Source organism: Pectinophora gossypiella, chromosome 20 (assembly GCF_024362695.1).
Source record: "Pectinophora gossypiella chromosome 20, ilPecGoss1.1, whole genome shotgun sequence".
NCBI classification, from domain to species: domain Eukaryota; kingdom Metazoa; phylum Arthropoda; class Insecta; order Lepidoptera; family Gelechiidae; genus Pectinophora; species Pectinophora gossypiella.
Window position 1 is genome coordinate 11,665,149 of NC_065423.1, and position 576,716 is coordinate 12,241,864.

A 576,716-nucleotide genomic window follows, 5' to 3' on the forward strand; every position below is an offset into this window, starting at 1 on the left:
CACGCACGCACGCACGCACGCACGCACGCACGCACGCACCTAAAATAATACAACGTATAGGGCATTGTTAATTTTCGTCGGCTATACAGGTTGTTAGAAGCTGCAGCAGTTTCAGGCGGATGAGACGTTTGACAAAAAAAATATACATACGATCACGCTTATTCCCCGTTGGGGTAGGCAGACACCACGGAATTCTACTTACTACAATCCTGACACACCACTTTCGAAAAAAATATAACATATAAACATAAACTGCCTATATACGTCCGACTGCTGGGCACAGGCCTCCTCTCAATCAACCGGAGGGGTTATGGAGCATACTCCACCACGCTGCTCCACTGCGGGTTGGTGGAGGTGTTTTTACGGCTAATAGCCGGGACCAACGGCTTAACGTGCCCTCCGAAGCACGGAATCATCTTACTTTTTCGGACAATCAGGTGATTCAAGCCTGAAAAGTCCTTACTAAACAAAGGACAGTCTCACAAAGTGATTTCGACAATGTCCCCATCGGGAATCGAACCCGGACCTCCAGATCGTGAGCCTAACGCTCTAACCACTAGACCACGGAGGCTGTCACTGAGGCGGAGGAAAAAAATATATTCATGTAAAAAATTAAAGAATGCCGAAAAAGTAATACCGAAAATGCAAGCGAACATTTTGACTTTGCCATGCTACGTTTTTCCTCATGTAAACATCGAGTCGAACACTTTCCTGCGAAGGCAACCGCTCGAATTGTCCATAAACCCGTCCCAGTAGATTACAGGCAACATGTCGAGATCGCACTACGCCTTAGGGACGAACTAGGAATCTCCAGATCTCCGGATTTCTGAATTACCGGAATTGCTACGGGTGGGATAACATCGCGGCAGATAACGGAATTAAATTACTAAGGCGTGCGTACAATTACAAGCTTGCAGCGGCCTCCGTGGTTTAGTGGCGCGTTGGACTCTCGATTTGAAGGTCCCTGATTCGAATCCCAATTATGACAATTTTGTGATCCCAAGTTTCGTTAGGGCAATACAGACTTAACGGCCTCTGTGGTCCAGTGGTTGAGCGTTGGGCTCACGATCCGGAGGTCCTAGGTTCGAATACCGGTGGGGACATATCACAAAAATCACTTTGTGATCCCTGGTTTGGTTAGGGCAATACAGGCTGATCTCAGGCTCAATAATAACCCTGACACCGGGGTTGCTGAGGTTGGTAATCCACCTCAACCCACACGATAGAAGAATACAGACTGATCACCTGATTGTCCGAAAGTTATCTAAAGTATTTCAAAAGACACATTAAGCCGTTGGTCCCGGTTACTACTTACTGTAAGTAGGAAGTTGTTACTTGAAGCATGCTAAAAGCCTAAACATATTAGCAGAAAAACAAAAGTCTACTACCCGTTCGGGGTTCACTCCATAGACGGCTAAAAAGTTTTGTATTATCTTCTCCTTCTTCTAATCCTTTTATCCCCTGTTGGGCTGTAGGGCTCGAATAACAGACTTCCACTCCTCGCGATGTTTTGCAGCCTCTGTGGCTTGCTCCCATGACATGCGAAGAGTTTTCAACTCTCGGTCGACCGAGAGTCACCAGGTCTCTTTGGGTCGCCCCTTTTGCGTTTTCCACGCGCACACCATGTCAGAGCTCGTTGGGACGGGAGTTTTTTTATTATATATTTTTAAATATAATGAATCTTTTTGGTGTGTTTCTCTTGCGTAGCTAGGCTTATTAACAGACGTATAAAAATATAGCAACTGGCTCAAACATCATCTTGGCTTAATAATAACCCTGATACCAGGGTTAATGAGGTTGGTTATCTAGCTTACAATCATACTAGAAGGGTTATTCGTGAAGGATTATGGGCATAAAAGAAACAAATTATAAGGATAGACTTGGATTTAATCGGGAGCAAGTAAAAAATACAACACGGCCATGATACGTCAGAAGTGAGAGAAAGAGAAAGAGATATTTGTTGCGTTTAGAAACACAAGATACAACTTTCGTTTACAAATACTTCAACAATTCAACAAGTATATAGACTAGGAGCTGTAGTTTCGTTAATTTACTTAATACGAAAAAAAACTATCTATCTATCTATATCAGCCTAAATTCATATCCAATTTTGGACGTAGGCCTTTTCCACATTTTTCCACTTCCGACGATTTTGGGCTATCGACATCCAGTCATATTCTGCGTGCCGTGCGATGTCGTCCTTTCATCTCATTGGTGGTCTTTCTCTCGGTCTTGTGAATGCTCGTGGGCGCCACTGTGACAATCTCCGGGTCCATATTTCTTTTCTCATTCGAGCAAAAAAAAAAAAAAATACAAAAAAAATGCGATGCTGTAAAACAAATCAAATTGAAAATCGTTTATACCCCTACTCACTGCTAACGACAACCTCACAAAGTTGTTTCGATAATGTCCCCACCGAGAGTCGAACCCGGACCTCCAGTGAGCTGAAAGGTCTCACCACTAGACGTCAACAGAATAGCTCCACCGTGGCTTATTTTCATTTACACTGATAGCCGTCGTAACGTAAATGAGTGCTTAGTGAAATAAGATGCTGGGTTCTGTCGAGGCCTCTGATTGTACGTTGGCTATTTAGATTTCAGATTAAAGATGGCGCTGGCTGTTTTTTTTTTTAATTTTAGGTGCGCCACACGTGGAAGAATTTGACTTTAGTTAACATACATACATACATAAACTCACGTTTGATAGTCCTAACGGCCCCCGTGGTCCTGTGGTTGAGCGTTGGGCTCACGATCCGGAGGTCCTAGGTTCGAATCTGACTAGTTTCCAACTAGTCAATCAGTTACTTTTTACTAAACGTCAGAACACGAAGTTACTATAGAATTTGTATGAAAAAGCAAACTGTGACGTGATGGAAAAACGCGATAAAATGTCGGACTTGTTACGTTTTTCTTGATTAAAATTCATAAATTAGTTAAAAAGAAAGAAGAAAATATTTTTCGTTAGTTCTAGATCTGTATTTATTTAGTACCTAATCTGAATTTCATAATTTATCTTGAACCAAGTACAGGACCGAATTCATGTTTTGTTAAATTGTGTAAGTAAGTAAATCTTCTTCTTCTATCGTATAGGTTGTGAGGTGGAGTACCAACCTCATCAACCCTGGAGTCAGGGTTACTATTAAGCCGCCAAAGGCTCCTGACATGGTTCATGTAACGAATACTTACTTAGATTAGTAAGTAAAACAAAACAAACATAAATAGCCTATATACGTCCCACTGCTGGGCACAGGCCTCCTCTCAATCAACCGGAGAGGGTATGGAGCATACTCCACCATGCTGCTCCACTGCGGGTTGGTGGAGGTGTTTTTACGGCTAATAGCCGGGACCAACGGTTAGTAAGATAGAGAACGGGTAGTAGTAGATTAGTAAGTATATGTAAGTATAATATGTGTGTGGTGATTTGTCCTATATAAATGTTTTTATTACCAATTTTTTTTACTTTCATTCATCCTTTCTATAATTATGTTCGAACCATCCAGGTGGCCCTTATATATTTTTTTTACTTTTGAATACATCGTAAATGATTATCACGTGCTCAGCGATGAAGGAAAACTTCGTCAGGAAGTCCTAGGGAAATCCACATTTCCGAGAAATGCATTTTCGGAGGTATGTGACCTAACCTGTATTCGGTTGGTTTTCCCTTCGCGGGTTGGAAGGTCAGATAGGCAGTCGCTTTTGTAAAAAACCGGACCTGTCAAATCTTCAGGTTAGGTAAGCGGACCCTGTGAAAAACGGGATGACGCTAAGGGGATGATGAATTTTGCATCTTATAATTTGTTAGTAATTTATTTAATTTGTAAACACCTCGGCTTCAGGAACAAGGAATTGTGATCACTTTCCAATTTGTAAACTGTCAAAGTTATCATAGTTACGAAATTATCCAAAGTTACAACTTTAGCTCGTGATTTTGATCGTTACAGAGAATTGAAAATTAATTTGGAAATGTTTAAGAAATTGTTTGTATTGGAATATGAATGTGTGTTGCCAGTCCCAATTATAAATTCTCTTCCGGGGTGGGCAGTAGAATAATAAGTAACTAGAAAACAAGATCCAGGTATACAATCGTCATCTAAATTTTACGGGTACTTATTGAAAACATTTCAATGTAATTTATAATTGTAAGTATACTATTATTGCATTTATAATAATAATTATTACTGATTCATTTAATATAATTTAATTGAATTAAGTATACAGATATGTATTGTTGAGCCTTTTAACGCATTGGTATTATATCAAGTACTGTAATGTTAAAATATGGTTTTATGAATAATAAAAAAAATTTGAAAGAAATCTAGATTTGTTTAAAACAAATGATATCAGTACGTGATTTTTCAAAACGGCGCTTACTGGGGGTTCTATATAAGGCAACAATATACAATATACATATTATTGGATAGGTGGCGCGACCTCCGTGGTCCAGTGGTTGAGCGTTGGGCTCACGATCCGCAGGTCACTTTGTGATCCCTAGTTTGGTTAGGACATTACAGGTTGATCACCTGATTGTCTGAAAGTAAGATTATCCGTGCTTCGGAAGGCACGTTAAGCTGTTGGTCCGGGTTACTATTTACTGATGTAAGTAAGTAGTCGTTACATGAGTCATGTCAGGGGCCTCTGGCGGCTATTGAGCCGCCAGAGGCCCCTGACATGACTCATGACTTTTGAGGCATGATGTTGTGAGGTATGAGGCATGGTGTCAGGGTTACTCAATAGTAACCCTGACACCAGGGTTGATGAGGTTGGTATTCCACCTCACAACCCACACGAGAGAAGAAGATTAGATAGAGTCTTACATATTTACATAAACAGACGCCTATTTCTTACCGGGGTAAACAAAGACTATGGAATCCCATTTTCTTTGATCCTGACACACTTCTCTTGCTTCCTTCACATTCATCAATTGTTTCATACACGCACGTCGTACCGGAGTTTGAACCAGCGCTCCCCGTTTGAGAAGCAAGTCGGTATACCACAGAACCAGTGTGCGTCAAGCTAGCGGCCTCAAAAAAAAAATGGGCACGAAAAAATAATTTGACCATACCAAAAAATAGTACTCTTATTGAAAAAAATAGTACCTGTTGTAAAAAAATTAGTACCTTCACGGTTCTGGATTTATAGCCATGTTTTATTGCACTTGCTAGCTTGACGGTGAGCGAAATTTGGCGAGAGTTAACGACAAGGTCTTTCGCTTTGATTTAAACGCCAAAAAATAATACCGAAATAGTACTTACCCCCTGCAAAATACCGAAATGAGTACTTCAACGGTTCCAAAGTTATAAAGGCAGTTCTTTGCTCCCGCTGGCTTGACGTTTTGAAAATACCTATTATCTAGGGAACGCTTGCATACTTCAGTATGTAACTAATTTCAATAAACTCGTATGAAATAGTACTCCCTACCATCATAATTTTGATCCGATTCTCTTTCTAGAAATATGTTAAAAAATCATCATAACCTATGCCATACATTTGTTGTTGATACAGTCACGTAGACAATTACATAACCTCACAATTTATTCGTAAGTATTGCCATCGCCAGTATTGCCATTTTGGAGGTCTACCCTACCATTTCTTTGCACCTCAGAGTGTTGCTATTACAAAAAATTGCTATTGCATACACCCATATGCAATAATTTTAATAGAAAATGGCTGCATAGGTCTAGTTCTTATTGAAAACAATCTGTGATTTTAATACATCATAATACATTTTTAATCAGCTGTTTTATTTTATAATTTATACCTTCATGTTCAATTTGTTACGGATCGAAGTGTTTGTTAATAAACAATTTGCAGTATTTGTAGAATAACTCAAAGAGTTTCAACAATTATATTACTTTCATCTGACAACCCTGGCACTTCACCAATTTTTACCCAAAAATGGGGAAAAAATACTAAAATCTGACAACATTCTTCTTGAGCATGTGTAATAATTTTGTTCGCGACTGTACCTGTCTTGATAAATGTATGACATAGGTTATAATGACTTTTTGACATATTTCTACAAAGAGAATCAGGTCCAAATTATGATGGTAGGGAGTACTATTTCATACGAGTTTATTGACATTAGTTACAAACTGAAGTACGCAAGCGTTCCCTAGATAATAGGTATTTTCAAAACGTCAAGCCAGCGGGAGCAAAGAACTGCCTTTATAACTTTGGAACCGTTGAAGTACTCATTTCGGTATTTTGCAGGGGGTAAGTACTATTTCGGTACTATTTTTTGGCGTTTAAATCAAAGCGAAAGACCTTGTCGTTAACTCTCGCCAAATTTCGCTCACCGTCAAGCTAGCAAGTGCAATAAAACATGGCTATAAATCCAGAACCGTGAAGGTACTAATTTTTTTACAACAGGTACTATTTTTTTCAATAAGAGTACTATTTTTTGGTATGGTCAAATTATTTTTTCGTGCCCATTTTTTTTTTGAGGCCGCTAGCTTGACGCACACCAGAACCACACTGACATAGTGAATACATTGTCTCGTTTATCCTTCTTCTTTATTGGTTTTCCTTAAAACCTCGAACTTAAAACCTCGGAATAAAACACGCGAAGTATATTCAAAGACTAAGCACTCAACACAGGTATACGTTAAACCAACTTATATACCTACACGTCTCCACCTCACAGAGGCTCGGCTATACATGTATGCTATGTATCCATCATCACACGCGGTTCTTTATGCCGACACAAAGGCACACCGATGGATGGAACCCTTTGTGTCGTCGTAATCAAACACTACAAGAATCGTGAAGTTCCGCTTTTTATATGCGAATTTGAAAAACGTAAAAAAGTAGTTTGAAAAGATTACTGTCAAAGAGAGATGGAAAAGGATTTTATGACTGTACAGGGTTAAAAAGTTGAATTGTTTATTTGTATTAAGTTTTTATTTCCGTGCTAGAGCGTATAAAAAAAATACAGCGCGTTTATCAGCTTATACTTCTGGGTACCCAGGTCTGTTTTCTTAAATTTTTGTAAGAAAGAAAGAAGAAAGTATTTATAGAGGACGCCCCAGTACCGGGTGAGAGGGCTCAGTACTTCCCATTTGACCGGCGATGTAGTTAATGTAATCTACAGTAGATGTACATTAAAACTGTCAGTTTTCGTACGTTTTCGGACCTTATTTTTTTTTTTTTTTTTCAGATTACTCAGATCCATAATGTGTTAGTAAACATTTGACTTAAGAACTATGTTAGTACAATCAAATTAATAAAGTAATTGAATCAAAATTAATAAATTCATTTAAAAAGTCATGTACCTGCCCGAAATCACAACCGAATGATGAACCGATGAATGATCCTCCACCGCGTTCATCACCCTTTTGAGACCCCTCAACACAGGTGCATGCGGATCATCTGCAACTATTTTCAGAAGGCTGTTGCTACTCTCTCGTACCCTTCTTACCAAAGACGCGACTTTTTTTCTAACAATGGCATAGAAGCCATCTGTTTGGTATTCCGCGAACATATTGGAGGCACTGCAATGTCGAGGAAGATCCAACAGCATTCTGAAAATATTATTATACTGTACTCGCAGGGTATTAAGCGATGCTTTGGTGTACTTGAGCCACAGAGAACTAGTGTACATGCCTTGACAGTAGGCTTTGAAGAGTGTTATCTTTACCTGATGTGTACATCGGGCAAATCTCCGGGCTAACATGTTCCCGCGCACCGCCAACGCCCTACGCTCTCTCTCTATATCCACATCATCTTTAAGGTCATCAGTGAGATAGTGTCCGAGGTATTTAAATTTATGCACCCTATTAAGTGTTGCTCCATTGAGCATAATTTGAGGAGCCATATCCAGATGTTTACCTGTAACCCTAAAGATCATGTATTCTGTCTTTTTGACATTGTATATTAAACCGTGCGACGCAGCGTAGGCCTCACACACTTTCAGCAACTCATTTAACGCCCCCGCAGTCGGGGCCAGCAACACCATATCATCTGCATAATTGATGTTATTAAAATTAACACCATCAATCCTACATCCAACACGCATGCTGCTGAGCCCGGCTATTAGGTCATCAATATATAAATTAAATAGCTTAGGAGATGAAAGCCCACCCTGTCTAACACCGCATTCCATCTTGTACGACTCAGATAGACCATTCGACCATTTGACATAGTTCGTTTGATTTGCATACCAAAAACGAAAAAGTTGAATCATTTCAGACGGTATTCCCCTGCCTTCCATCTTCCTCCACAGTACATCATAACTAACAAGATCGAAAGCTGTAGAAAAATCAAGAAAACATGAGTACACTGACGTTTTGCGCTCAGTATAATATTGAACGGTATGCTTGAGACATAGTATGGCGCTTTCTGTGGATAAACCTGGCCGAAAACCAAATTGAGCGTCATGTATGTTTAAAAATTTATCCATATATGAATCAAGCAGACCGTCCAACACCTTGGCCACCACTGTAGCTAGTGAGATCGGGCGGTAATTAGCCTTATCCGAGATATCCCCCGTTTTGCTCTTCACTATGGGTACAACAATAGTTTTCATTAAGTCTGATGGTAAATGTGAGTGACTAATACACATAGTAAAGAACACAGAGAGAACTCTCGGCAAGTGCACTCCTGCATACTTCAAATGCTCAATACTGAGCCCGTCATGCCCCGGGGACTTACCCCCACTCATCTGTTTAATGATATCCCTAACTTGAGTAGCAGTGAATCTGAGCAGCGGATCATCGTTCCCGGGACAGAACGCAGACTCAGTTTTCCCAATTGAAGGGCCAAGTGGAGATCGTACCCTAAATCGCTCCCTAAATAAGTTAGCAATTCCCTCCGGATCACTAACACCGCTAACACTAGCAGGAAGACTAGGCGTTACATTAATTCTTCCTGTTGATTGCCAAAACTTAGAAAAATTATTCTCAGCTCTTAACTTAGCAATGCGATCCATTTTTATTTGTTCCTGGTGGTCCTGGCACCATTTGAGTCTACTTTTAAAAATCTTACGCGAAAGACACATTTGATCGTATATTAATCCCGTCATTGGCCGATCACTAAGCACCCATACATTAAATCTAAGTTTAGCCTCCTGATGTGCTAAGCCAAGATCCAGGCTAAGGTCGTAAGATGATGCATCAATTTTTTTACCTATGCTACTTTTGCTAAAATGTACATTAATCAAACAAAGAAAATATCTATTGAATAGAATCTAAGAATTTATTGAATAAGACTCTAAAAATAAAGGTTTTTGCCTAGAATCCGAAGAATAATGATTCATGAATTAGGGCTAAAGATATTGGGAATGATTTATTAAAAACGTTTTTTGCATCACATAGGTATTTGGCTCGACCGTTATAGACCTATGACGTCGGTCTAACAGAAAGCTCGGTGAGGCGTGGGTACTTAGTTCATCTTGCTATATTCATCTCAGGCCTTTACATCTTTATCAGATGATTCAAACAGCGTTTCTGTGGCAGCTTTTAAAATGGCTGTAAAGTCCAATGCGAGAGCGACAGTAGCGGCCGCACGACTGGCATTGTAGTTGAGGGTTATTAGACGGCACAGGTGGTAAATCGGCCCTCTCACTTCTGTGTCGCCTCTCGCGCTTGTCGGCTAGAGTCTTGCTATATTATAATCACCTTATTTCAATCCCTCACATATTATTCGATTCAAAATTCAAATATTTTTTTTTGCAGTAGGTAACATAGTGAAACTTCGAACGTGTAACGTGTGGCCGTATGCTGTGGCAAGCAAGCTCTTATGACAGTAGGCATTCGAACACGGTGTGACGTCACCAAGCCTATTACCAAGACGATTCTTGAGACACCTCATTTGTTAAATTCTGACAGGTGGTTTAGAAGTTAGGTTAGAACAGACGTGCATCACATATCATCATCATCAGCCCATTATCGTCCCCACTGCTGGGGTACGGTGAATGGGATGCACGGCGATGGATAGGGAGATCGGGCCTTAAACCATTACGCAGGCCCAGTGCGGATTGATTGTTATTAATGACTGCTAATGCAGCCGGGACCAACGGCTTGACGTGCCTTCCGAAGCACGGAGGAGCTCGAGATGGAAACTTTTTTATTGTGGTCACCCATCCTATGACCGGCCTTTGCGAAAGTTGCTTAACTTCAACAATCGCAGACCGAGCGCGTTTACCGCTGCGCCACCGAGCGTATACATATACGTACATACATTACATACATAATAATTGTCAAACACATAATCTTTTTATTTCGCTGCAGTCGGGTAATTGTAATAAAACCAGCCATAACATCATGCGTCACGCCTATATCTCTGATGGTGGTGGTAGGGTGGTAGGTATAGGTGGTGTATTACACCTACTCCTCGCCAGTTTTAAGTTCCATGTAATAGCACAAATCCTGGAAATCACGTGATATCAATTATCTATGATCATCATCATCATCAATTTAAGAGCCACGTTCTTGTCGGTGCAGCATTTCCATGCTACTTTTTAGGGGAAAATAGGGCAGTAGTTTCCCTCTTGCCTTCCGCCCCGCAGTACTCTGTCTGACGCAAGTGGGATGGCGCCCAGAGTAGTCTATTACAAAGCCATACTAGGGCTCCTGTCCTCCACCTCTGAATAGTACTGACAGTTACTGCTGACCTCTGTACTGATAGATACTGTAACCTGGAGGTTACAGTCCCTGGTTCTATGATACAGACATGAATTTCCAACTTATAAAATCCGAACCGGGAATCGAACATGTGATGCCACAATGTAAGTTACGCATTCTCCGATCATCTATCACGGATCCAAACCTGACAAAATGCAAACAAAGTATCCACCGTCTTTAGCATAAATCAACAAAGCGACATAATACAAAAGAAAGTACTTCTTAAAAGCTGTTTTGTTTCTCAATAAAAATACTTAGATACATTTAGTTTAAGCAAAGGGAAGCTAACAGGGGGTTTGAGGGGAGGGTAATGGGTTTTTTGTTGGGACCAGGCTTCAGATTAGATCGACGAAAACGACGTGGACGTAAATTTGGTTACGTAAAGCCTCCATCGGTTCGGAAGCTTATGGCGTTCGGGATGCAGCTGAACCACTTAGTGCTCTGTGCATTTTTTGATGTTATTTATGGTGGTTAACAGCCTCCGTGGTCTAGTGGTTAGAGCGTTAGGCTCACGATCTGGAGGTCCGGGTTCGATTCCCGATAGGGACATTGTCGAAATAACTTTGTGAGACTGTCCTTTGTTTGGTAAGGACTTTTCAGGCTTGAATCACCTGATTGTCCGAAAAAGTAAGATGATTCCGTGCTTCGGAGGGCACGTTAAGCCGTTGGTCCCGGCTATTAGCCGTAAAAATACCTCCACCAACCCGCACTGGAGCAGCGTGGTGGAGTAGGCTCCATACCCCCTCCGGTTGATTGAGGGGAGGCCTGTGCCCAGCAGTGGGACGTATATAGGCAGTTTATGTTTATGTTTATGTACTTATGGTAATTACTTAGCCGGACAAAGGGACACAGGCGTGAGGAAGTACATACAGTTGGGCGTGAAGCTCGGAAAATCATGTGTGTATTTTTTATTGTTTTTTTTTTTTTGACGCTACCAGCTGAGGTATCGTTTATAGAGCTACATTATATTTTTTTGGTTTTCACCATTTTGTCCCAGTAAAATAGGGCCCATTTACACGTGCGAGCTCTATCCAGTCTTTTCGATAGCCTTCGAGATCATCGCGCCATCGTTTAAATAATTTATTAAAAATATTAATTAAAACACGTAAGAAGGGTTCTTACCGCGTTAAAATCATCGATATGAAACTCCCGATATTTCAATACTGTTCCAAGCGCCATGATCACGGGTTGACTGATGATATTGGAGTGGAGTAGGTAGATCCATAATGTAAACAATGTATTCAAAATCCATTAGTCAACAATACAGAGTTAGTGACACAGTAACGAAAACTTTGAGGGATGATTCAGAAAATTATTCCGAGTTGACTTCAATTGGAATTTTCTGTCGGAAAATTCATGAAACTCTTTTGTTTTTCTCCAGTCGGGAAGTAACATGAGAACATAAGCTCACGACTATCTCCCCATTGGGGTAGTCAGAGGTACATCCATCGCTGTGAACTAAGTACTTACGCCCCACTGAGTTTTTTTGTTAGACCAAAGAACAAAGTGTTGCTTGCAAAATGTTACTACATTTTTGAAAAAGCAACCAGCAATACAAACTGAAAAACATTGTCCGTACAAACCCAATATAAGTCCAGTAAACTGGTTAGTATATAGAATGTTTAATACTCAGCCAGACTAGAACGTAGAATAGATATTTTATTGCATGCAACGCTACTGCGCTCAGAATTGCATTATTATACAGACATTTTTATATTAAGCTCAAAACTGAGGTGGAATAAGGAATATTTTGGGAGATTATTAAATAAACTAGTTGGGGATTCAGTTAGATTTACGTTCAGTGGTTTGAGAGTAAAACAAATATTCATACTAAACTTGGACCGCATTCATTCGTTTAATATAAAAAAACAAACCAAACTGTAGGCAGACGAGTAAACGATTGAGTACGTCCATTCAATAGTTATTGGATAACGGTATTATGAGCGAATGGACATACCATAAAGACTCGTTTTTAAGAAAGAAAAAACAGACTTGAAACCATTCGTTAAACGATTTTGATAAGGAACCGTAAATAAATTATACTGTAAACATCGTAGCGGTTTGCTCCGGTTGTAGCGCTGTAGCTTATCTACGGCGTAGCACTCTGCTACGAGTCATAAAGTTTTCGATAGGCAAACGTTAGTTAATCGTTCAGGCTCATTTTCCAGGTAACCTGTTTCGCGTTAAGATGAGGCTGTATATTGTTGGGTTCATTATACGCATCACTGAACACTAGAGATGCACCTGCTAGTCGGAATAGTAGACTAAATAGACAATTTTATAGTGGGTGTGTAATCGGTGAGTAGTGTTCCACTCAGTAACTTTGTTTAAACCACTTGTGATACGATGTGTTTGTGTTTATTTATATAATTGTAAACAATGGCATTATCTTAATAAAAAAAGAATATAGAAAATGCGTTCGAAACTCTTCATAAATAAAAAAAAAACTACGCGTTATCTCCCTAGCATTGTCCCGTTTTTCACAGGATCCGCTTACCTAAACTGAAGATTTGACAGGTCCGGTTTTTTACAGAAGCGACTGCCTGTCTGAGCTTTCAACCAGCGAAGGAAATACCAGCCCAATACAAGTTAGGTCACATACCTCCGAAAATGCATTTCTCGGGAATGTGGGTTTCCTCACGATGTTTTCCTTCACCGCTGAGCACGTGATAATTATCATCCAAACATGAATACGAAAAAAATACGCGTCAATTTGCGAATATTCCCCTATTTTTAAGCCGGTTACAAAACAAATATTCAAAATCTAAGTCGTGCGCGATTTTATGAAACAAAAAAAAAATAAGTTACCTAAACTAAATTGTAGTCGTTACATCACTATAGATCACTATCAAGCTATTAACCCTCGAAGTGAACTGGGAACTAAGTTAGGTGATAGTAAATGAACATTTTGATCGCTGAATGAGTGAGCGAACATAACACTTTGTTGCACAGAAACATGGATACCCCATTATGTATCCTGTCCCTAATGGGGTCAACCATCAGCCATAGTAGATACAACCACTAGACTCCTAAAAAAAATATTACGGGTAACTTGGACCCAGCATGTTAGTAATAATGATTTCTTACTCACTTATGTTAGTATTACACAGATACACAAACATACACAATAAAAATAAGACATTTATATTATACTGCTCCTGTACAAGTGACTCATGGAGCAATGAGTCATGTACGGACAGTCCAGCCTACTTACAATGATGCTCAGGATACTGTTGGGGCTGGCGCCTGTGTTTGTGAGGAAACCCACATTCGAAATGCATTTTCAGAGGTAATATGTGATCTTATTTGTATTGGGCTGGTTTTTCCTTCGCGGGTTGGAAGGTCAGGCACGCAGTCGCTTCTTTAAAAATCCGGACCTGTCAAATCTTCAGGTAAGGTAAGCGGACCCCGTGAAAATCGGGATAATGCTAGGGGGATGATGATACAGGTTGGGAAGCTGCAATATTTGTAAGCGGATTTTTTAAGATGAGACGTTTGAAAAAATTTAAAGTGTAACAGAATACTGAACTTTATTAATAACATGTCGTTACAAACCAATTACAAAAAAATAAACATTGTCAATAGGCAAAAACACTGATATACCAAGGGTAATATTATTACATTATTATTATAATATTTGTTATCGATAACAATTATAATTAATAATTATATTACTCTTTTGTCAATTACGACTTGTATTGTCATAAGCTCTTTTATTTAATTTATTTATAGGAAAACCAACAGCTACATCAAATAGTATAAACATATTAAATATAAATCACAAAAGAGCGGTTCATAAAATTGTTGTTCCAGTAGCCAAGACTTCAGTTTTAAAGGTCGCAGGAGATGGCGCAAGTCGCACTTTTTGTGGTAAACGGTTACTTATAAAAAAATGGTCCACGAATAAAGACTGACCTATACGACTTGTCCCTTTTGACGCACAATGACCAATACGCACAATGACCAACAGGTAATACGAATATTGACACACAAGCATAACGACCAACACGTATAATGACGCCTAAGCAAAACGACCAATATGCATAATGACCAATACCAATTAAACTCGCATAATGACCAACTCGCAATTCGACACACTCGCATATTGACCTATTAGCATTTTGACTAACGCGCAACAAGTTTACATTTTTTAAGCTTGTCTGTAAAAAAAGTACCACTACCAACTGTTTAGAAGGGTGGCACCACCGTTTGAACGTGAGAATGTCCATACATCCAAGCCTTTACCGTTTTATTTTTAAACTTAAAAAGGAAACAAAATTTTATGACCATGAAATTTCAAGATCGTTATTTCGCGAGCCAAAGTAAATCGAAGAAAATGTGATATCGATTTTGATATGAAACTGTCTATTTTGTTGCGTGAACTGCATGCAAAAAAAATTAACACCATGCAATATCTTAGGAAGATAGTGTTTTCGCGGCTGAAACGTATTGCATGATTATTATTTTAATGTAAGAATATTACCAGAGTCACTTTTAAGTTTACTTTTGTAGTTCAAAAATATCCATTAATAAACCGTTCATTATTGTGTGTGATTTTATTTTCTTTGCCCCATTCATAGACTATTATTTATTATATTGTATTGTTTCTTATTATGTATTGGCTAACCTAACAGCGTATTTGTTGTTTCGTGTTTAATGACAATAAATGATTTGGTATTGGTCATTATGCGTATTGTTAGTTTTGCTAATGCGTCATTATGCGTTTTGGACGTTTTGCGTGTATGTCTAAATTCGAATTTTCCGTTAGTCATTATACGTATACGTCTTTTCACGTACGCGTCATTTTGCGTTTTAGTAGAAATGCTAATAGGTCAATATGCGAATGTGTCATATTGCGAAAAAAACCATTGTATTATTGGTCATTGTGCGTCAAAAGGGACTTGTCTAGTCTGTGAGTAATCGATCTGCGTGCGCCGTCATACCTAAGATTCTGCATCCGGCCCTCACCACGTTTAGTAAATAGTGACATGTTATTCTGGATATACCAGGTAACTATGTTACCAACTGAATAGATATATTTTTGAGTTTCTTCTTTTTAATAACCCAACTTTTTTTTTTTTTGACGTGACTTGTTGTAGATTTGCCGGAGATGGCATTAACTACTTGGCCGGACAAATGGGGAGCGCTGAAAGCTCTCACCCTTAATAACCCACCGGTGTCTATTTGGTTGTATCGCCGATGGTCAGAGGGTACGGACTGAGAATAGAGCTGTAATCATTTCAAATTCACACTTAACTATCGACCACAAATGGCAGTGGGGCGCGAACATACAGGCTGTTTGTGACATCGTTTCGAGAACTATGAGAGATGATTCAAACTATGATTCTGAGTTTATTTAAATGGAATTTTCCTTCACAAAAGTATGGAACTGATAATAATTAAAAAAAAAAACAAGGAGAAATTCATTAATTTTCAAAGTGATATTTGTGATTGAGTCCCCACTGGGAATCGAATACGGGACCAAGAATAATGAACCTGATATTTATTTATTTGTACACAATAAAACACAAGGAACATACAAAGAAAACAGACAGTACAGGTAAGCTTATCTCTAAGCAAAGAGATTTTAGATCATAAGATACGAAATGAAACAATCCTTCATCTGTCTTGTATATTTTCTCTCCCAACCGCATCACAAACTGGGAATAATGTAAATAATTTTACAAAGAACAAAGAAAGGACATATCCCATTTACCGCGGCGTTACGTTAAATAAAAAAAAAAACACTAATCGCAAATTACTTTCTTAACCTACAAAAACAGGCTTATACATCTTATTTAAGAATCCATTTACCGCAGTAACAGCTTGTAATTCTTTTTTTTCTTTTTGGCAACAGGAAGGTGAGACTGCACCATAGTATAAAAACAACAGTAGACTAACTTCTTAATAGCACCTGAAAAATGAACGCACAGCCCACACGATAGAGGAAAATGTGATAGCTGTCTGAACAATATTTTTACTAGTTTATGTCTCTTTCACACTAGACACACATTATCTTTCATTGTGCTGTGAAATGAATTGTCTTGTCTTTAAAAATCCAAGCGACATAAGTGGTTATTTGCCGGCGTAATGTCTAGACGCCATTTTGAAAAGGGATAGCAACATTCGTAGTTTCAACTCGCACTACAGTCATTGTTCGGGTCACGAACAAAAATATAAAAATACTGATCATATTTATTCCTATAAAAAAATATTATCATAGACAAGTAGACTTCTTTCTTAGCATCCAAAATAGGACACATAGTTAATATTTTCTTATTTACAATAGTTAATAAATACAAAGGATTTATTAACAGGAAGGATTTATTAGCAAAAAGGAAGTTTGTGAGAGACAATAAAGTACTCAAAATTACTTCTTGTTGTTTCGTTTAATTGAAGATACCAGCACACCAATTTAAGACGCGAATGCCACAGTCTTCCCTCTATCTATTTAGTCTTCTTCTTCTTCAAGTCCATCTCCATCGCGGAGGTCGACGACCATTTGTCCACATCGCGTTGTCTTCAGTCATGAGAAATAGAAATGTCGTTACGATGTCACTAACACCCTATATAAAAGTGAACCTACTGATATTTTCATACTGTGACTGTCCATTGTGCTGGCGACGCGATTTGGCAGAGTAGATGTTAAAGAAAAAATAAAACTACCGCGCTAGAAATGTAGGAAAAACAGATTTATTCTAACTAGATGTTGTGATATATTTCTGAGGATTTACTGCATTTCCTGTTAACATTGTTTGATTATTAAATAATATTTGTGTATACGTATAGAATTTGAGATCCAGCCACTCGGGGGCACACCTGAATTCTAAAACTCGAAAATTCCTCCACTTCGGCCTCAGCTAAGTCAGCAATACCGCCAACAAAATAAAACGGATATAATGACGTCATATCTCCACTCAACCTCATTGGAGTAAACTCAGGATAAGATTGAGGAAGGAAAAGATTGAGGCGCCATCTAAGAATACCGATTTTGAGCTGAGTTCGTAATAATACGTAATATGTCCGACATTTTATCACGTTTTTCTATGACGTCACAGTGTGCTTTTTCGTACAAATTCGATAGTAATATCGTGTTTTGACGTTTAGTAAAAAATAACTGATTAGACTAGTTGGAAACGAGCCTATTGCGACTTATATCGATGTATGTAGATAACATTCTTTCAACGGCAAATTTACAACCGAAACCCTCGTTGCACGAGTCAGCCTTGCTCTTGACCAGTTTTTTTTACTCTGTCCAGAACTGAACTAAAGTCACTTTTATCTTTAATTCAGCACGGATCACATTGGCTTTTCAATCGGCCTTTCCACTGTCAATCTATTTAATGTTGCCCGACGAAAAAATGTCGTTAGAACTTTTTTGCGAGTTATCTAACAGTTGGTTGGGTCGCGGGTTTTTGTCGTTCTGTGATGGAGTTTCCTTCTATTTTCTCGGATAAGGTTCCGTTTGTGTTGCATTTTAGGTTAATTTTAGGAGAGCTTAGTCTCAGGAGAGCTTAGTAGAGTGATTACCACGTGCTCAGCGGTGAAGGAAATCATCGTGAGGAAACCACATACCCGAGAAATGTATTTCAGGTGGCCCAATCTTTACTGAGCTGGCTGTCCCTTCGCGGGTTGGTAGGTTAGACAGGCAGTCGCTTCTGTAAGAACCCGGACCTGTCAAATCTTCAGATTAGGTAAGCGGATCCTGTGAAAACGGGATACTCTCTAGTTTCTAGATTGTAATATTAACCTATTTTTTCTTCTTATTCTATCTTGTGGATTGAAAGGTTCATTACCAACCTCATCAATTCTGGTGTAAAGGTTATTATTGAGTCGCCAAAAGCCCCATGGCTCATGTAACGATTACTTACGTTAGTGAGTAGTAACCGGAACCAACGACTTAGCGTGCCTTCCGAAACACGGATCATCTTACTTTCGAACAATCAGGTGATCAGCCTGTAATGTTCTTACCAAACAATAGATCACAAAGTGATTTTTGTGATATGTCTGTGGCTCACTGCTGAGACAGTAAAAATTTTACTCCATAATTATATTTATTTTTTATATCATTGTGACGTTGATTTATTATTTTTCAGGTAATATTATCAGCAGACGAAAGAAGGAAATCTCAGCTATAATAAAGGTAATAAATTTATTATTTCACAAAGTAGAAATTGTTGATATAATTTTCATCAAAAAAATCGAAACCTCGCAGGTTTATGTTTCGTAAAAGTTATTGAAAAAAAAATCAGGAATAAAAAAAGAAATATTAGTTTAATATACATATATATATATTTTTATTATTTTTGGATATTCCAAGTTCAAATTTAAAATTTAATTACAATATTAGTGTTTTGTTCAACAAAATTTCGGAAATCTTCGAAATTCAAATTATTAACTTTCGACAAGTATTTTAGTTTTTTCAAAAGTATGTAATACGTGAACACGGTGAGTTCGTATTTTAAAAATATTACAATTCTAAATACAAATTGTAACAAGAGAATAATACTTCAGTTCATAGTACAAACTCTTAAGGAAAACCCTCGAAAACGGATTGTCATAACGCTGAGTGCTCGGAAAATACGAATATTTTTATGTCTAATGCCATGTTTTATGTTTGTATGTTTGACGACAGAGGAATTGGGGTCATTCTCTAAAGACACTCTGTACGTTGAATAAAAATATGTTTCCCGCCAATGTCACTGTTGTTCAGTAAACTGTATTCCGCTTGGTCACAAAACGAAGACTAAATACACCCACACACAGGCTATACAGACTGTACAGACTGTATTTACATTCCGTCCAAGTACATAAAGGTAGCCATAAAATCACTTTGTGATCTATTGTTTGGTCACAGGACATTACAGGCTGATCACCTGAATGTCCGAAAGTAAAACGATCCGTGCTTCTGGAGGCACGTTAAGCCGTTAATCCTGGTTACTGATTACTGGTGTAAGTACGTAGTCGTTACATGGGTCATGTCTGGGGCCTTTGGCTGCTCAATAGTAAGACTGTCACCAGGATTGATGAGGTTGGTAATCCACCTCACAACCCACACGATAGAAGACGAAGACAACATAATATTATCGTAATATCGTAATCACTCTTGATCGAATGAAAACTATTTATAGTTACTTATGTCAATTTCTGACCCTATTCATAATACGTTACGTTTACATAGGATGCGATATGGGCTATAGTGAAGAAACTTACATGCTAAGTTTACTTGCTTACTTAGGTCGCGCCAGTGCCGTAGTTAGGGGTGACACCCGGTGCCACCAGCTTGTGGGTGTCACCCCGATGAAACGGTCGGGGTGATCGAGTGGTTGAAAGTTGGACTCACGATCTGGACATACAAAATCACCGTAATAGAATGCTTGGTGAGGTGTGGGTACTTAATTCATTATGCGTTGGATATATCTCTGATTACCCCAATGGCAAAAGACTCGTGAGTTTCTAATACACACTCCTAGATAACATCATCTATTTGTCACCAGGGTTAGCAAAGACAATCTTCTTCTTCTATCGTGTGGGTTGTGAGGTGGAGTACCAACCTCATCAACCCTGGTGTCAGGGTTACTATTGATCCGCCAAAGGCCCCCGACATGGCTTTTGTAAAGACTACTTACTTATATCAGTAAGTAGTAACCGGGACCAACGGCGTAACGTGCCTTCCGAAGCATGCAAAAGCAATGACGAAGCAAAGGAATTCCATTTGCTTGACATAATTCTCTTGTTGCCTCCACATTCATCAGTGCATTTGATTGATTCATTCATCTCATGGGGTGACACTCAGTGAGAGCCCTCAGCTCTTCCTATTTGTCTGGCCAAGCAGCTTAATGCCATATGCGGCTAATTGACTTGTAGGCCTCCTTTTTTCTTCGCCGCAGTCGGGTATAAAATAGCGCTGAGTTCTGCCCGCTAACTATGTCTCTGGTCCGTACTTAAACTACTTGTGGTCACGCAAAGTTTAACATTGCCTACATATGATCGCAGACTTGTTATAACTTTTTAGGTCAAACTACGCCTTCATATTAATTTAACTATGTGTTGCTGAGTACTTTTTTTCATTAGTTGGACCCGGATAAATTATGTACAGGGGATAAAAGGGTCACATAGAAGCCATTCATCTTCTTCTATCGTGTGGGTTGTGAGGTGGATTACCAACCTCATCAACCTTGGTGTCAGGGTTACTATTGAGCCGCCAGAGGCCCCTGACGACTCATGTAACAGTAACCGGGACCAAAGGCTTAACGTGCCTTCCGAAGCACGGATCATCTTACTTTTGAACAATCAGGGGATCAGCCTGTAATATCCTAACCAAACCAGTAACCCGTTATTATGTGTTTTAATTATGTCCTAACCAAAATAGGGATAACAAAGTGATTTGTTCCCACCGGGAATCGAACCCGGGCCCTCCGGATCGTTAGCACCTCGCTCGCCACTGGACCACAGTGTCCCTAGTCCCTAGTTTGATTAGAAAATTACAGGCTGATCACCTGATTGTCTGAAAGTTACATAATGCGTGGTTCGGAAGGAACCTTAAGCCCGTTGGTCCCGGTCACTACTTACTGATGTAAGTATGTAGTCGTTACATGAGTCATGTCAGGGGACTTTGGCGGCTCAATAATAACCTTGACACTAGGGTTGATAAAGTTGGTATTCCACTTCACAATGCACAGGATAGGAAAAAGAACCACACACGGTAAAATGGCATTTTGCAAGGATTGCCCGCGCTGTACCTCCGTTTCTTCCAAGTAACAATTCCCGGAACAACTTCCATCATAATATTTATTGATTAAAGACTTAAAACACTCCGTTTGTTTGAAATTTTGTCCGCCATAATATTTAAAGTGTCTACCATAGATAATTAATTGTGAAGAACAAAAGTTCAATTTGAATTGAATATTCGAGGGGAGAATTTCTTCCTAATCTGTTTATCAAAGGGTTTTGGTTATTTTATAATATTTTTGGGAAGTTAACACTTACGTATACAAGGTTAAATAACAAGCGAAGGGTTTAGTACGATCTACTCTGAACCGAGCGTGCGTGTATGAAGCGATTGATGAATGTGGAGGAAGCAAGAGAAGTGTGTCAGGATCGAAGCAAATGGAATTCTATAGTCTCTGCTTACCCCGCTGGGAAATAGGCGTAAGTTTATGTATGTATGTAAATAACAAGCGAGGTTAGCGATAAGGCCGCCATTTGCCATGTACTCAGTTAAGAGTCTTTTTGTAATTAATGATGACTACCTAAATGATAAAAATGTCTGGTATTGAATGTGTTCCTCTAGTTATTAAATAACTTGTAATGTATATCCTCATTGGTTTTTAAAAGATGTGTCGCTGTTGCAGTTTCTTGTCATTTCTTCTCCTCAACCATAACACCTTGCGAAATGACGTAAATTCAAAAATGTTACATTGACCTTCAACAAGTTTATCCATGATAATTACGTTGAATAAATGATTCTGATTTCTGATTATTCCTTTTTTTATTTTGGTGCAATAAAGTGTATTTGTATTGTAATGTAAATTGTTGATATTTGTGATATACCGTTAGGGCCCTATCTTATCAGGACTAACAAAATAGAATGCAGTTGATTAAACGCTACATAACCCGGTGTATTCTTGGTTGCACATAGACTAATGTCGGAGTTTATGAGAAATATATCCATTTCCTAGTTTCATACTTTTAGAGCGTAATTTTTCCGTAGTCGGGTTTCTGTTTTCAACTTTTCTTAAAACAAAACAGGATGTCTGTTGTCTTCTTCTATCATGTGGGTTGTGAGGTGGATTACCAACCTCATCAACCCTAGTGTCAGGGTTATAATTGAGCCGCTAAAGGCCCCTCATATGGCTCATATAACGACTAGGTACTTACTTACATCAGTAAATAGTAGTCGGGACCAATGGCTTAACATGCTCTTCGAAGCACAGATCATCTCACGATTTTTTTCTTAAGATGATCGTAGCCTGTTTAAATGTCCTAACCAAACTAGGGATCGCAAAGTAATTTTTGTAATATTTCCCCACTGGGATGCGAATCCGGGACCTGAGGATCGTGAGCCGAACGCTCAATCACTGGACCACGGAGGCCGTTGTAGACAGGATGCTGTCTCTCGCTAAGCCAGCTTGTCCCAACATTAAAGAGCCGAATTTAGACACTTTGACTGCCAAGAACAAATGTCCCATTGAATCTTGAGGGCGTTTACTAATCCCTTCTGATTCGGAGGGGCTTGCTTGGGTCAGGGCCGTATTCGGGGTCACATAAAGCGCCTTATTTAGACAAGTCTATAGTCTTGCGCTCGTGACCATTTCATAACATACATACATACATAAACTCACGCCTATTTCCCACCGGAGTAAGCAGAGATTATGGAATTCCATTTGCTTCGTTGACATACTTCTCCTGCTTCCTCCACATTCATCAATCGTTTCTTACACGCACACCGGTTCAGAGTAGATCTTACTAAACCAAAGGACATCTGTAATTTGGTCAATGCACGTCCTTCCAGGTTTTTCTCTGCTAGCCCTACCACCAACCTTCGCTTTGTATACTGCTTTCGTAATCCTATTATCCTTCATCTGATCTATGTGTCCAAACCAACTGAACATTCCTTTCTCAACCATTTAATGAAACTGTAAACGAACACAGACTCAAAAATATAGTTTATACTGTTGTGACATTTTAAAATACTGTAATTAGTCATTGTAGTACTTTGCTTAAGCTTCCATAAATCTTGGTGCGTCTAAAAAGGCCATAGATATTGAAGGAATTAATACCGAAAAACCTTATTGCAATTTTACATTTGCGCATATTGTAAGAGTAAGTAACTAATACATAACTAAGTGCTTACTGCCAACAAAAGTCTAATTTTCGCGTTCATATTATTAGAGTTATCATAAAATTTGAATTCAGAACTGAACATTTTTTCTTTTTTTGTTTATGCGACAATTAAGTACTTAGTTCCAAATTCAAATTCTGATATAAGAATATCAAATAATTGATAAATTTGAAAATTTGTATTCGAAAATAATTTTCTTAAAGAGGGACATTAAAAAATAGAAGCACTGTATGTATGAAGTATTCTCGCCCCCAATTCGTGGCCCCAGCGGCTCTGTCAGAACAAACCCACAAACACGTTGATATTACGGAAACTTCTTTGAAGTAGAGCTTTCGAGCATTTCAAGATGTTTTGTAGGGCTTATTAATGTTTTCCTACGCGTCAAAGCAAATAAGAAATAAAGTAGGAAGTAATATTTCAGAATGACCTTTCGTTTAAATCTTTATTGACATTCATAATGCTTTTTTCAGTTACACATCTAAACATATTACAAGTAAAATAGGTACAGTGCTTCTATTTTCCTAATGTTCTTCGGAATGCATCGCATTTGCGAATACAGCGAATGTTATTTTTCTATAAATTCAAAAATATCTTTAATCAGTAGGTAACATAGCTACACTTTGAATCGTCATTAAATATTGCAAATATTTTGCGCGGGAAAAACAAAACGACAAAAAACTGCCTATTTAGTACTCAATAAGTGATAAACATGGAAATTAACATTCGTTACCTATTCGGAACATTAGGAATTCGCTATCGTTAAAAGCAACCTCTTTCAGAAAACCTTTACATAATGCATTGCAGCGCGATAAAAGTTTTCCTGTGATTTTTCAATCAGCTTTTAAACGATTTTATCTATAATGCTTAACTTACCTATCATAAGTTTATCATAATAACTAGATAGTAAAGCAGCTTCTCGTTTAGCATATGCCAGGATTTGGCCGCGATTTTGATGTTTTTGGTGTCACAGAACAACAATTTGCATAGCGGCCATTTTGTTTTTTTTCCGCCATTTTGTTTTTTGTTCACCGGCGATAAAAATGTTCTTCTACACAAGGACAAGTAGATCCACAGGGAACTTCGTAGGTTTATAAATCGCAAGCTTATACTGATGACGTCGCCACATAATATAACGGGATGGACATAATTTTTTACGGTCAACCTCGTCCCCTGTTATGACTCCGACCGACTTCTATAGTCTTTTATATTCTATCACTTTGAAAACGGCCTGCGCAGTTTGGTTGTTAAAACATCCGGCTCACAATCCGGAGTTCCTGGGTTCGATTCCCGATAGGGACATGTTAACCTTTTAGATTGTGAGGCTATCCTTAGTTTGGATAGGACGCTGACATTAACTGATGATTGGAAAAATATGATGATTATTATATATTTAGAAATGTCAGGGACGTATTGAAGTAGGTTTTACGGGCGGTTTTCGCTTGGAGATCCTACTCCAGTACGTTTCGGCCAGCGGCAACGTATTGAAATAGCATTTATATTATCGCGCCTCGCGTTTACGCTTACTACTTACTAAGGTAAGTACATGAGCAATATCCGGAGAAAAGGGACTAAAAAATAAACTTCGTCGAACTTATAGTCAATTTTTTTTCGTAAAACAAATCGTTCCAAACAAAAACAAAGTTTGTAAATCATAAATTTTTGTGCTAACAAGAAATCTGACTAAATTGGAGGATAAAATTTTAATTAGCTCGTTTTTGAAGGAAATCTTTCAAAGAACTTAAAGTTCCGGAAAGTTCTCGAAAGTTCTGGACGTTAGCCGTTTGACAAGTCCAATATCCCGGGTTTGTTTATGTTTGACATTAACAATGTGAAACTAGATTTTTTTTTGTTTGGGATTGGATTTTCCGACCTCAGAATACATATAATAAAATGCTTCCTCGATGATTATAGACGGCGATTCACCTCATAACCTATCACGTTGGTCTAACAGAAAACTCGGTGGGGTGAGGGTACTTAGTACATCTTACCTCTAACTAATCTCAATTGGGATATACATACATATATACATAAACTCACGCCTATTTCCCATCGGGGTAACCAGAGACTATAGAAATCCATTTGCTTCGATCCTGACACACTTCTCTTTACTACTCTTTTCAACTTTTCTTTTTAGTTTTTTATTGTTAATTTTCTCTTTTGTTCTTCTTCTTAATTGGGATACAGTCGAATGAATACGGATTTAACAACGTATAAGTACCTCATAGACTCTGTACCATATTAAAATCATTGTACAGTCATGAGCAATATAATGTACCCACTTTAGGACTCTGTCGTACTAACATATTTGACATTTAGTGAGACTTACAGTTCTGTTTGTCAAAAATGTTAATGTGACATGGTACCAAAGTGTATACATGTCGTGGCCAGATCATAGAATTGACCATTTCATGAAATGATCGACCATTTCATGAAATGGTCGTATTTCATGAAATGGCCAACTTCAACTGACCATATCGTTTAAACGTCAGCGTTTAATGATATTTCCATCCACGTTTGGCCATATCATAAATGTAGGGTGTCCATGATAAGTGGTGTAATAAAAACGCGAAATAAGGTAGGAAATAATGTATTACTCTAGTACAAAGTACAAAAATGTTTAAAAGTCAAATAAAAATTAAAAAGTCATTTTCGATTAACGGAGTGTTGATGTAGTTAACATATACGCCGTAACTGCATCTCGCTTTGAAGTCGTCGTCATATTTTTTGACACTATTTCATGCCATTGGTCATCATTCAGTATACTTTTCGTGTGTAAGATAAACATACTGGCGGCGTAGGGGTGGCCCAAGGGCCACCCCCGCCGCACCCTAACCTACCGTTATGCCTTGTAAAAATTATAAAAAAAAGGATAATGATAATTTAAATTATGACAAAAACATTTATGCGTTTTAATAGAATCCCGTTTCAAGTAGTTAATGCCATCTGCGGCAAATCTACAATAAGTCACGTCAAAAAAAGAAACTTTACGGACAGTAGGATCGTCTATATTTTTCTTTTTTAAAATTAATATCTCTTCATTCGCAGTTTTAATTATATCACATTTTGAAATCCAATAATAGTCCATTGATTTACGTAGCGTGGTCACTCGACCTTCATTATTTGCCATATAACCTAAAAATAAAAATAAAGTTGCTGTCTACTGTTAATACGAGTTTTTCTTTTCACCTTAGTGTCAAAACATTGCTTCACTGCACTTTTATCTTGTATTTGCTCATTATTATTCGTGTTCACACAAAAATAATTATTGTCTGCCGCCATTATGCAAAACATAAACAAAGCGACACCAGCGCCACTACCGGTGGATAATGTTACTATTTTACGATATGATCGCTAACGTTTGGCCATATCATGAAGTAATCATGCATTTAGTTGGTCATATCGTTAAACGTTTTGTGTTCATTGATCTGGCCAAACCACATCATGATGTGGCCAACGAATGTTGTTCTATTTCATGAAATACGACCATTTCATGAAATGATCAATTCTATGATATGGCCACGATATACATATTAATGCTCGTGACCGTACTGTCTTCATGCAAATAAATGATCTATCTATTAATCAGAAAAATTGTATGAGGCAAAAATAATACATAAAATATTCCATATAAAATAAATAAATAATTATATTATTATTCCGTTATAAATGAATTATTAATAATATTAATGAATTGTCACCAAACGAAGTCACGAGCATGAATGTATAACGTTTTAAACATTGCTAAGTACTTACTTGATTATTTATGTGCATTATTCTTTTTGACAAGTGCTCAAGCTTCGTTCATTTTTAATGTCAGTTTAAAGTTGAAGCCACACAGCTGGGTATCGATTGTTTCCTGCCTGATTGTTTGCCGTCACACCGTGAGTCGCCGCGGGGTACGGTGAACATGTTTACTTTTTAAATTGTATTATTTTTGACAGGGTTACTACTGGTTTATAAAAAAAATATAATATAAGCTGTTTGGGTAGTCAGAGGTATACCCGCATATGAACTAAGTGTCCACACCTCACCGAGCTTTCTGTTAGACTAACGTGATAGGTGGCGACCAGTGCTGTGCCTTATCCGGGAATATTCCAGTTGTAAAATCTCTTTAATAGTAAAGACACTGGCAACTATTTTCTTTTTTTTTGTTCTGTTCTTATCTGCCTAAAGGTTCGGTAATGCTATAGCATACAGCACATCGCTGTTCTAAAACGCTATTTTTCAACTAGTCAAATCTGTTACTTTTCACATTCATTTCTTAATAAAATGTTGGACTTATTATTACGTTTTTCGTGATTAAAATTCATGAATAAGTTAAATAAAAAAAAGGAAATGTTTTTCGTCGGTTTAAGATCTGTCTTTATTTAGTAATCGGAATTTCATAATTTATATTTGATTTTGTATACTACTGAATGCAAGATAATGAAAATGCTTTTGTTTGTGCATGCGTTTAGTCCTTTTTTTTTTAATATCAGAAATTAGAATCATTTATTCAACGTAATTATCATGGATAAACTTGTTGAAGGTCAATGTAATATTTTTGAATTTACGTCATTTCGCAAGGTGATATGGCTGAGGAGAAGAAATGACAAGAAACTGCAACAGCAACACATCTTTTAAAAACCAATGAGTGTATACATTATAAGTTATTTAATAACTAGAGGAACACATTCAATACCAGATATTTTTATCATTTAGGTCGTCATTAATCTTTTATTAAGCTTTTTTACATAAAATAAGGCTGATCACCTGATTGTCCGAAAGTAAGATGATCCGTGCTTCGGAAGGCACGTTAAGCCGTTGGTCCCGGTTACTACTTACTGATGTAAGTAAGTAGTCGTTACATGAGTCATGTCAGGGGCCTTTGGCGGCTCAATAGTAACCCTGACACCAGGGTTGATGAGGTTGGTACGTCACCTCACAACCCACACGATAAGAAGAGAAGACATAAAGTAAGCTTCACATGAATAAAAGGTTATAATGTAACATGTACACTGCGCCCTTACGTGCCGGCTGTAGTTACATTTGACCTACTTGTCATTCCCATACTGGATTATGACATTATTTTACCAAGGAAATGACTGAAATAATAGAAACGGATAACCGTAACCCGCGTATTATGTTTCTGTGAGGAGAATTCGGTTTGTTCACAATACATTTTGTAAGGTAAACATTTGTGTTTAGACCCTATTTTCCTGTGGTTCACCGACGTGCTTCCCAAACGTGGTGCACCGGTTCGAACCGGTATTGGACTTGCACAAATGGGTTATCAATTTATTTTAAGTACAGTGAAACGTGGACTATGACACAGAGAGACAGAGAGAGGTTGGAAGCGTTGATGTGGTGTCTTATACAGGCTGTGAGAAGCTGCAGTAGTTTTAGGCGGATGAGACGTTCGTTATGTAAAAATTTACGATTCAAAGTGTAACTGAATAAAGATATTTTTGAATTTGAATTTGAATAGAGAACCGGAGAAGAAATATGATTGGCTACCTGATACGATACGATTCATTTATAACAAACATCATAGAAGGAAAAGTTTAAGGGAAGAGTGGAAGGGGTAGACTTAGGAGAACGCTTATGAAACAAATACTTAAAAGAAAAGGTGCAGGTCGTGTCATATCAGGAGGTGAAGGATTTGGCGGGAAGAAGAGAGGAATGGCGATTACTCCACCGACAAGAGCGCAGCTCTTAAATAAAGAGAGAGAGAGAGAGCGACAGGGGGGTTAATAAAACCACATCGAAGCAATCCATCTAAAAATGAATATTGCAATTTGACGTTTGCGCATGTAAAATTAAGTGCGTAATGCAAAAAAATGTCAAATAGCAATATTGCTTTCTTAGATCTTCTTCTTCTTGTCGTTTCGATGGCATTAGATTTCTTCAGCCCAGTATTCCGCCACTCGAACAGCATCCTCGGTGGCACTCATCAGCCCCTCTCGCGTGCAGGTATCAGGGCACGCGGGGCAAGTTATCAGATGAGCCATAGTCTGTGGCGTAACACCACACACGCAGCTCAGATCCGACCCGATGAGAAAACCCCACCTGGACAGGTTATCTTTACTTCGGCCAACCAGTGTGCGGAGTCTATTTAAAGATTTCCAGGTCGGCCTGGTCAGCTCATAACCCGGTGGAAGTTTCTCCGAGAGGGGCACAAATGGAGTAGGTAGCTTTCTTAGATGAATTGCTTCGATGTGGCCATTTTAACTCCCCCGTTTTCATTAACACAGTGGCTCGATCATTATTGACGGCGATGCGGCTTGGGGACATATCATGTTGGTATATATAGTGTATAAATAGTAATAATAATATAAATTTTAATTTTGGACAAATTTCGACACATAGGGCCACACAATGAGGGACCTTTTAGGCCACGTTCGTCAAATAAATGTAGATGGCGATGTATAACGTTACCTTCATTAACCTTCTAATTTCATACAAAACAGACATATTATCCCAGGCACAACACACCTTCCACCCATTATTATTCTGATCAAAATAAAGAGAATATAGGAGGTATACAGGGTGTTAGTGACATCGTAACGAAAACTTTGAGGGATGATTCAGACCGTGATTCTGAGTTGATATCAAGTGGAATTTTCCGTCGCAAAAGTATGGATAGGAAAATAATTAAAAAAACACAAAAACAATCATGAAATTCCACTTGATATCAACTCAGAATCATGGTCTGAATCATCCCCCTCAATATTCGTTACGGTGTCACTAACACCCATACCTACCTGTATGGTTACCGTATGTACTTGTACGGGGTGTAAGTGACATCGTAACGAATACTGAGAGGGATGATTCACCTGATTATTCTGAGTTAATATCAAGTGGAATTTTCCGTCGCAAAAGTATAGAATTGAAAATAATTTTAAAAAACTAAAAGAAAAACATGATTTTTGCGACGGAAAAATCCACTTGATATCGACTCAGAATCATGGTCTGAATCATCCCCCTGAGTATTCGTTACGATGTCACTAACACTCTGTATATAGGTTGCAACATTATTCTATACAAATCTGATACAAAAATATCAAGCAGTATTTATTTTATATATGCCTATGACATTACAGTATAGTTTTGAATAATAGGCTAGTTTCCGACTAATGAAATCAGTTCCTTTTTACTAAACGTCAAAACACGAAATTACTATGGAATTTGTATGAAAAAGCACACTGACGTCATAGAAAAACGTGATACAATAACGGACTTATTATTAAGTACGTTTTTCTTGATTAAAATTCATAAATAAGTCAAATAGAAGAATGGAATTGTTTTTCGTTAGTTGAGGAGCTCGGTGGCGCAGCGGTAAACGCGCTCCGTCTGCGATTGTTGAAGTTAAGCAACTTTCGCAAAGGCCGGTCACAGGATGGGTGACCACAAAAAAAAGTTTTCATCTCGAGCTCCTCCGTGCTTCGGAAGGCACGTTAAGCCGTTGGTCCCGGCTGCATTAGCAATCGTTAATAACCATCAATCCGCACTGGGCCCGCGTGATGGTTTAAGGCCCGATCTCCCTATCCATCCATAGGGAAGGCCCGTGCCCCAGCAGTGGGGACGTTAATCGGCTGATGATGATGATGATGAGTTTTGGATCTGTCTGTTATCTTGAACAAAGTAGACCCAATCTCTCACGTTAAAGGTATACAACGCCATCTATATTCTTTTGGGAAACTGGATTCATCTGAATTTCCCTCTGGTAGCTTGTGGTGCCTTAGGGAGATGAGGACCTTATCATCATGGACCAAGGGTATCCATTTTTCTTTTCATTCCCACATCGGATTAGGCCTTTTTTTTTCACTAAAGCGAATGACTTTCTCTGCCTACGCTGAAATATGAAATGATTGATGAATTTCGAATGAATAGAGGGGTCTGAAATTAATATTTAGATAAGGAAATAAAAAAAGTCTTTTGTAATCAATCTACATTTAAGCCTCGTTTAGTCTGTGATACCTATTGTGTTTGAGGTTAAGAAGTCGGTCAAGTGTCAACGCGGAGATTTCAAAATAAAAAAATAAACCGGACTCAAACACTGGCTAACATAAAGCAGGAAATATTAATATTTCTAATTTAAAAAATATAAATAAATAAAATTATTAAATATTATTGTTATTTTTCAATCTTTATTTTAAGAGCTTGGTCACTTTTATATCGCTCAACTCAGTAGATCTGAGGAGTTAAAAAGGCCACATCGAAGCAATTCATCTAAGAAAGCAATATTGCTATTTGACATTTTGTTGACAAAAATTTCGGGTGTTTTCCCATAGCAATTGTTAGTAACAAAAGTCGTATATCTATGTATATATGTGCAAAAGTCAAATTGCAATATTTTCTTTTTAGGTGAATTGTTTCAATGTGGCGTTTTTAATCTTCTATATGGTCTTAAGGCCCAAAGTCCTTTTAAAATCCAAATCCCATTGTTTAACTATTGTGTCTGGAAATCTGGGCCTTACGAGGATATCGTCGAAAATCATGTATTAGTTACATATGTTATTATTACATTTTCAATAGAAAAAAATCACCAAAAAAGCCTATAACTCCCAGATCTCCTACTTAAAATTCAATGAGAACACCTTGTATTTTAATACTACTAGCATGTAATGCTTACCCACCGAAAACTATTTGAAAACGTTGTCAATTTCTATTTACTTTGAGTAAACACGAAGTACCCACACTCACAACACACTAAACTCGCACACTTTTCCACACTACTCACACACTTACGTTTACACTTTCGTGTCATTGTTTGTGTTTTGTAAAATTAAGCCAATTTTCATACAAATGGACGGAACGGCGAGAAAATCACTATTCTATTCTATAGCTAGTTGTGACAACATCGTACAATGCAAATGTCTGTGGACTGTCGAGGAGTTGTTAAGTCTTTGCCACACTGTTGGAACTTAATAGAACAGTTTAGTCCTTTTTTATTTTAATTTTATATTCTATCTTCCAACTAAACTCATCAAACCCAATAATTACAACATTGAGCTGCCAAATGTGACATGGCTCATGTAAAAACTTCGTAATTACATTGGTAAGTAGTAATAACCGGGACCGACGGCTTAACGTGCTTTCCGAAGCACGGATCACCTTACTTTCGGACAATTGGGTGGTCAGCTTGCAATGTCCTGATAGGACTAGTGTCGACAAAGTGATTTTTCTGTTTTTTTTTTTGTTTTTTTTTTCCCTACCGGGATTAGAACCCGAGACAGTCGGATCGTGAGCCACGGAGGCCATTTTTATTTATTATCAGTTTTAAAATACCTATAGTTCACGCCATGAAAGAATCCCCGCAGCCGCGGCACAGCGCTGCGCGGTGTCATTGATTCTGCATAGAATTATTATGACTTTTCAAATTAAATAGGAATTACCTTACTTTTTGAGAAGTGTGTTTGGATAAGATCAATAAATGCGTACATACATTATACATAACGTTACCCACCTGATATACCATGTTTCTTCCACTCTCTTCAAATACTTCATGCATGCTCGTCAGTTTAGAGTAATTCGTCTTGACCTAGCCTTTCTTTGAAATATCGTGGTTCTGACCGTGATATGTACGCCTAGGCCTTCTTATCCCAATCCTGCTACTTACACCCGAAAAATTAAAATAAATGAATGTTATTTTGATAAGAAGAAGTTGTTTTTATTCCGAGACTTCGGTGTGAACAAGCACTAGGAAGTCGGTTTTCTCGCGAACAACGTGGCTATATAGCTCTATAATCTTTATTGTTACATTCTCCGCTTCACGACTGAAGTGTTATCGTTCTCTTATAAATGTACACAGCCTCCAAGGTCTAGTGGTTAAGGCATTGGGCTCTCAATCTGGAGATCCGGCTTCGATTCTCGATGGAGACATTTTTGAAATTAGTTTGTGAAACTGTCCTTTATTTGGCTAGGATAATGCAGGCTGAATGACTGGATTGTCTGAAAAAGTAAGGTGATTACGTGTTTCGGAAGGCATGTTGAGCCGTTGGTCCCGGGCTAGTAGCCCATCATCTCCACCAACCCGCAGTGGAGCAGCGTGGAGGAGTATGGTCCATACCCCCTCCGGTTGACTGAGGGGTGGCCTGTGCGCAGCAGTAAGAAGTATATAGACTGATATTATGATATTATGTTAATAAATGACCGTTTTGCAACCGCGAGAAAGTTGTGGATGAGGTTAGCGCAGGATTGAAAATGATGGTGCTAAATGGAGGAGGTCTATACATATTACCTAGCAGTGGGGTGATGCGGGGTGATTGATGATGATGATGGATAGATAGATGAAATATTTATTCAACCAGCCTCCAAGTCCAACGTTAAGTCTGTCCTACTTAATACGGGTGCGAAACATGGTTTGTCCGGAAAGACCTGACCGGCAAACTCCAAGTGTTTGTTAATAAATGCTTATGGCAAATATAAAAGGTCTTCTGGCCTAAAACTATTACAAACACAGAACTGCGGAGGTTGACTGTAAGACTGCGGAGGCTGATATTCACATACGGAAGTGACGGTGGATTTGTCATGTTCTTAGATGACTTGTGGATCACCCGTCCCGACGAGCTCGAACCTGGTGTGCGCGTGGAAAACGCAAAAGGGGGCGGCCTAAAAAGACCAGGGGTCTGTTTAATAAAACTTACAATGACAATTTGATGTACATTGCGGAGTTAGTGATCACAAATATTTAGCAGTTTCATGTTAGCTACGTAATGAACACCAAATTGTCGTTGTAATTTACAATTGTAAGTTTTATGAAACAGGGCCCTGGCGATGCTCGGTTGACCGGGAATTAAAAACTCGGCATGTCACGGGAGCAGGCTTTAGAAGCTGCAAAAGAACGCGAGGAGTGGAAATCTGAAAAAATCATTGATTGGTTGATAATGATGATGACATTTTAGAGTTCACAGGAACACAGAAATTCGCTACGTCGCATTATGTACACATTCCCGTTTTCTAGTCCGTAATATCCGCGCAATATCTGTGTGCATAAACCTTTATTCTTAACAGCTACAAGAGTAAAACAACACCTTTAAAACTCAATTTCTTCCGTTGTGCCAATTGTAAGCACTTGTCTTTCCAATGTTACATTCGGAGGGCAAGAAAAACTTCGACTGCAATTTCGATTTACATAAAGTTAGTGGGAAAAGCGCCCTGTACGCTTCCCGAGGAAAGTTGGCCGAGTCTTCTGTTTTCTACGATTTTAGCTTTTGTTTATTTTAGGACAGTTCGTTTATTTAGTCTTTACTCTAAATGTGCATCTTGACAAGGTGATTTAGTTTGTTCTATTTGTTAATGGGCTAGTTTTCAACTAGTCAAATCAGTTTCTAAAAAACATAAGTTATAAGTAATTTTTGTGATATGTCCCCGCCGGGAATCGAACTCAGGACCTCCGGATCGTGAGCCCATTGCTCAAACCACTGGACCATGGAGGCCGTGATGTAAACCTATAATAATTCGTGTTAATCTCTCTCTCTCTCTCTCTCTCTCTCTCTCTTGTGCGTTGCATTTAGGATACTTACTTTTATTATTATTTGTATGTCGTTTCTATGTACGGAGTCCCGGACTTTTGGAAGGCGTGGGTGGGGCGAAGCCAACACGTAGAGGCCCCTTAAGACAGTTTAATCTAAATGTGGTGTGACACCAACCGGCGATTATCCCTGTATGCACTATGGGAGTGCCCCCAAAGACATGTAGGACTATTGTACAGGTTCGTGTAGGACTATTGCAGATTATGGGAAGAAAGGGAACTGGGCTATTGGGTTGGGGGTTAGTGGACCGGGATACTTATTATTATTATTATTATTTTTATGATTTTGGTTTGCTTTTCTTTTTGTTTTGGACTTTTTTTCTGTGTATTGATTTCCGTGTGGTTTCTGCCCTGTGTTGAATGTAATGTACCTGTCTGTCTGTGGTGTCCGGAAGTAATAAATCTTTCTTTCTTTCTTTGCCTACCGATCGTGCTGAACGTTTTCTAAGGACATCTCCAATTTGATCAATATACGTCCTTCTAGGTCTTCATAAAGCTATGAAATAATTCTAATCTCACAGTCCGCACCGCACGGCGAAATGACGTTGCATTTAAAATAAGAAGTTTTATGAAAAAAGCCCCCAAGCCAATCAGCGAGTGGTGAAAAGGGCCCTTAATCTTTCCCATTTTTATGAGTGCCATGAGTCCATAATTTATCGAATAAACAGTAAATAAAAAAAAGCAGTCGACACAAAAATATACATTTTTGTTCGTCGATGTAGCCTCGGCGTAAATTGGCGCAAAAGTCAATTAAAAGTTTGATTGCTATCCAGAAAAGTGGGAATATAACACTGGAAACTGTCACGAATATTTTTGTAAACATCAAATATTTTGTTTGGGAAAGAATCCTCGTGGGGTGTGTGGATCGTTTTACGATTTGAAGAGACAGGATACTGTAAATAATGAGCAATTAGAAGAAAACATGGAAACGGAAAAACAATTATTATTGTACAATTATTATTTTTAACTGCCTCTGTAGTCTGGTGGTTAGAGAGTTTGGCTCACGTTCTGCAGGTCCGGGTTCGATTCCCAATGGGGACATTATCGAAATCATTTTGAGACTGTCCTTTTTTTGATAAGGACTTTACAGGTTTGAATCACTTGATTGTCTGAAAAAGTAAGATGATTCCGTGCTTCGGAGGGCACGTTAAGGACGCACGTTGAGGGTAATCGCTTTAAGCGATAAGGCCGCCATTTGCCATGTACTTAAGAGACTTTTTGTAATTATTTCTTTTTACTTTGGTGCAATAAAGTGTATTTGTATTGTATTGTATTGTTAAGCCGTTGGTCCCGGTTATTAGCCGTAAAAACACCTCCACTAACCCGCAGTGGAGCAGCATGGTGGAGTATGCTCCATACCTCCTCCGATTGATTGAGGGGAGGCTTGTGCCCAGCAGTGGGACGTATAGCTATAGGCTGTTTAGGATTTATGATTGTGTTTTTAACAGCCTCTGTAGTCTAGTGGTTAGAGAGTTTGGCTCACGTTCTGCAAGTCCGGGTTCGATTCCCAATGAGGACGTTATCGAAATCATTTGGAGACTGTCCTTTGTTTGGCTAGGACATTGCATTGAATGAACAAATGTTTCTTTTAAAATACATACAGTGGAGCAGCGTGGTGGAATATGCTCCATACCCCTTCCGGTTGATTGAGGGGAGGTCTGTGCCCAGCAGTGGGACGTGTATAGGCTGTTTATGTTATGTTTTCTTTTAACATGACAGATAATTGTTATGGGCGATAGGATGACTCCTTGTCACCATAGGGTTCATCATATCTATCTTAGGACTTCGTATCAAGAGTGGCTGCAAGTTGTCTCTCCATTCGAATAGTGTTTATAGTCGTGATATCATTTATATAAGTTGTTTTGTGGTATTGAAATATATGATTTTAAATACTTTCAACTTAACTCATGCCCGAATCGAAGTCGAAGTTGGCTTTTATTTATTCCAGCAAAGAATCAACTAACTTCTCACTTTTACGCTCAATTTAACTTTCATTAGAACATAATTAAATAATTGATTAATAATTCTTTGTGAAGATTTTTCAAAGACAGATACACGCGCGCATTGATAATTCAAACACGTGCATTGCCTCGTGTTAAATAAAAACACATGGCAAAATTTGTATGTCTCTTCGCTAGCGATAAGGGTGTTGGGACCCGGTATATAGTTTTCCTCCGTGCTTCGGAAGGCACGTTAAGCCGTTGGTCCCGGCTGCATTAGCAGTCGTTAATAACCATCAATCCGCACTGGGCCCGCGTGATGGTTTAAGGCCCGATCTCCCTATCCATCCATAGGGAAGGCCCGTGCCCCAGCAGTGGGGACGATAATGGGCTGATGATGATGATAATGATATAGTTTTTAGCGACAATAGATGGCGTAACTGTAGCCATTTCACCGCTGACCACGATAATCGTTTATGATCCAAACATTTGAGACTGTGACCTCAAAGTGGCAAGCGTTCTACCAACTGGGCTACCACGCCTCTTGCCATTACATAAACAGCCTATATATCATCCCACTGCTGAGCACAGGTCTCCCCTCAATCAACCGGAGGGGGTATGGAGCACACTCCACCACGCTGCTCCACTGCGAGTTGGTGGAGATGATTTTTACGGCTAATAGCCGGGACCAACGGCTTAACGTGCCCTCCGAAGCACGGAATCATCTTACTTTTTCGGACAATCAGGTGATTCAAGCCTGAAAAGTCCTTACCAAACAAAGGACAGTCTCACAAAGTGATTTCGACAATGTCCCCATCGGGAATCGAACCTGGAGCCTGGAGGTCGTGAGCCTAACGCTCTAAGCACTAGACCACGGAGGCTGTTTCCATTACTCTCTCTTGGCTCTTGCCAGTACCCGAGCACAAATTCTGGAAACCAAGTGACATCAATAAACTCGTTGTATGTCATAAATTCGCTACCGGTCTAGCATGGAAGCAAGTTATAGTATTATCTATACAAATGAAAGGTCCAAACTCATTACAACTTTGCTGGGTAATATCACAGTTTATGAATTCCGAACTCTCCGCTCAGATTAAACTATAACACTGGTAATTTTAAGATAATTTTCACGGATTACAACTAGGTTTAACTGCCAATTGTTTACAGTTTATTGAGTGTCAATTTAAATTAACTAACTTTGTTTTGTTGTTTGGGTGTTTATTTTATTATAACTAATATTTAACTGTGCTTTGTGGGGTAAAACTTTGTGGAATCACTCGAGCTCAAATCGTGGCCTCTATGGCGTGGTAGTTGGAATGTTCGGGTCTTGATCTGCTAGTCGGTTTTGAGTAGGATATTCTTCCGTCGTGTGGGTTGTGATCTAAATTACTGACCTTATCAGCCCTGGTGTCAGGGTAACTATTGTGTTTATTGAAAGAAAGAAAGAAAGAAAGAAACATTTATTACTTCCGGACACCACAGACACAGACAGACAGGTACATTACATTTAACACAGGACAGAAACCACACGGAAATCAATAAGTACACAGACAAAAAAAATATATAAAATAAAAAAAAATACCAAAACAAAAAGAAAAACAAACCAAATTCATAAAACAATAATAATAAAACAAAGTATCTAAATGCAACGCACTGACGGCCCGATCATCTGCGGTGGAGTCCGGAATAAAAGGACCTCGCTCAGCATAAGTCGCGGCGTGAGCCACGACGCTGGTATTCTGCGGGCCCTGCCGAGTGAGGCCACGGACATCGCGGTATATATGTACATAGATACATACTACTTAAACTTACTTACATATAATTATTTAGTATTACAAAATTATAACAATTACAATAAATACACATTAATACGATTTACCATAAACATAAAAATATCATAAAATAATACGAACAAATAGATATAGGTCATCAGTTAATAAATAGGTGTGTGTATGTGAGTGTGTTCGTGCGTTGCACCGGTCGGCCGCAGGAGACAGACAGAGTATTTAATCATGTTGTTATTGTGTCGATCTCCAGTCACCCGCCGCCGCCGGGAAGGCACGTTAGGTACTTGCGATAATTACGCATTCGGTTCTTTTTAAATGTTGTTGGTGAATAATAAAATAAAATAGTAACATACTTAACTTCATATGGGTTCATAAATATTATAAACGTATATTGATATAACAAATGATAAGTGATAACAGCAAATACTTAGACATAAAATAAATAGTGGGTGGTTGGTTGCAGTGTGAAGTGTGAATGCAATAAATGTTAGTGACAGGAAAAAAGAAAAGTCTAAACCGCCAACGTGGTATCGCTGCATCCGCGCTGCCTACAAGACTCCGCCATGCTTTCGTGTCTGATCCTATGAGGTAAGTTGAAAGTAAAAATTCTGTCACATATTGAGACTACATACTTAAGTAAGTAGTAGCCGGAAAGGACTGCTTAGCGTGCCGTCCGAAGCACGGATCATCTTTTTTTCGGACAACGCCGGGATTCGAATTCGGGGCCTCCGCATTGTAAGCCCAACGCTCAACCACTAGACTACATAGGCCGTTGAAAAAAATCCCTGAATATTGGCGAATAAATTATTTATTTATCGACGTCGTAATCTCACGTGGTAAATAACATCACTATGCTAATGAACGTCACAGCACTAGCTTCTATACTTTGACAGATCTTACTCTGAGCGCATTGAAGTTTTCGTAAAACAAAATCTATATTGAAATATAACCACTATTAGTACTGAACTAGACGATCTGTTGAATAGTACATACGCCTTTTTTCCACTGGGGTAAGCAGAGACCATGTAATTCCATTTGCTTCCATCTTAATATACCTCTCTTACTTCCTCCACATTCATCAATCGTTTCAAACCTCCGTGGTCCAGTGGTTGTGTGTGGGGCTCACGATCCGGAGGTCCCGGGTTCGATTCCCGGTGGTGACATATCACAAAAATCACTTTGTGGTCCCTAGTTTGATTAGGACATGACTCGCTGGTCACCAGATTGTCCGAAAGTAAGATGATCCGTGCTTCGGAAGGCACGTTAAGCCGTCGGTCCCGGTTACTACTTACTGATGTAATTAGTACCACCTCACAACCCACACGATAGAAGAATCGTTTCAAACACGGACGCCGGTTTAGAGTAAATCGTACTGATCTAAGGACATCCTCATTTTGGTCAATGTACGCCTTTTCTGTAACTTCCTCTGCCAGCTGTACCAATGATTTATTTATTTATAATAGGCTAGTTTCCAACTAGTCAAATCAGTTACTTCTTACTAAACGTCAGAACACGAAATTACAATGGAATTTGTATGAAAAAGCACACTGTGACGTCATAGAGAAACGTGACAAAACGTTTGACTTAATGGTACGTCTTTATTGATTAAAATTCATAAATAAGTTAAATAGAAAAAAGAAAATGATTTTAGTTAGTTTTATATCTGAATTTATTTGGAAATCACAATTTCATAATTTATATTGAACCTTGTAGACGACTTAATTTACAATAGGTCAAAAGAATTACGTACCTTCTCAAGTACGTAACTGGTGCTAATTCCTGTAAATACCATCTAATTTTATTTTAAGTTATATCTGTCGTTTTCTTATCCGCCGAAAAGGAAAGGGACGGGTAATTGACAAGCATAAAATTTATGGAACACACGTCAATTTTAAGCACAAATCTAAACCAACCGTCTAAAAATTTTACATCGGTCAATAACCCGACACATTCATTTACTCATTCTTCCTAAAATTAAGAGCTGTGAATCATCCGTCCCTTTCCTTTTCGACGGATATGAAAATGACGGATATAACTTAAAATAAAATTAGGCGGTGTTTGCAGGAATCGGGGCCATTGTCTTATTAAATAACTGTAACGTCGTCAAATGCGGTTCCTGAAAAAAAAAAATGTCTACCTTGCTTAGGAAAACTCATAAAGAGGAAATGTGTCGTCAGCTTAATGAGGATACATAGATTGAAGGAATTTCCCATAGACAGGAGGATGTAATAGTTAACACGCTCTTCTCGGCTTGACAACGGCTGCGCGTTCTATTCCCGTCCGAGTCAAATCTTTTTTTTCGATTTAATTTTCTCTTTGTGAATTTTCGCACTTGAAAATAGCCACTTCTTAGAATGGGTACTTCTAGAAATGTTTCAATTGTGGACATTAAACGCCGAAAGGATCAAAAAATTGTCCCCAAAGAAGTAATTTTAGTTCGTCTGACATTTCATTTGTACCCGCTTTTATCAGTGTAGGCGGCGATAATGAAAAAAATAAAACGAGTCGAGTTAATAAGGGTTGATGTAATTGAATAATTTCGCTAAGAGAATGAAATTGCCGAGGGAACCCTTTTAGGGCATTAAGTAATTCGCAGTAAGACGTTGGAACCGAGACGGAATTCACGAGAAGTTGTGTCTAATTTTTCCTTAGTGCTTTTATTAATGGTAGTTTCTCTTTTTCTGTCACTGTGGTTCATCGGGGAGCGTCGAATCGAACCCCCGTACCGGTCTTGAACCATAGACTTATTAATTTTATCTTAAGTTGGCATGACCATTATAGGCGGCGATACGGCTCACCAACCTATCACGTTGGTTTAACAGCAAGCTCGGTGAGGTGTGGGTGCTTACTTCATCTTGAGACCCGACTTGGGATATAGTAATGAGTTTATGTATGTTTCTCTCATTTGATTGAGTTATTTAGTTACTTACGTCATATTTGTTGATAATTGATAAAACAATTATTATTGGTATTGGGAAAAAAGACATATATATGAGAGGGTCGCTTCACTATCCACACCATGTAACGTCCCTCAGCAGAAATCATAAAATAAATAAAATGAATTTTATTACGGGTAACTTGGACCCAGGATGTTAGTAACAATGATTTCTTACTCACTAATAATAGTATTATTATAGTATTTTATGCAACAGTTGTATAAGAAGGGTCAAAAAATGCGAGTGGCGTGAGTTGCGATGTGAGCCTTGGCGAACATCGCAATAAGAGACGCCACGAGCATTTTTTGACCTAGTTATACAACGTTGCATACAATACTTTTTCTACGACGACGTAATTTTAAACGAAACACAAAAATTTTCCAATTTATTTTCCAAGGCGCGGGAAAATGGCGGCAAATGTATACTTTTTTTTATAGTATATCTATGGCACCAAACAAAGTAAAGGTGCCAGTTTCCAGTAAAAAAAAAAAAAACAATGCTTTTTTGGCGACATTATAGTACAGTTACACTTTGTAAACAATGCTTTTATAGGCCATAGAGAGTACACTTTTTCAAAAAGTTTAATTATGTATGTACTTACATTAGACTTTTTGGTTATTTAAATGCCAGATTAAAGTAGAGGAGTAGAAAAAATCTTTTAAGGGGCAATGTATACGTTTTTATTACAATAAGATTCCCATCGACATTCAGAATTTGCCTTTCAACTGCTTTAAGACAGTAGTTAAACAAAAACTTTACAAAAAAGGTTATTATAAAGTTAGTGATTATTTAGAAGATATGAATGCATGGGATTAACTGTCTGAGAACTGATATTAGGTAGCTAAATTACTCAATTGTATATCAATATTTTATGTTTATTTCTATTTTTTTAAAGAACGTCTAGGGCCCTGTGCCGAGGTTTTTCTTGCAGCTTCTTTTCCCCGGCTATACAGGTTGTGAGAAGCTGCAGTAGTTTTAGGCGGATGAGACGTTCGTTATGTAAAAATTGACGATTCAAAGTATAACTATGTTACCTACTGAATAAAGATATTTTTGAATTTGAATTTGAATTGAATTACACGGATACACAATACACACACATACACAATAAAAGATAAGAAATGTATGTACTGCTCCTGTACAAGTGACTCATGGAGCAATGAGTCATGTACGGACAGTCCAGCCTACCAAATACCAGTCGTGCGGACGCTATAGCCGCTCCCGTATTGGACGTTGTCACAGAAACGCTGTATGAACCATCTGATCAAGATGTAAAGGCCTATGATGATTGATATCACGTTGTTTCCAGGATTTGTGCTCGGTTAATGGCAATAGGCTCGCCCCTATTACATGGGAATTAAACATAGCTGGCGAGGAGTGGGCACTTAGTTCATCTTGCAATGGATGGACCTCCGGCTACCCGATCATCATCATCATTATCAGCCTATTAACGTCCCCACTGTTGGGGCACGTGCCTTCCGAAACACGGAGAAGCTCAAGATGAAAACTTTTTTTTTGTGGTCACCCATCCAATGACCGGCCTTTGCGAAAGTTGCTTTACTTCAACAATTGCAGACCGAGCGCGTTAACCGCTGCGCCACCGAGCTCCTCATTGCCACCGGCTACCCTAATTGGGATATATTTATTTTACCAAACAGGGTAAACAGAGACCAAGAATTCACATTTGCATCAACTATTAACTATATATTAATAATAGGGCGTTAGTGACACCGTACCGAATACTGAGGGAAATGATTAAGCTCATGATTGTGAGTTAATATCAAGTGCAATTTCATGTCGGTAAATTAAAGATTTTGTCAGTTCCATAATTTTGCGACGGAAAAACTCAGAATCATGGTGTATGATTCTGAGTTAATATAAAAACTCTCCATGATTCTGAGTTTTTTTTCATTTCTTCTTCTTCTTCGTCGTTCCCTCACCACATTTGAATGAAGAGTATGTTTTGTTATTATTAGTATGTACTAATAATAATAACTTATTATTATAATTAGTATGTTTCATTTCAAAACATACTAATAATAATTAAATAGATAATTAAAGATTTTGTCAGTTCCATAATTTTGCGACGGAAAAACTCAGAATCATGGTGTATGATTATGACTAACTTATTATTATTATTAGTATGTTTCATTTCAAAACATACTAATAATAACAAAACATACTCTTCATTCAAATGAGGTGAGGGAACGACGAAGAAGAAGAAATGCTAATCCAATAAATCCATCCCACTTGCACTGACAATACAATAAATGCAGTGAAATAAAACCGCGAGAGATTCCTCTCAGATCTCTTGAGCTACACGTAGAAAGATTGAATCAAATCACTTTGAAAAATGAAGGCTCAAGCTCTGTCGCCTTCGAGGCAATAAGGTTGTACTTGCAAAGTGGAATAAGCATCTAGAAGCAGAATTTCTAGTCTTTTTTTATTAATAACCTCCTTTTCACTTCGCATTTTCACCTTAGAAGGTGGTACACATAATATTATGTATACCAATATGTTAGTGACAACGTAACGAAAACTTTGGGGGATGATTTAGATTAAAATTATGAGTATACATAAAATATCATACCGTCGCAAAATGTAAGATTTTTTAGATTATATTCAATGCTATATATTATATACTTTAGCGATGGGAAATACCACTTGATATAACTCAGAATCATGACCCGAATCATTCCCCTCAGTATTTGTTACGATGTCACTTACACCATGTACAAATATGTACAGGTAGTCATACGTGTACGTATTAGTGACAACGTAACGAAAACTTTAGGGGACGATTCTGAGTTAAGTTCCATATTTTTGCGACGGAAAATTCCATTTGATATCAACTCAGAATCATCGTCTGAATCATTTCAAAAAATTTCTTTACGATGTCACTAACAACCACATGTAAATAAATAATAAGGAACGAGCTTAGTGACATGATATCAATCTGTGACCCCAATGTTAAATCAAACTTTTTTGAAGCTTCTCCTGAATTTGCATGCATCATGCAACGTCTATTCAATGGAATCTTTAAACTTTCCGTCCAGAAAGGTTAAGATACGCATTAAAAATAACATTGAATTGAAGCTATTAATAAAGCCTAGAAGACTGATGAGTTAGCCGACGGGAAAAAAATTACAGCCATAATTTTAATAGGATGGAGGGAAAAAGTAATTCTTTTAACCAAGTGAGAAAAAAATGATCCTAGTCTGCAATGCAGTGGTGGGTTATTTGATTATGTTCCACACTTTTTTTAATACCACAAGTTTTATTTATTTATATTTATAAAGGATTGTTTTATTTTTGGATTGTTTTTTTTTGTTTTGTTTTATTGTTTTATTTTGTTTTGTTTTATTTTAAAGCAATTTTGTTGTTTATCTTTATATTATTTTATGTTTCTATTATTGTATTTTATTATTATTTATTGGATTGTAACACGATGGATCATGTGTCTGAAATAAATTTCTATTATTATTATTATCAAATAGTCAAAAGTCAAAATATATTTTAACACTTATTTTTTGAAGTAAGATGTTTCCGTGCGGAGGGCACGTTAAGCCAAAAACACCTCCACCAACCCGCAGCGGAGCAGCGTAGTGGAGTATGCTCTATATCCTCTCCGGTTGATTGAAAGTGTTATAAGCAAATATTTTTATTTTAGGCATTTTATTTAAGGTAGGTAGGTATTGGTGAAGGTCACGGGAAGCCGCTGGATGCGGGCAGCGCAGGACCTATCGTCGTGGAGATCCTTGGGGGAGGCCTATGCCCAGCAGTGGGCGTCATACGGCTGATGATGATGAGGCATTTTATATTGATTATTATCTTGTTCCAAAAAGGCTTTTATTCATGTTTTTCTCTGTGAATAATGTAGGTACCTTAAACTTATTTTAAGAGAATGAAAGGAAATATAATATGAATGCTTCCAATCAATTCTTATTACCTAAATAGTGCATCATAAATTTATACTCCTTATGCTTAATACCAACCCTATTAAGAGCCAGAAGTAAATCAGAAACCTCATTCGTACAACCAGATATTTTTTACCCACGACGGAACGGAGCAGGTATATGCGTTTAGGGTGAGAGATGTTTGTGTGTGCGTTTGTGCAAAGAAATGTTATTAATTATCTTCTAAACTAATAATCCGATTTTGTTTTCCCGTAATGTTCTCATCAAGCTAGGGACAGTTTCACAACGTGATTTTATTTTAGACACCCCGCAGGGAATCGAACCCAGGACCTCAGAAATACGAGCCTAACCTTCTAGAGTTCGGAGGTGGTGATAAATTAGGTAGGTACCTACTTCGCTGCGTATCGGTACATCGCTGGAAGAAGGACAAGATACCTTAAGTGTTTCCATTTAATTAATTTAACAGCCCCACTTAGTTTGACCTGAGATGCTACTAAGAGCCTATGTACGTCCCACTAGTGGGCACAGGCCTCTATTCATTAACAATGAACTTGTGGAACATTCTTCACGCACACACACACACACACACACACACAGTTTTTTGTCGACCTTAGTCAAGAAAATAACAGCCTTTATTCAAATTCAACAATATCTTTATTCAGTATGTAACATATTTACCTGTAAAATGCTACTTAGGTTCTATGACGATCTTGTGACGTAGCGAGTAGGCGCCGCTACTTCAAAAGCGCACCCCTGATGCTGAGCAGCAGCGGTATCAGTACTGGTTGGAGGCCGAGGAAATGGATTCTGGTAGGGCTCTATCTAGAACATCACCGATTGAGAAATTGGTCGGTGTACTGCGGAACGGAAGGCTATTGGGGCAACCACCGTTCTACGCGCCCTATCTATCGAGTAATGGCGATTATTCCACCGACAAGAGCGCAGCTCTTAAATAAAAAGAGAGAGAACATATTTACACTTTGAATAGTCATTGTTTACATAACGAACGTCTAATCCGCCTATTACTGCAGCTTCTCACAGCCTGTATAGCCGGGGAAAAGAAGCTGCCAGAAAAACCTCGACGTACCTAGACGTATTAAAAAAAAAAACGTAAAATATTGATATACAATTTTGTAATTTGGTTGCCTTATATTAGTTTCCAAACAGTTAATCGAATGCATTCATATCTTATTAATAGTCATTAACCTTATACCTTACCTTTACATTCTGATCATGGCATTAGCTATCCCATATATGTGAAATGTCACTAGTTTTGCCGTTTCTTTCTCATGCTCAGCTAGTTGTCAAACGCTAAGTGTGTCTACTTAACGGCTCCCTGTCTGACCTTCCAACCCGCCTAGAAGCACCTATTCATTATTATTTATAGGCTTCAGAAGTATATAAATAAGAAGACATACCGGGCGGTAGTGACATCGTAACGAATACTGAGGGGGATGATTCTGACAATAAATCTGAGTTTATATCAAGCGGATTTTTCCGTTGTAAATTTCATGCTTTTTTTATTTTCTTGCGATGGAAATTTTTACTTGATATTAACTCAGAATAATAAGCTGAAAGCCCTTCAGTATACGTCACGATGACACTTACACCCCGTACAAGTACGTACAGGTATCCACACAAGTACGTGCTGGTATTAGTGTAGTGACACCGAAACGCATATCGAGGGGATGATTCAGACCATGATTCTGAGTTAAGGTCAAGTGGAATTTCCTGTCGGAAATTCTTAATAATTGTGGTGCCTTTTTTATTATTTTCAGTTCGATACTTTTGCGACAATAATTCACTTGATATCAACTCAGAATCATGGTCTGAATCATCCCTCAAAGTTTTCGTTACAATGTCACAAACACCCTGTGTATGAACCTAACCTTTAAAAAGGCCAAATGTAGTCTGGTTATATCCAATAGGTCAGCCATGTAATACCGACTTGATAAGGTTGAAATAACGAACGAACAAATGTGTTAGTGAAAACTGCACTTAAGATAAATTAATAACCAAATTGGAGATCTCCTTAGAAAAGGTTTAGTACGATCTACTATGAACCGGCGTGCGTGTGTGAAGCGATTGATGAATGTGGACGAAGCAAGAGAATTGTGTCAGGATCGAAGCAAACGCAATTCTATAGTCTCTGCTTACCCCGGTGGGAAATAGGCGTGAGTTTATGTATGTATGTATAAACACAATATTAAAAAAAATTGCAGCATATTTGACATTTAGTAAGACTTAGTTCAATTTGTCAAATAAAATGTAATAAGACGTAGGGCCCTACGGGAATCAAACCTAAGACCACTAGTATAGTAGTCAAGATATCCTTTACACTATAAAGAACGCCTTGTATTTAATTATTTGACACAAAAAAGCAGCATGCTTACTGAAACATAAACCATTTAACTCAATTACCAATCTATTTCATTCTATATCTATTCTCTTTCAAAGAATGTAAACTTTGAAAGAGTCCGGTTAAAAGAATGGCCTGCTTTGAAAGCTTTCGATTCAGCCGGTATTGCTATCTGTGTCACCGAGTCCCATTGAACCGGCTTTCAATTAACTTTTATTTTAACTGCAGGTTAGCAATTTTGTACCGAACCTTTGAGTTTACCGAGCATTTTGATTGAGTTGGTGTAGATTTACCTTTGCTTAGGCCTGTTTAAGTTTGGTTTTGGAATTAAGGGCATTATAGGAGGCTTTACAGCTGATACTTGCGATATCTTTTGTTATCTTTTCATTACTTGCGGTGAACGATCTCTATAGTCCAGTAGGTGAACGTTGGGCTTACAATAGGGAGGTTACTATTTGCTCATAGACCCTTGATATGTTGTTACTGGGACCAGCGGCTTAAAGGTGTAGGTACCCTAATCTAGTTCCTATCCGTTACCTAGGTGGCGTACAGTCATGAGCAATATAATGTACCCACTTTAGGACTCTGTCGCACTAACATATTTGACATTTAGTGAGACTTACGGTTCAATTTGTCAAAAAAGTTAATGTGACATGGTACCAAAGTGTATACATACTCGTATTAATGCTCGTGACCGTACGTATAGCGCATTCAGTGTAAAACGGAAATAATTTAGTATTTTTCTCATTTAACCCTTTCACTGACAGAGAGAGACCATTGATGGTTCATAATAGATAGTATGACACCTTGAAATCGGGACGTCATTAGACGTTCTGTCCTTGAAAGTGTTAAGTAAGTACCATTATTTCAGAGTCTTCATTTTATTTGTACCGCAAAAAGTAAAATAATAAAGTATTTTCTTTAAATTATTGATTAAATATACATTCCCATATAAGTTTCCGTATTTTCGTCTCAAATTAACATAAATAAACCTTTACTTAACTTTATTTTATATGTAGTTTCTAGTAAAAAGTAACAAAAAGAGCATTTAAATAGGAATTTGTCAACAACTTCACATCCAAAGTAAACCCGAAGAAAATATGAAGGGTTTATAATAGTTTTTATTGTTTGTAAGTTCTCTAGACCTTCAAGTAGTGGCAAAAAGTTGTAGACTTCATTTAGCTTAGTCTATCTATGACTAAAATAATAATTACGATCACTGATTAGTGTGGCTACACTTACACCATCTATTGTCGCCGACAATTACATAGGGAGGGTCCCAACACCTTTAACTTGCCTTCCGGCGGCACGGATCATCTTACTTTCGGACAATCGGGTGACTTTCGCATGATCTTTCGCAGGCTTAGCACCGTAAGCGCGCGACTCATTCTGGCCTCGACATATGTCACCCGTCACTCTCTCACAGTACTGCACAGAAAGAGACAGACGATATCTGTCGCGGCGAGAAAGAGTCGCGTGCTTACGGTGCTAGGCCCGCTGATCAGCCTGTTATGTGCGAGGATCTCTTCCAATAAGATTGGCTATATATAAGCCACATGCGAGCACATGAACGTCGGAGTTGAAGCAGCCGCCGTAGCCGAAATCGGCTGGATCGCATCATCATCATCATCATCATCATCATCATAATCATCAATCTAGGGAACACAAAGTGTCTTTTGTGATATGTCCCCACCGGGATTCGAACGCGTGGTATTACGATGCAAGTCACGCATTCTCCGAAAAGGGTTTTTAAATTCCATTTGCTTCGATCCTGACACACTTCTCTTGCTTCCTCCACATTAATCAATCGTTTCATACACGCCGGTTCAGAGTAGATCGTCCTTTTTTTAAAGATATCTCCAATTTGGCCAATGTACGTCCTTCTAAGTCTTCCTCTGCCAGCCTCCCACTTCCCACTTCCCCTCCCCTTCAACCCAAAATACAGTAATATCGTCTATTCCCTTCTTATTATAGTAAAGTTTATTTATGTATATGTGTCGACAGAACTACTTAATCAAACTCCCACAAATAACCGACAAAGGTACACACACAACTATATAAATTCTGCTACCCAATAACTTCTTGTGCCAGTCGATGACAAATTGTACTAATAGTTCCTGCCTGGTGAAACTTTGTCTAAGCACTAAGGTTACCTTTGACTAAGTTGCCGGAATTGAACATATTGGATATAGTTCTGTAGATACATATCTACAGGTACAGTTTCTAGAGTGTAATGGATTAGTTGAAAGTTTTGGTGTCCTAATATGTAGGTACTTATGTGTTATTGAATAAAAATGCATTTTTTTAATTTTTTCCTTCTTCTATCATGTGGGTTGTGAGGTGGATTACCAACGTCATCAACCCTGGTGTCAGGGTTACTATTGAGCCGCGAAAGGCCCCTGACATGACTCATGTAACGACTACGTACTTACATCAGTAAGTAGTAACCGGTACCAACGGCTTAACATGCCTTCTGAAACACAGATTGTCTTACTTTTGGGCAATCAGGTGATCAGCCTGTAATGTCCCAACCAAATTAGGGATCACGAAGTGATTTTTGTGGAATGTCCCCACCGGGATTCGAACCAATGGACCACGGAGGGCGTTATATATTATTATTGTACAAACAGCCTATATACGTCTCACTGCTGGGCACAGGCCTCCGCTCAAACAACCGGAGTATGGAGCATACTCCACCACGCTGCTACACTGCGGGTTGGTAGAGCTGTAAGGACATTGTAGGCTTGAATCACCTCATTATCCGAAAATAGTAAGATGATACCATGCTTCGAAGGCCGCATTGAGCTGTTGGTCCCGGCTATTAACCGTAAACTCAGCTATGAAGTACCAAACATTTTTCTTCATACAAACCCCTACAACCTCCAATTTTTCAGCCTAATAAACAGTCATAATGCAAATCTAACTCCAAACGAATTCTCGCCTAAAACAGTGTTCCACCGACATCAAACGTCTTTAAATTATCCTTTAAGGAGAATTTCCTGAACCAAATTGCAAAGGAGTGTGGAAGACCGGATGCTCCCTCCTGTAATAGCTATTTAAATACCTACTTAAATGCTGGAGATCTAATGAGGGTCGCGTTTCCCAAAAAAAAAAAAACAGATGACGCTCTCAAATTCTTACGTAATAATTACCTATTTCCTCATTGCTCGGGTACACAATTTATTATCAAAAATATGACTGGCAGAGGCAAGGAGAAAAAATATGTGGCTCATCGAAATTGGTGTAGTGGTTTTGGCGTGAAATTGTAATACAGATAGATTGAAGAATTTTCGCTTTTTTTTAGGTATGTTACAAGAAAATTTTATTGCATCCCATTATATTTTTAACAGTTTTGGGCATTGATAAATATAATAGTTACAATGTTAATAAGATTGATAACATAGTCACATTAAATACCTACACTAAAATACGTCAAAACACACAAATATTATAGAAAACCATATCAGGCGTCAAAAAGCCCTCCGGAAAGCGAGCCTCGCCCGAACGTACCCATTATGCTTGCAGCGTTGCCTCTCTGGACCGCAAGTGAAATACGCTGCGCGAGGAAAAAGCCAGTTCGAGGATCTTCGCCTCCAACCCTTATACGGCGACCAACATCACGCACCAAAGTTTAAAAAAAAGTTTAATATATATGTCACCGTAAAATTGTAAATGACGTTAGATTATAATCTATCGATTTGAATCTCGCGAGATTGTGAACTGTCGAATAATTATGAATCGTATCATATTGCTTACAATTTAACGTATTATTTTTCGGTAGATTATAATTTATCGAAGTGAAACCGTCAAATTGTGATACGAAACGCACCTCGCGTGCTATACCATAGAGTTACAAAACTATTAGAGTGAGCATAATGTTAATTTGGGATTCTCTTAAAATGCATAAATGTTTTTGTCATAATTTTAATTATCATAATCCTTTTTGCATAACGTTTTTTAGCATAATAGTTTTACTTTCCCATAATAACATCTAGGAATACTGGTTTGTTAGGTATAACTTATTTTTGGGATTAATAAATAGATATCCATAATTCTTTTTTAGAATAATAGTGTTTTGTCATAATTTTTACAAGGCATAACAGTAGGTTAGGGTGCGGCAGGGGTGGCCCTTGGGCCACCCCTATGCCGCCAGCATGTTTATCTTACACACGAAAAGTATAGTGAATGATACGTTTCAGATTTTTTAATTTTGATACATTTTTTCTTACCATGTGATGTCAGAATTATTGATTACTTACTAAATAATTAATAAATACGTACTTGATTTCACAATCTTGAAGAGCATTTATTTTATTTGACTGACACCTGTGTTTTATTCCTAACTCTATGGACACAGAACGGTCTACTGTAAGGCCGACCAATCAGGGACAGCCGTCGGACAGTTGACAATTGTAAGATTGTGATTTAACAGTTTTACGTCGATAGATTATAATCTGACGAATAATAATACGTTAAATTGTAAGCAGTATATTACGTTTCACAATTTTTCGACAGTTCACAATCTCGCGAGATAGATTATAATCTAACGTTATTTACAATTTTACGGTGACATATACACAAATAGATTCAATATGTTTGCGAAAGTAACACTATCTGTCTGTTACGTCTTCACGCTTGAACCACTAAACCGATTTTGATTAAATTTTTTATCAAGATAGATTGAAACTCAGAAAAGAATATAATATTTTTGATCGTGGAATTTACCATTTATAGAGATGAAAAAGGGGTTGAAAAATTCAATTTATATTATAACATAAGCTCACTATATCCCAATTGGGGTAGTCAGAGGTACATTCATCGCAAGATGAACTAAGTACCCACACCTCACCGAGCTTTCTGTAAGACCATCGTGATAGGTGGCGAGCTGTATCGCCGTTTTTAATAGTCGAGCCAACTGTTTTATAATGAAAATTGCACTTAAGACAAATTACTAACCCATTAACCCAGCCGTTTCGGCACTATGTATAATTATTATTATTTTTTTGTTAATTAGTGTTAAGTATGCCGAATAAATATTTTCTTTCTTTCTTTTCTTTCTTTCTTTCCATTGGTGTAAGTCCGGCACCGGGTTCGAGCCGTCGCTTCCCGTTTGAGAAGCAAGCCAATTACCCATCATCATCATCATCAATTTAAGAGCCACGCTCTTGTCGGTGCAGCATTTCTGTAAAATACTCTCCATGCTACTTTTTTAGGGAAAAATAGGGCAGTGGTTTCCCTCTTGCCTTCCGCCCCGCAGTACTCTGTCTGACGCGAATGGGATGGCGCCCAGAGTAGTCTATTACAAAGCCATACTAGGACTCCTGTCCTCTGCCTCTGAATAGTACTGACAGTTACTGCTGCCCTCTGTCAGGTTCCAGGTTACAGTCCCTGTGACATGCCCCTTCCGTCCTGCATTGCCGTACCGATGGCTCCCATCTCCGCCTCTGCAGCCGTTGAGGTCTTCACCCGTATCCCTGGGCAAGGGTTCTACGTTATACCCCGTAGGTCTGGGTCCCTATTCGAACAAATACCCATAGAGACTGTAAAATAAAAATTACGTGCATCGAAAACCGAAGTAGGTTAGGTAGGTAGGTAGGTTTTACCTTAATAAACTTTTTTATTATTATTAATATTTATCTTTATATATTTCTAGTTCTCTCCGAAGAGGTTATTATTATGTTTGTCATTTCCATATCTCGGGCCTACGGAGTCCCGGACTTTTGGAAGGCGTGAGTGGGGCGAAGCCAACACGTAGAGGCCCCTTAAGACAGTTTAATCTAAATGTGGTGTGACACCAACCGGCGATTATCCCTGTATGCACTATGGGAGTGCACCCAAAGACAATACCCGGTTCGTGTCCCTCCGGACCTGGGACCGGACATGGGAGCCAAGAGGCGAAAAAAATATTTTTGGATCCCATGGGAGCGAAGTCATGGGATCCTAGTGTCCGGAGGGGTTCGTGTATGACTATTGCAGATTATGGGAACAAAGGGAACTGGGCTATTGGGTTGGGGGTTAGTGGACCGGATTTATTATTATTATTATTTAGTTCACGTAGACGGAGTCGCAGTCAGAAGTAGTAGTTTGTAAGGATACGGTAACATTTGCATTAGGTATGCAGTCGCGGTGCATCTATTGTCAATAGCAACGTGAACACAACGTGAATACAACGTGAATGCAACGTGAACGTCACGTGAATACGGCTGTCATCTAAAGTTGGAAAATAGCTCTTTTGAAACGCGACCCGCTTGAGCAAAGTTTTACGTTGAAGCCTGGTGGATTGTTTATAACATAGAATAACATTGCTATGTTGAATCCTATAGATGAAGATTTGTAATTAGCATATTATAGATACTAGAGATTTTATTTACTGTACTATTCAGCTGTTAATCTTCCTAAAAGTAAATAAACAAATAATTAAGTATTTTCAACAATTTCTGTGAATTGATTTTATTCTAGGTAAATATGAAGACTTCAAGTTTTTGCTATAATTGAACTTAGTGTGTTTATTGCGAGGTTTTGGTAGCAATAATTACATCCGAATGTGATTAAAAAAAATAAAACACCAGGTTTCTCACTATAAGGCGACTTATCCTTCATTCTGATGTTTAATTTTTCTGTTTTGAGAAAAGTATTTTTATTTAGCCCAGTTCGTGGAACGCTTGCCTCTCACTTCAAGGTCGCAGGTCCGAATCTAGCACAGGCCTAAACCAATGATAGCCGAATTTGCTTTCGAATTCATGTTTGGATCATAGATGATTATTACGTGATCAGCGGTGAAGGAAAACATCGTGAGGAAACTCCCATCCCCGAGAAATATATTTTTGGAGGTATGGGACCTACCTGTATTGGACTGGGAAACCAGCCCGCTTACCTAAACTGAAGATTTGACAGGTCCGGTTTTCTACAGAAACGACTGCTTGTCTGACCCTCCAACCCAGTGAAGGGAAAACCAGCCCAATACAGGTAAGGACACATACCTCCGAAAATGTATTTCTCAGAACTGTAGGTTCGTTCGTGATGAGCGAATTAAATTCAAATTAATTTGAAAGTGAATAAATTTCCCACGTCTAGGTAATACTTTGTAAGACAATTTTGAACTTTTATTAAAATATTTACTTACAGCTTTAACGAGTTTTATATATACGTCAAGCGATAGTAATTCAGTAAGTACGTTAGTCAGAAATTCGCTTAATTTTCAATAATAATATTTACGTCGTTGAAATGTTGGAAATATCAATTTAATGGTAACACTCATGGGACATTTACGTCACCAAACGGCTAGCAATGGATCATAGGATTGAGCATACCATGAGTGCAATTTAAAAGGTACTTAATTGTTTTTTTACTTTATTTAATGAAACGCGTATGCGTGTATTAGATCGATTGATGATGGAGAAAGCAAAAGAAGTGTGTCAGGATCGAAGCAAATGTAATTTCATAGTCTTACTTACCTCGGTGGGAAATAGGCGTGAGGATTATGTATATAAAGTACCTTATTTACCATTTAATCACGTATCCTTTTAAAATAGCTGAGTATTTGAGTATTTTACGCAGACATCTTACATGTATGTTTGTATGCAGACAATGTTTGCGTTATAAGGTACGTTGAGTCTGTTACGTGAAATTCAGGTGAAGTGGTCGGGTAATTAAGTTTGAAGCTTCGTCGTGCCGACGATGTGTGCCTACTTCAAGGTCTGTGGAGAAATGAACAACACATAGTAAAACTTGACTCACATTCACAGATCGATTAATTTCGCATGGACAGTAGAAGGACCCGATGGTATATAATTAACTCAAATGAAATGAATGTGTTTTTCTAGTTATTAAATAACTTGTAATGTATACCCTCATTGGTTTTTAAAAGATGTGTTGCTGTTGCAGTTTCTTGTCATTTCTTCTCCTCAGCCATAACACCTTGCGAAATGACGTAAATTCAAAAATGTTACATTGACCTTTAACAAGTTTATCCATGATAATTACGTTGAATAAATGATTCTGATTCTGATTTCTGACTCGTCCCGGCTAGACAAAAGCTGCGGGTTCCAGATCCGTCCCAGTCAGAATTTTTCCATTTCTCGCTGTGATACATACGTAAGACTGTACTCGTATTTCCCGTTGACATTCCAATTTGACATTGCAGTCTCCTAGAAATTACTCCCATACACAAAGAATCTAATCTGGCTTTAGAAAAGCATGATCACGAAATAGTCATATCTACGGACACCAAATGTTACCCACGATTCAGATTTTGCCGAAACGAAAACTGCAGGTACACAGATTAAAAACTTCACAGGAATTGGACTGTCGAATATACCGGTTTGTAATTAATCTGCCGCCGACTCAAAGTATTGACGGCGTTAGTCGTTTTCGTATTGGTATCTAAATTCTTCTTTGCGTCGTATTCCTCAGTGCTGAGGTTCGAGATTTCCTTTCTACATCACTTTCTCTCCTAAGATCTTTCTCCATCTCTGTCGCATTTGCACCCCCGTTATTGTGCCGCGTTGTGAACTGTAGAGTCAAGAGCTGTGCGGATCTGGTTAGACAATAGTATTAGGCCTCCATGCGAGTGGTTCAACGTTGGGCTCACGATCCGGAGGTCTCGGGTTCGAATCCCGGTGGAGACGTACCACAAAAATTACTTTGTGATCCCTAGTTTGGTTAGGACATTACAGTCTGATCACCTGATTGTCCGAAAGTAAGATGATCCGTGCTTCAGAGGGTACGTTAAGCCGTTGGTCCCGGTTACTACTTACTGATGTAAGTATGTAACGACATGAGCCATGTCAGGGGCCTTTGTTGGCTCAATAGTAACCCTGACACCAGGGTTGAAGAAGTCTGTGAACGCTGAATGAGGAAAGTCGACGAGGTTAGTATCGCGTAGAAGTGTTGTTGCGAGCTGATTGACCGCCTCTGTAGCTAGAGTAATCGGGTCGTCAGGATTGTATAATTACGTACCTCGGGCGCCGATACTTTTCAATACCATTCCTAAGCGGGATGTATTCGAAAGCCACAACTACCAGGGGATGTGGGTAGTGCAGAGCAGAATCCAAGAACTCAATCAGTATAGAAGTAAATGCTTCTGACAGTTTATAGCTATGCCGACCCCAATTCGTGTGTGTTCGAGATATTGTGAACCCACAAGCAATATCGTACGTTTAAAAGTTTTTTTTTATGAACCGTGCCACGTATAGAACTATAAAAAATCTAGTTTGTGGAAGTTTGTCTGTAGCCAAGTCAAAGTTTCATTGCGTCGGTAGTTTACGAGTGGAGTATGGAGTATTGCTAGTATATTTCGAGTTGCCATTTGTGTTATGAAGAAAAATAAAAGTTTAAACTTCGGTTCAGTCAGGAACATTTTTACTGTTCCTAAATGTTTTTATGTTTTGTTTGTGTGCTATAATGTATATTTGATTTGATTCAGTTGATTGGAAAAGATTAAACTAAGTAACATGTCCGTTTTGACATTTGTCCCGCCTGTTGGCAACACTAACTTCCTCTTCTATCGTGTGGGTTGTGAGGTGGATTACCACCATTTACCATTTACCGGGTGAGAGCCTTCAGCGCTCCCCATTTGTCCGGCCAAGTAGTTAATGCCATCTGCGGCAAATCTACAATAAGTCACGTCAAAAAAAAAAAGGTGGATTACCAACCTCATCAATCCTGGTGTCAGGGTTATTATTGAGCCACCAAACGCCCCTGACATGACTCTTGTAACGACTACTTACTTACATCAGTAAGTAGTAACCGCGACCGACGGCTTAACGAGCCTTACAAAGCACAGATCATCTTAGTTTTGGACAATCAGATGATCAGCCTGTAATTGCCTAACCAAACTAGGGATCACACAGTGATTTTTGTAATAGATTATTTTTTAATAATTATCCTTAAGGTGGTAACATTTTTCTGTAACTCTCTTCCTGTGCAACCATAATACAGTGTGCATCGTTCCATAACTGCCTCGGAGTTTTAATAATAAAAACCCTAGCAAGTGCCTCCCTCAAGACATATACACTATTAGGATTCACTCACCGCCCATCAAGTTGTATTTTGATTAATAACTACGTCAAAGAAACAAATTGGTGTACTTTATTGTGTTCATCAAGTATCAAATCATCTTGCCTCTTCTGTCCTCGAAAATGTTCAATATTTGTCATTTTTTCTTTACCCTTTCTACCATTTCCTTATTAGTAAGTTAACTTTCTGTCCAATTTATTCTGTCCTTTATCCTCTCAAACATAACATATAGCATGACCCCTGTATCTACCAAAGGTAAGGCAGATGTATGCCATTAACCGGGCACAAATGCTGGAAACCACGTGATATCAATTATATATGATCCAAACATAATTTCAAACTCATAAAGTCGAATTCAGTGGTTTAGAGCTAGAACTGGGATTTGAACCCGTGATACTACGATGTCTAAGTCACGCGTTCTGCAAACAGGGCCATCACGGACTTAGGATTCATCTTCTATAATTATGTATAGTTATTAAAAAGGCTTCATAAAAAACCAGCGTTAATAATCCGACCAAATTCAAAATATTTGCAGCATTCAAATAATATTTAATCAAGAAAAAATTGTAAGTCATCAGTATGCATACCTCATCAGGCGATTTGGTTCCAAATCCGATTCCAGAGGTCCAACATGATTGGTGGGTTTGACCCTCAAGGTAACGTCAGTGGCTGAATATAAATAAGGTCCCTTAATTATGTCAAATAAGGATAAAGTAAGGATAACTAAATATTTGTTAAAATTGCAATATTTCTTTTATAAAGGCCGTATAGAAATATGACTCACCACCTGTCATGTTGGTCTAACAGAAAGCTCGGTACGGTGTGGGTACATACCCGCGGTTGTGTGCAATTGCGTTCCCGTATCCCCGCCACAGGGCGGCAAGGAGGAACACCGTTGGGTTTTAGTGGGTATACCGGGTGGCGACACCCGGGGAGTCCCACATAACCACGTCGTCGTCCCCGGGCGGCGTGGTATGCGTAATGCATTTCCCAACGTTAAAAAAAAAAAACGGTGTGGGTACATAGTTCATCTTGCGAGGGATGTGCCTCTGACTGCCCCAATAGGCTAGTTTCCAACTAGTCAAATGAAGCAATCAAAACAAAAAAAAACAAAGTCAAAACACGTAATTACTATGGAATTTGTTTGAAAAAACACACTGTGACGTCATAGAAAAATGTCATAAAATGTCTTACTTATTATTAATACGTATTTCTTGATTAAAATTCATAAAATAAGTAAAATAGAAAAAAGAAAATGTTTTTCGTTAGTTTTAGATCTGTCTTTATTTAGTAAGTAATCAGAATTTCATAATTTATCTTCAACCTACTACACGACCCAATTGGGATATAATCGTAAGCTTAAGTTTTGTTCTCTTGTTGTAAGGATGTGAATGTTGACACCCTTGAAACTTGCCTGAAGAAAATGCTTACAATTAGTCAGGATACGATTACGACGACCCGATTACTCTAGCCATAGAGGCGGTCAATTAGCTTGCGACAACAAATACTTCAGAACGATTTCCTTCATTCAGCGCTTACCGCTGCGCCCACTAGTGTCGATTAAATCATTCAAATATAATTCTCGCGGACGACACCCTGACACTTCCCTGTGTTTCGGCGCGAACCTCGGCTCAGGGCGAGTGTCTTAAATTTTGTACTGGGTGAGAGCCCAGCAGTTACTATAAGTCACGTTTTAAAACAAACAGTCGACCTCGCCGTGTGATAAACTCAAACTCTATAATATCTTTCTTCAGTTGGTAACATACTTAGTTTACACTTTGAATCGTCAAACAGGGGAATTACAAACGCCGAAACGAAGCAATTCATCTGAAAAAGCAATATTGCTACTTGACATTAATTGTTGACATTGCATACTTACTTATATAGGCGCAAAGGTCAAATAGCAAAATTGCTTTTTAAATGAATTGCTTGAATATGTGCTTTTTAGCTCATCAGGGCTATTAAAATCATGAAATCAGAACGAAAAGCCTTTCGGATGGTTTTAATATGCATAATTGTATACAAATGCTTTGTAATAAGTAGCTTACACAATTGTAATACATTTTAATATTAAACGTCCAACATTACGATATCAATACAAATTATAATAAGTAGGTAACCTTGATGCGGACCATTTGTACTGAATTCGTATAATTTTCATAATGGAAATGTATTCCCTGGGTGTTGAATAACTACAGAGCTTTGAGCTTTCACATCGTTTACGATCCGGCATCGTCGATACAACGTCTAGACTCCTAATAAATAGGCGATGGAGTTGTGTCAACACATCTGACTAATAGATCAGATAGAAAGGAAAGAAGAAAAAATATATTATAAAATTACGCCAAACATAGTAACAATACAAAACCCGTTATACCGTTTTTTACGAAGTCCGCTTACCTAACCTGAAGATTTGACAGGTCCGGTTTTTTACAGAAACGACTGTCTGTCTGACCTTTCAACGCGCGAAGGAAAAATCAGCTCAATATTAGGTTAGGTCACATGCCTTCGAAATGCAGTTCTCGGGAATGCGGCTTTCCTCGCGATGTTTTACTTCACCGCTGAGCACGTGATATTCATTCATGATCCTAACATGAATTGGAAACCAATTCAAAAATCATTGGTTTAGGCCTATGTTAGGATTCGAACCTGCGATCTCAAATTGAGAGTCAAGCGTTCTAACAACTGGGTTACCACGGCTCATCAACTCAACTTACAGAAAATGATGCCTGATTAAAAATAATGCGGTGGTGGTAATCTGATATAATAAACGCCATTCATAGAACAACACGAACTTTCGACGAATCGGATTGAACCATATTTGAGTTTTACATTGCGCACTGACTTTTATAGTGCGCGTATGTCAATTTGAAATATTTATTTTTAGATAAGTTAATTGTTTTAGATGAAATTGAACCCTCCTGGGCCAAAAAATAATTATAAAATGCTAATCTTAAATAAACATCATTTTTTGTTTTGACGCATTTACATAAATTGAAAATTACATACTAAATAAAAACCCTGATATAGTATATTCTATACGAACAATCAAACATTATATCTGGGTGTCTATTCGGTCTTATCGGTTTTGTGCAGCTTTCACATCGTTTACGGTCCGGTCCATTCGTAAATTATACCGAAAATGTTCGCATTTATTCATGTTTAAAATTTCGGCTGAATAGTTGGCGTGTGACGTGACATGATGTTTGACACTGTGTGATTATAATTGACGACCTGTGTCAAAATTATCCCAACAAAAACATTTTCATGTAAAATGTTATCAAGACGAAATCATATCGATTGAAATATCAAAAAGTTAAAACACATAATAACGGGTTCTTTTAAAACCGCGTTTAAAATAAGGATATGAGACTCCCGATATTAGATAGAATTTCGATAGTGTTTTTTACAAAAATTTAATTACGAAAAACTCAACACACACAACAACTCACGATTATACATACGATTAGTAGTGTAATCGTATTTAAAGTTTGATCACGGGTTTTATGGTAACCGTGTTTTAGATTTATTTGTCAAAACTTAGCAACTATTAAAATTAATCCATAAATATAATTGTTATGAAAGTAAGTTACCTTAATAACTCGATGATGACTTAAAAAAATGACAATGCTATTGGTATGATAATAAGACTAAAAATAATTAAAACACATAATACCGGGTAACACATAATCTAACCGCGTAATTATCTTTGAGTTGGAGAGGAGTCCACTCGTATTTCATCAGTTGTCCCGAGATCAGGGCACTTACAACAGTGTTGAAATATCGGGAGTCTCACATTCCTGATAATAACGTGGTAAGAACCCGGTATTATGTGTCATAATTACGATAACCGTGTAAACCTTAAACAAAGCTAAAAATATCTGTAAGTATCTTTGAATTGCCTTGATTTACAACTTATTACATGTTAATTACAACTTGATGAAAAAAGGTCTTTATCAGACGGACAGACATACGGACGGTCAGACGGACATACCAAAGAACAACAAAGCGATCCTTAAAAGGTGTCTTTATCTATCAAGGTTCGAAATCCTAAAAAAAAACACGATAGAAAAAGTTCTAACTAAATCAAATCTTCTTCTATCGTGTGGGTTGTGAGATGTACTACCAACCTCATCAACCCTGGTGTCAGAGTTATTATTGAGTCGCCAAAGGCCCCTGTCGTGACTCATGTAACGACTACTTACTTACATCAGTAAGTAGTAATTCGCTCAACCACTGGACCACGGAGGCCGTTATCTAAATCAAATGAATAATTCTGACACGATGCAATATTTCATGTAACCAATATTCCGCAATTTCAATAACGTATGTTGTTCCTAAAAACATAACCTCTGTTTATTTACATGGTAAAATATTTTACAGAATATATTTTTTTTACAAGCCACAAATAAAAAATCTGACAAGTGCGAGGGAGGGTACGGTGAGGGTTCTGCTACCAAAATTATTTAATATTTACTTTATTATTCCAAAGATATAATATTTTATACTTATCTTTATTTTTTCATTATTTAAGAAATGAATGATGGACAGACCACCTGTCACCATGTGTAGCACATTTTTTTTTTTAATCATCAGTAGTTTTGCCACAGATGGCATTAACTACTTGGGCGGACAAATGGGGAGTGCTGAAGGCTCTCACCCGGTACAACGAACGTTTAAGACATCAGGCCCGAGGGTGCCCAGTTGGGCGCGAACCTCGGCTCAGGGCGTCGTCGGAGAGGAAAAATATTTGAAAAAATTAATAAACCCTAGTGTGTCGATAGCAATAAGCGCTGATTGAGGGAATGTTATCCCATCCAACTTAGGATTTAGTATGAAATGTGGCGGCAAGTCAGCTCTGCGCAACCTATTAGGAATTATAGGCGTGAATTTACGTATGTATGTATATGGGATTGTCGACTGTCTATATTCGTTTGCAACTTAGCCAATACCCCAGCAGATCTAACATGCACAACGTGATAAAATTTTATCACGGTCATTTTATCGATTTTGACGATATATGTCGTTTTTTCGATTGGTGCAACCGTAAAAAAACTTCCTTTCAGTAAAGCGAACCCCGTGAAAAACGGGATAAAGGTTAAGTTGATGTAGATTTAAGTTGTGTTGCCTACTTTACCTTTCAACAAAGGATCTCTAAAAAGACCCGTTGAAGATTTTACGAGCAGAAAACAAATTGGACAAAATCATGCGCACACTGGAAAGAAAGCTATAAAGTTTAGGATGTAAATAATAAAATCGACCGTGTGTAAACGCCCCTCTCTCGGCCTAAATACTTCAGCCTACTCTGCACTTATTGAAATACTTACTGGTCTATTGCTGTGGATTTGCTCGAATACTCGCAGTTTCGACGGGATTCGAATTCTCGTTTGCAGTTAGAGTTTTGCTATGGAGTTTTATTTTAAAATTATATGCGGGATTAGGAGTACATGAAATGTGCATTGTTTAAGTACTTTTTCACATAAATTAACGATGCTTCACAGTCGTTTCGACTACAGCGACAGCAGCTAGTGGAATCTCTATATCTATAACATAACATAAGCTCACAACTATATACCAATTCGGGTAGTCAGAGATGCAGTCATGAGCAATAAAATGTACCCACTTTAGGATTCTGTCGCACTAACATGTTTGTCATTTAGTGAGACCTACAGTTCAATTTGTCAAAAAAGTTAATGTGACATGGTACCAAAGTGTATACATATTACTGCTCGTGACCGTACATCTGTAGCAAGATGAACTAAGTACCTACGTCTCACCGAGTTTTCTGTTAGACCAACGTGATCAGCGTGAGCCGTATAGCTGTCTGAAATGGACGAGCCAACTTAGGGTGGTATTAATAAACTAATCTCAGCTGAGACTGCCCTCAAGATCAGGCTCAAGTCCTTGTTTTATTAAGAACTGTCATATTGACATAATCTTGAGAGCAGTCTCAAAGCTGAGATTAGTTTATTAATACCACCCTTCTCTCTCTCTCTCTCTCTATTTAAGAGCCGCGCTCTTGTCGGTGGAGTAATCGCCATTCCTCTCTTCTTCCCGCCAAAACCTTCACCTCCCGATACGACACGACCTGCACCTTCTTTTTTTATTTGTTTCATAAATGTTATCCTAGGTCTACCCCTTCCTCTCTTCCCTTCAATTTTTCTTATAAATGAATCGGTTCTCTATAGTCTTCAATATGGTTCTCTTTTCTTTAAATCTTTCCAGCACTTTTTCATTTGACACCATTACCACCCTTAGTGAGTGCATTTAAGATAATAACTCATTGGTGCAAATCCGGTACCGGCGTTCGAACCGCACTCCTCGTTTGAGAAACAAGCCGGTGTAGTACGGTCACGAGCACTAATATGACATGTATACACTTTGATACCATGTCACATTAACTTTCTTGGAAAATTGAACTGTAAGTCTCACTAAATGTCAAATATGTTAGTGCGACAGAGTCCTAAATAGGGTACATTATATTGCTCCTGACTGTACACCTCCTCTATTGCTGACTACCCCAATTCGGATAATTATAGTTATGAGCTATGTTTATTGGAAGCATTATGACGATATAAACGTAATAAGACTGTATCTTAAAAACATTATCCCAACATAAGCTAGCTTAGAACAGCGTGCATAGCTTAAAGTGCTTAGTTAGTGGCTTGGCGGCCATAAATTCTTTATATTGCCGGCTTAATTTAGTACCGAGACTGGCTTAATGGCTTAAACTTAAGTGGCAGGGAGATCTTTTACGAGGTGACTCCACAATTTGATTTACTTGAAAAATGAGTCTTAATGCACTTATGGAGTGCTTGAGAGCACTAAAGTTGAGTTCGAAGTGCACTAAGGTTGGTTTTTGCCGAAGGGATCTTGAATTTTTTATTAAGTAACTACTTGACTCAAGATACCTAGTTTTAGAGCGAACGGAGTGAAGAGCAAATTCCTTTAAAGCGACTCAATATTAACACTTTCTTACTTTTAGTTTTTAAGGTTTCTAGAGAAAGATAATAATATAGCATGGTCGTCACATCACTAATTTAAGAGCCACGCTCTTCTCGGTGTAGCACTATCCATTCTTAAATCTCCATTTAGGCAACTAAGGCTCATACAATAATATACCTTAACCTAAGTATACACACAATATTATAATTAAAAAACCAAACTATTTAGGGAGTGTATTATTAGGAGACTTAACAAAAATATCAACTTGTTAAGACGCTTCGATTGAAGTATGTCTGAAATCTGTTGGTGGAGGAGTCAATACGTCCCCACGTATTGACTCATTGTCCTTTCCTGTTATCAGGGGTGAGGTAAATGAAGGTCGGAAGAGGGGCGGAGGGTGTCCCTCCTATTCGTAGTATTATTGTTTATTCTGTAATATAACCTTTCTAATGAATATTTCTGTTCTAGCATAATAGATAGTGTAATTAACACAATGCCTAGAGTAAAGCCGTCCGTTGTAATTACTGTGATGAAGGTTAGGTAATATAATTATCCTAATTTCATTTACGTACCTAATGATGATCGTTCGTGTTTCTAATTATCACGTGACTTGTGTATTAGTAACATACATACCGACATAAAAAAGTCCGTTTATCTAACCTGAAGATTTGACAGGTCCGCTTTCTTACAAAAGCAACTGCCTTAACCTTCTAATCCGTGAAGAGAAAACCATTTCTTGTTTTATCCTTCTATCATATTATAATATTTTCCTTCTTTGCTGAGTCCGTGATAAAAAATTAACACGTTAACTGTGTATGAACCACTCATGAGGCAATTAATTTGAAACTCAAACGTGCATGACCCATATGTGGGGCACATTTTTTCTTGCTTGAAAAATAACATTGCCCGTGAGGGGTTGATATCAAAATTTTAGTTACACAGTGAACGTGTTAAGATCGAAACATCGTTGGTTTAACCCCGTGTTGGGACTCGAATCTGCGACCTCAAAGTGAAAGTCAAGCGTACTTCTGGATGGGCTACGATGGCTCGCCTCCTGTGAAATGGGGCTTAAACGTGGCTGGCATTTAAGTGAGTGGTTTGAGCGTTGGGCTCACGATCCAGAGCCTCAGGTTCAAATCCCGGTGGGGACATATCACAATAATCACTTTGTGATTCCTAGTTTGGTTAGGACATTACCGGCTGATCACCTGATTGTCCGAAAGTAAGATGATCCGTGTTCGGAAGCCGCGTTAAGCTGTTGGTCCCGGTTACTACTTACTGATGTAAGTGAGTAGTTGTTACATGAGCCATGTCAGGGGCCTTTGGCGGCTCAATAGTAACCCTGACACCAGGGTTGATGGGTTTGGTAATCCACAATACAATACAATACAAATACACTTTATTGCACCAAAATAAAAATAAATAATTACAAAAAGTCTCTTAACTAAGTACAAAAAGTAAAAGTAATCCACCTTACAAACCACACGGTAGAAGAAGAAAAACGTGGCTGGCGAGAGGATTGGGTGAATATACACACTACTGCTTTTCTCTATCTCTTTGAGGATACGGGCATGATATTATTTATTTATTATTTGTGCTCACCGGCAAAGGAGCACCCTAATCGTCATTTAATACAGTGCGGAGCCATAATATCAAAATTAAATGTCACAGTTTTGATAAATGATACATCCGAGGAAACAGAGATGTCTATTAAAGTTTATATTTATGTTGTTTACGGTATTTGGAACACGAGTACCTATTACTGTGATGTTGGATAAAAAAAATCTTTATTGCAAGTAACCGTTGACTCAAATTTCTAGTACATTTTTTTAGGTTTACGCGGTTATTATCATAATTAAAACAAATAATAACGGGTTCTTACCTTTCTTCTTCTTCTTTGTTACATTTGACATTTAAACGCGGTAAGAACCCATTATTATGTGTTTCAAACTAGTGTTAGTATTAAATAAAAATAACAGAACAAAATCAAAAGCGCAAAGTAATTTTTGTAATATTTCCCCACTTCCAGATCGTGAGCCTAACGTTTTTTTTTGTTAACGGCCTCCGTGGTCCAGTGGTCAACCGCCGTTAATGACAATGAGTTTATATTACAATTATTCACGTTAAAACAATAATAATCTGCCAACCCCAATACGGATTATAGGAGTAAGTACAGTCTGTCCATCTGTAAAAAAACCCGTCCACGCGTTCTGTACGAGTGGTTAGACAGCCATTGGGAAAGAAGCGGAAAATCCAAGATAATCTGTTGGCAACACGGTTTCGAAATTTGGCCGAGAGTTTTACATGTAAATGATTTTATACCGTGTAAAACTCGGCTGTGAAAGAATTTTGATGTACCCGTGTAATTTAAGGGTATTATTGCGAAGGGGCTGTGTGTTTTTATTTATTTTCAGTTGTAAAAAAGAACATGGAAATATGATGCCGTAAATGTTTATAATATTATTTGCGTACGGTAAAAGTTCTCTTTACATGAATTCTTTAGGTACATTTACATATATACACCCACAGGAATTCATGCCAGTAATCCCTAAAGGGGTGGGCAGAGCCACGACCTAAAATGGCATAGCATCACGCCTGTTTCCCAGGGGGGTAGAGGTGTATAGTATATATATACAATTATACATCTATATAAAATACATAGAGTGGGTATATACCCACTGTGGTCCTAGCCGGGATTCGAACCTGTGACACTTAGATATATGTCACACGTTCTCGGATCAGGGCGGTTAAAAAGGCCACATAGAAACATTCATCTAAAAAAAATGAAAATTGACATTTGCGCATAAAAAGTAAGTGCGCAATGCAAACAAATGTCAAACAGCAATATTGCTTTTCAAGATGAATTGCTTTGATGTGACCTTTTTAACCCCCCAGGGCCACCAAAAATTTATTTTACGATGGTAATACCTCTGACTAACCTATTTGTATAAAGTAAGCTTATGTCAGTATTAATTAAAAAAAAGGATCCAAACCAAACACGTCCCAAAAAAATCGGATTCATCAGTTCAGATTAGAACGCCTAGTATACTCACTTCTAATCCACTTAGAAAGTATTACCTAAATCCAAGGTCTACAATTACAGGGGATCAGTTCAAACTAGATTTGTTTCAGACCTCAACTAACTGTAGGGACATGCTTTTGATAAGCCAAAGCCACACACAAAGACCCTCTCTTGCATACATACATAGCATATAATATACGTGCCACTGCTGGGCATAGGCCTGCCCTAAATCGGCTGGAGGGGAAATGGAGCATCTGTGAAGATTTTAATAAGAGTGGAAGAGGCGAAAGTGGTCTGTCAGCATGTGGAATTCCGTCTCTGCCTATCGCAAGGGGAATTAGGCGTGATCTTATCACTATATCACTATTCAATTAATTCTGACGCTGAAAACCTTATATGCTCTTCAAATGTTCTGAAAAAAATTGAATTGCTCTTACAAGCAAACTGGAATCCGTAGCAATCTTGCCTTTCGTAGCCGTCGTAGCACATTGCTACACGTATCGTAGCGATTTCTACGGTAACCCTTCACTTCAATTTTAGTAACAAATCGAATTTGTATTACAAATATTTGGATGTCATAATTATCTATTACATACATACATAAACTCACGCCTGTTTCCCACCGGGGTAAGCAGAGACTATGGAATTCAATTTGCCTTAACCTTTTATTATTATTATTATATTATTGAGTATCTATGAAATCATCTGGAGTCTGTTAGTGTTACTATTAAGCCGCTAAGGCTCCTAACATGACTCATGTAATGGGTCCCTACTTAACAGCTGATAAACCTGTCACCATACAGTTCATGTGAACAAACGCCATAAATAAGTTGGACGCGGTAATTATCTCATATCAACGCGTTAATTACTGAACTCGATCAGAAATTACATCACAAATTAATACTATAGTTTACAAATGGAAACGTGAGATGGAGTCGTGCTCAGCAAATGAGCAATCGGTAAATGTTGAACTGCAAAATCTGATTACCCACGCACATTGCAATTTTGCCGGGTGTTAGTGACATCGTAATGAAAACTTTGAGGGAAGATTCAGATTATGATTCTGTTTCAACATCAAATAGAATAATTTTTCAAGTATGGAACTGGGGGGGGGGGGTTAAAATGGCCACATCGAAGCAATTCATCTAAGAAAGTAATTTCATTTGCGCATATAAAAGTAAGTGCGCAATGGAGATAAATGTCAAATAGCAATATTGCTTTCTTAGATGAATTGCTTCGATGTGGCCATTTTAACCCTCCTGAAAATAGTAAAAAAAAACACTAGAAACGAAAAAAAAGTTGAAGTCATTTATTATCTTCTAATTGCTTTTTTGAAACACATGCATTATAGTACATATATAGTCCCCCTTGTCGGACCCGACAACGGCGACCTCAGTCTCTTCTGTCGTGCGCTCGAATGTGACTGGCAAAGCCAAACTTTGTTCTGAAAACCCGGTCACATTGGAGGCAGAATCTACTAACAATATTACATAAACACGGATCGAATTGATAACCTCCTTCGTTTTTGAAGTCTTGAACAATGGCAAAAGCTTTCACTGAAGAGAAAAAAAAACGAAAAGGAAAACGAAATAAAAACCTCGCTATTTCCTCGGCCAAACTATTTCTTCGGAAGGAAACATATTTATTTTAACACAACGAAGTAACTTTGCATTCTGTGTGGCAATGTTACTGAATTCTTTAACAGTAAAAAGCACTGTCCACTGCCTGCGCTTGTTTATTTATACAACGAGATTTGCGTATCTGTCTGCTTCGGGATCTGTTTACTATTGGTTCTCGAAGGAACGGAAGAAATGGGAAATGTGTTTCTTTTTCAACAAAGAGCAATGCTTAAAAATGTATGGACGTAAAACCCAAAATCGATTGTCGCGGATCACGATGCCACTTATTTAGTCATTATGATTTATTAAGCCTGTGAAAGTAAGACATAAAATTGTGTAACTATGTTACCTACTGAATAAAGATATTTTTGAATTTTAATTTGAATCTCTGTAGTAAGGTCTCAATAAACGAGGTCTGGAGACTCGACAAGCCTCACAGGCTTTGCTCTTTGCCTGTTCCAACCGAGTCTATCTAATTAAACAGCCCGTCTCTTGGGAAAGTATTTAAAAGAATTTAATTTGTGTAATTGCTTACAAAGCTTAATAATGCTCACGAATTTCAATTTGAATTAATATCTACCAGTCATTGGCCCCGATTCCTGCAGACACCTTCTAATTTTATTTTAAGTTGTATCCGTCATTTTCTTATCCACCGAAAAGGAAAGGGACGGATGATTGTCAACATGTTAATTTTAAAACGAATGAATAACCCGGGCGATTAAAATAGGCATCTCGCTGGTATGCAATCCGTTTGATGTGCTGTCTACTTAATTCTGTCGGTTTATTGGCCGATGTAAAATTTTTAGACGGTTGTTTCAGATTTCTGCTTAAAATTGACGTGTATTCCATAAATTTGATGCCTGTCTATTAACCGTCCCTTTCTTTTTCAACGGATCAGATAATTACAGGTATAACTTAAAATATAATTAGAAATTAACACCATCATCAGGAATTAGCATCATTAATTATATTGGTCTTTGATTTTAGTTTCATACAAGACCCGGCCTCAGGAGGGACAGAGACATCTTCTCTGCCCTCCACTGGGGCAAATACCGTTCGGCGCGTCCTTGCCGCGGGGGTTAGCGCCTCTTACTTCAGTAGGCCGGAGCGAGATAGCGGCTGAGTTCGGATAGGGGCCCAGACCTACAGGGTATATCTTAGAACCCTTGCCCAGGGATACGGGTGAAGACCACAACGGTAGTCGTGAACTTTTGTATGTAGAAGTATGATCAGATAGTATATATAATAATATAGTTGCCTAATTTCTAGGTTATTGTTTGTATATTTATTTAACATATAATATTGATTTTTTTTTAATTCATTTATCTATTTTATTATTATTTTTTTTATTATTTTTTTATTTTTTATTTTTTTATTATTATTATTATTATTATTTTTTTTATTATTCACACACAGACATGTCTCGCTCTGGTAGTTGCTCTGAGGATAGTGGCGCTAATTATCTCTCTTGTTCTGATTCGTCAGATGTTAGTTTCCATAGCACAGTAACTCCTCTTTCTGAATCTTTAAATTCTAGTTTCCAGGCTTTTCCAAAAAATTTCAACGTGGTACATATTAATGCGCAAAGTGTACCTAGTCATTATCCCGACATGCTAGCCTCTTTTAGTGTAAAAAACTTGGATGCCATCCTCATTTCCGAATCGTTTCTGAAGCCCGGCCTCTCTTCATCATTATATCCTATCCCTGGGTTCCAGCTAATTCGGAATGACCGTATTGGATGTCGCTGTGGCGGGGTGGCCATTTATTTGCGCGGCCAAATCCCGTATAAAATTATTAGTAAGTCTCCGCCTGAATATTCGGGCTCGGCTGAACATCTCTTCCTGGAGGTGTCCTTATCGCACGTAAGGGTTCTCTTGGGGGTCTTCTACTCTCCTGACAGAGGCGTTAACTATTTTCCTGGTTTTGACGGTCTCCTTCAAGAGTTTGTCCCATTGTATCAACATACATTGATATTAGGGGACTTTAACACGTGCCTTTTGAAGAACGATTCCCGTTCCCAACAACTTCGCTCTATAGTTGAAGGTGCTAATCTGCATATCCTGCCGTCTAATTCTACTCATCATGTTCCGAACTGTGTCCCGTCCTTACTTGACCTTTCAATAGTGTCCTCTCTTGATCATGTTGATTCCCGTGGGCAATTCGCTGCTGATGCCTTTTCTTATCACGATTTGATTTTCCTCTCTTATCGAATTCGTCCCCCTAAAGCCAAAGCTAAAATTCTTTTCCAGCGTAATTTTAAAGACATGAACTGTGATCAACTGGGGCATGATGCTTGCGGTGTTGACTGGGACCTCGTGTATGGCGCTGATTCAGTTGATGATAAGGTCAACGTGTTCAACTCACTCCTGACCAATCTTTATGATAAGCATGCGCCTGTACGAGCTGTTCGCCTAAAGCATTTCCCAGCACCTTGGTTAACTGATGAGCTGCGGGTGCTTATGGCTAAGAAAGCTAATGCGAGAACTCGCTACAAGCTCAACTCATCTGAGCGCAATAAGGATAGGTACAGGAGTGCTAGGAATCGGAGCAATACTGCGTGTAGGGATGCTCAGCGCCGTTACATCTTTGCTTCAGTTGCTAATGGTGATCCCCCTCAGGTGTGGAAGTTTCTCAATACTCTTGGTATTGGGAAATCGAAGCCCAACCCCCCTTCTGACGTAGATGTTGATGCTCTCAACATGCATTTTACTTCTGGTGCAGCTAGTTTCGATTCCGCAACTAAGTCTGTCACTTTACAACGCCTAAATAATTCCCCTATCTTTTCTCCTAACTCTTTAGATTTCACTCCAGTTTCGGAAAATGATGTTAGAAAACAAGTCCTGTCCATTTCCTCTAACGCTGTTGGCGGTGATGATATCAGCCGCAATATGCTTATCCCTATCCTTGATATTATCCTTCCTGTGATTACTCATATCCTTAATTCCTCGCTGTTTTCATCTACCTTTCCCAACATTTGGAAGCAAGCTATTGTAGTCCCTATTCCCAAGATATCTAGCCCATCTTCTTTATCCCATTACCGTCCCATCTCCATACTTCCTTTCCTATCGAAGGTGCTTGAACGTGTGGTTCATCACCAGTTGTTTTCCTTCCTCTCCAAAGGTCATCTAATGAACGCATTGCAGTCTGGCTTTCGTCCGGGGCATAGCACAGTTACTTCTCTGGTCAAGGTATCCGATGATATCCGCATGGGTATGGAGCGTCAGGAAGTGACACTGCTTACTCTCCTTGACTTTAGCAATGCGTTCAATAGTGTTGATTTTGACGTCCTACTGTCCTTTTTAAAATTATTAAACGTCTCCTCATCCGTCACAGATTGGTTCCGTAGCTACCTTGAGGGTCGTCGGCAGCGCGTCAAGGTTGACGGCATGTTGTCTGACTGGTGCAGCATCACGGCTGGAGTCCCACAAGGTGGCGTCCTTTCTCCACTCCTATTTTCCATCTTTATTAACTCCATTTCCCAGAGTCTTACCTGTTCCTACCACTTGTATGCGGATGATTTGCAGATTTACACCCATGTACCTGTGGAAAGTATTCAGCAGGCTGTTTGTGTCATGAATTGTGATTTAGTGGCTATTGCGGCTTGGGCGTCTGAACATGGTATTTCAGTCAATCCCGGTAAGTCGCAATCCATAATCATTGGTGGTCGCAGGCAGCTTGCTCAAATTGATTTTCCTTGTCTCTCCCCTGTTTCCTTCATGGGTACTGTTATACCTTATTGCGAGACCGTCAAAAACTTGGGCGTCTTTTTTGACAGGACGTTATCCTGGACACGCCAAGTTAACGAGGTCAGTAGGAAGATTTTTGCCTCCTTGAGGTCCCTTGGGCGCTTGCGTAGCTTCCTGCCCGTTAAGACGAAAATTGCTCTCTCCCAGTCCCTTCTTCTTCCTATCCTTGACTACGCCGATGTTTGTTATTTGGATCTCACTGAAGAGCTGCTCAACAAACTCGAGAGGTTGCAGAACGCAGCCATCCGCTTCGCGTTTGGCTTGCGTAAGTTCGACCATGTGTCGGTGTACCGTGCGCAGCTCAAGTGGCTCCCTATACGACTTCGGCGAAATTCCCATATCCTCTCACTCCTTTTCAATATCCTCCATAATCCCAATACTCCCCCTTACCTCAAAGAGCGTTTTAGTTTGAGGACGGAAGTTCACGAACGGCTGCCTCGATCGTGCACTAGGATGCTATTGGTAGCTCCCACCCACCGAACTGATTACTACGGCCAGTCTTTTACTGTGCAAGCTGTGCGCTTATGGAACTCCTTACCTGCTTCCATCAGAGTCGCTAACTCTCTTCAGAGCTTCAAAAACCAGTTGCGAGCTCATTTTGAATCCTTATGTGGATATTCTTAGGATATTACTATTATGTATGATGTATTTTATTTATTTCAATACCTGTATGTGTGTGTATAGTCTATTATTTATTATTATAGTTTTCTTTAGATTATGGTTAGGTATATTTTTAGTATATATGGATTATATTAAATTGAGTATTTATTAATATATGTACGTATAGTATAGAGTATTTATTATATTAACTTTAGTTTTACTTTTAGGTATTTATTTATTTATTTTTTGTTGCACCATCCCGCATCCAAGTTGTAAATGTTTGTTTCCTTTTGTTGGTTGCCTGGAAGAAATTGCTCTAGAGCAATAAGGCCGCCCAAATTGTACTGTATTCATGTGTTATGTCTGATTGTTGAAATTCTAGTTCTGTGCAATAAAGTATATTTGATTTGATTTGATTTGATTTGATCAGATCATCATATGGGAATTATCAATACCTAGGAGAGGCTGATTCGGGATTATGCCACAACCCGGATACAATACAATGCATGCATTGCATTAGGTCCAGTGGTTGAGAGTTGTGCTGACGATCCGGAAGTCCCGGGTTCGAATCCCGGTGGGGACAAATCACAAAAATCAATTTGTGATCCGTAGCTTGGTTAGGACATTGCAGGCTGATCACCTGATTGTCGAAATTAAGACGGTCCGTGCTTCGGAAGCCACGTTAAGCCGATGGTCCCGGTTACTACTGTTTGACGTAAGTACGTAGTCGTTACATGAGTAACGTCAGGGGCCTCTGGCGGTCAATAGTAACCCTGACAACAGGGTTGATGAGGTTGGTAATCTGCTTTACAACCCACACGATAGACGGAGAAGAATAACTGAAAATGTGGACCAAATATTAAATGCTGACCAACTGCAAACTGTAACATTATTATTGGAAATAAATTGATTATGACTTCTATGAATGATTCTCCACGACTGATTGATACTAAGAATCCAGTCATCGCTTTAAGACATTTTGTCTGTGAAAGTGTTAATCGGAAAAGCAATCAAAGCATAATCATTATACGCTCGAAGTACTTAATAAAATAAATATTTAAGCACTGAATCGGCACGTGCCATTCGCATTTCCCGGTATAAATACATTTATTAGCAGCCAACTGACATACATACTTTAAACAGATTGGATAACTAACTGCGTTTGCATTCCACTCATACTACTGTTTATACAGATGAAGTGTGTCTGATAATACATAAATGTAGGGAGCGCTGGTAATTATAATAAACATACATACATAAACTCACGCCCGTAATCCCTAATGGGGTGGGCAGAGCCACAAGTAATCAAAGACAACTTGCAGCCACTGTTGACACGATGTCGTAAGCTGGATATGATAAACCTTATTGTGATAAGGGATCAGCCCATCGCCCATAACATTAGTCCATCATACACAATCCCTCCGTCGGTTTTTAATATAATTGTAATAAAATCCCACACAAATAATTAAATTAACTGTATTACTTAGGATATTAATTTAAATTACAAGATCCAAACATTGCGACGCATTGGTTTGCTCGCGCTAGAGATGTGACTAACCATAAATGGTAGACTATTAGGTATGTCCCATACAATAAAACATAACAAACATAGAGTCTATTTTTTTATTTATTCAATATCAAAAAAAAACAATTAAATCCTTATACTTAAATAAAATAAGACGCTCCTCTAAACAGAAAACCCGTACAGGTTTATGCGAGGAGTGAATGAATGCGCATAACAAGTTTTGTAACTTTCTAATTTTTATGGCATACCAAAAGCAATGTAACATTGTCAGTGGAGGGGCGAAGTATCTATCACAAGTATTTTAATAACTTAAAAGAGACTTCAACCGCTATGTGTTAATTATTTTGGTAAATAAAGCATTTTTAATTTTCTTTTTAATTTTTTTTCATGCGCTTAACTCGCTATACTTAATTGGTAGGTAGATACTACATAGTTTAACATGCGCCCAGATAATACTTCTTTAATTCTATTTTACATTGTTTAGTTCCTACACACATGTCTATACATCCCTCTTCTAGGCACAGTACTTCGATCAATCAACCGGAGGGGGTATGGAACATATTCCACCGCACTGCTCCACTTCTTCTTTTGTAGCCTGTAGCTTGCTCCCATGACATGCCGAGAGTTTTTAGTCCCGGTCAACCGAGCGTCGCCAGGTCTCTTTGGGCCGCCCCCTTTTTTGTTTTCCACGCGCACATTAGGTCAGGCGCGTCGGGGTGTTTCACAGGTCTTCTAAGAACATGACCAATCTACCACTGTTTTCGTGTGCGGATATCAATCTCCACAGTTTTGTGTTTGTAATAGTATCACAGGTATATTATATTATATCTGTTTTATATATGTATATACATATCTTGTAATATACTTATTTATGTAATTATCAATAAGTAGTCTATATACGTATTTATATATAATAAGTATACATTTAATTTACTTGCTATTCATAGATATTAACTCATTTATTGCGTGATAACACCGGCCCACTGAAATTCTTTCAGGCTGTCCAAGGTTAGCTAAAAGAAATCTCAATTAGGGATAAGCTCGCCTATGCTTTATTTAACGATAAATTATATGTTAAATTTCTTTATATTCTAAAGCAATAAAGAGTATACAAACAAACAGGTCCACAGCAATTTAAATAAAAAATAAGCGCACAACTGTATTCCCAACTGGATTTATTAATAATACCCTACCTAAAAAGTGAAAAATTACTGTTTTAAAACTGAATTCGTACCGGAAATACAACAGCTTTGGTGTCATAATAATAAGTTCACGGACGAATAAGTTCTGGCGAAATACTGTAAAATTATTATTTATAAGAAAGAATGAAAGAAACAGTTATTATTTAGGACACCACAGACACGGATTACATTATAATATATACATTACAATGTATATTATTGTAGAATAGGTATATAATATATATTTATATATTATATTTGTATGTATGTTATATATTTATTTGCATGTATTTATTGGTAAGTTGTACTTATAGTTTAGTACCTGCAATCTTTCAATTTTTTTTACATTTTTCCTCACCTTATGGTGGTCTGGAAAAAACCGCTTTAAGCGATAAGGCTGCCATTTGCCATTTACTTAGTTAAGAGTCTTTTTGTAATTATTTCTTTTTATTTTGGTGCAATAAAGTGTATTTGTATTGTATTGTACAATAACATCACATCAAAAGACAAATAACGAACACATGAAATATTTTCTATATAGCAACATGGAAAACGAACACAGAAACTTATACCTAAATTAAATGTGACGTCATGTCGGCTTGCCCATGTGTAGTGGATGGTGTCCCGTATAAAAGGTCCTCACTCAGCTTATGCCGCGGCGTGAGCCGCTACCCTGGTATTCTATGATTATTTGATTTGATGATATTTGACTGACAGTTTGACATCTCGGACGAAATGCGATGATCTTCCGTGGTCTCTGACTAACCCGCTGGAGAAAAGGCGCATTATAGACATTAAAATTTCTGTAGTATATGCTAAGCGAATCATATTCTATAGAACAATCACAGATGATACATTTGACACCTAACCTAAATCATGAATAAGGGTAAGTACGTATTATATCCTTCACATACATTATGATTCATATCTCCACAATGTATATATTATCTGAGGAAGTCAGGCATCGACGATACAATATCTAGACTCCCGTTCTCGACTCCTCTACACGGTTTATATCAACACATCAAATCAAATCAAATATACTTCATTGCACAGAACTAAATTTCAACAATCAGACATAACACATGAACACAGTACAATTTGGGCGGCCTCATTGCTCTTGAGCAATTTTTTCCAGGCAACCACCAAAAGGAAACGAACATTTACAAACAACTTGGATGCGGGATGGTGCAACAAAAAATAAATATCAAAGTTAACACTAAAGTTAATATAATAAATACTCAATATAATATAATCCATATTTTAAAAATATACCTAAACATAATCTAAAAAAACTATGATAATAAATAATAGACTATACACACACATACAACAAGTATTGAAATAAATAAAATACATCATACATAATAGTAATATCCTAAGAATATCCGCATAAGGATTCAAAATGAGCACGCAACTGGTTTTTGAAGCTCTGAAGAGAGTTAGCGACTCAACACATCTGAATAATAAATCAGATATTACATACCTGACAACATTCGACCAATCGCAATCGGTTCCGTGACTTTTAGATGAGTCTAGGATCCTGAGTGAACCAATCTGAACGCAGCGTCTCGCTTCCTTCATCCCCCAACTGTGGGTTATGAGGTGGATTACGAACCTCATCAATCCTGGTGTCAGGGTTATTATTGAGCCGTCAAAGGCCCCTGACATGGCTCATATAACGACGACTTACTTACATCAGTAAGTAGTTACCGGGACCAATAGCTTAACGTGCCTTCCGAAGCACGGATTGTCTTACTTTTTGGACAATCAGGTGATCAGCCTGTTATGTCCTAACCAAACTAGGGATGACAAAGTGATTTTTGTGATATGTCCCCACCGGGATTCAAACCCGGGGCCTGAGGATCGCGACACCTACGCTCAACCACTAGACCAAAGAGGCCGTTCGGCTAGTTGACAGAATTAATTATTTGCAATTGTTCTTAAGATTTTTCATTCGGCAGTCGGTCCCTACATTTTTTTTATATCCAGGATTGTCCCACCGATGAGCAGAGGCCTTCCCTCCAAGGCTTAATTTCCAAATCAATAATCAGCTAATATTTACTTTAGTAAATATGCAGTCGCTTCATGAGCCATGTCAGGAGCCTTTAGTTGCTTAAGAGTTAACCTCACTAAGTTTGACGGGTAACCCCCCCAAGAGTGGAAAATGAAATTATTGGGGTCTCTTTGGTGGTATCATCGATATCTGGAAGTCAAGGCATGCTAAGGACATGAACTATTATCAACACGTCTGGGGCTATAAATTATAATTATCGACCCTCTCACTTGTATTAACTTGGATCGGGAATAATAATATAGGTAGAGATACGCTAAGCTCACCCAGTGGGTGAGTCGCCAGCTTTTCAGATTATTAGGAGTCATTTCACCCAACACTTAAGCTGATTGTAGGTGAGTTTACTATTACGAATTTGCAGCGTGGTCTACTCGAATTTTATTACATAAGGCGCTCTTTTGAGAACAAATAGAAAGTCAAATCAGAGTTCCATTACCCGTGATTTCAGAAACGACTGCTTAAGTAAATATGAATATGAATATATCTACATTTTGAATAAATACGTAACACACATCATTGTCATATCTAACTCTTAAAGGGTGAGTAGAACTACTACTTATCAGAAGACAACCTTTACTCACCACGTTGAATATTTATATTTCACTTTTACGAGTATCTTTATACAATAAAGAATACGTATAGAAGGATAATTGCTGTTAAGTGATAAGGTCGCCTATTGTGTTTATTGTGCCGAGTGGTTGATTGAGGGGAGGCCTATGCCCAGCAGTGGGATGTATATAGGCTGTTAATGTTTATGTATTGTTCTTATTACCTACACAGAATGGAGCTGACCGAGTCTCATTTATGCAGATTCTGCTTAGGGGAAGATGAGACGCCACTACATCTGCTGTGCAGCTGTGAGGCTCTCATACATAGTAGAAGCCGTACACTTGGGAACCACATAATGGTCCTCCAGGAAGTCATGGAGCTTTCTCCCAAAAAGACGTTGGGTCTCTTCGAACGGATCGGTCTAGAGGAGGACTTTTAAATGTAGGGATTAGGTCACAATAGATCTGACAAGGTCGCAGTGATCTCGCGGGCTGTATTCAGTTTGGCCCTCACAATTTTCAAATAATAAATAATAATAATTGTGCTTATTTTAGTCGTGTGTTAGAACTATTCTTCTGCTTTCGTCTATAATTTGCTGCCACGGCAATGCACGGGCGGAAGCGCTCATCAAGTCCTCCCGATTGATTGATTCATTGATAATTCTCCGCCCAGCACCAATTCGTATCGGGCGCCGACCACCCCCTCTCCAGCAGCGAAGGTAAAGAGCGCGCGCGGGCTACCTTTTGCTTCCACTTATACGCCTTATGTGGCACACGATAAGAATTAGATTTTTACATGAAGTGTCCGGGTTATTATATTTTTTAATCCTTTGAGAATTCAACAAAAACCCATAACTTTCAGTTTCTACTTTCGCCCGAGCCCACGCTCAAACGCTTTTGATCTCGGTTATGAAACAAATCTAATAAGTCTACTCCAATTACTCTAAATGAACTAACACAAACTTTTGTAAACTTGAATAATGAAATCTTAAAAAAATAGCCCCCTACTAATTCGAGACTTTCATTTTAAGTCAAGTTTTAATAAAGTCATTAACTTATACAGGATGTTAGTGATACGGCGACGAAAACAATTACAAAAAGACACAAAAGCTTTCATAAATTGCTCGACAGGAAATTCTACTTGATCTTAACTCAGAATCATGGTCTGAAACATCCTCAAAAGTATGTATGCCACGCGTATTCTGTCGGCGTACCATCACCATAATTATAGTTACCCCATTTTCACGGAGTCCACTTACCCTAACCTAAAGATTTGACAGGTCCGGTTTTTTACAGAAGCGACTGCCAGTCTGACCTTCCAACTCGCGAAGGGAAAACCAACCCAATCAAGTTGAGTCCTTCGAAATCCATTTCTCGGGAATGTGGGTTTTCTTGCGATGCGCGATGTTTTCCTTTTATGCTGGATTCGAACAAGCGACCTCACAGCGGGAGTTAAATGTCCTGAGCTACCAGGACTCTCTGTTCCATCTCTCTTTATTTAAGAGCTGCGCTCTTGTCGGTGGAGTAATCCCCATTCCTCACTTTTTCCCGCCAAATCCTTCACCTTCTCTTTTATTTGTTTCATAAATGTTCTCCTAGGTCTACCCCTTCCTCTCTTCCCTTCACTCTCTCTTACATTGAGATTATATCTTAGAATGTAGAATGGAACTAGCAGTCCCAAGCTCTTTCCAAGAATGGTCGACGGCCATAGTAAGCCATAAAAATCAGGAAGTTTCGGTTACTACTTACTAATGCAAGTTAGTAGTCGTTACACGAGCCATTTTAGGGGCCTTTGGCGGTTTTAATAGTAACCCAACCAGGGTTGATGGGGTTGGTAATCCACCTCACAACCCACACGATAGAAGAAGAAGAACGTAACTGGCGAGCGGATTGGGTGCATATACACACTACTGCTTTTCCTCTATTTCTTTGAATATACGGGCATGATGTTATGTTATTTATTTATTTATTTATTATCTGTGCTCACTCGCAAAGGAGCACCCTAATCGTCAGTTAATACAGTGCGGAGGCATAATATCAATATTAAAAGGATTGGGTGCATATACTACACACTACTGTTTTTCCTCTATTTCACGATAGAAGAAGGGAGTTTTCGGTGTGGACCGCCCTTTACAGTGTCGGGGCATGATTCGAGGGATCAAGATTAATGATGGCACACACCCAGCGGAACGAATGAAACGGTCTCAGAATATGTGTTGCCAATGTAGTACTTGTTATTCAAGATGTTTGTTTTTTGAGCGCGAGTGGCTTTTATACGTGGTTTTATAACCGCGATCAATTGGTTTTCATCTTTAGTGCAGGCGACTCAAAAAGCATTGAAGTAACTAAACTAAAAAGCAAAACTGTTATTTGATATTTGCGTATTTATAAAAGTAAGTGTGCAGTGTCAACAAGCGTGAAATAACAATTTTGCTTTCTTAGACGATTTGTTTAAAGGTGGCTCGACCATTATAAAAGGCGATACAGTTCACCAGCTATCCCGTTGGTCTGACAGCAAGCTGGGTGAGGTGTGGGTACTTAGTTCATCTTGCGATGGACGTACCTCTGACTACCCCAATTGGGATATAGTCGTGATGTTATGTTATGTTACGTTATGTTTAATGGACTGACAGTGAATAAGAAACAGAACTGGTTCAGTTCATTTTTTATCAATTCAAATATTATTATAATATTGTGTATTCATTTCTTTGACATTATTTTGTTAACTATGACTTTCGTTGTAATAATTATTGTAATAATTTATGATTCTCTCATTTCTTGTAAGTTTTTGCATGGCATACACTTGGTGGATCCTTATACATAAGATTATTGTGACCATGTTGTAACAACAATGTATCCAAACAAATAAAATTATTCTATTCTATTTATTGTACTTACCTCAAATAGCATTCACTACGTCTTGGCCGGATTCAACTTGACCAAACGCGCGGCAAAAACGGTCCGTGTGAAAGCTCAGTAGCTCGAAGGCGTGAGTCGTTCAGCAATATTTTATTCCGAAATACAGATTGTACCAACATGCCATCCATTCGTACACACCACTGAATCAATGACTTACGTCCTCGTATTAAGGTGCTATTTCGTTTGCGTTTTGTATGAGAAATGAAGAAACAACGCGGGAAAAGTCTAGCGTGGGCTTTGAAAGTGGTACAGCGGTTCTGTATAGTGTCAAGCTGTAGTGAAATCGTTATTTATTTATTTATTTATTTATTTATTTCACTCACAACTTTACAGGATAACTCATCTTTACAGGATAACCTAATGCGACAGAGTTGGGGACTTATTTATACATATTTAAAATTAATCATTAATTATCTTTAACTAGCACAATATACGATTTCCTTAATTAAGTATAACAGATCACACTCATTGCTATTTTTGCGAATTCACTCTTGGAACACGAAAACAGATCCACTCTCTCGGCTATCTCGTTTACTGTGCGCAAGGTTCGAACAAATGGGTCTTTTGACAGAAGGTTGGTGCGGGCCGTCGGTACTGCCAATAGGCGCGGGCGCCGTCGCCTCCATATATACCTGTCTGGTACGCATAGCTGTAAGCGTAGTAATATTTCCGCATTATGTTGTAACCCTCTTAGCACTTTCACTATGTACTCCGTCAATGCATAATTTCTTCTTGCTTCCAGCTTGTTGACAGCGACTCCCCGAACGGCGACTGCTTGACATCACATCTGTCATTTACATGTATAGTTCAAATCAAATCATAAATAAAAAGAATAGGTCGAACACTACTACTTATATAAAACAACGAACAGAAAAGTATAAGAAAACAGCAAAACAGTTTTTACCATAACTGTACAATAACATCAAAACTCGCTCGACGTAGAGGGAAAATAAGCACTCGCCGTAGCGCGGGTTGCCGTTCGGAAAGTCGCTGTCAACGCTACAATTCGTGAAATCCAAGTAAGGGTACTTTGAAGATAATGTTGATTTCTTTCAATTATAAATTTGATTAAAACCACAATGTTTTATACATTGTTTTAAGTTTACGCGGTTATTATCATAATTAAAGCACATAATAACGGGTTAACGGGTCACAATTTTTTACTGTTCAAACGCCAATAGGCTATTTTCTAACTAGTCAAATCAGTTACGTTTTACTAAACGTCAAAACGCGAAATTACAATGGAATTTGTATGAAAAGTACACAGTGACGTCATAGAGAAACATGATAAAATGTCGGACTTATTATTACGTTTTTCTTGATTGAAATTCACAAATAAGCTACATAAAGAAAAAAGAAAACATTTTTCGTTAGTTTTAGATCTGTCTTTATTTAGTAAGTAATCAGAATTTCATAATTTACCTTGAACCTAGTACACGACCCAATTATTCTGATAACATCGTCAGAATATTTTAAATTTACAAAATTAATTAAGTATTGATAGTTTAAACATACATACATACATAAACTCACGCCCGTAATCCCAAATGGGGTGGGCAGAGCCACAAGTAATCAAAGACAACTTGCAGCCATTGTTGATACGAAGTCTTAAGATGGATATGATGAACCTTATGGTGATAAGGGATCAGCCTATCGCCCATAACATTAGTCCATCATGTTAGAGGACGCAATCCCTCTGTCGGTTTTTACGACATGCCCGGGAAGACAAACAGCTGAACGTGTTCTATGTTTTTTATTTGCTCCCAGAACAGCATAGAAGCATAAATAGTTTAAAATGTCAAAGAAAACTAAAAATTATAAGCGGCGCGTTCGACACGGAAGAATTTTGGTCTGTTTTCACTTTTCAGCTTAAGTAACCTACGTCAGATGTAATCGGTACTAGATGGCTCTTTCGACTACTTAGGTACCCATTTTTTAAGACGTTGAATCTAAACGTCCCCGTCCATCAACAGAATCCAGGCATATCTCATTCGAAACGTCTTAGCGAGTTGATATTTTTGTACTTTGGCGACTTTCTCGAAATACGCGGGGTTAAGCCGGAATTCGGGTTAAGTAAGATCTTGGGTAACGTCTGGTACAGCATTAAAACATATAACAACACAACACAACGACACAACAACAACACAACATGTATATTAAATTATGTATGCACAACTTGTATGTGTGTGTCTTATATAATATGGTATGTTGGTACATTGTTTTAAGTTTACGCGGTTATTATCATAATTAAACCACACGGGTTATTTTAAACGCGGTAAGAACCCGTTATTATGTGTTTTAATTATGGTATGTTGGTACCACAACATTGTTTCAACCAATTCCGATTTTCGACAAACGTTTTTTTTAATTTTATTTCTAATCCCCGTGGAATTTAAAATTAGAACTAATTGTTATTCTTTTTAAAGAAACTAATGAAATACGATTTAAATTATCTATTGGAACAGAACGGGTCCCATACAGTTACGATCATGCTTTTCTAAGAAAGTATTGATTTAATATGTTACTATAGTAACACATTCAAAGTAGAACTATGTTGCCAACTGAAGAAAGATATTTTTGAATGTGAGAAATGCGGATCACTAAAAGTCCCACAACTCGAATACGTGATTTGTTTGTTATTTTTCACTTGACGGTATTTTTTACGCGTAACATCGAGAAGAATGGTGTTTCGTTCCATCTTCATTATTCTGTCTGACTTGGACTCTTGTCGGGGTTGGTTACTGGAAAAAGACATAACATAACATAAGCGACTATATCCCAATGGGGTACTTAGAAGTACCGTGCCGTGCATTGTGCCGAGCTTTTCCTTGCAGCAATTTTCCCCGGCGATACAGGTTCTGAGAAGGTGAAGTAGTTGTAGGCGGATGAGATGTTCGACAAAAAATATATAATTTATATTAAAATTGAACATTAATTATGTTACCAACTGAATAACACGGAATTTTTGCGATCTCCTAACCAAATTAGACACTGTCTCTATTTTTGTCTCTGTGCGTGTGTTTTATTAGATTCGAACCCAGGACTAGGAAAGTATAATTAATTATTCTGCAACGTTAGCGCATTCAACATTTTTATTTTTGTACATACATAACATAACCAGTCTATATACGTCCCAATTCAACAACAAGAAAAACATAATAATAAGTCCGACATTTATGAACTATCACGTTTTTTTATGAAGTCACAATGTGCAGTACAAATTTCGTGTTTTGACGTTTAGTAAAAAGTAACTAGTTTGGCTAGTTGGCAACTACTATAAAATAATGAATGACATAAGATAGAAATATTGAGGAGAAAATAGAAATATTGTAATTTGTACGCTTGTCTCAAACATAATTATATTAAAATATTTTTATGTTTCTCAAGTAAGTGAATTGTAAAATTCTTATGAGAATCAATTTTCTTAAACCTGATTGGGATAGGTAGACATCACAGAATCTTTAAACTTCGCTCGTGACACATCAGAGTCCCATCCCCTTTTCTCATCAAATCTACTTGGTCTAATGTATTGTATTGATTTAATATTCCAATCAAATTGAAAGATTTGAATTAAATTTCCCCTTTGTTAATTTGAATCGTGAGTTGTGAGCGAATTCCTCGAATTTTTCGTAATTATTGTGAAGGATTCTTCCCCTCTCTTAAGGGTGTGGTTACAGTGAAATGAAATCGCGATTTAAGGTGTCGTCTTTCACGCCAGGTTCATTATGACTAGTAAACCTAGCAACATTTTTCTATTTTAATTGTCAATTATTGGTGTAAGTATTCTGACCGATGGGGGGATGGGGGGATGGGGGTGGGGGGGGGGACAAGGTGTCCTTTTTCTCGTGTATAAGTTTTTAGCTTCAAACCTTGAAAACTGCGAAAAGTCCCATAAAAGAATTCATCCCCTCTTTGAAGGGTTGGGGGCAAATTTCAAAAACAAACAGACAGACACATAATCTTTCACATTTATAATATTAGTATAACAGCCTCCGTGGTCTAGTGGTTAGAGCGTTAGGCTCACGATCTGGAGGTCCGGGTTCGATTCCCGATGGGGACATTGTCGAAATCACTTTGTGAGACTGTCCTTTGTTTGGTAAGGACTTTTCAGGCTTGAATCACCTGATTTTCCGAAAAAGTAAGATGATTCCGCGCTTCGGAGGGCACGTTAAGCCGGTGGTCCCGGCTATTAGCCGTAAAAAACACCTCCACCAACCCGCAGTGGAGCAGCGTGGTGGAGTATGCTCCATACCCCCTCCGGTTGATTGAGGGGAGGCCTGTGCCCAGCAAGTGGGACGTATATAGGCAGTTTATGATAGTATTAGTATGGATAATTTCTTTATTTTTTTCTTTTTCTTTATTTATTAATTTGTTATTATTTTTTGTTACAGGTAAACCTCGTTAATCAATAATATCTGCATAATAAAGGAAGTGACAATCCTGCTGGATGGGTCGACGTTAGGAAGCCGAAGGTATCAATGTAAGTATAATGTTATTGAAAGTTCACTCTGCGATAATGCAAATTTAAATAAATATCAGTTTAAAAAAGTAAAACCCGACCACGGAAAAATGACGCTCTAAAAAGTATGAAACAAGAAAATAGTTATATATCTCTGAAATGCTTTCGCGTTTATCATTATTTATGTAATTGAGAGGGCTCGATTTAATGCATCCCGAATGGCCACTGCGACCTAGTTAGATCTATTGTGGCCAAAGTCCTACATATATTTAAAACTCCTCCTCTAGTCCGATCCTTTCGATTAGATCGAGCGTCTTTTTGATAGGAAGCTCAGTGACCTCCTGGGGATCCATTATATGGCCCCCCAGAGCTCGGCTCCTACTGTGTATGAGAGCCTCACTGCTGCACAGCAGGTGTGATGGCGTCTTATCCTCCTGTTAGGGACTTTGACTTCGATAGCTAATAAAGAGAGAAAATTGGACTGACCTGAAGCTCCTCGTCTGCTGGATTTCGGGGCGCCCCGGTCTCGTTCACCACAGGCAGTGTATATAGTCCTTGTGTGTAAGATTGCACTTGTCTTGTGTCGATAATTTGGAATAATTGAGCACTTTTGGGAAATAAAAAAGCCTAGAAGGCGTATGAGCTCGTTGAGCCGTTGTGATTCGACTTGAAAGTCTTGAGAATGTAATGAGAGAGAGACGTAGTTCAGTCTCTTCACGTTGGCAGCACTATCGTGTGCGTTTCATTAGTGCACTTTACAAAGCGTTTTGATCATATCCAAAATTCAAATTAGCTATCTATTTGGATGAATAGAAATACATAAATTACAAACTAGAAATAACCGTCTTGTGCTTGTAACAATTCGTTTTAAAAGAAGTACGGAACACCTCCTTTAAACAGAATCTGCATAAAGGGGACTCAATCAGCTCCATTCTATGTAGGTGGTTGTTGAGTCTGCAATGCCCTTATTAAAATTCTTGCCCTCCCTCTAGTAGGAGTGAGGACCCTGATGAAATGCTTTCGCATGGTTTAGAAGTTATATTTAGAGCCCAAGTAAGGATTCGAACTCGTGAGCGTGGCACTACGATGTATATTACAGAGATATCCCCGAAACATCGGACATCTCGACAAACATCCGTCTTACTTTTTTTTTGTAATTGTTTAGAGGAAATTTGACTTTTTTTAAATTTATTGTTAAATTAGTAAGTACAATTTTATTTCTTATTTTCTTTCTTCTTATAAATGATGTTATTGTCTTTTTTTAACCCCCGACGCAAAAACGACGGGGTGTTATAAGTTTGCCGTGTCTGTGTGTGTGTAAATGTGTCTGTCTGTGGCATCGTAGGTCCCAAACGGATGATCCGATTTTAACGCGGTTTTTTTGTTTGAAAAGTCAAAGGTCAGTCGAGAGTGTTCTTAGCTATGTTTTGTGTGAGGCGCCCTTTTATAATAAACTATTTATATTCTATTCTAAAACCCTAGAAGGATACAACAGCACACAAATTTTATCCCTATATTTCTTATTTTCTTGGACACAAAAACTGTTTTATTATTTATCGCTAACATTCCGCCTGTGAACATAACCTTTCTTGTCGTTTAACTTCGACAAAAAACGGATTCTATTTCCCAAGAAAAAGATTGAAGGGACGTTTTTAATGCAGACGCTCAAAAGATAAATTGTGAATACTTGTAAATGGGATGAGGAATTTACGATATACGAGCTTTTAGGTGTACCTAAGATTTGCGACAATTCAGCATTTAAACGTGAATAGAAAATTCAGTATTGCTACAAAAATACTTAAGTATAGAATAAATAGCAACTTCTGGGCGAGCTCGCTCCATCTTAGGCCTAGTGCCTTCGGACAAGTCTGGGGCCAAGATTTTTTTTTGACGTGAATTATTGTATATGTAGATTTGCCGCAGATGGCATTAACTACATCGCAGCGATAAGCGCTGATTGAGGGAAATCATCGACCACGCCGGCGGGGTCGGCATTGGGGTCCTGAAGTTTTTGGTGTCGCGAGCTGACTGGCCCTATGGCTAGAGTAATCGGGTCGTCGGGATCGTATATTACGTCTTTCAGTCAGTACCGTCCCTAAGCGGGATGTATTGCTGGGGCCAAGAGCAAACCCATAAAAAGTATAAAAGAAAGTCATGTACAGAACGGTAACTCCACCCAGTATCAATTCGTAACGGGCACCGACCCTAGCCCCTCTATGTAATACAATCTTCGTTAGCTGCTAAGGAGTAACAGAGAGAACTCGCAGACTGTGTCTCGCTCGCACTAAGGCGTTAAGCAGCACACGGTATTTTTTTTTGTATAGACTGTCTGGAGTGTGCTTAAACCCGTATCCATAATCCTTTATAAATATACTGACGGTCGCAAGTCAATATATTTATGAAAACATTATGTAGTACGTAAAAATGTATCTCTCCTTCCGAGAAACTGTTAAAGGCATACTTACAATACAAGGAATAAAAATAAAATTGTTGTTCGAAATTCTAGATTAAGTAAATTAAATTCATCTTTTTTGTGGTTTTGTATACGTTTTTACAATAAAATACCAGATAATATTTTAAATATGTCAGATAATAAATTTAAAGCTCACGTGAAGCTTACTTTATGTAAAAAAGCTTATTATAAGATTAATGATTACCTAAATGATAAAAATGTCTGGTATTGAATGTGTTCCTCTAGTTATTAAATAACTTGTAATGTGTACCATTGGTTTTTAAAAGATGTGTTGCTGTTGCAGTTTCTTGTCATTTCTTCTCCTCAGCCATAACGCCTTGCGAAATGACGTAAATTCAAAAATGTTACATTGGCTTCCAACAAGTTTATCCATGATAATTACGTTGAATAAATGATTCTGACTTCTGATTTCTTTATTAGAAGGTCATAAGACAACTGGCAACCAGTTTTGATACGAAGTTCTATAATGTATAGCTAGTTTTCACCAATAGTGGTACGACAACATATCTTTTATAACTGAGTTCCCTTGACCATTCCTTGGCTACATATTTAGATGTCATTCATCATCACCAATTTAAGAGCCACGCTCTCGTCGGTGTAGCATTTTCCATTCCAGTCTATCAAAGGCCAATTCCTTGACTTCCCTAAAAGACACGACGTTAACCTTTTCTTTAATCTGTTCCATGTAAGCTCTTCTTGGTCTGCCCTTCCTCTTCTGGCCTCAATACATAACACATACATAAACAGCCCATATACGTCCCACTGCTGGGCACAGGCCTCCCCTCAATCAACTGGAGGAGGTCTGTCCTCAATAATTCGCAGTATTTGTTTTTTTTCCCTTTTACTAACACTTCCTCATTTGTAATTTTTTCTGTCCAACTTATTTAGATATCATTTACGCACTTGAAATAAATAGTTTGAAAAGTAGCTTTATAATCATATCACTAAACTTAATCTAGTGATGTGATCATATTACTAAACTGTAGCTGTGTTATGATCATAATGGTATTTATTTATTATACTTAATATAAAAAACAACACTGAAAAAAATAAAAGTTACATGAGAAATTGGTGTGCTACATACTGTTGATCACATTCCGGATATAATCATTTTACTGCGACATCTAAGTTTATCTAAAAGAGACATTTTCATTTTCATAAATAAGGAAAAGGACTTCAGATATTTTCTTTGCTTTCGCTATCCAATGAGCGCCAAAAGAATGAATGAATGAATGAATGTTCCATTGCATTTAGCACAAAGAATAACTCTCTCAGTCAATACGAACTGGAGATTAAAAAAACATCGAGAGCATCAAGTAGATAATTAATTAGTGAATAAATAAATGGGAATTGAAATGTGTACAGTCAGCGTAGTCCTGTAGTTTACCAAATTGCTTCTCAAACGCGGAGCCTAGATTCGAACCCCGGTACTGGACTTGCTCCAATTTGCTATTAATTTATCTCAAGTGCAGTTTTTCCCAATACAGTAGGCTCGATCATTACAAACGGCGATTCGGCTCACTACAAATCACGTTGGTCTAACAGAAAGTCCGATGGGGTGTGGTTACTTAGTTCATATTGCGTTCGATGTACCTCTGACTACCCCAATTGGGATACAGTCGTGAGCTTATGTTACGTTATATCACACCCTGGACACTTCATACAAAACACCTCGTTTTACACAGACTCTACACATTGACGTTATCGTACACGCGCACCTGTGTGTGTGACGTCTGACGGCATATAATTGAAAACTAAACTATGTTCAACAGGGGGTGAGGTAAACCTAGCTCAGCGGCTGGTGGGGAGCGGAGTGTTACCGTTGTATACGTAGTATTATTCCTTTACATTCCTTATTTTTACTTTTCAGTACGTTCATTTAAAATGTTACTTAATTAGAAAATTCAAAATGTGCTTAGCCTTCGCGCCCATTTTTTGTTTAATGTGTTACCTGATTACCTTACCGGTTCCAACTGAAATCATAGTCTAGGCTATGGCATTATGCTGAGGTGGAACCGTTTCGGCATACATTCATAATTGTATTATTTTGTTTTAATATGTGAAACAATAAGTATGTCGATTTTTTTTCTTTCTTCTTTCTTTTCTTATTCTATGGTTATGTTTAATGGACTGAGAAATAATAAGAAACACAGAAAGTGTTCAGCTGTTTATCTTCTCGGGCATATAAAACTGACAAAGGGAATAAATGAATGAATGAATAGGCACAATATTGCAGACACAAACAGAACTAAAAGTACGCTAAATGCAATCTATTCCAGACAACCTTCACAGATAGACATATATAAAGGGTGTTCGTGACATCGTAACGAATGCTAAAGGGGATGATTCAGGCCATGATTCTGAATGAAGTTTTTTAAAATTATTTTCAATTCTATACTTTTGCGATCGAAAATTCCACTTGATATTAACTGAGAATAATGTGCTACGAATTAGTTACGATGTCACTTACACCCCCTTACAAGTACATACGGTAGCCATACAAGTAGGTATGGGTGTTAAAGACACCGTAACGAATACTGAGGGGGATCATTCAGACCATGATTCTGAGTTGATATCAAGTGGAATTTTCTGTCGGAAAATTCATGAAAATATGTAAATTATTTTCTATTCCATACTTTTACAATCAAGGGGAGGCATTTGGCCAGCAGTGGGATCGTATAGGCTAAATACGTTACCTTTGTCCTACGGCTGATGATGAAGATAAGATACTTTTGCGACGGAACATTCCACTTGATATCAACTCAGAAACATGGTTTGAATCATGCCTCAAAGTTTTCGTTACGATGTCACTAACACCCTGTATAGACTTCTGTGGAGCTAGAATAAGGCACGAAAATAGACTAGATTGTTGTTAATACATTGTTTTAAGTTTACGCGGTTATTATCATAATTAAAACACATAATAACGGGTTCTTACCGCGTTTAAATGGGGATATGAGACAGTGAGTACACAGTGAGTGCGGTTTGTCGTAGTGAGTTTGGTGCGAGTTCAGATGGTTCCGAACATTCCGATATCAAAAACATAAACAACACACACACACACACACACACTCCAATCTCTTCAGTCATCCCGTGATCATGGCACTTGCAACAGTGTCGAAATATCGGGAGTCTCATTATCCCCATTTAAACGCGGTAAGAACCCGTTATTATGTGTTTTAATTAGATTGTTGTTAGTTTAACAGAAAGCTCGGTGAGGTGTGCCTTAGTTCATCTTGCGATGGATGTACCTCTAAATACTTCAATTGGGATATATAGTCATAAAGCTTATGTTATGACGTCCCCCTACTAATGATTTTCGATTTGGAGTCTTACCGAAGGAAACTTTCGCGCCAGGGCTAATTATTGCGAGATCTTCAGATTCTTTCAAAGACAATCACTTCACAAAGTACGTACCTAGTTGGAGTTTCACTTTGAGAGATTTCCTGCTTCCGTCGGATGTCGTTACCTTTGTCTTACTGACTTTTGTTATGTCAATGATATTGGGAGCAATTAATTCATTTTTAAATGACTTCAAAAAAAGAGGTCAAAATTTTTACCTGAATGTTGGTATGTTAAAATCGGAGCATACATAAGAGTGGAAGAAGCGAAGGGAATTCCGTTGTCTTTACCCACCCTAACGAGAAATAGGTAGTTATGATTTTATGTATGTACTAGCTTTTGCCCGCGACTTCGTCCGCGTGGCGTGTTATATAAGAGAGAGATCTTTGTGTGTGTGGGAGTGATATCAAATTTCAAGCATCTAACTTATGCAGTTTAGATTTTTTCATACAATTTTTTTCCCAATAACTCCCATTTTTCAAAATACAGCCTAAAATAAACTTTATTTTTACTAAGGTATGCATGCATGCAATCAATTGATTGAATTGATTTTTTTTAATTGATTGTTCATTGAGTTTTAATTTTAATACACACTTCCTCTCTTCCCTTCAACGTTGGTGTGCCCTACAGGGTCCATGTTTTAGTTCCTATGCCTATGTAACACCCCATTGTACTACATGGAATGCAATAAATAATTTAATTGAATTGAATTGAAAACATCTATCTTACGCGGTTTCGATTTTTTCATACAAATGTTTTTTTCCCGCTAACTCCCGTTTCCGTGGGAATTTTGCAATATCCTGTTGCAACTAAGCTTTAAATTAACTAAGGTACCTGCATGCAAAATTTCAAGCATCTAACTTAAGCGGTGTAGATTTTTCATACAAAAGGATTTTCCCGCTAATTTCCGTTCCCGTGGGAATTCCGGGAATTCCTTTCTTAGTGCACCTCTACGGTACCTAAGCTATGTTCCTTCCAAATTTCAAATGCCTACGTTTAGCCGTTCAGGCTATGCGTTGATGTGTCAGTCACTGAGTCTGTCAGTTTCTCCTTTTATTTGGATTTGATTTTTTCATACAAATGTTTTTTCCCGCTAACTACCGTTCCCGTGGGAATTTTGTAATATCCTGTTGCAACTAAGCTTTAAGTTTACTAAAGTACCTGCATGCCAAATTTCAAACGTCTAACTTGAGTGGTTTAGATTTTTCATAGAAAAGGATTTTCCCGCTAATTCCCGTTCCCGTAGGAATTTCGGGAATTCCTTTCTTAGTGCACCTCTACGGTATCTAAGGTACCTGCGTGCCAAATTTCAAACATCTAACTTGAATGGTTTAGATTTTTTCATACAAAAGGATTTTCCCGTTAATTCCCGGTCCCGTGGGAATTTCGGGAATTCCTTTCTTAGTGCACCTCCACGGTACCTAAGGTACCTGCATGACAAATTTTAAACGTCTAACTTGAGTGGTTTAGATTTTTCATACAAAAGGATTTTCCCGCTAATTCCCGTTTTCGTGGGAATTTCGGGAATTCCTTTCTTAGTGCACCTCTACGGTACCTAAGGTATCTGCATGCCAAATTTCAAACGTCTAACTTGAGTGGTTTAGATTTTTCATACAAAAGGATTTTCCCGCTAATTCCCGTTTTCGTGGGAATTTCGGGAATTCCTTTCTTAGTGCACCTCTACGGTACCTAAGGTATCTGCATGCCAAATTTCAAACGTCTAACTTGAGTGGTTTAGATTTTTCATACAAAAGGATTTTTCCGCTAATTCCCGTTCCCGTGGGAATTTCGGGAATTCCTTTCTTAGTACACCTCTACGGTATTTAAGGTACTTGCATGACAAATTTCAAATATCTAACTTGAATGGTTTAGATTTTTTATACAAAAGGATTTTTCCGCTAATTCCCGTTCCCGTGGGAATTTCGGGAATTCCTTTCTTAGTGCACCTCTACGGTATCTAAGGTACCTGCATGCCAAATTTCAAACGTCTAACTTGAGTGGTTTAGATTTTTCATACAAAAGGATTTTCCCGCTAATTCCCGTTCCCGTGAGAATTTCTGGAATTCCTTTCTTAGTGCACCTCTACGGTACCTATGGTACCTGCATGCCAAATTTCAAACGTCTAACTTGAGAGGTTTAGATTTTTCATACAAAAGGATTTTCCCGCTAATTCCCGTTCCCGTGGGAATTTCGGGAATTCCTTTCTTAGTACACCTCTACGGTATCTAAGGTACCTGCATGACAAATTTCAAACATCTAACTTGAGTGGTTTAGATTTTTCATACAAAACGATTTTTCCGCTAATTCCCGTTCCCGTGGGAATTTCGGGAATTCCTTTATTAGTGCACCTCTACGGTATCTAAGGTACCTGCATGCCAAATTTCAAACGTCTAACTTGAGTGGTTTAGATTTTTCATACAAAAGGATTTCCCTTCACTACTCTGCTCCTATTGATTGTAGCGTGATGAAAAGTATACTATAACCTGTCCAGGAGTGTGAAGAATAATTGTACCAAGTTTCATTAAAATCCGTCTAGTAGTTTTTGTTTCTATAAGGAACATACAGACAGACAGACAGACAGACAGACAGACAGACAGACAAAAATTTTACTGATTGCATTTTTGGCATCAGTATCGATCACTTATCACCCCCTGATAGTTATTTTGAAAAAATATTTAATGTACAGAATTGACCTCTCTACAGATTTATTATAAGTATAGATGTGTATATGTGTTTGTATGTAATGTTGTTGGAATTGCACAATGTTCATTTTTGTTAGTTCTACTGGACTTTTTTACACGTGTGGCAAATTTCACAGATGTACATATGTCTTCACCATCTTCATCTATCGTGTGGGTTGTGAGATGGAGTACCAACCTCATCAACCCTTGTGTCAGGGTTACTATTGAGCCGCCAAAGGCCCTTGACATGGCTCGTAAGTAAGTAGTCGTTAGGCTACTTACTTATATCAGTAAGTAGTAACCGGGACCAACGGATTTACGTGCCTTCCGAAGCACGGATCATCTTGCTCTCGGACAATCTAGTGATGAGTTAATAATGTCCTAACCAAACCACCACCAAACCTACCACCACCAGCCACCAGCTAAGTTTAAGTCCTATGAAAGGGGGTGAACTTATTGCTATTAACCGGGCACAAATCCTCGGCCAGCCAACTTGGATTCAAATTCATAAAGCCGAATTCAGTGAGTTAGAGCTCAAACCGGGATTCGAACCCGTGAGACTACGATGTAAGTCACACGTTCTCCGAACAGAGCTATTACGGATTTAAACTGATTACTGCCATAAAGGTATAAAACAACTTAGTATCAAAAAGCATCTTATTTCGGCAGGTATAATTTATAAATAGTTGCTTTCAAACAGTTTCAGTCATGCTTCATATCAACACAATAGACATTATTTTCGTATTTTACATACATACATAAACTCACGCCCGTATTCCCCAAAAGGGTGGGCAGGACTACAAATAATCAAGAAACTATTTGCAGCCACTTTTGAAACATAGTCCTAAGGTGGATAATGATGAACCGTGATCCCCATCAGCCTATCGCTCTTCATCATCCATCATGTTCGACAGGACGCTGTCGCTTTGTCGCCTTTTACGACATGCACGGGAAGATAGACAGCTGAACGCATTCTATGTTTTTTCTTTACTCCCAGTCCAGCAAAGGACAGAGAGGAGAGATATTTTCGTATTTTCTTTTAACGATAAAAGTACATGATTTACGTCAATTTGGCTGACGAACACATAATACTATCGAATCGGCGTCGAGTGTTGATACCTTCTGTTTGAATTTCTGCTGGTTTTTTAAAACAGCCATTGTTCCCCGATACATATTATTATAATTTGGGAAGAGTGATTAAGGTTATAATTATATAATTTGAGGTTGCGTGCTCCACTTTAGCCCACATCACTGCCATATAATGAGGAATAATACTGATGATGATGATGATGTGATCCAGCCGATTTCGGCTACGGCGACCGCTTCAACTCCGACGTTCATGTGCTCGCATGTGGCTTATATAGCCAATCTTATTGGAAAAGATCCTCGCACATAGTGGGCATGCGAGTACACCATTTAAATATGCATAATTGATCGCCGTAGGCGGTCGGGAATAATACTACGTATAGAACGGCAACTCTCCGCTCCCCACCGGCGTCTGAGCTAGGTTTACCTCACCCCCTCGAACATAGTTTAGACTTGAATCGTATGGTGTCAGACGTCACACACACAGATGCGCGTGTACGATAATGTCTATGTGTAGTGTCTGTGTAAAACGAAGTTGTTTGTATGAAGTGTCTGGGGTGTGACACTGTTTAAGATCAGGCTGGATCGTGGTATATGCACTTAAATCTTTTAAGAAAAATAGAAGAGTATAATTGGTTTTCTGTCCGTTTACGGAAAGTTTAGAATAAATCACGCCACAAAAGAAGGTTGTTTTTTCACTTACAGGTCATTGTGGTAATAGATACCTTCTTTTATCAATCAACCAACCATTGAATGATATCTATCATCATTACGATAAACATAACAACTTGTTATTCTTTATGTGAGGTTAGTTTGACTGCTTTAGATAATAAAATTTACAATACAATACAATACAAAAACGCTTTATTGCACATATAAACACAACACTAAAAACAATTACAAATGTGACAGGAGAAGTACAATCGGCGGCCTTATTGCTAAACAGCAATTTCTTCCAGGCAACCTTAGGGTGAATGAACTTGCTACATATTGGAGTCGGGGACGGTGCAATACAGGTATAATTAAATAATAATACAATATAACTTAAAACGATCTACATAAAACATACATACATAGGCATACACGCATATACATACATAACTCATTATAACCTACTACTGCTGTTTGTAAGACGAACGAACTGAGGAGACTGGTACCGAGACAAACCGTATTGTGGTTTAACGGTATCAGTGGTTTTCCTAACAATGTATTAATACTTTAATGATATAAATAAAAAAAGTAGATCTCAAATTGCATGTTTCGAAGTCCACACGCACACGCCACGCGCATGCTTCGCGCCCGCCTTATGCCAACCCCGTTGTCAGCGCATGTTTTCTCTCTCTCTCTCTCTCTCTCTATTTAAGAGCTGCGCTCTTGTCGGTGGAGTAATCGCCATTCCTCTCTTCTTCCCGCCAAATCCTTTACCTCCTGATATGAGACGACACGACCTGCACCTTCTCTTTTGTTCGTTTCATAAATGTTATCCTAGGTCTACCCCTTCCTCTCTTCCCTTCAATTTTTCCTTCTATAATGTTTGTTATACGTAAATGTAAATGTTTTCTATAGCCCTTATTATATTCGTTGTGTTTATGTACGTATACCGAGTTTTCCTCACAATATTATATCTCAAACATATCAATTTCAAAAGCCCCTTTAAGATCTCTGCACGCAAAAGCGATAGTGTCTCAGCCGCGCCATGTTGGAATCTTATATTTATTTACTAAGGAGTCGCCCTGGCTTCGCACGGGTAGTTTATTATGTGAGTTTGGAGGCGATAGCGTTAAAACAAAAAAAAACCCATATACGACCCATTGTAAGGGTTGTTTAGCAAAATAATTGAATACGTGTTTTCTTCAAATAATGAGAAGTAGTTTTGAAATCCCTATTATTAAAATTATAGATGTTTTATACAAACCTGGCCACCTCTGTTTAGGGGTTGAATTTCGCAAATTCCCGCCTCAGTGAGCAGTTACATCCTAAAAGAAATGATGAAATGAGCCTTATAACGACTTCCGTGGTCCAGTGGTTGAGCGTTCGGCTCACGATCCGGAGGTTCTAAGTTCGATTCCCGGTGGGGACATACCACAAAAATTACTTCGTGGTCCCTAGTTTGGTTAGGACATTACAGGCATCCGAAAGTAAGATGACCCGTGCTTCGGAAGGCACGTTAAGTTGTTGATCCCGGTTACTACTTAATGATGTAAGTAAGTAGTCGTTACATGATCCATGTCAGGGGGCTTTTGGCGGCTCAATAATAACCCTGACACCAGGGTTGATGAGGTTGGTACTCCACCTCACGACCCAGAAGAAGATAGAAATGAGCGGGAGGGAAAAACGTATGGATATTCATTTTTTGTCGAATTGAATGCTTGTCATCATCAACAACATTCTCATCTTAAAAATCCATAAATACATAGACTGATAAAACTATACGTCTTATTACTCGAGTTTATAGTCAGGTTTAGTCTCTTAAGCAATTATTCTGTATTTATTAATATTTTATTTTTTTATTATTTTCTTTTTTCACAAATACTTTACATTACGGTTTAGGTACGTAGTTATGTGCTTAGACTTTAGAGCCCAGTTCTTTTTGTTTCATTGTTTTTTGATTCCCCAACCGGTTGCAGCTGAAATTCAGCGTCACAGTCTAGGCCGTGACATTTGCTGAGCTGAAGCCGTTTCGGCATTATGTATAATTATTATTAAGTAATTTGTGCACGCAAACTATACTCATGGCTGAAATTTGAATCTGCCGCCTCGACTTACGCGAGCCGCGGCATTCCACGCTATTGGTCGAAACCAATATGGCGTCACTCTGTTCGCGCCGACCACGGGGTTCACCACGGATAATTTGTTTGCTGTGAATTTATTGTGAAGAAACTGTTTAATCTATCGGAAATTGTGTTATTAATGTTGGACAATACCTAATTCAACTCAGCTGAGTGTTAAGTTGGTGAATACAACAAGGAACTGTCGGCGGTATAGGTATCTCGGTCCCGTGGTTTGGAGCCCGGCGCAGCAGCAGTCAGGTTGGTGGCTTTCTTATTTCATGCTGTGATTATGTATAGATTTGTGTTGCACTGACCACCTTACCAGCCATGGATTTAGTCTCTAGCTCTGGTTATCGAAGGAATTAACGAACATATTTTGGTCCTTTGTCGCTCGGATGGTAGGTCACGTGACATTCGGTCGGTCGGTTTTATTTATCGGTATTTACCTATTAAAAACAGTTTTCTTAGTGTTTTTTCGGTTAAAATACTAATATTTCGCGTTTATTTTAGCTTATTTTGGTTGTACTTATAGGTACATATACGTATTTTCGGCGTATTTCGGTTTCGGTCACTGACCTCTACTCGGTTCGGTTCTAAACAGTTTTCTCGGTGTTATTTCGGTTAAAATAACAATATTTTGGGTTTATTTTATCTTATTTCGGCTGTACTTATAGGTGCAGATTTGTGTTTTCGGTGTATTTCGGTTTTTTCGGTTTCGGTCACTGACCTCTGCTCGGTTTCGGTTCTAAACAATTTTCTCGGTGTTATTTCGGTTAAAATAACAATATTTCGGATTCATTTTATCATATTTCGGTTGTACTTATAGGTAGGTACAGATTTGTATTTTCGGCGTATTTCGGTTTTTTTTCGGTTGTGTCGCGCCACTTTCTATTTTTGTGTAGGTACCTATTTCGTTGTTGAATAAAATAGGTAATTCAACATGGCGAAAAAGTTTGAAGTAAAATTCAAAATAGAATGCGATTGGTTTTTAAATACAATTGATATGATTGATTCATCGGAGTTTAGCTCAAGTGTAAAATTAGCGCGGTTACGTAAGTTAACTTCTCATTTTGATAACTTAACGGAGGCCTATGAATGTTTATTGGAGGTTGTAACCGATTCGGAAGTAGTTGCAAAGTATGACGAACAATATAAATGCGCAACTTTACAATATGACATGTTGGAAGCCAAGGCGACGGAGCATCCACACTCACAGGGTACTTACATACCTACCACTAGTGCGCCGTTTGCTCGCCTACCGCAAATTAATTTGCAAACGTTTGATGGTGACTTATTTACATGGTGCAGTTTTATAAGTTTGTATAATTCGCTAGTGTCGTCTCGTACAGACATTTCAAAAACCGAGAAGTTTCATTACCTGTTCTCTCATTTGCAAAAGGAACCAAGGTCAATGTTACAACACTTGCCTATGGTGGATTCATCTCTTGATACGGCTTTGGAGCTTCTGAAAGCACGGTATGACAACAAACGCTTGCTTGCGGACACGCATATATCGCGTATTTTGAATATTCCGGTATTGAAAAAGGTTAATACGTTGCGTACGAGTATTTTGAACCCGTTACTGGAGTCAACTCGGGCTTTGAAAGGATTAGGTCTACCTGTGGACAGCTGGTGCTATATGCTTGTGCATATCAGTTTGTCTAAATTACCTATTGACATTAGGACTCGGTTCGAACAAAAGTACGGCGGATTAAGGTGTGATTTACCGACATTTGAAAATTTAACGACATTTTTACAAAATGAGTGTAGTTTGCTTGAAACAACGACTACAGGTTGCATTAATTCTGAGGTTCCCAAAACAAAAAATATTAATTCGGTTTCGGTAGCTCCGTACAGCACGGACGCTAAACATAGGTGCGCGTTTTGCTCAATCGCGGGTCATGATATTGACATTTGTTATAAATTTAAAAACGGGTCTTCTGGTGAGCGTAGAATGTGGATACGCAATAATGGGCTTTGCTTCAAATGCTTCGGCCAACACTCGGCGTCTTCTTGTAACCGTCATGTTCCTTGCGGGCGGTGTGGTAACCTCGGTCACCATACATTAATATGTACGTTAGATATGCAGCCTAGTGCTCGGACGGCAAAAGGTGCACACGTTCAAAATAATAATTCATATAATAAAAACTTTAATCAGAGCACCCGTAACGAGCGTATGGTGCATACTGTGATGTCTGGTCACCCCGGTCAGGCGCACGACGTGAGGCCGGGCGGTTTCGCTTGTTGTTCGGGCGCGGATAGCGCGGCAGTTGTCGGTCACGCGCTGCCGTCGGGTTATTCTGTTCAATCGGAATAGCAATTAGCGCAGAGTAATGTTTCTTCTATGCCTACTTTACAAGATAATGTTATTTTACCTACAGTTATTGTTAATGTTTTATCGGGTAATGGGGAGCTTGTTAAGGCAAGGGCATTATTAGATTTCGGTTCACAGGTTTCGGTTGTTCGTAGCGATTTTGTTAATTCACTCGGTTTGAAAAAACATTACTCTGTGACTCCTTTGTTGGGTGTAGGTGGCACTCACGCTTCGAATAGTAATTATATTGTTACTATTAATTTTCGGTCGGAAAGAAATAATATTTTTTTATCGGTTAATGCGGTTGTTTTGAAAACTCCTACCACTTATGTGGCTAGTCGGCTCGGTATTTCGGATAATTTACGTATTTCGGATGATGGTTTCGGACATTTATCGAAGTTCGATATTATTTTCGGTTGTGATATTCTCGGTGAAATTGTAGAAGGGAATAAGGTCACTTTACGGCCGGGTGGACCTTATGCCATTGATACAATATTTGATTTTGCTATTTTCGGGCCATTACGGGGCAATTATAATAATAATAATGTTGTTTGTCGGAATCGGAATATTGATGTTTTTTCGGGTGTCTCATTGGTGGACGCGGTTGAGCGGTTCTGGAAGTCGGAGGAGCCGCCCAAGGTTAAAATTAGGGATCCTTGCGATGTTGATTGTGAGCAGTTATTTTCGGGTTCGGTTATTCGGTGTTCGGATGGTAAATATATGGTTCGGTTGCCATTGATACCTAATCACGCGGAGTTGGGTGATTCCGCGCAGGTTGCTATTCGGCGGTTTATGGCTTTGGAAAGGCGAATGCGGTTTCAGCCTAAGTTCAAAGAAAAATATGTTCAATTTATTCGGGAATATATTCATTTAAAACATATGCAACTTTCGGAGTTTGATATTAATTCGGAACAGGAACATTACTTTTTAGCGCACCATGGTGTTTTTAAAACGTCTGGTGACACGGATAAGATTCGGGTTGTTTTCGACGGTAGTGTTAAGACAACTACTGGGGTTAGTCTTAATGATTGTTTGTATTCGGGAGAAAGGTTACAAAATGATATAACTAAAATTATTTTAAATTTCCGTTTACCTCGGGTGGTGTTTACCACTGATGTAAAGATGATGTTTCGGATGACCTGGATCCATCCCCAGGATCGTAGGTATCAATTGATTTTATGGCGGGAAAGTCCAGCTGATCCCATTCAGATTTTTGAACTTACTACAAATACTTACGGTCTTAAGTCGAGTCCTTTTGTAGCGATACGTTGCTTGCACCAGTTGGCTGCTGATGAGCAGGAACGTTTTACCAGGGCTGCGAAGTTACTGATAAATAATTCTTATGTTGATGATCTTAATGGAGGCGCAGACACGGTTGAGGAAGCACAGGAAATTAGAGACGAGTTGATACAGCTGATGAAGACGGCAGGTTATGAGCTGCGAAAGTGGTCGTCGAATGAACCTCGGCTCCTCGCTGATTTTCCTGAGGATTTCTGCGAGACACCTCGTTGTTTTGAGGATAAAAACACTTTCGGTTTTATTAAGGTCTTAGGAATTCAGTGGAACCCTTCATCGGATGCGTTTACGTACAGGGTAAATAATTTACCTTCGGAGCAGTCGCCAGTTACTCGGCGCAGTATACTTTCTTCCTTGGCTAGACTTTTTGATCCGTTGGGATGGATATGTCCGGTGGTTTTTCGAGCCAAACTGTTATTACAAGAGCTGCTCAGTGACGGAGCTAAGAATGTGGAGTGGGACGCTCCAGCCCCTGAACACTTGGTTAAGAAGTGGAATGATCTTGTTTCGGATCTACCGAATTTACAGAGAATTTCAATTCCACGGTGCTTGAAGTCTGCTAATGACGTCAGTTATTCTTTACACGGTTTTTGCGATGGGTCGTCGTTGGGATACGCGGCTGCAGTTTACTTACGGTCGGAGAATATTCACGGAGAAGTTTCGGTTCGGTTAGTGATAGCTAAGTCTCGGGTTGCCCCCCTAAAAAGTAAAATGACTATACCACAGTTAGAACTCAGTGGCGCAGTACTTCTTGTTTCTCTCCTACATCACGTTTTCTCTGCGTTGAGTGAGCTTTCTATTGAATTTTCGGAAGTTATTGGTTGGTGTGATAGTACCATCGTGTTGGCGTGGTTAAAGACACCCCCACACAAATTAGAAGTTTTTCAAGGCAACAGAGTTTCTCAGATTAACAATGCCAACTTACCAATTCAGTGGAGACATGTTTCAAGTGGGTTGAACTGTGCAGATATTGGATCTAGGGGAGCCTCCGCGGCTCAACTTGTGGAGCACCCTCTATGGTGGGGTTCGGAGTGGCTTTGTCAACCACGTGAGCTTTGGCCTAGTGATAGGACTGAAGTTCCTATGGATTTACCTGGACTACGTGCGAAACACGTTACCAATATCGTTGTCGGTAATGAAATTTTAGATTTGTTATTCGGTCGGTATAGCTCGTTCGACAAGTTAGTTAATGTCACGGCATATGTTTTTCGGTTTATTAAAAATTGTCGGCAAAGGTGTCGTCGTAATTTCGGTAAAAATACCTCGGTTTCGGAACGTCGTAGTGCGTTAAATTATTTAATTCGGTCGGTTCAGGATTCAGATTTTAATGAACATATTTCGGCATTAAGGTTAGGAAAACCTATACGAGATTCTTTAAGGAAATTAAACTTGTTTTTGGATAGTGACGGAGTGATTCGTGTTGGAGGGCGTATTCGACATTCGGGTTTACCCTATTCAGCTCGTCATCCTATCTTACTTTCAAGTAAACATAGATTTACTTTACTTTTGGTGGAATATTACCACAAAACTTATTGTCATGTCGGTTCCAACGCGTTATCGGCCATTTTATCTCGGACTTACTGGATACTTTCTGTTCGTCGGTTGACACGGACTGTCACGTTTCGGTGCGTGCAATGCTTTAAGGCTAAGCCTCGTTTAGACCAGCCTTTTATGGCGGACTTGCCTCCTGATCGTGTTAGGTGTTCTCGTGCATTTGAAGGTGTCGGTACTGATTTTGCCGGACCGTTTATGATAAAAAGCAGTTCTTTACGAAATGCTCGGTTATTAAAATGCTATCTCTGTATTTTTGTTTGCCTGAGCACTAAGGCAGTGCATTTAGAGGTGGTCTCGGAGTTGTCGGTTGAGGCATTTGTTGCGGCTTTTACTCGGTTTACATCGCGGAGAGGAATACCGTCTTTGATGCGATCCGATTGTGGAACAAACTACGTCGGGACAAATAAATATCTAAAAGATCTTTATGTATATTTAAAGGGTCATCATGCGGATTTAGAACGTGAGTTAGTAAAAAGTAATATTACTTGGCTTTTTAACCCACCAAGTAGTCCAAATATGGGTGGACTATTTGAAGCGGCAGTTAAGTCTGCAAAGACTCACATGAATAGAGTTCTAGGTGAGAGACGGCTCACTTTTGAAGAGTTAACCACATTTTTTACCAAGGTGGAAGCGGTTTTGAATTCTCGCCCGCTTTGCCCTTTGAGTGCGGATCCTTCGGACTTGGAAGTATTAACACCCGGACATTTTATTATCGGTCAACCTCTGGTAGCATTGCCCGAACGTCCGTTCGAGGAAGTAAATATTTGTCGATTGTCACGGTTTCACCAAGTTCAAAAACTTACTCAGCATTTTTGGTCTAGGTGGCGTGATGAATACTTACATACGTTGCAACAACGTACTAAATGGACTTCGCATTCGGAAGCTCCTAAGGTCGGTGATTTAGTTTTGATTAAGGAGGACAACTATCCTCCTCTAAAGTGGAAACGCGCTCGTATTTTGCGTCTTTTACCTGGTTCGGATTCGGTTACGCGCGTAGCAGAAGTTAGGACAGGGAACGGAATTCTGCTTCGGCCCGTGTCGAAGCTTTGTAGGTTACCATAGGTTTGGTTGGTTGATAACCAAGGCAGGCCTTGGTTCGGGGGGGAGGATTATGTGCACGCAAACTATACTCATGGCTGAAATTTGAATCTGCCGCCTCGACTTACGCGAGCCGCGGCATTCCACGCTATTGGTCGAAACCAATATGGCGTCACTCTGTTCGCGCCGACCACGGGGTTCACCACGGATAATTTGTTTGCTGTGAATTTATTGTGAAGAAACTGTTTAATCTATCGGAAATTGTGTTATTAATGTTGGACAATACCTAATTCAACTCAGCTGAGTGTTAAGTTGGTGAATACAACAAGGAACTGTCGGCGGTATAGGTATCTCGGTCCCGTGGTTTGGAGCCCGGCGCAGCAGCAGTCAGGTTGGTGGCTTTCTTATTTCATGCTGTGATTATGTATAGATTTGTGTTGCACTGACCACCTTACCAGCCATGGATTTAGTCTCTAGCTCTGGTTATCGAAGGAATTAACGAACATAATTTTTACCTAAGTATGTTTCTTGTAAGTATGCCGGATAAATATTTTTTTTTCTTTCTTTCTTCTTATACTTTGACTTTTTCGTAGTCGGGTAAAAACCCCCTCTCCCGGAACGCCTCCAGCAGCAGCTCTGTGTAAATTGAGGTTTAGCCGTCCCCTGGCTGGCTGGATTCGCGGAAATAATCGCGTTTTACATTCCAGGGACTTCAAAAGGTTCGTTTACGAAGATTTGTGGATAAAGCCTTACTTTAACGTATTTTTCGTGTAATCAGATAGGTTTGGGTTTCACTTTGAGCTCGTTCTAATTTTTTCCGGGTGTTTTAGAAAAATGTTGGGTTTTTTTGAAGTCAATGTTACGTTACAGAGATGGCGGTAAGATAATTTTCTCAGAAGAGATACTTATCATACATACATACATATATAAACTCACGCCCGTAATCCCTAATGGGGTGGGCAGAGACAACTTGCAGCCGCTGTTGATACGATGTCGTAAACTGAATATGATAAATCTTATGGTGACAAGTGAACGTGTATAGTACTACAAAAGGCTTACAACGGTTGAGTAACCATCCAAATCCCTTAGTAACTATGCTGTTTGAAGCTAGCAACAGGGTGAAGAGGCGCAAAAGGAAGGATGTTCTTGGGCGCTGAGTACTATGGAAGAAGGTGGCATTGGTTGCTTTACTTCTAACTAATCAATTCACACACCAAATCTGATTAAAGTCTTGCGACTGATTGCGGATATTAAAAAAAAGTGAACGTGTATTCAAGTGTAAGTAGACAAAAAATAACGGTTCGCGCGCTGCCTTTATGATTCAAGTCTAGGAGGGGTGAGGTAAATTTAGCTCAGACGTCGGCGGGAAGCGGAGAGTTGTCGTTCTAAACATAATACTATTCCTTATTCTATGCCTAGAGTACAGTTCCGGATACTCCATAAAAAAGTCTCATACTTCCTCTGTATCGTCTTATCACTTAAGTGCGAGTGAGACTGTTAGTCCGCGAGCGCCTTCCCTTACTCTTTAGCGGCTTACGGCAATTTAGACTTAGGAAAGACACCAAGCGCGTGAGGTAAATTAGGTAAAGCGCCCGATACGAATTGATGCAGGGCGAAGAGTTACCGTTCTATACGTAGCATTCTTTATTATATCTCCTGAATATAAACTCGAATTCGAGTTTTAATTCACGTTTACATCGGCTCGTGGGCTAAACCCGGTGAGGGGACCCGACTGCTTCAGCAGAATGGGCTTCTCGTGCAGATATCTCCTGCGCTGTGCATTAAGTCTACCTCGGCGGAGAAGGCACTCCACGCTGATAAGCATCGGATACTGGCGGATCCGGCGGGTTAGCAAGGCAATGTTGATGGCCTAGGGCGGCAGTTGAGGTCATAACCGGCCAGATACTGCATCTGAACTCTCCGCCAGTCGTATCGGTTTCCGTTCCACTGGTCTACGGAGCGTAAGGACGAGAGAGGGCATCTGCGGTTGCGCACCCGCCTATGCACTAAAAGTATTCCTGCGCAGATGACTGCATCATCATCATCATCATCACATCAAAGAGTCGTGGTAGCCCAGTTGGTAGATCGCTTGCCTCTCACTTTAGGGTCGCAGGTTCGAAACTTGTTGAATTTGTTTTCGAATTCATGTTTGGATCATAAATGATTATCACGTGGCCACATTTCCGAGAAATTCATTTTCGGAGGTATATGACCTAACCTGTATTGGGCTAGTTTTCTCTTCGCGGGTTGGAAAAAGTTTTCGCTAAAATTGTAGTTTGTGTATGCCTCCGATTTTAATATTTATTTATTATTATACCGTTTCGGTCTTTTTTGTTTTTAATAATATTTTTTCTATTTATTTTATTATTATTTTTTATATGTTATTGCACTAAGTAATTGTAAGCGGATTATAGCGCCGAGACAAACCCGTGAGGGGTTTAGCGGTGTTATTTTATTCTTTTTTGTTAATTTTTCGTTGTATTCAATAATTAAAAAAAAAAATCAGACAGGGAGTTGCTGCTGTAAAAAACCGAACCTGAAATCTTCAGGTTAAGTAAACGGACCCAGTTGAAAACAGGATAATGCAGAATGATGATTCACGTTTGGATCGTAGATAATTGATATCATGTGATTTCCAAGTTTCGTGTCCGATTAATAAGAATATAGGCTCGCCCACAGCGGCTGATGTAGCGAAGCCGTTACGGGTGGTTAGTTTCCTAGAGTCTGAGAGGTCTACAAGCTTTAGGTCTTTTAAGCATAATGTCCCCACCACACTCACTGCTGGGCTGCTTCATGAGGACTTCTGACCAGAAGGTGTGGTCAGGTGAGATTGTGGTCAAACGCGAGCCTTTAAAAAAAATTAAAAAAAGTTTGTATTCTTAGGTTAGGTTCTGGGCGCCATCACACTTGCGTCTGACAAAGTACTGCGGGACGGAAGGCAAGAGGGAAACCACTGCCCTATTTTTCCCTAAAAAGTAGCATTAATGCTACACCGACAAGAGCGTGGCTCTTAAATTGATGATGATTGAAATATATAATATGTTTATATTATATTTATGAAATATGTATTATATAATATATTATTTATTTAAATGTGGTTTGTAGGTTTAGGTTAATTTTGTTTTATATTAGTATAAGTAATTTCTAAAATATTGTACGCGTATGTATGTCTATCTATATAATATTATACTTACGTTGAAAGTCTCTCTTGTCACGTAGGTCAGCTGGAAGAAATCTCTTTGTTTAGAGATAAGCTTGCCTGTACTATCTGTTTTCTTTGTATGTTTCTTGTGTCTGTTTTATTGTGTACAAATAAATAAATTATTAATAAATAAATAATAAATGATGATGATTCTTAGGTTAAGATATATTATTATATTGTAAGGGCCTTAGTTGCCTGAATTAAATGAACAAATAAAATGAACATGGCTGGCGAGGAGTTGGTGTATATACTATACAACTATGTCTACCCCTTCGGGACATCAGGCGTGATGTTATGTAATGTTTGGTGGAAGTGGAGTAGGTAAAGGGGATCGAGTCTAGGGTTTTTTTTACCGTTAAGAATAAGCCAGTAAAACCCATTTCAAGTTAGATAGCAAATAAAAAGTAAAAGTCTCCTTGTCTGCCTTATTTGAATTTCGTTTCGTCACCCCGTCACCCCGTCACCCCGCCGCCCCGTCACCCGCACCCCGTCGAGTAACGAAGAGGGTTTGACAGATTCAACGATTTCGATCATTCCAGAATCCCTCAATATATTTCAATGTTTTTATTAATACCGGATATTCGTGTGAAAGACATTTTGGGATTGGATATTTCACCTGCGATTTTTAGGGTCTTTTAATTCAAGCATGTGCGTTTGACATTTTTGAATATTTCATTTCATTCACTAAGCCAAGAACAGTTTATGTACGTACGTACAGTCATGAGTAATATCATGTACCCACTTTAGAACCCAGTCGTACTATCATATTTGACATTTAACCTCTCATCTGCCGAGATACCAGACACAATAGATTTTACATTGTGTCTGGTCGAGATCCGCGTTCCGGCAGATGAGAGGTTAATGAGACTTATGGTTTAATTTGTCAAAAAAGTTAATGTGACATGGTATCAAAGTGTACACATATTAGTACTCGTGACCGTACTGTTAGATAGAATAGAATCGACTGATACAATCACTATGCTAATGAACATAATTAAAGCACATAATAACGGGTTCTTACCGCGTTTAAACGCGTCCGCGTTCGGGAGTCTCATATCCCCATTTAAACGCGGTAAGAACCCGAGGAGCTCGGTGGCGCAGCGGTTAACGCGCTCGGTCTGCGATTGTTGAAGTAAAGCAACTTTCGCAAAGGCCGGTCATAGGATGGGTGACCACAAAAAAAAAGTTTTCATCTCGAGCTCCTCCGTGCTTCGGAAGGCACGTTAAGCCGTTGGTCCCGGCTGCATTAGCAGTCGTTAATAACCATCAATCCGCACTGGGCCCGCGTGGTGGTTTAAGGCCCGATCTCCCTATCCATCCGTAGGGGAGGCCCGTGCCCCAGCAGTGGGGACGTTAATGGGCTGATGATGATGAAGGACCCGTTATTATGTGCTTTAATTATGATAATAACCGCGTAAACTTAAAACAATGTATGCTAATGAACGTCACAACACAAGCTTACGTACTTTGACACATCTAATTCTTACCACGCATGGAGACGATTGTAAAATATATATTGAAATATAATCGCTAATGAACAGCCTCCGTGGTCTAGTAACAGCCTCCGTGGTCTAGTGGTTAGAGCGTTAGGCTCACGATCTGGAGGTCCGGGTTCGATTCCCGATTCCTGGGGCCTGTTTAACAAAACTTACAATTGTAAATTACAATGACAATGTGCTGTACATTGCGGAGTGTGTAATCACGAATATTTTGCAGTTTCATATCAGCTACGTAATGAACACCAAATTGTCGTTGTAATTTACAATTGTAAGTTTTATTAAACAGGCCCCAGCAGACACCGCCTAATTTTATATTAAGTTATATCCGCCATTATCATATCCGTCGAAAAGGAAAGGGACGGATGATTCACAGCTCTTAATTTTAGGAAGAATGAGTAAATGAATGAATAACCCGGGCGAATCAAAAGGTACGTCCCTGGTATGCAATCCGTTTGACGTGCTGTCTACTTAACTGTGTCGGGTTATTGACGGATGTTAAATTTTTAGACGGTTGGTTTAGATTTGTGCTTAAAATTTACGTGTGTTCCATAAATTTTATGCTTGTCGATTACCCGTCCCTTTCCTTTTCGGCGGATAAGAAAATGACAGATATAACTTAAAATAAAATTAGATGGTATTTACAGGAATTAGCACCATTTACATAATTATTCCAAACTACAATGTGATAGCAGCAGCCTTACGATATTTTATTGTGGGGTCGAGCCGCTGATGTAGAAACTATTTTCATCATTCAAAACAGAGCAGTTCGCGCTTTCTTGTCATTTCTTCTCCTCAGCCATAACACCTTGCGAAATGACGTAAATTCAAAAATGTTACATTGACCTTCAACAAGTTTATCTATGATAATTACGTTGAATAAATGATTCTGATTTCTGAGCATATATAAAAATAATTGTCGTTTTATATTCGGAAAACATTAGGTACCTATAGAATTATGTTATGTTGTGTTGAACTTGGAGCTTGATGAGCCGCGATTGCAGTAAGATCGATGCTTTCGAAATGTGGTGTTGGCGTAGGTTGCTACGCATACCTTGGACTGCGATGCGTACGAATGAGTCCATATTAAGAGAGCTCAAGATCACGACGCGGCTCTCCTCAATATGCCGGAATCGTGCCCTAAGCTTCTTCGGACATATTATGCGGTCTCCGAAGCACAGTCTGGAGAAGCAGATCATCGTTGGGCAAATGGATGGCAAACGTGCGCGAGGAAGGGCGCCTACGAGGTGGTCTGACATCGTGAAGAAGACGGTGGGCGGCAGCATACAGAGGGCGGTCCACGCAGCATATAGCCGTACCGAGTGGAAAACCATAACCTGTGGTCGCGATCCTCAGCAGTGAGGGAACGACGAAGAAGAAGAGAATTATGTTGCTACATATAATTATTGCTTCTGTTTATTTTGATCACATTAATAATGGTTGGAAGATATATTTGTACCTGGAATAGTAAAAAGGGTCATCATTTTTACCCAAAAACAAAGATAAAATATGTACGAATAAAACATTTTAATTATGTTATAGTTTTTATGTTAAATTCTTATTTCAACGTGTCTGTTTTTATCATGTACTTTTTCAATGATTATTATTATATGACGTACTTACCTATTTACTAAGTAAAAAGTAACGTTTAATAAACAAATATTTAAACACTTCATGATAAAACATAACACAAAAATAATTTATTACATAATTGAAATGATTGTATTTATTATTCAGTAAATAAGAACTAAAAATAATAATTTAGTTATATAAAATAAGATAAAAAATAAACAGGTCACAATTTTATTACAATAATAAATTAAGTAAATGTATTTTCTATTCATTATTTATTTATTTTTCTTATTTTATTTATTTATTTTTAAAGCTTTATTTCTGTAAAGATGCATTTTATTATAATGTTATCCATGAAATTAGAAAGTTAAATGAAGGAAAATCTGTAAAGCGCCATCTATATTGTTTTTGAAGAAACGTAGCCTGGTAACTCCCTCATTGTACTGAACTGGTTTGAACTGGTTTTGTTTAATATTATGTTCCTCCTATGTTTTCCCCACAACCGCCCCTACGGTTTCCGTAATAGCAAAAAAAGCACAATTCCAGATAATCAGTGTCCCGATGGGAACTCTATATTTTCCGGACATGAAATATAGTTTATGGTTCTCGTGAAAATCTCTAACTCTGACCAGTATTTTTTAGATTTCACTCGTAATTTCTTTGACTAGCTGTGATTTATTTTTTACAAGAAATTATTGTTTTTTCACTAATTTATTTATATTTTTTTATTTATTTATCTATAGTCTCTGCTTACCCCGGTGGGAAATAGGCGTGAGTTTATGTATGTATGTATGTATGTCACTAATTTAGGTCATCATCTCCCTAACATTATCCCGTTTTTCACGGGGTCCGCTTACCTAACCTGAAGATTTGACAGATACTTACTTATTTATTTTTATTTTATTAGGGTAGTTAACAGCATTGTTTACAAAATAGAATTATGATAACAACTATAAATTTACATTTTTGTACTTAAAAATAAAATATAATTTAAATAACGTCTTTGCTTAATAAAAAATATATAATAATATTTTTAATGATTCTGTTGACGTTAAATATAATATAAACTCACGACTATATCCCAATTGGGGTAGTCAGAGGTACATCCATCACAAGATGAACTTAGTACCCACACCGAGCCACAAAAAGACATCTTAAATTTGTCAGGGTTAATTCATATAAGTAGAGCGTTATGGTAGGAGTATGCTCCAAATCCAATCTGAATAACGAGGCTTGGTTGATGATCCGTGCTTCGGAAGGTACGTTAAACCGTTGGTCCCGGTTACTATTTACTGATGTACGTTGTTGCTACGTGAGTCAAGTCAAGTGAGTCAAGTCAAATAATAACCCAGGGTTGACGAGGGCTAGAACTCCACCTCATACATAACCCACACGACAGAAGAAGAATACAAAACAGAAAAGCACACATTACACATACGCAATAATGTTAGACCAAATCAAACGCCTTTGGGACGATAGAAAGTGATCCGACACGTTATTAAGGCTGAAACACGCTTCCCCGGAAAGTGCCAATTCATTCTAACCTTGAAAACCTCCAGAATGTTATTCCCGGGAAAATAAGAGGTTGTTCACCAAACCCTTTCATTGCTTTTTTTCGTCTAGTTTCCGACAAAATAGTCGGTCGACAAAATTGCCTATCTTCTTATATTAATTCGGGAACATACTGATGGGACAGATTTTCCTTCCTTCATCGCTTTTAGTTATTAACACTCTTCGACATACCCTCTCTGAAGACTCCCTGAGCCGTAATTCACGCCCAAAAGGGCACCGCCAGGCCTGTTTTCTTAAATTTTGTACCCAGTGAGATCGCACCCCATTTATCTGGCCATATAGTTAATGCCATATGAGGGAAATCTACAATAAGTCACGTCAAAAAACGTGGCGCTACCGTGGATGGGTCATTATGGTGGCCATACAAACATTACTTACTTTTGGACAATCAGATGATCAGCCTGTAATATCCTAACCAAACTAGGGATCACAAAGTGATTTGTCCCCACCGGCATTCGAACCCGGGACCTCCGGATGTTGAGCCGTTATGCCCACGATGATGAAGTCGGTCATTGATTTCACAACCCACACGAAAGACAAAGACAAAGTATAATAAAACCAGGTACGTTCAATCTTATGACAAGCCGCCTTTGCTAGCCCTTTGATGACGTAAGTGTTACCACTGTGTTACCATTAAATTGGTATGTCCAACTATCCAAGGAAGTAAATTATATTACTTAAAATTAAGTGAATTACTAACTAATGTTAATTACTATTACTTCTCATATATATATATATATATATATATATAGTTAGTTAGTTAGTTACTATAAGTAAGTGAATATTTTACTAAAAGCTTTCCTTGCAAAATAAATAATAAACATTGGTCGTGGGTAATAATTGTTTGACAAAATTTCAACGCAGGGTGGGATGACGTTAGCTATACGAATGCTATCGATGGACGTCAAACGGCTATTGGTCGAAGCGCTCACTATAATTCGCGACGCGCGCGGCGCGGTTGTCATGCAGACCCGGCTGGTTTTCTTATACCATGGCATCACGCGTAAGTGTATATACAATCTAGTACAGTCATGAGCAATAAAATGTACCCATTTTAGGACTCTGTCGCACTAACATATTTGACATTTAGTGAGACTTACAGTTCAATTTGTCAAAAAAGTTAATGTGACATGGTACCAAATTCTATACATATCAATGCTCGTTACCGTACAACACATGCTTATTATAACCACATTATTACAAATAACAGTGACATGAGTATTTCCGAAGCCCCCAGGGTCTAATACAACGTTTGATTGCAATATTAACGAATTGCTCTTGTGTGCCATTGTACTGAAAGGGATATAGCGACATAGTGAGTTATGCTCTGTTTATTATTAAGTAAATGCTCCAGGCTGTTTGTGCTATTTAGTTCCGCTATTATTTGGTATTATCTGGTAGTTTCCAACTAGTCAATTTAGTTACTTTTTAACCCCCGACGCAAAAACGAAGGGGTGTTATAAGTTTGACGTGTCTATGTAAATGTGTATGTGTCTGTCTGTGGCATCGTAGCTCCCAAACGGAAGATTCGACTTTAATGCGGTTTTTTTACCGACTTCAAAAAAGGAGGAGGTTCTCAATTCGACCGTATATTTTTTTTTTTTTTTTTTTATGTTTGTTCGGGCATAACTTCGTCGTAAATGAACCGATTTTGATAATTCTTTTTTTGTTCGAAAGGAGATATACCCAAGGGGGTCCCATGTCAAGGAAGTCAGGATCTGATGATGGAAGACCAGAGAAATCGAGGGGAATTTTCAAAAATCGTAGGGGCGACTAGTGCGTTTGTAAGGTCATATTGATCGGATCGATCTTTAGGCTTCGGGAAAACTTCCCAACCTTCGAAAACTGGTCAGCATCAGGGCGACACCCTATGGCCTGGCAAAACTATACAACCTGGAGCAATTTTTCTTTCACGAAACGTATTTAAATCTTGATCAAATCCAATCGCCGGTGCAAAAAAACAAAATGGCGGAAAAACAAGATGGCCGCCAAACAAAATTTTGTCGATTTTGGAAGAAGCCCCTCTGGGTAAAAATAATGTATGGGGCGCTTACTCAAAACGTCATGTAGAGTACGGAAATACTTTCTGGTCACCAAAAACTGCTCCGCATCAGAGAGATACTCTACGGCCTGGCAAAACTATCGCACGTGAACCAATTTTTCTTTCAGAGCACTTATTTAAATCTTGCTCAAATTCCATAGCGCGTGAAAAAAAAAACAAAATGGCGGAAAAACAAGATGGCCGCCATACACAATTTGTTTTTTCAGAAAATGTCTTGGGGGTAAAAATGATGTAGGTATAGGGGTGTGATCAGACCGTCATCTTTGAAAACTGCTCCGCATCAGGGAGACATCCTACGGCCTGGCAAACCTATTGCACCTGGATTTTGTTTGTTTCCACGACACCCATTTAAATCTTGGTCAAATTCTGTCGCCGGTGAAAAAAAACAAAATGGCGGAAAAACAAGATGGCCGCCATACGAAGAGGGACAGTTTCGAATAAACAGAACCACGCGAAATCTACTGTATCTATATGTGTGCGTGAGTGTGTATGATAGCAGCTTCCACTGACAACCACATGTGTGTATGTGTGGGGGTGTGTGTGTGTGTGTGCGTGTGTCTGTGTGCGTGCGTGTGTACGTGCGCGTTTGCGCGTGTGTGTGTGTGTGGGTGTGTGTGTGTGTGTAAACATGTTCATCAATAATAATTGTGATCATTACTAATCATATATTATTATATTTATATATCAATATAAATCAGAAAATCTGTCTGTCTCTGCATCCTTGCTCGGTCTAACCATCACTTAAATTCGTAAAATAAAATAAAATTTTTAGCAAAAAAAAAACCGACTTCAAATGCAAAACTAAAAAGCAATAAATAAATTTACTTCACACAAAGTAATTAGTACGTATTTTCAATTAGTTAATTAATTTTATAAATCTGAAGTCGGTGCCAAGTAAATGCTACAACAACCCTACTACAATATCAAATTACTATGTACACACAATATTGTTTAATACCTATATCAAAGTAATTACAAAACAATCAGTATTGAAAAATATATGAATCGGTACTTCGTTGTAGCATTTCTGTTTGAAAGGTGTATCAGTCGAGAGTGTTCTTAGGTATGTTTGGTGGAAATCGGTTCAGGTCTTAACATAACAACATTAACATTATTGCTAAGTAGCAATCTCTTCCAGGCAACCTTTAAGTATAGGAGATATTGAATATTAAATAATATAGCGGGATAGTGCAGCATGGGAAAATGGGTCTTCAAGGTCATCAGGTCGTTTGTTAAGTGTGATAGGAATGTTACACGCTCAGTTTGCTTACAAGCATATGTGGAATAAGTTATTTTTGCTTTTTATAGAGCTTAGCATTTTTAACCGTGTGTCATAATAATTGAGTAATTTTTTTGGTCGGGGGTTTTCTAAATTTTAAATTGTTTACTCAACGTCAAAACAAGAGATTACTGTGGAGTTTGTATGAAAAAGCAACCTCTGGCGACATAGAAAACCCTCTGAAACTCCTTAGAAAACTTTCTGGGCAAGCTTCATCTTAGGCCTCGTCAATACCTTCGGGCACGTCTGGGGTCAAGAGCAAACCCATCAAAGGTAAAAAAAAGTGACAAAATGTAGCACTTATTATTTAATTTTTCATTATGAAAATTCATAAATAATTTAAATAGAAAAAAGAAAACGTTATTTATCACCTTTAGATCTGTCTTTATTTAGTAATCATAATTTCATAAATTTATCTTTGACTTAGGCAACTATCCAATTTTATATGTGACAGGTTAGAATATTAGCCCCGATAGACCATAGCTGGCGAAGAGTGGATGGGTGTACTATAAACCTCTACCTACCACTTTGGGTATACAGGCGTGATGTTATGCCGTGTAGAAAAAAAAACATGAAGTAAAGCGCCATTTTGAAAATTCAATCAAAAATCAGTGATTCTTGTTAACAAGGCACTTAAAAAATTTCAAAGAATTTATCATCGTAATTGCAGGATTCGCCGTTCTAATTGACTTGTTTTCGAAGATTATTAAAACGTTTAGCAACTTGTTGCTCTGGCTACCCTGATAGGAATAACGGGCGCGAGTTACGTCTGTCTACGTCTATTATCCAAACATGAAATTAATATTCTAAAAACAAAATCCAGAAAAGGAAATAGCATTGATAAAAACATTCAATTTTACTTAAAGTTCAGACATTGATTTATCGCCCGTCTTCTTATCAAATACTCATATTTAAATGTTACAAGGAAAACTGGCTATATAAAATTTATGGAGACATGACAAAATGGAGTGATGGATGGTCTAATAAATTTTACAGACACAAGAGTACTTAGATCTTTAGAGCTGCGAGCTTACACACAGTGATGTCCTCGTTGATGTTAAATATTCCCGTTATAAAACTCTTTAATAGTAAGGACCTCACCTGATTGTCCGAAAGTAAGATGATCCGTGCTTCGTTGGTCTCGGTTACTACTTACTACAAATAACACATAAAGAGCACAGGCCTCCCCTCAATCAACCGACGGTATGGAGCAGCGTAGTGCTCCAGTGCGGATTGGAAGAGGTATTTTTATGGCTTAAAAACCGGGGTCAACGGCTGAACGTGGCCCACGAAGCAGAGAATCATCTTACTTTTCTCGGAGAACCAGGTAATTCAAGCCTGCAAAGTCCTTGCGAAACAAAGACCAGTCTCACAAACACAACTCTTCTTGGTAGAATATATTATATTATTTTTTAAACTTTTTAGATACGTTATAGCTTTGGTGCCGTGCTACCCCAGTTGCTAAGATTTTCACTTTGAGGTCGCAGATTCAAATCCAGCATTGATTTCAAATTCATGTTTGGATCATAAATGATTATCGCGTGCTCAGCGGTGAAGAAAAACATCTAAATCCACATTTCCGATAAATGCATTTTCGGAGATATGTGACTTAATCTGTACTGGGTTGGCTTTCCCTTCGCGGGTTGGAACGCCAGACAGGCAGTCGCTTCTATAAAAAACCGGACCTGTCAAATTTTCAGGTTAGGTAAGCTGACCCTGTGAAAAACGGGATAATGCTAAGGAGATGATGTTATAGCATGGTTTTTTGATGTGATTTACATCGTAGTGTACCTTTTAAACTACATTATTTATACTAGAATTATTACGTTACGGTGTCACTAACACCCACAAGTACCCGTATTACGTACTTGTACGGCGTATGAGGGACATCGTAACAAATTCTGAGGGGGATGATTCAGAGTTAATATCAAGTGGAATTTTGCATCGCATAGTATGGTAGTAGAAATAGGAATATTACGTCCAAGAAATAACTTTGGACTTAAATGCGATTAATAATGACTGATAAAGATATCTATGTCACACAACATTGATGTAAGGGACCAAAGTTGTCTGGATACTTGCCAAATATACGACTAATAGATTTGGATCGAGCCTTCGACAAGAATTATGTTTACCACAAGATAAGTTTCGCAAAACTTTTTGATGCTTGTTTTTATTTTCTAGCTAGATTTTTTGCTTGGAATATGATAGAATTTTATTTCTATAGCTGTCAAAAATAAAGTTAATCCACAAAATTCACATTTCCGAAAAATGCGTTTCAAAGGTATGTGAGCAACTTGTATTGTATTGGGCTGGTTTTCCCTTCACGGGTTGGTAGGTAAGACAGGCTGTCGCTTCTGTAAAAAAACTGTCCTGTCAAATCTTCAGGTAAGGAAAGCGGACCTTGTGAAAACGGTATTACGCTAGGGGGTTGTGTGATGGTAAGTAGTTCCATCTCGATGATTGGGATCTTATTTGCTAGATTATCCCATAATTTGCTTGATTATGTAACCCTTCGCCCCGCACTAATTCATATCGAGCATCTAGCTGGACTGACCTCACACCCTTGGTGCAGTCAGTCAACAACAGTCTCACTCTCACTTCAGTGGTAAGGCGGCATAGAGGAAGAATGAGATTTTTGTATGGAGTATCCAAAGTTGTACTCAATAAGGAATAACACTACGTGTAGAACGGAAACTCGCCGCTCCCCACCAGCGTCTGAGCTAAATTTACCACACCCCTCCCCGAATATAGTTTAGACTTGAATCGTAAAGGCCGCGCGCGTACCGCTGTTTTTATTTTTTTATCAGTTTTTTTTATCTGACAGAGGGCAGCAATAACTGTCAGTACTATTCAGAAGCGGAGGACAGGAGTCCTAGTATGGTTTTGTAATAGACAACTCAGAGCGCCATCCCACTTGCGTCAGAGTACTGCGGGGCGGAAGGCAAGAGGGAAACAACTGCCCTATTTTTTCCTAAAAGGTAGCATGGAAATTGCTGCACCGACAAGAGCGTGGCTCTTAAATTGATGATGATGAGTTCGAATTTTGAAATTGGACGCCGACGTTCTTTCGTCTGATTCGAAAACTTTGTTTTCACTGTAATTGCCCGCGCTAGCTCGCTTGCACGGCGCCTATAAATATTTATTTTCATGACTGTTCATCAAACATGCTAATTAATTTGCAATCAAATTGAACGTAGGCTAAATGCTTAATGTAAATGCAATTAATTAGTTCAGTGAGTTTTTAAGTCAAGTGTAAAGCCCTTTCTATTGTGAACCTTCATTGTTCGTAATTTATTGTTTGTGGTTTGTATGGTAAATAAATAAATAAACCATCTTTTGTAAGTAGTACTACCTATGTAAGTAATGACAGTTAAATTAAGAATTGTAATTGGCAGCCCTCAGACGTCACACACACAGTTGCGCGTGTACGATAATGTCAATGTGTAGTGTCTGACAGGATTAGCAGAACGTAGTGGGTAGCTCTCTGGGACAGGCTAACCTATAAAATGCGGTTCTATGACGATCTTGTGGCGTAGCGAGTAGGCGCTGCTACTTCAAAAGCGCACCCCTGATGCCGGGCAGCAGCGGTATCAGTACTGGTAGGAGGCCGAGTAAATAGATTCTAGTAGGGCTCTAGCTAGAAAACCGATTGAGAAATTGGTCAGTGTACTGTGGAACGGAAGGCGATTGGGGCAACCACCGTTCTACACGCCCTATCTATGGAGTAATGAAAATGGAAGCGATTACTTCACCGACAAGAGCGCAGCTCTTAAATAAAGAGAGAGAGAGTGTCTGTGGGAAACGAGGTTGTTTGTATGAAGCGTTCGGGGTGTGTTCTGGGCTTTTTCAGACTGAATTCCGTCTCAGGTACTTTTTCACTCAATAATAACTCTAGCGACGTTGTTTGACTACACATCAGAAGATGATACAAATCTTTTGAAACATTTTAATAAGAAATTACATTTGCACTCCTGTCGTATGACAAGCGTGATGTAAATACTCCCTTCATCCTCTTCACCTAACCCCACCATCAAACTCATTATTTAGTCAAATTACAATGTTATGACGTCACATTTCCGTAACCATTGCAGGAAAATGTTGATTCATCTCTCGGAAAACCAAAATAGCTTCCTATTGACAGTACAAATTCATACGTCATATGAGAGGCTGTAGATAATTAGCTGCTCTTATGCGATATATATCACCTCTCTGCGTGCTAAATTAAAATATTCAAAAGGATTTAAGCCTGCGTCAGGCGGGGTTGGGCAGCGTTAGGGTGACACGCGGAGGCGTTTTTCATTACTACATTATTTTCTACTCTTCTTCTATCGTATCAGGGTTACTAAGGGTGGCTCATGTAACGACTACTTACTTACATCAGTAAGTAGCAACCGGGACCAACGGCTTAACGTGCCTTCCGAAGCACAGATCTTACTTTCGGGCAATCAGGTGATCAGCCTGTAATGCCCTAACCAAACTAGGGACCACAAATATTTTTTTATGAAATGTCCTCACCGGGATACGAACCCAGGACCTTCGGATCGTGAGCCTAACGCTCAACCACTGTATGGCGGAGGTCGTTTTCTACTGGAAACAATGATTAAATATACTTTTTGGATAACTGGCCGCTCCCGGGACTGTTTCCGTTGTAAATATTCTTTAATGGTAGCTACACTGGCTGTCTTTTTCAAAATGTTCTTTCTTGTACTTTGGTTTTATCTGCCTAAAAGTGAATTGTAGCGTTGACAGCGACTCCCAGAACGGCGACTGCTTGACATCACATCTGTCGTTTGCATGTACAGTTCAAAACACAATTTTAATAACGCTACATACAATATTTTTATTCCACTGAAATAAATACATTTTTGTTTCATAATATAGCTAATAAAACTCTTTTTATATAAATTTTGCGCCTTTTTTACGGACCGACACAATGATATCTTTGTTAATAACTTAACATAAACTCACGAGTATATCCCAATTGAGGTACTCAGCGATAGCTGAGTACTATATTATATCATCATCATCATCAACAGCCTATATACGTCCCACTGCTGGGCACAGGCCTCCCCTCAATCAACCGGAGGGGGTATGGAGCATACTCCACCACGCTGCTCCAATGCGGATTGGTGGAGGTGTTTTTACGGCTAATAGCCGGGACCAACGGCTTAACGTGCCCTCCGAAGCACGGAATCATCTTAGTTTTTCGGACAATCAGGTGATTCAAGCCTGAAAAGTCCTTACCAAACAAAGGACAGTCTCACAAAGTGATTTCGACAATATCCCCATCGGGAATCGAACCCGGACCTCCAGATCGTGAGCCTAACGCTCTAACCACTAGACCACGGAGGCTGTTATATTATATAATGTATATAAAAATATAATAGATAAAAAAGTACGAGCCGAAAACTGAGCTTCCTGTTGGATCGACGTGATAGGTCGTGAACCATATCGCCGCTGCCAATAATAATCGAGCCAACTGTCTTAGTGATAACTGCACTTAACATTAATTAATAACTGATCCCCATCGGCGCTCCCTGATTGAGAAGTTAGCCGATGTACCACAGTACCACATTGACTACTAAAACAATGAGACTAATAAATAAAAATAATATAAAATGCGCTCATGATGAGGTTGGTCATTGATCTCACCACAAGAGAAAAAAGAAGCTACTTATCCTCCCGGCTACGTCATAAAAACCGACGGGATTAAATGGAAAACACATCAGCAGGCTCTGTACGACATATATCTACCGTAGATAGCATTCGTCGCGGCTATTGGACGAAGACCTCGATATAATTTGCGTCGCGCGCGGAGGTTGCCATCCCGTGAAGTCAGGGGAGGATTCGTTATTTTTGAAACTGATGTTTAGGAATAAAGACACTACTATCTACTCAGCCTGTATCACCAACTGCTGGGTATAGGCCTCCTCACTTTCACGCCATCCTTTCCGGTCCTGTGCAAGTCTCATCCATTGCCAAGTATTGTGCTTATTTTATGCGATTGTTACATTATGTTATATGAACGGCGTCTGTGGTCCAGTGGTTGAGCGTTGGAGTCACGATCCGGAGGCTCCGGGTCCGAATCCAGGTGGGGACACATCACAAAAATCACTTTGTGATCCCTAGTTTGCTTAGGACGTTACAAGATTGTTCGAAAGTAAGATGATCCGTGCTTCGGAAGGCACGTTAAGCCGTTGGTCCCGGTTACTATTTACTGATGTCCGTTACGGGAGCCATGTCAAGGGCCTTTGGCGGCACAATCATAACCCTGACACCAGGGTTGATGAGGTTGGTATTCCACCCCACAACCTACACGATAAGAACATCATGTTACCTTCTGAATCGCGCGTCCTGTCAGACTTTCAAGTTTTGCATGCTTGTAGTTCTTTGTATTTTTCTTCTCCGCTCGTTTCTGCAACAAAAGCGCATCCTTCGCTTTCCCTCTCCCATCTCTTCCAGATTAAAATACAAATTTACTCATTGAAAACGTTTTACAGGCAGATTACCTCGCATATTTATTTATTCCCTTCTTGTACTCGACGTTTCGCGTGGGTAGTCACGTGAGACGTTTTAAAGTAAGTATAAAAATATTTATTTAGTATCATCAAAAGTCGAGACATATCTTGCCTAGTTTGGAGGAAAATCAAATCAAATCAAATATACTTTATTGCACAGGACTAAATTTCAACAATCATACATAACACACGACCGCACAACTTGGGCGGCCTTATTGCTCTAGAGCAATTTACAAAAAACTTGCAACAAAAACATTTCATTCGTTTTTTCATTTTCATTGTGGTTTGAAAATTAATTAGATACAAAAGATTTTATTCTAAACAGGGAAAAATCGCTCAAGATAGCAAATGTCCAATAGCCGTCAAACAAATGTCAAAAGTATTTTAATAAGTGTTACGAATTTTCAAATTTTAAGCGAATTCATTTTCCGTCATACAAAGTTCGGGTATTATGACATAATTCGGAATTCAAACTGGTACTTCCGGGGTTGAGACGCACATTCTGACCTTTATATGTAAAATCCGCTCGGTCAAAGCCAGGTCGCTTAAATATTTTTAAAATTTAATATCGTTTATATAATGTTATGATTATAATCATTATAATAATAATTATGATCATTTCGACGAACATCCCATATGTTTTTTTATTGTTTTGTGAAAATTTTAAGTATTTATTTTGTATTCTATTCTATTGTTTTCTATTAATATACTTACTATACAATAATAATAAAATAATAACGTAAATAAAATTGAATTTCTTTTATCTTTTGTACCGTCTCTAGTACAAAGTCGAGTCAAAGAATTTATTTCAATTCTTTATCTAAAGAATCTCCTGACTAACTCGATATTACGAGAAAATAATTTATCTCAAACAAAAGCTGGATACATTTCTGACCTAACAAAGGTAACAAGTTCTACCATAAAATAATTGCTCTCTTTTACAATGCTTAAGAAAATAACCGAGTAAGAAAAGTTAGAGACAGTTCATGATACTGCTACAATGCTCATAAAATATGTGTCTTGTTAGCTATGGTTTTTGAAAAAAGTGTGATATCTTGTCTATCTTTTAATATATAATTAAATAAATATATAATAATATAAATAAATAAATAATATATAATTAAATATGTTTAATATATATTAATATATATTAATATTTTTACTAAAGCCGAACTTCGTTTTTGTCTTCTAGCCTGTCCAACGCTCCTTAATTGTTTTATTTTTGTTAGAAATCCTGCCAAACTTTACTATTATTTTTTTCATATAATGTAACAAGCACTGTGCAGGCTTGAATCACCTGATTCCGTGTTTCAGACGGTACGTTAAGTTGGTCCCGGCTATTAGCCGTAAAAACATCACCAACTCGCAGTAACTCGGAGCAGCGTGGTGGAGTATGCTCCATACCCCCTCCGGTTGATTGAGGAGAGGCCTGTGCCTAGCAGTAGGACGTATATAGGCTGAAATGTTATGTTTTGTAGCATGATTTTACACGATATAAGGATTTAATTTATGATTACTACGCAATGAATGGCGCATTCAGTAGTAACACAAGCGCTAGTGTGGTTACGCGATACCAAAGAAGCAACAAATGAGGGGGTTAGTTTTGTAATGCGACCGTTGCGTCATAATATACGATCGTTTTGTGCATATTTCGCTCTCATCGGCTATGCTCCCGTGGAATCTCTCCATAATAAGAACTCAGGGTAACTTAAAACAGTATGTTGCGAGCATTTCATTTGAACAAGCCTTAAAAGGGTCCGGCCCTCAACTTAATTAGTTACGGGCTTATCTAACAGACAAGGTGTGCATGTTAATTTGGTTTCCATGCGTACATTACATATTGCAGAGGTGGACCTAGTGAGGTCTCGTCAAAAAAGGTGGACTAAATATCGGAAGTATTCGGAAATACGAAGTCTTCGTCTATCGTATGGGTTGTGAGGTGAATTACCAACTTCATCAACCCTGGTGTCAGGGTTATTATTGAGCCGCCAAAGGCCCCTGACATGGCTCATGTAAAGAGTACTTATTTACATCAGTATGTAGTAACCGGGACCAACGGCTTAACGTGCCTTCCGAAGCACGGATCATCTTACTTTTTGAACAATCTGGTGGTCAGTTGGGGGTTAGTGAAGTGGGCTATATTTTGAAGAGCTCGGTGGCGCAGCGGTAAACGCGCTCGGTCTGCGATTGTTAAAGTTAAGCAACTTTCGCAGAGGCCGGTCATAGGATGGGTGACCACAAAAAAAAAAGTTTTCATCTCGAGCTCCTCCGTGCTTCGGAAGGCACGTTAAGCCGTTGGTCCCGGCTGCATTAGCAGTCGTTAATAACCACCAATCCGCACTGGGCCCGCGTGGTGGTTTAAGGCCCGATCTCCCTATCCATCCATAGGGAAGGCCCGTGCCCCGGCAGTAGGGACGTTAATGGGCTGATGATGATGATGATGAAGTGGGCTATGGGGAACTATGGCGCTTGGCCGACCAATGTTAATAACAAAGATACTCGCCAGTCACTTGATGGGCCACCTATCTACCTAATATGTAATTTATTATTATTAGTGTGATATGGTGCATTGAAAAAGATTTAGACAATGGAGGCGCAGCCTAAATCATTTAAGTACTTATCATGCATTAAAGATTAAAACCTTTTTATGTAAACAGTACCGAGTCCAATATGAGCGAATATTTGAATTCATTACGTGAAATCCGAACGACATAATCTTATTGAGTTAGGCTGTGTTTGGAATTATAAACACCTTGCTTTAATTACATATACGTAAATAGATTAGGTAAAGTGAGGAGCCGTGGAAGCCTATTTGGGAGAAACCCAGACTCCTTTTTGAGGTCGCAGGTTCAAATCCAGCACTGGGCTAAAACTATGATTTTCGATCGTTAGTAATTAACTTGTAGGTGATTGGGATTTCCGTTTGGCTTGGAAGGTCGGACAGACAGTCGCTTCTGTAAAAAGCAGGTTAGGTAAACCGACCTTGTGAAAACGGGATAACACTGCTAGGGAGTCGATGAGTTATGATTCTACTATTCTTCGATATAAAAGTACTTGTACTTATCTGTATAGTTCATTTGGAATAAGAATTACGGCCTCTGTGGTCCAGTGGTTAAGCGTTGGACTCACGATCCGGAGGCCCCGGGTTCGAATCCCGGTGGGGACATATATCACAAAATTCACTTTGTGATCCTTTGTGAGTTTGGTTAGGATATTACAGGCTGATCACCTGATTGTCCGAAAGTAAGATGATCCGTGCTTCGGAAGGCACGTTAAGCCGTTGGTCCCGGTTACTACTTACTGATGTAAGTAAGTAGTCGTTACATGAGCCATGTCAGGGGCCTTTGGCGGCTCAATAGTAACCCTGACACCAGGGTTGATGAGGTTAGTATTGCACCTCACAACCCACACGATAAGAAGAGTAAGAATTGAAACGTATTTTTTTTTCTTTTATTCGTCTTTCCTAGATTAGTCCCTGCATCATATTTAGAACAAAATTTGAAAGCTTTCAATTTCCAATTTAAACATTTTCATGGCTAAAAGTAAAGGAAGAATAGCTTTACATTTAACGGAGGATGCTAAGAGGGCTATCCAGTTAATATTATTTAATTACGGATTATAATTTTTTAGCACCGACAAGAGCGTGGCTCTTAGATTGATGATGATAATTTTTAAGGGTCCGTTAATTTTTAACGCCTTTTAATTATGTTTGGACTGCGAGGCACCCTCAGGCCTGTTGTCTTAAACGTTGTACCGGGTGAGAGCCTCCAGCGCTCCCCATTTGTCCGGCCAAGTAGTTAATGCCATCTGCGGCAAATCTACAATAAGTCACGTCAAAAAAAAAAAAGGACTGCGAGGATAAGAATAAACAATACTATTTATAGAAAGGAACGACAGCCACTGTGGTGTAGTGGTTAGAGCGCTAGGCTCTAGATGTCCGGATTTGTTTCCCGATGGGGACTTTTTCAAAATCACTTTGTGAGACTGTCCTTTGTTTTTGTAATATAATTCCGTACTTTGGAGGGCACGTTACTACTTACTGACGTAAGTGAGTAATCGTTACACGAGCCATGTCAGGGGCCTTTGGCGGCTCAATAATAACCCTGACACCAGGGATGACGAGATTGGTAATTTACCTCACAACCCACACGATAGAAGAAGATCACCAAACTAAACCTCTAACAACAGAATCTAACACCTCCGCGTATTAATAACACGAGCGAGGAAGTCATTACACTAAACTTACATTACCCGGCGGAAATTTATCTTCAGGCATTTAATTAAAGGTGAGGCATAATTACAAGGAACGGTAACGGAGAGAGCGTGTTGGAAGATTAAACCAACCGAGTGCATAATGTTGGGACGAGGACACAAACGCTGGGCTGGAAACGGAACATGGTTTTGGAAGAAATACATTATCTCGTTTTTCACAGGGTCCGCTTACCTAACCTGAAAATATAATAGGTCCGGTTTTTTTCAGAAGCACGTTCAGCTGCTTCTCTTCCCGGGAATGTCGTAAAAACCGACAGAGGGATTGTGTCCTCTAACATGATGGACTAGTGTTATGGGCGATAGGCTGATCCCTTATCACCATAAGGTTCATCATATCCATCTTTGGACTTCGTATCAACAGTGGCTGCAAGTTGTCTTTGATTACTTGTGGCTCTGCCCACCCCATTAAGGATTACGGGCGTGAGTTTATGTATGTATGTATGTATGTTTTTCAGAAGCAGCTGCCTGTCTGACCTTCAACCCGCGAAAAAACCAGCCCAATGAAGGTTAGGTCAAAGACCTCCGAAATGCATTTCACGGGTGGTCTTCGATGTTTTCTTCGCTGAGCACATGATAATCATTTATGATCCAAACATGAATTCGAAAATCATTGCTTTAGGCCCGTCCTGGCATATATATATATATATATAAAAAAATATATTTAACAGAGATGGTACATAATAATATTTGCAGTTGTGACCTCCTAGTAAGTGTGAAACACCTGTGTCAGAAGGTCACGCTCCTACATATCCATAAGTACTTGTTGGTACCAAAAGTCTGAAATATACCTACATCGTATTATAAGTAAACAATGAAGAAAATATAAAAACAAACGCGTGTGTGTGTGTGTGTGTGTGTGTGTTTGCCAAATATATTCAAACCAGTGATATTATCCTTCATCTGCTCTGTTATCTCTCTCTCTCTATCTTTTTTATACCATTTCTCTGTTATCATGCTGTTGTTTTATCTGTCACTCCACTAAACACCACAGATGCTACGCAAAACCACGAACTTGACATTTGCGCATATAAGTACAAGTTAGTGCGCAATGTCAACAAAGTGAAAATGACATTATTGCTTTGTTACATGAATTGCTTTAATGTGGTATTTTAGACTCCTGTTGGTTAAAAGCCACATCGAAGCAATTCATCTAAAAAAGCAATATTGCAATTTGACATTCGCGCATATAAAAGAAAGTGCGCAATGCAAACAAATGCCAAATTCAAACGAATTGCTTTGATGTGCCCTTTTTAACCCCCCTGGTCATCTTTAATTGGATAAACATGGGATCGGAGTCTACGAGAAGTCAAAGTCACTAGACGTTTTAAAGTCGTTATTTAATTTTCTCGTAAACTTTTTAGAACAAAGGATTTTTTTGCTGTGTTAGGGTTTTAAATTATTTTTAAGCTCTATCAATCAGGAAAGATTAAATTTTAGCTATTGTCAGTTCAAAAATTAGTCTTCTATACTTTCAAAATAATTAATGATTAAACGAACTTACCTGTACGTGAAGTTCTATCATAATTATACGAAGGCTTCGTCCGAAGAGATTAGCATAACACTTGTAGTATCGCCTAGCAATCGCCTTTTTCACACTATATTTTAGAGTAGACTCACATTTTCGTTGTTTTGTTTTTTTTTTTTTTATGTGGGTACTTCCAAACACTCACTAGGAATTCCGGTCGGTAGTTGCTTCATTTAGTTTATAGCTACAATAAATATTACACGACAAATTGGGGATATTGACATTACATGGGAGGGAGGGATGCTAATCTCTTCGGACGAAGCCTTCGTATAATTATGATAGAACTTCACGTACAGGTAAGTTCGTTTAATCATTAATTATACTCGGCTTCGTCCTCTAGATTAGCATAACACTTGTAGACTTTTAGAGCCTTATAATGTCGTGAAATATTTGTGGTAAAAAAAATTAGGAAATAAAATGCTTTTTATGTTGTAAGAAATACTTATAATGATCAATTTCTGATTGCGCTACTCATTACAGCTTCAGCTAAGGAAATGTTTCCTTCATCAATATTTAATGGCCTATTATAAAACCTATAAAATGTAACAGAGCTGCCGCTCCAGCCAGCAGTCCTTTTTATGATGTCAAGACTGACACCAAGTCGATGGGCAGCGGAGGTGGCTGCATGCCTTGTACTGTGCGCACCGAACATCGAGACATCTATGCCACTCTCTTGAAGAGTACTTCGCACCCACCGGCTCAGTGTCTGTGTCGACACAGCTACATGTGGTTTTCGTAAACTCACAAAAAGTGATTTGAAATTTCTACGAAGGCTGGATGTTCTGGCTACGTATGCCACCAGTGTCCTCCCGGGGCAGATTTCGGGCTTCTCGTGAAAGAAAGGCAATTTTAAAATTGGCTGATTGGCACCTACTCTAGACGTTTTAATGAGTTCAGGAATTTTTATAATAACTTGGTCTGTTGTCACTGAGATATTATCTACGGAAATTTTGGTCATAGTCTGCATTCTATGTGCAGTTACTAATGCCAATAGAGTAATAGTTTTTTTAGAAATGATTTCTAAGGTTAAATCTTCGTTGGGATAATATTTTTGCAAGCAATTTAAAACTATAGAGGGGTCCCAAGTTGAATCATATTTTGGGAGAGGGGGACGCAGACGAAATATGCCCCGGAAGAATCGTTTGATTAATGCTTCATCTAGACCTATTTTTTCTCCTAATACTAACATTAACGCTGATCGACAGGCGTTAAGTGTACTATATTGAGCACCTCTTGAATACAAATCAGTTAAAAAACTAATTACGTCGGCAGTTGAGGCTTCATAACAATCAACATTATTCATCATACAATAATTATGCCATTTCTTTAAATACACTTCATATTGTTTCAATGAATTGGGCGACAGTGACGCCAACATAACATCTAACGCAGAGGAAGGCACGTTGCGTCTTGCAAACGCCTCCCGGACAAAATTGCGACTGCCAGGGTAACTTTGGCATGGAAGTTGCGTCCACTGAAAAAATCAGAGAAAACTAAGTTTTCATTAGCTCTTAATAACAAAGGTTCAGATATAAGAATTTGTTTGAAAATGGGGTACCAGGGTTGCGTTTGCCATAGTGGTAAAACAACAATACCTTCAGCTCGGTCTGTTACTATCTTACGCAAAGTTTTCAGTACCATCGAAAAAGGTGGGAACGCATAAAAGAAGTAGTTTGTCCATGACACTGTGAATGCATTAACGGCGCAAGCTTCAGGATCACGATGCCAGGAAATAAATTTCTGACATTTACGATTAATCCTACTTGCGAATAGGTCTATCTCAGGATGGCCGAACTGAGAAACAATGCGTTCAAATGCTTCTTTTGTAAGTTCCCACTCTATGTCTGGATGGATACGCCGTGATTCAAAATCTGCCTCTGTGTTTTCCTCAGACCGTATGTAAGAAGCAAACACGAATAAATTTCTACGTTCGCACCACTGCCATAATTTTTTAGTAACCTGGGTGAGGTGTGGGTATTGAATACCTCCCATCCGATTAATATACGATATAGCGGTGGTATTATCAATACGTAACAATATTTGGCAATTCTCTAGATTCGTTGCGAAGACTTTCAAGTCCGAAAAAAGCAGCTAATATTTCCAAATAATTGATATGTTGACATTGCTCATGTTCGTTCCACATACCACTGGCTCTCCCGTCTTCGCAAGCGGCCCCCCACCCCGTTGTTGAGGCGTCAGAAAATATTTCCAAGTCAAACCTATCCTGTTTAATTTTGTTCACCGAATGTTGAATAGCGCGATGCCACCACCTTAGATCGGGTAACGCGGTTGAGGGAATATACATATAACGTTCATAATTTTCGTGATCCTTCAAATTTAAATGTTTGATACGCTCAAAAAATTTGCTGTATAGCCAGCCATATTCTATGGCTGGACATGCTGATATAAGAATGCCTACAAAACGTGCAAATTCTCTGATTTTACATCTTTTAACATGAAACATCTTTTCTATTTCAGTCTTTATTCGTTCGGCTTTATCCGAAGGCAGGCTGACATGGAAATTTTCTGAATCTATACGGTAACCGAGAAATACACATGATTTGCTCGGTACCTGGTAACTTTTTTGTTCATTTATAATGAATCCAAGAGCTAAGAGCAAACTTTTGGTTTGTGAGACGTTTTCCATACAATCTTCATAGGATTGTGCTATTAAAAGCCAATCATCTAAATAGACAGTTGAAGCGTAGCCTGCGGAACGCAAAATACGAGCGACAGGTTTCATCACTTTCGTAAATACATACGGTGCGGTACTGAGACCAAATGGCATCACATTAAATTCATACAAATTTGAACCCCATTGAAAACGTAAATACTTTTTGAAATCTTTGTGTATTTTAATTAAGAAATATGCATCCTTGAGATCCAATTTTGCCATATAGCAGTCATTAGTTATTAATTTTAATGCAGTGCGTAAATCCTCGATCTTAAAATGAATAGTGTCTATAAATTTATTTAATTGTTTCAAATTCAAAATGAATCTTTTTTTACCATTTGGTTTCGGCACCAAGAATATACTAGAGATAAATTGACCTTCGCACGGTGAACATTTTGATATTGCACCCGATAATTCTAAGTCATTTATAGTTTCACAAAAAACAGCATGATCAGGGTCACGATCAGTTCTCGCTGGTGGAACGGAGACTTGGTAAACAGGCCGTGCGAAGGGTATTTTATAACCGTCGATGTAGGACAAGATTATAGGATCGCTTGTTATTAACGACCACTGCGCGTAATGTAACGCGAGCCTGCCGGCGTGACTCACTTGCTTTAGTAGCGGTTGCTGCGTGACCGCTGCGGCTGTGACGTTTTTGATGAGTTGGAGCGAAGATTCTTCGTCACAGTATGCGTCATCGCCGTCTCCCTGTTCTTGGGAGCTGCTGTCTGCTTGCGGTTCTCGTTCGAAGACTTCCAGTTTTTTGACGACCCTGGTTTAGGGTTCGTATTTTGCTTCGGTCTTGCGGAAAAATTAGGTGCCTTCAAATCTGTGCCAGATTTATTAATGGCTTTTGCACTTTTGAGTGTTTCTTGAAGGTTATCTCCAAATAACAAATTACCAATTTTTGTTGCTTTCAACTGTTGTTTTAAGTCTTGTTTAAGCGTTGAAAGAACATAATTACGTCTGGTTAGGGAGTCGTTATGCTGGCGTTCGCAAATAATACGACCGGTGTCAATGAGCAGCCGTAATAAATCCGGCTGTTTATCTTTAAGAGCAAGCACCATTGTAATGGCTTCTCCGAGAGACGACAATGCACAAGCTAAGAGTTTCTGCTGCATCTCGATCGCTTTGTCTCTTTTGACAACCCATTCTGTAAGAGCAGCTTTCATTTCTGGGTTGAGCGCTGGAGCATCTACCAGCTTACAGTTGATAGGTATTTTATGTTTATCAACTAACTCTTTTCTGAGCTCCCTGGCCAATCCTGTGGTCACATAATGTTCGAAACGTATGCCAACATCCTTCTGGATTTCTGGTCCATAACTCTCGCATTGTGTGGGATCCATTCCCAAGATCTCCATTAAGTCGAGATCTAACACGTCTTGGGACTCATTTTCGGTCGCAGGTTCGATAGGCGTGAACACAGTGTGGGGCTCGACGCTAGCCGAAGGCGTGACGATGTACTCCGAGGATGCGCCGGCGGGTGACGCGGCACGTGCGGTGCTGCGGTCGCGGAGGGACGACGATGAGCGCTCGGCATAAAGCACACTGACGAGATCATCATCTAATACCGCGGCGCGTGAACTGGAAGCGACTGAGCTCTCATTTTGGCGGTCTGGAATAATATACCGCAGAATATTAAAAAGAAAGTACAGTTTCAAAAACTGAGAATTTATTTTACATATTCTTCGTTTATTTTTTTTTTTATTTTTTTTTATGACTAAAAAAGTTATTCATGACATTGCACGATAGGTAACGATTTATTATGATAAAGAGATAGTCTCTAGAACTATCCACATTATCCATCGTTAGTATAGGCAGGTATTGGTAAGAAGTAGTCTCTGGAACTACCCACTAAATACCACATAAATTGCCTATCTCGTTAAGATAAGAAACGAGTATATTTTATAAAGAGATAGCCCCTAGAACTATCCACATTATCTAGAATAAAAATAACATCGGTTATAGAAACAATCCCTCGAATTGCTCACGAAACCGTTTAATTGTTAAAATAAGTGCTAACCTCCTGGTGTAGACCGACGGGCACGACGGGCAGGCGGCGGCTGCATTGACTCATGCTCCGACTCGCTCGAAGACGATAAAACACGCACTCGTTTTCTTCTTGATTGGGATTTTTCTAACATCCGTATTCGTTTTGACAATTCCTTTATACTATTTGATGACATTTTTAAAATAAAATAATATTACTTTAAATTTATTTTACAACTGACGTGCGAAAAGGCTGAGCACTAGCACACGAATGAAGCAACTACCGACCGGAATTCCTAGTGAGTGTTTGGAAGTACCCACATAAAAAAAAAAAAAACAAAACAACGAAAATGTGAGTCTACTCTAAAATATAGTGTGAAAAAGGCGATTGCTAGGCGATACTACAAGTGTTATGCTAATCTAGAGGACGAAGCCGAGTATAATTGAAGTAACCAACTCTTTTTTTACTTTTAGTCTTCGTTTAGAATATAATTTATAATCCAAATCTATTATGACTGGTCGAGGTTAAATAAAAACCTTTTCTTAATCTGCTTAAAATATGAATAGAATTGGATTGTATTGAAATCCTAAGAATTTTTCAAGATTAAATAAATTTTAAAGACGGAAAAGATTGACCTTTGTTTCTTCGCTAGATATATCCTTACGAGACTTACTTAATTCTTTTACTTTATAATTTCTTACTTCAAGTGCTATTTACTCTCTTCTAGCTGCTATTTACTGTCGTCTTAATATCTGTTCATTATTTATTAAGCTTTAAAGAAAGAAAATAATTAGGAGAAAACTGAAGAGAAATCCTATTGAGTACTTATCTGACTTAACAAACAAACAGATTTGTATTATTATTTTATTAATGGCGAATTTTGAAGACATTTTTTTAGTCACGCTATAGTTAAGTAGTTCAGGGGGGCTAAAATGGCCACATCGAAGCAATTCATCTAAAGCAATATTGCTATTTGACATTTGTTTGCATTGCGCACTTATTTTAAATGCGCAAATGTCAAATTGAAATATTGCTTTCTTAGATGAATTGCTTCAAGCTGGTCATTTTAACCCCCTAGGTCTTGTTTGCATACTTTCATATCGGAAATGTTCTATGCGGCCTTTCTTTCAAGCCACACTTTAGAAAAGAGTATAAAAATTACGCCAATCAAAATCATCAATCAAAGTCAGCCAAAAGCCTCATATAAGTCTTATAATAGCTTAAGCAAAAGAGAATCTTCAAGAAAGTCTAACTAATTAAGTAGGTCTCGCAATCTCCAATTTCATCTATTTACAATTAACGATAATCTAAAGCTCTACAGTTTCACCAAAACGCCGACCCTTCAGGACTAATTTCCTAGATTCAAATCTCTTCTAATCTCCGATAATATTAATCCCGAGTGTAATCTTGTGTGTTTCCAACCTTAGGGTGTGCTTACATCACACGACAATAGGACTGGCGACCGCAGTGCCCATTTGTGTCTCGGGACAAATATCCTTCCTTCGCTTCCTTCGCTTAACGTTGAGCACTTCGCTTCGCTTCGTAATGGTCGTTGTTATGTCTGTCGTCATGAGTGTTATTTTGTATATAGTGTTGGGATATTCTTGCTTACATAAATTTAAGTGGATTATAGTCACTTTATCTAGCATACTAACAGTACAATGCCAGTTTATCATAGTACGAGTAGGTATATACATTTTAGGTTCTTCATTTAAAGTGCTTGGCGGCTTTTTCTGATTTGTGACTATGCTCATTGTAACAGAACGCACCACAATAATCGTCGCGGTTGGAGTCATCTAGTTTATTTTCAATAAACTTTAATGTACATCAATGTGTACAAATATTTGTCTAAAAGTTAGTAAGTACTTAACAGTAACTAAAAGGTTTAGCTATGGGGTGAAATATTTTTTCGACATTTATTTATTATTTTCGTCCTTTTGAATTTATATTTTTATTATTATAATATTCTTTTATTTTTAGACTTTAGACAGGGAAAAAACCATAATTGGAACTTTGAGAAACATGTAGGCTTTGTTTCACCTTTAGGCTTCATAATTTCATAGACCTACAAACAAATGGAATTCAGTGGTCTCTGCTTGCCCTGGTGGGAAGTGGGCGTGAGTTTATGTATGTATGTATCTACAAACCAATATGGAAGTGATAATGATTTTCTAGTGGTTATACCATTATTAAACTACTTAATTCTTAATTCGAATCTAGTGTTTCTATAAGGCGACTTTTTTTATTATTTTTATAAATTTAACGCCATCTATTAGGGAATAGTTTTGGATAAGTGCGTCTACTCGTACATAGATGGAGTGGGAAAAGGACTGACATTTGTGAAAAGCAGGACTTCAATTCTAGGCAGCTTGATAGCTAGAAGTCATTGTAGTACCATAGCTTGCCAATAGATGGAGCTGTACGATATCAATAAAAATAATCAACCAGGGTATTATTAATGAAACATACTATTTTTCTCCAAAACTGCTTTATTTACTATTGATGTTCATAATTAACAATGTACCTTTGATGTGAGAAACAGTAGCGTGCTTGTAGGCTTAAATCTTTCATCTTGCTAAATCTGTCCGTCATTCACATTTGTTTTCCTATAATTTTCTTGAATATCTGCAACAGATACCAGGTTTGGAGTAGATATCTGTCCCTCCTGAATCTTTGGACGATTCTGAAAGTAATTAATAACTGAAATTAGGGGTAAATTTTATGTAAGAGCATAATCACTGTCTAGTACCTACTAAGACGATGACTTGCATTTACTTATTGTTTCCACAGGTATTATTTATGACTCACAGGACTCTAATAAACGAATAAAAACATGTGAATACAATAGAAGTAGGATTCATTCTTATTCTCAAAAGAATATGAAGGGAGATCAAATCTCATCATGAAAGCCAGTTTTAACCGAAACCGTTTTGCTAATAACTTTATATTTTATTTATCAGTCCAGAAACTATTGGTTGATTTCATGTCTGGTGGGTATGTAATTTACTAATTATTATATTACTCATCAATAAAACAAGGTTGTTAGTGACTGAGCATGTGTAGGAATCTAAGGAATATTTGAAAAAATTTCATCTGTTAATATCTCATTAATTCCTAAACAGATTCAAATAATTCTTGTAGTCCTGATAAGAACTATCTCCCCACACATGGAGTTAAGTAATAAAATTTTGCTTGATTGCTGTTTGATAGTTGAAATTATCATAAGAAAAATTGGAACAAATGGTTGAAACAGTGACTTTTTGCACTACGAATTTCTCTATAAAATACTTAACGAATACAAAAGGTATTTATTAATTTCTTACCTGGCGAGTGAATATTTTATAGGATACATTATAAACATCGTCAAGAAGTCTTCAATCTTACTAATTATTGTAGCTAAAACCCGTACGTTGCATCTTATTTTGTCTTCCTTCCATTATGTTTCCCACTATTCTGTAGTCGTATTAAACACGATCTGAAAGGTTTCATAATTATAGTTAACACAAAAAGTACACTAATTGTCCAAACAATACAAACCACACTACTTGATTCAAGTGTTTTGTTTAACTGTGAGAACGAATGAAGGATATGTTCAGTTTACGTCACAGGAATACATAGATTATAAAAAGGTATACGAAATTTTAGAGTTTGTTAATTAGGATTCGAGATAGGGATGTTATTTTGAAAGAATATGTACGAATTTATGGAATAAAATTATTTAAAATACAAAAATAGACATTAGGATAGTTTGAATTTTCGCGGGAGTAGCAAGCACCAAAAGGGTGTCGATGTAAAAATATATGAATGAAGGGTTTTGAGCTGGTATATTTTACAAAATTGAAAATAATAGCTATATTACGTAGTATTTCTTGTTGAAATTGATTTATAAAGCAAACGAAGTTCGTACCTATTGTTTAAAATATTATTCTAATTTTTTAGAACTGTGATTCGCGAAAATTGAAAAAATCATGGAAAAAAAAGTAAAACTAAAATAATGCCAAGTGTGAATCGCATTATTTGGAGGGGTTCCGTGCCTACGATTGAAAGAACATTTAGTGAACAAAAACATGAACGTGGGTTGATCGTGAATTTTATATTGCTAGTATGTTGTCGTTGTTAATGACAAGCCAAAACATGCATTGGAGGATCGGGTTTGTAGAGTGGGGGATCTTTTTAAATGTTTGATTTATTGTGTTTCTTTGAATTTGTAGTTGTGATGGCAATGGAGATGCATTGTTTTTGAAAGTTTCAGCTACCTAATTGTCACAGTTTAAGAGATATAGAGGAATTTAGGTATTTTCATGGTTTTTGTCTCCAAAAACGGAACCGTTTTTGGATTGTTGACAAGGTGTTGTATTGTACGCGTTTTAGACCCTAAAATAGAACAATCCAGAAGTCACGCCACTTTTCGCGTACACAGAGAAACAGCCAATAAGGTTGAGGAGCTTGGTTTGTGTAGATTATGTAAATTACAGATGTGTGCGAGAAACGTCAGGCAAATGGTCGAGCGAGTGTTTGGTTTTTTAGAAATTCTACAAAATTGGATATATTTTTTATCTAAAATTCTGCAGTTCTGATTTGATAAATTAAATAGAATTTGATTAAATAAATAACATCATTAGTATTATAGTCTACTTAAGAATAAAAATAAAATTAAATGAATATTTTTATGTCAATAGGAAGTATGAGATTTTCAATAAATACCTCGATTGTCAATGTCGGGTAAATGTCATTTGGATGTTTTTGAGGCGCTAGTGGTAGCAATATCGCGATTGCCTGATAGATGAGAGGGAGCATAACGGGTATAAAAGGGGTTTTGCACGATTTTTTGGGGAACTTCGTTGGTGACTAGGACAGCAGGAGGTGCTGCCGGTTTAGGAATTTCAAGTCGGACTAGCTATTCTGTAAGTCGGTAGGGATCCGTTCTGCTGGATTACCAGCTGTCGCGACTTTTGAGAGCTCCGTAGCTCAGGATTACAGTGCGCGATTGTTATTTTGTCAAAATATGTAAATTTGCTCTTTAATCAGCTATTCGAACCTTCCGTGGTGTAGCTGATCGTCTACCGCGTTAGAATAGGGATTAGAATTAGCTTCCGTGCGTAGATTACGTGAAATTATGTAGGTTTTGTCCGACAAAAGTCCGCGGAGTGCGCTGTAGGGACCTTGTTAGGTTTTAAAATAGGAAGTGTGGTGTACTAATTACCTTTTTCTTACAGGCATCGTTGGAAACAGGTCAGAGATCATCAGATCTCAGACGACAGGTACAATTTTACGCTAAAGATAGGGCCCGATAGGAGTAGGATGTGTCAAAAGTGTGTAGGGAAGCTTGCGAACGTAGGGATCATGTGCTGCTTGTGATTGTTTACCTTTGTTTGTGTTTTGTTATTATTTATGTTATTTTATGTAGTTTATGTATGTTTATCTATTTAACATTTTGACTGACACTTTACTGACGCGTAGGGAATGACTGCTTGCGATATATTCTGACTGGATTTTATTATCTTATTGGTTATGTTTGGGCTGTGTGTCAATGTTTACAATGAAAATAGTACATATTGCCGCATAGACTGAACAAAAATGTTCTTCTCGTAGTTCTGTGTGTTGCGATTCACATTTCGAGGTAATATAATTATTGCCTGGAGATGGGGAGATCAGTATGCTGAATGAGGTATCCTTGTTTTAGAGGTAACCTCATGGATTTAGATTTTTACTTTATATTGCGAACCTAGACTGTTGGTCCAGGTTGGATTGTAATCTTGCTGTGTTTTATTGTAGTTAGAATTCCCCTGAGGATTCTATTCGAAAACCAATCTGAAGTTACACAGGGTGAACCTTTATGGTTTACGGCCTGCTACCTCACTGTGTCAATGTAGAATAATTGTAGGAACAGTTGTTGTTACCACTGTAACATGGTTCTGGATTGTTCTATAGTGGTGCTTTGGGAGATACAGCTATCTACAGGAGTGGTGCGGTGAGATATTATTATCCATGACCTTCTTTCTGATATTGGGACAGGATGACCATCCGCCAATATGAGATGAAGCTAGATAATCAGTATCGAGCCAGCGCTGCGACTTGGATAGTCAGGTTGGATTGCCTCCTCCTGATGAGCGGTTGTGCGTGGCGATGCTTTCGAGTATGAAGACTCTAGCCGATGCCATATAATCAGTATTGTATGGTATGGGTCAACTTTGTCCTCTTGTGTTATAATGTAAATTTATTATGACCCACTCTGGACCTATCAGCTCATTGTGGCTTATCAAGCCATGTAAATAATACAATTAATTACTAATTTGAATTGAATTATAAAAGTCTGGATACCATGAGATGAAGGTAATGGTATTGATAATGGCTTTTGAATAAACTTATATACTCTGAATCTGTGTTGTTATTTCACCTATGTGACTTAACATGACTTCTATATACTTACTGTATTGTCCGGGCCTGCCTGGCTTGATTACACTGATATACAAACCAATTCAACACAATTTATTTGTGTTATTTTACTATTCATCTACCTGATAATACCTTAATGTCACTGCTGCTAGTTTGTGACATACCTAACAACCTATATCTTGTCCAGGGGTTTACCTGGCCTGATTTCACTATGCAACTTGTTTGCTTACTAATATGGAATTTTATTGCAATAATGCATTTATGCATAACAATTACATCCAGTTTGACTGCATATATTCTTGTGATTCATGGTTGGTGTCATATTCATGACCATCCATCTCACACTCATACTTATTCCTATGGCTGGTGTTATTGCAATGCCGCTGAAGCCATAGTAGGGACGTTAGGGACATTTTTGCTTAGTATACTCGGGGTCAATCCAGTTCGGTAGTCTCTGCTTCTGTTGATCCTCTTGCACTGTGGTGTATTGGGGGGAGGACAGTGATGAGTAGCTGCGTATTGCCTTCGGTTGCTAAGTCGCTCATTCGTTTTGTTAGGGACCTTTTGCTTAGTATATTTGGGGTCAATCCAGTTCGGTAGTCACTGCTTCTGTTGATCCTCTTGCACTGTGGTGTATTGGGGGGAGGACAGTGATGAGTAGCTGCATATTGGCTTCCGGTTGCTAAGTCGCTCACATACTTACCTTTTTGCGCCATGGCTATGGTGCTAACTATGCATCACAATGAGTTGTGTTGTTAGATTGGATGTAAATCTGTCTAACTTAAATAATTTTATTACATATGTGAAATTGGTGTTGGGAAGCTCTTCCCTTTACCTACCAACTATTTACCTAATGCTCCTGATATGTCACATTTTTGTGCTTATCATTCCATAAAAAACCTATATGTTTCTTTCGGAGAGGGGCCTAAATCAGGGTAGGGCCTCATTCGCCGGTGAGCGTGGTCGGGGCTCGAAACGGCACCCTATACTATTACATTGTTGGTATGATATTCTAATCCTTTTCCTGTGTTCCTAGATCTTTTACAATAATAAAACCAAATTCCTAAACATATTTTAAATAACTAATTTATTTCTTACCTTCTTGTAAGTCTCTCTTGTTTAATTTGTTTAATTATAAGCTTTAATCAGTGTCATTAAGTTTAGGGTTGCTTGGCGTTGACTTAACTGTTTTTTTTAAACTATAAATATTTATAATATCTTACATTCCATTGCCCTATTACTGAGATAATTCTTTGACTTTCTTATGTACCCTAGTGACACAATTATAACCTATTTGTATTGTTATTAAGTAGTATATATGTAGTATATTAAGTTAGTATTATTCTTTATTTACATGCCCTCAATAACATGCATTCATATCTGACTCAGCTACCTTCATATAAAAGAGTTTGAGTTACTACAAAACACAACATAAGGTCCTACCTTTATACTAGACGATCACAACAATAATAATGGCCATTTTAATCACTTAGTTTGACTTTAACCCAGGGTCGAATCCTGGTCAGTTTAGTCGTGGATTGAGTGTGTGGGGTTAATAAGTATTATATGTAAGGGGGGGTCGTTACAATTTGGTGCCGTGACCAGGATTATGGGGTCTCAAATGCTGGGAAAAGATTGGATGTCTTGGGGGCGTGAAATTTGATATGTACGTGTATATAACTAGGGGTTTATAAAGATGTGAAATGTTTATGTATGTGTAATCTAAGGGAGACATTAAGATGTGTATGTATGGTTAAAATAAAGTGGGGGTGTGAAAATTTACATGTATGTATATAAAACTATAGCTTATAAATGTGTGAAGTGTTTATGTATGTATTAATGTAACCTAGGAAAGGTGTAAAGCTATGTATGTACATCAATAATGATGTGGAGGCGTAAAGTTATGTATGTACCTCAAGAATTATGTGGAGAGTAAAGTTATGTATGTATCTCAAGAATTATATGGGGGCGTAAAGCTATGTATGTACTTAGAGAATTATGTGGGGGCGTGAAGCTATGTATGTATCTTAAATGTCCAGCTGGGGCGTTCTATTTTTGTGAATAGTAAGGGTCTGAGACTAACCTGCCAGCCAACCCTGATATCATAAGGGGTGAAGTTTGTGTTAAAACGGTTCCATCTTATGGTTTAATTATCAATTATTATAAATAAGAGTCTGGATATCATCAACATTCTAATATTATTTAATTTTATAATAAGTACAGTTGTCATATTCTGCTTGTTTTACTTATTATTATTTCACTTTAATTTCACTGTGTATGTCCATGTCACTTTTGTTTTATCACACTGTGCATGCTTATATTGTTCTATGTGTCACTTTCAGTATCCTCTTACTGTGGCCAAGACACCTTTAGCCTAACCACGGTCACATGAGTCTGTGTGATTGGCAGTAAGAAAATCCTTCCTACACCTTCTCATTTCCACTATCCGCCTGTTGCCTTAGGTCTCATGGTGCAGGTATCCCGCCCTATGTATCTATTTATATAATTTCTGTGTAGGTATGGCTAGGGCTAGGGCTGTAGGTCGATAGGCATTTTGACTTGCTAGCATTGTAGGGTTTCGTTCTTGCATAGTTAGGCAGGGTTATATTATCATTCCGAAGCTGTAGGTTATGTAGAAACATGCGCGTAACTGAAAACAAAACAAAATAGCATTGTAAGCGTGTTGTGAACAAGATGCAAGTGAAGGTTTTCCAACGTACAGACGTATTATTTTAAGTAACCAAACTTTTATAATTACCTTGTGTCATCTTTTATATGTTTTTACTAGGTAGAATCTTCTTATTTACAATGATTTCTTTAATAATCACGACGAAATAATCGTAATACAACGGATGGTTCTCTCCAGTTGTCAATCTGACATTAAATTTGTTTGTTTTTGGTTTGTCTAAGTATGTAGACAAGGATCATCTTACATACAGCCTTGTTTTAAGTTCATAGTTTGACAAAGGCAAACATTTTTTTTTATTAAATAAGCGTGTTTATTTAGTATTTTTATAGATACAATTTATCTAAGGCTATATAATTTAATTTGTGACGTTTTGATGTAGGTTTATCTTACTTTTATAATAAAATAATTAACAAAATCGATCGGTCTAAACTAAAATAGATATTAATCGGTTCGTGTATAGATGCTTTATTTTGCCTGCCATCTAGTGACGAGTAGGAGTATTAGTTTGACATTTATTAGATAGACTTCGCATAGAGTCTCATATCGACGGACAAATTATTAGTTCCGTTGTTCGCCGTTAGAGTGCGTTGATATGCATTATTCAATTATTTTGTTTTTTTATCGTATTTTTATATTAGGTTAGATTGGGGTTGGATAGGGTTTTTAAATGTTTTTATTTGCTTGTTTTTGTATGTTTAGTTTATTAGTGTAAAAGTGTTGTTGACCGCGGTTGTGATAAGAGTAATTTAATAAGGTTACTTTTGACCACGGTAGGTAATTTAGCTAGGGTTAGTGTTGATCAAGGTTATTTAATCAGGTCAATAATCGGAAGGGTCAATAACCGGAAGGGTCAATAGTCAAGGTTATTGATACGGGGTCATTGATAAGGAGATATTGGTCGAGGTCATTAGTACGGGGTCATTGATACGGGTCATTGATCGGTTTTATTGGTCAAGGTCATTGTTAGAGGTCAAGGATAAGAGGTCGTTGACCGGATTATAGGTTAGGTTATTGACTTGACCTACTTCCATTAGTTCCAATGTACTCTCATAGATGGCGCTAGTTGTTTTGAAATCATTATCGCTATATTTAGATTAAATTGAATTTAATAGATTTAATTAAAATAATTTTAAATAGTTTACTTTTGTTTTGTTTACTACTCAATAATTGAGTTATTATTTGTTTATTTTGTTTCGTTATTATTATTTTTTGTTTTTTTTTTTTTGGTAATTGTGATAAGAGATATAATAAATCTTTTAAATTTATTTTTTTAAATAATTATATTCAATAAAGATTTAATTATAAAAATAATTAGTATATTATTAATTATTATGGTTATTTAATAATATGATTGATGTATAATTACGATATTTTTGTTTCTTTATATATATATATATAAATATTTAGACATCACGCTCGTGTTCCCAAAGGAGTAAGCAGTAGTATATAATATTATTTATTTTTATTTTATATCTTATATTTAGGGAAGTAGTTAGGAAACATTTTAGTATATCTGTATACTTTCCTGAGTGTATTTGTATATCATTATGGTTATAATATTTTTGAATAAAATATGCTATTTACTTATTTTATTTTTAATTATTACTATTATTTCAGTATTTATTTATTTATTTTTTTTACTTTTGAGGGGAGTTGGGTCATTCCTGGAGGGGAATTTAGATAAATTTTCATTGTATATAATTTTAATAAAGGTTTAATAAGATGTTGGAAATCTTATTATAGTAATATAAAGATTTGCTTTATAGTAATATAAAGGTTTGCTTTATTTATTTAAGGCTAGGTTATTGTGGTGTTTCTTTTATTTTTTATAAATTATCACTACGATAAACTACGTAATAATTTAGGGGGCGATTGTAACAGAACGCACCACAATAATCGTCGCGGTTGGAGTCATCTAGTTTATTTTCAATAAACTTTAATGTACATCAATGTGTACAAATATTTGTCTAAAAGTTAGTAAGTACTTAACAGTAACTAAAAGGTTTAGCTATGGGGTGAAATATTTTTTCGACATTTATTTATTATTTTCGTCCTTTTGAATTTATATTTTTATTATTATAATATTCTTTTATTTTTAGACTTTAGACAGGGAAAAAACCATAATTGGAACTTTGAGAAACATGTAGGCTTTGTTTCACCTTTAGGCTTCATAATTTCATAGACCTACAAACAAATGGAATTCAGTGGTCTCTGCTTGCCCTGGTGGGAAGTGGGCGTGAGTTTATGTATGTATGTATCTACAAACCAATATGGAAGTGATAATGATTTTCTAGTGGTTATACCATTATTAAACTACTTAATTCTTAATTCGAATCTAGTGTTTCTATAAGGCGACTTTTTTTATTATTTTTATAAATTTAACGCCATCTATTAGGGAATAGTTTTGGATAAGTGCGTCTACTCGTACATAGATGGAGTGGGAAAAGGACTGACATTTGTGAAAAGCAGGACTTCAATTCTAGGCAGCTTGATAGCTAGAAGTCATTGTAGTACCATAGCTTGCCAATAGATGGAGCTGTACGATATCAATAAAAATAATCAACCAGGGTATTATTAATGAAACATACTATTTTTCTCCAAAACTGCTTTATTTACTATTGATGTTCATAATTAACAATGTACCTTTGATGTGAGAAACAGTAGCGTGCTTGTAGGCTTAAATCTTTCATCTTGCTAAATCTGTCCGTCATTCACATTTGTTTTCCTATAATTTTCTTGAATATCTGCAACAGATACCAGGTTTGGAGTAGATATCTGTCCCTCCTGAATCTTTGGACGATTCTGAAAGTAATTAATAACTGAAATTAGGGGTAAATTTTATGTAAGAGCATAATCACTGTCTAGTACCTACTAAGACGATGACTTGCATTTACTTATTGTTTCCACAGGTATTATTTATGACTCACAGGACTCTAATAAACGAATAAAAACATGTGAATACAATAGAAGTAGGATTCATTCTTATTCTCAAAAGAATATGAAGGGAGATCAAATCTCATCATGAAAGCCAGTTTTAACCGAAACCGTTTTGCTAATAACTTTATATTTTATTTATCAGTCCAGAAACTATTGGTTGATTTCATGTCTGGTGGGTATGTAATTTACTAATTATTATATTACTCATCAATAAAACAAGGTTGTTAGTGACTGAGCATGTGTAGGAATCTAAGGAATATTTGAAAAAATTTCATCTGTTAATATCTCATTAATTCCTAAACAGATTCAAATAATTCTTGTAGTCCTGATAAGAACTATCTCCCCACACATGGAGTTAAGTAATAAAATTTTGCTTGATTGCTGTTTGATAGTTGAAATTATCATAAGAAAAATTGGAACAAATGGTTGAAACAGTGACTTTTTGCACTACGAATTTCTCTATAAAATACTTAACGAATACAAAAGGTATTTATTAATTTCTTACCTGGCGAGTGAATATTTTATAGGATACATTATAAACATCGTCAAGAAGTCTTCAATCTTACTAATTATTGTAGCTAAAACCCGTACGTTGCATCTTATTTTGTCTTCCTTCCATTATGTTTCCCACTATTCTGTAGTCGTATTAAACACGATCTGAAAGGTTTCATAATTATAGTTAACACAAAAAGTACACTAATTGTCCAAACAATACAAACCACACTACTTGATTCAAGTGTTTTGTTTAACTGTGAGAACGAATGAAGGATATGTTCAGTTTACGTCACAGGAATACATAGATTATAAAAAGGTATACGAAATTTTAGAGTTTGTTAATTAGGATTCGAGATAGGGATGTTATTTTGAAAGAATATGTACGAATTTATGGAATAAAATTATTTAAAATACAAAAATAGACATTAGGATAGTTTGAATTTTCGCGGGAGTAGCAAGCACCAAAAGGGTGTCGATGTAAAAATATATGAATGAAGGGTTTTGAGCTGGTATATTTTACAAAATTGAAAATAATAGCTATATTACGTAGTATTTCTTGTTGAAATTGATTTATAAAGCAAACGAAGTTCGTACCTATTGTTTAAAATATTATTCTAATTTTTTAGAACTGTGATTCGCGAAAATTGAAAAAATCATGGAAAAAAAAGTAAAACTAAAATAATGCCAAGTGTGAATCGCATTATTTGGAGGGGTTCCGTGCCTACGATTGAAAGAACATTTAGTGAACAAAAACATGAACGTGAGTTGATCGTGAATTTTATATTGCTAGTATGTTGTCGTTGTTAATGACAAGCCAAAACATGCATTGGAGGATCGGGTTTGTAGAGTGGGGGATCTTTTTAAATGTTTGATTTATTGTGTTTCTTTGAATTTGTAGTTGTGATGGCAATGGAGATGCATTGTTTTTGAAAGTTTCAGCTACCTAATTGTCACAGTTTAAGAGATATAGAGGAATTTAGGTATTTTCATGGTTTTTGTCTCCAAAAACGGAACCGTTTTTGGATTGTTGACAAGGTGTTGTATTGTACGCGTTTTAGACCCTAAAATAGAACAATCCAGAAGTCACGCCACTTTTCGCGTACACAGAGAAACAGCCAATAAGGTTGAGGAGCTTGGTTTGTGTAGATTATGTAAATTACAGATGTGTGCGAGAAACGTCAGGCAAATGGTCGAGCGAGTGTTTGGTTTTTTAGAAATTCTACAAAATTGGATATATTTTTTATCTAAAATTCTGCAGTTCTGATTTGATAAATTAAATAGAATTTGATTAAATAAATAACATCATTAGTATTATAGTCTACTTAAGAATAAAAATAAAATTAAATGAATATTTTTATGTCAATAGGAAGTATGAGATTTTCAATAAATACCTCGATTGTCAATGTCGGGTAAATGTCATTTGGATGTTTTTGAGGCGCTAGTGGTAGCAATATCGCGATTGCCTGATAGATGAGAGGGAGCATAACGGGTATAAAAGGGGTTTTGCACGATTTTTTGGGGAACTTCGTTGGTGACTAGGACAGCAGGAGGTGCTGCCGGTTTAGGAATTTCAAGTCGGACTAGCTATTCTGTAAGTCGGTAGGGATCCGTTCTGCTGGATTACCAGCTGTCGCGACTTTTGAGAGCTCCGTAGCTCAGGATTACAGTGCGCGATTGTTATTTTGTCAAAATATGTAAATTTGCTCTTTAATCAGCTATTCGAACCTTCCGTGGTGTAGCTGATCGTCTACCGCGTTAGAATAGGGATTAGAATTAGCTTCCGTGCGTAGATTACGTGAAATTATGTAGGTTTTGTCCGACAAAAGTCCGCGGAGTGCGCTGTAGGGACCTTGTTAGGTTTTAAAATAGGAAGTGTGGTGTACTAATTACCTTTTTCTTACAGGCATCGTTGGAAACAGGTCAGAGATCATCAGATCTCAGACGACAGGTACAATTTTACGCTAAAGATAGGGCCCGATAGGAGTAGGATGTGTCAAAAGTGTGTAGGGAAGCTTGCGAACGTAGGGATCATGTGCTGCTTGTGATTGTTTACCTTTGTTTGTGTTTTGTTATTATTTATGTTATTTTATGTAGTTTATGTATGTTTATCTATTTAACATTTTGACTGACACTTTACTGACGCGTAGGGAATGACTGCTTGCGATATATTCTGACTGGATTTTATTATCTTATTGGTTATGTTTGGGCTGTGTGTCAATGTTTACAATGAAAATAGTACATATTGCCGCATAGACTGAACAAAAATGTTCTTCTCGTAGTTCTGTGTGTTGCGATTCACATTTCGAGGTAATATAATTATTGCCTGGAGATGGGGAGATCAGTATGCAGAATGAGGTATCCTTGTTTTAGAGGTAACCTCATGGATTTAGATTTTTACTTTATATTGCGAACCTAGACTGTTGGTCCAGGTTGGATTGTAATCTTGCTGTGTTTTATTGTAGTTAGAATTCCCCTGAGGATTCTATTCGAAAACCAATCTGAAGTTACACAGGGTGAACCTTTATGGTTTACGGCCTGCTACCTCACTGTGTCAATGTAGAATAATTGTAGGAACAGTTGTTGTTACCACTGTAACATGGTTCTGGATTGTTCTATAGTGGTGCTTTGGGAGATACAGCTATCTACAGGAGTGGTGCGGTGAGATATTATTATCCATGACCTTCTTTCTGATATTGGGACAGGATGACCATCCGCCAATATGAGATGAAGCTAGATAATCAGTATCGAGCCAGCGCTGCGACTTGGATAGTCAGGTTGGATTGCCTCCTCCTGATGAGCGGTTGTGCGTGGCGATGCTTTCGAGTATGAAGACTCTAGCCGATGCCATATAATCAGTATTGTATGGTATGGGTCAACTTTGTCCTCTTGTGTTATAATGTAAATTTATTATGACCCACTCTGGACCTATCAGCTCATTGTGGCTTATCAAGCCATGTAAATAATACAATTAATTACTAATTTGAATTGAATTATAAAAGTCTGGATACCATGAGATGAAGGTAATGGTATTGATAATGGCTTTTGAATAAACTTATATACTCTGAATCTGTGTTGTTATTTCACCTATGTGACTTAACATGACTTCTATATACTTACTGTATTGTCCGGGCCTGCCTGGCTTGATTACACTGATATACAAACCAATTCAACACAATTTATTTGTGTTATTTTACTATTCATCTACCTGATAATACCTTAATGTCACTGCTGCTAGTTTGTGACATACCTAACAACCTATATCTTGTCCAGGGGTTTACCTGGCCTGATTTCACTATGCAACTTGTTTGCTTACTAATATGGAATTTTATTGCAATAATGCATTTATGCATAACAATTACATCCAGTTTGACTGCATATATTCTTGTGATTCATGGTTGGTGTCATATTCATGACCATCCATCTCACACTCATACTTATTCCTATGGCTGGTGTTATTGCAATGCCGCTGAAGCCATAGTAGGGACGTTAGGGACATTTTTGCTTAGTATACTCGGGGTCAATCCAGTTCGGTAGTCTCTGCTTCTGTTGATCCTCTTGCACTGTGGTGTATTGGGGGGAGGACAGTGATGAGTAGCTGCGTATTGCCTTCGGTTGCTAAGTCGCTCATTCGTTTTGTTAGGGACCTTTTGCTTAGTATATTTGGGGTCAATCCAGTTCGGTAGTCACTGCTTCTGTTGATCCTCTTGCACTGTGGTGTATTGGGGGGAGGACAGTGATGAGTAGCTGCATATTGGCTTCCGGTTGCTAAGTCGCTCACATACTTACCTTTTTGCGCCATGGCTATGGTGCTAACTATGCATCACAATGAGTTGTGTTGTTAGATTGGATGTAAATCTGTCTAACTTAAATAATTTTATTACATATGTGAAATTGGTGTTGGGAAGCTCTTCCCTTTACCTACCAACTATTTACCTAATGCTCCTGATATGTCACATTTTTGTGCTTATCATTCCATAAAAAACCTATATGTTTCTTTCGGAGAGGGGCCTAAATCAGGGTAGGGCCTCATTCGCCGGTGAGCGTGGTCGGGGCTCGAAACGGCACCCTATACTATTACATTGTTGGTATGATATTCTAATCCTTTTCCTGTGTTCCTAGATCTTTTACAATAATAAAACCAAATTCCTAAACATATTTTAAATAACTAATTTATTTCTTACCTTCTTGTAAGTCTCTCTTGTTTAATTTGTTTAATTATAAGCTTTAATCAGTGTCATTAAGTTTAGGGTTGCTTGGCGTTGACTTAACTGTTTTTTTTAAACTATAAATATTTATAATATCTTACATTCCATTGCCCTATTACTGAGATAATTCTTTGACTTTCTTATGTACCCTAGTGACACAATTATAACCTATTTGTATTGTTATTAAGTAGTATATATGTAGTATATTAAGTTAGTATTATTCTTTATTTACATGCCCTCAATAACATGCATTCATATCTGACTCAGCTACCTTCATATAAAAGAGTTTGAGTTACTACAAAACACAACATAAGGTCCTACCTTTATACTAGACGATCACAACAATAATAATGGCCATTTTAATCACTTAGTTTGACTTTAACCCAGGGTCGAATCCTGGTCAGTTTAGTCGTGGATTGAGTGTGTGGGGTTAATAAGTATTATATGTAAGGGGGGGTCGTTACATCATCCTCTATTAAAAGCTTCAGATGTGAGTTTGCATGTACTATCCTCACACAAACATATCATGTATAATATTGTACTCTGGGCCTCACTAGTTTGCATAAAAGCACGTCTACTACTAACCCCTACAGATTCCCTTGTGGTGTAACTGTTATTTAATCTGTGGCACGGTTTAATCCGACCGCGTGAAACAAGATTGCGTTCTTGTTACGTTGCTAAGATTGCACCAACAATTTAATTTAGTTTGGTAACAAAATGAATTCCAGTTATGAATGTTCTAGTGTTACTGCCATGGAGGCGATCACATGACACTGATAATCGGTTGCTGGTCATCGGCTTACGTGAGAGTCGTTCTTCTTCAAAATTATGCAATTTAATTTACTACGTCATACTTATACACGAAGAGTAAAAATACTTACTTTGTCTATTTCCTACAGAGGTAAGCAGAGACTATGAAATCCCATAGGCGTGAGTTTATGGAAGAAAGAAAGAAAGAAAGAAAAAGTATTTATTCGGCATAATTGAAACACATAATAACGGGTTCTTACCGCGTTTAAAGTAGGGATATGAGACTCCCGAAATTCCGACACTGTTGCAAGTGCCATGATCACGGGATACTTAACATTAACATACTTAGGTAATTAAAATACTTAATCATTATTATACTTAATGCTGCAACGGCTTCAGCTCAGCAAATGTCACGGCCTAGCTGTAGCTAGACTATGACGCTGATTTTCAGCTGCAGCCGGCTGGGGAATCAAAAGACAGTGAAACAAAAAAAAAATGTATATACTTATGTTTGTTGTGAAACTGTCTCTGGTTTGATTATTTGAAGAGAAGCCACACCAGTGTCACATTTCGTAGATTATGAATAGGGAACCATATCAGTTGCCGATCTTCAGCTTAGTCTGCCGGTTATGAACGCAGCGTTAAGCCTGCACTGTATATCGTGTTACTCTACTGTGTGACATACGAATTTTGTCGGTTGGAGCTGTTTGCTCTCAAAGTTACGCAATTTCCTCTCTGCTCCCGATTTTGGAGTTTCGTTGTATTAAAAACTGGGAACGGTTGTCAGCCTGTTACTGTTTTTAATTTGTACTATTTTAGTTACACAATGGTGCTGATTCCTGTAGACGCTATCTTTTATTTTATTTTAAGTTATACCTGTCATTTTCTCCGCCGAAAAGGTCAACAATCTACAAGCATAAAATTTTAAAAACACTCCCATATTTTTATATTGGCCAATAAGACGAAAGAATTATGTTGACAGCACACGTCAAACGGGTTGCATTTTATTCGCCCGTTTTATTCATTCATTTAAAAATTAACAGTTGTCAATCATTCGTCCTTTTTCTTTTCGGTGGATAAGAAAATGACGGGTATAACTTAAAATAAACTTAGGAGGTGTCTGTAAGATTCGGGGCCATTACCTAAACATACATACATAAACTCGCGCCTGTAAAGCGCGTGGGGTTAAGAGCTTTCTGTTGTTACAAAATTAAGCTTTAAAATTAAAAAGAGTTACTTAAATTTTTAAAAATCGAATCCAACTTCCCATTGTTACAGGCACCTTTGGTACACAGCCATAAAATTTTGTTTAATGGACTATAAAAACAAATTTCGAGGAGAAACGATGGTCATAATGTAGGGAGATGAAATCGAAGGAAGCCAAAAGATCCATTATTCTTAAATTCAAATGAACATGAAAGTGTCATTACTAAGTTTAAGAGCATTTTTGTGTAAATGTATTTTTAGGTGGCGAAATGACAGAGTTATCTTTCCGTTTGTTTTCTTGGCATTTGTCTATTTAACACGATGTTTCTGACAAGGAAAATCGACTGGAAATTTTGAAGATACTTTTTAAAGTACTACTTCAATACAAGATTTGACTTGAGAATAAAATTTCACTTTTATGCTACCCTGAGACGAGGTATGCGCCCATCATCACGGCATTATACCTGGGGGGTTAAAAAGGCCACATCGAAGCAATTCATCTAAAAAAACAATTGCTATGTGACAATTGTTTGTATTGTGCACTTACTTTTATATTCGCAAATTTGAAATTGCAATATTGCTTTTTTAGATGAATTGCTTTGGTGTGGCCTTTTTAATCCCCCTGTTGTCTTCAATTTTGTACTAGATGAGAGCCTTCAGCGCTTCCTATTTGTTCAGGCCAGTAGTTAATGCTATTTGCGGCATACCTAGCTACAATAAGTATTGTCAAATAGGTTGTAGAAAATAACATACAAATAAGTTATCCCCGGGGGTGGGTATGTGGTGTCAAATGAAAAAGTGCTGGAAAGAGTTGGATAAAAGAGAACCATATTGAAGACTATAGAGAACCGGAGAGGAAATATGATTGGCCACCTAATACGACACGATTCATTTATAACAAACATTATAGAAGGAAAAATTGAAGGGAAGAGAGGAAGGGGTAGACCTAGGATAATATTTATGAAACAAATAAAAGAGAAGGTGCAGGTCGTGTCGTATCGGGAGGAAGAGAGGAATGGCGATTACTCCACCGACAAGAGCTCAGCTCTTAAATAGAGAGAGAGATAGAAATTATCCCCAGAATGAAGTACTATTCACCTATTACCACATAGTTTAAGTACATTAAAATAATAAGCTAAAGAAAATGAGTACAATCTTGAGATAAACCAGATTATAAATTGTGAATCTGAAACCTGAAGATAATACCACAAAAACAGCTCCAAATAATATTCATTTGTTCCGCCGGTCGCACAAATCCTGCTTCAAACTGACCACTATTTTTACATTCCAGTTTACATAATAGTTTAATTAAAATCTTTTATGAACGCACCCACAACTCCCCAACTATTTCCAGTCAAAACATGCAATTAGTGTGGAACAAAGACCCGGAACACAACACAAAGTGACCGAAATCTCAAATTCAAATGTTGAAATTGTACAACAAAGGAGGGTGCCTCAAGAGACAAATAATCCTACAGTATGTAGTGATTGCATGCTTCTTGCATTCCCGTGTTAGGATGTGAAATTAGAACGTTAATTTTGCGTGCTATCGCGTTGTTGTTTTGGATGCTCTTGGAATGCTGCGCTCAGATTATTTTGATTGCGTTCCGTTTTTGTTTTTAGTTTATGCTTCATCAAGTTTTGTTGGTTTGGGACAATAAGATAAGCGTAGATTGCAGCGTCGTTCTGCTTTTCATAAGAGAAAATTCCACTTGATACTAACTCAGAATAATGAGCTGAATCGTCTCCCTCTGTATTTGTTACGACGTTACTTACACCCCACCCCACCAGGTACAATTACTTACAAGTTGCACTACAAGTACGTACTTGTGTTAGTGACACCGTAACTAATACCGAGGGGGATGATTCACACCATGATTCTGAGTTGATATCAAGTGGAATTTCCTGACGGATAATTCATGATTTTTTTTTTCAGCTTGTTACTTTTGTGACGGAAAATTCCACTTGATATTAACTCAGAATCATGGTCTGAATCATTAACCTCAGTATTTAATACGATATCACTAACACCCTGTGTATATGGATATAGTCACTGTGATCCTGTAGTTCACAGGGTTGTTTCTCACATGGTTCCACCAGTTCGAACACCGGTACCGGACTTGCACCAATTAATTATAAATTTATCTTTAGTGATAGGTGATGAACCGTATCGTCTATAATGGTCGAGCCAAGTGTTAGTGAAAACTGCACTTAAGATAAATTAACACATAATTTATTAGTGCTTATTTTTATAAAAATCCTACCAAAAATATGAACACCGATTCTTGAAGGCTTTAGTCGCATTTTTGGTTTGTGGAAGGGTGTTTGATTTTAGCATCATTACACATACAATTACAATAAATCGATACATTAATTAATTTATTTTTGTAAATGTTCTTTCTTGTTCGTCACATACTCGTGGAAATATAATATTTATTTGAATAAAACATGAAGAATCGAACTTCTTCAAAGTTTCCTGTGGAAAAATGAAGAAACTCGAAACTTTGTTGGGACCCGTCGGTTTATTTGTATATGACCTAGAGAAATACGATATATGAGTTACAAGTGGAAAATGTTCGCAATTTTTTTGACGATTTGATTTTTCAGAAATGATGTAGGATTTATTTTAACCGCATCGAAATCCGTTGCGTAGTTTTAAAGATTTAAGCATACATAGCGATATAGGGACAGAAAACGCGACTTTGTTGTATTCTATGTAGTGAGTGATATTGACTTCTGGGGGTGTAAGTGTAAGATACGAGTAAGACATATTGGAATTTGATATTTTACTATATTATAAACCCTTACCGACTCATAGTCACACCAAGTTATCACACCAGTGTTACAAACAAAACAAATCTAATCTTATCAAATTTGTTCGTAGTAAGTGGAATTCCGTAGTCTCTGCCTAGCTGTATGTATGTATGTAGTTTTAACAGCATCAATACTAAGTCGTGAATGCTAGTCGGTCCCGATACCGACCCCGCCGGCGTGGTCGACGATTTCCCTCAATCAGCGCTTATCGCTGTCGACCCACTCGGCGGATTCATTCTTTCAAATATTTTTCCTCTCAGACGACACCATGAGCCGAGGTTCGCGTCCAACTGGGCACCCTCAGGCCTGTTGTCTTAAACGTTGTACCGGGTGAGAGATTTCAGCGCTCCCCATTTGTCCGGCCAAGTAGTCAATGCCATCTGCGGCAAATCTACAATAAGTCACGTCAAAAATATAAATATATAATTTATATTTTGTTGTATGGTCGTGATTTTGATGCCTTTTTTTACTGGATGATTAAAAAAGATATCTAAATGTTAGAAACCAGAGTACCTAATAATATTGAGTGTAACAAGATGGCGTATTATTAAATTTTCGAATCTACGCGTCTCATCTTATTAGATATTCACACTGTACAGCTTCTGAGGTGTGATTGGAATTTCTCACAGAATAATTTGTGGCTTTGATGTATTTATTATGAAAATTTGTTCAAAGGCTATTTTGGGGAATGGAGAATTTTACTAGGTATGCCAAATCGCTTGAAATATTGTCTCAGTAAAGCCTGTATGTAAGTAAACAAATACACTAGTTTTTGTTGTAGTCAAAAATACTTAGTAGTTTTGATTTTAAAGGCACTCAAAGTTTCTAAAAATATCGAGTCCCGCTAACAGTCACGTGACCGCTTGTGACGTCATAAAACAACGCGGCGCGCGGGCCACGGCCCGCTTAGTATCAAGTCGCCAGCGCAGTTATAGTAGTAGGTGTAAGTTTGCGCTGTATTTTGTTGTTTCGTCCTAATAAAAGTAAATATTATTCGATTAATGAAATGGATGAAGGATTCGAAAAAGGGCAATTGGATAATGTACCTAAAGTAATTAAGTAATTATCTGGATTTTGGCACGATTATGTATTGAGCAATATGGCTTGGTGTTCGAGAAAAAAAAATAGGTTTCTTTGATGTAGAAGCGGAAAACATGTTTTTGTTGAATCTCGGTTCCATTTCTTTTTTCTTGAAAGGCACTTTAAGCCGTTGATTTCAGTTGATTGACTGATGTAAGTAAGTTATGTATGTCAGGCGCACCTGACGCCTCAATAATAACCGTGACACCAGTGTTGCTGAGGTATGTCATCCACCTTACAACCCACACGATAGAAGATCAATACAGAGCTTTACTGAAATCACTGAATGTACGATCTTCTTATCGTGTGGGAGTCTTATTCTTATCATCAACCCTGGTGTCAGGGTTATTATTGAGGCGCCAAAGGCCCCTGACATGGCTCATGTAACGATTACTCACTTACATCAGTAAGTAGTAACCGGGGCCAACGGCTTAACGTGCCTTCCGAAGCACGGATCGTCTTACTTTCGAACAATCGGGTGATCAGCCTGTAATGTGCCAAACTAGGGATGGCAAAGTGATTTTTGTGATACGTCCCCACCGGGATTCGAACCTGGAGCTTCCGGAATGTGAGCTCAACGCTCAACGACTGAACCACAGAGGCCGTTCTGACCGAGTCTCACGATTGCAACTAATGAATCGAAGACAGGTCAAGATAAATCGGTTCATACATCAAATTTTGAGACAGGACCTCCAAACTTTGTGATATTAGTTTTGTAAGTTGTATACTTCCCTGGTGGAAGCTCAAAATTAAACGACTTTAGAATTCTAGTTGATGTTGGAGTTAGAAATTCTGGCTTGCATCTAGGGAACGAAGGGGAGAGGGTAATGGAATAATTACATTAAAGTAACATACGTAAACATATTGACGTAAACTGGAGCAGCGCGGTGGAGTATTCTCCATACCCCCTCCGATTGATTGAGGGGAGGGCTGTGCCCAGCAGTGGGACGATACGCTATCTAAAATCAAATTCATGTTCTTTGGGGTTATGCATACATACGTCTTTGGCCGTGGTGGCCCAGTTGGTAGAATGCTTGACCCTCACTTTGAGGTCGCAAGTTCGAGGCCCAGCATAGGCCTAAATCAATGTTTTTGAATTTATTTTCAAATTCATGTTTCGATTATACATGATCGTGAGGAAACCCACATTTCCGAAAAATGCATTTCAGAGGTCTGTGGCATAACCTGTATTGGGCTGGTTTTCCCTTCGAGGGATGGAAGGTCAAACAGGTAGTCGCTTCTGTAAAAAACCGGATCAGTCAAATCTTCATGTTAGGTAAGCGGACACTGTGAACACGGGATAACGCTAGGGAGATGATGATGATGTATACATACGTCTTTACAATAAAATACCAGACAATATTTTGCATTTGTCATAATAAATTTAAAACTCATGTGAAGCTTACATTATGCAAAAAAGCTTATCATAAGGTTAATGATTACCTATGATAAAAATGCCTGGTATTAAAATGTGTTCCTCTAGTAATTCAATAAATTGTGATATATTCCTAGATGGTTTAAAAAACGTGTTGCTCTTCTCCTCAGAGAGAGAGAGAGAGAGAGAGAGAGAGAGAGAGAGAGAGAGAGAGAAAATGAGATTCAAAAATATTAAATTGAATTTCAACACTGTTGCAAGGGCCATGATCACGGGACGACTGATGAAATTGGAGTGGAGTATGTTGATTCATAATTTTCTAAGGGCAAACATATCTTCTTTCTTTACCTTTAATGTTGGAATGCTCGGAACAATCTAAACTCGCACTAAACTCACTGCGACAAACCGCACTCCCTGTGTTCTCGAGTTTTATTTTGTGATAAGAACCCGGTAATGGTGCTAATTCCTACAGATGCCATCTATTTTCATTTTAACTAATACCTGTCATTTTCTTATCCGTTGAAAAAGAAAGGGACGGGTAATAGACAGGCATAAAATTTATGGAACATCCATCTAAATATTTTACATAGGCCAATAACCCGAGAGAATTAAGTAGACAGCACGTCAAACGGATTGCATACCAGCGAGACGCCTTTTTTATACATTCGTTTTAAAATTAGCTTGTTGACAATCATCCGTTTCTTTCCTTTTCGGCGGATAAGAAAATGACGGGTATAACTTGAAATAAAAATAGGAGGTGTCTGCAGAAATCGGGGCCATTATGCGTTTTAATTGAGGTGATAAACTTATTTTTGTATTTTATACCTTACTTCTATTCCAGCTGACAGTACAATACCAAATGAACTAACAAGCAACTATTTCTCCGACGTCACAGTCCAGCTGTAGATGGCCTTGTGACCAATAGGAGTGCTCCAATTGATTACACAGACGATAGTTACTGATGGCCTGATCCATCACGCTGGTAAATATCTGTGAGAAAAAAATACTGTTTAATCCCACCACAGAGCATAGAATTGAGTCTTGCTTGTTTAATACTAGAGACGCCTCGTTAGAAACTTACAACCACATTGAAACAAAGTCTCAGTGAATGTCAAGAATATGTAGTTATAAAAACAAGTATTATTTTTGTATATATTTTATCTATCTAATCTGACAGGGTTCAAAATTATGTACTTTTCACATAAAATATTTTTACACGTGCCATGGCGGCTCGCAACTTTGTTGGCATAGAATGTCTTCCTATAACTTAATTAGGTTGGAATTCCAAAAAGCCATTTTTAGGTGCTTAATGATTTTTAGGTAGGTATCGTTAAATAGTATATTGTATATTACTATAATATAATAGTGAATAGTATATTACTGTTAGCCATATAAGGACCCTTTCGCGGCTCAATAGTAACCCTGACACCAGGGTTGATGAGGTTGGTCAGCCACCTCACATTTCACACGGTAGAAGAAGATTACGGTTAGGTACCTAATTGACAAAGTCGAGGAAAATACTTAGTTTATTTATGTAAAAAGAATATTAGTATTTAAATCTCCCGGAACAAGATTTATTACTGAACTGATGTCGTGTCGTGAGGCCGGGCGTTCTTTGATTCCATGCTCTGTGTACCCCACCCTCTTAATATAATAAGGTTGGCAACCTCTGGCGAATCTGCGAGTTGGAGGAATGTGCAAATATTTATTTTGTTGCTCGCTTCCGATATATTTTGATATGGGGTGCGGTAGTAGCAAAAGTCGCCTTTTGTTTTGGGATGAAAGTAAAGTCATTACGCTTGAGAAAGAGGAAAGCAAAGGTGTGTGTGTAGTAATACTACCTCTCTCAATCAGCGCTTATCGCTATCGACCTACTAGGGTCGATTAATTCTTTCAAATATTTTTTCCTCTCAGACGACCTCCTGAGCCGAGGTTCGCGACCAGCTGGGCACCCTCAGGCCTTTTGTCTTAAACTTTGTACTGGGTGAGAGAGAGATTATCTTACGACTTCTCCAAAGTGAATTATCGGTCATTATCACTAACTTAAGAGCCACGCTCTTGTCGGTGTAGCATTCCTCTCCATGCTACTTTTTAGGAATAAATAGACAGTGGTTCCTTCTTGCCTTCTGCCCCGCAGTCTCTGACGCGAGTGAGATGGCGCCCAGAGTAGTCTATTTCAAAGCCGTACTAGGACTCCTATCCTCCGCCTCTTAATAGTTACTGCTGCCCTCAGTCAGATTCCAAGTTATAGTCCCTGTGACTTTCCCCTTCGTCTAGCATTGCCGTATCGATGTCGTCCATCTCTGCCTACGAATCCAAGAGTACGTCCTGCATTTACTTTAGGTGCTCATGTGAACGTAAAACCACATACGATTCAGAGTTGATCGTTAGAGCGTTCTGAAGCAGATATAACTCTAAGGGCGCAACGCAACTCAATGACAGCGATAAGTGGAGCGATAGCGGAAATATACTTCTCGTAATAAAATATATAAACGACATAAAAAATATTATAAAAGACATATACAGCCTATGTACGTACAAACCTTCTAATAGTTACGTTAAAAAAACTTTTATAAAAAGTATCTTATTTGATTAAGTAGGCAAGTAGCGTACATACATAAATTGACACCTATTTCCCACCAGGATGTTCAGCAGTCTTATTCCATATTTATAGTAGCTTTTTCCAGTAGCCTATGTTAATCATCGTACCGAATACTGAAGAGGATAATTGAGACAATGATTCTGAGTCAATTTTGTGACGGAAAATTCCACTTGATATCAACTTCGAATCATGATCCGAATCAACCTTCAAAGTTTTAGTTACGACGTTACTAACATTCTGTATACTTCTTCACTTATCTGTACAGTCATGAGCAATATAATGTACCCACTTTAGGACTCTGTCGCACTAACATATTTGACATTTAGTGAGACTTACAGTTCAATTTGTCAAAAAAGTTAATGTGACATGGTACCAAAGTGTATACACATTAATGCTCGTGACCGTACGCACGTAGCCTTAACCAGCGGAAGTCGTCTCATGTTTATGTGGCGTGAAGTGGACGCCTTGTATAATGTTTTAGTCTAGAACTTGATAGCTCTGTGGTTAGTACAACTAGTTAGATCAAAGTATATGGGCATGTACATTTGAGTCCAGCTTAGTAGAGAGTCTCGTCCGACCAATAGCTTGTTACATCATAAACATTAAATAGACGTTAACAAGGGAGGAATTATCTCTAAGAGAGATCTCTTCCAACCCAGAGGTAGGACAAGAATAGCTACGGGAGAATAAAAAGAGGTGCAAAATACGAAATATAAAAATTACATCTACATAAAATAATAGTAACTACAAATAGGGTACACAAAAACACTTCTCATCAAAAAAATCGAAACACTTCCGTTTTCATTGTTTCTGTCCGAATTTAACACAAAAAAGAATTCATACGATGAAAAAAAATACATAAATGTATAGCTGGCAGTTTGGCCATTACAGTAATAAGCGAAAATTCAAAATTAGAATTTCATTTGTTTATCTTATAAACGAAATGAATCACTGTTTTGAGACAAATGTGTGTTTAGGGTTGGAGTACATCTAGCGTTTAAAAACTAAAAATTGGCGCCTATCCTTAAACTTTTTGTTTTTTATTTCAATACTGTGACTTTGGGACGTCTGAAAAAAGGTTTTTTTTCTAAAACGTATGGATACTTCGCCCACAGAAGCCGCCCAAGTTGTGGCATTGCTGGATTCTGGCCTTAGTCAGCGTGTTGTGGCTGCAAGACTGCATCTAAGCCTGTCATCTGTTCATAGAGTCTATAAACGTTATCGGGAGACTGGTTTGTTCACGCGCCGTTCAGGATCTGGCAGGAATCGGGTCACTTCTGAGCGAGATGATCGATTTATTGTAACAACTTCTTTAAGAAATCGACGCCTTAACGCTTTTCAACTGCAGCAGCGGCTTCGTGTTGTACGAAGGGTGGCTGTAAGTGACTCTACAATTAGAAGAAGGTTGAAGGATCGTGGACTGGTACCGCATAAGCCAGCAAATGGGCCGAAATTAACTGCAAACCATCGAAGAGCGCGCCTTAACTTTGCACGTGAGCACCTAAATTGGTCATACCTACAGTGGAGCAAAGTTCTCTTTTCTGATGAGTGTAAAATTATGCTGTATGGTAACGACGGAAGGAACAAGGTCTACAGAAGAGACGGAGAACGCTATGCACAATGCTGCATTGAAGAAAAGGTCAGCTATGGTGGCGCTTCGTGGACGGTTTGGGGAGAAATCAGCGCCGACGGTAAGACAGAGCTTGCTTTCGTGTCTGGGCCACGTCTGCCTGCACTAAACTGTCATCGGTACGTCGAAGAGTGTCTCGAGCCTCATGTGATGCCCTATGCACATTTTATTGGCAACGGCTTCATATTCATGCACGACAATGCTAGGGCTCACACCGCGGGCGTCGTACGAGATTACCTTAACGAAGTCGATATCTCTATTATGGAATGGCCAGCAAAAAGCCCGGACATGAATCCCATTGAACATCTGTGGGATGAATTAAAGAGACGAATTCGAGCAAGAGATCCTGCCCCAGAAACACTTAGCCAGCTGCAAGATGCAATCCAAGAGGAATGGGACAATATACCACAGCATGTGATCGTGACTCTCATCCGATCGATGAAGAACCGTATGGAAGCAGTAATTAGAGCTCGGGGAGGGAATACAAGTTATTAAATAAACGTTTTTTAGCTTTTTTTTTCATTTACGTGTGTTGTTTTATCCATTTCCTTTATACTCCATACGGAATAAAAATGACTCATTTAACAAAATACGAAACCTATGAAAAATTCATTTAAATTTAGAACATTAACATTAAGATTTGATAAGCTCATATTACTCACTATTAAACGACATTTAACATTTATTCCTAAATGTACACATTTTTCTGATAATCCTGACAAAACGTAAACTTGCAAGGTGTTTCGATTTTTTTGATGAGAAGTGTATATGCCAAGGCCTACATAAATATATACAAATATAATAATATACTATATCTACATACATACATTTCTTTTTAGATACATTCATTTACATACATTTTTTACTGTTACATATAAGTCTTAGTTATATATTACCCACTTTTTATATACATTTTTCTACACGATTGCATGCAGTGTTTACTTATATACGTAATTAGACACTACATTTAGCTTTTAAGTTTTGAAAATTAACATTTTATAATGAGTTAGTGTAAGTGACTGTTAGTAAACAAAAAAAATCCTATTATATACATAACTATATATATTATACTTCGGCTAAGAATATTCTATAGATAAAAAAACTCTTTGATTCTCTTTTTAAAAATTAGGTAACATGAACTCTTCTGAACTACCCTCGGCAATCTATTCTAGAGCATGGATGCACGGATAGATAAACACCACTGCACTGCACTTACCCACCTCAATTCAAGGCAAATTTTCACTGAAGACGACATCCGGAGTGTTATAGCTTCTTGAAACCTAACGAGCCACTCTACGTCCCACATACAACACAAGTGCGAATATAGAATATTTCCAACGGCGCGGCGACAGGATTCGATGTTATTATGATAGCTTCGAGAGTTGAGAGCGTACTTCTTTATTTTGCTCAGTTTTTATTACATTAAGCTACAGATTCGATATTTAACTTTATTAATAAACACACACAGCCTCCGTGGTTTAGTGGTTAGAGCGTTAGGCTCACGATCTGGAGGTCCGGGTTCGATTCCCGATGGGGACATTGTCGAAATCACTTTGTGAGACTGTCCTTTGTTTGGTAAGGACTTTTCAGGCTTGAATCATCTGGTTGTCCAAAAAAGTAAGTTGGTCCCGGCTATTAGCCGTAAAAACACCTCCACCAACCCGCAGTGGAGCAGCGTGGTGGAGTATGCTCCATACCCTCTCCGGATGATTGAGGGGAGGCCTGTGCCCAGCAGTGGGACGTGTATAGGCTGTTTATGTATGCATGTATGTAATAAACACACGCCTATTACCTATTAGGGTAAGCAGAGACTATGGAATTCCATTTGCTTCGATTCGTATGAGAATTATATCTTTTAGTCGTCCGAGAATTATGTCTTCTCTTGCTTTTCCGTTCATTCATCAATCGCAATTGAAACTAACTTGTCTATTGTGAGATTTTTCTAACGAGAATAGAATAGAAGAATACGAATTGTTTATTATAGAGAAGAATGCCACATACAAAAACAAGACAATAAAATGATTAAAAAAATTCACAAAACAAATTACAAATGTGCCAAAAATCATCTAAATGTGATTTTCTAAAAAGGCTCTTACCTGTAGATAAGGCGAAGTTGTTCAGATTACCCTTTGATCCCGGATACTAGTTACCCAAGGGTCTTAACTCCTCGATCTGCCATAGATACGACAGTATTAAATTCCTCAATTTACCAAAAAACATGTGTAACTTGATAAACTTATTGGTGTCAATCTTCTTTGAGGTGAGATAGTCAATCATGGATAATTGGCGACTAATTGATACCCACTGCGGACTTCAAACAATATTGTGTAATGAACGACAGGGAATGACTGTCTAGATTGTTCTTAATTAATTTGAAGGGCCTTTAGTAGGTCACTCTTTGATCTCTTAACCTCTTAAAAGCGAAGGAGATTGTGCGTAAATATATTACCTAATAGCGAACTTGTTGTTCAAATTCAAATGCATTTATCATCATGATTTCCTTAACATTATCCCGTTTTTCACAGGGTCCGCTTAAACTAACCTAACCTTTTTTTTTTTTTTTTGGTAACGAAGGGGAAATCCTCATGGATACCTCGCCACCCGGGGGAGCGACGAGGTTATGTCGGACTCTTACCGACTAAAACCCCTCCGATGGCCCTCTGCTGCGCATGTCGGGAAGCTCCGGGATCTCTAACGAACGCACCGGTGCTTCCCTCGCGCCTGCTATAAAAAGCGCGTCCCGGGGTAGGTCCCCACCCCTACGCCATCCCAGTTTTACGGCAATGCGAGGCCATGTCACATTGCCGTCCCTCCCGGAGACCGTATGAAGAGCGGCTCGGGCCCCCGCCCCTACCACTCACGGTCTCCAGTGTCCCCTTTCAGTCGCCTTTTACGACAGGCAGGGGGTACCGTAGCCCTATTCTTGCGCCCGGAACTACAGGGCAGAAACTAACCTAACCTAACCTAACCTGAAGATTTGACAGGTCCAGTTTTTCATAGAAACAACTGCTTGTCTGACCTTCCAACCCGCGAAGAGAAAACCAGCCCAATACAGGTTAAGTCACATACCTCCGAAAATGCAAATGCATTTACAGCACCAAAAAATAAAATACTTAAAAATAATCTTCTTCTTATTGTGTGGGTTCTGAGGTGGAACACCAGCCTCATTAAACCTGGTGTCAGGGTTATCATTGAGCCGCCAAAGGCCCTGGCTCACATTACTCACTGACATCAGTAAATAGGAACTGAGACCAAGCAACGGCTTCATAAAAATAATAGTGGTTGTTCTGCAAATGTACCTTATTCGCATCAGGTACGATTCAAATTCAATTCAAATTCAAAAATATCTTTATTCAATACGTAACATAGTTACAAGAATCGTCAATTTTTACATAACGAACGTCTCATCCGCCTAAAACTACTGTAGCTTCTCACAACCTGTATAGACGGGGAAAAGAAGCTGCAAGAAAAACCTCGCAGTATGAACTAAGTACCTACACCTCTCCGAGTTTTATGTTAGACCAACCTTTAGCTGGTGAGCCGTATCGCCGTGTATAATGTAAATTTATATTTGTTTAAATAGTAGGTATATTCCTTGTACCCTGTTTATAGAAGCTTTATGAAGGATATCTCTTTGTTGTTTCATGCTTATGTAAATAACATCCATCAAGATGTTTACAACTTTTTCGACAACAACAAACTTTTATTAAGTACTTCATAGTATTACGCTGTTATGTAAATATTCCTATACTGAACTGATAGCGTAGAATCCATACTAATATTATAAATGGGAAAGTATATGTGTGCTGAAGTGGCAGTGGGCAGGACACATAGCGAGGAGAACCGATGGCCGCTGGGACAGAAGGGTTCTGGAATGGCGACCACGTGTCGGACGACGCTCAGTGGGTAGGCCTGGTACAAGGTGGACCGACGATCTGGTGAAGGTCGCGGGAAGCCGCTGGATGCGGGCAGCGCAGAACCGATCGTCGTGGAGATCCTTGGGGGAGGCCTATGCCCAGCAGTGGGCGTCGTACGGCTGATGATGATGATGATGATGATGTGTGTGTCTGTCTGTTTGTCCGTCTTTCCCGCAGCGACGAATTGAAGTGTTTTTTTTAAGTGAAGATAGTTGAAGTATCATAGGCTACTTTTTGTCTCTTTCAAACCCCTCACTTCCCTAAAATGGAAGGTGGAATTTTGTATGGAACATTTCGCAATTTTCAATGTAGAAAGCTAAAAATTGGTATGCAAACTATTTGTAACTAACAAAAAAAAATCAATCATTTTTTTTTGGAAATCTGCCCCCATCCCCTTCAAAGAGGAGGTTAAATTTGATATGGGACTTTTGGCAGTTTTTAAGGTAGGAAGCCAAAAGTTGGTACATTTGGGAAGGGGAACCGTGTTACCTTGAATTCAACGCGAGCGAAGCCGCAGACAAAAGTTAGTAAGAAATAATATTACCTATAGAACGGCAACTCTCCGCTCCCGATCAGCGGCTGAGCTAGGGTTACTTCACCCCCTCGGTCTTACTTTAGTCTTCAATCGTATGGGCGTCGTCACACACACACATGCGCGTGTACGATAACGTCAATGAGTAGTGTCTGTGTAAAACGGGGTATTTTGTATGAAGTGTCTGGGGTGTGCTGATCTTCTTCCTTCCTAACCGTATTCGGCCACAGCGACTCGACAACTAATGAGAGCGTCGTTCGTGTGCTCTAAAGTGACTGACATATCCGATCTTGGCATTAAATGTACGACCGCATTCAATGCACGTCAGCGCTCCTCCTACATAGTTATAATCTACCATATATCTTCAAAATCAATATAAATTGTTCATACATACAGAGAGAGAGAGAGAGAGAGAGAGAGAGAGAGAGAGAGAAATGTTTATTTCACAAAACTGCACTGCATCGGGAGTCTCATATCCCTGATTTAAACGCGCTAAGAACCTCATATTAAGTGTTTTGTTTATGTAAGTCGCTTATAACATAATTGGTGTGCATCATTACGTATATCTTTTTTATACATGACTTATTAATTTGTGGCTCAGCCCACTCCTGTTGAGATAGATGCTTGAATTATTCTCACTTCTATTTTCTTACTGTCCCTCGGCAGTCTTCGTTCTTCCGAAAACAAAGGAATGCTAATTTCCATGTTCATAAATTATTAGATTCATCGTGGATCAGAATTTGAATTCAGAACTGAGTACTTTATATTGTTTTGTTCATGCGGGAATCAAAACAAAACAACAATGGAATACTTAGTTCCGAATTCAAATTCTAAAAAATGAAAATGGAAATTAGCACTGTTTGTATTCAATAATGCGATTATTTCCGATAGACACAAGAAAATAGGAATAAGTACTATACGTTGACCTAACGGTGTTATCATACGAAGGAACAATCGTACCATTTGAGGTCAATATTGCAATTCAATTTCAAAAGGGATGCTTCAAATTCAATGTATTTGTACATAATGGGCCCTCCGTCGCCATAACTAGGTTATCATATTAACATTCCCTTTTAAATGACTTACCCGGGGCAATATACGCTACGATGTTGGTTGGTGAAAAGAGGTCATGTTGTATATACCTACTTACAATAACCTTAAATGCTTCGTTTATGACCTAAAATGAGTTAAAAGGATTCTATGTTGAACCGGCATGAATTAGCTCCATACGTCCTCCGGTTGGTTGAGGGGAGGCTTGTGCCCAGCAGTGGGGCGTATATTGGCTGTTTATGTGTCCTTAGAAAAGGTTTAATACGATCTACTCTGAACCGGCATGCGTGTATGAAGCGATTGATGAATGTAGAGGAAGCAAGAAAAGTGTCTCTGGAATTCTATAGTCTCTGCTTACCCCGGTGGGAAATAGGCGTGAGTTTATGTATTATGTTATATTATTCTGATCAGCAGGGCTAACGTGCACAACGTGATAATATCATCGATCGATTCAATAAATTTCTTTGAAATCGATAATTTGGTTTTTTCCCTAATATGCGTGGCACGTAATTTTGTTCGTTTTTTGACAGAACGATATGACTTCTTTGGATTCACATATAAGCACGAATCGACAAAACGACATTATAAATATATCGTCAGGTAAAGTGACCGTGTAAATAAAAATTTACTTTTTTATTTTTACAGTTTTACATTCAGCCACTACAGTAAAAACCAATTCGACTGAAACAAACACATAATTATTGTAAGACATAACAATTATTATTATTTATCTAGAACAATATCACATCTGTGAATTTAGCCACCGAACAGCTGTTAATGTTAGACCTGTACATAACATAAACATAACATAAATAGCCTATGTACGTCCCACTGCTGAGCACAGGCCTCCTCTCAATCAACTGGAGAGGGTATGGAGCATACTCCACCACGCTGCTCCACTGCGGGTTATGGAGGTGTTTTTACGGCTAATAGCCGGGACCCACGGCTTAACGTACCCTCCGAAGCACGGAATCAATTTACTTTTTCGGACAATCAGGTGATTCAAGCCTGAAAAGTCCTTACCAAACAAAGGTCAGTCTCACAAAGTGATTTCGACAATGTCCCCATCGGGAAACGAACCCCGTTAGACCTGTATGATGAGTGAATAGGTAAACACAGCAACAATCAACAATAAAAAGATTCATCATCATCTTCTTGTCCTTATTCCACTCTAGGTGTGGTCGGCACAACATAGATTCCCCTTCCATTCTACTCTGTCAGTAATCATCTCGGTACTCACACCTTTCACACACATATCCATTACATTCCTCGTTATACGCCTCCATCCCTCTAGCAATAACAAGATCTTCTTATATCGTGTGGATTGTGAGGTGAATTATCAACCCCGTCAACCCTGGTGTCAAGGTTATTACTGAGCCGCCATAGGCCCCTGACATGACTCATATAACGACTAGGTACGTGCTTACATCAGTAAGTAATAACCGGGACCAACGGCTTAACGTGCCTTCCGAAGCACGGATCTTTTTACTTTTTGGACAATCAGGTGATCAGCCTGTAATGTCCTAACCAAACTAGGGATCACAAACTGATTTTTGTGATTTGCCCCCAGCGGGATTCGAACCCGGGACCTCCGGATCGTGAGCACAACGCTCAACCGCTTGACCACGGAGGCCGTTATAACAAGATTACAATCAACTGTAATTCACAAATATAACGCATACAAATCTACCCCTAGTCAATACAATACGGACCCTAGAGAATGCAGTAAACCGCATTCTCAAACTCAATAATATGCAACAATTAATCCAGAACTTTACGCAACTTTTATTCCCGAACGGTAACAGTCGATGTTTTTGTTGCAAACTCTCAGTCTATATAACGAACTATAAAAACTTTTCCTCTCGATGTTTATAATGTGAATCGATAGTTTTTGCTTTTGTAACTAGACTCACCAAGGCTACGAGTCCCAAGGCACCTCGTTTGGTGATTCTCTACAACCTACTTCAGTGTTATCTACCTGGGGGTCTAAAAATTGCGACATTGAAGCATATCACTAAAACATACATGTTTTAATTTGACAATTGCGGTAGGGTCAAGAAATCGGCTGCCCTAACACAACAAAAATAACTTTTCAAATTCAATTTCAAAAATATCTTTAGACTTTCAAGTCGTTGTCCGATCGCATTTCAGTGAAAAAAAAGCAGGCTAAGTATTTATGGCCGCAAATCCAAAAGAGATACATCAAAATAAAGTCACAGCAATGTCGTTTATCTGCAGTATAAATAACTCGCAGTAACGCAGGTATCAATCAACTTTTTCGGAAGGATATGTACACATCCATCATTCTGTATGTCATATGCTGCTGTTGTTGGTGGAAGAGATAAGATCCGAGCGTCAGTATACTAACTACAGATTGAACGATAGACCTCTATGAATGCACAGGGAAAATACGTCAAAAGTCTATGAAAGGTTATTTATGTTTGTTTAATTAATTACTTATAATAGACTAGCTTTTGCCCGCAACTTCGTCCGCGTGGCGTGTTATAAATAAATAAATAAAAGAGAGATCTTTGTGTGTGTGAGAGTGCATATCAAATTTCAAGCATCTAACTTATGCAGTTTAGATTTTTTTATACAATTTTTTTTCCCGCTAACTCCCATTTTTCAAAATACAGCCGTAACTAAACTTTATATTTACTAAGGTATGCATGCATGCTAGATTGAAAACATCTTACGCGGTTTCGATTTTTTCATACAAATGTTTTTTGCGGTAACTCCCGTTCCCGTTAGAATTTTGCAATAATTATCCTGTTGCAACTAGGCTTAAAGTTAACTAAGGTACCTGCATGCCAAATTACAAGCGTCTAACTTAAGCGGTTTAGATTTTTCATACAAAAGGATTTTCCCGCTAATTCTCGTTCCCGAGGGAATTCCGGGAATTCCTTTCTTAGTGCACCTCTACGGTACCTAAGCTACGTCCTTCCAAATTTCAAGTGCCTACGTATAGCCGTTTAGGCTGTGCATTGATATGTCAGTCAGTCTGTTTCTCCTTTTATACAGGGTGGCCCAGAAGTTCAGGTTCAAAATGAAAAATTAGATAGAAGGGCTCATTAGCTACCAGAAACACTCCCATGTATGTTCAGCAATTATTTACGGTTTAGGAGATATGACCCATTTTGTACCTTTTTCTAGATTTTCTACTTTACTTCAGAAATAATCATTTTGTCGCTATCCCTTTCTTAATAATTATTTTATTTTACTTCACAACTATGCCTAAAGCTGTGTACCGCACAATTAAAGATAAATCAAAGATAAAAAAAAAGTTATCGAAAGTGAGAATTCGACCAAAATTGTTACAGTTGTTAATATTTCGCCGACGAATAATAAACACATGAGATTGTCATGGACCCTGAAAGTATTTCTAAAAACTGCTCCATTTAATAAGCTTTTAGAAACATCCAAAAAAAGTACCCTTAATAAGGGCATAAAACTAAGTAATTAGCCCTCAAAGATTGCAAGACAGACAGATTTGAAGGAAAATTTGACATTCTCATACAATGTAGCTGCTTCTTTCTAACGTTGTTAAAGGTGCTCAAAGACAGATTTTATTTTAGTATCCAATAGTATGAATCACCAACAGTGTTTGGGGATAACTTTTTCCTTCAAATCTATGTACCTTCATTAAAATACGAATACCAAAAGTGACTGCAAGTTTTGTCTTCGGATTGTTGCTATGTCTACCCTGTTAGCGATTATAAGCGTGATTTTTATTTACTTTTAATTGAAAACGGGATGGGAATCCGAAAGTTAATACACTCCTTACGCAAACTGCTTAAGGGTGCTCTTTCAACTGCAAGAATTCGCTTGTAATGTCACATGACACATTCGATTTCGAGCATTACATGTTGATGATGATCTCAAAAACGATGTCGGCCATGGCGACTACTTAGACTCCTAGTCGGAACGACGCTGATGCGCCCGAATATGACTTATGTAGCCTATCTTCACAGTGAACTCAGCGCACAGTGAGGGCACGTGAGCATACACACCGTTTCGGTAATTATAATGAATAGCGGCAGGGGGACGGGTCTTTAACTCGTCACGTTTAGCGTCAAGGTATGCCGTACGCTCTTACTCGAACTCGTGGACTCGCCTCATCACACAGTGTAATCAAGCCAAACCGATAGGACCTCCAAGAAAAACAAACCTTCAAGAAAAGAACGTGCTCCCATCTGAAAGGCCAGCTGGTGACTACTGGTCACTACGGGTTTGCGTACCATCAGGTGATCCACTACAAGTTTGCTGGTTTACACTTATTACAAATTGACATAATTGCTCGAATCTGTTGTAGCATTAGATTACAGGGTTCTGTTGTGCACAGGCTGAGCACTATAACACTTAATTTTCTTCCATGATTGGTGTAATGATCAGATCTGCAACATTACACGCTACATTACGGGTGAAGGAGCACCCTAACAAGAGCCACACACGCACATATTTATGTGATCATTTTCTCTTTATAAGATATTTTACATACATACATAAACCCACGCCTATTTCCCACCGGCCTTAGCAGAGACTATGGAATTATATTTGCTTTTTCTTGACATTCTTCTCTTGCTTCCTCCACATTCATCAATCGTTTCATACACGCACGCCGGTTCAGAGTAATATTATTGAACCTTTTCTACGGACATCTCCAATTTGGTCAATAAACCAATAATATGTGTATTTGTATTGTATTGTAATAAACGTTTTTCTAGGTCTTCCTTCTGCCATCCCTTCCACGCTTCGCTTTATAATAGCTACTGCTTTCCCTTCTCCCTTTCCCTTCTCAATCTTAGTCACTGTATCGTCTTTTACACCACATCTCCATTTTATCACACTGTTTCTCACTCTAAGACATTTTAGGAGAAGTTTAAAGCTATTCACGATAGAAATCAGTTGAGCTTTTCAACATAATTGTGTCACACACACAGTCTGTTAAAATAAAACCTATTGATAACCATAATAAACAACCTGACCCAAAAATACATATACACACGACAGCCCATTCATCAATTTCACCTTTAATATCGCTTTTGCTTTCAATTTGTACCCAAATTCAGGCTTTGTAAGTAAATACATTTACATTTTTACCCGTTGTTTCTTTTTTCGGGCGATAAATTTTATTGGATACAAGTGATCATATTCGTAATACCCCAATGCGAGTGTGCTAAATTAACTGGTGCGTCATTTGTTTTTGCTAAGCCTTCCTTAGTCCTATTTTATATTTTTTGTAAGTATGTATATTGTATAGCTCTCGTAAACTTCTTTTAATCTTGTGCACGAGGGACTTCCCAGGCTACGTTCCTTGAAAACAATATTCATGGCGCTGTACGGTCACGAGCATTAACATGTATACACTTTGGTACCATGTCACATTCACTTTTTTGACAAATTGAACTGTAAGTCTCACTGAATGTCAAATATGTTAGTGCGACAGAATCTTAAAGTGGGTACACATTATATTGCTCACGACTGTACAGATTTTCCTATGTTTATACTGATCTCATATTTTTTTTATCTTTGTTTTTGGGTATAAATGATGACTCTTTTTGTTACACCCAGGAAGAATTACATCTTCCACACATTATTATTCTGATCTAAATAAAGAGAAGTAATATAAGTAAGTAGCAACATAATTCTATACATAATGTGATACAAATATCAAACAACAATTATTTTTAAATATGCTTCTGCCTAATTTTGGAATAATTGTGTACCCCAGTAATGAGAAAATAGGTAATTATCATGTTAAATCTGAACAGCGCCATCTATATGTCAGGGTCCTTTGGCGGCTTAATAGCAACCCTGACACCAGGGTTGATGGGGTTGGTAATCCACCTCACAACCCACACGACAGAAGAAGACTGTCAGTTTTTACGATATGCCCACATTCAGTTGCTCATAATTCTAGGTAGCTAACTGAACGGCGTATAATATAATTATTTTTAATGGATCTGTCTTAAAGAATGATCAATCTCTTAACATCATTCTTTAATTTGTTAGTTTCGTTGTAAATTAGACGGATAAGCAAGCGTACATTAAGTTGACCTAATTGCAAAAGTATAATGGTTAGGAGTACAGACAACCGGATTTCCTAGAATCTCATAAGACTCAATTAGTCGACTGTGACAAATTGGTTTCTAAATGCTTATAAATTTATTCAGAAAATTGTTAAGGAGAGTACGTAATTAATATTAAAGAGAGTGAGAGAGTCTACATGGACGGACGTTCTGTTGCGCCGTCGAAACTGTCTGTCAAGTTTTATATTAATCGGGTACTTGGTTAAAGATAAATTATGAAATTCTTATTATTAAATAAAGACAGATCTGAATCTACCGAAAAACATTACCTTTTTTTTCTATTATACCTATTTATGAATTTTAATCAAAAAAAACGTAATAATAAGTGCAACATTTTATCAAGTTTTTCTATTAACGCCACAGTGTGCTTTTTCATAAAAATTCCATAATTATTTCGTGCTCTTACGTTTTGTAAAAAGTAATTGATTTCACTAGTTGGAAACTACCCTTTAAGGGACTTTCGTTGTATTACACGCAGACCGGTATAAAACTATAAACACAATGCGGCACTTTACAGGATACGTTCTTCAAAATTAAATTCAATTCAATTCAAATTATTTATTTCAGATTAATATCCATAATTATATGATGACGATATCAAATAAATGATATTAATAATATTAATGATGATTATTTTTTTGATTTTATTATTGATGATTTATTATTAATGATATTAATTATATTATATGATGATTATTTATGTGATGGCGTGACGACTTGGACGCTTGCCGGAGGGACTGGCCGGAATACGCACAGGACCGCGAAAAATGGAAAGAGGAAGGGGAGGCCTTTGCCCAGCAGTGGGATCTTGTAGGCTAGATTAGATTAGATTAGATCCATAATTATAAGTATAAGTACATCAGATTAGATTAGATAAATTAAAATTAAATTATATATAAAGTCAAATAAAATTAATATTATTAATAAAAATGAAATTACACGAAATAAAATAACATAAAATAAAATAAAATACATTGGTGCCCATTCGGGTGCACACAAAAACAATATCGATGGCGCTGTCCAGATTTAACTTGATAATAATATCCTATTTTTGGCTTACTCAGGTACATAATTATTTAAAAATATAATGTAATAGCCGAGAAATATATAAAAATAGTTGTTGCTTGATATTTGGATTAGATACGTACGTATTATATTGCGACCTTCATTGCTTCTCTTTATTTTGATCGGAATCATAATGGGTGGAAGATGTATTCTGCCTGGGTGTAATATCATATACCAAAGCCCTCTGCTTACCTCAGTGGGAAATAGGCGTGAGTTTGTATATATGTAGGTATGTATCATGCATGTGTATGTCTGTTATACATGAAATTAGAAGGTTAAGCGAAGGCATATTTCCGTATTCAACTAACATACTTAAACCTACTGTCTAGATTAGGTACTAATAGTGGTTAAGCACCATTAATTTTGTATTTATTTAATTATTAAATATGTGTGTTGTGATTGCTTCGAGTAAAAACATTTGAGATTCCCGCTGTTTGTGCACGGCGCTCGCTTGACCGTGAGTAGCGAGTGTTGCTGGATGGCTCGCAGAGGTGGCGCTAGTTACACCATTTTCCAATGAAAAACTGCGTGCTGATTGGTCGTGATCGACGCGGCCCCTCTTAAATTGTTCGTCGGCTTCATGGCGGCTGCATATTGTTTAGCTCCGTGAAATAAATAAATATTTTTAGTGTTCTTTGACTAAAAAGCCACCGGATTTCTTTCAATTAACTTTATAAACTTGTGCTCGTGTGTGTGAAGTGTTATTATACGAGGTAAGTACCTCGCAATCTTCCTGACTTTTTCGTCACCGACTTCCACGCTGTGACTCGATGTGACTGAGCGACGAGTTTTCTTTAAAATTACTTTGAAGAGGAGTCGAATCTTCGCCTCCTGCAGCTAGAAGGCGGCACTTTGTCAAAGCAGGTGAGTGAGTGGCTTTGGCACGGGAGTCTGTTTATGTTACTTGAAGCAATCCACATATCTTCAAAAAATTTACTAGGGTACATCACCCACCCAAGATTGGGCTATTTACACGCCCTTTCAAATAGATAGATAGATATATCATTTATTTGCATGAACACAGTTCAATGGTCTTAATAGGTAATAATAATGACCTTATTGTATTAGTGTATTGTAGTGTGTGTTGTGTTGTGTATTGTGCTTGAAGAGCCGCGATTGCAGTGAGATCGATGCTTTCCAAATGTGGTGTTGGCGAAGGTTGCTACGCATACTTTGGACTGCGATTCGAACGAATGAGTCCATATTAAAAGAGCTCAAAATCACGATGCAGTGCTCCTCAATATGCCGGAAACATGCCCTAAGCTTCTTCGGACATATTATTATGCGGTCCCCAAAGCACGGCCTGGAGAAGCAGATCATCATTGGGCAAATTGATGGTAGACGCGCGCGAGGAAGGGCACCTACGAGGTGGTCTGACACCCTGAAGAAGACGGTGGGCGGCAGCATACAGAGGGCGGTCCACGCAGCATGCAGCCGTACTGAATAGAAAACCATAACCTATGGTTGCGATGCTCAGCAGTGAGGGAACGACGAAGAAGAGAAGTGTATAGCCTGCTTGCAGGCAATAAAAATATAGGTCAGGTTAATATCGGTTTTGTTGTCGCAAGTAATCAGAAGATAACTTCCAGCCACTTTTGAAATTGCAGCATCCACGGTAGCCCAGTTCGAAGAACGCGTGACTAACATTGTAGTGTGACTTAATCAAATCCCGGTTCGGGCTCTAAACCATTCCCTCTCCTAACGTGTGGGTTAAGAACCTCCATGGTCCAGTGGCTGAGCGTTGGGCTCACGATCCGGAGGTCCTGGGTTCGATTCCCGGACATATAACAAAAAATACTGTTTGGTCCCTAGTTTGGTTAGGATATTACAGGCCGATCACCTGGTTGTCCGAAAGTAAGATGACAACCCTGACACCAGGGCGAGGAGTGAGTTGGTTTGGTGGGTGTTACATGTATACACCTTTGCCCCCTCGGGGAGACAGCCGTGATGCTATGTTATGTTGCGATACCAATCCCAAACCAACCTCCGGAAGCAACCCTCACAATATTTGAAAACTTGCGGAATTCCACAAATACCATTCATAAGCTTATCTTACACACATTATCTTTGACACCAAAGTTACCCATCTTATGATGGCATCAATCAAAGTACGACAAACTAGGGCACATTAATCAACTCGCGTCATAGGTTTAATGACCTATGCCTTCTGATATGACCATAATGATAGTTCTTGTTGCCTTTTGTCATATTTTGATGAAGGTCTTGGAAGTTTAATTTCTGGTTTGGGAACAATTTTGAAACTGGAGAATTCCTGTGTGAGTGTTTGGGGGCCAACACGGAATTATTGATTCATAGTTTTAAATTTACGCGGTTATTATCATAATTAAAATATATAATACCGCCGGTGTCTGCCCGTAGAAAACTATGGACCTACCTACTTCACTCCAATCTCATCAGTCATCCCGTGATCATGGCACTTGCAAGAGTGTCGAAATATCGGAAATCCATATCCCTTTTTTAAATGCGGTAAGAACCCGTTATTCATCATCATCAGCCGTACGACGCCCACTGCTGGGCATAGGCCTCCCCCAAGGATCTCCACGACGATCGGTCCTGCGCTGCCCGCATCCAGCGGCTTCCAGCGACCTTCACCAGATCGTCGGTCTACCTTGTAGCGGGCCTACCCACTGAGCGTCGTCCGACACGCGGCCGCCACTCCAGAACCCTTCCGCCCCAGCGGCCATCGGTTCTCCTCGCCATGTGTCCTGCCCACTGCCACTTCAGCTTTGCAATTCTCCGAGCTATGTCGGTGACTTTAGTTCTCCTGCGGATCTCCTTATTTCTGATTCGATCAAGCAGGGAAATACCAAGCATAGCTCTCTCCATTGCCCGCTGAGCGACACCGAGCCTCCTCACGAGACCCATAGTAAGCGGCCACGTCTCACTGCCGTAGGTAATCACTGGCAACACGCACTGGTCAAAGACTTTCGTCTTGAGACACTGAGATATTTTGGATGAGAAGATATTCCGCAACTTCCCGAATGCTGCCCATCCGAGTTGGATCCGACGAGAGATCTCTTTCTCGAAGAACCCGTTATTATGTGTTTTAATTACGGAATTATTGTATCATACAGGTTATTCGTGACACTGTACTTTATTTTATTTTAAATAAAATACAATATCATAAATTTTGCAACGGAAAAATTCAATCCACTTGATATTATATCAGAATTATGACCTGAATCTACCTTCAGTAGTAGATACGGTGTCACTAACACTCTGTATATTATGAGCCGTGTGCGACGGTCCAGAGTAGACGGTACTAAAACTTTTTCATGCTTATCTCCAATTTGGTCTAGTAACTCACTTACCGGTTTTGATGTTTAGAAAGTGAAGAAATAGGTACTCGCTTTGAATATATTTGGTTTTATAATGAAAAAATAGGTACTCGCTTTGAATATATTTGGTTTTATATACCGAATATAAGGAGCGGGAAAATAAAACGGCGTCGTTCTTGCTACTCCATTTTGTTTCTTTTGTTTTTATGATAAAATATGTGGCCAGCTAACTAAATTGTTACACGCCGTTTTCGGTAGATGGCGCTTGTCTGTGACAGAAAGACTTGTTTTATAGTTATCAAAATATCGTCAAGTTACACGCAGTGGTTACGTGTACAATGATTTGCATTACATAATAAATTGTTACCTAATGAAGATAAACAAACCAGAACAATAATTAATGTGAACCACAAACCGACCAAAAGCCACAAATTTGAAAAGCTTTTCAACTAATAGAACAACTGTAATACACCGCAATTCAAAACCGCGTTATTTGATTTTACCTTTAAATTAAAAGTGGCGCCCAACATGGGGCACCGAATCGAAAAAATATGAGCACCAATTTTTGTGATTTTACTACGTTCTTTCGACTTAGCAAAGCAAAATATTGTTAAGTAATTATTCAAACTCCCCAAACAACAACGTCCCTTAACAAAAAAAAAACTCATATAATAAAAATCAATGGATTGCTTCATGTTTTTGGGACCGAGATTTTTTATTCTTATTCAAATTTCTTTAGGGTGTCGCGTGAAAGGATCACATTATTTGCAATGTATTCATTCGTAGCTTCAGTTCAAATCAGCGTAACAGGAAATAATTTCTGCTGAACAAATAGACAAAACCCCGTCCCGCATGACCCAAATCTTAGGAACAGCAAACTTGAAAAGTTTGGCACGTGACAATGGCTTCGAAATCCACGGCTTGCGACACGAAACCTCCAACAATTCTTCACTAAAACCTTTTACGAAGAAATAAAAAGAAAGGGACGTTAATATGCTCTTTATTATTTGAGGGTTTGCAGACTTAACACTGGAGCGCTTTTATATTCCGAGTGAAATACAGAATATGTGAAAAAGGTTTTAAAGTCGTAAAAAGTTTTGTTTTATAAAGTATTAACTTGCTCAAAGGTACGTTGTGACATCGTTTGCATATCTACTTTGTCCTCTGAGTGAAAAGTAAAAATTTTGTTACATAGGTTTAGCCTGTTGTGTTACTTTGTAAGAGGGTATCTTGTTTGCTGAACTAGAAATTTCATTGAGTTAGTTTTAAACCCTTTTAATTCCCTGCACAAAACAACAATAAAGTATTCACTTGTGACTCTGCCCAACCCGGTAGAGATACATGCTTGCCTTCACGTTCGTAAATTGCTTCTATTCTTTTAAAGTCCATCAACAGTTGTCGTTTTTTCGAAAACAAACGAACGCTAATTTCTATGTTCTTTAATTATTAGATTTATCATGTATCCGAATTTGAATGCAGAACTGAGTCCTTTATAATGTGTTGTTCACGCCAGAATTGAAACAAATTAACGATAAAAAGCTAAGTTCTAAATTCAAATTCTGATACATGATAGATCTAATCATTTTTGAACATGGATATTCGCATTCGTTTGTATTTGCGTTTGGAAATGCGATGATTGAAGGACATTTTGAAAATAGAAGCACTACTCAGCAGCGTCCAGTCGCTTATCATAATAGGCAGGTCGTAAAGTCCCTTAAGGTTTGCATCCTCAGCAGATAAGTTTATTTTAGCATTATTGTCTTGCAAGATTACATTCTCTACATTGTTACCAACGTTGTCTAACAAACATTTCCTAGAAACTGCAAGAAATTATAATTTTAATTTCAGAATGAAATCCCCATTCCTTTCGTACTAAACATACATTTTCTTCTTTGCAGGTAAAATCTTCTGGCTGTTGGAGGCGATGGTCGCTCCGGTAAATAAAACTCTTCGAGATGTTAAAGTGGACTGTATTAGAATTAAGAACTAGGAAATATTTACATAAAGTTAAAAGATACAAGAAAACGTGCCTCGTCGGCAAAGTCCGTGGCGTAAAGTCCTGTAATATTGCCATAGGACAAAATATTACAGTAAAAATAATATAGACCTTGATGTTGCCAACATGCTGCGGCCTCACAGAATATGACTTATTTTTAAATTGAAGTAATTAACCTTTTAAAGCACAACTTATAGAGTAGAATATCAAACTATTAAAGACATACTACTGAAGTGAAGCTAATCAATTCAATGTAAAACATTCATTTTAATGTATTCTATGAAGCACATGAATAACATTTCTTTTAAGTTAAGTGAAAAACAATCTAGTGAAAACTTTAGACACATAAGTACAAATAGTAACCTTTTACATCTGATACAATGCCTTTATATAAGTTAAAGAAAAACTATCGACCAGAGTATAGATGTACAACAGTTTTAAGAATTGTTATTATTAAAAGAGAAAACATTACATCTCATAACAATATTTGTAAGAAAACTGTTTGCAAAATGAAAACATTAAAATAATAATTTTATGTAACTTATTCTATATAAAAATATCCTATAATAGGTATGTAAGTAAAACATAACAATGTATCTTCAGGTAAGTAAATACATAAGCACATATAAAATAAAATAACCTTTAATCTTATTCTAAATATATTTACTTATCTATAGGCAAGACGCTCACCTTCGTCACAGACCTAATGTGAGTTTTGCCATTAGGCGTCTTTACTTCTAAAGCCCTAACTTTTTGGTCAGCTCCAGGGAAAACTTTGGTTACCCGGGCCATGGGCCATGACAATGGTGGGGTGTCTTGTTCCCTAAGTATCACTAGAGAACCTACATCAATATTTGGTACATCATCTCGCCATTTAGGACGAGTTTGTAACACGGTAAGATAATGTTTGTACCATACTTTCCAAAACATTTGTTTTAGCTTTATACAATGGTCCCAAAACCTTAACCTATTGTTAGGTGCATCTGACACATTTTGTTCTGGATATGAGGTCGGAGCCACCCCAATGAGAAAATGTCCCGGCGTGAGGTATGAAAAGTCATCGATGTCTGAAGTTGACATGGGAACTAAAGGCCTCGAATTTAGTACGGCTTCGATCTCACACAAAACAGTTTGAAGCTGCTCATAAGTTAGCAGAGTGTTGTGTACAATACGTTTTAAATGGTACTTTGTACTTTTGACTGCGGCCTCCCAGAGGCCACCAAACACCGGTGAGTAGCATGGAATGAAGTTAAATCGCACTCCTCTAGTAGCTGAATAATCTTGCACCTGTGTTTGATGGTCTCGAGACGCGAGCAGCTTGTGCAAATCAGCTAATTGGTTGTCTGCGCCCTTAAACGTCGCTGCGTTGTCACAATAAACATCGGTGGGCAAACCGCGTCGCGATATTAGTCGTTTGAAACAAGCGAGAAAGGTATCGGTGGTCAAGTCTGAGGCCAACTCAAGATGAATTGCCTTTGTTGAAAAGCAGACGAAAACACAAATATAGCCTTTACCTACTACTGACTTTCGTATACGCGAAAGCTTAACATTGACGGGCCCAGCGAAGTCTATTCCAACCTTCTCGAAGGGACGCGAAGGGGTGACACGGTCCGCAGGTAATGAACCCATTAACTGTTTTGCAGCCGCCGCTTTCAGTCTGAAACACATAATACATTTGTGAGTGACTTTTTTAATCTCTCGTATACCATTAATTATCCAGTATCTTTCGTTTAAGCTAGATAACAAAAGTTTAGGTCCTGCATGAAGCAGCCTATAATGCTCATTCAGAATAATAAGTTGTGTAACATGAGAATTTTTAGCTAATATCAAAGGGTGTTTCCTAACATAGGTAAGATTAGCATGGTCAAGCCTGCCCCCTACTCTTAATAAACCCTCTTCATCTACAAACGGATGCAATGGCTTTAAACTACCTTTTAAACAAGTACCATTTCCTATAGAGTGAAATTCCTCTTTGAAGTGAAGGGATTGATCATGTTTCAAAATCAGTCTCAATGCATTATTTAACTCGGCACTAGACAAATAATTATTTTTATTCTTATCGTTTTTAGATTTAATGTTGCGACAGAATCTCAGTACATAAGCTAAAACTCGTGTCATTTTTTGTATAGATGAATACTTGTAAATATAATCAAATACCTCCGACTGCGATTGCGCGACCAGGGAGATCACGGCGCTGGTGGTCGGGGCTTCAGGTAGGTTTACAGGTGACCCGGGTGTAGCAGACTTCAGCTCAGGTAAATTGACAGGTAAGTCTATATGTTCATTGACTAAGTACTCACTGTTTCGTTGAAAGTCTGGGCCGTGCCACCGTACCTTGGAGTGTGGAAGATCACTGGGGTCACTTAGGGTGCCTCTGCTTATTAAATCGGCAGGGCTACCAATAGTATTAAAGCTCTGATATTCAGAGAAAGACCTCTCATCTTTATGCAATCGTTTTTCTAAATTATGATTGTCCTGCAACTTCACAGAGTTTAGGAATACACTTTCGCAGAGCCTGTGCTCTGTAGATTTTTCATTGTATACATGTGGTACACTTTCAGCTTCCCAAAATGAACTTACAGCATTATTAAGACCGTTATCACAGCTTTGACAATACAAAGATACAACCTGGTCTGCAACACTACCTCCCACTACATAGCCGAACTTGGTGTTTATGAAACGCGGTGTGGGCAGCTCATTCTGTGATGAGAAGCGCTCTGGCTCCGTGGATGGCAGTATCACCTGAAAAAATATGTCCGCACCCATAAGCATATTAATTTCCCCAGGCACATTAAAGTTATCATCTGCAAGTGGTAAGGCAGGTGGGATGAACATACACGACAAGTCAATCTTGTTTTGTGGGAGTTTGCATGTGATTGTGTCAATGACATGGCAGTTGACCGTAGTTGAATAGTCAGACTTCAATGAATAGACATGCAACGGAAGGGAATAGGATATTTTGGTCTTTGCATTGGAAATACCAACTATATCAGCCGCATTCCGCTTAGGAGTCATGCCTAGCATATTGACAAGCTTGCTGGTAACAAACGAAGCCTGTGAGCCACTGTCTAATAAGGCCTTTATGGTGTGCTCCGTGCCATCCTTAGCAACAACCTTGACACGGCAAGTGGGAAGGATCACATGTGCATTGTCACAAGAAAAATTGCATGACTGTATTTTATTGACCACTTCCTCAGCGTGCAGTAATGTATTATGTGCTTGCCTGCATGTAGCGCATCGGAAATGGTATCTGCATTTTTTAGTGTGTGAATTTAAGCATATCTCACACAACTTGTTAGCCCTAACAAACTTTATTCTGTCAGCGACAGCCATACATTTAAAATGCGGGCAGTTAAATAATTTGTGGGTTGTGGACTTACATTTCAGACATCCGGAGGCTCCTGAGTCGGTTGCGATGTTGACAGCCAGTTTCTTCCTTACCATACCCTGGTCTGCAGTTTCCAGAGCCATGGCTCGTCGTTCTAGGTACTCAAGGAACTCCTTGAGGGACGGGTCAGCCTTCAGGTCTCGTTCCATCTGATATGCTCGTGCCGTGTAGGTATCTAGTTTGCGAAACAAAAGACACAATAATATGGCATCCCACGATTTAACTGAGTCGTCTAAGTTCTTTAAAGCCGCAATTTCCTGCCTAACTGTCGATATAAACTCGCGCAGTTGCACTGAGGTTGATTTTGATACAGAGGGCATATCCAAGATTGTGTTAATATGATCACAAATAATCAAGTGACGATTGTCATATCTACTGTTAATTAATTGCAATGCCTCTTCATAGCTCTCATCTAACAAAGGTAAGTTCTTAATTAAGTCATAAGGCTCATCTTTTAACAAAGTCCTTAAATAGTACATGCGTTGGATATTGTCTAACGAACTGTTGTTATGAATCATACTGTTATACAGTTGAATAAACGGTTTAAAGTCACCGTACTTACCAGTGAAAGGTTTAATTTGAATTTGAGGCAGATTGAGTTTGGCAGCCGTGGCAGACGACGTTGACGGCGTGTTAGGCTTCTCGGTACGCATAGCCGTACCAGAGAGCAAAGACAGTTGGCTGCTCAGGGAACTAAGGGCCGAGTAATACTTGTCCTCCATGGACTCTACATCCTCCTTGTCGTCATCACTAAGCTGTATTATTTCCACATTAAACTGCTCGTACTCCTTGAACGAAGTCTCGAGCCGCGACTTGCGAATGTTTAAGGTGTCCATAGTCGCCTTGTTGAATTGTTCACTAGCCACAAAATTAAAAATCCGTGTCAACGTGCCCTTTACGTATCCTCTTGCTGCAATTAAATGATGAAAACGCTCGTCGTCTGCCATTGCCGTTAATAACAATTACAATAGTATATAACAAACGAATAAAACTTGTATAAATATAAAATGTAAAAAATGAAATTATGATTTAACGAAAAAATTAAAATGGCTGAATGAGTAAAAAATTCAAAAAATTGTTCGGAGATTCGTTCCTCGTCGCGCCGGTAGAGCTTCACTGCGTCACCTTGCTGTGATTGGTTGCCGCTCTGCGTCAAATTTCCCGCTCGTCCGTGATTGGCTGAAATGCTGTGCCGCCGTTGTATTATAGGCCGCACGCACACGGCACACGGAGTGAGTGAGTGGAATAGATGTTGCCCTCTTGCGGTAAATATGTGCAACGAAGACACCGATCAATGATACCCAGTCAATATTGAAGTAGATTGAAGTGAAAAAATTGAAGTCACTTTTATAAAAAAAAATAAAAAATTGCCGCTCACGATAAATTTTGCGTGTAGCTTGAAAATATGAAACAGAATTGATGCTCACGATTATGTAGCGTGAAAACATGTAGGTTTCTTCCTTCTTCTATAATCTTCTTATCACTGTTTCTGCAGCCTATTATGTAGCGATGGAATGACTAGGAGAAATTTTGCCGCCAAACCTCGTAGGCGCGAAGCGTTTGAAGTTGAAGTTGAAGTGAAGAATGTATAGAATCGCCGCAAATTCCTATTTTGTTGCGATAGATGGCCCGTCCATTAATAATTCGACGTAAATCGCTGCCACCCGTCGTAGGAAATATGCTATCGTTGACTTTATGTTGACGACACTTTCCCGCCGCCGCGCTGCTTTCTTTGTCTTCAAAGTCACTGATTTTTCCCGGTCTCGTATGGACCAATGTTGGAGGCGATGGTCGCTCCGGTAAATAAAACCTCTTCGAGATGTTAAAAAGTGGACTGTATTATATTAAAACTAGGAAATATTTACATAAAGTTAAAAGATACAAGAAAACGTGCCTCGTCGGCAAAGTCCGTGGCGTAAAGTCCTGTAATATTGCCATAGGACAAAATATTACAGTAAAAATAATATAGACCTTGATGTTGCCAACACTGGCTGTAGTCCAAGGATCGCAAATTCTCCTACTTTTTAATAAGTGAGTAACACGTAGACAGATAGAAAAATATCTAGTGTGAACTTTTTAATTTAAATTTTAGCTTTTCCGTGTATTCTCGTGTGAGTTGTGAGGCCAATGACCGATCTCATCAACCCTGGTATCAAGGTTGTTGAGATCCCTTATATGACTCATGTAACGACTACACACTTAGTTGCTAGGACCGACTATTTTACGTGGCCTTCGAAGCACGGCACGTCTTACTTTCGGACAATAAAACAAACAATATTAAGGTAACAAGTAACAAACAAGACGAGAATAAAATAGAATAGAAATTGTTTAAACTACCAAAACGGAGAACATACATAAACAATTTTGTAATAAAAAGATGATTCCTACGAATTAAAATCATTCTTTTTTTGAAATTAGATGAAAAGGACGCCACACACACAAAAACAAGACAATAACAACAGTTAAAACCCAAAACCCCTATTTATGCTTAGTTCTATCTAGGTACTTAATAACAATATTAGACTCCTAGAAAACTGGCCCAATTAGGTAACATAAATATTTACAAGAGCTCTTGTAATGTATTCGAAATGAAGCCCAAGTATTTATAAAAGAAACGGGAAAATAATGAAACTGACTCCGGTTTAATTTTGCAAAGTGCCTGTCTTTTAGCTTAAATACACAATTCAGGTCGTTTGAGAAACTTGGAAAAAATATTGTCGAAATAAAAACAGAACTCGTCTTGCCCTGTTTTAGTTTTAACATTGGAAATAGGTACATTATGAACATAAAAAGACCGTAAGATTTTATCTATCAATCTATACGATTGTAAGATTGAACTAAAATAAAGGTTTTTCACTTTAAATTAACTCCCTCGCGCTTATCGCTATCGACCCACTAGGGTCGATTAATTCATTCAAATATTTTTCCTCTCAGACGACGCCCTGAGCCGAGGTTCGCGCCCAACTGGGCACCCTCAGGCCTGTTGTCTTAAACGTTGTACCGGGTGAGAGCCTTCAGCGCTCCCCATTTGTCTACAATAAGTCACGTCAAAAAAAAAAACACTTTAAATAAGGTTCTCTATTGATCCGACATATAAAAGGTCTTAACGACTACGCTACAATTTTTAAATTTGCCAACCCAGATAGAGGGCCAGGGTTCGATTCCTAGACGGCTAATTTCAATTTGGTCTAGGTATGTATTCTCTTTGCTTTTGGTTTCATACAAGACCATTAACACGGATCCAGGGGAACAGATTAATCTTCTCTGCCCTGCAGTGGGGTAATTCCTGTTCGGCGCGACCTTGTCAGGGGGTGAGCGCCTTTTAGTTCAGTAGGCCGGAGTGAGATGGTGGCTGAGTTAGGATAGGGACCCAGACCTACGGGGTATAACGTAAAACCCTTGCCCAGGGATACGTGTGAGGACCTCGACGGTTGCAGAGGCGGAGATGGGATCTATACGGCAATGCAGGACGAAAAGGGCTAGTCACAGGGACTGTAACCTGGCACCTGACAGAGGACAGCAGTAACTGTCAACACTATTCAGAGGCGAAGGACATGAGTCCTAGCACGGCTTTGAAATAGACTACTCTACTCGCGTCAGACAGAGTACTGCGGGGCGAAAGGCAAGACAGAAACCATTGCCTTATTTTTCCTCAGGTAGCATGGAGAATGCTACATCGACAAGAGCGATCGAAATTAGTGATGGTATTTTCTATGCATATTTATGTATTTTTTATTGCTGTGAAGGGCATCAATTTTGTTTAAAATGTTAAAAATGTGTCGTTCAGAAAGCCTCCCAACTCCACTCATGAACCCTAATCAAAAGAATTCGACACATTTTAGTCGTTTTAATTACCTGACCCGTTCAGAGCACGAATCGGAATGTTTAAGTTCTATTGGAATATTAGAAAAGTTGTTCCGAATCGAACTCCAGTGCTCATTCCAGGTGCCAAAGGTTTGGAATGGAAAGTATGACCAAGTTTTGCAGATGAATCGGAATGAACGAATAAAACTTTGATGGAAAAAAATATCGGCAGTTGAAGTCTTACAATTTATAATATTTCGAAATGAGTTTGTTTACCGTTATTTTTGCAGCAATTTGTTTGGTGTATTTCTTCTGGGAAGTTGTAGAAAGTTCTGGAAGGTACTCGCGGTGCTGATTGGGGCTTGAAGTCTGGGAAGTTATGGAATACTTATATAAAAAAATGCTGAGGTTGGTAGTGTATGGAGCCACTTAAGTTGCGCCACGGGAAGACAGCATGCTGTCTCCAATTTTGTACCGAGTGAGAGCCTTAATATTAATGATTTTCCAAAAAAAAAAATCTCTGTTTCATTTTAACAAAAAAAGATCTAAGAACTAATTAAGTACGATTTTTAGGTTTACAAAGACACCAATAATACCTTTTGATTTTTATTACCGGTCCAGAATATCCACAGTCTTGATGAAATATCCACAACAAAAGGGTGGAATGCCTGCCGACGTCCGGTTGACCGCAGTTGGAATGGATGGAATGAACGTTTTAATCTCCAACCGAATTTTCAATACTCAAATTCCATTGTTGCGATCTTAGCGAAATAAAAGAATTTCCATTTCATATTTTGTGGTCTAATCGGAGATGCCCAGTATAATAGCCCTGGGACCCTTTCAGCACAACCCGGATACTTCATACAGATAACCTCGTTTTACAAAATAAATATTGCAAATTATTAGCATCTTTTGATGAACAATAACCATAAAAAAATAAATATTTATACTGTGAAGTCAAATATTCGGATCAGGCGATAGAACTTCTACATCCAATTTCAAAATTCGAACAAATAAACTGAACTGATAAAAAATAAAAACAACGGTCCACGCGATTCCTTCACGATTCAAATCTAAACTATGTTCGAGGGGTGGTGAGGTAAATCTAGCTCAGACACTGAGGGGGGGCGGAGAGTGGCTGTTCTTTACGTAGTATTATTTACTCCTTATTCTATGGTTTCAGGGTGAGTTGTAGCCCAGTAGAACGAATGCTTGACTCTCACTTTGAGGTCACAAGCATCCCAAAGCATTAGCAATGATTTTATGAACTAATCGGTTTCCAGTCCATGATTGGATCATAAATGATTATCGCGTGCTCAGTGGTGAAGGGAAACATTGTGAGGAAACCCATATTCCCGTGAAATGCACTTGCGAGGTATGTAACCTAACCTGTATTGGTCCGGTATTCTTAAAGTATAGTTTTATTTTACAGCTCGATGAGGCGTCTATCTAGGTGTTTAGTTCATCTTGCGATGGATGTACCTCTGACTACCCCAATTTAATAATAATGAAGTATGTCAATTTGGGAAAACACTGGCTCCTGAAATACAGTTAAATTAGTTTAGGAGCCAGAGCCTTATTTATAATTGTTACTTGTTTGTTGTACTGAATAAACTTTCTTTCTTTCTTTTTTGGATATAGGATGACCTTATGTTGTGTTGTTGTTGACTTTGTATGAAAAGTGGCTGCAAGTTGTCTTCTGATAGCTTTTGAGTTTAACCGCCCACATTTACATTTGTCATGAATTTATATAGGTATAAAAGGGTACTTATAAGATAAACTGCAAAAGTCCAATCACTTTCCAGCAAAGTAATACATTAACAGACGGGTTGCACTTAAGACCTGATTACGTGTCGTTTCTGTAATAGACCACAAACCCAATAGTGAGCATGACACCAGGGTTGATGGGGTTGTTAATCCACCTCACAACCCACTTGATAGAAGAAGAGACCACAAACCTACAAAAACGTCAATTTTGTAATTATGACGACTAAAGGTTCATAATTTCACCACTGGTATAAATAACTCGCTGGCTCAGTGACTGATCTTTTCTTTTTTGATTGTACCTATGCACCGTCAAGTGAATGCCATCCATATCCCTTACTGGACATGCTTCGATGCCCACGAAACTTGGCAAGTCTGATCGACCATTCATGGTTAACGCGACCAAAATTGAAAAGTATCGCCTGCTCGGTACTTACTGTAAATTCACCCAACTGCAAGTTAAATCCAGGTTTATCCTTCCTGCCCCCATCTAAAATAGAACACAGCAATTTCCAGCGGTTTCTCTAGACTGTTTCATGTTTATAACTTTGGGTAGGGACACACTGTCCATAAGACTGCCAAAGAGATTGAGACTAACAAGTACCGATAAGTACTATTCTTCTTCTTCTATCGTCTGGGTTGTGAGGTGGAAGAACCTCAGCAACCCTGGTGTCAGGGTTACTATTGAGCCGCCAAACGGCTTTGGCATGGCTCATGTAACGACTACTTACTTATGCAGGGTGTTAATGACGTCGTAACGAAAACTTTAAGGGTTGATTTAAACCATGAGTCTCAGTTGATATCAAGTAACATTTTCCGTCGCAAAAGTATCGACCTGAAAATAGTTAAAAAAAAAACAAAAAATTCATTAATTTTCCGACGCGAAAATCCACTTGATATCATTTCGGAATACGGGTCTGAATCACCCCCTCAGTATTTGTTACGATATCACTAACACCCTATCTACTTGTATGGCTACTTGTACAAGGTGTAAGTGACATAATAACAAATACTGATGATTTAGCTGATTATTCGGAGTTAATATCAAGTGGAATTTTCCATCGCAAAAGTATAGAATTTAAAATTATTAAAAAACAATCATGAATTTTACGATGGAAAATTCCAAAATCCAAATCCACCCCCTCGGTATTCGTTACGATGTCACTTACACTCGATTATATATAATGTATAGTGTATTTTTATAAATATTGACTGTAGGTTATACTCGTTCTTGTTGCAGTCCCTCATCCAAGTTATTTTATGGCTGAAGAAATTGCTTCAGAGCAGTAAAGCCGCCCACTTGTACTGAGTCATTGAAAATAAGCATGCTTTGAAAAGCTACAAAAACTCGTCCATGCCATCAGTATGTAGCACTCTCCACGCTCATACACATGAAGGTATCTGTAATCTGAAATCTGGTATAGTTTTCTTCTACACTGATACACATGAGAACAATACTGAAACTGAAATTTAGACCTCAAGCACAAAGCTTTCTATATTTATTTCTTGTATTTTGCACGAACAATAGATTGGAATTGCTTTGGTGCATTTTCAGTGTAATTGGCGAAGAAATCTCGGTTAGACGTTTGAATTGTACAATTCTGGGTTGTACAAAGCCCGGCGCTCCCCACCTGTTCGGCCAAGTAGTTAATAATAGTAGTGTAGTTAGTAGTAGGCTTTAAGCGATAAGGCCGCCATTTGCCATGTAACTTAGTTAAGAGTCTTTTTGTAATTATTACTTTTTATTTTGGTGCAATAAAGTGTATTTGTATTGTATTGTATTGTTGTTTATGCTATTTACGGGTAATCTACAACAAGTCACGTCAAAAATACAAGTAAGTATTGTACAAAATGTTGATGTTAAAGCGATTCTCACACTGCCCCGCATGATGCAGCGTAGCGCGTGGATGCGTGTTCTTCCGTTGCTTATAAGTATCTCCGTTTGTATAGAAAACAGGGATTCTCTTAAAATGCATAAATGGTTTTGTCATAATTTTAATTATCATAATCGTTTTCGCATAACGTTTTGAAGCATAATAGTACTTTCCCATAATAACATCTAAGAATACTGGTTTGTTAGGTATAACTTATTTTTGGACTAATATTTGTTGGTATAAATTTGATTGGCATAGAAATAGGTATCCATAATTCTTTTTTAGAATAATAGTGTTCTGTCATAATTTTTACAAGGCATAACAGTAGGTTACTCTTATATCCTTTTTTTTGTTTTTTTTTTCTATTTTTTTTTAAAGGAAGAATTGTTAATGGTTCTGTTTTTATAATGAAGTGTCATCGTCTGAATCTCTTGAGTTGCTTATTATTAGGTATTTTGTGTGTACTATTTATATAAGTAGGTATATATGTTAGGTTATGTATATAGGTTAGGTATATATTATATTTGTAAGTATGTTATATATTTATTTGCATGTATTTGTTGTTAAGTTGTATGCATAGTTTGTACCCGCAATCTTTCAATTATTATTTTTTTACCTTTTTCCTCACCTTATGGTTGTCTGGAAGAAATCGCTTTAAGCGATAAGGCCGCCATTTGCCATGTACTTAGTTAAGAGACTTTTTGTAATTATTTCTTTTTATTTTGGTGCAATAAAGTGTATTTGTATTGTATTGTAGGTTAGGGGCCACCCCTACGCCGCCAATATGTTTATCTTACACACGAAAAGTATGCTGAATAATGACCAACAGCATGAAATAGAGTCAAAAAATATAAAAAGTCACAATCATGAACCAAATGCAGTCAATGTTCAAAGTTGTGCCAAAACTTTTCTTATTCGGAGTATAGTTTTTATGCGTATAATAATTATGCTTATATATCATTATTGTCATTAATTATTATGCTTATAGTAGTTATGAGTTTCAAAATTATGCTTAAAAAGTTATGACAAATTAATACTATGCGTAACTAATAATGGGAAAAGTAACATTATGCCATGGTATATTATTACAAAAAAAATTATGCGTAAAAATAGGGAACCTAGAAAACACGCACAGTCTAACACCCAAAAAATGAATCCGCATGAACGCGCGTGGTTGCATTTTTAGTGTTTTAGACCGTGCGTGTTTTCTATATAAGTATACCGTAGTGTGACAATCGGCTTAGTCTGCAAGACCTCTATAAAAAAAAATCCAATATAAAAAAAAATATTGCACTTCTTCTATCGCGTGGGTTGTGGGGAGGATTACCAACCACTATTTAGCAGGGATACTATTAAGCTGCCAAAGACTCCTGATATGGCTCGTGTAACGACTCCTAACTTACATCAGGAAGTAGTAACCGCACTTAAGAAAATTAAAAACCCATTGCTGCAAGTCCGCCACGGTGATTCGAACCGGCAGTAGGTAAATTATAAGCAAACCCCAAAACTTGCATACAACTATGTCAACAAAAAGTCACAACTTTGACAAAGGTCACCTTCAACCAACAACCCCATAAAACACCCCCGTGTCACAGCATAGAAAAATGAATACTGCATTAGCATGAAAAATATCCGCAAAAACTGTGAGCAGCTGCGGTCGCGTCAAACTTGGAAATGTGTAATCCTCCAGCATGCATATTTTACACTGTGGCACGTAACGGCCTCTGTGGTCTAGTGGTTTGAACGTTGGGCTTACGATCCGGAGCTCCCGAGTTCAAATCCCGATGGAGACATATTACAAAAATCACTTTGAGATCCCTAGTTTGGTTAGGACATTACAGGCTGATCACCTGAATGTCCAAAAGTAAGGTGATCCGTGCTTCGGAAGGCACGCTAAGCTGTTGGTCCCGGTTACTACTTACTGATGTAAGTAAGTAATCGTTACATGAGCCATGTCAGGGGCCTTTGGTGGCTCAATCATGACACCTGGGTTGATGAGGCTGGTATTATTCCACCTCACAACTTACACGATAAGAAGAACTAAAACAGTTGGTTCGACTATTAGGCCTCAAACTGGATGACACCGACAGCGGCGCGGCGGCGGCGGTGATTTTTGTGATATTTCCCTACCGGGATTCGAACCCGGGGCCTCCGGATCGTGAGCCCAACGAGGCCGTTTTAAAGACTGTTTCAGTGAAAACTGCCAATGTGACGAACATAAAACAATAAAACATGATTACAGTTATAATGTTATATGAAAATCATTTTATGTCAACCGAAAAAGTATAAATATCAAAACAAAACCTTCATTACACGACTGTAACCGCAATGGCGTACTGAAAAGGACATTTTAATTTAATAATTTAACTCCCGCACGTTTCTGTCTCACACTTGTTTGTGACACGGTTCCACGCAAAAAGAACAATTCCACCATAATGGATAAGTGGGGTAACTTTGTTTTTGTTGAAATCTCGGTTGAAAGGGGGTCGTGTTGTTTGATGATGGTAGAGTCGGGTTGTTGGTGTTTTATTGCGTTAAAACTTCCTCGAATCCCGGCTGGATTTGACTTTATGAGTTTGGACTCATTTTTGGATCATCTCCCTCTCTTTTGCGAGCAGACTTTGCTAGGGGATCTCAAGCTGGATATATGAGTCATGCAGGATAGTTTTTTTTTGTCTGCCATACGCAATAATAATCTGAGGATCGTGGTCAGCATGACGGTTGAATCTGGAGCAGATGATCTCTCTCTACCGGTTTCTGTCCAGCGCTTCCCTTATGACTGTGTAGAGTTTGGATGACGACGAGTCTTTCACTTCAATGGTCCATCTAGTTGGTGAACGACCACGCGATCTTTTGTCTCCAGTGTTCCCAACGACAATCAGTTTTTCTAAACTGTCATCACCTTTGCGCATCGTGGCCAAATCAAGAAAGGATGCGTTGTTAGCATACAGTGGACAGACGAGTTTTGGATCACAGATCATATCAAAAAAATAAAGAACTTTTTTGAGAATACATACAGGTTGTTAGTGACATCGTAACGAAAACTTTGAGAGATGATTCAGACCATGATTCTGAGTTGATATCAAGTGGAATTTTCCATCGCAAAAGTATCGAACGGAAAATAATTAAAACAGAACTCTAACATTTCATTAATTTTCCGACAGGAAATTCTACTTGACATCAACTCAGAATCATTGTCTGAATCATCCCCCTGAGTATTCGGTACGGTGTCACTAACACCCATACCTACACGTATGGCTACCTGTATGTACTTTTATGAGGTGTAAGTGACATCGTAACGAGTACTGAGAGGGATGATTCAGCTCATTATTCTGAGTTAATATCAAGTGGAATTTTCGATTGCAAAAGTATAGAATTGAAACCAAAAAAGACATGAATTTTGCGATAGATTTAACTTGGTATTAACTCAGAATCATTGTCTGAATCATCCTCCTGAGTATTCGTTACGATGTCACTAATACCCATCTATGAATATGGTGTGTACTGGAATCATCACCAATATCCAACCCGGCAGTTACATCGCATCAAATGAGACGACTCAGCGCTCCCCATTTGGCCGGCCAAGTGGTTAATGCCATCAAAACAAATATACTTTATTGCATACAAACATTTATAAAACATCTGAGGCAAACCTCCAATTTATCACGCTGACACTATATAATTAACATCGTCTACTTACATCGTTCCATAATGATGACCTCACGACCACAATTTCATTCAAACCTCATAATTTACGAGACTCGCGTAGGATTGATTTAATTAATGTTAATAACTTGTTTTGCGCGCTTATAATTAACACTACAGCGAATGAGTATTCTTGCCACGTATTTAGAAGTCAGTAGTAGAGAGGTCACGACAAAACCCATAAAAATACATACCCTACAAACATAAACACAGTCCTATATTCTAGTAAGCAGAGACTATGGAATCCTCCGACACACTTCTCTTGCTTCCTCTACATTCATCAATCATCAATCATCATATTCATCAATCGTTACATACACACAACTTAAAACAAATACGTCCTTCTAGGTCTTCCTCTGCCAGCCCTACCACCAACTTTCGCTTTATATATTGCTTTCATTGTCCTATTATCCTTCATCCGCTCTGTGTACAAACCAACTTAATATTTCCTTCTCAATCTTAGTCATTTATATCGTCTTAAACACAAACAAAAACAACAAAATGTATAAAAGTCTATGAATAAAACTCATTATTTTAACTCAAATAGCTTATTCACTCTCCCTAAAGACGAGATAGAATAGGCATTCACCAATAATAGATAATCGTGTATTAACGAACTTCTTCTTAATCTTCCTTACCATCTGGATATAACATACACAACAGTCTATACTACAGTCATGAGCAATATAATGTACCCACTTTAAGACTCTGTCGCACTAACATATTTGACATTTAGTGCGACTTACAGTTCAATTTGTCAAAAAAGTTAATGTGACATTGTATCAAAGTGTATACCACATTAATGCTCGTGACCGTACACACACCCACCCCTCGCCAGCAATGTTTGAATCCCATGTAATAGGAGACGAGCCTATTGCAATTAACCGGGCACAAATCCAGGAAACCACCTGATATCAATTACCTACGATCCAAACATGAATAGCTCATAAAGTCGATACAGTGGTTTTGAACCCGAGCTGGCCTATTACGTATTCTAAAATATTGTAGTATAATCGTGAGCTAATTAATTTTCTCTATTTACCCGAATGCGCAAAAAGGAGGGTTATGTGTTTGACCGCTATGTATGTGTGTATGTACGTCTGTTCCAACCTAACTTCTAAACCACTAGTCAGAATTTAATCAATGAGGTGTCACTAGAAGCGTCTTGATTGCCTGGTGGTTATAGACTACTTGATGTTACGCTAAATTCAATGTAGCGCCCTCTAGAGGACATAAAGTAAGGACGATTTTATTTTTTATTGTGTTGGGTATCAAATGAAATTTAGTTATTTATTTATTCACATTACAGGCAATCCCAATTCGACTATGAAATGCAATTATACTTAAATATTATAAACTCAAGAGTTTTACAACTAAGTCTGTGAATTTCGTTAACGGACATGAAAATAGATCGATGTCAGTATGGAGTACGGAGATAGCATTAATGGTTTTTAGTGCGCGTGCTACTGGAGCGTAGCTGCTGAACTTGGTGCGCGCAGTGGGCACCGCAAACATTCGGGGAGGCCGTCTAGTTATTTGAGCGTCTAAATCGCTGAATATGCCGTGGTCGTATGCCCATTTCTTCTCAGATTTTGCTTACCACGGCATACGACCACGGGTATCTTCTAAACATCACTATTCGGAAGAATTACAGAGAAATATACGAATTTTCTTGTTTCATACTTTTTAGAGCGTGATATTCTGTAGTTATGTTTTAGTTTTAAAACATTAATTTTATTGTCTCAATAAAAACGCTCCATTTCCTGCTGTCTTTGAAGCCTCGGTTCAACTGCACCACTTGACGATTATACTCTCAGTCTGCATTTTATTCCTTATCCGATCCAGACAACCATTTGCTTAGTGTTTGTCTGTCCGTAGTCAAAACCTCATTAGACACTCATTCTAACCTGGTGTATCCATGTTTATCTTGTTTCTGTAATAATTCTTCTTCTCCTTAGCATTTATTATTCCATATCTAATGGCAGGGTTAATAAACTTAGGTACTGCTCGTATGCCAATGGCTCAAATTAGTTTCAAAACGTTTTTCGATTCTGCTCCGCACCACCCAAATCCGCTGGTAGTTGCGGCTTCCGAATACATCCCGCTTAGTGACCGTACTGAAAAGTATCGGCATCCGAAGGACGTAATATGCGACCCGACGACCCGATCACTCTAGCCAATCAGCTCGCGACATCAAACACTTCAGAACCCTCAGGAGGTCATCGGTCCACTTTGTGGGGAGGGGTTTTACCCTCGCTGCGCTCTCCAGTCCACGGTCGTCACTCGAAGATCCCCTATATTATTATTATATTTATTTATTTCGAGAAACTTGATGACACATATATGTTAGTGACCTTATTCTAGATGTTAGTAGCTTTATTCAATATTAGATGCTATGACATGCAAGTCACAACATCTACGCAAATACGGGCAATTGATGCGCGCACCTATCATCGCATTTTGAGAGGTCGAAGATTTGACAGGTCCGGTTTTTTGCCTCTCTGACCTTCCAACCCGCGAAGGGAATACCAACCCAATACAGGTTCGGTCACATACCTCCAAAAATGCATTACTCACAATGTTTTTCTTCACCGCTAAGCACGTGATAATCATTTATGATCCAAACATGAATTCGAAAACAAATTCGTCAATCTTTGGGTTAGGCGTATGCTGGATTCGAACCTGCGACCTCAAAGTGAGAGGCAAGCGTTCTACGAGTACCAACTGGGCTACCACGGTTTCCACGGGGTAGTATTTTGAGTATTTACATGCAAACACACAACCTTCCTTTTTGCTTTGCTATAGTCGGGTAATAAACGATTTTCTTTCTCTTCTTTCTTAATAGGCCGTCGTCGCTTACCACACTTCATTACACTTTATATCCAATTTCGTTTTTATCTAACTTGCTTAACTTTTATGCTCTACCATTTATCCCCCCAACCTCATCATTTGGCTCGGAGCACGTGTCCGGAAAGTTAAGACAACACTGAAAGAAATTTAATTAGAATGACGAGATTAATATAAATCGAAAAACTAACTGACTCGCAGCTCTTGTCAAGCTGGTACGGGCGACTAGGTCCTCTTAAGAAATATTAGTTCTCAATATTCCAAATAGAAGGCGCTGGCGTCGGCTTAATGACTTAGGAGGAGGACCTGATGGTACAATAGTTAAAAGGCTCATCCCGGCTCGACAAGAGATGCGGATATTTCCCACCGCGGTCAGCATAAACCATGGAATTCCATTTGCTTGCCACACTTCTCTTGCTTCCTCCACATTCATCAATCGTTTCACACACACACGCCGGTTCATAGCAGATCGTACTAAACATTTTCTAAGGACATTTTCAGTTTGGTCAATGTATGTGATTCTATTTTGAGGAGCTCTGTGGCGCAGCGGTAAACGCGCTCGGTCTGCGATTGTTGAAGTTAAGCAACTTTCGCAAAAGGCCGGTCATAGGATGGGTGACCACAAAAAAAAACAAGTTTTCATCTCGAGCTCCTCCGTGCTTCGGAAGGCACGTTAAGCCCCCTATCCATCCATAGGAAAGGCCCGTGCCCCAGCAGTGGGGACGTTAATGGGCTGATGATGATGATGTGATTCTATGAAACAGAATTAATATAATTCCTTAATAGAATTACCTAGATTACCCGCTAGAATATTAATGTAAGATACCCCCCACACTAGCGTATTTTGATCGTCGTCGTCGTGCCAGCGTTGCGCGTTTTTTTTCAACGTTTTTTGCGAACAAGTACAGTGCACAACGCAATCCACTATTATGGGTATCTTGATACTTTATATCGTTCTGTATCAATTGTATTAGTTCGTTAAATATTCATTTTGGCATCCGTAAATAATCATAAAAGTGTTTTTTATTATTTTTTATAATGTTGACAATACAATACGAAGTAATCGCCTTCCTGAGCTCTAACACTACACAGAGGATGTTCCCAATGTTGAAGAGGATGTTTTCTTTTTCGTTTACGTAGTTTTTGGATCAGTAATATAAACAGCAGTGTTTCTTCGTCGGAATCCATTTTCACAATGATTGTAGGCGACAGGAGCCGCGGCTACGCGACATAGACGCCGCGGCGACGCGACGTCAGCGCCGCACACGTTCGGCGTTCGGCAGCCGGTCAGCACTAATGTCGCACTATGGATCGAAAAATGGCTTTAAATAGAAATAGAAATACTCTTTATTTGCTTTTGAAAAGGGTACATTAATAGATGGATGCTCATAAAAGTCTCTCCTTATCAGCTATCAACAATGGCTTTCATAGACATAGGGATTTCAAATTTTAAGTGGCGGTTTTTTCAAATCAAATCTAATCAATTTATTTGCTAGAACCATAAAATACAAAAAGGTGGTAAAATTATTCCGATAACAATGTTGTGTTACTGGATATAGCTTCTATTACCTATTACTATATAGGAAAATGATACCCGAGTTGATTTTGTACAAAAGCGGATGAACTATAATTTTTTTACGAAAAATTTGTATGTAACTACTATGAAAAATCCGATTATCTCGAAAACGGAAAAAAAACACTGTAATATCCTGAGAGATTGTTATCGTACTAATTATTTATGATTTTTTGACATGACGTTTTTTTTTAATTAATCGTCAAAATAAAAAATATTTATTTTTTGATAAGATAGTACCTATCATTTTCCTATTTTCGATAGGTAATAGAAGCTATATCCAGCAAAAAAAACACTTAAAATTTGAAATCCCTATGTCTGTGAAAGCCATTTTTCGATCCAAAGTGCGTCGCGCCGACGTCGCGTAGACGGCGTGCAAACGTTCGCTCGAAAAACGCTAGTGTGGGGGGTCTCTAAATATTATAATGATTTGAGGTAATATTCTGGTGGCCTTCCTTTTACACGTGCCTTCAATGTATTTATTGGAAGAGGCGCAACCTAATTTTAATTCTAAAGTCAATATTGAACAATAATGATTCAGACAGACAGACATAATTATTTCAGTAGTCAGAACGAAATATCAAACATTATTATTTTGTTTCTTTTAAAGAAATATTCCTTATAATTCCCTATTTGAAGGGAATTTAACTGGGTCAAAAACAAATTATAAATAGGAATAGAAGCCAGTCTAAAAAAAATATCTTATTTTACTTTTCTACTTCCTTTCGAATTTTATTTATGAATTAAGTGACAACGAGTACGACCTTTGATCGCTTTTATTGATGACGTCACAGGACAGTATTTCCATGAAAATCCCAAAGAAAACTTTCGTTTTAACGGTTCGTAAAAAGTATCTCATTTGACTAGGTTGTCAAGTAGGCTATTCCTATTCCAAATCTGGGTTTTTCCACAACTCATGTATAAATCAAATTATCAGAGATAAATAACCTTCTTGAAAGCCTAAGTATAGCTTCTATGCTGAACTAGAACCGTATGAAAAACAGAAAACACGCGAAATACTTGTCTTTTCGGGCATGTCGTAAAATCCGACTGAGGGAATGATTCCTCTCTAATATGATGGACATGTAATCCCTGATCCCTTGTCACCAAAAGGTTCATAGCTTAGGACTTCGTATCAACAGTGGCTGCAAGTTGTCTGAGATTACACGTGGCTCTGCCCACCCCATTAGGAGTTACGGGCATGAGTCTGTGTATGTATGTAGCATTAATAAACGTGAGTGCAGACAGACGATTAGGGAAGACAATTAATTACCTATCTATTGTATTTTGGTATACCTACTACGGCTAACCCACCACGGAAATAAGAAAGAGGTTGGAAGGGCCAAGTGAGCGCGAAACGCGCGCCATACTAGTATGAGCAAACAGTTCATACTTCAACTTTGCACTCCACTCGTCCGCAAACTTTACGACGTACGGAGCTCCGCGATAGTAGATTAAAAGGTCGTCTTGCGCTTTGTAGCCTGCAGGGCAAAAAAACAAATATCGACTATCATGCAAGAAGATCCCTCCTTATCACAGGAAAGCAAAAAACCTTAGTATGATCAGCTATTCATAAAAAAAAAAATACTTTTGTACGTAGTATCTAACCAAAAGTAGTAATAGAATAATAACATTGCTCATAAAGTGGCTATGGAATTTGAGAAGCAGTAGAGCTGTCGTAGTTATCTGTTTGCAGGAGTAGTAGTAAAATCATGTCCTTCATGCAATTCATGATGTGATTCATGTTTGGATCATAATGATTATCACAGCGGTGAAGGAAAACATCGTGAGGAGATCCATTTTCGCAGAATCCGAGAAATGCATTTTCGGAGTATGTGACCTAACCTGTATTGGGCTGGTTTTCCCTTCGCGGGTTGGAAGGTCAGACAGGCAGTCGCTTCTGTAAATAACCGGACCTGTCAAATCTTCAGGTTAGGTAAGCGGACCCTGTGAAAAACGCTAGGGGGATGAGGAGTAGTAGTTAAAGTGAGTGGGGTTGAACTGGTGACAGCGGTTCTTATACAAAATGCGTTAGGGCTTTTCCATTCTCTGTCTTCTATTCTGTGGGCTAACCTTACCCCAATTGTCTGCAATATTATCCCATTCAACTATAGCGGCTTTTAAATTGATAGTCTGACAAGCTGAGGCAACATGAAATATCCATTATCTCAACACCACTGTTTAAATTAATGAATCCTAATTGCTTTTGTTTCGTTGAAATTATTTTGGCTTCACTTTATCGGAAAAATATAGATTATGAGATGAAGAGTCAGACTGTTGATGTGTTAGTAGATACTTACGTCTATCTATCAAGGCAACCTGCCTTTGAATTGTTTTAAAACTGTCATTAATAATTCGCGCATAAACTTTGACACAGAGAGATAGAGTCAGCTCTGCTAACCCAAAGGCAAAGGTATAACATACATACATATACTCCCGTCTATTTCCCACCGGGGTAAGCAGAGACTATAGAATTCCATTTGCTTTGATCCTGACACACTTCTCTTGCTTCCTCAACATTCATCAATCGCTTCATACACGCACGATGGCAGAGTAGATCGTATTAAACCTTTTCTAACGACATCTCCAGTTCCGAAATAAAAACAATAAATATGTGTAAGTAAAAAAGTTGTAAAAACATATCATCATCATCAGCCCATTAACGTCCCCACTGCTGGGGCACGGGCCTTCCCTATGGATGGATAGGGAGATCGGGCCTTAAACCATCACGCGGGCCCAGTGCGGATTGATGGTTATTAACGACTGCTAAGCAGCCGGGACCAACGGCTTAACGTGCCTTCCGAAGCACGGAGGAGCTCGAGATGAAAACTTTTTTTGGTCACCCATCCTATGACCGGCCTTTGCGAAAGTTGCTTAACTTCAACAATCGCAGACCGAGCGCGTTTACCGCTGCGCCACCGAGCTCCTCAAAAAACATAAAAAAACATATATGTAAGTAAAATAAAATAATGTATATTATGTGTCTGTGTATTTTAATACGTTCTATATTTTCTCTGAAGTGTTTGTCAAAACTACTTACACAAGAACATAGAACATTAATAATTCCAGTTCCTCCGTAGCAACTTCATTATTCAATTCCAACTATTATACTATTCTATTATAAATTCTTGCAAATAAAGCATATCAAGGCAGCACATTGTATTTAACTGTGTTATTAGTTCATCTGTCAGAGGAACGAACGTTGAATGTGCACTGTGTACTCTGTCATTATTCTTCTATGTACCTACTGCCATAGTGTAGGGATAACAGTGTATGCATAAAATATGTCAGTGGCAAATGTAGCCCTTTCGCGGATTGGCTTGTTCAAATTTCGAAATAAATTTATTCGTCAATTCATTTACACATGTTCAAGTTACCGACACCTTTAGGTAAATTCCGGAATATATTCTTATTTCGGCCTTTGACTGATGTATTTTTAGTCAGTCCTATCTTCATTCATTCATTAGATATACTCCTATCTATTTTTAGTCAAAGGTCGAAATTAAAAGACCGTTTTCGCCTTTGCCTAGTATGTTTGTCTGAACTACGTCAAAGTGACTGAAGTAGTCAAATGACGATTCTAGATCAAAACGTAAGAAAATGCTATTTGACTGGATGGATTTTTTTTTTTGAAGTGACTTATTGCAGTTTCCCGCAAATGGCATTAACTACTTGACTGGAATTGGATGGATGGCAACCAAACAAATCGTAAGAATAAAAGTATGTCCAGCTTTAAAATCCCACACCTTGCATAACCTTGTCGTAAAAACAAATAGATAATTTTCTACATTGTTTTAGGTTTACGCGGTTATTATCATAATTAAAACACATAATAACGGGTTATTGCCGCTTTTAAATCAGAGATATGAGACAGGGACATCAGTCATCCCGTGATCAAGGCACTCGCAACAGTGTCGAAATATCGGGAGTCTCATATCCCTGATTTAAACGCGGTAAGAACCCGTTATTATGTGTTTTAATTAAGATAAGTTTAATGTTAATTCTTGTAATCATAACATATGAACTTATTTATACTTAATAATAATGAATAATTATAATAAACGAAATAACAATTTTGGCGTCTGTACGGAATTTACCTACTGATATATTTTTACTACGACACTGTGGACTTTGTCATTATACTCCGGGTGAGAGCCTTCAGCGCTCCCCATTTGTCCGGCCAAGTAGTTAATGCCATCTGCGGCAAATCTACAATAAGTCACAAACAAAAAAAAAAGTCATTATACTAATGTGTACCTACTGCAGTATTTGAATTAACTGTAATAGGTGTGGTGAAACTGCTAGTTTTACTGTATCACTGTAGACTGTGTATTTAAATAGATGGGTACACTGTGATATATGTTGCAGGCTGTTTGAACATACCATAAGCTCACGACTATATCCCAATTGGGTTAGTCAGAGGTACATCCATCGCAAGATAGACTAATTACCCATACCTCACGGAGCTTCCTGTTAGACCAACGTGATAGGTGGTGAGCCGTATCGCCGTCTATAATGGTTGAATGGTGCAACTGTTAGTGAAAACTGCACTTAAGATAAATTAAAAACTCTTGGGTACAAGTCCAGTACCTGTGTTCGAATCCGCGCTAAATTTGAATTTATGTTCGAATTACAAATTTTTGAAATAAATTAATAAATTATATTTTTTTTTTGTCGTCGGACGGATTTTTACCGTAGGCTGACAAACAGCAAACCCGTTCTTAGTAAAAACTAGATATCTCTCTTTGGCGGTCCCTAAAGCCCTAAAGGATAGTTTTATCTTCTAGGATAGGTTCCATTTCTTATGTTCTTTAGTCTATAATAAAATAAACAGTAAGCATCATGCATCACATCCGGTAGTTTTGCTACTATCCTGAGCAGTTTGCACACTTAAGAGAAATGATAAAAACAATGAAAAAGCATTTATTTATCATTTCTCTTTGTGATATGGTGTCTTCTTAGTAATCATGCAGGAAAATAATTTATATACTGGTTAAATTTAATTTCAGCTAGATATAATCTCAAGTAAGACCATTTATGATATGCTGTCAGTTGCGTCGCTTACGTGCATGCGTGTATGCATGCATGCGTGCATGCGTGTATGCGTCTATGCGTGTATGCGTGCATGCGTGTATGCGTGCGTGTGTACTCGGTACAAACCATAGTTTTTCGACTACGCAACGAAGTGACAACGCTCATTTGGTCTGTCACATAAATTATATTTTTATTTGTATACAATTTATTACATAAACTCATCACTTGGAAGAAATTATACACAAATAAGAGCAGAGCCATATAATAGATAATAATAACGTTATTATGATAATATCCCTTATGTGTGCGCCATAAGTAGAAGTCGTAAAAGATAGCACCTTTTGACTCGCAATGCCATTTAGGAGGTTTTATTATCAACTAAGGCATTCGTAAGATCTTATCTTTTATTATATAGTGCTTCTATTTTCTTAACGAATGCTCTGTGTTGAATATCAGAAACTGAACATAACGTAAGCTTACAATTATATCCCATTTGGGGTAGTCGATACATCCATCGCAAGACGAACTAAGCACCCACACCTCACCGAGCTTTCTGTTACGTGATAGGAGGTGAGCCGTATCGCCGTCTATAATGGTCGAGCCAAGTGTGTTAGTGAAAAGTGCACTTAAGATAAATTAATAACTCATTGGTGCTAGTCCGGTACCGGGGTTCGGGATTCCCCGTTTGAGAAGAAAACTGGTAAACCAAAGTGACCTGAAAAGCATCTAAAACACGAAATTCCTTAAAAATATTCTGATTTAACAACCAATATTTCTCTCGCTTATCGCTATTGACCCACTAGCGTCGATTAATTCTTTCAAATATTTTTCCTCTCAGACGACGCCCTGAGCCGAGGTTCGCGCCCAACTGGGCACCCTCAGGCCTGTTTTCTTAAACGTCGTACAGGGTGAGAGCCTTCAGCGCTCCCCATTTGTCCGGCCAAGTAGTTAATGCCATCTGCGGCAAATCTACAATAAAGAACGTCAAAAAAAAGCAACCAACATCTCACTCTTGTTTTAATGAAACATTAAAATTGGAACGATGCCCGCATTAAGCAGTGGACTGCGATTATAAAACATTGTTCGGACGATGACCTCACTTTAAATGCCGACTTATTTTTTAACATTATTTTTACAGGGAGGTGTCACAACTCGATTAAGGCCAAAGTTTAGACCATCAATTTAACGCAAATTCTGTCCTTAGATACGATAATAAAACGAACATAAAAACTGACCCGAGGTTCGCGCCCAACTGAGCTAAGGCCTGTTGACTTAAATTTTACACTGGGTGGCTCAATGCGATCCACTTTTCGGACACTCCTTATGAAAATCTCATTCTTACCGTGTACCATCGAACGCGTAAGTGCGAGGGAGACAGATACAGAGTCCGCGCACTAGTTCTTCCTTCCGGCTTACTGCCATTTAAGACTTGGTAAATTGGGGAATTGGTGCAGGGCGGAGAATTACCGTTTTATGTAATATCATCATCATTAAAAGCCACGCTTTTGTCGGTGTAGCATTCTCCATGCTACTTTTTTAGGGAAAAATCTTCTTATCGTATGGGTTGTGAGGTGGTATATTACGTATACATGGGCGGCGTACCTTTTTGTTCACTATATTACTGTAAGTAATTAGTAGGAAAACTGTATCGTGTTATTTTTATGTTAAATCAATTTATGATTACATCCGAGTTGAGTGTTTACAACTTCCGGTTCTAGTTTATTTATAATTCTGTATTTGAATTACGCAAAATAAGTTATCTAATTGTATTTATATTTATATGCAACTTCTTGTATTTTTACTAATAATTTAATTGTAATATTGATTTATTAGAAGTTAAATCAATTGTTTGTCACTCACTATTTAAGTCCGCGCGCCATTCGAGCGGAGACATTTGTATTTGAACTGTGTTGTAAGCTGTTACTCTGCCCGAATTTCAATAAAAAAAGTGAACTATACATTCAAAAAGATTTTCTTATATCCCCCATGGAACCTCACTATGTGGACTGTGGCCCTCCGCCGACATATACCAACCTCATCAACCCTGGTGTCAGGGTTATTACTGAGACGCCGAAGGCCCCTCACATGGCTCATGTAACGATAAATAAGTGAGTGCGCAATGCAATCAAATGTCAAATAGCAATATTGCTTTCATAGACAAATTGCTTCAGTGTGGCCATTTTAAAACCCCCCCTGTTTTAATTTAATAATCAGAATTACATAATTTTACGCCTTTGACTTAGGAATCTACCTAATTCTATACAGAATCTGTGACAAGCGCCGTGGCCGAAGGACTTTTTTCGTGGCACGAACTATTTATTTTAAATCTAATTTATCTTTTTGTCTTTATTTTGTAAATTACATAACACTGATAAAGTGGATGTCAGTGCTTCTACGAAGGGCTATCACCGTTTCATTCATTATAACATTGTCCAGTATTCATTAAGATTATTACTTTTATTTATTATGCTTCTATGCTGTTCTGGGAGCAAATAAAAAACATAGAACACGTTCAGCTACTTGTCTTCCCGGGCATGTCACAACACCGGGATTGTGTCCTCTAACATGATGGACTAATATTATGGGCGATAGGCTGATCCCTTATCGCCATAAGATTCATCATAATCCAGCTTACGACATCGTATCAACAGTGGCTGCAAGTTGTCTTTGATTACTTGTGGCTCTGCCCACCCCATTAGGGATTACGGGCGTGAGTTTACGTATGTATTAAGATTATTACTTTTTCACACCATCACTATTTTCCTCATTTCTACCATAATAAACATGATTATTATATTAATCATTAAACGCTGACCGCGTCCACGTTACGCCAACTATGATAAATTGTTTCAGCCAACCCTTCTGCGCTGAATTTGGCGGGAATTAATTAAACGTCAGATATACGCCATGTGAGATGAAAAAAAAATAATAATGGCCTGTAATAGCGGATGACCGCTCGCAAAATTGAACGCCAACGGTTTTTTAATCGATCGATAGATGGCGCTACGTCATGTTCTATTAATAAAGTTATGGGTGCCGATGAGATACGATTTATCTGACGATGAAACATTAAAAGATGGATGGGAATTGAACTATTTCAAACTGGATTATTATTAGCAGCTTTCACCTTTGAATTTATTAAACATTTAGCGCCTGTTTTCACAATCTAGCGGGAAAGTACTATTAAGTCTACATCACAAAAGTGTTCAGGTCTAGCTCCAATTGCCTGAGCATATGACACGTTTAGTAGGGGTCATATGCGCAACGTCATAAAATTTTGTCACGGTCATTTTGTCGATTGATGCTAATATGTGAACCCAAATGAGTCATGTCGTTCTGTCAAAATATAAACAACAACCTTAAACAACCTTATCGATCAATAATTTTATCAGGTTGCGCATGTTAGTATATCTAGAACATTTTAAGAACGGGTTATAATATGTACTATTAACTAATAAGACCTATTATAACATCCACGTATGTATCCATAAAGTCGCGTATACACTAACACGTAATGCTCAACAAATGCGACAACGTTGCACAACAGCGCGCGACTTTGCCTGCTGAAGCGCAAAATGTCGCGCAGCGTGTTGTTTGTTTAGACGCGCAACAACACTAGTTCCTCTGGCGACATGTTGTTGACGACAGACGTGTAGTAGATGCTTAGACAGACAACGGTGGTAAACAAAAGTTCGCGCTACCTTTCAACAAATTGGGCAAAATGTTGTGTTGTGTGTGTTGTTGTTTGATTTGATTTGAATGTTGTGCAACATGTTGCACGACAAATGTTACCAAGTGGAAACGTTGCTTAACAGATAATAATATTCAGTGGATAATATTATACCTTAAAATATACAAATATATCCTTAAATTGACTTATAAGTGACATCTTGCAAACTTCCTATTGTTTAAAATTTTGTATATTTATACGCCTATTAACAAGCTTAATGCAGAGACCAAATGCAGAGAAAACACACTTGTGTTAACAAATAAATAATTTGATTTGGAAGTCTGACACTCAGCTTATCTTCTGGATAAGTGTAGAAGGTATCTGATAACAGTTTTTACGTTCTACTAGATAAGCTGAAAAGTCTATCTAAAAGTTATCGCCAATGCTCTTAATATTGGCAATTACATAGCCAATTACTAACAAAGAGTATTTATCTGTGTCCCGATCTGTTGAAAGATATTTGTTTTAAAAACTTGACGACTTCCGTGGTCCAGTAATTGATCGTTAGGCTCGTTATCCGGAGATCCTGGCTTTAAAGTCCGGTGGGAACATATTACTAACTAAGCTACTCTGTGATGCGTACTTTGTTTAGAACATTACAGTCTGATCAACCGATTGTCGGAAAGTTAGATGATTCATGCTTGATCCAAAACGACTTAACGTGCCTTCAGTTGTTTTAGTCCCGGTTACTACTTTATAAAGATTGGGTAAGGTATTTTCTATTGTATGTCAATCTCTATGTTCTACGAGCCTTCAGTGCCCCCCATTTGTCCGACCAAGTAGTTAATGCCATCTACAATAATAGAAGAATAAGCCACGAAAAAGTAAAACTTTCTCGCCATTACTCGGCCAGTTGTGTTCGTGGCTTTTTCACGTTCCTTCCTTTCCACTGTCCGAGGTCTCCGTTTCAACATATTTCCTCCGTATTCATTCATCATCTTCTTGCCCTTATCCCTGTTTGGGGTTGCCACAGTCAGATTTATTTTTGCATTCATTCCTATCAGCTGTCCGCTTCACGCACCCCACTTTCTAACTCGCGTTATTTTTCACACAAAACTTCCAAACTTTTATTTTTGGGGTTCTCGCCTTTTTATCCTTCCACTTGAATTTGACATACCTACTAGTCGTATTCTAAAATTATATCCCTAGCGTTATCCCGTTGTTTACAGGGTCCACTTACCTCGTTACTCGTATATGTATTCTAAAATACTTTCTTGTTTTTACAGGTACGTATTAAAGCAATACTACTGCCGACGTTTGTCGCATTATTACAAAACGAAGACTAAAGATAATACCAGGTTTAAAATGTATTCCACGACACTAAAGAAGTCCCGCGGCCGCCGCGCTAGTGTTGCAAATTCTGCATAGAATTGATATGACTTTTAAAATAGTTCCATTAATATACGTGAACTTATTTCGTGGCGCGGGCTATAATTTTAAACCTATTTATTATTTTTCTTTATTGACTGTTCGTTTTGCAATAAAGTGGATGACTCCAACTACAATAGTGGTAAGTTGTATCTTTGTTGTTTCTTAGGATAGTTCCCCCGTAGCATAAATTTCAAAGAAAAACCTATTCTAGAATGTAATTTCATATATTTTTTTAAATTTTACAGAGGTGCATTTTTTATTCTATTTAATTACGTATATTTGTAATAATATAATTATTATAATGTTCACTATTTTAATGTACCACTAAAATTCTAATGAAGAGAATAGAGAGGGAGAGATAGTGAGAGAGAGAGATAGAGTGTGCGAGTGAGAAACCACGATTACGCTGTCGACTTTTAAGATAAGTAGGCTCTTGTAAAGTTAAATATCAATTCTTATTGATCTAACCTAACCTAACCTACCTTCTTAGGTAGGTTATTATAATATTATGTCGTATTTCTGTTTTCTTTTAATTAGTGTATTTTCCTTTTATTTCATTATAATTATTTTAATTAAAATAATTACATCTGTCAAAGTACGTAAGCTAGTGTTGTGACGTTTATGAGCATAGTGGATGTATCAGTCGATATAGGTCGATCGATTGTTTCGATCGATTGGTTGTTAATCTATAATGCTGGTTTAAATTACTAGTCTTCGATCGTCTCAGTTCTGTGTACACAATCATTATATCTGTATACATCGGAAGTATCGAGAGGTTGTAGCTTCATTATAAATTCGTCAAACGCTTCACACACGCGTTTGGATTCGTCTCGAGCAAAGTGATGTTTTCTCAAGAGATTATTGGTTCCTTAAACTCCAGTGGTAAGTGATATAATGTATACACGGTGTTAGTGATATCGTAATGAATACTGAGGGGGATGATTCAGACTATGATTCTGAGTTGATATCAAGTGGAATTTTCGATGATGAGGGATGATTCACACGAAGTTTCATCACGATGTCACTAATACCCTGTACATCCCTCCTTTTTGCGTCGCCACAGTCGGGTAAAAAATTAGGACCTACATAATGCGGTAGCAAGGTTTTTATTCCTTTGCATGGTGAAGTTCCTTTTATTATGTAATTCGTACTCATACAGTTAGCTTGATTATTATAGACGGCGATACGACTCACTACCTATCATTGTACCTAAGACTAACCAAATGGGATATACTTTTGAGCTTATGTCATGTATATGTATTACGTAATCTGTCAGAGGCACCTTTAAACAAACGACCAAGTCAACCCTTTCCTTTACTACACATTAAAAAACTGTGCAACAACTTGCTATCACAAAAAACTTCTCGACCTCTTTTTTACCGACTTCTTGAAGCTGTAGCAACGAAACGGAATTGTTAATGTGTCGGTGTAGAAGTATCTTAACGGTACCGGACTTGCACCAATGAGTTTTAATTTATCTTAAGTGCAGTTTTCACTAATACAGTTGACTCGGCCATTATAGACGGCGATACGGCTTACCATATATCACGTTGGTCTAACAGAAAGCTCGGTGAGGTGTATCTCTGACTGCTCCAATATGTTCATGACTATATTCCAGCCGTTAGCTTTTGTTACATAATGCTGAGAAGTTGAATTTGTTTTCTGATTATGTGACGTTTTCAAAATTTCAAACTCATTAGGAATTAAAAGCGCCAGTCTATGTATATATAACACATTATGTTATTTATGTCATTAAAAAATTCATCACAATTTACTCGACTTAACACAAAAGGAACTTTGTTAATTTAGCCCCAAGTTGTACACTCCAGGGGGTTATTACGAAGCGTTCGAGAAAGTTGACATTTGAGAAAATTATACTAAACTTCGCAAGTGGTCGTCTATTGGGATTGGCAAGTAAACGTTCGTCATTTAGTTAGAAGTAGCGGAGAAATGTATCAATTATAAGTGCATTTGTACTGTAAGTTTATTTTTTTATTTATTAGCAATCGTGTGCTGTGCGCTACTGCATAAGGTAATGGCATCCATTGACATTTTCAAGCGGATAGAGAAACATAAGCAATACAGGACGGAAGAGGTGAGTGACAGGGACTGTAACCTGGAACCTGACAGAGGGCAGCAGTAACTGTCAGTAGTATTCAGAGGCGAAGCACAGGGGTCCTAGTACGTCTTTGAAATAGACTGCTCTGGGTGCCATCACACCCGCGTCAGACAGAGTACTGCGGGGCGGAAGTCTAGAGGGAAACCACTGCCCTATTTTTCCCTAAAAAGTAGCATGGAGAATGCTAAATTGACAAGAGCGCGACTCTTAAATTGGTGATGTCAGCTCCCGGGATTTGAACTTTATGACGACAATCAGGGTACTTACTTATGTATTAGCAAAACATTTTAAGACAGCTTTAAGTGCCTAAGGACAGTATTGACAAACACTTAATCCCTCATCGGACCAAGAAACTTGGCTGATCCGTTCCCATTAAAATGATCAAGGGGAAGCCGTGATAATGGACCAGCTTAAATACATCTTACTTCGGTAAATAACTTAGTCATGCGTGTCAGTTACCGAGCTGGCGAGCCGTGGTAGCCTAGTTGGTAGAACGCTTGCCTCTCACTTTGAGGCCGCAGGTTCGGATCCAGCACAGGCCTAAGCCAACGATTTTCGAATTTGTTTTCGAATTCATTTTTGTATCATAAATGATTATCACGTGCTCAGCGGTGAAGGAAAACATCGTGAGGAAACCCACATTCCTAAGAAATACAGTTACAGAGGTATGTGACTTAAACTGTATTAGGCTGGTTTTCCCTTCGCGGGTTGGAAGGTCAGACAGGCAGTCGCTTCTGTAAAAAACCGGACCTGTCAAATCTTCAGGTTGGGGATGCGGGACCTGGGAAAAAAACGGGATAATGCTAGGGAGATGATGTTGATGATGCGTTTCAATTACCCGATGGTCGTAAAATTGGACTAAGTATTGAAATATTTAGTTAGGATTAAAAGGTCTAGGTGGTTATAAGTGGCTGGACACTAATACCAAGGGGAAATCAAAGCACCTAGGTTCGATGCGCGGTGATATGACAATGGGCAAAAATGTATGGAATTTGTACATTGTTTTAAGTTTACGCGGTTATTATCATAATTAAAGCACATAATAACGGGTTCTTACCGCGTTTAAATGGGGATATGAGACTCCCGATATTTCGACACTGTTGCAAGTGCCATGATCACGGGATGACTGATGAGATTGGAGTGGAGTAAGTAGATCCATAATTTTCTACGGGCAGACATATCTGTCTACCCTCTTTCTTTGCCGCTTGTTTATGTTTTTGATATCAGAATGTTCGGAACCATCAGATCTCGCACCAAACTCACTACGACAAACCGCACTCACTGTGTCCTCACGTTTTTTCACCACATTTAAACGCGGTAAGAACCCGTTATTATGTGCTTTAAGTATGGAATTTGGTCCAAGAACTTTCACCGATGAGACACGGATGGAATGAAAGCTTATGCTTTTCCTATGATTCTGGCTAAATTATATCAAATTCTGGCGTGGGGTTCTTTTTCTAATGGTATGTTTGTCCTCGCTATAAATGTGATAAAAATATAGTGGTGGACAAAAATCACGCTCATTACATCAGAGGTTCTTGAAACAGTTACGCCCATTGTCCTTTTAAAAATTTTTGTTTACTCACGAAAACTCATTAATAGGGTAAGTAGCTACACAAGGGATGAGAAGCCTACCTACCTATTTATTTGATATTTTTTTTTCACATTTGTATGTCTAATATTCGTACCACTTACCTCACGAGAGATATGACATGAGATATAATATTACTTTTTATTAAAATATTTTCTTGTAACATTATTATGGTGTAATATAAACAACATAAAGTATTCATCTTATAACATAAGCTCACGACTATATCCCAAATGGGGTAGATAGAGTTACATCCATCGCAAGTTGAACTAAGTACCCACACCTCACCGAGCTTTCTGTTAGACTAACGTGATAGGTGGTGAACTGTATCGCCGTCTATAATGGTCGACCCAACTGTGTTAGTAAAAGTGTTCATCTTCTATCTAAAATAGGCTAAAAAACGCCTCTAACATCTAAGAAATAGTTCTTAAAACTTTATAACGATAAGAAAAGACCCAAAGTTGCCCCAAAGTGAGTCCAAAGTGGGAGCAAAGTAATTAGCAACAAAATTGACTTGTTAGAACTTCTACAAAGGTTTGATTGTTAGAAATTTTTAGAGTCAATAAAAGAGGGAATCATAAAAAGGAATGTTAGATGGTTGAACGGTTTCATGTTTTACGATTGCCTTGCCAAGTTCAATAGGCAATTTATTTTTTCCCTAACAGCCTAAGGGCAATGGTTCATTGGAGGGAGTAGTAATTGGGCCTCGATAGACTATACACTCCCTTTAGGTAGTGCTAAATTGTTTTATTCAGTACATTTACATTTTTCTGTTTCATATTTTTAAGGTTTATTTACATTATTTTCACTGGATTCCACTTTATGACTTTCAATTATTTGTTGATAATAGATATCGATAAAAAGAGCCAAATATTGAGTGTTGATCAGGACGGAAGAAGCAAGATGATTAGACACTTAATAAGACATGACGAATGTATTAAAAACATCATAGAAGGGAAGTCATAAGGAAAGAGAGGAAGGGGAAGACTAAGAAGAGCTTTTTGAAGAGAAGGGATTTTTCAATTGGCGTTCCCTAAAAATTAGATGACTTTTTTCGTTTAAACTTCTAATTTCATGGATAATAGGCAAATGAATCTTTCATCTTTGTTTTTGGGTAAAAATGACGATCCTTTTTATTACACCAAGGTATAATTACAACTTCCACCCATTATTATTCTGATCAAAATAAAGAGAAGCAATATAGGTAGCAACATCATTCTATATATCATGATCATCAGCCCATTAACGTCCCCACTGCTGGGGCACGGGCCTTCCCTATGGATGGATAGGGAGATCGGGTCTTAAACCATCACGCGGGCCCAGTGCGGATTTATGGTTATTAACGACTGCTAATGCAGCCGGGACCAACGGCTTAACGTGCCTTCCGAAACACGGAGAAGCTCGAGATGAAAACTTTTTTTTTTGTGGTCACCCATCCTATAACCGGCCTTTGCGAAAGTTGCTTAACTTCAACAATCACAGACCGAGCGCGTTTACCGCTGCGCCACCGACCTCCTCCGAGATTCTGATATATAATATGATCCAAATATCAAGCTTCTATTAGTTTTATATAATGCTTCTGCCATTACATTACATTTTCGAATATGTCCTTAGCAATGAGAAAACAGGTACTTAAAACGTTAAAAGTGAACAACGCCATCTATCGTGTGTTTGAGGAACGTCGATTGGAAAGTCCTTCATTACATTAACATAAAAAGCCTATATACGGCCCACTGCTGGGCACAGGCCTCTCCCCAATCAACCGGAGGGGGTATGGAGCATACTCCACTACGCTGCTCCACTGCGGGTTGGTAGAAGTGTTTTGACGGCTAATTATAGCCGTGACCAACGGCTTAACGTGCCCTCCGAAGCACGGAATTATCTGACTTTTTCGGACAATCAGGTGATTCAAGCCTGAAAAGTCCTTACCAAACAAAGGACAGTCTCACAAAGTGATTTCGACAATGTCCCCATCGGGAATCGAACCCTGACCTCCAGATCGTGAGCCTAACGCTCTAACCACTAGACCACGGAGGCTGTTATATATATGTCACCGTAAAATTGTAAATAACGTTAGATTATAGATTATAATCTGACGAATAATAATACGTTAAATTGTAAGCAGTACATTACGTTTCACAATTTTTCGACAGTTCACAATCTCGCGAGATAGATTATAATCTAACGTTATTTACAATTTTACGGTGACATATACATTAAAACCATAACCATTGTTCTGAGTTGATATCAAGTGAAAATTCCTGACATGACCTATGAATTGCCCAGCGTTACGTTTCCGAAACGAAACTTTTTCTTTCAGCATTGTAACATTGTCCTTACCGGAAACCTTACTAAATTTAACGTCTCTGACTAACGGATTTTCCCCTTATTATCCCGAGAGGACTTTGATCCATTACTCGTCCCCGATAGCGCACGTAATGTCGGTCTTTTAGTGGTATTGATGTTTAAGAATTCATATTGACAAAATGTCATATAATGTTTCCAGTCATTGTGGCTTGAAGCACATACATATTTCCCGTAAGCGTAGACAGAGATAGCGCGACTCTACTTACTACATTTGAATCAACAACCGAATGCTAATTTCCATGTTCATTTGTTTTTAGAATTATCGTGGATCAGAATTTGAATTTAGAACTAACTAAACAATACTTTATTAATTGTTTGTTTCGATTCCCGCATGAATAAAAGAACGGTAAAGTATTTTGTTCCAAATTCAAATTCTGATTAACGATAAATCTGATAATTGATGGACATGGAAATTAGCATTCGTTTTTACGACAGTTGTCGAGGGATATTAAGGAAATAGAACCAATGAAATTAATTGCATCTACGAAAACTACCATTCTTTTCCGTACCCTTGGCCTAAAATTAAAAAATGCATCAACGAAAGCTACCCTTCATTTCTATACTCTTGACAATGTGATACAAATTGACGATCGTCGTGAAACTGTGATAATCAATCCCTTTTTCGCATTTATAATAGGTATACTAGCGATCCGCCCCGGCTTCGCATGGGCGAGCTTTAAAAATAAAATAGTTTCCATAGAAATTCACGCACCCTATTCTATCTCTTTGTAAGGTTTATTTAGAAAAAATAATTAATAACGTATATTTTTTTTAATATTAATAATTTGGGAACCCTATTACTAAAATTAAAGAAGTTTTATACTAACTTTGTCACACGTTTTTACCCTCCTACCGGTGCAATTTTGCAAAATCCCGTCCTAGTTAGCACTTATGTCCTAAAAGGAACATCCATGTGAAATTTGAAATCGCACATGTGATTTCTGATATTTCGTGATAAGTGAGTCAGTCTGTGATTTTCCGCTTTTACAACATGGCATAGATAGTTTTTTTAGGTTTACACGGTTATTGTCATAATTAAAACACATAAGAACGGGTTCTTACCGCGTTTAAATCAGGAATATGAGACTCCCGATATTTGGCACTTGAAACAGTGTCGAAATATCAGGAGTATCATATTCCTGATTTAAACGCGGTAAGAACTCGTTCTTATGTGTTTTAATTATGGCATAGATAGATTGATAAGGATACGAAACCACGTAAGAGACTTAATACAAAATAACCTTCCGAGAAGGGAGTATCTATACATATATTATTATTCTAACATAAACGCCTTTGTATTTAAGGGTTCGTAATCAAATAGTAATTTAGTAGATTATGATAATGAGGGATGGGGTAGTGAAGGTCCATTCTCATTAGGGGCTCCGGACGGATAGGGTCTAATCAGACTTGCTTCTGTTTGTATGTGGTTCATTACCATTTAGTACACAATGTTCATTGATTGATTAGGAACTTTAGTGGGAATATGTACAGTCATGAGGAATCAATACCCACTTTGAAACCCTGTCGCACTAACATATTTGACATTAAGTGAGACTTATGCTTCAATTTGTCAAGACAATTGAAGTGAAGATCTCAATGGTTGCAAAGGCGGAGTTGGGAGCCATCGGTACGGCAATGCAGGACGGAAGGGGCTAGTCACAGGGACTGTAACCTTAGAACCTGATAGAAGGCAGCAGTAACTAACTGTCAGTACTCTTCAGAGGCAGAGGACAGGGGTCCTAGTACGGCTTTGACATAGACTAATTTGGGCGTTATCCCACTCGCGTCAGACAGAGTATTCAAATCAAATCAAAAAAGAAGAATCAAGAGTATTGCGAGCAAGAGATAAATCACTGCCCTATTTTCCCCTTTAAAAGTAGCATTGTGAATGCTACATAGACAAGAGCGTGGCTCTTAAATTAGTGATGTATTGACTTGACTCGACAAGCCGTGATAACCCACCTAAAAAAAACGCTTAACTCTCTCTGTGAGGTGTCACGTTTGAATCCCACCACGGGCCGGTACTGACTAGCCTAGAGACCGAAACAGAAATATCAGGTGTGTGAGTACTTACGTTACTGTTTTAATCAGATTTAACCTTATACATGTATCTACCTAGATAAAACGTTATTATCAATACTGTGGCAGAGACCTCAAATGTCATCCATCTTTAAACAAATGTATTTGGGGTACTTACAGATATAAAACGGGATATTTTAATTATCTTCACTCCTTGTATTTTAATTAACTTTGTAAAAAAACAACTTCCCTTATCCTCTAACCTTGACATGCTATCATAAACTAGCCTTTCTTATTTTTTAAACCTACCATACGTCCCATTCATTAACCATCCTCCATTCATACCATAAACAATCAAATCTAACCTAACCTAACCTAACCTCACATGTATTAGGAAAGCAAGCAAGAATATTGTTGTCGGTCAACTAATAAATATATATCTAAATAAACTCAAAATAAGACCGTAGTTGTCAGCCTAGTCCGGTATGTGAGTTATAAAATACCAGTCGACTTGATTGATCGATGAGCCTTGTTTGTCCCCTTCGTCGCCGAGTCTCGCCCGGTTTCGCCCAGTCGCGCCCAGTCGCCCCCTTAGCAACCCCAAACTTTTTGTTTACAGGACACTGCTGAGAATTCTCAAAGTTTCAACAACGTTAATTTCGCCGTGAAATGAAAAAGCTACTGAAGTGACAACGAGGATAATGAGTGGGAAGTAAATTTTGGTGGATACGATGGAAGGGTGTTTGGGGGATTATTTGATAAGGGAATAGTTGTTAGTTTTTGAGTAGTTCCATAAACAATTCTTTACATTACGGCTGTTTTGTGTTGTGTTCGGAGGCTTACGTCGTAGAGCTACGGACTCGACCTTTATTCTAAGAAGTTGATTCGAAGAAGATGAGTTCGAATCTAGCTTCGGCTTGATGCCTTTGACTTGTCATTTTATATGGATTCACCAATCTTCTAGGATTATGAATAGTGAGTGGAGTCAATGAAGAGTTTCACTTCAATTTATTTTATTCTTATTCTTATTATTCTTATTTGCTAGGCACAAGTCCGATTTTGGTGACTTTTTCTTTTGTAGGAGTAGTTTTTTCTAACATTGAATATCAGAAACTTGAATGGCACAAATCAATGTTTCGATCAAACGAATAAAATTGATCACTTTTATTTTTATTTAAAGTACTTTTCTAGTACTATTCAGAGACGACTTTCGATTATTCTGCTTCTATCGTCTGGGTTGTGAGGATTACCAACCTCATCAACCCTAGTGTCTGGATTATTAGTGAGCCGCCAAAGGCACCTGACATGACTCATGTAACGACTACGTACTTCCATGAGTAAGTAGTAACCAGGACTAGGGGCTTAATGTGCCTTCCGAAGAACAGATCGTCTTACTTTCAGACAATCAGGTGATCAGCCTGTAATGTCCTAAACAAACTAGGGGTCACATTGTGATTTTTGTGATATGTACCCACCGGAATTCCAACCCGGGACCTCCGGAGCGCGAGCCCATTGCTCATCCACTGGACCACAGATGCCGTCGCTTTTCGATTAATACACCTAAACTATTTTGGGTCTATCCGTTTATCTATCAGATAGCCATGTTGGGAGATCGCGTCTCTTGCGTAGTATTGTCACGGTTTCAAATCCCGGTTGGGGCACTAAACAATTGAATTCGATTTATGAGTTTAATTTCATATTCCTATCATAGATAATTGATATGGCGTGGTGCCCTGGATTAGTGCCATGTTAATGGTAATAGGCTCGCCCTCTATTACATGGAACTTCGTAACGGGCGAGGAGTCTGTTTACTTCGAGGATTGTAACTTTTAATTTTAAATTGACATTATGTAATTGACATTTTTATATCTTATAATATGGGCTTATTAAATGTTGATGATGATGATTAAATGTCCAATCATCTTGCCTCTTCTGTCTATTATACACAAACAAAAAACAGAAATATTTACTAACCACAAACAGGAAAACGAAAAACTTGTACAAACAAAATGCAGTCTATCAGCAAATCTTTTAAAAGGTTTTACAATAATAATAATTTATTACTTTTTCAGGTTTATATTCTTCGGTCTACCCCTTATTGGGATGTGTTTTTAACTTTTTGCAACTACCTATTTATAATAAATGATATATATAATATTGTGATGAATAAATAATTTAATTTAATTTAATAAATCCTATATTGTAAATAGTTTATTAGGATATTATTAATTTTAATTTTATTTGATTTTGTATAATTTAATTTAATTTTAATAATGGATCTAATGTACTTATAATTATGAATATTAATCTGAAATAAATGTTATGTACCTACCTATTATGCGAAGTAGTATAATAACCTCTGTATCAAAACTCTGTACGATCAACTGCTATTGTAACTTTTCGTTTGTGTTATTTTTGGAAATAAAAAACTACTTATTAAACTTATTAATCAGTCTACGCGTGGTGGAAGAAATTTGATATTAGATATCGAATTCTGCTACGATCAAAGTTCAGTAGCAAGTTTAAAGACACAAATAACAAGGGTTAAATTAGTTACAGGTTACAGAAAGGATCAATTTACTTACCACATTACATTCCATTGAACTTTCATCCGAATTTCACGGAAAATTTTAAATGAAAAGTTTCTTTATGGTTTCCTGGCAGAAATAGCTTTAAGTAATAAAGTAGCATATTTTTCTATCAGGTTTAATTATTTAAATAAACAAATTTCCCGCGTGGAATCGATTGTCGCGCGCGACACGATTTTACCATCACCTTTCAGAGATAAAAACTATCAAATTCAAATTCAGAAAATATTTTTATTCATCAGGTAACACAGTTACATTTTGAATCGCAATTTTCACATAACTAGCGTCTCATTCGCAACTACTTTCAACTATATCCGGAGAAAAGAAGCTGCAAGAAAAGGTTCGGCACAGGGACCTAGACGCTCTTTTATCCTAACCAACCACCATGTTAATTATAAGCAAATAAATAAGTACACATTATTTTATATTTTTTTTTCTTGGGTCACAAACTATCTCCATGTCAAATTTCATCCAATTAGGTTCAGCAGTTTAAGAGTGAAAAGGCAGACAGACTGAATTACTTTCGCATTAGTAATATTTTCGCCCTTAAGCGAAAAAAGGTTCAGTTCAGTATTAAAAAACTTGTACGGCGCACGCATAGATGAATTTAAAATGTAACTTTACTGGGTGTTAACGACGAATTGTCGTAACGAATTCTGAGGGGGATGATTCAGACCATGATTCTGAGTTAAAATCAAGTGGAATTATGGTTTTTATTTTAATTATTTTCCGTTCCATACTTTTGCACTTAATTTAAACTTAGAATAATCCCTCAAAGTTTTCGTTACGATGTCACTAACACCCTGTATTTACGTCTCATTAATCGGGCACACATACCTTTTACAACCTCAGCGAGCCAGAAGCATACAGGCTTATAGTGCTTAAGCCGAGCCTACAAACCCATAAATAACACGGACAGAGTTGCCGAGACATACAGCGAAGCTAAAACTGCTTATTCCATAATTCATACACGTTACTCTTCATAAAGGTAACATAAGATGCTCCGATAAATAATCTCCAGTATAACATCGACTTAGGCTAGTGCTGTGACACCTGTCGATGTCTTTACGTCGATAAAAGTTATTATATACTAGGAGTTATTAATAGTTTATCTTAGGACCTCGTCAATTATGCGGCTCACCACCTATCACCTTGGTCTAACAGAAAGCTCGGCCAAGTGTACGTACTTCGTTCGTATGATCAGATGTGCCTCTGATTACCCTAATTAGGATACGGCTGTGAGCTTAGAATATATACATAAACTGCTTATATACGTCCCACTGCTGGGAACAGACCTCCCCTCAATCAATCGGAGGGGGTATGGAGCATACTCCACCACGCTGCTCCACTGCGGGTTGGTGGAGGTGTTTTTACGGCTAATAGCCGGGACCAACGGCTTAACGTGCCCTCCGAAGCACGAAATCATCTTACTTTTTCGGACAATCAGGTGATTCAAGCCTGAAAAGTCCTTACCAAACAAAGGACAGTCTCACAAAGTGATTTCGACAATGTCCCCATCGGGAATCGGACCCGGACCTCCAGATCGTGAGCCTAACGCTCTAACCACTAGACCACAGAGGCTGTTAGAATATATGATTGTCCATTACCCGTGCCTTTTCTTTTCGGCGGATAAGAACTGTGTCCCTATAGGATGATAATTTCTCTACTTTATCAATCATCATCTCCCTAGCATTATCCTATTTTTCACAGAATCCACTTACCTAAACTAAAAATTTGACAGGTCCAGTTTTTACAGAAGCGACTGCCTGTCTGATTTTCCAAGCCGCGAAGAGAAAACCAGCCCAATACAGGTTAGGTCACATGCGAAAATGCATTTCTCGGGAATGTCGGTTTCCTCGCGATGTTTTCCTTCACCGCTGAGCACGTGAAAATCATTTACGATCCAAACATGAATTCGAAAACAAATTTGACACTCATTGGTTTATGCCTGAGCTGGAGAAATTGCGGTTTAGCAATAAGGCCGCCTATTGTGCTTATGTTTTATTCGTATGTTTATGTCCTTTATATATGTTGTTGTGCAATAAAGTATTATTGATTGATTGATTGATTGATTCGAACCTGCGAACTCAAAGTGAGAGGCAAGCGTTCTACCAACTGGGCTACCACGGCTCAATATCTCTAATTAATCAATACCGAAGCTTTTATGAAACTCGTTACTATAAAACTATTATCGATTCCGGTACTATCCAGATCACACCTTTTATCACGATTCAGATACGTTTGAAATATCAATGGTTTTAGTAAAATTACAAGCTGTTTAGAATCGTAGCCTTAATATTGATCTTATATACAGTGTCCTTTGTTTACCTATCATCATCATCAGCCTATTAACGTCCCCACTGCTGGGGCACGGGCCTTCCCTATGGATGGATAGGGAGATCGGGCCTTAAACCATCACGCGGGCCCAGTGCGGATTGATGGTTATTAACGACTGGTAATGCAGCCGGGACCAACGGCTTAACGTCCCTTCCCAAGCACGGAGGAGCTCGAGATGGAAACTTTTTTTTTTTTGGTCACCCATCCTATGACCGGCCTTTGCGAAAGTTGCTTAACTTCAACAATCGCAGACCGAGCGCGTTTACCGCTGCACCACCGAGCTCCTTGTTTACCTATGAAATCTAAAAAACTTACGAGGTTATGTATTTTGTTTGATTGAGGGACTCTCCAGGCCTCATTCCTCAAACACAATACAGATGGCGCTGTAAAGATTTTCCTTCGTTTAACCTTCTAATTAAAGCGAAGCGAAAACGGTATATAAAGCGAAGGGCTGGCAGAGGAAGACCTAGAAGGACGTACATTGACCAAATTGGAGATGTCCTTAGAAAAGGTTCAGTACTATCTTCTCTGAACCGGCGTGAATTCCATAGTCTTTGCTTACCTCGATGGGAAATAGGCGTGAGTTTATGTATGTATGTATGTATACTAAGTTTTCTTTTTTAAATACTCATAATTATAAAATTTGCTTCAGTCATTTATATTTCAACTAAGGAATTAAAACGTTTGAATTTCCACGGATTTAAATGCCAAATCTATACCACGAAACATCGTTGATTGTTAACGTACATCTAGAGGGTTAAAAGCAATTGATCTAAAAAGCAATATTGCTATTTGACATTTGTGTGCATTGCGCTCTTAATTGTATATGAGCAAATGTCAAATTGCATTATTGCTTATATAGATGAGTTACTTCAATGTGGCATTTTTAACCCCCCAGTATTCGGCACCCATCCTTCTTCTGTCGTGTGGATTGTGAGGTGAATTACCAACCCCATCAACTCTCGTGTGTCAGGGTTATTACTGAGCCGCCATAGGCCCCTGACATGACTCATGTAACGACTACGTACTTACATCAGTAAGTAATAACCGGGACCAACGGCTTAACCGGCATCCCGAAGCACGGATCTTTTTGCTTACCACCCATGCACCCATTAACAGTCCATGGCACCATTAACGTCACTAGTTATCGACATAACTAGAAGCCCATCCCGACACTAGCAAAGATGGCTGCCGTAATAAAATTATAGGAAGCTGTGTACCGATATCAAGTTAGCAATATCGGTATTCGAGGGTTTCTAGCCGACGTAAATTGATGTTTTATTGGGCCTTCAATAGCTGAGGAGTTGACGATAGTTACGTAATTGACATTGTAGGGTGCTGTCAGTTTTGATTGTGATCAAGTTGGGTGTGGGTGTAGGATTTTTTTAGTATAGTAGGATATCTGGTTGATGGTTGCGATGATTGCGAGTGTGGAGTATCACCACAAACTATGGCTCACCTTTTGTGCTGTCCTAAGTGCCCTAACACCTGCACTATTAAAGACCTTTACGAAGCCACTGACAATGCCGTAAGCGTGGCCAATTATTGGTCAGCAAAAATTTTGTATCGATCGCCATCGACTCGCAAAGAAGAAGAAGAAGTATAGTAAGCAGGATTTTGGAAGTATACAAGGTTAGGCAAGGCAAGGTTACGTATGCAGGGATAGTATGCAAGGTAGGTTAGGTTGGCTGGAACCTCAAAGAGGGCAGCAGTAACTGTCAGTACTATTCAGAGGCGGAGGACAGGAGTCCTAGTATGGCTTTGTAACAGACTACTCTAGGCGCCATCCCACTTGCGTCAGACAGGATACTGTGGGGCGGAATGCAAGAGGGAAACCACTACCCTATTTTTCCATAAAAAGTAGCATGAAAATGCTGCACCTACAAGAGTGTGGCTCTTAAATTGATGATGATGATGACAAGGTTAGCAAGTGTCGATAGGGTTATTGCATTGCTGTGTCTTTTTTCAAAATAATTTGAGAGCCACGCTCTTGTCGGTGTAGCATTCTCCGTTCTTGTCTATCCAAGGCAAATTCTTTGACTTCTTTATAAGACACGACGTTCTTCTATCGACCTCCGTGGTCCAGTGGTTGAGCGCTGGGCTCACGATGCGGAGGTCCCTGGTTCGATTCCCGGTGGGGATATATTACAAAAATTTCTTCGTGATCCCTAGTTTGGTTAGGACATCGCAGGCTGATCACCTAATTGTCCAAAAGTAAGATGATCCGTGCTTCGGAAGGCACGTTAAGCCGTTGGTCCCGGTTACTACTTACGGATGCAAGTACGTAGTTGCTACTTGTGTCACGGCAGGGGCTTTTGGCGGCCCAATAATAATCCTGACACCGGGATTGATGGGGTTGGTCAGCCACCTCTCAACCCACAAGATAAGAAGAAGAGTCGAGATTATACCGATCGATTCTTTTCCATCTAATAGTACAATCAAGTAGGTACACGATCTATTTTTTTGATACTGTACGGTCACGAGCATTAATATGTATACACTTTGGTACCATGTCGCATTAACTTTTTTGACAAATTGAACTGTAAGTCTCACTAAACGTCAAATATGTTAGTGCGACAGAGTCCTAATCTGGGTACATTATATTGCTCATGTCTGTACTGTCACTATCTGTCATCTATACGTACACAGTGTTAGTGACATCGTAACGAATACTGAGGGGGATGATTCAGACCATGATTCTGAGTTGATTTCAAGTGGAATTTCCGTTCGGAAAATTTATGAAAATTTAAGTGGTAATTTGAATTATTTTCAGTTTTAAAATCCCTTAAAGTTTTAATAATAATAAAAAACACTTTATTGCACACTACAAAACATTTACAGGATAAACTTATTCTAACTTCACCGCTCGTGGCGGAGTTTTCGGTCGATGTCAATAACACCCTGCATATACAAGGCTAGGATCTAACTTGATACTGACACTTTTGTTAGGCAATTTGTCGACCAGTCATATTCTCCTTTTATTACAAGAACAAGTGGAATTCTGTACCGTCGGTGAAAAGTAATACAAGTCCAAAATTCAAGTTTTGAGAAAATCGGGTTTAAAGTTAAAAACATTCTAGCTCGCGACTTATAAGGAATAATGGAACAGAAGTTAGATGTGTCGATAGGTGATGATGGAAGGTTTCTTTTCTAATATTTAGTTATATTTAGAACCTAAACAGAAATGGTAGAGGATCAAAATAAATTACATGTATCACTTGACACCAACTTTTATACCGTGTAAATTGATACAAGTCTACTTATACCTTTTTACACACATAACTATACAAAAGTCATCGTTGATATATCATATTCCAATTAATAATTTTACAGTCTTATTCTACAAAAAACAAAATGTCTTGGAAGAAAGTTTATTTCATAAAGTTGTAGAAAGGCAAAATTCTATTTATTTTCTTTAAAAAGTAAAGAAACTTAACTTATATCAATTGACACAAACGATAAACTATAACGAATTTGTGTCAAGTGGTTTAACATGACTTATTTTTTCGGTTTTATTGTGTAAAATGATACATGTTTAAGGCCGCCTATTGTGCTTATGTTTTATTCGTATGTTTATGTCCTTTGTATATGTTGTTGTGCAATAAAGTATTATTGATTGATTGATTTATTGATGTTTTTACGAATTTCTAGTAATAAATACATATAAAGATGGTACACGTATAATATAGTGTAAGGTGGCGTTAATAAGATATTTTTTTATGATTTTACTCTCAAAACTCATAAATAACCGGTCAAACCCACCACTGCTGCCCGCTACAAACATATTTTGTCCACTACACTACGCCCCTAATCAAAACCACTTTTGGTTCATTTTATGATAAATTTTTCCACCCCTAACAAATGAAGGTACGTACGTACGTAAACAGCCTATATACGTCCCACTGGTGGGCACAGGCCTCCCCTCAATCAACCGGAGGGGGTATGGAGCATACTCCACCACGCTGCTCCAATGCGGGTTGGTGGAGGTGTTTTTTACGGCTAATAGCCGGGACCAACGGCTTAACGTGCCCTCCGAAGCACGGAATCATCTTACTTTTTCGGACAATCAGGTGATTCAAGCCTGAAAAGTCCTTACCAAACAAAGGACAGTCTCACAAAGTGATTTCGACAATGTCCCCATCGGGAATCGAACCCGGACCTCCAGATCGTGAGCCTTACGCTCTAACCACTAGACCACGGAGGCTGTTACCAAATGAATGAGTGTGTTAACAAATGAAGGTAAGAGGGATCATATTAAGACTGGTTATTAGGAATGTTTCGAGCTAGTCTGGCAGTATGACCTGGAGATAAAGGTGTACCTACGTACTTTTAAACCAAAATCACACAAACGGGTAAATGTTACTTCTTTCCTGCTGAAACTATTTAAAAGATCACAACTCATTCCACAATCAAAATCCCCTAAAGTAAAGTAAAATTCGATATTTCGAATTATAAAAATTCCCGGTGTAATGGTAGCCCGCAACATTGACAGAACGATAAACGGAGTCGAATCAATGTTGACGATAAGAATAGGTAGTGAAAATGAAGATCATTGGTTCACCTCCAAACCTATAGGTTACACAGGGCTATCCTCAGGGTAGGTCTTATCACCTTTACCATGGTCTGTTATGGTTAAGCTAAATGAGCTCGTTTCCGCAAAACTCTACACGTAAGCACACGTGGGGGACTTTCCGCGTATCCTCACGTATGGACCACTATTGTGAAGTGGGCAAACTTCCCGCTATATTATCATCATCCTCCTGCCCTTATCTCACTCTAGATGGGGTCGGCACAACATGTAAGGGCAAATATCCCATCTTCTTCCCTTCTATCGTGTGGATTGTAAAGTGAACTACCAAGCCCATCAACCCTGGTGTCAGGGTTATAACTGAGCCGCCATAGGCCCCTGACTTGACTCAATAAATACTCGAATGTCCCATATGTAATATTATTTTAATAGGCTCAGTTTTCCGCATAAACGCAAGTGGTCCATTATGCGTGCTTTTATTGACTATGTAAGCCAACTAACTCCTTTCAGAAGCTCAAATACCTCCTGGGATTTTTACAAACTTTGTGACCTGGTTTAATTAAGGGGTTATGCCCGTGGTGTTGCCAATTATTTATTCTAATCTAATCTATCCTACAAGATCCCACTGCTGGGCAAAGGCCTCCCCTTCCTCTTTCCATTTTTCACAGTCCTGTGCGTAATTCTCTCTTATGTAATCAAAATACAGAAAAAAATATTACTGGTGGTGCTCAAGAGTTCAGAGTAGTTATTCCCTTTATAAAAATGAGGAAGCTCGATAAATTTACACCATTCAACGTGTTTGAGAAACTGGTAATCTTCTCTTGAGAAGCTATGGCAGATCCCGATGCTGCCGATGCCGAGCTGGATCCCAGTAGGACCTTAAACCCTAAAGTATGTACGATCATCTACGGCTGTGTAGGTTCAAAAATACCACTACCGGCGCTTGCATCAAATATCTAACCAGCGTGTATTGAATGGCTTGCATATTAATAGGAGCTCGATAATATTTGGAGCCATTATTTCACGTCTACAACCTCCTTAGCAATGAAGGCAGCATTCAATCTGCCACCGCTTAACCTGCATGTAATCAAGAAAACTATGTAAAACAGCTATGCTTCGAGCTAAGGGAAGGAGACTAACGACAGTTATGACAAATCTCAAATACCTCTTGACTAACCCTGCCATGGTGATAACGACGCCATGATCAGGACCCACAACTTATTGAGGTACTATTATTAAGTACTACAAGGTGGTTATAGCAGAAAGAGAAAAAGCACGGTTTGGTCTGAAGTACTAACGTAACCTATAACCATTCGCAATGCGGATCAGATATGGTTTGCTGTGGCTCTAGACAAAATGGCTTCCCATAGACAGGTTTATGCGGAGGTCACCCTAAAATACACACTGGTGGCGCATGGAATCGAACTTGTATGTATCATTATACACGACATTTTATTGATATCCAAGATCGTATTTTCTGAAATATTTTGATATATATTAATTTATATTACTTTTCACGAAAAAATAAATTTGGTGTTTGATGTTACAACTAAAATTATATCATTAAACACGGATCGTGAGAATTCAAGGATGGCGTGTATTTTAATATATGTTGAGTTGCATTTACTTACACCAAAATATTTAATGAAAATCTTCATTTCACTTTGATGCAAGTTAAGATGAATTATGTTACACGTGTTATAACAGCATGAATCCTTCACAAACAGTACTTATATCACTAAACACAAAAATTATCTCCGTATTTATAATAGCTACAGTTACGAGAATTAGACAGAAAGAAAGAGAATTTTTTGAACATGAAGTATGTGCTAATAACTCAAAAGTGATACAACTCGAGTTGTATTACTTTTCACCGACGGTACAGAATTATCCTCAGCTCATGCATAAATAACTTCATAACCTCCTTTGTCGTCACCGCAGTCAGTTAAATCAAGTTACAGCGATTCATTAGACTCGAGAGCTGAAACACTTTTTATTAGGTACGATGCTAGTAAATGCGGCCAGCGACTTTGTTCTTGTTTTATAAAACTTGGGCAATATTCTCTGGTAGTCCGGGCTAAATAAAAAAAAAATGATCAAGAGTGCCATTTTTTATAGTGTACCTATCTATCGTACCAAATTAATAAAAAACTGTCTCTCTCTCTCTCTTTATTTAAGCGCTGCGCTCTTGTCGGTGAAGTAATCGCCACTCCTCTCTTTTTCCCGCCAAATCCTTCACCTCCCGATACGACACGACCTGCACCTTCTCTTTTATTTGTTTATTTATTTATTTATTTATTTTATTTATTTATTATTTTTATTATTTTATTGTTTCATAAATGTTCTCGTAGGTCTAGGAAGGGGTAGACTCTTGCCTTCAATTTTTCCTTCTATGATGTTTGTTTGTTTGTTTGTTTGTTAATAAAAAACTAATAAAATAATAAAAAAAAAATATTGTTATGTACTTAGGTATCTGGTCGTAGAGACATTGTCGAAATCACTTTGTGAGAATGTCCTTTGTTTGGTAAGGACATTGCAGGCTTGAATCACCTGATTGTCCAAACATGTAAGATGATTCCGTGCTTCGGAAGGCACGCTAAGCCGTTGGTCCCGGGCTACTAGCCCAAACGCTACCAACCCGCAGTGGACCAGCGTAGTGGAGTATGTTCTGCCCAACAGTGGGACGTGTATAGGCTGTTTATGTTATGTTAGGTATCTGGTGGAATTATAGGATTAGGTGAAGAAAAAAATATAAGTTTAAAAACTACGCTACAGACTATTTGTGCTCTGAACATGATAATTACGTATATCTGAATATGCAGCAAGAAAATCTTTCAGACTGCAATGTCCTAGCTAAACAAAGGAAAGTCTCACAAAGTGATTTCCGATTATATCAACATGGGGAATCAAACCCGGGAGCTCTAGATCGTGAGCTTAATGCTCTAACCACTAGACCACAGAGGCTGTTATAATTAAGTATAGTAGTATAAATCCAGTACATTTTAGTTCTCCTTTATAACTTTACACGGAGCAGAAGTGTTTATCTTCTCCGAGACTTTTATTATGAGGAATTAAAGCAAATTTTTCATTGTATTATCTCACTGAGAAAATGCTTTGAATGAAAATATGAGTCTGGTGGGAAAACGGAAAAACGAATGGTATTTCTTTTCAAGTATTACATAGCATCACGCCTGCATACCCGAAGGGGTAGACAGGAACACATACTACTCACCAGTTTGTTTAAAGTCTCACGTAATAGAGGGCGAGTTTATTTCCATTAATCAAACACGAATCCTGAAAATCACGTGATATAAATTATCTATGAACTGAACATGAATTCAAATTTATAAATAAAAATAAAATAAAATAAAAAATGTTTATTCATAAATACATAACAAAGTTCGTTGACGAGACTTCCCAGTAAGTAACAATAGTACTTGTGTTGGGAATGACTCGCAACCTCCCTTTGGATGACACAATCAGAGAATAACAAAATGAAAACCAATTTAAAACTTATGTAGTATACTTATACAGGGTGTTAGTGACATCGTAACGAATACTCAGAGGGTAGATTCAGACCATGATTCTGAGTTAATATCAAGTGGAATTTTCCGTCGCAAAATTCATGTTATTTTTTTAGTTTTTTTTAAATTACTTTCAATTCTATACTTTTGCGATGGAAAATTCCACTTGATATTAACTCAGAATAATCAGCTGAATCATCCCTCTCAGTATTCGTTACGATGTCACTTACACCCCATACAAGTACATACAGTAGCCATACAAGTAGGTATGGGTGTTAGTGACACTGTAACAAATACTGAAGGGGATGATTCAGACCATTATTCTGAGTCGATATCAAGTGGAATTTCCTATCGGAGAAGTCATGAAAATTTTAGAGCTTATTTAAATTATTTTCCGTTCCATACTTTTGCGACGGAAAATTCTACTTGATATCAACTCAGAATTATGGCCAGAATCATCCCTCAAAGTTTTCGTTACGATGTTACTAACACCCTGTATAGTAAAAGTTATGTAGTTGAATCCAGTGGTTTTGTGTCCGAGCTGGGATTCAAACCAGTGTCTCTACGGTGTACGTTTTCGAACAAAAAACAAGACAGGTAACATATAAGTAGTTAATACACGATGATTAGGTGTATCTAATGGTACTGACCCCAGTACTCTCTCTTTATTTAAGAGCTGCGCTCTTGTCGGTGGAGTAATCGCCATTACTCCATAGATAGGGCGTGTAGAACGGTGGTTGCCCCAATCGCCTTCCGTTCCGCAGTACACCGGCCAATTTCTCAATCGGTGATGTTCTAGCTAGAGCCCTACCAGAATCCATTTCCTCGGCCTCCAACCAGTACTGATACCGCTGCTGCCCGGCATCAGGGGTGCGCTTTTGAAGTAGCGGCGCCTACTCGCTACGTCACAAGATCGTCATAGAACCTAAGTAGCATTTTATAGGTTAGCCCGTCCCAGTAAGCAACCCACTACGTTCTGCTAATCTTGTCGCTGTTTGGTCGGGGACTGCTTATTTTTATATTCGCAGCTAACTATCATATCTGATGGCCGTTCCACTATCCGCCACCTGTGGACCCCGTAGTTGGCCTACAGCTCAGCCTACTACAACTCGACTCCTGTACACACTGTCTAATTATTTAAAGTTATACCTGTCATTTTCTTATTCAGTTAAAAGGAAAAGGACGGGTAATCGACAGGCGTGAATTTTAAGTAACACACGTCAATGAAAAATTTAAACAATCCTCTCAAAATTTTACATTGGCCAATAACCCGACAGGATTAAGTTAGTACGTCAAACGACTATGCCTGTTTGATACGCCCGGGCTTTTAATTCATTAACTCATCCATTTCAAAATTGACATCTGTCAATGACAGGTATAATTTAAAAATTAAATTAGAAGGTGTCTTGAGGAATCAGGGCCAATATCTATTCATGAATAACTGGGTTATTCAAAACAGATTCGAACCTACAACCCCTTTAGTTGAAACTTTTTCGGCCACTAGGTTCAACCCTCTTTTTCTAAGTGAAGGAAATATATCCAAAGAATTATGAGCATTTACGCAGATATATTTATGTGGAGTAAACCATACATTTCCGCCGCGCTGGCGTCTAGCACATTAGAGTGATTTACTGATAGCATTTATCAAAAAGTCATCCCTATTCGCCTAACGTCCATCCTTATTCGTAAATGATGTTATATTTCATATCACATTTAATACTTATGTACATAAATATTATAAGCATAATTATATAAGTAAAGTTAAGCCGTTGGTCCCGGTTACTACTTACTGATTAAGTATGTAGCCGTTACATGAGCCATGTCAGGGGCCTTTGGCGGCTAAGTAATAACCCTATTCCACCTCACAACCCACACGATCAGAAGAGAAAGTAACGAACCCAGGGATAGAGCTTAATGGATTGAATGGATAAAGACCTTAATGGTTGCAGAGGCGGAGATGGGACTCATTGGTACCGCAATGCAGGACGGAAGGGGCAAATCACAGGGACTGTAACCTGGAACCTGATAGAAGGCAGCAGTAACTGTCAGTACTATTCAAAGGCGGAGTACAGGTGTCCAAGTAAGGCTTTGAAATAGACTACTCTGGGCGCCATCCCACTCGCTTCAGACAGAGTACTGCGGGGTGGAAGGCAAGAGGGAAACCACTGCCCTATTTTTCCCTAAAAAGTAGCATGGAGAAGAAGACCGTGGCTATTAAATTACTGATGATGATAAGTAATGGCCTCCGTGGTCTACTGTTTGGGCGTTAGGTTCATGCATCTTGGGTTCAAACCCCGGTAGCTATATAAATGATCACAAATAACACTTTATTATTCCTGGACATTGCAGGCCGATCACCCGATTCTTCAAAATTAATATGATAAAATGTTGGTCCCGGGTACTACTTTGTGATGGTACATAGTCGCTGCATGAGCTACGTCACGCCCCCTTGTAGTGGCTAAGGTTGACCATCAAGGTGGATGTATAGCACATAACCCACAGGATTGCTAAAATCAAACTTCAAATTCAAAAATACCTTTATTCATAGTAACACTATTTTTTACATAACGAACGTCTCATCCGCTTAAAACTACTACAGTTTCTCACAACTAGTATGGCCGGGGAAAAGAAACTCCAAGAAAAATCTCGGCACATGGCCCTAGAAGTTCTTTAAAAAACATGAACTATTGTTATGCGATTAAGTAATTTGGTTGTCAAGGGCCTATGGCGGCTTAGTAATAACCCTGACACAAGGGTTGATGGGGTTGGTAATTCACCTCACAATTCACACGATAGAAGATGACAATGTGAATGCATCTTTATAATTATCAGAGTCCAATGAGTCCAATAAATCTACAACTGCGGAATGAGTTTTAATTCTCGCAAAAAACTGTAGAGAGGTTCATTAATTAATTTCTTTGCAAGAAATGAAACGAGTTTTATATTGCCGGCTCTTTGCCTAATATGAAACTGGACAATTCGAGTTATTTAACCGAGCATTTTCAAAATGAATTTTTCATGTTCAGAGCAACATATTTTGACTGTTGGAGTAGTTCTTTTAGAATAACATTGCTTTATTTGTGAAATACAGGGTCTGATATTATAGTTGAATTTCTGTTCCGTTTTTGATACACTTACTTACTTACATAATTAGTTTATATTTCACATAGCTAGGGGAGGGTATATCTCTGCCTTCTGCTTTGGGGACACATGTATGATACTACTTCGGTGACTGAACACTTCGTAAACGAATATCGCATCTGCACAACATGCTGCCGGTAGACATACGTCAGGAGTGCAATATAAATAAATTTAGTAGATCTGTACCTGTAGTTAACTGTCATCATCATCAATTTAAGAGCCACGCTCTTGTCGATGCAGCATTTTCCATGCTACTTTTTTAGGGAAAAATAGGGCAGTGGTTTCCCTCTTACCTTTCGCCCTGCAGTACTATGTCTGACGTAAGTGGGATGGCGCCCAGAGTAGTCTATTACAAAGCCATATAAGGACTCCTGTCCTCCGCCTCTGAATAGTACTGACAGTTACTGCTGCCCTCTGTCAGGGTCCAGGTTACAGTCTCTGTGACTTGCCCCTTCCGTCCTGCATTGCCGTCCCGATGGCTACCATCTTCGCCTCTGCAACCGTAACCGTAGTTAACTGGAAGTATTTTAAAACATAATAACATTTGGAATGTGGAACATGTGGAACTCTACTCCCACAGACAAACCGAGGAATTGGTTTTGTGGGGTTTTTATTGTACCCATATTTTATGTATTTTTTATGAAAATAAACATTTTACTTACTTACTATGTCACATTATGGCAGGAAGTAAAAAACAATGCGTTTGTTTGTGTATGTGAAAAAGAGGGTGTGTGTGGAAAATAGAACCAAATTTCAGTATTCGACTGTATTCCTATTTCCAAATACACTTTTTTCAGTACTCACGTACATGTGGGTTCCATTGCAAAGTTCGTTATGAAGTATTAGAATTCAAGTTACGTATTCAGCGGTTGCTATCGACGTCTATGACGACGACGTATTGGATACGTATTTGTTTTCCTACTTGTATTCAATACTGGTAGAGAAGGGATCCAATTAATAGAGACAACTTGTTATGTATCCGAACACAGATACTTATAAGTACCTAGTATTTATAACATTATATTATACAGCGTGTTAGTGACATCGTAAAGAATACTGAGAGAGATAATTCAGACCATGATTCTGAGTCAATATCAAGTGGAATTTTCCGTCGCAAAAATCGTTTTTTTTGTGTTCTTTTTTAGATTATTTTAAATTATTCAATTTTACTTTTGAGATTAAAAATTACACTTGATATTATCTGTCACTAATGAACTGATTCAACCCCGTCAGTATTCGTTACGATGTCACTTACACCCTGTACTAGTGCGTACAGGTAGCCAAACAAGTGCGTATGAGTGTTAGTGCCACCATAAGAAATACTGAGATAGATGATTCCGAACGCAATTCTGAGTTGATATCAAGTGGATTATTTTGTCGGAAAATCCATACTTTTGCGATAGAAAATTCCATTTGATATCAACTCAAAATCATAGCCTGAATCATCCTTCAGTTTTCGTTACGATGTCACTAGCACCCTGTGTAGTACAGCAGATGCGGATGCTAAGCAACGACCTCATTTTTATGGCATTAATCCTACTTTCATCACATTTAACATAGTACCCAAATACAGAAATTCATTCGCTTGCTCAACCTTTCGATTCCCGATCGTATTTCTTCATTCAGACACATTCTCTTTTCTTTCCATCACCAAAACTTTCGTTTTATTAACGTTCACTCTCATACCCTACTTTGTAATTCTCTTACTATTGGAGTTACCATTAAACTAATAAAATTACTTACTACTTATTTATAATGCAAACATAACAAGGATCGTGCATCGTTATAATTATTTTAATAATTTATTTTTATTTATTATTATTATTAATTATTTATATTTATTACACACATACATACATAAACTCACGCCCGTAATCCCTAATGGGGTGGGCAGAGCCACAAGTAATCAAAGACAACTTGCAGCATTTATATTTATTATTAATTAAATATAGGTAATATATCAAGATTAACAAGCTCTTGTAAATATAATTTAATTTACATGCCGATAACACTCGGATCGAGTTACGCTTTACGATCCAATGAATGTGCAGTGGAATGAATGATACTTAGCGGTGATTAATTATATTCGATACATATCTACGGTAATATTATCTACCAACTAGATTATCAATATGGAATTGTAGGGAGCGGATAGACTTGAGCAGTCACTTGTAATGAACGTTCTAGCGAATGTTATATTAAAGAAAAAACGGGAGAGTTTTATAGAGCATTCTTAGGAGAATGTTCAAGGTTGTGATTTATAACAGACTTAAATCAGTAATAGTACATATTATAATTAGTTTAACAACAAAACAATTTCCACAGATTCCAGAGATTCATGCAACCTCTATGGAATTATACAATTTGTAATATAAAAAACCAGCGTTATTTTAAAATTTAAGTCCGCAACTAACGTAAAAAAACAAAAGAAAATATTTATTATTAGATGACGCCACAGCAACAATATTTTAACATAAAAAAGAAGAAAAGTGTGGAGACATTTTTTTTTCATTTCGGGTATTTAAAAAAATGCTATAAGTATACCACTTTAACAGGGGATGGATTAATTACTTGTCAAGATTAGAATGTGAAGGGGACAAAATCCGAAAATTCTGAGTGTCTCTCTTTTTTAATTCATTCAAGGGGGGTTAAAAAGGCCACATCAAATCAATTTAAGTATCTAAAAAGCAATATTGCAATTTGACAGTTGCGCATATAAAAGTAAGTGCGCAATGCAATCAAATGTCAAATAGCAATATTGCTTTCTTAGATGAATTTCTCCGATGGGGCCATTTTAACCCCCAAGTTCAACGCAAATATTTTGCGTTCGACCATAATCTTACCTGATTCTAAGTGATAATGTAGGCAAGGTGGTAAAAGTCATGAGCAATATAATGTACCCACTTTAGGACTGTCGCACTAACATATTTGACATTTAGTGAGACTTACAGTTTAATTTGTCAAAAAAGTTAATGTGACATGGTACCAAAGTGTATACATATTAATGCTCGTGACCGTACACTCTCTTACCTACAAACTCATAATGATTCTAAGTAAACAGTTTGTTCTAAATGAACAGTAGTTTGTTGGTGTTGTGCGCTTCAAACGTGCGAATACGCGCTTCATGCGCGCGGTTGTATAATTAATGCAAACGCAACAATCCTTCAGCATTTTCTGTCTCGCTCGCACTTATGTGTTAAGGCACACGGTAAGAAATATTCTTCTATAGGCTTTTATGACAAGCTCGAAATTGTTTTTTCTTTGTTCCTCCAGCAGAGGGGTGCAGATAACAACGTCATTCCCTAATTATAGGATTACCTTGGCCCTTTTCATAACTGTCAAAATTAATCAACCCGTATAAAACCTGGGTTTGACCTAATGCCTCTGGAATTAGGGGCGAGATTGGATCCTACGGTCATGTAATTTGCATAATTGAAACCACTTCTAAGAGTGAGGCCTCACGATGCGTTGTCAGTGCGTTGTGACGTCAAAGTGATGACGCACGTCGTAGATACATAAGATCACGCGTATTGCCCATTGGGGTAGGTAGGGACCACGCTGGCACAACACTTACACAGTATAATCCCCCTATAAGTATGTCATCATCATCATCATCAGCCCATTAACGTCCCCACTGCTGGGGCACGGGCCTTCCCTATGGATGGATAGGGAGATCGGGCCTTAAACCATCACGCGGGCCCAGTGCGGATTGATGGTTATTAACGACTGCTGATGCAGCCGGGACCAACGGCTTAACGTGCCTTCCGAAACACGGAGGAGCTCGAGATGAAAACTTTTTTTTGTGGCCACCCATCCTATGACCGGCCTTTGCGAAAGTTGCTTTACTTCAACAATCGCAGACCGAGCGCGTTTACCGCTGCGCCACCGAGCTCCTGCTGGGCCACCGAGCTGCTCCTCAGAAGTATGTATATTCTGTGTATTTGTATCCCTAGCGTTGCCCCGTTTTCACAGAGTCCGCTTACTTTACTTGAAGGTTTGACAGGTCCGGTTTATTACAAAAGCGACTGCCTGACTTTTCAACCTGCGAAGAGAAAACCAACCCAATACAGCTGGAGCATAGATAACATAGTACGGTCACGAGCATTAATATGTATAATTGTATACACTTTGGTACCATGTCACATTACCTTTTTTGACAAATTGAACTGTAAGTCTCACTAAATGTCAAATTATGTTAGTGCGATAGACTCCTAAAGTGGGTACATTATATTGCTCATGACTGTACATCAGAAACGTATTCGGGAACACATATTTCCTCGCGATGTTTTCCTTCACCGCTGAGCACGTGATAAACATTTTATGATCCAAACATGAATTCCAAAATCATTGCTTTAGGTCGGTGCTGGGATTTGAACCTGCGACCTCACAGCTGACCTGAGCGTTCTTCCATCTGGGCTACCACGGCTACCAGAATTAGGCAGCAAATTCAGATCACGCCTATTTGCCGTTGGGGTAGACAGACCTCACGGAATTCCACTTACTATTATAGCAGAGTGGAGGTGTTTTTTACGGCTAATAGCCGGAACCAACGGCTTAACGTGCCCTCCGAAGCACGGAATCATCTTACTTTTTCGGACAATCAGGTGATTCAAGCCTGAAAAGTCCTTACCAAACAAAGGACAGTCTCACAAAGTGATTTCGACAATGTCCCCATCGGGAATCGAACCCGGACCTCCAGATCATGAGCCTAACGCTCTAACCACAACCAACCGCAACCGCATTGGAGCAGCATGGTGGAGTATGCTCCATACCCCCTCCGGTTGATTGAGGGGAGGCCTGTGCCCAGCAGTGGGACGTATATAGGCTGTTTATGTTATGTATTATAGCAGAGTACAAACTCTGATCATACTGGCCTTTCCTTCTTACCGTCAATCATTTGAAATTTCGAAGTTCTCATTCCATTTTACATTTCCTTTTATTGTACGCTAGCGCATTGCATCCCCGACCTTGATAAGAGCAACATATATACTGCTTAGCTCAGGCCGTGAACACTAATTTTAATCGTGATCATAAATTCTTCATCTTGTTTTATATAGCATCGTTATAATTTCGTTAAGTTCTTGTTTGTGTAGTGCTGTTGGTGTTTACTGTTTCCTTCAGTACTGAAAAGTATCGGCGTCCGAAGGACGTAATATACGATCCCGACGACCCGATTACTCTAGCCATAGAGGCAGCCAATCAGCTCTCGACACCAAACACTTCAGATCGACGATTTCCCTCATTCGACCCACTAGGGTCGATTAATTCTTTCAAATATTTTTCCTCTCAGACGACGCCCTGAGCCGAGGTTCGCGCCCAACTGGGCACCCTCAGGCCTGTTGTCTTAAACGTTGTACCGGGTGAGAGCCTTCAGCGCTCCCCATTTGTCCAGCCAAGTAGTTAACGCCATCTGTTAAATCTACAATAAGACACGTCAAAAAAAAACTGTTTCCTTTGCTATTACTACTCATCCTACTCTCCTGCTACTACTCTGCCGGCAATTCGAGACTTCGAACCTGACACACCACTTTCACTTCCTCTACTCTCATGAAAAAATTCATACATACTCGCCGATATGGCAGTGTAATTAAATGTATGAAATGAACATTTCAACTAATTAACTTTGTGTTTCGCAGGCTTGCGGTTTGAATATAAATCGCTGAGTGTCACATTGCATTTTTAAAGCTCAATAACAATGTTCGTTTAAATTAAAACGCATTATCCAGCCTTTTGAAGCCTCTCTACCACAAAACCACGAAAGTTGAAAAGGCTTTTAAAAACGATTAAAGTGGTAGTGGTCGTAGGTATGTGCCTGAAATCCATTTTAAAAGTTTAGCAAGTACCTGTCATACTTAGAGACCCTCCTAACCTCTTTCGAGTGTCGTCGTTGTGCCAGCGACTGCCTGTCTGACCTTCCAACCCGTGAAGGGAAACCAGACCAATACAGATTAGGTCACATACCTCCGAAAATGCATTTCTCGGAAATATGGGTTTCCTCACGATGTTTTCCTTCACCGTTGAGCACGTGATAATCATGTATGATCCAAACATGAATTCGAAAACAAATTCGACAATCATTGGGTTAGGCCCGTGCTGGATTCGAACCTGCGACCTCAAAGTCAAAGTATAATGTGGTATTATTGTAGAATATTATTTCGAGTCTCTATTAGTAAGATGATCCGTGCTTCGGAAGGCACGTTAAGCCATTGGTCCCGGTTACTACTAACTGATGTAAGTAAAGTGCGGAACCGGGTAGTAGTTACATGCCTTTGGCGGCTTAATAATAACCCTGACACCAGCGTTGATGATGTGCATATGCACTGAGAGATCACCTCAAAAATTCTCGAATGGAATATTGTAGGTTTTAGTAGGAGTTGTAAAACAAATGTAGAACTGTGTCCTGAAATTGGTAATGTACCTCACAACAGTCACAACCCATAATCAAATCAAATCAAATTAAATATACTTTGTTGCACAGAACCAAAATTTCAACAATCAGACATAACACATGAATACAGTACAATTTGGGCGGCCTTATTGTTCTAGAGCAATTTCTTCCAGGCAACCACCAAAAGGAAACAAACATTTACAAATAAATTGGATGCGGGATGGTGTAACAAAAAATAAATACCTAAAAGTAAAACTAAAGTTAATATAATAAATACTCTATACTATACTATACGTACATATATTAATAAATACTCAATAAAATATAATCCATATATACAATATAATACCTACTGTAGTGCCGTTTCTTTCAGCCTCCGGATTAGTTACAGGGGATCCGTTTTATAGCTTTTTTGTGTAGTATTGAACACAGCGCCATCTCGCCTTGTTCGATGTAAGGTCCGGGAGCATCGACTTTTTTCTTTTTTTTTTTTTTAAAAAAAGGCTGAAAGAAACGGCACTACACTACGTAGAATATATAAAAAAAATGTGGAATATGTGTGTACTGTAACCTCTCTCCACTTTTACTCAGAGAATAATAACGTATTTTTTTTTCGTTTATCGTACTTCTATATTATACAGATAATATTTATCGCTTTTGGGAGGCTGCCAGGGCAACGTCTTCGACTTGCAATGTAGGACTTATATCCGATGTCTAGTGTGCCTAAAGAGTTGAATGAAAAGAGTAATAATAGAAAGAACAGGGGCGTTAAAATGGCCACATCGTAGAAATTCATCAAAGAAAGCATTATCGCAATAAGACATTTGCGAATATAAAAGTAAGTGCGCAATGCAAACAAATATCAAATAGCACATTTGCTTTCTTACCCCTCTTCATACCCCCCTGGGGGTCTAGTAGTTTGAAATTCGAATTTTCATGCCAATAGAGTTCTGAGTAAAATAACATCGGTAGTAAACGCAATGAAATGAACGTCCATAATGTTCGGAATGTAATTCATATGCATTAGACTTGTGGAATGCAGCTCCGCATTTCGTTGCGTTGCGCATCAGAAAGTTAGTTTAAATAGAAGATACTTTGGTGGCGTAACGACGACCGCGTTACCTTAAGAACCCTAATATAGTGATCGTCATAATCGCCTGTCACTTATATTTTGTCGGCGTATTTTAAGTTGAAATGGTGTTCAATAATTGCTGCACACTTAGTTCCTATAGTGTCACACTTAGTTCCTTAGTGACTATCATTTTAGGAATACAATAACATTTGAAGGTGACCGGTGGTTCTGACCTCAGGATGACCGGTCACTCGGTGTGTTTATGGCTATACGTTCGGATAGCTCTTACGTTCATTGTGGTGATAGCTTCAAGTCCATATTCTATCCTCTAAGTGATAGCTCTATATATGGAAATTAGAAATAGGTATGTTAGCGCTTGTCACTGGCGACCTTTGTAGTGGTAGCTCTTACGTTCATTGTGTTGATACCTTCAAATCCATTGTCTATCCTCTAAGTGAAAGCTCTAGGTATGTAAATGAGAAATAAGCATACCTGTTAGCGCTTGGGAAATTCATACGTGGCCCACATTTTTTCTTGCCATAGTGGGACTATGTACATAAAATCCAATGTGTTTATCGAAAAATAGCATTGCGCGTGAGGGGTCGATATCTAATTTTCAGTTACACAGAGGACGTGTTAACAGGCATATTATAATGAAGCTGCTCATCAAACGATTTGTCAGTAATCCCAAGTTTTAACGACGTCCATTTTCGTGTTTAATCCAAAATAATTATAAAGTTGATTATACACTAAGCTGAGACTAATATTTTATTTTGAATATAGGTAACTGGATTATCGAGGCAACAAGTATAATCTTGATTTAATTAGGTGCTTACATTGGGTAACGAAAAAATATCGTATTTATGATTATATACTTAATAACAGGGTGTTAGTGACATCATAACGAAATCTTTGGAAAATATCAAGTGGAATTTTCCATTGCTAAAGTAAAGAATCGAAAATAAATTCAAAAAATAAAAATGAATTTTGCGACATAAAATTCCACTTAATATTAACTCAATATCATACATAGACCAAATTGGAGATGTCCTAAGTAAATAGATTAGTAAAATCTATTCTAAACCGGCGTGCGTGTATAGAGCGATTGATGAATATGGAGGAAGCAAGACAAGTGTGCCAGGACTCAGGATCGAAGCAAATGGAATTCCATAGTCTCTGCTTACCCCGGTGGGAAATAGGCGTGAGTTTATAGGTTAGTAAGTACTCGAGCTTCAACGAGATTTTTGTTGAACGTGACGATCGTTATCCTGTTTTTACCGACTTCAAAAAAGGAGGAGGTTCTCAACTCGACCGTATATTTTTTAGAATACATATATTACAGGACCCGCTTACCTAACCTTAAGATTTGACAGGTCTGGTTTTTTATTATGTAAATAAGTAGCATCGAGGCAAATTACAATACGTGACATGAAACAAAATAGTAACCAGACTTGTTTTATGCTAAAAAAAACAAAATAGTGTAAAACAAGTCTGCTTACTACTTCCTTCCTACTTATTGTAATTGTATTGTTTTAAATATTTTGTTATTCTTTTTCAGTTTCGTACATACCTAATTAATCGTAAGAACAAATGTGCTTAGACTTAGGTGCCCAGTTTTTGTTTAATTGTTTTTGATAATAAATCGGCTGCAGCTGAAAATTAGCGCCATAATCTAGCTACAGCTTGGCTATGGAATTTGCTGAGCTGCAGCCATTTTCGCCTTATTTATAAAGGACCCCGATACCGACCCCGCCGGCGTGGTCGACGATATCCCTCATTCAGCGTTTATTGCTATCGACCCGCTAGGGTCGATTAATTCTTTCAAATATTTTTCCTCTCAGACGACGACGCCCTGAGCCGAGGTTCGCGCCCAACTGGGCACTCTCAGGCCTGTCTTAAACGTTGTACCGGGTGAGAGCCTTCAGCGCTCCCCATTTGTCCGGCCAAGTAGTTAATACCATCTGCGGCAAATCTACAATAAGTCACGTCAAAAAAGGCCTTATTTATAAATCTATTATTAATTACTAACTGCCATTTACAAATATGTAATTATGTATTTTTTGCCGAATAAATATTTTCTTTCTAATTTGCCTGGACGCTTGCTATTATAGTAAGCAGACTTGTTTTATGCTATTTTGTTTGATGTTTATAATAAACGACGCGTCCCATTTCTCCCATCACACTCCAGTTCTAAGCCAGTTAACTCTCTGGCTGTCATTAAAACCGTAGCTGCATTAACTGTGGAACTTTGACAATTAAATTCCCTGACGCGGTCGGTGACCTGCAGTCGAAACGACCCAATTTACTGGGTAAGGGAGATAATCATATGGCTCTGTGGAAATTACGTCTTAGTGCGCTTATGGACCAGCGAAGGTCTCGAAGGCGTAGTCGCCCTATTTCGACGACATCGTCGCCCCAAGTCGACGACGTTGTCACCCTGTTGTGGAACCAACAAGCCAACAAACGAGGAAGCGTTTATAGAACTGCATATTATAATATTTATTGTTCATGCGCGACTGTGATGTTCTCGTGAGGTAGGGCCCGTGTAGGTATAGTAAACTACTTACCATCACACATCCCCCTAGCATTATCCCGTTTTTCTCATGGTCCGCTTACCTAATCTGAAGATTTGACAGGTCCGGTTTTTAAAGAAACGACTGCCTGTCTGACCTTCCGACCCGCAAAGGGAAAACCAGCCCAATACAGATTAAGTCACGTACCTCCGAAAATAAATTTCTCGGAAATGTAGGTTTCCTCACGATGTTTTCCTTCACCGCCGAGCACGTGATAATCATTTATAATCCAAACAAGAATTCGAAAACACATTCGACAATCTAAGGTTTAGGCCTGTGCTGGATTCGACCCTGCGACCTCAAAGTGAGAGGCAAGCGTTCTACCAACTTGGCTACCACGGCTCCCGTAAACTACTTACCATGTACTGTAGAAAATTATCAGGAGTAAAATTCATCAAAGCACAAAAGACTCCGAAATTACCCAACTAAATTCCTTAGTGCCCCTTTCAAACTCAGAAACATATTTTAACCCAAAATTACTTAGTACAAGACCTGAAGTTTCAAAGAAATTTCCGTTACCTTGAAGCGCCCAGCACGTATTAAGAGGAACGTTTAAAATAAATAATAGTCTCGAGGGCTGGAAGTTGGCAAACTGGGCTGAAAGTTCTTGGACGTGACCACGAAGACTCTCAACCATCGACGATACAAACTCTAGACTACTATAGGTTTTCATGGATCTGGTGGAATTTAGACGACCATGATTCTGAATAGTTATTAAGTAGAATTTTTTGTCGCAAAAGTATGGAACTGTAAAAAAAAAACAAAATTTGTCATGAATTTTCCGTCGCGAAATTCCACTTGATATCAACTCAAAATCATGGTCTGAATCGTCCCCATCAGTATTTGATACGGTGTCACTAACACCCATGCGCACTTGTATGGCTACCTGTACGTACTTGTATGGGGTGTAAGTGACATCATGACGAATACTGAGGTGGGTGATTCAGCTCGTTATTCTAAGTTAATTCTAAGTGGAATTTCATATCGCATTGAAAATAAGTTAAAAAAAAAAACACAAATAATTCTTGAATTTTGCGACGGAAATTACCACTTGATATTAACTCAGAATCATGTTTTGAATCATCCCCCTAAATATTCGATACGATGTCACTAACTCCCTGTATTCTAAAAAATAAAAGATTAGGTAAAGTAAAATGATTCCGTACTTCAGAAGGCTCGCTAAACCCCCGTTGGTCCCGGGCTCTATCCCAAACACCTCCACCAACTCACAGTCAAGCAGCGTGATGGTATGCTAAATACCCCCGCTTGATTGAGGAGAGGCCTATGCTCAAGAGAAGGACGGGCATAGGCTGTTTATATATGTACGTTATGTTAAAACATTAGCCACCTTATTTTATGTACGTTATATTATGTACGTTATGTTAAAACATTAGCCACCTTACAGATAAAAAATAAACCAGGGATGAACGTGGATTTAAGTACCTATTTGACAGCCAAGTAAAGTTGAATCCAATTATCATACAATTCGAGCCACGTTCATCCCTGGTTTATTTTTTATTTGTAAAGCTGGAGGTGTCTATTTGGTTACAGCGTTGATGTTCTCAATACGGCCTTCTAAAACCGACCTGAACCGTGAAAGTTGCCTGAAACTAAAACGTTACTTCAAATTGGTGATTTTTCTAAGTTCTCGCAGACATGTTTCCTGCATTTAGGTTAAGTTACTCTTTGGGAATATATCGGAGTTGTAATGTTTTTCGAGTGCCTGTAGGTACTCGAAACTACGCATAGTTTGCTTGAAGTAGGTACTTCTAGATATTGAAGTTTATACGAGTTGGTGAATTTTTTGAGTGCCTCTGTACAAAATGTTGGTACCTACACATTGTATTGTTTGCATGTTTTTGTAAAGAGTTGGCTGCAAATATAGATCAGTCACTTTCTTGGTCACCCTCAGACCAGTGTGTGTGTGTGTGTGTATACTGACCCCGATTCCTGACACCTCCACCACCACACCACCAGGGATATATTCGTGAGCTTTTGTGTTTACTTTCAGTGCTGTGAAATCTACTCCTCATCATTCATACATACACACATACATAAACTCACTCCTATTTCCCACCGGGATAAGCAGAGACTATGGAATTCCATTTGCTTCGATCCTGACACACTTCTCTTGCTTCCTTGCTTCATCTTGTAAAACGATTCATCAATCGTTTTACACACGCACGCTGGTTCAGAATAGATCGTACTTAACCTTTTCTAAGGACATTTCCAATTTGGTCAGTATACGTCCTTCTAGGTCTTCCTCTGCCAGCCCTATCATCAACCTTCGTTTTATACACCGCTTTTCGTAATCCTATTATCTTTCATCCGCTCACTAATCTCATTCACTAATAAACTATTTCAACTTTTTTTGACGTGACGTATTGTAGATTTGCCTCAAATTGCATTAATTACTTGGCTGGTCGAATAAACGTATTTAAAGAATAACAAATCTGAATCTGATGAGCGCTGCAGATAGCGCCATACTTGTTGCCAAGTTTTGGGCCGATACTATTTAGTTTGCCATCGACACGATTAGAAGAAGACAAATTATTTTTAAAAAAAGCTAAAGAGTGAGAGGACTCACGCTACCGACTATTGCGCAGTTTGATTTCCTTCTAGATACAGTACCACACCCCGGACACTTCATACAAAAAACTTCGTTTTACACAGACACTGCACATTGATGTTATCGTACACGCGCCTATGCGTGTGTGATGTCTGACGCTCATACGATTGAAGACTAAAGTAAGACCAAGGGGGTGAAGTAAACCTACCCCAGGCGCTGGTGGGGAGCGGAAAGTTGCCGTTCTCTACGTAGTATTATTCCTTATTCCATGACCGTACATAAAACTGTCTGACACTTCAAAGTTAGTACGAAAGTAGTATAAAACAGCGCAGTCTTTAAAAAGTTTCCCAATTTTCAAAGCATTTAAAGGAATAAGATCAGGTAATCTCCAACTTTATACTTATAACAAGGCTTATAAACATTAGGTTTATCTCACATCGTAACTCACGTTCAGAGGTTCAAACGAACACCTGAAACGGTTCTAAACTTCCGGCAGAATGTTGGTTTTCTTCCGGCAAAAACTTAGCGAGAATTCTAGTCGAGAAAGTATTTGAAGATCTTTGTTTGTAGACACTTTTTGTACGTAGAATCAAGTCTTATACTATACTATATATCGCGATCAGATCCAGGATTTTTTAAAGAAAGACTAGATATTGAGTACTCTAAACCGGCGAGCATGCATGAAGTCTTTGATTTGAGTGGAAGAAGCGAAAGTGCAGTGTCAGGGTCGTAGTAAGTGGAATCGTGGTGGAAGGCACGTTAAGCCGTTGGTCCCGGTTACTACTTACTAATGTTAGTACGTAGTCGTAACATGATTCACGTCAGGGACCTATGGCGGCTCAATAACAACCGTGACACCAGGGTTGATGGGGTTGGTAATCCACCTCACAACCCACACGATAGAAGTAACAGGAATTCCGTGATCTATATCTACCCCAACGGGAAATAGGCATGATCTTACATTATGTTTGTGGTATGCAGCACGCGTGTATCCTCGAAAAGGTAGGCAGGTGTATACACCCATTCCTCGCCAGCTTATGTTTAAGTTCCATGTAAAAGGGGGCGAGCCTTGTGCCGTTAACCGGGCACAAAACATGGAAATCACGTGATATCAATTACCTGTGGTCTGAACATGTACAGTCATGAGCAATATAATGTACCCACTTTAGGAATCAGAAATCAGAAATCAGAAATCATTTATTCGCTTAGGATAGGTAGGTACAGAGGCACAATATGGTATAAAGCAGTGTTACAGCATCTCTATCCTGCTAATTATTATTAGCATGCAAATGTCAAAAATTCAAAAATTCTCTAATACTATAAAAACTATTAGTAATAAGCCATTCGCGTAATTTAAAAGTCATAACTTTAGTGGGTCCGTTTTTAAATTTATCAGGTATCTTATTGTATACTTTTATGCACATGTTATGAGGACTTTCTAAAAAAAGTGTAGTTTTTGGACAGTAGTCCCTTGCTAGTTCGTGTGGTAGTCGTCTCCTTCTAGGATTAATATCAGCTGCTGTCTTAAACAAATGTCCATGCTTTTTAACAAATCTAAATACCTCTAGGACTCTGTCGCACTAACATATTTGACATTTAGTGAGACTTACAGTTAAATTTGTCAAAAAAGTTAATGTGACATGGTGTCAAAGTGTATACATATTAATGCGTGACCGTATTTGAAGTTGTAAAGTTGAATCTAATGAGCTCGAGTCGGGATTCTAACTCGTGGCACTACTATGTAAGTCCTTTTTTCTTTTTTCCGAACCATCACGATTTTTTACACTTTTTATACATACATACACAAACGTGAGTTTGTAAGCGTGAGCTTACAATTAGTAAAACCGTCCTCGTGACACGAAGAATGTCTGTGTATAGTACGCCCATACTCCTCTGCTTACCCATTCGGAGATATAGGCGTGATGCTTGGTTACGAGGTAGATCATCATATTAATTGACCTTCTCTATAGAGATTACACACGAGAGTTGTATATGCTATAAGAATAACATTATGACAAGAGAAAAAGGAAATTATTTTCTGTTCACCAGAAAATAGCTCCACTTTTTCAAATTATTCATGCAACTGGGACCGCTTATAATTTTCATGGGAACACGGCTAAAACGTTTCTACTCTAAATATTCCGTATTACCATTCCTCTTGGGGACCACTGTGTTGAAATTGAAGTCTTTATGGATGAAAATATTATAAAAAGTGTAAGCTGAAAAGTAGTTACTATATTCTTAGGTATTAGTATATCCCTACCATTGGAGGAGCTCGGTGGCGCAGCGGTAAACGCGCTCGGTTTGCGATTGTTGAAGTAAAGCAACTTTCGCAGAGGCCGGTCATAGGATGGGTGACCACAAAAAAAAAAGTTTTCATCTCGAGCTCCTCCGTGCTTCGGAAGGCACGTTAAGCCGTTGGTCCCGGCTGCATTAGCAGTCGTTAATAACCACCAATCCGCACTGGACCCGCGTAGTGGTTTAAGGCCCGATCTCCCTATCCATCCATAGGGAAGGCCCGTGCCCCAGCAGTGGGGACGTTAAAGGGACGTTAACCATTAGAGATGGGATAATAATCGTCAACCAGAGACAGTAATCAAAAAATAATCAAGAGCATCTTTGAAGATTTATTACAGAAAGATGATAAAAATGGACACACCAGGTTAGAATGAGGGTCTAATGAGTTTTTGACTACAGACAGACAAACACTAAGCAAATGGTTGTCTGGATCGGATAAGGAATAAAATGCAGACTGGGAGTATAATCGTCAACTGGTGCAGTTGAACCGAGGCTTCATAGACAGCGGGAAACGGAGTCTTTATTCAAACAAATAAAGAAAAATCATTTGCTCACGACTATACTAGAATATTCTAGAATCCGTAATAGCCCAGGTCGGGCTCAGAACCACTAAATTCGACTTTATGAAATTGAATTAGTGTTTAGATCGGATAATTGATATCACGCGGTTTTCAGGATTTGTGCGCGGTTAATGACAATACATTCGCCCCTTATTAAATACGACCTATACATAGCTGGCGAGCAGTTGACATGTATAGATACATTATGTGCCTACCCCTTTGAAGATACAGGCGTGATGCTCCATTGTGTCGAGCTAAGCCTTAAGATTTTGTTTTCATTTCGATAATCTTCTTTGATTCAACTATCTACGCATCATCATCATCATCAATTTAAGAGTCACGCTCTTGTCGGTGCAGCATTTTCCATGCTACTTCTCATCTAAGCATACCTGTCTCATTTTTTGTCTGAATCCTCTTCTTGCGCTCTACCAACAGCAACTATTCTTTTTTTGTCTTTCAAAGATAGGTTGAATCTTTCACTTCTCCTGTGTAAAGTTACGCAATATCTGACTAATCCCTCCGATAAGCGTTGAAATTGTTACACCAGTTTGAATAAGAGTGGAAGAATCAATGAGGTCTTTGCCCAGCAGTGGCTTCAAATAGGTTAGATAACGCCACAAAATTAAATTCTAAAAAGATTTGCAATTGGACATCCCATCGATTTGCATTCAAATTCAAATTAAAAAATATATTTATTCAGTACGTAACATAGTTAGTTACACATTGAATCGTCATTACATAATGAACGTCTCATCCACCTAAAACTACTGCAACTTCTCACAACCTGTATAGCCGGGGAAAAGAAGCTGCGAGAAAAACCTTGGCACTTGGTATGTTGGATGTAAACAATAAAAAAATATATATTAAAGAAGTATTTATTATCTAGGAGTCTCCGTAAAATAGAGTCGTTGCGAGTTTTTTGTTGACAATTACTTGAATTTTCCTTTTTTTAACACATTTCTTAGAGTCGCTTATTTTTTCGCTCTTCGCAAACGCAAAGGATTTTTTTCGTTTTGAGGCTAAAGGCTTGATTTGTTGTCTAATATTGAATAAATAAGTTAAAAAAAACATATATAGAAATTTAATTTAGTAATCACGAGTACTATTTGGGACAACATTTATTATATTGTTTTCTACAGGCCCGAGCTAATGACATAATTATATTATTTGCATTACACAATTTAAATGCCAGATTACTATTAATATTTTAACAAAATTAAGCAATTTTTCAGTGAGTGTTACAGTTATTGCAAGTTAGCGTGGTAGTAGACAATTTAATATACACGACAAATATAGGTTTTGTAATTTCATTGCGTTTGGGCATAGAGTAATCTTCTTCTTCTATCGTGTGGGTTGTGAGGTGGAGTACCAACCTCATCAACTCTGGTGTCAGGGTCACTATTGAGCCGCCAAAAGCCCCTCACATGGCTCACGTAACGACTACTTACTTACATCAGTAAGTAGTAACCGGGACCAACGGCTTAACGTGCCTTCCGAAGCACGGATCATCTTACTTTCGGACAATCTGGTAATCAGCCAGTAATGTCCTAACCAAACTAGGGACCACAAAGTAATTTTTGTGATATGTCCCCACCGGGAATCGAACCCGGGACCTCCGGATCGAGTAATGAATACTACGAACATATAGAACGGCAACTCTCCGCTCCCCACCAGCGGCTGAGCTGCGTTTACCTCACCGTCTAGGTTTACGTCACCCTTGGTCTTAGTCGTCAATCGTATGGCGTCAGACGTCACCAGTGGTGGCCCTAGCAAAATATTTAGGTGGTGCGAGATTTCACATTGGGGCCCCTCAGCCCTTCAAAATACAAAACCCAGTTGCTCCCCTCTAGATACTTGACTGCTGGCCAGTGTGGACCAGTCGATGTTGACCCCCCCTATTTCGGTGCCCGGTCGCACCGTTCGCACCGTTCGCACCGCCCTAGGGCCTCCACTGGACGTCACACACACAGATGCGCGTGTACGATAACGTCAATGTGTAGAGTCTGTGTAGGACGTGGTGTTTTGTAAGAAGTGTGCCCGGTTTCACTTCTAATTTGCCAGAACCAAGTCCGATTTTGATGGTTATTTCTTTTAAGGTGTATTTTTTATATTGTTTAAAATCAGGCAGACCCTATAAAACGGGATAGATAGGGAGATAATGATTTATTGTTTTCTTATATACAAGAATAAGTTGAACATTTTATACCTTTTCCACTCGTAACAGCTCTGAGCGTCGTCACCGAAATTATGTGCTCTAACGCCGTTGACACAGCCCTTAATCCTCTGCTTTACGATGTACTGCTACACCCTGTATTGTATTATCTTGTAAAGCACCCTGTACGTATGAGGCAAGGAGTTTTTCTTTATCCGTTGATACCAGAAGGTTCATCATATCCATCTTTAGACTTCGTATCAACAGTGGATGCAAGCTTTTTCTGTACCCCAATTTATACTACTTTGAACTAAAGTATCTGTTTTTGGTATACAAAGGATGTTAGTGACATCGTAACGAAAACTTTGAGAGATGATTCAGAGCATGATTCTGAGTTGTAATCAAGTGGAATTAAAAAAAAAATACTAAAATTTTCTTGACTTTTCCGAGAGGAAATTCTACTTGATATCGATTCAAAATCACGGTCCGAATCATCCCCCTGAGTGTTCGTTACAATGTGACTAACACCCTGTAGAGACCGCTTCGATGTTTAAAGTCTCTAATCGGATAGTCAGAAATGTTTTTATTTTTTTTTTCTTTTATTTAGGGGCTTTGACCAGAGTTTGCTATGCCAGCCCCATCGAACAAGACTGTCTAGAACAGATAAAAAAAACATATTGAGATCATGCTCCCACCCATAACAGCCTAAGATATTAAGCTGTGTAAATTAAAGCATAAATTAATATGATTCTCTTCTGGTAGGCTCTGACAAAAGGGCCTAAAAGATACATGTGTGTAATATAAGTATAAGTATGTATATATAATTGGTCCAAAACTAAAAAAAAATTAAAAAAAAAAAACTTGCGAACGAAAAATGGTGGCGGGCCTATACTACGTGTGTTTCTAACCTATATGTCTGTGAAGTTAATTAACAATCGTGTTGTCTTTATTTTTAGGGAACTTCTGGACTACATCATTGGACTTCCCACCGAACAGTCTTCAATATAATTTAAATGTACCTACCGACTATTTTTTTTTAATTGTTTTTTAATTTTTTTTTATTTTTTTTCTTCGGTACCTTGACGTTGGCAGAATCATCGTTTCTAAACGATGCAGCCATAAACTTTAAAAAGTGAAGTGAAGTGACAATAAAGGAATAAAAAACTATATCATCACCAGCCCATTAACGTCCCCAGTGCTGGGGCACGGGCCTTCCCTATGGATGGATAGGGAAATCGGGCCTTAAACCACCACGCGGGCCCAGTGCGGATTGGTGGTTATTAACGACTGCTAATGCAGCCGGGACCAACGGCTTAACGTGCCTTCCGAAGCACGGAGGAGCTCGTGATGAAATTTTTTTTTGTGGTCACCCATCCTATATTTGCGAAAGTTGCTTAACTGCAACAATCGCAGACCGAGCGCGTTTACCGCTGCGCCACCGAGCTCCTCAAAACACTATATAAAAGAGGTAAAATTCTATAAAAATATGTGCTATCTTGCACATATAGTAAACGTAGCTGATATTGTAATAGATTTATACAACGCAAACTCAACCCACAAAACTTCTACATCTCTCTGTCTACAGCTCCATTATCAACACGTCCATTACCAAATACACAAAGCGAATTCATTTAACTAAAGCGTATTGCCAAAACTAGCGACTTGGCGAGAAGTTTAATACCCATTTTCGAGATTGCTACCAAGTTGGTATCTAAACAAAATTGTATAGTTAAAAATAATCTTGGCTCTTGGCGAGAAAATGGCAAATTTTGTTGGGCGTCAAGAACGTAGTGAGCTTCAACGTGGTTTTATAGTTGCAGTAGTTCAGAGTAGTGTTGTGTTGTGTGGTTAGTTCGTGATGCCAATATTTGCTTTATTTAGACCTCATAAAATGTCGTACATACTATGTTTTATATGATCATGTGCATATTTTTTTTCATCCCATTTAATTTTATAAACGACCTCATTGTATAATTTATAAAAGCCTATTTTCTATATTTTATCCGCCGTCAAGTTGTCGCCTAACAATAAATTTAGTTGCTACACAATAAAATCACTACATAAAATAAAAAAATAAAAAAAAATTTGGTAGATTGGTATATTAATAAAGCTGCTGCTTTATGCTTAAAAAGCTACTTCACTGTAGCTGCCAACCTATTATTTTTGCTACCCATTTTAATTATTTTTAAAACCCTAAATCACATTAGTTTGTCGCTGCGTTAAATACATGCCAAAATAAAGGGAAGCAATATAGGTAGCAACATCATTCTATAGGTACATATTCTTTAAAATTATTTTTATATAAATTGTCTTTGCCATAATATCATATTTTTGAATAGAATTTTTATCCACTTCCAGTCCTGCATGTTTTTTTCTTCTATATTTCTATTTTACCATTTTTATAATCTGCCCCAGTGTATACGGTTCCTAAGCTATCCTGTTCAGTGGGAATGGTGTCATAAACCTTTACCTTATTCTCCCCTCCGTTTTAACCCCATTTTTTTAGAAACACATTAAATGTATTTTATTTTACGTTTACGTAATAAGCATTTTATATTAAATGTTGTATGCATCGTCAAGATTAAAAAAAGGAAACTTTTTTTTTTTTTGAGTTATATCTGCAATCAGTAAGCGTCCGTTTGTGTTACTATGAGCAGATGAGCTGAAGGCGAACTTGACTTTATGAGAGACATATCCACTGACATATCCTCAGCAATTAGCAGGGGACCTGCTTCAATAATGAGGTGATTCAGAAACTTTAATCCATTTCCGTCTCCATGATAGGCCGTCTTTTAAGACGACGGATTTGGTTCATTTGCAGGAGCTCCTGAGCGAGGTGGTTGGGATGTTGCTCAAGGCGAGTTCTGTAGATTTTGCTCAGGTTATCAATCTCTTGTTTGACGGTGAGAACATTTAAATGGTGATGAATTTCATTATTGGTCACAAACCAGGGAGCGCCACTCAATTTTCTCAATAATATGTTTTGAAAGCGTTGAAGAATCTCGATGTTGGAGTTGCTAGCCTTGCCCCAGAGCTGGGTACCATATGTCCATATGGGCTTTAGTATGGCTTTATAGATTAGAACTTTTTTCTCAACTGTAAGTTTAGATTTAAAAGGAAACTTGGAACGTTTTTTTTTTATTCAATTAAAAAAAAAACATGCCTAATGATGTATTCTATGGAGCATACCTATACATAAATGAGTGTATGGAGCTTCAACCAAGTCGCAAACTATTATGACAATCGACAGGGACAGTTATAAAAAATATTTAACAAATAATAATACATTGTGATATCACTTTATGTCACCTTATGGCACGTTATGCCAATTTATGACCCCTTATGTCACCTTATGTAACCTCATGTCACCTTTAGCCACTTCATGTCAATGCCATACGTTTTTATCGCTGTCACTGTCGATTGTCATAACAACTTGCTACTTGTTTAACGCCGGGATGGATAGATGTTCGGAAAAAATCATTTGCAAATAAATTACCTTATCGACTTTGTAACAGTGATTATAAGACCATAATTGTAAATTCTAATTATTTGTAACGATTGATGATTGTGCAGTAAGCAAGAGAAGTGTGTCAGGATCGAAGCAAATGGAATTCCATAGTCTCTGCTTACCCCGGTGGGAAATAGGTGTGAGATTATGTATGTATGTATGTATATTGTAAAACTGTAGCAGAGTGAACGATGTGGATACATTGTAGGATAGCCCGGCAAGTAGCAAAATGTGAACCATCCTAAACTGTTAAAAAGAGTAATCTAAAACCGGGTTTTAACGATAAAATTTTATTTTATTTTTTTGTTTCAGGAAATTGGACGACAGTAATACTTCAGATAATAAAAGGTATGTTTTGTTTGAAATTAATTTTAGAACAAAATGATAATATAAATTATCATCTCTCTAGCTTTATTTGATTGTCTTCAACAAAAACTCGCTGTCTTTCAATTATTTTTTTTTACCTTTGATGGATTTGCTCTTGGCCCCAGACTTGCCCAAAGGCATTGACGAGACCTAAGATAGAACTCGCTCGCCCAGAAGGTATCTGTTCACTCTGGCCTTGAAAACACCCGGGTTATATGCATTCGGAAATACCGAAGACGGCAGGGAATTCCACTCCTTAGCACCCTAGCAAATAGCAATTTATTTAATTCCGGGTATAAGTTAAGGCAACTAATTTTGACTTCTATTAAAACTAGCCTAACTATGACTTTTGTTAACAATATTCACAGCTAAACGTCAAAAAAATCTGATTTTCACAATGAGAAGTAGAAGTTGTGTCTTGGAGGAATTGCACATACACCCACCGGTGGGTGAAGCCAGTGGGTTCACGGGTCGCGAGGGAAAATAAAATGTACCATTAAAAACCCTATTTTTTCTGTTCTGTGATGTCCCTCTAACAAACCTTTCTTTCTTTCTTTAATTGGGAATACGGTCGTTAGGTTATGTTATGTTTGCTCCATTACATTCCATAACCCAAAATACCGATGTTTTTTACTTTACGAAGTCTCCATAATCCGTCCATTGATCAGTCATCATCAGCCCATAAACGTCCCCACTGCTGGGGCACGGGCCTTCCCTATGGATGGATAGGGAGATCGGGCCTTAAACCACCACGCGGGCCCAGTGCGGATTGGTGGTTATTAACGACTGCTAATGCAGCCGGGACCAACGGCTTAACGTGTCTTCCGAAGCACGGAGGAGCTCGAGATGAAAACTTTTTTTTTTGTGGTCACCCATCCTATGACCGGCCTCTGCGAAAGTTGCTTTACTTCAACAATCGCGGACCGAGCGCGTTTACCGCTGCGCCATCGAGCTCCTCCATTGATCAGTAAGCCAAGCAAATCCACTGTTTACCAAAAAACAGAAGCGGATAAGATAGTTTGTTCCCTGTGAGCCCCAATGAAAGTCGCGGCAAATCCAATATGGGTTTTGTTCCATTATTCATTTCATTACACGTAAGTTTCTGTTACTGATTTCCATTCGCCTTGACAAACTGACACTGTTTTCCGTTTTCCGCTTAGCCGGATTTGGAAATCGTATTTTTCCGCTTTCGGTTTTTAAAGTTGCTAATGTGTAAATGCTTTGGAAGATAAGCCGTATATCCTTGCGGTGTTTGGTTAATAGATTTGGATTTAAAAGGTTTTTATTTGAAGGTATGAAGAAGGGAATTGGCATAGGTAATCTCATGTGAATCTTTATAATCTCTAAAGCTTGGTACACACAGGCCGGGAAAGCGGGGAAGATCATACTCTTTGTTTGTTTTCCCGGATCAATGTTCGAGTATGTTTGAGAAAGATAAAATATTTTATTGAGCACAATGAAGACACAAAAAAAACTAAATTAAATAAAAACATCCACGTACTAACTTCTACTTTTCTTTTCTTTTTTTTTTTACTTTTCTTTTCTTCTTCTTTTTTAAGGGGGCGGAAGGCAAGAGGAAAACCACTGCCCTATTTTTTCCGACAAGATCATGACATTTGTGTGCATTGCGCACTTACTATTATATGCGCTAATGTCAAATTGCAATATTGCTTTTTTTGATGAATTGCTTCGATGTGGCCTTTTTAACCCCTTTTTAAAGAATTTTATTATAATTACTTAGCTCTCTGTACATGTATTACAGATTTATATATCATGCAGTACGAGGAAGGGACGTAACATACATCGTGTGGCCCCTCTGTTATTTCCTACAACATTGTCCAATTTTATCACTCATTTTAGGAGAAAAAAATGAAGAGAACTCGGGCGTAAAAAATAAAAGGAGAGACAAAAATATGTAAAAACATGGCAATTTTCCTTTTGCCCCGAGCTGAGATACACAATATCTGATTGTGATGAATTTATCCTGGGCCGTTTCCCAAAGGGTCTGTACCCTCCTGTGTTGCTCATAGATTTAACAAAGGGAGGTTGCTGGTTGGATGCAAGAACCCATTTGAGAATATATTAAGTTATTTTTACATTAATTTTATTTATTTTATTTTATTATTTCTTCGTGAATGCATGTTAAGCCGTTGGTCCCGGTTACTACTTAGTGATGTAAAATAGTCGTAAAATAGTCGTTACATGAGCCATGTCAGGGGCCTTTGGCGGTTCAATAGTAACCTTGACACCAGGCTTGTTGGGGTTAGTAATCCACCTTATGATAGAATATGAAGGTTTTTGGAACACCAAATCAAATCAAATATACTTTATTGCACACAACTTACAAAATAAATTTACTCAAATGGATGATAGATACAGTACAATCTGGCGGCCTAAAACACAACAACAACACAGCACACAACAACACACACACATACACACACACACACACACACACACACACACACACACACACAAACACACACACAGCACAGCAACACAGCTTATACAGGGTGTTAGTGACGTCGTAACGAATACTATAGGGGGACGATTTCGCTCATGATTCTGAGTTGATATCAAGTAGGTAGTGATGTAGTGAGACAGATTGATAAAGTACGAATAAATCCATAAAATCTTAGCGTTATAGATTTATTATAGTCCAGTTCTCTCTCTGATTTCCGGAAAAACAATTTTGTGGTTAACAAAATATGTGTATAAGAATTTTAGTTTGAAAGAGAATTAATAAACGCTCTTCAGGTCCAATAAAGATTCCGAAGAACTTTTTAAGAAATATTCCGGAATAAATATTGAGGCTTAGACTCCGGCTGAGCGTCAGCGATTAGCGGGGCGACAACAGTAGAGGTAGAGGAAGCGGGATCGAAATAAACAGTTGGTTCTTATAAAACCATTTTTACAATAAGATTCCCATTGACATTCAGAATTTGCCTTTCAACTGTTTTAAGACAGTAGTTAAACAAAAACTTTACAAAAAAGGTTATTATAAGGTTAGTGATTATTTAGAAGATATGAATGCATGGGATTAACAGACTGTCTGAGAACTGATATTAGGCAGCTAAATTACTCAATTGTATACCAATATTTTATGTTTTTTTTTTTTAAAGAACCTCTAGGGCCCTGTGCCGAGGTTTTTCTTGCAGCTTCTTTTCCCCGGCTATACAGGTTGTGAGAAGCTGCAGTAGTTTTAGGCGGATGAGACGTTCGTTATGTAAAAATTGACGATTCAAAGTGTATCTATGTTACCTACTGAATAAAGATATTTTTGAATTTGAATTTGAATTTGAATTCATTAGGGCTAACGTGCGCAACGTCATAAAATTTTGTCTCGGTAATTTTATCGCTTCTGACGATATACAGCATTATGGGTACATTTGCACCAGGTACGATTGGAGGCGAGCTTTTTCAGTAAGGTTTGGTTTAAGTGTTTATTTATTTATTAAGTACCACTACATCATACAATATATAAAACTTTAACATCTAAGACAATTACTAAAATTAAGACTTAAGTGTTAATTGTATATAATTTGTTTTATTTTTAGTTTTGTTTATTTATTTTAGTTTTATTTAATTTTATTTTTGTTTTGTTTGATAAGTCTCTTTTTTGTACTGTAAGCAACTGTTTTGTTTATGGTGTAAATTAAGTACTTACTGTTAATTTGACATTTTAAATTATGTCGTTTTAGGAGGTAAAAAAACTCAGAATCATAAGCTGAATCATCCCGTCACTAACACCCTGTATAAGCTGTTGGTGTTCCAAAAATCTTCTTATTCTCTCGTGAGGTGGATTACCGACCCCATCAAGCCTGGTGTCAGGGTTACTATTGAACCGCCAAAGGCCCCTGACATGTGAACCTAATTAAGTCATGTCGTTCTATCAAAATACAAACAAATTCACGTATACGCATGTTAGGGGAAAAAAAAACTTATCGATATCGACAGAATATATTGAATAATCGATTATTTTATCGCGTTGAGCATGTTAGCCCTGCTGGACACGAGCGGAAACAAGCGATTCGATCGATATCGTATGTCGCCGAGAACAGCCTAGTCACGGCGAGTGATATAATCACAGATTATAGAAACAACGTAGATATGCCCTCCGCACTAAATTACACGAGTTCGCAGCGGCCGCACTTATCGCTATCGACCCGCTAGGGTCGATTAATTCTTTCAAATATTTTTCCTCTCTGACGACGCCCTGAGCTGAGTTTCGCGCCCAACTGGGCACCCTCAGGCCTGTTGTCTTAAAACGTTGTACCGGGTGAGAGCCTTCAGCGCTCCCCATTCGTCCGGCCAAGTAGTTAATGCCACCTGCGGCAAATCTACAATAAGTAACGTCAAAAAAAAAGCAGTGGCCGCACCAAGACATTTCTGACTGGATCGCTACATCGATTTACCTACCGTTCATTGCGTAATAACACAAGCGCTAGTTGTGGTTGCGCGATACCAAAGAAGCAATGAACAACGTTGAAAGTTTTGTATTAATATGATCGAGGTTCGCACCGGCCGCTGGTATTCTGCTGCCTTCAATTTTGAACTGGATGAGAGCCCTCCGCGCTCCTCACTTGTCTAGTCTAGTACCAAGGTGCCGAGGTTTTTCTTGCAGCTTCTTTTCCCCGGCTATACAGATTGTGAGAAGCTGCAGTAGTTTTAGGCGGATGAGACGTTCGTTATGTAATAATTGACGATTCAAAGGGTAATTATGTTCCTATTGAATAAAGATATAATTGAATTTGAATTTGAAAGTAGTTGATGCTATCTGAGGCAAATGTACAATAAGCCATATCAAAAAAACCGGTAAAGTGTGAGTCTGACTGGCGCACCGAGAGTTCCGGAATTTGATACCTCCACGCAAAAAAAAAAAGAAAAATGTCTTGACAGACAGACGGACGGACAAGAATGTGATCCTATAAGGGTTCCGGTTTACCTTGTGAGGTTTATAAACATAAATAGCCTATATACCTCAATCAACCGGAGGGTGTATGGAGCATACTCCACCACGCTGCTCCACTGCGGGTTGGTTGAGGTATTTTAACGGCTGATAGCCGGGACCCACGGCTTAACGTGTCCGAAGCACGGAATCAACTTATTTTTTCAGACAATCAGGTGATTCAAGCCTGTAAAGTCCTTACCAAACAAAGGACAGTCTCACAAAGTGATTTCGACTGTGTCCCCATCGGGAATCGAACCCGGACCTCCAGATCGTGAGCGTAATGCTCTAACCACTAGACTACGAGGGCTGTTGAGGCTGTGTGAGGTCCGGAACCCTAAAAAAAAAACAAAACCTGGCTGGTCTCGCCGCACCACTGTCGATATCGCGCGCTCGTCTTTAACGTCCAATTTGCGCATCTAAACCTAAAAATAAAGTAAAAAATCCAAACGATATTCATTTCCATTCTCTAGAAAATGTATTTAGATTTTTATGAAAGGGGAAAATTGAAATGTGGTGAATCGAAAAATAGATAAAGCCAACGAAATTCCACTTCAGTTCTTTCATACCGAAATTCGGACGTTTTTATTTCTATCCGTGATAGCACTGTTCGGAAAACGCGTGACTAACATCCTAATATCACGGGTTCGAATCCCAGATCGCGCTCAAAACCACTCAATTCCACTTTAGAGTTTGAATTCATGTTTGGATCATATAACCTGATTTCCAAGTTTTGTGCCCGGTTTATAGGCTCGCCTCTATTACCATCACTAATTTAAGAGTCACGCTCTTGCCGATGTAGCGCGATGATTCTCCATGCTACTTTTTTAGGGAAAACTAGGGCAGTGGTTTCCCTCTTACCTTCTGCCCCGCAGTACTCTGACGCGAGTGTGATAGAGCCCAGAGTAGTCTATTTCAATATAGGACTCCTGTCCTCCGCCTCTGAATAGTACTGACAGTTACTGCTACCCTCTGTCAGGTTCCAGCTCCTATTACATAGGATTTAAACGTAATTGGAGAGAAGTGGATGTACTACAACTCTGCCTTTTTTTAATGCCTATCTCAGTGGGCCTCAGGTAATCAAAATTAAGTAACGACCAACTTACTCCTCTTTTTTTAGAGCAAGCGTTTTTCCATTAACCGGGCACAAATCCTGGAAACAGGTAAAATAATTGTTCCATGGAATTTATTTCGCTTTAATAATAGTAGCTGAATTTCATCGAATGCCTCTTTTTCAGTCATTTTAAAATGAGAGTGTAAACATAATTAATACTTTATTTTCACCTCTGAGAATTTTTCGTATTCGTTTACAATTTGCCGTTAAAGTGATTTACATCCAACTGAACTTCACAGCTTGTTTGCCCTGAGCAATTTATATTTAATCTCATTTATGTATCGATATCGCATTGGGTATACTATACCTTTAAATATATTGTTTAAGAATTATGGAAACTAAAATAAATAAAATAAAATAAATAAATAAATAATAAAATTGAGATATTTTTTAAATAGAATAATTAATCATTTATTGCACTACAGATCCGAGTAACAAGGATATTTTGACGCATATTCTTGGTATTGGTATTTGCAGGCCGTTTTCCGCAACTCGACGTCTGAGCGCCTATTTTGCGTGACGCATGCGTGGAGAATCTTGTCTCGAGCAACGAGAACTAGCGCTAATTAACAGCGCGGCTACATCGAATGTAGCGTCTTAGCCAGAAATATCTTGATACGGCCGCTTCAGACACCGACGTGAGGTTAACAGGCGCCATGAGAACTCAGCACTATTGCTGATAGCATATCTCTTTTGTTTCTGAGATCTGTGGTTGAACCCGTGTTCTGCGTGAATCGGACGTAAAGATTGGCACTTCCAGTTTGTCTATGTCTACAACGCTCCTGAACCAATCTGGTCGAGGAATGTGAGATCTATTTCACAAGCACGCAATATCAAGTCGATGCTTCTAAATCCGGGCATTCCTTCTCAGACGTGGGGTGGAAATAAAACTATAATGGTTATACTTTAAAATTGAAAATTTTGCTTCCCGGACGCAACAAGTCTATCCGTGTTCAGGTTCCCATTGACATTCAGAATTTGCCTTTCAACTGTTTTAAGACAGTAGTTAAACAAAAACTTTACAAAAAAGGTTATTATAAAGATAGTGATTATTTAGAAGATATGAATGCATGGGATTAACTGTCTGAGAACTAATATTACGCAGCTAAATTACTCAATTGTATACCAATATTTTATGTTTATTTTTTTAAAGAACGTCTAGGGCCCTGTGCCGAGGTTTTTCTTGCAGCTTCTTTTCCCCGGCTATACAGGTTGTGAGAAGCAGCAGTAGTTTTAGGCGGATGAGACGTTCGTTATGTAAAATTGACGATTCAAAGTCTATGTTACCTACTGAATAAAGATATTTTTGAATTTGAATTTGTTTCGGAATACAACCTGCATAAATACGGATGGAAATGTAGAAAGAAGCTCCCTTTCAGAGAGCTTTCTTTCTCCTTTGTTTTTTTTTAGCAACTGTAGATCTACATACATAAGATCACGCCTATTTCCCATTGGAGTAGGCATAGACCAAGGCATTAAACTTAGAACTATCCTAACACACAAATCCTAATAAGTTTTCATGCATTCTCGCCGGTTTGGAAGACTTTTGACCTGGCCATTCTTTGAAGTCATAAGACCGAATATTCTTTTAAAATCCAAACCCCATTTTTTAACTATTATGCCAATGAATATTAAAACATCCTGGTACTGATAGCAGTATGTACGCTTAGGCCTTCCTCTTCTAACTCTACCACTTACACTCACACCATTAATTTGCATTGTTAATCTACTTTCTTGTCTGTTGACCTCACGCAGACTAAGACGTGACCTGAATGCCAATAGATTTGTACAGCGACATTAGAATGTTGACGGATTTAAGAATAAAAGGAAGCCTCGGAACATACAAGTTCCCTTATATATCAAACTCACCCAATAACCCATGAACCAAAGCACATTATCAGGAATAATTTCCAGCGACCTTTACAACCTGAGCGACCACGTGGGACATGATTGATGGCTAAGTTGTTGTCCCACTGTTCGCGACAATAACTTGTCTTGTTCGAGAATTTAAAGCTATCGTGTGTTAGAATCACGGAATAGAAGAAAAAGGTTGGAAAGACCATAACGCGCATTTTGTACGAGAACCGCTGTCGCCGGTTCAACCCCACTCTCTTTTACTACTCCTGCATACAGATAACTTCGATACTGCTTCTCAGATTGCGTTCAGTCTGAAGAAGAGTTGTCTCGTTTCAGCCTATAAGTCTATAAGTTGTTGAAGAGAGACAAAAACCTTGAAGGACCTCCGGTTCTTCGCTCGCTGTCACTCGGACCGCCTTCTAAGGCCGGGTATCGGTAACCCCAACATGATTTACAAAGGTGCCGACTGATTATACGCTTGAGTCAACTTCGGATTTATCGCTGGATATTCCGACGAATTCTTGTGAGTTATTGAGGATCCCAACCTTCAGGATTTGCCCACAAAACGTTATATTTTAGGGAACAATTAAGTTTCGATATTGTATCTCTGGGTCAATTTTAGGAAGGAAGGATGAAAAGGTCGTTCATATTGGCTTTGGTAATAAAGTAAAGGTTAATGTGGTTTATAGATTCGATACAATTATGATATAGCTTTTTTAATACGTTAGTTTTGAGAAGGTACCATTTTAAATCAGTCATGAAATTCTCAATCACTAGTTTTAATGAAAATTACGTTAAGTGCCTAAGGCAATTGGTAACGCAAGGCGTTGAAAGATGTATTTGCTTTAATTTAATGTCAGGCGTTACCTTCTAAATTATAACTTCAAGGCTTAGAGCACGGATCTCCGCGGCAAGCTATCTGCCACCATTTTTTTTTAATCCGGATTTAATTCCTGTTCTATCAGGGTGTTAAATAAAGTTTTATTGTAAAACAATGCAATCAACACCAATATGACATAATGATTTCTGCAGTACTTATGAGCATTGGAAAATATTGGAATGTGATGTTAAATTAATGAAATGTTATTAATTTTATAAAGTGAGTAAATATCGGATGGAAACATGGTAAATGTGTACCTATGCAACGATTCAGAATCAGTCAATGTTACAAGTTACAACACTATTATCTCGTGTGTTGCTGGGTTGCTTCTGAGAGTGAATAAAAAATTGCTAGCCCAGTGATGACGTAAGTGTTACCATTAAATTTGTATCTCCAACATTCCAAGGACGTAAATTTATTGAAAATTATGTGAATTACTTACTACTAATGTATTTAATTACTATTACTTGTCCCATACACAAAAAAACAGTAAGTAGTTTCTTTTTAAACGAATGGCAACTCAAGGTGGGATGACGTCAGCTGGGCTAACCTTGAAATGTTAGCTGTCACTTTTGAGCATACCTGGTTTTCGTATACCATGTCTTGGCATGTCCTAAAATCCGACAAACTGTGTCCTTTTTAACACGATGGGCTAACAGTAGTTCCAACTAGTCAAATCAGTTACTCTTTACTAAACGTCAAACCACGAAATTACTACGAAATTTGCTGGAATTGGTATGAAAAAGCAACCTGTGCCGTCATAGAAAATGTGATGAAATGTTCGATTCGATTTTTCTTTATTAAAATTAATACATTAGTTAAATATAAAACAGAAAATGTTTTTGTCACCTTTAGATCTGTCTTTATTTAGTAATCAGAATTTCATAATTTATCTTTGACTGATCCTTCTCGTCTAAGACTTCGTATCAACAGTAGCAGGTTGTTTTTGATTACTTAAGGCTCTATCTACCCCATTAGGAATTTCGGACGTGAGTTTATTATGTGGTCTTTTCGACCAGGTCTTCATTTATTATAAAGATAAGATAGATGAAATCTTTATTTAGATTTAAGTAATATAACTTCTAAATATAACAAGGGTTTACCGAAGCCTTCGATAAATTTCCAAGAAATTTCGGCACCAAAGATTCTACGCACTGTCGCAATCTTTGTTGCCGGGGTAAGTGCAAACAGGATCCCAAACCCAGCTTTACAAAGTCTGCCATTACCATAGGGAAGAAAGGGCCAATATACAGTCCCCTTTCAATCCATACACCATAGGCCAGTATTTACGTACTTTCCAACAAAACCTTACTATTTGCGAGTTGGCGACCAAACAAAATCCTATTATGCAAATATGCTGAAGCTTATATTGATCGGGGTCGATATTGGCTTTTGATTTGCAAACAAATGCTGCCTCCTGTTTTTAAACGAGGATTGAGTGCTGCCAGCATGGCCCCTAATGATTTTTCTTGTAGGGATGTACATAATATTGACAACCTAGACAAATGAGGTAATCTTTACGAAACGTCAAAACGAAAGTTCTCTTTGGAGTTAGTATGGTAATACTGTCCTGTGACGTGATCAATAAAAGCGGTCAAACATCGTACTCATTGTTACTTAAATCATTAATAAAATTCGTGATAAAGCAATCAATTATCAGTTAGCACTTGAAATCTCCCGCTCTTCCTATATCCATTCCCATACATCCATTCATTCGTCCAACGAGCCATTTCGCTATCTTCCGATGGCGGCTTCAAGTGTGCGTACGGACATTATTATGTGTTATAAATCATAAAAAAAACTACCTAAGTGGCCATCACCAGCTTCTAAACTTCACCGTGAACAAGTAAAAAGGGGCGCCCCTCAGGAACAGCATTCCAGCCAAGGGAAGTTCAGAGCCTCATCACACGTGAGTCCGTTTCCCTTTTCCATCTTTTAAAGTGCTCACAACCCGACAAGGCAACCTTTTGGATTTACAGTCGTGAGCTATCGAAATCATTAACAATTCGACAATAAGTTAATAAGTAAAATGAGATCTTAAACTGGCTTATGTTTCTAGATGAGCATTTTATAATTTATCTTTGACCCAGTGAAAGACCATTTATATTATGATGAAGTTGGTAATACACCTCATAACCCACACGATAGAAGAAGAAGATAATTATTATGGTGTTATGTATGATGAGGCGGCAAAAGATAGCGTTGAGTGGAAGTATGTTCTTCGAACCCTACCTCTCATGCTGGGATTGAAAACATACACGGCTGAAAACTTGAAAACTCACCTCACTCAATTCTTTTGTGAGTTATCGCGTAGCTTACGCATCCTTCTTAGATTATCTATATTTGGCCGAACATCTTATCCACCCTAAAACTACCGCAGCTTCACAACCTGTGGGTATAACGGAAGAAAAGCTGCAAGAAAATATCCCGGCACAGCGCCCAAATATTCGTAAATATATATATTGTACTTAATAAAATTTCAGTAATTTGACTACCTAATTTTGGCTCCCAGGCGGTTATTAAAATATTTACTTAAGCAACTTTATTTTTATTCCGAGTGTGGTAGGCGTGTATTAACAATGTGCCGGTTACTATTTATTTTTTCACAATATTTATGTGGGATAATTGGCAAGAAAATAAAAACGTTCGAACACTGTATTTTATTTTAAATTGGATTATGCCTTATACACCGACTTCAGTTCATATTACCAGAGAGAGGAAGTTCCTCTTGACATTTTACTTTTTAAATTTTATGTTTCTTTTGTTTACGCAAAGCCTAAACATAGTACAGCCAAAATCAGAAAGGTAAAATATTAAACTATCCCACACGGCCATCCTATAATTCATCCGTCTCGGATGAGTGTGGAATCCAGGGTTTCATCATATCGGCTGAACTCGAAGTGTTGATAGGTCCTTCATCATGGCCAATCTTCTTTAAGTCGTATCGATCATTCCTTTTTTTCTTTACAACTTCGTATGGTCCTAGATACTTGGGATATAGCTTGTATCCTTGTACAAATTGAGTTCTTTTTATAGCCACTAGGTCTCCAACTTCGTATTGTATAGCTTGTCTTCTTTTCTTGTTGTAATTTTGTTTATTTTCCTCTTGTATCTTTTGTATGTTTTCTTTGGCCTTTTTTCTCAAATTTTCTCTATTTTCGTTGAAATTTTGTATGTTTTCTTCTTCAATTAGTTTTAATATTTGGTCTTCTTTATCCTTCATCTTCACACCAGTTAATAATTCAAACGGTGTCATCTGAATACTTCTCTGATAGGTACTGTTTATACATCTTTGTACAGCACTAACATGGCGATACCATTTGGTGGGGTCATCTTTTGATAGTTTGCTCAAAACGTTAATTATTATTTGGTGGATACGCTCAACCTGTCCGTTCCCTCTTGGTTGACCAGTCGTGATAGTGTGATGAATAATATTCTCAGCATTACAGTATTCTTCAAAGGCATTCGAGGTGAAGGAAGCATTGCGATCTGAGATTATTTGGTTTGGGGAACCAAATGTTTGTTGTAGTATTTTCAGTTTGCCTAAAACTTCTTCTGTCGTCGTTGTCTTTGTTGGGTAAATCCAGGTGAATTTTGTAAAACCGTCAACTATGGTAAGTAAGTATTTATAGTTTTTATTTGTTGATGCTAGAGGTCCAAGATGATCAATGTGGTAAGTAGACAACGGAGCATCTCCCTTCTCAATAGGGTTTAGATAGCCTTCTTTCTTTCCTTTTTTATGTGAAATCAGAATGCATTCCACGCAATTGTCTATAGTCATCTTAATTTTCTCTTTCAGGTTTTCAATGTAATATTCTCTAGCAATCAGTTCTTCAGTCTTCGTTACTCCAAAGTGTCCCTTTCCGTGATTTTTCCTTATGATTTCGTTTTCCATCTTTTTTGGTACAACAAGTAGTTTCGTTCCATTCTTAATTTTCCAAACAATTCCAGTTTCCAAAACATAATCTTCATAGGGTTCTCTTTCTAATGTTCTCTTTAGCAATTTTATTTTCAGGTCTTCGTCTTGAGCATTCCTTATCCGAGCTGTTGTTTCTGTAAGTATATTGACATTTTTAATGGGGTATCTACTAAGTGCATCAGCATGTTTCATTCTCATTCCAGGTCTATGTTCAATGGTATAATCATACTCTTCAAGCAACAGGGCCCATCGTGCCACTCTTGGTGGTAAATCTTTCTTTTGTAGCGTCATGGTTAAAGCTGAACAGTCAGTTACAATCTTAAAACGGATTCCAAGCAGGTAGACTCTAAACTTCTTTATAGCTTGAACAATAGCCAGAATTTCTAAGTGATAGCTATGATATTTTTTCTCAGCGGGTGATGTCTTTTTACTCATGTACAGAACTGGATGCAGCTTGTTATCTTTTGGGTTTTTCTGTAGCAAAACTGCCCCATATCCTTCACAACTAGCATCGGTGTGAACTTCCGTTTCTAAATCAGGGTCATAAATTCTTAACACTGGAGATGTGCATAGAATATTCTTTAGTTCATTAAATGCTTTCTCACAGTTAATGTCAAACTTGTATAAAGAATCCTTTTTAAGTAGATCAGTTAAAGGCTTAGCTATAATGGAGTAATTCATAATAAACTTTCTGAAATATCCCGTGAGTCCTAAGAAGGATTGTAATGACTTTATGTTCTGTGGTTTCTGAAAGTTTGCTACTGCAGCTATCTTTTCTTCTGATGGTCTCACTTCACCTTCCCGAACAATGTATCCAAGGTAAGTGATTTCTTTCTTCAAAAAGTAACATTTGTCCCAGTTAAACAGTAATCCATAGTCTTCCGCTCTTTTGAATACTCTCTGTAATTTTTCTATTCCTTCTTCTTCTGTAATGGATGGTATGATAAGATCATCAAGGTAAGCTAAAGCTGTACCATCTTGAATTATATCTTGAAATACGTCATTGACAAATCTTTGAAAAACTGAAGGAGCTGTAGATAAGCCAAATGGCATTTTCAGAAACTCGTACTGACCTCGAGGAGTCACGAATGAGGTGTACTTTCGGCTTTCTTTGTTAACGTTCACATGTAGGAATCCATTCTTTAGATCAAGTGACGTAAAAAATCTGGCATGTTTCAGTCGATCGATTTGATCCTCGATTAGGGGTAGAGGGAATCTCTCTTTGATAATCTTTTTGTTTAGTCGTCTGAAATCTACACAGAGACGATAAGTTCCATTTTTCTTTTTTGCTAAAACGATTGGGCTTGCAAAGTCAGACTTGCTTGCAGTAATTATGCCATCGGAGAGCCATTCGCCAATTTGTTTAGTTACAACATCCAGTTCTAGCGGAGATAGTCTTCGTGGATTCTGGTAGATCGGATTATCATCGGTGAGTATAATCTTTAGTTCAACACTTGATTCCTTTTTTTTATTATTTGGATCATAGTTATTAATCATCTCTTTAATTTTTCCAGAAAATGTAATTTCGCTTATATTGAGCGTGTCGTCTTCTTCAACATCCATCATCGTGAGGTGCAGTATCTTCTTCGTGTGAATACCATCCGTAGCAAAATTTACTTCAACTTCGTTGAGTATTGGGTTGCCGAGTATAATGTCAACAGGTAAGGAACTATCTTCAACCACGTGCATAGTTGCTCCAAAATAGCAGTCATCGCTTTGGATTTTAGCTTCAAATGATCCTTTAGTCATAATTTCATGTTCTGTAATTCCAGCCAAGCGTACAACGTTATTCGGATTGAAATTCAGCTCATTGCTATTTACTTTACGAAAGTAACTCATTTTAATCAGATTTACATCACTCCCGGTATCAATCAGGGCTTTGACTTCAACTCCATTAATCTTCAGGTTTTTATAAGGTGTAAAAGTATTCTTCGTATCTTTATCTTCTATTTTAAGTGTCTTCTTAGAGTTTTTTGGACACTCATTTGATTTATGTCCAAATTCATTACATTTGAAACATTTTATTCCTTTACTACAATTTGGTGTCTGATGTCCAAGGTCACCGCAGTTATAACAACGTACTTTATTTGTTCTTTGATTGTTTTCCTTTTTCATCTTAGATACAGGTGCATTAGAAGTTCTAGTAAAACTCGACGTACCTGGAGTAGACTTCTTCTTCATCTCACTATAAAGTTCCAGCTTCTTTCGAAATTCTTTCATAGTCGTAGCTCCATATAGAATTGTTTTATTAGTTTCAGAATCTCTAATACCATCAATGATGTACTCCATCAAGGCTTCATCTTCAATAGTACCTTGCATCGATATTTCTTTCATAGTTAAAAAATACTGTTGATAAGTCTCGCTTTGTTTCATCTTACGTGCAGCCAATTGTTTGTGAATTATTGCACTGTTTAGTTTGCGGCCAAATTCTTCGATCAGTTCATCTTTTAAATTATCCCATGACTTGATACTTCCCAAAGATCTTAAAAACAGTCTAGCAGTTCCAGTGAGTAGTCTTTTCCCATAGATAAGCTTTTCAACTTCACTCCATTTCATTATGGAAGCTATTTCTTCAAAATCTTTAATAAATGTTTCTACGTGGTAGGTGTCATCTCCGGTGAATGGCGTCGTAGATTTTTCTAAGTCGTTAAATGATATACGGGGTGCACTAGATTGAGAATCTTTAGAAATCATCTTTTCTTCTTTATGAAATAAATCTTCTTCAACACAATCTCTTCCAAATTTCGTCATTTTACACTTAAATGAAGTCTTTCTTCAGTCTTAAAAGTCGTAAAATAGTCTTCTAAAGTCTTAACTCTTGATAAAAAGTGTATTCCGTATGATTCCAATCAACTTTCTTAAAACATCCCGTAAAATTTTATCTTTAGTTCATTCCGCGTCCCGCAGCATTCGATTCGACTTTGTTTTGTACCTATCGCGTCCCGAAGCATTCGTCCAGTCTTGTCAAAGTCAAATTCTTAGACGTCAATTGATTTTGACAGCACGGTCGGTAAAACAGTATGGTGAGCCGCAGGTGCCACAGAGACTAGACAGAGACAGGCGATTTTCTTGAGTTCTCGCTCCCGCACTCCGTCGGTAAAACAGTCGAATTTGCCGAGTCACGTCTTCGATTCTTGATATTGGTTTCTTTGTAAATCTTCATAAAATACACGAACTCGATGTTTTCTCACATCCCGGACGAGCCCCCATAATTTTGTGGGATAATTGGCAAGAAAATAAAAACGTTCGAACACTGTATTTTATTTTAAATTGGATTATGCCTTATACACCGACTTCAGTTCATATTACCAGAGAGAGGAAGTTCCTCTTGACATTTTACTTTTTAAATTTTATGTTTCTTTTGTTTACGCAAAGCCTAAACATAGTACAGCCAAAATCAGAAAGGTAAAATATTAAACTATCCCACATTTATGTGTTTTTTTTTCATACCGAAATATAATGTGATGTCGAATGTTTTTTTTTATTATTTTTTAAGTGATAGGAAAATTCTCTGAATGGCTCGCTTTAACAAAACAAAATGCAGTTGACATCCATAGCCACCACGATCATAATTCAGTAAATTCAATCGTAAAGTCATTGCAGCTCATGGTTAGGTGTATTTCATTTAAATTTAGGTAGTTCACTGTTTTGTTTTATGTCTCTCCTTTTGTTAATACAATTATTATACAGTAAGTGACAACGTCACAAAAACTTTGAAATATAATTCAGACTTTGATTCTGAGTTGATGTCAAGTGGAATTTTCCGTCGTAAAGGTATAGAATTTAAAATAATTAAAAAAAAATTGCGACGGAAAATTCAATCATCCCTCGAAGTTTTCATTACGATGTCACTATCCCCCTGTATATTACGTGAATGAGTTTTACAACGCCCTGTATACTTTGGAATGTCACATAAACTCACACAAAGGTAAAACATTGTCACACAAAAGCTATTCTAGCACATTATAGGCGATAAAGCAAATGTTTACCATCTGGTTAAGCGCTAAACATGTCTAACAAGTCTAAACATGTTTGTACACGAGTTAGCTGCATAATGATCAAATTGTCGCCTTGATGATGATGATAATCATGATGAGTCGTATAGTGCACATATTTGCATACTTGAAGAAATAAAAAGCACGCAATGCACACAAATGTCAAATTGCAATATTGATTTTTTAGATGAATTGCTTCGATATGGCCTTTTAACCCCCCTTAACTTTCTAAATTGTTTTAAAACTAATTATAAATCAGCCCTATTAAAAAAACAATTAACTGCAGAAAAATTGAAACACTCCTACTGGAAAATGCTCAAGTTAAAACATCACTTTTGATAAAATACTAACCCCATTCATTATATTACTGTTAAAATAGTTACACACACACACACACACACACACACACACACACACACACACACACACACACACACACACACACACACACACACACACACAAACACACACACACACACACTCAAGAGTACCTACTTACTTATAATTTTATTTGATTGTCTTTTGATGTTATTGTTTTTTCTACCTAAAACTGCTGTATATTTCCATTTAAATGTCCTATAGCCCTCGATGACAATTACTTCCGCACAATATCCCAGGACGAGGAAATGACTGAAAACCAGCGCTGGATGGCGCCATAGCATGGCTCCATCACAGCACAAGGTGAGCCATGTCCTTTTGCCCGTATTCGTAATATTCAAAATTACCTAGTACTTATAGCAAATGTAATTGTTACTGGCAATAAATTTATTTTATTCTTATTCTTATTCTATTCTCATTCATTAATGAGACATCCAAATTCGAGTCAGACAAAGTTTAGAAATTTTCTATCCTAAACTGGCTTGACCAAGAGTCGAATCCGGAGCCGCAGATGTCTAGTGCCAGGCACTAGGCGGCGCGGCACTAGGTCAGCAGCAATTATTGAGCACCATTTCAACTTAAAATACGTCGAAAAAGAATCAGAATCATTTATTCAACGTAATCATCATGGATAAACTTATTGAAGGTCAATGTAACATTTTTGAGTTTACGCTATTTCGCAAGGTGTTATGGCTTAGGAGAAGAAATGGCAAGAAACTGCAACAGTAACACATCTTTTAAATCAATGAGGGTATACTTTACAAGTTATTTAATAACTAGAGGAACACATTAAATACCAGTCATTTTTATCATTTAGGTAATCATTAATCTTATAATAAGCTTTTTTACATAAAGTAAGCTTCACATGAGCTTTAAAATGTATTCTCTGACAAATTTAAAATATTATCTGGTATGTTATTGTAAAAACGTATACATAACCCCAAAAAAGATGAATTGAATTTACTTAATCTAGAATTTTGAATAGCAACAGACTATAGAATTCCATTCGATCCTGACACACTTCTCTTGCTTCCTCCACATTCATCAATCGTTTCATACACGCACGCCGGTTCAGAGTAGATCGTACTAAACCTTTTCTAAGGACATCTCCAATTTGGTCAATGTTAAGTCCTTCTAGGTCTTCCTCTGCCAGACCTACCATCAACTTACGGACACTATTATTTTACAAAAAAGGAACAAACGAGTGTCACGCTGCAATAACCCAAACAACCACATCATCACTAATGTGGCTCTTAAGAGCTACGCTCTTGTCGGTTTCAGGACCGCGATACCGACCCCGCCGGTGTGGTCGACGATTTCCCTGATTCAGCGCTTATCGCTATCGACCCGCTAGGATCGATTAAGTCCTTCAAATATTTTCCTCTCAGACGACGCCCTGAGCCGAGGTTCGCGTACCGGGTGAGAACCGTCAGCGCTCCCCATTTGACCGGCCAAGTAGTTAATACCAATTTGTCAAAAAAAACAACTCTTGTCGGTGTAGCATTCTCCATTCTTGTCTATCAAAGGCCAATTCTTTCACGTCCTTACAAGACACGACGTTCGCCTTCTCCTTAATCTATTCCATGTAAAATCTTCTTGGTCTTTACCAACAAATTATCCTAAAACAACAATAATTTACCGAACAAACAATGAGCTCGCCAAGAAAAACTCTTCGCAATCAATTTTCATTTAAAAAAAAAGGAATATCTTCTATAGGATTATAAGGAATAAGAAATAAAATAAGGATAAAAGCATACCCTTAAAGACAGTCTGTAATATTTATTGCGTCATATTGCGAGAAAGAAAAATTATGTGAGCGCGTCTTAAGGTTCCGCATGGAAAAGAAAAATAACTAAACCCTCACAATATTAGACTGGAGTATTATCCAGAAATATACGTAATATTAGTACTAAAAATAAGCTGTTATTAGGCCCGTTCCTAGTAGTGGGACTTATAAAGATTAATTATGTTTATGTAATGAATGTTTTTACCAAAAACATAAATAGAGATCGGAAGGTCAGACACGTAGCCGCTTCTGTAAAAAACCGGACTTGTCAAATGTTCAGGTTAGGTAAGCGGATCCTGTCAAAAACGGGATAATGCTAGGTAGATGATGTTTTTACCAATTCATCATCATCAGCCCATTAACGTCCCCACTGCTGGGGCACGGGCCTTCCCTATGGATGGATAGGGAAATCGGGCCTTAAACCATCACGCGGGCCCAGTGCGGATTGATGGTTATTAAAGACTGCTAATGCAGCCGGGACCAACGGCTTAACGTGCCATCCGAAGCACGGAGGAGCTCGAGATGAAAACTTTTTTTTTGTGGTCACCCATCCTATGGCCGGCCTTTGCGAAAGTTGTTTAACTTCAACAATCGCAGACCGAGCGCGTTTACCGCTGCGCCACCGAGCTCCTCACCAATTACCTACTAGGTAATAGCAATAGGCAATTTTTACCAATGGTTAAAAGAAAGAAAGAAAAAACACGGTCAAACGGGTTGCATATGAGCGAGATGCCTATTTGATTCGAATTCGAACAGAGTTGACAATCATCCGTCCCTTTCTTTTTCGGCGGATAAGAAAATGACAGGTATAACTTAAAATAAAATTAGGATTTGTCTACAGGAATCGGGGCTACTGTTACTGGCAAACTTATTCGCGTTGAATGTATTTCTATTTTAGGGTACCGTCTTTACTGCTAATAAAAAACAAAAAAAAAATGTGTAGAAAAAAGTAGGTAAGGTAGGTATTATTTGGCGTTGACACAAGCTAATGTGAGGTGATTCTCGGTTCTATTTTCCATCTATCTACTCAGTCTGTATCCTCCCACTGCTGGCTATAGGCCTCCTCTCTTTCACGGCATCCTTTCCGGTCCTGTGCAAGTCTCATCCATTGCTTTCCGGCGTACCTCACAATGTCATCCTTTTTTTTTGACTTTACTTATATTAGCCGTAGATTTGCCGCAGGTGGCATTAAATACTTGGCCGGACAAATGGGGAGCGCTGAAGGCTCTCACCCGGTACAACGTTTTAAGACAACAGGCCTGAGGGTGCCCAGTTGGGCGCGAACCTCGGCTCAGGGCGTCGTCTGAGAGGAAAAATATTTGAAACAATTAATCGACCCTAGTGAATCGATAGCGATAAGCGCTGATTGAGGGAAGTCGTCGACCACGCCGGCGGGATCGGTATCGGGGTCCTAAAGTGTTTGGTGTCGCGAGGTGATTGGTTGCCTTTATGGCTAGAGTAATCGGGTTATGCAATGTCTTCCGACGACCGGGCTGGTGGTCTGCCTCGATATCGCATACCATTCCTTGGCCACTATTCAATAACAGCCGTAGTCCATCTGTTGTCTACTTTCCATACATTTTTATTTTTCTACTGGTTTTAACGCTAATAGGAAGTGCTAGCGTAGACCCTCTGCAGAATTCTGTAAGGAACCTTCATCACGCTACCAACACTCGCACTTAGCATTTTTTTTCCTCAAGAGAGAACTTCCTGAGACTCTCGATCGCAATATTATAAGGCTGGGAACACTTGGTTTTTCATAACCTTCTAGAGGTATATTTTATCTACTTTAATGTGGATAAATATTATCAACCATTCAAATTCGGCTTTTGGCTGTCATATTTTTGTTCACATACATACATACATAAACTCGCGCCTATTTCCCACCGGGGTAAGCAGAGACTATAGAAATCCATTTGCTTCGATTCTGACACACTTCTCTTGCTTCCTCCACATTCATCAATCGCTTCATATACGCACGCCAGTTCAGAGTAGATCGTTTTAAACCTTTTCTAAGGACATCTCCAATTTGGTCAATGTAAGTCCTTCTAGGTCTTCCTCTGCCAGCCCTACCATCAACTTTCGCTTTATATACCGCTTTCGCAATTATTTTATCCTTCATCCGCACACACATAACACACGCATACATAAAACAAAAATAAAGAAAGCAGTATATATTAAGCGAAGGTTGGTGGTAGGGCTGACAGAGGAAGACCTAGAAGGATGTACATTGACCAAATTGGAGATGTCATTAGAAATGGTTTAGTACGATCTACTCTGAACCAGCGTTTGATGAATGGAGGGAGCAAGAGAAGCGTGTCAGGATCAAAGCAAATGGCATTCCATAGTTTCTACATACCCGTGCGTTTGGTTTCCCTTAGAATCGGATACAAGAGCTAAATGTATCAAAGCCCAAGACGAGTTCAACTAACACAATGCGAATTCCAGCACATTTTCTCAACACAGAGAAATGTACAAAATGAAACGCTAAAACGTAAACTATGCTCCACTCACGCCGGCGGCATTCTGCTTCATACGAATGTGTTCCTTTGAACATGTGCTGTTAATTATAAGAGGTAGTACAAAGATACAATTTGCTTTCACTATTACTTGCATGATAGGGTATTCGACTCGGTCAAAGATAAATTATAAAATGTTTATCAGGCAAATTTAAATAGACGCAAGTCAGATGATCAAGAATCAATCTCACTCGTTTTTGACTTAGTTTCGAAACGAATACGAAAGACCGCTTTTATTGATGATGTCACATAACAGTATTTGTTATGAATGCTAAAGTTAATTTTCTCATTCGAATAGGAAACATTTGAATAGGCAACTCTGAGTAGGGAAGAACGTGAGAAAAACCGTAACGTCCCAAGTGACAACCATTCGAGTGGCTTTTTATTTATTTATTTAATTCAAGCAACTAAGGCCTATACAATGGCCCCGATTCCTGCAGACACCTTGTAATTTTACTTTAAGTTATATCTGTCATTTTGTAATCCGCTGAAAAGGAAAGGGACGGGGAGCCTTCGCGTCCCTGAAGTTAAACCTGAAGCCTGAAGCTTTTTGAAATCCTAAACTCGGGTGTTACAAAAAATACCGCTAACCATGTCATAATAATTTATAATCCAAACATGAATACGAAATCAATATTGAAAACCCTTTAACAACATTTCATGGGTACCTATGAAGCATACTCCACCAAGCTGCGCTACTGCAAGCGGAGCTGACGTCTAAAAATCCAAAACCGTTATTTTTCTTATTCTAATGTAAGGGTTATGAGGTGGTATCGTAAGGATTACCAACTTCAGCAAAACTGGTGTCAGGGTTATTAATATTATGAGAACGAAGGTATTATTGAGTCGCCAAAGGCCCCTGATATGGCTCATGTAACGATTCCACACTTACATCAGTAAGTAGTAACCGGGACCAACGGCTTAACGTGCCTTCCGAAGCACGGATCATTTTACTATCTGACAATCAGGTGATCAGCCTGTAATGTCATAACCAAAGTAGGGATTACTAAGTGATTTTTTTGTGATTTGTTCTCACCAGGATTCGAACCTTACATCTCCGGATCGTGAGCCCAACGCTCAGCCACTGGACCACAGAGGCCGTTAAAAAATCGTTATGCAGCAATAAAACTAGAACATTTCACGGGACATTAATGCTCAAGGGACCGAAAACTGTAAGACGTAACCTTTATAAGTTAACAAGAGAAAACTTATCCCACTATAAATCTAATAAAGGAGGGAATCTTTTCAACGATCGCGCCTTTTATAACTTACAGGGGTTTTAATGAGGCGATATCTTATGAACCAGGAGTTTAACACAACCTGTGTGGCCAGGGAAAAGAAGCTGCAAGAAAAACCTCGGAACAACTCCCTAGACGATCTTTTTTTTTAAACATTTAATATTATTATACAATTTAGTAGGTACTGTTGACGACAGGTCGACATGGCAATCGGGGCATGAGGTGAGCCGCGGAGGCGGGGTCGCCCCGCACACCCGCACAGTCCCCGCGGCGTCTTAGTCTTAGTGTCGCACGAGTCCGTATCGACCGCGTTTATCGATTATAATCTCGCTCACATAATTTATTACTATTAAAGGACGTGGTCATGATATTATTAGATTACCTCCATATATGTGCGATTTAAATCCTATTGAATTAGCCTGGGCCGCCGTTAAACGCTTCGTCAGGGAACACAACATAAAGAGCGATTTGTGTTTGACAAAGCTTAAAGAGATAACAACGAATGCAATTTTGTCAGTCACGGCAGAAAACTGGAGCAATTTCGAAAAATATGTCAAGAACCTTGAAAATGAATATTGGGAAAAAGACATGGGAATGGAAAATGAAATGGAAGATTTTATTATAAAAGTCGGAGATACCAGTGACGAAGATTCTTTAATTTTTTGTAGCGATACGTTAGATGATTCAGATGAATAAATATTAACTTAAATGAAAACGAGGTATTATTTTATTCACATTTTGTTACATACATAATAAAAATATATCGATATTGAAAACGTCACGTCACTAGAGAATTGCCATGTCGACCTGTCGTCTACATTAATTTGGTAATATTTATTGCCTAATATTAGTTCAAAGACAGTCCCATTCATTCATACGTTCTAGATAATCACTAATATTATAATAACCGAATCGCCCAGTCGACTATTTGACCAAACCAGTATTTGGCCAATCTGCAACTCAAACTTGATACCTCTATGTAAAAAGTTCTGTGCAAATATGCTTATCATCCGACCTAATATTCCTTAAGAGGTTTTCCTTACATTTCCGGTTCATTTTTTCCTCTGGTCATTCCACCATCATTTATTACATTATCCATCTATCCAATTTGTCAGGAATGTCAAACTTCATTTGAAGTATAGGATATGGTGCTTCGGATCCGAGCAACAAGTACGTGTTCAATATATGTGATGGAAAATTATATTGGTGATTCGTAAAATTTGATAGCCCTGACGCGTGTTCTTTTAGATTTACCGCAGATGGCATTAACTACTTGGCCGGACAAATGGGTAGCGCTGAAGGCTCTTACCCGGTACAAAGTTTAAAACAGGCCTGAGGGTGTCCAGTTGGGCGCGAACCTTGGCTCATTATTGTGCGTGTGCGTGTGCGTGTGCGTGTGTTTAATACGGTCTACTGTGAACCGGCGTGCGTGTGTGAAGCGATTGATGAATGTGGAGGAAGCAAGAGAAGTGTGTCAGGATCGAAGCAAATGGAGTTCTATAGTCTCTGCTTACCCCGGTGGGAAATAGGCGTGAGTTTATGTATGTATGTATCAGTGTACTTGCCGTTGGTTGACCAAATAAATAAATAAAATAATAATAAATACTGTGTAAGTTCTGTAAGAGACGCACAAAATTAATTAACGAATTATAATTGAAATTCCCAACATTATTTGTCAACATCGCAAGCTTCCCGGGAATCCCCTTTGATTTGTAACACTATAAAATTTAATACAGTCGTTTAAGAATAATGTGGATTTAAATTAAATTTAATGAATACTAAAACTTGGCTTCCCTCACTCAGTGATGGTTTATAACGCTTTTGTTTTGTTCTTGATTAAGTAACAATTTAAGTTGAATTTTGTTGTAACTTGCTTCGGGATGGAATCCACATTGCTTTTATAGCTCGGGAAGTTCATATTAAGTAATAGCTTGTTTTTTTTTTTGACGTGACTTATTGTAGATTTGCCGCAGATGGCATTAACTACTTGGCCGGACAAATGGGGAGCGCTGAAGGCTCTCACCCGGTACAATGTTTAAGACATCTGGCCTGAGGGTGCCCAGTTGGGCGCGAACCTCGGCTCAGGGCGTCGTCTGAGAGGAAAAATATTTGAAAGAATTAATCGTCCCTAGTGGGTCGATAGCGATAAGCGCTGAATGAGGGAAATCGTCGACCACGCCGGCGGGGTCGGTATCGGGGTCCTGAAGTGTTTGGTGTCGCGAGCTGATTGGATCATTGGATGCCTTTATGGCTAGAGTAATTGGGTCGTCGGGATCGTATATTACGTCCTTCGAGGAAAAGTGGTAAAGAGGCAAAAACATTACATTAAGTTACTTATCCTTTTCTGCTAGAAAAAAATATAGAACTTTCCAGGACACGTTCAAAGCACTTTTAACGTGATAATTACCTATTTTCTTCTTGCTCGGGTACATAATTATTCAAGTGTAAAAATAATTGTTACTTACTTGATATTTAAATCAGCATATGTATAGATTTATGTTGCTACCTATATTGCTGCTTTTTATTTTGATTAGAATAATTAATGGGTCGAAGTTATGTTGTAAAAAGGGTCATTATTTATACCCAAAATCAAAGACAAAATATGCATAGGTCTACATGTCTGTTATCCATGAAATTAGAAGGTTAAACGAAGCTAAAATTGTACAGCGCCAAATATTTTTTTAAGGGATGTGGTCTAAAATGTCCCTCATTAGGCATTGTGGTCTGAAACTCACAACGACCTCTGTGGTTAAGCGATGAGCTCATGATCGCGAGGCCAAATGTAATTAAATAGCCAAATATTTTACACGAGGAATATAATTCAAAACGTACAAATGCTATTAGGGTTTAGGATTTGCCGTCAATCAATCTATTTACCTGACTAAAATATGCTTAAAACGTATCTACCATAAATCTATTCGGGGGTATTTGTTAATTACCTCTGTCTACAATGTGGCGAGTTTAAATCCCGTTTTAAAGTAACTGTAGGGTTTGTATAAATCAAAATGTTTTTGGGACATTATTTTTACTAAATGGGAAACGACGATAAAAAAAAGACGATACAATATAGTGGTTTGGACACGTAGAACGGATGAAGGGTAATAGGATTACGAAAGCAGTATGTAAAGCGAAGGTTGGTAGTAGGGTTGACAGAGAAAGACCTAGAAGGACATACATTGACCTAATTGAAGATGTCCTTAGATAAGATTCAGTACGATCTACTCTGAACCGGCGTGCGTGTATGAAACGACTGATCAATGTGGAGCATGGAGGAAGCAAGAGAAGTGTGTCAGGATCGAAGCAAATGGAATTCCATAGTCTTTACTCCTGTAGGAAATTATATGTAAGTATGTTCTTACTAAATTCGTTATACCAATGATTTCGAATTTAGTTTAGTGTTCATGTTTAAATCGTATAAGATCATCGCGTGCTTAGCGGTGAAGATAAACATAGTGAGGAAACCCACATTTTCAAAAAATATGTTTCGCTGGTTTGTGACTTAACTTGTATTGGGTGGGAACTTCACAGGTTGGAAGGTCAGAGACACAGTCGCTTTTGTGAAAAACCGGAACTGTAACATCTTCAGGTTAAGTGAGCGGACCCTGGGAAAAATACAAATACTTTATACTCATACAAGTTTTACACACATGAACGAAATATACAGTACAATCTGTCCTTATTGCCAAGCAGCAATTTCTTCCAAGCAACCAGTGGCAAGAAAACATTGATCATAAATATTTTATAAAAAATCGGAATAACGCTAGTGAGATGAAGATGATGATAAACTTTAACTAACTATTGTTAGAAGTATCCTCCAACAGGTCACCGGTAACGTCGCCAAATAATTTACATTGAAGTGGCTTCGTTGCCAAATCGCTGCCAAAGCGTCGCCAAGTTGTTATTACCTGTATTTTTGTAATTGCACTTGTTTTTAATGTCTAACTATATATTGGCCATGTCTTCTCGTGGAGTAAGTTTAGCCTTTTCTTTTTTTATAAAGTGCCTTATATTATTACCTCAGATGCATTTACACAGAACCAGATCTTCCATCGTATTGAAGTGAATTACCAACGTCATCAACCCTGGTGCCAGGATTATTATTAAGAACCAAATTAAAAGCACAATCTATTCAAGTTAGATCGCATTCGGTTTGCAGTTGAATTATAGCCTACTTGAAGTTTAAATGCAGTCCGAATAGCTGTCAAGGTTCTACTGTTTTTGTTTAGCTTTTACAAAAAGCAAACTTCAGTCAGAGTTGTGTTTTGTGTAGTCAATTTATGACTTTGTTTCTGTGCACAATCAACTTTTATATAAATAAACTAGCTTTTGCCCGCGACTTCGTCCGCGTGGCGTGTTATAAAAGAGAGATATTTTTCATACAAAAGAATTTTCCCGCTAATTCCCGTTCCCGTGGCAATTTCGGGAATTCCTTTCTTAGTGCACCTCTACGGTGCCTAAGCTACGTCCCATTCAAATTTCAAGTGCCTACGTTTATCCGTTTAGGCTGTGCGTTGATATGTCAGTCAGTCAGTTTCTCCTTTTATATATAGAAAGATTAGATAAAAAATATTTTCTATTTTTATATAAAATAATTTTTAAGTAATATTTGTTTGATATTGTTTAAGTAATATTTGTTTGGTAGCAGAGACTTCCGCAAACATTTCAGTTGAATGTAAAATAATAAATATTTCTATATTTTCTCGAATGTTTACGGAAGCTTCTTAAGCTACGGATCAGTCGCATTATTTTTCTGAGAAAACCGTTCGTTCATTTCCGTTTTTATAATAAAAGGAGAGAAGATGAGACTTAACTCTTTATATTCTTTGTTAGTATTTGCTTCCATTTAATAAAATAAAACATTTACCTGTTTACTTTTCCTTTCACTTTTGAACACGAAATAAATTCAATAAAACAAGAAATAAACTATGTAAAACGTGGGGAAACATTTATAGACAGGGTGTTAGTATACAACAAAAAAAAGTTTACAAAATTTTAGTAAAAACGATGGTAGTTCTTTTACTTGTCAGAAATGGTTGATTAGGGTTTTTAAGTTCTTGCGTAATGTAAATCGAACAATTCGATACGTGATTTTATAATTTGTCATTTTTATTTTAAATTTGGGTTTAATGCAGCTTAAAGCACAATATGAGACTGAAAATAATTTTAAACAACACTAATATTTTCATGAATTTTCCTACAGGAAATTCCACTTGATATCAACTTAGAATCATGATCTGAATCATCCCCCGAAGTGTGCATATTACACAGGTTTACTAGTAATTATGTCCAGCGTTCCATATTCATAATGGCAACACTAATTTAAGGCTAACTTTACGCGTGTGGTTTCCCCTTGAGCCGTTTGTTGATACTCTGCCTAATTACCTCTTCGTTGTTACGAAAAGTTTAGATTTACATTAAAATTTTACCGGTATTTAGGTACGCTCGTAATATAATGGTACCTACTGTTATAATATATATACATAATATATAATATAAGCTACTTTTAGCATCAGAAGCGGTTAATATAAGAAAAAACCAAAACAAAAAATGAACACAAGATTAATTTTATTTATTAATTTTACATACAAAAATTGCAGATAGAGAACCAATTGTCAAACATTTTCATTACACTTTAATGGATGGTAACCACACACAATTACCACGCGTGAAAACAACACTTTATAAGAAACGCAGAGACTAAGGGAGTGTTAGTGCAGTGATAGTGTCGTGTTTTGTGCTGTGTTCGAGTGTCGCCAAATAAAGTGAAGTGACGGTGACGGAGTCCACGAAGCCCTGTGCGGCAGCTGTACCATGTGTATAGTGAATAAATTCGTTTCTTGTACTCAGTGAGTTTCCTTCCAATCCCGAAACCCACTTCCGTTACAATGTTAACCTTACCAGTGTTGGTTACGGCGTATCTGTCTTATTTTGCTTATTCGTTTAATATTTGCGCGGGAGTGAAAGTACGAACGTGACGCGGGTGTATCTAATTAACTACTTAACTTGACAAGTTGAAATTTGGGATACTTAATTACCTAATTTATGAATTTGGTTTGGCGAGTTTATATTATCTTATCCCCTGTGTAATCTAAGATTTAATAAAATACATACATACATACATAAACTCACGCCTATTTCCCACCGGGGTAAGCAGAGACTATAGAATTCCATTTGCTTCGATCCTGACACACTTCTCTTGCTTCCTCCACATTCATCAATCGCTTCATACACGCACGCCGCTTCAGAGTAGATCGTATTGAACCTTTTCTAAGGACATCTCCGATTTGGTCATCGTAAGTCCTTCTCGGTCTTCCTCTGCCAGCCCTATCATCAACTTTCGCTTTATATACCGCTTTTGCAATTCTATTATCCTTCATCCGCTCTACGTGTCCAAACCAACCTAACATTCCCTTCTTAATCCTAGTCACTATATCGTCTTTTACACCACATCTCTGTCTTATCACACTGTTTCTCACTCTAATCACTCAACTTCACACCGCAGATTAATAAAATAACAAGTTATATTGCGTTAAAATGAGAGTTCGTGTGATAATTATATTACTATGTGCAGAATATAACACACAGCATAAGCTCATGCCTATATCCCAACTTGAACTTAGTACCCGCATCTCACTGAGGTATCTGTGGATAGGTCGGCCGTATCGCCATATATAACTATGAGATTAAACGAACATACCTGTAAGTGAAGTTCTATCTCAATTATACGAAGCTCCTTGTTCGAGAGGGTTTACAGTGTAGTCTACGTCTTGATGCTGGAGCATAAAACGTAGACTACACTGTAAACCCTCTCGAACAAGGAGCGAGTATAATGGTGTTATAAGTTTATCGTAAGAACAGCTTAGCCCAACTCGCACACACGCGTATGTAAGACTTCACACTGTGAGATTGACATGTTTGTATAGAGAGTCTGACGTGTGCCATGGTGTCCTAGTTATATAAGGCGCATAGTTTTTTTATCACTATTTTGTAGCTAGTGGGTATAATACAAACCAGTTTTGCTTAACAATAACTCAATGTATCGCCAAAACCCTAAACGAAATCAACTTACAAACGAATTGACCTTCTAAATTTGACCCTGATGTGGGTAAATGGACTGTAATGTGTCAATTTATCAGTTGTTTTTGCCAAGGTAAACGACCGAGGGACCTTTAAGAAAGCTTTGGTGGATTACCCTAAAGTGTAAAACTCGCCTGTCTCCTTTTTACTTATTGAATGTGTCACTTTTTCTAATCGCTATTCCTTTAATCAGCGCTTATCGCTATCGACCCACTAGGGACGATTATTTTTTTCAAATATTTTTCCTCTCAGACGACGCCCTGAGCCGAGGTTCGCGCCCAACTGGGCACCCGTTGTACCGGGTGAGAGCCTTCAGCGCTCCCCATTTGTCCGGCCAAGTAGTTAATGCCATCTGCAGCAAATCTACAATAAGTCACGTCAAAAAAAGGCGAAACATTGCTATTAACGAGAATTTACAAAGCTACCTGATAGTCAATGTCTTGAAATGTCTTTCTCAGTTGAGCCGTGGTACCCCAGTTGGTAGAACACTTGCCTGTCACTTAAATTCAGCACTAGTGCTGGAGTCTAGACTCCAGCACAGGCCTAACCCAATGATAGCCGAATTTGTTTTCGAATTCATGTTTGGATCATAAATGATTATCACGTGCTTAGCGGTGAAGAAAAAGAGGCAAAGAAACCCACATTCCACAATGCATTTTCGGAGGTATGTGACTTAACCTGCATTGGCCTGGTTTTCCTTTCGCAGGATAAAAGGTCAGATAAGCAGTCGCTTCTGTAAAAAACCAGACCTGTCAAATCTATAGGTTAGGTGAGCGGACCCTGTGAGAAACGGGATAATTTTAGGGGAATGATGACTTAGTTGTAATTATAACCTTGAAATAAGGTAAAATATTACAAAGTTATATCCCAGAATGTAGGTACATAGATCTGGTAGCCACAATTAAGATATCAGTAGACAGACTAGATACAATAGTCCGTAGACCCAGTCATTGACAATACACTAAACGAATTCCCCGACCATTCTAAGTCGGATTCTATTCAGTAAGCAAATAGGGTTCACATGTTATTGTCATAGTGAATACAGAACAGTGGGTAACTCCATACATAGATGTCTACTCGTTGCAAAGTTTTCCTATATAAACTTTCAGGTATTTCTGAATTCATAAGGGCTGCTGCTTGCTCCGAGGCAAGCAAGCGGAGCGAGGCTTGCGGTGAGATCCCGGTTTCTAATCCCGGTGGAGACATATCACGAAAATCACTTTGCAAATCTACAATAAGTCACGTCAAAAAAAAGGCGGACTCGAACTTGACCGGATTTTGGCGTTGTCAGTATCGAGTTACACTACTGTTATCTTTATACTGTAACAGTATTAAGTGTACGCAGTGTAAGGATCCATTGATTATCTAAATTGATTTCAACACAAGCTTGTGTGATCCTAAGTTGATTAAATAGTTACCCCTTTGTTGGTTGTTCGTTACGCACTGATTTAATTCAGTTGGGTTTCACTTGCAATAGAGGTGTTTTGTAGATAGTATTTGTATCTGCTATTAAGTACCTAATATCGCTCCTGATCCCGATTGCTTAAATAACTTAGTCAATTTGCAAACAATTGGGTAGTTTCGTAGGTCATAGATAAATTAGGAAATTATGATTACTAATAAAAGACAAATTATGATTAGGCTCAAACTTTTATTGCTGTATCTAAGCGGCCTCCGTGATCCAGTGCTTGAGCGTTGGGCTTACGATTCAGAGGCCCCGGGTTCGAATCCCGGTGGGGACATATCACAAAAATCACTTTGTGATCCCTAATTTGGTTAGGACATTACAGGCTGATCACCTAATTTTCCGAAAGTAAGATGATCCGTGCTTCAGAAAGCACATTAAACCGTTGATCCCGGTTACTACTTACTGATGTATGTGAGTAATCGCTACATGAGCCATGTCAGGGGCCTTTGGCGGTTTAATAATAACCCTGACACCAGGGTTGATGGAGTTGGTAATCCACCTCACAATCCACACGATAAGAAGAAGAAGAGAAGCGGCCATAGTATTGTACAATTTAACACTTGCTGCCAAAATGCTACTGAATAGTAGTTAATTGTTATTCAAGTGCCCTAACCTAACCCTTATGTAGGGGTATCAATGTTGAAATTAACGCAAACTCACCTTGAGAGTCGCATTCTGTGGGATTACTGTTTAAGCCGCGACTGTACATAAGTCGTGCAGAATTTAGTCGCCGAAAATGTTAAATGTTACAAATTCAAATTTCAAAATTATCTTTATTCAATAGTTAACATAGTTGCACTTTGAATCGTAAATTTTTACATAACGAACGTCTCATTCGCTTAAAAGTACTGCAGCTTCTCACAACCTATATAGCCGGGGGAAAGAAGCTGCAAGAAAAGCCTCGGCACAGGGTCCTAGACGTTCCTTTTTTTAAAAAAAAAACATAAAATATTTATGTATTATACAATAGAGTAATTTAGCTGCCTAATGACAGTTTTCCGACAGATAATCCCATGCATTCATATCTTCTAAATAATCACTAACCTACATAACACACAAACATACATACGTAAACTCACGCCTATTTCTCACTGGGGTAAGAGACTATGGAATTACATTTGCTTCGATCCTGACACACTTCTCTTGCTCCTTCCACATTTTACAATCGTTTCGCGTACGCCGGTTCAGAGTAGATTGTACTAAACCTTTTCTAACACTACATCTGCTATGCAGCTGTGAGGCTCTCATATATAGTAGAAGCCGTACACTTGGGGGCCACATAATGGACCCCCAGGAAGTCATAGAGCTTTCTCCCAAAAAGACATTGGATCTCTTCGAACGGATCGGTCAAGAGGAGGATATTTGAATGTAGGGATTTTTGGGTCACAATAGATCTGTCAAGGTCGCAGTGATCTCGCGTATGCTTTCAGTCCGGCCCTCAAAACTTTCAAATAATAATAAACCTTCTCTAAGGACATGTCCAATTCGGTCAATGAACGTCCTTCTAGGTCTTCCTCCTCCAGCCCTACCAACCTTCGCTTTATACACAATACACATACACACACAAATCTACATCTACTTCCCACCAGGTTACACAGAGATTATGGAATTCCACTTTAATCCTGACATATTTCTCGTGCTTCCTCCACATTCTTCTTCGCTTCTATCGTGTGGGTTGTGAGGTGGATTACCTACCTCATCAACCCTGGTGTTAGGGTTTTTATTGAGCCAAAGGCCCCTGACATCGACATTCATGTGTTGTTTGATACACGCACGCCAGTTCATAGTATATCGTACTGAACCTTTTTAAGGACATTCCCAGGTCGGTTAATATCCGTTCTTCTTGGTCTTCCTTTGCTCTGTCAATCCTATAAACAACTCAAACTCCAACAAAATGTATCTAATTAACACCTGATGCCTTAGCAAACATAACAATCGACAGTGACATGTCACTTTATGTCTCCTTAAGTCATTCCAAGACATTTTCATCACACACCTCAATTTTAAACAGAATCCTAAAAAAATACCCTCTCAAAATTGTACATCGGCCATATTCCGATAAAAGTAAGTCGACAGCACACTTTTAATGTATTGCATACCAGAGACATGCTAATGTAATTCGCCCGGGTTGTTCATTCATTCATTTATAGATAACAGAAGCCAATCATCCGTCCTTTTCCTTTTCGACGGATAAGAAAATGATAGGTATAATTTAAAATAAAATAAGGAAGTCAGCAGGAAATAGACTATTGAGTTTGTAGCCCTGGTTCATGATCATAAGCCCATCAACAATAAGGTTGCGACAAAATAACTTCCTACCGGCAAATTTCGCGACCTCCCCAAGACATGCAATAAAATTCCAAAGTAAAAATCTGGAATAAAATATTAAATTTACGGAATGAAATACCTCCTAAACAAATTGTAGTCCCTTTTTCATAAAAGGCACTTTACTTAATAAAAATAGTCAAAAAACGAGGAAAGCCGAAAACAGGAAAATTTGCGGCATCTCATTTTCTTTGATGATCACAGGCTATTGCGAAAATATGCCGGGGAATTTTAAGTTCATTAATAACGTATGAGGAATATAATATTGTATGAAGATGCAAAACATGTGAAAATGTAATTTATTTAACATGAAATTGGATGCGTGTCAAAGAAACCCAAGGTGACGTTAATAAGTTCCAAGAAATTTGATTAAATATTTTCCAGAATTATTTCGGGCGGAAGGATAATATACATACTTACATGGTACCACGCGTGTATCCCAGAAGGAGTAAGTATAAGCATTAAGTTTAATAATGTACGCACCTCATCAACTATACAGGCTATTAGTGAGATCGTAACGAATACTAGGGAGGAAGATTCAGACCATAATACATTCTGAGTTGATATCAAGTGCAATTTTCCGTCGCAAAATTAATGATTTCTTTTAGATTTTTAAAAATATTTTTCTTTTTATACGTTTGAGATGAAAATTTCCATTTGATATTAATTCAGGCTTGAATCACCTGATTGTCCGAAAAAGTAAGATGATTCCGTGCTTCGGAAGGCACGTTAAGCCGTTGGTCCCGGCTATTAGCCGTAAAAACACCTCCACCAACCCGCAGTGGAGCAGCGTGGTGGAGTATGCTCCATACCCCCTCCGGTTGATTGAGGGGAGGCCTGTGCCCAGCAGTGGGACGTATATAGGCAGTTTATGTTATGTATTAATTCAGAATAATGAACTGAGGTTATCCCTCAGTCTTCGTTATTCATATTCAGAACATGATTCTGAGTTGAAATCAAGTGGACTGTCCTGTCGGGAAGTCAGGAAAATTTCAGTGTTGTTTTTTAATTATTTTCAGTTCCATAATTTTGCTACAGAAAATTCCATTTTATATTATCTTATCTCTTATTACTATATTTCGAAGTTTTTGTTACGATGTTACTAACACCCTGTATAATATTCATTTAAGTCCCAAGTCTTCTTCTATCAAATTGTCCGAGAGTAACATGGTCCCGGTCCCGGTTACTACTTACTGATGTAAGTAAGTAGCCGTTACGTGAGCCATGTCAGGCGCCTTTGGCGGCTCAATAGTAACCCTGACACCAGGGTCGATGGTTAGTAATCCACCTCACAACACATACGATAGAATAAGAAGTCCCAAGTAAATCCTGGAAACCACGTGACGTTAGCTATGATCCAAATATGAATTCAAACTTGCAAAGCCGAGACACTAATATCTTAAGCACGCGTTCTATAAAAAGGGCTCCCCTAATAAACAAACCCCATGAAATCCCCGCTTGGTTACCAATGTGAGAATAAACTTGTAAGCGAGACTGGTGAAAAAACAAGTCTGACGAACCGTTTGGTTCTGCTCCAGAGGCTTTCAATTAAGCTACGGTTTTAGCCGAAGGTTTTGAATTCCACCGCCTTCCGTGCCGAGAGGCTAATCGAGCCACGATGGGGTTGCGCGGGCGAAATGTGAAACCGAACTGACCGCCGAATTGTGTTAAGATTGAACAAGAACTTTGCGACACGATCGGTGGGGATATCCCAACGTGCTGCAGAGTAGTGGGATGATTGGTAATAACAACGAAAATAGTAACACCAACAAGAATATCCAGTGTATTAGTAGCACTTCACAAATAAATTATAATGATGCTTAGATATAAGATACAATGAAGAATGAAAGATCGCAATCCAAAACTAGAGGGCACAAAATAAAAACAACGGTCCGCTCGTAGACTTCACGATCCAAGACTAAAGTTATACCAAATTCAAATTGAAAAAATATCTTCATTCAGTAGGTAACATAGTTACACTTTGAATCGTCAATTTTTACATAACGAACGTCTCATCCGCCTAAAACTACTGCAGCTTCTCACAACCTGTATAGCCGGGGAAAAGAAGCTGCAAGAAAAACCTCGGCACAGGGCCCTAGACGTACTTTAAAAAATAAAATAACAATAAACATAAAATATTGGTATACAATTGAATAATTTAGCTGCCTAATATCAGTTCTCAGACAGTTAATCCCATGCATTCATTATCTTCTAAATAATCACTAACTTTATAAATAACCTTTTTTGTAAAGTTTTTGTTTAACTACTGTCTTAAAACAGTTGAAAGGCAAATTCTGATGTCAATGGGAATCTTATTGTAAAAACGTATACATTGCCCCTTAAAAGATTTAGTAATCTTATGTAATCGACTGACTTGTGACGCCCGAATGGCTCGCTTTTGCAGAACAAAAATGCTGTTCACATACCGAGGAGGGGTTGAAAATAAAATATTTGTTATATGCGTGTATAAGGTGGTAGAGTCTTGAAAAGCGTGCATGACTTTGATGAGAGTGAAAGAAACAAGTAAAAGTGGTGTGTCAGGGGTCAGGACTGTTTTAAGTGGAATTTCGTATTCCTTATCCGAAGACGGGAAGTAGGCGTGATGGTATGTATTTGTATGTTGTACAATTAAGTAATGCTTTATGTTCGATACAGAACCATTCTTCATAATCTCGGCACAGGAGTAACCAATTTTATTTTTCTCTACAATTTTTCTGAAAGCAGAATTTCAGAAGTGCTGACCGAATTTTTAAGCTTGTTAATCTTCATCTGATGAAATAATCCTTGATTGGAATGCTCTTTTTTATTTTACACGAGATTCTTGTTTTTTTTTTTTAATAAAAAAGCTTATAAGAAATAATGAATTATGAATGTGGAGGAAGCAAGACAAGTTTAGTGTGTCAGAATCCATAGTTTCTGCTTACCCTGGTGGGAAACAGGCGTGATGTATGTATGTAAGACGTTATAAAAATCTAGTGTATCTTGTGGATGGGAATTTCGAATAACATAACTTAAGCTCACGACTATATCCCAATTGGGGTAGTCAGAGGTGCATCCATAGCATGACGAACTAAGTACCCGCACCTCACCGAGATTACTGTTGTTTTTTTGATTTGTGAATATGTTAGAGTAATTTTGTACATACATACATACATAAACTCACGCCCGTAATCCCTAATAGGGTGGGCAGAGCCACAAGTAATCAAAGACAACTTGCAGCCACTGTTGATACGATGTCGTAAGCTGGATATGATGAACTTTATGGCGATAAGGGATCAGCCTATCGCCCATAACATTAGTACATCATGTTAGAGGACACAATCCCTCTGTCGGTTTTTACGACATGCCCGGGAAGACAAGCAGCAGCAGTAATTTGTCTTATCATCTACTAATAAAAGCTACTAAGACTTTTGGCTTTTGTGCTGTCCTAAGTGCCCTAACACCTGCACTATTGAATACCTGTACGAAGCCACTGACAATGCCGTAAGCGTGGCCAATTATTGGTCAGCAAAAATTTAGCTTCGATCGCCATCGACTCGCAAAGAAGAAGAAGAAGACTTTTAGTGTTCAATAATGACACCAGGGTTGCTGAGGTTGCTCATTCACCTCACAAACTTGACCTGCACGACTTGCATATGTGTCCTGTATATCCTTTTTTCTTTTTTTATGGCGTGAAGAGTAATCATGCGGATAAACAGTGGTTTTAATCCCAATGACATATCCACGATATGTTGCCACTTCGTAGTTCTTAGTACGTGGAATATAATCATTCATAAGTACGTACGTTTGTAAGTACGTAGTCGTTACATAAGTCATGTCAGGGGCCTCATCATCATCAGCCGTACGACGCCCACTGCTGGGCATAGGCCTCCCCCAAGGATCTCCACGACGATCGGTCCTGCGCTGCCCGCATCCAGCGGCTTCCCGCGACCTTCACCAGATCGTCGGTCCACCTTGTAGCGGGCCTACCCACTGAGCGTCGTCCGACACGCGGCCGCCACTCCAGAACCCTTCCGCCCCAGCGGCCATCGGTTCTCCTCGCCATGTGTCCTGCCCACTGCCACTTCAGCTTTGCAATTCTCCGAGCTATGTCGGTGACTTTAGTTCTCCTGCGGATCTCCTCATTTCTGATTCGATCAAGCAGGGAAATACCAAGCATAGCTCTCTCCATTGCCCGCTGAGCGACACCGAGCCTCCTCACGAGACCCATAGTAAGCGGCCACGTCTCACTGCCGTAGGTCATCACTGGCAACACGCACTGGTCAAAGACTTTCGTCTTGAGACACTGAGGTATTTTGGATGAGAAGATATTCCGCAACTTCCCGAACGCTGCCCATCCGAGTTGGATCCGACGAGAGATCTCTTTCTCGAAGTTGGACTTACCTAACTGGATTATTTGTCCTAGGTAAATGTACTGGTCTACAACTTCGAGTGTAACGTTCCCAACCTGAACTGGAGTGGGTGCGACATGGTCGTTGGACATAAGGGGCCTAAGGCTCAGTAATAACCCTGACACCAGGGTTGATGGGGTTGGTAATTCACCTCACAATCCACACGATAGAAGAAGATCATTCATAATCGTTCTCACATTTCAGTCTTCCCTCATACAGCAATGACCACCTTTCAACATCACTCACAATCTTGTAACCAGCTCGCAAACTCGCAACATGCCTACACTTTTCTCTACGGTTTCAGTGTTAATTTGACACGAGTTGGACAGTAACCACGCCTTAGTATAAGCCTCGGATAAACCTCTTGCCACCCGTGGATTAATGTAGCTGTAGGGTACCCACACATTTAGGTCCCGATGGACAGACTACATAGACACGGTACTGTATCTAGAGCTCCGGTTTTTTCCGAACTCGAATTTAGGTTGTATTTCCATGCCATGTTTTTTAGATTTTATTTTTGTCTGTTCTTCGTTAAATTGGGGCTTTTAATTTATTTTTTAATTAGTTTAAGTAAAATTAGGTGACTTTATTTTTTATACCCGAACTGATAAAGAGAGGTTTTTGTCTTATTTAACATACATACATAAACTCACACCTGTTTTCCTCCGGGGTAAGCAGAGACTATGGAATTCCATTTGCTTCGATCCTGACACACTTCTCTTGCTTCCTCCACATTCATGAATCGTTTGATACAAGCATGCCGGTTCAGAGTAGACCGTACTGAACCTTTTCTAATGAACTCTCCAATTTGGTCAATGTACGTCCTTCTAGGTCTTCCTCTGCCAGCCCTAATATCAACCTTCGCTAGGTAAGCGTATCTCGTGAAAACAGGATAGCGCCGTAAATATTATTGTAACAAGTTATAATGTTAATAGCTTTCTCCAAAAAAAAAAATATTTTAAAATCATATTACATCTCTACGGTACTAGGTGCACCGAACTTGTATAATTATATTGGCTGTAGCATTGTTGTGAGTCCACTAATGCACTTCTTCAATGACACGCACTGGATACTGATAATTATTAATTTATTATAAGTTAAATTGAGGAGCACAATGTCGTCGTTGTAAGAGTTGGTAGCAGAGAGAGAGAATATTGCCATAATTAAAATATAACAAAAAAAAGAATTCTGTTGGGTTGCCAACAACATCTAACGTAGTCACAGGTTTTAAAGATTCCAATAACATTATCATTCGAATATAGTGCTCACACTACAATCTTAATTTAACTGTCGTCTAGCCTGGGGCAGCTTCAAACTCAAAACCCGGCTTTACCGTAATTAAAAGGTCGTTGGTTTTGCTTTTAAACCACAACCCACTTCCGTGTAACCAATACAACTGCATTTTCCACCCTTTTAGGACCGCCTCTTTAATATTCAAAGCTTTAAAACGGGACATTTTAAGCGGAAAATTTAAATTGCTGACACAATTTCAGGACGACCTATAAAGTACAAGAATCATGGTTACAACTACGTTCTTGCGGTACGCGTTCGTACTAAGCTTACTCCAAAATGCGGTATAAAATGTTATACTAAGCACACATGTAAAGTCACGCGCGTGAACGGTTGTGTGGTGGACGAACCACAAGTATACAGAACACAACGACAACACAAACACAACCCAACAACTCGCAGCCACTTTTGATACGAACTCATCACACCACTTCGTATCAAAAGTGGCAGCGAGATGTTGTTGCTCTGTGGCGGGACCACTTCCAATTCAGTTAGACCCTCAGTCCCTGATAAAACCCTTTGTAATAAAACGATAAAAAAAATCTGTTGGAGACGATATCATTTAATGTACGTACTGCGTACATAGTGTACGTGAAAATAATTTATACGTACATGTTATAGTAAGAAAGAAAATGGCGTACGAACGTCCGCAGCGCATACTCCCCAGCGGGGCTACTCAGTAAGTATGCATATTTCTGGATGGTTTATTTTTCTAATTTTAAGTGTAGATCAATGTACGTACTACGTACATGATGTACGTGAAAATAATTTATAAACATAAACAGCCTATGTACGTCCCACTGCTGGGCACAGGCCTCTCCTCAATCAACCGGAGGGGGTATGGAGCACACTCCACCACGCTGCTCCACTGCGGGTTGGTGGAGGTGTTTTTACGGCTAATAGCCGGGACCAACGGCTAATAAAATAATTTATACATACGTATTTTGTGGTAAGAAAGAAAATAATTTAAGTGTCTTCAGCGGAGTAACTCAGTATGGATACTTTTCTTTAATGTTACTCTAATATCTGAATTTTAAAATAAGTACTTTAATTAAATAATTTCCAGTCCTAAGTACGAATACTAAATAAAAAAACGAGTAATAAATTATCAAAGGTAATTAAACACGCTTAACATTAAATTTAATAAGGTTTAATATACCTGAAGCTCATTTAGGTTTAACTTTGAAATATTCGTTAGATCATAATTCAGTAGGTACTTCTTTGACATCAATAATGCTTTTAATAATGAGTTTAAATGAGTAGAGATATAAATAGATATAAAAAGCGAAACAATTTTCTTCTTATCGTATGGGTTTGTGAGGTGGAATACCAGCCTCATCAAACCTGGTATCAGTCCATATCCTGGTATAATTAAAACAACTAATATAAAAAATACCCCAACACAACCACATCACATCTTGCAGCTTCTTATCACCACCTTACCATACCACTACCTTACCATTCCACCACTTTACCATACCCCCACCTTAGCATATCCTCCTAAGACCGAATGTTCTTTATAAATCCAAACCCCATTGTTTAACTATTGTGTCTCGAAAAACTCGGTCTTAAGAGGTTAGGTACAGTCATGAGCAGTCTTATGTACCCACTTTAGAACCCTGTCGCACTATAATATTTGACATTTAATGAGACTTATGGTTTAATTTGTTAAAAAAAGTTAATGAGACATGGTTTCAAAATATATTAATACTCCATGGTCTTCATCTACCCCAACGGGAAATAGGCTTGTCTATTTCCTTCGATCTTATCTATGTACATTAACCTGCCAAATAACAATCTAGATAAAAAGGTACGTATGCCAATTGAAAATTTTAATAAAAAAAAGCTCCACAATTTGCCAGGAATCAGATTACGAACACTCACCAGCCGGCCTTATCAACCACGTTCCAAAAGAATGGCCTCAAAAAATATTCAAATTTTCTTATCGCAATCTGTACACACATTGTCACGAAAAAAGGTCTATGCGGACTAGGTGAACGCTATTCGGTCGCACTAAATAATAGAACAAATTGTAAAGACAAATAGTAAACCGTACTTTGTCTTGGATTAATAACATAAGCTCATGGCTAGTAGTCAGAGGACATCCATCATAAGATGAACTAAGTCATCACCAGCCCATTAACGTCCCCACTGCTGGGGCACGGGCCTTCCCTATGGATGGATAGGGAGATCGGGCCTTAAACCACCACGCGGGCCCAGTGCGGATTGGTGGTTATTAACGACTGCTAATGCAGCCGGGACCAACGGCTTAACGTGCCTTCCGAAGCACGGAGGAGCTCAAGATGAAAACTTTTTTTTTTGTGGTCACCCATCCTATGACCGGCCTCTGCGAAAGTTGCTTTACTTCAACAATCGCGGACCGAGCGCGTTTACCGCTGCGCCACCGAGCTCCTCGAACTAAGTACCATGAACTAAGTACCAAGTAAGTAAGTAGTAGTAGTAAGTAAGTATTAGTTCGGTTACCGTATCCGCGGTTGATTCTGAGCTGATATCCAGTGGAATTTCCTATTTAAAAAAAAATAGTTTCTGTTCGGCGGAAACCTCCAATGGATATCAACTCAGAATCATGGTCTGAATCATCCCTCAAAGTTTTTTTACGATGGCACTAACACCCCGTATAAGTAGTATTATATTCTTTATTCTATACCATGGCGCTGGTATTTTGTAAACCATGCTGACTGCAAGATCTCTCTTTGTAACCTTAGGTTATTGTCCTTCAACCGACGGAGAATTCCCACCTTATCTGCATCAACCCTTACGACCTTGCCTCCCCAACTGGAACAGTACTATAAGGCCCGGGTTAACGACTCATACCATTTTTGCCAGCCTCCCCTAACGTCTACTTGATTAAAACCCGTCAGAATTGAGATATCCGTTTACGGTATGATTGTTATACTGCTGAGTTACATTTTCTACTTGGTTGGGTTCCTAATTTATTTAGCTGGACGGAGCGAAGTTTTTGGAGTGAATAATAAAAAAATGTCTACAAGTTTCCGTTTTCCGTTTGGAGCCGCGGTAGCTCAGTTGGTAGAACGATTGCCTCTCACTTTAAACCAATGATTGTCGAATTCGTTTTCGAATTCACGTTTGGATTGTAAATATTATCACGTGCTCAGCGGTGAAGGAAACCCACATTCTAGAGAAATGCATTTTTCGGAGGTATGTGACCTAGCCTGTATTGGGCTGGTATTTCCTTCGCGTGTTGAAAGGTCAGACAGGCAGTCGTTTCTGTAAAAACTGGACCTGTCAAATCTTCAGGTTAGGTAAGCGGACCCTGTGAAAAACGTGATAATACTAAGGAGATGATGTCTAGAAGTTCCGTGCTTCGGAAGGCACGTTAAGCCTTTGGTCCCGGCTGCATTAGCAGTCGTTAATAACCATCAATCCGCACTGGGCCCGCGTGGTGGTTTAAAGCCCGATCTCCCTATCCATCCATAGGGAAGGCCCGTGCCCCAGCAGTGGGGACGTTAATGGGCTGATGATGTAAGTATGCTGTTTTCATGACGTCATAACTAAAGCTACGAATTTAGGACAATAATAATTTATGATAAAGAGTCGTAGCAGTTTATAACAAAACTTTCTAAACTGAACAACGCCATCTATGTGATTTTCAAAGACCTTGATCTGGAAAATCCATCATTGTGATGTAGTCGTGAGCTTGTATTCTCTCGTGTGGGTTGTGAGGTGGATTACCAACCTCATCAACCCTGGTGTCAGGGTTACTATTGAGCCGGCAAAGGCCCCTGACATGACTCATGTAACGACTACTTACTCACATCAGTTAGTAGTAACCGGGACCAACGGCTTAACGTGCCTTCCGAAACACGGATCATCTTACTTTCGGACAATCAGGTGATCAGCCTGTAATATCCTAACCAAACTAGGGATTACAAAGTAATTTATTGAGCCATGTCAGGGGCCTTTGGCGGCGCAATAGTAACCCTGATACCAGAGTTGATGAGGTTGGTACTCCACCTCACACCCCACACGATAGAAGAAGAAGAAGTAATTTATTTTACTGAGCTTATATTTGTGTGTGTGTAGCCTGCTTCTGTAGGCCTATAAGCGATCATGAACTACGCTTCAGTACGGTCTAAAGAGAATTAGTTGGAGAATTTAACAAGCTTGAAACTGTAGTTACTGACTCGGTTATTAAGCCAACGAGTTACGAGATACCTATAGTATTAGCCGGCACATTAAAACTTGGGTAGTTACTTCTTATGTTTACCCCTACATGGACCATTAAACTATTTCGTAGGATCATTTTGTTTATATAAAGACTGGTACAGTGGATAATAAAACGTGTCAGATGCAACACACAAACACACACACACACACACACACACACACACACACACACACACACACACACACACACACGCTCAAACACACACAGAATTTTTACATTTACTTTATACACTTACTTTTTTTCTGTACCACTTATTCTTGATATTTTCAGTTTTGGTTTTGGCTTCAATTTCCTGTATTTCTCTCTCTCTCTCTTTATTTAAGAGCTGCGCTTGTCGGTGGAGTAATCGCCTTCATTACTCCATAGATAGGGCGTATAGAACGGTGGTTACCCCAATCGCCTTCCGTTCCGCAGCACACCGACCAATTTCTCAATCGGTGATCGGTGAGCCCTACCAGAGTTTCCTCGGCCTCCAACCAGTACTGATACTGCTGCTGCCCAGCATCTGGGGTGGGGGGGGTGGGGTGTGGGGTTTCCTGTATTTATCCATTCTAATATTATAAATTTGAAAGTATATGTGTGTGTCTATCTGTTTGCTAGTCCGTCATTCACCAAACGGAGCGATGAATTGATGTGATTTTTCAAGTGGAGATAGCCGGCCATAGTGAACGCCATTTGAGGCAAATCAATATTGCCATATGGGGTATAGTAAAAAAAAGTCTGCTATAATACTCAAGGTAAGTATTAACATACTTACTTACACGTTAAAAGCGCATGTCCATTCAAAACTCAATATGAGACTTTCTAGGTTACATTCTTCAAGAACAATATAGATAGCGTTGTAAAGATTTTCCTTAGTTTAACCTTCTAATTTCATGGATTTGTATTGTGGGATTTGTGAATTGATGGATTTCTATAACAGACATATTAATATGCATCTTTTAGCTTTGTTTTTGGGTATAAATGATGACCCTTTTTGTTACACCCAGGCACAACTAAGTACATCTTCCACCCGTTATTATTCTGATCAAAATAAAGAGAAGAAATATAAACATAGCAACATAATTCAAATTCAAATATAAACATAGCAATAATCGTCTTGGTGAGGGCACTTAATATCAATTGAGAAACGCCTCCTTCTATCGTGTGGGTTGTGAGGTGGAGTACCAACCTCATCAACCCTGGCGTCATGGTTACTATTGACGCCTTAATAATAATAAATAAATTTCCTCATTCAAAATTCAACATAAAACCTCTTCCAAAATACGTACATCATCATCATCATCATCAGCCCATTAACGTCCCCACTGCTGGGGCACGGGCCTTCCCTATGGATGAATAGGGAGATCGGGCCTTAAACCACCACGCGGGCCCAGTGCGGATTGGTGGTTATTAACGACTGCTAATGCAGCCAGGACCAACGGCTTAACGTGCCTTCCGAAGCACGGAGGAGCTCGAGATGAAAACTTTTTTTTTTTTGTGGTCACCCATCCACAATCGCAGACCGAGCGCGTTAACCGCTGCGCCACCGAGCTCCTCAAATACGTACATTAACTTTTAATTCAGATATCCGTACAAAATACGACTTTCTCATACAAAGTTGTCATAACTGCTTCCGTGATAAGTAAAGTTTTATCAAGTTTGAAGTTTTGAACCGAGGCTTACGGACTAAATATTTTACCTGCTCAGTCCCTTATAACGTTAGAACCCTTTAGCATTTGCATTCATTACGCATTAGAATTTTGTATTGCATAATTAAGTGGGTGAGCAGACTGGCGGGTTTCTTACTTAGTCTTTTTTTGTCGCTTATTCCGCGTATAAGTACTTACAGGTACAACACAAGTGCGTATGGGTGTTAGTGACACCGTAGCGAATAAAAATATAAAAGTTTTATTGCGACCATGACTGTGTTCGTACAAATTGTGGTGTTATAAAAATACAGAAGTATTATAAGTTTATAGTATCAACATGAACCCGGTAAGGGCACTGCAACTGGTAGAGAGGACAACATACTTAATTATTTGTCTATCTATATTATAACAATATTATTGCACTTACATTTTAAGTATTGTTTTATATGTTTATTATGATTTAATTTTTAAAATATTATTAAAAAATATTTATTTTAATTTATCATTTATATATTCATTAACTGTATTCAAATACTGAATGGGATGTTTCAGACCACGATTCTCAGTTGATATGAAGTGACCTCACCAATAAATAGGGTTATTCTTAAGCTGCTAGAGCACCCTAACATTCTGACTTGGCAAATGTAACGACTAATAATTTTAACAAACACGTTAAATTTAAAATTGATGAAATTAAAAAGTTATTACATAATTATTAATTAAAAAGTTATTTATTCATTATGCTAAAAATAGTCTAGTATTTTTTTCAACTGTTATGCATCTATCGACACATATTCAAATTAGGAGCATGAGTTAAATAAAAAAATAAAGGAAATTTCGACATTTGATTTTCAGCTTCGACTCAGTAAACTTGACTGTACTCACTCTTGACTTAGTACTAAATCATGCTTGAATACTTTGATGAGAGTGGAAGAAGCGAAAATGATATCAGGATCGTAGTAAGTGGAATTGCGTAGTCTCTGCCTACCCCAATGAGAAAAAGGCATGATGGACGTGTAGTAACTTTACAGCCAATCTAAACATACCAGGGCTTAGACCAAGAGGACGACCAAAAACAAGATGGGCGGATGTGGTCAAAAAGGACCTGTGAATGTGCAATGTCTCCGAGAACGACACGTCCGACAGAGCGAAATGGAAGAGAAAGATGAAGAAGGCAGACCCCACCATCAGGTGGGAATAATAAATGCCGAGAGAGAGAGAGAGAGAGAGTAGTAAACTAGCTCGACTATACGTTTAAGAAAAACCGCGGCGTTCAGCGTTCAAACCGCAGCGGCCGCCCGCCCGACTACCCGAGCATCAAAATTTAGACAGTGTAGCCGACGCTCACCACATCATTTCCAGCATAATCCTACCTACCTGAAATTACGAGGATTACTTCATACCGCGACAGAGGCACTATCAACTATACTGTATCCTTACTATAGCGGTATTTATGCAAATGGAGGGCAGTGAGCGGAAGATCTTCTTAGACTAGCAACGCGTCTGTGCAGACTAGCGGTTTTAAGTTTGTCTTTCGTTATGGATGGCCTCCGTGGTCCAGTGGTTGAGCGTGGGCCTCACAATCCGGAGGTCCCGGGTTTGAATCCCGGTGGAGACATATCACAAAAAATCACTTTGTGATCCCTAGTTTAGTTAGGACATTACAGGCTGATCACCTAACTGTCCAAAAAGCAAGATGATCCGTGCTTCGGAAGGCACGTTAAGCCGTTAGTATTTACTAATTACTGATGTAAGTATGTGGTCGATACATGAGATATGTCAGGGGCCTTTGGCGGCTCAGTAACAACCTTGACACCAGGGTTGTTGTGGTTGGTAATCCACCTCACAATCCACACGATAGAAGAAGTTATAGAATAAAATATTAGGTTTGAAACTTTTATAAAGTTCTAATATTTGGAGCCGTTGCTTTCGTATTCTCGGGCGGTTTGAAAAAAAGTCGCAAATATTTTTTTACTCGTCGAAAAGTAACTTCATACGCATATTATCTACCCTCTTTTATGAATAGAATAGAATAGAAATAACAATAATTGTGTTACTTCCCTGATCTGCTAGCAGAAATTTTTCTTCTCTTCTTGTAGGGATTGTGAGGTCAATAACTTCATAAGTCCTGCAGGGCTAACATGCGCATCGTGATAAAATTATCGATGGTTTAATTATTTTTTTTCGTCTAAGTTTGTTTTTTTTCTCTAACATGCGAGGCACATGGTTACCCGGCCACGAGGCCACCGGGGTAAGCACAGATTATGGAATTCCATTTGCTTCGAACCTAACATACCTATTTCTTTTATTTTATATATTTATTTCCATAATTCTTAAACAATATCTTTACAGGTATACCCAATGCGATATCGATACATAAATGCGATTATAGTATTTTATGCAACAGTTGTATAAGAAGGGTCAAAAAATGCGAGTGGCGTGAGTTGCGATGTGAGCCTTGGCGAACATCGCAATAAGAGACGCCACGAGCATTTTTTGACCTAGTTATACAACGTTGCATACAATACTTTTTCTACGACGACGTAATTTTAAACGAAACACAAAAATTTTCCAATTTATTTTCCAACGCGCGGGAAAATGGCGGCAAATGTATACTTTTTTTTTATAGTATATCTATGGCACCAAACAAAGTAAAGGTGCCAGTTTCCAGGTCAAAAAAAACAAAACAACAACAACGCTTTTTTGGCGACATTATAGTACAGTTACACTTTGTAAACAATGCTTTTATAGGCCATAGAGCGTACACTTTTTCAAAGAGTTTAATTATGTATGTACTTATATTAGACTTTTTGGTTATTTAAATGCCAGATTAAAGTAGAGGAGTAGAAAAAATATTTTATAAAACAAAGTATGAACACACACACAACATAACATCTAGTACCCACTGAAATAATTTAGAGACCGTTCTGTGAATTTCACCACCGAACAAGTAAATAAGTTTTGCTTCAGAGTAGATCTTACTGAACCTTTTCTAAAGACATTTCCAAATTGGTCAATGCACGTCCTTCTAGGTATTCCTCTGCCAGCCCTTCCAACAAAATTTTATCACGTTGCGCATATACCTATTGGTATCGTTTACTATTTAGCCGCCTTAGGCCCGTGACATGGCTCAAGTAACGACTACATATACTCACTTACTTAAGTAATTAGTAACCGCAAAAGACTTAACGTGCTCTCCGCAAGACAGATCTTTATTATTTTCGGACAACCGGGTGATCAGCCTAAAGTGTCCTTAGCGATCACATAGGATTTTTATGATGTGTCTAATTTTATTATTTTTCTACTTTTTGTTAATCATTGATTGAGGTAGGATACTAACTTTTTATAAATTAATTCCTTATTATTGTTTAATTATGTTGTTTTAGTATTTTATCAAATCAAATCAAATATACTTTCTAGCACAGAACTCAATTTCAATAATCAAACATAACACATGAATACAGTACAATTTGGGCGGCCTAAACGCTTTTAAATACGTATTTTTTTTTTAAACTTACATAACATAAACTGCCTATATACGTCCCACTGCTGGGCACAGGCCTCCCCTCAATCAACCGGAGGGGGCCATTAAATGACTTTTTCATTTCTATTTTTCTATTTTTTAGTATACTTAGTTTATATCTTGTTTTTCTTATTCACTTGATTGTGCATGCTGTGACTATTTGTAATTGAGCTAGCTTTTAACCTTTTTTCTATTGTCTGTAACTTTGCATGTGCAGAGTGTAGCTTGTAAGTTGTCCATATTATAAATTAAAAAAACAAAAAAAGGAGGTAAAAATACATCAACAAAATCTCTCAACGACTCACCCGGATATACCTTATAACCTTTACATTTTCACGTGCAGACCCTGAAAATTAGATTGCCAGGTAGGTGGCCGGCACGTAGCGATATCCGGAAACGTGTTAAAACGTGTCTATAATAGGTATGTAAGTAACAGCCTCGGTGGTCTAGTGGGTAGAGCGTTGGGCTCACAATCTGTAGGTCCGGCTTCGATTCTCGATGGGGACATTGTGGAAATCACTTTGTGAGACTGGCCTTTGTTTGGTACGGACAGACATTGCAGGTTTGAATCACCTGATGTCTAATAAAGTAAGACGTAAAATTCCACTTGATATCAACTCAGAATCATGGTCTGAGTCACCCCACAAAGTTTTCGTTACAATGCCACTAACACCCTGTATAATACTAACATCCAATATTTCATTTTCGTTAAATGCGTAGAAAGGTTTGACGTAAAAGCTCTATTTGTCATGCAAAGCAAACCTTGAAAGCCTTTCAATTACTTACGTTAAAATGTATATGGCTTCACAGAAAAATAGTATTATTCATCGAAATATCTACGGTCACGAGTACTAATATGTGTTCACTTTGAAACCATGTCATATTAACTTTTTCGACAAATGAAACCATAAGTCTCATTAAATGTCAAATATGATAGTGCGACAGGGTCCTAAAGTGGGTACCTGATATTGCTCATGACTGTACATGCCTACCTACTTATTTGTTGGAATTGAAGTGAAGATCATCACTAAATGAAGAGCCACGCTCTTGTCGGTGTAGCATTTTCGATGCTACTTTTTTAGGGAAAAATAGCGCAGTGGTATCCCTCTTGTCTTCCATCGCTACGACAAAACAGGACGGAAAAGTCACAGAGACTGTAACCTGGAACCTGACAGAGGGCAACAGTAAATGTCAGTACTATTTAGACGCGTAGGACAGGAGTCCTAGTACGGCTTTGTAATAGACTACTATGGGCGCCATCCCTCTCCATTATTTTTATATCAAATCAAATCATGTATTTGCAGTAAATGTGGTATATTGGTTGTTATGTATGATTAAATTAAAGTTTCACACATTTAACCAAAACAATATTGGTATGCAAATACAGAGAGGTCTTGCAACATTTACAATTACAATCAACACTTACATCATAATATAAAACAATATAAATACATAATACAAATTATTATACAATTTAACATTGAATTAAATTTAAATAACATTCAATAAAGGTATTTGTTGGCGCGAGCTGATTGGTTGTCTCTATCTCTATGGCTGGAGTAATCAAGTAGTCAGGGTCCTGATGTGTTGCGAGGTAATCAACCGCGTCTATTGCTTGAGGAGCTCGGTGGCGCAGCGGTTAACGCGCTCGGTCTGCGGTTGTTGAAGTAAAGCAACTTTCGCAGAGGCCGGTCATAGGATGGGTGACCAAAAAAAAAAAAAGTTTTCATCTCGAGCTCCTCCGTGCTTCGGAAGGCACGTTACGCCGTTGGTCCCGGCTGCATTAGCAGTCGTTAATAACCACCAATCCGCACTGGGCCCGCGTGGTGGTTTAAGGCCCGATCTCCCTATCCATCCATAGGGAAGGCCCGTGCCCCAGCAGTGGGGACGTTAATGGGCTGATGATGATGATGACATTAATAAACAAAAAAAAAAAAGAGCCATGCAGTTTTATATACAATTAATTATTACATTTTGTGATCAAGAAATTCACTGACACTATAAAAGGGGTTCTCGCTCAGTAGCTTAAACAATGATCGTCTAAACACTCTTATGGGCAGGTCTCTGATACTTTCTGGCAGTTTATTAAAGATTTTTGTACACATAAACAAACAGTTCATCTGATAGCACGTTGTCGTACCGGGAGGTGCTACTAATCTATTTGGATATCTGGTAAGAAAGGTGGAAATATCACTCCTCTTCTGAAATAATCCCGCATTATTTTTATAGTATTTTATGCAACAGTTGTATAAGAAGGGTCAAAAAATGCGAGTGGCGTGAGTTGCGATGTGAGCCTTGGCGAACATCGCAATAAGAGACGCCACGAGCATTTTTTGACCTAGTTATACAACGTTGCATACAATACTTTTTCTACGACGACGTAATTTTAAATGAAACAAAAATTATACAAAGAAAAATTTTATTTAGCGGGAAAATGGCGGCAAATGTATACTTTTTTTTTATAGTATATCTATAGCACCAAACAAAGTAAAGGTGCCAGTTTCCAGGTCAAAAAAAAAAAAAAACAACAACAATGCTTTTTTGGCGACATTATAGTACAGTTACACTTTGTAAACAATGCTTTTATAGGCCATAGAGCGTACACTTTTTCAAAGAGTTTAATTATGTATGTACTTATATTAGACTTTTTGGTTATTTAAATGCCAGATTAAAGTAGAGGAGTAGAAAAACAAATATACGCATTTCAAAAATATATAAACACGGCAATATATATTTTAATAATTATGAACTAGAGCAATGAGAAAAAAGGTAAACGCCATCTATATTGTTTTTGGAGAACGTAGCTTGGAAAGTCCCTCAAGCGAGCATAATACAAGCTTCATATACCTACGTCATTTCATCCTATATACAGTGTTGCGGCACGCTGAGAGGTGAGGATATGGTATCCCGACGTGCCGGCAGAGTAGGGGAATGATTGGTGATGACGATGATAAAGTAGAAGCAACAGCAGGGATATATACAGTTTATTAAAAGCACTTCACAAACTTAGTAACATAGTCACAAACATAATAGTTCACAATATACACATTTCACAAAAGAATCAAGACTTAGGAATTAGAGGGTACGGCCCTAAATAGTATAATATACTTGTTGTTTTAATGAAGGTCGGGGATGCAGTGAGTCAAAAGTGAGTAGAACGAAAGGAAATGCGAATGGAATTGAATGAGAATTTCGTAATTTAAAATGATGATGGTCCGAACAAAAGGCCAGTATGTGCAGAGTTTGTACTCTGCTACAGTGTGGTCCAGAAGTTCACGTTCAAAGTGAGCCCCTCTATCTAATTCTACATTTTGAACCTGAACTTCTGGGCCACCATGTCTGTAGCCTATGTTTAAATGCGGCTGTGTATAAATAAATATTTAAGATTCGGGGAAAACTATAAATATTTTAAATATTTTATTACAATGTAAGTAGTTTCATGAAAATAAATAAGTCGATTATGTAAAGGCAAAATAAATTCAAATAAGGAAAGGGAAGTCTACATTTCAGTTTACCGAAGTCTTATTTCCCTTTTATTTTTCTTTTAAGCTGCGTTTCAATTGACGCGTAACTGGGCGGAGAAAGCCATGATTTTCAGTTGATAACAAGTGGAATTTCCTGTCGGAAAATTCATGATTTCTTTTTTAATTATTAATAAAATAATTTTACGTCGTAAAAGTATTGAACTCTTTTGCGACGGAAAATTCCACTTGACATCAACTGAAAATCATGGTCGGAATCAACCTTCAAAGTTTTCGTTACGATGTCACTAACACCCTTTATATAGACCATTATTATAATGGTCGAGCCAACTGTGTTAATGAACACTCATGAGCAATATTATGTACCCACTTTAGGACTCTGTCGCACTAACATATTTGACATTTAGTGAGACTTACAGTTCAATTTGTCAAAAAAGTTAATGTGACATGGTACCGCAGTGTATCGTGACCGAACACTGCACTTAAGACAGATAAGGTATTGGTTATGTTTTTCTTTGCTCCCAGTCCAGCGCAGAAGTTTGAAAACAAAGATAATTATTTATCAAATGTTATATATTTATTGTCAGTAAAACAATTTTGAAGTTTCATTAAAACTTATTCTCATCGAGTCCTCAGGAGACGATTTGAAACTGAAATCTCTTTAAGTTTAAACAAGAATTGAAGTAACACCGATCGAGTTGAACTAGTAAAAGTTATTCAATAAATCAATCGAATGAAAGTTGGAACACAGATGGTGCTAGTGGACTGGGCGATGTTGTCTTCGACCAGTTACAGATATTTGATTTATCTGTTTTTGTAATGGCGATTGGGGTCACGATGCGGAGGTCCCGGGTTCGAATCCCGATGGAAACCTCGCCGAGGTAAGTGACTTACTGTCCCTAGTTTGGCTAGAATATTCCAGCCGGAATGAACTGATTGTTCGAAAAAGTAAGATGGTTCCGTGCTTTGAAAGGCATGTTAAAGGCATAGATTATATAAAATACTTAATTGCGCACAATGGACACAAGATACAGAGATAAGGACAGGAGACATTTTACCTACATAGTAACGTTTGGACATACACACACACTACACAGTTACACGTCTCACTATACGTATAAAACGACGTTATGTATACTACCATAGAATAAAGAATAATACTACGTATAGAACGGCAACTCTCCGCTCCCCACCAGCGGCTGAGCTAGGTTTACCTCACCCCCCCTGGACACATTTTTTTTTTTGACTTGACTTATTGTAGATTTGCCGCAGATGGCATTAACTACTTGGCCGGACAAATGGGGAGCGCGAACCTCGGCTCAGGGCGTCGTCTGAGAAGAAAAATATTTGAAAGAATTAATCGACCCTAGTGGGTCGATAGCGATAAACGCTGAATGAGGGAAATCGTCGACCACGCCGGCGGGGTCGGTATCGGGGTCCTGAAGTGTTTGGTGTCGCGAGCTGATTGGCTGCCTCTATGGCTAGAGTAATCGGGTCGTCGGGATCGTATATTACGTCCTTCGGACGCCGATACTTTTCAGTACCGTCCCTAAGCAGGATGTATTCGGAAGACACAGTTTAGACTTGAATCGTATGGCGTCAGACGTCACACACACAGATGCGCGTGTACGATAATGTCAATGTGCGGTGTCTGTGTAAAACGAGGTTGTTTGTATGTAGTGTCCGGGGTGTGCTACCATTATAACCAGGGATGGGCTGTTCCCGGGAATGTACTCGTTGTAAAAACTATTTATTATTACGGATAGGTTGCTTTCTTTTTCAAATTGTTCTTTCTTGTGTCTTATCTACCTGAAGGTTACGTAATATATCACCTTACGTTTTATTTTCACAGCCTCTGTGGTCTAGTGTATAGACACGATCTAGAGGTCCGGGTTCGATTCCCGTTTGGGACATTGTCGAAATCGTTTTAAGTTTACGCGGTTATTATCATAATTAAAGCACATAATAACGGGTTCTTACCCGTAAATTAATATCTTAAATTATGGATCTACCTACTCCACTCAAATCTCATCAGTCATCCCATGATCATGGCACTTGCAACAGTGTCGAAATATAGGGAGTCTCATATCCCCATTTAAACGCGGTAAGAACCCGTTATTATGTGTTTTAATTATTGTCGAAATCGCTTTGTGAGACTGTCCTTTGTTTGGTAAGGACTTTTTAGGTTTGAATAACCTGATTGTCCGAAAAAGTAAGATGATTCTGTGCTTCGGAGGGCACGTTAAGCCTTTGGTCCCGGCGCGGTGGAGTATGCTCCATACCCCCTCCGGTTGATTGAGGAGAGGCCTGTGCCCAGCAGTGGGACGTATATAGGCTGTTTATATGATGTTTTAATTTATATAAGTTTTGCGCGTTTATACAGCCAGGAACGTTCACAAAATTGGTACATTCCTGGGAACTGTTCTGCACTATATCGTATAGCTAGTTGTTAGTGCTGAGCTGGACTAATCGATCATATCGTGGATATGCGACATGATGGACGATGTTATTCCTAGTCACTATACAGCGCGGTCGTAATCTTTATTGAAGCGGACACTGTCAGAGGTCGTCTAGGTACGGTCACGAGCATTAATGTGTATACACTTTAGTACCATGTCACATTCACTTTTTTAACAAATTAAACCGTAAGACTCATTAAATGTCAAATATGATAGTGCGACAGGGTTTTAAGTGGGTACATGATATTGATCAAGACTGTACTCGTTCATTAAGTAACGGGTCACTGAGAGATCTCACTTGATAAAAAAAATAAGAAATCAGGCTTGAAGGTGACAAGTTTCAACTGATTACGACATACTCAGTGACAAACAATATATGGGACTGATATGCATGTCACCTTATGTCTACCAACTATTGCCCAATGGCTCAAATTAGCTACAAAACGTTTTTTCGATTCTGCTCCGCACCACTCAAATCCCCTGGTAGTTGCGGCTTCCGCATACATCCCGCTCAGGGACGGTACTGAAAAGTATCGGCGTCCGAAGGTCGTAATATACGATCCCGACGACCCGATTACTCTATGGTGGCCAACCAGCTCGCGACACCAAACACTTCAGGACCCCGATACCGACCCCACCGGCGCGGTCGACGATTTCCCTCAATCAGCGCTTATCGCTATAGACCCACTAGGGTCGATTAATTCTTTCAATTTTTTTCCTCTCAGACGACACCCTCAGGGCTGTTGTCTTAAACGTTGTACCGGGTGAGAGCCTTCAGCGCTCTTCATTTGTCCGGCCAAGTAGTTAATGCCATCTGCGGCAAATATACCATAAGTTATGTCAATATAAATGTCACCTTATGAAACCCATAGGTACATATTTATCACTGTCACTGATAAAGTTGCTAAGGAGTAACAAGGAGAGCGCTCGGAATGTGTCTCGCTCGCACTTATGCGTTATGAGGCACACGGTAGGAATGAGAATTTTGTATGAAGACCGAATTAGAATCATTTACATACATAAACTCACGCCCGTAATCCCTAATGGGGTGGGCAGAGCCACAAGCAATCAAAGACAACTTGCAGCCACTGTTGATACGGTGTCGTAAGCTGGATATGATGAACCTTATGGTGATAAGGGATCAGCCTATCGCCCATAACATTAGTCCATCATGTTAGAGGACACAATCCCTCTGTCGGTTTTTACGACATGCCCGGGAAGACAAGCAGCTGAACGTGTATACAACGTATACGTAGAATTATTTATACAACGTAATTATCATAGATAACATGAAGGTCAATTTAATATTTTTGAATTTAAGTACGTCATTTCGCAAGGTGTTATGGCTGTGGTGAAGAAATGACAAGAAACTGCAACAGCAACACATCTTTTAAATCAATGTAGGTATACATTACAAGTTATTGCGTTCCGTTTCAATGTGGAATTAAAAGTAAGCATTTTCGGGTGTTAATAAGGCCGCCTATTGTACTAATTCTATTTCTCTTTTGTTTTGTATTTTGTTTTTTCCTGTTTGTGCAATAAAGTATTTGTTATGTTATGTTATGTTATTCAATATTTAGAGAAACACATTTAATACCATGTTTTTTATTATTTAGGTAATAATTAATATTATTATAAGCTTTTTACATAAAGTACTAAGCTTCACATGAGCTTAAAGTGTCCGAGCTGTGTCAGTTGCTGTTTTTTTTAAGTATGTAGCTATTTCATTTGACGCCGGGGCTGATGAGGTCATTGACCGCACACACGAAGAAAATAAGTTTGCCCGGACAGACAAAAGCAAACGAGATCCTCAAGTTTTCGAGTTTATTTACCTAGTAATCAAATATAATATTTTAACAACCACAGGAAACATTAACACCCGAAAATGCTTACTTTTAATTCCACATTGAAACGGAACGCAATAACGTTTACAAAAGCGTTCCATTACAGGCTGTTAAAACCGTATTCCGAAAAATAAACTCGCAAACATTGGAAGCAAACGGCAGCGAGGAAATAATCAAATATATGCGCGACAAATCAAATAAAAATGCGAGGTGCTTGAGTCCTGATTTAGCTGGAGTGGTTCTGTAGGTTGACGTAAATTCAAATATTATGACAATTTATCTATTTCATACATTTTCACAATGATTCGCATTTACAATATACTTACAATAAAAAAAAGAAACTCACTATTGCACCCTAAAAAAATATTAACATAAACAATCACAATCAGTTAGGTGGTACAACAGGTGGCTTTATTGCAATCTCTTCCAGGCAACTTTAGGAAATGAATTTAATAAAAGCACAGCGAGATAGACAATGCAAAATAGACGTAATAAATATATAGAAGACATAGAAGACATTCCGGAAATTCTTAAGAAATATCTGCTGATCTTCTCTCGGCCTATCATACGTACATAACTAAACTCACGCCAATTTTCCGCCGGGGTAAGCAGAGACTATAGAATTCCATTCTCGGTCTATCAATATTTGAAAAATTTAATGATATCCAATAATTTCAAAATCGACTAACAAAACTTACATGTCGCGACCATAATCATGAGGGGCATATCCTGAGTGACGAGACAACCCTAAAATAAAAGGCGACTACGCCGTGATGCAGCAAAGCTATTCCGGCAAACATAGCAGATCGAATCCATCGATTTGCGACATGACACAGCGATTGCATTCTCGAAATCTACATGAAAAATGGAAATAGATACCGGAAAGGGTAAAAAATCGGCGGCTCCACAGAGCATGGGAGAAAATTACGCTGTGATTCTACTAAAGACTCGAGACGTGATAAATATCTGGTTGATGTCGCGCTTGGCGTGCAAGACATCTTTAGCAATATACTCGGAATTTTAAGTGATAACTTGGGTTATAATTATTAGGTGAAACGATTTCCTTTATCAAAAAGTTTCTAGTAAGACATTGCTACTACGTTGGCTGTTCGTCTTGTTCTTCCTTGTTGCATGATGTTTCTTTAACATTTTTTTTTTACCTTTGATGGATTTGCTCTTGGCCCCAGACTTGTCCGAAGGCACTGAGGCCTAAGATAGAGCGAGCTCGCCCAGAAGGTGCCTGTTTACTCTGGCCTTGAAAGCACCCGGATTGTATGCATTCGGAAATACAGAAGACGGCAGAGAATTCTACTCCTTAGTAGTGCGCATAATGAAGGACGATGCGACGCGCTGTGTGCGAATAGTTGGGATATCACCAAATAGGGATGGAACCCGGCTGTACGTCTGGAAGTCCAAAGTGGTGGAATGAGCTAGAGTAGATTGTTTGAGATTTACGCGGTTATTATCATAATTAAACACATAATACCGGGTTCTTGCCGCGTTAAAATCAAGGATATGTTTCAAGTGCCAAGTGATGGCAGTGAGGGAATGGAATATTGGGAGTCTTCTATCCCTGATTTTAACTCGGTAAGAACCCGGTATTACATGTGTTTTAATTATGATGTTTATTTTGTCAGTTTGTTCTTTGTGCGCCATAAATAATTTTGTATTGCAAGCACAATAATTTTCATGAATAAGTATCACATAGAAGACAATATTTTTATAAGTAATAATAACAAAGGTTTACAATATTTAGTAGAATTTATGAAAGGTAAGTACCTTGCTCTGTGGATGACTCAAATACGATTATAGCCAGATCGGGCCGGAATAGGAAAACAAACGGCGATCGCAGTTTTCGAATGTTCAGTGTTCGTTAGGATTTAGGTCAGCGGTTTTTTATCGTTTCATTATCGAATGTCTCGATAATGACGTTTGAATATATAGGGTTGGTAGGTTGATACTCATGAACAGACAAATATAAATCACGGTAGACAGAGCCTGGTGACTGCACACAGTCAGTACAAAATATCCACATAAATTCAATAGTTCGTAAAAAAATATTCCGTTTTAACTGAGTAGGTAGTAAGTAACGTTGTAGGTAATGCTATATCACAGTTTAAGTTACATACGATGAAAACATTTTTCGGGAACAATTTTATGTATAGGTATTAAAAATACTGAAATTCAAATATATCTTTATTTAGTAGATACCATAGTTACATTTTGAATCGTATTTTTTGCATAACGAACGTATTATCCGCTTAAAACTAATGCAGCTTCTCACGCCTATACACGGTGTTAGTACTCGTAAGTAAGTAAAATGTTTATTTTTCATAAAAATACAGAAAGTATTGGTACAATAAAAACCCCACAAAACCAGGTTTGTCTGTGGGAGTGGAGTTCGCTGAATGTTACAGTTAACTTACAGCTAAAGAGATTTTTTGCATAAGATGTTTAAATAAAGATTTACTGAAATTAAAGTTTTCGTGACATCGTAACGAAAACTTTGAAACTTCGAGATGATTCAGGGTTGACATCAAGTGCAATTTTGCGTCACAAGCCGAAAGTCTCATTAAATGTCAAATATGATAGTGCGACAGGGTTCTAAAGTGGGTACATGATATTAAGCCAGGCGCGCACTACGAGTTTTTCGCCGTGCGGCAGAAAAGAGCAGCGGCATAATGTCGCACTGTAATACTGCGCCGCTGCGGTGGCTCTGCCGTCAAGTGCGCGCAATACAATTTAAAACTGTTTGGTACAGTATTGACGACCCGATTACTCTAGCCATAGAGGCAGCCAATCAGCTCGCGACACCAAACTCTTCAGGTCCCCGATACCGACCCCGCCGGCGTGGTCGACGATTTCCCTCATTCAGCGCTTATCGCTATCGACCCACTAGGGTCGATTAATTCTTTCAAATATTTTTCCTCTCAGACGACGCCCTGAGCCGAGGTTCGCGCCCAACTGGGCACCCTCAGGCCAGATGTCTTAAACGTTGTACCGGGTGAGAGCCTTCAGCGCTCCCCATTTGTCCGGCCAAGTAGTTAATGCCATCTGCGGCAAACCTACAATAAGTCACGTCAAAAAAAAAAGAAAATAAAAAAAAGGTACAGTATTACAGTGCGACATTATGCCGCTGCTTTTTTTCTGCCGCGCGGTGAAAAACTCGTAGTGCGCGCCTGGCCTTAGTTATGACTGCTTTACTCATGACATCGCAAGATGAACTAAGTACCCGCACCTCACCAAGCTTTCTGTTAGCCTAACGTTATAGGTGGTGAACCATAACGCCGTCTATGATAACAAACATGATCGAACATTTTGTATTTCTTTCGCACATAAAAAAGAATTACAGCCGAAATAAAGCAAACATTCGAGTCACGATCTCCTAAGACAAATATACAACTTTTTTCGATTATTTCCATTGGAGGCAACATTTATCAAGTTGTCAGTATCCAATAGCAAACTTTCAAGTTGCGAAGTGATTTCTGTGCGAAGTTCCGTTGTTATCGCTTATGTAATCTTTTATTATACTTCTATACCTAGAGGACTTAAGCCGGATTTCAACGATTATGATAATAATAATTGGAAATTTCAATTTATTTAATAACTAGCGATTGCCCGCGACTTCTTCCGCGCCGATTTCGGTTTCCGCGGTAAGATTTTCCGATGTTTTAAATTGTTAAAGCTTGTGTGTTATTCTGAAGTATAAGCTACATTGTATTAATTGCATACACTGTGTTAATTGTATACATTATTAAATAAATAAATCCATTTTTCAACCAAACCATGCAAAATAAAAACATCAACCCCGTCAGAACCCACAATCCCGGTATAGCGTGCATAATAGATCGTTTACGCGACTCTATTGCCCAGTTATTTGTTACAATCGGAAGGTGAACCCTCTTCCGTGCCATTTGTCACGGGAACTATTCCAATCCTAACGATACATTAAGCCAAAGATTAACTACCCCGTTTGTTTTCAGCCTTTTGTGTTATACAAGGCATGAGCTGAGACAGTTTGTGAATGAAATACAGATTTATTTAATGTTTATCTGCGTATAAACTGCTTTCTGATGCTTATCATCGCGGATAAGACTGTTGACTAAGCGATTTATGCCCTTTTTGACTTGACAAACATGTCCGGCCTGATCCCATTTAAGTCTGGTGGCTTTATTTTCCACATCAGCGATGCACCCTGAGCGGTGGGCTCGCATTGGGTGCCTCATGACGGGTACAGTCGTCGTGGTCGTCAGACCTCGAAAGAGACGGCGCTACGACTTGGATGCTTGCCGGAGGGACTGGTCGGGGTACGTACAGGACCGCGAAAATATGGAAATGGAAATGCCAACTTTAAACTTCGATGCCGATGACCCCGCTATAGAGAATTACTACTTACATACTCTACAGGATATAAGCAACATTTTTATTGTTTTTAATCCTCAATAGGCTAGTTTCCAACTAGTCAAATCAGTTACTTTTTATTACACGTCAAAACACGAAATGACTATGGAATTTGTTTGAAATCGCACGCTGTGACGTCATAGATAAACGTAATAAAATGTCGGCCTTATTTTTATGCTTTTCTTGTTTAAATTTCATAAATAAATTAAATAGATAAAAGGAAATGTTTTTGGTTAGTTTTAGATGTGTCTTTATTTAGTAATCAGAATTTCATAATTTATCTTGAACCTAGTCCACGACCCAATTCTGCGTCCAATTCGTTGCTTTAAACAGCGTCACAATTTACATCTCCTTTAAGACCATATATGAGCAAGACATAATAATCATCAATTTAAAAGCCACGCACTTGTCGGTGTAGCATGAAACACGTAACTATATCTACGTCTTTGTTGTCACAATCTATTACATTAACTTTGTCTTATGATAATTATAATTATGACTGCATAAGATTTTCCATGTTGAAAATTGCAAGAATCTTGCGTATTGAACGAGGAAGAAATTGTATCACCTGGTTTTTCAATATGCGTAAATTTATAATAGTATCATAATGAATAATAACGGCCTTCGTGGTCCAGTGGTTGAGCGTAAGGCTCATGATCCGGAGGCCCCGGGTTCGAATCCCGGTGAGGACATATCATAAAAACCACTTTGTATTCCCTATTTTCGTTAAGACATTACAGGCTGATCACCTGTTTGTCCGAAAGTAAGACGATCCGTGCTTCGGAAGGCACGATAAGCCGTTGGTCCCGGTTACTACGTACTGATGTATTTACGTAGTCGTTATATGAGTCATGTCAGGGGCCTTTGGCGGCTCAATAGTAACCCTGACACCAGGATTGATGAGGTTGGTAATCAACCTCACAACCCACACGATAGAAGAAGAAGAATAATAATAAAATGTATTTATTGTTCCAAACAACTTTAATAACTATTGGTACAATTAGATGATACTAGAATATTAACAATTTTAAAGTACTGCTAGCACTTACAATAGAAAATAAATTAAGTAATAAAGTTTGTAAGAAGATAATGTTTTAATGTCATCAAAACGTGCTTCTAAGTGGGACTGAAAGCACAGCTCGAATACTCCATACAAAAAATGTTCCAATCTCGAATATTCCAATTCCCTGGACATACGAGTGAGACAGAGAATTTACTCGCTCTCCCGTATTTCTTATCGGCATAAACAGTTTACAGCTGGGTCTGCATGACGACCGCGCCGCGCGCCGCGCCAAGTATATCGAGCGCTTGGACCAATAAACGATACGAATGCTATCTACGTAGATGGAAGTCAAACGGCGATTGGCCGAAGCGCTCAATGTAAATCGCGCCGCGCGCGACTCGGTTGTCATGCAGACTAGTACCAAACTCGTATCAGCGCGGGACGGAGAATGTGTATGTGTCTCCAATTCTAGAAAACAGTTATTTAAAAACATTATCTTTCCAGAAACCTGGTTAGCTGTGTTATATGCAGTTATTGACATGTTTAATATTATAAATAAAAAAGAAACTGCGTCTGTCTGTCTGTTACATTTTCATATCAAAATCGCTATATAGATTAAGACGATAATTTTCATAATTGGGTCGTGTACTAGGTTCAAGATAAATTATGAAATTCTGATTACTAAATAAAGACAGAACTAATACTAACGAAAATCATTTTCTTGTTTCTATTTAAGTAACTTTTTTATGAATCAAGAAAAACGTAATAATTCACGTTTTTCTACGACGTCACAGTGAGCTTTTTCATACAAATTCCATAGTAATTTCGTGTTTTGACGTTTAGTAAAAAGCAATGTGATTAGTTGGAAGTTAGCCTATTAAAGATAAGTCAAAATCTAGGGTCACATTTACCTTTTAAGGATAAACTTAGAGAAATTTCCAGAACCGGTCTTAGTATAGAGTCTTCGTTGAAAGCAATAACAGAAGTTAAAGAGGCCAAAGTCGCGGGGGGAGAGTTAGTTGACATCCTTATAACCAGTTTCTGCAACATGTCTGGTCACAAAACCAGTTATAATTATGACAAATAAATAAAATATTAAGTAATTTCCAAGAACCAAGGAAAATCAAGCCAGTTAGCCTTCGAATATATAAGAAACAGACGCCAGTTGCGTTCTCAATATTATTATAAAGATACATACTAAAACAGTGACAATGAAACCAACAAAAATTCTTATAATAATGTCAGTTTTTATAGTGACAATATACTGTGCGCATAGTGAAGCAAACGTTAAGACATTTAAAGAAATTCCCAACAGTGAAGAAAAGGACATTGCAGTGAATTTCAAAGACGTAGTTGCAAGAATATCTAGAAGTGCCAAGTCTACTAATGTTGCTACAACACCCACGATTGAACGTCGTTTCCTGATAGGAGATGATCACTGTTCGGATGATAAGATGAAAGTAGGGAAATTTTGTGTCCCTATTGTACCACCAGATACAGAGTACCCTTAAATCTATGAAAAAGGAAGAAAAGACAAGATGAATGTTTCAACTGAATCATTACAAAGCAACTCAAATTCGAATAAGTGACTGTTCTAAATATTCAGTAAAAAATATTCGCAAGTTCTAATGATATGTAAACGATGTTTATAAAAGCTACAGGATACAACGCAGCAGAGAGACAAGTTATCAATAACAATCTGCGACAAACATACTATGTATGAAATATTTATTAAAAGTAATCGTATCAAAAAGTTACGTCATAATTGATTGAAATTATAAAGTTACAAATATAACAATTGACATGAGTCCTTTTAACGCTGTCAGAATTTTCAGTTTTATATTATATTCACTATCACAGAACAGAGAAGGTTGTTTATAGTTTAGGTAATTTTAAAAAGTTTGAATGCCATCCAGTGACATTACGTGCCGAATTCTTCTGATGACATCATCAGATTTTTTTTTATTACCAAATCCTAAATCGACTTTTTGAAATTATTTTGTAATAGTGATAATAATAATTAAAAAAACAGAAGCGTACGATGCCAACGAATTTTGATGCGCTTTCAGCATAATCAACATTTCGGTCATAGTAAGGCACTTGGAAAGCAGAATGTTAGGCTGGAAGCTAAGAGATGGAAAAAGAAACATGGAAATACGAAACACTACAAGAGTTAAAGACGCGGCTGAATTGGTGTGCAGGCTGAAGTGGAGATGGGCGGGCCATGAAGCTTAGAGTACGATCACGAGCATTAATATGTGTACACTTTGGTACCATCATAGAAGGAAAGCTAGAAGGAAAGAGAGGAAGGGGAAGACCAAGAAGAGCTTACATGGAACAGATTAAAGAAAAGGTTAACGTCGTGTCTTATAGGGAAGTCAAGGAATTGGCCTTTGATAGACTGGAATGGAAAATGCTACACCGACAAGAGCGTGGCTCTTAAATTGATGATGATGACTTTGGTACCATGTCACATTAACTTTTATGACAAATTGTACTGTAAGTCTCACTAAATGTCAAATATGTTAGTGCGACAGAGTCCTAAAGTGGGTACATTATTATTGCTCATGACTGTACAGAATGGACGATGGAGCGAGAGTCCTGCATTGGTACCCCCGTGACCATACAGTGGAGTCGCCATACTGTGAATGTGATCACCCGGATCAAACCCTATCTCACAATACATAGTGATCGAGTGCCCTCTACACCGGTTCCCAGGTGGCATAGCCGAGCTGCATTGTGTGACGGATGCGGCAAAGACTTGCTAAGGGGAGCTTAAGCTAGATATATAATCCACGCAGGATATTTCATTTTTGTCTGCCATACGAAATAATAATAACCCCCGCGACCTGCCCAGACCGCGAGGTAGACAGAAGCAACGATGGTGCGATGACATCGTAACATATTATGTAAAAAGAACTTTAAGATAAGATAAGATTGTCGTTTATTCTCTAACTCTGTACAATGGGTGTTACATTTTACAAGGTATCAACAGTTTGCCCTTTATGGACGTACAATATTAGTAGGATGTCCTTTATTACCAAACGTTTAGGCAGGTTAGACCAGACTGTAAGAAAGAACAATTTGAAAAACAAAAGCATCCAGCAGGGCTAACATGCTTTGTTGTTGAATATAATTTTGTAATAAATTGAACAGTTTTCTTCTTGTGATAAAAATATAATCTAGCGAGACAGTAAATTGTATTGAAAATTAAAAATAATATTGTTCTTTTATTAATTAATATGCTTTTTCTTTTAATGTTTGTTTTGTTTAATTTTGACAACGGCTGGAAGGAATGACTTAATAAAGTGAGTTGGGGTGTGACCCTGTCAATAAAGTTTGAGTGACAAGCAGAAAATAAGAACACAAATAAACAACAGTCTCCGTGGTCCAGTGGTTGAGCGTTGAACTCGCGATGCGGTCCCTGGTTCGAATCCCAGTGGAGATATTAATCAATCAATCAATCAATAGGTAATACTTTATTGCACAACGACATGTACACAGGACATAAACATAATATGAATAAAAATACACACACACACACACATTACACATACACACACACACACACACATACACACCACACCGTATTTTGTCATTATTCTTCTTTTTCTATCGTGTGGGTTATAAGGCGGATTACCAACCCCATCAACCCTGATGTCAGGGTTACTATTGAGCCGCCAAAGCCACGGCCCATCACATTTACATCATTACAAGTATCATTTTGTGGTTTTAAGTCTGGCTAGGATATTTTAGGCATTTTAAGGCTGATCACACGAATGCCTGAAAGAAAGAAGATCCGTGCTTCGGAGCGCACGTTAATCAGTCGGTCTCGGCTTTAATTTACTAAGGACTACCAAATAGCCGTTACACGAGGCATGTTAGGGGCCTTTGGCGGCTCAATAGTAACCCTGACACCAGGGTTGATGATATAAGTCATTGGTCGACAACCCACACGAGAGAAGATGATTACGAGTACGTAGACATAATACGAACTAATTTCAACTTCGAAAAATCTCATCGTGTTTTTTTATAGAAGGCGATGCCAACACTTTTATAACTGGCATTAAAAAAACTACATTTTTATGAGCTGTTATCCGTATAACATTATGACTTCCATAAATAAGTTTAGGTGCTTATTTTCTCAAGCATAATTACGTACACGAACAGACACATAAAAGCTAAGAATGTGTGTTAAAAATAATATAGAATGACGGAAATCGTCAACCATGCCGGCGGGGTCAACATCGGGGTCCTGAGGCATTTGTTGTCGCGAGCTGATTGGCCGCCTCTATGGCTAGAGTAATCAACTCTTCTTCTTCTTATCATATGGGTTGCGAGGTGGAATATCAACCTCATCAACCCTGGTGTCAGGGTTATGATTGAGCCGCCAAAGGCCCCTGACATGGCTCATATAACGATTGCTCACTTACATCAGTAAATAGTATCATGGACCAACGGCTTAACGTGCCTTCCGAAGCACGGATCATCTTACTTTTGGAGTAATCAAGTAATCAGGGTCTTGATGTGTTGCGAGGTGATTGGCCGCCTCTATTGCTAGAGTAATCGGGTCGTCAGGATCTTATATTACATCATTCAGGCGCTGGGAATGGTAGGAATGGCTTGCCTATTGCCATTACATGTTCTTTATGGATGGTAAGAGATGAAGCAATAACGAATGAACTTTGAACCGTGAAAGATGTAGTGTAAAAGCTAGAGTTGGACTTGGCACTGTATCGAGTCTGCCTTATATTTATCACATTCGGAGGCACTCGTGAAAATTTTAAAGTTAACAAAATATTACTTGGACGCTAATGTACGTTGGATTCGAGCCAAATCGCTTTTAGCCGGGTCATATTGACTGTGTACGATTCTTTAGTCTTAGGAGCCTTGCAGGTAGGGTAACTACATCTCCTGATTTCTATGGAAACTGTCAGGTTTGTAATGTGTCCGGATTTTTGTAAGTAGTATACTACTCTGGGCGCCATCCCACTTGCGTCAGACAGAGTACTGTGAGGCGGAAGGCAAGAGGGAAACCACTGCCCTATTTTTCCCTAAAAAAGTTGCATGGAAAATGCTGTACCGCCAAGAGCGTGGCTCTTAAATTGCTGATGATGATGTAAGTAGTATCTTTTGAGTATCTTTTTAAGTTAACGTATTTTGTAGGTTTTCAAACATGTACATTTTTAATAATATTGTTCTCCTTATTCTATCATGTAGGTTGTGAGGTGGAGTACCAATCTCATCAACCTTGTTGTCAGGGTTACTATTGAGCCGCCAAAGGCCCCTAACATGGCTCATGTAACGACTACTTACTTACATCAGTAAGTAGTAACCGGACCCAACGGCTTAACGTGCCGTCCGAAGCAAGAATCATCTTACTTTCGGACAATCAGGTGATCAGCCAGTAATGTCCTAACCAAACTAGGGACCACAAAGTAATGTTTGTAATATGTCCCCACCAGGAATCGAACCCGGGACCTGCAGATTGTGAGCCTAACGCTCAACCATTGGACCATGGAGGTTGTTACTAGAAAACGTCTCGGGTGTAAAAATGATGTATATGGGTGTGATCTTTCTTTTGAAAACTGCTCCGCATCAGGGAGACACCCTACGGCCTGGCAAAACTATAGCACTTAGAACTTTTTTGATTTCACGAGACCTATTTAAGTCAAATTCTATCGCGGTTGAAAAAAAAATGGCGGAAAAACAAGATGGCCGCCATATAAAGTTTCGAACAAATACAGGACACGCGAGCTGCTGTTGCAGCGAGCGAACCACGCGAAATCTAATTTGAATAATATATAATCATTCCGCGTCCGTGACATCATCAAATATATACACTGTTCGTGAGATTTATTATTTAATTAATAATTTATTGTACACAGGATAACACAAAAACACAATATGACAACACGAGGAGAGACAAAAGGCACAACTTATTTGTAACATTTATTTTTTTCTATTATTTAATTTAAGATAAAAAATACAAATTGTTAAAAATACCCGGCTTTGTTTTAGGACTTCAAACGAAATGGTAACCCTACTTACAAAAGATAGGGGATATAATATGAGACTTAGCCTAGGTACTTGGAATGGAAGGAGAATTCATTAGTACAGATTCTATATTTTGTAGTGATACCGTTACTGTTTTTTTTACAACCTGTATGTGTACCTTAAATCAATACATATAACATATAAATACGAGAAAAAATATACATACAAGGTGTAAGTGACATCGGAACGAATACTGAGGGGGTGATTCAGATGACTCAGTATCATGGTCAAAATCCCGGTGTGGACAAATCACAAAATTACTTTGTGATGTGACGAAGAAAAATCACTTTTCATTCCTCTGAGACCACGGGGACACCCGTGAACCACGTTGCCAATATCGATGTTTTTGTCGCAAATCAATCACAGTTTTTAATTATTAGTGCAAATAAACATATTTCTCAACGATTAGGACCTTAATACAACATTGTAAAAAATGACGGAAATGATTTTGCTGTGGCCTGAATGAGAATTCTCTCTGGGCTCACCCGTGGGCCACGTGACGTTGAACATGTTAATAAAAGCTTAGCGGCATAGACAGTGCAAAATAAAAATAAAGTTAAAATAATATAAATATATTAAGAGCAATACAAAGAAAGTAACAAATATTGCAAATTTATATTTGCGCATATAAAAGTAAGTGCGCAATCTCAACCAATATTGCTTTTTATATGAATACCTTCCATGTGGCCTTTTTAATTAACCCCCTATTTTTATTGGCTCAAAGTCCCGCATAGAAGCTCCGACTTCTTTCGAAATTCAAACTATTTTAACGACTTATTCCAGAAGTGAGCGTTATTAAGTCTTAAGAAAGACTTATAATTCTCTAAGTGCCAGATGATTAACGGAAAAACCGTTTCAACTGAGAAAAGTTGAGAAAGAACCATTAATCTCCTGTGTGTGGGTGTTACAGGCAAGATTTCTTTGAAGTTTAAGTCAAAATATTATGATAACGCTTCAATCAGACGCGATATTTTCAGTAAATAAGTAAGAATTTTGAAAAATACCCTTTTTGTTAATTAAAAGACGGTTAATGCGTCGCGTATTATCAGTCGCGTAACATTTTTTTTTGACGTGATTTATTGTAGATTTGCCGCAGATGGCATTAACTACTTGGCCGGACAAATGGGGAGCGCTGAAGGCTCTCACCCGGTACAACGTTTAAGACAACAGGCCTGAGGGTGCCCAGTTGTGCGCGAACCTCGGCTCAGGGCGTCGTCTGAGAGGAAAAATATTTGAAAGAATTAATCTTCATCATGCCCATCGGTGAAACGCGGGCACTCGCGTTCGCACAATGAATTATAAAAATAAATAAAAAGTACAAAAAAAGATTTAGTGCTACACATGGAAGGTAGAAATAAAACAATAAAAGAAGGAATTATAAGTGTGTAGTGAAAGCAGTGTGTAGCTATGGTGCGTGTGATGTCAGTGTGAGAGGATAATCATATCTATGTAGTAACTAGCTTTTGCCCGCGACTTCGTCCGCGTGGCGTGTTATAAAAGAGAGATCTTTGTGTGTGTGGGAGTGCATATCAAATTTCAAGCATCTAACTTATGCAGTTTAGATTTTTTCATAAGTACATTTTTTTTCCCCGCTAACTCCCATTTCTCAAAATACAGCCATAACTAAACTTTATATTTACTAAGGTATGCATGCATGCTAGATTGCAAACATCTATCTTACGCGGTTTCGATTTTTTCATACGAATGTTTCTTCTCGCTAACTCCCGTTTCCGTGGGAATTTTGCAATACCCTGTTACAACTAAGCGTTGTTAACTAAGGTACCTGCATGTCAAATTTCAAGCGACTAACTTAAGCGGTTTAGATTTTTCATACAAAAGGATTTTCCCGCTAATTCCTGTTCCCGTGTGAATTCCGGGAATTCCTTTCTTAGTGCACCTCTCCGGTACCTAAGCTACGTCCCTTCCAAATTTCAAGTGCCTACGTTTAGCCATTTAGGCTGTGCGTTGATAATATATACAGGGTGTTAGTGACATCGTAACGAAAACTTTGAGGGGTGGTTCAGGCCATGACTCTGAGTTGATATCAAGTAGAAATTTCCGTCGCAAAAGTATGGATTGGAAAATAATTAAAAAGAAAAGAAAAAATTTCATGAATTTTTTGACACGAAATTCCACTTGATATCAACTCAGAATCATGGTCTGAACCATCCCCCTCAGTATTCGTTACGGTGTCACTAACACTCATACCTACTTATGTGGCTACCGTATGTACTTGTACGGGGTGTAAGTGTCATCGTAACGAATACTGAGAGGGATGATTCATCTGATTATTCTGAGTTAATATCAAGTGGAATTTTCCATCGGAAAAGTATAGAATTGAAAATATTTAAAAAAAACTAAAAAAAAAACATGAATTTTGCGACGGAAAATTCCACTTGATTTTAACTCAGAATCATGGTCTGAATCAACCCCCTCAGTATTCGTTACGATGTCACTAACACCCAGTATATATATAAATAAATGTCAGTCAGTCAGTTTCTCCTTTTATATAAGTATTTAGATTTATAATGCATTTACGCAGATGTGGCTAATTATTTACATAAGTACTTACTTGAATTTTAACTCCAATAAACAAATACAAATACTGGCTAATAAGCTTGTTTATGAGAATATAGCTTCTTAACTATTAAGATATACATTTTATTATATTATAACATCATCATCAGCCCATTAACGTCCCCACTACTGGGGCACGGGCCTTCCCTATGGATGGATAGGGAGATCGGGCCTTAAACCATCACGTGGGCCCAGTGCGGATTGATGGTTATTAACGACTGCTAATGCAGCCTGGACCAACTGCTTAAAGTGCCTTCCGAAGCACGGAGGAGCTCGAGATGAAAACTTTTTTTTTTGTGGTCACCCATCCTATGACCGGCCTTTGCGAAAGTTGCTTAACTTCAACATTCGCAGACCGAGCGCGTTTACCGCTGCGCCACCGAGCTCCTCCATTATATTTATTATATCATTATATTACCAAGTATTTTCTGACAAGTGCGATAATTAAATATAGGTACGTCATAATATACATCATAATATTAATATACGTATGTAGGTGGTAGGTGTGTTTGCCTATCTGAAAGGCTACATCATGAATCAAGATTAAGTAAAGTCACGATTTCCTCGCATAATCATAACGCTTACTAAAAACCCCCAGGAACTTACTATGCGAGAATTTATCCGTACCTAATTCCGTACTTATCTGTTATCCGTACGAAGATCTGTCCTGTCCCTATCTCGTAACAAGATAGTTGGTCCCGGGTTACATAGTGCAGTGACTACAGTATATTGACTTCATAAAACGAGAAAGTTGAGAAACGCAAGATATCGTAACCTTGAACGTCGCTTTTATGTATTGTGCATTATCTACACAGATTCAATAATTAAATATTACTTTTATATTTTTTTGACAGAACGTCTAGTGCCCTGTGCCGAGGTTTTTCTTGCAGCTTCTTTTCCCCGGCTATACAGGCCATGAGAAGCTGCAGTAATTGTAGGCAAATGAGACGTTCGTTATGTAAAAAATTACGATTCAAAGTGTAACTATGTTACTTACCTACTGTTTAGTATATTTTTTTCAATGAATTTGAATAAAATATCTAATATTGAACATTCTTGTGTGTCATTTTGGCAATAGACTGGAGGAATAATATAGAATGTGAACATATTATAACATATTATAAATAGCTCATCGCACACATAAGATCGTAGATCGATTAAATTCAAAATTAAATTAAAAGAGTGAATTCGCAAAAATAGCAATGAGTGTGATCTGTTATACTTAATTAAGGAAATTGTATTTTGTACGAGTAAAAAATAATTAATGATCAATTTGAAATATGTATAAATAAGTCCCCAACTCTCTCGGATTAGGTTAGCCTGTAAAGATAGTTATGGTGAGTGAAATAAATAAATAAATCTATATACGAAATACAGTTTTAGTTTTTGTTTTTAAGTTTTTATTTTAATTCTTTTCAGTTCCATACTTTTGCGACGGAATTCCACTTGATATCGACTCAGAATCAAGGTCTGAATCATCCTTCAAAGTTTTCGTTGTCACTAACACACTGTATAAAGGCAGTTTAACTACTGTTCTTCGTATACTATGATACCGGGTCGCACTAGTACTATAAAAAGGAACGTTTATTACCCTATTAGACAGGCCCCACAACCTCTGGTGTTTTATATGTGTTTGCTTTAGTAGATAAGGGATAATAACGCGATACAAGCGTCAAATAAAAAATATGAGGACTAAAAGTCGTCTGGGACATTCTTGAAGACCGAATATTGGAGGTACATCTAATATTTTCATCTTTTCTCGTGAAGGCTACTAGATCAATGACCAATCTAATCCACCCAGGTCCGATACCGCTGGGTTACTGGGTAAAAGTAGGCCGCCAAAGGCCCTGATATGACTCCTGTAGGTATAGTCTACTTCACTACATAGTATAAAACAAAGTCGCTTTTTCTGTCCCTATATCCCTATGTACGCTTAAATCTTTAAAACTACGCAACGGATTTTGATGCGTTTTTTTAATAGATAAAATGATTCAAGAGGAAGGTTTATATGTATAATAACTCCCATTAAATAGTGGAGAAATACTGTACAAAAACACGTGACATCAAATGTGATTTAAACATGAATTGGGGCTTAAAGGAGTCGCCATACTGTGAATGTGGTCACCCGGATCAAACCATATCTCACATAGTGAACGAATGCCCTCTGCACCGGTTTCCACGTGGTATAGCCGAGCTGCACTGTGTGACGGATGCGGCGGAGACTTGGTTAGGGGAGTTTCAGCTGGATATATGATCCACGCCGAATATTTTATTTTTCTCTGCCGTACGCAAAATTAATAAACATGAGTTCAAATACATAAAGTCGAATTCTTCCGAGCCCAAGCCAGGATTCGAACCCGTGAAACTACGATGTAAGTGAAGCGTTGTCCGAACAGAGCCACCACAGCTCTTATTCACAAATTACTTGTGACAATTTGCGCTATACGCCGCAGCTATTTGCGGTTTACTAAAGATCATGTTGTATTGCCAACCTTGGCCTGTGTCCAGCGCCGGATTACGATATGATGGTGATATACGGTCCGGAATAATATTTGTAGTAACTTGTTACTGGGTTCGAATCCCGGCTGCTCTAAACCACTAAGTTCGACTTTATGAGTTTGGGTCATAGATAAATAATAAATTCAAATTCAAAAATATCTTTATTCAGTAGGTAACATAGTTACACTTTGAATCGTCAATTTTTACATAACGAACGTCTCATCCGCCTAAAACTACTGCAGCTTCTCACAACCTGTATAGCCGGGGAAAAGAAGCTGCAAGAAAAACCTCGGCACAGGGCCCTAGACGTTCTTTAAAAAAAATAAAAATACAATATACAATATCAAGTGGTTTCCAGGATCTGTTCCCGTTTTTCTTCTTCTATCGTGTAGCTTGTGAGGTGGATTACCAACCTCATTAACCCTGGTGTCAGGGTTATTATCGACCCACCAATGGCCCCTGACTGGCTCATGTAACGACTACTTACTTACATCAGTAAGTGCCGTCTTACTTTCAGACAATCAGGTGATCAGTTTCTAATGTCCTAACCAAACTAATGATCACATAGTGATTTTTGTGATATCTTCCCACCGGGTTTCCAACTCGGGGCCTCCGAATCGTGAGCCCAACGATCAACCACTGGACTACGGAGGTCGTATGTAATATTACAAGTGTATGTTCTAGTTTGTCCGCTTCATCATGTAATACTCGGTGATATCAGGCGAAGCGTCTGTAATTTAACTTCCTGCACTCTAGCTTTACGGAAGCCTGCAATATGCAGCATCAAATTCCACAAAGGACGCCTCTTAGAATTGCATAGAAATGCAAGAGGGGAATAATTTGTACGTCGTTAGCGATATGAGATGTTATGTTCGAGCTTTGGTAGTGTTAGGACACCGACCATGAATCCCTTCCAAAAACTCCTTTGGTTCGCGCCAAAAACTCCCGCCACCCCAAGCCAGGAAAAAGGAAAAAAAAGTGGACTCGACTACCGCCGTCGCGCGTTTCTATACAAGAAATTTCTAAAATAACATAAAAGTGTATTAATTCAAGTTGTGCTGTTTAAAATTAATCTGAAAGTGCACTAGCAGTCTCCAGAGCACCCCGGGGTCAGAAGAAACCAAATTCAACAATCCTGTAAGTACCTTTCCTTTGGTCGGTGTTTTGTATGGGCAAGTCTACTTTTCAGATTCAAAATTATCACTAATCTCAGTTATCCAACATTTATGGTCCTTCGAGCCGGATTCAGTATATCAAAATAGGTATTAACAGACTATTTCATATATAATTTATGTTATTTTATTCAAAATATTAAATTTACAACATCACATTTCATTGTGCAAGTATTTGTTCAATAGTTCTATTTGTCACAGTGTAATATCATATTTAATATATTTTTTATACGTAGTCAAATACTTAGAATCTATTTCTACAGTGTAAATTACTTTTTGTTCGGTTTTACATAAACAGGCAGTTGTAGGGACGCGTTGTTCTCGAAGTTTCTAGTACATTTTTCTTCAGTTCAAAATGGCGAAAGAAACACCTACAACTCCATTTTTGACCGATCTTGATATCAAAATAAATACGTTAATAAATAGAAAAGAACGTTATTTTAGGCGTGTTCAACAGATGTACGATTTATCTAAAATTGTCGAAAGTGATTCCACGTTAGTTAACAAATTGTTGGTGCGGGTCAGTGAACTCGAATCTTCTCGCGAATCATTCGAACGAATTGTTGATGATATTTCTGCGCTGGAACTAAAGCGTAACCCGGCGTATATAATTAACGACCAGGAAATAAAGGCTTTCGATGACTTGTATTACGAAGTTAAACGTATTTTTCATCAATACGAAACTGTTTCGAATACGTCAAAAAGTGGCGGTGAATTCAAATATGAGCGAAGCGGCGGCTCTCAGCCTCGCTTACCTAAAATTGAACTTGTTCATTTTGACGGAAGGTTAGAGAATTGGATTACATTTCGCGATACATTTATGAGTTTGATTCATACAAATAATTCGATAGGTAATGTCGAGAAGTTCCATTATTTACTTTCCGTAGTAACCGGGCCAGCACTTCAAATAGTGAAAAGTTTGCCTGTATCGAGTGACAATTATAATATTGTCTGGTCATCTCTGTCGGACAGGTATGAAAATAAGCGTGCTATAGCTACCCGCTATTTGGATAAATTGTTCGCGTTCAAACCTTTGCCGAACGAATCTGTTAGCGGATTGAATTCCTTTTTAGAGACATTTCAAGAATGCGTTCAAGCGTTAGAATTATTAAAAATCGATGATTTAGCGGGATTTATTCTTTGTTATATCGGTTTACGTAACCTGGACCCGGTTTCTAGACGAGAATTTGAACAAAAAATCGGTATAAAGGAAATACCTATTTTTAAAACATTAAGCGAATTTGTATCGAATCAGGCGCGTATGTTGGAAATGTCTAATCCTCCTGTTTCAAAGCCCGTTTCAAATAAACCCATTCTAAATGCGGTTCAAAACAAAACTAATAATAATAGTAAACCTATTACAAAAAATGTCAATTCAAAAACCTGTTTGGCGAGCAATGCGGGCCCTGATAATTCTAAGAAGGCATGTTTGTATTGCAATAAGCCATTTCATTCGATTTATAAATGTTACGAATACATTGCGCTGTCTCCTAAGCAGCGAATTGAAAAAATAAAAGATTTGCGTTTATGCGAAAATTGTTTGCGTCAAGGTCACACATCTAATGAGTGCCCATCGAAGATAACATGTACGGTGTGCAAAAACAAACATCATCACACGTTGCATTTAGATTCCAATGTAACTTTGATAAGCACGGGCTCTGATGACAGTTGTGATAACGACTTTAATAACGATCAACAGAATCGGGTCTCCTTGGCATCGTCATGCTCGTCTGGGTCGACAGTTATGCTGGGTACTGCGGTTGTACACGTTACGGATGTTTCAGGCAAATATCAACCCGTGCGCGTAGTGATCGACAGTGGTTCTCAAACCAGTTTTATCACAAATGATTGTGCACAGCGATTAGGGCTTCCACGTCAGAAGTGTAACACTCAATTGTCGGGCCTAGGCGGAACAGTAGTTCGCGATCACGGTATGGTGTCCTGCACTTTAAAGCCGACCATGTCTAATGACCCTGTTTTTAATATAAAAGCTGTGATCATTCCGAAAATATCTGGCGATATGCCATCTGTCACTTTGTCACAGGATTTAGTCAACGAATATAAACATTTGGTGTTGGCTGACCCTACTTTCTATCGCTCGAGTCGCATTGACATGTTGCTTGCCAGTGACGTGTTTCCATTCATTTATGATGGTGGCAAGTATCATCCGTCACGTCAAGGGATACCGCTCGCGTTAAGTAGCATTTTCGGGTATGTCATTACAGGCCAGCTGTCAGTGAATACCGGTGCTGGCGGTGTGTCGACTTGTATGTTCACTAGTAGCACAGTTAAGGTGGACGATTTAATTAAATCTTTCTGGGAAACCGAAAGTTTATCCTGTGACGTACCTAAAAATCCAGATGACGTCATCGCTGAACAGATGTTTGTCAGTGACCATAAGCGTGATAATACCGGTCGATACATTGTGAGCTACCCATTCAAACCTGACGCGAAACTGGGCGATTCTAAACAAATTGCATTAAAACGATATCAAAATTTGGAACGCAAATTATCTCGTTTACCCGATCTAAGGGGCGAATATAAAACGTTCATGGACGACTACGCGTCGCTCGGTCATATGGTCTGTGTCGGTGACGTATCGGAAGTGGAATCGGCGTATGTCATTCCCCACCACTGCGTTCATAAGCCTGATAGTAGTACGACAAAACTTCGCGTAGTTTTCGATGCTTCGTGTCAAACTACAAATAATCAATCTTTAAATTCCGTTTTATATACGGGGCCCAAACTGCAAGCTGATCTTGTGGAATTATTAATACGTTTCCGTTTACGTAACGTTTGTTTATGCGGTGACATATCAAAAATGTATCGTAATATATTAATTGACAAATCACAACGTCAATTTCAACACATATTGTGGCGAGATTCGCCCAACGAGCCTATAAAGATGTACGAGTTGTGCACAGTCACTTACGGGGTAGTCAGCAGCCCGTTTTTAGCCATTCGCACGTTACAGCAGTTAGCCGCGGATGAAGGCGATCGTTTCCCTGATGCCGCCCGTGCTCTGCGTGAAGGTTTTTACGTTGATGACTTGCTTTGGTCAGTGGATAGTGTAGACGACGCGCTGACACTTCAACATCAGTTGGTAGAATTGCTAAAGCTTGGCGGTTTCGAATTGCGCAAGTGGTCGAGTAATAGTGCTCAAGTTTTAAATAAATTGCCTAGTGATCAACTCGAACCACCTGTTCAGTTCGATGACGGCAAAACTATGGCTATCAAGATTCTCGGCCTGCACTGGCTACCTGAAGAAGACGCTTTCTCCTTCCGTACCACACAGATGGAAAGTAACGTGACGAAGCGCTCCGTGTTGTCGGAAATAGCTAAGTTATTTGACCCTTTGGGGTTCGTTGCGCCTTGTACTTTTCTCGCTAAAACTTTTATGCAAAAGTTATGGTGCGCCAATTTAGGTTGGGATGACGCGCTGCCTAATGCGCTTCTCAATGAATGGCGTTTGTTTTCATTTCAAATACCTTTATTATCGAAACTAAAACATGACCGACATGTTTTTGTGAAAAATCACATTACAGCTCAAATTGTGGGTTTTTGTGACGCGTCGACGAATGGTTTCGCTGCCGTCGTGTATATTCGCAGTCAGGACGGGCATGGCAATGTCAAGGTTAGCCTACTGTTATCAAAATCTAAGGTTGCGCCCTTAAAAACAGTATCGATTCCGCGTCTTGAATTAATGGCCGCTCATTTGTTATCGAAAACCCTACAATATGTCGTATCGATATTAGCCAAGGAAGTACTGATCAGCGAAGTACTGGCTTTCACCGACAGCTCAGTGGCGTTGACGTGGATCAATACACCTGCATTCAAATTAAAAACTTTTGTTGCGAATCGTGTGGCTAAGATTACTGAATGTTCAGCCGGTGTTCAATGGTATCACGTCAACGGCACTGACAATCCTGCCGATGTATGTTCGCGCGGCGCCACGCCGGCCCAGTTGCTGCACATCGCTGATCAGTGGTTCCGCGGCCCACAGTGGTTGTACGATCCACAACATATGTGGCCAGTGAGGTCTCTAACTGAGTTCAAAGGAGAACCCCTGGAACTAAAACCTGTAAAGGAAAGTACGTCATTACTCACTGAAGGTGTCTCTCTAAAAAATAACTTTGATAATATAATAAATAAATATTCGAATTTTAACAAACTGCAGCGCATAGTCGCCTGGTGTTTCAGATTCTTACACAATTCCAGGGTTTCTCGGCCTGATAGAATCAGGGGCGCATTGCTCACCGCAGAGTTAAATAAAGCTCACGATAAACTTATTCAAATAGTTCAATCCGAACATTTTGGTGATGACATTGAGTCATTAAAACGAGGTAATCGATGCTCTCAAAGCCTACGTAAACTCGACCCGTTCATTGATAGCCGTGGTCTTCTCATGGTGGGGGGTAGGCTTTCACACGCAAACTTACCATTTACTCAACGTCACCCTTTAATTTTACCGAAAAAATGTCATTTTACGAACATTTTAATTGATTATTATCATAAAGTTTATTTACATGTCGGACCTAGGACTTTACAAAACATATTAGTTCAAAAATATTGGATTATAGCCGCTCGCTGTGTTATACGGTCTCGCCTTTCCAAATGCGTTACATGTTTCAGAAATAGGCCCACTGTAAATCAACCTAAAATGGGCTCTTTGCCTAAGTGCCGCTTACAGGACGTTTACCCGTTTCACACGGTCGGTGTCGATATTGGAGGTCCATTTTATACAAAAGAAACAAATAGACGCAATGCCAGAATCTCAAAGTCTTACTTATGTCTATTTGTTTGTTATTCGACTCGTGCGGTTCACCTTGAGGTCCTTTCGGCGTTGACTACTGAATGCTTCCTAGCTTCATTCGATCGGTTTACGGCTAGGCGTGGTCTTCCACACACCATGTATTCGGATAACGGTAAAAACTTTGTCGCGGCCGGTAAACACTTAAACGAAGTCGTTCAATTTTATAATGCAAGTCAACGGCAGCTTATTGACGGTTTTACAGTCAGAAAAGTGACATGGAAATATAACCCCCCGACAGGTAGTCATTTTGGGGGCATTTTTGAAGCCGGAATAAAATCGGCAAAGTACCACTTGAAGCGCGTAGTAGGTACTCGTGCTTTATCTTTCGAAGAGTTGGGTACTCTTTTTGCTAACATAGAAGCGATTTTAAATTCGCGCCCTTTGTGTAGTTTGTCTAATGACCCGAGTGAATTCGACGTCCTTACGCCAGGACACTTTTTAGTCGGTCGTCAATTGGTATCGGCTCCCAATTACGATCTTTCAGATATACCGTTGAATCGTTTAACACGATGGCAATGCATTACGCAGGCCGCTCTGCACTTCTGGCGCCGGTGGAAGTCGGAATACTTGCACACATTGCAACAAAGGCAGAAGTGGTTTGTTGATACACCTAACTTAAACGTAAACGATTTGGTCTTAATTCATAACGATAACGTACCGTGTCAACAATGGAGTTTGGGTCGTGTAGAACAGATTCACCCTGGACGTGATGGTAGAGTTCGCGTTGTTACATTACGTACACAAAATTCACGGTTACAACGGCCTGTTTCCAAATTGAGTCCTCTCCCAAAAGAGCAGGACCAATAACTTTGTTATTTATTTCTATCATAATAATATCATTCATACACTTAATTATTTATTATACAGTCCATTAGCTTATCTTATTATAAAAATATATAACTTAGTTTTCTTTGTCAACAATAAAGTACATTATAAGTAGTATATTTAATAATTCTACTCTTGTGATGTTATTACCTATTTTGAAATCACTGTTGATTTCGGTGGGGGGTAAATGTTAGGACACCGACCATGAATCCCTTCCAAAAACTCCTTTGGTTCGCGCCAAAAACTCCCGCCACCCCAAGCCAGGAAAAAGGAAAAAAAAGTGGACTCGACTACCGCCGTCGCGCGTTTCTATACAAGAAATTTCTAAAATAACATAAAAGTGTATTAATTCAAGTTGTGCTGTTTAAAATTAATCTGAAAGTGCACTAGCAGTCTCCAGAGCACCCCGGGGTCAGAAGAAACCAAATTCAACAATCCTGTAAGTACCTTTCCTTTGGTCGGTGTTTTGTATGGGCAAGTCTACTTTTCAGATTCAAAATTATCACTAATCTCAGTTATCCAACAGGTAGTAAAACTCTTTTGTGGAGAACTACAGGTTTAACAACTCTTTTTTCTATCGTATGGGATGTGAGGTGGATAACCAACCTCGTCAGGGTCACTATTGAGTGAACTGAACTGAACTTCTGAACTCAAATTCGTGATCATAAAGCGACGTCGCCTTTCCAGTAGACTGGACGGTAGTCAGAGCCACATCCATCGCAAGATGATCTATTAACGAACGATTACATTAACATCGTGTGCTAATTATGTAAAATTGTTTTAATAAAAACCTACATATCATACAACTATTTATTTATGTACAGTATTTTTATACTGATTATTTTATACAACTTTTTCAGTATCGAATTTTATTGGCAAGCATCATTGGTTGGTTCGGTTGCCGTACCCGCGGATTCCTCCAGCCGTGTTGTAGCTGAAAATCAGCGTTTTGTTCGTGAGAGCAAAAACTTGCGCTGAGCTATGACCGATTTGCGCCGCTACAGCACACATGCATACCTGGCGTGTTTAATACAGAGCTTCGTCTCTGTTGATTGGTTGTCTGTATCTAATCTTTTTCTTTTTGTATGCATGTGTGTCTGTAGACCAAATAAATGTTTTTATCTATCTATCTATCTAACGCTCTTATCGGTGTAGCATTTTCCATTCCAGTCTATCAAAGGCCAATTCCTTGACTTCCCTATAAGACACGACGTTAACCTTTTCTTTAATCTGTTCCATGTAAGCTCTTCTTGGTCTTCCCCTTCCTCTCTTTCCTTCTAGCTTTCCTTCTATGATGTTTTTAATGAATTCGTCGTGTCTTATTAGGTGTCCAATCATCTTGCCTCTTCTGTCCTCAATAATTCTCAGTATTTCTCTTTTCCCTTACTCTTACTAGCACTTCCTCATTTGTAACCCTTTCTGTCCAACTAATTCTTTCCATCCTCCTCCAACACCACATTTCAAAGGCCTCGAGTCTCTCTCTGTCCTTCTGTGTCAGTGTCCAAGTTTCACATCCATAGAGGGCTATACTCCATACGAAGGTTTTGACACATCTTTTTCTGATAGTTTTGGCAATGATGATCTATCTAACTAAGTATCCACACCCCAGCGAGCTTTCTGTTAGACCACGTGATGGGTGGTTACAAGTATCGCCGTCTATAATGGTCGAGTCAACTGTGTTAGTGAAAACTGCACTTACGATAAATTAATAACTAATTGGTGCAAATACGGTACCGGGGTTCAACCCGGCGCCCCCCGATTGAGAAGGAAGTCGATGTACCACAATGGCTATTAAATCAAATCAAATCCAATCAAATCCGTGATAGCCCTTTACAGAGAACGATTGTACGAGTTTCAATTCATATTCATTTATTTGTTGTTTATTTAGTTTTTTGATTTTTTTTGTTTTTTTTTTATTTTTATTTTTTTATTTTTGCATAGATAAATGACATGACTCTAGAAATAGCTGCAGTGAGTGTATGATAATATACATACATAAACTCATCCCTATTTCCCACCGGAGTAAGCATTTGCTTCGGTCCTGATTCCTTTCTCTTGCTTCTTCCACATTAATCAATCGTTTCATAGACGCACGCCGGTTCAGCGTAGATAGTAATAAACCTTGTCTAAGGACATCTCCAATTTGGTCAATACACGTCCTTCTAGGTCTTTCTCTGCCAGCTCTACCATCAATCTTCGCTTTATATACCACTTTCTTAGTCGTATTAACTTTCATCCGCTCTACGTGTCCAATACAACTTAACATTCCCTTCTCAATCTTAGTCACTATATCGTCTTTTACACGATATTATTTCATTATACTATATGCCTACTCCTTTGGAGATACAAGCGTGAAGCTAAGTTGACTGATACTATGTTGCTCTCAGGATCATTAAACTTTAAGTCAAAATTTCCAATTAAAATTTCCATTTTGTAAACTCCCTACCATGTTCAGTACACAAACACACATGATATTTCTCTGAAATTTTCCCCTTATTAACCTAAATCCTTGTACAAACAGTACTCGCATTCATATGAACAAACACTGCTTCTTATCATAACGGTGCACAATGAAAGGGGAGCAGTCACAATAGGCGCTGATGACACACGGAATAGGCTAAGCCAGGCGATGGAAACTCGTACCTTTTTATAAAGGAACTGGGTAATTAAGTATTCTTTTCTGAATTTTACTACGTATTATGCGTATATATATATATATATATTAACAGCCTCCGATGGGGACATTGTCGAAATCACTTTGTGAGACTGTCCTTTGTTTGGTAAGGACTTTTCAGGCTAGAATCACCTGATTGTCCGAAAAAGTAAGATGATTCCGTGCTTCGGAGGGCACGTTGAGCCGTTGGTCCCGGCTATTAGCCGTAAAAACACCTCCACCAACCCGCAGTGGAGCAGCGTGGTGGAGTATGCTCCATACCCCCTCCGGTTGATTGAAGGGAGGCCTGTGCCCAGCAGTGGGACGTATATAGGCAGTTTATGTTACTATGTATTATGCATTATCCAGATCATCTTCTTCTTATCGTGTGGGTTGTGAGGTGGAATACCAACCTCATCAGCCCTGGTGTCAGGGTTATTTATTGAGCTGCCAAAGGCGCCTCACATGACTCATGTAACGACTACATACATACATCAGTAAGTAGTAACCGGGACCAATATTATGGCTTAAGGTGCCTTTCGTGGCACGGATTATCTTACTTTCGGACAATCAGATGATCAGATGTCCCCACCGGGATTCGAACCCGGGGACCAATGAGGTTGTTTCATGAATGTGACAAGACACGATGGTGACCAGGTAATCAGGTCACAGCTTTTTATCTGTTTCATACCTTACGGCAACGATTTTATTTAAAAGGACATTTCAAGATGAAAGGAAATTCAAAACAACAATTCACCGGGTGTCTATAAACCTTTTCCGACATTGGTACGCATTTGTTTTATCACTGAAATCTTTTGTTGGGATTTCAAACAACGAATTTCTGTAGAGGCACAATTAATAAACGCCAAATCACAAATAAAAGCAGTTTAAAAAGAGACAAAACAAATAGCTTCTTTAGTTCTGAAGATTCGTATAATTCCAGTTAATTTTGCTACGTCAACCCTGTCAGGGTTACTATTGAGTCGCCAAGGGCCCCTGTCATGGCTCATGTAACGACTACTTACTTACAACAGTAAGTAGTAACCGGGATTTACGGCTTAACGTGCTTTCGGACCGTCAGTGCGTTGCATTTAGAATACTTAGTTTTATTATTATTGTTTTTATGATTTTGGTTTGTTTTTCTTTTTGTTTTGTTTTTTTTTCTGTGTATTTATTGATTTCCGTGTGGTTTCTGTCCTGTGTTAAATGTAATGCACCTGTCTGTCTGTGTCTGTGGTGTCCGGAAGTAATTAATGTTTCTTTCTTTCTTTCTTTCGGAAGCACAACGAGGGGCGAGGTCAGGGTAGGGGGGGGGAGGGTTCGATGGGGCTGGTATTCCACCTCACAATCCACACGATAAGGAGAAGATCCCTGTCTGTCTGTGTGCCCCTGTGTGTTGTGTGTGTGGTTTTCCCTGGCCTTTTTTGGTGAGCTGCGGCACCCATATACCTTTATGTTTTCCAACTAAATATTAATGTGTGTATATTTTAAACTTGTAAATGTATATGTGAGTCGAAGGTTACCTAAATACACTCTTTTTATTATTATGTATGTCGTTTCCGAGCAGCGTGGTGGAGTATGCTCCATACCCTCTCCGGTTGATTGAGAGGAGGTTTGTGCCCAGCAGTGGGACGTATATAGGCTATTTATGTTATTATGTTATGTATGTCGTTTTCATATCTCGGACCTATGGAGTCCCGGACTTTTGGAAAGCGTGGGGCCGAAGCCAACACGTTGAGGCCCCTTAAGACTTTACTCTTAATGTTGTGTGACACCAACCGGCGATTATTATAATTAAATCAATTTTCCAATAAATGCAGATACATCAGTTAGCGATATCAGCGACTAGGTATGTGTGCGAAAATAGCGATAAGTCAGGTCAAAAAACGGCGATTGACAGTCTCTATACGCTACGATCCACGTCAAAAATTGTCAGGTCAGATTTTATTTATAAATAAAAATAGCCTAACGTCCCGCTGCTGTCGGGACCTCCCCTCAATCAACCGGAGGGAGATATTAAACATTCAAAGGAGGTTTAAACAGAGACATAAAATAAATGGCATGCAATAATAAAAATTCTAATTCTATTACATTTTGAATATTATTGTCAAAAAATTCTTTTTATTTAATAATAATAATAATAAGTATTTTTATTTCCAAAAATAACACAAACGAAAAGTTACAATAGCAGTTGATCGTGTACGATCAACTGAGAGTTTTGATACAGATAGTGATTCTCTGTCCCCCAAACTAGGAAAACCTGTATTTTGGGGGATTAATATTATGAATTATGTGACTTACGCATTATTCTTTAACTGAATAAGACTAAAAGTTACATTTCTTTTTTAGTTTTGTTCCACATGCTAAAAATAGTACAAGTGTAGGTAAACAAGTAGACTTACAACAATTAATTACACAAGAATGTCAGAAAGATTGTCTTCGAAACAGTCACATAACAAATAAGTTTTGTCATTCAATATAGCAAAACTGCTTTCTTTTTAGGGGAATTAGACTCCACTAGGCTGGTCCAATGCTCAAATTATCTTCAAAACGTTTTTTCGACTCTGCTCCGCACCACCCAAATCTCCTGGTAGTTGCGGCTTCCGAATACATCCCGCTCAGGGACGGTACCGATACTCGTGACAACAATTTCAAAACCCCGATAACCGACCACGCCCGCATGGTGGACGATTTTCCTCACTCAGCGTTTATCGATATCGACCCAATAGGGTCGATTAATTCTTTCAAATATTTTCCTCCCTAACGACGCCTTGAGTAATGGTTCGCGCCCAAAAGGGCACCCTCAGGCCTGTTTTCTTAAATTTTGTACCGCGTGAGAACCCTCAGCACTCCCCATTTTTTCGGCCTAAACTGGCATTTGTAGCAAAACTGAAATAAGTCAAGTCAAAAAAAAGCTGGTCCATTGCGGGTTATTTGGTTGATTAGATCTATAAAAGCAACATCCTTTTTAACATTTTGTTTGGCATGACGCACTTACGATAATGCTTGCGCCCGCGCTCGCGTCCTCTTACCAATATGCTTAGGGTCTTTGAGACAACTCAAATTGGAACAGACATGAAATCGAGCGTAAATTTTATTTGTTAAGTAAATTTTCGAATTCAGGAGCGTGTTTTAATGAGAATTCCTTTAACTTTGATCTTGAACATAACTTGGATGCTCAAATTAAAGATTTCCATGGTGCAATTAGATAATATCCTCCCCATTCATACATAATACTTACCTCGTTTTACACAGATACTACACACTGACGTTATCGTATACGCGCATCTGTGTGCGTGACATTTGACGCCCATAAATGGAACACTAAAGTAAGAACAAGTGTTTCTTCTAATATTCTTGCTTTTGTTCTCACCTATTATTTCTTGATGTATTTTCTTGTTTTGAATTGTATTTACAATGATTATTTGTTTATAAACAGAAATAAAAAATGCGGCGTGTGCGTCTTCTAGGTGTCAAACTTGTCAAAGTGTGACCATAGAGTAAAAAACGCCGCTCGCAGTATGGTGTCAATTTCGTTCAGGAACACCGAGGGGGTGAGGTAAACCTAGCTCAGTCACTGGTGGGGAGCGGAGAGTTGTCGTTCTATACGCAGCATTATTCCTTATTCTATGGCCTTAACATGTCGTGGCGCTTGCTTTTGTGGTTCTCTACACCTCATTAGGGTATCTTGATCTATGTGTATGTGTAAAATTAAACACAACCATCCAAAGCATCTAGGCCATCTTAAGTGAAGACGACCTACTTATTCAAGAAAAACTAGCTCGTAGCACCTGAATAAGAAAGTCCATTTAGACTAAAATATGCTGAAAGCTTAGACTTTATTACGAAGGAAATGAGATGAGCCGTTAATATCCGCTCGTTGTCCGATGTTCATTAATTTGCTTTTACAATTTTGTAACAGTTCATTTCTCATCAAAAAATTTAAACATCATGCAAGTTTATATACGTGTCATGTTAGCAAAACTTTGAGGGATGATTGAAACCATGATTCTGTGTTGATATCGAGTGTAATTTTCCGTCGCAATTGTATTGAACTGAAAATAATTAAAAAGACACAAAAATAATCCGACAGGAAATTCCACTTGATGTCAACTCAGAATCATGGTCTGAATCATCCCCCTCAGTATTCGTTACGGTGTCATTAACATCCTGTATTTGGTAATGATTAACAAAACAAATGTTTATAATGATAAACAGATACGAGTAGACTACTTCAGTAACTTTAGTGATTATATTTCAATAAGGATAATGTTTTCCAATAGCTTCAATGCGCTGTTACGAGTCAGATACGGAATACTGTCGCAGTAATTAATAATTTTATGAAAGGTAATGCCATCTGTTACACACCTCGGATACTTCATACAAAACACCTAGTTTTACACGGACACTACACACTGACGTTATCGGCAGGTAAAAATAAGTTTTGTTCATAAGTGTAACTTTTCTAAGTTTACACAAGATAAGTTACGATTATAAAATGAAAATCACCTACTATGAAGTCGTTCAAAAAAATTGTTAAAGTCATTTCTCATTAGCATTATGTTTGCTAAGAAATGTTAATAAGGTATGTTTGTTTTTTCTTTGACTGTGTCGAGAAAACAACTTATGTAACAAATTGCATTGAATAAAGAACTTTACAAATAAAAAAATAATATCGTACGTATATAGGCGGGCGCATCTGTGTATGTGTGACGTCTGACACCTTTAAGATTGAAGACTAAAGTAAGACCGAGGTGTGTGAGGTAAACCTAGCTCAGCCGCTGGTGGGGAGCGGAGAGTTGCCGTTCTATACGTAGTATTATTCCATATTCTATGTTTGAGGCAAACCTACAATAAATCAAGCCAGAAAAACACCTAATTAATGAAAAAAAATAATTAGTCATTAATGATGTTTTTGTTGTTATTTCAGATTCTTGCCTGTCATCTGCAAAATGGGTAAGTAAACAGCAGAACAGATATTATTGTACTTCACTTAAGGCCTTATTATACTACCCATTCGGACTCGTGCGTGTTTTTTTTTTTTTTTGACCAAGGCTAACTTTTATTACTAATACACTTACGCACTAACAGTATACAGCTTAGTACTAAGGAGACGAGATTATCGATTGTAGTCACGTTATCTTTTATAGGCTATAAGTACGTACAAATTACTTAATTGTCCTAATCGTTTGCAACTTGACCAAGGTTATTGGCCTGGTATTGTCTTTTGGTCTTCCTTACACGGATATGTCACTCATATTGATTTAAGTTTAGTCGTAAGACAGGCCGCATCAGGCTTAAAGCACTCATAGCGAAGAGATCTCGTCTGCAACTCGGCCAAGGTTATTGGCTTGGCAAGGTTGTTGGTTGGTTCTTTTAGAATACGGTGAATGCGGTCACACTTGGGTCGTAGACCTTACACGGATATGTATTGCCACTCTTATTGGTTAAGTTTAGTCGTGAGGCAGCCCGCATCAAAAAACACCCGTAGCGGAAAAATCGTCATTTCGGAAAAGACTTTTAGATCACAATAGATCTTACATGTCACATTGATATAAAGTGCTCTTGCACTGTGTCACACAGTGATAGATAGATAAAATCTTTATTTTAGGTTTAAGACGTTACAGTAACTTCTAATTAATATTAAAATTTTAACATATATGAAATGTAAGACTTAACACTAAAAAGGATACTAGCTCGGCTAATGTCGTATCGACCCACATGAGGATCAACACGACGCCGATTTTCCGCCAGACCTTTTATAATAAGGCCTGCATAGCCCCCAGCTTAAAAAAAGAGTTTTACAGAACACAAAATAAATAAGCCGAGAAACGAAATTGAAAACGGTGAACCAAGTTCCTCCCCATCCCTGAGTTGTGAAGTTTGTCAGCTATTTGAATAACAAGAAAAACCTTTTGGCACCCCAAGTTGGTTGAAAATGTTTAGTCGGTATTTCATTATTCGCCAACTGTAAAAGCACCTTTAGTTATTCTGTTGGTAATTTGATTGTTGGGAGTAGCTGAAGGTGGTCCATGTTTGCAATTGTAAGATGGCCACATTGTTTTTCTATTTTGGAGAAGCAAAGTGACAGAAGGGATATTAAAAGTGCTTTTTCTTGTGAATGAGGAGTTAAGGACGATGACTTTTTTAACTTGGGGAAAAAAAAAGAAAATTTTTGGTCATCATCATTAATATCCTCTTGCGTCCAAGATTTTCAGACATAATGGTTTAACAATCGGGTTTTGTTTTTAAAAGAACATTCGGCCACGCTCTTGTCGGTGTAGCATTCTCCATTCTTGTCTATCAAATGTCAATTCTGTAACTGCTTTATAAGACACAACGTTCGTCTTCCAGTTACGAGTGATCATATCTGGGTATAAATTTAAAAAAATATGGTGACTTTGCACGTTCAAAAATTTTTTGTCGTATAAATTGGTATTTGGTATAGATTAAACTTGTCTTGAAACTCGTAGTCAGAGAAACAGAATATTACATGACTTCTAGCCTAGGCGCGGTCAGAGTTGTACCAAATTTCGAGAATACAATACCAGATATCTCAGCTTGGTCTGGGAAGATAGTTTATCTATTTATTGAAGCAGTGTAGACAGTCGGTGCCAACTTGAGGGCGAGTTCGAAACCACTGAGAAACTTAAATGTTACCAAAAGCGTACACACACATCTCCCTAGAATTATCCCGTTTTTCACAGGGTCCGCTTAACTAACCTGAAGATTTGACAGCTCCAGCTTTTTACAGAAGCCACTGCCTGTCTGAGCTTCCAACCCGCGAAGGGAAAACCAGCCTAATACAGGTCACATACTTCTGTAAATGCATTTCTCGGGTGTATGGGTTTCCTCGTGATGTTTTCCTTCATCGCTGAGCAAGTGATAATCATTTATGATCCAAACATGAATTTGAAAACAAATTCGACAATCATTGGTGTAGGCCTGTGCTGGAATCGAACCTGCGACCTCAAAATAAGAGACAAGCATTCTACCACCTGGGCTACCACTGCTCAAAAAGCATAGAATAAAGAATAATACTACGTACAGAATGGTAACTCTCCGCCCCGCACCAAATCTTATCGGACTCACCCCCTCTGGGTCTTACTTTAGTCATAAATGGCCGTAAGGAATAAGGGCAACGGGCACGCAGACTGTAGTTCGCTCGCATTTACGCCTAAGACAGTTCATGGTCAGAATCAGATTTATATATTTAATGTCCAAAAGCTCGCTTCTTCATCATCTATTTGGAAGAAACTAGTCATATTCATAATATTCATATTCATTTATTGCATGTCACAAACATAAATTAAGGTAGAACAAAGGAAAAAGGTACATGTGACGCCCTGCAAGGACACGGCAATATAAAAGAGGCGACACTAGGTGCCTTATTATAATAACATTATAACATCTAACAGAATATTATTATTAAGTAATTAGGTACAAAATTATATAATACAGTTGTTTAGTGTGTGTACCACACCACACGTGTAAAACTTTATAACAAGATTAGAAAAAAAAAAATGATTATCAAACACTCGAAAGTAAGTTACATCTACTAGACATAATCTAAATCAATAAAACTCCAAACGTTCCTTACAAACTACCGAATTGCTCTTTATCAGGTCTTCAGAAAGTTCTACGAACGTTTAAAACAATCGATACCAACTTCCGAATACATTATCGGACAAATCTAATCCCCCGTAATCTGCAAGTCCAGTCCCAATTTGACCGTCAAAGGGCGTTTGCTGCCAGTGTATTGAAGCTACAGCATGTTTTGAATTGGTTTGTGATGGACTTATTGCTGACATTTTAGTGTGATTTACTACCACTACAAAATTTCAAGTCCGTTTTATACTAGTATAGCAGTAACATACTCATATTATGATCAATTATGTTCCGATCGTCGTAGAGATCCTTGGGGGAGGCCTATGCCCTGCTGTGGGCGTCGTACGGCTGATGATGATGATGTTCCCTAATGCGTGGTTGCGTAAATGATTAATATAACATCTAACATAACCATGCTATTCAATGAAAATGATGTAATTTTACTCTCACATTTTTCACAATTATCTTTTTACTCTCACATTTGTTTACCAGCTTAAATCATTTTATTTCCCGTTTCTTTTCATTTCCTCTTCCTTAGAATCTGTGATTTCTTGATTAATCTTTCTTCTGGCTTCATAAACATAATATTATTTTTGAAAGCTGATTTATGTGTTTTGGTATTCTTTAATAATTTGGATAATCTTCATTATCTTGGCGATCTGGGACACAAAAACCACCAACAAAAATCTGTCCTTCAGGGCATTGCTTTCCAAACATAATCATTTTGTTAATTCTTAAACTCGTCGGTTTATTTTTTACAAGAAATCCTTGTGAAAAGTCGCTTAATGGTTTCGTTTCACAGAAAATTGTTGTTAATAGTAAAATCACTGTTATTATTACTTTCATTTTTCTTTTATTTTTTTTTTATGTTCGTCTAACATGCACATAATAAATACAAAGACGTGTTTACATTAATACGAATCTTTAGGGTATCTGTATTCGCATATTAATGGAGTTGGTGCTATCTCAATTCTATAACTTCATTTTGCGGCTTCGTTTGCGTTTTCAATTAATTATCTACGTAATCAATTAAAATAGTATCCGGTTTCACTGACTGTTTTCATGTTACGAAATTCTCTAGCAAGTCTTTATTTTAATCAACAGTGTCTTTGAAATATGAGATAGAGATAAAATACGAGTCAGTCTTTTAAGATGCTGTTGCATAAAGACAGAAAAAAATTATAATAATGAAATCAGAATCCTTTATTACATTATCTCTCTATGATTAATACAAATAATTGCACAGACAGATATTCCTCTTTATTATATTACTGAGGTAGACGTTATGATAACTTATAACCTTTTTAATCACAATAATGTAAGCATTGGTGTTTGTTATAATAATACGTTGTATTTTAGTATTAATGTTTGCAACTACTTGCACCAAATGGTGTAAACTTCTATTTTCATTGCATTGTTCTTAATTTAAGTTCCTCAAAGATGATTTAAAATTCTTGTGTATCGTCGTTTTTAACTATGTGAATCCTCACTCTTGCTTTTTCTTCATCAGCTGTATCATTTGCATTGACTTACATATTTATTTTCATGTTATTTATAACAGGTTTTCTGTTTCGTATCTTCGACTTTTGACCAGTTATTAGGCTGATGGAGTGTTGATCTTAAGATTGGGGTACACACCAGGATCCTACGTACGTGTATCCTGTGGGACATTGACCTCCTCTGATCAAAAATCTGTCTTCAATCCCTGGTATGAAAGTCGTTACTTCTGCTTTTGTGCTTTTTGTTAATATGCTGTTTCTGGAGTTACTCGATTTCGGTGCGATAGGTTTTGTTTCTGCATAACCCCATACTACTCTATCAGGTATCGGTGTTGCTTCACTTATGCACACAATTGTAATCAACACAACACTCACTATTAGTTTATTCTCCATTGTAATGTTTTCTTTTTCACAACAATATTGTCGTAGTATCACTAACAGTGTCAGTTAATTAATGAGTCAATCAACTGTGCTAAATAATATTTATAATAAGCACTTGTTTATCTAGAAGTACGGTTTTTATTTCGTATCGATGGGAACTTAAGTAATAAGTAAATTATTCCATTTTAATGATTCTGTGAAGTGATTTGTTTTGAAGTGTAGCAACATTATTGAAAAAAAAAAACAAATGGAGAGACTGGCTGGAATACGCATAGGACTGCGAAAAAGAGAAAAAATATAAGGACGTACATTGAACAAATTGGAGAAGTCCTTAGAAAAGTTTCAGTACGATCTACTCTGAACCGGCGTGCGTGTATGAAGCGATTGATGAATGTGGAGGAAGCAAGAGAAATGTGTCAGTATCGAAGCTAATTGAATTCCATAGTATCTGCTTACACCGGTGGGAAAAAGGCGTGAGTGTATGTATACATAAGTTTAATCGAATCTATCCACTGTTTTATTAAAATCATTTTTATTGATAAGTGGTTTATTCTCACGAAGAATTGTAAGTATTTATTAACTCCATTTCGAAAATTGTTTATTAACTGTAATAGCTGGAAAACTCTTTAAAGTGGCTTGTTTCCTGCAAACCGGTATTTTGATCTTAATTTTATTATCAACGAATTCTAGATTGTTAAAGAATGGAATTACCGTTTGATAACGTTTGAACTTTGATAACACAACAGTACAACCTATAGTATGTGAATTAGCAGCATTAATAGTCAACATAATGTGTCTTGTTTATTAATTTATGTAAGTATTATTATTTTAAAACGGCCTCTGTGGTCCAGTGGTTGAGCGTTGGACTCACGATTCGGAGGCCCCGGTTCGAATCCCGGTGGGGACATAAAATATCACAAAAATCACTTTGTGATCCTTAGTTTGGTTAGGACATTACAGGCTGATCACCTGATTGTCCGACAGTAAGATGATCCGTGCCGAGCGGCCGATAGAAAACCTTTTTGGTATGTTTTTATTTTACACTTGTTTTTCTATTCTTTTAAATATTTGAATTTGGAATTTATTTGTTTTACGTTTTGAACATTAATTTTTTTTTACTGAAACTTAAACGAATGTTTTCATTTTCGACACATATTTTCGATATTTTTTGTTGGCAGGACGGTAGTGGATGCGCCATCATGGTGGTGGTCCTGATGAGATATAGCTCTAATTAATAGTTAGTTAAAATACACTATCCTGCAAAACTAAGTACAATTTTTTCGAAACTAGAATTTAAAGATTTCATAGTTATTAAAGACGATATTAGAGAAGAATTTTATCACCTTTCTTTGTAACTATTAAACTTTTACATTTAGTAACATTTCGAGTTTATTTTATTTCGAAAGTTAATCTTGTGTGTAGTTAAAAAGTTATTATTATTTTAAAAGTATAATGGCCCCCGATTCTAGCAGATTCAAATGTGATTTTAAATTATACCTGTCATTTTCTTATTCACCGAAAAGAAAAGGGACGGATGATTGACAACTGTACATTTTAAAATGAATGAATAAATAACCTGGGCAAATAGAATATAGGTATATCGCTCATATGCAACCCGTTTGACGTGTGCTGACTTAATTCTGTCGGGTTATTAGCCAACAAGTATAAAATTTTGGAAAGATTTTTTAAATTTCTGTCTAAAATTGACGTGTGTTCCATAAATGTTATGCCTGCCTGTCCCTTTATTTTTCAGCGGATAAGAAAGTGACAGGTATAACTGAAAATAAAATTAAATGGTGTGTACAGCTTCCGCGGTCTAGTGGTTAAAGCGTTGGGCTCACGATCTGGAGGTCCGGGTACGATTCCCGATGGGGACATTGTCGAAATCACTTTGTGAGACTGTTCTTTGTTTGGTAAGGACACTGCAGGCTTGAATTACCTGATTTTCCGAAAAAGTATGATGATTCCGTGCTTTGGAAGGCACGATAAGCCGTAGATCGCGGGCTACTAGCCCAAACACCAGTAGAGTAGCGTGGTGAAGTATGCTTCATACCCCATCCGGTTGATAGAGGGGAGGCTTGTGCCCATCAGTGGGACGTATATAGGCTGTTTATGTTTATGAACATGAGGAGCTCGGTGGCGCAGCGGTAAACGTGCTCGGTCTGCGATTGTTGAAGTTAAGCAACTTTCGCAAAGGCCGGTCATAGGATGGGTGACCACAAAAAAAAAGTTTTCATCTCGAGCTCCTCCGTGCTTCGGAAGGCACGTTAAGCCGTTGGTCCCGGCTGCATTAGCAGTCGTTAATAACCATCAATCCGCACTGGGCCCGCGTGATGGTTTAAGGCCCGATCTCCCTATCCATCCATAGGGAAGGCCCATGCCCCACCAGTGGGGACGTTAATGGGCTGATGATGATGATGATGATGATGTTTATGAACAGGAATTAGCACCATTATTTCGTTTTGCAGGCCAGTGCAGTATTTTTATATGATTATATGCAACTTAGCATGGAGAATGCTACACTGACAAGAGCGTGGCTCTTAAATTAGTGATGACATGCACGAGATGTCTTGGAAGCGTGACAGTGGTGGCGCCACCGTGGTGTTCAAGTGAGATATGGCCCTTACATTCTTGTAAAATACATTGTTCGTTCGTTCCCTAACTAAGTATGAAGTTAAATTCACAGCGCAGATAACAAGTGTAATGAGATTAAGAGACAGTTTCACAAAGTTTTAACGAGCTTGACTGGTTATGGAGTGGTCTTTAAATAGTACTTACATCAATTGTTATTCTCGTATTTGTAGAAGAATAGTGTCTTTAATTATTCTCTGCTTCTATGCTGTTATGGGAGCGAAAAAACGTAGAACACATTCAGCTGCCTGTCTTTCCGGGCATGTCGTAAAATCCGACAGAGGGATTGTGTTTTCTAACATGATGGACAATTTTATGGGCAATAGGCTAATCCCTTGTTACCATCGTTAGGACTTCGTAGGGTGCAAGTGCTCTTTTATCACTTGTGGCTCTGCTCACCCCATTAGGGATTACGGGCGTGAGTTTGTGTAAGTATGCAGTTTCAATAATATCAATAGTTAGTGGTCGTTATAGGAAATGTCAATAAGTTCAGTAATAGCGGAGGTACAGCTGAACTCTATTATTATCATTTATTTTTTATATATAAGATCGCTATCCTGTTTATAGCTATATTACACTGTAGTAGGACGTATATTGACCAAATTGGAGATATCCTTAGAAAAGGTTCAGTAAAATCTACTCTGAACCGCCATAGAGGCAGCCAATCAGCTCGCGACACCAAACACTTCAGAGCCCCGATACCGACCCCGCCGGCGTGGTCGACGATTTCCCTCATTCAGCGCTTATCGCTATCGACCCACTAGGGTCGATTAATTCTTTCAAATATTTTTCCTCTCAGACGACGCCCTGAGCCGAGGTTCGCGCCCAACTGGGCACCCTCAGGCCTGTTGTCTTAAACGTTGTACCGGGTGAGAGCCTTCAGCGCTCCCCATTTGTCCGGCCAAGTAGTTAATGCCATCTGCGGCAAATCTACAATAAGTAACGTCAAAAAAAAAAATCTACTCTGAACCGGCGTGCGTATGTAACGATTGATGAATGTGGAGGAAGCAAGAGAAGTGTGTCAGGATCGAAGGAAATGGAATTCCATAGTCTGCTTACCCTGGTGGGAAATAGGCGTGAGATGTATGTTATATTCTTACCTATTTGGTAGTTCCGAAGTTTTATAGAAGCAACTGCCAATTAGACCTTCCAACCGAACAATAATAATGTGTGAAGCTTGGTTACACACTTCCGAAACGCATTTTTCAGGTAAGTATGTGTGTTTTCCCAGGATCACGTGCCTACCACAGTCTCACCTTTTTTATATAAGCAAGCTCTGAACATCTCACTTCTGCGCACAGGCCTCCCCTCAGTCTACCGGTGGTATGGAGTATACCTACTCGGGTTGGTAGTGGCATTTCAGCTAATAGCCCATAACTAACGGCTTAACCTAAGCACGGAATCAACTTAGGCTCTAGACAGACGGACCGCATTTCAGTAGCAATCCAACCGCATGCAGTTCAGATGCAGTTTGAATGCAGTTAACACGAATGCAATAGAACTGCAAACTGTGCAGCACGACTGCACGCCGACTGCAATTGAACTGAAATCGGACTGCCCGTTTGGTTTGCAGTTCTATAGCAGTCGTGTCAACTGCATTCAAACTGCATCGGAACTGCAATTTGGCAGTCGGATTGCAGTTGAAAAGCAGTCCGTCGGTCTAGAGCCTTATCGTCCTAGCCAAACAAAGTACAGTCTTACAAAGTGATTTCGACAATGATTGATGAATGATCTGGTTTAAATAAAAAAGTAAAATAATAAGCTCCCAAATAAGGTTCCAACAAAACCAACTTTCTTATAAGATTGCTCCACGCTGCCCGGATCCATTTTTTCGAACCCTTTGTGTTTTCGCAAAAACTACACAGCGGACGGGAAGTTTGAGCATAATTTTATTTTTCAACTCATCACGGGCAGGCCAAGTTTTTGATTTCTTTCCCCGGAGTCCGTTCAGTAGTTCCTTCAGAGTTCCCCAAGTTTCCCAGAAGTGGGACGCAATAAACAAAGGCTCCGAAGAATCGCTGTAAGTTGGCCGAAGTAGAATATTATCTGGGGCTTTACGGCGGGACTTTCTGAAATTAGCTTCCTCCATTGATTGAAAAGAGTTTGGTTACTAGGAAGTTTGAGATTGAATAAACAGTGCCGTTTGGTTGCTTCTTGTATCATTGTCTGACGATATTTAGCATTATGCTTTGCTAAATATATATATAAATACATACAATAACTAATTACGTTGGCTGTAGCCGGAGGATTCAAAAAAAAAACGAAAAGATTTCTAAACTATTTATTTAAATTTAAATGTATTACAAAGTAATTAATTATTAAATTATAACTAAAGCCTATTGACTCGACCGATGTGAGTATCGAAGTGGAGCGCCGGGGTCGTCACGTAGGCCAGCAGGCACGAGGCACGAGGCGCAGCGTCAGCAGTTTACTTCATATTGCGAAGTTATATAGCATAGGCAAAATAATGGTGCCGTGTGCAGTGTCGTCATATGTCAGCGATTCCCTTTAGGTACTGTCGCGTAACAAACTGCATTAGATTACCCACTATCAGTTTTTTTAACCAAGTGTTATTTAAGACCATTATTGCCAGACGTGATGTGAACTTGACACACTTTAAACCTTTTAAGGGTTTCAGTGTCGTAATGTATGAATTTCATGTAATTGTACATTTGGATTTTAAATAAATATATAGCATCACACCTGTATCCCTGAAGAGGCAGGCAGACTTGTACAGTATGCCCACTCCTCGCCAGCTACGTTCAAGTCAGATGTACTAGGGGGTATCCAATCGACCGCCGTCCACAACATAGGTCCCGCGCTGTAGGGCTCCCCAAGTGTTCCGGGCAGCCCACGGCGGAGGGGGAGGCGCTTGACGCGCTCCCATGGGCGCTGGGCCCCAAAGGACATCCGCCGGCGGGGACGCGGTTGTGTGCAATTGCGTTCCCGTATCCCCGCCACACGGCGACAAGGAGGAACACCGTTGGGTTTTAGTGGGTATACCGGGTTGCGACACCCGGGGAGTCCCACATAACCACGCCGCCCGGGGGTGTCCAAATGCCTTTAACCAAGCACAAAGAAATGACTTGTGCTGAGTGAGGCCCTTTTATCTCAAGACGTCCACCACCACCCTATTATAATATCATTTCGACGAACATCCGTTATTGCTATTTTTTGTAATTTTTTTGTGAAAATTTTAATGATGTTATTCAAATTATTTATTTTCAGGCACAGGTCCATAGATGTTAGTAACAATGCAAACTTAAAGGTAGGGTTAGTATAAAACAGAGCAAATGAAAACTTAAAATTTAACAGCGGGATGCTTAACTTTAACTTATTGTCTTGTTTTTGTGTGTGGCGTTTATTATATTCTAAATTCTGGACACCACGTGATATCAATTATTCAAACTCGTATAGTCAAATTCTATAGTTGAGAGCTCCAGCCCAGAGATGTGAACCAGGACTTTATGATGGAGGGTATAATAAAATAGTTACACGAGGACCGAAGTCGACAATTCCAAACTAGCTTCTTACGTTCTATTGGTTTTCCTAATTCAGGAAGTCCTTGATGGAGTAAAAGCCTTATTCATCCTTTGTTTCACAAATGGAGAAATTTCATAAATGATGAAGGCCCTTTCATTTATGAAACAAACATTTCTAATGCAAATATTGTATCGTTTGATCCTTTCATTTTAATAATTAATAATATTTACGTTGTTATTGCTGCTGATTCCTGTAGACACTATCTAATTTTATTTTAAGTTATACTTACCTGTCATTTTGTTATCTACCGAAATGGGAAGCAAAATCGACAGGCACACATGGGATTTGGATCACACAGCAGACAAGCAGACATTTAAACGAACACAAAATTTAAATCGATTTTTTTTCTTACTCGGACGGAGCATGAACGCAGAAAACAAAAATCAACAAAATAAAATCTCTCTTAAAATTGTACATTGGCCAATAACACGACAGAATTAAATTGACAGCATGCTTGAAATGGGTTGCATATCAACGGGATGCCTATTTGATTCACCCAGGTTGTTCATTTATCTATTCACTCATTAATCATTCGGCAAATACGAAAATATCAGGTACTTAAGTATAACTTAAAGTAAAATCAAGAGGTGTCTGCGGGAATCAGAGGCATTTATTGAGTATTGCTATTTTATGAAAATAAATATAAAGATTTTGTAATAAATGAAAAACAGATGACCTAAAATACTACCTAGAGGCACTTAACTATAATAATACAACCCTTTCATCGATTTCAACAAGGAACTAGACGTAATATGTACATTAATCATGTCACATTATATACTAAATCTAATTTCCGACCCATAAACATGTCACAAACCAAAAACAGTGTTGGAAGCACGTACAAAATTGAGTACTCAATTATCAAAGGCTTCTCTGATCTCAAATGCGATTAATTTAAAGAATAAATCCGTTACGGTAGACGGTCCGAAATGGACTAATAAGATTGATGTTGAGCTTCTAAATGGATCATTACTGGGAGTGATACCCCACGGTATGTAATGGATGAGGACGTCGCATTCGAATCGGTATCCCATCTTGATTATTGAGACGAGGATGATCGATATTTTAATGTCTAATAGGAAAAAGGGATAGGTGATATTTTTCGCGCTCGTCGTTTCATTTAAAGAGCTCCTCATTTTTTCATTTGTATTTCAAATGAGGAGCTCGGTGGCGCAGCGGTAAACGCGCTTGGTCTGCGATTGTTGAAGTTAAGCAAAAGGCCGGTCATAGGATGGGCGACGAAAATAAAAAAAAAAGTTTTCATCTCGAGCTCCTCCGTGCTTCGGAAGGCACGTTAAGGCGTTGGTCCCGGCTGCATTAGCAGACGTTTATAACCACCAGTCTGCACTGGGCCCGCGTGGTGGTTTAAGGCCCGATCTCCTTATCCATCCATAGGGAAGGCCCGTGCCCCAGCAGTGGGGACGTTAATGGGCTGGTGATGATGATTTCAAATGTTATTGATTGTTTTCTTTGCAAGTTTTTTAAACTTTACCTAGAGGCTTTAGCCAAGTTGCAAACGATAGTGACAATTGAAAGTTATAGTGACATAAATGTATAGGATTGACATAAGGTGACAATTCCATACGGGGTGTTAGTGACACCGTAACGAATACTGAGGGGAATGATTCAGACCATGATTCTGAGTTGATATTATCAAGTGGAATTTCCTGTCGGAAAATTAAAGGAAATTTTAGTGTTGTTTTGTTATGTTCCTTACTTTTGCGACGGAAAATCCACATGATAGCAACTCAGAATCATGGTCTGAATCATCCCTCAAGGTATTCGATACGATGTCACTAACACCTTGCATATTTTTATCACTGTCACTGTCGATTGTCATAATCGTTTGTAAAATACCTAAGACCCCAGGCAAAAAACCTATTTTTGAAAAATATATTTAATTTATATAATAATAAAAACCATTCTCGGCTCACAATAAACAGAGTTTCCATCCAAGCTGTTAGGTGAAACTAATTGCATTTGAGTCTGGTGCTATACAGTGGAATTAAAAACTGCTGAGCTCGACCTGTGAGATGGAATTTCGGAACGAATAATAAGCAGAGAGCTGGTGCTATAAAAATACTTTATAATTTAGCTCTATTCAGTGCTCTGCTCTAGCTCTGTTTTTCGGAGATATGTGACCTAACCTGTGATGGGTTGGATTTCCCTTCGCGGGTTGGAAGCTCAAACAAGCAGTCAGTCAAGCTTCTGTAAAAACCGGACCTGTCAAATCTTCAGGATACGTAAGCGGACCCTGTGTAAAACGGGATAATGCTAGGGAGATGATGATAAATCTAGCTCTATCCAGCGTTAGGGATGGAAATAAGGACAAAGAAGGAGGAGGTATAGAAATGGAGGTATTTGTTATGTTATGTTTTAAATGCTTAGGATAATACATACACAGATCTCCGGAAAAAGAAGAGTCAGCTGGAGAAGGCACTTTTGGTTTAAGAACTTGCGAGATTGGTATGGCTGCAGCACCACCATGCTTTTTAGAGCTGCAGTCTCCTAAATTAAAATAGCCCTGATGCTGTCCAACCTCCAATAGGAGAGGAACAGAAAAAATAAGAAGATATATAAATACACAATAATCTAACACCTCTAATACCTACTTACTTTTGACCCGAAGTCTAAGATGAATACGCTAAATCGTACAGTGCCACGCATTTAGCCAATCGCCTATGAAATAACCCACACATCATATTAAAAACCGGCCAAGTGCGAATAGGACTCACGCGCAAAGGATTCCGCATCTTAGACTAGGTAAACAAAAGTAGATATAGAAATTTCGTATTCCAACATTTTTGATATCGTGCAAAATTATGCAAACATGGCGTTTTTATAATACAATTGAAAGAAACATTATTGCACAAAAATAAAAGGAAATATTTACAAAAAAGACTTTCAAGCGATTTCTTCCAAACAACCATAAGGCGAGGTTTTTGTATAAGCCCTTAAATATTTGTTTTATTTTATTATTTGTGTTTGAAGTAATAATACAACTGATTATTTTGTGAATATTTTAAGTTTTCTGTCGCCATTACTGATATTAAGCATAAAAGGGCAATATAATCGTGGTGTTGTATGGAAGCCTCCATTAAATATTTATTTATTTATAAAAAAGGTACACCAACAGCTTATATAATAAAACATAAAATAAAATAAAAGTTACATCAGGAATTAGACAGTTAAATAAGCCAATTATAAGTTCATAATCATCATCATCATAAACAGCCTATATACGTCCCACTGCTGGGCACAGGCCTCCCCTCAATCAACCGGAGGGTGTATTTTTAATATAGTTGCAACAGAAATACATAATTTGGGATTTTAACTGTCCATCTATCACGGTTCTTGAGATACAGCCTGGTTAGAGACAGCCGGACGGACAAACAGCGCAGTCTTAGTGATAGAGACCCGTTTTTACCTTTTCGGTACGGTACCCTAAAAAGAATACAATACTTTTGTCGGTTTTTACAAGACTGGGAAGAGAAACGACTGACTGAACGCCTTCCTTTTTTATTTCCTCAAATCCAACAAAAAACGATGCAGAAAAAATATTTTGAAATATTTTAAAACATCGAGGAATAAACGAAGTAACTTTTAGTGAAAATGAATACTAGAGCTGAAACACTGCGTAAAACCGAGCGTAACGAATTCCCATCAAAATTGGAGGATTCACAATGCGTCCAATACACGAAACGTTTGGAACACAATTGGAAAAGCGTATTGTATAGAAAAAGTTGGAGGTTTTTCCGAAGTAATAAGTTATGAGTTCGCGAATATGAAGTTTTGATTGCGTGAACATGTTTTGGTTTAGATTAAAAATAAGAACGACTTATGGCTTTTGTTTGCGGATACGATTAGATAACGTTTTTATCGTAGGTACCTTCATCGCCTTAGGCTCATACGTCTGCTTCATTCGTTTCATGACTATCATTGTCGCAGGGTCATCCAGATGTCCCGGGTTCGATTTCCGGTGGGGACAAATCACAAAAATCACTTTGTGATCCCAAGTTTGGTTAGGACATTACAGGCTGATCACCTGATTGTCTAAAGGTAAGACGTTGGTCTCGGTTACTACTTACTGATGTAAGTAAGTAGTCGTTATATGAGCCATGTCAGGGGCCTTTGGCGGCTAAAAAGTAACCCTGACACCAGGGTTGATGAGGTTGGTAATCCACCTCACAACCCACACGAGCACGTTAAGGGTTGGTCCCGGTTACTACTTACTGAAGTAAGTTAGTATTTGTTTCGTGAGCCATGTCAGGGGCTTTAGGCGGCTTAATAGTAACCCTGACTCCTACTGTTTCATGTTTTCCTTCCTTTTTTTTTAATCCAGTTTGTATTACATTAAAACTTTAATGGCTATCCAGTACCTTCTAAAACTGCCATCAGATTGTAATTACATTAGGGAATATCAGAGATATAATATATTGTATAGCAATATTTTATGTTTATTTTTTTTAAAGAACGTTTAGGGCCCTGTGCCGAGGTTTTTCTTACAGCTTCTTTTCCCCGGCTATACAGGTTGTGAGAAGCTGCAGTAGTTTTAGGCGGATGAGACGTTGGTTATGTAAAAATTGACGATTCAAAGTGTACCTAACTATGTTACGTACTAAATAAAGATATTTTTGAATTTGAACAGAAAAGGTCTCCCCATTATGACGGTTTTGACATTTGCAAAATAAGAATGTTTACGTTAATAATTTGTTGTAATTGAATGTACGTGCATTCAATGCCTTATTTGGTGAATAGGTATTATATCTAATAATATGCAATTTGTGGCCCCGCCATTGAGACGCTATTAATTTTTCTTTCAGTTCAGAAGTTGAATACAAACCCACGCCCACATAATTTGATAATCAAAATCTAAAATTGATTTTATTCCATCGTTTACGTACGTTTGCCGATATAATTGTATCAAGAAATACGAGTGCTATAACTTATTGAATCCAAAATAATTGGACGCGAGGACAAATCTGATGGGATATCGGAATGATATTGTATCAAAATAATTGATGTTGAGCATCGCATATCCGAAAAGGAATAGTATTTCCCATTAGCGTTTACATTATAATCACTTCGTTATAGAAAAAGCTACATCAGCTAGATTTTGCGATTGTTACATACATACATAAACTCACGCCTATTTCCCACCGGGGTAAGCAGAGACTATAGAATTCCATTCCATTTCATTCCATTTGCGATTGTTCCGACCAGCATTTTCATTTTCTTTTTAATTGTCATCTTGTGTAACTACTTGGCTGGACAAATGGGGAGCGCTGAAAGCTCGGAAGTACAACGTTTAATCCTTTTATCTATACTAATATTATAAATGGGAAAGTGAACGTGTATGTGTGGAGCATACTCCACCACGCTGCTCCACTGCGGATTGGTGGAGGTGACCCCCTCCGGTAGATTGAGGGGAGGCCTATGCCCAGCAGTGGGACGTATATAGGCTGTTTATGTATGTTATGTATGAACGTGTATGTGTTTGTATGTCTGTCATATTAATTTTCTTTTAAATTGTTTTTTTTATTGTCTATGTTTTATGTGTGTACCGATGTTTTTAAACAATAATCTCTTTTTTCTATTAACTCTCTGGATATATTCTCATTTGTCACAATTTTATTTTCCCCCAAAATGGTGCGTTGTAAATGTAATTCACTTCATTCTATATCTCCATTGAATCCTTAGGGATTCATATGAGGAAGCAGAAATATAAAAGGACCTTGACAAAAAAAAAACTGTCTTCGGCTCAGGTGAAATTACTTAATTAGTTACGGTCTCCTGTGAGGGGAATATGTAGAATAAATGTGATGTCATCCTACATCTTTTATTGAAAAAAAAGAAAAAATCTTACTAAAAATAAAACACAAAATAAAACTCTATAGATTATGTTAGTCTTTTGTTTTGTTAGTCCAGCACAGGCGTAAGCCAACAATTGTCGAATTTGTTTTCGAATTCATATTTAAATCATAAATTATCACGTGCTCAGCGGTGAAGGAAAACATCGTGCCCACAACCCACATTCCCGAGAAATGCATTTTCGGAGTATGTGATATGTGATATAACCTGTATTGGGCTGATTTTTGTTGGTTGGAAGGTCAGACAGGCAGTCGCTTCTGTAAAAAACCGGACCTGTCAAATCTTCAGGTTAGGTAAGCGGACCCAGTGAAAAACGGGATAATGCTTGGAAGATGATGATGACATTTTGCTAGTCTTGTTGGCTTCTAAGCTCGACTAGGAGATTGAAGGTGGGATATGCTAAACTAGGAAGTGGCTTTTCACTCTTGAAGAGACCCAGATTGTACTTAACAAGAATTTCACGGGCAGAGAATTCTAGACCTTAGACTTTCGTACAAGAAACAAGAAAGCGAAACGCTTCGTACAGTTGGTGGGATATTATCGAACTGTCCAATAAAGTTCATTACAATACAAATACACTTTATTGCACCAAAATTAAATATAAATAATTACAAAAAGACTTTTAACTAAGTACATGGCAAATGGCGGCCGTATCGCCTAAAGCGATTTCTTCCAGACAACCATAAGGTGAGGAAAAATATAAAAATTTAATGATTGCGGGTACAAACTATAAGTACAACTTACCAATAAATACATGCAAATAAATATATAACATACATACAAATATAATACCTAACCTATATACCTATGCTGCCTATACTGGGTGTAAGTGACATCGTAACGAAAACTTTGAGGGATGATTCAGACCATGATTCTGAGTCACATTGCTCTTTGGGCAAATTTTCTCCCTGCCAATCCCTTTAGAGAGTACGAGCGTGATTTTAAATATATGTGAAGCTGGAAACTAGGAAACTCACCAGTTCGTCCACCCCATAATTCAATGCAGTCAAGCGTAACCAATAAATCAGTGAGTACTTCCAGAGTTTTATTTGAGCGGTTAACAAGCTCCCCCGGGGCAAAATCTAGCCGGGGCGGTCCATACAACACGTCGTCAATTAAGGGCAAGGGTGAAGTGGGGGTAAGGGTAAGGTAAAGGGTAACGAAGACGTGACGGTTGAGAATTACCTGAGCTCGCAAGACACGTTCGTTGGAAGTTTACTTAGTTTCTGTGATCCATTTAATTTTAAACAAGATGTATTCTACTGTTGAGGCATAGGTCCCGATTTCTGCAGACACCTCCTAATTTTACTTTAAGTTATACCTGTCATTTTCTTATCCGCCGAAAAGGAAAGAGACGGATGATTGACAGTGACTTAATTTTAGGAAGAATGAGTAAATGAATGAATAACCTGAGCGAATCAAATAAAGGTATCTCGCTGGTATGCAAATCATTTGACCTGTGCTGTCAACTTAATTCTGTCGGGTTATTAGCCAATACATTTTTTTATAAGGTTATTTTAGATTTCTTCTAAAAATTTACGTGTGTTCCATAAATTGTATGCTTTCCGATTACCCGTCCCTTTCCTTTTCGGCGGATAAGAAAATGACAGATATAACTTAAAATAAAATAAGATGGTGTTTACAGGTATGAGCACCATAGTCTTACTAAATTATACTAAAATTTCATTGTTCAAAATTTTTTGTTTGTGATTTGTATGGTAAATAAGAAATACTTAAATGTTGATGTTTGTAAAAGTTTAGTAAGTAAGTCATCATCTCACTAGCATTATCCCGTTTTTCACAGGGTCCGCTTACTTAACCTGAATATTTGACAGGGCCGGTTTTTTACAGAAGCAACTGCCTGACATTCCAACCTTAAACCTTCGTTCCTACCTAAGTAAGTAACGTCGGTTAAATTAATTATTGTAATTGGCAGCCCTAGGACATTACACACACAGATGCGCGTGTTGATAATGTCAATGTGTGGTGTCTGTGTAAAACGAGGTTGTTTGAATTGTCCGGGGTGTAGTTAAAGGAATACCTCCCTCAATTGTACTCAATAGTATAAAAATATTTTATGTTTATTTTTTTTAAAAGCACGTCTAAATTATTGTAATTGACAGCCATAGGACATCACACACGGATGCGCGTGTTGATAATGTCAAAGAACGTGCCCTGTGCCGAGGTTTTTCTTGCAGCTTCTTTTCCCCGGCAATACAGGTTGTGAGAAGCTGCAGTAGTTTTAGGCGTATGAGACGTTCGTTATGTAAAAATTGACGATTCAAAGTGTAACTATGTTACCTACTGAATAAAGATATATTTGAATTTGAATCCCTTGTTTCTATGCTCTATGACAGCGCGACACAGATACGCCGTCGCATGTCGCGCGACTAAATCTCCTAAATATGTGGAAGCGCTCTAAAAGGGTCAGAAAGAGAGTAACGTATTTTATCGATGACCCATGAAGGCTAAATGTACATCCGTTGTACATTCCAACTCTAGCACGTACGATCCCGAACGTCCGGTTCGGATTATGTCCGTATCTATATCCATATTAGTACGTACAACAGGAACTTCGAAGTTCGGATTTAAGTGAGCTACAAGGAAGAAAACTACCTATAGATAAGTAGGTATATTGGTACTGGTATTCGCGGGCCGTTTTCCGCAACGCGACGTCTGAGCGTCTATTTTTCGTGATACCTGAAACGGCTGGATCACTCCAGCCCCAAGGAGATCTAACAGTCCTTTGACGTTACTGACGTTTCAGGTACACCCTATCAGGCCAAGGTGCCTGGCCCGGTAGTTGGCGACTCCTCCACACTCCAGTAGAACATGAGCCGCTGTCTCCTCCGCCTCCATGCAGGCTCTGTACAGGGGGCTGTCTGTGACACCTAGTGTGAACAGATGTTTGTTGAAGGCACCGTGACCAGTAATAACAGCTGTCACCTGTCTTATATAAAATGATTCGAATAAAGAGGGAGTGAATGAAAGAGGATTACGTAAACAGATTTACGAGGTGAACCTAAGTGGCCGAGTTTGAGGAGGTACGGTTTGTATAAACCATATCGCTAATTATTATGCCCAAAGAGACAAACTCAAACTAGGAAAGGGCAGAGCAAGCTTGTATAATAATGTAGGCGTGTAGCTGAGTAAGTGATAGGTGAGTTGAGATGATTGTGTGAAAAGATGAATAACATGAGTCGTACAGAAGGTATAGAGTATGGAAGAGATGCTTGGACAAATAATAGATTGAGTAAAGGAGTGTGAATGAGTGAGAGAGGGATAGAAAGAGTTAGAAGGGAAGGAGAGGAGATATAGCTGATGGCGGACGGAAAACGATGGTGGTGTAATACGGAGAGAATAAAATAAAAATAAGTGTTTGACCCGTACTAGACTGTTTAATTGAGCAAACCCAAATCCCACAATAATAATAAATTAATATTAAGTTAACAAATTAAAAACAATGAAACGTAAAAAAATATTATAATATTTTCGTTATTCCACCGGTCAGTAAATGTGCGCATAAAATAAATACAATTATGAAAAAATTAAATATAAGATGTATTTTTAAAAAGTAAACAGCATAATTGAATTTATTATAAATTTAATGAATATTTCGGCGAATCATGAACCATGCCGGTGTATAAAAAAAAATACTTAATAATAAAACATAAGCTTGCAATTATTTTAAAAAGTAAACTGCACAATGTAATTTATTACTAATTTAATAAATATTTCGGCGAGTTTTGAACAATGCTGGAAAGTTAAAAAACATGTTTGAAAGGAAAACATACCATTAGATTCATAAACTTATTGATTCCTGTATGATAATCGCCTAAAAACAAACCGTATGGTCACGAGTACTATATGTATACAGTTTTAAACCGCGTCACATTAACTTTTTTATACATTGTTTTAAGTTTACGCGGTTATTATCATAATTAAAGCACATAATAACGGGTTCTTACCGCGTTTAAATGGGGATATGAGACTCCCGATATTTCGACACTGTTGCAAGTGTCATGATCACGGGATGACTGATGAGACTGGAGTGGAGTAGGTAGATCCATAATTTTCTACGGGCAGACATATCTGTTTACCCTCTTTCTCTGCCGCTTGTTTATGTTTTTGATACCGGAATGTTCGGAACCATCTGAACTCGCACGAAACTCACTACGACAAACCGCACTCACTGTGTCCTCACGTTTTTTCATCACATTAGGCCGTTTCAAGCTTTTTACAACACCTACTACTGGATTCCACATACTCGACAACTTGAACCCGTCTTCCCTGTTGAAATTTTTATGTTTTCTGATTTCAATAGCCTCTTTTACGAGTCTGGGGATGTAATGACGTTCTGTCGATAATATTTGTGGATTGTTAAACTCGATCCAGTGGTTAGGGCCCGACTCCAGTACCGGGAATATCGGGAGTCTCATATCCCCATTTAAACGCGGTAAGAACCCGTTATTATGTGCTTTAATTATTAACTTTTTTGACAAATTAAACCGTAAGTCTCATTAAATATCAATTATGATAGTGCGACAGGGTTCTAAAGTGAGTATTTATGATATTTCTCATGACTGTACGCACACATGTTCAGGCCCCAATAATACTACTGCGTTTATTTAGCAAATGAATAAAAAATATGAATGAAAACATTGAAAAAAAAAATGGACCCAAAAGAATCGTTATGGGAAGTATATTTCACGAGATAAAACAAAGGACCCACGCATGACTCGTTTAGCGTAATAATGGGGGTAAAAAAAACAACTTTATGTATGTACGCCATCGCTTATGTGACGCGAAGAGGCGAATAATATGAGAACTGGGAGATTAAAAAGGCTACATCTAAGCAATTCATCTCAAAAAGCAAAATTGAAATTTGACATTTGCGCATCATCATCACCAGCCCATTAACGTCCCCACTGCAGGGGCACGGGCCTTCCCTATGGATGGATAGGGAGATCGGGCCTTAAACCACCACGCGGGCCCAGTGCGGATTGGTGGTTATTAACGACTGCTAATGCAGCCGGGACCAACGGCTTAACGTGCCTTCCGAAGCACGGAGGAGCTCGAGATATTTTTTTTTTTTATGGTCACCCATCCTAAGACCGGCCTTTGCGAAAGTTGCGTAACTTCAACAATCGCAGACCGAGCGCGTTTACCGCTGCGCCACCGAGCTCCTCTTGCGCATATCAGATGTTAAATAGCAATATTGCTTTTATAAGTGAAAATTATCATAATTAAAGCACATAATAACGGGTTCTTACCAAAAAAAAAAATCAAATCAAATCAATCAAATCTTTAAATTATGGATCTACCTACTCCACTCCAATCTCATCAGTCATCCCGTGATCATGGCACTTGCAAAAGTGTAAAATATCAGGAGTCTCATATCCCCATTTAAACGCGGTAAGAACCCGTTATTATGTGCTTTAATTATGTATATAATTTGGCTACGTAGATTGTCAAGTAGCCTAATGTTTTATCTCTCCCTCTCCTTATCTCTCTTTTTATTCTCTCTCTCTCAGAATACAATTTGTGTAAGAATTTAACGGTCGAGCTAAGTTCAATCGATTTTTTTGGTAATTGGATTCAATTTTGCCAAACAAAAAGCATTGCAATTTTTTTTTCTTGCCATATTGTTTTTTTTTCTTTTTTTTCCACCCCATTAGGAATTACGGGCGTGAGTTTATGTATGTATGTATGGATTCTTGCAACAGAACTTGCAAAACTAAATTTGGTTTTGCTAGTCACGCCCGCGCCCATGCAAGAGCCCAGGGTAACACTAGCTAAGGGTGTCGCCGTCGACGGATACGTCTGGGAGGACATCATCATCATCATCATCATGGATTCCATTTTGCTTCCCACCACCGGCTGAGCTAGGTTTACCTTACTTTTACCAGTAGTCCCCTCGGTCTTACTTTAGTCTTCAATCGTATGGGCGTCAGGCGTCACACAGATGCGCGTTCCCGACGGCCCTATTACTCCAGCCATAGAGGCAGCCAATCAGCTCGCGACACCAACACTTCAGGACCCCGATACCGACCCCGCCGGCGTGGTCGACGATTTCCCTCATTCAGCGCTTATCGCTATCAACCCTCTAGGGTCGATTAATTCTTTCAAATATTTTTCCTCTCAGACGACGCCCTGAGCCGAGGTTCGCGCCCAACTGGGCACCCTCAGGCCTGTTGTCTTAAACGTTGTATCGGGTGAGAGCCTTCAGCGCTCCCCATCTGTCCGGCCAAGTAGTTAATGCCATCTGCGGCAAATCTACAATAAGTAACGTAAAAAAAAAAACAGATGCGCGTATACGATAACGTCAATGTGTAGTATCTCTATAAAACAACGTTTTTTTTGTATGAAGTGTCCGGGGTGTGACCGAATGCCCAATATTTTTCCGCTGATGGTGTCACAGTGAGCTAGTACGTAGTGTAGGGGTCTTATACAATCTGTGTTAGACAATGCCCCTATGTCGGACATCGATTACACCAGATATAATATGTTACACCTGAGATTAGAACCTGCATGAGACAAGCGATAAATATATTGAGTTTGAGATAGTAGAACAGATTGAAATAAGTTGTGAGTGTTACTGTAAAAGCCTGCAAGCCAAGCACGCTAACGGCGCAAGTTGACGCGATTGGAGCGAGTAAATGTCAAAGCGCGAGTTGCCAAATTTGACAGACGAGTTAAGGTGTCTCGTTTACGGCCTCCGTGGTCCAGTAGTTGAGCGTTGGGCTCACGATCCGGAGGTCCCGGGTTCGAATCTCAATGGGGACATATCACAAAAATCACTATGTGATCCCTAGTTTGGTTAGGACATTACAGGCTGATCACCTGATTGTCCGAAAATGAGACGATCCGTGCTTCGGCACGATATGCCGTTGGACCCGGTTACTCCATGCTGATGTATTGTGAGTAATTGTTACATGAGTCATGTCAGGGGCATTTGGCAGCTCAATATTAACCCTGACACCAGACCCACATGAATAGACCAAGCACTATGGTTAATTTGATCAATCAGAAGGATTATGTAGCATACTCCACCACGCAGCACGCAGAAAATAAGACTATCCGTGCTTCGGAAGGCACGCTGTGGCTGATTGGGATATAGTCGTGAGCTTCTGTCATGTTATGTAATACTTGAGTTACTTTTTTTGTTAATATTTAAAATTCATTTTTAAACTTATTTTTCGTGTGGTTTGTGTCTCCGACTCTCCGAACGGCGACTCTCGCTACGGCGAATCTCTTTACGGCGAATGGCCTTATTTTCCCTCTACGTCGAGCGAATTTTGATGTTATAGTACAGTTATGGTAAAAACTGTTTTGCTAAGGGGTAAAAATAAAGCAGAATTGTTAACAATAAACCAACCTCGCATGTACTATATAAAAAACGACAGTATATAAAAAACGCTCAACACAACACAAATAAAAAAAAAAGCTATTGAACTTTCAATGGCGCTTTCCCTGTTTATTAAAATGCACACTGTATGCCGTAAAATATATCCAAGTTCGACACATTCGAAATTGCAGGCGCATCGTGCAACGTTTAGAGTGCCTTTTCACCAGGGATGTGTTATGCTACGATGCTACGGATGCGTTTGATATAGAATAGAATAGAATAGAAAAAGTTTATTATAAATGGACGCCACACACAAAAAAAGACAACAACATCATATCAAATTTCCACTAAAACAATTACAAAAAAAGCAAGACGGATGTTTGTCGAAATGATCATAAGGTGGTGGTGGACGGCCTGATATAAAAGGGCCTCACTCAGCACAAGTCGCGGCGTGAACCACGACGCTGATATTATGTGGACCCTGTTGGGTGACGCATGAACATCGTATTCCATAAACATGTGTTAATGGTGTATATACATTATAATATATACCAAATTATTTTATTAGAATTAAAGTGTACATAAACAAATATTATCGCAAAGATGTATACGTAAATACTTAAGGTTAGAATAAAAAAGAAAGTTAGATATCCACTAATCATTTTCATTGGTGCACATAGCATAGCACTGGTGGAAACGGATTCAACTAAGATATGTTTTTTATATGGAAGGATGCGTGCTATAGATGTGTGCTATGAATGCGTGTGGTGGATGCGTACTTTAGCTATGTTCCGAGCAGAGTACCATCGATACGTAGCATAGCTCGTAGCACAGCTACTTTGCGAAGGCGCATCTTCGCAGCGCATCTTCCTCGCACAGCTACATAGTTTAGTATTGGTGGAAAGGGTCACATAGTTTCGTAGCGCAGCTTATACATCTTCGCAGCATAGCTGCATAGCACATAAAGTCACCCCAATACACTATGGGTGGTATTAAAACTAATCTCTACTGAGATAACCCTCAAGATCATGCTCAAGTCCATGTATTTATATAAGAACTGTCACTTTGACATGATCTTGAAGACAGTCTCGAAGCTGAGATTAGTTTATTAATACCATCCCTCCCTAAACAGGGTAGGTTATAAGTTAAGTATCAGATAAGTTATCAGAGAACAGTTTGCAGCCACTTTGGATAGGATAACGTAAGAATGATTTCCTTCGCTTCAAGTGACACCTCATTTGTGAAATTCTGACACTTACTCACTTAGTCTAAGGTGTAAACTCCCTTCCTCGATTCTGTGCTCAATTGAGTCGAACTTCGAACTCATCTCAAAATGTATAGTATAATACCCATTCCTTGCCAGCTATGTTTAAGCTCTATGCAAAACTAGGCGAGCCTATTGCCATAACCGAGCACAAATGCACGATCCATGATTCGTAGATTCTCAAATAAATTATTATTATTAAATTCAAAGCTACTTAAGTACATTCAAACGGTAAAATACTTAATAAAATAATAAACTTAATAGACAAAGTGATTAACAACATCATGAAAACTCCATCTTATCAGGGTAGGATAAAAAAAAATAAAATTTACTGCAACAGAGGATATAAAAGAACTAGAAGAAGCTTATAAAGTAACTTTTTGTTTATAACGCCCAACTGCATTTGAACTTTGTTTCATCATCATCATCATCAGCCGTACGACGCCCACTGCTGGGCATAGGCCTCCCCCAAGGATCTCCACGACGATCGGTCCAGCGCTGCCCGCATCCAGCGGCTTCCCGCGACCTTCACCAGATCGTCGGTCCACCTTGTAGCGGGCCTACCCACTGAGCGTCGTCCTACTTTGTCGTATTACTTTGTTTATAAAATCAAAATAGTGTACATTATTTTGTGGTCTTTCGAGTCGTGAGGGTCATTGTGCACGTGAACAAGATCGCCATTTTGTGTGAAAAATTTTGTCTCATCTTTGTCTGAAGGAGGTCGTCACGTGACCAAATGATCCATTCAACATTCATCAATTCCGATTGTGCTGCACTCTGGCGGGCAGCGGGCAGAAGCAACCTATATTGGTCAATATTGGTCTTAACAATCAAGTTCAGGTCCAAAATTTGACACAAAAAGACAAGCGACAGGCTTATTTCAATATTAGGCTTATAAAAGTGACTTTTTGTTTATAACGCCCCACTGTATTTGAACATTTTAATAAGTAATAATAAAAAAGTTTATTTAGGTAAAATCTACGACACACATAAACATTTACAATATTAAAATATACACACATTTATAGAGAACATCTGTCTTCCTTTAAAAAAAATAGATGCAAGGATTTGATTTATTGCAAAAGATAACACAGTGCGCTGCGCAGTATGAAATGTACAACAATACATTTACACAAAACATAAAACAGCTTCATCTCAATACGTAACGCTTACAGACAAGTCTAGAAACTTGTTTAACAAGACATCAATCAAGTGAACAAGTTTAAACATGTTTAACACAGTAGACAAAAGACCGCAGAATGTTTTAACATCGTTTTCTAAGTTATTACAGTGTTTGCAAGAGTGGTCGTGTTTTTCAAATGGAAAATGTTGAACGTCGTTTGAACTTTAATTTTGATTCTTACTACGTGTCTACCCTGATACCTATTATAGGTATAATTTACACTATCTTGGAAATAGAGCAACACGGCCGACTAAGGGTGATATTAATAAACTAATATCAGCTTCGAGACTGCCCTCAAGATCATGTCAATGTGACAGTTCTCATATAAAAACAGAGACTTGAACATGATTTTGAGGGCAGTCTCAGCTGAGATTCGTTTATTAATACCACCCTAAGTTATTATTTGGAATTGAATAGTTACTATTTGGCCAAGTTACAAACGATTATAACAACCAACAGTCACTGTAATAAAAATTTATTGAATTGACATAAGATGACGTCTATTTTTGTAAAAAAGAAGCACATTATTTTTATATTAAATACCTAGCCTAGGCATATGCCTATTATACTCGCTCCTTGTTCGAGAGGTTTTTAACAGTGTAGTCTACGTCTTATGCTCCAGCATCGTCACAATTTTCAAAGCACATATCTAAAGCTAAAAAAAAAAAAAGTTAGTTTCCCGCTTCCTGAACGCAGCTGTCAACTAATGTCATTATGTTTAAAGCATGTTTCATGGACAACTCCATCACCTGTGGAAGCTTTAGGGCGGGATATTAAAATTGAAGGGAGGGAGTCCTCTCGAACAAGGAGCTTCGTATAATTGAGATAGAACTTCACTTATAGGTAAGTTCGTTTAATCTCATAATTATAATAATTACTATTATAATAAGGAATAATTTGACGTGCCTAAGTTCAATTTTATTCCAAATTATTTGCATGTTTTGATGAACAATCATCATGAAAAATAAATATTTACGTATAGGTGCCGAGCAGGCGAGCTAGCGCGGGAAATAACTGAGATTAAATATTCGTATCAGACGAAAGAACGTTGGCGTTCGATTTCAAAATTCGAACATAAAAAGTAAACTGATAAAAAATAAAAACAACGATACGGCGCTGCCTTCACGATTAAAGTCTAAACTATGTTCGAGGATGGGTGAGGTAAACCTAGCTCAGCCGCTGGGGAGCGGAGAGTTGCCGTTCTATACGTAATAATTATTCCTTATTCTATGTTATTAACAGCCTCCGGTGTCTAGTGGTTAGAACGTTAGGCTCACGATCTGGAGGTCCGGGTCCGATTCCCGAAATCACTTTGTGAGACTGTCCTTTGTTTGGTAAGGACATTGCAGGCTTGAATCACCTGATTGTCCGAAAAATTTAGATGATTCCGTGCTTCGGAGGGCACGTGAAGCCGTTGATCCCGGCTATTAGCCGTAAAAACACCTCCACCAACCCGCATTGGAGCAGCGTGGTGGAGTATGCTACATACCTCCTCCGGTTGATTGAGGGGAGGCCTGTGCCCAGCAATGGGTATAGGCTGATTATGTATGTATGTATGCTATTAGTTCAGCAGAAAAACAAACAAAAAACCATAAAGAAAAATCTAAATCACAGACACACACAGTGTCACATCCAGAACGACGATGCATCCTTGTGCGCCATTCTATGATGGCGATTTATATTTATAATGTAAAAAGGGTCCGTGCACGATATCCAAGTAACCCTGTAACGGGGGTAAATAAAGAATCATTTTTGTAGGAAACAACAAAGTTAGGCTGTTTTTTATCGGCTTATTTGTGTAAAAGGCGTTACAGCGTTGAAATAATGTTTTTCCACCCTTTTCTGTAGCAAAGAGTTAAGAGTTTAAAGCTACTAATATTTATGGGTATGATAAATGGGAATACTTTGTTTATTGAGAGTAATGGCGGGTGAAGAAAAGACAGTGAAAATGAGAATTCATTTATATTAATAGGTGGGTATGATTATGTAGATATAAATTTAGACATCAATGGCTTTACCAGTGATGTGCTTACACTTTGGGAACATTCCCAGAAGTTGCCAAATGTATGTAAAACGAGCTGTATTATCTAACTTTTAGGCAGATAAGAAAGAAATAACAATAAAGAAAAAGAAAAAAATTACTTTTAAAGAGTTTTTACAACAGAAACATTAATCAAAATCATAGATATATAGATAGATAAAATACTTTATTGAGCACAATGGACACAACGGATCATAATCATTTACTTGCTTAAAACATGGTATTTTAACATGGTAACAAGTGTAAATAAGTACGATATGGTCGTAAGGCCCAAATGCCTTTTAAAATCCATATCCCATTGTTTAACTATTGTGTCTGGAAATCCGGGCCTTACGAGGTTAAAACTGTCGAATATAATATCTCTAATATAAATCATCAGCCCATTAACGTCCCCACTGCTGGGGCACGGGCCTTCCCTATGAATGGATAGGGAGATCGGGCCTTAAACCATCACGCGGGTCCAGTGCGGATTGAAAATTGTAAAGACAACGGATTGGACAACCGCCGACACGATATGTAGCGTATAACATTAACAGCTTACGGTCAGAGGTACATCACATCCATCGTAAGATGAACTAAGTTCACACCTCATCGAGCTTTTTCGAGCTTTTATTTCCTCGTATGTATGTAGGGAGGAGCTCGGTGGCTCAGCGGTAACGCGCTCGGTCTGCGATTGTTGAAGTTAAGCAACTTTCGCAAAGGCCGGTCATAGGATGGGTGATCAAAAAAAAAAGTTTTCATCTCGAGCTCCTCCGTGCTTCGGAAGGCACGTTAAGCCGTTGGTCCCGGCTGCATTAGCAGTCGTTAATAACCATCAATCCGCACTGGGCCCGCGTGATGGTTTAAGGCCCGATCTCCCTATCCATCCATAGGGAAGGCCCGTGCCTCAGCAGTGGGGACTTTAATGGGCTGATGATGATGTATAAAATAAGGTATCACTATGTTTCCAAGCACTTATTTTAACGGCCTCTGTGGTCCAGTGGTTGACCGTTGTTCTCACAATCCGGAGGTCCCGGGTTCGAATCTCGGTGGCGACATAACACAAAAATCACTTTGTGACCTCTCGTTTGATTAGGACATTACAGGCTGATCACCTCATTTCCCGAAAGTATAATGATCCGTGCTTCGGCACGATATCCCGTTAGACCCGGTTACTCTATGCTGATGTGAGTAATTGTTACATGAGTCATGTCAGGGGAATTTGGCAGGTCAATATTAACCCTGACACCAGACCCACACGGATAGACCAAGCACTATGGTTAACTTGATCAATCAGAAGGATTATGTAGCATACTCCACCACGTAGCTCTGCTCTTGTATACAGATTAAGACATTTCCGTACTAAATCCTGATTGAACAAGTCACTAACAAATTGAACGCCAAACTCGGCAACGTACAGTTGTTTAAATGCATAAACTAAACAATACAAAAGCCGGACTTGTCGCAACAATTCATTCCGCTCAAAATAATCAATTTGTCCGTTAAGACTTCGAAACTGTGAGAGTGAGGGTATACGGTGAATCGTGGTACGAATCTTCATCATCCCCCGAGCATTATCCCGTTTTTGATAGGGTCCGCTTACCTAACCTGAAGATTTGACAGGTCCATGATAATGCATGAATGGTAACAAAATATTAACATAGCATCACTCTTGAAATGAAGGAGTATTTTTTTTATTTGACGCAGATGGCATTAACTAATTGGCCGGGCTAATGGGGAGCCCTGAAGGCACATACAATATTATACACAGACTTTCAGACTCAAACTGTCGCAATTAAAACACATAATAACGGGTTCTTACCGCGTTTAAATGGGGATATGAGGCTCCCGATATTTCGACACTGTTGCAAGTGCCATGATCACGGGATGACTGATGAGATTGGAGTGGAGTAGGTAGATCCATAATTTTCTACGGGCAGACATATCTGTCTACCCTCTTTCTTTGCCGCTTGTTTATGTTTTTGTTTATTATGGATCTACCTACTCCACTCCAATCTCATCAGTCATCCCGTGATCATGGCACTTGCAACAGTGTCGAAATATCGGGAGTCTCATATCCCCATTTAAACGCGGTAAGAACCCGTTATTATGTGTTTTAATTATGATAATAACCGCGTAAACTTAAAACAATGTATCAAACTGTCGCGTCAGACAGAGAACTGCGGAAGGCAAGAAGGAAACCACTGCCCTATTTTTCCCTAAATAAGTAGCATGGAGAATGCTACACCTACAAGACCGTGGCTCCTAAATTAGTGATAACGGCCTTCGTGGTCCAGTGGTTTGAGCATTGGGCTCACAATCCGGAGGTCCCAGGTTCAAATCCCGGTGGGGACATATCACAAAAATCACTTTGTGATCCCTAGTATGGTTCGGACATTACAGGCTGATCACCTGATTGTCCGTAAGTAAGATGATCCATGCTTCGGAAGGCACGTTAAGCCGTTGGTCCCGGCTACTATTTATAAGTAAGTAGTCCTTACATAAGCCATGTCAGGGGCCTTTGGCGGCTCAATAATAAGCCTGATGGTTGAAGAGGTTGGTAATCCACCTCACAACCCACACGATAGAAGAAGAAGAAGAATTAAGTAGTGATAATGTTAGTGACTCCATACCGAATACTGAAGGGGATGATTCAGCACTGGATTTTCAGTTATAACAATTTGAAGTCAAACTTTCCAGCGACGTATGCGGCGTATCGAACCGACAACGGTCGTGTGGTCTCTCCTTTAGACCACAAACTGTAACACGGGTTGCCTCTCCCAATTTGCTCCTAATTGGTTTCGAAACCCTTGGAATTGATGGATTGTCTTCTACAAGTTTGTCTTTGGAAAATTGTTAATTATGGTAATTTTAGCAATTCTCGTTAAGGCTACCTTGTTTTAAATGAGGACCAATTTTGTTGCGATTTGTTTACGGATAAGTTTTGTTACTAATGTTTAAGTTTGAATTTATCGTTTTGTTTTAGGAAGTAGCAAAAGGTTGATGAATATACTTAAGTACATGAGAAAATAACATAAATATACATATAATGTCCGTTAGAATAGCCGGTCACTCGTATTTTGTCGGCGTATTTTAAGTTGAAATAATGCTCAATAATTGCTGTCGGCATAAAAAATAAAAATTTAATAATAATAATTTTTATTGCCAAAAAAGTAGGTACAATGCTTTCCTTAAGATAGCTTAGTCTTGGAAACAGGTATAAATAGGTAGGTACCATAGCTGACTAAGTATATGAATACTTGTATTACAGCCTATGATGCCTCTCTCCTGGATATTTATGTTACTTAAGCTAGCTAGTATACGCACTTATGTTACCAAAACAAAGAAATACAAAAGTTTTTAATGACTGGCTTAACAAAATAAAAAGACAAAAAAACAGAAAGAAAGAAAGATCCTCTCTTTGTGTTGGCATGTCGATGACGTTGTCGTCTTGGTCGCTGGCATGCCGTCGACGTCATTGAAACCATCGTTGTTGGTCTGTAAGCGGCCTAAACCGGCGCACAAGCCTGAAGCCTTTGATGACATTGGAAGAAACGAAAGTGACGTGACAGGTAAGTAGTAAGTGGAATTTCATGGTGGACACCACAACGGGAAATAGGCTTGATAATTATTATGTTGACTAATAATTAAGTAGTTGTCCAACAAGTTTCAATATCCATTTACTGTTTCCCATTATATCTACTTAAGTATTAAACGTTAATTTAATCTATTTATTTATTTATTTCATCTAGATGTCTCACGCGTTAACGAGAAAAAGGGTCTTGACCTTGACTGATGTACGGAAAGACAACAATTACTGTGTGAGAGCCCTCAGCGCTCCTCATTTGTCCGGCCAAGTAGTTAATGCCATCTGTGGCAAATCTACAATAAGTCACGTCAAAAAAAAGGACAGACAACAAAGTCATCTTATAAGGGTTCCGTTTTTTTGACAATCAGGTGATTCAAGCAATGTCTTAGCCAAACAAAGAGCAGTCTCACAAAGTAATTTTGACATTGTCCCCATGAGGAATCGATCCGGGACCTCCAGATCGGTAGCCCAATGCTCTAACCACTAGACCAGAAAGGCCATCAAAGCGTTGACGCTCCGACGGCGTCGCAATGGAGCTACATCGCAAGGAAGTCTAAGTGAAAAAAAAAAAGTCTAAGTGAAAAATAGTATAGTTCACAGTAATATCGTTTCGTATAGCAATACGAGTCGTATTACGTCCCACAATGCGATAGTATCGAGCGACACGATATATGGGATACAATAAAGGGAACAATATGTTGTAGAAACGTTCTAGAAAACGATTGCAGCGGAGGAAATCTTAAAAAGAACGAGGTTTTTCTACGTACAGTCATGAGCAATATAATGTACCCACTTTAGGACTCTGTCGCAATAACATATTTGACATTTAGAAAGACTTACAGTTCAATTTGTTAAAAAAGTTAATGTGACATGGTACCAAAGTGTATACATATTAATGCTCGTGACCGTACAAGGTTCTGGTATTTACTTAAAGTCAAGATCTAATGTTAGGACTGCAACCCAAGCGTCTCTTGTCAATATCCTTTTTAAAATGACGAACTAATAATTCATGTTTAATATTTTAGCAGAATTTGATAGTATAGTTGATACAGATTTAATATAAAATTCATCATACCTGTAGCATTATCTCGTTTTTCACAGGGTCCGCTTACCTAACTTGAAGATTTGACAGGTTCGGCTTTTTACAGAAGCGACTGCGTGTCTGAACTTCCAATAGAGGTTAAATGAATTTCTCAGGACTGTGGGTTTCCTCACGATGTCTTCCTTCATCGCTACTATCGTTATTTTTTATAAACATACAGGTTTAAAAACTTTATTTTTTCTGTATTTACCTATTTCAACATCCCGCCTCTCCAACACAGACTTCTTTTACCTAAGATTGCTTGGCAGAATTTACTGTTTAGTAATAAAGCCATTGTGCTTATTTTATTCGATTGTTACAGGTTGCAAACACTTAGGACAGATAGGCAAACGTAGTCTAAGAAGGTTTGAGTTAACATTTTATAATAGGGGTTTGGATTGCTTAGGGCGATATAACCAAAATCAATGTAGACGAAATGGCGGAAGAAAAACTTACCTTATCCGTAAGGCGAGTAGAAACCACCCACTTATGACTTTATTATTCTCATGTTCTTGATGAGTGTGTACTTGGAAGTCCAAGTAAGTAGGCGGAAGGCTTAGGCTTGGAAGCCTAAGTAGGCGGCTTAGGTGTGTGTGAGGCCGCCATTTGCCATTTACTTAGTTAAGAGTCTTTTTGTAATTATTTCTTTTATATTTTGGTGCAATAAATAATGTATTCTCCCATCTATTATTCCGACATGGTGGTGGGGTCTGCTTTCTGAGTCAGATGTCATCAAAAAAGATCTTTGTTTCTCACTCTGGAACAAAAATCTTCGGTCTTCAGCTGCGTTTCCATTGACGCGGAGCAGTGCGGAGATCAGCGGAGAAGTGCAGGAATCGACCAATCACCGTGAGGGAGAGAGTGACAGAGCGTCTTCGTTTTTCGCTCTCTCGAACGCTGTGATTGGTCAAATCCGCATATCTTCGCAGAGCTCCGCTTCAATGGAAACGCGGCTTTCCTCGTTTTCTGGACCGCAGGATGATCAGATTGATCATCTGGTTGCTAATGTCTTCGGACGGTCTCCTTCTCACGTGTCCAAACCACCGCAGCCTACTTTCTTGGAGCTTACAAAACATAAGGCTATTAGACTTTATAACTTGGCAAGTTTTGCATCCAATTATGAACGTACTTAGGTCGATCCAACCTGTTTACTATTCATAAATGTCTAGTTCTGAATATCACTAATAGTCTAGCAACAGAGTTTTGAGAATTGTTAATAGCTGAGTAGTTCAAACTAGTTTGTCTGTTCCAGGCCATTGGTATTATTCTAAAACTTTAATAGTTATATGAATGCTTCTTGTAGTAAGTTCTGAGTAAGTACTTACAAACACTATAGTGCCTACAATTTGCAGAAAATTGGCGAACATAACATCATATAAGGTCACAACTGCATTCCTAATTGGGTAAGTTACATCTATCGCAAAGTGAACTGAATACCCACGCTTGGGGGGAGCTCGGTGGCGCAGCGGTAAATGCGCTCGGTCTGCGATTGTTGAAGTTAAGCAACTTTCGCAAAAGCCGGTCTTAGGATGGGTGACCACAAAAAGAAAAAGTTTTCATCTCGAACTCCTCGTTAAGCCGTTGGTCCCGGCTATTAGGCGTAAAAACACCTCCACCAACCCGCAGTGGAGCAGCGTGGTGGAGTATGCTCCATACCCCCTCCGGTTGATTGAGGGGAGGCCTGTGCCCAGCAGTGGGACGTATATAGGCAGTTTATGTTATGTATATGCCGAAAACACGAATAAATATCGTATCTTACTAATAATTATAAATGTGAAAGTTTGTGAGTATGGCTGTTTGGATGTTTGTTACTCTTTCACGCAAAAACTACTGAATGGATTTTAATGAAATTTTACAATAATGTAGCTTATGCATCAGAATAACACACAGGCTTTAACAATTCAAAAAAATCGAAAATTCTTACCGCGGAAATCGAAATCCACACGGACGAAGTCGCGGGCGGCTGCTAGTTTATAATATTTCTTGCCATTTTGTATCAAACAAGTGAGGTTTTCAGAAGCCCTCCATGCTTGAATAATTTAACAAAAACCGCATTATGTTACTTGACTGTGTAGGCGACACGACGTCAGTATCATATGTTACAGAAACTAGTATCCAAGTAGGAACATTCGAGAACATTCGAGAACATCCGTCGACAATCCGTCAACCACCTTTTGTTGTTCCTGTGCTCCCATTGACGTGTGGCTCATTAGTAGCGATAAGCGGGAAACTACGTTTTATAAGTTGATGCAAAGATGTGCCTTTAACCATAGAATAAGGTTCTATACTACATGTAGAACGGCAACTTCCCGCTCCCCACCAGCGGTCTATCTATTTTTACCTCATCCCCCTTCGGTCATACTTTAGTCTTCAACCTCATGGGGCGTCAGACGTCACACACATAGATGCGCGTGTACGATTACGTAAATATGTGTCAGTGTAATATGAGATGTTTTGTAGAAGTGTAATTTAAGGTAGCACACCTCGGTGTGCTTTAACCTGAAATTACTATGTGTTTGCGGCTTTGTGTTCTATAGCTATGCGCATATCTTGGTGATGCACATTTCACATGCCTTGCAATGTCTACCTATTTTATTCCTTACCAGCACATAGCGAATAATAATTATAATCCACCATTTTCAAGAGGACATAATTCGGTTTATACAATGTGCTCAGCATGATAAGCAGTTGATCTATGAATCTATTTTTTAAATCCTAAACTCAAACTAAAAAATATCTTTATTCAATAAGTAACATAGTTACACTTTGAATCGTAAGTTTTTACATAAATTATTTTCTCATCCGCCTAAAACTACTGCAACTTATCACAACATGCACCCATGGCCGAGGAAAAGAAAATGCAAGAAAACCCTCCGCAAAGGGCCATAGACGTTCTTAAAAACACATAGCATAGGAAAAGCTTGCAGCGAACTGACAAGCGATGCAAACTCGCTTCTCGCTTACACTGGACCGTACCCTCATGGCAGTGAAAAAGAATAATGACCAAGGAAATAGAGTTACTCAACAGCTGGCTAGTTAGTTTTGTACCTTTTTCCCTCGGTACAAAGAGTAGTTTAGCATAAAAGGTCGGGCAGGGAAAGAATTGCCTTAAATAAACTTCTAGTCGAGACACTGCATATATTGTTGGAGTGAAAAGTTGCTTTTTATGTGGTTTGAATACAATCATGTTTTATGTTTGTAAGAGGTCGCTTAAATGGGATTAGGCCAAAGAAAGCAACTTTTACCAAATGTATCCCGAGACGGTATCAGTATTTTTCTTGACAGGTGAAATATATTGGCCCCGATTCGTGCAGACACCGCCTAATTTTATTTTAAGTTATATACGTCATTTTCATATTTTTTACTTTTAGGCGACTTTAATTTACCATGTATACGTTGGAATTCTGACGATAATGGTTACTCAATTCAGCAGAAAGGTACCATCGAAGTTCAAAACGCTGCTATGAAGTTTATCGACGAATTATATTATCTTGAACTTATACAATTTAATTGTATTCCTAACTCAAAGGGCAACATCCTTGACCTATGTTTTAGTAACATGACATTAACTGTTACAGAAACTACCCCTTTGTCAAAACTGGATAACCTCCACCCAGCTTTACAAATAAATTTGCCTGATATTCAATTTAAATCTATTAAAGAAAAAAAACAACCTAATTATAATTTTTTCAATTGTGACTATTCCTCAATTAATACATTTTTAAAGGATATTGACTGGGAGGATATTCTAAGTACTGTGTCAGTGGACGATGCTCTTGACGTCTTCTATGAAAAGCTGTATACATGTTTTGCATTCTTTGTCCCAATTTCTACTCGAAATACCAGCTTCCCAATTTGGTACAGTGGGTCTTTAATTAAAATCATTCGTGAAAAACTTAAATTTCACCAAAAATGGAAGCGGACTAATAACCCAAGAGACCGAGATACATTTGCCTTACTGAGGACTCGTCAGCGTCGTTTGCAGGTTCAGTGCTTCGAACGTTTTACACAAAATACCGAGAAACTTATAAAGAACTCTCCTAAAACCTTTTGGAAGTATGTTAAATCGAAAAGAGGAGGTTCGAGCTACCCCCATATTTTTACTTTAGGGAACGATAAGTTCACCAATGCCGAATCGATTTGTACAGCATTCAGTGGGTTTTTTGAGAGCGTCTTCGTCAAACCTTCAGGCAACAATTACAGTACAGTCCCTCAGTATTGGCATAATGAAGTATTGTCCGATATAAATGTTAATATTGAAACCGTAGTTAAACTTTTACGTTGTATAGACACCACTAAGGGTCCGGGATATGATAGAGTTCCTCCGATCTTTCTTGTACGTTGTGCAGAAAGCCTGGCCTTACCAATCACTCTCTTATTTCGACGCTCCCTCAAAGACTGCGTTTTTCCTACCGTTTGGAAAAAAGCTCACGTAATCCCTATACATAAAAAGGCTGCTAAATCAAAAATTGAAAATTATCGCCCGATATCAATTTTGAGTTCTCTCGCTAAATTATTTGAAAAATTTGTTTATGACTGTATGTACCCAGTCATTACTAAAGGCATCTCTGATACACAACACGGATTTCTAAGGGGTCGTTCTACGGTATCAAATCTTGCGTGCTTCACGGACTACGTCATCTCTCATATGGAGAACGGTGGACAAGTCGATGTGGTATACACGGACTTCGAAAAAGCTTTCGACCGTGTGGACCATATCATTTTACTGAATAAACTACAAGCACTGGGCATACATGGTGACTTACTGAGATGGGTCACCTCTTATCTTTCCAATCGCTCTCAATCAGTAGTTCTTGGTGGCCACAGATCCGACTTCATCTCGATTCCATCAGGTGTACCTCAGGGTTCTCACCTCGGTCCTCTTTTCTACAACGCCTATATCTTTGATATTTACAACAGTTTTAATAGTGCGAACCATTTGTTGTACGCAGATGATAAAAAAATCTTCATGGCTATCAAATCCCCAAATGACTGTAAATTACTACAAAATGACCTCAATAATTTATATAATTACTATCAAACAAATAATATCACACTTAGTATTAATAAATGTCAATGCATTAGCTTTACGCGCAAAAAGAAGCCCACATTGTTCCAATATAACTTTAATGGCGTTGTGGTGGAGAGGACCGAGTTGGTTCGCGATTTAGGAGTTCTACTCGACTCTAAAATGTCTTTGACTCAGCATATTGATAACATAACCAGTCGCGCATTTCGCAACCTAGGTTTCGTATTTAGAACCTGTCAACCTTTTAAACATATAATAAGTTTAAAAGTGGTGTACTTTGCATATGTAAGGTGCATCCTTGAGTATGCTAGTCCTATTTGGTCGCCATACTACGCTACACATATTGACCGCATCGAGCGAATTCAAAAGAAATTCATTTCACATCTAAATTATAAATTTAAATTGAATAAATCAATAGCGGAATCGTACGAAAATAACTGTCGTCATTTTAATTTTTTATCACTTGAAGAATGGCGTCTCTTATTGGATATGAGTTTTTTATTCGATGTAATACGTGGCCGTTTGAATTGCCCCAACCTCCTCTCAGGCTTATACTTGAGCGCGCCTATGCGCCGTACGCGTCACACGAAACTGTTCGCCCCTCCCTTTCACACTACCAGGTATGGTCGTAATGCGGTGCTCACTCGTCTTGCTAACATATATAATGATATGTTTGATATTATTGACCCTTTTATTGGTACCAAAGATACGTTTATGAAAAATATAGCTGAACTTTTACTCAAACAATCTAACCAAATAACTTAAACCTCATCTTAACAACTTATACTCGTGACTGTCTTCTATTGGTACCTAATTTTGCTCAGGCTTTATCAATATTTGTTTTCAACTACCTATTTATCCATATCCATCTTTGGACTTCGTATCAACAGTGGCTGCAAGTTGTCTTTGATTACTTGTGGCTCTGCCCACCCCATTAGGGATTACGGGCGTGAGTTTATGTATGTGTATGTATGTACTACCTATTTATTAATAACCTAACGTATAGGTAAGTTCGCTGTATCGGGTTTACTTTATATATATATATATATATATTTTTTAGTTTGTATGTGTTCATTCAAGGTATATATACCTATATTAATAATGTTTTAGTTATTTATATAAATCGTATGTATGTAAGTATGTGTGTGAATATGTATGTGTATATGTATGTATGTATGTGTATATTAATATCAAGTTTTTTATACATATATCTCATTCCTTTTTTTTTTCTAGCTCTGACTAAATACCCCTGAGATCCCAAATTCCTGTTATCACAGTTATCTATTTAGTGTATAAAGAGATTGAGATGGGATCGCTGGATGGGTTACTAAGACAGTTTGGTTCTGCAGTTTCTACTCTCAACAAAAAGAAAATTTCAAAGTGGATAACTATTTTGGCGTATATTGTAAAATTATAACTTAAAATATTTATGTAAAACTAGCTGTTGTTATTCCGAATAAATAAAAATAAAAAAAATAAATAAATATCCGTCGAAAGGGAGAGGGACGGAAGATTCACAGCTCTTAATTTTAGGAAGAATGAGTAAATGAATGAATAACCCGGGCGAATCAAAAGGTGTGTCCCTGGTATGCAATCCGTTTGACGTGCTGTCTACTTAATTCTGTCGGGTTATTGACAAATGTAAATTTTTAGACGGTTGGTTTAGATTTGTGCTTAAAATTGACGTGTGTTCCATAAATTTTATGCTTGTCGATTACCCGTCCCTTTCCTTTTCGGCGGATAAGAAAATGACAGATATAACTTAAAATAAAATTAGTTGGTATTTACAGGAATTAGCACCATTATGTCCTTTGATGTGCGAAGTATTCTGTATGTCAATATTGAAACTTTTTTTTTTTGTCGTGACTTATTGTAGATTTGCCGCAGATGGCATTAACTACTTGGTGGGACAAATGGGGAGCGCTGAAAGCTCTCACCCGGTACAACTTTTAAGACAACAGGCCTGAGGGTGCCCAGTTGGGCGCGAACCTCGGCTCAGGGCGTCGTCTGAGAGGAAAAATATTTGAAAGAATTAATCGACACTAGTGGGTCGATAGCGATAAGCGCTGAATGAGGGAAATCGTCGACCACGCCGGCGGGGTCGGTATCGGGGACCTGAAGTGTTTGGTGTCGCGAGCTGATTGGCTGGCTGCCTCTATGGCTAGAGTAATCGCGTCGTCGGAAGTTATTGAAACTGACTTATACGATTAGGTCTCAGAATGATGATAGAGCCACAGATCATATAATACTATAGAGCTATAGATATAGATGGAGCTATAAACATTTTCCTTTAGATACCGGACAAATGCAATTATTTTTGTTATTGGGTATAAATGATGATCTTTTTTATTAAAGAAAGAAAGAAAGAAACATTTATTACTTCCGGACACCACAGACACAGACAGACAGGTACATTACATTACACCCAACCACAATTCCATTTTCCACCCATTATTATTCTGATCAAAATAAAGAGAAGCAATATTGGTACCTTGCAACATAATTCTATACATAGTGCGATGTTAATCAATACACGATTTGACTAGTTGGGAACTACCCTATTTTCACGTTATCTTTAGAGCGTCATTTCTAATATTATTTTCAGAGAACATAGCTTGAAAAGTCTTTCATTGAGACATGCGGATTAATTACCTAATTCACGTGAATCATCCTCCACCTTTCTGGGGAAAAATAGACCGATGCGAGTGGGATGGCGCCAAGAGTAGACAATTTCAAAGCCGTAGGTACTAGGACTCCTGTTCTCCACCTCTGAATAGTACTGACAGTTACTCATGCCCTCTGTGGGGTCCAGGTTACAGCCCCTGTGACTTGCCCCTTCCGTCCTGCATTACCGTACCAATGGCTCCCTTCTTCGCCTCTGTAAACGTTGAGGTCTTCACTCGTATCCCTGGGCAAGAGTTCTACGTTATACCTCGTAGGTATGGGTCCCTATCCGAACTCAGCCACCATCTCACTCCGGCCTACTGAACGAACTCTACTTACTATACTTTTGAGAATAAATGATTCTTATTAATTTTTAACTGACAATCTGTCAAATTTTTCCTTGAAATTTCCACTTATATCCAGAACAGATAAGCTAGTAACAAGAGAAACGTAAGAAACAAGCGGATGTTCCAACCGTAAAGTTCGTCTGGCGAGCAAATTGAAAAGTTTCTTACAACATGGACAGTGGACTTTGTAGATAGCCCAATATCACTCAGACTTCAGCTGTTTGAATCCTTTAAAGCTAGTAATAAAGTACGGTTATAAGATATTTCCTTACTTTCTTTACTGGGGAGTTAAAATGGCCACATCGAAGCAATTCATCTAAGAAAGCAATATTGCAATTTGACTTTGTTTACATTGCGCACTTACTTTTATAATTATGCACAAATGTCAAATTGCAATATTGCTTTCTTATATTATGAATTGCTTCGATGTGGCCGTTCTTCTCTTTTTGTTGTGGCCATTTTAACCCCCTTTGGTAGCCCAGTTGAAAGGATGATTGACTCTCACTATAAGATCGCAGGTTCCAATCCAGCACGGGCCTAAACCAATAATTTTCGTGAGGAAACCCACATACCCGATAAATGTGTTTCGGAGGTATGTGACCTAACCTGTATTGGGCTGGTTTTTCCTTCGCGGGTTGGAAGGTCAGACAGGCAGTTGCTTCTGTAAAAAAACCGGACCTGTCAAATTTACAGGTTAGGTAAGCGGAACTTCTAAAAAACGGGATATTGCTAGGGAGATGAGATCTAAAGAATCCGAAAGTCGATTGAAATGAACTTTTTTTTTGTCGTGATTTATTGTAGGTTTTACGCATATGGCATTAACTATATTTGGCCGAACAAGTAAGGTATAGCAATAACCGCTGAATGAGGAAAGTATCAGAGAACGATGTTTTTTATTTACTGAAGGGCAAATCAGAGAACGTTGATTCTCAAAAGGTGATTGGCCCCAAAAAGAATCTAATAATAACTTTACAACAACATAAGTTCACGACTTTGTTCCCAGTAGAGCTAGTAAAGGTAGATCCATCACAAAATAAACCCAATACCCACGCTTCATCGAGCTTTCTTTTTGACCAATGTTATAGGTAGTGAGCCGCAGTCGGAGGACGTAATACACGGCCCTGACGACCCGATTACTCCAAACATGAATTCCGAAACGAATTCGACAATCATTGGTTTAGGCCTGTGCTAGATCCGAACCTGTGACCTCAAAATGAGAGGCAATCGTTCTACCAACTGAGCTACCACGGCTCGGGTTCTTCCCCTATTTCCAGTAGTCTTACCAGTTGAACTAGTGAGAATTTCCTTCCCAATAGACTTACTAAATAGTAAGACTTCGCTTTTCCCATTAGTTTTACTATGTCCAGTAAGTCTGGATGGGCACAAAATAAGTCTATTGGGAAGGAAATTCCCAATAGTTCAACTGGTAAGACTACTCGGTAAGACTACTGACGTCGGAAGAAAAAATATCTCCAGTCACTGGTCATTGCTAGAAAATTGTTGAAGGTATTCTAGGAATCCGACAGTGTGGTGAAAACGTAAAATTCAAATTCAAAAATATCTTTATTGCGTGAGTAGGTAACATAGTTACACTTTAAATCGTTATTTTGTGATAAAGGACGTGTCATCCGACTAAAACTACTGCAGCAAATTCTTTATATTATTTTCAACACCTTAAAACATAAGAATTATTATTGTGTAGGTAAGCCTATTGAAATAGATGTATATCGGCGTGAAATTTATTCCATCACATGATCCATTCGGGGATGAAACGGGGATGAGAAGGGAATAAGGTTCATTAATCTCGATTTGACAGCGAACGTGTGACACCACCTTTACCTGTCCTTGTAATCTGATTATTAGGAATTTGTATTAATTCGTCAATACATAATCTGCTCATCAATTTTGTATTTAAACTGCTTAAGTGTTATTACAAAACGAGGATTAAAAGATAATAAACAAGGTTTAAGATACAGTGCACACCTCGAAAGGAGTCTCGCAGTCGTAGCGCTACTGTCGCAGTTTCTATAATTGGGGATCTTCTTCTTCTTATCGCGTGGGTTGTGAGGTGGAATACTAACCCCATCAACCCTGGTGTCAGGGTTGCTGACATGGCTCCTGTAACGACTACATACTTACACCAGTAAGGAGTAACCGGGACGAACGCCTTCCGAAGCATGGAAAACGGAACGGCACGGAATTGGGGATAAAAACTAGAAACTAAAATGTAGGCAGCAACACAGTTGAATATTCCTAAATTTTGACATTTCTCCATTACTGTCCAGCTAAAATTCGTGATAAAATGCTATACAATGTGGAGTGTATCCCGTCTGAAGGATGAGTTACGAAAAAGAAAAGCTATCAGTTGGAAAAAGGCAGTTTTGATTGAAAATAAGTTTTCCTTTTCTTCTTCCACATCTTTAGGGAATAAACATAACATTTGATTTTGCAGTTAAACGCCGCGCAAAGGGTTACAGTGTAAACATATAACCAAAACAATATTTAATAATATTTATTATTTTTTTTATTTATTTTTTTTAATATGTTTGTTTAAGTACTTAAATAATATAGGCAACTGTCAATATTAAACTTAAGACGGGACTCATTTACATTTTATTCCATTACATTAGACAGGAAATGATCCAAAGTCGACTTTTCCGTCACATGTGAACGAAAATAAAACATCTGTTCTCCTAAAAACTACTTCGGAATCGACAGAGCGTAAATTGTTGTAAAGATTAGCCCTCACTTCGCTTAAGGTGGTTATTCACCGAGAGAATATTCTTTAAATAGTTACCTGATGTATAACAGAGGAACTATGTCTGTGACATTGTGACGGAAACTTTGAGGGATGATTCAGGCCATGATTCTGAGTTGATATCAAGTGGAATTTTGACAACAGGGGACAACTGTTTTCATACAAAATTGTGTCGACACCCCATCTATTATGTTCACAGCTAGCGTCGTTCCGCTTTCACCAGGTCAGCTTATCTAACCTGAAGATTTGACAGGGTTTTTTACAGCAGCAACTGCCTGTCTGAACTGCAAACCCGCGAAGGGAAAAGCAGCCCAATACAGGTTAGGTCACATACCTCCGAAACACATTTCTACGGAATGTGGGGTACCTCACGATGTTTTCTTCCATTTAAGAAGAAAGAAAGAAAGAAACATTTATTACTTAGGACACCACACAATGACATCACATCAAAAGTCAACGCACACATGAAATATTTTCTATATAGGAACATGGAAAACGAACACAGAAACTTATACCTAAATTAAATGTGACGTCATGTCGGCTTACCCATGTGTAGTGAGTGGTGACCCGAATAAATGGTGCTCACTCAGCTTATGCCGCGGCGTGAGCCGCCACACTGCTGGTATTCTGTGAGACTGATAGACTGTGATTTTATGATGTATATTGTGTTCACAGATTGTATTCCTTAAATCTATGGACCCATGATCTCGGTGACCGACTGCCTTTAACCAGCGGCCTTCGAAGTTCACCCGAATTTGTCCTTCCCCGTAAAGTAACCTTATTTACGCCTAATGTAACTTGGAGAAACTTATTTTGGACTCGGCTAAGTGATAATAGTGCCTTTGCCTTGTTAGTTTGAGAGCAGTGAATATCCTCGTTCATACATTATGTCACTTCCTATATCTAATTGATTTTTGAAATTGTTTTTCGAATTCATGTTTGGAACATAAATGTTTATCACGTGCTCAGTGGTGAGGGAACCCACATTCCCGAAAAATGCGTTTTGGACTTATGTGACACAACCTTTTTTGGGCTGGTTTCACCGTCACGGATTGGAAGGTCAAACAGACAATCGCTTTTGCAAAAAATCGGACCTATCAAATCTTAAAGTTAGGTAAGCGGACCCTATGAAAACAGGATAACGCTAGGAAGATGAGGATATTACGTTATGAGGTTATTCTATCGTGTGGGTTGTGGATTACCAATCACAGCAACTCTAGTGCAGGGTTTTAATTGAGCCGTCAAATACCCCTGGCATGGCGCATGTAACGAATACGTACTTATCCAGTCCAGTAGTTAAGCGTTTGACTCACGATCAGGAGGCCCCGGGTTTGAATCCCGGTGAGGACATATCACAAAAATCACTTTGTGATCCCTAGTTTGGTTAGGATATTACAGGCTAATCACCTGATTGTCCAAAAGTAAAATGATACGTGCTTCGGAAGGCACGTTAAGCCGTTGGTCCCGGTTACTACTTACTGATGTAAGTGAGTAATCGTTACATGAGCCATGTCAGGGGCCTTTGGCGGCTCAATAATAACCCTGGCACCAAGGTTGATGAGGCTGGCATTCCAGCTCACAACCCACATGATTTAAAAGATGTACTTATGTTACTGTAACTTCCCAAACTACGGTAAAACTTAAGATAAGGTGGTAAAGGCCAGAATCGTTCTTCACATAATTGTGAATGTGGTTTTTGTACACGTGGCTGTATCGGAAATCGAAAATCTGTTGTTTCGTTTTTACCGCGACTTCGCTCTTTCAGTGCTTATTACTAACTACCAGCTCACTAAGGTCGATTGACTCTTTCAAATAGTAATTATCTTAGATGATGCCCTGAGCAGAGGTTCTCGCCCAACTGGGCAGTTGAGCATCAAGGCGAGATGCTACGTTATGTAGTTCATTAAATACCATAGCATAAGTTACCATCCCCACGACTAAAAACGAAGCATCCCAACAAAGGCAGGCTTTCGATATAATGAATCCAAAGATATCCAATTCCTGTGATATACAGCCTTCAGCTGGCTATTGGAATAAACTCAATATTTACTGTTACTTTCTTAGATATCAGTTTCAGTACAATATAGTTCAACATTTCTTGGACAACACAATATTGGAATTGGATCTTGTAAAAACGGATAAGAACGTTTGTAATACCGAGTTACAGGGTTCTGTATTGCGCAAAGACGGTTCGATTTTATTTTTTATCTCGAAGTCAGAAAGAATCAAACAAAGAGGAATCCGGTTCTTTGAAAGTGTATTTTTTTATATCTTCTGTACACATACTTACATACCCATAGCCTCCGTGGTGTAGCAGTTAGAGCGTCGGGCTCACGATATTGAGCAACAGGTTCGATTCCCGATGGGGACATTGTCAAAATCACTTTGTGAGTCCGTTCTTTCTATGTTTAAAACAATTGCTGTCTGATTGCCCAAAACAAAGAAAGACCCTACCGTTTGAACGGGAAAGTCTTGTGCAGCAGTGAATATTAGAAGAATTATTATGACTTTTCATATATATATATATATTGCTTGGACCTTTGTAATAAACTTGTTTATTTTTTTTATTACGACTTGTCAATTAGTCCCAATAAAATTCGTGGACCGTTTTCTCGGCGTGGGCTATATTTTAAACCTGGTAATATGATTATAATATTACAAGTCACAACGTGCATACAGCGTGCAGCACAGCGTGGGCACCCCTCAAGCTGGAACGATGACCTTCTGAAGGTTGCGGGAAAACGCTGGATGCGGGCAGCAGAGGAACGGTCATTGTGGCGAGCCTTGGGAGAGGCCTTTGTCTAGCAGTGAACAATTTCCGGCTGCTGATGATAATTATTCGTCACATTATCATAATTATTATTAGTAGCAAGCAGTTGGTAGAACGCTTGCCTCTCACTTTGAAATCGCAGGTTCAAATCCAGCACAGGCCTAAACCAATGATTGTCGAATTTGTTTTCGATTTCATATTTTGATCTTAAATGATTATCACGTGCTCAGCGGTGAATGAAAACATCGTGAGGAAACTCACATTCCTGAGAAATGCATTTTCAGAGGTATGTGACCTAACCTGTATTGGGCTGGTTTGCCCTTCGCGGGTTGGAAGGCCAGACAGTCGCTTCTGCAAAAAACCGGATCTATCAAATCTTCAAGTTAGGTAAGCGGACACTGTGAAAAACGGGATAATGTCCTTTTCAGAACTATATATTAGAACTGATTATTTTGTTAATATATCGTATCAATAACGCATATCGTGCGCACTGACCTGTTTTAGCTTTTAGCATCCTTCTTTCTTTTGTCCGGGTTTTGAATACTAACTTCTACCACACTATGTTACAGTACCTTTCATTATTTATCATGATACCTATGATTATCATATATTATACGATTTGTCTTCATTTCATAATAAGGCAGAAATTATTTACTTACGGAACCCTGAAGCAGAAAATACCTAGCTGCGTTACAGTTACGTAAGGCCGTCGACAAGTTTGCCACTCGAACGCCAATCAGAGACAGTGAAGTTCCTTCTTGAGATTTTCCGAACGAAAAACGTTTATAACGTACCGAGCACTGGTATTCAACGCTGATACGCTGAAGCAACACTTTTGTGAAGATAGAGCAGAATTGACAAGAGTGCCTAGGAAATTGTCTACTTCTTGCCAGACATACTTCTTGTCAGGACCTCTATGTCGACTTGAAAAACAAGCATTGCGCTCAAGTGCATCTTTAAAAATCAATTCTTCAGGATGCAACTGTTCAGTGATTTCTCTGGCAGACATTTCTTTTGTTTTTATATTGATCGTATTATTTATGTACTTAAGTACACAGACATTTGGTAACGTAGCAATCACACTGGCAAGGCGAGAGAGATTCGCTGAACCAGAAGTTACCACCTATTTCTCTCAAACGCCTAGGCGTTTTTAGGCGTTTTGTTGGACCTAGGTCCAACTGCGAAATGCAAAACATTATAACTTGTTGAATAGTTCGCATACTTATCGTGATTTACATTGTATTACTTAAAATACATACAGATGATCGTAACGAATACTGAGGGGATAATACAGCCAATGAATCTGAGTTAATATTAAGTGAAAATTCCACTTGACTTGATTAACTCAGAATAATGAGCTGAATCATCCACCTTAATATTCGTTACGATGTCACTTACACCCCGCACAAGTACGTACAGGTGTCAGTGATACCGTAACCAATACTGAGGGGGATGGTTCAGACCATGATTCCCAGTTGATATCAAGTGGAATTTCCTGTCGGAAAATTCATGAAGATTTTAGTGTCTTTTTATTTTTTTTTTCAGTTCCATACTTCTGCATAAAGCCAGTATCGTCTTGATGTCTCTTATAAGTTACATAATAATGTTCCAGCTCAGCGTGTGCAAAATCCCTTCGAGCAATTCCCAAGTTATTTGCCGAACATCTCGACAGTATGTCTCAACCAAACAAACCACAAGTTCGCCAGTAAAGTTCGGAGTGCGTTCAAAAAGTTTATCTTCCTTTTTTGTTACATTCCCGGTTGAGAAAAGTTTTTTTTTTTGTTAACATACTCGTTTTGGGATTAAAATAGACGGACGAAGTTTCGACGAAATTTTCGAAAGCACGATAATTTTGTTTGCATGAAAGAGTCCTAACTGATGTTTTTAAAGTGACATTTTCTTGATTTGTTAACGGCCTCTGTGGCTCAGTGGTTAAGTTGGGTTCACGGTTCGGAGGTCCCGGGTGCAAATCCCGGTGGAGACATCACAAAAAACACTTTGCGATCCCTAGTTTCGTTACGACATTATTTCAAATCAAATCAAATCAAATATACTTTATTGCACAGTACAAAATTTTATCAGTCAGACATATGAATACAGTAAAATTTGGGCGGCCTTATTGCTCTAGATCAATTTCATCCAGGCAACCACTACCATCGGCATTATTACTAGCGGGTATTATTTGCGGGCTGATCACTCGATTGTTTGGAAGTAAGATGATCCGTACTTTGAGGGACGGTAAGTAGTCGGTCGCTACTACTATTTTCATATAATTATATCGTATATCGTTACATGAGCCATGTCAGGGGCCTTTGGCGGCTCAATAGTGACCCTGATACCAGGGTTGATATAATCGGCCATTGACCTCACAACTCACATAAGAGAAGGTCGTTATGATTCAGAACATTTCAGTTTTATGATATAACACAAAAAATAATTTATTTTGCCATAACACGCAATTTTTATAGGAAATAAAGTGTTTAGAGGCGAAAATTCCAACGTAATGTCCACGTTTTATAGCCGGTTAGTGGTCTCGAGTCTCTTTCAGGACTTCTAATTTGTTTTTTTTTTGTTAGTGTGTTCTTGATGTTCATTTCGTTAACGAAAAAAAAATGGACAGATCAAGAGTGCTCTCAACCGGCGGGCATGCGTGAAGTCTATGATGATAGTTGAAGAAGCGAAGATGGAGTGTCAGGATCGTAGTAAGTGTAACTGCGTGGTCTCTGCCTACTCCAAAGGGAAATAGAAAGGAAGAAAGAAACATTTCTTACTCCCGGACACCACAGACACAGACAGACAGGCACATTACATTCAACACAGGACAGAAACCACACGGAAATCAATACACAATAAAAAAGACAAAAAGAACACCAAGTTCAAAAATAATAATATAATAGTATATAATGACAGCCTCCATGGTCTAGTGGTTAGAGCGTTAGGCTCACTATCTGGAGGTCCGGGTTCGATTCCCGATGGGGACATTGTGGAAATCACTTTGTGAGACTGTCCTTTGTTTGGTAAGAACTTTTCAGGCTTGAATCACCTGATTATCCGAAAAAGTAAGATGATTCCGTGCTTCGGAGGGCACGTTAAGCCGTTGGTCCCGGCTATTAGCCGTAAAAACACCTCCACCAACCCGCAGTGGAGCAGCGTGGTGGAGTATGCTCCATACCCCCTCCGGCTGATTGAGGGGAGGCCTGTGCCCAGCAGTGGGACGTATATAGGCAGTTTATGTTTTTATGTTTTATTAGTATATAATATCTTAATAATAGGCATTATATTATGGTAATAATAGGCATGGTATTAATTTCGTATGTTATCATACTTAGTATGTAAAGTTTCATATTTAACTTGAAGCAATTGGAGACTTTGAAATTAGCTGAAGTTAATCGTTTTGGTCACGGCCTCCGTGGTCCAGTGTTTGAGCGTTAGGCTCACGATCCGTCCCGGTCCCGGGTTCGAATCCCGGTGGGGAAATATCACAAAAAAACTTTGTTATCACTAGTTTGGTTAGGACATTATAGGCTAATCATCTCAGATCAGGCTGATTGTCCGAAAGTAAGATGATCCGTGCTTCGGAAGGCACGTTAAACCGTTGGTCCCGGTTACTACTTGCTGATGTAAGTTAGTAGTCATTACATGAGCCATGTCAGGGGCCTTTGGCGGCTCAATAGTAATCTTGACACCAGGGTTGTTGAGGTTTGTAATCCACCTCTCAACCCACACGAGAGAGAAGAATCGTTTTGGTGAAGTCCAGTTACGGATTATGAACATCCGACATAAAAGATTAACAGCGTAAAAAAGAAAACAATTGGCCCAACCAAGCATTAACAGACCACCGAAAATGGGTTAACGAGTATTGTATGAAATTTGCAATAAATTGTTCAAATACAGCCCCTCGTAGCTACAAACAAATAAATATTTTTTTCACTGTCCTGCTTAGAACCACAAACAATACATTACATTCGCGCCTGCCTTTTTTCTCAGAGCGAAAATTTTCGCATTACAACATTTTCGGTCTGAATTCCACTTGTTTTATTTCAGCTTTTGTAATTCAATTCGACTTCATAAAAGGGTATATATTTTTCGTACAAACAATGGCAATGAATAAAATTACTAGTTTAAAATTCAATCATCGCCTCTAACTCTTTTTCTATGTGGGGTGTGAGGTGGATTACCATCCTCATCAACCCTGATGTCAGGGTTATTATTGAGCCGCCATGACCCCTGACATGGCTCATGTAACGACTAGGTACTTACATCAGCAAACAGTAACCGGAACAATTGGCTTAACGTGTTTTCCGACGCACGGATCATATATGTTACTTTCGGGCAATTACTTAAGGTTGAGTTAGCCTGTAATGTATTAAGCAAACAGGGGATTACAAAGTATTTCTTGTGATATGTCCCCACTGGGATTATTGCACTAAAATAAAAAGAAATAATTACAAAAGACTCTTAACTAGGTACATGGCAAATGGCGGCCTTATCGCTTAAAACGATTACTTCTGGTTTGCGAATCTGACGTTCATCCACTGGACGACGAAGGCCGATTAATGTTACCTAAAAACAAATTTTCTTATCGTGTGGGTTGGGAGGTGGAATACCAGCCTCATTAACCCTGGTGTCAGGGTAACTATTGAGCCGCCAAAGGCCCCTGACATGACTCATGTAATGACTACTTACATCTGTAAGTGGTAACCGGGACCGACGGCTTAACGTGCCTAAAAACAAATAAAGAATACATGCTCCAAACAAAAATTCAATTAATGACAACCAAGTGAGTAAAAAACTTCGAACACCCGTTCGAAGTTAGTACAAAACAACATGTTGCGAACAAAAGCACGTATCACGTATCGTCTCACGCACAACTTCGTTTCTCATTTGTTCTGTTATTGTGTGGAAATCTGCTGGCAACATGAAGGGAAGTTGGGGAGATTAGAGGGTACAGGCGGCAGTAATGAGTGGGTTACTTCGAGTGAAATGAAGATTGTGAAGGGAATAAAGGTCAGGGTGAAACTTAACAAGTTATTTAAAAATTTGAAAGATAATATACGACGGAAGCGGTATATAAGGCGAAGGATGTTGGTAGGACTGGCAGAGGGAGACTTAAAGGGCCGACATTGAGAGCTACCAAATTGGAGATGTTCTTAGAGAATGTTTAGTACAATCTGCTCTGAACCGACGTGCACGCATGAAACAACTGATGAATGTGGAGGAAGCAAGAGAAGTGTGTCAGGATCGGAGCATATGGAATTCCATAGGCGTGTATAGACAGACAGTATAGAAAAATAAAGGTGATCCTTAATAACGCTACAAGTAAAGCGATGAGAGTTAATTTTGATATGAAGTCCTAAGATACTGAAACGTGTGGTGATCGGTGAAAAGCAAACAACCGATCGTCCATAATATGGGTCGTGGTCGTAACTGCTGAGTTGACGACTGGCGTAAATTGTTTTACGATCGAAGTCTTTGAAACTAGATCATGACGTTTATTCACAAATAAAAAAAAATAACGAGATAATTAAATCGAAAAAGTCTAATTTGGAGAAAATTGCGGGAAAGAAAGCTGTGGGTTCAAGTACTTTTCGATTTCTTTTTCTCTTCCTGAGTGTGCCTGATCACGGGTGAGCTGTTAAACAAAACATATTCTTGAGTATAAGTTTCAGAAGAAACCACATAATATTGAAACTAAAACTCAACATCAGACATATCTGTTTCCACATGAAATCCCACAAGCAAAATGTCAACGCCAAAATACGGGATACGCCGTACTGTTGCCTTCTCCAAAGATTATAACTCCACAACGGATGAATAAACGGCTGTAACAACAACAGTTGGGGAGGACGAAAATGGTAGGAATCGCGTTATAGTTGGGTTGAATTTCGCCCCTTTGTACGTACACAATGAATGTATTGTGTACGACGACAGTAACTAATTTCAAACGTTGCTTTGTACACGCTCGACGCTTGACGAAACAAAACTTATGAAAAGGAAAAATAATGCGGCTCTTGCTATAATTTCGTTGTAGGCTTTATCTTTTATGATGAGTGTTTGTTTAGGAACATTTTTTGTTATGTTTCGTACTTGGCTAGACATAGTTGTAAATCAATTCATTGTGTCGCGAGTATGTCGATAAACTCGTTTAACTCGATTAAAATATCACTTATCATCATCATTCTTAACTAAATCAGAGTATTAAAACGCCTTGCTATTTGACATTTATTGAAAAAGCGCACTTTTTGACTGCATTAATGTCTTTTATATGAATATGCTACGAGATTAATAAGCTCGGGATTTATCTAGAAGGTATATTCTTTGAAAAAATATGCGTGTTTATCTAATCTACTAGGGAATATATTCGAATGGAATAATTTCCTTCTCCGAGTTAATATTTTCTGCTATGGAAATTATTTTTGTATTATGAAATTGATTTTCGATGTTATTAAGTTCTATGTTTTGTCTGAAAATGACCTTCGTGAAATTGTAATATCTTATATTACTTTGTATCTTAGAAGCTATTTCTTGATAAGTCAAATCTAAGGTCATTAAATATTGCTGCGTTATAATGAATTACGGATATCATTCTAGACATACTAAATCCTCATAATATACAAGCTAGTTTGAATGTAGTAAAAAAAATGTGGTCTCAATTAATTTTCCCCCGGATCGAAATTCACAGAAATTGATATTTTATTGAAAAAGATTACACCAGACATATTTTTTATTTTTCAAAAAGTCGCGCAAGTTTTACTAAAAATTAACAATCTTAAAATCGAAAGCATTATAATTATGTAATAAGATTATTTTTAATATTAATTAGGTTTTAGATGTCTTGCTTTCATTAAAAATTATGTATCGTTCATTACACACACATTTAAGCAATGTAGTTACAAAAATCTGTAGTCATTTTAACTTTTTTGTTGTCAAAACCGTACTTCAGAAAATCTTTTTCTAAAAATCTATCTTTTCTTCGCAATGGCAATCTACCTCTTTAAATCAAAGTAAATAATATAAACTCGTTACCAAAGATGATCTTACGTCTAACCTAAGCACAGCGTCTGCATATACATTATAGTATATGGGTCCCAGTATAGTGCCTTGCGAGACCCTTAGCTTCGTCTTAATATGCATAAGATGCCTCTCTGGATTGCTCCTTATCTCGGTTAGCAGTCACAATAATCTGCAAATATGCATATGGTAGTTCCACTGCAACTTGCATAAGTAATTTCCACTGAGGTTTGGTTTCAATGGCTACCTGTTATGTTATCTTGACTGCTAGGTCCTATAAGGAAGTTTGTATTAGCTATGTACGATAATTAAACGTTAAAATTGATTAGGTTAAAACATAAAACACGTAAAGTTGCTTGTATTTTGGTGTTATAAAATCCGACAAGGTGAAGGTTTTGGCGGGAAGAAGAGAGGAATGGCGGTTACTCCACCGACAAGAGCGCAGCTCTTAAATAGAAAGAGAGAGAGAAAATCCGACAGAGGGTTCGTGTCCTTTTTAACATGATTGGCAATTGTCATCAGCGATATGGGCGATGGACTGATCCCTTATCACCACAAGGTTCATCATATCCATCTCAGGACTTTGTATCAACAGTGGCTGCAAGTTGTCTCTGATTACTTGTGGCTCTGACTCATCATCTCAGGCCTTTACATCTTTAACAGATGATTCAAACAGCGTTTCTGTGGCAGCTTTTAAAATGGCTGTAAAGTCCGATGCGAGAGCGACAATAGCGGCCGCACGAGTGGCATTGTAGTTGAGGGTTATTAGATGGTACAGGTGGTAAATCGGCCCTTTCATTTCTGTGTCGCCTCTCGCGCTTGTCTGCTAGAATCTGGAACCAGGTTGGCTGGCTCTGACTACCTCATTAGATATTACGGCCGTGAGTTTATGTATGTATCTATGTAGTAATAAAGTGAGGACTGTACCCTGATGAGTTGGCACGTAAAGCAGTCGGTCGCTTGTACCATGTGAAGGGCCTTTGGTGCTTCAATAATGCTGACACCAGGGTTGATGAGATCGCTCATTGATCTCACAACCCACATGAAAAAGATTATATCAGAAGTGGCTGCGGTTCACGCCCGTAACCGTAAACAAGTGTAGATACTAACATTCAAATGAAGCTCCACAATCCAGCGTATTGAAAACTAAAACACTATGAAAGTCGAATTAAAAACAAAATAGTTTAATACAAAATCCAGCTCATTCGTTTCCACTTCGCGGATGCCTCAGAGCGTAGAAACGCAAACTTCTGTTCTGAACGGGAATCCACTTCAAAAACTTTTGTTTGCATGAATATTGTGGAGCCTCGTTTAAACGTTTCCCCTTTTCGTTTTTGACACCTTGTCTTTGCAATTACAGCCCGATTGATGATGTGATTCGGTTTTAAAGCACGAAGTCACATATTCATGACGATACGTGTGATATATCTAATGCTCGATGTGGAAAATACCACTTGATATAATCTCAGAATAGTGACCTAAATCAGCCCCTTCAGTATTTGTTACGATGTCACTTACACCGTAACAAATACTGAGGGAGATGATTCAGACCACGATTTTGAGTTAATATCAAAAGGAATATCCTTTCGGAAAATTTATGAAGATTTTAGTGTTTTTTTTTAATTTTGCGAGTTTTTTGCGACGGGAAATTATACTTGATAACTACTGAGAATCATGGTATATAATAATCCCTAAAAGTTTTCATTACGATGTCACTAACACCATGTATACCTGTATATCTTTTCCTTGATCGCAACATACAGGGTGTTAGTGACATCGTAACGAAAACTTTGAGGGATGATTCAGGCCATAATTCTGAGTTGATATCAAGTGGAATTTTCCGTCGCAAAAGTATGGAACGGAAAATAATTTAAATAAGCTCGAAAATTTTCATGACTTCTCCGACAGGAAATTCCACTTGATATCGACTCAGAATCATGGTCTGAATCATCCCCTTCAGTATTCGTTACAGTGTCACTAACACCCATACCTACTTGTATGGCTACTGTATGTACTTGTATGGGGTGTAAGTGACATCGTAACGAATACTGAGAGGGATGATTCAGCTGATTATTCTGAGTTAATATCAAGTGGAATTTTCCATCGCAAAAGTATAGAATTGAAAATAATTTAAAAAAATAACATGAATTTTGCGACGGAAAATTCCACTTGATATTAACTCAGAATCATGGTCTGAATCATCCCTCTGAGTATTCGTTATGATGTCACTAACACCCTGTATTTTACAAGGGGATATACTACAGGACACACCAAACTAGCGTCTTTCGAGCGTCGTCGAAGTTCCAGCGTCTGCGCGACGTCGACGCCGCGGCGACGCGACGCCAGCGCCGCGCTCGCTAAGCATTCGGCAGCCATGGCGCCAGCACTGGTGTCGCGTAGACGTCGCGCAGACGCTGGCACGACGACGACGCTCGAAAGACGCTAATGTGGGGTGTCTCTAAGAAGTCAAACATTGACATTGTTCAATAATATTTATATGTATTTTTCTCTCTCCGATTTTAGTACCTTATGTTTTATGTTTAGCTCTATCTGTCTCAAGTAAGTAGACAATAATTCTCAATAAACGTTTCCTAAGGCACTAACTTTTCCTTAACAAGCGAACATATCCGATCATGCATACATAAAATGTTCAAAGCACCTATCAACAATACCGAGCTATGTTCTTGAAAAATAGCGGATAGCGGAACGTTGGAAGTTGAAACGCTTGACTCTCATTGTGAGGTCGCGGGTTCAAAACCCAGCATGGGCCTAAACTAACATAACTTAAGTTCCCGACTATATCCCAATTAGGGTAGTCAGAGGTACATCTCAAGTAGAACTATGAACCCACACTTCACCGAGCTTTCTGTTAGAACAACATTAGGCCTGAAGTAATGATTTTCGAATTCATGTTCGGAACGTAAATGATTGTCACGTGCTTAGCTGGTGAAAGAAAACATCGTGAGAAAACCTACATTCTCGAGAAATGCGTTTCGGAGATATATGACCTCACTTGTGTTGGCTTGTGTTGGTATATAAAGCGAAAGTTGATGGTAGGGCTGGCAGAGGAAGACCGAGAAGGACTTATGATGACCAAATTGGAGATGTCCTTAGAAAAGGTTCAATACGATCTACTCTGAACCGGCGTGCGTGTATGAAGCGATTGATGAATGTGGAGGAAGCAAGAGAAGTGTGTCAGGATCGAAGCAAATGGAATTCTATAGTCTCTGCTTACCCCGGTGGGAAATAGGCGTGAGTTTATGTATGTATGTATGTTGTGTTGGCCTGGGTCTCCCTTCGCAGGTTGGAAGGTCAAATAGGCAGTCGCTTCTATAAAAACCAGACCTATCAAATCTTCAGGTTAGGTAAGTGGACCTTGTTTTGGCGGTGAGGGTGTGCTGCCGCCAAAGGATGCTTTTTGTGGTACGGAACTGAGCATAGTACCCCGCTAGCCACAAGTTGGTAGTGTGACTAGGAATCGACGATCCAACGGTGTTATGTTGGAAGTTGTATGTCTTGCTGTGTAAACTTCAATATCGCGTTTTACGACTGCTTGAAGACTGCATTATTGAATGTGGCGCCATCTGTTGCATGTGGGCGGAACTAGGTGGTCAACTAGTTGGGCCCGCCACACTTGTGAAAAACGGGATAACGCTAGAGAGATGCAATCGTAGTTATCGCCACTTCTGTGAACGCGTACGCAGCGTTAGGCATTTCAGCAAATAACCAACTTTATCTGAAAGCAATAATTCTTGAACGATGTCGCCGCATAGATTCGTCGTGAGAGTGTGCATTTTTCTTTATTGGCCGTAAAAGTATACAAATGTCGTTATCATTCACATAAAATGGGGTATTTTTAAATCTTTCTTTTAGTGCAGTGGGTTTTTATCGATAGCATGTTATTTCTAGATCCGTGGGCTAGTTGGAAGAACGCTTGAATTTCACTTTGAGATTCGAGAGCCAGCACAGGCCTAGACCGATGATTTTAGAATTTGTTTTCGATGAATCATTATGTAACTGTCACGAACACAGCCGGAAAGAAAAACATCCTGAGGAAAACTCACATTCCCGAGAAACGCGGAGGTGTGTGACCTCTATTGCGCTCGATTTCCCTTCGTAGGTTAAAAGGTCAGACAGGCAGTCGCTTCTGTAAAAAACCGGACCTGTCACATCTTCAGGTTCAGTTTAGGTAAGCGGACTTTGTGGGAAACGGGATGATGTCCTTTCCAGAACTATTATTTATATTAGAGCAATGGACTGAACTGATTATTTTGTCAATATATTATCGTGTCAATAACGCACATCGCGCGCACTGACCTGTTACACACTTGGTTTTAACTTTGAGCATCCTTCTTTCTTTTGTCCGGGTATTGAATACTAACTACTACCACACTATGTTACAGTACCTTTCATTTTCTATTTTTTGTCATGGTACCTGCGTTTTTTCCAATAATGGGTGAGAGTTGAAAATCAGTGTCGCCCTCTGGGCAAATAATCGCTGAAACCTGGCCTTTTTTCGGTGGTCTCCGTCACTCATATACATTGTACATAATGTACACGATTGTATATGGGTGCCGCAGTCCACCGAAAAACTGCCAGGGTTCAGCGATTATTTGCCCAGAGGGCAACAAAATATAAATATAGGTATTTTGTGGTTTTTATTTTATTTTTAGGGTAAGTAATTAATGTTGTGCAAGTTTTATAGGTATGTGTTGTGGTTTGTCCGAAATAAACTCATTTTTTATTCTTATTATATTTTTTTAGTATAAGTTCTAATATCAATGACCAATCTCATCAACTACAAACTTACTTAAGTAAATAATTGGCGGGACCGACTACTTAAACCACGGATAGTCTCACAAAGTGTTTTTTGTTAAACATGTGGGGCATCCCCACCGAGAATCCAACCTAGGACCCCGGATAGTGAGATACTTGCCGATACGGTTACCCTTTCATCTTTGGAATATCAAGAGTGACTGTAGTTTGTCTCATTTATATTTTATCTCTGCCTACCCTGAAAGAAATACAGACTTAACTTCATATATTATCTATCAGTTTGTAATGTTCTTTTCTCTATTCCAAATTTAAATCGCATATTCTACACATTCCCTACATTTACTGCCCCCACTTCTCAACGACAATGAAACAGCACTAACTTATCTTCTAGAACATTCTAGATAGTTCTGGAAGTTTCCAGAACACGTTGTAAAGCATACAATAAAGAATGGCTGCCATCAACCACACCTTTGCATGCTAGTCCTTTCATGCATAACCTAATTTATAAAGGTGCAAGCTCTACACAGTATTAATAAATCTTAGCTTCCATTTGGGTACCTTCAGATAGTGTACTTTCTATTATATTTATGTAATTTTCCAGCGTAAAAATATAGAATTGTAAATAATGGAAAAAATAAACATAAATTTTGCGACGGAAAATTCTATTTAATATTAACTCAGAATTATGGTCTGAATCATTCTTAGAATTCGTTACGATGTCACTAACCCCCTGTAAAAACCGGATTTTTATTTTATATTTCTTGACAAAATTCTTGTTAAATTCTAATTTGAAACTTTCGTCAATATAACCAACACACTACCAAAGTTGAGAGGATTACGCAAAACGACCAACTTTACTCTTTCCGTCAAAATATACACATATAACAAAACTTTGCGTGGTGATGTTGCTGAAGTTATCCGCGTATAACTTGCGAACTTTTATTGCACCTAAATGTGTGTATACACTGGCGACAAAACTGTATTGCGTTATTAAATAACCCGTGATAGCCCAGTTGGAAGAACGCTTGACTATCACCGATGAAGTCGCAGGTTCGAAACCTAGCACGAGTCTTTAATTTTCGAATTCATGCTTGGATCATACCTAAATCATCGTCACGTGCTTAACGGTGAAGAAAAACATCGTGAGGAAATAAATGCGTTTCGCAGGTACTAACCTCTGCGGGTTGGAATATCAGATAGACTGTCGCATCTGTAAAAAGCCTGGACCTGGACCTGTCAAATTTCCAGGTTAGGTAAGCGGACTTTGTGAAAACGTGATTACACTAGGGAGATGTATATAAAACAAGACACATACCTACTTATTCGCATATTGGGTTGTCGCTTACGAGAGAGATGATTCAGCTCATTAATATCAAGTGGAATTTTCCATTGCAAAAGTAAAGAATTGAAAATAATTTAGAAAACTAAAAAAAAACATCAATTTTGCGATAGAAAAACTTACGTTTAGTTTTGTTTTAATTGTTTTCAATTCTACTTTTACGATGGAAAATTCTACTTGATATTAACTCAGAATCATGGTCTGAATCGGTACGATGTCACTACCACCCTATATAGTTCGTCCACGATGCGCTGAAAAACTCTACGATATTCGTTATCGTTTGTGTGTACACGCCTTTAGCCTAGCTATATCGTGAATGTGAAAAATGAATTTGCTTACAAAGTTCATGTACAATAAGAACGCTGTCGTTAGGACTTTATGTTTAGCACTTTACACTTTATTGCAGGTCGAAAATAAAGGTGAAAGAATGATGATATTGTGAGGTATAAAGTGTGGAATTGGTGGTCTTTTATGCTGCGGTTGTAGCATCTAATAATAATAAATAAAATAATCATCATTCTCCTGCCTGCACCTGCTACTATGCTCATTGTATCTTTGTTATTAACATTGGTCGAGCCGGCGCCATAGTCCCTCACAACTCCAGAATCCCGGTCCACTAACTCCCAATCCAATAGCCCAATATAACCTAACCCCTATGGATGGACCCCTAACCCATATGGATTTCATACTAACCCCTATGGATGTGTTAATGTCTGAAAAAAATATATTTGAATTTGAATATTTTCCCGTAATCTGCAATAGTCCTACACGAACCGGGAATTGTCTTTGGGTGCACTCCCATAGTGCATGGAGAGATAATCGCCGGTTGGTGTACAACCTCCGGATTAAAATGTTTTAAAGAACCTCTACGTGTTGAACTCGGTCCCACGCACACCGGAACTCCATAGTCCCGAGATATGGAAAAAAACATTACAAATAATAATATTAATAAATCTTTATTGCATAAACTTACAACAAGAAATTGGCAATAGGTAGACATATACCTTTATGTTTTCCAACTAAATATTAATGTGTGTATATTTTAATGTTGTAAATGTATATATGTGTGTCGAAGGTTTTACCTGAATAAAAAAATATTATTATTATTTACATAAGAAAAACATGTGCAATCAATAAAATACAGAGAGCAATAACGGTTAATTAACCAGGGGTTACCAAACTAGGTTAAGCCTGTGTCTTGGGGAACCAATTAGAAACTGATTAACAATTTCGGACTTTTTTCCTTTACTTGTGATATACGACCTTCCTTCTTGTTTTTATGATTCTAGGTAATGGGAAGTATCCTATAGGTTTTTGTTCCCCTACGAAATGTATGAAAATTAGATAATAAATATAATATTTTACCGTTTGCGCGGGGTCCGTTTACCTAACAGTTTTTATGAAGCGACTGCCTGTTTGACCTCCTAAACAAAATGTGTACAATAAAGAATGAAAATAAACTATAAATTCCTAACTACTACATTCTTAATTAAGAATCACTCTCTTTGATAACTAATTGTTATGAGTAGGAAAACTTTTCGATTAATTTAAGTGCACAGAAGTGTTCCGGCCAAGTTCTTAATATTCCTTACAGCTACCTCCGATATTGAACTCAATGTAGCAATATCTATTCGATGTCGTAAAACTGTCAACGACCCAGGTGCGAATTTATCTATCGCTAAAGGTTTAAAAGGAGACATTTCAAGTGATATCTCCTTACAAACTTGCTCAACTTTTATATCCTATTCGTGCCGCGACATTGTCGCAGGATCACGGAATGAATTGAGATTTAATGTTTACAACGAAGTTTGCACGCGATAGAGAATTTTATAGGCTTATTTATCGTTACAAAATTACGTGTTCATACCCCTTTTTAAGGAAGAGGATCCTCTTGCGGAAGGCAAGAGGGAAACCACTGCCCTATTTGTCCCTAAAAAGTAGCATGGAGAATGATACACCGACAAGAGCGTGATGTGACCTCTCTTTACTTAGCATTACCTTTCCACCATCGAACTACGCGACGCGGAGATGGATTTCATTCATTATGTGGTCGAAATTCGAACCGCTAGAATTCCTCCTTCATTATGTGAACTGCTAAAGGATGGAATTCTCGATGATCAATTAATAATTCTTTATTGCACAAAAACATAAACACAGGACAATGGCATGTACAGACGAATAAAATGAGCACAATAAGCGGCCTTAGGGTGAAAGAAGTATATGCTTTGGAGCACGGGATGGTGCAATACAACAAAATGAAAAAATAAAATAAAATAAAAATGTAAAGTAATAAGAAAAATAAATATAATATAGTCCTACCAACATAAATAAAATATAACTTGATTGCTTCAAAAGGGGAGCGGCCGGTTCAAACCCCGGAACGGACTTGCACCAATGATTTATTAATTTCTGGACTATTATAGATGGAGATACGGCTCACCTATCGCCTTGGTCTAATAGAAAACCCTTGAGAAGATAACTTTTTTATTTATTTATTTATTAGGCACATCAACAGTACAAACACGCAACAATTAATAAAACTTTCTTAAGGCTAGTACTAGTGTTTGCACCAATTACAGACGTGCACAACTTATGTAATTAACATGTATGTAGAATTTGTTTAAAAAAAATCAACGGAATAACAAACTTAGTTCATCTTGAGATGGATATACCTTTGATTTCCCCAAGTAGGATATAGGCGTGAACTTAAATTCATCATCATCATCATCAGCCCATTAACGTCCCTTCCGGGGGCACGGACCTTTCCTATGGATGGATAGGGAGATCGGGCCTTAAACCATCACGCGGGCCCAGTGCTGATTGATAGTTATTAACGACTGCTAATGCAGCAGAACTTAAGTTATGTGTGTGTAATGTTGTTACAACCAGTCTGTAATACAAAGTGTTTCGTTTAAAAAGGAAATGAAAGGATGGTAAATGGTAGCATCTAAATGCAAACATCGTACGGAACATCGTTAAAAACAAGATTTACTAAACAACGTAAATCAATGGTGCATTAACGACCTCCACTTCTGTAAACAGGACTTTACTAACAATGTTATATTGTACAACTTACATAACATAACATAACAAATACTCTTGTGGCGAAAACGCTCACGATTTATTTACATAAGATATTTATACATACATACATACATACATAAACTCACGCCCGCAATCCCAAACGGGGTGGGCAGAGCCACAAGCAATCAAAGACAACTTGCAGCCACTGTTGATACGAAGTCCTAAGATGGATATGATGAACCTTATGGTGATAAGGGATCAGCCTATCGCCCATAACATTAGTCCATCATGTTAGAAGACGCAATCCCTCTGTCGGTTTTTACGACATGCCCGGGAAGACAAGCAGTGTTCGCGTTCGCGTGTTCTATGTTTTTTATTTGCTCCCAGAACAGCATAGAAGCGTAAGATATTTATCTATTGTAATAATTTGAATATTATTAAGTTCTTTTTAATATGCATGACGTAACAATATTATTATTCAGTTCATTTCCGAACGTTCATTTTAAAACGACAGTTTCTGAACGTGTTTTGTTTGACATATATATAGAGCAACTTTTGAACGCGCACGCAACATGTCGAAACTTGTCTGTTTGTCCATAACTTTTGTTTTTATCTAACAATTTAAAGAAAATATAACTACTTCACACCAAGCCGTTTGCTGTTTAAATCTGAGCCAGAATCATCACTCAATACCTTTGAGAACACTATCCGGAACATCAGGACTGCGATTCCCAATACACGAAACTCTATTGCACAAACAGGAAAAAACAAAATACGGAACAAAATAGAAATAGAATGTGTACAATAGGCGGCCTTATTGCTAAGTAGCAATCTCTTCCAGGCAACCTATAGGTATAGGAGATATTTAATCTTACGTATTTTTGCATTAGGTTTAGAGGTGAAATTGACACTGTAATTTAAGTTGACACTGCTCATGTTTCTGAGTTAATATCAAGTGGAATATTTCGTCGCAAAATTCATCATTTTTGTTTTTTTTAAATATTTTCTGTTACATACTTTTGCGATGGTAAATTCCACGTTTTAGGCAGAAATCTAAACACTTCTTTACATTGACCAATAACCCGACAGAATTCATTCATTTCATTAATTTTTTTTTCATTTTGTAATTTGTTTTGTATGTCGTGTGCAATAAAGAATATTTGATTTGATTTCATTCAAACGTAACTTAATATAAAATTAGATGTTGTGTACTGAAATTTTCATTTTATGTATGTTGTTGTACAATTTGGGAGCTTTTATAAAAAAAATATTTTTTTTTTTGTTACAGATAAACACAAATTAAGCTGTATAATTACCGACAATGACATAAAGGTAAGCTTTTACATTTCTCTTTAGTCTAGACTAAAAAAAAAATATATTTAGCAAGACTTTGATGACGTGATGTTATTGTCTTGTCTTTGTGTGTGGCGTCCTTTTATAATAAACAATTTCTATTCTATTCTATTCTATTCTATTCTATTCTATTCTATTCTATTCTATTCTATTCTATTCTATTCCATTCCATTCCATTCCATTCCATTCCATTCCATTCCATTCCATTCCATTCCATTCCATTCCATTCCATTCCATTCCATTCCATTCCATTCCATTCCATTCCATTCCATTCCATTCCATTCCATTCCATTCCATTCCATTCCATTCCATTCCATTCCATTCCATTCCATTCCATTCCATTCCATTCCATTCCATTCCATTCCATTCCATTCCATTCCATTCCATTCCATTCTATTCCATTCTATTCCATTCTATTCTATTCTATTCTATTCTATTCTATTCTATTCTATTCTATTCTATTCTATTCTATTCTATTCTATTCTATTATACTTTGCTTATTGTTTACAACACACAGTGACTATACATGGTGTTAGTGATATCGAAACGAAAACTTTGATAGGTGATTCAGACCATGACTCTGAGTTCATATCAAGTGTAATTTTCTTCCGCAAAAGTATGGAACTGAAAATAATAAAAAAAATCATGAATTTTCCGGGAAGACATTCCTCTTGTTATTAACTCAGAATCATGGTCTGAATCATCCCCTTCAGCATTCGTTACGGTGTCACTTACACTCATACGCACTTGTATGACTATCATATACGTACTTGTACGGGGTGTAAGTGACATCGTAACGAATAATGAGGGGGTGATTCAGCTCATTATTCTGAGTTAATATCAATTGGAATTTTCCATCGCAAAGTATAGCATTGTAAAAATTAAAAAAAAACAACTTTGCGATGGAAAATTCCACTTGATATTAACTCAGAATCATGTCCCCAGCAAAAATAAAAAGCCTGCGAAAATTGTTATGAATTTTCTGAGAGGAAATTCCACTTGTTATCAACTCTGAATCATGGTCTGAATCATCCCCCTCAGTATTCGTTACTTAATATTCGTCACGTATTAATACGTGACCAAATTGCATCAGAAATTTTATCATTATCACGAAATTACGTGTTAATTATTACTCTTTAATAAAATTCTGCTCATTTCAATTCCATATCGTTTCCTATTAAAATTATGATCTAATAATTACCTGAAATAAATTATGTTCCCAAATAAATTTGAGCTAACAGATTGGTTGGTAGGTAATGACAATATTATAATTATGTAGGTAAGGGTAGGTACAGTTCGTGGTGATAATTTCGGAATGGCAGACTCGTTTCACATAACATAGCATAACATAGCATAGGATCCCAGAAGGGGGTAGGCAGAAATGTATTAGTATAATACAACCACTTCTTGCCAGCTATGTTTAAGTCCCATGTAATAGAGGGCGAGCCTATTGCCATTAACCGGACACAAATCCTGGAAATCTGTGTACATTAGAACAAATACTGCATGAGCCATGTCAGGGGCCTTTGAGGGCTCAATATACCCTGACACTAGGCTGAATGCGGTTGGTACTCCACCTCACAATCCACACGATAGAAGGAGAATACAGTATTACTTTAGTAACACTATACAAATACAATATTACACTAAATACACACACACTAAATACACTAAAATAAAATGTAATAATTACAAAAAGACTCTTAACTAAAATAATAATAATAATAATAAGTAATAAAAAAATAATAAATAATTATTATTATAATACTTACAGAAACCTCTGTTTGTATAAAAGTCACCTTATGTCTTATTGGTCGCGCAGCTAAAGAAATGCCACGTGTCAATTATGTACATTTTGGTTCCACCACCATAGTGTCTAGACCCCAGACCCTAAAATCCTGAAATTTAACGCGAAATGCCTATGCTCATTTCTTCCTACTTTGCATTTTATTATTGTAAGATAGAAAAGAATAGACTGATACATCACTAGGCTAATGAACGTCACAACACTAGCTTACGTACTTTGACAGATCTAATTCTTACCGCGCATTGAGACGATTGTAAAATATATTAAAATATCATCACATCATCACCAGCCCATTAACGTCTCCACTGCTGGGGCACGGGCCTTCCCTATGAATGGATAGGGAGATTGGGCCCCAAACCACCACGCGGGCCCAGTGCGGATTGATGGTTATTAACGACTGCTAATGCAGCCGGGACCAACGGCTTAACGTGCCTTCCGAAGCACGGAGGAGGTCGAGATGAAAACTTTCCCTTGTGGTCACCCATCCTATGACCGGCCATTGCGAAAGTTGCTTAACCTCTACAATCGCAGACCGAACGCGTTAACCGCTGCGCCACCGAGCTCTTCATATTAAAATATAAGCACTAATTATACTGAACTGGTACATACATACATACATAAACTCACGCCCGTAATTACTAATGGGGTGGGCAGAGCCACAAGTAATCAAAGACAACTTGCAGCCACTGTTGATACGATGTCGTAAGCTGGATATGATGTACTTTATGGTGATAAGGGATCAGCCTATCGCCCATAACATCAGTCCATCATGTTAGATGACACAATCCCTTTGTCGGTTTTTACGACATGCCCGGGAAGACAAGCAGCTGAACGTTTTCTATGTTTTTTATTTGCTCCCAGAACAGCATAGAAGCACTGAACTGGTCGTTCTGTTTAATATTATACCTATACGAATTAATGTATGTACAACCTCGTTACTTCACCCCTAATTACACAACGACTACTAAAGGTACTCCCCAGTCTATAAACGCCATTAAGAGCAATACATTAATTTAAACGTATTCATTTTACCACAATAATGTAATGTTAACAGTTCGTCGGAACAATAAACTCGAAACCTATTCAATGTGCAGTTTCATATGTTCAGAATTCATGCAAGTTCATGTATTTTATTTCATATTACTGTAAATACTGTAGTGTACACTGTAATGTGGAGAGCCGTGGTAGCCTAGTTGGTAGAACGCTTGCCTCTCATTTTGAGGTCGCAGGTTCGAATCCAGCACGGGCCTAAACCAATGATTGTCGAATTTGTAGAAAAACATCGTGAGGAAACCCACATTCTATTCATAATTCATAATTATTTATTCGCAATAAAAATGGTATTACAGTTTGCAGATGGTCAGCATTTAACATTTGGTCTTTGTCTGTTTGTTTGTTTTGTCATTTTGTTTATGGTTGGTTTTGGTCATTTGGCTTTTTTTTTTAATCTTTATTTAAGAGCTTAGTCACAAACAGAAACTATGTCGCTCTATAAGGCAACAAAAATGAGTACTAAAAACAAATTATTTATCTTAAGTTTACGCCTATATTGACCAATTTATAAAGTGCTTTGGCCTTTTTCGATAATGGGTTTGCCAAAGCAATGTTACATCCTCCAACATATCTTAAATCATCAAAAGTATTGTACAAATTGAACCTCGCGGACTCATTTCGAGCACACTCCATCAAAATATGGTATACATCTTCTACCACGCCACATTCCAAACAGTTTGGCGAATCAACTTTTCGCATTAAATGAGCAAACTTATTTAATGGAATGTGCCCAGAACGAATCCTCAATGCCAAAACTAAATCTTTCCTCTTTAAACAGTTATTAATCCACGGGTGACTTAAAGGTTCCGGTTGTATGGTCCTATACCATATACCTATTTGGTTTATTTTTCATTGCTTCGCGGACGTCGAGAAGTCAACAATTGAACTGTGTCGTTGTACTCAGAACCCAGGCTTCTGGATAGCTTGCCTACCTCTAGGTGACTATCACAGGACCTATCTAGAAACTAAAAGTACTGCTTCCGACTGTGACGCTTGTACTATATGTGACGTCATGGCAGGGACTGTGCCTTAGTAATCATTGTGCCTTGCTTCTATGTAAGTGTTTGCGTAATAAACGTATTTCATAGTGACGTAGTCGTTTTCGTACACCCGTATTACGCGGCTAGACAAACCTCTCCAACCGCCCCATTCACAATTGGCTTCCAACGTAGGGCTCCCTTCACGATACATTTTTTTTTATAAATACATTTTGTTTCCTAGCACTGCTGTATTCACGCTCTTGTGAGTAGCAGTATAATTTCGATCGGTTGTTAGCAGCGCAGGTGTAAATGCACTGACGGGGAAGCATTCGCTAGTAATTGCCACATATAGGCCGTTACAGGAGAAATTAGTTGGATTACATTTTGGTACTTACTAGGACTTAAAATAAAATAATAAATAATAAAAATATTTATTTCCTTCACAACATAACATGATACAAAGTGTACATATACATCTTAGACAATAGGGTTAAACATAACGGGTGATCATGTGTAAAGACTGGAACCTAGACTAGGATACTTAGATTTGTTAGTAACGGACTCCGTGGTCCAGTGGTTCAGAGTTGGGCTCACGATCCGGAGGTCTTGGGTCTGAATCCCGGTGGGGACATAATTATCAGAAAAATCACTTTGTGATCCCTAGTTTGGTTAGGACATTACGTACAGGTTGATCGCCTGATTGGCCGAAAGTAAAACGATCCGTGCTTCGGAAGGCACGTTAAGTGCGTATTCGTTACATGAGTCATGTCAGGGGCCTTTGGCGGCTCAATAGTAACCCTGACACCAGGGTTGATGAGGTTGAATCCTCCTTTTGATGAGGACGGTAATTCAAGTCGTTATTAACATTACATGTAATCGATTTGGTAGGTTGTATTTGCGGTACCTTTTGTAAAAACTTGTCAAATTCCTTCATGTTAGGTAAGCGGATGTTCAGAATGAAAATAGGATAAACGCTACGATGCTTTTTATGTATTACAGCCTAATTACCCACGCAAAAAATATTTAAATTCAATACAAAGGTCAACGTATGAAAGACCTTTGCATATTCATAGTCGCCTAAGTGCGCGTCCACACGGCGTGATGCAAAATGATTTGAATAAAGGGTACATATACGATAACCTAAACATACTTTTGACGAATTGCCTAAACATATTATCTACGAAAAAAAAAACATAAGATACATAATTCAATTTCAAAAATATTCATTATTCAGTAGGTTATATAGTTACGCTTTGAATCATCCTTTTTTACAAAACGCACGTCTCATCCGCCTAACATTAAATGAAACTTAAATGTTTGACAGTCTGTATGGTTAAAAGTTGAACTTTCACAAACAAACTTTTTACCGGCAAGCTTACTTTAAAATCGCACATCAGCCAACTCCACCCCTAACCCACCCATCGACCCTAAAGTTTCTGGAAGAAATTGCTATTTAGCAAAAAAGCCTTCCGGCCATGTAGTTAACGCCATTTGCGGCAAATCTACAATAGGTTGCTTAAAAAAACAACAAGCAAAATGGCCGCCAATTTTACTTCACCTGTCACTTTTGTAATTGTAATGGTGTGTTTATATGTGCAATAAAGCATTTTTGTATTGTTGTATTGTATTTTATCAATACGATATACGATAACGCCGCGCCGTGAGGAGCATCTCTAAGGTGAAATTGTATTTCACAGACGAATGTTTAAATTGTTTTAAAACGTAAACGACGATGTCTAGTTCATTTGAATTTATAAAACTTTTGTAGAATACCAGTTTTTATTTCTTGAACTGTATAATTTTGTAGTACGTTGGCCTTGCATAGCTGTGTGTTTAAATTACTTATGCAAGAATATTTTAAATTTTATTTAAACCTGACAGAAATTTTGCATATAACGTTCACTGCTTTTCATTTTATATCAAGCTAGAAACATGATATGTTTTTCTAAAATAAACTAACAGCATACTGAGGTGGATTACCGACCTCATCAACCCTGGTGTCAGGGTTACTATTGAGCCGCCAAAGGCCCCTGACGTGACTCATGTAACGACTACGTACTTACATCAGTAAGTAGTAACCGGGACCAACGGCTTACCGTGCCTTCCGGAACACGGATTACCTTTCGGGCAATCAGGTGATCAGCCTATAGTGTCCTAACCAAACTAGGGATCACAAAGTGATTTTTGTGATATGTCCCCACCGGGATACGAACCCGGGACCTCCAGATCGTGAGCCCAACGCTCGACCACTGGACCACGGAGGCCGTTCATAATTAACTTGTCCTCTAAGAGCCCCCGCAAACCACAGACCACACACCACAGACTTTCTTTTCTTTCTTTCGATTTGGTATCGGTCGTTGTAGTATGCGGACTTGCATACATCTTCATACTGATTATAAGCCCGACCAAACTATCGGCCGATAGAAAGTCTGTGGTTTGCGGGGGCTCTAATACTTACTACCTTAGCAGGTGTACACAAATCAGCACAAAATACGTGTCGTAAAGCCAATTCCATTCGACAGGCCCGCATGCAACCTTCGTTGCATCATTAGTACCCGCATAGGCAAACTAATGACCCGTGAATATGCGAACATAGTACCTATGCTAAATGTTTATTAGTTCACACTCAGTGCCGTTCCCGGAAATGTTTCCAAAGTGCGAAAGTTCCCGTTGTAAAAACTCTTATTTTATTTATTTATTTTGGTACACATTCAGCATTTCTCATATAACTTTTCCAGACAGCATTATAAAAAGAAAGACTTGGTATGTTATGCTTGCCAATTACATGCGTACACAGCATTTACCGTAAATGGAAACAAATATAATTATATATATATATATAAACTGGGTGTTAGTGACATCGTAACGAATACTGAGGAGGTTGATTCAGACCATGATTCTGAGTTAAAATCAAGTGGAATTTTCTGTCGCAAAATTCATGATTTTTTTTTAGTTTTTTAAAATTATTTTCAATTCTATACTTTTGCGATGGAAAATTCCACTTGATATTAACTCAGAATAATCAGATGAATCATCCCTCTCAGTATTCGTTACGATGACAATTACACCCCGTACAAGTACATACGGTAGCTATATAAGTAGGTATGGGTGTTAGTGACACCGTAACGAATACTGAGGGGGATGGTTCAGACCATGATTCTGAGTTGATATCAAGTGGAATTTCGTGTCAAAAAATTCATGAGAATTTTTCTTTTCTTTTTAATTATTTTCCAATCCATACTTTTGCGACGGAAATTTCTACTTGATATCAACTCAGAATCATGGCCTGAACCACCCCTCAAAGTTTTCGTTACGATGTCACTAACACCCTGTATATATAAAAAGCATACAAAAAGAAAAGCAGCCAGTGTCATTAGTATTAAAGATATATATATATATATATATATTATTATCTGCTTTTCTTTTTGTAAAACAAATACAAATTAACTGCCTAAAAGTTAGACAATAAAGCTTTTTTTACTTAAGTTTTGCGCCTTTATACAGCCGGTAATAGTCCGAAAGTGTGGACAAAAACATATTCATCATCCCGTTTTTCACAGGGTCCGCTTACGTAACCTGAAGATTTGACAGGTCCGCTTTCTTACAGAAGCGACTGACCTTCCAACCCGCGAAGGAAAACCAGCCCAATACAGGTTAGGTCACATACCTCCGAAAATGCATTTCAAGGGAAGGGTTTCCTCACGATGTTTTCCTTCACCGTTGAGCACGCGAAAATCATTTATGATCCGAACATGAATGAAAAAAATAAATTATAATCGTCAAATTAAAGAAAGCTTACAATGTCAATAATTTACGATAGATTGTCATAATTATCGAAAATAATAAAATAAGTATATAAAAATGTAATTGCAAAAATACAGTGTCAACTATTCATAAATTCGTCAAGAGAATATACCTCCATATCCAACGAGAGGTTTTTAGACGATGATGGCCCGAATGATACTATATGTTAAAATACCATGTTTTAAGCAAATAAATGATTATGATTATGAAACACTTCGCGTGCTCGAAAATAAACTTTTTCCTGTTTTGAAATAAGAACAGAAAGTACGAAATTACTGTCATACATAATAAGCGGGAGGGAAAATTATATAAAAAAACACTGACAGTTAACGTTGTAAAATTTATCAACCTATTACCATAACCTAAAAAAGAAGTGAATTAAAATCCATTACTGTCCGTTTTCTAAATTTAAACTTTGTGACAACCTGTCAAAAGACAACAGGAACAGCAAATAGGGTATTTGACCGGGTCAAAGATAAAATATAAAATGCTAATCTAGAAATAGAAGCCAGTCTAAGACGACCAGAAATCAATCTCATTTTACCTTTCGACTCATTTTCGAATTTTATTTACGAACTAGCTTTTGCCCGCGACTTCGTCCGCGTGGCGTGTTATATAAGAGAGAGATCTTTGTGTGTGTGGGAGTGCATACTTATGCAGTTTAGATTTTTTCATTAAGTACATTTTTTTTTCCCAATAACTCCCATTTTTCAAAATACAGCCAAAAATAAACTTTATATTTACTAAGGTATGCATGCGTGCTAGATTGAATCAATTGATTGAATTGTTTTTTTTTTAATTGATTGTTCATTGAGTTTTAATTTTAATAAACACTTCCTCTCTTCCCTTCAACGTTGCTGTGCCCTATAGGATCCATGTTTTAGTTCCTATGCCTAAGTAACACCCTATTGTACTACATGGAATGCAATAAATAATTTAATTGAATTGAAAATATCTATCTTACGCGGTTTCGATTTTTTCATACAAATGTTTTTTTCCCACTAACTCCCGTTTCCGTGGGAATTTTGCAATATCCTGTTGCAACTAAGCTTTAAGTTAACTAAGGTACCTGCATGCCAAATTTCAAGCGTCTAACTTAAGCGGTTTAGATTTTTCATACAAAAAGATTTTCCCGCTAATTTCCGTTGCCGTGGGAATTCCGGGAATTCCTTTCTTAGTGCACCTCTACGGTACCTAAGCTATGTCCCTTCCAAATTTCAAATGCCTACGTTTAGCCGTTCAGGCTATGCGTTGATATATGTCAGTCACTGAGTCAGTCAGTTTCTCCTTTTATTTAGATTTGATTTTTTCATACAAATGTTTTTTCCCGCTAACTACCGTTCCCGTGGGAATTTTGTAATATCCTGTTGCAACTAAGCTTTAAGTTAACTAAAGTACCTGCATGCCAAATTTCAAACGTCTAACTTGAGTGGTTTAGATTTTTCATACAAAAGGATTTTCCCGTTAATTCGCGTTCCCGTGGGAATTTGGGAATTCCTTTCTTAGTGCACCTCCACGGTACCTAAGGTACCTGCATGACAAATTTCAAAGGTCTAACTTGAGTGGTTTAGATTTTTCATACAAAAGGATTTTCCCGCTAATTCCCGTTCTCGTGGGAATTTCGGGAATTCCTTTCTTAGTGTGCACCACTACGGTACTTAAGGTATCTGCATGCCAAATTTCAAACGTCTAACTTGAGTGGTTTAGATTTTTCATACAAAAGGATTTTCCCGCTAATTCCCGTTCCCGTGAGAATTTTGGGAATTCCTTTCTTAGTGCACCTCTACGGTACTTAAGGTACTTGAATGCCAAATTTCAATTGTCTAACTTGAGTGGTTTAGATTTTTCATACAAAAGGATTTTCCCGCTAATTCCCGTTCCCGTGAGAATTTTGGGAATTCCTTTCTTAGTGCACCTCTACGGTACTTAAGGTACTTGCATGCCAAATTTCAATTGTCTAACTTGAGTGGTTTAGATTTTTCATACAAAAGGATTTTCCCGCTAACTACCGTTCCCGTGGGAATTTTGTAATATCCTGTTGCAACTAAGCTATAAGTTTACTAAAGTACCTGCATGCCAAATTTCAAACGTCTAACTTGAGTGGTTTAGATTTTTCATACAAAAGGATTTTCCCGTTAATTCGCGTTCCCGTGGGAATTTCGGAAATTCCTTTCTTAGTGCACCTCCACGGTACCTAAGGTACCTGCATGACAAATTTCAAAGGTCTAACTTGAGTGGTTTAGATTTTTCATACAAAAGGATTTTCCCGCTAATTCCCGTTCTCGTGGGAATTTCGGGAATTCCTTTCTTAGTGCACCTCTACGGTACTTAAGGTACCTGCATGCCAAATTTCAATTGTCTAACTTGAGTGGTTTAGATTTTTCATACAAAAAGATTTTCCCGCTAATTCCCGTTCCCGTGGGAATTTCGGAAATTCCTTTCTTAGTACACCTCTACGGTATCTAAGGTACCTGCATGCCAAATTTCAAACGTCTAACTTGAGTGGTTTAGATTTTTCATACAAAAGGATTTTCCCGCTAATTCCCGTTCCCGTAGGATTTTCGGGAATTCCTTTCTTAGTATACCTCTACGGTATCTAAGGTACCTGCATGCCAAATTTCAAACGTCTAACTTGAGTGGTTTAGATTTTTCATACAAAAGAATTTCCCTTCACTACTCTGCTCCTATTGATTGTAGCGTGATGAAAAGTATACTATAACCTGTCCAGGAGTGTGAAGAATAATTGTACCAAGTTTCATTAAAATCCGTCCAGTAGTTTTTGTTTCTATAAGGAACATACAGACAGACAGACAGACAGACAGACAGACAGACAGACAGACAGACAGACAGACAGACAGACAGACAGACAAAAATTTTACTGATTGCATTTTTGGCATCAGTATCGACCACTTATCACCCCCTGATAGTTATTTTGAAAAAATATTTAATGTACAGAATTGACCTCTCTACAGATTTATTATAAGTATAGATTAAGTAACAATGAGTACGACGTTTGACCGCTTTTATTGATGACGTCACAGGACAGTATTTCCATACAAACTCCAAGGAAAACTTCCGTTTTGACGTTTCGCAAAAAGTATCTCATTTGACTTAGCCAATTTGCCAATTAATGTTAGTTATTTTTAAAATAAGAACAATATTAAAAGAAAAGACGCGCGTCATTTTGTCTATTCTGTTTTTTTTATAATTTTAAAAACATTCGCAACGGTCTATTTCGTAAAATCGTAGGTAAATCGACACTTTTATAGACAGGTATTTAAGTTCAAGGCTCAAGACATATATCTCCGCCTGTCATCAGATACGAGTGATAGATTTATGTTTATAGCAGACTTGTTTTTATCAGTAAAGAAAGATATGTTGATGTTCCTCAGATTATGCCCCTTTCCCCTGTCGAACTCTTTGAGCAGGGTCTGTCCTTATTACCTTATTTACTGAAGGGTACGTCATGAGCCCGGTAGAGGAGGACGTTCACAAGATATCACTTCTATATCCCATTGGGGTAGGCAGTAACCACGGAATTCCACTTACTGCGATCTTCTTCTTCCACTCTTATCAAAGACTTCACGCATGCTCGGTTGAGAGTACTTTTGACCTGTAAGGCTAATTAATATGCGCAACGTGATAAAATTTTGTCCCGGTCATTTTATCGATTCCAAAGATATAATTATGTCGTTTTGTCGATTGGTGCTAATATTTGAACCCAAATAAGTCGTGTCGTTCTGTCAAAATACGATTAAAATCACGTGGCGCTCATGTTAGGAAAAAAAACAAATATCGATTTCAACAAAGTTTATTTAGTCGATTCTCTGAGATTCAAAGCTCATTCCGAAATTCCCCCAAGTCCAAAAAATATTATGTTAAAAAAATAAAAATAAATGATACGTACATTTACAATCAGTATCTCAAAGATTCGTTAAAAAACTCATGCAGCGTATAGAATGCTGAAGAATGGTGAAGGATATAGCGGATAGGAGATAGAAATACTTAGCGATTACTCGAAAGAATGAGAGAGAATTCTGTTGTCATTTTTATTTGGCACGTAGGTGTACACGAGTTCCCGAGGACTAATCTTCACTTTCATAATTCTCTCAAAATATATATACCTACATGTTATAATATTATATCATATTACATAGAGTCAGATACTTTCTGAGAAGTAATCCATCAAAATATATTTTTTCCTAACAGAGTATATGAGGTGTGAAGGCAAGGTTTCTTGAGAAAAGTTGATAAGGATGTACGCGTCTCGGGTTCCGTACTTTTTGGTCGTACGACTATTACGATAACATACATACATACATAAACTCAGGCCCGTAATCCCTAATGGGGTGGGCAGAGCCACAAGTAATCAAAGACAACTTGCAGCCACTGTTGATACGATGTTGTAAGCTGGATATGATGAACCTTATGGTGATAAGGGATCAGCCTATCGCCCATAACATTAGTCCATCATGTTAGAGCACACAATCCCTCTGTCGGTTTTTACGACATGCCCGGGAAGACAAGCAGCTGAACGTACGTACGTACGTACGTGATTATTACGATAAGGTTTTTTTTTAATTTAAAAGTTGCGAGAGCGATTTGAGAGTGCGTCACATACAACAAAAAATCACGGGAAAATTCATAAATACTAGCGAAATATGTGCACTTTGAAGTCCAGGCACTTGTGGAATGATTTGCCTTCTGATACCAGGCATTCGAAGTCATTGCCTATCTTCAAAAGTAAACTTCACTGTTATTTCTTGGCCAAATCATCGTCTTGCAACTAATATTTTAATCTTACTTATATGTATACATACATACATAAACTCGTAGACGTAGATTAAATTAAAAAAGTTAAAATAATTACATCAAGTTTATCCATGATACCTACCTGATTATTTGGTTACATAATTACAACATCGAGACATAAGTGATTGCTCAAAACGTCGAAACTTAAAATATCGAATAGATTCAAATACCGACGATCAATCGAAGAATCATCGAAGACTAAAACATCTAAAACCTAAAGGTCGTTCATCATCATCATTAACAGCCTATATACGTCCCACTGCTGGGCACAGGCCTCCCCTCAATCAACCGGAGGGGGTATGGAGCATGCTCCACCACGCTGCTCCAATGCGGGTCGGTGGAGGTGTTTTACGGCTAATAGCCAGGACCAACGGCTTAACGTGCCCTCCGAAACACGGAATCATCTTACTTTTTCGGACAATCAGGTGATTCAAGCCTGAAATGTCCTTACCAAACAAAGGACAGTGTCACAAAGTGATTTCGACAATGTCCCCATCGGGAATCGAATCGAAAGGTCGTTAAGTTGTTTAAATTATTCTGATTCTTGAAAATTATTCCCTATATTTTATCATGCAGAAAATAATCGCTACACATTATTTAGATAATCAAACGATAAATCAAATCAAGCAGACAAAAATCCAAGGAACCATTGACTCGCGGGTCTCTAAAAATAAAAACGTATATTTTTTATTCATGGCGCGTTATCAACATTCCCGTCTTTGAGAGAAATCGAACTGAACCCACGTGACTTGAAAACGTTATTAATTTATTGTAAACAAAAAAAATAAAAATATGCAGAAGAAGTATTCTTTAATAACATTACGATTTTTTTCGGCCAAATAGTAAATGCAATATGCGACAAATCTAAGATAAGTCAAAACAGGAACAAAAAACTCAAAAGAAACATTATTGCAAAATTAAAGATTGTATTGACTTTTGATAACACAATTCTATACCGTCAGTGAGAAGTAATACAATTCGAGTTGTATCATTTTTGAGTTATTATTACACACTTCCTATAACCGGGCTTTGCGAAAGTTGCTTAACTCAACAATCGCAGACCGAGCGCGTTTACCGCTGCGCCACCGAGCTCCTCATGTTCCTCATGCTGTACTTCTCTCTCTCTCTCTCTCTATTTAAGAGCTGCGCTCTTGTCGGTGGAGTAACCGCCATTCCTCTCTTCTTCCCGCCAAAACCTTCACCTCCCGATACGACACGACCTGCACCTTCTCTTTTATTTGTTTCATAAATGTTATCCTAGGTCTACCCCTTCCTCTCTTCCCTTCAATTATAATGTTAATTTTAATGCTGTACTTACTTAGTAATATTTATTGTTACCACCAGCAATATCCTAATCAAACTAGGAACAAACTCAGAAAGTTATTTTGTTTACGAGGGCCGTTACCGACCCCACGACTCTCAAGACCCTCATTAGTAAAGGAGACTTATACAAACTGGAAAAAAGTACCAATAAAAACACAAATGTTCAAAATAATCATAACATAACATAACCTCATAGTTATAATTATCTCAATTGGTATAGTCAGAGTTACATCCGTCGCATGATTAACTAAGTACCCACGTTTCACCAAGCTAACGGCCTCCGTGGTCCAGTGGTTGAGCGTTGGGCTTACGATCCGGAGGTCCTGGGTTCGAATCCTGTTGGGGACATATCACAAAAATCACTGTGTGGTTCCTAGTTTGGTTAGGACATTACAGGCTGCTCACCTGATTGTCCGAAAGTAAGACGATTCTTCGGAAAGCACATTAAGCCATTGGTCCCTGTTACTATTTACGGATGTATGTACAGTCATGAACAATATAATGTACCCACTTTTGGGCTCTGTCGCACTAACATACTTGACATTTAGTGAGACTTACAGTTCAATTTGTCAAAAAAGTTAATGTGACATGGTACCAAAGTGTATACATATTAATGCTCGTGACCGTACGTAGTCGCTACACACCCTTGGGTCCTTTTTTGGGCCTTTGGCGGCTCAATAGTAACCCTGACACCAGAGCAGATGAGGTTGATAATCCACCTCACAACCCACACGATAGAAGAAGACCAAGCTTTCTGTTCAACGTGATAGTCGGTAAGCCATATCGCTGTCTATAATGTTAATAACTGACCCAACTGTATTAGTAAAAATTGCACTTAAATTTATAACTCATTGGTGCAAGTCTGGTACCAGAATCCAACCGGCGCTCCCCGTTTTGTAGCAAACCGGCTTACCACAGAGCTACAGTGAAGTTTAACAACAGTTTAGCAACTATATCATCCACTCTCATTTCGAAAATACAAAAAACTAGAAGAAATTATTCCTCATTCATTATTCATCACTTTGTGAGACTGTCCTTTGTTTGGTAAGGACTTTTCAGGCTTGAATTACCTGATTGTCCGAAAAAGTAAGATGCTTCGAAAGGCACGTTAAGCCGTTGGTCCCGGCTATTAGCCGTAAAAACACCTCCACCAACCCGCATTGGAGCAGCGTGGTGGAATATGCTCCATACCCCCTCCGGTTGATTGAGGGGAGGCCTGTGCCCAACAGTGGGACGTATATAGGCTGTTTATATATGTATATATTCCTCATTTGAGAAGTTACGAAAAGAAAATTCCGGAGAAATAATATCTCACATAGCATGAACATGCATTGTTACGTTCACATTCCTACATTTTCCCTGTGAGAGCCAGACATCATACAATTTCAAATAAAACCTCTTATGAACATCAATATTAATAACATCTATGCTTCTATGACTCACGCGTCCCCGAATCGGTTTTGGTATATCCTTATATTTACTGTTATTTTGTAATGGTTTTTCAGAATCGTTACCTCCATAAATTATCTATAAGTGTTATAAAAATACATTTGAAAATTTTGATTTATTTGTAAAAGGCGATACGGCTCACCGTCAGTTACGTTGGTTTGACAGAAAGCTCAGTTGGTATTCAGTTCATTTTGCAATAGATGAGAATTATAGTCTTGGAATATAGCTTTCTATTAATTAGATATTTAGTTATAAGTACGAAGTTTAACTACTTATACTTACAACATTACTCTCTTTGTTCCAGATAATACCAACGAAAGGGTAATGACGTCAAGCACGAGGTAACAAAACCGTCCGAAAATGGATATAGATCATGTGGTATTGGACAAAGAGACAATCAACAGATTCGAGCAATACACGCTGTCAAAGCCCACCCTGAATGGGGGAATTCCTATGGACCGATGCCAAGATGGCGACTCAATGGTCTCTAATAGCCGCAAAAGGGTACCAACTTCCCGGCAGAAAGTCGTTTGTTGTTTTTGTTTTAAAACAACAAAGTACAGAAGAAAACAATTCATTATTGGATCCCTTACCAACATTGTGATATTCGCAATACTTCTCGCTTACACATTCCTTGGTTCATTTATATTCCTAGCTATAGAGGGAGGGTCTGAATTACCAGTCAGACCGAGACTCTTACCAGATAGACAGAAGATTACTGATAAGGATAATAATAGTACTAAGAAAGAGGCAGAGGATGAATACGATGCGACGAATATGACGTTGTCTGCAAACTATTTCTGGGACGCACGAAGTAGGGCAGTTGAAAACATTTGGGAGATTACTGTGTCCCTGAATATTTTGTATAGGGAGAATTGGACGAGGTTAGCAGCACAGGAGATACTTAAATTCCAAAACGAGCTGGTGCAAAGGGTGACGACAGAGATGGCTTCGCATTATGGCGTCAGCTACCGAGAGATGGCGCTGGGGGAATTTGGAGGGAGCGACATTACAAACCATTATGAAGAACACGAGTGGAATTTAGCGTTGGCATTCTTCTACTCGCTGACTGTCCTAACCACAATAGGTAAGGACTTTAAAAATGTTTGCATATTTTGAAACGACAACTATGTATATGTTTATTTGTGTCTGCGCTCGCCTGTGGTGTATTTAAAAGATACCAACATAACAATTTTGGTCTGTAAACCGTTGGGTCGCCTTGTGGTAAAATTCTTTAGTCGACGCGCATTTTAAATTGCATAAACAAATATAGAACTTCTTTATTTGACACCTCATTTAGAAGACTGTTTAGCAGATTGTAGAAATAATATACGTTACGTTGTTTATTAACTATTTAGTTATAAAGCCAAAAAGTTTTTAAATGTAGAAGAAACTTCCCAAACTTATTAATATTATTTTATCATAGTTATTCCATTTGCATTCTGTAATTTGCTTTTTAATGTTTTTGCAGGTTATGGCAACATAGCTCCTAGAACGATCCTTGGCAAAGGAGCGACGATTCTCTACGCTTTATTCGGTATACCATTAACACTGGTATATCTGTCCAGTGTGGGATCTTTACTATCGAAGATGGCAAGAAGCGTCTTCAGCAGAGCACTATGCTGCTGCCTTTGCTCCAACTGTGGCTACTGCTGCTACGACGAGAGAAGAATGGCGGAAAAAGAAAGAAGAATGAAACTCAAGAGGCAGCAAGAAGAAATGCTGAACAGCCAAAATACCAGCAAAACACCAACAGAAGAATGTTACGTTCTCAAACCTGATAGCCAAAAAGACTTATCCATATCAGAAAGACCAACTACCAGCACTGCCAAAGATGACATAATCAGCTGGCCTGATACCGATTCTAAACTATCCATGCATGGTCTAAGCATATTAGCACCAGTATTACTTTGTCTTTCAGCAATTTTCATTTACATTTCTCTAGGAGCTATAGTCCTTTTTAAACTAGACAATATGGGTATCATAGACGGGTTTTATTTCTGTTTCATGGCTTTAAGTACTATAGGGTTTGGTAGCATCATACCTGGTATGAGTTACACTACAATTCATGGTGTGAGGTACTATACCATCAATTCTACTACTTTATGGTTTTGTTCCGCTTACACCCTTCTTGGTTTAGCACTGACTGCCATGTGTTTCGGGGTGATACATGACGAAATAATTTATAGGATAAAGCATCAACAAAAAGAATGGTCTCAGAAAAGTAATACTGTAAATGATGAAGTCAATTTGAACGATCCGTTTTATATGAGTTCCTGACAAATGTATAAGGCTAAGTCAGAAAATTTGTACAGTATAATGGAAGACACGGTAGAGCGTAATAGGATTGAAATTGACAATAGGGAGGTAGTACTTAGTGTAGACGATATAGCTGGTATGGAAAGCAATGCAGAATTCCCTCCTCCGCCTCCGGAGGAAGAAATCATTGCAATAGTTACTAAGAAAGAGCCAAAAGCGAGTTTTGGCAACATGGTCGCATATAACGCGTTACCGGAAATGCTTGAACATGCCAACACATAATCAATTGTATTCCTTGGAAGTTTCGATTCGTTTATTATTTTTACTGGCTGTTTTTTCGATGTCGCATTCACAATTCTTCAATAGAATATTTATTAATTTATTACAAACAATATTAAAAGTTGCCCGAATTAAGAAGTAAGTATATTTAATGGCAAAATTAGAAGAGGAAGGCTTAGACCAAGTGAAATGTATTGTATATCGGCAAACATGAATGAAGATTTTGATTAAAGTGGAAGAAGCGAAAGTGGTTTGACAGGATCGTAGTAAATAGAATTCCGTAGTTTCTGCCGCGAACCCCAGCGGTAACCCCAGCGCGAAATAGGCCTCATATTATTTATGTATGTATGTGTTAGGTAGAATGAAATTAATTATTATGTGATCACTCTCGAATGCAGAGACATAATAAAGCAGTCATTATCTGGATCCCGTGTTTGATTACCGCGCCCATCCTTTAATACATGGCGCAGGCGGTTAAGTTTCCTTAAATAAGTGATAACAACAGCATAATGGATAGTGTATTATCACCGCCGTCTACGTTTTGTTTTGATCAAAATGCATTAGACTTAGCGTCGGTATGTTTGTTTTAATATATGATTGAACATTATAAAGTCCATAAATTGCCCAATTGTACTGTGTGCTTGTTAAAATCAAGTATTGCGCCGGCATCGGCTTAATGACGATGCATAGATCGAAAGTATTTCGCATGGGCAGGAGGAGGACCAGGTGGAGTAATGATTAAAACGGTCGTCCCGGCTGGACAAGAGCTGCGGGTTCAAGTCCCGTCCAAGTCAGAATTCTTTTCGATTTAAATTTTCTCTTTGTGAGTCCCTAGGCACAGGTAAGTGCTATAAAAACAAAAAAAATATTAAAAGTCAGTATTGCGCTATAAAATATCTTTGATTTGATTTGATGAATTCCTATCATAAATTTTGGATACAGTTAGCATAACACTGCAACTGAACAGCTAAGTAGGTAAGGCAGGTACATAGCAGCAGTTAAACACCTATTTGTACACACCTTCATAAATAAGCTTTGAAAGAAAATATTAAACAAAGACAACTTTTGCAAGAGCAAGCTAAGAACCTTGTAAAACACCACAGACAAACTGAAATGAATATAAATTCAATTCCTTACAAACTAATTCACTTTAAAGATGAATAATTGTACCAGAAGCGACTGAAAATTGATAAGAACTATTCTTAAAGAAATTGATTTCAACAGCGGATTCATTTAATCGAATTTGGTTCCAGTTTTTTGCGAATTAAAAGTAAAGAAGAAATATAGAATGCTTTCGGCAATATAAGGTAATATTTCAGGTGTCAGGGTTATTATTGAGCCGCCAAAGGCCCCTGACATGGCTCATGTAACGATTACTTACTTACATGAGTAAGTAGTCCGGGACCTCCGGATTGTGAGCCTAATGCACAACCACTAGACCACGGAGGCCGTTGGCATAATAGTTGAGTGACGGACTAATAAAGATTTTGTTTAATAAGATTATATATATTTATAGAAGATGAATTTTTTTGCCATGTATGTTTCATAATATTCCTTTGAAGCAGTGGTTCCTAGAGCCCTCAGCGCTCCCCATTTGTCCGACCATGTAGTTAATGCCTATTGCGACAATCTATCCTTACGGACTCGTGGTCACACCAGGTTGTCACACCAGTATGACAAACAGGATTTTTTTTCTTGTTTGTCACACCGCTAACAATACAACACCTTTTATCCTGACTTGTCATTATAAGTAGTGCTGTGTTTATCGGCGTATAAATTAAAATTGATTTTATTTACCCACTCCACTTATTATTATCGACCCACTATGGTCGATTAATTCTTTCAAACATTTTTCCTCTCAGACGACTCAAGTCAAAAAGAAAGTAAAAAGTGGTTCCCAACCTTTTTTGATCAGAGCCCTCTATCATTTCATTTTAATTAGCAGGAACCACAAGGTTTTCATCATCACTGATTTAAAAGACTGCTTCGTTTTAGGGAAAAATAGAGCAGTGGTTTCCCTCTTGCCTTCTCCCCAAGGTAATATAGATGAGAACATTGAAGACGCCATTACTGTGGTCAAAGTACAAACCAGTCACATAGAATCACTAATATAAAAAATAAAGAAACCGTACGATTGTTGACCCGTACGTCTCTCGTCAAATATTTAATGCTATCTACGGCAAATTTTGAATTAGCAAAAAAAAATCACGTGATATATTGTTTTGTCAGTTCCTTGTTTGGTAAAAAGACAAAGATAAAAATAAAGATTTTTATTGTGCATGAATTTAGGTACAGTTATAGATAATAGTGGCAGTCATAGTTGCAAATTACGTCTCACTAATTTTTGCCTTTATGTGTATACATATTTTACACAGGCAATGAAATAATATAAGAAAGAGAAAACATTTTTTAAAAAAAAACAACAACAGAAAACTATTAATGGATAAGTAGGTATATGAAATAACTATTAGGATTTCATTCAAAAATTCTTTGACGTCATAAAAACATTTTTGTTTGAGAGTTTTTGACATTTCTTTTTTGGTTGCTCGTGCGCCACTCTACTTCTAATCCCCTGTTAGGATGTAGGGCTCGAACAACAGATTTCCACTCCTCGCGATCTTTTTTTTTGGGACCCGCTGATCAAACGACTTCAACACCAAGCCTGGCTGACACTTTTCTTTTAATATTATTGAATTCGTGTATTCTTCTTTTATCAGGTAGATTAACAACCTCATCAGCCGCGTAAGGCCTTGATACAACTCATGTAACGAATTCGAGTGAAGAATTATGAATGCGACGCCGTGTAGATTTTCTACATGTCTTTTTAAAGAAACTATATCATTAACTGTCGAATTTACTTTTCCGATGTATATAAAAGTTTTGTAAATAGTTGTGAATTGTGTAAATAAGTAAATTATAGGTTATAGAGATGATGTCTAACATCTTTTATCTATATCTATTTGTCAAATGTTAATATCAAGAATAATGTAACGATTTTCATGTGAAAAGTCTCTTTGTAAAATTATCCGTTTAATAAAAAAATATCGCAGCAATGAATTTTTCATTTTCTCCTATTCTTCTTCCGATGTAAGGAGAGGCTGACGTCACCAAACCTGGTGCCTTGGTTGTGATTGAACCGCCAGAGGCTACTGAAGGCTCCATCGCAGATTACTTGCTTATGTAAATAAAAGTAATGCCTATTCACATTATTTCAGGAACAATCCAGCGCTGGAATAGAATAGAATAGCATTTGTTTATTAACAATATTAACATTATAAACAAGATAGTGTATGTGTGTGTGTCTGTCTAATTGTTTGTTCGTCTTTCAAGGCAAAAAATTAAAAAAAAAAACTCCGACCAGAAATAAGTACGCTAACAGCAGACCAGCTCAGTGGTTCCAGAAGACATTACTGTTTCAAATGTCAGATCCCACATATGCTTGCAAGCAAACTGAGCGTGTAACATTCCTATCACACCTAACAGACGACCTGATGACCTTGAATACCTGAACCGATTTCCACCAAACATTGTTATGAACACTCTCGACTGATGTACCTTTCAAACGAAAAAAACCGCATTAAAATCGGATCATACGTTTGGGAGCTACGATGCGACAGACAGACACATACACATTTACACACACACATTTACACACACACATACACACACGACACGTCAAACTTATAACACCCCGTCGTTTTCGGGGGTTAAAAACGGGGCGACGACTCGTCATGAGTTTTTAAGTGGAGATAGTTGAAGTGACGGAGAGTGACATAGGCTATTTTTCGTCTTTTTCTAACACAAAAATATATCATTTCCATCTCAGATTTACTGCGAGGCCGTACGTAATATTAAAAAAGACAGTCCGTCATACGAAACGTCAGCGTTTATTCTTCCATTTAACCACAACCCGAGTTGCCTCAAAGAAACGGGATTGTAATCTATCATTCCTTCAAGCTTAGTCATTTTTGTGACAGAAAGCCAACTTTTTAAGCCAACGCTTTTTCACAGTTTCTTCTGTTGGAAAAGAAAAACGTGGGTACTAATAAAGAGCTGTGAAAGATATGATTAATTAGTGTTTTGGTCGTGGTTATGTCCTTAAGTAAAATTACGAAGGATTATAATGCAGAGCAATTAGTGAAAATGTTTTCATTTTGGGTAAGTGTTTCCATAAGATCGCTAAATCTTTTAAGGGGTAGTCGTTTTTCCGTGTAAAACGAACAAACAATCAGAGAGACACACACATACACTTTCACATTAGGCCCGGGTTCGAATCCCGGTGGGGACATATCACAAAAATCACTTTGTGATCCCTAGTTTGGTTAGGACATTACAGGCTGATCACCTGATTGTCCGAAAGTAAGATGATCCATGTTTCGGAAGGCACTTTAAGCCGTTGGTCCCGGTTACTACTTACTAATGACTTACATTATAAGGGCCTTGTTCGGAGAATAAGTGACTTACAACATCTCTTAACCACTGAATTCGATGAGTATGAATTCATCAATGTATTGTCTTTCACGCACGTTAAGCTGTTGGTCCCGGTTACTACTTACTGATGTAAGTTAGTAGTCGTCACATGAGCCATGTCAGGGGCTTTTGGCGGCTCAGTAATAACCCTGACACCAGGGTTGATGAGGTTGGTATTCCACCTCACAACCCACACGATAAGAAGAACTTTCACATTCATAATATCAGTACGGATAACCTAAAACTACCACAATCACCGTCCATTGGACCACGCCAAGTCCGCAAAAAGTCATGGCTGTCATAAAAAATCAGTGCCACGTACATTTTTTACGACAACCAAAATGGCTTCTTTATGAAAAATTTATCCAATAATATTGTGTTTTACCGCTTTCCGTGGTCGTTTGGGCCTTCTAAACTGGTGTCTAGAAGAATAATAGCCGGGTTCTATGACGATGCAGCGATAGGTATATATACAACCAGTGAAGTAGCTTCGGGTTGGTTGAGACCAACTTTTTTGATTGTCTAGGTAGCAATATGACTAACGACATTAAAGACACTATATCGCAAAGCGACTGGATATCATTTCATCTAGTCTTATGTGAAAAGTTTTTGTTAGTATCATAATTTCATTTTTAGAAACTATTGGAAAACAAAAAAAGAATACCTATTATTACCTTAAACTGCGAGCTCTACCATTATTTTTAACTGTCTACCCTTATATCAGTAAAGTGTGTATTTTCTTTGTAAAAAGAATTTTGCTCTTGACTATGTATTGTCATTATATACGATGTGGTCAAATAAGCAGTGTAGTCATTTTGCGATCAAGTAAATTTCGAGGTCAATATAAAGTCTAGGTGAATTATATCTAGTCGTTTTGCGATGTAGTCTTTATTGTAGTCAGTAATCTGAGACCACGGTATGTGCCGGACTTGTAAATTAGATTCAAAACTTATATAAAAAGAGCTTTATTACGTTTTGGGAAAAAAAAAGTACAAGAAAAAAACAAGTTGAAAAGGAAAAGTATTCAGTGTCCTTGTTATTAAAAAGTTTTTAGAATAGAAAAGAAGAAAAGTTTTTAGAACATTCCTGGGAAAGGCACATCACTGGTCCTGTAGTATTTGTTTTTGCAGTTGCATCACTGCTTCTATAGGTACTGAGGAAGTACCGCGATTTATATGAAAACTTTCACTGAACAAAAGCCGTTTGATTTTCATTATTCATCAGTTAACAAAGTAAAGGTTGGGAAGCGTTGTTTATCGTTATTGTTTGAATGGCAAATTTACTGCTGCACCAATTTATTGTTCATTGGTAGGGTTTGTTGAATCACTTTAATAATTTGCTGAGATTCAACCAGGGTTTTGAATTTTAGAAATGGTCGTCTTCTATCGTGTGGGCTGTGAGGCGGATAACCAACCTTAGCAACCCTGGTGTCAGGGTTATTATTGACCCGCTAAAAGCCCCTGACGTAGCATATGTAACTACCTACGTATTTAGCATTACCCCATTTTTAACAGGATCCGCTTACCTAACCTGAAGATTTTACAGGTCCGGACTTTTACATGAGCGACTGCCTGTCTGACCTTCTAACCCGCGAAGGGAAAACCAGCCCAATACAGGTTAGGTCACATGCCTTCGAAAATGCGTTTTTCGGGAATGTGGGTTTCCTCACGAAGTTTTCCTTCACCGCTAAACACGTGGTAATCATTTATGATTGAAACATGAATTCGAAAATAAATTCGACAATCATTGGTTTAGGCCTGTGCTGGATTCGAATCTGCGACCTCAAAGTTAAAGGCAAGCGTTCTACCAACTAGGCTACCACAGCTCCAACTGTAGTAGTTGTACGTACTTCCATCATCATCATCAGCCGTACGACGCCCACTGCTGGGCATAGGCCTCCCCCAAGGATCTCCACGACGATCGGTCCTGCGCTGCCCGCATCCAGCGGTTTCCCGCGACCTTCACCAGATCGTCGGTCCACCTTGTAGCGGGCCTACCCACTGAGCATCGTCCGACGCGTGGTCGCCATAAAAATATATTTAAAAAAAATAAAATATAAGTAATTAAATGGAAATAACATAGTTATGGTGGCCAGTATAGGTACCAATCACTAGGCTTAAGTGGAGATGGGTAGGACACTTGACAAGCCAGGAAGACAACAGATGGACTGAAGCGGTTAGGGAATGGTGGCCAAGGGACATTGGCCAAACGGAAACCTATTTTAAACTAAAAAAATATCAATTTGAGTCAAAATTTTTCGAGAAAATGTGCATCTAAGTTGCGTATTTAGCAATTCAGTTACAAAATCTTATACTATACATTCCTTTCAACTTTCGCAAAGGCCGGTCATAGGATGGGTGACCACAAAAAAAATCATCTCGAGCTCCTCCGTGCTTCGGAAGGCACGTTAAGCCGTTGGTCCCGGCTGCATTAGCAGTCGTTAATAACCATCAATCCGCACTAGGCCCGCGTGATGGTTTAAGGCCCGATCTCCCTATCCATCCATAGGGAAGGCCCGTGCACCAGCAGTGGGGACGTTAATGGGCTGATGATGATGATGATACTATACAATCCATACCAATGTCATCTCCAAAGTCTTCGGGCAAGTCTGGGGCCAAGAGAAAACCCATCAAAGTGAAAAATAATAATACATAATTTTAAGTTAACGCGGTTATAATCATAATTAAAACACATAATAACGGGTTCTTACCGCGTTTAAATGGGACCACTGGATCGAGTTTAACAATCCACAAATATTATCGACAGAACGTCATTACATCCCGAGACTCGTAAAAGAGGCTATTGAAATCAGAAAACATAAAAATTTCAACAGGGAAGACGGGTTCAAATTATCGACGATGTGGAATCCAGTAGTAGGTGTTGTAAAAAGCTTGAAACGGCCTAATGTGGTGAAAAAACGTGAGGACACAGTGAGTGCGGTTTGTCGTAGTGAGTTTGGTGCGAGTTCAGATGGTTCCGAACATTCCGACATCAAAAACATAAACAAGCGGCAAAGAAAGAGGGTAGACAGATATGTCTGCCCGTAGAATATTATGGATCTACCTACTCCACTCCAATCTCATCAGTCATCCCGTGATCATGGCACTTGCAACAGTGTCGAAATATCGGGAGTCTCATATCCCCATTTAAACGCGGTAAGAACCCGTTATTATGTGTTTTAATTATAATAATACATAAACTTACCTAATGGATTGAGTAGAGACACAAGTAATAAAAAAAACTTGCAGCCACTGTTAATACCTACGAAGTACTAAGATGGATATAACAATGGAAATTTGAGAAGCAGTAGAGCTATCGTAGTTATCTGTTTGCAGGAGTAGTAGTAAAAGAGAGCGGGGTTGAACCGGCGACAGCGATTCTCATACAAATTGCGCGGGGCCTTTCCATCCTCTTTATTCTGTTTCATACATACATACATAAACTCACGCCCGTAATCCCTAATGGGGTGGGCAGAGCCACAAGTAATCAAAGACAATTACTTTCTGTTTCATGCGCTTAGCTAACCTAAAAATTCGGCAGGTCCGATTTTTACAGAAGCGACTGACTGACCTACCAACCTGCGAAGGGCAAAATATTCTAGCTCTTCTATTTTGTGAGTCTACCCATATTATTTTCTAACCAAAAACAATCTTTGAAAACTCATCTCAAATTATTCCCTTTCTATTTTTATAAGAAAACGAAAAAAATCCTTTCAGCTACAGATAATGAGCCGTTATGTATGAAAACCATCTCATTCTTATTCATGGGTATCCCACTATACTGTATATAACATATTTCGACCGTCGATTGAAAATTATGGCGGTCTCCCTCACTGTGCTTCGCGGATATACGCAACGAGTGTGGTAGCTAGTGAAAAATCCTTTGGAATTTGTGGATAACAGAATTATTGGAGCGTTTTAGGAATCTGAGTCAAAATATTTTTTACTTAAAGTTACGTGCGTCGATAAGTAATAATAAGAATTATTTAGTAATACATGACGCCACAAATAGCAACCATACAATAACATCAAGGGAAAAATACACACAAATTGACATAATTATAATAATAATACTCATAGTGTGGCCGTAACGAAAAAACATGTCCAGTCCATCCAAGTTGCAGAGATGAAGATGTTACGTTGGATGTGCGGCGTAACGAGGCTCGACACGATCCGCAACGAGTATGTGCGCGGTAGCCTCGGTGTACGTGACGTGGCTGACAAACTGCAGGAAAACCGGCTGCGTTGGTATGGGCATGTTAAAAGAAGACCGCCTGAGTACATTGGCAACGTGGCACTCGACTTCAATATTACTGGTCAGCGACGTAGAGGAAGACCTAAGCTGAGATGGTTGAGTGTCGTGGAGAAAGACATGGAGAGTTGCGGGTTATCCGAAGATGATGTCCAGGATAGGGCAAAGTGGAGGAAGAACAGTAGGAAAGCGGATCCCGGCGCAAAACGGCGGGATTCATGCTAGGAAGAAGAAGAAGATAGTGTGGTGGTGGTGGTGGACGTCCCGAATAAACGGAATTCACTCAGCGTCAGCCGCGGAAAGGAACACAAAAATATTTCTTTTTTTTTAATTTCCTACCTTCAAAAACCACTAGGGCTTTCGTTACGTCCTTCTACATAATCTCTCGTGTGGGTTGTGGGATCATTGGCCGATGTCATCAACCTAACTTTACCTAACCTCACCAAACCCGGGTGGTATATCCCCATAGGGAATCGAAACTCGGGACCTCGAGATCGAGAGACCACCGCTCTAAGTAGACTACGGACGCCGTTTTCTATATTGGGGCCGTATTTTTGGCATTTTTAACCCCCTCCCAAGGGGGGATATTGAACCTCACCAAGGGGTGATGTTGTTGTGATCCAAAGGTTCAAATACATGGTGAAGTTCAAGACTACCCCCCTCCCTATCCTATATCACGTGTATTTTTAGTACCTACCAAAAATAATTGCACGAAACGCCGCTTTTCGGTTCAGTATCGCGCGTTTGCCGAAAAAATAAATACTCGTGATATATAACTACACCCCCCCCCCCCTTATGATATTACGTGTATTTTTCATGGTGACCTATAATGATGATGAATCGTACAGCCGCAACGATTTATTTATTTATTTAAATCACAAAGACCCATAGAAATATATACCTTAACCTAAAATACATAAAACATCATCATCAGCCGACGGTACAACGTGGCACGACGCCCACTGCTGGGCAAAGGCCTCCCCCAAGGATCTTCACGACGATCCATAAAACATAATCATGTTGTAAATGTGCAAATGTCTATATATAAATAAATATAAATAAATAAATAAATAAATAACTTAACATTAATTTAACATTATGAAAAAAAAATATGAATAAAAAAAATTTTTCATAATTTAACATTATGAAAAATAACAACCACACAAAGTCCGCACTTTTTGTGTTGATGATTTGAAACTGTGTAGCTCACTGCCGTGCAATGCTGCCATACTGCAAATATTTATACGTCGCTCTCCTGAAGTAGGCAAGTGCAAAGTCGAGGCTTATACATAAAACATTAGATTGGAAAGTAATAAACTGATAACAACCTTTGGTGGAAATATTTATTCTTATTCGACAATAATAAGATAGGTAAGGTAAGGTAGGTTTATCCATCTTTGGACTTCGTATCAACAGTGGCTGCAAGTTGACTTGGATTATTTGTGGCTCTGCCCACCCCATTAGGGATTACGGGCATGAGTTTATGTATGTATGTAATAAGGTAGGTAAGTTAAAGAAAAAATTCTGGACGTGAAAGGAATTTCTATGTGTCTAACCGACTTAAAATGGAAGGATTAATCAATTTGACCCGTCATCAACATCATCATCAGCCCATTAACGTCCCCACTGCTGGGACACGGGCCTTCCCTATGGATGGGAGAATCGGGCCTTAAACCATCACGTGGGCCCAGTGCGGCTTGATGGTTATTAACGACTGCTAATGCATCCGGGACCAACGGCTTAACGTGCCTTCCGAAACACGGAGGAGCTCGAGATGAAATCTTTTTTTTTCGTGGTCACCCATCCTATGACCGGCCATTGCGCTATGACCGGCCATTGCGAAAGTTGCTTTACTTCAACAATCGCAGACCGAGCTCGTTTACCGCTGCGCCACCGAGCTCCTCAACCTAATTTGACCCGTAGATATGTAATAATGTTGGTATAACACAACCGCCATCGCCATATAGCGCGCCATCTGTTGGTCATTGACGGAACCAGCTGGTCAACTAATTGGGTCCGCCAACTTCATCGCTGGATGAGTCCCACGCTTCACTTGAGCTTTCTGTTAAACCAGCTCCCGATATAGACCATGCCGGCGTGGTCGACATTTTTTTTATTTAATAATTTAATAAGATTTATTTATTTAATTAAAAAAATATTGTTGACTGTCATCATAATACAGAGACACTTTATAGCTACATGAAGAGATACAAAAGGCATAACTTATTTCTAACAGAAATTAATGAAGGAAGAGAAAGTACTTAATGCTGTTTTTTTTTTTTTCAATCTTAAACTAACGGCCTCTGTGGTCCAGTGCTTGAGCGTTGTGCTCACGATCCAGAAGTCCCGGATTCGAATCCCGGTGGGGACAAATCACAAAAATCACTTTGTGATCTCTAGTCTGGTTAAAACATTGCAGGTTGATCACTAGATTGTCCAGAAGTTAGATGATACGTGCTTCAGAAGGTACGTTAAGCAGTTAGTACCGTTTACTACTTACTGATGTAAATACGTAGTTCTTTTGAGTCACATCAGGGGCGTTTGGCGGCTCAATAATAACCCTGAGGGTTGATGAGGTTGGTTATCCACCTAACAACCTACACGATAGACGAAGAAGAATCTTAAAACTAACCTTCTTTTAGCGCCTGAAGGCCAGAAGATCATAGTAAGAGCTTTTTACGAGATAATATATTTTTCCATTCAACTTATCCCCGAAGGAATGCAAGGGCAAATATGAAGAAGGCAGATACCCCGAAATCATCTAACTAGAAAAGTGGTGTTGGAATATTAATACGCGTTGCGAGTTATGGACCTGTTACACTGCTTATATATTATATTTTTTTATAAAAATCTTTTTTTTTTTTTTTGGAACCAATGTAGCATTTTCCGACAGAGGGACTCCAACATGATGGACTAATGTTATGGGCGATAGGCTGATCCCTTATCACCATAATGTTCATCTTATCTAGCTTACGAAATCGTATCAACAGTGGCTGCAACTTATCTTTGATTACTTGTAAAGTTTGCGGAGTGGAGTACACAATTGAAGTAAGAACTATTTGCTCATACTGTCTTGTATGGCGCGCGTTTTGCCACTTGGCACTTCCAATCTCTTTCTACTATACCATGGGTAGGCGGATCCTGTGAAAAATAGGATAACAGCAGTGCGGCACGCTGAGGGGTGAGGGTATGGTATCCCGACGTGCCGGCAGAGTAGGGGAATGATTGGTGAAAAAGTAGAAGCAACAGCAAGCAGTAATATATATATAGTTTATTAAAAACACTTCACAAAACTTAGTAACATAGTCACAATAATAATAGTTCACAATATACACATTTCAAAAAGATTCAAGACTAAGGATTTAGAGGGCACGGCCCTAAACGGTATAATACACTTCTTGTTTTTTTGAAGGTCGGAGATTCAGTGAGTCAAAAGTGAGTAGAATGAAAGGAAAAGCGAATGGAATGGAATGAGAATTTCGTAATTTAAAATGATGATGGTCCGAACAAAAGGCCAGTATGTGCAGAGTTTGTACTCTGCTACAGCAGTGTAGCAGCACCAATGAATTGGGGCAGCTAGTCTACCGGAAGATGGAATGGCACAAGATATTCTTATCGCAATGTGAAGGTTAATAATATATTCATAGCGTTATTGTTTTCTTTTCCTTACCCTTTTTTGGGTCTTCCTTCATAACGTTACGTTTAAGATGTGGGCCAGATTACACAATACAATACAATACAAGTATACTTTATTGCACACAACATACAAAACAAATTTACAAAGATGATGATAGATACAGTACAATCTGGCGGCCTTATTGCTAAGCAGCAATTTCGTCCAGGCAACCAGTGGAAAGGAAACATTATTACAATTTGGTGCGGGACAGTGCAACATCTTGTATAAAATAATAAATACTATAAATAAATAAACAAATAAAAATAAATAAATAAATAAAAATAAAATAGAAATATATAAATATAAATACATACATACATGGGTTGTTCTTCTTTTTTATCGACAATGATCTGTCCTTCGTTCTGCTTCTGATAAGTTATGTTTTAGAATTTTATTTAATGTTTTGATTGTCCAAAAATATAGTTATCTTATTATACTCAAAATACAAGCAAAATACTAATCGGTTCCTCAATTAGTTATTAACGTAGCTTGATCGTTTTTCACAAAATTATGTGACAGAGTGGTAAATTGAAATGCTGTCTCCGATGAAAAGGGCCACTCTGTCACAATATTTTTTGGAATGCGCCTGCAAAGAAAAGTATGTTACCAAGATAAAGAGAACCACTAAATAGTCCTCTACAGACACATCTTTATATGATGTTTTAAAATATTTATTGCCGTTATAATTTTAAAGATGTTAAATCCGATAAATCGAGAAAATGTCTTTTTATTGTCGATAAAAAAGAAGAACGACCCACATATACCCATTTATATCAGACGTATATATTATTCACAGCAGTAATATACGTAAGTAATACGTTTTTACAATAAGATTCTCATTGACATTCAGGATTTACCTTTGAACAGTTGTAAGACTTTGTAAAGTATAAAATGTTATTATAAAGTTAGTGTTTATTTGGAAGACTGTCTGGGAACTGATTTTCGGCACCCAAATTAATAAATTCAATAGTTTATGCCTTTTTTAAACGTCTAAGGCCCTGTTCCGAGGTCTTTCTTCCAGCTTCTTTTTCTACTGAATAGAGATATTTTTGAATTTAAATATCATTCCAGGAAGCTACGACGAAAATGTAAATTTTTATGACGTGATTTGCTCATTATGGCTTTGACTACTTGACTGGACAAATGGGGAGTCTTAAGGGATAACAAGCCTGAGAGGATTAATTCCACGAAGCACAGTCACTAGAGCTTAAATCATACATGTACCTTAGTAATTGATTTTTAGTGTGATTGCTTTTGTTTAATATACAGGCGTTTATTCAATATTGCACATAAGAAACGTTTAATGTTTCTATTTAATACTACTTCGGTAGGAAGAAACAAAATTGAAACTGATAGTAGATACCCATCGACAAGTATAAGCAATGCTAGGAGTAATCAGTCATTTGATAGATGACTTTTAATTTTTCTTCATTTTCGGGCTTTTCCATGCTTCAGAAGGCATGGTTGTGATCGTGGCTATTCTTAAGTAAGTGTTTTAATTTTATTAACGGCCTTCGTGGTCCAGTGGTTGAGCGTTGGGCTCGCAATCCGAGGTTCTGGGTTCGAATCCCGGTAGAGACATGTCACAAAAACACTTTGTGAGCCCTGGTTGGGTTAGATATTGCAAGCTGAACACCCAATTGTCCAAAAGCACGATGAACCGTACTTCGGAAGGCACGTTAAACTGTTGGTAAGCATATAGTCGTTACATTAGCCATGTGAGGGGCTTTGGGTCGTTCAATAGTAACCCTAACATCAGGGTTGATGAGATCGGTAATCCACTTCACAGCCCACAGGATAGAAGAGACCTTAACGTTTAGTGGTGGATAATGTAAAAGGCTAAATACATTTTTGTCTAAAAACAATTTGATATCTTTATTTTAAATAAAATTTTAATTGGAAATTTGATCGACAGTGAGCGAAGAAAGTAACAAAATTGTTCGTGGTATCAATAATTAACCTTTAGAATTTGACTCCTTGTTCTTTTGAAGGGTTTCCCTGATCAGGGCACGTAGGTTGTTTCTGAAGATTGTTCAACAATAAAATAATATAAAGAATAACACGAAAAATAACAGCCTCCGTGGTCTAGTGGTTAGAGCGTAAGGCTCACGATCTGGAGGCCCGGGTTCGATTCCCGATGAGGACGTTGTCGAAATCACTTTGTGAAACTGTCTGTTTGGTAAGGACTTTTCAGGCTTGAATCACCTGATTGTCCGAAAACGTAAGATGATTCCGTGCTTCGGAGGGCACGTTAAGCCGTTAGTCCCGGCTATTAGCCGTAAAAACACCTCCACCAAACCTATGCCCAGCAGTGGGCGTCGTACGGCTGATGATGATGATGATGATGGTAGACCTAGGTCAATGTGCAGATTTTCATTGCAACCGTTCGCCAATACAGTTGATTGAATAACAGATTTAGTTTATTTTTATAAAGTATTGGCAATTATACTTTAAACTGTTCTCCGTAATTATGTTTCCTAGTCTAACAGAAAACTGCGTAACCTATACAAAACGTGACAAATTTTCAAGTCATCCGAAATATGAAACGTTTTCTCGGTATGAGGCGCTTACAGGGGTCAAAAATAGCAACCCAAGCACCAGTTAAGGCTCACCAAATTGTCCATACAAATCGTTTCGTGCCGAAGCTTTGTCATCCAAATGACACCTCAATTGTAGCCCCAATATTATATCGTCACTGGAAAGGCAAAATTACGTAAGCGCCAAAATAGGTATTTTGGGTTTTTTATATATTCGGAATCAGCGTTTCATTCTGCGTCGATCTGTCTGGGTAGCATTGCGATACGAGCACTTTTTTGGCGCTTACGTAAATTTGAAAATAGTTGACTTTTTTCAATTCCAGTTTCTTAAACGACAAGATTTTGGTGTTTTTTTCGTGACTGGTGTATAAGTAATATTGTGGTCCTACATAATAACTACATATTAACTTTAAGTAAATTTGGCATTCTATAGTTTGAAAAGTATCATTTTATTAGTAATTTTGGACTACTGAAAATAAAAAATAGACTATGTATAAGTCATTTTTATTTACAGCTTTTAAAATAAGTAAGGCGTATAAGAAAAAAATGTCCTAGCATGTTTATGCAGTGAATGGCGAATAAGTAATTTTGACTTACAGTATTTAGAATAAGTAAGGCGTGTACGTAAATTTGCCTTCGCATTTTTATGCTGTTATTAAGCAAGTTTGTGGGCTAGCAGTAAGTTTCCCAGGAAGTTATTTTTTAACAATAGATCTAAAAGTAAAACTATTTTAGAATTGATTTTATAATTTATTAGCGACCCGGCTTCGCTCGGATGCAATGCTGAGGAAAAATGAAATTATTTACGACATCACATTAAAATCCTCAAAAATAACAGTATTTCTACACTATTTATTGGATGTTATTATACATACCTATAAACTTTCCTCTTGAATCACTCTATCTACTAAAGAAAATTGCATCAAAATCCGTTGCGCAATTTTAAAGATTTAAGCGTACATAGGGATATAGGGACAGAAAAAGCGACTTTGTTATACTTTTTAAGTTCTGTCGTTTGCATATTTAGCGCCAATTTTGAATTGAGAACTCTAAATTCAAATTTGTTGGAATTTCGAATATCAAAACAATTGAAAGCATTAGGATTAATGCAATTGTTTAGTCACAGCGTTGGTTTGAATCTGTCAGATCATGTCCGAAAATGAATCTTACAAAGAAAAATTTTCTATAACTTTCGAAGAGGCCTACTGCGACTTCAGTGTTTCAAACAGTTAAAATCTCTATTCCACGATGAAGTGCCATGTCTGCAAGCCATCGAACGCTGGTATTTAGAATTCGAGCGTGGATATCCGCCTTCACTGAAGATAATATCGTTGCTGTGAGACAACTAATCCTCAAAAATCGTCATGTGACATACCGAGAATAGAGGCGTTATTAGGCATTTCAGGGACAACCATTTAAACGATATTGCATGAGGCACTTGGTGTGAGAAAACTAGTTTGCCGTTGCATCCCGCATTTTCTGACGATCATAAGGTAGCCCGCGTCAGATGGTGTAAGAAAACTCTTCAGAGGTTCAACCGAGGAGAGTCAAATCACGTGTACGACATCATCAGTGGTGACGAATCTTGGATTTATGCTATTATCCTGATTCCAAACAACAATCCACAGTTTGGGTCTTCCAAAACGAGTCAAAGCCGACTAAAGTTGTTCGCTCTCGAAGCACTTCAAAGAAGATGGTGGCTACCTTCGTGGAGAAAATCGGTCATGTTGCGACAATTGCACTTGAAGATCGTAGGACGGTTAATGCAGATTGGTATACCACAATTTGTTTACCACAAGTCATCGCCGAACTTCGAAAATGTAACCCAAAGCGACGCATGATGATGCGCAGGAGTGCAGGATGCTGCACCATGACAACGCAAGCTCACACACCGCTCGTCAAACGATTATTTGAAGCAGGAAAACGTAGAAATTCTTGACCATCCTCCATACAGTCCTGACCTAAGCTCCAATGATTTCTTTACATTTCCTAAAATTAAAAAAGAAACTCTTCGCGGTCAAAGGTTCCAGTGCGGTGAAGAAGCGGCCAACGCTTTCAAGTCAGCCATTTTGAACACTTCTACTTTGGAGTGGAATAAATTTTAAATAATACCTGGTTCGAGCGAATGGAAAAGTGTATTAAACTTCGTGGTAAATACTCTTAAAAACAATAAGGGGAATTATTGAGGAATTAAAAAGACTTGACCCTTCCAGAGACTTGACTCGACTTAGAGCCACGTATGCTTGTCCTAATTCAAACAATTTTGAGCCCAAATATACTACTGCATGGTCGACTGTGCTGCCCTGCATATGTTATGTTATGTTAGTGGGCTCTGTTTTCCGCATTTAGACTCTAAGGTGGCCCATTATGCGTGTAATTGTTGACTACGTAAGCCAACCTATCTCCTTCCAGAAGCTCAGAAGCCTCCTGGGGATTTCACAGGCTTCGCGGAGCGACCCCACCCAGCGATCCACTGTGCTGCCCTGCATATTATGGACGGTGGATGACAATGACAAAATTAAGGGCAACATCCTTCTTTCAGTCATTTTGTAATATCGTCCATCTTGGATTTGAAATTTTGACATAATGACAGTATTCTACTAGTGTAGTCCTATCTTTGATACCCATATTGAGGGGGTTGTGGAAAAATAATATTTTTATTAATAATTACATATTATGTAATCCCCCATTATGTACCGGCTGCCATCTTAGATTAATAATGTTATTGATTTGATTATATTGTATTGACATCGGAATTAAAGGTGCGTACCAAATTTCAGATCAATCTGACAACAGGAAGGTACTTAAATTGCAATATCTAATTTTGATACAAATATACCGTACGGGTTTAGCTAAATAAAACCGTTTAACCCTTTCACGGACAGAGACCATGGGTCATTGGTGGTTCATAATAGGTAGTATGGCACCTTGGAATCGGAACGTCCGTATACGTTCTGTCTTTGAAAGTGTTAAAAAGAAACTTTTACAAACAGATAACGGGTTGTACGCTATTATTTATATTTTATGAAACTTTATTTCTGGCACTTCAGTATTTTAATAGCCATTTTTATAAATCAATTGAAGTAATAAGTAGTTTAAGGAGGTATTAAGAATAATTATTTGTCTCTTACGTCTTTTTACCCATGTAAGATATTACAAAAACTTACTTTAAATAATTTTTGGTGAACTGACATAATCAATCGATCACTTTGTAGGCAATTTTTACATAATGAGAGCAGATGTGTAAAAGTCGTTACAGTAACTTTTACTCCGCTAACATTACAGTATTATTATATTTAAAGAAATATTGTCGTTCTCGTATGCATTGTCGTAAGAGCTGTAAGTAATTTTGCTTCCAAATAATATTTTAACCAGATGGCGGTTAAGTAAATTTGCTTTACTGTAAACTGAAGTCATTTTTACGTAAGCGCCACTATATCCTAAAATAGCAATCCAACAGTTATAATATGTATTGCTGGACATAGAAAATTAAAAAACAATGTAACCTTACTTTGACATCATCTAAATTGGATAATTGGGTAAAAAGTTATGATAAAAAAACGAAAAAATGAAACTTTAAACGGCTTTTTCTCGAAATGGCCTTTTGGCGCTTACGTAATTTTGCCTTTCCAGTGACGATATCAAAATTTATCCTTCCAACCGTATTTCTTATAACACTAGAAAGATCAGTTTTGGGTGGCATATGTCAGTGTGAGAAAATGTACTTTATTTTATTTGTAAATATAGTTTTGTGTCGATGTTGAAATGCTGTCTGTAACACGCATGGTAGTTAAGAAAAGCACTTTCAGACTTTATCGGCGACGGTCTTAGATTCTTTTTTGAACTGATACCGGACAATGGATTCCAGTAATGAACCTTTCCCGGAAGTAGCTTTTCGGGGAGAAAACCCTACTTAATTAAATTTTTTGTCCGGGAATAAGTACCCACATGAAATTATTGCAGTGACGCGGATGTCCTTGGCCGAATCTTCTTGATTATTAATAGTCTTAAGAATCTTAAACTAGACAGGCTGATTTAAATTTTGTATATTTTTTACAATAAATACCAGACAGTATTTTTAATTTGTCAGAAAATTTTAAAGCTCATGTGAAGCTTACTTTATGTAAAAAAGCTTATCATAAGATTAACGATTACCTAAATAATATAAATGCCTGGTAATAATTGTGTTTCTCTAGTAATTAAATAACTTGTAATGTATACTGTATTCATTTATAGGAAATAACATGTGTTGCTGTTGCAGATTCTTGTCAATTCTTCTCCTCAGCCATAACACTCTTAAATAACAATCTTAGATAACATAACATTTCATCGGCGGTTATCGCCTTTTAGAAACGATATAAGAAGAAATAAAATTGTATTTGTATATACTAGCAAATGTTTATAAAACAAACCTTAAGTATAACTATGTTAACTTTGGAAAGTAACATTTACAATACATCAATAAAAATATTTTAAAATTTTATACCAAGGAATAGATGAACTAAGTACTCACGCTTCACTGAGCTTTCTGTTAGACCAACGTGATAGGTGAGCCGTGTCTCCGCCTATGATGGTCGAGCCAACTGCGTTAGTGAAAACTGCACTTTAAATTAATAACTCATTGGTGCAACTCCGGTACTAGGGTATGAACCGCCTTCCCCGAGAAGCAAGCCAGTGAACCACAGGGCAACAGTGAGTTTTTAGGTATTTCAATTTTATCATGATGGATAAAAATTAATATTATACATCATACAGGATGTTAGACACTCTACCGAATACTGAGGGGGATGATTCAGCTCATTGATTATTTTGCAAAAGTAAGCAAAATAGGTATATAATAAAAAACACAACACTTTTTGTAATACAATTTTAAGCAAAATGCCTATTTCATATACTTCTTCTTCTGCCAAGAGGTCAGTACTCGTGTTCTGCGGTCTCAATACAGACACAAGTTGTATTTAAGCCATTGTCAAAATTAACGCTTGCCTCTAATAACTGATTTCCCATGTGTATAAAAACATTTAATAAATTACCGAATACTTTCAAAGACTGCAAACTCAATAAGTTTCGCGTAGCAGTTAAACTCTGGCTTGCAGATAGATGCTTTTACAGCATAAAAGAATATTTAGATTACAAATAACAGGTTTTAAGTGTATAATTGAAAGCATGTATTAAGTGTGTAGATTATTTGTAAAATTGATATTATTATTTGTTATTGTTTTTAAATAATCTGTGTGTATGCCTGAAAAGGCAGTATTTGGTGATACTCAATGAAAAATAACAGCTGCTTGTAACCTAAATACCATGCACAGAATAAACTTCATTTCGTTTCAAATTTCATTTCATTTCATTTCATTTCTATCGTGTGAGTTGTAAGGTGAATTACCAGCTTCATCAACCCTGGTGTCAGGGTCGCCAAAGGCTCCTGACATGACTCATGCAAGGACTACGTACATACATCAGCAAGTAGTAACCGGGACCAACGGCTTAACGTGCCTTCCGGAGAACGGGTCGTCTTACTTTCGGACAATCAGCTGATCAGTTAAAAACAAAAAAAAACATAAATAAAGATTCCTGACACCCAATTACCTCAGTGAGCTATCTTTTAAGGAGCAATGTATACGTTTTTACAATAAGATTCCCATTGACATTCAGAATTTGCCTTTCAACTGTTTTAAGACAGTAGTTAAACAAAAACTTTACAAAAAAGGTTATTATAAAGTTAGTGATTATTTAGAAGATATGAATGCATGGGATTAACTGTCTCAGAACTGACAGCTAAATTACTCAATTGTATACCAATATTTTATGTTTATTTAATTATTTTTTTTAAAGAACGTCTAGGGCCCTGTGCCGAGGTTTTTCTTGCAGCTTCTTTTCCCCGGCTATACAGGTTGTGAGAAGCTGGAGTAGTTTTAGGCGGATGAGACGTTCGTTATGTAAAAATTGACGATTCAAAGTGTAACTATGTTACCTACTGAATAAAGATATTTTTGAATTTTGAATTTTTATCTCGCACCGTCACAGAGTAATGAACGCTGTTAAGCTGTATCGTCAGACACGGCTCAACGGTTCAAGGGCAAAGAAAATTAGTTTTTTTCCATGACATCGTTCCGTGGTTACATCGTGGAATGAGGGAGAAAGAAAATTGCGTTAGAAGAAACATCTACTTACATAAAATTACGTCCGTAAATATTAATTGGGTAGGCAGAGCTGCGAGGAGGAAATCGGAAGACAACATACTTTTGAGGTCCCGGGTTCGAATCCTAATGGGGACATATCACAAAAATCACTTTCTGATCCCTAGTTTGCTTAGGACATTACAGGCTGGTCACCTGATTGTCCAAAAAGTACAATACAATACAATACAAACAATACAAATACACTTTATTGCACCAAAATAAAAAGAAATAATTACAAAAAGTCTCTTAACTAAGTACAAATAAAAGTAAGATGATCCGTGCTTCGGAAGGCACGTTAAGCCGTTGGTCCCGGTTACTACTTACTGATGTAAGTAAGTAGTCGTTACAGGAGCCTTGTCAGGGGCCTTTGGCGGCTCAATAATAACCCTGACACCAGGGGTTTTTTTTTTTAATTATTGAATACAACGAAAAATTATCAAAAAAAGAATAAAATAACACCGCTAAACCCCTCACGGGCTTGTCTCTGGTTAATAAGGTAATTAACAACCCACACGATAGAAGAAGAAAGAATAGGGTAATTTCCAACTAGTGAAATCAGTTACTTTTTACTAAACGTCGAAACACGAAATTACTATGGAATTTGTATGAAAAAGCACACTGTGACGTCATAGAAAAACGTTATAAAATTCCGGACTTATTATTACGTTTTTCTTGATTAAAATTCATAAATAAATTAAATAGAAAAAGGAAAATATTTTTCGTTAGTTTCAGATCTGTCTTTATTTAGTAATCAGTATTTCATAATTTATCTTGAACCTAGTGCAGTCATGAGCAATATTATGTACCCACTATAGAACCCTGTCGCACTATCATATTTGACATTTAATGAGACTTACGGTTTAATTTGTCAAAAAAGTTAATGTGACATTGTTTCAAAGAGTATACATATTAGTACTCGTGACCGTACGACCCAATAGCACCTACTTCGAAGAAAACGGTAAGTCGCGGAGGGTTATTCTGCAATAATGATTATATTTCAAATTGAAAATTCTGAAAGCTCAATCTAATGAGCATTTTATTCGCCCCCAGTCCACCTTCAAACTTAACAAATTTTTTTTTTTAGCCATAAATTCAAATACAATATTTTTATTTTTATACAAATTCCATTATTCGACGGTAACGTTTAGGTATGTATCTGTGTGCCCATTGGCAAAGGCCTCCCCAAATCTATTCCACTCCTCTGCATTTAGCCGTTCTAGTCCAGGTTCTACCGGCCACTCTGACGATTTCGTCCTCCCATCATCATCATCATCATCACCAGCCCATTAACGTCCCCACTGCTGGGGCACGGGCCTTCCCTATGGATGAATAGGGAGATCGGGCCTTAAACCACCACGCGGGCCCAGTGTGGATTGATGGTTATTAACGACTGCTAATGCAGCCGGGACCAACGGCTTAACGCGCCTTCCGAAGCACGGAGGAGCTCGAGATGAAAACTTTCTTTTTGTAGTCACCCATCTTATGACCGGCCTTTGCGAAAGTTGCTTCAACAATCGCAGACCGAGCGCGTTTACCGCTGCGCCACCGAGCTCCTCAGTGGAAACTGCACTTAAGATAAATTAATAACTCAATGGTGAAAGTTTTTACGATTTATGATGATTTAAAAAATACTACTTACTAGATCTGGTTCAAACCAATTTTCGTTGGTAGTTTGCATGCTAATCTACATTATATATATTTTTTTAGTTTTATCTTCCTCCTATTTTAGAAGTTACTGGGGGGAGGACACACATTTTACCACTTTGGAAGTGTCTCTCGCGCAAACTCAACCTCAATACCATTTTGAAAGACCTATCCATAGATACCCCACACGTATGGGTTTGATGAAAAAAATGTTTTTGAGTTTCAGTTCTATGTATGGGGACCCCAATTTTTTTTTTTCTATCATTGCGTAAAAATTTTAATGCGGTTCATAGAATACACATATTAATCAAGTTTCAACAGTATAGCTATTATAGTTTCGAAGAAAAGTGGCTGTGACATACGGACGGACAGACAGACGGACGGACATGACGAATCTATAAGGGTTCCGTTTTTTGCCATTAGGCTACGGAACCGTAACTAGGGCCTTACAAATAAACCTGGTGTAACTTTTTAAACCTAACATAAAATATGAATAAGCAAAATCTCCACAAATTAACTCCGAATAACGTATACTAAGCATAACCTTGGTGTAACTATACTATACCTAAACTAACTAACCCTTTCCCTGTACGGTCATTTTATCGGTTCTGACGATATAAGAATTATGTCATTTTGTCGATTGGTCCTAATATGTAAACCCAAATAATGTTATGTCGTTCTGTCAAAATACGAACGAAATCACGTGCCACGCATGTTAGGGAAAAAACAAACTTATCGATTTCAACAACAGTTATTAAAGCGATCGATAATTTTATAACTTTGCACATGTTAACCCTGCTGGTTTAAGCTCGAAATAACCTCGCAATAACCTAAAACTGACTGACATTGACGGAGTTGACAAAGGTGAAATTCTGGTGATATGTTTGGTTTGCTTTCGAAATTTTTAAATTATTAATATGTTATATAATTATATGCGACGGTAATAACAGCAATAGAAGAAGTAGACACTAATTAATTTTATCTCTGGTGTAGTAAAGTGCATTTTTCACAAACACAACACACGTTTTCGCTCGGTGAGGTGTGGGTACTTAGTTCATCTTATATGGATACTTTTATAATTCACCTTACGTATTATCTTTATTGTTATAATTGTGATGTTGCAGTGTTATTACCTATTCTCTATTAATATTTATGCATACCTAATATATAATGGTTCAAATATATTTTGTTTATATATGTAACTCTATCTGATAGATACCTACATTGCTTATTTGCGCTATGAGTCATGTCAGCTTCGCGGGATCCAACAGACGGAAAATTAAGGAGCGACTGAAAAACAGCGTCTGTTTCTTCGTAAATAGACACAATGCTGAGTTCGTGTCCTATTCACTGCTGTGCCACAAAATGTACTGAGTTTTAAAAATTGTTTATGATATTTTGTTGTTTTTACTCTGTTTGTAACACTTCGTATGTAATGTGTCACAATTTGTTGAATAAACATTCTCTCTCTCTCTCTCTCTCTCTCTCTCTCTCATCTTGCGATGAATGTATCTCTGACTATCCCAATAGGGATATACTCGTGAACTTTTGTTATGTTATGCTCACGCTGTGCTAATCAAAATTTCTTATTTTCGACTCATAAACCAACCCACTGATCTAATCATCCAACGTTGAGCCTCCTCAAACCGCGTTCCATACCCCACCTACTCAGCATTATGCAGGAAGGCCTAATCTCCATTCCAACACATAAGCATCACCTTGATTAAACTACCTCAGAGAATTCAGGCCTCCTCACCCTCTCTGGGGAAATTACAGGCCTTCACTCTGAGTATTGTAAGACTCAAGAAACTGTGTTTTATGGTAAATAAAATAGGAACTATGAATATAGATTATTTAGTATCGTTTTTGAGATCAGTAAAGTAATGAAAAAATAAATAAAAAATAAAAATAATTACTATAAATAATACAACTACAGCTAATATATTACTATATATAATAATAATTATTATTAATTATCATTTTTTATCTTTTGTTTCGTGTTCGTTGTTTAGTACATAATAGCTCCGATTCCTGCAGACACCTCCTAATTTTTATTAAGTCTTTTTCTTATCCGCCGAAATGGAAAGGGACAGATGATTGACAATTGTTAATTTTAAAATGAATGAATAACCCGCGCGAATAAAACAGACATCTCGCGTAACACGTGTAACACGTGATGTTTACTTAAGTCTGTCGGGTTATTGGCAAATATACACTTTTGGGAGGGCTTTTTAATTAAATGTCTTTTTCAATGGCAACATTGTAACACTTTCGCGACAGTCGCGACTTTTTACATAATGAACGTCTCATCCGCCTAAAACTACTGCAGCTTCTTACAACCTGTAATGCCGGGGAAAAGAAGCTGCAAGAAATACCTCGGCACAGGGCCCTAGACGTTCTTTAAAAACATCATAAATATTGTTAGAGAAGTAATTAATTTGGTTGCCTAATATCAGTTCCCAGACAGTTAATCCTATGAATTCATAGCTTCTAAGTAATCACTAACCTTATAATAACCTTTTTTGCAAAGTTTCTGTTTCATTACCGCTTTAAAACTGTTCAAAGGTAAATTCTAATGAGAAAAAAAAACTCATTTCATTTTTTTTTAACTGCTTTTTACACGAACTTCCTTAGAGATGAAAGTACCTAATGGGCAATTACAGATTCAAAATTGAGCGTTTAGGTAAAGGTCTACCTTGCAATAAGTATTTACCATAGAATACATACATACATACATAAACTCACGCCTATTTTCCACCGGGGTAAGCAGAGAGACTATAGAATTCCATTTGCTTCGATCCTGACACACTTCTCTTGCTTCGTCCATATTTATCAATCGCTTCATACACGCACGCCAGTTCAGAGTAAATCGTACCAAACCTTTTCTAAGCACATCTCTAATTTGGTCAATGTAAGTCCTTCTAGGTCTTCCTCTGCCAGCCACTTAAACAATAAAAATTACAACTTATACAAGCAACACTGTTCGCCAGCACCAAAACAAGCTTGGAATGAGCTTGATTCACCCCGTAACAAGTGTATTGACTTAATCTAGCCTATAAGATCTCACTGCTGGGCAAATGTCATCCCATCCTCTTATCCTTTTTCGCGGTCTCAAGCAAGCGTCCAAGTCGTCATGCTAACTCAAACCACACAATATTACAAGATTAGAATCGATTTAATTGACTTTAACTATAGAATAAATAATATTACTACGTCACAGAAGGGACACTCCGTCTTATACCGATGCAAACCTCGACCGAGCTTGATTTACCTCGCCCCTATGGGGCCACTTTTTACCCGACTGCGGCGAAGGAAAAAGGAGGGTTATGTGTTTCACCGCTATGTATGTATGTGTTTGTGTGCATGTATACAATACAATACAATACAAATACACTTTATTGCACCAAAATAAAAAGAAATAAATACAAAAAGTCTCTTAGGTGCGGAAAATGTAAAAAAAATGTATAATGTAATTTAATATAATGTATGTATGTGTGTCTTTTAGCTATGGTCTATAACCACCTGTACTAAGACAATCTGTCGTGTTTTATATATATCAAAAATCATTTATATTTTTATATACACGTCCCACTGCTGGGCACAGGCCTCCCCTCTATCAACCGGAGGGGGTATGGAGTATTCTCTACCAACGCTGTTCCATTGCGGGTGTTTGTTTACCACGGCATGCGACCACGGCTATCTTCTAAACATCACTATTCGGAAGAATTTCTGAGAAATATACCTATTTTCTTGTTACATAATTTTTAAGCGTGATTTTCCCGTAGTCGGGTTCTTTTTTTATTTTTGTTTTTTATTTAGTTTTTAAACTTAATATTTTTGTCAATTGGTGCCATAAGCCGATAAGGAGCAACGGAGCATGCGCGGACGGATTGTCTCGCTCACACGCACTGCGTAAGATAATAAGTCATTGGGGTCAAACAATAAAAAGTTTTTCACAAAACACGACTCAAATCACCATAGTAGAAGCAAGCAACATTTCGTCCCTTAGCTTACAACACCGCTTAAGTCATTTTTACCAACTTTACAGGAGACGAAATAAAATGTCTTATTTAAAATATCTGTAAGTAGATTTTTTTATTGCTACTTAATACATACTCTAGTTAGCGGTTAATAAATAATTATTTATACTTATTTTGACGATTTACTTTATTTTAACCTTTATTTTCTTAATATTTATTAGGAAAAATATTTTCCTAATAAATATTAATCATAATTTTAGCAAGCATAATTTCTTACGAAGGTAATTAATTAGTTTGACATGAGACACTAAAGAAACTATATTCAAAAGAATTATAATATCAATATTCATTTCTTCATCAAACGTGTACGATAGAATAGAACCAAATAAATATTAAATATTAATAAGTATATATAATAATAAATAATTATAATTTACTAAGTAATATTTCTACGGGTAGGTAAAAAATATTATACCGCGTATCAATAAACATTTTATTTAGGTTGTAAAATAAATACATATTTTATTTTCTTGATTTCATAAATTATCATGTTTATTGTTTATTAAATTTTATTTTATTTTATTTGCGGCACAAAATAATAAAATAAACTGTTTTACTAGCTATCTCTCAAACAGGGCCGGTCGGGCAGTAATTATATGGATTGCAAATTAACTGACCTGAGGTTCGCCTTTACAATAAATCTTTCCACGGAATTAATGGGAACATCAATATTATCACCCTCCTTTTAATAAAAAGCAGTCAGCTAATTTATTATGTAGTACAAACTTTTTAAGGGAATTTCCTCTCTTGTTTCTTACTTTATACTTAGTCATTCGGGAGTTCCTACTTTTTAGACTTCCGGACCTCAAAAGGAAAAACGGGAACCTTAAAGGATCAGTTTGTTGTCCGTTTGTCAACACTATTTTACTGGGAAACGCGGGCAAATCTCGGCTCAGAGCGTCATATGAGAGGATTTTTAAATTGTTTTCATAGGAATACATACATTATTCTACTTCTTAAAGGTCAAATTGATAATGTCCTTATTTTTAAATTGATTAAATAAATAGGTTTTGACACGCAAATCGCGCCTAGATAAGTGTGACAAATATGTTCCGTTTTGCACTTTTAGGGCATAACACTAAAAATGATAAACGACATGGACCCAGTCCAGTCATCATAGCAATTTATATCCTACGTGACTTGGCATATGTTACAATGTACAATGTTTTTTGGATAATAGTACAATGCCTCACTGTTTAAGGGTGGTATTAACAAACGAATCTCAGCTTCGAGACTGCCCTCAAGATCATGCTCAAGTCTCTGTTTTTATATGAGAACTGTCACATTGACATGATCTTGAGGGCAGTCTCGAAGCTGAGATTAGTTTATTAATACCACCCTAAGAATAGGTTTCTACTAGCGATGCGCCGAATAATGACTTAACCATGGTTGAGACCAGGGGGATTAATATGGCCACACCGAAGCAATTCATCTAAGAGAGAAAGCAATGTTGCAATTTGACATTTGCGCATATAAAAGTAAGCGCGCAGTGCAAACAAAATAAATGTCAAATAGCAATATTGCTTTCTTAGATGAATTGCTTCGATGTGTCCTTTTTAACCCCCTGGTATGCTCAAAACTGACAGCTAGCATTTCAAGGTTAGCCCAGCTGACGTCATCCCACTCTGCGTTGCCATTTCGTAAAAAATAAATTACCCACGTCTAATGTTTTTAGGGATCTCTGCTACAATGTTTAGTTAAGGTATTTTCTGTTTTGTTTTTTATTATTATTTTTATTTTTCATTGTAAATTTTTACCTATTTTAGTTATAAGACTAAAATTATAAAATTTACTTTACAAGAAAAAATTGTAATTTTAGTAAAAGATTTACGTGTAGTTTTAATATTTTTTATATAATATATGTAAGAAATAATATTAATTAAATACATTAGTCAGTAATTCTTTTAATTTTCAATAATAAAATTTACGTCCTTGGAATGTTGGAGATACTACTTGAATGGTAACACTTACGTCATCAAGGGATAGCAATGTCGGCTTGACATAGGATTGAGCACATCTTTGGTCTTCTTATACCATGGATTTAAGCGAATAAACGAATTCTGAATAAGTATTATTCGACTTGGTTTGAAACATTCGGCCAAAAATTTATAGTAAACCCGCAAAGATTGTGTAATTTTGCTAAAACCTTCTCAAGAAGTAACTGACTATAAAAAATAATTTTATGTATATTCTCATACAGTGTGATAGTCTTCTTCATCTATCGTGTGGGTTGTGAGGTGAATTACCAACCTCGTCAACCCTGGTGTCAGGGTTATTATTGAGCCGCCAAAGGCCCCTGACATGGCTCATGTAACGACTACTTACATCAGTAAGTAGTACCCGGAACCAACGGCTTAACGTGCCTTCCGAAGCACGGATCATCTTACGTTTTGGACAATCAGGTGATCACCCTGTAATGTCCTAACCAAACTAGGGATCACAAAGTAATTTTTGTGATATGTCCCCACCGGGATTCGAACCCGGGATCTCCGGATCGTGATCCTAACGCTCAACTACAACCATGCCTTCTGAAGCATGGAAAAGCCCTAAAATGAAGCCACAATAAAAGTCACCTATCAAATGACTGATTACACCCAGCATTGCTTATACTTGTCGATGGGTATCTTTTATCAGTTTCAATTGTTTCTTTCTACCGAAGTAGTACCTATTAAACAGAAACATAAACGCCTGCATATTTAACAAAGGCAATCACACTAAAAATCAATTACATTGTTGCTCTTACATAAATTACAGGCGCTTAGCAACAGTATCAAGTTCCCAAGACTGAATGTCAACTTTTTGCCATCATCTTCCGCAACTGACGAAGTTATCTCGTTAAATGCACCAAGAGTTTGCGGGACGAGGGCCTAACTTCGAAACCGTCGACCAGTTTCGCAAGACCTCTGAGAAACAATTCTGTTGCTTAACTGAAATCTCTTTTGTAGGTTCCAAGGTAGTTGCAGAAGGGTCAAAATGTTCTGGCCGAGGATGTGCTATCTCATAGCGAAATTAAGGTGCTTCATCATAATTTTCTATTAGTTAAATGAGTTGGTGGGCACTCGAAAGTGATGGCCAAGTTGGCATTTCTCGACATTTTCATTAAGCAAAGTCCTTAATGTTTTCACTTACAGTCAACAACAGGCAAAAAAGACAAAATTATGAAAATAGGTATTGCTATGAAATTAGGGGCAGGCGGAATGGCTGGCTACAATGAAAGTAATGAGTTTTAATATTTTATATAGCATTCTATTTTTTATTTACTTGAAGCAAAAGGTCCATTTTTTCATTAAAACATTCTCTATAAACTTACATAAGATGTACCTACTCTGTAGACATAATATTACTATTATTAACTACCTAAATAGTTTATTTATTTTGGTACATTTTTGTACCAAGATTTAGCTTCTTACCTTGAAAACTGCGAAACGTCCCAGATAAAATTTCAGCCCCTCTTTGAAGGAGTTGGGGGCAGATTTCCACAAAAAACTGATGCACGATGTTTTTGTTAATTACAAATAGTCATCATATTATGACTTTTTTTTTTTCGAAAAAGTAGGATGATTCCCTGCCTTCAGAAATCAGAATCATTTAATCAACGTAATTATCATGGATAAACTTGTTGAAGATTAATGTAACATTTTTGAATTTACGTCATTTTGCAAGGTGTTATGGCTGAGGAGAAGAAATGACAAGAAACTGCAACTTTGGAAGGCACGTTAAGCCGCTATCCCGTGCTATAAACCACCTCCACCAATGTTGCAGCGTGGTGAAGTATGCTACGGTATAAGTATACGTTATTTATCTATTGTTGTTGTAGCATACTCTAATAAAAAAAAAACTAATAATATTTATTTCACAGATTTTATATTTCGAAGCCCGTCATGTTTTGAAAAATATTGAGACTCCTTTTTATCTGTCTACACACATCACATGGAACAACAGATCTATTTAATAAATAAAAAATATATTTTCCCTATTTCCTATTGGACAGTTTGACAGGGGTGTTTCACATTGTTTCAGATATGCTTGTATTGTTTCTGATAGGTGCCAATTGTTGGGGTGGCGCAGCGGTAAAATAATATATAAAAATTGAGATTTATAAGTCCCTTACTAACCTTTATAGATGTGGCTTTTTGGCGGGAAACGGGAACGGGACAGTTGCTTTCTTCATTGAATAATCTAAATAATTAATACTTAGTGGTGTTTTGTGGCTAATGATCGCATTAAGTTAGTCGGAAGACATTCGCGAGTGTTATTATGTCGGAGTATTCAATGAACAAAGTGTATCTGCCTATTTTCTCTTCGTGCCAAGAAGCCGCTTCATAACTCGAAAGTTTATGCGGACTTTTGAGTTAATTCGTTTGGGGTTTGGAGTAGGAGTCTACTCCGAGGGTGGAGGCTTAGGTTTCATCATCATCACCTTTCATCATTTCATTAATCATCAAGAAAAAAATACGTAAGACATGGCTGTATGGGCATAGTTCCCTTTGCCTTACCCTTCGGGGAAAACCAAAACAAAAAATAACCTTTATGGATGCACAAAAGTCTGAAATAAAGTTTATTTATTTTATATTTTAATGATATTAATTCTTACAACTTTTCATATAAGAAGATGACCAACAATTGTTTTTCATTGTTTTTCTTTTTATTGACATTGCAAAGTTTTTTTTTTTATATTAATGACAACTTACAAGCTACACTCTGCACATGCAAAGTTACAGACAATACAAAACAGATTAAGAGCGAGCTCAATTACAAGTAGTCACAGCATGGACAATCAAGTGAATTATATTTTTATTTTAATTTTAATTATGCTAAATTTCTGTTCTTTTATAAATTTTCTTTTCGCAGTCGAAATTTTGTCAAACATTAAGCTAAGCTTGTTTCACGAATCTGTGTCCACAATCTAATACTGTCTATATCTATAAAATATTGTAACACTAAGATGGTAGCTGATGCCTATAGCACAGGCTTGAGTCTATTTTAGACATCAGCTGAAATTATTATTCTGTAACTTGCTCCTTACTAATTTTGTAACTCTAAAATTGTTGTTAAATGGCTTTGTGTGGAAATAAATAAATTTTATTATTATTATTATTATAACAAGAAAAACAAGATATAAACTATATTAAAAAAAATAGAAAAAAAAATAGCAAAAAGCAGCCAGTGCATTGTTTTTATAATGCAATTAAGGGCATAGTACTGGCAAGATCATGATATCTGGCCAACACATACAATCTACTTGAATCTTGAAAGCCTTGCTTCCGAAACATTGTCCGGTTATTTACAGTTCACTTTATATTAAATCTCTTATTTCGGAGTGCCTCATGGCAAAAGCCTCCTCCAATCCTTTCCAATGATGGCGATCACGCGCCGCTCTTGTCCAGAAAGGGCCCGCAGTAATCTTAATCTCATCGTCCCATCTCCTTTTCAGTCTACCCCTTTTTCTGGCACCGTCTCTTGGATACCACTGGGTAATTGTCTGGCTCCACTTCTCCACTTTGGATCTTAGCATATGTCCGGTCCATCTCCATTTCTGCTGGTCTATTCTAGTTTGTCCTAATTTTTTCACTTTGTATCTTGTCTAAAGACAAAACAAGATACAATCTACACAACCTGGAAATATTAGCATATTGAACTAAATGTGTTGTAGATGGTGGAGTTACAAAGAAGGAGTAGGCTTTTTTCCCACGAAGTCTCAGCAGAGTACTTATTTTAAATTTTGATAAAAGATGTGATGTTTATAGCCATGTCAAAGTTGTTTTTTTATTGCCATGTACACACAACATGTAGAGATAATTTAAAAAGGAAAATAATTACAACAAAAGGATCAGTAGAGAGAGCCTAATCGAGATTGGACAAGGTTTGCACACTCAGAACGTTGATACAATACAATACAACACAACACAATACAATACAATGCAATGCAATGCAATGCAATGCAATACAATACAAATATACTTTATTGCACACAACATACAAAACAAATTAACACAGATGATGATAGATACAGTACAATCTGGCGGCCTTATTGCTAAGCAGCAATTTCTTCCAGGCAACCAGTGGATAGGAAACATTATTACAATTCACTCAATCAATCAATTCAATTGATGCCACACTTCTTCGGAGGAAGTTTTGGTACTTGGAGCGAATAAAAAACAAAGAACAAAAAATTAGAAGACTCCACGACTACAATTCGTAAAGAACATCCATTTCCAAACCGGAGCAATTGAGGCATTGTATTTAATAAAAAAGGTCGCATAAAAAATGAAATCAACGTTTCGTAAAAGTATAATGAATGCGAATACAAAGATCCCAAATAAAGTTGAGCTAAACCTTGAGTGCGACCATTACGTATATACTGAGTGTTAGTGACACCGTAGCGAAAACTTCGGGGGATGATTCAGACCATGATTCTGAGTTGGCCTTCTTCTTCTATCGTGTCGGTTGTGAGGTGGATTACCAACCTCATCAACCTTGGTATTAGGGTAACTATTGAGCCACCAAAGGCCCTTGACATGCCTCATGTAACGACTACTTACTTACATCAGTAAGTAGTAACCGGGACGAAAAGCTTAACGTGCCTTCGCTGAGTTGGCATCAAGTAGAATTTCCTTTCGAAAAATGAATGAAAATGTTAGTGATTTTTTCAGTCCTATATCGTGCTACAAGCTACATAGAACCCAAATTAATAATTTAAAAGACAAAATATTATTAAAAAACTCATCAAAATAAATCGATCAAAGCTGTTGAACATTATTCAGTATTCGCATTATTCAATTTACAATGCATCGCGGCATAAACTCGAAATCCTATTTCCTACAAGAAAAACACCAACCACTGTTTTAGCGTTCTATTTTGTTTTTCGTTACGGTGTCACTAAAACCCTGTGTTGAGATAAGTGTGCTTAACAACTTTGCGTATTACTGCTGCTACACTGCTGTTAGGCATTGGACATTTTATTTATCATTTTGTCAAGTTATCGTGGAAAACGTTAACAAAATAATTTCATGTTAGGTGTGAAATGAAACGAAAAATGTAAAGTAATGAAATTATATATAACAAAAGGAAAAGGGAAACCACTGCCCTATTTTTCCCTAAAAAGTAGCATAGATACTGCTAGGACGAAAAGAGTATGGCTCTTAAATCAGTGATGATGATTATTATTATTGTTATATTGTAACCTGCAAGAGACAAGACAGTAAGTTACCAAGTGTGAAATTAATAAGACTGAGCAACTTGTGGCAACTTTGTCAGCATAATATTGAGTGCCCGAAGCCTGGGGGTGCGGCACTTTATAGGAGGGAGCTTTGTGACGAAATTAACAAAATGTGGAGTGCGGTGGAGTTATGAAGTTGAATATGAGTTCTCAGTTTAAATCTCTACGTTGAGAAGGATAAGGGATTACAAATTAAAAGAAAAGTTCAAATCCCGATGGGGACACATCACGAATATCACTTTGTGATCCCTAGTTTGGTTATTTGGACATTGCAGGTTGATCACCTGATTGTCCGATAGAAAGATGATCCATGCTTCGGAAGGCACGTTAATCTGTTGGTTACTACTTACTGATGTAAGTGAGTAATCGTTACATGAGCCGTGTCAGGGGCCTTTGGCGGCTTAATAGTAACCCTGACACCAGGGTTGATGGGGTTGGCAATCCATCTCACAACCCACACGGTAGAAGAGAAGAAGATTAAAATAAATATTGTCTGGTTGTTTTTCCACTAATCTGCAACAGAGCAAAGTTGTTTTTTCCTTAACCCCCTCCCAGTCAAGAACGGGACCTAACTTTTGTATTGTAGTAATGATGTGACCTATTCATGGTAGACACATCGTTCTGTCTAGTAGACGCGTCCTTTTATGTGTTTTTAATAATGTCTAGCGTAATCAATGAGCGTCTAGCACCGATTTGTTTTCTTTTAAAACCTTTTTTAGGATATTTTTCTTATTTTTTTTTACCTTTGATGGGTTTGCTCTTGGCCTCAGACTTGCCCGAAGGTATTGACGAAACCTAAGATAGAGCTCGCTCGCCCAGAAGGCCCTTTTTAGGATATTTTTTGTTATTCAATATGTCAGTTCCATTGTGACGTAATCTTATCTAACACAAACAAAATTAAATTATATTTATTAAACAACATGCCTCCCAAGTTCCATAGTTGGCAAGACCATTATAGACAGCTATACGGCTCTCCACCTATCACGTTGGTCTAACAGTAAGCTCGGTGACGTGTGGGTACTTAGTTCATCATGTGGGGAACGTACGAAAAGGTGCAAAAGTCCAATCAGTTTTTTGCAAAGTAATAAATTAACTGGTTGTATTTAAGACCTCCTAATTACTTGTCGTTTTTGTAATAGACCAAAAACACCTACAAAAACATAAATTTTATAATTATGACAACTAATGGTTCATAATTTCACCACTGTTTACTAATAATGAGCTGGACTCAGTGTCTGCACTTTTGCTCCTTGATTGTACCTCTGACTGGGATATGACATAACATAACATAACCATAACAAATACTTTATTGCACAAACAGGAAAAAACAAAATACAAAACAAAAGAGAAATAGAAAAGGGATATGGTCGTGAGATGTGCCTTGAACGAGACACTAGTTACCACTTTCTAAATTAAAGAAGACAAATCTGTCCTCACTCTCACTCCTTTGATCCTACATCCTTCTGTTAGTTGACAATAAGTTCTCCTATAGAAGCCTTTACCAAGCGTGTATGCTCAAAGCAGGCATTGCATGCATATTGCATGCTCGCAGATAATGCACTTTGTTGCTACACCTACAACTATATTACATTACATAACTTAAGCTCACGACTGTAACCCAAATGGGGTAGTCAGAGGTACATCCATCGCAAGATGAACTAAGTACTCATACCTCACCGAGCTTTCAACGTAACCAAATTGTTTACTGCCTAAATTAAGTAGGTATCTAAACGTTAATAAAAGACTTGAAACTTCACCCCTTCTCTAAATAATTAATTACCTTTTACCCTCTTTAAAAACAAAAGAAGATAAAAGTATCAAGTTTTTAGCGACCTTGTTTAGTGTTGTTGAGCTAGAAGTTTTTAAATATATATTTGCTTACAATTTCATACATACAGGGTGTTGGTGACATCGTAACGAAAACTATGAGGGACAATTGGGACCAAGATTCAAAGTTGATATCAAGTGGTATTTTAGGTAAAAAACGGACCTGTCAAATCCTCAGGTTAGGTAAGCGGACCCTGTGAAAAACAGGATGATGCTAGGGAGATGTAGTCTCTGTAGAGATGATCATATATCATCATCATCAGCCCATTAACGTCCCCACTGCTGGGGCACGGGCCTTCCCTATGGATGGATAGGGAGATCGGGCCTTAAACCATCACGCGGGCCCAGTGCGGATTGATGGTTATTAACGACTGCTAATGCAGCCGGGACCAACGGCTTAACGTGCCTTCCGAAGCACGGAGGAGCTCGAGATGAAAACCTTTTTTTTTTTGTGGTCACCCATCCTATGACCGGCCTTTGCGAAAGTTGCTTCACTTCAACAATCGCAGACCAAGCGCGTTAACCGCTGCGCTACCGAGCTCCTCAATATATACGCGTATAAATATATACGTATATATACGCGTGATCATAATGTATACGCGTATAAATAGTAGTATGTATGTACGCTCACTCCACGCCAGCTACGTTTTACTTCTGCAACCTTTTTACTCGGATTTCTTCATCAACCATTTTTTGTTCTCCTCGCGTAGTACTATAAATTTTCTTTTCATCCCTTCATTACATTTGCGGAAAGGCAATTAACATAAAATGGTTATCCTTTACTGCACAAACACCTCAAAACACCTGACTTCTTTGCATAAATCCTTAAGGCTTAATTTTACATGGCCGTCCTATTAGCTTGGTTTTAAATTTTATTTTTTTCAGACCATTTATTTTTGTGGGAAAATTATGTAGGTATTTATTTCCTATGATTATTTTTGTTTTTTTTTTTATGTTTTTCTTATTTATGTACTTGTTTTAGAATTTAGTTTAAGGTGCGGCATCGCACCGTGGGTTAGTCAGACGTACATCCATCGCAAGATTAACTAAGCACCCACACCTCTCCGAGCTTTCTGTTAGACCAACGTGGTAGGCGGTGAGCCGGTGAGCCGTATCGCCGTCTATAATGGTCAATAGCCAACTATTTCCTTCGACATCGACAACTGTGTTAGTGAAAAATGCACCTTAGGGTGGTATTAATAAACGAATCTCAGCTGAGACTGCAGTCAAGATCACGCTCAAGTCCCTGTTTTTATATAAGAATTGTCACATTGACATTATCTTGAGGGCAGTCTCCATACTGAGATCAGTTTACCACCCTAAGATACACAGTACACACGAGTTATTTATTTATTATTTATTTATTTATTTATTTATTTATTTACATTTCACGACTTTACAGTGCAGAGGCGCCAATGCGCCGTGAAACTTTAAATATAGACAATAATATAATTAAACATTATGAAAAATTAGGTATAAACAATATAAAAACATTTAATTTTCACACATCATTCATCTTCTCGCAGAACCTCATACACTCGCGACACACATACGTCCACTCACTCACAAACAGATCACACTCTGGTGCTGATGCAAGGAGTGCATTGAGCATGTGCACAGCACGGAGGAGTGGCGAGTGTGTGCGCGCCACAGTGCGCGCCGCCGACATGGCCAGCAGCGGGTGGCTGCGCGGCCGCAGGTTGTGTGTGGGCACGTTGGGGACGTACAGTCTCACCAGCTGCGTCACCAACTCCGGGCAGTCCGAACCACCGCGTAACGTACGGCAGGCATTTGTTAATAGAGTGTAATTACGCCTCACCTCTAGAGAATTAAACCCTAAAGTTCCTAAAAGGAATTTCGTTGGATAAAGGAAAGGGTAGTATCCATACATTTTCTTGTAGAGAAATCTCAAGAAGGCCTTCTGTATTTTCTCCAGAAGTAAAGCGTAAGTACACTCATACGGATTCCATACTGTAGACGACGATTCAATTTTGCTTCGCACCAGAGCCGTGTAGATCAGCTTTAGGATCTGGGGATTATTGAAATCCTGCACATTCCGGATAATAAAACCCAACCTTCGATAACAGTTAGCTGCAAGACCTCGTATGTGTTCGTGGAAGGTAAGGCGCGTATCAAACAAAACCCCGAGATCCCTTACAGACGAAACACGGTTAATGGATTCCGCACCCAACATATATTGCGCACAGATAGGCTCACGTGCACGACTGTACGTCATAACGCAACACTTTGCTGTATTAAACAGTAATTTGTTTACGACGCTCCACTGGTATACAGAGTCGATGTCCCCCTGTAGTGATCCGGTATCAGCCAGCTGTTCGATCCCATACACGAGCTTCAGGTCATCCGCGTAAAGGAGACATCTTGCATTTTTAAGGACAGAGTCAAGATCGTTAACCATTATACCAAAAAGCAGTGGACCCAATATTGAGCCTTGACTGACTCCAGAGCGAGTGTGATACTGCTCGGACACGAAACATCCATGCTGCACAAACTGCTGCCGACCGCGCAGATAACGAGTTGTCTGGTGATGGTCACTTGTGGGTCTTGAGGCACTTTACATAACACATAAGCTCCCAATGGGGTAGTCAGAGGTACAGCCATCGCAAGATGAACTTTACTAAGTACCCACACCTCACATAGCTTTCTGTTAGACCACCGTGATAGGTGGTGAGCTATATTGCCGTCGTAATGCTATGTTTAATCATCATCATCATCATCATCAACCCATTAACGTCCCCACTGCAGGGGCACGGGCCTTCCTTATGAATGGATACGAGTAGGGAGAACGGGCCTTAAACCATCACGCGGCGCCAGTGCATAAGCCATGGTTATTAACGACTGCTAATGCAGCCAGGACCAACGGCTTAACGTGCCTTCCCAAGCCCGGAGGAGCTCGAGCTGTAAACTTTTTTTTTTGTGGTCACCCATCCTATGACCGGCCTTTGCGAAAGTTGCTTAACTTCAACAACCGCTGACCGAGCGCGTTTACCGCTGCGCCACCGAGCTCTTCGAGCTATGTTTAATGCTGCGTCTATAATTGCTAGTTTGAATTTGAAAGCGCCCTACATTAGACACCTTATATTTGTAAGGGCCGAAGCTGGGTTCCGGCTTCAGCGCTCCACCTTCAATTGTAGTTGTAGGAGTTGATCGTTAACTTCTTCTTCTATCGTGTGGGTTGTGCGGTGAATTACCAACCTCATCAAACCTGGTGTCAGGGTTATTATTGAGCCGCCAAAGGCCCCTGAAATGGCTCATGTAAAGATTACTCATTTACATCAGTAAATAGTAACCGGGACCAACGGCTTAACGTGCCTTCCGAAGCACGGATCATCTTACTTTCAGACAATCAGGTGATCAGCCTGTAATTTCCTAACCAAACTGGGGATCACAAAGATGATTTTTGTGATATGTCCCCACCGGGATTCGAACCCGGGACCTCTGGATCGTGAGCTCAACGCTCAACCACTGGCCAAAAGAGGCTGTTCATTAACATCGTTAACTCAAACGTTCGTACAGTCATGAGCAATATAATGTACCCACTTTAGGACTCTGTCGCACTAACATATTTGGTATTTAGTAAGACTTACAGTTGAATATGTCAAAAAAGTTAATTCGACATGGTACCAAAGTGTATACATTATTAATGCTCGTGACCGTACGTATCGTTTACGTTGAGTGACCGTTTCACAGTCACTCACTAATTATAATCGAGTGTGCAGCTCTACCAAAAGCAGGGCGCAACGTTTGCAAAATATGTTCTGTTGAAGACTGTTCTGTTTCAGAAGAAGAGCAAAGTTATAAGTTATGAGGCCGATTACACAGCGAGTACCTCCATGCAACTACCTCTATCTAAACTTAAACAAAGACGTGTACTTATGCTTATTTCACTACTGGGACAACTTAGTTAAAACCGCGTTAAAACCCAAAGTTGAACTGAGATAAGAAACCCCGAAAAGTAAGCATTATCTCAAGCACATAGGAAATGGGTACACCGGGAATCCTGGCTCAACGCAATTATCTTTCAGTAACATTTATGATTACGATAAAGGTCGTTTTCTTGGTTAAATAATTGTTGTTATTAATGTTTATGGGATTAGTAAATTACCAAAGTCTGTTAAAATACAAAATGGCGTTTCATTCCGACCCGCATCATTGTTTTTCTTTTTTAATTGTCATTTTGTGTAAGTTTATAAGCAATTATTATTGTATTGTTATTTTAACCCCCGACGCAAAAACGATGGGGTGTTATAAGTTTGACGTGTCTGTGTGTGTGTATGTGTGTATGTGTAAATGTGTATGTGTCTGTCTGTGGCATCGTAGCTCCCAAACGGATGTGATAGGAATGTAACACGCTCAGTCTGCTTGCAAGTATATGTGGAATAAGTTATTTTTAGCTTTTTATAGGGTTTAGCATAGGGTTTAGCTCAGGGTTTAGTATAGGGTCTCCACCAACCCGCAGTGGAGCAGCGTGGTGGAGTATGCTCCATACCCTCTCCGGTTGATTGAGAGGAGGCTTGTGCCCAGCAGTGGGACGTATATAGGCTATTTATGTTATATATAGGGTTTAGTATTTTTAACCTTTTGTCCTAATAATTGAGTGATTTTTTTGCTCGGGTTTTTTTTTTAATTGAATTTATTTTGTTGTTGCGTGGCGTACTTTTACATACTTACTTAATAAATAATTTAAATCCGTATTTTTAAATAATTATCGAATCATTTCTTTGTCATGTTCTTCGTAAAAGCACTTATTTTGTGCATAATTCGTGCCACCAGCTATGCTCCCACGGCACGGAATCAGTAGAAGAAAGAAGTTTAAAAGGCCCCGACGCGCATTTTGTATGAGAACCGCTGTCGCCGGTTCGACCTCATTCTCTTTTACTACTACTTCTGCAAACAGATAACTACAATAGCTCTACTGCTTATCAAATTCCATTGCCACTTAACCGACAATGTATATTTTATGTGAAAGGCTGCAATTTTATCAAATTACTTTTCAAAAATATTTATTGATTAAAAACCGATCATCGGTTTTTAGCATTCCTGTGATAGGGTTATCTTTGCATAATAGTCAAACTGTAGGTTATAATGCACAAAACGACCTTTTAAAGTTGAAGTATGAACTATTTGCTCAGACAGTCTTGTATGGCGCGCGTTCTGCGCTCACTTGGCCCTTCCAACATCTTTCTCAAATTCAAATTCAAATTCAAAAATATCTTTATTCAATAGGTAACATAGTTACACTTTGAATCGACAATTTTCTCACAACATGTATAGCCGGGGAAAAGAAGCTGCAAGAAAAACCTCGGCACAGGGCCCTAGACGTTCTTTAAAAAAAAAAACATAAAATATTGGTATACAATTGAGTAATTTAGCTGCCTAATATCAGTTCTCAGACAGTTAATCCCATGCATTCATATCTTCTAAATAATCACTAACTTTATAATAACCTTTTTTGTAAAGTTTTTGTTTAACTACTGTCTTAAAACAGTTGAAACTTTTTAAGACAGTAGTTAAAACTTTCTTATATTCCGTGTCCCACGGCGATCTATAGTATATAGAGGTCTATAGTGAACTCTGTTAAACCCCATACGGTTTTGCTAATGGGAATCCTTTGTCGATTCAAAGGTAATATTGGATGCATATTGTGTAGTTGTTGGAAGTAATTCACTTTGACAATGTTCAGATTCGATGTAGTTGCCAGCTAAACTGTCTTCAGCAGTTAACAAGATGGTTGAATTAGTGCTGAAAGTGACAACACAGTATTGGTATCAGCATTATGGGCACCTTAATTTCACGTCACAGGAATCATCTAGATTATGCCTGTCTTCCCGAAATCAGAGGTGACTACTTACTTCCGATATTGCTTCATGGTAAGTCCGTTCCTAATTTAGTATCATTATCTGTATTATCACAATTTAGTCTTGAGACAATATTTTTGTAGTTTTATCTTTCACCCAATACCAGAGAATCTATTTGGGAAATGTTCTGATAAATTGTCACAATACAGGATGTTATTGACATCGTAACGACAACTCTGAGGGATGATTCAGGCCAGGGATTCTGAGTTGATATCACGTGAAATTTTCCGTCGCAAAAGTATCGAACGGAAAATAATTTAAAAAGAAACTAGAATCATGAATTTCCGACAGGAAAATCCACTTGATATCAACTCAGAATCATGGTCTGAATCATCCCCCTCGGTATTAGTTACGATGCTACTAACACCCTATCTACTTGTATGACTACTTGTATGTACTTGTACGGTGTGTAAGTTTTTTTTTTTTTTTTTTTTTTTTTTTTTTTTTGACGTGACTTATTGTAGATTTGCCGCAGATGGCATTAACTACTTGGCCGGACAAATGGGGAGCGCTGAAGGCTCTCACCCGGTACAACGTTTAAGACAACAGGCCTGAGGGTGCCCAGTTGGGCGCGAACCTCGGCTCAGGGCGTCGTCTGAGAGGAAAAATATTTGAAAGAATTAATCGACCCTAGTGGGTCGATAGCGATAAGCGCTGAATGAGGGAAAACGTCGACCACGCCGGCGGGGTCGGTATCGGGGTCCTGAAGTGTTTGGTGTCGCGAGCTGATTGGCTGCCTCTATGGCTAGAGTAATCGGGTCGTCGGGATCGTATATTACGTCCTTCGGACGCCGATACTTTTCAGTACCGTCCCTAAGCGGGATGTAATCGGAAGCCGCAACTACCAGGGGATTTGGGTGGTGCGGAGCAGAATCGAAAAAACGTTTGGAAGCTAATTTGAGCCATTGGGCAATGGTTGGCAGACCTAGGTCAATGTGCAGATTTTCATTGCGAAGGAACCACGGAGCTCCCGTGGCTTTCCGCATGAAACGATTTTGTATTACCTGTAGACGGTGGATTTGAGAGGGACTCGCATGAGCGAAAACTACCCCTGCATAGGTCATGATCGGACGGATGCAAGTCGTGTAGATTTTCACCTTATTCCTAAGGGACAATTTACTTCGCTTGTTAAGGAGACAGTGAAGACGGCCCATTACAAACGCGGCGCGATCGCGCACACGTTTGATATGGGCCTTGAAAGTAAGACGTCTATCTAAGACTACGCCGAGATATTTGACTTGCTCCTCCCAAGGGATCGGCTTGCCAAACATCTTAATGATTTTAAGTTGACGGCGTGACCGTGGCGTGTTATAATAGCCCTTTGAAAAGTACACCGCTGCACTTTTCTCCGGGTTTACCTCGATTCTCCATTTGCGAAACCACTTGCCCAAGGCATTGGCCGCGCGTTGGAGGATTCCGGTCATCATAACTCGACCACGGCACGAAGAATAGATGGCTGTATCATCCGCAAATAAAGCTAATTCGGTATTAGGGGATTTGGGAATGTCACTAGTATACAATGAAAATAGTAAAGGGGAGAGGACGGAGCCTTGTGGGACTCCGGCATGTATCGGGTGCGGTGACGAGAGCGTCCCTTCCACGCGGTAGCGAAAGGTTCGATTTGAGAGGAAGTCTCGTATGATGTGCACGAGACGGTCTGGCACTCCCAGTGAATAAAGCTTGTAGATCAAGCCGTTGTGCCAGACTTTATCGAACGCTTTCGCCACATCGAAGAAGAGCGCTCCCGTAGCGACAGGTTTTTTTAAGTTTAATCTACTGGAGATATGTTCAACAATACGGTGCACTTGTTGAACGCAGGAGTGTTTGGTTCTAAAACCAAACTGCTCTGGTGGAATAAGACTATTGGATTCGGCGTAGTCCCGTAATCTAGCAAATATGAGCCGCTCATAAATCTTCCCCATGGTATTGAGGAGACTTATAGGGCGGTAACTGGAACGGTGTGTAAGTGACATCGTAACAAATACTGAGGGGGATGATTAAGCTCATTATTCTGAATTAATATCAAGTGGAATTTTCCATCGCAAAAGTATAGAATTGAAAATAATTTAAAATAATACAAAAAATGCACGAATTGTGTGACGGAAAATTCCACTTGATATTTACCCAGAATCATGGTCTGAATCATCCCCTTCAGCATTCGTTACGATATCACTAACACTCTGTACAATAATACATTCTATAGATGCGTTTATAGTTCGGTCCACAAATGCATCAAATTAACTATCCTTGAATTATACGATGACAATAGCAAATTTGATACAGTTGCTAACCCCGATACCGACCCCGCCGGCGTGGTGACGATTTCCTTCATTCAGCGCTTATCGCTATCGACCCGCTAGGATCGATTAATTCTTTCAAATATTCTTCCTCTCAGACGACGCTCTGAGCCGAGGTTCGCTCCCAACTGGGCACCCTCAAGAATGTTGTCTTAAATTTTTTACCGGGTGAGAGTCCTCAGCGCTCCCCATTTATCCGGCCAAGTGATCTGCGCCAAATCTACAATAAGTCACGTCAAAAAATATATAGTTGCTAGACGTAGAAGATATCAACGAAAATGTGAGGCGCTAAAAAAAATCCTTCCCCTCCCCTGCCTACCTGCTGATCCAAACCTGCAGGGATAACATGCGGAACATGATAAAATTATAGATCGATTCAATAAATTTTGTCTAAATCGATAAGTAAGTTTTTTTTCCCTAACATGCGTGGCACGTGATTTTGATGGTATTTTGACAGAACAACATGACTTATTTGAGTTCACATATTAGCACCAATCGACAAAACGATTATAATTACAAAAGTGACAAAAGTTTATCACGTCGCGCATGGTAGCCCTACTGAACACGATTTCAAGGCCCTAGTGACAAGCACATATTGTGTGTGAGTTTATGTGTGTACGAACATACATCCCACCAGGTCAGAGAGACTAATATGGAATTCTATTTGCTTCGATCCTGACACACTTCTCTTGATTCATCCATGGTATAAGAAAACCAGGTATGCTCAAAACTGACAACTAGCATTTCAAGGTTAGCCCAGCTGACGTCATCTCACCCTACGTTGCCAATTCGTAAAAAATAAATCACCCACATAATAAAAAATAATTTATTTTGCAAGGAAATTTTGCACTTTTAGTAAAAGATACGTAACTTAGTGTACGTAAGTAGACTTTTAATGATTTTTATATGTGACAAATAATAGTAATTACGTTATTCATTAATGCACTTAATTTTAAATAATAAAATTTACGTTCTTGGAATGTTGGAGATACCAATTTAATGGTAACACTTACGTCATCAACGGCTAGCAATGGCGGCTTGTTGTTTACACACGATAGAAGAGAGTTTTAAAGAACTGTTCCCGTAGTTTAATTTACTACCATTAGTGTGTAAACATTATTACTAACCCCAATATGGGTTTGTTATTGTTACTTGATCATCATCATCATGAATTAAGGAGCCACGCTCTTGTCGGTGCAGCATTTTCCATGCTACTTTTTTAGGGAAAAATAGGGCAGTGGTTTCCCTCTTGCCGGAAGGGGCGGATGTCCCGTAGTACTCTATCTGACGCAAGTGGGATGGCGCCCAGAGTAGTCTATTACAAAGCCATACTAGGACTCCTACCCTCCGCCTCTGAATAGTACTGACAGTTACTGCTGCCCTCTGTCAGGTTACAGGTTACAGTTCCTGGTTGTTACTTGATATGAATAAATAATAATAAAATAATGTACATACGTTAATAACCATCAATCCGCACTGGGCCCGCGTGGTGGTTTAAGGCCCGATCTCCCTACCCATCCATAGGGAAGGCCGTGCCGCAGCAGTGGGGACGTTAATGGGCTGGTGATGATGAATGTACATACCTACACAACCATAATGTTTTAGCACCTATTCAACAAACACGTATGTACCGTTTACTTGCTCACTATAATTTTGAACGGTTGACATAAACGTTTGCATAACACAGTGTTTTGCTACCATACTCAAGAGAGTATGTAAGAACATATATAAGGCATTCGTCACACGGAGCGAGTAGCGAGAAACTTCATTTTGTAATTAATATTACATAAACTCAAACTCAAAAATATCTTTGTTCGTTACGCAACATAAAACACAGGTTTTTAGTGGCATCGTACGAATACTGAGGGGAATGATTCAGGCCTCCGTGGTATAGTGGTTTGAGCGCTAGGCTCACGATCTGGAGGTCCGGGTTCGATTCCCGATGGGGACATTGTCGAAATCACTTTGTGAAACTGTCCTTTGTTTGGTAAGGACTTTTCAGGCTTGAATCACCTGATTGTCCGAAAAAGTAAGATGATTCCGTGCTTCGGAGGGCACGTTGAGCCGTTGGTCCCGGCTATTAGCCGTAAAAACACCTCCACCGACCCGCAGTGGAGCAGCGTGGTGGAGTATGCTCCATACCCCCTCCGATTGATTGAGGGGCCTGTGCCCAGCAGTGGGACGTATATAGGCTGTTTATGTATGTTATGTAATGAGCTGAATTAACCCCCTCAGTACTCGTTATGATGTCATTTCCACCCCGTACAAGTACACCGTAACGAATACTGAGAGGGATGATTCAGACCATAATTTTCAACTCACACGATGAGAAGAAGAAGAAGACTATTGAATCTTAAAACTATTGAAAGGTACATAACATCACGCCTAGTTCCTGTTGGGGTAGGCTGGCGCCACGGACGGCTACCTTCCATACATTCCACGGTCAAATCCAGGTTTTAAAGAAAGGCCAGGTACACTAAACCGATGAGCATGGAATTCCGTAAGTAATTATAAAATATTGTATTTTTTTTTTAAAGTTTTCATTATAAGGCCTCCGTCTTGTAGTGGTTAGCGCGTTGGGCTCACGATCTGGAGGTTAGGGTTTGATTGGCGATTTATGTAATTTAACGTTTCCATGATTCGTTTTTCGATAAAAAATATCAAAAATGTTTCGTAAATAATTTCTTTGCACGTTATATATACGTTGTATGAAAAGCTTATATATATATATATCTTGTCGCTTTATCGCCAACAGTCATACATACGTCTCTAACGAACTGTACCCTATTCCTTGGGAGTTGAAGCGTAAAACCGCTTGTTACTGGGTGCAAATTTTTAATATTCATACAACGAGACACATCTTGATCAGAGTAATTTGGACTCTATTGTCGTAGAAATGTATTACGTGACTAGAATGTGTTTCTTAATGTTTCATAATGTTCATATTCCCTTTTAACCAGCAGTAATTACTGAGGTTTGAAATTAAAGCGTTAAAAATGAAGGAAAAATTTCAAATTACTTTCTTGAACGTGGGTTTAATGAACCTTGTTCATATTTTTTAAAATACTGTTATTTTTTCATCACCTGATTGTCCGGAAAGGTAACATGGTTCCGTGCTTCAGAAGGCACGTTAAGGCGTTGATCCTGGGGTACTAGCTCAAAACACGTATACGCACCGGAGCAGCTTGGTGGAGTATGCTCCATACCCCTTCCGGTGGATTGGTGGTACGTATATGGGATAATTATTAATTTGTGTTATAATGTGTCCTTTGTTTGGTTACGATATTGCAGGCTTGATTCACCTGATTGTCCGAAAAAGTAAGATGATTCCGTGATTCGGAGGGCACGTTAAGCCGTTGGTCCCGGCTATTAGCTGTAAAAACACCTCCACCAACCCGCATTGGAGCAGCGTGGTGGAGTATGCTCCATACCCCCTCCGGTTGATTGAGGGGAGGCCTGTGCCCAGCAGTGGGACGTATATAGGCTGCTTATGTATGTTTTTGTATTGATGATTAATGTTATTCTATTTTTTTTCCATATACTATACATACACCTATGCCCACACTTTTCGTAATTATTTACCATTTCGTATCAAAAGAGAGGGTATCCTTTACCGGAGTAAGTTTATTATGTGAAATGGTCCACAAACTGAAAACAAGATTCCAGTTGACAAAGGTCCCTTAGTAATGAGCAATACCTAAAGGAGACTAATCCCAATTTCTCTCACGTGTAAACTCCTCGAACACATTCGCATTTCGCATACGCTTTCAACAAAATCTCGGCAGCTTTTCAACTAATCTCATACGATTTCATTCGTATTGTTCACGGGCCTCTCCAACTTGGAAATTTACACCTCTTTACTAATTAAGATAATACAGAACAGGTAACAAAGACCCAGTTGAAACATTTCTTCTGGAATAAAAGGGTTAGGATCTGTTTTAAATTTGTTGAGCGAGGTTTGACGTTATCTGCGTAGGTAGTTGGGACAATGGGATTGTAAAACGTTATGTTTTATTTCATTTTCTTGTTGTATTTTTGAACAATTTGTGGTAGGTCTTGAGTCTTGCGGCATGATGGGTGGGGATGGGTTGTGCCGGCAGAGCGGTGGGTGGGATGATTAGTAATAACGACGAAAATAGTAACATACATACATACATAAACTCACGCCCGTAATCCCTAATGGGGTGGGCAGAGCCACAAGTAATCAAAGACAACTTGCAGCCACTGTTGATACGAATTCCAAAGATGGATATGATGAACCTTATGGTGATAAGGGATCAGCCTATCGCCCATAACATTAGTCCATCATGTTAGAGGACACAATCCCTCTGTCGGTTTTTACGACATGCCCGGGAAGAGAAGCAGCTGAACGTGTTCTATGTTTTTTATATGCTCCCAGAACAGCATAGAAGCAAATAGTAACACCAACAGGAATATCCAGTTTATTAACAGCACTTCACAAAGAAATTATAACGGTGCTTAGATATAAGATACAGTGAAGAATTAATAATCACAATCCAATATTAGAGGTCACGGCCAGAGCTAAACAGTATAAATGTTACTCTTATGAAGGAAATGCGGAATGAAATGAGAATTTCGAAATTTAAAATAGAAGAAGAAGAAGAATAAAGTGACAATGATTGACGGTCAGAAGGAAAGGCCAGTATGTGCAGAGTTTGTACTCTGCTACAGAATAAGCCTATTGCGTGCTTATGTTTTTATTCGCATGTTTACGTCCTTTGTATATGTCGTTGTGCAATAAAGTATTCTTGATTGATTGATTACATACATACATAAACTCACGCTTATTTCCCACCGGGGTAAGCAGAGACTATAGAATTCCATTTGCTTCGATCCTGACACACTTCTCTTGCTTCCTCCACATTCATCAATCGCTTCATACACGCACGCCGGTTCAGAGTAGAGTAGATTGATTGATTGATTGATTGAATAATACACAAAAGCTCGATAATAGCCCTTCGGCGAATAAGTGACTTACAACATCTCTTAACCACTGAATTCGATGAGTATGAATTCATCAATGTAACGTTAAGCCGTTGGTCCTGGTTACTACTTACTGATGTAAGTAGTCGTTACATGAGCCATGTCAGGGGCCTTTGGCGGCTCAGTAATAACCATGACACCAGGGTTGATGAGGTTGGTAATAATAATTCACCTCACAACCCACACGATAGAAGAAGAATGTATTATCATAGCGACATATTTCTTTTTTTTTTTTGCGTTATGGAGGTATGTGATCTATACTGGGCTGTTGGTGTTCCCCCCTTCGCGGGTCAGACGGGTAGTCACTTCTGTAAAAAAGCGGACCTGTCAAATCTTCAGTTTGGATAAGCGGACCCCGTGAAAACGGGATAACGATATATTGCCGATTGTCGTAATCATTTGCAACTTAACTAAGGGCCCTTGCCGTTGCTCCCGGTTAGTAAGTAGTCGTTACATGAGCCAGGGGCCTTCGGCGGCTCAGTAATAACCCTGTCACCAGGTTTGATGACGTTGGTATTCCACCTCACAACCCACACGATAAGAAGAGGAAGGGCCCTATTAAGGTAGCACGTATTTTGTTTGTTGCTCGACCATGAGCTAAAAAATATTATCAACTGATTTTATTTACGCATAATTATCACTCCGATTAACGTCACCTCGCGAAGGCTGGTTAAGGTTACAAATATTATTTGTCCAAAGTTCTTTGTTGTTTTACGAGCGGTTTTGATAATAACCGTAAAATGCGTACGTGGCCATCTTGTTGTCAGAAACCTTCACCGAATTATTGAGGTTTATAATATTTAAGGCTTATGAGACAAATGTTGCAATTTTAACAGAGTTATACTTGGGAATTTTTGGTGGATCAAGGTATGAGGTTTTGGTAATTATCGTCATCGAATTGTAATGGTAAATCCGTAGACAGTATATCTTCTATGCCTAAAACAACGGATCCTCAAAAACGTATAACAATTCTTCGAATTCTTTTCTGTGGGTTGAGAGGGTTATGACCAACCTTAACGATTCCAGTAATTGAGTTATTAAGCCACCAAATGACCCTGACAAGGCTCATGAAACTAATATGTACATACATTTGTATACAACAATAACCCTGATACCAAGGTTGATGAGGCTGGTCATCCACCTCACAAGTTACACGATAGAAGAGTAGTATTTTGTGTTAGGACACCCTCGGACGAACTTTGGTAAGTATCTTTTCTAAAACACCGTCCACTTAAGACCTCCTATTACGAGATAAACAACACAAATAAAGCCTATACAGGGTGTTAGTGACATCGTAACGAAAACTTTGATGGATGATTCAGACCATGATTCTGAGTCGATATCAAGTGGATTTTTCCGTCGCAAAAATCATGTATTGTTTTTAGTTTTTTTTAATTATTTTCAATTCTATACTTTTGCGATGGAAAATTCCACTTGATATTAACTCAGAATAATCAGCTGAATCATCCCTCTCAGTATTCGTTACGATGTCACTTACACCCCGTACAAGTACATACAGTAGCCATACAAGTAGGTATGGGTGTTAGTGACACCGTAACGAATATTGAGGGGGATGATTCAGACCATGATTCTGAGTTGATATCAAGTGGAATTTCCTGTCAAAAAATTCATGATTTTTTTGTGTTTTTTTTTTAATTATTTTCCTATCCATACTTTTGCGACGAAAAATTCCACTTGATATCAACTCAGAATCATGGTCTGAATCATCCCTCAAAGTTTTCGTTACGATGTCACTAACACCCTGTACATGTCCCATTGCTGGGCTCAGAACTCCCCTCAATCACTAAGAAATAAAATTGTACTTACCAATTTAACAATAAAAAAAAACACTAGGGTTGTGGTGTACCACCAAGCTGCTCCAGTGCGTAAATTATAAAGTCCAAGCATATTACGGACACTTCATACAAAACACCTCGTTTTACACAGACACTAAACATTGACGTTATCGTACACGCGCATCTGTGTGTGTGCGCCCATACGATTGAAGATTAAAGTAAGACAGAGGGGGGTGAGGTAAACCTAGCTCAGCCGCTGGTGGGGAGCGGAGAGTTGCCGTTCTATACGTAGTATTCCTATTCTATAGTCCGAGGCAAAATTGAATCAAGAACCAGGTAACTGTATGCTAATCGAAGTGCTGGGTGATTTATCTGCCGACTTAATATGGTAGTCTCATTATATGAAGATGATATATGCAGCTGTCTGTTTCATACTCCGGAGATTTCTTGTGAGTGCAAAGATTTAAAGTGACTCTATTAAGAAGCTTTCGTGTTTTCTTTAAGGATTATGTTTTTGAAGTTATGATTATTATTTATTTTATTTATTTATTTACATTTCACGACTTTACAGTGCAGAGGCGCCAATGCGCCGTGAAACTTTAAATATAAACAATAATATAATTAAACATATGTAACTTAAGTGTAAACAATATAAAAACATATTTAATTTTCACACATCATTCGTCATCTCGCAGAACCTCAGACACTCGCGACACACATACGTCCACTCACTCACAAACAGATCACACTCTGGTGCTGATGCAAGGAGTGCACGCATGTGCACGGCCGGAGGAGAGGCGAGTGTGTGCGCGCCACAGTGCGCGCCTCCGACATGGCCAGCAGCGGGTGGCTGCGCGGCCGCAGGTTGTGTGTGGGCACGATGGGAACGTACAGTCTCACCAGCTACTATCGACATCGTATCGTATTATCTACTATCGATATTTATATTCTTCTCTCTTGCGGACTGTGAGACCAACAACCAACCTCATCAACCCCGTTGTCGGGGTACTATTGAGCTGCTAAAGGTCCCTGCCATATTGCGACATTGCTCATTATCACTAATTTAAGAGCATTCTCTATTTATTTATTTAAGATACACCATCGGTATATACACAAAAAGTACAAGTACATACAAGGTTTCATTGCAGCTTGATTGTAGATGAAGTAAGGATGTCAGAAGTATTTTTTTTTGTTTTGTTGAACAGAATAAATACAGATCTAAAAGTTAATACCAATTTATACTTCATCAGACTTAACTTTGATAAATATCCCGCTGGCTGGAGGTCGGTTAGAAAACTTTGTATTTCCGTTTTTTTAACGGAACAAATTCTGTTTCCAGCATAATTCAGTAGAACAAATCCAGATCTAATTCTCTGCATCACTCTTATGTCTCCCAGACAGGGGATCCCGCTGAGTGTAGAAACATCCAGATCATGAGCGTAACGCTCTAACCACTAGACCACGGAGGCTGTTATTATTATGTATGTGAGTTATATATGGCTTACATGAAGCATGAATATTTTTAATAGGTTTTATCACCGCCTAACTGGCATTGTAGGAAGAGTTGTTTTACCTTTGACCGGAAAGTATTAACAGAAGATAGGTTACGTAAAGGAGGAGGGGTGTTATTCTAGATTTTTGCGGCGGGGTACTTAGAATAGAATAGAATAGAAAAAGTTTATTATAAAAGGACGCCACACACAAAAAAAGACAACAACATCATATCAAATGAAACTACCTTTAATGGCAATGCAATTCAGAACACGTATAATGAATATCTTGTAGACAATTCATTAGCCAAGCTCCATCATTTATTCATTAATGATCCATTCTAAGTTTATTACCGCGGTAGTACCATTACCGCATTATTATGAATATTAATATAGTAAAGCAAGCAAATTGAGGAGCTCGGTGGCGCTGGCGCAGCGGTAAACGCGCTCGGTCTTCGAAAGGCCGGTCATAGGATGGGTGACCACAAAAAAAAAGTTTTCATCTCGAGCTCCTCCGTGCTTCGGAAGGCAAGTTAAGCCGTTGGTCCCGGCTGCATTAGCAGTCGTTAAAAACCATCAATCCGTACTGGGCCCGCGTGATGGTTTAAGGCCCGATCTCCCTATCCATCCATAGGAAAGGCCCGTGCCCCAGCAGTGGGGACGTTAATGGGCTGATGATGATGAAATTAAGCACATCGCTGTAATTGTCATTTTAGGTTAAGTGTTCACTTGTTGCATCAATAAATTAGGTTATAACTAGAATAGTATTTAGATCATAAACAAAACAATTGGTTGGACCAATTTAAGAGCCACACTCTTGTCGGTGTAGCATTTTCCATGCTATTTTTTAGGGAAATTAGGGCAGTGGATTCCCTCTGGCCTTTTGCAAATATTAATAAAAAATAGACAACTAAATAGACTAATCTAACAAAATAAAGAATAACAATGCAATTATAATAAAGCAAATTATACACAATTAACAGTTATACTAAACTTTACTTAAAAAGCCAGTCTGGCTGCGTTTACTGGCTGGTTTCAATTTTATATTTCTTACAGCTAAGTCAGTTTTAGGAAAAACAATTTTGTTTAGGATACCAACAAAAATGAGCTATAATTCATAATAAATTTTACCTTTTTTTACATGGGTCCAAATGCAGGCACGGACAATGAATTTTATTTGTTTTAATTTATGTTAGAATCATGAATTCAAATTCAAAAGTCATGAATTCAAATTCAATTGTTTAGAGTGACGCTAAAAACGTAGTGAATTATATTCTTTTGAGTGGCACTACAATGTCACGCGTTCTCCGAAGTAATGTGCCGTTCCCAAGAATATTCCCACTTTGGAGTATGATACTCCTTGGTTGAATAGTAAGGACAATGCCTTTTCAAATTGTTGTTTCTTCTACTCTGGTATTATGTAGTTTAAGTAATAAAGTTCATTTTACATAAGTGTTGCTTTTTTAATGGAATTCTATAGTATCTGCTTACCCCGGTGGGAAATAGGCATAAGTTTATGTATTATGTATGTATGTATGTGTTGCTTTTTTACTGCCGGGGCGTTCTCAAAGTGCGCGATTTTCCCTGGCGGGACCACCAGTAACAACTTCTAATCATGTCATTAAAATATACATAACCTCTACTTTAACGTGAACACTATGCTTTTGCATTATTAGTATCACAACGGCCTCCGTGGTCCAGTGGTTGAGCGTTGGGCTCACGATCCGGAGGTCCCGGGTTCGAAACCCGGTGGGGACATATCACAAAAATCACTTTGTGATCCCTAGTTTGGTTAGGACGTTACAGGCTGATCATCTGATTGTCCAAAAAGTAAAAAGATTCGTGCTTTGGAAGGCACGTTAGGTTAGGCTCATGTAACGACTACTTACTTACATCAGTAGTAAGTAAGAAGTCGTTACATGAGCCATGTCAGGGGCCTTTGGCGGCTCAATAGTAACCCTGACACCAGGGTTGATGAGGTTTGGTAATTCACCTTACAACCCACACAATAGAAGGAAGAAGATTAGTACACATGTGAAAGTAGATATTACTACGTAGATTTTATTCATATAATTAGAAGTTGTCCACTAAATAGTTGTTCGGCCAGGGAGCATCACAAACTTTAAGAACGTTTCCGGCGTAAAAAAAAGCGGAACACTTATGTAAAATGAGCTTTATTGCTTAACTACATAATACCAGAGTACAGTCACTAGTACTAATATGTAAACACTTTAAAACCATGTCACATTAACTTTTTTGACCAATTAAACCGGAAGTCTCATTAAATGTCATATATGATAGTGCGACAGGGTTCTAAAGTAGGTACATTCTTCTTCTTCTTCTATCGTGTGGGTTGTGAGGTGGATTACCAACCCCATCAACCCTGGTGTCAGGGTTATTATTGAGCCTCCATAGGCCCCTTACATGACTCATGTAACGACTACGTACGTAAGTAGTAACCGGAACCAACGACTTAACGTGCCTTCCGAAGCACGGATCATCTTACTTTTTGGACAACCAGGTGATAACCCTGTAATGTCCTAACCAAACTAGGGATCACAAAGTGATTTTTGTGATTTGTCCCCACCGGGATTCGAACCCGGGACCTCCGGATCGTGAGCACAACGCTCAACCACTGGACCACGGAGGCCGTTGAGTACATGATATTGCTCATCACTGTACAAGAAAGAACAATTTTTAAAAGAAAAGCAGCCAATGTAAGGAGACTGGCTGTTTTTCTTTTCCCAATTTGGGAACATTCTCGGAAACGGCACATCACTGCTCAAGCAGAAAAAAAAAACATTTTATATATTATTATTTTTTACATTATTTAAATTATAATAAAAAACGCAATGAAGATACGCTCCCTTCACCCATCACATTACTCAGTTAGGAGCCACGACAAAAAACACGATAAAATTTAAAAAGAAACTCCATTTAAAATAATTGAAGTTTTTATTTATTGTTATTGTTGAACGCAACGCAACTGTGTCACAATACGTCGACCCTTATCAACGGAAAAATAAGAAAAATAAAGAAAAAGTTACTTATTGTTAGAAGAGTCGTTACAACAATAATTTTTATCTGTAATCTCCTTCCTTTTTTTGATGTAGGGTTTTTGAACAAACTTCCGGAAAATGTTACAATTAAATCGAATTAGAAAAGTTGAAAAACGCCGTTAGATTCAATTTTGTAAATTTTCGTTAAAAGTTAATTTTATTCATAACCAGTTTATTTGACTTCCCGGCGAGATTAACTTTTAAATTATGCGTAATGAGTCTGAACGGTTACTGTTACTGGTAGGTATTGCCTTTTTTAACTAACTTCGAAATGTTCCCACTTTGGGTACCTTCCCGTCAGTAAAAAGACGCAAAACGCATGTAAAAAGAGGTGTATTAACTAACATTTAGGCAGATAAGTCCAGAATAAAAAAAAAAGTTTTTTTAGGAAAACCTACGACATACATATACATTTACAACATTAAAACATGCACACATTAATATTTAGTTGGAAAACATAAAGGTATTATGGATGCCGCAGCTCACCAAAAAAGGCCAGGGTACAAGAAAAAACAATTTGAAAAATTAAAGCAGCCAATGGCCCCGATTCCTGGAGACACCGTCTAATTTTATTTTAAGTTATATCTGTCATTTTCATATCCGTCGAAAAGGAAAGGGACGGATGATTCACAGCTCTTAATTTTAGGAAGAATGAGTAAATGAACGTGTCGGGTTATTGACTGATGTAAAATTTTTAGACGGTTGGTTTAGATTTGTGCTTAAAATTGACGTGTGTTCCATAAATTTTATGCTTGTCGATTACCCGTCCCTTTCCTTTTCGGCGGATAAGAAAATGACAGATATAACTTAAAATAAAATTAGACGGTATTTACAGGAATTAGCACCAATATCCTTCTCTCTCTCTCTATTTAAGAGCTGCGCTCTTGTCGGTGGAGTAATTGCCATTCCTCTCTTCTTCCCGCCAAAACCTTCACCTCCCGATACGACATGACCTGCACCTTCTCTTTTATTTGTTTCATAAATGTTCTCCTAGGTCTACCCCTTCTTCTCTTCCCTTAAATTTTTCCTTCTTTAATGTTTGTTATAAATTAATCGTGTCGTATCAGGTGGCCAATCATATTTTCTCTCCGGTTCTCTATAGTCTTCAATATGGTTCTCCTTTCTTCAACTCTTTCCAGAACTTTTTCATTTGACACCAATATCCTTACTATTGAAAAAAGTTTTTACAACAGGAACATCACTGACTGTAATGTAATATTGTTGGATATGCACAATACTCTCTGTGTGGGCTTCTAAACACGTGACCGGTCACGAGTACTAATATGTATACACTTTGAAACCATGTCACATTAACTTTTTTGACAAATTAAACCATAAGTCTCATTAAATGTCAAATATGATAGTGCGACAGTGTTCTAAAGTGGGTACATGATATTGCTCATGACTGTACCATATTTCACAGGTAGGTTTATGTATGTATGTATGTATAATATGATATGTATGTATGTCCAGCTGTGCCAATAAGAGACAAAGGTCGAGTTTATGTATGATAGATGACAATTAGTCGAGGAAAACAAACAATCATGGTATTTATATCTGAGTTCATAAGTCGAAAATCAAAACAAATTAACCTACTCTTAGACACAACAACTAGTTCAGTATAAAAAGAAAAAAAAAGAAAAAAATAAATAATAATAGTAAATAAATAAATAAGTGTTTATTTAATTATTTTGATTGTATTTATTTGATTTACTAACAATCACTTACATTAATACATTGTAATAAGTAACACATTTGCAACTTATAAGCTAAATGTAGTGACTAATTATAAGTAAACACAGCATGCATTTATATAAAAAAGAAAGTGGCTACCTTTCCTTTTTTTTGGGTGGGTGGGTGATTATACTAGAATCTAGTAACTAGATGGTGTGCGATTTTGTTCAAAAATAACCCACCTACCTTTAATCTAACGGTTGAGCAAATATCTACACTTTAAATGGCGGCCATCTTGATTTTCCGCCATTTTGTTTTCTTTACTGGCGATGGAATTTCATCAAAGTTTATAAACATTATGTTTTACGTTATGAAAAAAAAATGAGACAAAGCTTCGCGTCAGACAGAGTACTGCGGGGCAGAAGGCAAGAGGGAAACCACTGCTCTATTTGTCCATAAAAAGAAGCATGGATGACGCTACATCGACAAGAGCGTGGCTGATGGTGATGAAAAAATATATCCAGGCGTCATAATTTTGGGACTGTGTGGGATGTCTCCCTGATGCGGAGCAGTTTTCGAGGATCGAGAAGCATTTCACTACTCAACATGACGTTCCGATAAAACACCTACCGATAAATCAATAATAACCGTGACACTAGGGTTGACGACCTTATGGTAATCCACTTCATAACCCACACGATAGAACAAGAACTACGTAATAATTAATATCTGCATACTGGAGTAAGAGCGAATAAGAAACATAGTACGCGCTCAGCCGCTTATCTTCCCATCACCCATGCAAGTTTAATATGCGCAATGTCAAAATTGCAGTTTTTAGATGAATTGACTCGAAAAAGTAGCTCAAGGCTGAAAAAAAAGAGTAAATCATTTTGAAGTGGACAAGACTTTTAATGAAATAGTATTTTTATATGCTATTTTGTTCTTTATTCATAATATTCATATAGACATAAAATGTATAGATAGGTACATAAAAAATGAGTGAGAGTCAAGAAACGCAAGATGTGTAGTTAATTCGTACTCACGACGAGTACATAAATCCCGGTCATTTTGATAGTTTTACGAAAGTTTTGAAAGTTGGTGTTTTTGTAAATTTTGATCAGGCTCTTTACGAATACTTATAAACCGATATATTTGTGCTCGTGCCGCCATATTGGAAAAATGGCGCTAAAAATAGTATTTTTTTTACAATACTATCAGATTTTTTTATTATCTTGGATTGAGTAATCAAGTACAAAATATTCAATTTATAATTAAAATTATATTTTACAAATATTCTTACGAAAGTAGGGATCACAGAGTAACTTTAATGAATTAATGTGTGTATGTGTGTGTGTTGTGTGAATGTCCCCACCGGGATTCGATCCCGGGACCTCCGGATCGTGAGTCCAATATCAACCAGGGAAGCCGTTAATATTTTTATTTAGTTGGTAACAGCATAGTTTCACTTTGAATCGTTTTTTTATGTATTTAAATATATTATGTATATTTTTCGAACGTCTCATTTGCCTAAAATTACTGCAGCTTCTCAACCTGTACAGATAAGCCGAAGAAAAGTAGCTGTAGGAAAAATCTCGTCACACACTAGACGCTCTTAACCCTTTCACGGACAGAGATCATGGGTCATTGATGGTTCATAATAGGTAATAGGACACCTTGGGATCGGAACGTCATTAGACGTTCTGTCCTTGAAAGTGTTAAAAAATGCCGTAATACAGTTTCAGTATTTTGTCAGTACTTACTGATTAAGTCGGATAAAAAATTTACAAAGAGAAAATTGAATCGAAAAAATCTGAGTCTGATAGTTTTTTTTTCGATTTAATTTCTCTTTGCCAGTTTCCGTAAGCATGAAAGAGTGCTAAAAAACATAAATCATATAAAAATGTGTATTGTGCATGCAAAACGCAGTCTTTCCGTGCTTCGGAAGGCACGTTAAGCCGTTAGTCTCGGTTACTACTTACTGATGTAAATAAGTAGTCGTTACATGAGCCATATCAGGGGCCTTTGGCGGCGCAATAGTATCCCTGATACCAGGGTTGATGAGGCTGGTATTCCACCTCACAACCCATACGATAAAAGAGAACGCCGTCTTGGCTCATATTTGTTAACTACTTCGGATGACTCTGCTTATAACAGGTGAGAATCAGTTCCTGTTTCTACTTCAAGTAATACTGCTATAATTATCTAAATTGCTATTTCCCCGGAACAGATCGATACAGAATACAGATAAAATACTGCTTATGTTGCAGTGTAAGTGTGAATTCATCATAAATCTGTAATGTCATTGTTTCTTGACATTGTCCCGTTTTTCACAGGGTCCGCTCATTCTTTCGTGTAATCGCTATTTCTATGTCCTATCCGCTATATCCTTCACCTTGATAAGACACGACCTGCACCTTCTCTTTTATTTGTTTCATAAATGTTCTCCTAGGTCTACACCTTCCTCGTCATCATCATCTCCCTAGCATCAACCCGTGTTTTCAGGGTCCGCTTACCTAACCTGAAGATTTGACAGGACCGGTTTTTTACAGAAGCGACTGCCTGTCTGACCTTCCAACCCGCGAAGGGAAAACCAGCCCAATACAGGTTAGGCTACATAACTCCGAAAATGCATTTATAAGGTATGTGGGTTTCTTCAAGATGTTTTTCTTCACCGGTCATAACCTTTAAAAAAGTCTGTTAAATGTATTTAAAAAAAAACGTCCTAAAAGTACGTATTACTTATCTACCACTAAGAGGCGCTATTTCCTGTAGACACCATCTAATTTTATTTTAAGTTACACCTGTAAAATGAACCTTTTCTTTTTCATTTTACCGACTTCAAAAAAGGAGGAGGTTCTCAATTCGACCGCATTTTATTAATGTTTTTGATATCATACATATACGTAACCTCTCGCCCGTTGTCCGTGACCGGGTAGGCAGTCCAAAGGTGCATTTTACGAAACTTTTAATAAATATTATTTACTTAAGTATGTCGTTACATGAGCCGTGTCAGGGGCCTTTGGCGGCTCAATAGTGACCCTGACACCAGAGTTGATGCGGTCGGTCATTGATCTCACAATCCACACGATAGAAGATGTAGGATATTTAATCATCAAACTGTATGGGATTTTTTTAAGAGCCACGCTCTTGTCGGTGTAGCATTCGCTATGTTACATTTTTAGGGAATTCGTTGATAGTGGTTTCCCTCTTGCCTTCTGCCCGGAGTACTCTCTCTGACGCTTACTTTTAAGCATTATTTAGACGCGTCATTGCTTAGAAGCGTAAAAGTAGTACATTGTGACAATTTACCATTCAATGTGGTGGGTTTGACGTAATGGAACGTCATTTCTAGGGTTCTGTATCCAAACGGCAAAAACGGGACCCTATTACTAAGTCTTCGCTGTCTGTCTGTTCGTCCGTTTGTCTATCACCAGGCTGTAAGAAGCGCGATAGCTAGACATTTATGTATTTCTGTTGTCGCTATAACAACAAATACTAAAAACAAACATACATACATAAACAGCCTATAAACGTCCCACTGCTGGGCACAGGCCTCCCTCAATCAACCGGAGGGGGTATGGAGCATACTCCACCACGCTGCTCCACTCCGGGTTAGTGGAGGTGTTTCTACAGCAAACGGCTTAACGTGCCCTCCGAAGCACGGAATCATCATACTAAAAACAAAATAAAATAAATATTTAAAGGGGCTCGAAAGGCGATTGTTGTTTACCTAGTCAATGGTACGGAACCCTTCGTGCGCATGTCCAACTCGCACTTGTCTGGGTTTTTTTTTTCACATAGATCATACGCAAGGATACGGATTTGTATGTTTAACCACGATACAGCGTGGAAGAGGAAAACTAGTGCAAATATTTACTACTAACCTACGCTCGTAGAAGTCATACGTAATTGTGACATACAGAGAATATACAACCTGCAGACGCGACAGAGATCCAGCATTACGCCTGTATTCCCGAAGGGGTAGGCAGAGGTGTATAATATATACACCCACTCCTCACCAGCTGTGTTTAAGTCCCATGTTATTACATACCTATGAGCCTATGATGGTGAGCCTATTACCATAAACCACAAAATAAAAATAATACTATTACGCAGAAGTAATTAAAAAAAATGTTTCATTATTCATTTGTAATAAAACATCAAAGAAGGAAAAATTGAAGGGAAGAGAGAAAGGGAGAGAGAGAGAGAGAGAGGAGAACATTTTGTGAAACAATTAAAAGAGAAGGTGCAGGTCGTGTCGTATCAGGAGGTGAAGGATTTGGCGGGAAGAAGAGAGGAATGGCGATTACTCCACCGACAAGAGCGCAGCTCTTAAATAAAGAGAGAGAAATTGTTTCAATAATAATTGCCTCATACTTTACCTGATACAAATCTGTCCTCGTAGGTAAAATCTCACCGTCGTTTATCCATCTTAACTAGTCTGGACTGACCTCGACGAGTATTGCATTTGACCATAAGGACAATCTTGACCGACGTGTGACAATAATCACGGCGATCGAGCTGGTCGGTAGTGTACGTTACTTGAAAGGTAAGCATTCATATTTTAAATATTTTTTTTATTATTTTTTCTTTTTTTTTTAAATTGTACCTATTATACCACTGAAGTTTACCAGTATTATTACAAAACGAACATTAAATATAAACTAGGTTTAAAATAAGTCGACGAAATTTAATGAAACTAATAATAATTGTCAAGTCATAATCAAAAACACACTTCAAAATTGTTGTATTTTTTTTGTGGAAATATTTTATTATTATTATTGTATGTCTTTTTCATATCTCGGGCCTATGGAGGCCCGGACTTTTGGAAGGCGTGCGTGGGACCGAAGCCAACACGTAGAGGCCCCTTAAGACAGTTTAATCTAAATGTGGTGTGACACCAACCGGCGATTATCCCTGTATGCACTATGGGAGTGCACCCAAAGACAATCCCCGGTTCGTGTAGGACTATTGCCGATTATTATTATTATTTAATTATTATTTACTATTATAATTCTATGCAGAATCTGCGACAGTAGCGCCACGGCCGCGAAACATCTTTCGTGACATCCTGTAAAAGTACATACAAGCCATACAAGTATATAGGGTGTTATTGAAATCCTAACAAATACTAAGGAGGATGATTCACACCATGATTCTGAGTTGAATCAAGTAGATTTTTCCATCGCAAAAGTAAAGAATTGAAAAAAAAAATAAAAAAAAACAAACGAATTTTGCGACGAGAAATCCCACTTGATATTAACTCATAATGATGACCTGAATCGTCCCCCTCAGTATTCGTTACGATTTCACTAACACCCTGTTTTACTTATCCGATTTTTTCAAATGTATTATTTAATTTATCCTTTGTGACGCTAGATCTTTGTCTATAATAATAAGTATTCTAAATAATTACTTACTTAAACGTTTTGCTAGGAAATCATTAACTAACTTTACCTACAGTATAATAACAGACTGTCTGTTAAAGGAAATGAAAAGAAACGTATGAAACGTAAATGTTAGTAATTACTACAATACTGGACAGAAGGTCTAGTTCAATACAATTAGCATAGAATAAGAAATAATACCACGTATAGAACGGCACATTTCCGCTCCCCACCGGCGTCTGAGCTAGATTTACCTCACCCCCTCGAACACAGTTTAGACTTGAATCGTATGGCGTCAGACGTCACACACACAGATGCGCGTGTACGATGATGTCAATGTGTAGTGTCTGTGTAAAACGAGGTTTTTTGTACGAAGTGTCCGGGGAGTGCAATTAGTTAACGGCTTCCGTGGTCTAGAGGTTGAGCGTTGGCGTTGGGTTACTCACAGCAGCGGGTTCGAATCCCGATGGGGTCATATCACAAAAATCACTTGGTGGTCCCCAGTTTGGTTAGGACATTACAGACTGATCATCCGCTTGTCCTCCGTGGTCTCGTGGTCCGTGGCCTCCGTGGTCTAGTGGTTAGAGCGATAGGCTCAAGATCTGGAGGTCCGGGTTCGATTCCCGATTGGGACATTGTCGAAATCACTTTGTGAGACTGTCCTTTGTTTGGTAAGGACTTTTCAGGCTTGAATCACCTGATTGTCCGAAAAAGTAAGATGATTCCGTGCTTCGGAAGGCACGTTAAGCCGTTGGTCCCGGCTATTAGCCGTAAAAACACCTCCACCAACCCGCAGTGGAGCAGCGTGGTGGAATATGCTCCATACCCCCTCCGGTTGATTGAGGGGAGGCCTGTGCCCAGCAGTGGGACGTATATAGGCAGTTTATGTATCCGCTTGTCCGTAAGTAAGATGATCTGTGCTTCGGTAGGCACATTCAGCTGTTGGTACCCGTTTACTACAGATTAAGTATGTAGTCGTTACATGAGCCATGTAAGGGGCCTCTGGCGGCTCAATAATAACCCTGACACTAGGGTTAATGAGGTTGGTGGTTCGAGAAAAAGTTTTTTCGAGCATGTTTATAGTTGAGACGTGTGAGTGTTAAGTAATGCCTTTGGTTTACTTTAAACATTGACCACTCTACAATCGTGATGCAATATTTCGTAAAATGAGTTATATATTTTTACTTCGAATGTCCTTCCATTTCATGTATGGACATGTCATACAAACCTAAATTTCGTAACGTAGCAACATACAAAGTACTGATATACGTACAATCAAAGGCAAAAGTGCAGTCACTGAGCCCAGCGAATTATTTGAAAAGTGGTGAAATGATGAACCGTTAGTTGTCATAATTATACAATTTATGTTTTTGTAGGTGTTTTGATCTATTACAGAAACGACATGTACCCTGGAGGTTTTTAAGTGCAACCAGTTATTTTATTATTTTGCAAGAAACTGATTGGACTTTCCACCTTATCGTACAGTCACGAGCAATATAATGTACCCACTTTAGGACTCTGTCGCACTAACATATTTGACATTTAGTGAGACTTACAGTTCAATTTGTCAAAAAAGTTAATGTGACATGGTACCAAAGTGTATACATATTAATGCTCGTGACCGTACATATTTTATGTACATATACATATACAGCGCTTTCTTTGCGATGGAAAATTCCACTTGATATCAACTCAGAATCGTGGTGTAAATCATCCCTCTCAGTATTCGTTACGATGTCACACCCCGTACGTAAGGTAGCCATACAAATAGTTATGAGTGTTAGTGACACAGTAACGAATACTGAAAGGGATGATTTAGACCACGATTCTGAGTTGATATCCAGTGAAATTTTCTCTCGGAAAAAACATGAAATCGGAAAATTCCACTTGATATTGACTCAGAATCATGTGCTCAAACATCCCTTAAAATATCCGTTACGATATCACTAACACTCTGTATATGGTAAATACTTCAATAACATAGGTAATGTTATGCACACTCCAACTTTACCCAACCCGCGACGACGTTTGACGTAGGTTTGACGTAAACAAGCCACTAAGCAAACGGAATAGAGTGTACATTACACTAGAGGACCCCACTTGAGGCGTTTTTGATTTCTGTAAATAGATTAGAAGTGGTAAATACAGGTTCGTTATTGACAAGGATTACTGTGTGTATTTCCAACCTAAAGCAATAATCAAATCAAATTAAATAAAAAAAAACACACAGTGTGAGGCTACACCATCACCATCACCAGCCCAGTAACGTCCCCACTGCTGGGGCACGGGCCTTCCCTATGGATGGATAGGGAGATCGGGCCTTAAACCACCACGCGGGCCCATTGCGGATTGGTGGTTATTAACGACTGCTAATGCAGCCGGGACCAACGGCTTAACGTGCCTTCCGAAGCACGGAGGAGCTCGAGATGAAAACTTTTTTTTTTGGTCACCCATCCTATAACCGGCCTTTGCGAAAGTGCTTAACTTCACGTTGGCTACACGTTGGAAGCCAATTGTGAAGAGAGGGTTTGTCCTAGCCGCGTAACACGGGAGTATGAAAATGACTACGTCACTATGAAATACGTTTATTACGCAAACACTTACATAGAAGCAAGGCACAATGATTACTAAGGCACAGTCCCTGTCATGACGTCACACGTAGTGCAAGCGTCACAGTCGGACGCAGTACTTATAGTTCCTAGAGGTAGGCAAGCTATACAGAAGCCTGGGTTGTGAGTACAACGATACATATGTGTGTAATCTTATTAGAATCTAACAACAATGTATTGGTGCAATTACCAAGAGACTACCAACCTATACTCACACACGCATACACACATGCACACATTCACACTACACGCACACAAACCACATACACATTCACACTACACACTTATTTTCTCTTTTTTTTCTCATTAATTTTAATTTTCTTTTTATTACTTTAATACCGTAATATTGCCACTGTTTAATTAGTTTATAAGTATAAGTACATAGATTGGGAAGGCACTGTCTCCCAAGACACAGGTTTGCCTAGTTTGGGAGACAGGGTTTTAATGCATAAAATGTAAAAACTTATTTCAATAAACGTTATTATTATTATTATTAATGTCGATACCGCGTTCTAATAGACTGCTTTTCGCTATCGACCCACTAGAGTCGATTAATTCTTTCAAATATTCTTCCTCTCAGACGACGCCCTGAGCCGAGGTTCGCGCCCGACTGCGCACCCTCAGGCCTGTTGTCTTAAACGTTGTACCGGGTGAGAGCCTTCAGCGCTCCCCATTTATCCGGCCATGTATCTACAATAAGTCACGTCAAAAAAAACTGTCACGTTGAGTTGTCGAAAAACTCTTTAATAGAAAGGACACGCGCTGCTTCTTTTCCTCAAATGATTTTTGCTTGATAATATCTTTAATTGCAATAATTTCAGACACAAAAATGGAAGTCATACCGACGCACCCTCTCATCGTGGTGACAAAAGACGACGTGGAAAAGGCTAGAAAGTTCTATGACATAGATGATGTGGACAGGATCAAAGAAAGTCTGGATCAGATCGAGGACTGGTGTAAAAAGCAACCACATTTGGAAGAAGCGAACAAATACATGAGTAAGTTGCTTCATTGATTTTATCTTTATGTCATAAGCTCATGATTCTACTAATTGGCGTAGTCAGATTTACATCCATCACAAGATGAACTAAGTACCCACACCTCACCGAGGGTTCTGTTAGACCAACGTTACTGGTGAGCCATATCGCCATCTGTAATGGTCGAGCACTGTGTTAGTGTTAATAACTCATTGGTGCAAGTCTGGTACCAGGCCACGAGCTGGCGCTCCTCTTTTGAGAAGCAAGCTGGTGTACCACAGAACCACACTGGTGTTGCACACAGCGAGAACATACTTATATAAATAGTAGTAATGAATGGAGCCGTGCCAGCCCAGTTGGTAGGACGCTTGCCTCTCACTTTGAGGTCGCAGGTTCGAATCCAGCACAGGCCTAAACCAATGATTGTCGAATTTGTTTTGGAATTCATGTTTGCGTCATAAATGGTTATCACGTGCTCAGCGGTGAGGGAAAACACCGTGAGGAAACCCATATTCCCGAGAAATGCATTTTCGAGGTATGTGACCTAACTGGCTGGCTGGTTTTCTCTTCGCGGGTTGGAAGGTCAGACAGGTAGTGGCTTCTGTAAAAAACCGGACCTGTCAAATATTTAGGTTAGGTAAGCGGACCCTTTGAAAAATCAGGATACTGCTTGGGGAAATAGTAGAATTGGCCGATTCACATTATTTCAATTAGTATTCCAATCTAGCGTTTGTGCGTTCGTAAGAATGGAGACATTTCAGTGTTGGTTCACATTTTTACACTAACATTGCAGTGCATTTGAACTTAACTAGGCCTAATATATATTTTTTAAATCTACGTATCATAATTTTAGGTCGAGCAATGCTAGAGCGGATCTTCATTTTGTCTAGAGGATCAGTGGAAAGCGCTAAGAAGAAGATAGACCACCTGCTGACGTCACGAGGCATGATGCCAGAGATCTCTTTGCACAGAACTGTCGATGAATTCGCCAAATTTTGGGATGTTATGTAAGTACATTAACACACACTCGTAAACTCCAAGTAATCACTATATGACTTGCAGGCACTGAAAGAAAGTATTAAGACGAATACATACGTACATAAACTCACGCCTATTTCCCACCGGGGTAAGCAGAGAGAGTTCGATCCTGACACTTCTCTTGCTTGCTCCACATTCATCAATCGCTTCATTCACGCACGCCGGTTCAGAGTAGATCGTATTAAACATTTTCTAAGAACATCTCCAATTTGGTCAATGTAAGTCCTTCTCGGTCTCTCTGCCAGCCTTACCATCAACTTTCGCTTTATATACCTTACTTTACTTTTGCAATTCTATTATCTTTCATCCGCTCTACGTGTCCAAACCAACCTAACATTCCCTTATCGTCTTTTACACCATATCTCCTTATCACACTATTTCTCACTCTATCACTCAACTTAACACTGCAGATGCTACGTAAAGACCTACGAGATTAAGACGAATATTATATGAAATTATACAATTCCTTTGTCGTATTTTACAACACGCGCTGGAAGGCAAGCTGAACGTATTCTAGGTTTTTTATGCGATCCAAGAACAGCGTAGAAGGCAAACGTCATCTCTTTCTCACATACCTCCAAAACGTATATATCGGGAATGTGGTTTTCGACACTATGTTTTCCTTCACCGATGAGCACATGAATTCGATAATAAATTCGGAAATCATTGGTTTAAGCCAATGTTATTCCGTTTTTGCGAATGTTCCCAAAGTGGGAAAGTCTCTGTTGTAAAAACTCTTTAATAGTCAGGACACTGGGTGCTTTCTTTTTCAAATTATTCTTTCTTGTACTTTGATTCGGAGGCTTTTTTAATATGACTTTTATGCTTACCTAAAGTGGGAATATTCCCGGAAATAGCGCGTCACTGGTTTAGACCCGTGTTGGTATTTGTTGGCATCCCCATTAAAATTATATTTTAATATTTAAGTGTGGCAATACTTGCCTTCTAGAATCTAACTAACGTGTATCGTGTGTCAAACATTATATTATTATTATAAAATTAATAAAAGTGCCGTTAACAATATCGTCCAGCTGTATTATTTCATCGAGCAGAGCATCGCCAACACCTAGATGCCCATAGTATTCAAACCTGCAATATAGTGAGAGTCAAGGCTTCTTCTGAGTGGACCACCATGGCTCCAGATGCTAAGATCATTATACCCTCTTACAGAAATTACGCGCCTCTCCCAAAGATGTGTCCCACAGATCAGTCTCGCGTGATGGTGACTCAGTTCATCACAGATAAACTTGACGAGTTCAGTCTACTTACTTACTTCCGATATTGCTTCATGGTAAGTCCATTCCTTATTTAGTATCATTATCTTTATTTTCAAAATATTTAGACAATATTTTTGTAGTTTTATCTTTCACCCAATACCAGAGAATCTATATGGGAAATAGACTGATAAATTGTCATAATGCAGGGTATTAGTGAAATCGTAACATAAACTTTGAGGGATGATTCAGACCATGATTCTGAGTTGATATCAAGTGGAATTTTCCGTTGCAAAAGTAAAGAACTGAAAGTAATTAACAAAGTACTAAAACTTTATTTTTTCCGACATGAAATTCCACTTGATATCGACTCAGAATCATGGACCTTCCAACTTGCGAAGGTAGAACCAGTCCAATACAGGTTAGGCCACATACCTCTGAAAAATTCATTTCTCGGGAATTTGGGTTTCCTCACGTTGTTTTCTTTTACCGCTGAGTACGTGATTTACGATCCAAACATGACAGTCATTGCTAGGTTCGAACCTGCGACCACAAAGTGAGAGGCAAGCGTTCTACCAACTAGGCTACCACGGCTCTTTGTGTCAGTATATTAGATACCTAGCTTGTTTAATTTAAAATGCTTTGATTTTTTTAATGTTGCTTGTTATACGTTTCAGATCGGCGAATACAGATTGAACTATGACTACAGTTTGTCTGAGAGGTATGTCATTGACCTCACCAACATCCATCTAGGAGTACTCAGCAAAATTAATCCTGTAGTCGTGAAGAAATCCGAAGTCCTTTGCACAGTAAGTATAGGAATAAAACGGACTTCTTTGTTGGACTATTGAAAGCGTCCAATTGTTTATCAAAACGAGCATTTTTTTTAATCTACTAAGAAAGTTGGTCTTTTTAAACACGATGATATAATATTTTAATGGAAAATATATTATTTTCGTCACCGTACAGTCCACAGCGATAACATAATGTTATTCATTAAAGCGCTCGGTGAGGAGCTCGGTAGCGCAGCGGTAAACACGCTCGGCCTGCGATTGTTGAAGTTAAGCAACTTTCGCAAAGGCCTTTCATAGGATGGGTGACCACAAAAAAAAAGTTTTCATCTCAAGCTCCTCCGTACTTCGGAAGGCACGTTAAGCCGTTGGTCCCGGCTGCATTAGCAGTCGTTAATAACCACCAATCCGCAATGGGCCCGCGTGGTGGTTTAAGGCCCGATCTCCCTATCCATCTATAGGGAAGGCCCGTGCCCCAGCAATGGGGACGTTAATGGGCTGGTGATGATGATGATGATTCATTAAAGACCTACGATGCCTATTGTATTAAGGGTGTGCAATGTATGAGCATAATTGCACCCTACACCCTTAATCCATCTTGAGATATCAATACTATCTTTGAAAACATCATGATGATGATGGTTAAGAGACTTTTTGTAATTATTTCTTTTTATTTTGGTGCAATAAAGTGTATTTGTATTGTATTGTATTGTAGATGCCATACTAGAGTTTTTCTCGAAGACTACTTTTCCACAAAAACGCACTAAGCAACCTATAATTCTATTTACAGGAAGGCTTCGGAACAAAAATTAAAGGCATCCACATATTAAACGCGCCACCATTTGTAGACCGTCTGGTCTTCCTCCTCAAGCAAGCCTTGCGAGAGAAAGTAGCAAGCAGACTCCACGTACACAGCTCATACGAGGAACTTCACAAACACATACCGAAGGAAATACTGCCCAAAGACTATGGTGGTGATGCGCCGTCGATGGCCAAAATATCCGGTAAGTTATGGGACTCGTGTGGGTTTATTGAACATACATACATACACTCACGCCAATTTCCCACCGGGGTAAGCAGAGACTATGTAATTACATTTCCTTCAATCCTGACATACTTCTCTTGCTTCCTCAATCAATCAATCAATCAATAATTCTTTATTGCACAAAACTTATACATACGAATAAAATTTAGGCACAATAGACGGCCTTATTGCTAAAAAGCAATTTCTGCCAGGCAAGCTTAGGGTGAAAGAAATTTATGCATTGGAAGGCGTGATGGTGCAATAAACATAATATTATTAGTTACCAACATAAATAAAATATGCCGTAAATATATCTATATATACACCAGTAACCGGGATCAACGTCCTGTACCGGTAAATGGTCCCGGTTACTACTTCCGTAAGTAGTAAATGGGTAATCTTCTTCTATCGTGTGGGTTGTGAGGTGGAATACCAGCCTCATCAAACCTGGTGTCAGTAACTTACATACGGATGTAAGTATGTAGTCGTTACATGAGTCACGTCAGGGTTTGGGCATGCCATTGGCGGCTCAATAATAACCCTGACACCAGGTTTGATGAAACTGGTATTCCACCTCACAACCCATACGATAAAAGAAGATTACCTGGCCGTACGATCTAAACCTGGATTTCGATATCTTGTCAATTATCGGTGCAACTTAAAGACTTTCCCCTGATGTGATTCCTATTTTCAGAGCAATGGAGAGAATTATTCAGAGGGCAAGAGGCAAAGGATATCGTTAAGAATCTCGACAAGTTAGTAACAGACGAATCCAGAAGAAGCGCTGCTAAGTTCAACGAGGAGTACCTGGGAATGCCTGGTTCCTTTAGGAGATTAGCCGTAGACTAATACCGTAGAATTATTTGGATAGCATTATAATTAGATAGAATCTGGTGAACAGCCGTGCAGTTTTGTAAAATTCAACTCTTGACCTCATATTTTGAGACGAGAAGAATTGACCGAAAAACAATATTTTGAAATATTTTTACACTCGCCGCAAAGCACAGGCCTAAACCAATGATTGTCGAATGTAGAGTTCATGTTTGGATCATAAATGATTATCACGTGCTCAGCGGTGAAGGAAAACACCACATTCCCGAGAAATGCATTTTCGGAGGTATGTGACCTAAACTGTATTGGGCTGGTTTTCGTTCGCGGGTTGGAAGGTCAGACAGGTAATCGCTTCTGTAAAAAACCGGACCTGTCAGATATTCTGTGACAAACGGGATAATGCTTAGGAGATGTGTGTACTCGCCGTAAAGAGACTCACATGGCGGGAATTGACGTTCGGCGAGTCGCTGTCAACGCATTCATAAAAATATTTCAAAAAATATAAGTGAATATTTCTATGTGTCTGCTGGTACCAGCTCCAAAATGAAGATGTGGCCTAAAGGTTTAAGTAACCAGGCCAAACAATTCAAAAAAAAAAGGAAAACTTACCTAATAAACAATATTTTGTTAAATCAGGAGGTCTTTACAGAATTACACTGCTGAAAAAAATGACAATAAGCAATTTGTAGGCGACAAAATATTGAAGAAAACAAGCTTCCTTCAATAGATTTGGTTGTGCAATTGAAAACCATCATGGTGGCGTTACCATGGTGCCCTAGTGTAAGGGTCGGCGATCTTTTGAGTCCAAAGAGTCAAACAAAGAGCCACAAACATTTTTCTTCCCAACGACTACTAAAGAGTACTTGAACTTTATTTATTCATAACAAAAAAATCTACACTCATTTATATTTAGTATTTATGGTAACAACAAATTAAATAATATATTTAAGGTATTATTAGATAATTGCCTATTATTCAGGTAAGTAAGTAAAAAAATCAAATAAAAGGATGTAAGTGACCGTGGAAAAATGATGCCTAATAAAGATTTTTAAATTATTTTTTATAAAAAAAATACTAGCTTATGGGAGATAAAGAGATGCATGAGTCTCGCAAGCTGCAGATTGCCGACCTTTGTCACAGAGAAATAGAGTCCTTATACTGTATAAGGATATTTTTGTATCGGTCAAAAACTATTTAATATTAAATGTAAATTGTATGATAATTTATAGTGGCGATGGATATTTCAGTATTTTTAATAAAATTGGCTTTGGCAACGTGAATAAGGAATGGTAATTTCTGTTCTTTTTTGTGTTGTATTTATTTATTTTCCTTTCTTTTTGATTCCCTCATTCAGCGCTTATCGCTATCGACCCACAAGGGTCGATTAATTCTTTCAAATATTTTTCCTCTCAGACGACGCCCTGAGCCGAGGTTCGCGCCCAACTGGGCACCCTCAGGCCTGTTGTCTTAAACGTTGTACCGGGTGAGAGCCTTCAGCGCTCCCAAAAACCGCCCTTTTGACGTGAGTCATTAAAGGTATTATTCCTCAGGGGATAAGTTTGAATCCCGGTAGGGACATATTACAAAAATCACTCTGTGAGCTCTGGTTTGGTTAAAACAGCTGATCACCTGAATGTCTGAAATAAGATGATTCGTGCTTCGGAAGGCACATTAAGCCGTTGGTACTGTTTAGTACTTTACTGATGTAAGTCGTTACATGAGCCATGTCATTGGCCTTTGGCGGTTCAATGATACCACGGTTGATGAGGTTAGTATTCCACCTCATAACCCACACGATAGAGGAAGGGGATAGGGGCGTTATGACTTAGTTGAAAATGTGGGCAGCTCTGAAAACTCATCATCCTCCAACAAAAGACTAATGAAAAAAAATTGTATTTTGAGGGGCTGAGCAAGCGCCATTTTGAGGTCTCGCGCCACCTAAATGTTTTGCTAGGACGGCCACTGAAGCTTCTTCACAGAATCCATCCATATTTCCTTGAATCATGCCCTACCCTTTCCACCGCTCTCCTTTTATTTAGTTTCGAGCAAATTTATACTTTGACGTTATTGCTATGAATTTGTCTGCAGGCTGATGAGAGAAAAACGACTCTGATTCTATAATAATATAGAGATTCTATACCTATACAGGAAAACTTGTCTAATACTTGTCTATCTGGCTATCTTCTAAACATCTCTATTACGAAGAATTGCAAAGAAAGATTTTCTTATTACATACTTTTTAGAGCGTGATTTTTCCATAATTCAGATTTTAGATTTTAAACTTATATTTTTATATAATTCATAATTAAATCTTACACGTACTAACATTTTAATAACCATTTTCATGAGTAAACACTCAAAAACCGGCATGTTTTCAAAACATGTTTTTTAATCAGTAAAAACCTAGGGTTATAACCTATACTTGTTCTTAACCAATGACGTAAGTTGGAATAAAAACATAATCGGCGCGCCATTTGTTTTTTTTATACTTATCTCACATAAAAAGTTGCAATATTGGTGCTGATACCAGTACGACACTATGTAATTTTAAGTTATACCTGTCTTTTTCTTATCCAACGAAAAGGAAAGGGACGGATAATCGACAGGCATAAAAATGGAATACAAGTCAATTTTATGCAGTGAAAACCTAGCAAAATGTTACATTGGCTAATAACCCGACATGCATTAAGTTGACAGCACACGTCAAACGGATTGCATGTCAGCGAGATGCCTATTTTATATTGATTATTCATCCATTTTTAAAATTATCACATAAATGATTATCACGTGCTCAGCGGTGAAGGAAAACATCGTGAGGAAACACATTGGATAATCCCGAGAAATGCATTTTCGGAGGTACGCGACCTAACCTGTATTGGTCTGGTCTTCCCTTCGGGGGTTGGAAGGTCAGACAGGCAGTCGCTTCTGTAAAAAACCGGACTTTTGACGGTTAGCGAACCCTATGAAAAACAGGATAATGCGAGATGAAGATGTAATTTGACATTTGCGCATATTTATAAAAGTATGTCAACCATTCTCAAATTATAGCAATCATTGTTTTTTTTAGGCGAATTGCTTCTATGCGACCTTTTTATGGGGGCATACCCCACCACACTGCTGCATTGTGCTTTGGTTGAGTTTTGAATCCGTTAAGTTGGCGACCTTTATTTATATTTATAAATACCTGTTTTATTATATTACATAGTTGCGGAAAGAACGAAGAGATTAGCTGTTTAAAAATAAGATATTAGCTGTTTTGTTTATTTATTTAAAGATATTAGCTGATTTGTTTTTATGATATCACCTTTTTTCGAGAATGTGTACCCGGTTACCAGCAATAGGGTCGTCCTCTATTACATTACAGGAAAGTGGCCATAAAGAGTACTGACAGTCAGGACAGTCTCACAATGTGATTTTAAGAATATCTCCATCGGGAAGACCTTACATGGAACAAATTAAAGAGATGGCGAAGGTCGTGTCTTATAAGGAAGTCAAAGAATTAGCCCTTGATAGATAAGAACGGAAAACGCTCCGACAAAAGCGTGGCTCTTAAATTAATGATGATTAAAATAAACATAACAAGTTAATTGATAACTAAAGGAACACATGCGCGTGTAGAAGCGCGAATCAAATGTTTGGAGTGTCTGGTCTGTGGCCATGGCCATAAGTATACGTAGGTATTTAATTAATAGCTTAACCCAATACAGTCTGGTTTAGACCGCTATACAGATAAGTCATGACTATAGTATAAAGTTACTGCGTAGATTAGACACATATTTTATCTAATATTATTATAAGTAATATTTTTTTATTAAGTAACTACTGTGTTATTTTATTTTGTAGAAATACTGCGTCGTAAGGATTAAATACTAGCAAGTAAGTATATTTCATATTACTTTGATGGATGTAATTTACACAAGAGCAATAGACTAGTTTCCAACTAGTCAAATCAGTTACTTTTTACTAAACGTCAAAACACGGAACTACTAAGGAAAATGAAAAAGCACACTGTGACGTCATAGAAAAACGTGATAGAATGTCGGACATTATACGTTTTTCTTGAATAAAATTCGTAAATAAATTAAATAGAAAAAGGACAGTGTTTTTCGTTGGTTGTAGATCTGTTTTTATTCAGTAATCAGAATTTCAAGATTGTATTATATTTAAGGTTGTCTGGAAGAAATTGCAATTTAGCAATAAGGCCGCCGATTGCGATTTTCGTGTCACTTTTGTAAATGTTTTTAATGTTGTGTTTATATGTGCATTAACCTCTTATTTACCGAGGACGCCTTTTGGCGTTCGGAATTTGCGGAATTTTTTCGCACCGCTTACCGTGAACGCCGAAAGGCGTTCAGGTGACCGCAGCCGATATTTTAGCTTATTACAATTACAATAAGAAACAAAGTGGCATAAATTATATATATATAAACAAGGGTTAAAGCGTTTTTGTATTTTATTGCATTATAATGTTTATTTTTTATAATTTGTATTTGAATTTTTTGTTTGTTTTTGTTACTTGTAATTATCAGATGCCTTTGAAGATAATATTTCTGGGTATTGTGACGTACTTTATTCAAATAAAGTAGGTATTATGCCGCTTCTTATTATGTGGCTCTTAATTAGTGATGATGTAGTCTCCATAAAGTTGTTGTAGTTTGTGTTCACTGCAGATTTTTGTTTACATATGGTTTGTGTAAAGTTTAAGACGTAAGAACTTTCTATGTTATATCAGTTTTATATGCGGAAGCTTGTAATTGGCGTTCTGCTAACTATCTTTGTATTTATTTGTAATTGAAGCTGTCAGCTCCCTGAAGAAAATAAAAAATAAAATTAAAATGAATCTTAAAACACACTAAATTCGTTTTTACTGCTGATATTTTGAGTTTATGGATGTCTTGATTTGACATTGTCTTGTAATTAATTATTTTTAGTCAAGTTCTTTGATACTAACCTTAGTTTTATTTGATTGACTGCAATAGTAATAATAATATGCTAACATTTTAATCTTGTGTAAAAGCCTAAAAGGTAGAATTTAGTGATATTATGATATTGCTACTGTAACTGCAAGTATATTAGACCTAAATTTATACCCAATAAATATCTTATCTTATAAAATAAATAAATATCTCGGACCTATGGCCCCGTCGTAGAGTCCCGTAGCTTTGGAAGGCATGTGTGGGGCCGAAGCCAACACTTAGAGGCCTTGGTTTCATATAATTATCATTATCAAAACAAGTATACTTTGCCCTTTAAAAGATTTAGTGATATTATGTAATTGATTGACTTATTTATTTATTGTATTATAAGTATACGGAAGTTTTTTTTATTCCTGGTATTAACAAGTTTCCTATCACTATTTTTTCCAAACAATCCTATAATTATGTTTTTTTAATGTAAAATTTGTCTGTTGGCGCGCTATACTGCAGTCAGTACATGTGTATATTTATCTTCTACATATAGAAGTTTGGAAGAGATCGCTTTAAGCGATAAGACCGCTTTTTCCCACTTTTACTTTTTAGACATGTTTTGTGTTTGTGTGAAATAATATTTTTTAATTCATTCATAACCGTTACTTTTCCAGCGCTGTCTGTTAAGATGGAGAGTCTACCAAGAGATGGTTTTTTGAAGTTCAACAGTGACACACTGGAAGCTGTAAGGAAAGTTTACAACTTAGAGAAGCCAGGAGAGATGAAACAAGCCGTTGACATTTTAGAAGAATGGATCAGACAACAACAACACTTTACTAAGAAAACATTTGGTGAGTAAGAATTCAAATTCAAATTCAAAAATATCTTTACAATACAATACAATACAATACAATACAATACAATACAATACAATACAATACAATACAATACAATACAATACAATACAATACAATACAATACAATACAATACAATACAATACAATACAATACAATACAATACAATACAATACAATACAATACAATACAATACAATACAATACAATACAATACAATACAATACAATACCATACAATACAAATACACTTTATTGCACCAAAATAAAAAGAAATAATTACAATAGTCTCATAACTAGTATACACGGCAAATGGCGGTCTTATCGCTTAAGGCCTTAAAGCGATTTCTACCAGACAGTAAGGCGAGGAAAAATGTAAAAATTGCAATTGAAAGATTGCAGGTACAAACTTCTAATCTAGCCTACAAGATCCTGCTGGGCAAAGGCCTCCCCTTTCCCCTTCCTCTTTCCATTTTTCGCGGTCCTGTGCGTACTCCGGCCAGTCCCTCCGGCAAGCGTCCAAGTCGTAACGCCATCTCTTTCGAGGTCTACCACGACGCCTGTACCCATCATGAACACGGGTACAAACGGGAACGTCAAACTTACCAATAATAATTTATCCAAGTGTAGTTATCACTAACATAGTTTCCTCGGCCATTATAGATGGCGATACGGCTTACCACCTATCACGTTGGTCTAACAGAAAAGTGTGGGTACTCAGTTCTACTTACGATGGAAGTACTACTCCAATTAGGATATTGCTTACATTGTAATGTAAGCTAATTCCTACATGGATTTTTTATCCGTCATTTTTATGTAGTCATAAATCATAAACTGTTCCTGTAAGTTGTTTATGAATACCTAGACGTAAAATTTTGCATAACAAAATTTCAAGGAAAACAACAATAGTGAATAAAAAAATACAACTAAGATTAAAAAAAAAATAGTAGGTAACTAACTAAAACTCAGGTTGTTGTGTGCAATTAAATTATTATAAGCGCGCAGTAGTGCGCTAGACAAGTTCTCACTAATTTTTTTTATTTATTTATTTATTTATGGTCACCAACAGAGTTAACAACAATAAATACATTACAAGTTACTTATATATAAACAAGAGTAATTGTTACCCTAATTATAGGTGACAACGGCATGCAAAATTAACTACAGCAAAGATAGCTTAAATGAGAAAAAAAAGAAGGCTAAAAGCGCATAACGCTTGCACAGCTTAGGCCATTTACACTTAATAAATTCTAACTCAAAAGGCAAAATATTAGTTCTGAGACAATCTTTTTACATGTTTTATTAATTTTCCCGTACTTCCCCGTTGTATAAATATTCTTCTTCTCTTGTGTAGATATCAGGATGATTCCAATAGTTATTCTGCTCGGAGCACAGATGAATTAAAAAAATAACTCTATTCAACAAAAAAAATTGATATCCTAAAATATCGGTGAACGTGAACCATGATTCTGAGTTAATATCAAGTGGAAAATTTATAAAAAAAATTAAGTAGTGTTTTTTGTAAATTATTTTCAGTCCCATACATTCATGAATGAATCATGGCCTGAATCATCCTTCAAAGTTTTCGTTACGATGTCACAGTGTTGTTTAAATTATTTTAAGTTCCATGGGGACAAAAACTTCCATTTGATAACAACTCAGAATTGTGGTCTGAATCATCCCTCAAAGTTTTCGTTACGATGTCACTAACACCCTGTATAAAGAAGATTAAAGTGCGCGTGAGTGAACTATGCTCCCTTTCCTGTTGATTGAGGGGAGGCTGGGGGAAGGGGGTGTGTTTTCAGCAGTGGGATGTGTATCATCATCAGCCCATTAACGTCCCCACTGCTGGGGCACGGGCCATCCCTATGGATGGATAGGGAGGTCGGGCCTTAATAAACCATCACGCGGGCCCAGTGCGGATTGATGGTTATTAACGACTGCTAATGCAGCCGGGACCAACTGCTTAACGTGCCTTCCGAAGCACGGAGGAGCTCGTGATGAAAAATTTTTTTTTGTGGTCACCCATCCTATGACCGGCCTTTGCGAAAGTTGCTTAACTTCAACAATCGCAGACCGAGCGCGTTTGCCGCTGCGCCACCGAGCTCCTCTAGTGGGATGTGTATAGGCTATTTTTCTTAGTCATGTATATAAGTTATTAAGGATATCCGATTAAAAACTATGTAATAAGAAATATAAAAAGCAGTAATTTTTTTACGATGTAAGATTTTTATGTAGGAAAATTCTCCGTTCAACACGTACAGAGTTTATGGGCCCATAAATGTCAATTTAAAAGACTATCGACTTTTAAAACTTTTATAGTTATTAGTTTAGCATAATACAAACATAAACTCCTCTTAATCCCTATTGCGGTAGACAGATAACCTACCCACAGATATTAATCCGTGGTAGCCCAGTTGGTAGAACACGTGCCTCTCACTTTTGAGGTCGCAGGTTCGACTCCAGCCCAAGCCTAAATCAATGATTGTCGCATTTGTTTTCGAATTCATGTTTGGATCGTAAATGATTATCACGTGATCAGCGGTGTAGAAAAACATCGTGAGGAAACCCACATTTCCGAGAAATGCTTTTTCGGAGGTATGTGACCTAACCTGTATTGGGCTGGTTTTCAAAACACGATTCTAATGCAATTTGATAGAGTCAATTAGCAAATTAAACAAATTGGTAAACCCTAACCTACCTAAATCACCACCATGAGCCATAGGCTATCTATACATAGCCTTTAATGGTCTAATAATTAGTCGTCAGACCAAGAGAAGAAGAAAATATAATATTTATCATAAATGTAAATAATTATATAAATATAATAATATAAAAAGGTATAATGTCAATTAAAATATAATAAATCCAATTTGCATTTGAAAATACAATTTAAAATACAAAAAAATAAATAAAATTCACGTAAATGACGTGTGAATTTTATAAATAAAAATAATTTAGGAATAAATAAAAATAAATATATCATTATTTTAAAAACTTAGTTTCAGAGGAAAGTTTGCATGCGTCAAATAAGTACGTTAAGACAACTGGTACTTCAAATTGAAAATGTTTTTTAGATCTAATAATAAGAATATGAATAAGAATTAGATAGATTATGACATGGCAAGAATTTGTATATTTAATTTTTTTGTTTTAAGCTAAGCAAAAATTCGTAATTATAAATGTTAGGGTTCGTTCTGTTTATTTAATTATTAGTAGATTATTTAACTTAATAACAGACGGAATAAAGTCGTGAATTTAATTTGGAACTGGCATATTATTTCTTTTGTTTTTATTTTTGAAATCTTCTTTTTCGAACGGGAACGTTTTCCCACCTTCTTAAAAAAGGTGGTGGCGGGAATTTTGTTCGGTTGCGGTAATCTGCTATGAAGAGTTGGAACGTTAACAATGTTTATGAAAATATAGCATTATTCAAGAGAATTGCTGAATTGTTTGATTACGACGTGCACCTCCCCACCTGAGAGCAGTAGTATTATCTATAATTATTTACAGATTATTTTTTATATGTTTTTTTTTTAATATTTTTTTTCTATTATTTACAGATCGGCGGTATTTAGAGCTGACTATCATTGTTAGTAAAGGATCATTGGAACGAGCTAAATCAAGATTAGACAGAGCTTGCACCTTCAGGACACTCATGCCGGAGATCTTCGAAGAGTATGACATAAGAAATGATGCAATTATTTCCAGGGACTTGAAAGATATGTGAGTAACTTAATAATTATGAATTCATGTTTGGATTTCGTTTGGATCACGTGGTTACCAGAATTTATGTCCTGTTGATGGAAGTATATGTAGTGAATTAGTGCTAAATCATCATCAGAATCTTTCTAGCGTTATACCGTTTTTACAAATTAATAATTAATAAATTAAAGTCAGATCACTGTGGTCAACAAATATCTTTCAACTTATTTATTGACCGCTCTCTGAAAAAGGATGTTACATGCAATCCCATATCAAGTAGTCGTTTAGAACAATTCAAAGATAATATGTCAAACAAATTACCAGAACTTCCTTACTGTGATGACCCAAATTTGTTATATAACTCCCTATTTAATCTAACAAAATCGGAAGTTAGTAAAGTATTTAAGGCAAAAACAATTAAGAAAGCAGACACACCAATTTTTAGTGACTGGGCGACGGTAGGAATTTATAAGAGTAGAAACAGGTTGTATGAACTTTATGAAGAAAGAACATACAATCATAGCGTAGCTTTTCACGACTATGTAAAACGGTATTCAAAAGTTTTCAAACGTGTTTGCGTTACCGCGAAGGCAATGTTTGTTAGCAGTAAAATTAAAGGTAGCTCAGATATTATTAAAATGACTTGGAAAGTTATAAATAGCGAAAATGGGAAAGTCAAAGCACGCGATCTCGAGTATCAATTACAAATTGACGGTAAACTACTCACAAATGATAAGCAAGTTGCTGAAGCTTTTGAAAAATTCTTTACTGACATTCCATTTTCGACTACCAAGGACTTGAAGTCATCTCCTGCACTCGCTCAATCACTTGTAAAGGAGCACATAGATACGTCCAAAGTAGATAAACTAACATTTACACACGTGAGTCCTAGGGACGTCTTAAGAGCTTTTAAATCTTTAGAAATGAAAAAGACTGCAGATCTTCATGGTCTCTCTGTTAAAGTCATTAACTCCGTGATTGATTGCATAGCTCCCTATCTATCATGTATATTTAATAAATGTGTAGACAATGGTGTGTTTCCAGATTTAATGAAGCACAGTAAAGTCATTCCATTGTTTAAAGCTGGTAGTACTTCTGACCCTACTAATTTTAGACCAATATCTATACTACCCACGCTTAGTAAAATATTTGAAAAAATTTTATTACTGCAATTACTTCAACATTTCAATTTAAACAATTTAATGTCTAATAAACAATTTGGTTTCACAAAGGGTCGCTCAACAACCGATGCTGGTGTTGAGTTAATAAATCATGTTTTTCAGGCTTGGGAGGAGTCCAAAGATGCTATTGGTGTCTTTTGTGACCTTTCCAAAGCCTTCGATTGCGTTTGTCATGATATATTGATCGCGAAACTTCGTCACTATGGAATAACAGATAATGCCATCGCTCTTTTGGAGTCGTACCTTAGTGGCCGCGTTCAGAGGGTTGATGTGCATGGCTCCAGATCGTGTGGATCTAACGTCACTATAGGCGTCCCGCAGGGCTCAATTCTAGGTCCATTTCTATTCCTAGTTTACATAAACGACCTACCTAGTCTTGTAAAACATGAAGTGGTGCTGTTTGCAGATGATACCTCCTTACTTTTTAAAGTAAAGAGACGACAAGATTCCTTTGACGATGTAAACAACGCCATTTCAGAGGTAGTGGATTGGTTTACTGTAAACAACCTGCTACTTAATGAAAATAAAACAAAATATGTTTATTTTACGTTATCGAATGTTAGTAGGCCGCTCGATTCTATTATTGTAAAAAATAAGGAATTGGACCTCACGGATACTGCTGTATTTTTGGGAATTACTTTGGACGCTAAGTTGCAATGGAGTCCTCATATTGATAGGTTGTCCAAAAGGCTCAGCTCAGCAGCATTCGCGGTCAAAAAAATTCGTTTAATAACCGATGTAGAAACCGCGCGATTAGTTTATTTTGCCTACTTCCACAGTCTAATGTCGTACGGCATCTTGCTGTGGGGTCATGCTGCAGATGTGAACAGCATTTTTGTTCTGCAAAAGCGGGCCATTCGGGCGATTTACAAATTGGGACCCAAGATGTCACTTAGAAATAAATTTAAAGAAATTAATATTTTAACTATGGCATCACAATATATCTTTGAAAACTTAATATATGTAAAAAAACATATAGGATTATTTGCAAAAAATAGCGATCGGCACATTGTTAATACCCGGAATAAAAATAAACTTGCTTTACAAGTCAGTCGATTACATAAGATTACTAAATCTTTTAAGGGGCAATGTATACGTTTTTACAATAAGATTCCCATTGACATTCAGAATTTGTCTTTCAACTGCTTTAAGAAAGTAGTTAAACAAAAACTTTACAAAAAAGGTTATTATAAAGTTAGTGATTATTTAGAAGATATGAATGCATGGGATTAACTGTCTGAGAACTGATATTAGGCAGCTAAATTACTCAATTGTATATCAATATTTTATGTTTATTTTTATTTTTTTTAAAAAGAACGTCTAGGGCCCTGTGCCGAGGTTTTTCTTGCAGCTTCTTTTCCCCGGCTATACAGGTTGTGAGAAGCTGCAGTAGTTTAGGCGGATGAGACGTTCGTTATGTAAAAATTGACGATTCAAAGTGTAACTATGTTACCTACTGAATAAAGATATTTTTGAATTTGAATTTGAATTTGAATTTTACAAGGATTCCCTTACCTAACCTGAATTAAACAGGTACGGTATTTTATAGACAAAATTTACATGCCTGACGTCTCAACCCGCGAAGTAAAATCCAGCCCAATACAGGTTAGGTCACATACTTCCAAAACGCATTTCCCGGAAATGTGGAATTCCTCACGATGTTTTCTTTCGCCACTGAGCATACCATTGTAAAACAAAATAAAAACATAAGATGACACATCACAATATCAAATTCATATTTGCAGTTTACTTTATTATAATTTCTTGTGTGTACATAAATATTTAAGTATTTGTATTCTGTTTGTTTTTCAGCACACATTCAATTTTGCCAAAGATGACGAAAGATCACAACAGGATTTACATTTTGAGGAATACGGGAAAAAAGTTCGAAACCACGTTCTTGGATAGTTATATGAAAGTAATAATGACGGTACGTTTAAAAGAAAGAATACTCAACAACGTACGACTATCTGTTACATTTTCCCGCCTTGAGCGTGTACCTGTAATGTAATGTAATAAACGTTACAAATTCGAACATTACATTAGTGATGGAAGATAACTGCTACTAAGCAGTTAAGCAGCATTATTGTCACGTAGTACCCAAAATTTTTTTGCTCGGGTAACAATATTCTTTTGTAAAAACTCTTTATTAATAAGAACACTGGCTGTTTTTTAGTATGACTCACTCTTATACTATCTGCTTAAAGACTAGGTAATAAAACTCTCTTTTTCATACCACCAGCTCGTACGAAGCGTTTCACTTCCTCGCTTCTAATAAAAAAGGCTAAGGTCTGGAATTCTGTTTGCCGAAAAGTACAGTCTGGGCCTCTTCAAGGCAAAAGCGAATAGACACTTTCTCAGTGAGCATGTCCCTTTCTCAGCCAAATCGTCACTTACTCAAAATTCAAACATATTTATTTTTCAAAATTGGCTTACAAAGTTAGCGCTTTTTGAACGTCAAAAAATTAAATTACATATTATGTAACTAGCTGGTGAGACTGTTGTTGGCAGCCCCAACAAAATATTATTTTATATTTTAAGTATGGCAATTCTTCTTTTCGAGCAAGACTTATCTGCATAACGTGTATTAAATAAAATTCTTCTTCTTCTATTATGTGGGTTGTGAGGTGAATTGCCAACCTCATCAATCCTGGTTTCAGGGTTTTTGATAAATGTAATTAATATATTAAAAGTGCCGTCAACAACATTGTCCAGGTATATTATTCTGTACCAACACATCCTGAGAAGCATCGCCAACACGTAGATGCCCACAAGTGTTGTGTGTGAGGACGTAAATGGTAACCATAATCAATCCGTATCATAAATAATGCTCCCGTTGAGTGTTTTTTTTTTTTTTTGACGTGACTTCTTGTAGATTTGCCGCAGATGGCATTAACTACTTGGCCGGACAAATGGGGAGCGCTGAAGGCTCTCACCCGGATGAAGGCTCTCACCCGGCCCGTTGAGTGTACACCTTAATCTTTTCACTGATTCAAACGTTTTTTCTCCACAGTTTGCCGAGTACATAAAAGTTCACGATTATGCACTGAGCAACTACCTTGTATTGGATTATATGGATGTGAACATGGTAGAATTGGCATCTAAATTGTATATTACTACTATGAGACAAATTATGGCACTAGTGACGGTAAGTTAAGAACTGTTTCTCTCTGCCTGCTCCTCTTGATTGGCCAATTAATTGGTGATTGTCCTAGAGGTACAACATTTAAAGCCACTCAGTTCTCATTCAATAAAACACATTTTGAACAATTAGGGAGCGCTGAAGTCTCTCACCTACATACCTGAGGGTGCACAATTTGGTGCAAACCATTCCTCAGGGCGTCGTTTGAAAGGATTAAGTTTGATAAGCAATGAATGACACTCATTCAACAAATCGTCGACCATAAAGTGTTTGTTGGCGAGCTGATTTGCTACCTCTAACCCATCATAATTCATAATTTTATTCATAAACAATATCATTGTATGCGAATGTCAGGTAAGTAACAATTATCATCGCCTATATACCTAAGATCTATTACAGAAAGGAAGCAACATAAATCAATAAAGATAAGCAACTGAATGTATTCTGTGTTTCCTCGCTTCCAGACAAGCTCCCAAATTTAAATAAAAAATTGTTTCTTTAATTATTTCCAGGAAGGCTATGGATTTAGAGTGAAAGGAATATTAATATTATCGGAGTCGAAACTAGTGGACATGGTAGTATCGATATTTAAGCAAGTTATGCCAGCGAAGATAGGAAGCAGGATAGAAGTGTTGAAAAGTCCACAGATGTTGAAGGACATAGTTGGGGAAGAAGTACTGCCTGCAGACTACGGCGGCACTGAAAAGACTTTGGCAGAAATGCAAGGTAACAAATATAACATCATCAAAAATGAAAATGTAATTGAGGTACTTTTAGAAGGTTTCAGAACACGACACGATAATACTCAGCATCGACTGGTAAAAAATAAAGGCTGGTATAAAAATAAATATTTACTTAACAAAGACCATCCTTAATAAAATTAATTTTGAGGTGACCGCCAAAAAGGCTGGCCACTCGTATTCAGTCGACGTATTTTAAGTTGAATTGGTGCTCAAAAATTGTTTCTCATTTATCCTCATGCAGAGGATAAACACTAGAAGCTCAAATGTAGATGGCGGCACTGTTGAAAGTTCCTCAATTTTGACAGTTCTCTATACTGTCCAGCTAAAATTCGTGATAAATTGCCATAAAATGCAACGTAGAGTGTATCCCGTCAAGGATGAGTTACGAAAAAGAAAGCCATCAGTTGGAAAAATGCATTTTTGACTGTAAATAAGTTTTTCTAATTCTTTAGTGAATAATATAACACTATGATTTTGCAGTTAAACGGTGCGCAAAGGGTTATAGTGTAAAAATATAACGAAAACAATATATTTCTTAGAATATAACTGTCAAAATTTTTAGCATAGTCAACAGTAGCGATGCCTGATGGGAGAAATAGGCAGTTTTTTTCCTCATTGGCAACGTCGCCAAACAAGTTGATGCCACGTGATGCTCCTTAATTGTATCTAAGTACCTTGTAGACAGATGACTTAATTGGATCTGCGATCATAAAAACATAAGCAATTACTGTTGGCATGACAATTATAAATTACTTTGAAGATAATTTATAGGTACTAAGATTTCCTACTATGGAATGCTTTTGTGTTTTTCTGGGAACGAATAAAATCAGATTACTTGAATAGTCTTCGTCTTCATGGATCAAGTTAGTTAAAAATACCGATCCGTCAAGTTTCAGGATTTCAACTAAAGTTATGACCAAGAAATGTACTTTTAGGGATTTGTGATCTAATCTGTTTTGGGCTAGTTTCTCCTTCGGGTTAGGTCAGATCGGCAGTATAAGAATCTGACCTGTCAAATGTTCTGTGGAATGATTAAAGCTAAAGAGATCATGATGATGGCATTAAATTGGTGAATAGGTAGAGTTCAGTGGACAGACCAGCGGCTCGGAGGTCAGATGGCATAGTTCAAAAGGCGGGAAAGTTGTGGATGAGGTTAGGACCGAAAAGGATGGTGTAAAATGGAGGAGGCCAATATCTAGTAGTGAGATGATGCGAGCTGGTTGATGATGATCACCTTAAACTGAAAACCACGTAAGCGCTTTTTTGAAAAATCACATTCAAATCTCATCGATTTTCTTCAACGAAACCACGGTTTCTTTCAACCAATTTCAATCCAGGTAACAGCCAGACAACAGCTCCCGTGGTCCAGTGGTTGAGCGTTGGACTCACGATCCGGAGGTCCCGGGTTCGAATCCTGGTGGGGACATATCACAAAAAGCTCTTTGTTATCCCTAGTTTGGTTAGGACTTTACAGGCTGATCACCTGATTGTCCGAAAGTAAGATATTGACCCATGCTTCGGAAGGCACGTTAAGCCTTTGGTCCCGGTTACTTCTTACTGTCTTAAGCGAGCTTTTACCTGAAGCGAAACTAGGTAGGAGATTTTGTTAACAATAATAATATTCACATGTGGTTTTTGAAAAAGGCACTTCAGTGTTTTTTACCCTAAGGCGACGATATAATGTAAAGTAATCGAAAACTCCTTTTGTTTTTCAGAGGATTTTTTCAACGTGATCGAGTCAAAGGATTTCAAGGCGTACCTCCGAGACATAAACTCAGCCAAGACTGACGAGTCACGTAGACAGACAGACAAGTTTAACGAGCAGTACCTGGGGATGCCTGGCACCTTCAGGACACTCAGTGTCGACTGATAAAATATAAATAAATATAAACAGCCTCATACGCCTAATGATGTGCGGGGGAGGGGGGTTTAAAAAGCCATTCATCCAAAAAAGCAATACAGCAATTTTACATTACATTTTTATTACAATACATAACATGAACACGCCTGCATTAACGATACGGCCAAACGTTGATTGAAATATCATTAAACGTTGACGTTTCAACGATATGGTCAACTTAACTTGGCTATTTCATGAAATAATCAATTTTAAAATCAGGCCACGAACAAATGAATGTCAAATTGAAATATTGCTTTTTTAGATGAATTGCTCCGATTTGGCCTCTTTAACCCTTCAGTTCTCGGGAATTTAAAGTAGAATAAGTAGTAAAAAACTCTTTAGTAGTAAGGACACTGTTTGTTTATTTTAAGTTTAATCTTTCTTCTAGTATCCCATCTATGTAAAGGCTAAGTCATAAAGCTCTTTTTACATAACTTTAGCACATTTTTACTAAGCGGCAAATGACTGTATGCGTCCCTGCTAGCCACAGGCCTCCCTTCAGTCAACGAATGGGGTATGGAGCATACTCTTCCAAACTCTTCCAGTGCGGGTTAGTGGATTGTAACAATTATTTATTATTAATAAAGATAAAGAAAAGATTCATTTTAAGCTTACTTTGGTTTATGATAGATAAAAGAAACGGAATAAAGTTTTTTGACGTAACTTTTTGTTTTATTTTTTTCCTAATATTTTTAGTCTTATTTATTTTTATTTTTTTTGTATATTGTTTTGTCGTCGTTCCCGACAATGTACCTTTCATCATCATCATCAGCCGTACGACGCCCACTGCTGGGCATAGACCTCCCCCAAGGATCTCCACGACGATCGGTCCTGCGCTGCCCGCATCCAGCGGCTTCCCGCGACCTTCACCAGATCGTCGGTCCACCTTGTAGTAATGTACCTTTATAAGTAACTAACTAAATAATTTATCAGACTACACATGGCGAACAATGCAAAATGAATATCATAATATTAGCAAAATGGCGGGGATTAATTTCATTAGAGGGATCACAGGTCCATCATGAGCTCATTGTTGCGTATTTCTATTGCCTATTGTTTAGAGCGCGTATATCGTTGCACAAACTTGATTGATATTGTTGTGTATAAGAGATAATCAAATTAGATTCATTGAATGAGAAGCATAGAAAATTCAACTGTTATGCTCGATGACGGACTTTCCAGGCCACAAACCCCAAAAAATATATAGATGACGGTGTTGGTGTATATTTTTAACGTGATCTTTTTATTTATATCATCATCATCAGCCGTACGAGACGCCCACTGCTGGGCATAGGCCTCCTCCAAGGATCTCCACGACAATCGGTCCTGCGCTGCCCGCATCCAGCGGCTTCCCGCGACCTTCACCAGATCGTCGGTATTATTACAATCTTAAAATTGGTCGGTATTATTATTGACGGCGGGGCTGCCGGCTTTTTATTTATATATTTATTTTAAATTCAAATTCAATAAAAAATTTTACTCAGTAGTTAACATAGTTACATTTTGAATCGTAAATTGTTTACATATACAAAGTACATACATACATACATAAACTCACGCCTATTTCCCACCGGGGTAAGCAGAGACTATAGAATTCCATTTGCTTCGATCCTGACACACTTCTCTTGCCTCCTCCACACTCATCAATCGCTTCATACACGCACGCCGGTTCAGAGTAGATCGTATTGAACCTTTTCTAAGGACATCTCCAATTTGATTATCGTAAGTCCTTCCCGGTCTTGCTCTGCCAGCCCTACCATCAACTTTCGCTTTATATACCGGTTTTGCAATTCTATTATCCTTCATCCGCTCAACGTGTCCAAACCAACCTAACATTCCCTTCTCAATCCTAGTCACTATATCGTCTTTTACACCACATATACAAAGTCATTACAGATTATCCAAATCCATACCATGTCTACACGCACGTTAAGCCGTTAGTCCCGGTTACTAAATACGGATGCAAGTTGGTGGTCATTACATGAGCCAAGTCAGGGGTCTATGACGGTTCAGTAGTAACCCTGACAGGGTCGATGGAACCCACACGATAGAAGAAGAGCTCATCAACCCCAATGCAGGTTCACTATTGAACCGCCAAAGGCCCCTGACATGACCCATGCTACGGAGATGATAGAATAAAATCATCATCACCAGCCCATTAACGTCCCCACTGCTGGGGCACGGGCCTTCCCTATGGATGGATAGGGAGATCGGGCCTTAAACCACCACGCGGGCCCAGTGCGGAATGGTGATTATTAACGACTGCTAATGCAGCCGGGACCAACGGCTTACCGTGCCTTCCGAAGCACGGAGGAGCTCGAGATGAAAACTTTTTTTTTGTGGTCACCCATCCTATGACCGGCCTCTGCGAAAGTTGCTTTACGTCAACAATCGCAGACCGAGCGCGTTTACCGCTGCGCCACCGAGCTCCTCACAGGATAAAATAACATTCATAACAAGAAGGATAAAATAAAAATAATAAATAAAAATCTTTATTTACTGTCACAAAAAGTAATGCCATTGTAATATAACAATACATTATGTGAGAATCTGGTGCCTGATCTAGGTATAACCCTGTGTTCCAGGTCACCAGGTTCCCACTCCCGGAGGTCTCATATACATGAAATTGGCGACGTTATACAATTATTGAAAAATAGGTGTGTGTGTGTGTGTGTGTGTGTTGTGTGTGTGTGTGTGTGTGTATGGTTATGTGCTAGTCATGCGAGTGGTGTTCCTTTTTTAGTCACCTAATTTACTACTATCTGCATATTGCGAGCAGTTTCATCATACGTCAAAGATTGTAGCCACATTATTAACGTTTTTCTGCATTCTTTCATATTTTTAGGATATATAGACAAAAGTTTGTTTGCATGATTATATAGGATATAATTAGAACATGCACACAAACAAATATAACTCTTGAACTAAGATAACCTAACCTACTATTATGCATTATTATGCTGAGAGTTGGCTTGTTATTCCGTTGATGTTCTCGGTGACGTCATAATCAAATAAGGCGTATTACACAGTGGTCTTCACAACAACAGCCTCGGTGGTCAAGTGGTTAGGGCGTTAGGCTCACGATCTGGAGGTCCGGGTTCGATTCCCGATGGGGAAATTGTCGAAATCACTTTGTGAGACTGTCCTGTTTGGTAAGAACAGGCTTTTTTTGCTTGAATCACGTGATTGTCTGAACAGGTAAGATGATTCCGTGTTTCGGAGGGCACGTTAAGTCGTCCCGGCTATTAGCCGTAAAAACACCTCCACCATCCCGCAGTGGAGCAGCGTGGTGGAGTATGCTCCATACCCCCTCCAGTTGATTGAGGGGAGGCCTGTGCCCAGCAGTGGGACGTATAAAGGCTGTGTATGTATGTTATGTGTAATACACTGGTACAGTCTAGATCTCTCGTCTGTAAATAACATCTTTTTATATATGAGTCATGAGTTCAATGACCGACAAAATTACACTGAAGGACGTTCTCCAAAAATAATACAGATGGCGTTGTCAAGGTTTAACGTGATAATTACCTTTTTTTATTGCATGTCACAAACATAAATAATGGTGGAAAATAGTTAAGGTTATGTTCCCCAAAAATATTCTGCATTCATTTTAAAATTAACAGTTATCAATCATCCGTCTTTTTCCTTTTTGGCGGATAAAAAAATGTCAGGTATAACTTAAAATAAAATTAGGACGTGTCTGCAGGAATCGGGGCCGGTATCTAACTAAATATTGGTGCTAATTCCTGTAAATACCGTCTAATTTTATTTTAAGTTATATCTGTCATTTTCTTATCCGCCGAAAAGGAAAGGGACGGGTAATCGACAAGCATAAAATTTATGGAACGCACGTCAATTTTAAGCACAAATCTAAACCAACCGTCTAAAAATTTTACATCCGTCAATAACCCGACACAGTTAAGTAGACAGCACGTCAAACGGATTGCATACCAACGACGTACCTTTTGATTCGCCCGGGTTATTTATTCATTTACTCATTCTTCCTAAAATTAAGAGCTGTGAATCATCCGTCCCTTTCCTTTTCGACGGATATGAAAATGACGGATATAACTTAAAATAAAATTAGGCGGTGTCTGCAGGAATCGGGGCCAAATTAAATAATTAGGCAACAAAATTATATAGTTACAAAATTATTAACATTACTTGGGTTCATAACTATTGGAGAAAAAATGCAGAAGCATTATGTAAAAATTATTGTTTATAGATTGTTTTAGGATTACGCGGTTATTATCATAATTAAAACACATGATAACGGGTTCTTACCGCGTTTAAATCATAGTCTCATAGTCTCACTCCCATAAGCCTATTATGACTTAACAGAGTTTCTCAATAGCATAAAATTAGGATGACGACAATATAGCGATGTAATTTGTATATTGTTATGATTTTATTGTGATGTAATATTGAAATATTGTAAAGTAATCTATATAATGTGTACTCATCGAAATATTTGTTGACGTGTAATATTTATTATGAATAAAGAATTGAATTGAATTGAATAAGGAGTCTAATATCCCTGATTTAAACGCGGCAAGAACCCGTTATTATGTGTTTTAATTAAAATAATTGATGCTTGATATTTGGTTCAGATTATGTATCAAATTATGTTGCTACCTATATTGCTTAACCTTTATTTTGATCGGAATAATAATGGGTTTATGATGTATTGTGCCTAGGTGTAATAAAAAGGGTATTCATTTATATCCAAAAATAAAGATAAAAGATTCATTGTATATGTTTCTTAATAATACGACCGTGCCAACAAACCGGATTGACAACTTCAGTGATTGGCGAACAAATTTGCCAACGTCATTTTGTAGTACTCAAGTGATGGAAACGTGACGTATCCTGTGCTTATTACTATTGTTTTCTTTTTTTTTACACCTTTTAAAAAAAATAGTAGTTATTTTAAGTACCTATATATTCTGTTTGACGTGTAGTGTGTACAAAATAACAGGTAATATCTTCATTATCAATCTCTCTTTAGTTCCTTATTAGTAGGCATTTTGTGTGTACTATTTATATAGGAATATTATATATTTTTGTATGTATAAAAGAGATAAAATATATTAGGACACTTTATTAAAACCATGAAATATATTTTTTCTACTCCTCTACTTTAATCTGGCATTTAAATAACCAAAAAGTCTAATATAAGTACATACATAATTAAACTCTTTGAAAAAGTTTACGCTCTATGGCCTATAAAAGCATTGTTTACAAAGTGTAACTGTACTATAATGTCGCCAAAAAAGCATTGTTGTTGTTTTTTTTTTTTTTTTTGACCTGGAAACTGGCACCTTTACTTTGTTTGGTGCCATAGATATACTATAAAAAAAAAGTATACATTTGCCGCCATTTTCCCGCGCGTTGGAAAATAAATTGGAAATTTTTTGTTTCGTTTAAAATTACGTCGTCGTAGAAAAAGTATTGTATGCAACGTTGTATAACTAGGTCAAAAAATGCTCGTGGCGTCTCTTATTGCGATGTTCGCCAAGGCTCACATCGCAACTCACGCCACTCGCATTTTTTGACCCTTCTTATACAACTGTTGCATAAAATACTATAAACATTTATTTGATAATAACTAAAAATTAAATCGATTGAAATACCTTTTTTCACTTAATTCATACATTAAATAACATAAAACCAATAAATTAGCAAATAATAATTATTAAATAATTTTACACGAAAAAATGATAATAAACAAAAATAAAATAAAATAATAATTTAAAACAAAAATAAATAAAATAATAGTTTAAAACAAAAATAACTAAAACCAAACCCAAAAACTGATTCAGAGTGTGAATTTCTCGACCACACAGGAGCTCCGTTCAGCGCGACGGACGACTCACTTCTGAACCATAGTGAGCGGAGCGCAAGGTATTTAAAGGCGGAACGCCGCATGGTGGGGAGCGCACACGTGTTGTTGTTTGCAGGTGGTACGCGTGGTGATTTACCGTAGCGTGCTTATCTCAACTGCGCCGATACGGCCATTCTGATGAGTGGCGCGTCCCTGCGCCTACTCCGCTTTATCTGCATAAAAGTAAAAATTGCACATTAAAAATAAAATATTACTCGCCATTATTAGTCAAGCGACTCAAGTCTATCTCGTAATCTCGTTTGAATTGCCTCATAGCCTCAGCGCTAATTTTGGCAAGGCTTCAGGACTCAGCTCCATTTTAGCCTTCTCGTAAATTACTCAAGAAAACATTATAATTAGGTACTCGTCAAAAGAAAATCAACATTGCTCGTTAACACAACATACACGATATTGAACAGACGATTCGTTATTAAACTGTCGTCATAATATAGTGTGATTACTGTCATCGCCTGCATTACTGTAATTGATCGCCGATATGGCTATCTCGCTCTGGACACCAAACTTGAAAATCCAAGTACTCTTTACACGTCGGTCGTTACTATCACCTAAACGAGCGATAGTAACTCATGCCACTCTACTGAGCGACGATATCTCACAACCAGGCGTCAGTACCACCTAAATCGAGCGGTAGCAACTCATGCCACTTACACCAAGTGACGATATCTCAACACAGTCGTTGCTGCCACCTAAATCGAGCGACAGCAACTCATGCCACTTACACCAAGTGACGATATCTCAACACAGTTAGCACACAAACTTTACATTTCAGTTGGTAGAATAGTGGTCAATGGGTTACACAATTTCTTCTATATCACTAATTTCTAATTCGTTTAGTTTGGCTAATTCTACCGGAGTTCAACATGACTCAGATTCAGGTTCGAAAGTTTGCAGCATATCAGTTTTCATTTCTTCCCGGGTTGTGGTTCTCAATAAATAATCGTCAGCCCATAGTTTTGCCCTTCCTTGTAGGACACCAGCTGCTTTCAGGCGAACGTCATGGTTTTTTTTAGACTGATGGTTTCGCGATTTTCACTGGATATCTGCGTGAGCATATCGGTCATAGTGTCCCTGAAAGTATTAATTCACAAACAAAAGTGGACAATCCTGATGATGAAGGTTCTCCCAAAGGGTTTCCCGTATTGCGGTCACTCATGGCGTGGTTGTTGCGTAGTCACTTCTGATAAAAGAGATAAAATATATTAGGACACTTTATTAAAACCATGAAATATATTTAAACATTTATTTGATAATAACTAAAAATTAAATCGATTGAAATACCTTTTTTCACTTAATTCATACATTAAATAACATAAAACCAATAAATTAGCAAATAATAATTATTAAATAATTTTACACGAAAAAATGATAATAAACAAAAATAAAATAAAATAATAATTTAAAACAAAAATAAATAAAATAATAGTTTAAAACAAAAATAACTAAAACCAAACCCAAAAACTGATTCAGAGTGTGAATTTCTCGACCACACAGGAGCTCCGTTCAGCGCGACGGACGACTCACTTCTGAACCATAGTGAGCGGAGCGCAAGGTATTTAAAGGCGGAACGCCGCATGGTGGGGAGCGCACACGTGTTGTTGTTTGCAGGTGGTACGCGTGGTGATTTACCGTAGCGTGCTTATCTCAACTGCGCCGATATGTATGTATTTATAAATGTATGTTATGTATTTATTTATTATTGTGCATGTAAGTAGTACTTATACTTTGTACCCGCAATCTTTCAAATATTTATTTTACATTTTTCCTTGCCTTATGGTTGTCTGGAAGAAATCGCTTTAAGCGATAAGGCCGCCATTTGCCATGTACCTAGTTTAGAGTCTTGTTAATATGTCCTTTTACTTTGGTGCAATAAAGTATATTTGTATTTTACTTAGTAAAAATAAATAATAAATACTAACAACTTAGATATCAAAAACAATTGACGACATTATTTATAAGTTACATAAGTATTTTAAAATGGAAATCTGTAATTTGAAAAAAGAATAAGTTGTGTTTACTTAAAATCTTAAAAATACTTGCGGAAAAACGAGTACTAAAAAGTGTGAAACAAGAAAATAATATTATAAAATAAATAATATTTATTCTCAATAAATTTATTTTATTCTTATTCTTAGTTGGACAAAGGCCCTTTTTATTGGTTTTTGGGGAATAGAGCCTGGAAAGTCCCTCATTAATTCAATACCTATATAGGTTTTATAGTAATGTTCAGATGATGGCCGAAGTCGTATGCCAATCTGTCCTAAAGGTCCACATACTATTTTACTAGTCTCTATACTCGCGCGCCGGTTCAGAGGAATATAACAAATTAACAACAACACATACATGCACAAAGATCATACTTTTCAAGGACATCTTCTATTCTAAGAACACAAATGATAAGTAAGTAATAATAGGGGTTAAAAAGGCCACATTGAGGCAATTCATCTAAGAAAGCTATATTGCTTTTTGACATTTGTATGCATTGCGCACTTACTTTCATATGCACAAATGTCAAATTGCAATATTGTTTTTAGATGAATTGCTTGAATGTGGCCTTTTTAACCCCTAAGCTATTACTGACAATTTATCTATGAAATAAATGTTAATAATACAATAAAACTGATATTTAAGATAAAAAAAAATATAAAAAGTTTTGAATTTATCAGTGATATTTTGAATATTATATATTTATAATTGTTGATAATATTTGCGTTCCAGCAATGACACGTTTATATATAAGAAAAATAAACAATTATTATTTTATTTTAATCAAATTTAAATTAAATTATTTTTGAATTCCTTTTTATTTTTGATTAGACTATTTTTTTACAGTAAGCAGCTATTTGTTTATGTTGTTTTATTTAATAAAATCATTAGCTGTATGCATTAATTACCTGACCTAACCTAAACATGTTCTCAACATTTCCAGTCTCTAACAGTTACCATAAATCATGGAAAATATACCAGAAGACAGGATTTTGAAATTTCATCGAAACACTCTGGAAGATGTGAGAAAAACATACGGCTATGAAAGTTCCGCTGATATGAAGAATGCTGTCGATATCTTGGATGAATGGATGAAGACGCAGAACCATTTCGTGAAGAAAGATTTCAGTGAGTTTTATATTTTGCTGACTGTGCTCCTCAAAAAAAAAATAGATGGCGCTATACAGGGTGTTAGTGACATCGTTGCGAATACTGAGGGGGATGATTCAGACCATGATTTTGAGTTGATATCAAGTGGGTTTCTATCTATCTACTCAGCCTGTGTTCACCCACTGCTGGGTATAGGCCTCCTCTCTATCACGTCATCCTTTCCGGTTCTGTGCAAGTCTCATCCATTGCTTTCCGGCATACCTCACAATGTCATCCGACCACCGGCGGGTGGTCTGCCTCGATAACACATACCATCCCTTGGCCACCATTCAGTAACAGCCTTAGTCAATCTGTTGTCTTTCCGTCTTGCCAAGTGTCCTGACCATCTCCACATAAGCCTGTCGGAAAATGTATTAATAATTTAGCGTCTATTGCATGATTTTTCAATCTAAAGTTATGCGATAGAAAATTCCGCTTGATACCAACTCCGAATCATGGCCTGAATCATCCCTAAAAGTTTTCGTTACGATGTCACTAACACGCTGTATTATTTCAAACATTGCAGGTAGAGAGTATTTGGAAAGAACAATAATTACAACAAAAGGATCTGTAGAGAGAGCCAAATCGAGATTGGACAAGGTTTGCACACTCAGGACGTTAATGCCACACTTCTTCGGAGAGTACGACGTGAAGGAATACTTCAAAGAATATTACTACAAATATTTGTAAGTAGTTTCACTTGAAATTACAATGGCGTTCTAAGGTCTTCTTCTTCTATCGTGTGCGTTGAGAGGTGGATTACCAACCTCATCAACCCTGGTGGCAGGGTTACTATTGAGCCGCGAAAGGCCCCTAACATGACTCATGTAACGACTACGTACTTACATTAGTTAGTAGTAACCGAGACCAACGGCTTAACGTGCCTTCCTAAACACGCATCATCTTACTTTCGGACAATCAGGTGATCAGCCTGTAATGTCCTTACCAAACTAGGGATCACAAAGTGATTTTTGTGATATTTCCCCATCGGGATTCGAACTCAGGACCTCCGGATCGTGAGCAGAACGCTCAACCACTGGACCACGGAGGCCATTAGTTATTAGGTTAAAGGGTGACATAATATGGCTCACGTTACAACTACTTACATACTTGCTTAAGTAAATTGTAGGCGAGACCGGCTGCATGACGTGTCTTCCGAAGTACGGATCACCTTACTGTCAGTCAGTCTGGTAATAAACAAAAACTATCTGTCAGGGTTTAAGTTACTTATTGTTTCTATGCTTATTGAAATGTGGCGTCTCTGGGCAAACGGTCCCGTGACCAACCGATTTCGCGCGAAATTTGAAATTTATGAAGAAATGTATGTTCTTTTTTGCGAGAAAATAAAATGTTTTAAGAGGTATAAAGCATGCGTTAGTAATTTTTAAATAAGTATCCGAATGCTGACAATTAGCCGACTATGACGACTTTAGTTCATTTCGTCACTGCTAACAAACGATGCGTTTTTCTTAGGCTTCGGCTGGTACTGATCTTTTTCTCTTTGATTGTACCTAGGTGCTCACTTAGACGGGATCCCCTAAAGATGTAAAAAAGTGTTGCACTTTGTAAGAAAATTAAGTTTTAATAGTAACGAAGTTGCGGGTAACAGCTTAAATTTTTGTATTTCAGTACGCATGCTGCTATGCCACAGATGACTGAAGATAATTACAGGGTTTTCGTACTCAAAAACGTGGGGAGCAAATACGAATCGCGAAATTTCTTGGACTACTACAGATTGTTTATAATTGTAAGCATCTAAGTTTTTCAGTACTTACCTTTGTCACTCAAAATGATGGGCAGTTGGTAAAAATTATCAGCATACAAATAAGATCCTGAATAATCAATTATTTTAGCTATAGATATACTTACAATAATGTCGCGAGCCCGCCAGTGGGTTACGGCTACAAAAAGGGTGCGCAACTAGCCGGGTCTGCAAGACAACCGGCGCGAATTATATCGACCGCTTCGACCAATAAACGACGATGAAGACGGACGTCAAACGGCTATTAGTCGCTGGAGGTCCGGGTTCGATTCCCGATGGGGACATTGTCAAAATCACTTTGTGAGACTGTCCTTTGTTTGGTAAGGACTTTTCAGGCTTGAATCACATGATCGTCCGAAAAAGTAAGTAAAAACATCTCCACCAACCCGCAGTGGAGCAGCGTGGTGGAGTATGCTCTATACCCCCTCCGGTTGATCGGTCGAAGGTCTCGATATAATTCGAGCCGCGCTCGCCGCGGTTGCCGTGCAGAGCCTACAGGTGTGGTGCCCTTAATAAAATTGCATAGGTACATTTTGTTGGTAACGCAACCATGGTGTCTTCAACAAAATGCCCTTGTCGGTTCTCCTAAACACAATCCTCTCAAACTACGTCGCCCTGAGGTGTAAGAAGGTTCGCGACTACTTGGGAATCTCAGACCTGAGGGTTTAAAAATACCGCATCAAAGCAATTCATCTAAAGAGCAATTTAGCATTTTGACATTTGCGCATAAAACGTGAGTGCGAAATATCAACATCGTCATCATCGTCTTCCTAGCATTATCCCGTTTTCCACAGAGTTCGCGTACCTAACTTTCAGATTTGACAGGTCCGGTTTTTTACAAGGGCGGAATGCAAACTTTCAAATAACAATAAGGCTGTATGGTCCTCAGATCATTGCCTGCCTTAAACAACAATAACTCGCAATATTGCATTTTAGATGAATTGCTTCGACGTGGCCCTTTTAACACCACTGGGGGGTTAAAATGGCCACATCGAAGCAATTCATGAGAAAGCAATATTGCAATATGACATTTGCGCATATTATAAAAGTAAGTGCGCAATGCAAACAAATATCAAATAGCAATATTGCTTTCTTTGATGTGGCCTATTTAACCTCCCTGTTCTCTTAAAGCATTGCTTGAAAACTTTGCGGTTTCCAGTCGCTTATGGGGTCGGTATCTGAAGTGTTTGCTGTCGCAAGTTGCTTGGCCACCTCTTTCTAGAGTAACCAGGTCGTTGGGACAGTAGTATAAATAATTTACATCTTTCTTTAGCATAGATATAATGAATGACGGTTTCAGTTCGCCGAATATTTGAGGGCCCACGATTATGCAAATGGGTACATCTTCGTCATGGACTACACTGAACTGAGTCTGATGGATTTTCTCCCGAAAATGAACCCTGTGGATTTGCGACAAGCTTTGACAGTGTTAATGGTTTGTAAATTATTCCATCTATAATACTAACAGATGTCTGAAGGTCGTTTCTAATACGACGATCCTTAGACTTAAGTTCATTATATTGGCTGGCAGGCGCGTTATTGTAAAAGGAAATTAGTTTTTGAATGTCATCAATCGATTGTTTGGACTAGAAGAGTTGTGTATTCTCTTTGGAAGTGCTTAACGCTGCTAAACATAAGATTCGTTTTTACTTGACTTATGCTACATTCCACCATAATTGTGTTAGTAATGGCCATGATTGCAGGAATCATGGCCATTACTAACAGTACTAACAGTTCAGACACCTCCTAATGTTATATTAAGTTACTTATACCTATCATTTTCTTATCCGCCGAAATGACCTAAAAACCCCCTGTACAGTCATGACCAATATAATGTACCCACTTTAGGACTCTGTCGCACTAACACATTTAGTGAGACTTCAGTTCAATTTGTCAAAAAAGTTAATGTGACATGGTACCAAAGTGTATACATATTAATGCTCGTGACCGTACTGCTTGACGGCTTAAGTAGACTAAAGTGGTCCCCACCGGAGGGGGGGGAGGTGAGGTAGATCAAGCTCCCTGCAAACTAGTATCAATGCAGAGCGAATAATGTCCCTTCAATACGTAGTTTTATTAGTTATTCTATGCTTAAAGTCTAATCACACACAAAAACGTCGTGAGGAAACCCACGTTCCCGAGAAATGCATTTTCAGGGGTATGTGACCTAACCTGTACTGGAATGGTTCTCCCTTCGCGGGTTGGAAGGTCAGACAGGCAGTCGCTTCTGTAAAAACCGGACCTGTCAAATCTTCAGGTTAGGTAAGCGGACCCTGTGAAAAACGGGATAATGCTGGGGAAATGATGATGCTTAAAGTTGAATATCATTATTAACAATTTCAGGAAGGCTACGGTGTGAGAATAAAAGGCATTCACCTAATAACACAGTCTAAATTCATCGACGGTGTAGTGGCGGTCTTCAAACAAGTGCTCAGTACTAAAGTTGGAGAACGGATACAAGTTCATAAAGACATGGATTCCTTGCATAAATTCGTTCCTAAGGAGATCTTGCCTAGAGAATATGGAGGCGAAGATAAGTCATTAAGGGAACTTCATGGTAAAATTTAAATACACACACCCATAAACACATGCACTAAAGGCCCTATCTCACTAGCAACTACGGTCGTGACAGCAACAAAAAGTATGCAGTTGTATAAACGCAAGCTCACATTTTACCCGACTTTTTAGCCGTGGTCATCTGCCAATCTATCCTAAGAGTTTCCTTACCACGGCATACGACCACGGTTATCTACTCAACACCACTGCTTTGGGCTGGTTTTGCCTTCACGGGTCGGAAGGTAATGTCTCCGGCCAAGTAGTTAATGCCATCTGCGGCAAATCTACAACAAGTCACGTCAAAAAAAAAAAAGGTCGGAAGGTAATACTCAGGTTAGGTAAGCGGACCTTGTGAGAAACGGGATAATTTATTTATTTATTTCTTGAGGAAAGCTAACAGCACGGAATCTTAAATAAATACGTACAAACATAAGCTACAATGAGGCCAATTATAAGCTTCCACATATAAACCTTAATTAAATCAAAAGAGTGTTAGGTCTACTTACAAAATTAAATAATGAAATTAAATACTAATTTAAATTAAATATTAATGCTAAGGAGATAATAAAAAAAAATAAAAAAAAGTTGGTTGTGTAACCAACAAGACACCAGATGTCAATTGCATATGTTTTGTTGGAGTCATTGTGCATAATGGATTGTAGACGGCGATACGACTCATCACCATTCACGTTGGTCTAACAGAAAGCTCAGTAAGGCGTGGGTTCTTAGTTCATATTGCGTTCTTCTTCTATCGTGTGGGTTCTGAGTAGTGAGGTGGATGATCAACGTCATCAACCCTGGTGTCAGGGTTACTATTGAGCCGCGAAAGGCCCCTGACGTGACTCATGTAACGACTACGTACTTACATCAGTAAGTAGTAACCGGGACCAACGGCTTAACGTGCCTTCCGATTCCGAAGCACGGATCATGTTACTTCTGGACATTCGAGTGATCATCATGCATTGTCCTAACCAATTAGGGATCACAAAGTGATTTGTCCCCACCGGGATTCGAACCTCCGGATCGTGAGCAGAACGTGCAACCACTGGACCACGGAAGCCGTTGCGTTGCTCTCAATGTATATCTAACTTCCCCAATTAAGATATAGTCGTGTACTTACGGCCAATTAGTTAATGCCATCTGCGGCAAATCTACAATATCACGTAAAAAAAAAAGAATGAATGAATGAATGAGTGAATGGATGGATGAATGAATGAATGAAATATTTATTAACACATTTTTTTGAAGGACTTATGAATTGTATGGTTCTCCTTTTTACAGATGCATGGGTTGAAGTGTTAAGTTCAGAAAGTCACACAATGTACCAGAAAATGATGAATGCTGCCAAAACTGACGAGTCACTCAGACAGACAGACAAGTTCAATGATCAGTATATGGGGATGCCTGGCACCTTCAGGACACTCAGTGTCGACTGATAGTTATATAGACGAAGCATGTGGTGGTTGCCTAGTCTTTTTGTTTTTTTTTTATTATAAATTAATGGAACAGTAATTTTGTTTATATAAAAAAAGTAAAAAACACACTTATACATACTCCTTTTTTACTTTTTTGTAATGTATAATTTTGTAATGTTTTGTGTATTTTGTGTGTTTTGTTTTGTATTTTGTGTGTATTTTACAGGACAAATAAAAAAATAAATAAACAGCCTACATATACAGGGTTTCGTGACATCGTAACGACAACTTTAAATGATGATTCAGATCATTTGTACATTTTATAATTGATAAATACATAATTTATTTACATAACATACATAAACAGCCTATATACGTCCCACTGCTGGGCACAGGCCTCCCCTCAGTCAACCGGAGGGGGTATGGAGCATACTCCACCACGCTGCTCCAATGCGGGTTGGTGGAGGTGTTTTTACGGCTAATAGCTGGGACCAACGGCTTAACGTGCCCTCCGAAGCACGGAATCATCTTACTTTTTCGGACAATCAGGTGATTCAAGCCTGAAAAGTCCTTACCAAACAAAGGACAGTCTCACAAAGTGATTTCGATAATTTATTTATTCATTCTAATTTTATTGGGAACCTTTACACATAAATGAATAGAATGGAATGGAATATGTTGATTTATCAAAAAAAATGAACATGGATATTATTACTGGCGGACCCCGCACAAGGAAAACCCTGTATCGCGGAGATCCTGAACATTTGTTGTTAGCAAACACTTTTAATACACCGAACTAGCCTTTCTGAGTAGTAAAATTATAACATAATATTATCGTACAATTTAGAATATTATTTATTTATTTATTTGTTTGTACACAATAAAACAGACACAAGAAACATACAAAGAAAACAGAAATAAATATAATAATATAATAAAAATAATATAATAAAATATTATCGTATAATTTAAGAGTATATTTTTTTTGTATGAATAATTATATCCTTGTAATGCTTATATTTTATATAAATATGTGTAATGCGTATCTTATGTATCAGAAAATAATGTTCTGTTTCGGGTACTATCTTCCTTACGACGTTTATTGTTTTCATTATTCTTTATATATTTTTGTTAAATTACCGTATTATTTTTGTATTATGCGGTCTACTGTCCATTTTCTTATTAATATTAAATTACTACTCTAGGGAAACCTATAATTGGCCTATGTATAAGCATTATTACCACTGTTAAAATTTAATTGTAAGCCGTTGGTTTTCTCAATAAACAATAAAATAACAAAAAATAATACATACATACATACATACATAAACTCACGCCCGTAATCCCTAATGGGGTGGGCAGAGCCACAAGTAATCAAAGACAACTTGCAGCCACTGTTGATACGAAGTCCAAAGATGGATATGATGAACCTTATGGTGAAACAAAAAATAATAGAAAACAATAAAAAAGTAACATAATATATTACAACAAATTGAGAACTTTTAGGGAAACATAATTATTGCGAAGGGAATAAACAGTACCTACTTCCTAGCATTATCCCATTTTGACGCTGTCCGCTTACGTACGTCACCTGAAGACAGGTCCGGTTTTACCCTGACACAAGTTCGAAAGATATGAGCAAATAACTTTCCAATTCAGACGATTTCCTAACACCTCCATGGTCCAGTGATTACTTGGTGGGTTCGAATCCCAGCGGCGATATAATCACAAAAATCTCTCTGTGATTATGAAATCACCATGAGGATAGGACATTGGACATTGCAGGCTGATCACCCGATTGTCCGAAAGTAAGATGATCCATATCTCCGAGGGTACGTGAGCAGTAATAGTAGCAGTAGTAGTAGTAATTTATTCCATCTCTGTATACCGTGTTTAAAGCAAATAAAGATTCTATTCTATTCTATTCAGTAGGTTCCGGCTACTATTAATAATGTAGTCGTTACATGAGGCATGTCAGGGGCCTTTGGCGGCTCAATTATTCATGATAGCAAGGTTGATGAGAAAATAATCTTATCTTGTCTAGCCTATTCGATCTCACTGCTAGGCAAAGGCCTCCGCTTGATTTTTTCACTCCTCTCGACTCTGCATATTCTGAGAAGAATTCAACTGAGGTGTTTAGAGGAGCTCGGTGGCGCAGCGGTAAACGCGCTCGGTCTGCGATTGTTGAAGTTAAGCAACTTTCGCAAAGGCCGGTCATAGGATGGGTGACCACAAAAAAAAGTTCATCTCGAGCTCCTCCGTGCTTCGGAAGGCACGTTAAGCCGTTGGTCCCGGCTGCATTAGCAGTCGTTAATAACCATCAATCCGCACTGGGCCTGCGTGGTGGTTTAAGGCCCGATCTCCCTATCCATCCATAGGGAAGGCCAGTGCCCCAGCAGTGGGGACGTTAATGGGCTGGTGATGAATGATGAATGAATGTTTAAAAAAGTAAGTAAGCGGTGGTTTTCCATTCGAATACCTTTATGAAAAAGTTCAGCATGGCGCTTATAAAAAGAATAATTACATGTCATGATTGTGAGCGACAATCGATTGATTAGGCAGGTATGTAATTATTGTTTGTAATTGTCCTTTATATCGTGTTTAAGTGCAAAAAACTCTTTTGTATTATATTGTAAGAATTGGATTTGCATTATTTTCACATTAACACCACGAGACCTATTCTATTGTCCACAGATCCGCTATCGAGGAAATATGCGAAAGTTGTGTTTACATACAGAAGCCTATTAAAGCTTTGTATCCACTAGGCAACAACTAACGCGAAACACATATAGTCCGTTCAAAAATGATCTTCATAAAAAGTAAACAAACCTGTTACTACAAAGAATGTTCGAATTTCACCTAAACTACGCAAAGTATTCTTCTAATAACATCCGTAGCACTCAATAGGTGTATGATTTCTTAGCTCAATGTGAAATTAACGTAAAATAATTATTAAAAACACATTTTTTCATGTAAAAACAAAAATCAAACAAAACCTCACACAAAAAAGTTGACATCATAAATTCTTGTTAATCTGTGGCTAGCTGTCAATTTGACGATTAGTGATGAGACATTTCATTCAGGTCAGGAAAACGAGTCAGTTCCGTGAATAACTTAAGTGAGTGTACTGTACTTAATAAGCCGAAATGCGCAGGATAAATGACTTTCAAAGTGACTTAGTGTAACCACAAAGAAACATACAATATTATTTTAATATTATCATACAAAATATTCAAACAACCCAAGAGAGTCAGTTCATTTTGATAAAATAACTTGAGCTAAAATCAATTCAGCACTTCACTAGTATACAGTTTGACACAGATAAAAAATATCGGCAGCCATATTTGTTTACCTTTTATGAAGATCATTCTTGAACGGACTATAGCGCTCAACATGCACGGCAACGTTGCACAACAGCGCGCAACGTTGCCAGCTGAGGCGTAACATGTCGCGCGGTTTGTTGTTTGTTTAGACAGCATCGTTAGTTGGGCACCAATTATTATTGTTGTCGAGTGGAAACACGACGCGCAACAGTAGTTCCTCTGGCGATATGTTGACGACGGCGTACGTGTATTAGATGCGTAGACAGACAACGTTAAACAAAAGTTCCGCGCTAACTTTCAACATGTTGGACAACAAGTTGTGCAATATGTCGCGCGCTAAAACGTGACAAGTGGAAACATGGCTTAACGTCCAAAAGCCGAGATTTCGAGACACAATAGGTAAACAATGGGGTTTAGATTTTAAAAGAACATTCGGTCTTGGGACCTTAATACTGTCATTAATACGATTATAACATCCGCATTCTAAGATGTTCACATGACTATTCCTCCACTCGACTCAGCTTCAGCTGAGCATTTTAGTATTATAACTTGACATTTACGTCCTTGACTTGAGGATTTGACTCACTGGAGTCGATCATACTACCAACATAATAATACGAAAATAATGACTTCATGCCTTACCAGAGGAAAAGGTTGAGGCGAAGTCTAAGAATTCTAAATTTTGAACTGAGTTCGTGGAAAGCCTTGAGCTCACCTCAACTGAGGTCGGAATCGACGAACGTTGGAGTCAGAACATCTGAGAATACGGTTGTATGTGTCTATTTCTTCTTCTATCGAGTTCGTTTACATAAAAACCTTCAGTACGACTTCAACAACGCTATTTTCAAAGAACAATATTTATAAGTACCATTCTCATACTTCACTACGTAAGTATATCCACTATTCAGTTCACTAACTTGGAAAATGTTTTAGAGAAGCACCTTTCGTTGCCATAAATCTACTAAAGTTTCACTCCAAACTTTGTCTGGATGTTACCTAAAAATATAGTCGAACAGACAGTGAAGGCATTACAGACGAACTGCATTTGACCTGCAGACTGGGTGCAAAATTTTAGCTTAGATACAGTTTGTATGCCCTTGGGATAACTGAACAACTTAAATGATGAGAATTCAAATGTAAGAGGAAGATACACTGTCACTAAGACACTACAGTCGTTTATTTATGAATATTTTTTGTTTTTGGTGTGACTCTACTTGCTGGTTGCATAACCAATTTGTCACCGGCAACCAGATCCGCAATAATTACCTGCTAGTGGCACTACCGGTTATATATCCTGGTGAGATAGGACAAAACCCTAAAACCATCATTGCTTTAGGGAGAGTGAATCAGAATCAGAATCATTTATTCAACGTAATTATCATGGATGACAAATCTCATAAAGTGATTTCGACATTCCCATCGGAAATTGAACCCAAACTCTCAGATCGTGAGCCTGACGCTCTAACCACCGCGCAGACTGTTTTGTAAATAAAGCTTACAATGTTACAATTGAACATAACAATGCACTATTTTAAAAAAAATATTTATTACAATAATAATACTTAAGTACTTAGAATTTACGCTCTAATGACACGGTAAATAAATAAATAAATAAATAAATCAATCATTGATCAATAGGTATGTTGAATTAAATTGTCACTCGATGAGAAGTAGTCTGTATCAAGAATAGGATACCTAACAATGAGATTATTAGCATAAAAATGTTAATAGTTGTTACACAAGCCACATCCATGCCAGAGCCAGGTGCCTTTTGCGGCTCAATAGTAAGCCTGACACCAGGGTTGATGAAATCGGTTATTGACTTCAAAATCCACGCGATAGTAGAACGATAAATATTCATAATGACCTAGTTCTTAACCTCTCATCTGCCGGAACGCGGATCTCGACCAGACACAATGTAAAATCTATTGTGTCTGGTATCTCGGCAGATGAGAGGTTAAAGAAAAATGTAAACTGTTGCATACATACATACATGACCTCAAGCGTATTTCCCACCGGGGTAAGCAGAGACTATGGAATTCCATTTGCTTCGATCCTGACATACTTCTCTTGCTTCCTCCACATTCATCAATGGTTAACATCGTTACTGAAAATGTCATAATTGTAGACTGATGCATGTGCCTTGGTGCGATCACATTTACCTATGAATAAAATCCTTTCAATTTCTTAATATATTTTTTTAGTTTTTATTTTAACACTGTTATTTCTAAATACCATTAAAAGAATTGCCATCATTATTAACAAGAGCTCTTGTCAATAGATCAGTTTCCATCTATCTATATCCAAGCCCAATTATTTGACTATTTTACATTCGCCATCTCTTAAATTACTTCTATATTAGCTCTTCTTAGTCTACCCCTTCCTTTTTTCCCTTTGCCTTCCTTGATGTGTTTAGCAAAATATGCATACAATAAAATCATGCCCGTAATCCCTAACGGGGTGGGCAGCTCCACAAGTAATCTGAAGACAACTTCAGCCACTGTTGATACGAAGTATTATAATTAGGATGGGTCATTCACCTTTTTCCTTTACCTCTGTAGACTCTTATTACGTAGCCAATTAGAAAATTGTTTTAATCAACTTTTAGTGTCCTGAACGTACCAGGCATTCCCATATACTTCTCATTAAACTTATCTGTCTGTCTCTTCGACTCATCTGTGCAAGCTTTTATCGTCTCTCTATGGTGTTCTCTCTGCTTTTCCGAGCTTAAAATCTCCTTCCATTGCGCTGTAAAAAATGTCAAGTTAGAAACAACAGAAGGCTCAGATTCAGATAAATTATAGACGGAAGTGACCTTTGGGCTGGCTTTGAACTACATTTGTTCAGCCATTTTTGGGAGAAAAAGATGTATACACCTACATCACACATCTACGTCTGTATAAACGCATTCAAATGTCAAAACAGGAACCGATCATTCATGTATTTTGGCAGAGAGGAAAGCTTGCACTTCGCAACTCCTGTTTATATATTTTCTGAGAGTAAAGGTAACGTAGCATACCACGAAAGAGATGGCGTGACTAACTTGACGAGGTAACACGATGACCAGATTGGAGAGACACACATAACCGAGAAAAGTCATCATCATGAGCAGCTTACGCTCGTCCGCTGCTGAACATAGGCCTGTCCTGCACGCCACTGAGCTCTGTCTTCGGATTTCCTCTTCCAGGCGCTACCAGCCATCTTACAGATGTCGTGAATTTATTTAGTCCAAGGGCGTCCTACACTACGTTTTCCAAGACGCGGTCTCTATTTGAAAATCTGTCTTCTCCAACGGTTGTCGGTTCTTCGACATATGTGACCAGCCCATTGCCACTTCAGCCAGCCTCTTGGCTATGTCAGTAACTTTGGTTCTCTGCCGAATCACCTCATTTTTTGCGATTAGGTAAAAAGAAGGCAAGAGGGGAACCAATGCTCTATTTTTCCTCAAAAAGTAGCATGGAGAAAGCTACGCCAATAAGAGCGTGGCTCTTAAATTAGAGACCCCCCCACACTAGCGTCTTTCAAGTATCGTTGCCGTATCAGTTACGCCGCGGCGACGTCGCGTAGACGCTGGCATGACGACGACGCTCGAAAGACGCTAGTGTGGGGGGTCTCTAATGATGATGATAAGCTAAAAATACTTACCATAAATATCATCTAAGCTTCTCTCCTCTGTACCATCGCCATATTCTTTGGGCAAAATCTCCTTGTCCGCAAACTCATATACAGAATCATAAGACTTGTGAATCCTGATCCTTCCAGATATTTTTTCTGGCATAATTTGTCTCATAATAGCCATGAAAGCGTCAAGAAACTTGTTTGGTGTTACTATATGTATACCACTCAGACGGACTCCATAACCTTCCTGTAAATAGAAAACACACGCAAGATTCTAAAATATCTACCAAGAGAAAAATAACCTCTTTTTTGAAGTCGGTTAAAAATGGTTAATACTTAAAGACGACGCGATGTTCTGGTTAGCCTTAGATGGTATTAACTACTTGGCCGGACAAATTGAGAGCGCAATTGAGAGGGCACTCACATGGAATGATGATTTAGTCGTCGACCACGCTGTCGGGGTCGGGGCATTTATGACACGATTCATCATTATCATTTTAAGCCTTTGTATGAAAATGATCTTCAACTTAGTTTATTGTGCTTCCTTGGGGTTATTTCATTAGTTACTCATAAAAAATCTCCTTAGAAAAAGTTTAGCACGATTTACTCCGAAGTAGCGTGCGCGTAAGAAATGATCGCAAGAGAAGTGTGTCTGATTGAAGCAAATGGAATTTCATAGTCTCTGGTTACCTCAATGGGAAATTGGGGTGAGTTTATTTATGATGTATTTATATACTTCTATATAATAAATCAGGACATAAAAAGAACAATTACCACGAGCAAAGTGAAGAAATTGCGCGCGTCCACCAAATTGATCTTGGAAATCATTTCAGTGAAGTTGCACTCTCTATGATCAGTGGCAAAGATGTAGCTCGCTGCGTAGTCATATTCTTTCATGTACTCCACAAGCTGATGAAGAAACAACCCACACGATTAAAGAAGAATAATCTCATACTTTTTTATCACTGTCACTGTCATATTGACATAATCATTTGCAACTTGCTAAGGCTCCTGGAAAAAAAAACGCAGCTGTGATGAACCCCCAAATTGACGCGCATCAATTTTCACATTTGCACACAACAGGAAAATCAGCCGCAGATTATTCTACATGTACTGTATTATTATTTTTCATTATTATGTGCTTAAATCCTTCGTACCAATTATGATGCAGATTAACCTTGAAAAAAATGTTGTTATGATAAAAATATATGTTTTCCTCAACACTTTTATGGAAAGATTTCACAAAAACTGTTCTGAACATGTCTGTCCCATGCAGCCTGAGCGGTGGCCGCAGGTAGTCACGCATTGGGTGCCTTATGACGGGTACAGGCGTCGTGGTAGATCTCAAAAGAAATGGCGTGACAACATAGACGCTTGTTCGAGACACTGGCCGGAGTACGCACAGGACCACGAAAAATGGAAAGAGGAAGGGGAATTCTTTGCCCAGCCGTGGATTTTGTATGTTCGATTAGTTCTGGAACTTCTGGATTCGGAAAATAAAGTAAAACAGGTAGAACAGATGAACAGAAAAAAATATCATAAGATAAGTAATATTGATGGGATTTGACTGGTCACATTACCCGGCTGACCGGATGCATAGAATAGGTGCCAAATGTCAAGGGGCGTCGTGGCCAACCGAAAAAAGATGGTATTACGAGTTGGATGCTCACTTGACATCTTGGAAATAGAAAGAAGAGTGGAGACAAGGCAGAGATGCTTTTGACCTGCAGTAGGATAGTGAAGGTCATTGATGTATAGCAATGTTATTGTAGAAAGTGCTTTATGTGGTATGTCCACCGGGATTTGACCCTGATTCTTATCGTCCAAAGGTATATGGTGCAAAGGTAAAGGTACAAGGTAAAGATAGGCAGGTAGGTAGGTGTGGTCACTAGAGTTGGAAGGATACTAAGGAAAAGAATATTCAAATACAAACCAGCAAACAAAATCTAAATCCGTTGAGTATCGCTTCTGTTGTCATTTTCTTGCTTCTTACTCGAACAAAAATTACACGTTCATTGTTTTTGGTGAGTTTCGGAAGCGGTGCGTAGATGCTGAAAAGTTTAATACCTATATCGTTCATACAACTACTGAGAATACTTTAGTTGACTAATACATACATACAAAAACTCACGCCCGTGGACCTTAATAGGGTGGGCAAATCCACAAGTAGTCTATACCAAGGTTAATTAAGAATTCGCACAATTAGGTGATCAGTAATTCGTAGATAGATATGATATTTATGTCACCACCAGGATTTGAAACCAGGACCTCCAGATCGTGAAACCATCGCTTAATCACTTGAACACGGAGGCCATGCTTCAGAATGTATATTAAGCCGTTGGTCCCGGTTACTACTTAGTTAGTTACCAGGGTTTATGAGGTTGGCCATCCATCTCAACAACCCATACGATAGAAGAAGATGAAGAAATAGATAAGAGTCGCGTTCTTGTCGATGTAGCATTCTGCATTCGGCATTCTTGTCTATCAAAGACCAATTCTTTGACCTCCTTAAAATTTATTCCATGTAAACTCTCCTTCTTTTCCTTTCTATTCTTCTAGCTTCCCTTCTTTGAGAAGAAGATCCACGAAACATTGTATCAATCTTAGACTTCGTATCAAAATGAGACATTGTATTATTCCATTCGGGTTTCTGGCGTGAATTTATGTGTGTATGTAAAAAAAACTTACATCTCTCCTGCTTCAACATCTTTGAAGTCCGTTTTCACGTCAAAATCACCGAAAAAATGTGGTACCAAATTTCTCAACGTGCACAGCCTGTCCAATCTTCCTTTGGCCCTCTCTACGGATCCCTTCGCTGCTATGATCATCCTTTCCAGGTAACCTCTACCTAATAAAAAAAATAAGAGGTGCATTTTTGAAAAATCCGCAATAACATTTAGAGTCACAAAAAATACGCCTATAATAGAATCCTTGGTACTAAAAACTTTTTGCGAGAAATCCAGTTCAATTGCAGGTTAAGTCAAATCCAAAAATAATTCTCCACCCGAGATTCCAAACTTATAACCTTACGATTTAAGTGACTCACTGTTGTTTAATTTTTCATTTTAAACGATGCAACAATACTCTCCTAGTTTATTAATAATATATACAAAAACAGCCTAAATACATCCCACTGCTGGGCACAGGCCTCCCCTTAATCAATCGGAGGGGGTATGGGGCATACTCTACCATGAGTCATTGCGCACGCAGAACGGAATCATCTTACTTTTTCGGGCAATCAGTTGGTTTAAGTCTGCAATGTCAAATACCAAACAAAGGACAGAAAGGACAGTCTTATAAAGTGATCGCAAACCTAGCGATAACGCTACCATTAGATCACAGAGGTTGTTATTTATCATATCATTATTATCTGGGGGCACGAGCTAAGATGGGGCAAGCGAAGCGCAAGGGCAGGGCTCTACCTACCTTTTCTAGATAATAATACTCACTAAAGTCTTTCTTCATAAAGTGATTCTGTTGTTGAACCCACGCTTCGAAGATATCAACAGCATTGCTCATTTCACCAGGTTTGTCAAGGTTGTACATCCTCCTGACCACATCGAGAGTGTCAGGGTTGAATTCCAAAATTGCATCTTCTGGTAACGACTCCATTTTGTCTCAATGTTTTTCTTTAGCTATCACGACCGCTGTAGCAGTTGAAGAGAAGGGACTTCGACTGATTTAAAATGTCATTTATATCTTTTCAATTACGTCAATAATTTTCAATATAGTCGTAGATATTATTTAACATAATTACAAAAAAAATAGCACAATATACGGCTGTATTGCTAAGTAGCAACTTTTTTAAGTCAACCTTATTAGTTATCTCAACTATTTTAATCTCTATTTGTTCTATTTATTGTGCCATGTACGCCCACCGGACACGAGCAACAAAGTGATATCAACTTGCCTATTTTTTTATACTTATACGTTACATCCAACAGTGATGTAAGTTGTAACTTGTGACATGTAGCCGATGCCCGAAGGCTTTTTTAATAAGTACGTGCACATAAATAAAAACACGTCTATTTCCCGTTGGGATACACAGAGAAAGCGGAATAGGGTAGTTTTCAACTAGTCCAATTTACTAGTTACTTTTTACTAAACGTCAAAACACGAAATTACTATGGAATTTGTATGACAAAAAAACACTGTGACGTCATAGAAATCGTGATAAAATGTCGGACTTATTATTACTTTTTTTTTAAATTGATATACTTATAAGTTAAATAGAAAAAAGAAAATGTTTTTCGTTAGTTTTAGATCTGTCTTTACTTAGTAATTCAGAATTTTATAACTTATCTTATCCTAGTACACGATCTAATTCTACTTACTACGCTTCTGCACGTTTTGGAGTACTTTTTTTTTCATTACTAGCCTCATAGGATTTACTCGTATCCGTTTTATCTGTAGTCTAAATTACTTCAGATCTAAAAGGGTTTTATTTATTTTTTTATTTTAATGGGATAATAAACAATTATAATCTTTGTATCAGAATTGGGTCTCAGGCTCAGGGAGAAATCAGGTGACTCCCGCTCCGACTCGTGGCTGGTCCAAAAGCTGGCCACTGCCATTCAGCGCGGTAATGCGGCTAGTGTTGTGGGTACCTTTGCTCCGGGAACAGTGGGCGGGTTATTTAATGACTAGTTTTTGTGTTTGTATTTGTGACGTATTGTGAATGACAACTCGACGCGGCTCTCCTCAATATGCCGGAATCGTGCCCTAAGCTTCTTCGGACATATTATGCGGTCTCCGAAGCACAGTCTGGAGAAGCAGATCATCGTTGGGCAAATGGATGGCAAACGTGCGCGAGGAAGGGCGCCTACGAGGTGGTCTGACATCGTGAAGAAGACGGTGGGCGGCAGCATACAGAGGGCGGTCCACGCAGCATATAGCCGTACCGAGTGGAAAACCATAACCTGTGGTCGCGATCCTCAGCAGTGAGGGAACGACGAAGAAGAAGAAGTGAATGACAATAAATTATCTATTAGTATGATATTATACATGATATGTTAACGATATGTGTTAAGCCGTTGGTCCCGGTTATTACTTGCTGATGTAAGTACTTAGTCGTTACATGAGTAATGTCAGGGGCATATGGCGGCTCAGAAATAATCCTGACACCAGGGTTGATGCGGTTGGTAATTCACCTCACAACTCACACGATAGAAGAAGAAAAATTATGTGAAGGATATTTTCACATAAGTACATGTACAATCAACCACATAACACGTATTAAAGGGTTGCCCTGACAGAGAGAGAGAAAAAAAAGAGGTAGATTTTTTAACCTTCATTTTTATTGTTTCACAAAGTTAAAAACACCATGAAATACATTATATTAATTAAACCATTGCCACAAACCACCAAATATAAAAGTTTGATGGTAATCTATAATACCCCCCTCTACACTTTCCTTTTCGGCGGATAAGAAATTGACAGGTATAACTTAAGGGTGTTGAGACCAGTTTTAATCTGTTAACTAGATGGCGTACGTATAGCGTATTTAGTCATCATCAATTCAAGAGCCTCACTCTAGTCGGTGCAGCATTTCCATGCTACTTTTTAGGGAAAAATAGGGCAGTGGTTTCCCTCTTGCCTTCCGCCCCGCAGTACTCTGTCTGACGCAAGTGGGGTCGCGCCCAGAGTAGTCTTTTACAAAGCCATACTAGGACTCCTGTCCTCCGCCTCTTGAATAGTACTGACAGTTACTGCTGCCCTCTGTCAGGTTCCAGGTTACAGTCCCTGTGCCTTGCCCCTTCCATCTTGCATTAGCGCATCCGTAGCGCATTTAGTGTAAAACATAAATGAATTACTCATTTTTTTTTGTTCTTTAGACTTTTAAGTAAGTAGTGGCAAAAATGTGTAGAGCTCATTTGGCTTAGTTTATCTATGACAAAAATAATAGAGTTTCGATTGGCGAATGGTGTGGCTACACTAGCGCCATCTATTGACGTCGAAACATAATAGCGAGGGTCCCAACACCCTTAAAATAAAATAAGACGGTGTGTACTGGAATCCTGCCTCTTCTGTCCTCAATAATTCTCAGTATTTGTCTTGATTAAGATGATTGGACACCTAATAAGACACGACGAATTTATTAAAAACATCATAGAAGGAAAGCTAAAAGGAAAGAGAGGAAGGGGAAGACCAAGAAGAGCTTACATGGAACAGATTAAAGCAAAGGTTAACGTCGTGTCTTATAGGGAAGTCGAGGAATTGGCCTTTGATAGACTGGAATGGAAAATGCTGCACCGACAAGAGTGTGGCTCTTAAATTGATGATGATGATGCACTAGAATCAGCACCAATAGGTACTCAAGTAAAATGTGTTAATCACATTAAAACATAACAGATACGTTCTTAGTTCGTTAGTGTAACGAAAAAACGCATTCTAGAAGTAGTTAATTGCAAGAAATATAAATAGCATTCAATAAAATGAAAAAAAAAATGCCTTAAAAACTTTGTATTAATTCCTCTTTGTATTTTTTCCTTGATCGTGTTCAATTGTTTCACTGGCTCTTCTTCTTTATAATAGGTATTAAAAAAACAAGTTTATTTTTTTTTATATTTCAAGTTATTTACATAATAAGAATTGCATTGTAACTTCACTCGCTTCCTCAACATAAGAAGGATAACAAAATCAACTCCACTTACCTAGTCTGAATTCAATTAAGTTGTCAGAAATAATTATTTCCCCTGATATACTATATTTTTAAATTACATAGCGTGACTTAATCATCTTTGTAATACGGCCTTGATTGAACCCGATGATCTTCCTGTCATGATTTTTTTTCTTTACTTACATGATAAAGACACGTAGATATTCATTAAACGGCGCACGAATTGACAAGACAATTTTATATTTTTTATTATCAAAATATCAAATAGAAAATAATGGATCGGCTCAATCTAGACTGATAAATACGGCCACGAGCATTAATATGTATACACTTTGGTACCATGTCACATTAAATTTTTTGACAAATTGAAATGTAAGTCTCACTAAATGTCAAATATGTTAGTGCGACAGAGTCCCAAAGTGGGTACATTATATGACTGTACATCGCTTATGTAACTTGACAGACAGACCAAATTCGTACAGCGCATTAAAGCTATTGTAAAATGTTATCATTATTGAAATTTAATCACCGATTGTACTGAACTACCTAGTCGTTCTGTTTAATACTAGGTACAGTCATGAGCAATATAATGTATACACTTTAGGACTCTGTCGCACTAACACATTTGACATTTAGTGAGACTTACAGTTCAATTTGTCAAAAAAGTTAATGTGACATGGTACCAAAGTGTATACATATTGATGCCCGTGACCGTTTATGAAAAATTTCAAACGTTTTTCTTCAAATCAAATCAAATCAAATCAAATATACTTTATTGCACACAACATACAAAACAAATTCACACAGATGAAGATAGATACGTTTTTCTTCTTTTTTTTTCTTTATTAATACTTACAGGTAACACAAAAAATAAATGATGAGGACTCTTAGCATACCTATTGCATTTGACATTATTATAGAGGTATTACATACTAGTTTTGACAAATTCCATATCGTAAAAATACTTATCTTCTATATTCCACATAATGACTCGCCGCCTATTACACGGGACTTAAACAAAGCTGGCGAAGAGTGGGTGTATACAGGGTGTTAGTGACATCGTAACGAATACTGAAGGGGATGACTCAGACCATGATTCTAAGTTGATATCAAGTGGAAATTCATGATTTTTTAAAATTATTTTCAGATCTACACTTTTGCGACGGAATTCCACTTGATATCAACTCAGAATCATGGTCCGAATAATCACCTTAAAGTTTTCGATGCGATATTACTAACAACCTGTATACTATGCATCTCTGCCTACCCTATCGAGGATACAGATTGTATTGTTGTTATATGTTGGGTCAAAATACTTTCTGAATGGTGGCTTTCACAGGTAATCTACATTAAATGTTGTAAAAAAAAACATAATAAATATATTTTATCACATCAGAGACCATGGAATTGCTTTAATTAGAAAAAAGAAAACATAATAGAAATAAATAAATAAATAAAATAATAATTATTTATAAATTAATAAAAATAATTATTATTTTATTGATTTTATTCTTAAAAATAATTTTTATTTCAAGATCCTACCTACACCGAAATCTAATAAAAATACAAATACGTAATTATTTTAAATCCACTTCAAAAAATAATGTATTCCATTTTTATTTACAACCAGCTTATAGGTACCTACATTATTAAACCCAAAGTAGTAGCAGTTTATTAGGCTCTCCTCTTTGTTGGTTGCCTGAAAGATATTGCTATTTATCAATAAGTTCGCCTATTGCACTCTTTAATGCCCTTTTGTTTTTGGACCCTGCCCCCGCGGCACAGGGCTTCGACCAATAATAGCCTCAGGACGTTTAACTACGTAGATATAATTGTTCCGCGGGGGCAGTATTTGCCGTGTGGGCAATGAAATATTGGTTTATGTTATGTTAAACAGATTAAAAAAAAACAGAAATGACAAAATGGCCCCGATTCCCGTAGACACCTCCTAATTTTAGGAAGAATGAGTAAATAAATGAATAGCCCGGGCGAAACAAAAGGTATCTCGCTGGTATGCAAACCGTTTGACGTGTACTGTCAACTTGATTCTGTCGGGTTATTAGCCAATGCAAATTTTAGTAGGGTTATTTTAGATTTGTGCTTAAAATTGACATGCGCTCCATAAATTTTAGACTTGTCGATTACTCGTCCCTTTCCTTTTCGGCGGATAAGAAAATGACAGGTATAACTTAAAATAAAATTAGATGGTGTTTACAGGAGTTAGCACCATTAAATCCCTAATCCACTCGAAGTGTTCTGAAGGTGCCAGGCATCCCCATATACTGATCATTGAACTTGTCTGTCTGTCTGAGTGACTCATCAGTATTAGCCGCGTTCATGCCTCGAAGATATTCAGTAAACTCCTTCGTACTCAGTACCTGCATCCATTTTTCTGTAAAGAAGATTACTAGTCACTTTTATAGATTGACTCACGTTATACATAGTAAACCACTTTTACCACGTCGATACGTCATTGAGTATTAAATAAGATAAAAAACTATTACCTTATTATTTTTAAAATCACGCATTGACCCCTTAAAATAATTAACTAGATTAATATAAAAGACATACTTAATTACAATCTTACAAAAAAAATATTACATTTTACAATGACACCGCATTACAACTACAACATTACAACAACAAGAATGATATGTAGAAAAATAAAATGTAATGTTGTGACATTTAATAAATTTTTTAATACATTTTTACATTTAATTTATAAAATAATATTCAATTATAAATTTAACTGATTAAAAATCGTCAATTACTATTCATCACTTATTATTTAAGTATCCCTAATTTAGTAGCTAATTTAATATTATTCAATGCATGATTATGTATGTCAAAAATTTTAATTATGATACATCGGAATGGTTACAACACAAAATCTCAATAGATTTTGAATATAGAATATAATTCTCAGTCACATATATGACAATTTGTTCTATAATTTTATTTTTTTAAGTTTTGTACCTACATCTTGGATCTTATGCTGAGGTTTATCTTGCAGTTTATTTTTAAAAACAGAACAAAACATCCAGCTAAACAAGTTGTGAGAAGCTGCAGTAGTTTTATACGGATGAAGCGTTCGTTATGTAAAAAATGATTGGTTCAAAGTATAAGACAAAAAGATATTTGAATTTAACTCTTACCATGAATTTCATCCAAAGTTCTGTCTTCACCTCCTTCGCCATACTCTTTAGGTAAAACTTCCTTTGGAGCAAATTCATAAACAGATTCCACAGTCCTATGAACACGAATTCTTCCTCCAATTTTTTCACTCATGACTGATCTTAATAATGCCACGAAAGTTTCGATAAATTTGTACTCCGTCATCAAGTGTATCCCTGATAATCTCATGCCATATCCTTCCTTTAATATAAAAAAAAATCATTCGTTTAACAGTGAGACTCGTTTGCAATAAGAAATGATAAAGATAAAAGCGGGAATTATTTTTGAATCGCTCGCTTTCAAGACACATACAAAATATATTATATCTTATACCCATTTCACGTAGCACAGCAAGATGAGACAGGTATATACTTTTTTTGACGTGACTTATTGTAACTACATTTACTACTTGGCCGGACAAATGGGGAGCGCTGAAGGCTCTCACCCGGTACAACGATTAAGACAACAGGCCTGGGGTGCCCGGTTGGGCGCAAACCTCGGTTCAGGGCGTCGTCTGAGAGGAAACATTTTTGAAAGAATTAATCGACCCTAGCGGGTCGATAGCGATAAGCGCTGATTGAGGGAAATCGTCGACCGGGTCGGTACCGGGGTCCTAAAGGAATATACAAGGTGCTAATGACATCATAACGGAAACTTTGAGGGATGATTCAGACCATGATTCTGAGTTGATATCAAGTGGAATTCCGTCGCAAAAGTGTAGATCTGAAAATAATTTTAAAAAATCATGAATTTCCACTTGATGTCAACTTAGAATCATGGTCTGAATTATCCCCTTCAGTATTCGTTAAAGTGGAATTTATTTATTTATGATTTCGCATGCGAGTTGAAATCGAGTGATTCATAAAATAAGGCCCCTGTATTGTTTATGTCTGTACGCATGCGTTGCAGTCTCGCAAAAATTTGCCGTGGCCAAAACAAAATATTCCACCAGTCCCCGAACGCTTCACACCTCATTGTTACCGAGTAAGTCCGAGCAATACTCTTCAGCGGCTTACGGCCATCAAGACTAAAGTAAGACCCAGAGGGGGTGAGGTAGATGTAGCTCCACTCCCGATACGAAGTGGTGCGGGGCGAAGATTCATCATTTGAAACGTCTTGGTATATAAGTCAGAAAAAAATAGACATTACCGTAAGCAAAGTCATGAGGTTCCTGAAGTCCATAATGCCAACTTTGGTCATAAACTCAGTGATGTTAATCTCTCTCAAATCCGCAACGAATCTATAGCTGGCTGCATAGTCGTGAGCCTTCAAATACTCTGACATCTGAAAAAAGTGAAGAGATAAAAGTACCTACTTTGGTGTTTTCTGGGTAGAGCGCATGTGGTCGTATGCCGAGGTAAGCAAACTCTTAGGACAGATTGGCATTCGACCCGAGATTCGTTTTCTTTTTATTGGATTATTTTTAGTCAAGTTATTTGAAACTAACCTTAGTTTTATTTGATTGACTGCAATTGTAATAATAATATGCTAATATTTTAATCTTGTATAAAAGCCTGAAAAGGTAGAATTTAGTGATTATATTACTACTGTAACTGCCAGTATCTTGTACCTGAATTGATACACAGTAAATATCTTATTTTATCTTACCACGGCTTTCACTTAAAAATCAATTTTCAGAAGAATTTCAGAGAAATATTGTCTTGTATCATACTCTTTAGAGCGCGATTTTTGCAAGAAAACACAGTTGCAAGCAAAATTGTCAAAAACAATTTTATTTTTAATTTACCAATATATAAATAATCAGTTTTTGTTGTTGTCCTAGAAGGACGTACATTGACCGAATTGGAGATGTTCTTAAAAGGTTCAGTAAGATTTATTCTGAACCGGCGTGCGTGTATGATAATAATATGATTGATGAATGTGGGGAAGCAAGAGAAGTATGTCAGGGTCGATGTAAATGGAATTCCATAGTCTCTATTTACCCCGGTGGGAAATAGGCGTAAGTTTATGTATGTATATTATGTACGTTTTTGTTGTTAAAGCTCTATCCTCAGTCATCAAAACAGCTAGAAAAATATCACACTCACCAGAGCACAAATTTTAAAACCATTAAGCAGCTGTGGAGTAGTGAACGATTTACCAGGATTTTTGATAAAGAATATTCTTTCATAATCCTTTGTCATTTTCGGAAGAGGCGAATAGAGGCTGAAATATAATGAAGGGTTTCAAAATCTCACTATAAAAACTTATTTACTTTTTATCTTTTATTTTAAAAAAAAATAAGATATCAAAAAGATTGGGCCCATCGATAACCCTGCAGTGTCATTTGTGTTATTTTCTGGTTAAGATATAAAATGACGTTGTAATACGTCAGAAACCACAAGATGTCGCTACAAGGCTCGTCTGGTCCTTTTTTTTGACGTGAATTATTGTAGATTTGCCGCAGATGGCATTTACTACTTGGCCGGACAAATGGGGAGCGCTGAAGGCTCTCACCCGATACAACGTTTAAGACAACAGGCCTGAGGGTGCCCATTTGGACGCGAACCTCGGCTCAGGGCGTCGTCTGAGAGGAAACATATTTGAAAGAATTAATCAACCCTAGTGGGTCGATAGCGATAAGCGCTGAATGAGGGAAATCGTCGACCACGCCGGCGGGGTCGGTATCGGGGTCCTGAAGTGTTTGGTGTCGCGAGCTGATTGGCTGCCTCTATGGCTAGAGTAATAGGGTCGTCGGGATCGTATGTTACGTCTTTCGCTCGTCTGGTCCGAAATGTTACAAAACACTCTTCAAAAGTTGTATTAATACAACAGAAAGTATAAGAAGTTAGGGTACTTAGTTTATCTTGCGATGGATGTCCCTCGGACTACCCCAATTAGGATGTTGTTGTACTCACATGCCTGCATCATGAATGTCCTTGAAGTCACGTCTGACGTCATAGTTTTCGAAAAAGTACGGCATCAAGGTTCTAAATGTGCAGAGCTTATCCAGACGACCCTTGGCTCTTTCAACAGAGCCTTTGGCTGTTATGATCATCCTTTCCAAATAATCTCTGCCTGCAATTAAAAAATACACCCTATTACAAACATCAGCCAACCATTTATCATTTTTTCACCTATCACATTGGTCTAACAAAAATCTCGGTTAGGTGTGGATTCTTAATTCATCTTGCGATAGACGAGGAGCTCGGTGGCGCAGCGGTAAACGCGCTCGGTCTGCGATTGTTGAAGTAAAGCAACTTTCGCAGAGGCCGGTCATAGGATGGGTGACCACAAAAAAAGTTTTCATCTCGAGCTGCTCCGTGCTTCGGAAGGCGCGTTAAGCCGTTGGTCCCGGCTGTATTAGCAGTCGTTAATAACCACCAATCCGCACTGGGCCCGCGTGGTGGTTTAAGGCCCGATCTCCCTATCCATACATAGGGAAGGCCCGTGCCCCAGCAGTGGGGACGTTAATGGGCTGGTGATGATGATGATCATGCGATAGATGTACCTTTGACTACCTCAATTGAATTTATTTAGGTCTGTGCAATAAAGTATATTTGATTTGATTTGAATTAGAATATACTCGTGAGCTTATGTTATTGCAGTAAAAGTCAAAAATAACCTTCTTCAGTTGGTAACATGGTATCATTTTAAATCAATTTCCGTATAAGTAAATTTAGTTTTTGATCAAACTTCTCATCCGCTTAAAACTACTGCAGCTCCTCAACATGTATAGCCGAAGAAAAGTAGCTGCAAAGTTTTCATATTATCCATATGAGGACTCTATTGCAGTTACCGAGTGAGAGCCTTCAGCGCTCCCCATTTGTCCGGCCAAGTAGTTAATGCCATCTGCAGGCAAATCTACAATAAGTCACGTCAAAAAAAATCTATTGCAGTTTGAAGTACCTAATTTCCAAAAAAGAAATAATATTTTCAGCATGGTCGTTTTATTAATCTTTTACAATGAAAGAATTGAGTGGCCTACTAACATCAAACAAGTTTTAAGTACTTAAACAGGTTTTGTCATGATTATTGCCATTAAGTAACAGAATAATAACAGTAAACCATTCTACTTCTTATAAAGTCGTCAAAATAATCTTGTTGAAAAAAACGTCTTTAGAAAGTAAGGAGGTTTTATTTAAAAAAAAAACACCACTGTACTTTTTCCAAGTCTGATTAGAGAAAAAGACAAGGACAGTAATAGTAATTTGAAACTTACTGAAATCCTTTTTCACAAAGTGATTCTGCTGCTGGACCCAGGTTTCCAGAATGTCGATAGCTTCATTCATCTCCTGGGGCTTTTCCATATTAAACATCTTTCTCACTTCCAAAAGTGTGTCAGGTTGAAATTCCAAGATCTCATTTTCTGGTAGACACTCCATATTTTTTGTTCCGCTGTAAAACAGCATTCCAATTTTAAAAACAAAATTCTCCGAAATCGGTTCTAATTTTAGATGAACGAAATAGTAATAATATTCATAAATATTTTTAAAAAGCGAAAGTTATTTGAGAAAAGTGCTTAAGAAACATGGATACGAACTGCTAGTTTTGTTGAAAAAAAAATAATTGTGTTAAGAGAAGTAGACGGTTGATTGTTGGGAGGTTGTGTTCATACTGTGAGGTGATTGATTATGCATCGACTGAACTAGGCTTTACCGTTACAATTAAACCTAATGACGCGTGATCAACTGTCTCTAAGGAAAAAGAAAAAATACTTACATAGAAGAGACCGGTCGTTTTAAATTCTAAATTAAGACTGTTTTAACTTTACATCAGAATACTAAAGTTTAAAAAAAAACTAAAACTCAACTAACGACCCTTGAAAATTGTATGTCATTTTTTGTTATTTTGTTTTGCAAACCTGAATGCCCAAGGTTCTAAAAAATAGGATGTGAATCCTGCGCAACTTTGTATTTTATGATTGACCTTGACAATATCACGTCAAACTTTTTTGATCGTAAAAATACTCAACAAAAAAGTTTATTTAGTACAACACTTCTAAACACGTATACTGAAGATTAAAATCTAATACCTCGTTTTGGGAACGCGTAACTTGTACGTGTTATTCTCGGGTTCGGATGCCGGGTCGGGCACTAATCTATTTTTAGATTTCGAGTTTGTTTTCGAATTCATGTTTGGATCATAACACCTTAAGACCGAGATTTCCAGACACAATAGTTAAACAATGGGGTTTGGATTTATAAAGAACATTCAGTCTTAGGAGGATAAACCATATACGTATATTTTATGAAAATATCATAAACAAACTCCAAGATAACGTGTTTATCGCTTACCCTCTCAGGTTGAAAGGTGAGATATCAATAGTTTCTGAGAAAACCAGCCGGGTCAAAAAACATTGCTATTTGACATTTGTTTGCATTGCGCACTTACTTTTCAAAAAATTCAAATATATTTATTTTTCAAAATTGGCTTACAAAGTTAGCGCTTTTTGAACGTCAAAAAATTAAATTACATATTATTTAACTAGCTGTAAAACTACTACCACATCGGAATATGTAACGCTGAGGGAAAGACGTGGCCAGAAAACCTCCCAGCACAGGGCCCTAGTCCTACTGTTTCATGTTTTCCTTTCTTTTCTTTTTTTTTAAATCCAGTTTGTATTACAATATAATTTATAGACTTAAAACAATGGTATTCCAATTACAGTCGGTGGAAGGAAAGTGAAAAATAAAGAGTTTATGTGACTTTTATATGCGCGAATGTCAAATTTTATTATTTATTGTTTAGATGAATTGCTTTGATGTGGCTTTAACCTCCCTGGTTGCTTGGACAGTAGTATACACAGAGCGTTAATGACATCGTAACGATAAGTAATGATTCAGACACTGATTCTGAGTTGATATCAATTGGAATTTTCCGTCGCAAAAGTATGGAACTAAAAATAATTTAAAATAGACACTAAAATGTTCATGAATTTTCCGACAGGAAATTCCACTTGATAACAACTCAGAATCATGGTCTGAATCACCCTCCTCAGTATTCGTTACGGTGTCACTAACACCCATGGGTACCTTAGCAAACCAGAGCTGCATTGTGTGACGGATGCGACACAGACTTGGTTGAGGAAGGTTGAATTGGACATAAATATCCACCCAGGATACATTTTTGCTATATGCAATAATAATAACTTGTCCAGCAAGTATAAATAAAAAAGTCAGCACATTTTTCGAAAATAATATTATATTATTTTAATAGTCTATTAAGTATAATAATATAAAACAACCAATAACTCCTTTAACAACCCACAACAAAAACAAACTAAAGTAAAACAACAAACAACATAAATCCAAAACAAGAGCTAAGTATAAGTTGGTCTGTTTTAAATATTTCTACCAGCCACGTTAATCCTGGTTTTGGTCCCGGTTACTACTTACTGGTGTAAGTACGTAGTCGTTACATGAGCCATATCAGGGGCCTTTGGCGGCTCAATAGTAACTCTGACACCAGGGTAGATGAGGTTGGTAATCCACCTCACAACCCACACGATAGAAGAAGAATAATTCTACTAAATATAATCGTTGCATGAGTTAAGCCAAATGACTTTGGACTCTATCCCATAAGGACACCATGGTTACGCCAACAACAAAATGTATTCAGTTGTATAAAGGGTATCTCGTTCTTTTGCTGGCAGCAGTATACAGGGTGTTACTGACATCGTAACGAAAACTTTGAGGGATGATTCAGACCATGATTCTCAGTTGATATCAAGTGAATTTTCCGTCGCAAAAGTATGAAGCAGAAAATAATTTTAAAAAATCATGAATTCTCCTTAACATGTTCTCTGACCTTAAAATGTTCTCTGACTAATTATCTTGAATAAAATTGAAACCATTTTTGATTCTGATTTTGGTCTTCCTCTTCTTTCGTGGGGGTTGTAAGGTTAACGACCTCATCAATCCTGGTGTCAGGATAGCTATAGAGCCGCCAAAGGCCCCCGACTCTGATTTGGGTGCTACGATAACATCTGTATGCCAGGTCGCCAAGATTTTGGGAGGTTTTTTTGGACACATACAACAACTTAGCATCCCCTGTATCCCCGAAAGGTTAGGTAAAGGTTTTTAGTTTTAAAGCAAATAAAATCTCTGTACATAACATACATTTTTTTTTATTTTATTTTATTTCGTGTAATTTCATTTTTATTAATAATATTAATTTTATTTGACTTTTTATATAATTTAATTTTAATTTATCTAATCTAATCTGATGTACTTATACTTATAATTATGGATATTAATCTGAAATAAATAATTTGAATTGAATTGAATTGAATTGAATAAAATAACATAACAAATACTTTATTGCACAAACAGGAAAAAAGTAAATACAAAACAAAAGAGAAACCCTCTGTACCTTTCTTTATAACCATTGTCATTTTGACTACCTACCTACATTTAATTTATTATCCTAAAAACAATGACCGTTTAGTTGATGTTTCAGTCAACACTAAGTGTCCTGAAGGTGCCAGGCATCCCCATATACTGCTCGTTGAACTTGTCTGTCTGTCTGAGTGATTCGTCAGTCTTGATAGCGATCATGTCCTTCCAATATTGTCTGAACTCTTCAGAGGAAAATATTTTCATCCAGTCGGCTGAAACAGAACATCTATTCATTGAAGAAAACGAGTACTTTTCACTCGCGCCTATTTCCCACAGAGGTAAGAAAGGACTCATCATCATCATCATCAGCCCATTAACGTCCCCACTGCTGGGGCACGGGCTTTTTTTTTTGACGTGACTTATTGTAGATTTTCCGCAGATGGCATTAACTACTTGGCCGGACAAATGGGGAGCGCTGAAGGCTCTCACCCGGTACAACGTTTAAGACAACAGGCCTGAGGGTGCCCAGTTGGGCGCGAACCTCGGCTCAGGGCGTCGTCTGAGAGGAAAAATATTTGAAAGAATTAATCGACCCTAGTGGGTCGATAGCGATAAGCGCTGAATGAGGGAAATCGTCGACCACGCCGGCGGGGTCGGTATCGGGGTCGGGGCACGGGCCTTTCCTATGGATGGATAGGGAGATCGGGCCTTAAACCACCACGCGGGCCCAGTGCGGATTGGTGGTTATTAACGACTGCTAATGCAGCCGGGACCAACGGCTTAACGTGCCTTCCGAAGCACGGAGCAGCTCGAAATGAAAACTTTTTTTTGTGGTCACCCATCCTATGACCGGCCTCTGCGAAAGTTGCTTTACTTCAACAATCGCAGACACAGATTAGAGCGCGTTTACCGCTGCGCCACCGAGCTCCTCAAAGAAAGGACTATGGAACTCCATTTGCTCTAATCCAGACATAATTCTCTTGCTTCATACATATTCTTTCATCGTTTCAAACACACGCTCGTCGCACGCTTTTACACTAGATCGTACTGAACTTTTTCTAAGAACATTCACAATTCGGTCAGTGTAGGGCCTTCTTAGTCTTTCTCTGCCAGCTCTTCTATCAACCTTATCTGTTCCTTCATCTGTTCCATGTATCCAAACCAACTCAACATTCCCTTTTCAATCTTAGTTATTTCATCATCTTTTACACCACATCTCTCTCTTATCATACTGTTTCCAACGTGTTTACAACGAGTACGTTTGCTATATCTATTTCTACATACAGAATATAATGACGGATTTTCCTTTTTTTATTTGTTTCCTAGCTACTAGATTCATGGCGCTGAACTTGGAAGGTCACTTCTAGGAACGGTTTCTTTCGTGTAATTTTGGAATCATAACATGAAAAAATCAAATACGCTTTTTTTGCACAGAACTTAATTATGTTCCAAAAATGAACAAATAAAAAGAAAAAAGGAAATCAATATCTTATTATTTTGTGGCATCTTGGAAATGGCCCAGTACGTAGTTGGTTAAGCACAATCTAACGAGTTATTTAGAACTATTTTTATTTTTTTAATTCTGGAAAAGAAAATCTTCTATTATGTTTTTAGTGCATGTAACCGAGGCCTTCTCTAATGTAGAGAAATTCATATCTGACAATAGCATTGTGCTTTCTTTATTTGTCGTAGTTTTTAACATGACCAGATATTACTCTCAACAGTCAGTGTAGCACAATACAATAAAATACAAAACTCTTTTTGCACTGAATACAAACATTAAAACTGATTATAAATAATCAATTATCAGTTAGGTAGTTGGGTAGCTGCCATGCAACCTTTAGGTAGGTATAAGAAAGGAATTTAACACATCAGCACTTACCATGAAGTTGCATAATTGGCCTTTCTTTACCTCCATACTCAACTGGTAAAAGTTCTTTAGGAATATAATCATAAAGAGTATCTAGTTTCTTATGAGTATGTATTCGTTGACCAATCTTTGCACTAACCACTTGCTTGGCAATTGATATAATGGCATCCACTAAATGTGAATCAGTTAGAATGTGCACTCCTTTAAGCCGGAGACCGTAACCTTCCTGAAAAGTTAAAAAAAAGGAAATTAAAGTAAGTATTGATAACAGTGATGTTCAAGAAAGTGTTGATGGATTTTGTAAAGAGGGATAATAATATTATGAAGAAGATGTAAGTACTGAGATGAATAGAAGAAAAATACATGTTGTGAGTCCCCACCAAGAGGGCAATATGACTAATAGCTACAACAAAGATTCAAAGAAAAAAAAAGAAGAAGGTGAAGAAGAAGTCGCAAAGTGACTAGATATCACTTTACCAAGAATTTTAGTCTGTGAGACTAAAAAACCCACACCAGAGAAGAAGACTCATGGGGTAGATAGAGCTGCAGTAATCAGACAATGTCATACTGTCTACAAGCAAGTAACTACTACATAAGAGAAGGACTCCTTAGGGCCTACCATGATAACTGCCCTCTAAAAACAACGTCCACAACTATGGTGCAACAATAAATGAAGTGGAATACGATGAGACGCCTGAGGGGCCACATGATGGATCCCCAGGAGGTCACGGAGCTTCCTCACGGAGCGTCATACAACTGACAGTCACAGAAGTAGAAGATAAAAAATAAGATAATATGAGATAGATGTTTCTTTCAGGTAATTCAAGGTTAGCTGGAAGTATCCCAAATAGATGCCGCAACAAACATTCTGTACAAGCTTCGTAACATTTGGCTACGCTGAGCACACCATGTCTTGGGCTGGGATCTAGTTCAAAACATTCTTTTTTTGTACCTATTTTTAGTATTGTAATCCCAACCTATTTTGTGAGCCAAATAAATAAATAAATAGAGATAAGCTCGCGTATGCTTTATGTAAGGATAAAACCTTTATAGTTTAAAGTAATAAAGAGTATACAAATAAGAAGTGTAATATTTACCATATGAGTAGCAACTCCTTCCCGCAGATCAGAGATATTAGCGTTGGCGAGCATATTAGCAACATCCACCGCTCGGTAGTCTATGACCACGTGGTAGGCTGACGCATAGTCGTGCGCTTTTATGTACTGCGCAAACTGGAATAGCAAACAAAATATTTAGATACTGCTATTTTACATACATACAATAAACTCTTGCTTACTTCCTACCGCGGTAAGCAGTCTATGGAATTCCATCTGCTTCGATCCTGACACACTTCTCCTGTTTCCTCCACATTCATCAATCGTTTCGTACGCGCACGCCGGTTCAGAGGAGATCGTCCAAAAACTTTTCTAAGGACATCTCCAATTTGGTCAATGTACGTTCTTCTGAGACTTAGCCTTACCAACAACCGATATAAAAAAAACTTACCAAAATACTAAATCTGTAGCCGTCAAGATACATTTGAGGTGAAAATTTCTTGCCAACTACTCTGCAGAGGAAGATCCTTTCATGGTCTTTATTCAGCTTTGGAAGAAGAACGTATGTGCTGGAATAAATAATCAGTGCAGTTAGGGTTTTGCTGAGCTGGGGCTTTTGTGCAGCCGCACAGAATAGAAGAAAACGGTTGGGAGGGCCAAGGAAACGCCTGCCATGTAAGTATGAGCAAATGGTTCATACTTCAACTTTGCATTCCACTCGCCCGCAAACTTTACGACACACGGAGCTCCGCGACAGTATATTAAAAGGTCGTTTTGTGCATTATAACTTTGCAGGGCAAAAAAACAAATATCGACTATCATCAAAGATGCCTCCTTACCAAAGAAAAGCTAAAAACCTTAGTATAATCGTCTGTTTAAGTTTATTCTTTATAAATGTAATATTGCAATGTGTCAATTGCGTATTACAAGCAAGAGCGTATGTTATAAAAATATCAAACAGCAATATTGTTTTTTTTTATCTCCCTAGCATTGTCTCCTTTTTCACAGGGTCCGCTTAACTAACCTGAAGATCTGACAGGTCTGGTTTTTTACAGAAGCGACTGCCTATCTGACCTTCCAACCCGCGAAGGGAAGACCAGCCCAATACAGGTTAGGTCACATACCTCCGAAAATGCATATCTCGGAAATGTGGGTTAATGTGACTTCTTTTATTCTCCAAATTTCTTTAGTGCCACTTAAACAAAAGGCTTTTAAAAACGTATATACCTAATAGCAAAGAATAAAGAACTACAATAATATAGGTACGCGTACAAACTAGCTTGACATTTAGACCTTTCAACAGGAAATTCAAGATAATCGAGCACACAAGGTTGAAGCCTGTTAATAACCAATAATTTTAAAATAACATAAGCTAACGGCTCTATCCTAATTGGGGTAGGCAGAGATACATCCATCGCAGGATGAACTAAGTACCCACACCTCACCGAGATTTCTGTTAGGCCAACGTGATAGGTGGTGAACAGTATCACCAGTCAAATATTTTTAACATAACATACATCACATTAACAGCCTATATAATATACGTCCCACTACTGGGCACAGTCCTCCTCTATCATTCGACCTGAGGGAAGGAGCATACTCCAGCACGCTGCAAATATAAATTAGGTAACTTATTTCATAATATTAGATCCAGAAGACCAACTGTCTCTCGTGTAAGTTGAGAGGTGAATTACCAACCTCATCAACCCTCGTGTCAGGGTTACTGTTGAGCCGCCAAAGGCCCCTGACATGACTCATGTAACGACTACTTACTTACATCAGGTAGTAGTTACCGGAACCAATGGCTTAACGTGCCTTCGGAAGCACGGATCATCTTACTATCAGTTCTTATCAGTTGGTTAATTATATTCAATAATGAATAACAAAAATGTACAATTAACCTTGATATGACTTTTAATGGCTTTATTAAAATAAATAATTATTTAAACTATTTTAATTGACACACTAGTTTCATTTCGCCTCTTTAGTTATTAAGGTTATGTAGCCTCAAAGTCAACAAAAAAGGTAATTTTATAAAAAAAATGTAATAAACACACACTCCTCGCCAGCTATGTTTAAGTCCCATGTAATAGGGGCGAGCCTATTGCCATAAACCGAACACAATCCAGGAAACCACGTGATATCAATTGGCTAATATTGACAGTTGTAACAATAAAATACCTATAAAATATGTCGCATATTGTATAGTTTATCATTTAACGATAATTATTCAATAGTTTTCTTTATTAAGATCATTTTTAAATACATACATAACATAAACAGCCTATATACGTCCCACTGCTGGGCACAGGCCTCCCCTCAATCACCCGGAGGAGCATTCATTTTTAAATATTTTTACAAAATAAGAATGCGTTTCTATCTGTGTTTTACAAGACCCGAAACACGGGCGGCTATGATTTAACTTCGTGTGACGTCACATGTCACAAAATAAACAAAAACTATCTGTCAGGTTTCAAGTGTACTGTTTGACAGTTTCTTTGTTTGTTGAACTGTGACGTCACTGGGCAAAATGTCACGTCACCAACCGTATTCACGCGAAATTTAAACTAATTAAAGAAAATTACGGAACTGTAATATACAAAAATAATTAACACTTGATTCCTTTTTTTATAAATATACAATGGTTTAGGTGTTTAAGACAAAGATATTATAATTAGGTTACATTAAAAACTTGTTTTGACGAGTTTTTATATTTGTAACATAATTGGTATTCAAGGTTACATTTTTATGTGCATTTAATTTTGACTTTACAAACAGAATAAGTAAAGATAAAAAATTAAGTAGTATAAATAACATAACTTAAACAGCCTGCTTTTTTGACGTGATTTATTTATATTGTAGATTTTATTTTAGTATATTAGAGGATTATTGTAGATTTACCGCAAATGGCGTTAGGCACAAAATAGTCCGCATAGCAATTTTTAGCTCTGTACCTTGAAAATTGCGGAATGCTACATACAAACTTCCACCCCCTATTTTAGGAAAGTGGGGGGTTAGAACGAGACAAAAAATAGCCTATGCCACTCTCCATCACTTCAACCATCTTCACTTAAAAGATCATGCCAATTCGACGCTCCGTTTTACCTTGAAAGACGGACAAGCGAACAGCCACACACATACATATTCGTATTTATAATATTAGTATGGATTTAGGTTACACTGGAAACTGTTTATTTTTTAATACTTACATAATATTCTGAATCCCTTGAAAATCATATCTAGCATCGTAATTTTTGAAGAACTTAGGAGAGAGTGTCCTTAGAGTGAGGAGTCTGTCCAGCCTTTCTTTGGACCTCTCTATCGACCCCTTATTGGCTATTATTACACGTTCTAGAAATTCCCTACCTGAAAAAAAAATTTTTTCACTAATAGAATAAGAATCAATCCAATGAAAATGTTTTAACGGGCCTCTACGTGTTGGCTCCGGCCCCACGGACCCTTTCCAAAAGTCCGGGACTCTATAATCCCGAGATATGAAAAGGACATTACTAATAAAATTGGCTTCGGCCCCACGCATGCCTTCCAAAAATCCGGGTCTTCATAGGCCCAAGATATGGAAAGGATATTACTAATAATATTGGCTTCGTCCCCACGCACGCCTTCCAAAAGTCCGGGACTCCATAGGCCCGAGATATAGAAAGGATATTACTAATAATATTGGCTTCGGCCCCACGCACTCCTTCCAAAACTCCGGAAGTCCAGGAATCCATAGGCCCGAGATATGGAAATGACACAAAAATAATTATAATAAATATATATTATACTTACTAATCTTTTTCGTGGTAAAATGCTGTTGCTTCTTGATCCATTCCTCTAGGATATCAACAGCTTCACTCATAGCCCCGGGTTTGTCTAACCCAAATGTTTTTCTCACAAATTCAAAAGTATCCGGATTGAATTCCAATATTTCATTCTTTGGTAGATATTCCATTTTCAAACACGCTTTATTCGTTTCACTTATAAAAAAATAAAAAGCTGTATTTTTGAATTTCGAACAAAAATAATCGACAATAGTCCAGCAAATGTAACAGGTGATTACTTACTGAGTGCTCGCTACATTAGTCGAGACACAAGGTTTGTTTGGAAACGTGTTTTAGTGTTTTTTTTTATTATTGTTAATGAACAGAAGTGTGTTCTTAAAAAATAATAATAGTGCCTATAAATAGCATTAGCCTTAGCGTCCTTGATTACTACTCCACACATGATTACAGCATTATCCCGTTTTTTCACAGCGTCCGCTTACCTAACCTCAAGAATTCACAGGTTCGGTTTTTACAGAAGCGACTGCCTGTCTGAACTTATAACACATGAAGGGAAAACCAGCCCAATACAGGTTAAGTCATACACCTCCGAAAATGCGTTTCTCGGTCCTACACATGATCGACGGCGTAAAATTATGACGTCATTATTTATAAAAAAAAAAACATTAAAAAATACATTATGCACACACAGGAAATACAGACAGACAAAAGATACTTTTTTGAACACAAACAGGGCACACAATAAATAAAATCACAAAAAACCTTTTTGTCATGCAGCAGTATTTTCCAGACAATTTTTGAATACATGGCAGTATAATTAAGAAAAAATAAAGACAAAAAAATATATTTGAAGTAAGGTACAAAATCTTGAAAACAAGAAGAGTATAAAATGGATCTTATCTCCTAAACCGTAAATAATCGCTGAACATTCATGGGGGTGTTTCTGGTAGCTATCTTTGTTTTTCATTTTGAACGTGAACCTCTGGGCCACCCTGTATAGGCTGTTAAAATGTATGTTATTGTATGCGTATATTTTTTTGTAATATATATTTTTGGTTGGTGGGCAAGAGTGGTTTCCACCACTGTCCAATTTTTCCCTAAAAAAGTAGCATGGAGAACCGTCAAGAGCGTGCTTCTTAAATTAACGATGATGATGACGCGATATTTTAAGATACTTTTTACTGTGTAAGTTTGTTCATAAGACTGTAAACTTCTGTATAAATATTTTTTTATGGATGTTAAAAATAATTATTATTCTCTAAAAACTATCCACTTTATAAGTAATTTTTTAAACTATCCACTTTATAAACTTAAAGTTGTGGTTGATAAAAATGTCTGGTATTGAATGTGTTCCTCTAGTTATTAAATAACTTGTAATGTATATCCTCAATGGTTTTTAAAAGATGTGTTGCTGTTGCAGTTTCTTGTCATTTCTTCTCCTCAGCCATAACACCTTGCGAAATGACGTACTTAAATTAAAAATGTTACATTGACCTTCAACAAGTTTATCCATGATAATTACGTTGAATAAATGATTCTGATTTCTGATAAAGAATAACTGTTTAAATATAACTCTGGTAATATTTTTTATAGCATTTTTATGTTATTGACCCGTGGTCCTTAAAATATCTTAAATACTTACGTTGGACTTACGTTCTGGAAGTCCCGTGTTAGAACCCCGGTTTGGATATAATCACAAAAATCACTTTAAGTGATTCTTAGTTTAGTAAGGACATTGCAAAAAAAAACAGGCTAATCACTTGATTTTTCTATCTTATTACAATGCCGAAAATACATCAAAAAATATTTATTCGCACTAATTATTTTTAATAACTATACCTGTAGTGGAAGTATGTTAGGGTTCCGTACCCAAAGGGTAAAAACGGGACCCTGTTACTAAGACTTCGCTGTCTGTCTGTCCGTCTATCTGTCACCAGGTTATATCTCAAAAACTGCGATAGGTAGACAGTTGAAATTTTCACAAATTATGTATTTATATTGCTGCTACAACAGCCAATAATGAAAGCAAATAAAATTAATATTTGAACGCCATTTTTTGCAAAATATCAGTACCTAATGGGTAGGCGATGTGAAATTTCTGTACCTGCTGTTGTTTACCTAGTCAATGATACGGAACTGTTCGTGAGCGAGTCCGACTAGCACAGACATTTTTTTTGACGAATAACATAACATCACGCCTGTACCCCAGGAAGGGTAGGTAGAGGTTTTTAGATATATAAAAAAACTTGTACCTTTACTACCATTTTAATTTGGACTACATTTAATTTATTATTCCAAAAACAATGAACGTTATTTAATGTTTCAGTCGACAGTGAGTGTTCTGAAGGTGCCAGGCATTCCCATATACTGGTCATTGAACTTGTCTGTCTGTCTGAGTGACTCGTCAGTTTTAGCACCACACATTTCTTTCCAATAACTTTTGAACTCTTCGGCACCGAATATTTTCATCCATTCCGCTGTAAAACAAAAAAATGCATTATCATTATTGTTACTCACTATCTCTTCCTTTGTATTAGGCTTTAGTGTAAATAGATTTTTTGTAAACAGACATTTTGTAAACTAATATATCTGTCCACTTTTTGTAGATATACTTTTGTGTAAGTCATCACCAATTTAAGAGCCACGCTCTTGTCGGTGTAGCATTCTCCATGCTACTTTGCGTATATGGTCACGAGTATTAATATGTATACACTTTGGTACCATGTCACATTAACTTTTTTGACAAATTGAACTGTAAGTCTCACTCAATGTCAAATATGTTAGTGCGACAGAGTCCTAAAGTGGGTACATTATATTGCTCATGACTGTACACACTTTTGTGTAAGTAGGTAAAAATACTTTAAACTATAAATAAATAACAAGCTGTTAGAGAACATTAAATGCTGCTGCGGATTCGGGTGCTGGCTGGTGCTTGAGCTGGTGTGGATGCTGATATGGGTGGTGCTAGTGCGAACGGAGGGGTAGAGGATAGATATGGAATGCTAGCGTGAATGCCTGGGGGGGGGGGGTAGTGCTAGTACGGATGCTAGTTAGATATAGGTAGACATCTTGCGATAGGTGTACTCCTAACTGGCTCAATGAGAGACTTTCCAGGCTACGTTCCTCAAAAAAAAAAAAATGGCGCTGTACGAAGTTGCCTTCGTTAACCCTTCTAATTTCATGGATAACAGATATAAATTCATCTAATATGTACCCCACCGGCGTGGTCAACAAGATTCCTCATTCGGCGCTTATCGCTATCGACCCACTAGCGATTAATTCTTTCAAATATTATCTCCTCAGACGACGCTCTGTCTCAAGATCCGACTGCACACCCTCAGGCCTGTTGTAGAGCCCTCAGCGCTCCCCATTTATCCGGCCAAGTAGTTAATCCCATTTGCGGCAACTCTACAATAAGTTACATAAAACAAGTTGTGAATAAATACCATTATCCTTACCATTAATATCTCTCATGGACCGTTCCGAACCACCTAGCTCTCTAGCTAGCACTTCTTTCGGTATAACTTCAAGTAGAGTGTCAACTGTTTTGTGCACTCGAACTCTACTGAACAGTTTGTCACTCAACACTTGTTTTGCTATTGCAACGAGGGCGTCAATCAACTTTGATTCCGTAATTATGTGGACTCCTGCAACCCTGATACCGTGCCCTTCCTGAAAAAAAAAAACAAACTGTTATGTGTTGGTTCGGCGATAGACTGCGATACGACTCACCAGTAATCAAAGACAAAGTGCAGCCAAAGCAAAGGTTCTAAGAAAGATACTTGTGATAAACCTTATGGTGACAAGGGATTAACTTATCGCCCATAAAAACTGTCCATCAATGTTAAAAAGGCTGTGACCTTCCTAACTCTGTCGTATTTTACAACATGTCCGGAAATGCAATCAGCTCAACTTGTTCTGTTTTTCAAACGGGAAGCGCTAAGGACCCGGTACAAAATTTAACACAACAAGCCTGAGGGTTCCCGGTTGGGCGCGAACCTCGGCTCAGGGCGTCGTCTTAGAGGATAATATTTAAAAGAATTAATCGACCATCGTCGGCCACGCCACGGTCGGTATCAGGGTCCTGGAGTGTTTGTTGTCGCGAGCTGATTGGCCTTTATGGCTAGATCTTTTTTTTTGACGTGACTTATAGCTGTAGTAGATTTGCCGCAGAAAGCATTAACTACTTGGCCGGAAAATTCTATGGCTAGAGTAATCGGGTTGTCGGTAGTTAAAACTACTACTTACTATTAGAATATTAAATAACTGCTTTAGTTCAAGAACGTTGAGATTCTTTATTACTTCAGTAACACTTGCGTCATGAAAATCGATCACTACCTGCGCAGCACGTCCATAGTCATGAGCCCTTATGTATTCGGCGTACTGAAATAACAACAAAAAAAAAGAAAATTAAATCGAAAGAATTCATGTAATTGTTGTGCGGAGCTGGAGTAAATGAAATTGCACATAAAAGTTAAAAGTGGACTGTATTTAATAGGATTATATTTTATAGTTACTTTTTGAATGATTACGCAAAGAGTTGAAGTGAAAGAGAGTGATACAATCGCCATCTTGTGGTCGAATTAAAAAACTTAAATCTAGTGTTGCCACATTATTTTATGTGAGGATTCGAACAATTGTGTCATTGATAAAGGGCCGTATTAGAGTAGCTATTGTTGGAGAGCCGGGGTAGTCCAGTTGGTAGAACGCTTGCCTCTCACTTTGACGTCGCAGGTTTGAATCCAGCACAAACCTAAACCAATGACTGTCGAATTTGTTTTCGAATTCATGTTTGGAACATAAATTATTATCACGTGCTCAGTGGTAAAGGACAACATTGTGAAGAAACCCACATTCTCCAGAAATACGTTTTCGGATGTATGTGACCTAACCTGTATTGGGCTGGTTTTCCCTTCACCGATCGGAAGGTCAGACCTTCTGTAAGAAACCGGACCTGCCAAATCTTCAGGTTAGGTTAGCGGACTCTGTAAAAAATGAGATTATGCTAAGGAGATGATGATTAGAGCAATTAGCACACTTACCAGTAAACAGACTTTGAAACCATCAGACACCATTTTAGGGTTAAATTTCTTGCCAACATATCTGGCGACCATTATCCTGTCGTGGTCTGGAGTAAGTTTTGGCAATACTACATGAATTCTGAAACGCAATAAGTATAATTATATTATACAGGCTGTTAGTGACATCGTAACAAAAACTTTAAGGGATGGTTCAGACCATGATTCTGAATTAATATCAAGTAGAATTTTCCGTCGCAAGAGTCTGTATGAAACTGAAAAGAAAGGCCGCCATGGCCCGTGTTATGACTTCGTACTTACATAAGTAAGTAGTACTGAAGCACGGTTCATCTTCCTTTCGGATATTTGGGTGATCAGCCTGTAATGTCCTAACAAATCTAATGATCACAAATACTTTTTTATGATATGTCTCCACCTGGATTCGACCTCCAGATCGTGAGTCCTACACTCGACCACTTCGCTTCTTCTTATCGTGTGGATTGCGAGGTGGATTACCAACCTCATCAACCTTGATCTCAGGTTTTTTATTGAGCCCTCAAACGCCCCGTGTCATGACTCATGTAACGACTTCATACCTAATCGACCACTGGAATGAGGGGACTGTTAGCGGCACATTTTTTTTTTCACGTGACTTATTGTAGATTTCGAGGTGGTCTGACATCGTGAAGAAGACGGTGGGCGGCAGCATACAGAGAGCGGTCCACGCAGCATATAGTCGTACCGAGTGGAAAACCATAACCTGTGGTCGCGATCCTCAGCAGTGAGGGAACGACGAAGAAGATTGTAGATTTGCCGCAGATGGCATTAACTACTTGGCCGTAGTTAGCGGCACAAGGAACTAGTATGGATTGTACAGTCTGTGATGTAGTTAGTGTACTTACATTTTGTCATCCAAATGTTTAAAGTCTTTCACATCAAAGTCTGTAAAAAAGTTAGGCATAAGTGTTCTGTATGTGCATAATTTTTCCAGCCTTCCTTTGGCTCTCTCCACCGATCCTTTGGATCCTATGATCATCCTCTCCAAGTAACCTCTACCTGTAATTATTACACAAAGAATCACCATTATAACCTTACATCGCCATACTATGAGCAAGACAGACGGTTTGCGCACACTCCTGCGGCTTACGAACATTTAAGAGGACTCAGAGGGGGCAAGATCTACATCCAATACGAACAGGAGCGGGACGAAGAGTTACTGTTCTATACAGGATAACAAATTGAAAAAAAATAGAAAAAAAAATAATAAATAAAAAAAATAGAAAAAAAAAAGAAATAAATTGAAAGAAGTTGCGATGTGAAATTGGCCGGTGTACTACGGAACGGAAAGCGATTGGGGCAACCACCGTTCTACACGCCCTATCTATGGAGTAATGGCGATTACTTCACCGACAAGAGCGCAGCTCTTACATAAAGAGAGAGACAGGATGTTAGTGACATCGTAATGAAAACTTTGAAAGAAGATTCAGACCATGATTCTGAGTTAACATCAATTGGAATTTTCCATCGCAAGAGTATGGAACTGAAAATAATAAAAAAAAAAGTCCATAAGGGTTTCGTTTTTGCCATTTGGCTACGGAACATTAAAAAACACCAACAATTTCATTTTTCCGACAGGAAGTTGCACTTGACAATCATGGTCTGAATCATCCCCCTTAGTGTTCGTTACGATTTCACTAACAACCTGTAGGTATTGTTTCTTATTCTATTTCCGGCCAAGTAGTTAATGGCATCTGCGGCAAATCTACAATAAGTCACATAAAAAAAAAGCTTCTTATTCTATGGTCAAAGTCACAAGTCAATCAGCTCAAATCAGCCGAATTTTATTTAGATCAGGTCGGCCTGTATAGTCCAGTGGTTGAGCATTGGGTTCACGATCCGGAGGTCGAATTTCGGTGGGGACATATCACAAAAAAATCTCTGTGAGCCGTAGTTTCGTTAGGACATTACAGGCTGATCACCTGAATGTTCGAAAGTAAGATGGTTCATGCTTCAGAAGGCACGTTAAGCCGTTGGTCCCGGTTACTACTTACATGATTTTGCAATCAAAGTCAAATAAAGATTAATATATTTAAAGTGACATGAAATTAAAAATACTTACTGAAATCCTTTTTAATAAAATGTTCTTGTTTCTTCACCCACTCTTCAAATAAGTCTAAAACCTCTTCAATTCGGCCATGTTCATCCAAATTGTAAACCTTTCGTACACATTCAATTGTATCACTATTAAATTCCAGCATTTTATCTTTAAGCGAAATTACTATGATTAAATTTTGAACCTCCTCACTCAAGTAAAGTGTCAATCAAACTGGTTTTAAGATGTTAGAGAAGCTTATTTTTTATGTATATTAGTTAAGGGTAAAGTACCATATTTCAACAACTGGTATTTACCAGTTGTTCTTGCTTTTTTAAACAAAAAAAACAGCAATCATTTTTATATTTTCCCATTTTTGTATTATTGCTATTAGTATTAGTGTTAGTGACATCTTAATGAAAAACCTTGAGGCATGATTCAGAACATGATTCTGAGTTGATATCAAGTGGAATTTTGTAACGCAAAAATATAGAAACGAAAATAATTCAAAAAATACCATGAATTTTGTGACAGAGAATTCCAGTTGATATTTACTCAGAATCATGGTTTGATTCATCCCTCAGTATCCGTTACGATGTCACTAGTACCCTGTATTTGTATGTTTTGTTTGTGTGTAATATAGTATATTTCATTTGATTTGAAAAATAATATATGATAAGGTTTATCAAGATTCGTCTTTCGCGACATTTTAATTGAACAGAGATTTTGTGGGGTTAACAGAAATATAAGTCAAAAAAGAAAGATTTCCCTGAAATTCATCCTAATAGTGATGTTAAGAAAATAGCCGTGGTCGTATGCCGTGGTAAGCAAACTCTTAGGACAAATTGGCATACGACAACGAGTATCTTCACACCTAATTTACACACATATATACATAACGGTCAAACACATAACCCTCCTTTTTGCTTCGCCGCATTCGAGTAAAAACTGAGGACAATAATGTCGTTAATAAGAGTATCTAGATGGACAGAAAACGCCTGATAATATTTACATATCAAATGCGCACGAACTTAGAAGTGCTATTATGTTTAAGTATTACCATTGATATGATGTGGTTTCCAAGATTTGTGCCCGATTAAGGGCTACAGCTTTGCCCCCTGTAACATCGTAATTAAACATAGTTGACAAGGAGTGAGTGTACTACACAGATCTGTCTACCCCTTTAGGGATACAGGCATGATGGTGTGTTACGTTGTATTTTTCTCACATAAGAATTTTGTTGCTTGCTTCTCACTTTCACTCATGAGCCGTGGTAGCCCAGTTGGTAAAATGCTTGCCTCTCACTTTGTGGTCGCAGGTTCGAATCCAACACAAGCCCAATATACCATGTTATAGGGGGTAAACCTATTGCCCTTAATCGGGCTCATCTTGGAAACCACGTCATATCAATGGTAACACTTCAACATAATAGCACTTCGAAGTTTGTGCGCATTTGATATCTAAATATTATCAGGCGTTTTTGATTTTCGAATTTGTTTTCGAACTCATGTTTGGATCATAAATGAGTATCACATGGTCAACGGTGAAGGAAAACATCGTGAGAAAACCCACATTCCCGAGAAATGCATATTCGAAAGTATGTGACCTAACCTGTATTGGGCTGGTTTTCCCTTCGCAGGGTGGAAGCTCAAATAGAGAAAACCCTTGTAAAAAACCGAACCTGTCAAATCTTCAGGTTAGGTAAGCGGACCTTAAGTACGAAAAATATAGAGTATAGAGTATTTATTATGTTAACTTTAGTTTTACTTTTAGGTATTTCGTTTTTGTTGCACCATCCCGCATCCAAGTTTGTAAATGTTTATTTCCTTTTGGTGGTTGCCTGGAAGAAATTGCTCTAGAGCAATAAGGCCGCCCAAATTGTACTGTATTCATGTGTTATGTCTGATTGTTTATATGTAATTCTGTTCAATAAAGTATATTTGATTTGATTTGATTTGAAAAATAAGCAGCTGAATAAGTATTTTTCATGCGATTCCAATGCAGCATTGAAGCTATTTGTGGCACCAGCTGTTATGTAGTTCAGTTAACTATTTTTTCTTTGTTCTATAGACAACTATTTTTCTCTACAATTAAGCGTGAGAATTAATTGTTACCTACCATTGTTTTCATAATATAATATGAACACGAAGTATAATTCCAATAATTCCTTCACAATGCTATTCTTATTAGCTTATATAGTAAGTAAGTAAAATATTAAAAAAAAATAAAAAAAATACCAACCATAATTTTTCTAATAAGATTTTTTTACCACACGACCACGAGCTCTAGTTGTTAGAGCGCTAGGTTCACGATCTGGAGGTCACAGTTCGATTCTCGATGAAAACGTTGTTGAAATCACTTTGTGAGAATGTCCAATTGTATATTTAAATAAAATCATTAGTGCAAGTCCGGTACCGGGTTTTTTTTTTAAAGAGGGGGAGATGCCTTATGCGTGCCAGTCACACGAACGGCTGGGTTATGTGGGACTCGTACCCACTAAAACCCCATCTGCACTACGGACAGCAGACACAGTGGTCCGCACCTTTGTTGGTTGTTAGTTTACCTAATTTATTGCTCCTAAATCTATTCCTTAAGTCGTTATTTATTTATACATACATACATAAACTCACGCCTATTTCCCACCGGGGTAAGCAGAGACTATAGAATTCCATTTGCTTCGATCCTGACACACTTCTCTTGCCTCCTCCACACTCATCAATCGCTTCATACACGCACGCCGGTTCAGAGTAGATCGTATTGAACCTTTTCTAAGGACATCTCCAATTTGATCATTGTAAGTCCTTCTCGGTCTTCCTCTGCCAGCCCTACCATCAACTTTCGCTTTATATACCGCTTTTGCAATTCTATTGTCCTTCATCCGCTCAACGTGTCCAAACCAACCTAACATTCCCCTCTCAATCCTAGTCACTATATCGTCTTTTACACCACATCTCTGTCATTCATTTATAATTTATCATTATCAATTTAAGAGCCGCGCTCTTGTCGGTGCAGCATTTCCATGCTACTTTTATATATAATAAAATCTATAATATATATTACCGGGGTTTGGGGTAACTCCGTCATACCTCCAAAAATTAGAGCTTAAAATCTGACTCATCATCAGGCTTCATACATCTTTTCCAGATGACTTATGCAGTGTCTACTAACTTAGGAAATTAAATACTGTGTCACATTTCCTAGAAAAATATGTATTATTACTTGTTAGCAACTGTTCTATATAATTTTCCAGAACAATAGAATATAATTTCTTTCTTTAGGTATTTAAATAACAAATATAATTATCTGAAAACAATTATTAGTATATAAGTAGTATATAAAGGAAAAACATTTATGCGTTTAACTGGCAGTACGTGTTAAACTATCCACGTTGTAGTGTTTTTTTTTTCTTTTTTTAAAATGGATGTGACGTCAGTTAATCCTATTTTGAAATTCAATTCCAATCAAGTAGAGGAAGTTCGTAAATTATTCAATTATCACGATGTGAATAAGTTATACCAGGATCTCGATATTTTAGAAGATTGGATTAGGAAGCAGAATCATTTCACTGTGAGAGAGTTTGGTAAGACACACACATAAACTCACGCACTGACTAAGCAGAGACTACTAATTCCATTTGCTTCGATCCTGACACACTTCTCTTGCTTCCTCCACATTTATCTGACATTTCATACATTATTATTATTATTTGAAAGTTTTGAGGGCCGGACCGAATGCAGCCCGCGAGGTCACTGCGACCTTGACAGATCTATTGTGACCTTAAATCCCTACATTTAAATATCCTCCTCTAGACCGATCCGTTCGAATAGATCCAACATCTTTTTGGGAGAAAGCTCCATGACTTCCTGGGGGTCCATTATGTGGCCCCCAAGTGTACGGCTTCTACTATGTATGAGAGCCTTACAGCTGCATAGCAGATGTAGTGGCGTCTCATCTTCCCCTAAGCAGAATCTGCATAGAGGAGACTCGGTCAGCTCCATTCTGTGTAGGTGCTTATTGAGTCTACAATGCCCCGTGAGGGCCCGTATCAACAACCTAACCTGCCCCCTAGTGAGAGTAAGGATTTTTTCATACATGCACGCTGATTCAGAGTAGATCGTACTAAAACTTTTCCCAATTTGGTCACAGTACATCCTTCTAGGTCTTCCTCTGCCAGCCTTAACGATAACCTTCGCCTTAGATGTTAGATACATCTTTCGTGATCATATTATCCTTCATCCGCTCTATGTGTCCAAAGCAACTTATCATTTCCTTCTCAATCTTAGTCACTATACATATTATTATATCATCATATTTTACACCACATCTCTGTCTTTCTTATCACACTGTTTCTTACTCTATTCGATCAGAGAAGTTAGAGATGATAGAGGTGTGTTGTTAGATTGGCAGGAAGAGGAAATGCCCGAAAACCAGCGCTGGATGGCGCCATAGCATGACTCCATCATAGCACAAGCTGATCCATTTCCTTTTGCCCGAATACGTAATGTTCGTAATTACCTAGTATTTTTATTCTAGATGTTATTGTTGTGTGAATGAATGGAAGAGGAATAAATGTTGTGCTGACTGCACCTAGCATGGGATAAGGGCAGAAGGATGATGTTCTATCAGAGATGTAAGAAATCTCTTTTAGGTGTTTGTGGACAGCATAGTAGTAAAGCAAGGGGGAGGCCTTTGCCTGGTATGGGCTGGTTTAAGGTCAGACAGGCAGTCGCTTTTGTAAAAACGGGACCTGCCAAATCTTCAGGTTAAGCAATCGGACCCTGTGAAAACGGAATAACGCTAGGGAGATAATGAGGTGATGGTGGGGTGATGGTGACTGCTAGTAAGAGTAAGGGAAAAGAGGGAAATATTGAGAGTTATTGAGGATAGACGAGGCAAGATGATTGGACACTTAATAAGACATGACGAATTTATTACAAACATCATAGAAGGTAAGCTATGGGAAGGGGAAGACCAAGAAGAGCTTACATGGAACAGATCAAAGAAAAGGTGAACGTCGTGTCTTATAAGGAAGTGAAGGAATTGGTCTTTGATAGGCAAGAATGGAAAATGCTACACCGACTAGAGCGTAGCTCTTAAATTAGTGATGGGATGTTGAGGTGATAACATGACTATATTCCAATTGGGGTAGTCAGATGTGCATCCATCATAAGATGAACTTCTTCCTTTATCGTGTGAATTGTGAGGTGGATTACCAACCCCGTCAACCCTGGTGTCAGGGTTATTACTGAGCCGCCATAGGCCCCTGACAGGGCTCATGTAACGATTACGTACTTACATCAGTAAGTAATAACCGGGACCAACGGCTTAACGTTAATGAAGCACGGATCATCTTACATTTTGGACAATCAGGTGATCAGCCACAAGATGAACTAAATACTATAAATACTTTTATTTATTAACTTGTTACAGATAGAGGATATTTAGAGAGATATCTCCTAGCCAATAAGGGTTCCGTGGAGAGAACCAAGAAACGCTTGGACCGGCTGTGTACCTTGAGAAACTTACTTCCCGAATTAACACAAAACTTTAACATAAAACACGAATTTGATGCTTTGTTTCGATGCACGTAAGTTTCTCATACTCACCAACTTGTGATCTTGCTGGATAATGCTCCGTCTCTTCATCATGATGAAGGGAGGGTGCCTCAATATACCAGTCTTCTCTTCGGTTTTCTGCCTTTCAGAAACCTGATACCGATGGCGTCGTCTACGATTTCCCTCATTCAGCATATTTTATCGCTATTGACACACTAGAATTAATTGACATTCTTTCAAATATAATCCTCTCAGATGACGCCCTGAGTCGAGGTTCGCGCAAAACTGGGCACCCTCAAGCCTGTTGTCTTGAATTTTGTACCGGGTGAGAGCTCTCAGCACTCCCCATTTGTCCGGCCAAGTCATGTCATGTAGTAGTTATGTAATCATTTTCTTTTCAGTCGTCAGTGTGTCCTGCCAAAACCAACGAAAGATCACTACAGGGTTCTTATATCTGAAGTTCATAACGCTGAGGATTACGAGAATGCTGAACTTTTACACTTCTATCGATATGCCATTGTGGTGAGTAATTCCTTATGGGTTGGGCAGACAAATAATCAAATACAAATAGCAAACACTGTTAATAGAAAGTCCTAAGATGGAGATGATGAACCTTATGGTTCGTTGTTTAAAAAAACTCTTTATTGCAATCACTTTGTGATCCCTAGTTTGGTTAGGACATTACAGGCTGATCACCTGATCGTTCAAAAAGTAAGATGAACCGTGCTTCGGAAGGCACGTTAAGCCGTTGGTCCCGGTTACTACTTACTAATGTAAGTAAGTAGGCGTTACATGAGCCATGTCAGGGGCCTTTGGCGGCTCAATAGTAACTCTGACACCAGGGTTGATGAGGTTGGTAATTCACCTCACAAACCCACACGATAGAAGAAGATTGCAAAGTTTTTAATTTGTATAATTATTTTCTTCAGTTTATAGAGTACATGCTCTGTCACGACCATAATGCTGGAATAGAGTTTATAATGGATAACCGACGGATGTCGTTGGGGGTGTTAGCTAAAATGAACCCTTTGGTAGTACACAAGGCGTTCACTTTAATGGTTTGTATTAAGTCTTTTTTTTTTATCAGCCTATATACGTCCCACTGCTGGGCACAGGCCTCCCCTCAATCAGCCGGAGGGGGTTGTATTAAGTACTTAATTATATTCCATTCTCAACAACATCAATCGTAGTCTAGTGGTTAGAGCGTTGGGCTCACGATCTGGAGATCCGGGTTCGATTCCTGATAGGACATTGTCGAAATCACTTTGTGAGACTGTCCTTTGTTTGCCAAGGACTTTGCAGGCTTGAATCACCTTATTGTCCATAAAAGTAAGATGATTCCGTGCGTCGGAAGGCAGGCTAAGCCCTGGGTTCCGGGCTACTAGCCCAAATACCTCCACCAACCCGCAGTGGAGCAGTGTGGTGGAGTATGCTCCATACCCTCTCCGGTGAATTAAAGGGAGGCCTGTGCCTAGCAGTGGGGCGTGGGCAGTAGGTTGTTTATATTATGTATATTCTCTTCTAACTTAAGAAGACCACATATCATACTTTTATTGCCGGAATCACTCAAGAATAAGTGCGAATTTCTTCACATAATTTGTGTGATACGACAACATCGTTTGACGTGACTCAAACGTGCGTTAACTATTTGGTCAGACAAATGGGGAGCGCTAAGGGTTCTCACGCGGTACAAAATTTAAGACAATAGGCTTGAAGGTTCCCAGCTGGGAACCTCGGCTCAAGGCATCGTCTATTGGGAAAAACTAATTGACATTCGGCAGGTAGCCGGTGGCTATAAGCGCTGAACGAGGAAAATTGTCGACCTGGCCGACGGGGTCGTCCACAACAGCACTGTGTGGGAGAATGTCCCTGAAACTCATTCTGATTACACCTTCTGAAATGGTCTATTTATTTATGCGTTACACTTGTATACTTGGAGTTTGAACACCGTCTACATATAAAAATAGGGTCAGGTAAGGTCGTATGGTAAGGTTACACATTTTATTCCTTGTACCTACGAATAAATAATAAGTCCCTTGTATGGTCCATTGAAGTTACACCTACGAACTAAGGCATTCATTCATTTGTTCCAGGAAGCCTACGGCCTCCGCCTAAAAACCCTGCACATAATAAGCAGCTCCAAATTCCTGGATACTCTGGTCTCCATCATGAAGCAGGGTATGAGTACTAAGCTCGGTAGCAGGATACAGATCCACACCAATGTGGAGTCCTTGCACCGGTTCATTGCTGCTGACATCCTGCCCGAAGACTATGGTGGCCATGAGAAGAGCATCGCTGAACTGACAGGTAAGTACAGGAAAAAGACGGGCTACCTGTTCATACATTTATTTAAATTAATTCAAGTCATCAATAAGGCTCACAGCATATGGGTCACCAACCACACGATACCAAACTCGGCTCAGTTACTTTTCAAAGAAAAGAAGACAGACAGGTACATTACATTCAAGACAGGACAGAAACCACACGGAAATCAATACACAGAAAAAAAGAAAAAAGAAAACCAAGATCGAAAATTATTAACAAAAAAAATTCATTAAAATAAATGATGAATTGATTAACAAAAAAAAGAAGAAAAACAAATTAAAATCATAAAAATAATAATAATAACCGGGAATACTATAATAGATGGTTCGTTTTTGACGTGACTTATTATAGATTTGCCGCAGATGGCATTAACTACTTGGTCGGACAAATGGAAAGCGCTGAAGGCTCTCACCCGGTACAACGTTTTAGACAACAGGCCTGAGGGTGCCCATTTGGGCGCGAACCTCGGCTCAGGGCGTTGTCTGAAAAATATTGAATATATTAATGGTCTGAAGTTGATGTTAAGAAAAATTGCTAAATATAAACTTTAATATTAAGTTTAATTTTCCATTATTCAAGATAGTTAAGTACTTAAGTAATTATTCAGATAATTTTATGCAAAACAATATATAGAATTAGGTAATAAATAAATAAATAATAATGTATCATCGTACAAAACAATGGAGTCTAAATATAATATCTAGAAACTTTTGAATATTAAGAATGACAACGCTGACATTACTAATTAAATTCAAATTCAAATTCAAATATATTTATTTCAGACATTAACACATCCATAGGGGTTAGTATGAAAGGCAACTTAATAGCTAATGTTAACTTAACAATATACTTATAAATAAGAGCTGGGTTTTGGTAATATATGAGCCTTTGTCCAGTGCTCAAAAAATGAACCCTGGGCGCAGGCCGCTACAATTTTTAGGAGGCTGTTGCCGCTGCCACGCACCCTGCATTAATTAAATATTAAGTAAGTCGTTTTGTGTTTGTAGTAAGTCTAAGTAGTTTAGGCTGTCCGCCTACAACGTTTAGGGTGGTTTGCCTAATATCATTGCTATTATTAGAGTGACAAAGGTTCGATTTCCGGTTCAAGCTCTAAACCACTAGGTTCGCCTTTTGAGTTTGTATTCGTGTTTGGATCATAGATAGTCGATATCACGTGGTTTCCAGGTTTTGTGCCCGGTTAATAGCTAAAAACTCGCGTCCTATTACATGGGATGTGAGAGGATGTACTAAAAATAAACCAAGAATTCCTTTGCCTACCTTTTGGTGCTACGTTCAGTTATTTTTTTTAGGGTTCCGCGTCTAAAAATGAAAAAAAAAAACGGAATCCTTACAGGATCACTTTACACATTTTATCCATCCGTCTCTCTGTTAAGATCATTTTTCTAAGGAAAGAAAAGAAAGAAAGTTTTTGTTATTATTAGAGTAAAAATGAAAGTATTTATTTTTCTCGGGAACACAATACAGTGGTTTCAAGATGAAATTAACATTATAATACTTATGTCTGCAGTTGCATGTAATTGTAAAAAAAAATCAAGCGGCTTTATCAATGCAATCCGAAGAAACAAGCCTTGTTTTCTAACACTTCGCAGTCGTTGTACTATCACAAAAACTATACATCATCACCAGCCCATTAACGTCCCCACTGCTGGAGCACGGGCCTTCCCTATGGATGGATAGGGAGATCGGGCCTTAAACCACCACGCGGGCCCAGTGCGGATTGGTGGTTATTAACGACTGCTAATGCAGCCGGGACCAACGACTTAACGTGCCTTCCGAAGCATGGAGGAGCTCGAGATAAAAACTTTTTTTTTTTCTGTGGTCACCTATCCTATGACCGGCCTTTGCGAAAGTCGCTTAACTTCAACAATCGTAGACCGAGCGCGTTAACCGCTGCGCCACCGAGCTCCTCCAACCAACAGACAATACATGTGGGATATAGAAATAACACGGGATATTCTAAATATCTTTACTCCTTATATTTTAACAAAATCCTCTAACCCGACCGTCATCGCACCATAGACATGCCTTTTCTTACTTTTTAAAACTGCCTTACGTCCCATTCATTAACCATCCTCCTTTCATACCATAAACAATCAAATTCCCATTCTTTCTCACTTTCCTACATACATTAATATTTTAGTTCTGTGCAATAAAGTATATTTGATTTGATTTGATTTGATTTGATTAATTATATAGTATAACTTTGGCGGCCTTATTGCTCTAGAGCTATTTTTTCCACAACCAGTATACAAACATTTACTTACTAAAATTTGACGCAGGATGGAGACAATATTTTACCAACGGCAAAGTCAATACCTTAGAGATATTTACTTCGTTAATTAACAGTAGTTTGTACGGAACCGTCGGTGCGCGAGTTCGACTCACACTTGACCGGCTTTTTTTTTCAGTGGATCTGTTCAAAGAGATGAGTTCAGACAAGCAAGTAGCGTGGATGAAGTACGTGGAAGGAGTGAGCACAGATGAAGCCTGCAGGCTGTCTGGTGACTTCAACGAGGAGTATATGGGAATGCCAGGGTCCTTCAAGACGTTGTGTGTTGATTGATATCTTCCTATGTTGCTGTTTTTTTACTGAATCAGCGTAATTCAACGCAATTACCGTGGATAAACTTGTCGATGGTCAATTTACATTTTTGAATCTACGTCATTATATTCAGGTATAAATAACAAGTGATGTAATAATTAGAAGAACACATTTGACACAAGGCATTTTTATCATTTAGGTAACCATTAATCGTATATAAGTAATATTTTTTCTCACTATTACTTGTGTCTTTTTGAAATTAATATATATTTTGAACAAAACACATTTTTTTATTTGTTTCCTTCTACGAATAAACTTTAACGGCAAGTAATTAATAATAATAATAATTAATAATTGATTGAATTTATTTTGTAATTAATTGGAATTTCTTTGAAATATTTCTCTTCAAAATCAGCTAAATAATTATTTGTTGTGGACGATAAAAACAACTCAACAGTAACACCTGATCAGCAAATAAATAGTTTTATAATCTAGGTATATGTTTAAAATAATAAACAGTCATCTTCACTAATTTAAGATCCACGCTCTTGTCTGTGTAGCATTCTCCATTCTTGTCTATTAAAGGCCAATTCTTTCTCTTCCTTACAAGACACGACGTTCACCTTTTCTTTAATCTGTTCCATGTAAGCTCTTCTTGGTTTTCCCATCCTCTCTTCCCATGTACCTTACCTTTTATGATGTTTTTAATAAATTCGTCGTGTCTTATTATGTGTCCAGTTATCCTGCCTCTTCTGTCCTCAATAACAATCAAACAGTCATAAAAATATTATTCAGTCAGCAGGGGTGTCTGCTCCCCCCCTCCCTGACCTGACACCAGGGTTGATGGGGTTTTTTTTTTTTAACTAGTGCCCCTGGCGAAAGGATAGGCAGGGTCCTTATTAATGCTACATACAGACTTATGCTTCTATTCTATATTCTCTACTTTGCCCGCAATAGGGCCCTACACTGCGCTTCACTTTCATTCCGAGTCTCTATTAACATACCAGTTCTCGCATTTATGCCTCTCGCACTTTTATCCATCATCTTTCATTCCGTCATTCCTACGGCCCTATTCTACGTTTATTTTTAGGAGTTCGGTACACAGGGGATTTCTTTTTATTTCGAGAAATTTTACACGCAATTTATTAAATGTATTATTACAACTTATATTCTAGCAATGACTTAATACTAACAATTTGCTTCTTATGTTAAATCTTAGGTCTAATTTCTTAAGTCGAGTGTTTTCTAATGACTAACAAAGTATACATCATTATACAGTTTAATCATTTTTTCTTATCTATTTCTATTGTTTACTATTTTAACTATTTTTATTACATAATTGACAAATGGGGGAGGCCTTTGCTCAGCAGTGGGATCATATAGGCTAATAATAATAATAATAATAATTGACAAATGGTCCACAGTATTTCTTATCTCTAATTAGGTGTTCTAAGTTGCACACAGGGTTGATGGGGTTAGTAATCCACCTCACAACCCTCACGATAGTCAATCAGTCAGCATGAAAACAATAGTGATGGACAGCGAGATAGAGTGATGAGGAAAACTGAAAGTTGAATAGACAGATGAGGAGATAACATGAAAAGAGACTTATTTGACCGAAATGAGAATTACTTAAACAATGAAAAATTATTTTATTTTAGTTTCGTAATTTTAGTGGCTTTAGTAAACGGCCTCCGTGGTCCAGTGGTTGAGCGTTGGGCTCACGATCCGGTACTGGGTTCGATTCCCGGTAGGGACATATCACAAAAATTACTTTGTGGTCCCTAGCTTGGTTAGGGCATTACAGGCTGATCACCTGATTGTCCGAAAGTAAGACGATCCGTGCTTCGGAAGGCACGTTTAGCCGTCTGTCCTGGTTACTACTACTGATGTAAGTACGTAGTCGTTATATGAGTCATGTCCTTTGGCGGCTCAATAGTAACCCTGAGACCAGGGTTGATGAGGTTGGTACTCCACCTCACAACCCACACGATAGAAGAAGAAGAAGTAACTTTGTCACTTTATTATTTTTCAAAAGTAAAAAATAAATATTGTAACGATAAGGATAAGACGTTAACACAATTTTTATTTTTTTAGAAACCCAATAAAATTTACAAGTTTTCAATTTACCGTATGCTGTCATACATTATTTATGGGTCAACTTTATTAAGAGTTCCGCTTTTTCAGCAGAAAAAAAGCGAATTTTGCAGTGAGCTGCTGTTTTAAAAACAAATTAAAACTTTAAAAGCAAACAGTTTACATTCACTATTCTGGATTACATTTAAAAAAATCGACGTAAAGAAGACATCAATTGCTGCTACGTCATTAAAAACAAATGAAAATAGAAAATATCTTAAAAATAAAAAAATCTTAGCAATGCTATTTTTTTGTAATAGTGCTGTAATAAGTTTCTTTCTTCTTTCACATTCATTCGATCCATTGTATGTAAAACTGTCGTCTAAGTCGCTTTATAGATAAAACCACGTAAGCGTGTTTTTGAAAAATCACAGTCAGATGTGATTTTTGGAGCCGTGATAGCCTAGTTGGCAGAACGCTTGCCTCTCACTTTGAGGTCGCAGGTTCGAATCCAGCACAGGCAGGAACTTTCTAACCCGCAAAGGAAAAGCCAGTCTAATACAGGTTAGGTTAGGCTTTCCTTTCCACCGCTGTGGATTTGGGCTAACCCAATGATTGTCGAATTTGTTTTCGGATTATAAATGATTATCAAATCCACAGCGGTGGAAAGGAAAGCCTAACCTAACCTGTATTAGACTGGCTTTTCCTTTGCGGGTTAGAAGGTCAGACAAGTAGTCGTTTATGTAAAAAACCGAACCTGTCAAATCAGAGGACCCTGTGAAAAACGGGATAATGCTCTGGAGAAGATGATGACATTCGGTTGTGATTTTTGTTAAAAAAAGCTTCGCAATT

The 576,716-nt window shown here is 38.1% G+C and overlaps 11 protein-coding genes across 21 annotated transcripts; 5 read left to right on the top strand and 6 right to left on the bottom strand.

The window, feature by feature from the left end:
- Window positions 1-18,738: 18,738 nt before the first annotated feature.
- On the top strand, window positions 18,739-424,864 carry LOC126376243 (TWiK family of potassium channels protein 9-like). 4 transcript variants are annotated; one of them, XM_050023535.1, is made up of 6 exons: window positions 18,739-18,761; window positions 254,155-254,190; window positions 341,473-341,498; window positions 405,567-405,610; window positions 421,164-421,946; window positions 422,331-424,864. In XM_050023535.1, the coding sequence occupies exons 5-6, from the start codon at window positions 421,220-421,222 to the stop codon at window positions 423,137-423,139; spliced, it is 1,536 nt and encodes a 511-aa protein (XP_049879492.1). In that variant the 5' UTR covers window positions 18,739-18,761; window positions 254,155-254,190; window positions 341,473-341,498; window positions 405,567-405,610; window positions 421,164-421,219; the 3' UTR covers window positions 423,140-424,864. The 4 variants fall into 4 exon arrangements, with proteins under 4 accessions (XP_049879492.1, XP_049879491.1, XP_049879490.1 ...); XM_050023534.1 differs by lacking the exon at window positions 18,739-18,761 and adding an exon at window positions 86,503-86,584; XM_050023533.1 differs by lacking the exon at window positions 18,739-18,761 and adding an exon at window positions 184,794-184,837.
- On the bottom strand, window positions 130,015-133,445 carry LOC126376409 (uncharacterized). The gene is made up of 3 exons (XM_050023736.1): window positions 133,325-133,445; window positions 131,911-132,916; window positions 130,015-130,101 (listed from the first exon to the last, which is right to left on the bottom strand). The coding sequence occupies exons 1-2, from the start codon at window positions 133,443-133,445 to the stop codon at window positions 131,916-131,918; spliced, it is 1,122 nt and encodes a 373-aa protein (XP_049879693.1). The 3' UTR covers window positions 130,015-130,101; window positions 131,911-131,915.
- Window positions 179,377-184,073, bottom strand: LOC126376252 (uncharacterized). 3 transcript variants are annotated; one of them, XM_050023551.1, is made up of 3 exons: window positions 183,369-184,073; window positions 182,799-182,981; window positions 179,377-182,160 (listed from the first exon to the last, which is right to left on the bottom strand). In XM_050023551.1, the coding sequence occupies exons 1-3, from the start codon at window positions 183,751-183,753 to the stop codon at window positions 182,114-182,116; spliced, it is 615 nt and encodes a 204-aa protein (XP_049879508.1). In that variant the 5' UTR covers window positions 183,754-184,073; the 3' UTR covers window positions 179,377-182,113. The 3 variants fall into 3 exon arrangements, with proteins under 3 accessions (XP_049879508.1, XP_049879506.1, XP_049879507.1); XM_050023549.1 differs by having other exon boundaries at window positions 183,369-184,069; XM_050023550.1 differs by lacking the exon at window positions 183,369-184,073 and having other exon boundaries at window positions 182,799-183,355.
- Window positions 424,865-484,894: 60,030 nt separating the features above from the next.
- LOC126376277 (uncharacterized) lies at window positions 484,895-495,614 on the top strand. 2 transcript variants are annotated; one of them, XM_050023587.1, is made up of 7 exons: window positions 484,895-484,991; window positions 489,260-489,436; window positions 490,269-490,422; window positions 491,624-491,744; window positions 492,345-492,476; window positions 493,249-493,462; window positions 494,177-495,614. In XM_050023587.1, the coding sequence occupies exons 2-7, from the start codon at window positions 489,268-489,270 to the stop codon at window positions 494,329-494,331; spliced, it is 945 nt and encodes a 314-aa protein (XP_049879544.1). In that variant the 5' UTR covers window positions 484,895-484,991; window positions 489,260-489,267; the 3' UTR covers window positions 494,332-495,614. The 2 variants fall into 2 exon arrangements, with proteins under 2 accessions (XP_049879544.1, XP_049879543.1); XM_050023586.1 differs by lacking the exon at window positions 484,895-484,991 and adding an exon at window positions 485,356-485,398.
- A 2,396-nt stretch (window positions 495,615-498,010) lies between these two features.
- Window positions 498,011-511,407, top strand: LOC126376283 (uncharacterized). Of its 3 annotated transcripts, none has more exons than XM_050023596.1 (7): window positions 498,011-498,189; window positions 499,895-500,071; window positions 503,637-503,799; window positions 506,772-506,889; window positions 507,973-508,107; window positions 508,614-508,827; window positions 510,560-511,407. In XM_050023596.1, exons 2-7 carry the CDS (start codon window positions 499,909-499,911, stop codon window positions 510,712-510,714), a joined length of 948 nt encoding a protein of 315 aa, XP_049879553.1. In that variant the 5' UTR covers window positions 498,011-498,189; window positions 499,895-499,908; the 3' UTR covers window positions 510,715-511,407. The 3 variants fall into 3 exon arrangements, with proteins under 3 accessions (XP_049879553.1, XP_049879555.1, XP_049879556.1); XM_050023598.1 differs by having other exon boundaries at window positions 498,119-498,128; XM_050023599.1 differs by lacking the exon at window positions 498,011-498,189 and adding an exon at window positions 499,629-499,645.
- Window positions 511,408-515,285: 3,878 nt separating this feature from the next.
- Window positions 515,286-525,863, top strand: LOC126376285 (alpha-tocopherol transfer protein-like). 2 transcript variants are annotated; one of them, XM_050023601.1, is made up of 7 exons: window positions 515,287-515,722; window positions 519,576-519,760; window positions 520,308-520,467; window positions 521,411-521,528; window positions 522,844-522,978; window positions 523,887-524,100; window positions 525,381-525,863. In XM_050023601.1, the coding sequence occupies exons 2-7, from the start codon at window positions 519,598-519,600 to the stop codon at window positions 525,533-525,535; spliced, it is 945 nt and encodes a 314-aa protein (XP_049879558.1). In that variant the 5' UTR covers window positions 515,287-515,722; window positions 519,576-519,597; the 3' UTR covers window positions 525,536-525,863. The 2 variants fall into 2 exon arrangements, with proteins under 2 accessions (XP_049879559.1, XP_049879558.1); XM_050023602.1 differs by lacking the exon at window positions 521,411-521,528 and having other exon boundaries at window positions 515,286-515,722; window positions 520,308-520,381.
- Window positions 525,864-531,020: 5,157 nt separating this feature from the next.
- LOC126376281 (uncharacterized) lies at window positions 531,021-536,214 on the bottom strand. The gene is made up of 6 exons (XM_050023593.1): window positions 535,905-536,214; window positions 535,144-535,303; window positions 534,389-534,506; window positions 533,230-533,364; window positions 532,483-532,702; window positions 531,021-531,585 (listed from the first exon to the last, which is right to left on the bottom strand). The coding sequence occupies exons 1-6, from the start codon at window positions 536,065-536,067 to the stop codon at window positions 531,431-531,433; spliced, it is 951 nt and encodes a 316-aa protein (XP_049879550.1). The 5' UTR covers window positions 536,068-536,214; the 3' UTR covers window positions 531,021-531,430.
- Window positions 536,215-538,942: 2,728 nt separating this feature from the next.
- On the bottom strand, window positions 538,943-546,951 carry LOC126376282 (uncharacterized). 2 transcript variants are annotated; one of them, XM_050023595.1, is made up of 7 exons: window positions 546,911-546,951; window positions 546,411-546,586; window positions 545,107-545,266; window positions 544,297-544,414; window positions 543,398-543,532; window positions 542,230-542,449; window positions 538,943-541,466 (listed from the first exon to the last, which is right to left on the bottom strand). In XM_050023595.1, exons 2-7 carry the CDS (start codon window positions 546,571-546,573, stop codon window positions 541,312-541,314), a joined length of 951 nt encoding a protein of 316 aa, XP_049879552.1. In that variant the 5' UTR covers window positions 546,574-546,586; window positions 546,911-546,951; the 3' UTR covers window positions 538,943-541,311. The 2 variants fall into 2 exon arrangements, with proteins under 2 accessions (XP_049879552.1, XP_049879551.1); XM_050023594.1 differs by lacking the exon at window positions 546,911-546,951 and adding an exon at window positions 546,732-546,838.
- Window positions 546,952-549,324: 2,373 nt separating this feature from the next.
- LOC126376287 (uncharacterized) lies at window positions 549,325-556,517 on the bottom strand. Its single transcript, XM_050023604.1, has 6 exons — window positions 556,243-556,517; window positions 555,663-555,819; window positions 552,905-553,022; window positions 552,496-552,630; window positions 551,411-551,624; window positions 549,325-549,800 (listed from the first exon to the last, which is right to left on the bottom strand). Exons 1-6 carry the CDS (start codon window positions 556,403-556,405, stop codon window positions 549,646-549,648), a joined length of 942 nt encoding a protein of 313 aa, XP_049879561.1. The 5' UTR covers window positions 556,406-556,517; the 3' UTR covers window positions 549,325-549,645.
- A 2,040-nt stretch (window positions 556,518-558,557) lies between these two features.
- On the bottom strand, window positions 558,558-563,567 carry LOC126376410 (uncharacterized). The gene is made up of 6 exons (XM_050023737.1): window positions 563,373-563,567; window positions 562,156-562,309; window positions 561,278-561,395; window positions 560,484-560,618; window positions 559,694-559,907; window positions 558,558-558,712 (listed from the first exon to the last, which is right to left on the bottom strand). The coding sequence occupies exons 1-6, from the start codon at window positions 563,509-563,511 to the stop codon at window positions 558,558-558,560; spliced, it is 915 nt and encodes a 304-aa protein (XP_049879694.1). The 5' UTR covers window positions 563,512-563,567.
- Window positions 563,568-566,724: 3,157 nt separating this feature from the next.
- On the top strand, window positions 566,725-573,979 carry LOC126376411 (clavesin-1-like). The gene is made up of 6 exons (XM_050023738.1): window positions 566,725-566,925; window positions 568,776-568,932; window positions 569,302-569,422; window positions 569,830-569,958; window positions 570,994-571,207; window positions 573,655-573,979. The coding sequence occupies exons 1-6, from the start codon at window positions 566,763-566,765 to the stop codon at window positions 573,807-573,809; spliced, it is 939 nt and encodes a 312-aa protein (XP_049879695.1). The 5' UTR covers window positions 566,725-566,762; the 3' UTR covers window positions 573,810-573,979.
- Window positions 573,980-576,716: the final 2,737 nt, after the last annotated feature.

What these genes read in the sequence shown, in the direction of transcription:
- LOC126376409 (XM_050023736.1), bottom strand. Translation starts at nt 133,445, where the DNA reads ATGTTAGAAAAATCCCAATCAAGAAGAAAACGAGTGCGTGTTTTATCG. An exon ending in CCGTCGGTCTACACCAGGAG is followed by an intron (nt 132,917 to 133,324) that starts GTTAGCACTTAT and finishes ATATTATTCCAG; the next exon opens with ACCGCCAAAATGAGAGCTCA.
- LOC126376252 (XM_050023549.1), bottom strand. Translation starts at nt 181,536, where the DNA reads ATGACACGAGTTTTAGCTTATGTACTGAGATTCTGTCGCAACATTAAA.
- LOC126376243 (XM_050023535.1), top strand. Translation starts at nt 421,220, where the DNA reads ATGGATATAGATCATGTGGTATTGGACAAAGAGACAATCAACAGATTC. An exon ending in GACTGTCCTAACCACAATAG is followed by an intron (nt 421,947 to 422,330) that starts GTAAGGACTTTA and finishes ATGTTTTTGCAG; the next exon opens with GTTATGGCAACATAGCTCCT.
- LOC126376277 (XM_050023586.1), top strand. Translation starts at nt 485,371, where the DNA reads ATGGGAGTGCACCCAAAGACAATCCCCG. An exon ending in AATCCGAAGTCCTTTGCACA is followed by an intron (nt 492,477 to 493,248) that starts GTAAGTATAGGA and finishes TTCTATTTACAG; the next exon opens with GAAGGCTTCGGAACAAAAAT. An exon ending in GTCGATGGCCAAAATATCCG is followed by an intron (nt 493,463 to 494,176) that starts GTAAGTTATGGG and finishes TCCTATTTTCAG; the next exon opens with AGCAATGGAGAGAATTATTC.
- LOC126376283 (XM_050023596.1), top strand. Translation starts at nt 499,909, where the DNA reads ATGGAGAGTCTACCAAGAGATGGTTTTTTGAAGTTCAACAGTGACACA. An exon ending in CTTTACTAAGAAAACATTTG is followed by an intron (nt 500,072 to 503,636) that starts GTGAGTAAGAAT and finishes TATTATTTACAG; the next exon opens with ATCGGCGGTATTTAGAGCTG. An exon ending in GACTTTGGCAGAAATGCAAG is followed by an intron (nt 508,828 to 510,559) that starts GTAACAAATATA and finishes TTTGTTTTTCAG; the next exon opens with AGGATTTTTTCAACGTGATC.
- LOC126376285 (XM_050023601.1), top strand. Translation starts at nt 519,598, where the DNA reads ATGGAAAATATACCAGAAGACAGGATTTTGAAATTTCATCGAAACACT. An exon ending in AAGCTTTGACAGTGTTAATG is followed by an intron (nt 522,979 to 523,886) that starts GTTTGTAAATTA and finishes TAACAATTTCAG; the next exon opens with GAAGGCTACGGTGTGAGAAT. An exon ending in GTCATTAAGGGAACTTCATG is followed by an intron (nt 524,101 to 525,380) that starts GTAAAATTTAAA and finishes TCCTTTTTACAG; the next exon opens with ATGCATGGGTTGAAGTGTTA.
- LOC126376281 (XM_050023593.1), bottom strand. Translation starts at nt 536,067, where the DNA reads ATGGAGTCGTTACCAGAAGATGCAATTTTGGAATTCAACCCTGACACT. An exon ending in GATTTAGATTTTGTTTGCTG is followed by an intron (nt 533,365 to 534,388) that starts GTTTGTATTTGA and finishes TTTCTTCATCAG; the next exon opens with CTTGTGGAGTACATGAAAGA. An exon ending in ATTTCTTCACTTTGCTCGTG is followed by an intron (nt 532,703 to 533,229) that starts GTAATTGTTCTT and finishes TTCTATTTACAG; the next exon opens with GAAGGTTATGGAGTCCGTCT.
- LOC126376282 (XM_050023595.1), bottom strand. Translation starts at nt 546,573, where the DNA reads ATGGAGTGTCTACCAGAAAATGAGATCTTGGAATTTCAACCTGACACA. An exon ending in GACATTCATGATGCAGGCAT is followed by an intron (nt 544,415 to 545,106) that starts GTGAGTACAACA and finishes ATTATATTTCAG; the next exon opens with CCTCTATTCGCCTCTTCCGA. An exon ending in ACCTCATGACTTTGCTTACG is followed by an intron (nt 542,450 to 543,397) that starts GTAATGTCTATT and finishes TTTATATTAAAG; the next exon opens with GAAGGATATGGCATGAGATT.
- LOC126376287 (XM_050023604.1), bottom strand. Translation starts at nt 556,405, where the DNA reads ATGGAATATCTACCAAAGAATGAAATATTGGAATTCAATCCGGATACT. An exon ending in GCTACAGATTTAGTATTTTG is followed by an intron (nt 552,631 to 552,904) that starts GTAAGTTTTTTT and finishes TTGCTATTCCAG; the next exon opens with TTTGCGCAGTACATAAAAGC. An exon ending in AAGGAGTTGCTACTCATATG is followed by an intron (nt 551,625 to 552,495) that starts GTAAATATTACA and finishes TTAACTTTTCAG; the next exon opens with GAAGGTTACGGTCTCCGGCT.
- LOC126376410 (XM_050023737.1), bottom strand. Translation starts at nt 563,511, where the DNA reads ATGCTGGAATTTAATAGTGATACAATTGAATGTGTACGAAAGGTTTAC. An exon ending in AGTTATTTAATATTCTAATA is followed by an intron (nt 559,908 to 560,483) that starts GTAAGTAGTAGT and finishes TTTTTTTTTCAG; the next exon opens with GAAGGGCACGGTATCAGGGT. An exon ending in GTCCATGAGAGATATTAATG is followed by an intron (nt 558,713 to 559,693) that starts GTAAGGATAATG and finishes TTTGTTTTACAG; the next exon opens with CGGAATGGATGAAAATATTC.
- LOC126376411 (XM_050023738.1), top strand. Translation starts at nt 566,763, where the DNA reads ATGGATGTGACGTCAGTTAATCCTATTTTGAAATTCAATTCCAATCAA. An exon ending in ACAAGGCGTTCACTTTAATG is followed by an intron (nt 569,959 to 570,993) that starts GTTTGTATTAAG and finishes CATTTGTTCCAG; the next exon opens with GAAGCCTACGGCCTCCGCCT. An exon ending in GAGCATCGCTGAACTGACAG is followed by an intron (nt 571,208 to 573,654) that starts GTAAGTACAGGA and finishes TTTTTTTTTCAG; the next exon opens with TGGATCTGTTCAAAGAGATG.